Raw genomic sequence first — 487587 nt, 5'->3', positions numbered from 1 at the left:
ATACTTTTCTTTGTCTTCCACTAACACATTTCAATCCTGGGTGTTTTGCTGAAGAAATAAAACAAACAATAGAAGCAGCAGAATAGTGACTTAGCAACCTTTGAATGCATAATTATAAAATACTGACCACGTATATAAGAACAGAAGGTTGTTATATAGCAGATTTAAAGTTCTAATATCATCCCAAATGATTAATTTAAAAATTACGTATTTCACGTACTTAATTTGCTATTTGAAAATTCCATCAAACATACCGGGAATTAAAGATTTGTGAGGCATTTGTAATCTATTTTAAATAAAATACACAAACCTAAAAAATCAAGTTTACTGCTGATACTTAAAGGAAACTAAACCATTACTCTTTGGTTATGATTTTGGGGTAATCTGGCTAAGGGAGGAAAAGCATAACAAATTACTTAAGCCTATAAATTCTTCCCACGTGGAATGAAGAGCAGGATTTTCGTGTCCAGTAGCCCCCTCTTATCTGTGGTTTCACCTTCCGAGCTTTCAGTTACCTGCAATCAACTGTGGTCCAAAATATTAAATGGAAAATTCTAGAAATAAGCGATTCCTAAGTTTAAAATCATACTCCGTTCCCAACGGAGGGATGAAATCTTGAGCCATCCCACTGGGGAGGTGAATCATCCTTTGTTCAGTGCATCCACTGAACAAAGTCACTTAGTAACCATCTGTCTGGGTTATCAGATCAACTGTTGGGATATCGCAGTGCTTTGTGTTCAAGTAACCCTTAGTTTACTTCACAATGGCCCCAAAGCACAAGAGTAGTGATGCTGGCAAATCAGGTATGCCAAAGAGAAGCCGTAAAGTTATTTTTTTAAGTGGAAAAGTGAAAGTTCTTGCCCTAATAAGGAAAAAAAATCACATGCTGAGGTTGCTAAGATCTACGGTAAGAACGAATCTTCTATCTGTGAAACTGTGAAGAAGGAAAGAGAAATTTATGCTGGTTTCGCTGTCGTACCTCAAGCTGCAAAAGTTATGGCCACGGTGCGTGGTAAACAGTCAAGATGCAAAAGGCTTTATATTTGTACAATAAGGTATTTTGAGAGGGAGAGAGAGACCACCTTCATGTAACTTTTATCATAATATGTTGTTATAATTGTTCTATTTTATTATTAGTTATTGCTGTCAATCTCTGTGTCTCATTTATCATAGGTGTGTGTGTATAGGAAAAAAAATATTATAGACAGGGTACTATCTGTGGTTTCAGGCATTCACTGGGGGTCTTGGAACATATCCCCCGAGGATAAGGGGAAATTGTTGTGTTTAAGATACTCAAATTAAAAAATGAGAATAGGGTCTTTCTTAATAAGGGATATCTGGAAGACTTAGGGGTGATAATTTTTAAAAGCCATTGCAGCTGTGAGCCTTTATTTAGGTGGGGAAAATTAAAGTTTTATTCTACTGCATGATAATTTGGCAGTAATAGTAACCACTATTTTCATTAAATAGTCTATGCTGTGCCTAAAAATAATTCAAGATGATTTATTCTATTAAACACAATATTCTTATTATAAAGCATTCATTAATCACTCCTTCCACCTACAGTGAAAACTGCTATCCTCATCAATTTCCATTCATATTATCCCGATGTGAGTAACTTTGAATAACATTTTGCTAAGAAATCTTAAAGTGCAATTGTGTCCCTGAACTACATTCAGTTCACAGCCAATCTGTGCCAAAGGATTATGGATAATAGAGGTTGGAATAGTTGGTTGCTCCACTAACTTGAGTGACTTTTATTGAGTCACTTAATTTTTGCGTTTTAGTTTTTCTATCTGTCCTTAGAAATGACATATAGAAGAGACCTTAATGTTGGTTCACAGCCTCAGGACTTCCCCAGGTGAAATTAGAATCTGGCCCCCATATACAGATGACAAAGAGAGACCAGAGAATTAGGAAGATTACTCCAGATTGGCAGGTGGCAGTTTTCATCAGCAAGGGAAACTTATACACGAGGCTTGTTATAAGGGGCTGGCTATAAGAATAATAGAGCTCTGCACCCACCCGCCAGAATCTTAAAAGTTCATATAGAGCACTTAATGGGGTTCAGGCATGTATACAGTCCAGATGGTCTCAATAACATTATTCTCTCAGGCTGCTTCCTTGAAGTGGTTCCTAGTGCAGAAGCCGTGAGTGAAATGCACATTCCAAGGAGGGAGTAAGGAGTCTCTGATGGCCCAGGTTCTGCTCAAGGGTCAGCCTGTGGTCATGTCCTCACAGTGACCTCTTCCAACACTTAAATATCATTCAGTCCTACTCTTTCTTTTGTTCTGCAGTAGAGGATTATGCCCAGGGGTGACCAGTCTGGGGAATATTTCAAACCCATTTAAATTTCTAGAAAAATACTATATAAGCTAAAATGTGTAATAATTATGTAAACAAACAGCCCTGCATTAGATTAATTTCATTATATTTAAAAGAGAAATGTATTCCTCACTATTCTGAACTCAAATGTGCTGGAATGAATAATAATATACGTTTTAGTAGTGTCCTTTAATAGTGTATTTCATGTGACTTTTTAAATGGCAAATCAACCCATCAGATATGCTGACATTTAAGACATTCACTGCTAATAGTTTATTTCCTTCATCCCACAAGCTCAGTCAAAAATTCAGTCCCGGGCTTCCCTGGTGGCGCAGTGGTTGGGAGTCCGCCTGCCGATGCAGGGGACACGGGTTCATGCCCCGGTCCGGGAAGATCCCACATGCTGCGGAGCGGCTGGGCCCGTGAGCCATGGCCGCTGAGCCTGCGTGTCCGGAGCCTGTGCTCTGCAACGGGAGAGGCCACAACAGTGAGAGGCCCACGTACCGAAAAAAAAAAAAAATTCAGTCCAAAAATAAGTGGAAATGGGGAGTTAATTAAAGTAAATACCTGTGAAGGATTCATAATATGTTCTTTCTTATGCTCTATGGATAGGAATGAAGCTCCTTACTCATCTGCCTTAGGTTGCTGCCTACCAATCCATAAAACAAGGGCTCTTTAATATTTATTGAGCCTCAGTAACATGAACTGTGCTAGGTACTTCAAGGGATGCTAAAAATGAATAAGGCATGAGCCCTCAGGGAATATATCATCTCTAGTAGAATAAATAAACACTGTGTTCAAATTCTAAAGTGAGAATTATAAGTGGTATATGACAGTTAAAACCAAGAGCTTATGGGAATTTAAAGGAGGGATAGATCATACCAAGTGGGAGCAATCAGGAAATGAAGGTTAACCTCAGGAAGTGAGACCTGAGTAGAATTTCCAGAGCAACGTCTTCCAGGAAAATGTATATACTTACTAAGCAAATGAGGGGAAAAGAAAAAGTGTAGTGGTCACGTTTCAGCAATTTGGAGAGACCCAGATTCCCTACAGATCAAGGGAGTAATGGGGGAAAAAAGGAATAGATCAGTGCATCCCCTATACTAGTTTCCCCAGCTGCTGCATCTCTTTACCATATATTTTAGTATTTACAATAAATTTCCTCTCTTCTGAATAGAAAAAGAATCATTCCTGACTAGCAGCCAGAATCTTGAGGCTTCACCACTGCCCAGTTAAATAAAACTGAGTATTTTGAGTTGATGAGTCATATGTACTGGGAAACCAGTTAACTCTGTTCCAAGGTTTTGTTTTTGAACCTGATGCGTTTTCGGGTCAGAGAGTCCTTGGTTGAAATCGAGACCCAATCACAGCTGTGTCATTTTGGCTGATAATGACAAAAACAACTATCACTTTTCTACGCATTTTCACCTGTAACCTTCTAAAATAGCTCTTCTCAAAACTTTAACGAGCAAAGCTATCACGTGGGGTGCCTGTTAATCTAGGGGCTTGGAGTCAATAGGGCGGGGGTGGGGCTTGAGATTTTGCGTTTCTAATAAGCTCACCGGTGATGCTGAAGCTTCTGGTCTGTGGACCACTTTTGAGGACAAAGGCTAAAAGCATAGTTCCCAGCCAGCAGTATCAGCATCACCTGGGAACTTGATGGATGTGAAATGCAAATTATCAGCCCCCACACCAAACCTACTTAATCAGAAACACCGGGATGAGGCCCAGCATCCTGGGTTTTAACAAGCCCTCCAGGTGATGTCACTGGTTTTCGCATACTCGAAGTACCTGGGGGGAAGGGCGGATTAAATACTATTGATGACTGAATCTCACCCCCAGATATTCCCCTGTAATTGGTGAGTGGTGTGGTCTCGGCATAGGGCTTTTTAAAAGATCTACCAGGTGACCCAAATATGCAGTAAAATTTGAGAATCCCACGAGGTAGGTATTTGAACTTGATAGGCCTTATTTTCCGCCTGTGCAGTGTGGATAATAACCACGCTGGTTCGTGCCTTCGCTTCCAGATTTTGCCATCTCCAGCCAGCCTTAGTCGGCCAAAATCCCACTTCAGTCTCCTGGCCGCGTGCCCCAGAGCCTCTCTCTGTCCGAGAACCGGAGGTCCCAGTTGTGGACCCGCCGGAGCATCAGCCACGCTCCGCATTCCGGCGCCGCCCGCACCTACGTGGCTCAGGGATCAGTCCTCTGCGGCTCAAGGGACGGCGCCAGAGCGCTCGGCGCATGCGCTCGGCCCAAGCCGGGCGCCGGTCCGAGTAACGGACTCGGGCTCCCTCCACCGGAAGTGGGCGGCCGCGCTGCGGGAGGAGCCGGCGGTAGCTTAGTGGCTGTGGGCTGTGGGCGCCGGGTCCGAGGGGATCGCGCTTCCTCCTCCGCGCCATGGCGAAGGCCGGCGACGTGGTGCGGCTGCTCCTGGGCTCCACCGCGCTCTGGCTCTCGCTGCTCGGCGCGCGGACCGCCTCCGCGTCCAAGGCGGTGACTGCCAACTTGGCCGCGAAGTGGCCGGAGACCCCGCTGCTGCTGGAGGCCAGGTGAGTGCGGGCCGGACCATCTGCCGACCCGGCGCGGAGGGAGGGTCCGGCGGGGCCGGGACGCACCGGGCGCCCGGGACCCCGACGGCGCCTGGGACGCCGTCTCTTAGCCTGCCGCCAGTCAGCTTCTTGCACCGCCGCTGGTGCTTTAACCCTCAGAGCATCACCTCCTCCCCTGCTACCCTGTGCGTCGCACTCACTTGCAATTCCTTTCCCCCGCCTTCGTACTTTGCCTCACCCACGGGTTTTAAAACTTTGTTTAATTCGTTTGGATTTTCTTAGCATTTACGAAAGAGGAAAGGAAGAATGGGAGGTAGCCTGTGGCGTTTAGTGCAAGCTCTTCAATTGATGTAGGCAGTTCTTTTTTAGGAACCGGTATTTGAAGCACCTGGTTTCAAGAAGCTAACATTATTCGGTCAGCTCCTAGGCTTCCTGTGGAGAAGACAGCTTCCCAAAGCTGTTACTTCTTTCTGAATCTCATTCACTGGGGTTAGTGCATAAGGTTTCATTTATTGTGGAGAAACAAAACTTGGAGCTATTGAATTTTGCTCTTACTATTCCAGTAGTTAAACAAAATTTGAAAGTTTTTTCCTTTTTTAACCGGCATGAAATTTTAATGCCGGTTGCATTTGTAGTTCACCAAAGCAACAGCTTTTGCTTCTAAAAAGAGTCTTTGTCACCCTACGTGACATAACATACGTAAGTTTTTTGTTTTTGGGGTTTTTTTTTTTTTGCGGTACGCGGGCCCCCCACCGCCGCGGCCCCTCCCGTCGCGGAGCACAGGCTCCGGACGCGCAGGCTCAGCGGCCATGGCTCACGGGCCCAGCCACTCCGCGGCATGTGGGATCCTCCCGGACCGGGGCACGAACCCGCGCCGCCCCCCCCCTCACCGGCAGGCGGACCCCCAACCACTGCACCACCAGGGAAGCCCCATATGTAAGATATTGATACTAAAACAGATTTTTTAATTGAGCTATAATTGATGTAGCATATTAGTTTCAGGTGTACAACATAATGATCTGATGTATTTACATGTTGTGAAATTATCACCACATAAGTCCAGTTAACGTCTGTCACCACACGTAGTTACAAAAGTTTCTTTTCTTGTGATGAGAACTTTTAAGATCTTTCTTGGCAGCTTTACAATCTACAGTACAGTATTAAAACTATAGTCATCATGCTGTACGTTACATCCCCATGACCTATTTATTTTGTAGCAGAAAATTTGTACTGTTTGACCACCTTCACCCATTTCACCTGCCTTCCTGCTTCTGGCACCCAATCTGTTCTCTGTATATGAGCTCATTTGTTTATTGTTTTTGTGTTTGTTTTAAGATTTCATAGGGTATTTGTTTTGTCTGCTATTTCACTGAGCAAAATGCCCTCAGGTCCGTCCGCGTTCTCACAAATAGCAGGATTTTCTTTCTTATGGCTGAATGATACTCGTGTGTGTGTACCACATTTTCTGTATTCATTCATCATTCAGTGGATTCTTAGGTTGTTTCCATATCTTGGCCATTGTAAATAATGCTGCACTGAACATAGGAGTGCTTACATTTTTTCCAGTCATAGTGTTTTCACTTCCTTTGCATAAATACCCAGAAGTGGAATTGCTGGATCATGTGATAGTTGTTTTTAAATTTTTTTGACGAACCTCCATACTATTTTCCATAGTGGCTGCACCAATTTACATTCCCCACAACAGTCAACAAGGGCTCCTTTTTCTCCACATCCTCTCCAACACTTGTTATCTCTTGGCTTTTTGATAATAGCCATTATTCTAACAGGTGTGAGGTGATATCTCACTGTGGTTTTGATTTGCATTTTCCTGATGATTAGTGATGTTGAGCACCTTTTCATGTACCTGTTGGTATTTGTATGTCTTCTTTAGAAAAATGTCTATTCAAATTCTGTCCAGTTTTTAATTGGATTGTTTGGTGTTTTTTTTTCCTATTGAGTTGTATGAGTTCTTTACATATTTTGATTATTAACCCCTTATCAGATATATGATGTTCAGATATTTTCTCCCATTCAGTAGTTGCTTTTTCATCTTGGTAATGATTTCCTTTGCTGTGCAGAGGCTTTTTAGTTTGATATAGTCCCACTTGTTTATTTTTGCATTCGTTGCCTTTGGTTTTGCTGTGAAATACAAAAATATCATCGCCAAGACTGATGTCAAGGAGCTACTGCCTATGTTTTCTTCTAGGAGTTTTATGGTTTCAGGTCTTATGTTCAAGTCTTTAATCTATTTTGAGTTACTTTTTGTGTAGGTGTAAGATAGTGGTCTAGTTTCATTTTTTGCACAAAGCTATCTGGTTTTCCCAAAACCATTTATTGAAGAGACTGGCCTTTCCCCGTTGTATATTCTTGGCTCCTTCATCATAAATTTCCCCGTTGTATATTCTTGGCTCCTTCATCATAAATTAATTGGCCGTATATGCGTGGATTTGTTTCTGGGCTCTCTATTCTGTCCCATTGATCTATGTGTGCCAATACCATACTGTTTTCATTGTATAGCTTTGTAATATAGTTTGAAGTCAAGGAGCATGATGCCTCTAGCTTTTCTTAAGATTATTTTGAATTTTAGAGGTCTTTGTGGTTCCATACAAATTTTAGGATTGTTTGTTCTATGTGAAAAATGGCATTGAAATTTTGATAGGGGTTGTGTTGACTCTGGATATTGCTTTGCATTGTATGGAGACTTTAACAATATTCTTCCAATCCATGGACATAGAATATCTTTCCATTTATTTGTCTTGTCTTCATTTTTTTGTGTTGTCTTCAATTTCTTTCATCATTGTCTTATAGTTTTCAGTGTACAGGTCTTTCACTGCCTTGGTTAAATTTATTCCTAGGTATTTTTTTGATGCAATTGTAAACAGGATTGTTTTTTAAATTTCGTTTTCTGATAGTTCATTATTAGTGTATAGAAACCCAACAGGCTTTTGTATACTGATTTTTGTATCCAGTAACTTTACTGAATTCATATATTTTCACAGGTTTTTTTGGTGGACTCTTTAGGATTTTCTATATATAATGTCTTGTCATCTGTAAATAGTGACAGTTCAGTTTCTTCCTTTCTGATTGGATGCCTTTAATTTCTTTTTCTTGCCTAATTGCTCTGGCTAAGACTTCAAGTACTAAACTGAATAAAAGTGGTGAGAGTGGGCATCCTTCCTTGTCTTTTTCCTGATCTTGTGCCTGACTATGATTTTAGCTGTGGGCTTGTTATATATGACCTTTATTATGTTGAGGTACATTCCCTTTATACCCACTTCGAGTTTTTACTCTTAATGGATGTTGAAATTTTTCAAATGCTTTTTTTTTTGCATCTATTGAGCTGATCATATGATTTTTATCCTTAATTTGTTAATGTGGTGTTTCACATTTATTGATTTGTGGGTGTTGAACCATCCTTGCATCCCTGGAATAACTTGATTATGGTGTATGATCCTTTTAATGTATTACTGTATTCAGTTTGTTAATATTTTGTTGAGGATTTTTGCATTTATGTTCATCAGGAATATTGACCAGTAATTTTCTTGTGGTGTCCTTTTCTGGTTTTGGTATCAGGATGATGTTGGTCTTGTAAAATGAGTTTGGGAGTGTTCCTTCCTCTTCTCTTTTTGGAAGAGTGTGAGGATTGGTATTAATTCTACTTTAAATGTTTGGTAGAATTCACCAATAAAGCTGTCTGGTTCTGGACTTTTATTTGTTGGGAAGCTTTTGATTACTGATTCAATCTCCTTACTAGTAATAAATCTGTTTGGATTTTTCTATTTCATGGGTCAGTCTTGATAGTTTGTATATTCCTAGGAGTTTATTCATTTCTTCTAGACTGCCCAATTTGTTGTTGTATAATTGTTCATAGTAGTCTCTTATGATCCATTGTACTTCTGTGGTATCAGATGTAATAAAACAGTTTTTATTAAATAAAGTATTCTAGTTTAAAATATGTCCCCTTCCTCTACCTTTTCCCCAGTTTCTCCCATAGCTTGCATGGATCTTATCTCATACTCAGTTTCAAATCAGTCTAACTTCTCCCAGTATTAGGCTGATAGTTGCAGTGTTTCAATTTCTGCTTGCCTCAGGAGTCTTAGAACTGGAACTCCTGTAGGATGCTCATCAAGGCCCTTCACAATCTAGCCACACTCTGATGTACCAACCCCATTACTTGTAGTGGGTTGAATGGTGGCTCCCAAAAAGATATGTCCATATCCTAAACCCTGGAACCTGTGAATGTTACCTTATTTGGAAAAAGGATCTTTGCTGATGTAATTAAGTTAAGGGTCTTGAGACAAGATTGTTATGGATCTGGATGGGTGCTAAATCCAATTTCCTTATAAGATACAGAAGAGGAGAAGACACATACAAGGAGGAGGAGGACATATGAATAGAGACAGAGACTGGATTGGTGTAGCCACAAGCCAAGGAACACCTTAAGCCTCCGGAAGCTGGAAGAGGCAAGGAAAGGTTCTCCCCTAGAGCCCTTGGAGGGAGTGTAACCCTACCAATACCTTGATTTTGGACTTTTCCAGAACTGTGAGACAGTTTCTGTTGCTTTAAGTCACCAAATTTTTGATAATTTATTACAGCAGCAATAGGAAACTAATTTGATTTTGTACCTTGAAGTGGGGATACTGCTGTAACAAATACCTTAAAATGTAGAAATACCTGTTGAATCTGGCAGGAGCTGGAAGAGTTTTGAGAAACGTGGTAGAAAAAGCCTAGATTGCCTTGAGGAGACTGTTCACATAAATATGGATATTAAAGGTGATTCTGTTAAGGACTTAGAAGAAAGCGTGGAGCATGATAGGAAAAAGCTTCTGTCATCTTAGAGAATACTTACATGATTATGAATAAAATATTGGTAGAAATATGAACATTAAAGGCACTTTTGGCAAGGGCTTAGAAGGAACTGAGGGATGTGTTATTGGAAATAAAGAAAGATGACCCTTGTTATATAGGCAGAAATCTGGCTGAATTAGATTCTACCGTTGTGTGGAAAACAGAACATGTAAGCGATGAACTTGGATAGTTAAGAGGATTTCCAAGCAAAGTGTTAAAGAATTTCCAAGCAAAGTATCATCTGGTTTCTCCTTGTTGCTGTAAAATGCAAGAGGAAAGAGAGGAATTGAAAAATGAACTGTTAAGGAAAAAGGAAGCAGCCTTTGGTAATTTGGGAGGCTCTCAGCCTATCCAGATTGCAAAGGATGCTAAAATTAGGAAACTCAGTGTTGGAATGCATGCTCTGTAAAGAAGGCCAAATGTGTGGCTGGATATCTTTTGTTGTATAGGTTAGGTGTGCAACTTGTGGATCCACTCAGCTATCTCGACAGATGCCAGGAATAAAGAGGGGCTTAGCCAGCTGAAAGATCTGGGGAGGATCCTTGTGTAATGGCATGGCCCTGGTGAGATGCGTAGAAGAACCCCAAGGATTTTGACTGTTGCATCAATAGAAACACTGCCTGCTTGGATAAGAAGGGACAGAGACAGGATGAAATGAGAGAAGGCTGCCGGACTTCCAAAATTCTATAGGCAGGAAGTTGGCTGATAGGACTACATGGCTGCAAATGTGTGCTACACTTCAAGAAAAAGGGAGAAGGACACTGAGGGCAAAGCCATGGCAGGCAGCACAGAGGGTGGAGCAATAAGCCACGGAGAGTTATGCTCAAGTCTTAAAAACCTAACAGAATCTTGTGCTGCAGTTTGAACTTGCTTGGGATTGATGACTCCTTTACTTTCTACTTTCTCCCTTTTGGAATTGGAATGTCTATCTTTGGAATTTGGAACACCTATCTCACCATTGCATTTTGGAAGCATATAATTTTTTAGTTCTACAGGTCCACATATGGAGAAGAAGTTTGCCTCTGGATGAATCATACAGGGCCTCACTCATACATAGTTTAGATAATTCACGCGATGAGATTTGAGACATCTGATGATATTTACTCATATGTATAAATTCTGCCATATGGAAGAAGTCTTTTACCAGTGATTGCACAATAAATGAGCATGTCAGTAGTTGTTTGGTCAAGTCAATTAGGGAATAAGTGTTGCACTCTACTTTTCTCAAGGTTTTGTACCATCCCTGTCCTTTTCAGGTCACATCCTATTTAGTGTTCCCCATAGTTTCCTCTGCTTTTAGCCTGTTTGTTTGTTTGTTTTAATGCCATTAAGTTGGACACCATTTATAGCAAGAGTTGCTTTGAAGTTGCTTATTGCTTTAAATTCCTATGTCTGTCATGTTTATGTTGATGAATTAATCAGTTTTTCTCACCTCCTTTTCCCCCTTTAGTGACCATCTCAGACTCACAGAATTTATCACTCTGCATGTGTCTGGATGTCCTCAATACTTCCCGTTTATATTAAGCATTAGTTTAAGCATTAGGTTTTCTGAGGCTAAAAAGAAAGATAAGGTGGGCAATAACAGAGTCTGTACTGTCTGTTTGGTGGTTGTATCTCTTCTGGTTTAAATAGTTAAATCTACTTGTTTTAGTTGTCTTGCACTTTGTTTCATACAGCACTGAATAATCTTTCACTTATTTCATTATTTCCAAAAGGCTTTATATTGCTTTGGCTATTTTTTTTATTACCTACACTCTGTGGATAAATGGAAGTTTCTTTGGGCTTCAAGACCAAAGACCTAAAGCAATACACCAATTTTCTGTTAATTTTTTGATTAAGATATTTTCTGTTTTAAATAATAAAAATATTGTCTACACAAATACATAGCTAAATGAAAATAATCGATAATATGACTTTAAAAATGTTTATAAAACCAGGTTTTGGTTGTGAAAAAATAGGCAGTCTGTTTTTTAACTTTTTCCTTTTATATAACACTCTCTTTATTGCCATTAAATTATACTTCTCAGTGGCATTTCACATGGAGACACAAAATAAATTATCCATTTTTTAGCTGTAGCTAATAAAGAGGAAAAGCCAAAAGTAATTTCTCATGTAGTCTTTTCCAGTCATGATTATATGCTTGTAGTTAAGAATGATACCTCAGGTAAGAATCATCAATTTGTTCTCTTTTTGCATTATAGTAAATGGAAATCAGTGACTTTTATTTGAGGAGGTTTTTGTTTTTACCAGAAGTTGTAATTTGGCTCTAAAATATAGTTTATAGTATTGAAACCATTTTTTATTTCCATCGATTAACTGATTACTTTTATTTTTTTTAATAGTGAATTTATGGCAGAAGAAAGTAATGAAAAATTTTGGCAGTTTTTGGAAACTGTACAAGAATTAGCAATTTATAAACAAAGAGGTAGGTGATGTACATATTTCAACTTTCAAGATATGTATCAATATTTATGAGCCTATATTAGATATGTTTATTGTTTTTAATGGTAAAGTTTAAGTGTAAATGCTTAATATGGTTAGTAAGTCTGAATATTAAATTTGAAAAAATGTTTTAATGGAAACTATTCCAAGCATCCATTTCCAAAAATATAAGGCTCTAATACTTTGTTATAAAAAAACTCATATGATTAACAGTGTTTGCATATTTCATTATAATCAAGCAGAAATAGAAATTGTTGAATTATGGTTTTCTTTTTACCTAGATTTCTTTGAAATAGTATTAGTTTTGCATCTAGTAATACTAAAATTTTTTTGCCAGAATACATTTACTCCTGAACTCTTAGAGAGATTTTTAATACTTGCTCTTATCAAGTTAGGTAACCTATGTGCTTTCATTTCATTATTTAGAAAATGGACTTAGTTATTCCTACTTTTTAAAATATATATGAGAGTATATATCTATGTATACATACATATATTTTTAGAATGAACTAATGTTTATTAATGTGTTTCTTAAGGAAGATCAGATGCTGAAATTAGGTTTTCACGGCAGAGGCTAAAAGGTTAATTACTAATTATTATAAAGAAAGGTTAAAGAAAAAGGTTAGTTTCCTATCTCTACAGAGAATAGAATAAATGATATTAACATGGAATCTCTCAAGAGGGGATTCTTTAGCCTTTTAACTTAGAGAAAACTTCTTACTACGGTGATTAAATAGTTTATGATTTTATTCCTGAGTGTAAATGTAAGATGAACAATGGTTTTGAATGTTTTAAGTGTTCATTTGCTAGAGCCTGTTTGGCTGAAGTAGCTTTGAAGTTCAACAGTTTTATGATTTTATGAGATAGGTTTAAGATAAAGGGAGCAGACATGCCTTTAATGATATTTTAAACTGAAATATTTCTAAAAACAAGTAATTTGCTCTTTGAAAAAACTTTTACTAAGAAGCTTCATTATTCATTTATCATTATTTGAGTCACGAGAGACAGTATGCACTGCTTTAGATACTGAGAATACAAAGATGAATAACTGTGATCTGTGTTCTCCAGACCTTATAACAAGATGGAAACAGCAGAACAGCTACATGTATTATTAGGTGATCAGAACTTCAATAGGGAGGGATAGGTATAACACGGACGTGCGTTAAGAGGCACCTGTCAGTATTTCAGAGAGGGCAGGACAGCCTTTCCAGTGGTGAAGGCTGGAGGTGAGTTTTGGATGACAGGATTTAACGAGGCCGTAGGGGAAGGAGACGAGCAGAAGACACCACAGGAATAGATTATGTGGAGAAACTGTGACCACTTAGGAGTCTACTTGTAAAGCAATGGGTGATTGTTGTTCGTTGGTTTTGTATTTGTCCTGGTAATTTTGGTTTTGGTATTTGGGGTAAAACTAAGCTAGATTAATATGTCAGGTTTTCACGAGAGTTAAAAAATCCAACACCAGATTTCCTGGCTCTCACCTAAAATCCTGACCGTACCTTTACCAGATCTGTTGTTCTCAGTACATGCTTTATGGCCTTATTTGGTGCCATTTTTATTGGAGAAGGAATCTTGAAAATTACTCTTATAAATTTGGAACCCTTTAAGTTGCTCAAATTTGTCAGCATATTTTATACCTAAATAAAACAGCATGTCTGGACAAACTGGTGGCAGGTCATCAACAAGTTGGAATATAAGCTCAGGAGTACCTAAACTCTACTTTAAGCATAGGAGTTGTATGTGTTTCAGGGTTGAACCTAAAATGAATTGTATTAAATAAGAATTACTAACACAAAACTATAATTCTGTTGAGCTTGTTCATAATGGTGAGAGCCAAATGCATATTGCTGCCTCATTGCTGACCTTGTTAGGTGTAGGAAGAAATGGTATATATGAGGAATTAAATATGACACAAACTATCAGATTTTACTGAATTTGTTTTCAAGACATTATCCTAGAGGAAACATTTAAAATGCTTAGTTACTTGTAATTTTCTAGGTTGTTGAATCTCCATGAGACCCTCTAAATACTCTCCACTGAAAAATAATTTCAGTGATCTACTTGCCTAAAAAAATTGTAAAAGTTGAACATTAACTCTTTGAATTCAGGTGCTAGTTTCCTGCCATTTCGTGAGGACAGTTTACATTATGTGCCAGCACATTCAGACCTTTTAAACATTGAATTGCCTGTTTTTAAATCATTTCATATGGGTCTGCCACAGAGTTATATATTTATTGATGTCTCAAGATTCAAGTGGCATGATATTAGCTAAGCTTTGTAGTTTTGTGTGGTGAATCAGAAATATCAAGCAAGGTTTATCTGACTCCAGAGGCCCTATTTATTTCCCCTTCTCCATGTTCTCAGCATATAAAAATCTCATTCTCAAAGTCCTTCAAGATCTTAATGGTTTCTACACAAGTAAAGTTGCTCGTATATTTTAATGGAGAGATTTTTAGAAAATGCTATGACATTTTCAACTCAGTTACTTATAATTGAGAACCAGGTTTGGGGTAGGAAGATTGCCATCTGGACGTGTCACATTTGAAATGCTTGTGGAATATCCAAGTGAGGATATCCAGTAAGCTGATGTAACAGAGATTTAGGTAAAAAAATAATCTAACCAAAAGGTGGAATTTGGGGGTTATCAACGTCAAGAAGGTAATTGCAGTTATAGGGAAAAGAGATAGCATGAGAAGAAAATAAAGAACACCAGTATTTAAGAGATAACCAGAGGAAGAACATGCAGTAGAGACTAGGGAGCACCAGTGGAGGTGGGTGAAAACCTAGAGAGGGTGATGTCATGAAAGCCAGGGGAATATTAAGTGCTAAGTGATAGACATTATCAAATACTAAAGAAGAACCAAGTAATATAAATACTAAGCTTTTAACAAAAGAAAAATTAGCGGTGACTTTGAGAGCACTTTTACTGGTATAGTAATAAAAACTGCAGTAGGTTGAGGAAGTAGAGAGAACTATTGTTAAGTCTTTCAAGGTTGACTATGAAGCAAATAAGGTGAATCAGTACGTGACTCATCACGTACTGCTGCCGCTCTTTTTTTTTTTTAAAGATGAGAGTGATTTATGTATATTAAATGCCAATAGGTAAAAAATCAAGTGAAAGGTGAAAGAAATTGAAAGGGCAAAATCATTATCAGCAGGTTAGTTGGTAAGCGTGGATTTAGTTCTTTTTAAACATTAGCTAAAATAGTCCAATGCATCCATGATTATCTTGCAAGTTAAGCCTAAAAATACATAGGTTTACTTTCTGTAACCCCTGGATCCTATATCCATTACTACATTAGAGACAGCCTTAACAGTGAGCTTGACAAATTTTGATGTCTGTGGTCAGGCACTGCTCACATTTGTTCCTGTTGACCCTCTTCTCTGTTTTCATGTAAAACCAATGTCCTTTTGACTGATGTAGTCTTTGTTTTTGTTTATATTATTGCATTAATTTTGACTGTTTTGTTGACCCTATAGCTATTATGTCTTCTTTAAGATCCATTTTTAAGATAACATCTCTTCTCTAGTTGCTTTTGTGTTGCTTTTACTACTGAAGACAAGTTTTGCCTTACTTTTTGATTCTTGGGGGGAAACTCACCATAACTTCCTGAGAAAATCACCTATAGTTTGTTAAAGTAGAAGTGAATGAGCACACCTACTCTCATATGATGGCTCTTTGAAATTACTGGATTAGGAAAGTATTATTGGCCTAGAACGAGGAGGTCTATTCACTTCTTAAATATTAATTCCAGAAATGTATTAGATGCCTGTATTGTGTGCCAAGAGTAGAAAGGTATAATTGAAAGGCTAGAAAAGATTCTTGCCTTAACAGTTTATAGCTTAATAGGAAAGACAGCATTAAACAAATAATTATACAAATAATTTTTAATTACTGTTTGAGAATTGATCTAGAGAGTCCTTTGCTATTCTTAGCCTCCTCTTAAATTGTAAGTAGGGCCTATATCTTATCTATGTATTATAACTCTACAACCTTGGAGTGAATTGGTCTATGTTGGCATCTTCCAAATAGATTTTAATGGCAAGATTATTTTCATCTGGACTTGTACTGATTACCTGGACTTCACTGGAAGATAAAAATGAATAATAAACTGGAGATCTTGATTTTCCCTTTTGCTCTAACATCTTCTATTCGAAACTTAAAATATGACATCAATTTAATTAGCTATACAGTGAGAGATGTGCCAATGTGTTGAATACAAAATACTAACATCCTTTTCTTTTGAATTCTTTTTGTAGAATCAGATTATTCTTACTACAACTTAATCCTGAGGAAAGCTGGACAGTTTTTAGACAATTTACATATCAATCTCTTAAAGTTTGCTTTCTCTATAAGGGCATACTCTCCAACTATTCAGATGTTTCAACAGGTATGTAAAAACACCCAAACTGGGCTTCCCTGGTGGCGCAGTGGTTGAGAGTCTGCCTGCCGATGCAGGGGACACGGGTTCGTGCCCTGGTCTGGGAAGATCCCACATGCCGCGGAGAGGCTGGGCCCGTGAGCCATGGCCGCTGAGCCTGTGCATCCAGAGCCTGTGCTCCGCAATGGGAGAGGCCACAACAATGAGAGGCCCACGTTCCGCAAAAAAAACAAAACAAAACAAAAAAACACCCAAACTATATTTGACAAAGAAGCATGCTAGCAATGTACACACATCTATCTTAATGTGAATATCTTTAGCTAAAAATCTCCAAACTTGTAATACCTGGTTCCATAGCCTATCATCGATTATATTTTCATTGTTACTGTTGATTATAGTATAATTGAGTATTTTAGGTAATTTTGTAGTTATTTGGGATAAGGCAGTTACAAAGACTAATCACCAATGAAGTGAACTGTAGTGACAATTTTAATTTAATGGGATGTTTTCAACAATTTCGAAGCATGTTTTCCTACTATACAGTTGATTTTGTTAAAATGTTTGATTCTGTCTATATAGTTTTACTTTAATTAGAGCAATAACTTAATAGTAGTTGGTAAGCTATTTTAATCAAAGTAATGTGTAAGTTTTAAAAATGATATTGTAATTATCAACTACTGTAGCTAAGTGTAATCTTTGAAATCTTAGATTGCAGCTGATGAGCCTCCACCAGATGGCTGTGATGCATTTGTGGTTATCCATGAGAAACACACGTGTAAAGTTAATGAGATTAAAAAGCTGCTGAAGAAGGCTACTTCAAGGTAAATTAATGATCGGCTATAGTGAAAGAAGTGGTTTATAAAAAGAGATGCGGGGTGGAGTAGAAACTTCTTATAATAAAAAATTTCAATATTCCAAGACATTGTATATTAAAGAATGTGCTCTCAATATATCTAAGTCCTTCTCTAAAGTATATAAGTACTTTCAATATTCTATCTTGATTATCTTTTGATTTTAGAATACCAAAATACTGTAAAATATATGAGAGACGTATTTTATGTAACGTAAGTTGTCTTTTCAAATACAGGCAGACCTCAAAGATATTGTGGGTTCACTTCCAGACCACTTCAATAAAGTGAATACTGCAATAATTCACACAAATTTTTTGGTATCCCAGCGCATATAAAAGTTATGTCTACACTATACAGTAGCCTGTTGAGTGCCCAGCAGCATTATGTCTAAAAAAATGTATACCTTAATTTTAAAATACTTTATTGCTAAAAACTGCTAACCATCATCTGAGCCTTCAGTGAGTCTTAATCTTTCTGCTGATGGAGAGTGTGAAATATTGCAAGAATTACAAAAATGTGACACAGAGACAGGAAGTGAGCAAATGCTGTTGGAAAAATGGTGACCATAGACTTGCTGGACATGATTGCCAAAAATCTTCAATGTGTTAAAAATGAAATATCTGTGAAGCACAATAAAGCAAAGCACAATAAAATGAGGTATGCCTGTAAACATACAAAGCTGTGGATTTATCTAAGCTATAACTCTTTAAATATAAACTGAATGTATACCTTGGGAGTAAAAAATTAATAACAAAACAGGAGTATAGAATTGCTTTTTTATAATGCATTATTCAAAACCTTCTTCTTCTTCCAAGTATTTAATACAAATGAATATGAGAAGTAGGAAGGAGATTATTAATTTAGTAGTGATTTTTACAGAGTAATGCCTGCCAGTATATGTTTTACTGCCTGATTGTTTTTACTTTAAGAAGTATTAAAGTTGTTTCTCTAATTTTGAAAGAGTTCTTTTTTTTTAATTAGTTTCTGCTTTATAACAAAGTGAATCAGTCATACATATACATCTGTTCCCACATCCCTTCCCTCATGCATCTGCCTCCCTCCCACCCTCCCCATCCCACCCCTCCAGGCGGTCACAAAGCACCGAGCTGATCTCCCTGTGCTCTGCGGCTGCTTCCCACTAGCTATCTACCTTACGTTTGGTAGTGTATATATGTCCATGCCTCTCTTTCGCTTTGTCACAGCTTACCCTTCCCCCTCCCCATATCCTCAAGTCCATTCTCAAGTAGGTCTGTGTCTTTATTGCCGTTTTACCCCTAGGTTCTTCATGACATTTTTTTTTAATTCCATATATATGTGTTAGCATACGGTATTTGTCTTTCTCTTTCTGACTTACTTCACTCTGTATGACAGACTCTAGGTCTATCTACCTCATTACAAATAGCTCAGTTTTGTTTCTTTTTATGGCTGAGTAATATTCCATTGTATATATGTGCCACATCTTCTTTATCCATTCATCCGATGATGGACACTTAGGTTGTTTCCAGCTCTGGGCTACTGTGAATAGAGCTGCAATGAACATTTTGGTATATGCCTCTTTTTGAATTATGGTTTTCTCAGGGTATATGCCTAGTAGTGGGATTGCTGGGTCATATGGTAGTTCTATTTTTAGTTTTTTAAGGAACCTCCATACTGTTCGCCACAGTGGCTGTACCAATTCACATTCCCACCAGCAGTGCAAGAGTGTTCCCTTTTCTCCACACCCTCTCCAGCATTTATTGTTTCTAGATTTTTTGATGATGGCCATTCTGACTGGTGTGAGGTGATATCTCATTGTAGTTTTGATTTGCATTTCTCTAATGATTAATGATGTTGAGCATTCTTTCATGTGTTTCTTGGCAGTCTGTATATCTTCTTTGGAGAAATGCCTATTTAAGTCTTCTGCCCATTTTTGGATTGGGTTGTTTGTTTTTTTGCTGTTGAGCTGCATGAGCTGTTTATAAATTTTGGAGATTAATCCTTTGTCAGTTGCTTCATTTGCAAATATTTTCTCCCATTCTGAGGGTTGTCTTTTGGTCTTGTTTATGGTTTCCTTTGCTGTGCAAAAGCTTTGAAGTTTCATTAGGTCCCATTTGTTTATCTTTGTTTTTATTTCCATTTCTCTAGGAGGTGGGTCCAAAAGGATCTTGCTGTGATTTATGTCATAGAGTGTTCTGCCTATGTTTTCCTCTAAGAGTTTGATAGTTTCTGGCCTTACATTTAGGTCTTTAATCCATTTTGAGCTTATTTTTGTGTATGGTGTTAGGGAATGATCTAATCTCATACTTTTACATGTCCCTGTCCAGTTTTCCCAGCACCACTTATTGAAGAGGCTGTCCTTTCTCCACTGTACATTCCTGCCTCCTTTATCAAAGATAAGTTGACCATAGGTGCGTGGGTTTATCTCTGGGCTTTCTATCCTGTTCCATTGATCTATCTTTCTGTTTTTGTGCCAGTACCACACTGTCTTGATTACTGTAGCTTTGTAGTATAGTCTGAAGTCAGGGAGCCTGATTCCTCCAGCTCCGTTTTTCGTTCTCAAGATTGCTTTGGCTATTCGTGGTCTTTTGTTTTTCCAAACAAATTTTGAAATTTTTTGTTCTAGTTCTGTGAAAAATGCCAGTGGTAGTTTGATAGGGATTGCATTGAATCTGTAGATTGCTTTGGGTAGTAGAGTCATTTTCACAATATTGATTCTTCCAATCCAGGAGCATGGTATATCTCTCCATCTATTTGTATCACCTTTAATTTCTTTCATCAGTGTCTTATAATTTTCTGCATAAAGGTCTTTTGTCTCCTTAGGTAGGTTTATTCCTAGATATTTTATTCTTTTTGTTGCGATGGTAAATGGGAGTGTTTTCTTGATTTCATTTTCAGATTTTTCATCATTTGTATACAGGAATGCCAGAGATTTCTGTGCATTAATTTTGTATCCTGCTACTTTACCAAATTCATTGATTAGCTCTAGTAGTTTTCTGGTAGCATCTTTAGGATTCTCTATGTATAGTATCATGTCATCTGCGAACAGTGACAGCTTTACTTCTTCTTTTCCAATTTGGATTCCTTTTATTTCCTTTTCTTCTCTGATTGCTGTAGCTAAAACTTCCAAAACTAGGTTGAATAAGAGTGGTGAGAGTGGGCAACCTTGTCTTGTTCCTGATCTTAGTGGAAATGGTTTCAGTTTTTCACCATTGAGGACAATGTTGGCTGTGGGTTTGTCATATATGGCCTTTATTATGTTGAGGAAAGTTCCCTCTATGCCTACTTTCTGCAGGGTTTTTATCATAAATGGGTGTTGAATTTTGTCGAAAGCTTTCTCTGCATCTATTGAGATGATCATATGGTTTTTCTCCTTCAACTTGTTAAAATGGTGTATCACATTGATTGATTTGCGTATATTGAAGAATCCTTGCATTCCTGGAATAAACCCCACTTGACCATGGTGTATGATCCTTTTAATGTGCTGTTGGATTCTGTTTGCTAGTATTTTGTTGAGAATTTTTGCATCTATGTTCATCAGTGATATTGGTCTGTAGTTTTCTTTCTTTCTGACATCCTTGCCTGGTTTTGGTATCAAGGTGATGGTGGCCTCGTAGAATGAGTTTGGGAGTGTTCCTTCCTCTGATATTGTTTGGAAGAGTTTGAGAAGGATGGGTGTTAGCTCTTCTCTAAATGTTTGGTAGAATTCGCCTGTGAAGCCATCTGGTCCTGGGCTTTTGTTTGTTGGAAGATTTTTAATCACAGTTTCAATTTCAGTGCTTGTGATTGGTCTATTCATATTTTCTATTTCTTCCTGATTCAGTCTTGGCAGGTTGTGCATTTCTAAGAATTTGTCCATTTCTTCCAGGTTGTCCATTGTATTGGCATAGAGTTGCTTGTAGTAATCTCTCATGATCTTTTGTATTTCTGCAGTGTCAGTTGTTACTTCTCCTTTTTCATTTCTAATTCTATTGATTTGAGTCTTCTCCCTTCTTTTCTTGATGAGTCTGGCTAATGGTTTGTCAATTTTGTTTATCTTCTCAAAGAACCAGCTTTTAGTTTGGTTGATCTTTGCTATCGTTTCCTTCATTTCTTTTTCATTTATTTCTGATCTGATCTTTATGATTTCTTTCCTTCTGCTAACTTTGGGGGTTTTTTGTTCTTCTTTCTCTAATTGCTTTAGGTGCAGGGTCAGGTTGTTTACTCGAGATGTTTCCTGTTTCTTAAGGTGGGATTGTATTGCTATAAATTTCCCTCTTAGAACTGCTTTTGCTGCATCCCATAGGTTTTGGGTCGTCGTGTCTCCACTGTCATTTGTTTCTAGGTATTTTTTAATTTCCTCTCTGATTTCTTCAGTGATCACTTCGTTATTGAGTAGTGTATTGTTTAGCCTCCATGTGTTTGTATTTTTTACAGATCTTTTCCTGTAATTGATGTCTAGTCTCATAGCATTGTGGTCGGAAAAGATACTTTATACAATTTCAATTTTCTTAAATTTACCAAGGCTTGATTTGTGACCCAAGATATGATCTATCCTGGAGAATGTTCCATGAGCACTTGAGAAAAATGTGTATTCTGTTGTTTTTGGATGGAATGTCCTATAAATATCAACTAAGTCCATCGTTTAATGTATCATTTAAAGCTTGTGTTTCCTTATTTATTTTCATTTTGGATGATCTGTCCATTGGTGAAAGTGGGGTGTTAAAGTCCCCTACTATGATTGTGTTACTGTCGATTTCCCCTTTTATGGCTGTTAGTATTTGCCTCATGTATGGAGGTGCTCCTATGTTGGGTGCATAAATATTTACAATTGTTATATCTTCTTCTTGGATCGATCCCTTTATCGTTATGTAGTGTCCTTTGTCTCTTCTAATAGTCTTTATTTTAAAGTCTATTTTGTCTGATATAAGAATTGCTACTCCAGCTTTCTTTTGATTTCCATTTGCATGGAATATCTTTTTCCATCCCCTTACTTTCAATCTGTATGTGTCTCTAGGTCTGAAGTGGGTCTCTTGTAGACAGCATATATATGGGTCTTGTTTTTGTATCCATTCAGCCACTCTGTATCTTTTGGTGGGAGCATTTAGTCCATTTACATTTAAGGTAATTATCGATATGTATGTTCCTATTCCCATTTCCTTAATTGCTTTGGGTTCGTTATTGTAGGTATATTCCTTCTGTTGTGTTTCTTGCCTAGAGAAGTTCCTTTAGCATTTGTTGTAAAGCTGGTTTGGTGGTGCTGAACTCTCTCAGCTTTTGCTTGTCTGTAAAGGTTTTAATTTCTCCATCAAATCTGAATGAGATCCTTGCTGGGTAGAGTAATCTTGGTTGCAGGTTTCTCTCCTTCTCTCCTTCATCACTTTAATTATGTCCTGCCACTCCCTTCTGGCTTGTAGAATTTCTGCTGAGAGATCAGCTGTTAACCTGATGGGGATTCCCTTGTGTGTTATTTGTTGTTTTTCCCTTGCTGCTTTTAATATCATTTCTTTGTGTTTAATTTTTGACAGTTTGATTAATATGTGTCTTGGCGTATTTCTCCATGGATTTATTCTGTATGGGACTCTCTGTGCCTCCTGGACTTGATTAACTATTTCCTTTCCCATATTAGGGAAGTTTTCAACTATAATCTCTTCAAATATTTTCTCAGTCCCTTTCTTTTTCTCTTCTTCTTCTGGAACCCCTATAATTGTAATGTTGGTGCATTTAATGTTGTCCCAGATGTCTCTGAGACTGTCCTCTGTTCTTTTCATTCTTTTTTCTTTATTTTGCTCTGCATCAGTTATTTCCACTATTTTATCTTCCACCTCACTTATCCTTTCTTCTGCTTCAGTTATTCTGCTATTGATCCCATCTAGAGTATTTTTCATTTCATTTGTTGTGTTTTTAATCGATGCTTGATTCATCTTTAGTTCTTCTAGGTCCTTGTTAACTGTTTCTTGCATTTTGTCTATTCTATTTCCAAGATTTTGGATCTTGGAAATAGAATCTTGGATCATCTTTACTATCATTATTCTGAATTCTTTTTCAGGTAGACTGCCTATTACCTCTTCATTTGTTAGGTCTGGTAGGCTTTTATCTTGCTCCTTCACCTGCTGTGTGTTTTTCTGTCTTCTCATTTTGCTTATGTTACTGTGTTTGGGGTCTCCTTCTTGCAGGCTGCAGATTCGTAGTTCCCGTTGTTTTTGGTGTCTGTCCCCAGTGGCTAAGGTTGTTTCAGTAGGTTGTGTAGGCTTCCTGGTGGGGGGGACTAATGCCTGTGTTCTGGTGGTTGAGGCTCGATCTTGTCTTTCTGGTGGACAGGTCCACGTCTGGTGGTGTGTTTTGGGGTGCCTGTGGCCTTATTATGTTTTTAGGTAGCCTCTCTGCTAATGGGTAGGGTTGTGTTCCTGCCTTGCTAGTTGCTTGGCATAGGGTGACCAGCACTGTAGCTTGCTGGTCGTTGACTGAAGCTGGGTGCTGGTGTTGAGATGGAGATCTCTGGGAGATTTTTGCTGCTTGATATTATGTGGAGCTGGGAGGTCTCTTGTGGACCCGTGTCCTGAAGTTGGCTCTCCCACTTCAGAGGCACAGCACTGACTCCTGGCTGCAGCACCAAGAGCCTTTCATCCACCCGGCTCAGAATAACAGGGAGAAAAAGTAGAAAGAAAGAATTAGTAGAAGAAAGAAAGAGAGAGGGAAAGAAAGGAAGAAGGGAAGAAAGGAAGGAAGGAAGAAAGAAAGAAAGGAGGGAGGGAGGAAGGATGGAAAGAAAGAAAGGAGGGAGGGAGGGAGGAATGAAAGCAAAAGGAAGAGTGACTGGAAGAAGGGAGGGAGGAAGGAAAGAAAGAAAGACAGGAGGGAGGGAGGGAGGAAGGAAAGAAAAAGAAAGTGGAAAAAGAAGGGTGGGAGGGAGGGAGGGAGGAAAGAAAAAGAAAGAAGGAAAGGAGGAGCGGAGGGAGGGAGGGAGGAAGGGAAGGTAGGAAAAAAAGAGCAGGTAAAGTAAAATAGAATAAAGTATGAAATATAGTAGTGTTATTAAAATTAAAAAGTAATTATTGAAAAAAAAAACGGACAGATAGAACCCTGGGACATATGGTGGAAGCAAAGCTATACAGAGAGAATCTTAACACAGAAGATTACACATACACATTCACAAAAAGAGAGCAGGGGGAAAAATCAAAAATCTTGCTCTCCAAGACCACCTCCTCAATTTGGGATAATTCGTTGTAAAAAGAGGAAAAGGGCGAGAAGTCTGAAATCTTGCTCTCTAAGTCCACCTCCTTAATTTGGGATAATTCGTTGTAAAAAGAGGAAAAGGGGGGAAAGTCTTAAATCTTGTCCTCAAGGTCCACTTCCTCAATTTGGAATGATTCGCTGTCCATTTATGCACTCCACAGACGCAGGGCACATCAAATGGACCGTGGAGCTTTAATCCGCTGCCTCCGAGGCTGCACAGAGAGATTTCCCTGTCTCTTCTCTGCTCTCACAGCTCCCGGGTCTCAGCCTTGGACCTGGCCCCGCCTCTGCGCGTAGGTCGCCGGAGGGCGTCCGTTCTTCGCTCAGACAGGACGGGTTTAAAGGAGCCGCTGATTCGGGGGCTCTGGCTCACTCAGGCAGAGGGGAGGGAGGGGCGCGCAGTGTGGGGCGGGCCTGCGGCGGCAGAGGCCGGCGTGACGTTGCAGCAGCCCGAGGCGCTCCATGCGCTTTCCCGGGAAAGCCGTCCCCGGGTCCCGGGACCCCGGCAGTGGCGGGGTGCACAGGCCCCCCGGAAGGCGGGGCGGACAGTGACCCGCGCTCGCACACAGGCCCCGCGGCGGCGGCGGCGGCAGCAGCCCCAGCGTCCCACGCCCGTCTCCGAGGTCCGCGCCTTACCCGCGGCTCGCGCCTGTCTCCAGCGCTTCCCCAAGCAGCCCTCTTAATGCCCTCTCCTCGCGCACCAGGAAACAAAAGGGAAAAAAGTCTCTTGCCTCTTCGGCAGCTCCAGACCCTTTCCCCGGACTCCCTCCGGGCTAGCCGTGGTGCACTAACCCCTTCAGGCTCTCTTCCTGCCGCCAGCCCCAGTCCTCTCCCTGCGCTCCGACTGAAAGCCGATACCCGAGCCTCAGCTCCCAGCCCCGCCCACCCCGGCGGCCAAGCAGACAAGCCTCTCGGGCTGGTGTGTGCCTGAGGGCACCGGTCCTCTGTGCCGGAATCTCTCCGCTTTGCCCTCCACACCCCTGTTGCTGTGCTCTCCTCCGCTACTCCGAAGCTTTCCCCACCTGCAGCCTCCGCCCGCGAAGGGGCTTGTAGTGTGTGGAAACCTTTCCTCCTTCACGGCTCCCTCCCACTGGTGCAGGTCCCCTCCCTATCCTTTTGTCTCTGTTTATTCTTTTTTCTTTTGCCCTACCCAGGTATGTGGGGAGTTTCTTGCCTTTTGGAGGGTCTGAGGTCTTCTGTCAGCGTTCAGTAGGTGTTCTGTAGGAGTTGTTCCACGTGTAGATGAATTTCTGATGTATCTGTGGGGAGGAAGGTGATCTCCGCGTCTTACTCTTCCGCCATCTTCCTCCGGGGACTCTGAAAGAGTTCTTTATATATTAAACAGTAACTTCTTTTATTTGTTGGAAACTTTTTCTAATATTTATATTAATTTTCATATAGACAAGCTTTTATTTTTATGTAGCCAAATTTGTCCTTTATGTATGTATGTTTTTATACTTACACAGGTTTTCCCAAACCAGAGTGAGAGCTTTTACTAATATTTCCCAGTAGCTTTCTTAAAGTTTTTGTTTTACCTTAAACTTTTAAACTATCTATAATTTATTTTCTTCGGAAGGCAAGGATCCAGTCAGATCTTTTTCACCTCAGGTGGCTAGTCAATTATTATATTCATTATATTTATATTATGGTCTATTTTATAACTTTGTTCTATACTGTTATGTTTCTTGTAACAGTACCATGTTGTTAGTATTTATTGCTTTACAATTTATTCCGATATCTCACAGGACAGTTTCCTCTTCATTGCTGCTTTTTTTTCCTCCAGAATTTCTTAGCTCTTTGCGCTTGTTGATGCTTTCAAACTAACATTAGAGTCCTTTTTCTCCTACCAAATTGCCTCCCGAAAAAGCCTTGGTTGGGTTTTAATTAGAATTATTTTAAACCTATTAGTTAATTTTAAAAGAATTTAAATATTTATTATGTCGAATCTCTCAACAGATAACACAGTATGTTTTCTGTTCATTCCTTCTTTTAAAACTTTAAAGTTTTATAATTAACTGTGTTTTTAAAATCAGAAATAACTTGTTTTATCAGTTGTTTTTCATCTACTAAGATTAATTCGAAGTTTTTCTCTTTGGTCGTACTGTGTATTATGGTAATATATTTTAAACTATTATACCTTTTCATTTCTAGGGAGAACTATTTGTTAATGGTGTGGGATTATCTTAATTTTTGTTGAAGTAGATTGCTTATATCTTTATTAAGATTCATTTTTCTACTTTAATGAGTTTAGCTATTATTTAAACTATTTATGCCATTTTTTAATGTTATTCTAGCTTCATATAGTGAATTAGGCAGCCATGTTATTCTGTAAGAATTGGTGTAGCATAGCAATTACCTATTCCTCTAAAGCATTAATAGACTATGAAGTTGTCAGCCCTAATGTGTTTTTCTTTTCTTAGTGCATTTTTTAAAGTTAACTTTGGTAACTTTATTTATTTATTTATTTATTTTTTATTTTATTTTTTTTTTTGCGGTATGCGGGCCTCTCACTGTTGTGGCCTCTCCCGTTGCGGAGCACAGGCTCCGGACGCGCAGGCCCAGCGGCCATGGCTCACGGGCCCAGCCGCTCCGCGGCATATGGGATCCCCCCAGACCGGGGCACGAACCCGTATCCCCTGCATCGGCAGGCGGACTCTCAACCACTGCGCCACCAGGGAGGCCCTGGTAACTTTATTTTTTAATTTTTAATTTTATTTTCATTTATTTTTGGCTGCATTGGGTGTTCGTTGCTGTGCACAGGCTTTCTGTAGTTGCGGTGAGCAGGGGCTACTCTTCATTGCGGTGCAGTGGCTTCTCTTGTTGCGGAGTGCGGGCTCTAGGCACGCAGGCTTCAGTTGTTGTGGAACGTGGGCTCAGTAGTTGTGGCACACAGGCTTAGTTGCTCCGCGGTATTTGTGATCTTTCCGGACCAGGGATCGAACCCCCGTCCCCTGTGTTGGCAGGTGGATTCTTAACCACTGCACCAACAGGGAAGTCTGGTAACTTTTAAAGTTTATTATTGTTACTGTTTTCTGGCATCTGATGTCTGATGTTATAATTTTCTTAGAGAAACTAATATTAAAGTTAAATATTTAATATTTAGATATTTAATCTAAAATTAAGATTAAAAAAAGGTTAACATCAAGCCATTTGGGAGAGCAACCTGCCATGGGCGCTGTGAGTCCTTGCGTGTCCTTGCCTGGTCTGACCAGTAAAAAATGGAAGACCTGAACTGCTCTGTACCTGAACCATTTCTCAGGGCTGTGTTTGTAGTGAGCAACCTTGAGGAACTAGGTGACGTTTCCTTCTGGAAAGAAGAATGAACTTGTTTACTGCTTGTTATAAAACCGTGGTTCCCCAAGCACAGTGATCCTCAGTGGCAACGTACAGCCACTGTGTAGTATCCATTTAGCTCCATATCTTGTCCCACAGCCCGCCTTGTGGAACTTGGGGAGCAAGTATAATGCTCATGCTGCTTGCTATGCTTTGAGCAATAAAAGTCCTTTCTCTTTGACCCAGGAGTCTCAGGTCTTCTGCCAGAATCCATAAAATGACAAAAGCCTAACTTATTACTTTGTAAGTAGGCTAAAACCAAGCCTTAGACCTTTTATAGTTCTTGACAGTTTTAGAAACAAGAGTGGGATGTTGAAAGACACATGGCTTTCTGAAAAAGGAAGGACAAAGGCCCCCTGGGGTGGGGAGACAGAAGCGCAACACTTGGATTTCTTTCCTACTGCTCCCCTCTCGTCCCCCTGCCATTCTGCACTCCCTGCGCTCCTGGCTGGATGACGGCGGTCTTCTGATAACTGTTAACTGTAGCTCCTCATACAGGATTTTTGATCTTTGTTCCTACAGGAAAAGGCACCTAAACTCAATTGGTGGGCTTTGGAAGGTGCTCGTAATGGGAAAGGGAATTAAAATGATCTCTCGACCAGTTCACTGTACTTCTATTTTTATTGTTTTGGCTCCCACATCTAAATCTGTAACTGGTATTGATATTGTATGTGTATATACTTTGAATGCCGTGAATGCTCATGAAGTCTAAAGCGAGATACTCTCACTGGGAGACTACATATATACTATCTACTCCCAGGTGGTCCAGCAGACTCAACATAGAATCCCAGGAGGAGAAGGGGGAAATCACAACTTTAGTTACAGACTGAATGGCTGCTTGAATGCCCTAGAGGTAGCTTCCAAGTACAATGACGCCACCTGCCTGACTCAGCCATCAAGTACACCCGTTTTTAAAAAGAGAAACTTAAAATTGCTGAGCTTTAGTTGAAACTGAACACCTGACTCAGGCAGTCTTGTGACTCTACTACCTGATGTTTACATTTTGGCACAGGTCAACTAGGATTCAATGACTTACAGGGAAGAAGGGAGTCAGGGAGTCTCTCTGGTCAAGTGGAAATAGTATATTCAAGAGTTACTTAAACCTTGTGTGACCTTAGGGTTACATGATGACGTGGCAGCGGTTCCCCTTTGGGACAAACCCAGTGCCCCATTCCATTACCTGAAGTAAAATTTCTGACTCAGTGGGGCCCTCAATTCTCAGTTGTTTCCTTTAATGCCTGGATCAAGTTACTGGTACACTCAGCTAAGTTACAGTCTGGTGGTGACTTAGGGCTGCTGTTGCAGTTCATCCAGGCTGCAGCTATGAAAAAACAAAAGCGGATGTGGTCAGTCCATTCAGTGGGCAGAATTCGAGGTAGTCCTCTTATCCTTGACGAATCCCTGACTCCTTAATGAAACTCGCTACATTTCTACTGACCCCTGGGCTGTTGCCAGTGGCCTACCCATCTGGTCTGACACTTGAAGACTACCAGATTAGAGGCACCACTCTTTGGGGCTGTGAGAATAAACTGCACCTGCCCATCTGACAGTCTGGGTTACTTCTGTAGATACACACAGTCCACACCCATTATCCAATGAGTCTGAGTGGAGTCAAGCTGCATGTCAAGACTGCAGCATCCAAATTGCTGCCATTGCTACCTGGCTCCACCATTGCATGGAAGATGCACCATTATAGACAGGAGCACAATAAAGGACTACATGCTTCTGGTGTAAGATCTACCACAGCATACCTGACCGTGACTTCTGCCCAGAGATCGTTTCCTTGTCTTGTGGTGAAGGCGTCCGCATTGCCCTGGGCCACCACCTGCTTCTGGCAAACTGACTGTGTCAGATGTTTGATCCTGCTCTTGTTGCTACCTTTGGTGCCTCATCCCTGTTGAGACTTCTTTACGTTATGGTTTTGCTACTTAAGTGCAATCAGCCAACTCTGGCCGCACCACTGTAGCCCTTGAATCTAAACTGTTATTTTTCTGGCTTTCCAGATCATCTGTTGTCTGACAGCTATGCACCTTATTTCACAGAGGCCACCAACACTAGATCAGTAGTCAAAAGTATTCACTGAACATTCCACATTCTCTACCACCCACGGGCATCTGGTTTCTGAGCATACTAGAGTGGCCTCCTCAAAACTTAATTCGAAAAGTTTTGACTCTACCTCTCTCACCCTCTGATCCATAGGCTTTAGTAAGGCCGTTTGGTCTCTGGACGTGACCATGCTCGGAAAGGTTCCATCTCTTGGCCACCTCCCGTGAAGTGGCTAGGATGAAAGAGGTAGGAGGTTGTATGGATTTGTTCAGGATTCCACTGTGACCATTGCTGGGTGTCATGTATCTTTCCTTTGGTCAACAGCAGCCTCAGATCATCCTGGTTGGTATGGCCTCCATGTGGTAGACCAGCCAGAAGGGGCTTGAAGAATTCAAATTTTAATTTTGGTCTAGCCCCCTGGATTGTTTTGTTGGAAAGATGTGGTCCTAGATCATGAAGATAACCAGTTGGTTGAGTCCACTGCTTGCCAAGTCTTTCTCCAGTGACCACAGGGGCCTAGCTGGGGGCCTATAATGGGTCTTCATAAGTTTCTTAAAAATGCTCTTGTCTCACTTGAACCTGATTCTTCCAGATGAAAGGTGTGGGTATAAATAGAGGATGATTCGAAAATAGGTAAAATTGTAGGCATTGGGATGGGACACATTGATTTCACGGCTACTGAGGTGGAACTGCAAGTCTAGCGCCTGACCTTAGGCTCTGAAGGTGTGGGAAGGGGAAAAATTGTTTTCTTTGATCCTGGATCCAGCACAACAGCCGTCAAAATAGACATACAGTCTGCCTGAGTCGGCCAGCAGCTGTGGCTGACAATCTGACCTGCTGTGGGGTTTGTCATTCCTCTACATGCTGTGTGAACATGGCCAGTCCTGGGTCTGACTTGTGCCTGACTCCCATCAGTGGCAGCTCCTAAGCGTAGATTCCTCCCTCCCCCAAATTCATGTGTAAACATGTGGGCTGGACAGCCTTCTTTTAATCTTAATGATACAAATGTATATATATACTTCCATCTCCTGAGCAGCCCGGGGTTAGGCCACATTATGGTGGGTGACGCTGCAGCTACTAGATGCAAGTTTAACAATTTTGGAACTGGAGTGACACGTGCCATTTTGGGATTAAATGTTTGTATTTCTAGAAAGCAGGCACAGAATGTTTTCACTGGGGGTAGAGGTTGCTTTCTTATTATCGGGGCGGGGGGGGGACTCTGCCATAGCCCCAAGTGTCTTTCTGGGTATGGTAAGACTGTGAGGACTTGAACGGTCTGTGCCCAGGCCATTTCTCAGGGTTCTGTGCAGCAAGTGACTTTGAGGGATGAGTTAATGTCTGCCTCTGGGACAAACAGCAGGTTGTTTACTGCTTCTTATAGGATGAGGGGCTCCCCGCACTCAGTGCTTCTTAGCTGTGGTGCGTACAGCTAAGCATTCTTGTGTAGCATTCTTGCGGGTCCATTTCCACCCTAATGGAATGCGGGGGCCACAGGGAACTGATGCAAACATGCTAAATAATGCTCATGCTGCTTATGTGCCAGGAGTAGTAAAGTTCTTTGTTTTTGACCTAAGAGTTTGTCTTCGGCCAGGATCCATGAAACAACAAAAGGCAAACTTATTAGCTTGTAAGCGGGGTGAAATCAATTCCCTAACCTGACAGAAACTAAATGGGTATACATAGATATATATAGTGTCTTTTATATGTATATACACACACACACAGTTGTTATATATGTGGTATATGTGTGTATGTGTATGTATATGTGTATATGTATGTATGTAGTGTTAAACTTTTTTTTTTTTCTTTTTTGTGAACCTTACACACATAATCCTTGGTTTATGTCACACTATCAACATTGGTCCATGGTGGTTGTTTTTTCTCATTTAAGCAAATAACGTATTTACATACACACACACACACAGAGTAATAGGAACATTTTAATTTTTTCCCTCTGTAGATGTTTCTCATTCCTAAGTTTTCTTCAGTTTTCATTTTCTTTCAGTTTTTCCAGATTAGATTTATATTTTTTAAAGAAATAACTGATACACTTATTATACTTTTTTTGTTCTAATGTATTACCATTTGCATTCATATTGTTTCTTACTTTGCCTTTGGTTGAGTTAGGAACGTGTTTTTTTTTCTTTTAATCATAACACATTTAGGGCATCAAAGTTATCTTTCTTTACTATATGGTATTCTTGTCCCAATTTCCTAAAAAACTCCTTTATTTCCTTGTTGGGGGCAGGGGAGGAGAGAAAGTTATACTCATTTAGGACGGTGATGGTTGCTGTCACTTTCTCCCAAATAAATAAATGACATTTTAGTGTAATATCTGTCAAGTTTGGGGCAGATTCAGACCATGGATCTTTGAACCATGGAACAGGAAGTAGAGAGAAAAAGAATTACACTATCTTTCTTTTTGGCTAGTACATTGTTGTATTTCAGGTGGTAAGGTGTATTATGTTTTAAGTAGGAAGACATCAGTTATGATTCTAAGTTAAATGGCATAGATTTTATAATTACTGGGTTTTACTCCCAAATTATAGTATAAAGTTATTAGTTTTCAGCTTCATTAAGAGTTTTTATTTTTTTCTGTGTCTTTGAAAATATCATTGGAGATTCTGGGATATGTAGCATTAAAGTCTGCTCTCCAAAGGCCACTTCAAATCTGTGTTACCCTCCTTTTTTTGTCCAAAATGGAAAGCTGCATTTTTTTTTTAATTTTTAATTTTTAAAAAAATTTTATTGGAGTATAGTTGATTTACAAAAGCTGCATTTTAAAAGTTAAAAATATTATATGTGGTCATTATTAAAAAATTCAAATAATTCTGAAAAAATACAAAGTAGAAAGGGAAAATGATGCATAATTCTATTAAGTTTGGTACATTTTTTTCTTTTTAAATACATATATTCACATGCAGATATATTCTTTTTTTAAAAACCTACATGGGATTGTACTATAAAGGATGTCTTAGAACCTTCCCCCACTGAGTTATACATCCCTACAGGTCTTGCATATAAATAAATATAAATATAGGTCTATGCTTTGTCATTGTGGAGCAGGACCCATTTATATAGTGTTGTATTTCCACCTGACACATAGTAGATGCTCAGATATTTATCAAATGAATGATACAGTGATTAAATGAACAAGTAAATTTAATTATCCCACCCCTTGTGATAGATATAAGGTATTTTACATTTTTCCTTTATTATAAACAATATCTAGTTGAACGTCCATGTACGTATATTTTTATGTACATGTATCTCTACTGTTATCTTGATTTTATCTTAGATAAATTTCTAGAACTAGAATCACAAGGTAAATAAGTGTATGCATTTAAAATTGGTACATATTTCAAAATTTTTCTTCAGAAAGCTGGTTATGTTTGATACTCCATTTCTAACATTTTCACTAATGCTAATTTGCATAATTTCCCTTTATAATCTTAGTCAATTCAAGAAATATAATTTTCTATTTTTAAATGTAACCTAGTCGATTTTTAAAAGCTGTTTTCCCTCTTACAGAGTAATTCTCCATACATGTAGCATAATTTTTTTATTACCTATGATATATCCATGTGACTCCTGAATTACTTAAAAAAGCAGATTTTGAAAGACATTTGTTTTAGGGTATAAGAAGGCACTCACCATTACAGACTCATGAACAAATGTTATATTAGCCTTTACCTTTGTCTCTGGAAAATCTATTTCATTTCTTCTAATATTTTTCTTTTATATTCAACCTCAAGATTTATCTAATAGCATTAGCAGTCTTTCCAATTACCAACATTTGAAAACATTTATCTTTAATACTAATATTAATTTCATTGTGAAGATAGAATTTACTAATATGTATAAAGAATCTTGTATAGTGCCTGGAAAATAAGATGTCAAAGTCTGTTTATGATGGTAGGGCCAGACCATAGGACTGCTCTGTTTGTTTGATTATCCTTTGGGATTTAATGAGTTGCTATTCATATTAAGAACTGATAATCTTTGCATGACATAGTACCTTTATTTTGTTTTTTAAAGATTTGGAGCCCATTTTCAGGGAATGTGAGCTATAATGAAAGGTTATATTCTTCTAATTGAAGAAAATATAAATTTTATTTCATCGAAAAATATGTTGCCACTTATATTTTATTTTTAAAGGTAGCAAACATTGATTGAAAATAAAATATTTTTCATATTCAGTGTTGGGCTAACCAAATTTATTTTTTGTCTTTTCTGTCATTTAGAAGTTCTGTTCACAAAGTCACCACAGGAAATCTAAATTCTTTTTCTGTGATTTTATGTATGTGTCTGTGTATATATATATATATATATACACAGACACACACACAAATGCATATACATACATTCCTATAAGTTTGATAAGTAAAAATTATAAAGTCTCATGATATGTTTCTCATATGCTCTGTACTTTCAGTTCTTGTTTGTGTTTTGTTTTCATTTTAGGCCCAGACCTTATCTGTTTAAAGGAGACCACAAATTTCCTACAAACAAAGAGAACTTACCAGTGATTATCCTCTATGCAGAAATGGGTACCAGAGCATTTCGTAAATTTCACACAGTGTTGTCTGAAAAAGCTCAAAATGGGGAAATTCTTTATGTTCTTCGGCATTATGTTCAGGTACATGTTTGTTTTGTCCAAGATTATTTTGGCTATAAAAAATGCATTTTATAATAATTTCTTTACTAGATTTTACATGATAATTTCCCCTAGAATAGTTATTTAAAGATTTTTTTAAATTAACACAACTATCATATGTGAATTTTATGTGGAAAAATATATTGAGATTCTGTGTCTCTTCTGGAAATATCATGTTTATATTTCTTTCCTTTATAATATATTTGGAACAGATTTAAAACTTGGATAAAAAACAAAACCATACAACAATAGCATGCGTAATATTTGCTAGGATTCATAAATATAGTCATTTTAATGAAAATGTATTATGATGAGGAAGTCTAATTTACTTGGTATTTTGATAGTATATATTAGTTCAAAGTGCTAAGCTTGGTATGCGAATGCTCTCAAACCTATTTGTTTGAAAGGCTGATTACTTTCTTATTCAGGGTTCAGATCAAATGTGTTGTGTTATCCCCCAGTCTCCCGAGCTCTCGTTGCAGTCACACTCTATCACATTATTCTGTTTTAATGACTTCGTAGCACTTATTACTGCGCTATCTCTAATTTTATTTCTTTAACACCTCCACACACACACACACACACACACACACACGCACACAAACACAACCAAACTCTCACCATCACACATCAAAATATAATGGCCATTAGAGGAAGGACTTTGTTTTTTACTTATATATTCTGAACATGGAAAGAGTTTTAATTTGCATTTCCCAAAATATTCATGATGAATTTAATGTTTAAAGTAATAAAAGCATTACAAGTATACTTAATTGCCTATCCATATCTTTTGCCTGTTTTTATATTGGATTCTTTGGGGCTTTCCTCCCCCGTTTACAGATTTTTTAAAACATATTCTGAATACTGGTCTTCTACACTCTGCAAACATCTTCTGTGTATTCCTGGTCTCCTGGTAATAAAAAAAATTCATCATATTTCATTCAGTGCAAGGATTAATTGCAGTTGTACTCAAATTTATCCAACTTTTCCTTAATGGTTTCCTTCATGATGCCATAAAGACATTTTCTTGTGAGAATTAAAGTGCTGTTCTTTGTGTTTTGGTCTTTAATTCATCTGGATATATTTGAATTTGCTGTGAGGTAGAGACATAATTTTAGTTGCATATGGAAATTCATTGGTCTCCACATAATTCATTGGACAGTTAACTCTATACTAATCCATCATATGCCAAGTTTTCATAGGCATATATGTTTTTAGACTCTATTCTGTTCCAATAATATATTTATTCTATACAAATATAGCATTATTTTAATTGTAGTAGCTTTAAAATTTAAAGCAATATTGAAAAAGAGGAACAAAGGCATCACACGTTCTGATTTCAAACTATATTAGAAAACTGTAATGATTAAGACAGTATGGTATTGGCATATAACAGATACATAGAGCAATGGAACAGAACAGAGAGCTGAGAAATAAACCTATGCATATATGATCAACTAATATTTAACAAGGGAGCCAGGAATACTCAATGGGGAATAGATAGTCTCTTCAATAAATGGTATTGGGAAAACTGACAGCCACATGAAAAAAATGAAACTGGACCCCTATCATATACCACTCAAAAAAATTAAGTCAAAATGGATTAGTAACTTAATCATAAAATCTGAAGCCATAAAATGCCTAGAAGAAAACATAAGGAAAAAGCTTCTTGACATTGGTCTTGGCAGTGAGTTTTTGGATTTGACCCTAAAAGCAAAGGCAATAGAAGCAAAAATAAAAAAGTGGGATTATACCCAACTATAAAAGCCTCTGCATAATTAAGGAAACCATCAACAAAATGAAAAGGCAACTTACCGAATTGGAGGAAATATTTGCAAATCATATATATGATAAGGGGTTAATATCCAAAATACATGAGGAACTCATACAACTGAAGAGCAAATGAAAAGAAACAGTTCAATTAAAAAATGGGCAAAGGACCTGAATAAACATTTTTCTAAAGATGACATGCAAATAACCACCAGGTAAATGAAAATGTGCTCAGCGTCACTAATTGTCAGGGAAATGCAAATCAAAACCACAGTGAGATGCCACCTCACACCTGTTAGAATAGCTATATGTCAAAAAGACAAGAGTTAACAGGCATTGGTAAGGATATGGAGAAAAGGAAACCCTAGTGCACTGTTGGTGGGAATGTAAAATGGTACAGCCTCTGTGGAAAACAGTATAGAGGTTCCTCAAAAAGTTAAAAATAGAACTAGCATATGATACAGCAATTCCATTGATGGGTATGTATCTCGAGGAAATGGAATCACCATCTTGAAAAGCTATCTGCACACCCATACTTGTTGCAGCATTACTTATATAGGAGTAACCTATGTGTCCAGTGATGGATGAATAGATAAATGTGGTGTGTGTGTGTATATATACACACACGCACAATGAAATATTATTTGGCCTTAAAAAAGAAGGAAATCCTGCCATTTGTAACAACATGGAAGGACTTTGAGGGCATTATGCTAAGTCAGACAGAAAAAGGCAAATATCATATGATCTCATATATGGAATGTGAAAAAAACCAAATGCATAGAAACAGAGAACTGATCAGTGGTTGCTGAAATTGAGGGTTGGGGAGGGTTGATGGGTGAAGGTGGTCAGAAGGTACAAATTTCCAGATGTAAGATAAACAAGTTCTGGGGATGTAACGTACAGCATGATGACTATACTTAACAGTACTCTATTGAATATTTGAAAGTTGCTAAGAGAGTGGATCTTAAAGTTCTCATTACAAGAAAAAGAAAACTGTAGCTATGCGAGGTATGGACATCAACTAAATTTACTGTGGTAATCATTTCATAATACAATTGACCCTGAACGACTTGGAAGTTAAGAGCTCCAACACTCTGCGCGTTCACAAATCTTTGTATAGCTTATAGCTGGCCCTCCGTATATACGCCATTCCTCTGTATCCATGGTTCAGCATATGTAGATTCAACCAGCCATGGATTATGCAATAGTGTAGTATTTACTATTGAAAAAAATCCATGTATAAGTGGACCAGTGCAGTTTACGCAGTTCAAACCCATGCTGTTCAAGGGTTTGATTTGAATTGATATCAAATCATTTTGTTGCACACCTTAAACTAATACAATGTTATATGTCAATTATCAGAAAAGGAATGGGAGATCAAAGTATATGTTTATCTTTTTAAAAAAAGTTCCCCAAGTGATTTTAATATGCACCCCACCCCCGGATGGTATAGTCATCTATTGGGAATCAGTGTCCCAAGCTATTATTTGGAGAATGTGACCATTAAATATACTTCTGTGAAAGCATATTCACCAGCTATCTGGGTACTTTGTAGCATCAAATTATGGCCTTCTATTTAATTAATGACATATTGTACATCCAAAATAGTTATACTGTAAATCTAGTCAGCATGTAATCCTAATAAAAATAGACTTATTTGTGCTACTTCTTAAAAAAATTAATTTATTATTATTTTTTTAATTGCATTGGGTTTTCATTGCTGGTACATGGGCTTCTCATTGAGGTGGCTTCTCTTGTGGCGGAGCGCGGCCTCTAGGCACGCAGGCTTCAGTAGTTGTGGCACGCAGGCTCAGTAGTTGTGGCTCGTGGGCTCTAGAGTGCAGGCTCAGTAGTTGTGGTGCACAGCCTTTGTTGCTCCGCAGCGTGTGGGATCTTCCCAGACCAGGGCTCAAACCCCCGTGTACCCTGCATTGGCCGGCAGATTCTTAACCACTGTGCCACCAGGGAAGTCCCTGTGCTACCTTCTGAACAGAGGCTTTTTTGTGGGGAAAGAAGAAATAGGATAATGAAGAAAGATTCTTTTCACCAGTTGATTTAGCCTACGAGCATTTTTGGTTTGCAAATCCAAAATTATTAAACTACAATTCAAATTTTATATCAATACCTTTCAAAAGGAGAAAGTAAATATGAAATTAATAACATTTATCTTTATTACTGAGGAGCTGGTAACATTCCAGAACTGATAATGGAAATTGGTTATGTGAAATTGCATTTCTTTTATGAACTATAACAAGATATGTAGACTTAGAGGTTCAGTTTGCCTAGCCACCAACTGACTGTCTTTTGAGTGGATAGTCAAAATATGTTTTTAAATTGAGCTGGATGAAATTGAAAACTCTTTAAAAGATTTTCAACTTTGTCAGATTACTATAATTATAAACAACCCAGTTTCCTCATGCTATCTTTCATTATAGCATGTGCCTGAGAAATTAGCAAATTAAATTTTAGTGTGGGCAGCAATGTTAAACCCTTGTCTGCGTATCTGAAACTAATTCTTACATCATCTTATTTAGAAATAGAACAGTCCAGGAATAGTCACTGTGGTCGTATACTTATTTTGAAGGCTGAGGGACAAATTTAGGGAGGAAAGAAGAGTAAACTAAAGAAAACTTAAGGTTTTCTTTCTGTTTGTCCTGTGCCTCTTCCTCTGTCATGTTTAGAATTGCAAAACTGCCCTCATGCAAACGTTAGTTAAGCAAAGACACATAACATCTTCACAGGAGTTTGCTGAGTGCTAGGTTAAATGCGTTTTCTAACCCATGAAAGAATATGCCAAATGGTAATGATTGTAGCACAACTGATAAGAATTTCAGTCTAGAAGCTGGAAAGAACCTTAGACATCTTCTAAAATATTACATATATTCATCCAGGTTGCTTACTTTTTTGAAAAAATGTGATGACTTCTCTTCCTTCACAGAGTGGTCTCTAGAAGTACGGTTTATATTTGCACTTTTGGAAAGGTGAAAGAAAAGGTACCAAATGCTGATCATAAATACTTCAGACAACTCAGTTTTAGGCAAATTGTTACCTCTCACTGCAAGAATAGGTATTAATTTGTGGCATTTGGTATATTTTAATCATTGAGAAACATGAAGAAAGACTTAAATAGGTTGTTCAAGGCACTGAGCTTTTTTGTTTCCTTTGCCTTTACTTTCTAGTATTTGCTTTTGGGGACACTCTGGATGTCCTACATGCAGACAACTAGCAAATGAATAGCATTTACTGGTTTAGCAAATCTTGTGTAGTTCCCCCAAAAGAGCACAGTTTTGTTGAAACTCGATTGTATGGGATCCTCTGTTAATTAATTCATGGGAAAGATGGCAAAGTTACCATGGTATAACAGAAAAAGATCACATATTTTTTTCATTGTAAAAAAGTAATTAAAACATCAGAGTCATGACAAGGATTTTAGAAAGTAAAGAAGTGGTAATCAACCAAATTCTAGTTCCTTGATAGACTGTCTAGAGAGAGTATAAATATCCCCCAAATAACAATATTTCACAGTGATTACTTCAATATTAGTAATTTACCCTAATGTCCTAATACACAGTCATTCTGAATTCAAAAGCAGATGTTTGACTAAATATTTTCTCTCTCTCTCTCTCTCTCTCTCTCTCTCTCTCTCTCTCTCTCTCTCTCTCTCTCTTTTTTAAATAAATGTGTTTGAACAGAAACCAGCCTCACAGAAAATGTACTTATCTGGCTATGGTGTGGAGCTAGCGATTAAGAGTACAGAATACAAAGCGTTGGATGATACCCAAGTCAAAAGTAAGTTTATTCTCTGTATTTGAGTAGAATGAAAATTTGGAGGCTTACACACTTCATTTGAAAAAAGAAAATGATTGTAATCCTACACACGTTAATTTGAGGCTGGAGACAGGATAGACATGTTCCTCCTTAGTTGGAATTTAAACTAAAAGAAATACATTTCATATTGTGCTCTCAAAAACTTCAAAAAGTGGAAGTAGCATATTTGCTTTTACTCAATGGCTTCCCAACCATTTTCCGCAACATATAAAAATTGATAATATATGTAGGGTACATAGAAGCAATCGATGAGGCTGCTTATGGCTAGAGGTGACTGACCCAGGAGCTCAGATTGGCCCATGATGTGCCCAGTCACCCCCTGGGAGCAAGGGTGGGGGCGCTCTAAGGGGATCAGTATCTCAGTAAACCTAAAACTCATTGGTAGCACTGTCTTACAAGTCTTGGTCTGAAGTATTTATATATAATGAAGTTAGGATGATGGTCTTGTGTTTTTGCTTTTGTTTTTGTTTTGAAGTGGGATGGAGAGGGCTGTGAGTTGATTGGTTAGATGAAGTAGATTGATTAGATTTGTGATCTACCAGTCCAGTGTCTATGTTCTGTGTACTGAATGCATGCTCTAGATGAAGGATTCTGGAGACCTGAAAACACTAAAGAACTTTTCAGATTCCTATGGAAATCTTTTGTTACCTGGCTCATTGGAAATGTATTTGTACCTGATTCTTGGTTAAGAGTTTCTAATTCATTCTTATATGGTCTCAGATGTTGCTTCTGCTACAATTTTGTGTTTCTATTCAAGATCTGGTCCTGGCAGCCTTACTCTGATCACAGCTTAGCTCTAGCCCTCCTATTGAATGTGCTACAAATCAACATCTGTATTATTGTGATTGAAAATCCTGCTGGTTAAAGAGTTACTGAAAAAGTATAGTAGAAATAATAATGCCCAGATTTTATATATTTCCATATAGCTTGTATATAGCTCTACAGTGCTTTATAATTTAGTTTCTTGTTTAACAGTCATGGTAGTAACATAAGGCATTTTCTAGCCAGCCTTGGGCTTGTAGAATTTTTTTAAAAGTCATGTGATCACATGTATTTCTATATTACAAATTGCACATTAAATTTTTTCATACATTCGGAATATATTTTCTCTCCATTCTAGTTGCCCCTCCTTTAGTTCACTTCTTTTTTTCCCTCTGTATATGGGTATCAGGCTTGTAACTGACCTTCTCTTCAGTACCCCTGGTCCCCTCATCCCCCAAATAGAATAATCCATCTGTTCTCCACAGTGCTTTCTGACTGCACTTCTTATGATGAAAATCTGACTTTATGATTCCACCAGTTAAAATCCCAGACTGGTTCCCTGTCACCTCGTCATAAATTCAAGTACTATATATAGCATCACAGAGAAAGCTTTCCACATTCTGGCCTCTTTCTGCCTAATCACTGTCCCTCAGCCCTCTCATTTGTACACTGTGGTCCTGTAACACTAAACTACTCTACAGAATAAGTTTCTGTTCCCTGGATGCCTCCATGTGTGGCTCCATGCCCAGCCTTCGTGACCTCTGTAGAGTACTCTCATCCCTTAGCATATGCTGTTCCTTCTGCCTGAAACCTTCCTCCTTTCTCCCGCCTCTTTTATTCATCTAAGGCCGATTCATCTTTTAAGAATCATGTATGTCAGTACCTCTCAGATGGCTGCCCATCTTCCTGCTCTGTCAGAGGAAGGTTTTCCCTTTTCTATATTGCACATATTTTATGCTTTCTTTTGGAAAAGTTTTAAACACAGTCTGTTAAAATTGTCTGTTTGTCTCCTTTTCCACCAACTGAGGTTTGTGTCTTTTGCGTCTCTCTTCCTGGTGTCTGTCTGGCAGGCATCGGGCGTCATAGAAGGCAGTCGATAAATATTTGCCTGATGAATGAATGAAAGGGAGGGAAAGGAAGACTGGATCAAAGCACCCAGTGTTTTTAGTTGTGGTCCTAGAGGTCCAGACTCTCAAACGAGTAAGAAGGGAGAAGTGTACTTGATGAGCTCTGATGGAGTGTAGCCCATACTGCTTACAGTCACAGATTCTTAGAATCCCAGAGTACCCTCACATATACCACTTATCACACTGTATGCTATAATTATTGGTAAGTAAAGGAGAGGGGAAGAGAAACGAACATAAAATATATCCTTATTCTTTGAGGCCATGACTTTTGGTGTCTTTCTAAAGATTTCTTGATTATGTCTAAAGGTGTCAGAAATAATGTGAGAACTCCTGTATCTGTTAGGGTTTGGATTTCTTGCTGGCTTAAGAGCTAAGCCCAGGGTTTGTTGCAGACTCCTTGGTTTATCATTCTGATATAAAATAGAACGTGACTACGAAATGATCTATAGAGCATTTATGATGGTTTTTAAATATTTAATAATCAAGCTTGTTTAAAAAGAGAGAGCACACTCATGTCTCATTAAGCTGATCCATGAAAGAAAAACAAGGTAAAACAAATGGAATTTTATTTTATTTTGAGTTCTTCTAATTTTTTATTACATATTTTCCAGTCTGAAATATTTTCATTTTATTTTGTTTTTGTTTCCAAAATATAGCTGTGACTAATACTACTGTAGAAGATATTACTGAAACAAATGAAGTTCAAGGATTTCTCTTTGGGAAATTAAAGTAAGTCTGAATTGAAATGAAACTATTACTATACTCTTAAGTTTGTTTTTAAAGGAATTGATTCAGTATGCTGGGTTGGCATATGTTTCACATTTTAAAAATATACATACTATTGTTTTTATTACAAAAGTAACACATGGTTAATGCAGAAAAGCACAAAATTGAAAAATAATCACTAATTCCACAGGATAATGAGTATGGTTAGAGATATTGGAATTGAAAGTGATCAGAGTTATCTCTGGCTAAAAACTAAAACAAAACTTTATGGAATCTTTTACAGATCTAATGGGTTACAAAAATCATAGTTAATATTGGATTTTTAGCATGAAAAAAATTAAAAATTTCATGTCTCAAAAGAAGAGAAAATATTTACTTCCCTAAATTTCTGTGCCATATATTGCCATATTAGATACCTTTTAACTTCTGGTCTTAATTTCATATACACATATAAGTAACCTTTCAAAAAAGTGAAGTTCTGTCCCCCCCTTTTTTTTTTCCTGCATCACTGATTGAAGACAAGGAATAGGATGGTGAGTGCTCTCTGAATGTTAATGGATGGGGATTGTTGTCGTTTTATGTGTGGTTTCTCTTATTTACAAGAAGGGAAAGTTTATGATTCTATTATAAAGGCAACATTAATTAAAAATAAAGAACCATTCTTATTAATATCTTTAGTTCTTATTTAGTATTACAAATATTTATAAAGGACACTTAGGTCCATTCTCCTGGTGAGTAGATAACTGTACAGAGTGAGGGGAACATTTTTGGACACTATGCTCCTTCATACAGATGACTGAGTTATATTTCTACGGTTTACTGGACAAGTTGTATACTAGTGGCCTTAAAAAGTTAATACATCTTGTAAAATGGATTTAAGTAAGACTTTTATTTAGTAGATAACATTTTTATTCCATTTCCAGCTGTGTCTTGCATCTTAGAATCCATAGTTCTGTTTTTTTTTTTTTAATGTAACTATTTATGGGAATAAATTGCATGTCTTCCAGAAAGCCTTTGGAACCCTGGGATATTAGTTTTTTTAGAGAGGAAATACTCAAAGTTAGTTTTTACACAATTAATTGATTTAGGCAAAAACCTTCTGTTATGAGGTATTGTATGAATAATGTGTTTTTGCCTGAATTACATAAATAATTTTAGCCGTGAAAATTATCGTTAAGCTTATGATTAAACATGAAAAACGATATAACAGCTCTTACAAACTTAGTATTACTCTGTAACTTAAAATATTGAGAAAGGAGTGGTTAATTTAATTCATAGTGAACTTCTTTTCAAAGAAGTTCTATTGCTTTCTCACTGTAAGAGCAGACTTGATTCATTTTCAAAATGTGGTCCCACATTGTAATAAAATTGCAAGATATGAAATTTTAGTACACTTATTACTGTTAACTATAAGATTAATCTTTCTGTATATTTATTTTTCATCTCACGTTTTAAAATATTTATTTCTCTTTACTGTTGAAAATATGTATTTGTTTATAAATTGTGCTGATAGCTACATAAAGTTTTTTTAAAACAATTCTGTCTAATAATATGAAATGGTACTGTGTTTTGATTTCATGAGAGATGGAAGAATGAAGATTATAGTTTTTATTATATGTATAGTAAAATATCATGCTGCATTATTATTTGGCACTCTCTAAAAAATACCTAGATATGTTTAATTAGGCAGAATTATCTTATTTAAGTTTTTTATAAGTTTCAAAGATGGAACTTTTCAGAAATAGAGTAAACTCTAAAATTGTAGAGGAAGCATTAATGTCTTTCCTTATAAAATAGTTTTCATTTTTAATTATAAAAGCAAGACTTGTAATTTATAAAATGTTAAATAAAAAGTGTATAACATAAAAACTAATAATTCTGCCCTCACACTTGGATCCCTTACAGGTAATGTTAACAAATGAGAGCACATCCTTCCAGATTTTGTTTTCTTTTGTTTTGTTTTATACATTGAAAAAAATAGACCTGCATATCGCCCTCATTTTTTTAAGTTCTGTGGATATAGCTGCATCACTATTTATTATTATCTTGATGAACAGTTAGTTTGCGTCTAAATATTTGGAAAAGTTAATTTCAAAAATATACTGCTTGTATAGTAGTAATTTGTGGTAGGTGATGATAATTAACATTACTTAATATTCTAATACAGAGAAAGATACTCAGATCTTAGAGATAATCTGACAACATTCCAAAAATACCTGATTGAGAGTAATAAAGAAATGATGCCTTTGAAAGTCTGGGAACTACAAGGTATAGTATTTCAGTCCACATTAACATAGCATATTGGTAAGTTATCTCTGTTTTGTTAAGTAGGCTTTTATATAACATGATATATATTATTTCATAGGCAATAATAATTACTAATGATGTGACTAATATACATTACTTTTGTGGAAATACAAATTTAATTAAAAGGTTATTCATCAAGCAAACCATATTTTTATGTTTGTAAGATTTAAAATTGTATAAAGTACAGTTATTTGATATCATCTAATCATTTTTAAAGTATACACGAGTTATAGATTCATCTCAGGTATTAAATCACATTTCAGAGAATCTATAGCATTGATTAGAAATCCTGATTAGTAAGTCAGGAGAAATCAACACTAAATCTTAGTTTTCTTCTCTTTAAAATTTTGATCTTAACAGACCATCACATGTTTCATTGCGAACTTAGAATAGCTCCCATACTGACATCCTATAAGCAGATATTTTGAGACTGAACCAAATTTTGAGAATGGACCAAAATTCCTTTTCAGTTTGTAATTTTCTTTTTTATTATTTGTAATATTTAGTGGGTCATGGGAATATGTCACTTTTCTGTGGAATCTATAACTTTTATCACATCTCTCATCAACTTTTAAAAAATATAACAACTTACTGAAATATACTTGATATGCAGTTCACTCATTTAAAGAGTACAATTCAGTGGGGTTTAGTATATTTTTAGAGCTTTTTAACTGTCAGCACAGTCAATTTCAGAGACCCATAATTTAGAAAATTGTAAGTGATAGGGAGCTTCTGAAGGCTGGTAAACAGAGAACATGCAAAGTTAGCTTACTTGTAATTAACCTCACTGATGTCTGTGGATGGTATATTTGAATGGACTAGAACCAGGAAATCTAGTTAAGACATCATTGAATCAGTGTAGCGAGAGATAGAACTATGACTGTGGTAAAAAGGCATAGAGAGGAAGGCCAGATTTAGCAAATATTTAGGAGATAAAAAGAGTCAAAGATGAATTTAAAATTTCCAGCTTGGAGCCTGAGTAGAGAGAATATAAAACATGTAAGTGGGTTTGGGGGTTGAATACGGGGCCCAGAAATAATGAGACTGGCATTAAAAAAGATAGACTTAAAGTGATGGTGACATATCCAGATGATCAGTTCCAGTAGTGGGGTGAATATTAAGTCCTATACTAAAAGGAGAGGATTTAAAAGTTGAAAATATTAGCATAGAGGTTTTTTAAAGGTGGGGGGCGCTAACTGAAAGTGTAGGGTGCCCAAATCAGTGCCCAAGGGAGTGTCCACGTGCCCGTCCACATGGGGAAAGTAGACACGGTGGAATGATGAGAGCTAGAAGAAAGAGCACATTACAGAAGCCAAGGAAGTAGATTCAGGAGAGGGTAAGTGATCAGGACCTTTTCCCTTTTTGATTGATTTAACAAGTGTTTATTGAATTTCTACTAGGAGTCAGTCATGTCCCTACAACCATGGTTTTATAATTTTTGGCTGAGACCTGGAGTAGGAAGTATATTTTACATCAAGACCCATATACAAGTGTATAATGTATGAATACACAGATATGCTTAAAACTAAAAAGAAAGCTTCAGCATAGATATGTATGTTTACCACATTTTATTAATTCTATAAGACTTTAAAAAAAATAAATGTATTTATTTATTTTTGGCTGTGCTGGGTCTTCGTTGCTGCACGCAGGCTTTCTCTAGCTGTGGCGAGCAGGGACTACTCTTTGCTGTGGTGCGTGGGCTTCTCATTGCGATGGCTTCTCTTGTTGCAGAGCACGGGCTCTAGGGTGCACGGGCTTAGTTGTTCCACAGCACATGGGATCTTCCCGGACCAGGGCTCGAACCCTAGTCTCCTGAATTGGCAGGTGGATTCTTAACCACTGCGCCACTAGGGAAGCCCAAGACTTTCTTTTACTCTACCCTATTTCGTTTGAGAAAAAAGCCCTTCACATTATCCACTAATGTGATTTCACTACTAACTAATGGGTTCCAACTGACACTTTGAAAAAGTGCTGTATTCTGAAGATAAGAGTTAAAGCAGACACCATGTTTATTCAAAGGATCTTGGACAAACATAAACAACTTTAAAAACCGATGTAAAAATAAGCATTGTAATTGCTGCAAAGTAAAAGGACGTAAGATGAAGGAGGGCATATGCCAGGAAGATCTGACTGGTGGGATGGGGGCAGGGAAGGGGTAATGGAAAGGGGAGGGTTCCTTAAGAAGTGGTGATTGAATTGAGATCTGAGGAAGGGCTAGAATAAATTTGAGGGTGGGTTATTTAGGGAGAATATCAAAGACCCTTTCAAGGGGCTGCAAGTGGAGTGTGAGGGAGAGGAGATATGAGGAACAACTGCTGGATTCATGGTTTCCCCAGCTGGATGGACAGTGGTGGATGTTCTGGAAAGAGAAGACTATAAAGAGGACCAGATTTGGGCAAAGATGGGTGGGAATATCACAAATTTGTTATTGAACGTGCTGCTTTTGAAGTATCCAAGAGGTAAAACCAGGAAGACAGTTAAATATGGGAATCTGGATTTCAGAGGCAAAGTGAAGGACTTAAATAATTTATGAGTCATCTAGGTATGGAATAGTTTAGGAAAAAGCAAAAGATGTTAATAGACTATGCTAATATTATATTCATTTACTTGTTATTTACAGTTTCTCTGATTTCATGAGTGAATTTTCAGGGGCTTTTGAACAGCATATGTGAAGCAAAATTCCATTCATGTTGTAAAAAGTTTTAAAAGACTAGTTGTCATATCAGACCTGAGTAAAATATAGTTGTCCATGGTCATGATGATGATGGTGATTGGTGGTGATAAAAATATTAGCTAATACTATTTGTCTGGCACAGTATTAGACTCTTTATATGCATCATCCTAATTAATTTTAAAAAACTCATGGGGTATTGATAGATATCCTGCTTTTACAGATGATGAAACTGAGAAACATACACACAAAATAATTAGTCCGAGGTCACCAGTCTCATAAAGCACAAATCAGTGATACCTAAAATCAGCAGGTCTCTCTCATTTTAGAGCCTAAATTCTTTCTTTACCTCTATGTTGTACTGTTTTTAAGTATAACATCATGCAGCCAAATGCTCTCAGGCAAGGTCTTTCATCATATACTATCCTCAAAAGAAATACTCTTTTGAAATGCAAATCAAAACTACAGTGAGGTACCACCTCACACTGGTCAGAATGGCCATCATTAAAAAGTCTAAAAGTAGCAAATGCTGGAGAGGGTGTGGAGAAAAGGGGAACCCTCCTACACTGTCGGTGGGAATGTAAGTTGGTGTAGACACTATGGAAAACAGTATGGAGGTTCCAGAAACCTAAAAATAGAATTGCCATATGATCCAGCAATCCCACTCCTGGGCATATACCCAGACAAGACTGTAATTCGAAAAGATACATGCACCCCTGTGTTCATAGCAGCACTATTTACAATAGCCAAAACGTGGAAACAACCTAAATGTCCATTGACAGATGAATGGATAAAGAAGATGTGGTACAGGTATACAATGGAATACTACTCAGCCATAAAAAAGAATGAAATAATGCCATTTGCAGCAACATGGATGCAACTGGAGATTATCATACTAAGTAAGTCAGAAAGAGAAAGACAAATACCAAATGATATCACTTGTATGTGGAATCTAAAGTATGGCACAAATGAACTTATCTACAAAATAGAAGCAGACTCACAGACAGAGATCAGACTTGTGGTTGCCAAGGGTGGGGGAAGAGAGATGGAATGGGAGTTTGGGGTTGGTAGGTGCAAACTATTACATTTAGAATGGATAAGCAACAAGGTCCTACTGTATAGCACAGGGAACTATATTCACTATACTGTGATAAACCGTAATGGAAAAGAATACCAAAAAAAGGATGTACCTATGTGGATACCTGGGTCACTTTGCTGTACAGCAGAGATGGACACAACATTGTAAAATCAACTCTACTTCAATTTAAAAAGATATATAGGGCTTCCCTGGTGACGCAGTGGTTGAGAGTCCGCCTGCCGATGCAGGGGACACGGGTTCGTGCCCCTGTCCGGGAGGACCCCACACGCCGTGGAGCGGCTGGGCCCGTGAGCCATGGCCGCTGAGCCTGTGCGTCTGGAGCCTGTGCTCCGCAACGGGAGAGGCCACAACAGTGAGAGGCCCGCGTACCGCCAAAAAAAAAAAAAAAAAAAAAAAAAGACACATAAACAAAACAAAAAATACTCTTTTATAAGTTGTTATATCAGTCATATAAGTAATGACTTTAAGTTTTCTCATCTAAAAAAGCATAAATATATACACACCAGTTAAAAATTATGTTACTTAAAATTGCCTTTAATAGCAAGAGAATAAGAAGACACATAAAGGATCTTATTTGTAAATTTACTGTTCATTCACCCATTCATTCATCAGTATTGAGCACCTACTTATGTATCAGGTACTTTTTCTGAGGTTAGAACTTTAAGTTCTACTCTTTTAGTACATTTCAATTATATAATACAATGTTATCAACTATAGTCACCATATTACACATTAAATCCTCCAATTTTATTCAGTCTTAGAGCTGAAAGTTTGTACCCTTTTACTAGCCTTTCCCTGTCTCTCCCACCCTCAGCCTCTGACAGCTACTTTTCTACTCTGTTTTTATGAGTTTGACGTTTTTTAGATTCCATGTATAAGTGACGCTGTGTAGTGTTTTTTTTGTTTTGTTTTGTTTTTCTTGTCTGGCTTGTTTTACTTAGCATAATGCCCGCACAGTCCATCCACATTGTTGCAAATGGCAGAATTTCCTTCTTTTTTAAGGCTGAATAATATTCCATTGTGTTTATATACACCACAGTTTCTTTATCCATTCATTTGTCCACGGAGATTTAGGTGGTTTACATACCTTGGCTATTGTGACTAACGCTTCAGTGAACATGAGAGTGCAGGTATCTCTCAAGATATCGATTTCATTTCGTTTGGATATATGCCCAGAAGTGGGATTGCTGGATCATACGGTAGTTCTGTTTAATTTCTTGAGGAATCTCCGTAATGTTTTCAATAGTGGCTGTAGCAGTTTACATGAGTTGCTTGTATATTTTGAATAGTAACCCCTTATCAGATACAATGATTTGCAAATATTTTCCCCCATTACATAGGTTGCCTTTTCATTTTGCTGACGATTTCCTTGCTGTGCAGAAACTTTTTAGTATGATACAGTACCACTTGTTTATTTTTCCTTTTGTTGTCTTTGTTTTTGATGTCCAATCCAAAAAATTGCTGCCAAGACCAGTGCTAAGGAAGTTACCCCCTTGTGTTTTCTTCTAGGAGTTTTATGGTTTCAGGTCATAAGTTCAAGTCTTTAATGTATTTTGAGTTGATTTTTGTGTATAGTGTAAAATAGGGGTCCAGTTTTATTCTTTTGCATGTGGACATCCGGTTTTTCCAGCACCACTTATTGAATAGAAAGTTTTACTTTTTCTTGTCAGGAAGTGGTCCTATGGCAGAAGGATCCTGGTAAGGTGAGGACTGAAAAGAGTCCATTGTGTTTGCAATTAGGAGGTTTTCGTGAGCCCTGATGGCTCCACTAATGCTGGGGAGCGGACACCTTCTTCCGTAGGTTGAGGAAGTTCTGTTCACAGTTATTCAGCTACTAAGTGATGTCGAGCTGGAGTCTGAACCCTGGTCTACTAGACTTTACCAGTCCGTGGGAGGCTGCCCTGGGAACATCTTTCCTAGGCTTTGACTCCAGCTGGTTTCGCCACTGTACTGTACATTGAAAAGGTAGAAACCAAACTAGTCTCGCTATGATAAACTGGTCATTTGACTAGTATTTGACAAGCGGGGATTCCAATTCTGGTGAGACGTTACAGAGAAATAAAATGCCTCACTATGAGGTAATGAAATAATTCAGTTTTAAAATCCTTTCTCACTCTTGACAAAGTAATGAGGTGCAGATCACTGCTTCTGTCATACTTGGGACTGATTACAGTAAGCCACACGCACGTTTCTGTCCAGAAAACTATCATTTCAGGTAAAATCATACCAAGTTTAGGATTTTATTTTTATTGCTGTATAAAGGTAAAAAATGTTGAAAAAGAAAGTGAATGTTTCATATTTACTGAGTTAATGAACACATTAGATCTTAAAGTTCTTTTCAGAATTGGCTCTTCAAAACTCTTTTTTCGTTCCTCTTATTTCTTTTTGTCGAAGCTTTTTGTTGCCAGTTTCACTTAACCTAAGAAAAGATAGCTTTGCGTCAGCATTTCTTTTCGTATCTCTTTTTTCATATCTCTTTCCACTGTAATTTGTGGAAAACAAAAAATTGGTATTAAATGACAATTACTCATTCATAAAAGTGTAAAACTTACCTATTGGATGTAAGTAATAGCTTTCCATTTCATTTAAAACTTTTGAATAATGCTAAATATGAGTGTTTGTTAATGTGTCTATAATGAATGTATGGCAAGAAGGGTTATTTAAATTACATGGAAATGTCTGTTAAGGTCTAACATTATGCTAGATTCCTTAATGATATTTTTTTCCTTCCAGATCTTAGTTTTCAAGCAGCTTCGCAAATAATGTCCACTCCAGTTTATGATGCCATAAAATTAATGAAGGACATTTCGCAGAACTTCCCCATAAAAGCCAGGTATATTAAAGTTTATTGATTTCATTATAGTTAGAACTCTTTCCATTAAATAAATTTTATGAAAATAGCTGATTTCATTTAACATAATGATATCAGTTAATTCTGTTATATATAGTGTTTATGAGATCAGGATCTCTTTTCATTATGTATATTGGGTTTTTTTTAACTAGAGCAAAATATTGGCTTGTGCATGCATATGTATACATACTACAAAATAGAACTCTTGAATTAGAGGCAAATGGAAAGGAAAAATAATGTATTTAAAAAATTATTTAAACGTTAACAGTGAGAGATGGTAATCCAAGAAAAAACTGATTTAAGCAGTATATAATAAGGGGATACTTTTCTCTTTACCCTACAGAGGATGATGAAAAGTATTACTCTAAATAGACCTATGCCCAATGTATGGCCAAATCATGTTCCTGCCCTTTCAGATTCCAAGCAATTAGTAATGTCTTAATTGTATAGAATATTTTTGTGGAATACTTTTTTGCCAATAAGATATCTAATTGAACTGCTTTCAGAAATATTAATATTACATTAAACGCATCTTCCAGTTCAATAGGTAATACATTTCCATATCTAGAAGTAACCAGTAGATACAATTCTGGTTACCATGTTTTATAAGGATTTACAAAACAAGAAGACTTTGATGCATTTGTAGGAATAATAGTATAACATTATAAGCAACCAGTAAAATATAAGCTAAGTTAGCTTATATTGAAGATATACAACATGTGACAGGTGCAGCAATAGTGTTTCACTGAGAGGAATTGGAGAGCATCCTGTGCCCTCAGCATCCCTTCTTAAGCAGTGGATAATCACTATGCCTCTATTTGTTTCAGACACTTTGGTACATTTATCCACAGCACAAATTACTGAATCCTGAATCTAGACAGTCAATACCTTTGTAAGATAAATAAGTAGTACATGTTTGGCCACAGGATGCCAAGAACCTTTTCATGATACCCTGGAAATAGAGAGGTTTGTCACCTTATTTACAGATTAAAAATGAATATATTGACATGACTCTCAGTTTTAGTTTAAGCAAAATCAAGAATTTGAGAAGTCAGTATATGTATATTAAAACATGAAATATGTATGTGTGTATAAACATAGATGTTTAGCCACACTGCTGTTAACTAACAGTAGCTTTTGAAATTACTCGATCAAATAAAGTGAAATAATTTCAGTTTTAGGAGGATAGTTGATTAGCTGTTTTGATGGTAAGTCATTATAACTCTTCAGGGGTTTTGTGGCTAAACTCTGCTCTTAATTTGTGGTTGGTCATTAAAAAAAAAAATTGCCAACTATGCTAATACTGCTTAATGGCTGAATTGTAGGCTTAAGCATATCTCTACAGTTTCTCTGATAAGTCATTACTCCATGAACTTGTGGATGCTTCCTGAATCTTGGGTTGAAGCGAGTTGAACTGGTTTCCTCCAGACTCCATCAATGGTGCAACCATAATTGATACCCAAGGATAAAAATCTTGCCTCCATACATGTTCAGACTTAATAAATGGTTTTTTTCATCAAAAAAAAATAAAGTCACTCTGCAGACAGCCAGTAAATGTTCATTGAAATGAAATACTTGATAAATGAATGAAAAATTTGCATTATCAGATTTTCAGTTGCAATTAATCTCAAATGCTGCCAGATTTTAGGAGGTAATGCACACTTATTTTGGGTTGTTTTAAGATACACCCTTCTGCTTGAGTTTTATTTAATGCCAAACTTTGCATTAACAGTCTTTTAATTTTTAAATCATTTTCTTCTATGCATAAAATTGACAGATAAATAGCTAATTAAGCATTCTTAGTAGTTACTAGGTCAAATAAATATAATTAATAGACTTATTTAAAATACATTTTGCTCTGTTTTTAAATTATAAGGGAGTTATAAGCTCCCTTATAGAGTGAATATATGAAGTCAACATTATCAGTATTTTAGAACTTACATACTGTGGTAAAGATCTCAGGTTAATCAAAATTCTTTATATACACATATTCCAAAAATTGCCTATTTGTAGCGATACATATAATGACATTGGTAATTTTATATAGAATTTCTCCCTATGGGCAAAACAACACAAAATAGCATTTTCAATCAAGTATTCTTGAAAAATGTGACAGCACGTAATGCGTACAGTTTGTGCACATGAACTTTTGACAGTCTCTATTCCACCTGAATCAAATACCCTTGTCAAATGAAAGCCATAGTACCACCTGTCAAATAGTCTATGTGGATATGTACACTTCTCAGTCATGATGCCTTTAGAGCTTTTAGTTTCTCGTACAAAGTATTATATTGCATTGAATCATAGATGAGTCCAAACATTTAAGGAAGAATGAATTGTATCTGTATTTATGTTCCCAGATCTCTGACCAGAATTGCTGTAAATCAACGTATGAGGGAGGAAATACAGGAAAATCAAAAGGTTTGTTTGAATTCCTTTTTTAAAAAATTTACTACACTAATAGCACTATATTTTAGACTTTGGATCTTCAATTTTCATACAAAAAAGAAAATGTTAACTTGTACTTTTTGATTATTAAAACAGTTCAGGTTTTTCCATTTTTATATTGTCTACTTTATATAGCATACAGTTTGTGATCCTAGCCAGTCTTTCCTGACATAGATCCTACTTACTTTCTCATTAACCTTATATACTCCAGATTTTCTGCCCATGCTGTATGGTTTTCTTCACAAAATAGAGACTAAAGGCTATGACATAATTTTTCTGTTTCTCATTAGTTTTGCTTAAAAGCTTGTGAGGACCAAGCCAAGTTTAGACCACTGGAACATTACTAGAATCCTATAACATATAGTACACAGTTGATCACTAGTTTGATAAGATTCTGCTAAATGGTCTCCTAAATTACCTTAAGACCCCAAATGATTCTAACTGTGTTAATACTTAGGAAGTGCTTGAGAACAGTTCCTGGCTTTATTACATAGGACTGGTTTGGCTTTAAGTAATGTTAATCCCAGGCACACAGGGCCTTAAACAGTAGGAGTTCATTTTTCTCACGTAAAAAGAAGTCCCTTCCCTGGTGGCGCAGTGGTTAAGAATCCACCTGCCAGACAGGAATAAAGATGCAGACGTAGACAATGGACTTGAGGACATAGGGAGGGGGAAGGGTAAGCTGGGACGAAGTGAGAGACTGGCGTGGACATATATACACTACCAAACATAAAATAGCTAGTGGGAAGCAGCCGCATAGCACAGGAAGATCAGCTCGGTGCTTTGTGCCCACCTAGAGGGGTGGGATAGGGAGGGTGGGAGGAAGGTGCAAGAGGGAGGAGAAATGGGGATAAATGTATATGTATAGCTGATTCACTTTGTTATACAGCAGAAACTAACACACCATTGTAAGCAATTATACTCCAATAAAGATGTTTAAAAAAAAAAAAATCTGCCTGCCAGTGCAGGGGACACGGGTTCAAGCCCTGGTCCAGGAAGATCCCACATGCCGTGGAGCAACTAAGCCCATGCACCCCAACTACTGAAGCCCTCACACCCTAGAGCCCATGCGCCGCAACAAGAGAAGCCACCGCAATGAGAAGCCGGCTCACCACAACTAGAGAAAGCCCGTGCACAGCAATGAAGACCCAATGCAGCCAAAAATAAATAAAATTTTAAAGATTAAAAAAAACAGAAGTCTTGGGCTTCCCTGGTGGTGCAGTGGTTGAGAGTCCACCTGCCGATGCAGGGGACACAGGTTCATGCCCCGGTCTGGGATGATCCCACATGCCGCGGAGCGGCTGGGCCCGTGAGCCATGGCCGCTGAGCCTGCACATCTGGAGCCTGTGCTCCGCAACGGGAGAGGCCACAACAGTGAGAGGCCCGCGTATTGCGGAAAAAAAAAAAAAAAACAAAAAACAGAAGTCTCAAAGTAGGTTTCCACAGACATGTTTTTTTCTTTTACGGTTGCAGAATGGCTGCCACAGCTCCAGACTACTTGTCTGGATTCAAAGCAGAAAGAGGCAGGAAGATCAAACCACATTCATCCTGACTGAAGCCTTTCTGGAACACTTCAGCCATCTTTGACTTCTGTCTCATTGGCCAAAATTTTGTAATGTGGATATTCCTAGCCGCGAGGGAGACTAGAAAAGTTAGTGTTTACTTTTCTAGTGATTGAGGGGGGCAGAGGAGAAATGGCTTAGGGATAGTGCCAGGTTAGCCCATCCACAGTGCCTGTTACACTGAGACAGTAAGCTCTCAGTAAATATCAGCTGTTTTGATGATGACAGACAACTACAGTGATGATAATGAAGTAGATGCACAGTTCATGGGAGACTGAGTGATAGAAGCCGCAACACATCATCCCTACCTGGGATGTTCTTTGCCTCATTGACCACCTAACAAATTCTTGCTTATCCATCACAACTGAGCACTACTTTCTGTAATTTTCCTAATTGCTCTTACCATTCTTCAAGCAGAATGCATTTTTTTCTTATAAGAATTTTTGTATTTGTTTGTTTGAATAATGCCACTTGCAGTGAGAAAGGAAGAGAGGTTGGGAAAGAAAAAGGAGGGAAAAGAAAGGAATGCCAAAGTATCAGTGGCATCACATAATCCAGTTTATTTTTTGCTCCATTAATAGTCCAAAGGGGGTGTTCCTGGTCATCAGAGCTTTGCTCTATGTGATGATTTTGATTCCAGAGGCTGAAGAATTTCATGAGGTTAAAGAGGCGATATTGTGGGAATAAAAGAGATAATTGGAAGGGCCAAATGGGATAGTTCCAAAGGTGAACCACTGTGATGACATAATCACAGGATGACAATCAAAGCTAGCTGCTGAAGTAGAGTGGGAATGAAAGTTAGTGGAAATGAGTAAATCAGGAAACTCTGAACCTAGGGGTTTGAATGAGCACAGTACCTGGCACAGAACATTCCATCAGAACTATTTGTTGAATTGAAAACTTTTGAATATTTAAATGTTACCTATAATACATTCTATATTTAGCAATGTGTAGTTTTTAAGATGTTCTATATATTGTAGCAGTTGTTAATATCCTAATGTATAAACTGAGATCCAGTGATTTCTTCTGGGTCACCGAATTGGTACAAGATGGAACCAGAATTTGTGCCCTGGTTTACAGCTCATTTCAGAACAATTTAATAAGAATTGTGAGTTTTTCTATTGCCAGTCACCTGGCTAGGTGATTGGAAAGATATTTGATGAAATTAAGAAATTTGATCTAGTCTTCTAAAAAACATTCTTCAGTGACTCCTATTTCTAGGAGAACAGCATACAAAGGGCTAGACAGGGTTTTATTTATTTAAATAAAACCAGGTGGGAAGGGGGAGTCTGGTGTAGACTGTCAGCTCCCCAACAAAAACCTGCCAGGGAAGCTTGTTACTCAGGCAAAGCTGAGTTTAATAAACTTGCTGCAATGAGGGAGAGCAACACCTTGATAGACTCTTGTTAGTGTCTCAAAAGGGGGACATTAGGGTAGAGCAGTTAGAAGATTGGAGAGGGTCTCTGTTTAGGTGGTTTAAGGTGGGTCTTTCAAGGTGGGGAATTGTTTGGGGTTGGGTAGACTTCGTAACCCAGTCATTTACATTGTGTTGGTGAACATTAAAGTGATGGATTTGGTGAGCAACAACAAGGGAATGGGAAACTAGAACTGGAAGGACTTTGCAAAGGTGTAGAAAGTAAAGATAAAACCATTTCTGAAATAAAAACTAAAGTTATGAAGTGGCACAAAGGAGAACTGACCTTATAGAAAACACAGCGGAAGACATAGTGGATAGAAATAATAAACGCAGAGATAGTAAAAAAAAAAAAAAAAAAAGAAAGGACTCAGGAGAAGATGATAAAGTAAAGCCAGGTAAAGGAAATCCAATATACCTAGACTCGAGTCCATGAAATAGAAGAATAAAACAAATGGACAGAGCGAACGCTTAAAACTACAATCAGAAAATTTTCTGAAATAAAAGAAGTTCCAAATCCACAAATAAAAAGGGTGCCCTGTGTAACTTGGGAAAATTGACCAAGAGTGGTCAAATATAAGCCATTGAACTTTATAGGGAACAAAGGAAATTAATTACTTATGCATTTAATAAAAAAGATGATAAGGAAAGAAAATCACATTGGCATCAGACTTCTCAAAAACAAATTCAACACCAAGAAACGGTGAAGCTCCATCTACAAGACATTCAAGGAAAGAAAAACTGTCCTTCAAGAAGATATGTATATACAGGCTACAAAAATGCTGAACATGCAAAAATTCAGGGAATATTGCTCCCAAGAACACTTTCTGAGGAATTTCTCTGACCAAGAACTGATTGAAGCTTCTTGGGCAGGACAACTGCCTGTTGGGCATTGAACATGTTTATGTGTAGAACTAAAGGTAAAACGTGAGGGACAGGGTGATAGTATAGTATGTAAACAGTACCTACTCTGACAACGATAAAACATTGCAACTAATAAATATGGCGGGGGGTAGAAAATAGAATGAAGTTGCTGATTGCCTTAACTGTAATACTCAGGAATCAAAGATATAATTAAAGCTGAAAAGTCAAGCAGTGCAAGCCTGAACTTATTTAAAAGTATATAGTTAACCACTAATGAATATAAAACTATTGAATAAAATTGGGCTGTGCAAGAGCAAAGGCAGCAGAAAGAGGTTAAAGGCTAATTTTATTATTTTTTGTAACAGAAATCATTAGTTGTTGGTTAAAGAAAGAGACGACTGAGGGTGTTAAATGAACACACATGTTTAATAGTAACTAGAGCATCAAAAGTCTAAATCTTCCAAACTGTGAAAAGAACTGAATGCACAAGAAAAGAAAGAGACATTTAAAAAATACATCTAGAAAGAGTAAATACAGCATGAAAGAATGACATTTGAGGCTAACCAGGTCTGTGATATCAATAAATGTAAATAAGCTTAACTAACATATTAGCAAAAATGTTCAGTTTGTTTCATTAGGCGTGTACAATGTATGTAAAATAAAAACTCCTAAAGTAATTTAGAAATGTCAAAAATTAAAGGACGTGCCAAGGTATACCAAGCAAATACTGTGTTTTAAGGGTAGTAACTTTAAAATGCCGTGAAGCCAAATTCAGTTCTAAAAATATTAATGAGCAAAAAATGGCCATTTATAATACTAAGGGCTATAATTCACAAGGCTACAATGGCAGTTTAAAATATTTTTACATCAAAACACTGCAGCAACATTCCTGAAACAGACTACAGGAGATGGAAGGAGAAATATAATTTACCTCTCTAATACTAGTGAAATGGTAAGTAAAGATACAGAAGACCAAATGACATTATGATTGTATAGATAATAGGTCTTCTGGCTTTGTAACAAATTTTGTATCCTGATAATAGAAAAAATATACCTTTCTTCAAGTTTTTATGACACAGTAATGGCAAAAAATCCAGAAAGTGGGTAAAATAGAAAAAAAATTCTCAATATCAATGCAAACTAGAAATCAATAACAGAATTTTTAAAAAAGGGTTTATTCTCTTGGAAGTTAAAAACTATTTACTCTTAAGTAGAAGGGAAAATAAAATACACATCAAGGGACTCCCTTGGTGGTGCAGTGGTAAAAAAAATCCACCTGCCAATGCAGGGGACCAGGTTCGATCCCTGGTCGGAGAACTAAGATCCCACATGCAGTGGGGCAACGAAGCCCGTGTGCCACAACCATTGAGCTCATGCATCTCAACGAGAGACCCCACATTCCACAACTACAGAGCCCACGCGTTCTGAAGCCCATGTGCCACAACTAGAGAGAGAAAATCCGCACACCGCAACTAGAGAGAAACCCGAGGAGACCTCACACCGTAATGAAAAAGATCCCACATGCCTCAACAAAGATCCCATGTGCCACAACTAAGACCCGATTCAGCCAAAAAAATAAATAAATAAGGAAAATAAATAAATAAAATAAACATTAAAAAAAATAAATACACATCATAACTGCAACAGTTCTTGATAACAACATTTGAAAACATAAGATATTAGAATCTTTGGGACCCAAATAAAACAAAGTTCAGAGAAAAGCCTTGAAGTCTTACATCAATAAAATGAAAAAATGTAAATGAATTAAATATCAGACTTAAAATGTTAAGAACAGTAAAGAAAAAAGCAGAAGAAATTAATACAGGTAAAAATTAATGAGTTAAAAGATAAAAATAGGGGCCTCCCTGGTGGCGCAGTGGTTGAGAGTCCGCCTGCCGATGCAGGGGATACGGGTTCGTGCCCCGGTCTGGGAGGATCCCATATGCCGCGGAGCGGCTGGGCCCGTGAGCCATGGCCGCTGGGCCTGCGCATCCGGAGCCTGTGCTCCGCAACGGGAGAGGCCACAACAGTGAGAGGCCCGCATACCGCAAAAAGAAAAAAAAAAAAAAAGATAAAAATAGTAAAACTAATGAAATGATAATATATCATAATTGAATGGAGCTTGAGGGATGCAAGAATGGTCAATAGGTTAGGAAATCTATTCATATACTATCGTTAGATCTAAGTGGTAAAATTGTATGATTATCTTTGTACATGCTGAAAAAGCATTTTATAAAATTCAAGACCTATTCCTGAATATAAAAAAAGCTTTATAAGGAAATTGATTATACTTCCTTAACATGATTAAAAGTCTGCATGTGCATATGTATTTGTGTTTATCTCAGCTTAAAAGTCAGCATCTTACTAATAGAAAATTACTAGAGGTATATTTACCAAAATCAGGAACAAGACAATGAAGCACATTATCGTCACTGTAATTATTATTGTATTAGTTATTAGCCCACATCATTAGTCAAGAGAAGTATATTGGAAGTATACAAATTGGGGAAAGGTGAGGAATATATAAGAGAATCAACTAAAAACAAAAATTAGTTGTAGAAAGGTGTGTTGGTCTGCTTGGGCCACCATAACAAAGTACCACAGACTGGGTGGCTTACACCACAAAAATTTATTTTCTCTCAGTTCTGGAGGCTGTAAGTCCCAGATCAGAGTTTCAGCAAATTCTGTATTTGATATGGACTCTTCCTGGCTTGTCAACAGCTGCCTTTTTGCTGTGTCTTCACATGGCCTTTCCTCTGTGTGCACACAGTGCACCACACTTATGACCTCATTTAACCTTAATTACCTCCTTAAGCCCCATCTCCAAATACAGTCTCATGGGGGTTTAGGGCTTCAACATATGGATTTGGGGTGGGGCAACACAATTCAGTCCATAGCAAAAGATAATAGAATGCACAATTAAAATATATAAATCAATAGGCTCCTAATGAAACTTAAAAGCTTTTGAACAGCAAAGGAAACAAGAGGAAAAGACAGCCCTCAAAATGGGAGAAAATATTTGCAAATGAAGCAACTGACAAAGGATTAATCTCCAAAATTTACAAGCAGCTCATGCAACTCAATATCAAAAAAACAAACAACCCAGTCCAAAAATGGGCAGGAGACCTAAATCGACATTTCTCCAAAGAAGATATACAGATTGCCAACAAACACATGAAAGAATGCTCAACATCATTAATCATTAGAGAAATGCAAATCAAAACTACAGGGGGATATCATCTCACACCAGTCAGAATGGCCATCATCAAAAAATCTACAAACAATAAATGCTGGAGAGGGTGTGGAGAAAAGGCAACCCTCTTGCACTGTTTGGTGGGAATGTAAATGGATACAGCCACTATGGAGAACAGTATGGAGGTTCCTTAAAAAACTAAAAATAGAACTACCATACGACCCAGCAATCCCACTACTGGGCATGTACCCTGAGAAAACCATAATTCAAAAAGAGTCATGTACCCCAATGTTCATTGCAGCTCTGTTTACAATAGCCAGGACATGGAAGCAACCTAAGTGTCCATCAACAGATGAATGGATAAAGAAGATGTGGCACATATATACAATGGAATATTACTCAGCCATAAAAAGAAACAAAATTGAGTTATTTGTAGTGAGGTGGATGGATCTAGAGTCTGTCATACAGAGTGAAGGAAGTCAGAAAAAGAAAAATAACATATGGTAACACATATATATGGAATCTAAAAAAAAAAAAAAATGGTTCTAATGAACCTAGGGACAGGACAGGAATAAAGATGCAGACCTGCTAGAGAATGGACTTGAGGACACGGGGAGGGGGAAGGGTAAGCTGGGACAAAGTGAGAGAGTGGCATGGATGTATATACACTACCAAATGTAAAATAGATAGCTAGTGGGAAGCAGCCGCATAGCACACAGAGATCAGCTTGGTGCTTTGTGACCACCTAGAGGGGTGGGATAGGGAAGGTGGGAGGGAGGGAGACGTAAGAGGGAGGAGATATGGGGATAAATGTATATGTATAGCTGATTCACTTTGTTATAAAGCAGAAACTGACACACCATTGTAAAGCAATTATACTCCAATAAAGATGTTAAAAAAAAGACAGATAATTTTTGTAAAGGAAAGAACTCTTTGTAACATGAATAAAAGCTAATCAGTTCTATGCATCCAAAAAAAAAAATAGTACCTATTTCACTGGATTATTAGGAGGATTAAATGAGAATATAAAGTGACTTAGCACAATGTCCACCTCAGTAACTGTGGCCCCTCAGCTAAGTGTTCACATATTTATATGTACATATACATAAACCCACATTTTTATATATACACACACAGAAAAATACATCGTACGTAAATATCTATGTATATTTACATATGTAAGACAGTTGGAGTATGTCAGAAAGAGGGAGAGAATATCATAACCTACTAGACTTATATTAGTGACTTTAAGGGAAAATAATTCTCAATATTTTAAACTATGTCTATCATTTTGTTAAATTATTACTTTACTTGGAGTTATCAATTTATGGTAATAATAAAGTTTTACAGTTACATTTTGAAAGACTGCTATATAAACAAAAGTTTTAAGTTCTTTTATAATGTTATTTCTGTAGTTCCAATTTTCACAGCATATAATGTTATTTCTGTAGTTCCAATTTTCACAGCAGTGAAGTTGCCAGACTTTTCTATAATTCTAACAATCTAGAATGTACTGTGTAGTATCAGAGGAATGGCATAAAGTTTAACAATGCAAAAATGAAAAAAAAATCTCCAAAATAGACTTTTGGACAAGATGGTGAAATGTGAACTAGAGATATGCCCTCAAACTTTTATACCTGGTACTGATTTCTCCATTAAAGAACCTTGGTTAAAAAAAAAAAAAAAAAAATCAGTAGGCTCCATATATTGCAAGCAACTAGTTAAAAGTTATAATGTAAGAACAGACTCGATTTACAGTAGCAACACAAAAAGTATATAGGAATAAACTGAACGAGTAGGTAAAGCCTATATAAAGAAAAAGTTGGCAGTCTACTTAAGGGCATGTAGAAGGACGTATCTTGTATTGGAAGATTACAATGAAGTCAGTTCTAAGTTAATTTGTAAATATAATCGGAACGTGGAGTGTTTTTTTTTTCCTCTGAAACTTGACAAGATGAGCCTAAAAATTCATGTGGAAAAAGTAGACAAGGAATAATAGCCAGGATTACTCTGAAAAATTAAAGGAGCAGTAGGGGCCTCTGCCCTGTGTGCGCAGCAGCACAGACTGTACCTCCTGTATCTGTGCTGGCCACCAGGTGCTCCAGCCTGCTTAGGGATGCTGGGGCCACCCACTTCTGTCACCTTGGCCACTTCTTCTCATCTGCTTGGAATTAGCAGTGAAACTGTTTTGAAACAAGCTTTGATGACTGAGCAAGGAACCTTGAATTTATTCAGTAAGTGAATCTTGACGCTGTATGTGGCCGTCTTGTTTACTGCCCCTTTCGGAACACACTGAGAGAAAGACAAGGGAATAATGGCTTTCACGTCACTAATCCCAGGCACAGGTGTTTGGGCTCGTAGTCCATGTTGCCCACTAACACGTGGAGTGTGTGGGAGGTAGCTAAACTGGGAGTTCCAGCCTTGGAGAAGAAAGGGATGATTGTGATCGGAAAGTCAAAAAATTGTGGAATGTCCCTTGCAGTGTTAATGTAGGCAACATGGATGGGCCACATGAACACCCTGGAAGTATGTCACTGCTCCAACATCTTATCCATACATACCAAATAGTACAGTCCCTGTAAAACATGTCACTGTTGCAAAACGTGTAAACAAAGGGTTTACACACAAAAAAGAAATAATAGTGGTCTTTAAATATACAGAAAGATGATTCATCTTTCTATAATAAGAGAAATGCAGATCAGAGTTAGACTGAGAAAGCAGATTTCAAAAATTCATATGTATGATAATGCAGTCTATTGGGGAGTCTTATTTTGCATAAGAAAACAGGGAAAACAAGCTATGTGTTTGTATTATGTTTGTATAAAGAAACACCAGAAGGATAAACCAGAAACTTTGGGGGAAAAATTTGTTACCTCTATGGGCCAAGGGTAGGGGCTGGTGAACAGGGTGGAAGGTGCTGGAATGAGAACAAAAATTCTTTGTGAATAGTTTTTACATAGTTTTGACTTTGGACTCATGCAAAGATTATCCCCAAAATATCATGACTATGCTGAAGTTGCATAAGTGAATTTGAGTTTGGTTTTATTCAGGAAGCAATTGATTCACCTCCAAAGTACAGCGTTTCCCTTTGAAGTTCATAATTGTTGTTTTGCTCAGAGACTGGGCAGAATCTACTTTAGATGATTTAAAATTCAATGTCAATGCAATATGTATCGTCTATTGTTTACCATAAGAGCTGTTAAATATATTAATTAAATTTCATGACACTTATTTGTTTTGGTTGGGGGGAAATGGGGAAGGGGGTCAGGTGGTCAGGTAACTTCTTTTGCATCAGTATTGTGAAACAGATTGTTTCAATTATATAATTACATAATAAACCAGATGCAGATATTTAAGTACAAAATCCAATTAAAAGATTACACCTAATTCAGATAAAAGCTCACACTTTTCTAATTATGTCAACTAATTACTTAGAATGTGTGAAAATTTTACGGAGTTCTAGAGAAAATTCCTAGGTTAGCATATCTTCTCCAACAGTTCTTCTGTAAAATATATTTTTTCGGAATCTTTGTTCTCTCATCACTCATCCAGAAAAAAGCAAAACCCTTCCTATATTAGATTTACATCTGATTGGACTTCAAATTTTAAGTTCAGAATACATGTAGTTCCAGCATAGGGACCTCCAGACAAGTTTATAAACCAATTTACCATTATAATGCTCAACCAGTCTCCTGAAATCCAATCAATTGGAATTTTTTTAGTTTCAACTAATGGCGCAGCTCCATTGATTGTTAAAGGGATACATTTCTGTACATTGTTCCCTCTTTTTTTTAATGAGGTCATATTTGTCCATGGAGATTTGAATTTGTTTCTGCTCAAAGCTCATGAGCACTCCCAACTTAATTCCACTTTTTTTTAAAATTTTTTAGTTTTTTTGCCACGCCGCAGGGCATGCGGGATCTTCGTTCCCTGACCATGGATCGAACATATGCCCCCTGTGGTGGAAGCACGGAGTCCTAACCACTGGACCACCAGGGAATTCCCCTAATTCCACTTTAAATTAAAAGTCTGTTTATATTTTTTGGACCTTCAAAATAGTGTGAAATTGGACCTCAAACTCATGTGAAGATAAGCCAGAAGCTGTGAATTCTTATGGAAGACTGTTCTTCCTCCATTAAGAACCATGGTGAACTCAGCAAGTTTCTATGCTGTTTCTGCAGGACATTTTGTTTTCTAGGTCACCTTTTCACGTCACTGTGAGTGTAGCACTTCCTTATGTGCACAAGGATATCTCTGACCCTGCTGCCTGCCCTTGGTGGGCCCAAGGCTCTGCCTCCTGTCCTTTCCTGTCCTTCTGAGACTGACCTTTAAAAACTCAACACTTTAGGCCACCTAGGATGAGGATGCTTGAGATTTCCTCAGGGCAGGGCCTTCAGTGTTTGTTATATCCTTGGACTCTTATTCACACTTCTTCTCTGCTCTTAAGTGAAATCTTTAATTTAAAAAGTTAAACCATTCTTTTAGAGGGCAATATTAATATTTTAATCTAGCATTTCTGATATTTTCTTTTAGTAGAAGGATTTCAGGATCTCTGGTTCATCATATTGCTAGAAACTAAATTCTTACTCCTTGATTTGAGAACAGCTGCCTTTAATCATACACTTGGGATAGTTTGCTGGGATTTAAGGCTACCCCCTTTGAGGGGAAAAGAAAGAATTTGTCACCACCAGTTCCAATACACATACCTCTCTTTGACATTGTTTCAGCATCAAGTTTACTGAGTTTAACTTATTACCCTTGTTTTGAGCATCTTTTTTGTTCAAGACTCTGTGCTTGGCATAAAAATTCTTGAGGGAATTAGCATAGAGGGAATAGTTTAGTATAGATCAGTGTTTGATATGCTTTCTACTTTCAGTTGTGATGCCTAAAACAAAGGAGGTGCTGGAGAGAGCTTGAGACAATGTGTATGATGGTTCAATGCAAATTTTGGGAAAACAGGCAATGGATTCACTAGACATCTATAGACTTTGAAGTTTGAATGCAAGTTTCCTAGCAAAAAGTAACTATTTGATAGAGAGACACAGAAGTAGCTAAAGACAAATCAGAATTTCACCTTTGAATCTCTCATGTTAATCTCTTGCCAGTATTCTGCATAAAGCAAATGGAGATATTTTCTGTACTGTTACAAATTTAGTTCCTCCTCTCCCCTCTCTATATGTAGCTCACCTGTCATGGTGAGTGATAACCATACAGAAAAATTCACCTCTGTAAAGCCTCCTCTGAACTTCTTCAAGTTAGTTGCTTCATCTGTCTTTCCAGAATAATTTATACAAATCTCTCTTAGGTCACTTATTGTGTGATGTCATTGAAATGCACTGTTTTGAAATTGTTTTTCTTCCTAAATCAATTTGCCTACTCTGGTAATAGTCATAATGAAAGCTTGATTTGTGAGTACTTTATATGTGACTAGACACATAAATATTACATTAAAACTTTATAACAAACTTGTGAGTATTCCATTTTACAGATGAGGAAACTGAGACTTATGGAAGATACTAAGTAAATTTGCCTAAATCTTACCACGAGTAAGTAGCAAGACTAGGGTTTTTACCAGATCTGACTCCCTCACCGTGATCTTGCTAACTATGCTGTATGGCTAGGACATTCCCTTTTTTTCTAGTGCTTGGAGTTGTTTCTAGCACTGAGTAGGCACTTGGGAAATATTTACTTAATAAAAAGTTAGCGAACATTGAAACACTGCTTTAATGAAAACTTATGAATTCATAAATGATTGCTAAATATTTACACATACACCAAGGTTTTGAGTTCTGGGATATCAAACAATAGGATTGTGCCAGCTATCAAATTCTAAGTGTTTGTGTGTGCGCGCGCACACACACACACACACACACACAGTATAAAATGTAATAGGTAAGTAATTGTTGTAGCATTAGAAATTTAATATCATATACTGCAAAATCAAAATACTCAGGTATTGTGTCTTTAATCTGTTTAAAGATTCCCATCACTTGGATCATGATATGGGCAGTACTACCCACATATAGGCCAAATGTGGCCTGCTGACTGTCTTTATACATATAAAAGTTTTATTGGAACATAATCATGCTCATTTGTTAATTATCTGTGACTGCTTTTGTGCTACAAGGGCAGAGTTGAGTGGTTCAACAGAGATGATATAGCTGGCAAAGCCTAAAATATTTACTATCTGACTCAATAGAAATAGTTGGCCAACTCCTGACATAGATCAGCTATTGTTATATCACTTGGTTAACTATTTTCTGTATTTCCAGCATCTTCAAGAAAAATTTGAAATTCAGCCAGGTGATGCTGGTCTATATATAAATGGACTTCATGTTGATATGGATTCTTATGATCCTTTTAAGTAAGTACTGAATTATTGATACAAACTATGGTTTATATATGAAGGTACACTTTTGTCCTGACTTTAGTATTTGTTAAAATGCAAATAATCACTTTAAAGGTAAAGCAAATATATCTTTTTTCTTTTTTTTTTTTTTGCCGTACACCAGCCTCTCACTGTTGTGGCCTCTCCCGTTGCGGAGCACAGGCTCCGGACGCGCAGGCTCAGCGGCCATGGCTCACGGGCCCAGCCGCTCTGCGGCATGTGGGATCTTCCTGGACCGGAGCATGAACCCGTGTCCCCTGCATCGGCAGGCGGACTCTCAACCACTGCGCCACCAGGGAAACCCCAAATATATCTTTTTGTTTGTGCAGAACAACTCTGTTATTTTAGTAGAATATTCTCTTGATTGTCTCTGAATGTCAGAACTGGAAGAGACCTTGGAGAAATTTGTTCAGATGAGAAAATTGAAGTTTCTGAATCCTAGACCTATATTTGTCCTATTATTCGAAACTGTCTTTAATTGACAAGTAGGTCCATCACTTAGCAGGGAAGTTTCTTGGGACAGAGCTGAGTAGCTAGGGAGCTGTATGCTCCAGAAAAGAACTGAAAGGAATATGAGATGCTTTCCCTGAGTAAAGAAGCTAACAGGAAGAATTTTAAGTGCTTGTGTCTATCAGAAAAGAAACTTGAAATTATAGATGGCTGGATGCTATCTCCTTAGGTTAAAAAAATTCCTCAAAAATGCTCTAGTGCAGAATTAGAAAGTCTTGTATTTATCATGGCCATTGACCTGTAAATTAAAGTCATGCGCCAAACAGAAGAGAAGTCAAACTGAATTTATTTTACTTTTTTTTTTTTTTTTTCGGTACTCGGGCCTCTCACTGTTGTGGCCTCTCCCGTTGTGGAGCACAGGCTCCGGATGTGCAGGCTCAGAGGCCATGGCTCACGGGCCTAGCCGCTCCGCAGCGTGTGGGATCTTCCCGGACCAGGGCACGAACTCGTGTCCCCTGCATTGGCAGGCGGACTCTCAACCACTGCGCCACCAGGGAAGCCCTATTTTACTTTTAAAGAGAGTCATAAAACTACTTTAAAATTCATATTTAGAATATAAAATGAATTTAGTAAACACAACACTTTAGTTCAGATGTTCAGTTTTAATTGAATTCAGTTTGCTTTTATTGAACTTAAATTAATCGTTCATTTGTTTCATTTTCTTAGCACCTTGGAAATATATAGGAAAACACAGGGAAGCATGAGAAGTAGGGTTCAAGTGGGGCTTTTATCTTTATTTAGTTGAATTTTTGGACCTAATCTTGGGAAAATAGTAATCTGAGATATAAAGGCTAAATACTACACATAGAGAAGAGCAGTTGTTAGCTCCTGGCAGTAAACTTTAGAGTACAGAAATTACATTTGTGCTCAGGAACAGTGAAAATAGATTTAAAAGAGGGCAGAAATGGTAGGTAGATTTTGGAAAGTTCTCTGTGTCAGTGTATGGGGAAAGTTTCATAACAGGAACATTGTGACGTGTAACTTGGAAAGGCTACAGGTTATTCAAGAGATAGAGCCCCCTCGGCTCCTCCACCTGGTAATTAGTGATCCGCAGGGCGTGTGATACATTTTTGTTCCTCGTTGATCGGGTCACTAGTTAAAACTACTATAATTCCCTTAAAGGAGAAAAAAGAAAATATGTGAGGATATTTATATCTTCTGACATTTTTAGCACAAAATAAACAATCAAAGAAGTTCTCAGGAAGGATCAGAGCATGTAGAATAAAAAGTATGAAAAGGTTGATGAATGAAAGAAAATGATTCAGGAAAGAGGAGAGGAAAGAAATGTCCTATGAAGTTATATCCTGGATCTGGAGAGAGGTGCTTTGCAACCAGTACTTTAAGATTGTCGATTTGGGGAAAGAAAGTGAAGGGGGAATTCTTTTTCTCTTTCTTCCTGTCTCCTACCCTTGTCGCGTTTTGGGTTGTAGAGCTGGTACCACGCCCACACCCTAACCCTTCTTCCTCTGATCCCCGAGGAGCCAGAGCCTCCATGCTTCCGTGTCAGGTCGACCCAGGTTCACACAGGCTGTGTCCAAGCCCAGCTCTCACCCCAGGGAGACTAGGACAGTAGGAGGGAGTGGCAGTGACCAGGGAAAAAGGCAGGTAGGACCGAGGAAATTTGAGGAGTTCCATAAATGTGTTTTATGTATCTACCTTAGATGCATTTGCCTTAGAGCTACTTAATAGTCACCCCAGCCACAGAATGGACCAGACTCTGGTCAGGTCCAAGTGGTCAAGAAACTGACTCTGATACATACTGGATGTTACTCATTTTGATAGCCAGCCTGTTCATGCTTGAGTAATATCACTACAGTATAACTACCAGAAAGATAGAGGTAACAAAGGTGTCTTGATATTCGCACCTGTGGAGTTTTTCTATATCTTAATAAAGTTGTCTGGCTCAAAGTTCTTTTGCACTCTGGATTAAATATGTACTTGTAATGCAAGCAACATTAAAATTCAATATTATAAAATCAATTCAATATTAAAATTCGATTTGGTTAATATCTGAATGCCTACTATGCTGTAGAGACTGCTAGATATCAGGGGTGTAGTGGTGAACAAGACAGAAACATCTTGCTTAAGCAAAATTTACTGTCTAGGAGGATAACTGATATTAAATAATTGTATTATGATAAGGTTTGTAAAAGATAAAGTGCAGTGCTTTGAGAGCTTTTAACTCCAGGGATTTAAACTTGTTCTTGATGGAACATGGGGACAGTGCATATCAGATTTCTTCAAGGAAGTGATATTTAAGGATGAATCAGGCAAAGTGGGGAGTTGAGGTTCTGCAGGCATGACATATTTGAGAAAATGCATTGTCTAGCATGGCCAGACTCTGCAGTGAGGAAGAATTAGAAGAAGCTTAGGTCACACAGGTGGGCAAAGATCAGATTGTGAAACCAGGTTCTGGGTTTTGGCCTTTTGTCTCAAGGGCAGGAGAAGCCAGTGAAGGGTTCTAAGCAAATGTAAAGATAGTGACTATTTAAAAGGAGAAGCATGAGAGGTTATTTAACAATCCAGAGGTATAAGTTTTCCTGATAAATAAACCTAGCATATTTCAAGAACTGGTTTTTTTCAATTGGTATCCAAAATTCAAGATTTGAGAAGAGCAAGGAAGAAACTAGTGCTTGTTGAGGGCAACTGTGTGCTCAGTAGTAAATTCATTTAATCGTAATACCCTATCAAGTGATTATTACTATTCTCTTTTTTATTGATGGGGAAACAGAGACTCAGATCTCACATAAAGATAGGGACATAGCTAGCAAATAGTTGCAGGATTTGAAATTTCATGCCCTCTTCAATGTACCACAGTATGTAACTCTATCTAGTTTTTCTCTTGGTGGTTTTCCTTGGAAACTAGGTTGTGATAACAAAGATGATAGTTACAAAAGCTATGAGGAATATTATAATTCTGTCACACAAAAGTCAATAAGATCAATAAGCATCATAAAATTTTTTAAATGGAGAGAACATTGGCAATACCATCCAAAATTCTTATTTTACAAATGAGAAGATATAGACTAAAGGAATTAAGAACTTCAAGAAGCCCCACATGAAGAAGTAGTGTTATAGCTCTGACTAAATCTTATTATCGGTGATTTATGATATTCAACTTAGTGCTCTTTTTATCACGCTCATCTTCTAATAGATTTTGGGGGAGGGGCTAAAAACTCTCCTTTGTAAAGCAGTGGTCAGAACTGTCTAGGATACAGACATGCTGAGGTGATGTCATACAGACCAGCTTGAAATACTTCTAAAACAGCCTTCTTAAGAGTTTAGATATTAGATCTCTGCTTTTTAAATGTAGATCTCTGTAGTCCTCCACGAGAGCTGTACTCTAAAGCCCATATATTGCTTTATTCTAATTCTTTTCATTTCTGAAAGGTGAAGTGATTTCCATGAATGGATTTTTGAATGAAGCACTTAGGTTAAATAAAATAAATATAAATTTTAAAACTTGGTTTCAAAAAGTAATAATCAGAATTCCTCCTTGCCTAGTAGATTTTTACCGTCTCAAACATGAACATGAATATGCTTTACCATAGTCTATACAGCCTTACCTATCTTTGCAGATACAGGGAAGCACTGCGTTCCTATAGCCTTCACGTCCCAGCTCTTCCACTCGACTGGCTGAGTGACTGAGCAGGAGGCTTCACCTCTCTGAGCCTCATTGGTGTCGCTTGAGACTTCCTGAGGTTGTTTTGAGACACAGAATGAACTCGATAAATAGTAGTTTAAAGAATCAAACTGCCCTAACTTTTTGTCAGTAGGGTTATTTATTGATGTTGTTACTTTTAGCAGTAATACTTTCTAACATGTTTAAGAGCTATCAAATTATTATTATATATGTAATTAGAAATTTTAGTATGTATTCTCAACAGATGTGAACTTTCATACTTTAATGGGGTTTCCCCTGCATTAAAATTTTATATTTTAGGTCATGTTTGATTTTACCTTGCTTTTGTAGTAGCTTTATCAAAAGAGTGACCTACTATATTTTTTCCTTTCATTTTTGACCTGCTCAGTGGTGAGTATATCCTCACTTCTTTAGTGAAGAGTATAATAAATATACCTTGTTGTCTTATCCTTTAAATAAGATTTTGTTACCACTTTAAAAAAAACCTTAGCATAAGTTTACTCTGGATAACTAGTTAGACTCCTTGTATTATTTGTTAATGAGTTTAATAGTGTATTTTCCTGCTATTAATAAAAATACCAGTGAAACTTGTTTCTAATGTTTTGAGAAATTTATAAACTTTACAGGATTTAATGAAAAATTTTGGCAAATCAAAACAAAACATTTCTTTTCTTTAAACATAAAGTCTTTTGGATATGCTGAAACTAGAAGGAAAAGTGATGAATGGCCTCCGCAATCTTGGGATCAAAGAAGAAGATATGAACAAATTTTTAAAGTTAAGCTCACATGATTGGGACAATACCTATGCATTAGATATTAGACATCCTTCCATAATGGTAAGTATGCATGTAATTCCTCGCTTTAAAACCTTTAGTAGACTTCAGAGTTAACATAAAACCAAATATTGGCAGGCTTTAGAGTAAATTTAAGCATTTTGAAAGATGTTGTAGGAGAACTCAGTGAGAAGAAAAAGTAAAACTACAGACTCATCCCCTCTCACCCTTATATCTCCTTTCCCCTTCCTTGTATTCTCTGTACTTCCTCACGAGAATATCTACTCAGCTCATTCACTATCCTTTCCAGCTTTAGAGATAAAAACAAATGAGAACAACATAATAACCACATGAGCAACAGCAACAACAAAATACCAAATGGTTAAAATCTGAGGAATGTAAGAATACCACCTTAATATAATGAAAATCTTGCCTAACAATTTGCAGTGGCCTCCTAACGTTCTGGTCCATGTATTATAGCCTAAGTGAATTTTTTTTGAAATCTGATCACATCACTTTCCCTTGCTTAAAGCACAAAAATAGTCCATCATATGGCCTAATAGGTGTAAATGGCCTACTTCCTCCTTTCATATCTTAAACTATGATGTATTCTTTTTTACCACTATCCCTTATCCCGTACTTGGAAAGCAGTTCTTCCTCTCTTTATCCAATTAACGCCTACTCTTTTTTCAGACTTCAGCTCCAAAAAGTACTTCCTGAGAGAAGCTTTCCTTAACTATCCAAAATAGACGATTATTTTATATACGCATTGTGTCAAGGAATCCTCAGGTTCACCTTCAGGTTCAGTGGGTTTGCTAAAAGGACTGACAAGGCCTGGAAGTTGTTATACTCATGGTTACAATTTATTAGAGCAAAAGAATACCAAGCAGTGTCAGAAGCAGAAGGGGCATGGGGTGAAGTCCAGAGGAAACCGAGTACAGGTTTCCAGGAGTTCCTCCTAGTGGAGCTCTACAGGACATGCTGAATTTGATGTGTGACAATCCGTGCAAAGTGCTGCCTACTAGGGAAGCTGACTTGAGCCTGAGAGTTCAGGGTTTTTAAAAGGGGTCTGGCATTTAAGCATATAATGGCCATGTGACTGATGTTAGTCGCTGAAACTCCAGACCCTGAGAGAAAAAGCAGGTATTCATTATAAATCATGTTGTTTGTAAAAACTCTATACAAACTGCTAGAGCATGCAGCAGGCCCTCAGTGTGCAAAACACTCTTTATCAGTCAGAACATTCCAAGAGCTCAATTCCCAGGAGCCAACCTAAAGAACCTTTATCAGGAACACAGTCCCTTCTTGGGAATGTGCAAGATGTGGGCAACCCAGGCTTGCTGACTTAATCCTCTCTCTCTCTCTCTCTCTCTCTCTCTCTCTCACTCTCACTCTCACTCTCTCACTCTCTCACTCTCTCACTCTCTCACTCTCACTCACTCACTCACACACACACACGTGTGTGTGTATGTATCTATATTTATTATGTTATAGAACTACCAATCGCTCTGTATACTTAGAACAGTTATAATTTTACATTTATCCTGTGGTTCTTTGTGATGTCTTTGTTTCTTACTTGACTATATAAACTTCATGAAGGTAGGAATTTTTTCCATTTTTTCTCTCACCATTATATCCCTGGCTGTAGTAGGTACTCAATAAATATAAATATTCCTTGAATGAGTAAGTAAATACTTATCTCAAACCAACATAAAACATAATTTTAACAGTGAAACTCTGGAAGCATTCCAGTTAGAACATAATATAAGTATGTTCATGTCACTGATATGATTTAACATTATTATAAAAAGTATAACTATTAGAAATGAGAAAATAAAAATGTTGCATGACATAAGATTATGTAACTAAAACTTAAGGGAAGCATTTATAATTAATAAAAGATTTTAGTAATATGGGTTTGAAGTAACTGTAAACAGATCAAAAGCTTTTTTTCCAAAAACCATTTGGAAGACATAATGATTTATTCATAATAACATAAAAATTTAAATACCCTGATAATATCTTAATAACTACTATGTGATAAAATAGTCTTAATAACTAATAATAAAAACTACAACTTAACTGATGAGTTATAAAAGAAGGATAAAAGGACACATGGAGAGTGTTAATTGGCATAGCCCTTTAAAAAATTATGGCTGCAGTGCTATTAAAAAAGTGTTCATATATACTTGAGCTAGTAATTTCACTGGAAACTTCCATAAAGAAGTAGGAAATGGAGAAAAATCATTATATCCAAAGATATGATCATTACTGCATATTTTTGAAACAAATAGAAATGAGTTAGCTATAAACAGAAATGTTGTAAATTGTATAACTACACTATTATTCAGAGATCAAAATTATGTTTATAGATATGTTTTAATAACCAGGGATAATGACTATGTCCTCATGTAAAGTAAAAAATATAGATTTATATGATATCATCATGTGAAAAGATGGACAGAGGATCAGAAGGAAATCTATCAAAATATTAAGTTACTAATGGGTGATGTGGTTTGGTTGGTATTTTTTTTCATGCTTTTCTGTAAATTTCAGATTTTAACAATGGGCATTATTATATGATCAGGAAAACAAGTTTTTAAGGGAAAAAAACATAACTTCACTGGACGTCATACTGTTTGTTCTCCTGTAAAAATTTAAGGGATTCCCTCTGAAGTATTGCAGTTGTTACAGTTACTTTTGTCCTATGGGAACAGCCGTCCTATGGGAACTACCATATTCCCTGAACATCAGAGACCTCAGACTGAGGACAAACCACATATGTTATTAATTAGTTACCATCGTATTTTCTAGAACAATTTTCTAAATGATTTGTTTGTTGATACTGTTTTTTTTTTTTTTACTACTCTTTAGACCATATTCTCTCATTAGCTAGATTTTACTCTTTCTTGGATATCTTTAAACTCAATAGCAGATATCTTTTCTAATAATGTTTTATCAGGAAAAGGAATGACCATGTTAGTAATCTTAATACTTTGTGCCTTTTATTTTAAGCATTTATGCTTTTGATCATTTTTAGAAGAACGCTGAGAGTAAGTCACACTGATAAAATGAGGGAAGTAATAATTTTCAAGGCTATTCTGGACATAAGAAATAGTCCTGTAAAGAAACTGTCCAGCTCCATTTATAAAGTAACATCCTGTTCCTCTAAGGTTGGCCGTGGAAGACAGTCACTCATATGGGGGGAGCAGCCCTGATGCTGTTCCCATTGCCTCCACCGCCCACAGAGTCACAAAGTCTCCTCCTATACTGCTATAAAGTCTCCTTTCTTGCCCAACTCTTCGACACATTCGAGAGGCTTTCTTTTACAAGGAACTTCTATCTGAGAGTGTCATGAAGTAATTTTTATTGAGGTAAAATATACATAAGATAATGCTTTTTAACCATTTTAAGTGTGTAATCCATTGGCATTAAGTAGATTCACAGTCTCGTCCAACCATCACCATTATCCATTTCCAGAACTTTTTCGTTATTTCAAATAGAAACCCCTTCCCTTCTCCTCTAAGTCCCCAGTAACCTCTGTTCTACTTTTTGTCTCTATGAATTTGCCTATTCTAAGTACTTCATGTAAGGGTAATCATACAGTATTTGTCCATTTATGCCTGGCTTATTTCACTAGGCATAATGTTTTCAGGGTTCATCCATATTGTAGCATGTATCAGAATTTCATTCCTTTTTAAGACTAATAATTTTTAAAGTATCTTTTTTACATACTCTTAAGGGAAGCTTCATGTCTCAACTAAATGCTTCTATTTTTCCACTTGGAAAGTGCCTGGCTGAGTAGAAAATTATTTCTGAGGCTTTATTCTCTAGATACCTTAGAAAAATCAACTGGCACAAATGCAGAGCTCTGAGGTCTCAGTACTCTTCAGCTTGGTCTGTCAGAGCAGCAAAATTAGTTCACACATCAGCTTAATTTTTGTTTCATAGCATTTGCTACCACCCAATATGATATGTATTTGGTTTTTTGTTTGTTTGTTTGTTTGTTTTGCGGTACGCGGGCCTCTCACCATTGTGGCCTCTCCCATTGCGGAGCACAGGCTCCGGACACACAGGCTCAGCGGCCATGGCTCACGGGCCCAGCCGCTCCGTGGCATGTGGGATCTTCCCAGACCGGGGCACAAACCTGTGTCCCCTGCATCGGCAGGCGGACTCTCAACCACTGCGCCACCAGGGAAGCCCTATGTATTTGTTTATAATAATCTTCCAGTGGAATGTAAGTGCCACAAAAACCAGGACTTTTTAAAATATCTTCAACATACATCAGGTCCTATCGAATAGGAAGCACTCCAAAAAAAATCATTGACTATCTTAATGTCAAAACAGAGTTATTCATGAATGAAAGCAATACTTTGCTTTTAATTCTTTTTCCCCTGGATCTGTCTCCCCACTTACTTTTTATCTTTACAGAGAAAGCTGAGGCCCTGAGTTAAATCACTTCTGACCTCTGTGTTTATACCCTCCCCCTCAAAAAATCTTGGTGGTTTATTTCTTAAAAGTCTAATTGACAGTTAAGTAAGAATTTGAGGTTCATTGGTATTCTTCCATCCCTGATTTACCATTCCAGCTTTCTCTATCTCAGACATCAGGAATCACCTCAGGTGTCACTGGAATTTTGTTAAGAGTCAGTAAAAACAATCATAGGATTATATGTTTGGCTCCTTTGGATTGTAATTTCAGTTCACTGTGCCAGACCACGAACAGTGACAGAGGCTTTGGTCATATTCTAGCAAAACTACCCCTGCAATTATTTTCTGTACTGTGATGTTGATGATGTAGCCATATTCCTGGGGCGTTTATTATAACTTTCTTTAATTTTCTCTTCTTTAATGTTCCTAAGTCACTCTAGCCACTTGTCATTATATAAAAAAAATTCTAATTTTTTGTTATTGTCACCAAGATGATAGTGATACAATTTTTTTAAAAAAGGCACCAGTAGGCACAGGCAGAGCTTATAAGTTCTTTAGCTAAGAGTGTAACTTGCCAACCACAGTGGATCCCACAGTCCTAAAGGCAAGTTTCCCTGTCCACGTCCAGTGATGATGTTGTAAATCAGTTGACTATAGACATATGGGTTTATTTCTGGACTTTTAGTTCAATTCTGTTGATCTGTATCTTATCCTTATGCCAGCACCACACTGTTGTTTTTTTTTTTTTTTTACTGTAGCTTTGTAGTAACTTTAAAAATTGGGAATTTTGAGTCCTCCAACTTTATTCTTTTTTAAGATTGTCTTGGCATCCTTGCACCTTTTCCTTTCATTATGAATTATGGAATCAGCTTGTCCATTTCTGTTAAAAAGAAAAAAAAGACAGCTGGAATTTTTATTGAGATTTTGTTGAATCTATAGATCAATTTAAGGAATATTGCTATTGAAATATATTACATCTTCCAATCCATGAACATGGGATGCCCTTCCATTTATTTAGGTCTTCTTTAATTTCTTGCAACAATGTTTTGTAGCTTTCAGTGTAAGTCTCAGACTTGTTAAATTATTTCTAAGTATTTTACCCTTTTTTATGTCCCTATAAATGGAATTGTTTTCTTATGTTTAATTTAGGATTTTTCATTGCCTTTTTTGTTGTTGTTGAAAACTGGACCTCTTGAATATTGTACTGTGGCACTTCTGGAAGTCAGATTCTCACCCCTCCCCAGGGTTTGTTATTGCTGTTTGCTGTTGTTTTTGTTATTTGTTTAGTGACTAATTTTATAAATTTATAAATTTTTCATGTGTGGCCACAGAAGTGTCTGTTATGTTAGCCTAGTCATCTGCTAAGTATTGGACAGAGATTTACTTACATGCCTCGAACCAGAAAATCTCCCAGTCTTTGCACAGGGTCTCTGTGTGTGTGGCACATGGAGGGAGGGGGAGCAGCACACGCTAAACATTCAATCAGGCGGCCTGCACCTCTGCATTAGCCTTCAATTCTTGTCTGCATAGAGCTTGGAAGTCAGCCAGGGGTGAGAAGAACGTAGGGCTTTCTCAGGTCTTTCCTGAGCATGCACGTGTTCCTGGGCATGCACATGGCCCTGTAGATTTCCAGGAATACGTCAGAACTTCTCAAAGCCCTGTTTCCCAAGACATCTCATTCCCCAGCCTTTCCTCACAAGTTTTTGGTTACTCTATTGTGTGTCCCAGCCATTTTCTCTTGTCTCAGAAGTGACTAAAACATTTGCCTGTAAATGTTCTCCATAAATTAGAGTAGCAGCTTTAACACTAGGCAAATCACAAGTTAGGCAGGATAAAGGCAAGACTTTTCAGAAGGTTTTCTAGGGAGTCACCAGAGAGTTCAAACAAAAAGTTACAATTCATTCAGAATAAAGTCCATTCTACTGCTTCCAGTAATGGTACTGGAATGTGAGCTGTCATTTTCAAGGCTACTGATTAGCTTGGGAGCAGGAGATGGGACTAAGGTAAGTTACAATGCCACACATCTCAGTGTTCTTACTGAGATGCAGCCATTTTTCTTGAATAAACACTCTCAGTGTTGCTGCAAGCTTTTGGTTAGTTTCCATGGTTCTGAAAATGTTCATTCCCCCAGATTTTCTAGTTTTTCCATTTTTTGTATAAGGACAGAGTTTTGGAGTTCCTTACTCAGCCATTTTAGCTAGTGTCACTCCCCAAAGAGAGCCCAGAAGATGTGAACTGTAAGTCTTTTAAGTTCTTTGCTTCTCTCAGAGAGAGTCAGCCTCTAACAACATGACCCATTATGTGATTATTTGTTGACCTGTATAGCTCCTTGGATGTTCAGGAAATTGTCTTCCAGGTTCTAATCTATAAATGACAGTATCTTTTTTTCAGTATCTTGGAAGCCTAGTAGATAGAAAGGCCCAAGTTATGACCAACAGAATGGATGGAGGTAGATCACTGGAGTGTCAGTGCCAGTTCTGCATGCGAGTTTGTGAGACGCTCTTCCAGTTACTGTTGCTGCTTTTGTGTATTCATCTGAGACTAAGGAAATGGGCAGTTCAGTGTCTGTGGGCCTAGTCAATGTGATTTCCAGTGTTGTCTCAGTAGTTCCCCAAAATGGATCCACGTATTAGCTCAGTTACTTCACCCAACACCCATGGCTGTAAATTAGGCCATTTCTCTAGCTTTCTAACTTTAGTATTTGTGATAAGAATCACGTAGGGCACTTGTTTTAAATGGGGATGATTTAGTAGGCCTGAAGTGGCACCAAGGAATCTGCATATTAAATAAACACATGCAGCTGTTTTGATCCACATTAGAAGTGACTCTATCTCCAGTCATTAATTCAAGTTCAGTGGGACTGATACATAAAGCATAATGCCAGTTTCTCACTTGAAGTAAAAAGTACAACTCACCACCAAGAAGATCGGATATTCACATCCTCTACATGGTGCTGCCTTCTCCTCTGACCTAGGATACCCACAGGAGAACAGTTAACTAACCTAGACATTGCTGACTGAGTCTACAGCGAGTTCCAGTTCTCACAGGATCCCTGGCCTATTGTGAGGATCTTTAGAACCGTTCCCATTACCTTCACATCTTGGCAAGAATTACCTCAGAAACATAAATAAGAGACGGTACTACTGATTTTTCCAGGGAGACTAAAGTTCTCCCTTCTATCTCAGTACCACCAAGACAAATTTTAGTGGAAAAAAACTAATCCCAGAACCCATCATACTTGTTAACCACTAAAATAGACATTGTTACAACTGTCAACTGTCATCCCCCCTCAGATGTCTTATAGATGAGGATGTCTGAAACCGAGTTAACTCCTTCTCTGCTTTCCTGTCCTCTCCCCTGGAAAAGCCTACTTCTTAGAGCTCAGTGTCTCTGTGCTGATACAGTGTTCCTCTCTGAAAGCCATGAATTACCCTAGATTTCTCCCTCCTCTTCATCCCTCTTTGTGTGTGTCTCTTAATTGCGCCTTCTCTCTAAAACCACTGCCTCTGGCTTAGGTAAGCCCTCCAGAAATTCATGTCTAGATTATTGCAAAACCCTGCTCATTTCTTCAGGTATTGTGTTGTCCCATTTGTCCTCTCCTCTCTGACTTTGAGCTCCAGGAATGTTAGACCTTTTGCCTGTGTCACTCATCTCTCTTACACTTTGTTTTGATTTTGCATTATTTTTTTGTTTGCTTTAGTTAATATACATTCTGTTGATCTGTCACCCTGTTTCCTAATCCCCGTCTCTTCTTTTGTGTCCGGTCTGCAATTAAAACCACCTGATAAGTTTGTCCATTTCTTAATTACAGACACTGTTTTAAATTCTAAAATATCCCTGTGGTTCTTTTTTTTTTTTAATAGGTTTTAGTTCTCTGTTAAAAGTTTCCATCTTTCCATCTATTTTTGTTCTTTTTAAAATGTATATGAATTGTTATTTTAAAGTCCTTGCCTAAGTCCCTTTCTAATGTCTGTTTTTTTCTCCTGCATTTTGATATTTGGTCCTTTTCTTTTTGCATGACAGTTTTTGGTGAGAACCAGAAATTGCTGATGAAAAGTTATAGAAGCAAAGAATTGTAAGGTCTGTTCTGGCAGTCCAGGTACCAGACGCTTACTTGATTCTGTTGAGGCTTGATTTTAGGCTTTGTGAGAGTTCTTCTATTTTGTATCTTACTCCTAGCGTCTGGCCCTAGTGGGTCTCAAATGAAAGTGCAGTGTTTTGCAAAGTCCTTCCACCTTGAACTCCAACCTCTGTCTCTTCAGTAACATGTTATGCCTGCAGCTTCAACCTCCCCGTTTCTGTTTTCTCCTGGCCTTTTTTTGCGGGGGCAGGCGTGTTGCCATGTGTATGTGTAGATTAGTAGTCAGCAAATGAGAGGAGTTTCTGTGGAGATTTCTTTGGTTTCTTCTCTGCAGTTTCCTCCTCTGCTGGACTTGCCCCCATCTCAAATCTCATCAGTTTCGCAGCCCTAACTTTCACTTCTGTCTTTCCCAATATGTAGGAAATATATCTTCCCCACACGGGGACAGCACAATATGACTGTCACTCTCTGTTGGAATTCTCTTCCTCCAGGCTGCAATCTGGAAAATGCCCCCAGCGACAAAGTTGAGGAGCTTGCCTCGTCTGCCTCCTGCTTTCAATGATTGTAACTCCTCAGTTGTTGATTGTTGGTTGACCACTACCTCCATGCCTCTAGACAGTGCTTTTCTCTACCTTTTGTCATTGTTTCGGTGGGGGGCGGGGAAGGCTAGTCTAATATAAGCTATTCCATCTTTATTAGAACTGGACGTCCAAAATGTCGGTATTAAACATTTAATTTTGTAAGTCGTTTTATTTTCCTTATGTCCAAGCTTTTAAACTTTAGAGGAAAGGCAAATGACCTCATTGCCTCCTGTACCTTAAATGGTTTATCAGAGTAATTTTTATACAGTTTTATTTTTTAGTATGAAAAACAAACATATGAGTAAATGGAGTCAATTGTTTCGGAAGGGGAAGTCTTAATGTAAAAGGCTATGGGAATATAAAATTTTTGCACATATATGTTCCTTAAAGAATATTCAACTAGCTTCTTATACTTAATCAGAAATATAGAAAATCTTGTGTATATTTCACTTGCTGTTTGACAGAGTGAAATCCGGCTTTGCAAATGATTTAAGTATTAATATAGCTTTCACAGATTTCTGGATTCTTTTCTAGTGGATTAATGACTTAGAAACTGATGATTTGTATGTTATGTGGCCTTCAAGTTGCCAGGAACTCTTGAAGCCAGTGTCCCCTGGAAGTATACCTTTCATAAGGCGTAATTTTCATAATTTGGTAAGTTTTATACTTTGAAATTTTGTATACATCTTTTATAAAGATATCACCATTCTTTTTGGGCTACCCTGCTCTTGGTAAATAGGCATCTGAGTAATGAGGAAGGAAGTATTTGCCTGATGCAACAAGCTTGAGGTGGCATGGCTGACTAGGTATCAAAAGCTAGCAGTGTCACATAACCTGCCTTTTATTATTTAACCCTCATGTGCTTTTATAATACCAACATTAAATTGATGGGTTACTGTTATATTTTCTAAAAGCAATTTATGATCAAACTTTTCTTCCTTCTTTATTATAGAGAACTAATTTAAGTACATTTCAGGGAAAAATACATAAATACTACTATGTCATCTGTGATATAAATGTTCATTATTACAATGTTAAATAACCTTATAGAACTTTGTAGTGTGGAGAAAACACCTAGGGCTTTATATTTTTTTCACATAGGAAGTGAATATCTTAGTTCCTACAGCAGATGTTAATGCTGTTATTTTTTGGATCAAAATTCAATTTCTATTTCCTTTTTTAAACAATTCATCTCAGAAAATCCAACGAACACTTAGAATAAGGTATTTCACTTCTTGTAAAAAATATTTACTTTGTGCTGTGCTTCAAAAAGAGGATGAATAACCTGATTAAATTTTGTGTATTATTATATTTGGGTGTGTAGCTTTTAGAAATTTGTAAACTGTGAAATTCTTTCTTATATACATTCCTCAAAATTCTTTAAAATTGCTAGAAAATTTAAAAAACTGTACCTTGAATTTCATGTTTTTAGCTACAGAAATTGGATTAAATTTCAATTTCATGAAAATTATGAAGTGTTAAAACAAAATGGTGATCATAGTCTATCTGCTTTTTTTTAGGTTCTGTTTATTGATCCAGCTCAAGAATACACCGTGGACTTTATAAAACTTGCTGAACTTTTCTTTTATCATAAAATTCCTCTTAGGTAGTTGTCAATTTATAACAGACTGTTAACTGAAGGAAATCCAGTGATGTTCATGTTGTGTCACACGGAGTGTCAATGTTGAATTAAAAGTGATGGTCATCTCTAGTGCCTGACACAACATAGCTGTGTGCTATGAAAAATCATACACCTTTATGGTCGACTCCATTAATCAGAGCTGCTTGATAGTCTTGTTTACCCTGTTACCTTCCTGAGAGAATGATTGTCACTTGGGTACTTAAGGATGGGTCCATTTTCCATCGTCATGTTAGGAGTACACTTCCCTCCACTTTTTCTTTCTGGAAAAAAATAGCTATTTGATAATGTCACCACCAGAGAGAGTTTTACATTTTGGAGGAATCCAACAGAGGTGAGGATTTTGGTGAAAAGGCATTACAAATCAAAGCTTTTCAAATAATAATACTCCCCTTTACCCCAGCTACTAACACATTCCCTCCATCTAGATGTTCTAGTCTAAGAATATTTAAAAATCATGGTTTATTGTGGTTCAAGAGGTAGTTGTAACATCTCTCATTCATCTTCTTTCCTAGAATTGGTTTTGTGTTCATTGTTAATACAGACGATGAAGTTGATGGAAAAAATGATGCTGGAGTTGCTCTTTGGCGAGCTTTCAACTATATTGCAGAAGAGCATGATGTATCACAAGCATTTATTTCCATAGTACACGTGAGTTGATGTACTACATATAATTTCTTTAGGATGTATAGTGGTTTTTGCATTACTATAATTATTATTATTTATTATTTTAACATTTCAAAGTTTATAAAAACCATCCTGGTGTACACATGATGAATTTGATTCTTGCACCTCCCAACTGAAGTACATAATATTGTCCCCATTTTATAAATGAGGCTCTGCCCAAATCTATGAATTTATTTAGGTTTACCCAACCAATAAAGGAACTTAAGTTGTATATATAAATTTAGAGGAAGCATATTAATAGAAAATCATTAGTAAGGGAAGAATTCTTGAGCTGGGTTTGGAATAAAATCATGAATAGAAAAGATTATTTCAAACTTAAATGTTCTAAATGACAAAGTATATAGAGACTTGCTAGAGAATTTCATAGGAGGAAGAAAACTTCACCACAGCAAATTCGTGTCAAAATGGTAAGATTGATGCTGAGTCTGACAAAGAGACTATAAGAAATGTCAGAAATTGGTAAGAACCTTATGAAGGAAAAACAAGAGGTAGGAAGATTATTTTATAATGGAGGGTTTGAAACTCTCTTATGGCTCATAATGGAAATATAAATGTACTAAAGAGCTATATTGTTATTATTAAGAAAGTCAGGTTATAGCTTTAAACAGCTATTCATTTTTATATTTATTATTTTTCGGCTTGTCAACCATTATTGTAAGAGGGAATGGTTCTTCTTCAAACTGAAAATGAAATTACCAAAGCAGTGTAAATTTCCTTCCCTGTTTCTGGAGCTCCCACGAAAACCACTAAATACTTCACTGAGTCATTGTCCTGAGGTATGGAAACTACCTACACATCAGTGACTTGGGGATACACTGTATTCTGTAAAATAGTACCATGGAATAAGTGTCAATATTATATCTCAGTCTATTAGTTTTACTGATTGGTGTAAGAGTTTATAAAGGATTCAGTCAAATTGACTTAAATCTTTTATTAAAGTCCACCTACCTCACTGTGAAAGGATCAGTATGATATTCAACACTAAGAAACTTCAAGACCTTCCAAAATTATCTTTACCTTAATTATTTATAATTGAGTCCTCACTTACCTTAATTATCTCTATTGAATCTCTCTTCTGTGAGCATTTTGTATTAGACATTAATTTGCACATGATGGCATATTTGTCAGTACCTTGCCTTTTGAATTATCTACTGTGATGTTCAGCACAGTACTGTAATCTCTTGGAAAACTGAATTACTCTTGAAACCATATGATTCAGTACAAAGCAGCATAAAAGTAGGTATTGAATATGTGCAATAGCCTATAAGTTGTGCTAAACAAAGGAAGAAGAAGAAGGAAAAATCAGTGAGGAAGAGATATTTAGAGAAAGCAGTTAGAATCCACTGGGGTCTGAAGTGTCAGATTGTTCATAGTTTTTCAAACTGTATATGCTTGTGACCACCAAATTTTTATATCCATAGAAAGGTAAAACAATGTTTAGTTAACATTCTGCTGGGAGAGTATTATGTCCATTAGATCACTTAGCTTCACTAATTTAGAAAAATTTGGGCAAAATCTTGTCTTTTAGTAAAATATGTGAATTATAAAAATCTCTTTAATACTGTTTCATTACTTTCAGTGAGCAAATTATTATATTTAAATTAATTTGAAAATATAGTATCAGGAGAGAGGAAGAATATAACAGAAGGCCAAAGTCATAACAGTGTATGAAAGTTATTGAAATATATTGGAGAATTATGGTAGAGTAAGTACATTATTTGTAGTAAAATGATCTTACTTTGTATCTCAGCTCTACTGCATAGTGACTACACAGACATACATGTAGTTTAATTTTCTCTCCCTACCTTACAACATTCAGATTCAAAAATATATGTCACATACTTAATGAATGTTTGCTGAACTCAGAGAATGTAAAAGCACTTTAAGACTTTTAACTTTTGGCCACAGTGGAGTAACAAACAATAGATTAGCCATCCTACAGTAAGCACTTATAAAACGGAACAAAGTACAGAAGTCTGTTTTCAGACGTTCAACAAGAAGCAACAGGGACTATGATCCTTGGAAAAAGATAAAATAATGATATTCACAGAAAAAGAATTTCTGGCCACCTAAAAAGAAACACTAAGAGGAAATGACACCAGATGGTAACTCACATCTACAGGAAGAAATGAAATGGTTACTGTAAATAAAATGTAAATATATAGATAAATACAGAAGGCTGTATGAATATATTTTTCTCTTTAAATTATACAAGATTTGATGAAACATAAATTCTAACTTACATAGAGGTAGTACATGTGACAATAGTTGTACAAAGTAGAATGAAATGGATCTATTTTAAATTCTATATTTTGTAATTAGGGTTAATAGGAAGCAGATTGTGGTAAGTTCCAATGTATATTATAATTACTGGAGTAACCACAAAGAAAATAAACTTAAAAATCGTTTAAAAATCAAAAGAAGAATCAAAACGGCACTCTAAGAATTATCTCTTAAGCACAAAAGAAGACAGTAAAGGAAGAATCAATAAACAAAAGACACATATATAGAAAACAAATAGAAAAATGGCACAAGTTAATCCAACCATACCAATAATTATGTTAAGTATGAGTAAATTAAACTTAAGCACACTAGAAGAATGGATAAAGAAAGGTGGGAAATAAATATACATTAATGGTAAATTGAAATTTATTGAAATTAATAAAGTAAATAAGTATTTATTACAGTTAATGGTGAACAAGATAATTGTCTCAAAAATCAGAAAAATGCAAATAAAGCTTACCCTGAGCTCTATCTTATATCCTGTAATTTGGCAGTAATTAAGAAAGCTGGTAATATCATATGTTAATGAAAATGGAGAACAGTGGGAACGCCTTTACACTGTTACACCGCCTCTAAGGATATGAATTGGTACAATCACTTTGAAACCAACTGGAGTGCTTCAGAATTTGGAGTTAAATTTGCATAATCCCTACACACACACACGCGCGCACGCACACACACTTTGAGAGAAACCTGTAGGAGACTATTATTAGCAGAATCATCCACAATAGCAACAAACCGGAAACTACATATGTATGGTATATATATATATACACATATATAGGTATATATATCAGTACAGATGGATAAAATTTAATCATTTCACATAATGGAGCATGATATACCAAGAACATGGCTATATTAGAAGCCTAATGAAAGTATAGAAGGCCAGCGTATTACCACGTACTGTTTAAAGCTCAAAAGCAAACAAAACTAAATATCATAATGCATGGATATACATTCAGATAAAACTCCAGAACTTGAAAGATAAGGGAATGGTAAACACAAACAAAATGATGCTTGCTTCTGGGGAACAGAGGGAGATGGGACTGGGAGGAAAGTTTTGCCTTACCAGCATTGTAATTCACAGTGATGTTCATTTTTTAGTGTTATGTGGTTTGTCATGGAGATTGCTAATTTTGTTATTTATATTTCATAACGTATATGTTCCATAGTTTCTTTTTTGCTTACCAAGTTACATAACAGTTTTTAAAATTAAAATAATGTGTAAGAAACTTGAGTTGTTATATATCTAAAGTAGCTTATACAAGATATTCTGGCTACCTTAGCTACCTTAGGAGTACCTAATATTTTAGAATTACAAATTAGTAAAATGACTGATCTCAAAGACTTTTCATAGATAACTTTTGCTTTATTCAAAACTTCATTTTCTAATCCCTGTTTATGTTTTACAGAAGGCTGAACTTTCTCCCTTTTTTTTTTTTGAGTTACTAAGATCATAGTATGTCCTGCTTTGATATAAGGAGAAAACTTGCCCATAAATTGAGATGCTCATAAAACTAAACTCAGATCTACTTATAGATCTGTGTCACCTTTTAAAGGGATAGGTTACAAAGTTTATAGTGATGAAATCAAAGAATGCTGATTCCTTACTATGAGGAATAATATGAGAATTCTGTCAGCCATAATATGAGGATTGTCTCTGAAAATAATAATTTAAGTGAATTGGGACTAAAAATAATATTCTTAATTGATATATCAGAATGCTACCTAATGGTGTTTGTACTTAAGTAGTTGTTCCCCCTGCTTGGTAGGCTCTTTCCCCATAACATAAGCATATTTATGTTTCGGTGAGTCATCTGCTCAGAGATACCTTCTCTCTTGAGGCAGAGCTGTCATTTTCCCCATGTGGAACAGTGCCTGGGTCATAGCAGAGGATCTGTAATGAAGGGAGAAATGAAAAAAAAACCAAAACCCTAAATAAAGGAGTAACAGCTTACGTTATGCCAGTATGATTAGAATATTGGAGACTGGGGGAAGAATGGAGGTACAGAGGAAATCTAGTTAAGATATTTACTAAAGAGCAATTGGAAATGAAAATAGAACATTTCTGAAATAAGTCATTTAAAATATTTTATACATATCTTTTTAAATAAAGTTAACCATTATTTTATTAAGAGTCATAGCATCTGGTTTGACCAAAATAGAATATAATATACAAATATGATATTGTATTTTGAAAGCCAAAGAATATTCACAAAACCATTTTTACTATAGGATAATAGATTGTATTCTTAAAATGGTTTATTTGTGTATGTGTGGGGATCATGTGTGTATATATATGTATGTATATAGTATGCTTAGAACTTATAAAATATAAAATATGTTCTTTTTTTATAAATATGCATGCTAAGGGAAAGAAAGAAAACTAATTACTGTAGGGTGGAAATTAATGATAATATCTTTATTTTCACAGATGTACCAAAAAGTAGAGAATCACAGTATACTCACTGTGGACAATGTGAAGGATGTTCTCCAAAATGAATTTCCTCATGCTAATATTTGGGATATTTTGGGAATTTATTCTAAATATGATGGTGAAAGAAAGGTAAGCTGGAATGCAAATTTTTAAAACTGTGATCAAGAAACTTTTACTATAATCTCATGAATAAATGATCTCAGTGTAATTAACTCATGATTTAGATTTTAGACCCTCAGAAAAAAGGGAAATTTATACCTTTGAATGACACAAGTTGTATACAGTATTTAAGTTGCCACTGGGCTTCCCTGGTGGCGCAGTGGTTGAGAATCTGCCTGCCAATGCAGGGGACACGGGTTCGAGCCCTGGTCTGGGAAGATCCCACATGCCGCGGAGCGACTAGGCCCGTGAGCCACAATTACTGAGCCTGCGCGTCTGGAGCCTGTGCTCTGCAACAAGAGAGGCCGTGATAGTGAGAGGCCCCGCGCACTGCAATGAAGAGTGGCCCCCACTTGCCACAACTAGAGAAAGCCCTCGCACAGACACGAAGACCCAACACAGCCATAAATAAATAAATAAATAAATAAATAAAATTAAAAAAAAAAAAAATAAGTTGCCACTATTGGCTTTTTTAAAAGTACCAAAACAGATACTTCTCAGAATTTACAGTGCAGAAAATTACAAAAACAACCTTAAAACAATTAAAAAGTGGCAACAAGTACATACCTATCAATAATTACTTTAAACGTAAATGGACTAAGTGCTCCAATCAAAAGAGTGGCTGAATGGCTCTACAAACAAGACTCTAACTTTTATGTGGAAATAAATGAATTCATTTATTCATATGTATTCTAGGTAAAGGCAACAGCAACATATGATGTGATACAAGTGAATTTTTAAGTCGAGATAATTTTATATAGCCAAAACATACTATATATATCAGTTGCCATGAAAATATCTAACACCATGTTCTCCTCAGATATTGGTGTTCACAACCCCATATTACTGTTTCCTACTAACTACCTTTTTATACATAATATATTTGGATGTAAATTTTATTTCCAACTGTATTATAAGTACTTTAAGGAAAGGAATCTTGTCTTCTTATTCTTTTGTATTCCTCAAGTTTGCACGTTTTAATTTTTAGATATTATTTGTTGAGTCTTACAGTAATTGAAGGTTGAGCTCTCTTCCACCTCCTGACCTTCACTTAGTCTCCTCCAGTCCCAGTGGTAGTACTTAAAATATTTTAAACCTGTTGTGGCTTCAAGAGCAAACAATCAGAAAGAATCAATCAAAGCACATCCTCGAACTGGAATGGAGTCTTGGAAGCCCTCATGCTGAGGCTGATACTGACTTGCTTATAGCTGAATCATGTTGACATGGATGGTCTGGGAAAGCGGTCGAGGTAGTTCTCATGTGGGGAATCGCCATCCCAAGACAGGTGCAAAAGTATTTCAGTACAATAAGAATTGGAAAGTCCTGTGCAGTTGCAAACCAGCTGATTATCAGATCTGTTTTTAACACATTTTGGTTAAATGAATATTCAGTGTGAGTGTGACTTTTTAAGTGTTCCTTCTTAGTAAGTCAAGTACTATGGTTGTTTTTTAACAACTTTTCTTTTTTTCTGTAGCTTTAAGGGTTACTCCATTTTTACTCATTCATGTAGTTTTCTACCTATTACAAATATATCGAGATAGTCAAGAGATTGGTCAGATAACCTATCTAGAATTTTCCTTACACAAACAAACATAGCCATTAACAAGCCAGCACTTTGCCCCACACACACCAGCCCCAAGAATGCCCTTCTGCAGCCACTCTGCATTTTGTCTAAACTGAACGTCCTCTGCACCTGAAGCACAGCTGTCATTTCTGGATCTGCCTTTGCTGCTTTCCTTCATTGGATCTCTGCTTTTTCTCTGGCTTCATGAACACTGTGCCTCTCCTCTTTTTTATTTATTTTGCTTTTACTTCTTTCTCAAGCAAGTATGCATGAAAAAATTCTTTGATCTCTTTTATATAAAAGTTTTTTATTTTATATTTGCATTTTATTGATTGTTGGACTGGGTAATCATTTTTCATGTGGATTTTGAAGGCTTTCTTTTACTCTCTCCTAGCTCCTAATAAGCTACTGAAATGAATGATACCGATCTGATTTTGACTCCTTTGTCTTTCTTTAATCTATTTATTTATATTTCCTGTTTGAAAGTTTTTAGGATCTTTTTATCCCTGTTGCTTAGAAATTTCATGATATGTCTTTGTCTTGATCCTGTTTCATTTAACACATTGGGTGTTTGGTGGGTCCCTTCTAATGGAGATACGTGTCCATCAATTGTGGGAATTTCTTTGTGTTATTTTTTAATACTTTCCTTTCCTGTATTTTCTCTGTTCTTTCTGAATCTTCTGGATTGAGCAATTATTTACTTTTTCTTCTTCTTTTATTCCTTCTTGTAGTGTCCAGTTTTTCTTTCATGAGCACAGTTTTTTAATCTAAGAATGTTAGTTTTTTGATGTGTTCTTCTGTGCCATGCGCTATCTCTGCCTTCTCTAGCTTCATCCTGTTTGATTTCTTTTTTTGTGTTTGAAGCATTTGTCAAATGTATTATGATGTCTGGTTGTCTTTGACATGTAAGTATGAAACCATAAAAAGCTGCTTACAAATAAACGGGTCTTTTCGGTTGGTGGGCCTCACTTGGGAGTGAGTCAGGTTTTTCAGTTAGATGACCAACAAATAAGTGTCTTTTCGAATGCTGGCATTCTGTTGCAGCATTTGATTTCTTCAAATGAGAGTTCTTTATTTTCCTCTTAGAAGGAGTATATGTGGCAAATGAAAGGGTGCAGATGTGGGAAACGAGGGGATAGGATATGTCTAGAAATAGGATGTGGTAATAGGCTGGGTTGAAAGAATGTGAACTTTCCTCAGTCTTCTGTCTTGTTTCCATCCCCTTTCTCAGCCTTCCACTATACCTGGAATCCCCAAATCAAGAGCCTTTGTGATTCAATTTCAACAGAGAGTAAAGGGAAGCAGAATAGTTTAGCTTGTCAGGATTGAGAGAGGGGCCTTGGTGTACAACTTCTCTGCATACAGACTCTCAACAAGCTTCCACACTTCATGCTCTGTTCCTTACCTTCTCCTTCTAAGATAGTCTAGGTTTTTAGCCCTCAGGGCTTCTGAAGATGTTGACGTTCCTTTCTGTCTGCACGGGAGTGACTTCCCTTTCTACTTTGGTCATCTACTCTTTATCTTTTCTCCCATTTTTCTTTGTGGGCTCATTCATATCTTGTTATCGTTGTCATCATCATCGTTGTCATCATGATTTTTATTATTATACTCTCATTTTAGTTGTCGACTTAAAAAAATGCACATGAGAGTCACGAGTTAAGTTTTATTTGGGGCAAAATGAGGACTATAGCCCGGGAGACGGCATTTCAGATAGCTCCGAGAAACTGCTCCGAATAGGTAGGGGGGAAGGTTAGAATACATGTGATTTTGGTGACAGGGGGAATACATGCAATTAAGCACATGTTTTTTGCAGAGGTTTCTGCTAGTCTAGTGAAGGTTACTGCTAGTCACGAGGAGCAGACATCACCATGAAGGATTTTAGTGCTTTTCTAGATACGAGGAGATATAAGAATTGGGCTCATAAAATTGGCTCCTGAAAATATCCACCTGAAGACCTGTTCTGCCAGTTTTTCTCAGAGCACAGAGGGCCTCATCTCTGCTCTCCACCTGAACTCCTTTCAGGGGGTGTTGAAGGTCAACAGCTGCAGCAGCACATGATTTAATCCTTATAGAGGTAGGTGGCAAGTGCCAATTTGTAGTTGGCATAGTGAAACTTGCAGAATCAAGATGAGCACGTGTGATAAATCTACCATATTTATCAGAAATCCACTTTTACTCTTTATCAAGTTAAGCTGCAAAATGAATATTTTTATGGTGTTGCCCATTTTAAGATACCTGTAGTCATAATCTCCTGAAATTATGAAAAACATTAAGGATTTTTGTGAAGATGAAGGATTCAGTACACTCCTCAGAAATATTGAATCCCATTTTTTGTGTGTGAGTTCAGTCTTCTGTTTGCTCCTTTTTTACTCCTCTCTCCCTGTAAGACTGTCTTGTAATGATGATATCTTCATTTCTTAATTTCTGCATTTTTCTCAAGTCTACTTAATCTCCAGTTTAAATTGGACTCTGTGTTACTTACAGTCCTTTAGTTGTGCCTGGTTTTATTCCTTACCTATTCCTCCCAAGAGTTATTCTAAACATTTATCAGTCCTATAAGCCCCTTTTCACCTTCCTCTTCATGCCTCAAAAATCATTCTGATTACTATATCACAAAGAAAATAAATGTTTTAGGCCTTTATTCCCTAAACTCATGTTCCTGTAGTTTTCTCTCTATATCCAAACTTTATTTTTTCTTTCAACAAACATTTATTGAGTACTTACAGTATTCTGTACACAAGAGGTAAAAGAATAGAGTACAAGGAATATCTTTTGAAAATTAAAAATAAAATAAAAATTTAATAGGAGAGAGACAAAAAAAGACACATGAAAAGTAAGAAGGTAAACAGTCTTCAATTCACAAGATTCAGAAAGAACAGAGAAAACAAAGGAAAGCATTAGAGAAGTACCACAAAGAAATTCCCCAAATTGATGGACATGAGTCTTTATTAGAAGGGGCCCACCCAATACGCAATACATAGAATGAAACAGGAGCTTTGGAGGGCGGGGTGGAGGTGGATAAGAATATTTCCCTGAAGCAGTGACATTAAAGCCGAGTGCAGAAGTAGGAGGACAGTTGGACAAAAGAAGACAAAGAAGTGGTAGGTAGTCAGCATTCCAGAGAAAAACGTTAGGATGTCCTGAATGTGAAGGAACGAAGAGAGTTGGTGTTACTACTGAGTAGATGTAGCAAGTATGTGTTGTTTGTGTTGTAGAGGGAAGTCCCTAAGATGAGGCTGGAGGTGTAAGCGAGGGGCCTGATTACACAGAGTGTGGTGAGCCATAGTTAATTAACAAGCTTGTGAACTCAAAACAGTAGAATACCTTTGCAACAGTGAAAAACCTGAGAAGATATTAAGCAGTGAAGTGACAGTGACATGCATTTTCTCCAAAGAGCATTCTCCGTGGTTGAGAATAGATTGTCAGAGGGTAAAAGTGTACGTAGTAAGACAGATTAGGAAGCATTTAGGTGAGAGATGAGAGATGGGCTAGTAGGTTTTTGGAAGAGTAGAGGCAGAGAAAAACGGACACAATTGAGGTATTTGGGAAATACAATCCAGGACCTGCTGCTGGATTGGAAAGGGGAGAGAGGAGAAGAGAAATTGTGAAGGACGGCTCCCAGGGTTCAGCTAACTCACTGGGATGGTGGTAATGCCATTGCCAAGATGGAAAGAGGTGGAAGAGAAACCAAGTGGGAAATAAGAACAGAAGTTCAGTTTTTCACATATTGAATTTGAGGTGCCTGTGAGAATTCCATAGGAGATGTGAAGTGTGATTGGATATTTGTGTCTACAGCTCAGAATAGAGATGTAGGCTAAAAGTACAGAATTCAGTGTTATGGCTTATTTGTGGTAATTAAAGCTTTTGTAATAGACAGGTTGCCTAACTGAAAAATCACAGGGGAAAACTGCTGTATTTCTAGCAGCAATATCCTTCTTAAGGTCCAAAACCATGTATCCAGCTGCCTGGGGGATTGCCCGTAAGCGTCTTAAATGAATTTAAAACCATGCCCATCGTCTTTCTTGTTACCCCAAACCTTTTTTTCTTTTTTTGTGCCTTATCCTAGAGGGTAGCGCCATCATCCTCCCAGGGCACTCAGGCTACTAGAAGCCTGATAGTTGTCCAACTTCTTTTCCCTCATACCCTTCCAAACAGTAGATCATCAAGTTCTGTCAGTTTCGTCAACTAAATATTTCAGGAACTGCCTCATTCTCTCCTTGCTCCTCACCACTGATTTTTGTCTGGCTCTTGCTTTTTCTTTCCTGTATTTTTGCAGGAGCCCCTGACCCACCGCCCCCAGTGCATGCTCGCCCACCCTCTTCCTTCTCTTTGTCGCCACTATATTCTTTTTCTTAAAGAGCAAATCTGATTGTATTTCTTGTCATGAGCCCTCTTCCTAGGTAGAATTGACCATGCCCTCCCTAGTACCCTTGGGTATCTATTCACACTTTTTTTTTTTTTTTTTTTTTGCGGTACACAGGCCTCTCACTGTTGTGGCCTCTGCCGTTGCAGAGCACAGGCTCTGGACGCGCAGGCTCAGCGGCCATGGCTCACGGGCCCAGCCACTCCGCGGCATGTGGGATCCTCCCGGACCGGGGCACAAACCCATGTCCCCTGCATCGGCAGGCGGACTCTCAATCACTGCACCACCAGGGAAGCCCCACACTTATTTTTAATGTATCCATCTCTCCCCCTGTTAAACTATGTTTTCTTAGGACAGAGTTTGCATATCATTCTTATGCATTCATTGCCTAATACACAGTAAATGTCCAATAAATGCAGAGATAATATAGTTCAGTGGTTAAGAGTTCAGACTCTTGGTCAAACAGATGTAAGTACAAAGTCTGTTTCCAAAGTGTAGTCATTATGTGACATTGGAAGTGACTCTGTGTTTTATCATCTGTAAAGTGGATGTAATAGTAGTCCTGAGCTTCATAGGGTAATTGTGAATATGTTGGCTATAATGACAGTTTTAATCATTTGTAGTGTTGAGTAGTGAATGAATTAATTGTTTAGTGATGCTTTATCACTCACAAAATCCAGATGTTGAGGACCGTCATGATCTGTCCTCTCTCCCCATCCCCCCTGACTCCATATCTTCTCCCTGTGTAACTCCTCCCACTGTAAACACAGAAAAGTACTTGCCGTTACCTAAATATACCATATTTCTCTTCCCTTCTATTCCTTGCAGTGCTGTCTCTTCTCACTGGGAATGTCTTTCTCCACTTTATCTCCCTAGCATATTTTTGCTCATCCTTTAAGACTTTTAGTGTCACTCCCTAACAGAGGCCTTCTGTGATCCCTCCCCTCCACACTCAAGCTTAGTCATTGCTTTTCTGGGCTCCCATACAATCCGGTATATGCCTCAGTTTTGCTTGTATATATGTGAGCCCCTTGAAGGCAGATTTTTCAGCTGTGTATTCACAAAGTCTAGCCAAATGCTTGAATTCAATACATGTTAACTAATCAAATGAATATAGCGATAAATGAATCTCTTATGTAGGTAAATGCATTTTTTAAAGTAATGTCATACTCTATCAGGGGTCAGCAAACTACAGCCCATGAGCCAAATCCAGCCTCTCTACCACCTGTTTTTATACATGCAGGTTTTTGGAGACACAGCCACGTTCACTCATTCGTGCGTCGTGTGTCACTGCTTTTGCACTATAACATCACGATTGAGTAGTTGTGTCAGAGACCAGATGGCTCACAAAGCCTAAAATATGTATCTGGCCCTTTACGGAAAAAGTTTTCTGACTTGTTCTATGTAGGTAAATTACTTTCCCTTAAATAATGTTTGGAAAGGACAGATAAAATTAGCAAAATTAACCTTTTTTCTATGACATACAAAAATGTGGCCATGTCCCTTTCTTTGTTTATGTGTTTCTTTTTCAGACAGACATATTCTGTTCAACTCTCTGGTATTTTTTAATTGCATAGGCAGGAGCAAGCTATTACAGGATGACTGGCCTGGGTCCTTTGCCTCAAGCTCTTTATAATGGTGAATCCTTTGACCATGAAGAGCTGAATATTAGGGAACTAGAAATGGCTGTTCTTCACAGAATGATGGATGAAACTGCATATTTACAAAAGGAAGTTTTTATGGTAGGTAAGCATGTATGAGAAAATATCTGATGAATGATATTTATAGAGGATTTTTATATTAAAAATATCTTTTAATAGCAAAAGTTAATTGTGTAAAAATTTCCATTCTGATCGTTTAGTAATGATTTTTAAAGTAGTAATTAAATTTATCTGTGCATAATTGCATCTAAAAATTGCTTAATTGGAAAGAAACCACAGTTTTATAGGAAAATTTATTATAAGAATCCTAAATTGCATATTACTTATTGACTTATTTTAGATTCAGTAGTCTTTAAATGTATTCTCTGCATAATTTTAAAACATCTGCATATAAATCACATATATTACCTAAATAATATTTTATTATTTTAGGGTACATTAAATGATCGAACAAATGCAATTGACTTCCTTATGGATAGAAATAATGTTGTGCCCCGTATAAATCCTTTGATTTTGTACAATCAATGGCAGTACCTTAATTTAATATCTACATCAGGTAATATAATCCTTCCATATACTTTCCTATAAATGTTTATTGAGTTGTGAATGTTTTATTAATTCATTATTTAATATTAAAATTTTTAGTAACTGCTGATGTTGAAGATTTCTCTACTTTCTCCTTCTTGGATTCACAAGATAAGAGTGCTGTAATTGCAGAGAACATGTATTATGTAACCCAGGAAGGTAATAAGCATATTTTATTTTTCTGAATTTATTCCTAAATAGCAAAAACTTGTAATTTTATTAAATGCTTGCATAATACGTTTCTAGATGTTGATATCTGACTGGAGACCTGGTTTTCAATTTGAGGATTTGAAAATTATTAGGATGTAAGGACTGTGATGAGAAAATGTGATGCCTCCTATCTTAGCTAATCGTATATGCAGAGGGGTTAATCTTGAGGGTTTTTTGCCTTTTTTTTTTTTAAAGCAAGCTATTCCATTTTTCTCCTTTTTAGGAAGGTAGTAAAAACCCTTTCAAGATTAAATAAACTGATAATCTTATCGGGCATGAATAAAAGTGTAATCCCCAGATGAGAGGAGAATAGTTCTATATTCTGATTAAACAACATCTGGATGTTTTGCTTAAGTTAAGGGTCATAAGCAAAGGAGAGGGAGCCAAGACAGGAACATCTTTGGAAATAAGGACTTAGCCTAGATAGGAAAGTCTTCAGTGTGACCACAGTTCTGTTAGAGACCATGAACTATTCAGATAGATGAAGATAATTGGAGTTTGATTGGTTTTGGTTTCACTTTGTTTTGTTTGACCTGCTTTGCTCTAGAGAGAACAAAAAGAGCCAATGCATGAAACATAAAAGAAAGCTGATTGTTATTTCAGTATATAAAACAATAACTTTCTAACAATGAGTGATCTAAAGATGGAATTACTATGTAATAAGGGGTAAATTTTTATATATGAGAGAGATTTAAGCAGACAGCTAGTTTTTGAGAATGCTGTGGAGTGAATCCAAATTAGGACGATATGGCCCTTGAATTACTTTGGAACAGATCTATGATTTTATGTTCATAAAGTGGTCTGTCTACAAGATAACCAACAAATAATAAAATATAATTCAGTTCCATATTATGGCAGGCTAAGGTCCTGAATGTGTCAAGTGAAGGGAAAAGGAGGCAGAGAAACAGGGAATAAAAAATAGGGGAAACATATTTATCAGGTTCTGGGTTATATTTCAAAAATTGCTTCTGGGCATCAGAATAAGTTAGGCCATAATTAATCCCCTTTGGTTAAATCTCTTGCAATTTAAAAGAAGACTTTATTAACTGAGAAACACCTGATTTCTTTATTTGCATTTATGTAAATATGTAAAGAAATAAAAGAGTTGGGAGAAATTTACTTAGCACTTTTGAAATAGTTCTCAGTTTACTAGTCATAATGGTAAAAGTGATGACATTAAAAAGGCATGAGAATTCTTTACCTTTCTTCTTTGAAAAGAATGTGCCACTGCCTTACTCTCAAGCTGCTTCTGAAGGATTGCAAGTAGAATCGATATTATCCTTCTTTTTGTTATATATTTTTCATTAACCAAAGCCAGGTTTTGCATAGTTATATATTACTGGGTATGGTAATAACTGTAGCTTCACATCTATTCAGGTGTAGGTTTTTGGTGTAGCACACATTTTACAGTTGTTTTAAGTGGGTCATAAGATCTAAGGGACTGATTTTTCTATAGGTTTTAATGATGGCCAGACAAGTATTATTTCAGGTGTTATATGCTGAGGCTGGATGAAATTAAACCCATTTAACTGTGACTGCAGAATTAAAAATTATTTCTTCTTGTGGCTTCCAAATTTTCAGATGTTTCTGAAACAAGAATTGCATTGATGTTGGCATAAGATGATGTGAATTAGGCCAAGTTAATAATAGCCAGAATTTTTGAAATACATGAATCATAAACTAATAAATATTGCTGTTTTCAATATCTGCTAATAATTTATTGTATCCAGTTTTACATATATGTGAGGTACAAATATCATTATTTTTTTACAAGTGTAGCTGGAAGGCACTTTTGCTTGGCAACAGTAGAACTTTGATAAGCATGATACAGTTTTCCCTACTGGCAAAAGTATCTCACAGATGTGTTTCCTGGGGACTATTCTTTCTTTTTGGTATCTGAGTTTATACAAAGCTTATTACTCTTTTAACATTTTTATGTGTATTTCACACTGTGTGTATGTAATTTTTACCAATATTTGCTTATTTTCAGAAAGATTCATTTTAAAAATTGTTATTATTTTTATGTATTTTGTTAACTGGAAATGTCCCTGTCCTTAGTTTGATTTTAAGAAGCATTAGTTTGACTAAACTGTTTGAAACTTTCAGATGATGTAATTTCTTCAGTTACTTTCTGGATTATTGCTGATTTTGACAAACCATCTGGGAGAAAACTCCTTTTTAATGCATTAAATCACCTGGTGAGTATTTAGACACTCTTACTACAAAAATTCTAATTTGTTGTAATTTCGAGAAAGCAATATGAAGAACGTGCATTAAATCTTTATTTCCCTTCATGTTAACATTTTCAGTACCTTGACTTGGTTAGAACATGGTGCTAAGGAGATTAAGACAGGAATTCAAATTCTTTCTCCATGTAGAATGGGTAACCTTGCCCAGGAAAAGAAAAACCTACATGTCTTCTGTGATTCATGACCTATATATTCTTCGCTAGTCCTTGCAGTTGGACATACATTTACAGGTCTAATAGTGTGTATGTACTGAATGTTTGTGTCCCCCCAAAATTTATGTGTTCAAATCTAATCCTCATTGTGATGATATTTGGAGGTGGGGCCTTTAGGAGGTAATTAGGTCAAAAGGGTGGAGTCCTCATAAATGGGATTATTGCTCTTACAAGAAGAGGTCAGAGAGGTAGCCCACTCTCTTTCTGTCATGTGAGGATACAAGGAGAAATCGGCAGAATGTAGTGCAGAAGAGGGTCCTCACCAGCACCTGACCATGCTGGCACACTGATCTTGGACTACCAGCCCCCAGTTTGTACTATTTTTTTACATACCTCTCTCAATAACAAGTAAACCAAGTACACAGAAAATAAGTAGGGATGTATAGAATATTTGAATAATAAAATAATCAAACCTGACCTAATGGATATTGATAGAAAAGTACACATTGCATAGTATATGTTCTTGCAAAGCACAAATGTAACATTTTTAAAACATTTGTAGATGCTAGGCTGTAAAGCACATCTCATGAAATTTTCTTTTTCTTTTTTGCATCAGTAATAACTATTTTTTAAAAATTTTTATTGGAGTCTAGTTGCTTTACAATGTTGTGTTAGTTTCTACTGTACAGCAAAGTGAATCAGCTATACGTATACATATATCCCCTCTTTTATGGATTTCCTTCCCATTTAGCTCACCACAGAGCATTGAGTAGAGTCCCCTGTGCTATACAGTAGGTTCTCATTAGTTATCTATTTTATATATAGTATCAATAGTGTATATATGTCAATCCCAATCTCCCAATTCATCCCACCTCCCCCTTCCCCCTTGATATCCATATTTTTATTCTCTACGTCTGTCTCTATTTCTGGTTTGTAAATAAGATTGTCTATACCAATTTTTTCAGATTCCACATATATGCGTTAATATACGATATTTGTTTTTCTCTTTCTTACTTCACTCTGTATGACAGTCTCTAGGTCCATCCACATCTCTACAAGTGACCCAGTTTTATTCCTTTTTATGACTGAATAATATTCCATTGTATGTGTGTACCACATCTTCTTTATCCATTCTTCTGTCTATGGACATTTAGGTTGTTTCCATGTCTTGGCTATTGTAAATAGTGTTGCAGTGAATATTGGGGTGCATGTATCTTTTTGAATTATGGTTTTCTCAGGGTATATGCCCAGTAGTGGGATTGCTGGGTCATATGGTAATACTATTTTTAGTTTTTTAGGGAACTTCCGTACTGTTCTTCACAGTGGCTGTATCAATTTACATTCCCACCAACAGTGCAAGAGTGTTCCCTTTTCTCCACACCCTCTCCAGCATTTATTGCTTGTAGATTTTGTGATCATGGCCATTCTGACCTGTGTGAGGTGATAGTTCATTGTAGTTTTGATTTGCATTTGTCTAATAATTAATAATGTTGAGCACCTTTTCATGTGTTTGTTGGCCATCTGTATGTCTTCTTTGGAGAAATGTCTATTTAGGTCTTCCACCCATTTTTTGATTGGGTTGTTTGTTTGTTTGATATTGAGCTACATGTGCTGCTGTTTGTATATTTTGGAGATTAATCCTCTGTCAGTTGCTTCATTTGCAAATATTTTCTCCCATCTAAGGGTTGTCTTTTCATCTTGTTTATGGTTTCCTTTGCTGTGCAAAAGCTTTAAGTTTCATTAGGTCCCATTTGTTTATTTTTGTTTTTATTCTCATTACCCTAGGAGGTGGGTCAAAAAAGATCTTTCTGTGATTTATGTCATTGAGTTTTCTGCCTATGTTTTCCTCTAAGAGGTTGATAGTGTCTGGCCTTACATTTAGGTCTTTAATCCATTTTGAGTTTATTTTTGTGTATGGTGTTAGGGAGTGTTCTAACTTCATTCTTTTACGTGTAGCTGTCCATTTTTCCCAGCACCACTTTTTGAAGAGGCTGTCTTTGCTCCATTGTATATCCTTGCCTCCTTTGTCATAGATTAGGCGACCATAGGTGTGTGGGTTTATCTCTGGGCTTTCTGGCCTATTCCATTGATTTATATTTCTGTTTTTGTGCCAGTACCATACTGTCTTGATTACTGTAGCCCTGTAGTATAGTCTGAAGTCAGGGAGCCCGATTCCTCCAGCTCTGTATTTTTCCCTCAATATTGCTTTTGCTATTCGAGGTCTTTTGTGTTTCCATACAAATTGTAAAATTTTTTGTTCCATTTCCGTGAAAAATGCCACTGGTAATTTGTTAGGGATTGCACTGAATCTGTAGATTGCTTTGGGTAGTATAGTCATTTTCACAATATTGATTCTTCTAGCCCAAGAACATGGTATATCTCTCCATCTGTTTGTGTCATCTTTGATTTCTTTCATCAGTATCTTACACTTTTCTGCATACAGGTCTTTTGCCTCCTTAGGTAGGATTATTTCTAGGTATTTTATTCTTTTTGTTGCAGTGGTAAATGGGATTGTTTCCTTAATTTCTCTTTCTGATCTTTCATTGTCAGTGTATAGGAATGCAAGAGATTCTTGTGTATTAATTTTGTATCCTGTGACTTTACTAAATTCATTGATTAGCTCTAGTAGTTTTCTGGTGTATCTTTAGGATTTTCAATGGATAGTATCATGTCATCTGCTACAGTGACAGTTTTACATCTTCTTTTCTGATTTGGATTCCTTTTATTTCTTTTCCTTCTCTGATTGCTGTGGATGAAACTTCCTAAACTGTGTGGAATAGTGGTGAGAGTGGGCAACTTTGTCTGGTTCCTGATCTTAGTGGAAACGGTTCAAGTTTTCACCATTGAGAACGATGTTGGCTGTGGGTTTGTCAAATGTGGCCTTTATTATGTTGAGGTAAGTTCCCTCTATGCCTACTTTCTGGAGGGTTTTTATCATAAATGGGTGTTGAATCTTGTCAGAAGCTTTTTCTGCATCCATTGAGATGATCATATAGTTTTTCTCCTTCAGTTTGTTAATATGGTGTATCACATTGATTGACTTGTGTATATTGAAGAATCCTTGCATTCCTGGGATAAACCCCACTTGATCATGGTGTATGACCCTTTTTTTTTTTTTTTCCGGTACGCGGGCCTCTCACTGCCATGGCCTCTCCCGTTGCGGAGCACATGCTCTGGACGCGCAGGCTCAGCGACCATGGCTCACGGGCCCAGCCGCTCCATGGCATTTGGGATCCTCCTGGACCAGGGCACGAACCTGTGTCCCATGCATCGGCAGGCAGACTCCCAACCACTGCGCCATCAGGGAAGCCCGGTGTATGACCCTTTTAATGTGCTGTTGGATTCTGTTTGCTAGTATTTTGTTGAGGATTTTTGCACCTATGTTCATCAGTGATATTGGCCTGTAATTTTCCTTTTTTGTGATATCTTTGTCTAGTTTTCATATCAGGTGGCTTTGTAGGATGAGTTTGGGAGTGTTCCTCCCTCTGCAGTTTTTTGGAAGAGTTTGAGAAGGATAGGTGTTAGCTCTTCTCTAAATGTTTGATAGAATTCACCTGTGAAGCCATCTGGTCCTGGACTTTTGTTGGTTGGAAGATTTTTAATCACAGTTTCAATTTCATTACTTGTGATTGGTCTGTTTATATTTACTCTTTCTTCTTGGTTCAGTCCTAGAAGGTTGTACCTTTCTAAGAATTTGTCCATTTCTTCTACATTGTCCATTTTATTGGCATATAGTTGCTTGTAGTAGTCTCATGATCCTTTGTATTTCTGCGCTGTCAGTTGTGACTTCTCCTTTTTCATTTCTAATTTTATTCATTTGAGTCCTCTTCCTTTTTTCCTTGATGAGTTTGGCTAAAGGTTTATCAGTTTTGTTTATCTTCTCAAAGAACCAGCTTTTAGTTTTATTGATCTTTGCTATTGTTTTCTTTGTTTCTATTTCATTTATATCTGCTCTGATCTTTATGATTTCTTTCCTTCTACTAACTTTGGGTTTTGTTTGTTCTTTCTAGTTGCTTTAGGTGTCAGTTTAGGTTGTTTGAGATTTTTCTTGTTCCTTGAGGTAGGATTTTTTGCTATAAACTTCCCTCTTAGAACTTCTTTTGCTGCATCCCATAGGTTTTGGGTCGTCATGTTTTCTTGTCATTTGCTTCTAGGTATTTTTTTATTTCTCTTTGATTTCTTCAGTAGTCTCTTGGTTATTTAGTAGCGTATTGTTTAGCTTCCATGTGTTTGTGTTTTTCACAGTTTTTTTTTTCCTGTAATTCATTTCTAATCTCATAGCATTGTGGTCTGAAAAGATGCTTGATACGATTTCAATTTTCTTAAATTTACTGAGGCTTGATTTGTGACCCAAGATATGATATATCCTGGAGAATGTTCCCTGTGCACTTGAGAAGAAAGTGTATTCTGCTGCTTCGTGTGGAATGTCTTATAAATATGAATTAAATCTGTCTGGTCTAATGTGTCATTTAAGGCTTGTGTTTCCTTATTAATTTTCAGTCTGGATGATCTATCCATTGGTGTAAGTGTAGTGTTAAAATCCCCCACGATTACTGTGTTACTCTCAATTTCCCCTTTTATGACTGTTAGCATTTGCTTTATGTGTTGAGGTGCTCCTATGTTGGGTGCATAAATATTCACAATTGTTATATCTTCTTCAATTATACAAAGTACAGTTGTCCCTTGAACAATGCAGGGGTTAGGGGCACTGCCCCTCTGAGCAGTCAGAAATCCACTTATAACTTATAGTCAGCCCTCCATATTCAAGGTTCCACATCTGCAGATTCAACCAACCACAGATCATGTAATATTGTAGTATTTATTACTGAAAAAAAATTGTTTTTAAGTGGACCTATGCTGTTCAAACCTGTGTTGTTGAAAGATCAACTGTATATTCTTTGACCACAGTATAATTAAGTTAGAAATCAATCACCAAAAGAAAACTAGAATATCTCTGTATATTTGGAAATTAAGAAATGCTTTGGTGTAACCTGTTGATACACAAATGCACATTTGAAAATATTTTTTGAAAGAATTAAGATTTGAATGACATTAAAACTTGACAGATACAACTAAATCTGTGTTATATCTGAAAAAAAGAAAGGTTGAACAATCAGTCATCTAAGCACAAATCTTAAAATTTAAAAACAGCAACTTAAACTTCTATCGAAGAAAGTAAAAGAAAAGGAAGATAAAGAACAAAAAGTAATGAAATACAGTAGTTAAGGTCCACAAAGCCAAAATTTGGTTCTTTGAGAATTGATAGAAACACATGGTAAAACCGGTCAAGAAATATGGAGAAGCAGACCCAATCAATCAGTGCTCTGATAGAAAGAGGGGATGTTACTCAGATTCTGTGGACATGACAGAGGTAGGAAGAAGGCATTTTTAGTTATCAAAGGAATTAAATCTGTAATTTAAGATATTCAAAAGAGAAAACCCCAGACTTATATGACCATACTAGTAAACTGTACCAAGCATCAATCTAACACAAATTTTTTTCCAGAGAATAGAAAAATAAGCAATACATTTCAACTCATTGTATAAGGTCAGCATTACTTCAAAACCAAATGCATAAAAGGGCATTATATAAGAATGGAAAACTGTAGGCCACTCTTACGTATGGACATAGGTGCAAAAATGCTAAACAAGTGAATAAAGGAATAAACAGTATAAAAATCAAAAAGGAAAAATTAAAATTGTCATTTTTCCAAATTGTTTATACAGAAAATACATATAAATCCACAAAAAATTATTAGAATTCATTTTTTAGTTTAACCAGGTTGCTGCCTAACAGGTCAGTATACCAGAATTAAGTCTAAGCATTGCAACAAGTAAGAAATGCATTTTAAATAAAAATATCCCTTATAATAGTATCAAAAATATCAAATGCTAGGAATGAATGAAACATAATATGTTTAAGACTTTTACACAATAAAATATTGAGAGAAAATTCAGAAGTCTTACATGAATGGAGAGATATACCATAATCATGAATTGAAAGAGTCAGTATTTTAAAGATGGTCTCCCCAAATTGATGTATAGGTTTGGTGCAATTCCAATATGAATCTGAGCGTGTTTTATGGAAATTGTCAAGCTGATTCTCAAATTTATATAGAGATTCAAAGGACCAAGAATAACTAAGTTACTCTTCAAGAAGAGGAAGGTAGGATAATTGCTCCACTGGGTATCAAGATCTTTCATAAAGCTATATGACTGAAAACAATTTGGATAGAAAAAATAGAGCAGTGAAAGAAGAATAGAGAATGCAGAAACAGACCCATGTATATACTACACGTGCTTTATGATAGAGTTGACCTTAAAAAGCAGTAAGGGTGGTCTCTTAAACTTTCTCCTTTTCACATCACACTCAGAAATCAGTTCCAAATGGATAGAGATCTAAACATAGAAAGCAAAATAATAAAGGTTCTCAAAGGTAACAAAGGTTATCTTTAGGACTTGAGAGAAGGGAAAGATTTGTAAAACAGAACACAAAACCCAGTAGCAATGAAGAAAAATACCAGTAAATTCAACTACATTGAAATTAGGGACTGTTTTTTGTCAGAACACACCAGCAAGAGAACAAAAGGGCAAGACACAGACTAGCAGAAGTTATCTGCATACGGATAACCAAAAAAGCACTCAAGTCGTAGAAATGAAGCCCTTATAACTCAGTACATAAAATGTATTTATCTCCAATGAAATACTGGCAAAAGATTCAACAGACAAATCAGAAAAGAGGCCAATGAACATGTTAAAGAACGTTTAATATCATTAGTGATGAGAAAAAGCAAATTAAACCTAATGAGATATCTTTACACATCCACCAGAATGATTTAAATTAAAAAATCTGACAATACAAAATGTTTATGAGGCTCTGGGGTAGTGGGACTTTCATACGTTGCTGGTGGGAGTAAAAATTAGTCCAACTATCCTGAAAAACTCTTTAACATCTTCTAAAGTTGAAGATATGTATATTGTGTTTGTAGAGTGCCAAAGTGAAAAAAATTCAAAGGTCTAGCGTCAGTAGAATAGATAAGGGAGAGTACATTCATATGGAATTCTGTGTGGTACCAAAAAAAGTAACTGTAGCTACTCAAAACAGTGTTGGTGAATCTCACAATCATGTGGAATGGAAAAAGAGCACAAAAGAATATATAGTGTATGATTACATTCATATGATGTTCAAAATAGATTAAATGTTTAATGATGAAAACATAGGTGGTAAAATATAAAGAAAAGCAAGAATGTTATTCCTATGAATGACAAGATAGTGGTTGTCTTTAGGAAAGTGGGAAGGTGAAGTAATTGGCAGGGGATATGAAAGATGTCTGGGTTGCTGGCAGTGCTCTATTTCTTGACCTGGACGATATTTTGTGGGTTAATTCACTGAGCTCTACAGTTTTATTTTGTGCATTTTTATGTGTGTTAGTTTACACACACACATACAAAAAGAGGCCAAAAGAATCATGATGCAAAGAGGAGAGAATTAGTTAATAAAATGATTGTTTGTAGACTATTTCAGTGGTATACCGCATTCAATACATTCAACAGGAAGACAGTGAAAGATGTTGTATGGTAAAGCGAGCAAACTTAATTGGAAAGAAGAAAGTTCAGTTGTAAAAGGATAGGTAAGGTACTGATATTTTTCACCTATAAATGTGTTTTGCAGGAAATAAGTGTTCATGGTCGGTTGGGAGTTATTTATAATCCTACATCAAAAATAGATGAAGATAACACAGCTATTTCCAGAGGAATCCTGGCAGCTTTTCTTACACTGAAAAACAGCTTTTTGAGAAACTTTCTCAGGAAACTGGCAGAGGAAGAAACTGCTACAGCTATTTACTCTGGAGATAAAATTAAAACATTCCTTACTGAGGTCAGTAGCTATTTGTTTGAAATAATAATAAGTATCTTGCATATTTCAAAAGTATAAGTCAGTGTGCTTGGAGATATCATGTTAAAAAATCATTAAGGGGCTTCCCTGGTGGCGCAGTGGTTGAGAGTCCGCCTGCCGATGCAGGGGACACGGGTTCGTGCCCCGATCCCGGAGGATCCCACATGCCGCGGAGCGGCTGGGCCCGCGAGCCATGGCCGCGGAGCCTGTGTGTCCGGAGCCTGTGCTCCGCAACGGGAGAGGCCACAGCAGTGAGAGGCCCGCGTACAGCAAAAAAAAAAAAAAAAAAAAAAAAAAAAAAATCATTAAGTATAATCAAATGGGGATAATAAACTTTACAGTGGAAAAAGATGCATGTTACATGATACAGCTTTGCATAGAGGCACTTAACAAATCAAATTTCATATATTTCAACTACTACTTCATGATCCTTAAAGTTAAAGGCATTCTAGTTAGGATTTGTATTTATGTGAAGAATTAGGAGTTAAAGGATTATGTGAATAATCCTCAGTTATTTCACTCAAGGGGTCCAGTACAGGGAAAATTCTAAAGACAGAAGCTGATCCTCTGGAAGAAAGATTCATTAATCCATTCAAAAAATATTGATTGGGCCTCCCTGGTGGCGCAGTGGTTGAGAGTCCGCCTGCCGATGCAGGGGATACGGGTTCGTGCCCCGGTCTGGGAGGATCCCATATGCCGCGGAGCGGCTGGGCCCGTGAGCCATGGCCGCTGGGCCTGCGCGTCCGGAGCCTGTGCTCCGCAGCGGGAGAGGCCACAGCAGTGAGAGGCCCGCATACCACAAAAAAAAAAAAAAAAAAAAAAAAAAAAATATTGATTGTCTACCAGACAATGGAGATAATACTTATGAACAAGGCAGATAGAGTCCCAGTTCTTATGGACTTACATTGTAATGGGAAAGACCAGGTAAGTGGTATTGGAAAGATATAAAGAAATATAAGAAAGTAAACAGTTTGAGGGATGCTCTTTTAGCTGGAGTGGTCAAGGGAAGTCATCTCTAAAGAGCTGATGTTTGAGCAGAGCTCTGAATGAAATGAGAAGTCAAGCCATGGAAAGTCTACAGACTTTCTTACAGAGAAGAATATACCAGGTTCAGAACACAGCAGGTCTAAAGGCCTGACACAGAGACAGTCTTGCCAGGTTTGAGGTATAGGCAGAAGGTCATCATGACCAAAGTAGAGTGATGGGGAGACTAGTAGGAAATGAGTTCACAAACATAATCCCAGATATTTCAAGCACTTATAGGCCATGATAAGGAATTGAAATTTTTTCTGAGTATAATGGAAAGTCATTGAGGAATCTTGTGAGATAAATAATCTTGAAAAAGATGACTCTGGGTGCCATGTGAAGGTTTGATAGTAGGTAAACAAGAGTGGAAACAGGATGAACAATTAGAATGCTATTGCAACAATCCAGGTAAGAAATAATGGTGTCTTGGAGTAGATATTGGTGGTGGACATGGTGAGATGGTATATACATAATATTTGCTACAACTGTAGTCAGCTTGATGAGCTGACAATTCTGTGAGACATGTGAAAGTAATACTCAAGGATTTTGGCTTGAACAGCTAGAATTGTGGTGTCTTTTTTTTGAGATGGGGAAGTCTTGAAGAGAAGATTTGGAAACATAGGGGACCAAGAGTTAAGTTTTGTATGTTTTAAGTTGGAGGTGCCTGTTGGACATTCAAGTGGAGATGTTGAGTTGACAATTTAGTAAATAAGTGTAGGAATCAGTGGAGGGTATAATGTTTTGTTTTGTTTTGAGAGTCATCAACATTATATATAATTTAAAGCTAAGAAACTGGATGAAATACCTTGGAAGTGAGTGGGGCAGGGGTTGGAGAACAGAGGGACTGAAAAAGAGCTCTGGAACATTCCAACATGTAGAGGAACACAAGAAAAGGATGATCCAGTAGAGGGGACAGATGGAACAGCCACTGAGTTAGGAAGATAACCAGGAGAGAGTGATATCCTAGAAGCCCCCTGGAGCAAGTATTTCAAGGAGGACATGATAAACTATGCCATATTTCTTGAAATTAGGCTTCATAATGGACCATTTTATTTGTTAAGGTGGTCATTGGTGGCTTTGATAAGAACAGTTTCAGTGAAGTGATAGGTATAAATGTGAACTGGATTCAAGAGAGAATAGGAAATCAGGAAACAGAGACAGCAAGTATAGGTAGCTTTTTAAAGGAATTTTCCTATATGGGGAACAGAGAAATATTCTGTAGCTAGAATAGGACTTGAGGTCATGGAAGGATTTCATTTATTTTTGGTATGCTGATGGAAACAGTCCATCCAGAAAATGAGGAAAGATGATATGGAGCGGAGCAAAGTGGGAGGATAGTTTTTGCGTAGGTAAGAGCTGCTGGGATCCAGTGCACAAGCTGTAAATATTGGCCGAAGAATGGGGTAGATTTATTTGGTGGTAGCAAGATGAGTACTTTACTTCTGATTGATTTTGTTCTCAAAAGAAGGTCAAGTCACTAGCTAAGTATTAGAATAGGAGTAGTTGCTCTTAGAGGTTCGAGGGTAGAGGAGAAAATGTCAAATATTTTTCTATTATTCTGCGAGTGAGAAAGTGAGTTAAAAACATTATAGTAAGATTTCTGAGGGCGCACTTGAGGTTAATGACCATAAATTGAAAGTGAGATCAATGTTGGCTGCATGTTTTTCTCCAACTGTCGTAAAGCTGTTTGGATCCAGTTGCAGAGTAAGCAGAGTTGTGTTTAACCAGAGTTGCGGTTTTGCCAGGTGAATATAACTGAGGGGAAGCATCCGAGGGAGGTGAGCATGGACTGTTTTTGTTATAGTAAAGGGCTCTGGGGTATAACTTGGTTAGGAGGAAAATGATAATATGGGAAGTGTGATGGACAGTAAATAAGTGATAGGGTCAGTGGACTAAAGGGTTGAGTAATGGTTGGTCTGGTGACACTGGGATGAATGAGCTGGAAGGTCAGCAGCTTGTGGTCAGAGAGGGGTTGACTGAGACAGAGGTTTTGGAAATAAAGATCTAGAGCTACACTGTCTGACACTGTAGCCACTAGCTTCATGTGGCTATTTTAAACTTAAATTAAATTTAAATTCAGTTTCTCAGTCATACTAGCCACATTTCAAGCACTCAGTCCCCATCTGTGGCTGTGTGTTGGACAGCACAGGGGAACATTTCTGACCTTGCAGGAGTACAAGGAACGTGATAGAACGTCAGAATGTAAAGCCCTCCCGGATCTACACCCAGGTGATTTGTATGCATATGAAAGTTTGAGATGGAGAAGATTACTTTTGTATTTCAGAGTTTAAATGCACTATTACTAAATTGGTTTCATGGGATTGGTATAATGGAATGAGCAGAGTATTTCTATTTTAAACAGTATTTTTTTTTAATTGAACACACCAAAATGGAGGTACTGAATTCAGAATTTAATAAACATTGTATTTCATTGTTTAATGTTAAATTTTATTTAAATTGATGTTTCCAAGCATTTTACTAATCAGTAATCCACCCAAAAGTCTCAAAGAATGAGTAGCAAACTCTTATCTACTCATAACAGGATTTACAGATATTGTAATTGCCTTGCCAAAGAAGGATTCTTTTTTAAAATGTGGTTTCAGAACAAAATAGTACTTTTTAAAATCACAAGTTAATATAATTTTAAATTTTATACTAATATATTAAAGTAGGCTATGTTTAAAAAATTATTTAATGTATTTACTGTTCTCTTACTGGTTTTATCATTCTTAACTTCTACCTTAGGGAATGGATAAAAATGCTTTTGAGAAAAAATATAATACCATTGGAGTGAATATTTTTCGAACTCACCAGTTGTTCTGTCAAGATGTACTTAAGTTGCATCCTGGAGAAATAGCTGTTGTCAGCAATGGGAAAGTAAGTAAAAAAAGCAATTGCTCACTTTTCTTGATGACACTGTGATACAGGGGTGTCAAACGTTTTCTGTCACAGCACACCTGATGCAACACACACAGAGGACGGTGCTCATGTGCTAGACATGCCAGACAGGTCTCAGCGTAAATAAAATGGCCACTGAGATGTCCAGTTCGTGGCACAGTACCTGTTTCTTCACCCCTCCCTCCCATTGGTGATAACCTCGAATGCGGCTGAGGATGTTCTTAGGGGATAGCTTTTATTTTATTTATTTTATTTATTTTATTTTATTTTTTTGCTGTACGCGGGCCTCTCACTGTTGTGGCCTCTCCCGTTGCAGAGCACAGGCTCCGGACGCACAGGCTCAGCGGCCATGGCTCACGGGCCCAGCCACTCCCAGACCGGGGCATGAACCCGTATCCGCTGCATCGGCAGGCGGACTCTCAACCACTGCACCACCAGGGAAGCCTGGGATAGCTTTTATAATATAAATATTAGAACAAACAATTTTGTATACATTACAGCACTGTGATTGATCACTGTTGTAAGTAGGTGTAAAAAGTACATTTTGACATCTTTTTCTTCTTGTAGCTTTTTTCTACAATTGATTATGTTAAATAACAATACTGCAAGTTTTGAACTATAAAGTAATATTAATTAATATAATCTTTTAAAATCTATAGTAAAAATCACTCTTACTCCCACCATCCTAATGAAATTTATTATTAATAGTTTATTGTTTTACCATCTAACCCTTTTTTCTACTCTACATAGCCATGTCTGTCTTTTTAAATACATAACTATAATGCTATTATATATATATATAATTTTATATTACACTTTTTTCTCTTAGTATATCACACGTGTGTTTCTGATTAATTAGGGAGTTTTAATAGATACGTACAAAATTAGTGGATGATAGCTACTTATTAATATTTTTTTAGTATGATAGTCTGGTTTTCTTTCTCAGGAATGGTTTAAGTTTTTAAAAATTGAATCTGGTGCTTAGGTATATTTAGAAATCAACTAATGCAGTGTGTTTGACATTATCTCTGCTTGAAGCATCAAATTATGTATCCCTAAATCATCTTTAAAGCTGTAGTGTTTTCTCTGTTTTCTACATTTTTATGAGCTCTATTCACCTGCGTGCTTCATTCCTGTATCATCATTCCCTTAAAGTTATGCTTATTTATTCCTTCTTATCTGAATCTATAAATAATAGAAATTGGAGAATAGTGAGGGACTCATCCACAAGCATCCACAGATCACATATTTCCGCTTCAGTGTAACAGTTCTTGAGCTAATTGTGTTAGCTCCTAAAAATAGTTAGACGTGGATTCATCTGTGTACAGTGCTATTTTACAATTGGTGACAACAGTTGCCATTTATTATTACAATAATATAAAATATTAGTGAATTTTGATAATGAGCTGTGCGAAAGCCATTGCTTTTTTTTTTTCCAACAGTTGCTTTGGGAAGAAATCTAACTTTTTAGAACAGTTTTAAAGTATATGGCTACCTTCAGCTCTGTCAGGCATTTTAAGAGATAAAAAGAAAAAATTACAGCCTGCTGTATCTGTTATTTTGCCTTTTGGTTATGTTGATACATTACAGAAAAGCTAACCTATGTTTTTGTTGTCATTGTTTAATATAATTCAGATATTGTGATCAATATTAGTGATAACAAATATAGTTATGTTCAACTTATTTCTCTTAGAACTGTTTTCGTCTCACTTTCCTTGAAATTGACAAAAGCATTTAGATATAATTTTGCATCTGCCATGAACCAAACATCCTTCTAGAATCTGAGAGTATAGTAATGAACAAACATGTTTCTGTGGCGTTTACACTTTGGTGGGCAGGGACCAAAAAAAAATAGTGTCCTTACTGATAAACTGTTATTTGGACAGAGAACCAAAGGAGGTGAGGGAGCGAGCCATGTTGCATATCTGGAAGGGGAACGTTCTAGGTAGAGGGAACAGTGAGTACAGAGGTCCTGAGACGAGCTCACATCTGTGTGTTCTAGGAATAGCAGATATGAAGAGAACAGGAGAGAAGTACCTGGGGGCCAGGTCAGGTAGGGTTTTACTCTGAATGAGTTGAGAAGCCCATGGTTCTCGGCAGGGGATTGGCATGAACTGACGTTCCATTTGGATCACTAGTGGCTGTTACATCAAGGGTAGACTGTAGGTGTTAGGAAACCAGTTAGGAGCTATTACAGTAGTCCAAGTGAGATGTGATGGTGGGCTGGACCAGAATGGCTGTATTGGAATTAGGGAGAAGTAGACGTGAGATGTATTTTGGAGGATGACCAGGAATTGCTGACAGACTCACAGTGGGATGTAAGAGAACTACGTGACTGGCAGAATTGAGCTGCCGCTGTTTTAAGGAAAGTAAGACTGCAGGAGGAGTGGGCTTGTTCAGAAGCAGTGGAAAGGGCAGATAGAGAATTCAGTTCTGGACATATTAAGAGTTCAGTGTTCAGTTCTGGACCTCTGAGTAGACTGGTTGAGTTGACAGCTGAACGTATGAGTTAAATTCGGGGAGAGGTTGGGGCTAGAGATAGATATTAAGTCAGATTACATTGACTTTTTGTGTCCACTAATGGAAAATTGTAATTTTGATTATGCTTTTATTTGTAGGACTGTGGTTTGAATACAAAAGTATGATATATTTGAAAATAAGTACTAGGGTTTATGAACTATAATGTAATATTATACTGTGTCTCAGAGTAATGCTATGAAACACAATAATCATAACAATTGTAACAGATAGTTATAATTCTGAACCAGATAGTTTAATGATTAAAATAATTCTGACATTTTAGAATCAATCTTCATTTTGAACCTGTCCAAATGTTTACATTAGAATGGAAACATATTCCAAGTTAAAGTTGTTTATAAATGATCAAAACTGGGGTGTAATCATGATCTCATACTTTCTTACTGCCATGCTAAAGAATTAAAAATCTATATATTTTAAGATTAAACAAAACCCTAAATAATGCTATGCTATAATTATATTTATTTTGATCATGTTACATATTTACAAATTGATGAAAGATGTGGTGTGGAAGAGAGAAGGGAAACAAACAAGGCCTTTTTGTTTTAGCTAGGCGAATCTGGATTTAAATTCTGGTTGCACCATTAATTGTATAACCTTTGCAAGACTTGGTTTCCTCATGTGCACAATGGAAAAGGTAATAGTCTGTTTTAAAGTTGCCAGAGAGATTAAATATACTTTTACACATAAAACACATAGAATAGCCCCAGACACAGAGTAAATTTTCAGTAAATATTAACTTCTGTTTTCTCTTTAAATATTTGAAGGCTATCATGGGAAATATGGGTACATGTATAGATTTGATTTGCGTTGTATTCATTGAGACTCAGTATAGAATCAAGCCCAGTTGATCCAACTTCCACGAGTGGGGAGAGATTTTTAGCTCGGTATGTGGAAGAACATTCTAACAGAGTTTTCTAAAATTATAATGATCTGTCAAATGAGGTAATGCATTTCTGTTATAGCAGTTATTCTGTATAACTGAAAAATCACATTTCCAAAACATTGTAAAGAAGATTTAAGCTCCAGATAGGTTTTATTGTACTATTACGTGATTTTCAAATTTAATGTTCCATTTTCCAATTTGGCCATTATGTGATTTTATACTATTTAAGTCGCTTTGTTCCACAAACATCATATTCATCTTTAAGTAGAAGAACTAAGACACAGAAGAACCAAGTTTCTCCTAGCTGTTTGACACTGAACTTACATAGGTGCAATAGAGCCAGTTTTCTGGTGAATTTTATCAGTAAAGATACCTAATCTTGTTCATCCCTTAGGAAAATAATTTGAGATTTTAGTTCCTTATTCTAAGTTATTAACAAAACTACTCAAGTCACTAGAAGTGGTATAGATAAAATTCAGCTATTTCCCAGGCCTCTCCTATTCACAGTCAAAAAAATACAGCATTAAAAGTGCTTTGAAAGTTACCTTAAAAATGATAGCAAGTCTTAAGGAAATGAAATGTTTATATGTGTACTTTTAGTATTTCAGTGCCCATTTTTTGTACTTTTAAGAGCCCAGGTTTTATGTTTAAAGTGAACATGGTATTTATTTAGCTGGATGCCAACATTCCAACTAATATCACCTTTGATGTGAGCAAATGAGAAAAGATTCAAGAACTATACTTCATTAATTTTTAGAAAATATTAATTGCAGAAGCATATGAAGGGGAAGTAAGAAAATGCACTGCAGGGCTTCCCTGGTGGCCCAGTGGTTAAGAATCCGCCTGCCAATGCAGGGACACATGTTCGAGCCCTGGTCTAGGAAGACCCCACATGCTGCAGAGCAACTAAGCCTGTGCGCCACAGCTACTGAGCCTGCACTCTTGAGCCTGTGAGCCACAACTACTGAGCCCGCATGCTACAGCTACTGAAGCCCGCGTGCCTAGAGACCGCAACGAAGAATAGCCAGCTCCCACTTGCTTCAGCTAGAGAAAGCCCGCGTGCAGCTATGAAGACCCAACACAGCCAAAAATAAATAAATTTAATTAATTAATTAATTTTAAAAAATCCACCCCAACCATTTCATTCTGGTTGACATGTTTTCTAGTTGTTTGTCATTAAGTCTAATTGTTTAGTGCATAAGACTATGTCAGGGCTCACCTTCTACATCAGGCTTACGTTAATAATATTATGATGATGCACGTATTAGCTTTTCCAGAAAATGATAACGGTAGTAGAGTTGGAGTGGTTGTGGTGGGATAGCCATCCTGAGAAATTCAGGTATCTGGTAATTTCACAGCTTCCCTGCTCTGTAGTTACTGGTTTAAAGCTAATCTACAAGACCTTGCTGTGCTCCAAACAGTTTATACAGCATCAGTTAGATGAAGATTGGTTGGTATTATTAAGTAATTATGGGATTTGGTTTTTGCTCTTTTATGCCTTGTTTATATATTAATTCATATCTACATAGTGTTGACTACAATTTACAGATTAATAGGAAAATACTGAAATTAAAAGACTTATGGAATATAGACAGTTGCTTTCATAACTTACTTTAGAATGAAAAGCTTTAGGTTTTTGGAAGCTTTATGTCTCAAAGTAAAACTTTCAAATGGAAATAATTTGGTGATTTTTTTGCCACATTGATTTTGGTATTGATGCAAATGTTATTTATAATATCAAAGTGAGGAAATAGTTTTCTCTTGTTTCCCAGGGGACTTAGTAAATGGTGGGATTAATAGCCACCATCTGTTTAATCTCTAATCAATATTTGCTTAAAGAAATGTCTATTTGATAAGAAAATACTTGTCCCAAATTGGTATCTTATAGAAGATATACAATAATATAACTGCTTTTAAGTTCTTAGGACCTTTAGATGAAGATTTCTGTGCAGAAGATTTTTACTTGTTGGAAAAGATAACATTGACTAATTTAGTAGAGAAAATTGAAGACATTGTTGAAAATACAGAAGACAACTCAAAGAAGTAAGTATTCAAAATTGTAAAAGCAAATCATTTTGGAGTTTGGTATTTTGTATCCGATTTTTTCTTTTTAAGATTAGAAAATGTTTCAAATACACACAGAAGATATAATAAAAGACATGTAGAGAATATAAAGAAACAGTGGACGATAACCACTTGCTTACCACTACCAAACTGTAGATGTTAATATTTCGTTTTATTTGTCTTGACTGTCCCATTCTCCTCCCTCCCTAAGAGGTAACCATTTTCTCAAATGTTGTGTGCATGATTCCCATATATGTGTTTATACTTTTGCTTCATATGTAAATATCTGTTATTAGTGTTTATTGTGTTAAAGTCTTGACTTTTTTAGAGATACGCTATTATACATAGGCTCCTTTTGCAGTCTGCCTCCATAAGAGCTTTATCCATGTTCATGTATATAGAGCGAGCTTATTCATTTCAGTTTCTTTTTAGTATTTCATTTTGTGAATATACTGCAGTTCATTTATATACTCCATTACTGAAGTACAGTTAACTTGGCTTTAGTTTTTTACTATTATGTAAATGCTATCATGAACCTGGTTTACATGTGTCCTTGTACAATGTGTGAGTTTCTCTAGAGTAGAGGAGTGTTGTTATTGGGCTGTAGGAGAGATGTACCTTCGGCTTTACCAGATGTTGCTAAATTCTATCCTTCAAAGGAGTTGCAACAATTAACACTGCCACCAGAAATGTATAAGAGTTCGTTTCCCCAAGTCGTCACCAATACTTGGTGTTACGCAACCTGTTAGTTTTTCCTATCTGATGGATGTGAAATTGCATCTTGTTTTAATTTGCACTTCCTTGACTCCTAGTAAAGTTGAGTATCTTTTCATATGATTGTTTTAATTTATGTTTGCTCTTCCTCCAGCGTGCCTATAAATTTACGTATTAGAGAGTGTGTGGCCAATAAATAAATACCTTAAGAAAGTTTAGGAGTAGATTATGGTTTGGATTAACCCATTTATTTTATGTTTATTAAGTGGCCATTAAATGTAATGCTCTATGAAATATATGGTAGGTATTACAAATAAAAATAATATACAGTGTACAGGACCTGTAGTCCAGCAAAACATGTTATAGTAGAGAGATGCTGACATCTCTCAACCACTCTGGTTCTCAACCACCCTGACTCTAAATTTCTTTGTTTATAAAATGGAGATGCCTATCTTTTCTCTCATTCTTTCTTTCTTTTTTTTTTGGTGGAGGGGGACATTTCTTAAAGTTCAGCTAGTATTTTCTGTTCCAGCATATCATTGAACATATACATTTTCTCTATTATGGATTTTTTAATTTGGTAATATTTAATCCAGGTATTTATTTTGTACAATTTTAGTTTTCAAACGAATTTGAAACCAAAGAAATCTGGGCTTCTTAACTATATTAAAAGTTCTTTGAAAATAGTTATTCTATCATTTAATTTTTGTTCTTCCTGCTCTTCTTTCTTTCCTACATGGGTCCCAGTGCTTGGATATATAACCAGCACTCAGCAAATATTGACTTGAATTGAATGATTCTCCATATTCTTATAGACACTATTAGGAACACTTATGTGTTTAAGTATCATTTCAATGATAAGAAAAAATAGGATGACCTTAAAAGCAGCAGTCATTTTACTTTGACAAATTACACAAGTTTGGAAGAAAGGTCATTTATATACAGTTTGTCTATTGGAGATATTTTACATTAAATTCCCCTTTCTTGAGACATTAATTGTGACATGAAGTATGGACCTTTCTTCCCCCCCAAAACTCACTTATCTTGTTTCTCCAGCCTGAGTGACCTTGTTATGAAAATCGATGCCCTTGTTTCCTCTTTACCTAAACATGCATCTCGGTATGATGTCACATTTCTTGAGGAGAATCACAGGTAAGATGTATTAGTGCTGTGTTTTTTTCTGTCACTGCATCCTATACTGAATTATGGTTACCATATGTATTCACAATATAACAAAAGTTAAAGTAGAATTGAAAGTTGTTAGAGAAGAAATGTATTTGACAAGATAGGGAAAATAAATTTTAGTTAATTATATTCTAGTAAATAAATGACATATATATATATACACACAGATATATATATAGGATATGTAGTTTCAAGTAAGTTAAATCTAGTATGATTTGTCTTATTCTCATCTTTCTTCCACATTCAAGATCATTTGGAATTTTTGCAGTATAATCTTTATAAATAATAATATCTTTATATTATCAATGTATAAAAAGCTCAGTTACTGAAGAATTCTGCTTAATAAAGTGTAGACATGTACAACAGAATGTCCCAAACTGTGTTTTATGGAACATTACTCTGAGATGTTGACAGATATCTTCTGAGGGAAAAACTGTAGTCAAGTAAATTTAGAGAATACTAAATCTTTTGTGGTGGAGGAGTGAGATTTTCAGTGTGCATCAACATATCGATGATTATGAGATGTGGTGTGGTTAAAAGAAAACAAAAGAAAAGTTCATTTTTGGTAAACTCAGCAGTTGGGTAACTTATTCATGGAACACTTTTTTTGTTAAAAATTTATTATTTCATAAAAATTAGGTTTCCACAAAGAGCCATCAGAGAAATACTGTTTTAGAATAATAAACTAGTTTATAATTTTACTGTATAATACTTCTCCTCTAAGATATTTGAAATAAAATTCATCAAGCTCTATCTACATACATAAACTAATCTGAGTCCCCAGCAGGAACTTTTTTTTTTAATTTAAAAATTAAGGACCACTTAGAATGGGAAAAAATAATCAGTTAGACATTATGTAACTAAACTATAGACATGTTTTATTTTCTTTTTCTAATCACTGCTCTTATAAAACTAAAATGAGACAAATTACTTTATCGTAAACTTAAAATGGCTGGCACTTCCTTCTAAGTTTTCTGAAATGGCTGGCACTTCCTTCTAAGTTTTCTGATTTTATGGTAGATGCGATCTTATATTGCTTCTGTTTACTGTATTACAAGATAACACGTTCTTTGGCTGTAGAAGGTCTATCTTTTGAGGTGTCTTCACACATGTATAGTAGTATCATCCTTAGGAAAACTTACTTTCTAAAGAGAAATTATCTAGCACTATTGGGAGTGAAGTTTTTATTTTTTTCAGATAACTGAACTGAGATTCAATACTTGTAATTTTAAGTATTTTAAACACATTTAGTGGAATTCTTTTTGCAAACGTCTTTGATTTCTTAAATACCATATGCTGAAATAATTTAACACGAATTATTCACAACTATCATTGCAAACATTAATCACTATACTGTTACATGGTTATGTTATATTTAGGGATTTTGATATGTTTGGAACTGTTTACTCCCACATTAAATGTCTGAAACATTTGATCTTTCATAGGTTATTGTTGTTGTAGTCTGTTTTCTTTCTTTAGCTCTCATATCAATCAACGTGTCCTGCTGATTTTAAGCCTTCTTTTATATAGAAGGATATGATGTGACTTTGTGACAGTGGTTTACAATTCTCCAGTTTTTTTCTATTTATTTCTGTGGCATTGTTACAAATATTTATAAATGGATATGTAGTATATGTGTATTGGTATGCATCTGTGTTTATACAATAATACATACTCATCTAATGCCTGCCTTTTTTAAAATGCAAAGTCAGTAATCTTCCATTTTTCTGAGTTCATGTGTATAATTTAGGTATTTAACTTTTCCTTCTGTGTGTTTACACATGTTGGTATGATCTATTTATCCATATCAACTTTGGTTGTATGGCATAGCATGAGCTTTCTTGTCAAAAAAAAAAAAAAAGACCAGCTTTTTATCCCAGTCTACCCACTTACCTAGCTATGTGACCTTTCTTAGCCTCAGTTTCTTAGTCTATAAAATATAGATGATGATCCCTACCCTTCAGGGGTTTTATGAGATTCAGGCCTACTGTCTTAAGTATAGTAGATATTTATTTAATGCATTGTAGCTATGTGTATTTGTTACACAAATAACGAGGTGCTTCTCACAACTTGGAAATAAGAGAAATAAGATTGAACCTGAAAGTTAAGCCATAAAATCAACTCGTATTAATCAGGGGAGAAATGTGGATACTTACCTTAAATGTAGGATCCATGTCAGCAAGACTTAATGATAATCTGATTGAAGGTCTTAATTTATTGAAGAAGGAATGACTTTGTTGGATTTCATTTGTGTTGGAAGCCTAGAAAAAGAGAGAAACACATTAGCAATGCTGGGCTGTGTAGTCTGGGTCAATCAGAGCAGTAGAATCACTGTTGCACACACACATGCATGTGTGGTATATATATATGCATATGTATATTGGGAAGTGTATAGATAAGAATTTATGTACGTATGTATGTGTGAACGAATGAATTGTTATAGGATTTGACGTTACACAATTGTGGGAGCTGGTTAAGTAGTCTCTGTAAGGCTGTTGACTTCTGATACTGGAACTTTAAGTTCTGATACTGAAAATTTAAGGCAATTAGGAAGAGAGGTAGTTGTCAAGAGGGGAGAGAGCAAGAGAGAGTTGTCAAGAGCAGGTTGGAATCCCACAAGTATGGACTGAAACCTGTGTCAGTTCTTGTTGCCTTTGACCTTCATACATAGCAGGTGTCCTGCAGAAGATGGGAGCCCTATCACAATGCTAAACACACATACATGACCTAGGAGTCAGAGAGTAGAAGGAGGATCTTGGGGAAGGTAGAACCAGTGGGGGCCTCATGCCAACGACATTGAGTAAGCAGATCAGTGAAAAAGTGTGTGAGCTAGAGAATGGAGGCCGCCCCCCTCCTGCCCTCCAGATATCCTGAGAATCTCTCTTTGGCCCACCCACCAGAAACGTGAAGGAAAGGGAATTCTGGAAAATGTCGTTCAGCCGAACCAACACACATACTACATAGATGATGGGAACTATGGGATTCTGATTCATAGAACCTCACAGAATTGGTAGTAGTCTGGGGGGAAAAGCTTAAAGTAGCTGTAAACAGATGCCTACTTTAGCCATAGTAATGTCTCATGAAGCATATAGAAAACAACCAGTTTTGACTAGTGCTACAAGTATGACAGTAATTTGTAAAATTTCCACCAAGAAAACTAAAGGAATTAACCATTGTAGATAGTCTCTTTAATTTAAAACATCTGATTTGTAACCCTTGTTTCTAGCAGCAATTATCTACCAGGATTTGTTGTCTGATTCTGACACTCCTGTTTAAACATTATTAAATCTTATCAACTGCATATAAAATAAAATGTCTTTCATCTCTCTATGTCAGAAGACGCATATTTGAAGTGAATTTTATATTAGCTTTTATTTGATTGCTGAGAAATTATTTCACTGCAGAAGTCTAGATATTTATAGTCTTCTTGTACCAAAGAAGACTAAGATCCCTGTAATCTTACAGGGGTACAGTTTGATTTGGTAATCTTTTTACCTTTGTAATATGTAAGATATTTAATTTATACATCTCCAAAAAAACTGATTTCCTATGTTATTGCAGTGTTAAAACAGTAATCAATTGGACTGTTCTGTACTTTTAATTAAATATATCCTTTAAACTTTTCATTAAATTAAATATAGAATGGATTATCTCTGGCCTTTTCTGTGCCTTTAATGATTTTCCCAACATTTTCCTTTAAAGATTAGTCCATTTTCTAACTTAGATCAGTGAAATACAAAATGGAAATGTCAGAAAGGAGGAGGTGTGGAGAGGATGACTTAGGTCAAAATAATATGAAAAATTTGGGTGTTTTTCCCCTGAGCTTTCCTGTTATAATATGTTGGGTTTTTTAAACTAGTAAATTTAATAGAAGTACTGAATAGTTAATTCTGTCATTCTCAAATCTGAGAAAATATATTTAACACAAAAGCATCTTTGTTTTATTTATTTTTTAAAAATATTTATTTATTTATTTATTTATTTATTTATTTAATTTTTGGCTGTGTTGGGTCCTCGTTTCTGTGCGAGGGCTTTCTCTAGTTGCGGCGAGTGGGGGCCACTCTTCATCGCGGAGCGCGGGCCTCTCACTGTTGCAGCCTCTCCCGTTGCGGAGCACAGGCTCCAGGCGCGCAGGCTCAGTAGTTGTGGCTCACGGGCCCAGTTGTTCTGCGGCATGTGAGATCTTCCCAGACCAGGGCTCGAAGCCGTGCCCCCTGCATTGGCAGGCAGATTCTCAACCGCTGTGCCACCAGGGAAGCCCCTGTTTTATTTTTTTACATTGTATGATCCATGAGAATTTGGGGGGCTTAAAATTATAGTTTTTTTCACTATAATAGTATTGTTCTTTGAAGAGTTTTTTAAAAATAATTCGTCCATAATTTCTTACTTTCATTTTCTCTAATTCTTTGCAGTTTTCTAATTTATTGAACGCAAACATTAAACTTTTAAATTTGCATTTTCTTCTGTGAAATAACCAGGATTTTTTAATCCAGTGAGAAAGAAAGAAATTTATAAGAATGTACGTAGCTAAGATTAATTAGGCAATTGAATAAACTTAACTGATCATTGTTCATCTTATTTTTTATTTTTCTAGCATTATAAAGATAAATTCTCAGGAGAATGATATGTCCTTTGATGTCATTGCTATTGTTGATCCATTGACAAGAGAAGCACAGAAGATGGCACACTTATTGATTGTAAGATATCATATTTTATTAAATATTATATATATTTATTATATGATATATACTACTTTTATTTTGAAATTTGTAATCTTTTCAGGTCGTTTTCAAGTATAATCAAATGTTTGCTCTTGATTCTTTCATACAACATTCTAAATAGATTGTCATATTTCAGTGTAGAAAATGAAATGATACAGGTATGCCTATGGTGTTATGGCAGTACCAGGTTAGGTGTTAATGTGGACGTAATTGCTGTCCCCATCGCCCCCAAAATTCATATGTTAAAGCCCTATCCCCAATGTGACTGTATTTAGAAATAGGGCCTTGGGGAAGTAATTAAGGTTAAATGAAATCCTATGGGTTGGGCTGTAATGCAGTAGGATCAATAGCCTTATAAGAAGAGGAGAAGAGAGATCTTTCTCTCCTCACAAACCTAAAAAAGAGTTCATGTGAGTATACCACCACCTGGCAGCCATCTACAAGCCAGGAAAAGAACCCTCTCCAGAAACTGAATATGCCAGCACCCTGACATGAAATAAATTTCTGTTGTTCAAGCCACCCAGTGTTTTGTTATGGCAGCCTGAGCTAACTAACACAAGCATCTTCCCGTCATCATCTTTCTTACCCCAGGTGTGGAGAATGGCTTCCGGAGAAGCTGATGTCTAAGCGTAATTAGTATAATAAGCTTAAAGTATAATAAGTAACATTAGCCAAACAGGTGAAGCTAGTGGAAGAAAGAACATGAAGGCTCTGTTCAAGAGATTTGGCCACTGTAACAAAAGCAAAGTAACAGTACCTTCAAGTCTGAAGTTGATTTCTGTCATCTCCCCATCCAAATGTAAGCCACCTGGAGTTGCCAAGGCAGCTTCACACGTGAGGGACTCAGGACATCTTCTGTACTGTTCAGCCATCCTCATGAAGCAGCTTGTTTCCAGCAGTCTAAGATCACAACATCATCTCTGTATTTCTGCAGCGGGAAGGGGAGAACAAGGGTCCAACCCCAAACATGTTCCATCCAGTTGCATCCCTCTGACCAGAATGTAGCCAGCCAGCCAGCCAGCTGCACCTAGTCACAAGATTCTTCCCCTAGGAAAGTAGGGGAGAATGAATCTTAGGAGACAGATAGCAGACTCTGAAAGGACATTATGTGGCTTATCCTTGTACTGAAAATGTTAAAAATTCAAATTGTGATGCAGCTTTCAGTAGTTAAATTTGAATAAGCTAGTTATGTTGGAAGGCTATATATTTTTTTCTGATGATGTTTAAAATTTTGGGATACTTCTGTTTGAAATTACTCAATACTTTTTTTTTAAAGACACATCAAAAAATATTCTCAGAAGAGGAAACTATTTGTTCTTTGACAGTTTATTTTTGGAAACAGGCAAAAGTAATTAGATATGAAGTCTGGTGAAAATGTAAATGATCAAGCTGGGTCATACTGGTGTATATTCTATCAAAATTTCAAAATGCTTCTCTCAGAAATTAGTTTGCCTTTTCAAATCAAATAGTAAAAATGGGTAATAGGTATGTTATAAATGCATTTATTAACGTGTACAAATAATTTTGGAAACCCGTTGCCATTCTACCTATTCAGTGCATAATCAGGGCAAACTTAATTCCACAGCTGATTTACTTGCCTCATTCTTTCTTTCTGCATTTGTATACCTTCAAGCTTTAACTTCTTTAGACACACTATTCATATTATTCTTTAGAAAACAGAAATCAGTAATCATACCTATGAGGAATGGAGGTAGTATGATTCCCTATTCCTATGGGGGTTCATTATCCAAAAAAAATTGCTTACCTCTGAAGCTTTTATGTAAACATAGAATTTAGGAATAAGAAGTATGGGTTATACAGAAATATAAAATATGGAACTGCATTCCAGTTTACATCATTGGTAATAGTAGCGTACTTTGTTTCTGAGCAACTCAGAACTTCACATAGCGAATTATTTCTTACTATAGAGAAGATGTATGCTGTAAATTTATGCTATAAAGCATAAATTAATTTCCTGGTAAAAATGGTTAGTGTCTCATTTAACACTTGGAAGAAACAGTGGCTCAGCAGCCTCCATTGTAGCTAATAGGAGTGATAGAATGGGAATTAAAACTCAAAGCTCTTAAATCCTTGGTCTGTACATTCTAATTTCTCCTCAAACCTGTAGCCTTTCCCTTCCATATATCTGTTTTATTCTTCTCCTTTTACCTATGTCCTTTGTTGTCTAATATCTTTCAAATCTTCACTGATTTGTTGCCTGTATGGAGGTGGGGACTATCAAAATTAATAATTCCCCTACTTCAGTGCTCTAGGGCAGGGGTCCCCAACCCTGGGCCACGGACCAGTAGCGGTCCGTGGCCTGTTAGGAACCAGGCCGTACAGCAGTGGGTGAGCAGCAGGTGAGCAAGCGAAGCTTCCTCTGTATTTACAGCCGCTCCCCGTCGCTCACGTTACCACCTGAGCTCCGCCTCCTGTCAGGTCAGTGGTGGTATTAGATTCTCAGGAGCGCGAACCCTACCGTGAACTGCGCATGGGAGGGGTCTAGGTTGCGCACGCCTTATGAGAATCTAATGCCAGATGATTTGAGGTGGAGCTGAAGTGGTTATGCTAGCGCTGGGGAGTGGCTGCAAATACAGATTATCACTAGCAGAGAGGTTTGACTGAACAGAGACCATAATAAATCAGTTGCTTGCAGACTCATATCAGAACCCTATCAGTGAGTGGCAAGTGACAACAAGCTCAGGGCTCCCACTGATCCTGTATTATGGTGAGTTGTACAGTTATTTCACTATATATTAAAATGTAATAATAATAGAAATAAAGTGACAGTGAATGCAATGCACTTGGATCATTCCAAAACTACCCCCCACCCCAGTCTGTGGAAAAATTGTCTTCCATGAAACCAGTCCCCGTTGCCAAAAAGGTTGGCGACCGCTGCTCTAGGGAAATAGAAAAGAGTATTTTATCTGTATGTAGCCAAGACCTTCCTACATCTTTTACAATGTAGATGAAATTCCAAAAGGATCAGGGCACCCTTCCCATCGTTGTTGTGAGGTCACCACTTTGTCTTTGAAGTCAAGGTTCTAATAATTATTTTACTTGTTCTTCAGTAGTAAGGAAGTTTGGATACCAATAAAGAAAGTCACACTAGGCAAAAGGTAGGCAGCATAACCTTTGGGCAATGAACTCAACTGTGTGGATTCAAATCTTACTTCTGCCATGACTTACTGTTTGATCTTGGGCAAATTACCACACCTGTCTGTGCCTCAGCTGTGTCAAAGTAGCTGCCTCAAAAGGATGTTGTGTGAATCAGATGCGATAACGGATGTCAAGTATTAATGTAGCTATGAGACTAGATATCAATTACAGGAAAAGAGCTGTAAAAAATACAAACACATGGAGGCTAAAAATACACTACTTAATAACGAAGTGATCACTGAAGAAATCAAAGAGGAAATTAAAAAATACCTAGAAACAAATGACAATGGAGACACGACGACCCAAAACCTATGGGATGCAGCAAAAGCAGTTCTAAGAGGGAAGTTTATAGCAATACAATCCCACCTTAAGAAACAGGAAACATCTCGAATAAACAACCTAACCTTGCACCTAAAGCAATTAGAGAAAGAAGAACAAAAACATCCCAAAGTTAGCAGAAGGAAAGAAATAATAAAAATCAGATCAGAAATAAATGAAAAAGAAATGAAGGAAACAATAGCAAAGATCAATAAAACTAAAAGCTGGTTCTTTGAGAAGATAAACAAAATTGATAAACCATTAGCCAGACTCATCAAGAAAAAAAGGGAGAAGACTCAAATCAATAGAATTAGAAATGAAAAAGGAGAAGTAACAACTGACACTACAGAAATACAAAAGATCATGAGAGATTACTATAAGCAACTCTATGCCAATAAAATGGACAACCTGGAAGAAATGGACAAATTCTTAGAAATGCACAACCTGCCGAGACTGAACCAGGAAGAAATAGAAAATATGAACAGACCAATCACAAGCACTGAAATTGAAACTGTGATAAAAAAATCTTCCAACAAACAAAAGCCCAGGACCAGATGGCTTCACAGGCGAATTCTATCAAGCATTTAGAGAAGAGCTAACACCTATCCTTCTCAAACTCTTCCAAAATATAGCAGAGGGAGGAACACTCCCAAACTCATTCTACGAGGCCACCATCACCTTGATACCAAAACCAGACAAGGATGTCACAAAGTAAGAAAACTACAGGCCAATATCACTGATGAACATAGATGCAAAAATCCTCAACAAAATACTAGCAAACAGAATCCAACAGCACATTAAAAGGATCATACACCATGATCAAGTGGGGTTTATTCCAGGAATGCAAGGATTCTTCAATATACACAAATCAATCAACGTGATACACCATATTAACAAATTGAAGGAGAAAAACCATATGATCATCTCAATAGATGCAGAGAAAGCTTTCGACAAAATTCAACACCCATTTATGATAAAAACCCTGCAGCAAGTAGGCATAGAGGGAACTTTCCTCAACATAATAAAGGCCATATATGACAAACCCACAGCCAGCATCGTCCTCAATGGTGAAAAACTGAAACCATTTCCACTAAGATCAGGAACAAGACAAGGCTGCCCACTCTCACCACTCTTATTCAACCTAGTTTTGGAAGTTTTAGCCACAGCAATCAGAGAAGAAAAAGAAATAAAAGGAATCCAAATCGGAAAAGAAGAAGTAAAGCTGTCACTGTTTGCAGATGACATGATACTATACATAGAGAATCCTAAAGATGCTACCAGAAAACTACTAGAGCTAATCAATGAATTTGGTAAAGTAGCAGGATACAAAATTAATGCACAGAAATCTCTGGCATTCCTATATACTAATGATGAAAAATCTGAAAGTGAAATCAAGGAAACACTCCCATTTACCATTGCAACAAAAAGAATAAAATATCTAGGAATAAACCTACCTAAGGAGACCAAAGACCTGTATGCAGAAAATTATAAGACACTGATGAAAGAAATTAAAGATGATACAAATAGATGGAGAGACGTACCATGTTCTTGGATTGGAAGAATCAACATTGTGAAAATGGCTCTACTACCCAAAGCAATCTACAGATTCAATGCAATCCCTATCAAACTACCACTGACATTTTTCAGAGAACTAGAACAAAAAATTTCACAATTTGTATGGAAACACAAAAGACCCCGAATAGCCAAAGCAATCTTGAGAACGAAAAATGGAGCTGGAGGAATCAGGCTCCCTGACTTCAGACTATACTACAAAGCTACAGTAATCAAGACAGTATGGTACTGGCCCAAAAACAGAAAGATAGATCAATGGAACAGGATAGAAAGCCCAGAGATAAACCCATGGACATATGGTCACCTTATCTTTGATAAAGGAGGCAGGAATGTACAGTGGAGAAAGGACAGTCTCTTCAATAAGTGGTGCTGGGAAAACTGGATAGGGACATGTAAAAGTATGAGATTAGATCACTCCCTAACACCATACACAAAAATAAGCTCAAAATGGATTAAAGACCTAAATGTAAGGCCAGACACTATCAAACTCTTAGAGGAAAACATAGGCAGAACACTCTATGACATAAATCACAGCAAGATCCTTTTGGACCCACCTCCTAGAGAAATGGAAATAAAGACAAAAATAAACACATGGGACCTAATGAAACTTCAAAGCTTTTGCACAGCAAAGGAAACCATAAACAAGACCAAAAGACAACCCTCAGAATGGGAGAAAATATTTGCAAATGAAGCAACTGACAAAGGATTAATCTCCAAAATTTATAAGCAGCTCATGCAGCTCAATAGCAAAAAAACAAACAACCCAATCCAAAAATGGGCAGAAGACCTAAATAGACATTTCTCCACAGAAGATATACAGACTGCCAACAAACACATGAAAGGATTCTCAACATCTTTACTCATTAGAGAAATGCAAATCAAAACTACAATGAGATATCATCTCACACCAGTCAGAATGGCCATCATCAAAAAATCTAGAAACAATAAATGCTGGAGAGGGTGTGGAGAAAAGGGAACACTCTTGCACTGCTGGTGGGAATGTGAATTGGTACAGCCGCTATGGAGAACGGTATGGAGGTTCCTTAAAAAACTACAAATAGAACTACCATATGACCCAGCAATCCCACTACTAGGCATATACCCTGAGAAAACCATAATTCAAAAAGAGACATGTACCAAAATGTTCATAGCAGCCCTATTTACAATAGCCCGGAGATGGAAACAACCTAAGTGTCCATCATCGGATGAATGGGTAAAGAAGATGTGGCACATATATACAATGGAATATTACTCAGCCATAAAAAGAAATGAAATTGAGCTGTTTGTAATGAGGTGGATAGACCTAGAGTCTGTCATACAGAGTGAAGTAAGTCAGAAAGAGAAAGACAAATACTGTATGCTAACATATATATATGGAATTTAAGAAAAAAAATGTCATGAAGAACATAGGGGTGAGACAGGAATAAAGACACAGACCTACTAGAGAATGGACTTGAGGATATGGGGAGGGGGAAGGGTAAGCTGTGACAAAGTGAAAGAGCGGCATGGACATATATCCACTACCAAACGTAAGGTAGATAGCTAGTGGGAAGCAGCCGCATAGCACAGGGAGATCAGCTCGGTGCTTTGTGACTGCCTGGAGGGGTGGGATAGGGAGGGTGGGAGGGAGACGCAAAAGGGCGGGGATATGGAAACATATGTATATGTATAACTGATTAAATTTGTTATAAAGCAAAAAAAAAAAAAAAAAGATTAAAAGAGGCCTGAGAAACAAAACAAAACAAAAAAAGTATTAATGTAGTAGCTGGTAGATAGTAAATGCTCAGTAAGTGTTAGCTATTAATTTCAAATATGGAAATTTTTTCTCATAGGTACTTGGCAAGATTATCAACATGAAGATAAAATTGTTCATGAACTGTAGGGGTAAGCTTTCAGAAGCCCCTTTAAAGAGGTGGGTCTACGTGAACATAATTTCATTTTGAAAAATTTGGAAATGCTATAAGGAAAAAAAGGAACATAATTACTGCATCTATTGTTTTTTTCTTCACAAAATGTTTAACTGAAATAGATCAGAAGATCAGAGATAACTTATTAACCTTAACTGATATAAAACTAAAGTAACCTAACCAGTAAAATTGACCCAATCTAATTACAGAATTTACATGGTTTTATGTTCATCTGTGGGTGTTTTTAAAAATGTGATCTAGGAATACCTATTTAGAAATATATAGTGGGTTCAGCAACATGGATGGACTTAGAGATTATCATACTAAGTGAAGTAAGTCAGAAAGAGAAAGACAAGTACCATATGATATCATTTATATGTGGGATCTAACATATGATACAAATGAACCTATCTACAAAACATAGACAGACTCACAGATATAGAGAACAGACTTGTGGTTTTCAAGGAGGAGGAGTTGGGGGAGGGATGGATTGGGAGTTTGGGGTTAGCGGATACAAATTATTATATATGGAATGGATAAACAACAAGGTCCTACTGTGTAGCACAGGGAGCTATATTTAATATCCTGTGATAAACCATAATGGAAAAGAATATTAAAAAGAATATATATACAATATATGCATAACTGAATCACTTTGCTTTCCCATTTGTTCTGGATCCTTGCTTTATCACATAGTTCCTGGTTCTGTATCTCTAACTTCTCTCCTAGCCCTCTTCTTTCAGTCTTAAGAGTTATTCAATTTTTAAAAAGAGATAAACGGCTCCCTTAACTTCCTCTCCTCTGGAGCCCTGGCTTTTCCTCCTCCTCTCCAGTCTTTGTCATCTCAGCTTTGCACAGGTGTGGCCAAGCCCCATCTTCATCTCTCATTCACCGGTACCTCCCACTGAAGTTGGGCTTTAACTGAATCACAAAGAAATTGCTGTTAGCAACATCCATGGGATACTTCTTACTTAATGATGTTTCTGCTGCATTTGACAGTACCAGCTACTTGGTTTGGACTGCGTTCTCTCCAGGGTCTCCTCTTACCCACTCTTCTTTTTTTGACTCTGCTGGCCTGCCTGCCATAGGCAGCTTCACGGCTGCCAGTGATGACCGCCCCTGGGGTCACACTCAGCGTAGATTCTCCTTGAGTGCGGGCTGCACCTGGTGATTTGCTTTCAGTTAACAGAATATGGCAAAAGTGATGGAATGTCTCCTCTGCAATTAGGTTGTAAGAGGCTGTGACTTTTGTCTTGCTGGCATTCTCTCTCGCTTGCTCTTGTGTGCTTCTCTACGCTTGCTGGAGATGCCCTTGTAGCAAGGACTGAAGGAGGTCTCCAGCCAACCACTAGTGAGGAACTACTGCCCTCATGCCGGTGGACCTTGAGGAACTGCAGGAGCCTAGGAGTGGCTCCTTCCCCCATGGAGCCTTGAGATAACCACCGCACAGCGGACACCTTGATCATAGTGCCAGATAGTGAAAGTCAATGTTCTTAGTATTATAACTATTTCTTATTATGTAAGATACTAGGGGGTGAGGCTAAATACATTAAGATTGCTGGTACTTCTAAAAGCTCTATTAATAAGCAGCTGCTTTAAACTCACTCCTGTTTGTTTTTAATTGCACTTTTTAAATTAGTACCAGAATTTTAGCTTAAATTTTACTTGCTTTCTGGTTATCATTCTCTTCATGTTCTTAATGGTGCTAAGAGCTAATAAAAATCACTAAAAATAGACCATGCTCAAACTTTGAAGTAGGATCAGTGAGTGAATACAGATCATAAACTCCTGGAACCTGCATAAGTCAGTATATCTTAAAGGGATTCTAATCATGTTCATTAAGAAATAATTAACAAGGGTATATAATATACACAGTATTATAATAGATAACAGTGTAAACAAAATAATGATTGCCTACCATTTACATAAGCATTAACTTCAGTATAGCGTGTTTTTAGTCTTTAAGACTTTAGTGTGTTTTAAGTCTTTAGCATGTTTTTAACTTAAGACTTTCTGGTCATGTTTTTAAGCCATTTTCAGTTTTAAAATATTTTAGAAGAAATCTCAGTTTTGGTCACACTATGTATTTTATTTATGTTCTACAACAGCTTTTACCGTTTTGTTCTGGAACCGGAACTGATGTTACCACCTAATGATGTTACTGGACCAGTGGCAAAGTTCTTGGATATCCCTGAATCACCCCTTCTAACCCTCAACATGATTACTCCTGAAAGCTGGTTGGTTGAAATAGTACACAGCAACTGTGACCTTGATAATATTCATTTAAAGGATGTAAGTTATAAAGAAAGAGGAGTAGGATAAATTCTTATGAGCTATTATTCCTGTACCAAGTGCATACTCACTGCTCACCAGAATTTTCTCCTTAATGATTCTAGGTCCTGATCCAGTCTTTCCTTTGATTTTCGAGTTTCCCTGACTTCCAAATTCAGCTTCTCTGGTTTTATGGGTTCTTAAATGCCCTCACTGTTTTTGTTGCTTCAGAAGTGCTACCCTAAGATGAACAATGTAGAAACTATGGAGACAGATGAATGGCAGTTTAGGACAAAACCATTAAGTACCTTTGCCCTTCAGGTGTTGTTTTTAACTCAGAGAGGAACAGTTTCATCTGAAATTCTTTTTTGCCCCTCAGCTCATAGCCAGAGAAAGCAGTTCTAATGAGATTAGGGTAGAAAGCAGGAAAGAGTTTGCTCATATACTTCGGGCTGAGTGCATTCTTTCCCACCACCTCCAATGTGACCCTTGTCCAGTAAATGACCAGACTTCTCTTCCCCACCTGTAGTCATTCAATCCACAGCACACACACAAAAAAAACAAAACCACCGACAGGAGACTATTTTATAATATTCGGAGTCTTTCCAAACATTCTATTCAAAATTGGAAAGGCATTCAGAAAGCCCCAAAAAAACAGAAGCATTTTAGGAGAGTTTACCTAGAAGACAGGTATCTAGAAACTGGGGGGCTGGGGGCAATACTTCCTTCTCACTGTCCTCCCCCTTGCCTGGTTCTGCACAGCCTCTGACCTATTTCCATTTCTGCATTTGACAGCTCCTTCAGAAGGTAGCCATTACCTTGATCCAGGCATAAACATTTTACCTCTAATAATTTGGTTAAGGTTGTTCATTATTTGTTTCTCATGCTTTTCGCGTGTCACCTTTTGTCTAAAGATTTTCCTTCTAGGCAGCTTTCTTCTGATTCACTCATGTGTAGATTCTGTGGGATCCTGAGTCACTTCCCTGGAACATACTCATGTATACGACCAACTTTACCCACCCGGTGAAGAACCTAAAACTCAGTCATAGCAATCATCTGAAATCGGTCCTTCAAATTGAGGGAAAAAATAGAAAGAGAGCAAAATAATGAAATCCATGAGGGAAAGTTCAGAAGTGAATTTGGCATGAAGTAAAAAGAATCCTGTTTCCTCCGTGATTAGTTGGATCTCTGTTGGTCTACTGGTTCTTCATTAAGAGAGTTCAGCAATATATATCAGTAAATAACTTTAAAGATTCTAACCAAAAAGGTAAAAAGTTTGCAGTGGGAGAATTAATGAAGCTTAAAGATTTTAAATTGAGTCTGCTGGTAAAAAAATTTTTAGTTTCTGTTAAACAGTTAATAGAGATTAAACATTTTGTTGTGAGTGGCAAATATAGCAATGCCTTTTTAGAACCTATTTAAATGAACAGTATTTTAGAAGACTAAAATAAACAGAAATAATTTCCCCTATCATCATAGATTATATGAGTAAACAAAAGGAAATTACAAATTCTAGCAGCTGTAAAAGTTAACTACCTCTAAGGCTCTTCTCTTCCACTCTGTGCTCTACATACTTACAGTATTACCTGCAACTATCCTAGAAAAATATGAAATAACAAAGACATGCGCTCAAGTAGAAAGAAGGAGTTGTAGGTAAAAGAAAAAAGTGAGACTAATAATGAGAGATGTGTCACTACACACTAGCTTGTATAGTCAGTACTCCTTGCTACATCTAATTCCCGAACATTATATAACCACCTGAAAAAAGCTTGATCTAGAAAGATTCTTCCTTCCCAGGTCTTTGTTCACGTGGTTTATTGCACAGCCGGCATTAATGCCATTATTAAAGGTGACAAAAGTGGTTCTAGGAAAGCTTAAAGTGTGACAGTTACTTTTACCTGGAGTTCAGAGGTGGTTCTCAGAGCTTGTAACTAGAACTGCATCCAAAGGCTCTCTGGTTATATTTCATCATAGCCTTTATCTGACAGATGTCAAAACCTGAAACAGTAGTGATTGTTTACCCAGTAAAGAGGAAGTGGTAAATAAAAGATTGCTGAAGGAAAATGGTATGTGGCTATGTTAAAAGGAATTCACAGAAAAATGCATTAGCCCCTTTTGAAATATAAATAATTTAGACATCCGTTTTATTGACAAGGCATTCATTACCAATGTAATTGTCAAAGAATTCCTATTTGAATGCCATAGATAATGTTAATAAACCCAAATGTTAATCTTTATAATCAAACTTATACTTTTATTAGAGGAGGAAGCTAAGTTCTTAACTATTCAGTCACAGGACAATACAATAAACACTTCTATTTAGAAATACTAATATGCACCAAAGTTATATTGGAAAGATATTAAATTCATGTCTCATGTCAATAGTTAATATTTAGAACAGATAAATAAAAATATAAAGGAGATGTAAACATCAAAAAAGATCACTAGCTTTCCTATTCTTGCTAAAAATAAACCTTGATGATAGGAACTAATTTAACTCAAATCACCTTTATGAAATTATTATAAAACTTTAAATATTCACAAAATTTTAAATATTCACTAGAAAGTACTCTTTGAAAAATGAATTTGCTATTTTTAGTGTTGTGGTTTGAATAAGTCAACACAATTGATGTCTGTTATACAAATATATAAGGAAGAGAAGTTTTCACATTAATGTATTGTAAATGAAGATATTATTTAGTCACCAACTGATTGAATGTATTTGAACTCTGCCCTGGTATCTAATTCATAATTTAAAATAGTTAAGCTTTACTTCATAATCACTCTGGGGTAGTTTCCTTGTCTGTAAAGTGAAGGAGTTAAGCTAGATGATCTCTAGGATTTCTCATATTCTGAGACTATCCCATAGAAATCTTTCTATCCAAAATGCTATAAGGATGGTGCATACAGGTTAATGAAGTATATGAAGTTCATCACTAGAGTAGTAATAATTCAACAACTAATTCAGAACTCAACTAAAGTCATTGAAACAAATGCTATTTTCAAAGAAGTTACTTATTTCATGTTCTTAAAAACAGTAAAATTATAAGAACAGGGCTCAAGAAAGAAATACTGTACACAAGTGCTATAATTATTTCTGTAGTAATTATAGTCAAAGAAAAACAACTATACAGTACAGAATATTTTCAAATACTCTGTATGCTAAACACCATTAAAAGTAGTATCAAAAACCTTGTAGCGTGAAATAAAATTAGAGATAGATAGCATCATTGTCTTATCTGCTCAACAAAATTTGCCAGACTATATAAAACTCACTTACCACTTGATTTATTTTTATGTTTGGTTATGTTTTTCATGTGATGTAGAGAAAAAACTTTCTTCCTAAAATATTTATTCTAACGTTTGCAGTAGAGTAAAATCTGGAAACATTTGGAATGTCCAGCCATTCAAAAGGATGTTTTAAAAAAGGACATGTTCTTAGAAAACTATATTTAATGAAAAAGGTTATAATTTTTAGAAAAAAATTATGGAGAAAAAGTAGAAATCAGTGCATCGATGTGTATATGAATGTTTAGTCTGTAGGTAGTTTCTATTTTTTCCCTTTTACACTTTCTTATATTTGCTAAATTTTCTTTAACGAGCATATGTTTTTTTGAGAGCGAAACAATTCACCGTTAATTTTTTTTAATTGCAAGAAAGGTGATAATGATGACAAGTTGGCCTTCTTGCCAGGTCTGAAGCAGGAGATCTAGGACGCAGCCAACGAAGCAGATTCTTTGAGTGCTACAACTTACCGAGCCACCCATCCCTTCTCACATCTCTCCTGCTTGTGATTTTGGTGCATGTTTCATGATGCTGGAGTAGAGCTGACGTCATGGGAAAGGAAGAAAATTCATCCTGAGCTTTAATGTTCAAGAAGTTGATTCAGCTATTAGGTTCACTTGTCTAAAAGAAAGACTTGAGGTTGCCCCCCAAAATAAATTGCCTAATATTAAAATAATCACATATATTTATTACAGAATTTACATTATGAGAATTACTAACACCAAATCAATGACATATTTCCTCCGTAGACTGAGAAAACTGTCACAGCAGAATATGAACTAGAATATCTACTGCTCGAAGGACATTGCTTTGACATAGTCACAGAAGAACCTCCTTGGGGTCTGCAGTTTACACTGGGCACAAAAAATAAACCTGTTGTGGTTGATACAATAGTGATGGCCAACCTTGTAAGTATTATACATACTCAATGGATGATACTTAATTAGATGTTTTAGTGAAATCCTCCAAGTTTTCCTAATAATATGAAATAATTTGTATTCTACTGTTACTAAACAGCTCCCAGAAAAACATCCTTGAATAAGGTAATTAAATAAAACAAAAATGAAGGGAGTCATACTTTCAGAATGTGCTTTTAAGGTTATTGCAAAGTCTTCTTCCTTGGAATTCATTTATAGAAATCATTCATTCCACAGTTAGTAAACACTTATCTTGGAGTATTCATGAATAATCTTTCTTGAACAATTGGACCTCATTTTCATTCATATAACTATGATCATGTTTTTCTCATCTTAAAAGGGATATTTTCAATTAAAAGCAAACCCAGGTGCTTGGATACTGAAATTACGCCAAGGAAAATCTGAAGACATCTATCAAATAGTTGGGTGAGTTATATAAACCACTTTCAAATTTTTATATATAAATAAGTTTTTAGTGTGATATGACCAAGATCATCAAAACAACTAAAATACTCACAAATACCATTAGTATAAAACAAAAACTTCTTATAAAACTGTGACATTTGTTCCTATCATTGTTTTATTTCAAAATATAAAAGGTATGGCTAAAGTATACATCTTGTTCTTTACTCCATCTCCTAATTTTCTATAGACTTTTCCATGTGTTAACATAATGAACATATTTATCATTTAATGACTATATAGTATGTATAGTATCTTATATAGCAAAGCCATTAGCTGTGAGTTATGTTCAGTTTTTCATTTTTTATGAATAAGAATTGGTTTCTTTTGTAGTAAATTTCCTACTCATTAATGAGTCTAGTATAAAGCAGGGATCATCAAACTTTTTCTATTAGGAGCCAATAGTAAATATTTAATGTTTGAGGGCACATATGATTTTTGTCAATATTTTCTTTTTCAACAACCATTTTAGAATGTAAAAATCATTTTTAGCACAGAGGTCATACGAAAATAAGCCACCAACTTGATATTGCTCACCAGCCATCGTTTGCCAGCACCTGGTAAACTCTTTTTTGTACCCCTTAATATCTGTAGTGTTCATTTATTTCAATAAGTATTTATTGGGCACCTATGATTATAACAAGCAGTGTGCTTAACAAACATAATATATGGGCAGGGGTTATTGTACCTTTTTTTCAATGCTTTTTCCCCTTTTCCTTATAATGCCTAAAACATAGTGTCATTCAACAAACATGCTTAATAATAGAAGCATACAAAGCTGGGAATGCTGAATTCTTCTTTTTAAATCTTTTTTTTTTTTTGAATGAGAGATTCTTTAAATTCTATAGACTTTACAATTTTCAAACGTTTCACACACACTATTTCATGTAATCCCATAATAACCCTTTTCTTCCCTATCCCTATAGTGCCCCCCTTTCCCTCTCCCCACTGGTAACCACTAGTTTGTTCTCTATATTTGTCAGTCTGCTTTTTAAAAATATTATTCACTAGTTTATTGTATTTTTTAGATGCCACATATAAGTGATATCATACAATATTTGTCTTTCTCTGACTACTTCACTTAGCATAATGCTCTCCAAGTCCATCCATGTGGCTGCAAATGGCAAAATTTTACTTGTTTTTAAAGGCTGAATAGTATATGTGTGTGTGTGTGTGTGTGTGTGTATACACACACACAACACAGCTTCTTTATCCATTCATCTGTTGATGGATGCTCAGGTTGCTTCCATGTCTTGGCAATTATAAATAATGCTGCTATGAACACTGGGGTGCCAGGACTGGAATTGCTGGATCATATGGTAATTCTATTTTTAGTTTTTTGAGAAACCTCCGTACGGTTTTCCACAGTTGGCTGCACAAATTTACTTTCCCCCAACAGTGTAGGAGGGTTCCTTTTTCTCCACATCCTTGCCAACATTTGTTATTTGTGTTCTTTTTGATGATAGCCATTCTGACAGGTGTGAGGTGATATCTGGTTGTGGTTTTGATTTGCATTTCCCTGGTGACAAGCGATGTTGAGCATCTTTTCATGTGCCTGTAGGCCATCTGCATTTCCTCTTTAGGAAATGTCTATTCAGTTCCTCTGCCCATTTTTTAATCAGGTTGTTTGTTCATTTGATGCTGAGTTTTATGAGCTGTTTATATATGTAGGATATTAACCCCTTATTGGTCATATCATTTGCAAATGTTTTCTCCCATTCAGTAGGTTGTCTTGGTTTTGTTGATGGTTTCCTTTGCTGTTCAAAAGCTTTTAAGTTTAATTAGGTCTCATTTGTTTATTTTTGCATTTGTTTCCTTTGCTTTAGCAGACAGATCCAAAAATTACTGCCGCAATTTATGTCAAAGAGTGTTCTGCCTGTTTTCTTCTAGGAGTTTTATAACATCTGGCCTTACATTTAGGTCTTCAATCCATTTTGAGGTTATTTTTATATATGGTATTAGAGAATGTTCTAATTTCATTCCTTTACAAGTAGCTGTGCAGTTTTCCCAGCACCACTTATTGAAGAGACTGTCTTTTCTTTGTTGTATACTTTTGCCACCCTTGTTATAGATTAAGTGACCATAAGTGTGTGGGTTTATTTCTGGAGTCTCTGTTCCATTGATCTATGTGTCTGTTTTTGTGCTAGTACCATACTGTTTTGATTACTGTAACTTTGTAGTATAGTCTGAAGTCAGGGAGCATGGGGAATGCTTAATTCTGTGATAGGGTGAAGGGTATGGGGAAGTCAGTATTGACATTAGAAATGAGATAATACCTCAAGAGAGTTTTGAAGAATTATAGGAAATTACTGCTAGTCATACGACAGCCAGAACATTCCAGGAAGAGGGTGGAGGTACAGATCTCTCATCTAAAACTCTTAGGGCCATACGTGTTTTAGAATATAGCATTTTCCAAATTTTAGAAAGTTAGTATAGTACACATATCATATATTATGATGTATTGAGCAGGATCTAAGAAAGCACTTCATTAAATATCATTTCTGTCACAAACGTGTGAAATTCACACTAAAGGAATATATAATGACTGTAAAAGAAAACAAAAAGGCAAGACCCAGGTGGAAAAAATATTTGCAAAGCATTATTCAACAAAGAATTATATATAACATATATAAAGAACTATCAAAATTCAACAATAAGAAAACTTGATAAAAAATGTGCAAAAAACTTGAGCAGGCTCTTCACCAAAGAAGATACATGGATGTCAAATAAGCACGTAAAAAAAGATGTTCAACATTGTTAGTTATAAGGAAAATGCACATTAAAACCAAAGTGAGATACTGCCACACATCTATTAGAATGTGTAACATTAAAAAGACTGACACTAACAAGTGCTGATGAAAATATGGAGCAACAGGAACTGTCATACACTATCATTAGGAATGTAGAATAGTACAGCCACTTTGGTACAGTTTAGCAGGTCCATAAAAATTTAAATACACACTTACCATATGATCCAGGCATTTCACTCATAGGTATTCACCCAACATAAAAGGACATATATGTTCATACAAAGACTTGTACATTAATGTTTATAGCAGCTTTATTTGTAATTGTGAGACCCTGGAAAGAACCCGAATGCTAACAAGTGAAGGAATTATCAAAATGTGGTATATCCATCCAATGGAATACTACCCAGCAATATAAAGGAATCAACTATTGGTACATGCAGTGACATAGATGAATGTCAAAATAATTAATGCTGAGTAAAAGAAGTGAGGCAAAAGAAAAAAAGAGAGTCTATACTGTATGATTCCTTTTATAAGTTGTAAAACGATAGGTAATTAAGACAAACTATGGTGACGGAAGTCAGATCACTTGTTGCTTGGAGATGGAGGGCAGGTGGGGTGGGGAAGGGGCAGGTAAGTAGGCCAAGTGTTGGAGATAAACAGGTGAATAAAACACAGTTCCTACCCTTCCACAGTTCATCCCAGTAGGAAAGACAGTTAAGGAAATGAATGACAGTAAAATGTTTTAAGTGCTACAAAAGAGTGCTGTGGTGGTACAGAAAATAAGCAAAATACACTGTGACTTTTATATGGACTCTTCTTATAAAAATCATGGTTTCAAAGGATAAATTTGCTTCGTCTTCTTTGGTCTTTGCAAACTGCACTGCCAAGAACTCTGTGTTTCTAAATCTGCCACTATTGTTTCACTGTTGTTTTTTGCAAACAATTAGGTAAACTGTGATTCAAATTCCTTCTCTGCCACCAACTCTCTGTATGAGTTTGCAAAAGTTTCTGAAGTCTTTATTTCCTCATTACAAGAGGGGATAATCCTACCTAACTTATGGGGTCTTGGTAAAGACTACATGAGATTAGTGTCTCATGTCCTGAGTAAATGTCCATTTCCTCCTCACTTACTCTTTCTTTCTTCTTTACAATTATATATATTATTGTATATTGTATATGTATATTGTATAATATATATGCAATATGTATTATATATAATATGCATAGTATATATTATGTAAAACAGTTACTATATTGGTTCTATTTTATCTTCTTTACCATTATTTGTTATTATACACAGCCTATAAATGGATGGTTTAGGGAGAAAATAGCCCCTGATTTTATATTTAAGTACCACTAACAAATTAGTGCAAAACTGATTTTTCTCATTCACAGTTAGCCCCTCTTGGTGATGGAAGGAATTTCAAATTTGTTTATGTTCCTTATAAATGATAATATCATAAATTTCTCTCAGTCATAATTTACTTAACTCCAAATATGATTAATATGTCACTAGATAGCCAGAGTGGAAAAAACATAAATGATGCTACTCTTTGATTTTTTTGAAATTAAAGTTTCAGTAATGAAAAACAGGTCAATATGAAATATGACAAAAATGGAAATTCTGTTTATTCCAATTTATGATTTAGTTCTAACTGATACTACATTTATATTTAAGCAAAGTATTCTTGAAATATGCTGAAAAGCTGAGCTAAAGTAATATTGACATGAGTTTCTAAGTTCAGATTTTAAAACCATGATTAAATAATTTGATATTTTTAAATTTGCCTTTTTGTTTATTAGGCTTAATCCTCACATATGTACTTTTTATGTCTATCCATGTTTTTATAATCTTTAACTGCAAATCATCTACCCATACTCTGTGTTGACTATAATTTACCTTGAATTCAAAAATACTCAATAAAATTATTCTCTCCTAGAAAATTTTTGTAGCTCTACTAAAATCAGAGAAATGCTTCTCAGATTTTCCTAATTACAGAGAATAGCAGATGCTTTACATATACATATATATTTTTATATATGCCTTCAACATGCTAAATTATTTTGCTAGTCTTTTTCACTTGAAATCTTCAGGAAAACAGATTACCTAATTAGTAGTTATACATAATTTTAGTTTTACACCTTTGAAACTGATCTGCTTCTCCTGTGCTTTATATAGAAGGCAAGAGAGGTTTCAGAGCTCTGCCCACTGGCCCTGGCGGTGGTTATAGGTCACTCTTTGTGAAGCCCTTCTGTGAGCTTTATAAGGTCTCTAATTGCTGCACCTCACTCTCTTGATTCCCTGGTCCCAGTTGGTGCATCTCTATTCCAGGTGGCTTCTCTATCATCTTCCTCAGTCTCTGGGCATCCTGTGCTATACCCACAGCGTATTTTTGCTGAGGTCTCCTCATATCTCCAGGTTGCTATTTTGGCAGGATGCATGACTACCCCATGATAACAAAACCAAATCTCTCCTACTTGGCTACTTCTGATCCATGAGAAGCACTTACACATCACTTGCCTAGCAAACTCTAGGAGTGCAGGCCAGTGTCAAAGGCAATAAGAGGGGTAATAGGTCAGTCCTCAAATATCAGTCCGTGGTCCATTTTAGCTTTCCCAGACAAGAGCCAAATGCAGTCCTCTGTGTCTCACAACTTCAGGAAAGTGCATTGCAAAGTGCTTTCCCCTTAAAGCATCTACCTTACTGAGTTTAGGCTTGGAAGGTAATGCTCCCCACACTTCCCCAGGGGGCGTGTAGAGGCGCACACTCACAGCCTGGCAACAGCTTTCTCCAGAGATGCTCTTCAGCCTTCATCTCACACACTCCTTTCCTCCTTTCAAGTGCCTCAGTTGAAGCATTTTAGCATCTTTTTAGTACCCCACCCCCCAAACGTTTAGTTCTTTACCATCACATTGCCGTTAGTTAAATATAGCTTGACCAAATTCACTATTGATCATAGGTTTTATATGTTTCTTTCATCTTTCACATTCATTTTTTGTTTGGGTGGCTGACTTTCCATATCAGAGATGGAGTTAACACAGGGAAATGGATTCTTGACTGGACTAGGAAGGATTGGAGGAGCTAGCTCTCCAGGAGAGCTGGTTCCCAGGACCAGCCAAGGAACTCAGCAGCCAGAAAGAACTGCTACCTCTCCCATTATCAGAAGAGTGAGAAAGCATGAAGCTGCTCCACCAACACGTCAACTCCCTGTCAGTCCCCAGAAAGCTGAGTTTGCACACTGGAACCCTGGCATAGACAACCTCTAGGTCTCCATGACGTTGCTTGCCCAAAGAAAACAGGCATCACTGCATTGACCCTCCCTTACTTGTAAATTCCAAATCACATGCACATGTATCTGTTTAGTAGAATCTAATTATTAACCAGAACCATAGCTGTGAAAAAATCTACAAACAAAAAAGAGTTTTTAGCTTTCTAACCTCTGCAGTATATGCTAAAAGGTGGAATGGATATTGCCTGCCATATCATGATATGCACCAGATTTCTACAAATATTTCCTATAGAAACATTAGGGTATACTCTTGATTTTAAAGGCCTGAAAATGTTTTTGCCTTTCTTTTGCTTATTTTCTAAGTACTGATAATAGTCCTGATTATAATTCTCCTCAGAATGCTTGAAACAAGACTTCATCATCATATTCTGCCATCCAGTGTTTTGGATTCGAAATGAGAGGCAGTGTGATTAACTTTTCCTTTACAAAAAATTAAATGATATTTATAGTTAGAACTCCAGGAAAAATATGTGTGCGTCCTTTTTTTTAAAGTAATGCTTCCTGATGTGTAATGAATCCTTTCATTTTGAAGTAAATGGCTTTTACTGAGAAATATTCTCTCACATCTCTTATTGAGAATATAAATTATTTGAATGCTCCTTTTTTCCCCCTGTATTAATTCCTTATCAATGAAGCCCATGTCCTCTGACTTCTTGGCTTGTTCCCTTCATTTCAGTGGCTGCTGTCTTCAGGTATCCAGTGATTTTTAGTTGCTTATAAAGGTGTAATAGTGCAGTCGTGAAGAGCCAGACTACTTGGGCTTAGTTTGGATCTAGGATAATTATTGTACCTTCCTCAGAGGATGGGTGTGTGGATTAAATGAGTTAATATCTATAAAGTGCTTAAAATAGTGCCTGAAGTAAAACAAGAATCATCATCATTACTACCTCTACCATCTGGGATGGAGGAAGTTGCTTTAGATCTTGTACGGGCCTAACTGCAGTGTTGTGCTGCCTCTGTTCTGGTCTCAGTGGATGGTGGATCCGAGGGCTAAAGTTGCTGATGTCCTTGAGCAACATTTGGGACTGGAAGCTCTTGCAAGTTTTTAAGAGATTTGACATTTCTACTACATAAGTTGGAATACTTTCTTTTTTCTAGTGGTAAATGTTGGCAGGGGCTGTGCCTCCTGCTGCGGGTTAGGCACCTCATCTGAGGAACTGCGAGTGAGAGTCAGAGACGTGTTAGTGGGCACAGCCCTAGAATCCCCAGGTTTTTGTTTTAGAAAAATTTTCAAGCATACGTTATGTCTGACTGAGTGCAAAGTATCTACTAATTTGACATCTGGTTGCTTTCCCTCTTTGAAAAAAATTCAGTTTTATGGTAAATGCTTTTTACAGTAGCATTTTTCAGTTCATAGTGAAAATAGTATCAAAAAATTTTTGAGCAAAGCTGTCATATTTGATTTATTTATGCAGTGTTGAAAATTAGACTATGAACTACATAATGTGTAATATAAAATAGATCCAAGTGATGCAGATGGACATGACAGACACATTTTCAGTCTTATAAGTTTAATGATATACTTCAAATTTTGGCATTTGAAAATGGCTAGTAGATAATGAAAAGTAGTTGTATGGTGTAGATTTCCTTTGATTATGCTATATAAACAACTCATTTTAAAGTCTAGAAAATGTTTCATATTTTAATTATCATTACAATATATGAAAGATATGAAAGATCTGACTTTTGTGATAATTTTAGTATACAGTAATAAAGATAAGCTATAATCTGCGCTTTCTGAGTGACTAGGTGATATCAAATTTAGTGAGTTATTTTTGTATGATCTTAATTTGTATTAAGTTAAAATTGGATAATTTTGAAAATTGTAGTGTATTGCAGCATATCTTAATTGACTATAGAAACAGCAGATATGACATATACACAAATGATATTATACTTATGTCTATTACAAAATGAATTTATTGTGTTATTTGTACCATCATAATTGTATGTCTTTTCTTAAATTGATTATAGATATTCACATGTTTTTTCTGCTTCTAGGCATGAAGAAACTGACTCTCAACCAGGCCTAGGAGATGTCATTGTTGTGCTAAACAGCTTCAAAAGCAAAATACTGGAAGTACAAGTGTGTGAGGCCAAAGCTCTTTATAGGCTTTGTTTTTGATATTAAGAATTATTTTTTTGTCCTTAATTAATTTTTATTTTATGACTGATTTCACAGTTTTAGTACCTAAAATGTCATATTGGAACTCTGGCAATGAAAGGAAGAAGAGGATTAAATCATTAAGGGAAAGCAGAGAGCTTGAAGATAGAAGAGAAGAAATGATTTTTTTTAAGTTATAATGTATCTACTGTATCTACTATATTTGTAACCAAATTATGTTATAAATTAGGCTTCAGAGATGAGATCAGGAATGCAGGTTGAAAAGTTACCCCTTTCAACAGGAAAAAAAAAAAAGTGATGTTTCAAAAACCAGAAAAGTTTTTAATGATGGCAGGTTTAGTTCTTTTGGACAAACTCACCTACTTAAAATCAGTAAAAATGCTGGGCGAAATGTTTTTTTAAAATTTTAAAAGCACTGAGGAGCTGACAATAATGATAATAAGGAAATACAAAACAAAAATTAAAGGGAAAATGAGAGCCTAGTGAAGTAAGCAAGCTCCGAAGCTTCTCTTATCCCAGGAAAGCTGTTGTTGCCCTAAAACATTTGTTCAACCTGGTACACTTGAACTATCATTTTGATTTAATTTGCAAGGTGATGGGGACAGAAATTAAAACCCTAGACCCACATAAAGTGGGTAATCTATTAGAAGACCCTCTGTGCAATAAGCTGGCTATAGCTTCAGGGTAAGGATGAACCATAGTAAAGTATACCACGCAGTCTTTTAGCCCAAATTGGTATTACCTAAGAAATCAAAGGAACCCTGAGACTTGAATTTGCACTAAAATGGCTCCAGATTAATAAGGGTTTACAGGCATCTGACAGAAACATCCATATATCTCTGGAATAAGACTACTATATCCAAATAAACAAAGAAAACCAACAGAAACGGCAAATAACAGAGAGCAGATGCACAAAACACTCCATATGTTAGAATTATTGACACAGACACTGAAACAACTATGCCTAAAGTGTTTAAAGAAATAAAAGACAGGCTTGAAAACAATTGCAGGGAACAAAAAACTATAAAAAGTGCATATCTGATTTTTTTTAATGTAGAACTTCTAAAACTGAGCAATACAATGACCAAAGAATTCAGTGGGTGGCTTTAACAGGCCTCAAGAGAGAACTAGTGAGTTGGAAGATAGACCAAAAGACATATCCCAAATGCAACTGACCTTAAAAAAGAGGAAACTACAGCAGAGAGTATATGAAAAGCATAGAGAATAGAGTGAGAAATCTAAGATACCAGGATTACATTTAAACGTGGCTCTGCCACTCATTAGCTGTGTGACCTTGGGCAGATTACTTAACCTCTTTCTATCTCATTTTCCTTATCTATATAATAGCAGTTAATGATGAAACCCTCCTTATAGGTCTACTATAAGGATAAGATAATTTAGCTTTATGAAGTACTTTATGAGTGTTTAAAAATAAAATCCATTTAAATGGAGTTCCAGAAGGTGATGAAAGACAGAATGAGGTACAGGTATTATTTGAAGCAATAATAGCTGAGAATTTTCATGAGTGATGAAAGGTACTAATTTGCATATTCAGGAAGTCTGGTGATTCCCAAGCAAGATAATGAAAAGGAAATCTACACCTAGACTCTTGTTAATAAAACTGCAGAAAACAAAAGACAAAGAGAAATCTTGAGAGTAACCAGAAGAAAAAAGAAAAATTACCTTCAAAGAACTATGTTTAGCCTGACAGTTGGTTTCTCAGCAGTAATAATGGAAGCCAGAAGATAATGATATCTAAAAGCACTGACAGAAAAAAGGAATGCCAACCTCGTATAATTTACCCTGAAAAGTATTTTTCAAGAAAAAACGTAAGGTATTTTCAGACAAATAAAAAACTGAATTTGCCACCAGCATGCTCACACTAAAGGAAATTCTAAATGGTATACTTCAGGCAGAAAAAGAATTATCTCAGATGGAAGATCTGAGTTTGAAAAAAGAATGAAGAGAAAAGAAAATGGCAACTATGCGGATGAATCTGTGAACAGTGAATATATAAAACAACAGTAATGTCTTAGGATCTTAAAAATCCATTAAAAAACAACAATAACATTTAAGGCATTATATAAATAGGGGTGTGTATAACAACATATAGGTTCTTATATTGACCAGGACAAGGATTATGATTACATTTAGACTTTAGGGCAAATCTGAATGCTTTACATTTCTAAGATAACCACTAAAAGAATAGAAACAAGGCATAATGTCATAGTGAAGAGGAAAATGGAATGAAGCAAATTAATATAAATGGACTAAGAAATAAGAAATAAAGCAGAATACATGCGCCATTGAAGAAGCACAAAATAGTAAGTTAGAATTTAACCCAATTACATTAAATGTAAATGGACTACATGTTCCAGTCCAAAGACTAAGATTGTCAGACTGGATTTTTTAAAAAAATCCCAACTCTATGTTTGCAAGAAGGAACACCTAATATATAACAATACAGTTTCAGGGTAAAGATTAACATAAAAGTGTGGCAAAAGTATACTAGGCCAATACTAACCTAAACAAAGCTTGTATGGCTATACTAATATCAGATATTAAGACAACATTATTAAAGGTTAAGAAGGTTACTTTATATGTGTATATAAGGCAGAAATAGAATTACCAAGAGAAACTGGCAATTCTCTATAATACTGGGATATTTTTAACATATGTCTCTCGGTACTTGTTATAACAGGCAGACCAAAAACTCATTAGAGATGGAGATTTGAGCAGTGTGATTATAAATCTTGACCTAATAGATGTATAGAGAACACAATAGCCAATAACACCAAATGAACAATCTTTCAGACACAGAAGACATTGATAAAAATTAGCTTTACGTTTAGTTGAAAAGCAAGTTTCAACAGATTTCAGAAGAATGAACTCATACAGAGTATGTTCTCCATCTACAATTCAGTAGAGTAGAAATTAATATGCAAAGATAACTAGAAAACACCCATTTTGCCAGAATCTCTATGATCTAATAATGGTAGGCTACCAGAACTCTCGCCTTACATACTGCATAGATTCTAAACTACCAAATCATCAAAATTTACCTTGCATCCCACATCATAACCTGTTTCTTATCACCTCTGCTCTTTATCCTGTCACCAGTTATACATGTTTATACTCATCTTTGATACTGTTTTTCCTCTACTGACTTTGGCTTCCTTTCTCAGGAAGAGAAACTTATACTCTGTCCTTGATACATTTCCTCTGGCCATTCCAGATGAAAAACCCCACAAACTCAGACCAGCTGCTTAAGTTACTAACTCATCTCAAGCCTTTTAGGACCAGCATTCCAGCTAGTTTTATCCTAGCCCTACAAACAGGAGAGAATAATATTATTTCTGCTGGGAGACCGGGGATTTCTTATCTTTGAGGAATTTTGATCATTGAAAAATTATTTTCTTTTTCTTGAGCTGGTTTTTTTTCACTCTCTCTATTGGCTCTAATTTTACCTGTTGGTCCCTGGTATAGAAGAGGTCTGACTCTCAAAAAGCCACCAAATCTTTGAGGGTGATAATCATGCCTTACCTGAAACAAATGTTCTACAGCCTAACCCTACCTAGGTGCTTCAGTTGTTTTTTAGTAACAGTTTTATCTGCTCACCTTCCATCTCTCAAAATTACACAAAAGGACAGGAAAAAGGGAGGAGAAAAGATAAGCAAGATAAAGGTTCAGCCCATGAACTCCAGTAGCCCACTAATAGGAATTCCAGGAAGGAAGAACAGAAAATGGAGGAGGGAAAGTATCCCACAGATAGAGAAATATAAACACATTCACGTCAAGGGGTCCACAAATGAGTGAAAAATGGCCCACACAAGATCCTAAAAACTACCAAGGAGAAAAGGCAGGTCACTGCGATAGAATGACACGAACACTAGCATCAGATGTTTCATTTTCAAACAACAAAACAAAGAGTTCAGTGTTTTGAGGAAAATTACTTTGAATCTAGGATTCTTCGGGCAAATATTCTCTGAAGGGTGAAGATTTAGAAAAATTATCTTTCACACCCCTTCTTGAAGGTGTTTGCCAGCACAATGAAGATGAAGCATAAGAAAGAGGAAAATAGGTATTTTAAGAAATGGTGAAATCAGTGTGAAAACCAATGCAAAGAAAGCTTGAAAGAGGCAGTTAATTGTTAAGCCCCAAGAAAAATGTCTTCACGAAGACAGGAATTCCAGACAGTTAAGTAACAAGAATAATAAACTGGAAAATATTAGGTATATGGTAAAGAAGAAGTATATCTCACCACAAGAAAAAATAAATACAATAAAGTTCCAAGAAAAATACACTTCTGTATTGGTGAAATGTGAGAAAACAGAATCCATGGGAAGCAGGAGGCGCCTCCTAGGAGGGCATGGTGGTCACATCATCATGACTGTGCGGAGGAAATGGAACTGTAGTAGCCTTTCAGCTCTTCAGTGCGTTGTATTTACAGTGTCACAATAAGCACGTTTTACTGATTTTCAAGTTGTAGAATAAACATAGCATAGTGCAAAAGATACAGTTATGTTTACCAAGCTAAATGTAAATATTATCCATACTTACAATGCTAAAGTTTTAGCTAATGTAAGTTGGGAGGCAGAGGGAAAAGGTAGAGATATTAGTGTCCTTATAACAGGCCATGCGAGAGAAACTTGAATTTGTTGAAATAAAAAATACAGATTTAAGCATTATTTAAAGTTACAAAAATACTCAGTAGAAGAACTAATGATATAGTATTACCAAAACCTCCAGACAGAGGGGAAGGGAAGGGTGATATAAGTAAGCTGCTCATCTTTTGTTACAAAGAATGAATAATGCCTAAACTCTATGAATCAGATATACAGTAGATAACATCCACAGTTGACAATTCAGTAAATACAAGTATAAGCACAATATTTAGCAGTATGGAGGTAGCCACTAAAAACAAGAGGCTGAACTGATAGTTGAAATCAGATTGTGTCTATAATATACTAAGATCTTTCTTGGCTTCATTTACTACAACTATCTTAGATTTACCAGAGTCACCTTGTCCATATATTTCTAACCATGCAGCATAATATTTAAATCTACAAAATTCTAAAGTTTTTCTTTACCATGCTATCTAGGTACAAAAAAAGCCAGACAGAATTCAGGAAGATATCCTTTCTGATAAAGATGAAAAAAAAGGAGTGTGGGATTCCATTAAAAGGTGATTACTAATGAATATTTTAACTATAGACCCATCAGGAGTCTAGTTTGTGGAAGCCCTGCAGATGGTAAACATTTAAGTCAAGCACAGATCTTCTCTAGAAAGGATAAGACAAATACATAAATGTTACTGATGTTAAGACAGGAAACGAGCTATAAGACAACTGAACATAAGGGGCTGTTCAAACCAGGGAAGAGAAAATCTATATCCAGTTAGGAGGAACCTCAGAAAAGACTCTGGAGGAGTGTGTGGCTAAGATACGTTCTAAAGGATGGACAGGAGACAGAGTGAAGGTACCTGGTTACGTGAAATCAAAAGACTGGGTATGTTTCTCAAGGAACAGGAATTAGCCCAGGTTAGCTGGGAAATTGAATATAAGGGGGAATCTTTAAGTTAGGTTGGGACCTATATTAGTTAATCAAAAAAGGAATATTTTGGCTCACATATCTAAAGAGTCCAGGAGTAGAACTGACTTTGGGCATTCAGGTGATATAGTCCAGAAACTCTTTCTCCAACGCCTAGTTCTATTATCTGTGCTTCCTTTATTTTCAGACAAACTTTTATAAGAAAGAGCTTGCCATCTATCTCCCATGGGAAGAAATTGCCTCTTTCCAGATAGTTACCAGCACAAGTTCCAAGTCTGACTCATTGGCCCAGCTGTTGCCTTGTATACCAGACTGAACTGATCCCTGTGACTTACTGACTAAGCTTGGATCATGTGGCTACCTCTAGAGCCAGCAAGAAGGCCTATCCTGCCTAAACCTCATAGAATGAAATTAGAGGAGGAATAGCTACTCACCCACCCACCTGCCCACAATACCAAGTTACTGTGACTAGAAGTGTAAAGGACGTTTGGTGGGCAAACACAGAAGTGGGCTGCTGTAGATCCATATTGTAGACAACTCTGAAAGTCCATTTTAGAGATTTGAATTTAATTTGAATTATGATAGAGAACTGTTGATCATTTTTATCAAAGATAAGAAATAGAAACTTCAGGCCAAATAACTTCAACAACATAAGCAGATTTTGTTATACTAATCAGAAGCACTCCCGTCACTTTGAATTTTGCCCAGTTTAGGCCTCTTTTTCTATAGTTGACTCCTTGTTTGATAGGAGGAATCATGTTACTGTCCCAGTATGTGCATTGAACTGGTTACTGATCAAGAAAGGCTCGAACTCACTACTTTGAGAGGACTTCAGAGCAGGTTTGTTTGACAGGGGATAATGTAACAGGATCTGGGCATTTTAAAGAGTATCTGTTCATGAGCTTCCATTAAAACCAGAAGGTAGAGACAAGAAGGAGTAAAGATAACTGTTAGACTATGGCTTAGCCACTTATTACACAGTGAGGATACCAAAACAAATGCTGCTTTGTTAGAAAGAGAGAAGGTAAGTTTGGGGGATGGTAACTCCTCCAGATACATAAGTGTATGTTACAGTGTTTTCACTTTTTTATCTTAGTTTTAATCCTAACTTCAAGTGATTTTTTTTTCCTCCCTGAATCAACTGTGTATTTTTCTTATTTGGAGAATTACAATGAGAAAACATTTCAAGAATACATCTGCCATAACAATTCTTATTTGGCAAAATATATTCCATGTCAATTGTGAAGTGTTTAGTTTCCTAAAATCAGTCATTTTAAATATCTGTGCGTATAAAAATGAGATTTCTAATTAAATAAACATTTTAAATAGGAAAAAGAAGAAACGATACATTATGAATACCCCAGATAAGATTCAGTCACTTTTATATATGAGGTGGGGTATATCAAAGGCTGGTCTGGGTCCAGAAAGTGGTGACAGTGACAGCTGGGCCCAGATGAAGCTGTGGCGATGTAAACCACATCGTGAATGGACGTGGCTCCCCAGTGCTGTCTTATCCCTCCTGGAGACACGCCCAAGGCACAGAGGTCCCCGCAGCCTGTGGGGATGCTGTCCCTGGCCAGAGGAGCTCTAAGCTGTGTGCGCCTCTTATAGCATCTTGTCCTGGGAAGCCACATCCACAGCACTCAGGGGCCTCCCCTGTTAGCACAGACGGAAGTTCTGGTGTGCCACTGTTAACACTTGCACATTCTGTTTCTTTGCTCACGATTGGCCTTCCTAAAGCCTCAGTATGTTGCATATAGCCATGGCATGCCACAGTTCATTCTCTGCTCTTAAAACAACCTTTGTAACTCACAAAGATTCAAAGGTATTATCTCATTAACCTAGAGAAAATATAATTGCATTCTATGTTGTCCAATTTTAAAAAATCATAAAACTTCAAGTTACATTGTCACATGTTTAAATAATTCATAATTTTTAGGATAAGTACTTGTTTACAATGTAATCATTCATTTTGAAAAGCCTTCCTATTTTTATTTCTTATCAAATTTAATATTTTATTTAGATATGTAAAGTTTGCAGATGTGTATTAAGAAAGTGACAGCCACTTCTTTTTCATTCAAAGTTTCGCAAGGAGTCTGCATAAAAAAGAAGACAATAAGGAAATAGACGTTCTAAACATTTTTTCAGTTGCTTCTGGCCATTTATATGAACGCTTTTTAAGGTAGGTATATATTTTTATTTAATGTTTTGAAAAGTAATACATTTACATGGTCCAAAAAGAATTTTTAAAGTTTAAAAAAATAAAAGAAATTACAGTGGAAAAAAAAAATCTCCCACCTCATGTTTCCTTGATACCCAGTTCCCTTTCCCACAGGAAACCAATGTTATTATTTTCAGAGCCTGCCAAATATATGTATAGACAAGCCCAAATATGTATTTTTTCTTTTTTTTAACTCCCTTTTACCCAAATAGTAACAAAGTACATAGTGCTTTTGCACCTTGCTGCTTTTTTTTTACCTAAAATTATGAGGGAAGTATATTTTCTAAATACAGTGAAATTCCATGTGTTTGATTTGAAATATTGTTATTCTTTAAGGTTAGAAAGTGGACATATTTTGTAGTAAGATGTGTGAAGAAAAAAAAGAATATATAGTAAATTTTCCTTTCCTGGTGAAGAAATACCATGTTTTATAAAAAGGGGGAGGAGTCTGAGAGGAGGAAAGCAATATTTATAAACTACAAAGGGCTATTTTTTAACTGCTTCTATAGAAGGATCACAGAGAACGCCTCAAAAATGTTTGAATATGTGTTGATATTTTAAGATGTACTTTAGATACATCTGTATCTTCTGCAGTCAGAGGTCTAGGATAGCAAAACAAGTGGCCTGTCCAGTGACTTTATCAAAATAGACATGTTGTTCAGCCCTTCAAGGTTTACACACCTGCTATTAATGACACAGTAACAGAGCCAAGGTTAGATGCTAGTTTAACTAAACAAGACTGTTTCAGACTAGCTTCTTTCTCTTGTCAGCTGGACCAAACAAAAAGCAATCAATTTAGTCTATACCAGGTGTGTATGTGTGTGTATATATATATATATATATATATATATATATACACACACATACACACACACACTTACATATATACAATATATGTGTATATATACATATATTCTTATACATTACAAACTTGCTGAGCAGCCATAATATTTGAAGATACGTCACTATTTCTCCATAATTCATAGTGAAAACTACCAACTAATATCTTTAAATACTTAAAAGCCTTAAGAGAAGTAGGATGAACCTCTATTAATGTTAATTTATTGAGTTTATTGTTGTTTTATGCAGAATTATGATGCTTTCTGTTTTACGGAACACCAAAACACCAGTGAAGTTCTGGTTTCTTAAAAATTATCTCTCACCAACATTTAAAGTAAGTACATTAATTTTTTAAATAGAATAGTTAATATTTCAGAAGTAAATTCTTTATATCATTGTAAGTTCTCATAACATTTCTCTTTTCAGAATGAGTCTTTTGAAATGTATATTTACTCAAATTACTATATGTAATCAATTTAAAACCTTGGTATTCAGTATTTTTTAATCTAGCTTAAGAAAAATTCTCTGCAGCTTTTATTTAAAGAAGTGATTAAAAACACAGCAGGAGATGGTTTATGTTTAAGTAAACTCAAAATCAGGATTAGTGGGTTTTCATAACAATAAGTAAATAAAAGTTGGCAATGAAAAATATGTACAGATTGTTAATTAAAAGAATTAGATTCTGTCATATTTTGACAAAGAAAGGCAGGAACAGTAGAAAATATGAAAACTGTACCACAGAGTATAGTCTGATAGGACCAAGAAGAGTGGGGCTCTGGTATCACATGCAGTGCATCGGTCGGTGTGGTGATGTGGGCACTGTAGGTAGTGTCTCCAGCATTTTGTATTTAGAAGTTTTTCGACGGCCAACGTCTGTTACCCTTTACTCAGCCCTACACTCTTGCCACAGAGTGTACCCCGTTTCTTCCTGTTAATCAGATTCCAGGCAAGTTAGGGTCTCCTTGAACAGCAGTTCAGAGAAGTTCTCTTTCTAGACCAAAACCAGCTGTGAAAGCAGAAATAAAAACAGGCCACCATGCTTTTATTCCTTGGTGTTGCCAGGCACATTGCTAAGTGCTTTACCTGCATTATTCAGTTGCTCTTCATAAAGTCCTATTCCCAGAAAACCACGACTCAGAAGTTACATAACTTGGCCTGCACAGTTGGGAGGTATCCAGGACCACTCAAGTTTCGAAACCCACTAGAAGGACACACAGAACTCAGAAAAGCAATTATACTCACTATTACAGTTGATTACAGCAAAAGGATACAGATTAAAATCAGCAAAGCAAAGAGATGCATAGGGCAGAATCCAGGGGACACCAGACCGAGCTTCCAGTTGTCCTTTCCCAGTGGAGTCATGTGGACAGAGCTTATACCTCCCAGCAAAACTGTGACGGTACCCATGGAGTGTTGCCAATTAGGGAAGCCCACTCAGACCTGCTGTTCAGAGTTTTTATTGGGAGTTGGGTACATAGATCCACCTGACGGCCACCATGACTGACCTTAGCATCTAGCCCCTCCAGAGCCTGAGCTGATATCTTGTGGCCCAAGGTCTCCATCATAAATCACATTGTTAGCACAGACTATCTGGTGTGGCCCTAGGTCCCCAGGTAAATACAGACGTTCTCCTCAGGCAGGATATTCCAAGGTTAGCATTTACTTCCCAGGAGCAAAGGGCAAAGGGCCCAACCATTCTTTGAGCAAGATTTGTCCTTTATGGCACAGGCCTTGGATCAAATAGCTAATTAGTAGCTGAGATTTGAGCCCAAGTGTTCCGACCTCAAAGCCCAGGTGCTTAACCTTTATGAAAGCTCCTCTACCCTCCCCACCACCACCAAGAGTGCCGCCTCCTGTACTTACTTGTAAACTGAAAAAGAACCCATAAATACAGACAAGCAGACAAGTAACTAGTTTGTTACTAAACTTTTAACACGTGATGCAACACTGCATCGGGGGATTTAACTCTGCATATACTGAGATAATACAATGTGACAATTCTCTTAACAGGAAATTATATCATTCACTGGAAACACAGTGCTATGTGAGGAAAAAAGTCTTGTTCTGCCGCATGGCCAAAAGTGATACCATATCTGAAATAATGTTTTCCTTCTTTTTGTAATTTGTTCTGTTTGCTCGAAATTTTTACCTTTTATATTTTTTTCAGGGAAATATAACACGTACAAATGGTAAATGTGCAACTTTGATGAATTTTTACAAATTTAAAACACCTGTGTAACCAGTAGCCAGATATGAAAACAGAAATTGCTAGTACCCTAGATCTTTTCCCTTCAATTTTAAAAGTGTACCTCCTTTCTTCCTTCAGATCTTCGCTGAATTATACCTACTTTGGGAATAATCCTTTTCTGACTATGCTATGTAAAATGACAGTCCCTTCTGATCTTTCATTTTATTTCCCTTCCTCTTTTATTTTTCTCCATAGCACTATCTTCTATAGATAACTTACTAATTTCATTTATTTTATCTAAAATGTAAGCCTCATGAGAGCCATGATTTGTGTCTGTTTTGTTTCATTACTGTATCCCTAGGGCCTAGAATAGGGCCTGGCACATAGTGCATTCTCAGTGAACATATTTTAATACATATTCGTTGAATAAAAAAAAGTTTTTCTAATTTATCTTAGTTTTTTTTTTTTAAGTTTGAAATGAAAGCAGTGACTCCCGGTAACTGTTCTAGCCATAATTTCAACATTTTGCAACTCACAGATAAAACCAATGCTTACAGTAACATAATTTAAATCTACATCGTTCTTACAAGAGCAGGGAGAAAATTAAACTAAGCATATAACCAGCAACTAGCTACAAGTGAGAATTGAGGAGATGACTGCAAATTCTACATTTGCTAACCCGTCTTTACCCACTCCTTTACCATCATCCCTCTCAATATTTGGGCTCTTGAGCCAAACTTAGCTAACAGTGTACATATTTAATTAACTGCTCTGTTTTAAACAGAATAAGATACTCTAAGCCTATAAGACACTGAATCAAATATCAAATATTCATGCCACAATAACTACCTTGTATTTTTAATCCTTGAATTAAATAGTCATAAATCTCAAACATGAAACTCATATGGAGAATATAATTTATCAATTTACTACTCATTTTGTGTTTTTTGTACACCCTTTTCATCTTCCTATCTCTCTGACCAGCCAGCATGTTGACATGTGCATAAAGTGTTTGATGCACAGGTGTTCCACGATCCAGAGGCTTTCCTTTCTACCATCAAGTTTTCTTAGGTCAAACATTAGTAGTAAAAGTAGAGGAACAATTATCTTATTTAATAAGCCTGCAAGTGTACCTATTTTTAATGCCTTTAAACTACAAAGTTTTATGTATACTTACATCTTTATGTTTGTCAGCGTTGTCATATTTCTGATTAATAGGTGTAAGTTGTAGAAGTACTGTTTAGACATTTTACCGATTCATTTGTAACAACTTGTAAACTCTAACTTTTAAAATGTTAACTTTTTCTCCAAAACAAAAACTGCTTTCTGTTCCTTGAACATAATCTTTGATTTATGTGTGTATCTTAGGAGGTGATCCCTCACATGGCCGAGGAGTATGGATTCCAATATGAACTGGTCCAGTATAGGTGGCCCCGGTGGCTTCATCAACAGACAGAAAAACAAAGGATTATTTGGGGTTATAAAATTCTTTTCCTTGATGTCCTTTTTCCTCTTGCAGTGGACAAAATCATTTTTGTTGATGCTGACCAGGTAATAAGATTAACTATTGTTTTTAAGAGTACTTAAAACTTTTTTACACTTCTGAGTATAGGGATGCAATTTATGTTGCTGCTTCTTATTACTGTCTTTGTTGCCACGCTATGTAAACATAAGACATAATTTTGACATATAAGCAAAGTATCTTTTTAAAAAAAAAAGTCAGCATTCCAGGGGAAAATCAAAGGTGTTGCCAGAAGTACCATTTATTCCTTAGGACGTGGCAGTTTTTTCCTCTGAAGTAGTATTTTGTTTTGGGGGGGTTTTTTTTGGTAATTAAAAATAAAAGAAATACTTATATTAGTCATAATAAAAGTAGCTATGTGAGTTCCTATGGATATGAGCTGAAATTTGTTTAAAGTGAACTATTTCTTCTTGCTGGAAAAGTTAGCAGTTACACACACTCTCCTCTCATTTTTCCACCTTCGGCCACATTCTTTGGCAATTAGCCAATAACCAAATCCCATCATTCTGCCACTTAAAGAAAAGAGTCCTAAATTTGGCCAGAAAAAATTATGGTCCTCAGCTTTCAAAATTTATATATCCAGAAACTTTTACGACTTTTCCCCTTTTCTCCTTGCATGCCTTTATAATCACTAATGGTAAAAACTGTTTTTAAAATACACAGAATTTCTCTTAAAAATTTTAAAAAATACACAGAATTTCTAAGAACAATAATATGTAAATATAAATATTACATAAATCAAATGCACAAGTTAGTATTTTTATTTAGGACCAAAAGTATATTTTCAAATCCTACTTTATAATTTACTTGTATTCTAAATTCTATTATTTTTATATTATTTTTCAAATTGATAAATATGAATCATTATAATTAAAAACTAAGAAAATAAGCAAAAGTGTAATGAAGTAAGCATTTCCAAACATACTGTCTAACATAAAATTTATTTCTCCTATTTTCCCCCAATATATACAATAATATTTTTCCAGCAGGCTAGAGTCTATTAAAAAATGAAACATACTAACATTATGTCATTGAAGCCACTGAGAATAATTAAGAGATTTTTCTTTATGATTCAAACTAATATTTGCCAATATATAAGAATGGAGATATATCATAGAAATCATTTTGAATTATTAATCTATACCTTGAGAAATTAAGAGCTATGTACTTGTATATTTAATTCCTTACCAAAATATATTTTGTTCAAAATACCTTGATTACAAATCAAAACCACAGTGAGATATCACCTCACACCTGTCAGAATGGCCATCATCAAAAAGAACACAAATAGCAAACGTTGCCAGGGATGTGGAGGAAAGGGAGCCCTCCAGCACTGTTGGTGGGAGTGTAAACTGGTGCAGCCACTGTGAGAAACAGTAGGGAGGCTCCTCAAAAAACTAAAAATAGAACTAGCAATTCCAGTCCTGGGTATATATCCAAGAGAAACAAAAACACTAATTCAAAAACATACACGCACCCCAGTGTTCATAGCAGCATTATTTACAGTTACCAAGATATAGAAGCAACCTAAGTGTCCATCCGCAGATGAATGGATAAAGAAGATGTGGGGTGTGTGTGTGTATATATAATGGAATACTACTCAGCCTAAAAAATAAAAGAATAAAAAAAAAGAATAAAATGTTGCCATTTGGAGCAACGTGGATGGACTTGGAGGGCATTATGCTAAGTGAAATAAGTCAGACAGAGAAAGACAAATACTGTATGATATCACTTATATGTGGCATCTAAAAAATACAACAAACTAGTGAATAAAACAAAAAGGAGGCAGACTCATAGAGAACAAACTAGTGGTTACCACTGGGAAGAGGGAAGGAGGGAGGGGCAGTATAGGGGTAGGAGATTAAGAGATACAAACTATGGGGTATAAAATAAGCTACAAGGATATACTGTACAACACGAGGAATATAGCCAATATTTTATAATAGCTATAAATGGAGTATAACCTTTAAAATTGTGAATCACTATATTGTACACCTGTAACATATACTACAGGTGTATATCAACTGTACTTTAATTTAAAAAAGAATATTAAAAAATACCTTGATTAAAAATGATGGAACAAGCTATTCTTATTAATGAGTAAGACCACTGTCATACAGACTAGGTATGTAAATTTTAGACTTCTTTTAATCTGTAAGGGCAAAAGGAAAAAATAGAAATTTGGTAAACTCGTGGTACATGACAGAGCTGTGCGGAAAACTCAGTTCTCTATCTTTCTACGACAAGGTGATGATGATTTGAGATTCATATTAAAGGGGCTTCTATTATTTTATAGTCTTCATCAGAGAAACTATTCTGATTATTTAGATTGTGAGACATGACCTCAAAGAACTTCGAGATTTTGATCTGGATGGAGCTCCTTATGGGTATACGCCCTTCTGTGATAGCCGCACAGAGATGGATGGGTATCGTTTCTGGAAAACGGGATACTGGGCATCACATCTTTTAAGAAGGAAATACCATATCAGGTAAGAAAAGTCATACTCTTACCTTTGAGTGAATAAATAACTTGTTGAATTACAATACTCAGTTTTCTTGGAAAATAGACAATAATGGCAACCCATTATATGGTGCTTATTACATGCCAGTCACTCTTACAAGACTTTACATATATTAACTCATAAAATCTCTATGGCAACCTTTTGAGATATTGCTATCACCTCTATTTTATAGATGTGGAAACCAAGGCATACAGCATTGGTGTACCTTGCCCAGGCTTATGCTGCTAGTACATAGCTGAGCCCAGAGTTAAACCCAAGTAATATGGCTCAGCTGTATGTTCCTAACTACTATAGAAGATTTAAACTTGGTTTGTCACATAACAAAATGAAGATTGTCTTCAAAGCTGTTACTGTTTTGTAGGCCCATGAGTTTCAGGAGATCTTGGAAAAGCTTAAGGTGACCTTAAGAGGATGTGGATCCTAACAGCATCATATCAAACTTCAAACTCCTTGGAAACAGTATTAGCCATCAGGAGCAAACTAGGAAAGGATTCATTATTATTAGACCCAGGGATACCTAAAGTTAATGCCAACACTGTAGACAGTCACTGGAGGAAAGTAAATGTATGTAAACAACGTAGGCTCTCAAGGAGTCTTCATTTCTTGCAGTGCCTTATACGTGGTGGATCTCAAGAAGTTCAGGAGAATCGCAGCAGGTGACAGGCTGCGGGGCCAGTACCAAACTCTCAGTCAAGATCCCAACAGTCTTTCAAACCTAGACCAGGTAAGTAAAATATTCATGGAAAAATTTTCAATACATAGACTATTCTATCTCCCTGTTTATAGATGTCAAAATCTTGTATTTTTAGCCTCTTTCTTCCCTTTGTGCAATTTTGTATTAGCTATCTTGACTTACATATTTTTCCACTTCAAGCCTAACATTTTCAGAATAGCGTTTGATCTTCACCTTTCAATGCCTAAACCTCTTCTTTCCACTATGTGCCCTATCTCACTTGGTTACCCTAAATTTTTCTTACTTGCTTCCATCATCATTTAAACATGTCTGTCTCCCTCCCTCCCTCCCTTTCTCCCATTTCTCTTTCTCTGTGATTTTTAAGATAAACTCCCTTCATCCTGTGCCCTCCCTGACTGCTGCCTTACATTTTGTTTTTCTTCACATATACTTTTTTTCTCAAATCCCATTATTTCCTCATTATTGTATCCTGCTAATTTCCTCATTTTAACAATTTAAACAGAAGAAAAAGACCCTGTAGCCCATAATTCCCATTATTCCCTCTTTCCAGTGACTAAAGAATATAGGTTCTGGACTTCCCTGGTGGCACAGTGGTTAAAAATCCACCTGCCAATGCATGAGACACAGGTTCGGATCCCTGGTCCAGGAAGATCCCACATGCCACGGAGCAACTAAGCCCGTGTACCACAGCTACTGAGCCTGTGCTCTAGAGCCCGCGAGCCACAACTAGTGAAGCCCGTGTGCATAGAGCCCGTGCTCCACAACAGAGAAGCCACCGCAATGAGAAGCCAGTGCACCACAACGAAGAGTAGCCCCCGCTCTCTGCAACTAGAGAAAGCCCGCATGCAGCAATGAAGACCCAACGCAGCCAAAAATAAATAAGTAAATTAAGAATATAGGTTCTTACTAGAACCTTACATGTTTGTTAATTCAGCAAGTATCTGTTGAATACTTACTATGTGTCAGATACTCTCCTAAGCCCTGGGACGTCAGAAAACAAAACAGAGATCCTCAGCTCATGGTGCTTTCATTCTAGTGGGAAGATAACTAATAAATTAATGAACAATATTTAAAGGTAATAAGTGCTTTAGAGAAAAAATAAAACACGAAAACATGATAGAGCTCAGAATGGTGAATAGGGGTTAGAGTTTGCTGTTGTCAACTGAGCGGCCATATGTCTATACGCAGGTGACGTCCAGATGGAGGCTTAAGAGCTGAGCACGCGGATATCTGTGAGAATCCCAAGCAGAGAGAATATCGAATGCACAGGTCCCAAGGTGGGAGTAGGCCTTACGTGTTTGAGGAACAGTACAGAGGGGAAAAAAGTCTGGCATGGGGAAGAGAGGTGACAGAGGGTCTAGATAATATAGAAATTTGAGGCTGTTTTTTAAAAATCAAGCAAATGGAATATTATAGGTCAAAATACTAATGATTGATTCAGGTGCACACCGATGAAGGACTGATTTAACAAAATCATTCTCGAAAGTTGAGAGAACTCCAAATATGTATGTGTGCAAATGCAAGGTAGCGCCTTTGCAACATTGCCAGTTAGTAAAAAAAACAGACGCAGAGTCCTCAGTAGACCCCAATAACATTCCAGGTTTAAATTATGAATATCACATTTTTATAACTCTTAGTCATTTCCCCAATGGATTATTCATAAGAAACCCTACTGGTTATCTGCGTGTGGGTAACTAAGGAAAGGACCCATTTTTCAAGCAGACCAGCAAACATCTGAGGGACTCTCCCAGCGCTACATCACCACATTTGGGGGATGGTTTTCCTTCTTCGGACGCATTTGGCTACCATTCCCGCCAGTCCACTAAACACTTCTCACTAAAGTCAAAGTGATATCCTCTTATCCAGTGAACACTTCTTGTTTCTTCTTATTTGCCTTTTTTGTGATGTGGGTGTTTTTGACCTCTCCTTTCTTGAAACTCCCTTGGCTTTCATAATATCAAATCTTCCTTGTTCTTCTCTGATGTCCGTGACTTTCCCAGCACAGTTTACTTGAGAACTACTGTTTTTCTACCTCTTATTTAAATGTTGCTGTCCTCTAAGTTTCTGCCCGTGGCCCACTTCTCATTCTGTACCCACTCTATTGGCTTCTTACATACACTGGCTTTAATTTCCAGCTTTTCTACCAAGAATTCCCAAACCTTTATCTCGCTCTTCTCTCTCCTCTGAATGCCTAACTCATATGTTAAATCTACTGAAATAGACCCAGTAATGCCCAGAACTTTTCTCAAATTAAAAGTCAAAAACCCGAGCTATATTCCTCCTCCACTGTTCTTTACATCAGCAGCTACTGCTCAGCTGCCTATTACAGGTTGGGTTATCCAGGAAACAAACTGACTCTAAAGTGGAAATTAGCCTGCAAGAAGTTTACTAGGAAGTGCTCTCAGGACTAACAGCTGTTGGAGAAGGAAAGGAAGCAGAATTAGGTGAATTCTACAAATTCAGCAAAGGCCTCAGACAACCCCCACAGGGAGTTCTGAAGCTGAGATGGCCTTTCCTGGTTGTCACGGTTTGTCGAGGGGCCCAGGTCTTTATTCCTTCACCTAGATTCCCCTAACCTAGTGATACGACCCAGAACCTCCCAGAGTTATGGGGATGATAAGCACAAGTTCCCCAAGAAGGTCACTGGGAGGGATAAGCAGGTTCACTTCTACTTCGCCCCCTTGGACCCATGCCCTTGTCCTTAATCTTCTTTCTGGGCCCCTGACCAATCAACCAAGCCATTCACCATTTCATATGAATTTATATATATTTCAGCCTTAGGCTGCTTCTCTTCTGTATACAAAGTGAATGGTAGGGTACATCATCTGAAGCAGTTAAAACAGTTCTTAGAAAATTCATAGCACTAAGTACATATTAGAAAAGAAAAAGGGTCTCAACCTAGCTTCTACCTAGAAACTAGAAAAAAAGAGCAAATTTAAAACCAAAGTAAGTAGAAAAGAGAGAATAATTAAGAATAGAGTGGAAATCAATGAAATGAAAAAACACGGAAAAATGGTATGTTTCCATAGATTTTCTATGAACCAAAGCTGGTTCTTTGATAAAATTAAGAAAACATAAACCTCTAGCCAGACTGATCAGAAAAACGATAAAAGACACAAATTACTAATACAGAAATGAGAGACATGACAGCACAATATCTACAGATATTGAAAGAATAATGAGAAACTATTACAAACAACTTTATGGTAATAAATCCAACAACTTTGATGAAATGGACAAATTACTTAAAAGACACAAACTACCAAAATGCACTCAAAATGAAATAGATAACCTGAATAGCCCTATAACAATTGAAGAAATTGAAATTAGTTTAAATCTCCAGGCCCAGATAGCTTCTAAATTCTACCAAACTTATGTGAATTCTACCCAACATTAAAGAAAGAAATAGTATCAATTCTACACAAGCTCTTCCAGAAAATTGACATCACATTACTTTTGCCATATTCTGTTGTTAGAAGGAAGTCACTAGGTCCAGCCACACTCCAGGAGAAATAATTGCACAAAAGAATGAATACAGGGAGGCACGGATCACCGGGAGCCGTATCAGAAACTGCCTCCCACAAACCCAGATATCTATCAAAATGAGATTGGACAGAAAGATTGTGGTATATTTACTCAACAGTAAAAAGGAATGAATTATTCATACATATAACAACATCGATGAATCTAAAAACAAGTATGCTGATCTAAAGAAGCCAAGCCAAAAATATACATATCATATGATTCTATTTATACAAAATTCTAGAAAATGCAAATCAATCTACATGGACAAAAAGCAGTTCGTGTTTGCCCAGGAACTAACTTGCTTAGGTGAATGTAGAAAGGACAGGCAAGAAGGATTACAAAAATGCACAAGAAAACTTGAGAGTGATGGATATATTCAATGAGCTTGATTGTGGTCATTGTGTCACAGGAATATTTGTATGTAAAACTTATCACCCTTTAAATATGAACAGTGAATGGACTGGCATAAGGTTAGACATATATAGATCAATGGTATAGAACTGAGAGCCCAGAAATAAACCCATGCATCTATGGTCACTGGATTTTTGACAAGCATGCCAGGATAATTTAATGGAGAAAGAATAGCTTTTTCAGCAAAAATGCCGGAACAACAGCATATCCACATGTAAAGAATGGATTGGACCCCTTCCTAACACCATATATAAAAACTAACTCAAAAAAAAAACTAAGGATGGATCAAAGGCCTGAATGTAAGAGGGTAAAGTATAAAACTCCTAGAAAATATTGGTGTACATCTTTGTAACTTTGGATTAGGCAATGGTTTCTTAGATATGAAACAAAAAGTACCAGCAGCTAAAGAAAAAATAGGACTGCATCAAAATTAAAAACTTTGTGCATTAAAGGACACAAGAAAGTGAAAAAACAACCCACAGAATGGGAGAAAATATTTGCAAATCATATATCTGATAAGAGACTAGTATCCAGAACATATAAAGAACTCTTAGAATTTAATAACAAAAAGAGAACCAATTTTTAAATGCTCAAAGGATTTTATTTTTGTTTTTGGATGTGCTGGATCTTCGTTGCTGCGTGCAGGCTTTCTCTAATTGCGGCAAGCGGTGGCTACTCTTCGTTGTGGTGCGCGGGCTTCTCACTGCGGTGGCTTCTCTTGTTGCAGAGCACGGGCTCTAGGCGCGCAGTCTTCAGTAGTTGCAGCATGAGGGCTCAGTAGTTGTGGTGCGCAGGCTCAGTAGTTGTGGTACACGGGCTTAGTTGCTCTGCTGCATGTGGGATCTTCCTGGACCATGTCCCCTGCATTGGCAGGCGGATTCTTATCCACTGCACCACCAAGGAAGTCCTGCTCAAAAGATTTAAATAGATATTTTTCCAAAGAAGATATACAAATGGCCAATAAATACGTGAAAAGATGCTCAGCATCACTGGTCATTAGGAACTTCAAGTCAAAACTACAGTGAGATACCACATCATACTCACTGGGATGACTATTTTTATTAAAAAAGACAGTAAAAGCTTTGGCAAGGATATGGAGAATTTGGAACCATCATACACTGCTGATGGGAACATAAAATAGTATAGTGTAGTGTATGTGTCTGTGTGTTTCGCCAGCCATGTTTAGTTGCATGGAGGCAGGTGCAGAGTTTGGATTTAACCAGGACTATAATTTTGCCAAGCGAGTACAACTAAATGTGAGAATGGTAAGACAATTGAGAATATATTCAAGGGATTAAATATAATGATTAACCATGGAAATTAAGGAAGGGGGGGAGTGAAGACATCAGGGGGTAAAGGACAGTGAAATAGTGGTAGGATCAGTTCATTGGAGGTCCCAATGGGGGTCAAAATATATTGATATCTAAGTATTTGATGGAGTAAGCTGAAAATCAAGAAGTTGTCAGAGAGTGGGGGCATGAAATTGAAATTATAGAGGACTTGGCTAGGACATGGCCATGGGAGAAAGTGGCTGAGATAAGATGACAGACCAGGTTGTTTAAGGATTTAAAGAATGAATTCCCAGGAAAAGGGTGTTGGAAGAGGGAACAGTTAACTAGCTTTTATTTTTTTTAATTAATAGACTATTTTTTTAGAGCAGTGTTAGATTTACAGGAAAAAATTGAGCAGAAAATACAAAGAAGTCTCATATTTCTGGGCTCTCTATTCTGTTCCGTTGCTGTATTTGTCTGTTCTTTTGCCATTACCAATCTCTTAATTACTATAGAATTTATATGAAGACTTCAGATTCAGTAGTATCAGTCCTCTGACTTTGTTATTCTTCTTCAACACTGTGTTGGCTATTCTGGGTCTTCTGCCTTTCATATAAACTTGAGAATGAGTTGGTTGATACCCACAAAATAATTTTCTGGGACTTTTATTGGGATTGTGTTGAATCTATAAATTGAGTTGGGAAAAATTGACATCTTAACAATATTAAGTCTATCTGTGAACATGAAATATCTCTCCATTTATATAGATGTTCCTAGATTTCTTTCATCAGAATTTTATAGTTTTCCTCGTGTAGAGGAACATATTTTTTTAGATTTTTTACCTACGTTTATTTGGGTTTTTTTGTTTTTGGGTGGGAGGTTGGTGCTAATGTAAATGATGGTGTGCTTTTAATTTCAAATCCCAATTGTTCGTTGCTGGTATATACCAATTGACCTTTGTATGTTAACCTTGTCATCATTGCTTATTAGTTCCAGGAGTTTTTTTTTTTTTTTTTTTACTGATTCTTAGGATTTTCTGCATAAACAATCCTGTCATCCTCAAAGAACGACAGTTTTATTGCTTCCTTTCCAATCTTTATACTGTTTCTTTCTTTTCCCTGTTTTGCTGCATTGGCTAGAACTTCCAGTATGATGATTCATAGGAGTGTTGAGAGGAGAACCCTAAAATTAGGAATCTTGGAACTTAGATGGGACAGCTGACACAAGTACTGCTGGTCCCCCCCGGGAGCGAGAGGAAACATGCCCTCTGCTCTGGAGTGTAAACAGATATCCTCTGGGAAGGGCTCTGCAACCCCTGGCATATATAAGCAGGTATCTCTGGGAAAGGTGTCTCTAAATCTCTGCAGAGGTCTCTTTCGTCAACTTACTAGGCTCATTTGCCATTTAAACATCCTTTTACCCAGGTGCCAGCAATCTTTGCTTAGAAAGCTCTGAGTATACAGAAATGTGAAAATATTTGTGGAGCATAGTTTGCTGATAGGGAAATGAAAATTCACCTCAGAATCTGGAGAGTGTGGTGTTGACTGCATAAACAGTAATAGCAGACACGGTATAAGTGATTAATCCTGGTGTTTCGAGGCAGATAAGAGGTAGAGAGGGCATGTGGAACTGTGGGTTTCTGGGCCTCTCTCTCCACCTCGGATGCTAGGGGTGAAGCCCAGGGCAGGTGTGGTCTTTGTTCCAGTGCATAGGTTCATTCATGACATAAGACTATTGGGTCAAATTAAGTATTTAAAGCTTCAAAATGTAGACACACCACAGATTTGCGTGTCTTTTTAGGATCTGTGTATAATCAAAATGACGTCTTCAACTTCTTTCACTCTGACTCTAATTTCTATACCTCTATGTTTAAATCATTCTTTTTTTCTGTAGGATCTTCCCAATAATATGATTTACCAAGTTGCCATTAAGACTCTTCCCCAAGACTGGTTGTGGTGTGAAACCTGGTGTGATGATGAATCCAAACAAAGAGCCAAAACAATTGATCTGGTGAGTGTTTGCATTTTCCTTTGTATAAGCAGATATGGAAATGTTCCAATAGAAATATTTTCTGTTTCACAAATGGAATGGCACACGTAGGGCACCCTACTGCTCAGTCTGTTATTTACTGTTATAATTACCTAGGTTGGCAAGTATAGGGCTGTGTTGGGGGCCCCCAAGACCACCCCCAGGTTTGATGATTCAGTAAGAGGACTCATAGGACTCAGAATCATGGCTGTGAAGATATTACAGTGAGAGAATGCAAAGCAAAATCAGGAAAAGGAAAAGGCGCATGGGGTGAAGTCCGGAGAAAACCAGGTTCAAGCTTCCAAGGGTCCTCTCCCTGTCAAGTTACCCAGGACAACCCTAATTCCTTAAGCTACGAGAAGTACAACAACCCATGTGAAATGTGGTCTATCAGGGACGCTTACCAGAAACCCAATGCCCAGGATTCTTATTGGGGGTCTGGTCATGGCAAGCACCCCCTCTGCCTGGCACGTGCCAAAATTCCCAACATCCAGAAGGAAGGCAGGTGGTCAGCATAAACCACATGTTTGCACAGTTTAGGCTCAGTGAGCCCTTCTTAGCAGGGAATGGTGGGAACTCTCCTGAAACCCAAGTTCCCAGGTGCCAGCCAAGGGCCAGCCTTGCAAGCACGGGCCTAAGAGTAGCAGTCTCAGGCCTGCCGTGTTCATTCTTTTCTGCACAAGGCCTTTTGAAAGAAAGGCCATGAGCTGGCTGAAATGTTTATGGATTAGCTATCATCTTAACATATCATCAGTTTAGTTGCCCTGCCAATAATTTTCCCAAATAAAGACAACCAAAATAACTCTGTCTACTTAAATTATCCTATACATGTCTATTTTTCTTCATTATTTTTGAGACGTTTTTTTCTTAGATTTTCATTTTAAGCAGTTTATGCTACACAGTTTAAATCTAGACATGAAATATTTTAAGTTGTAAGAGGAGCTAAGGATTGTCATTCCTTGATGGGCAGCCACTTCCTAGCACTAGGTCTACATAGAAGAAGAAGGATTGGTGACATAAATTTTGGTGGACAGCATCATCTCTCCCACAGAAACATTTAAAATAAAAATGGAAGAACATGCTATTTTTGGTCATCTTCTTGGGGAAAAAGTTATCAAGAAAAATCCCAAGGAAATGGCCTAATGGAGAGGAAAGAGCATGATTCCTGGTATTGAAGGTGAGGATGAGAGTGTTTGTGAATGTCATGATACTATCTCAACTCCCTTTCAATCAAGGTTTCTCAACTGGGGCATTATTTACATCTGGGACCAAGTAATTCCCTGTTGTGGAGGTGGGCCTGTGCGCTGTACAGGAGAGTGTTTAGCAGCATCCCTGGCCTCCACACATTAGGTGGCCGTAGGCCCCCCACCATTACGACAATCAGAAATAACTCCAGGCCTGGCCACAGCTCCCCTGTGGGGCGTGGTCACCCCACTTAAGCACTGCTGATAGAGTTTGTAGCGGGGGGGAATTGTAGCATAAACTAAGGACAAACATAGTATTTTTGTTTTGATAGTTTCTGACATAGTTAGAAAATAGTTCCATTGTCTTCTTTATAGAACACATTGCCTGTGAAATTAATTTCTACAAAGAAAATCCTGTTTTCCAGTTACTTCAGAAATATATTACTTTAGAAAAAAATCCACAATGCAATGAACTGAAAATGTTGGATGAGGAAGGGATTAAGACAGCAGGCTCAGGCTTCCCTGGTGGTGCAGTGGTTAAGAATCCGCCGGCCCGTGCAGGGGACACACGTTCGAGCCCTGGTCCGGGAAGATCCCACATTGCCACGGAGCAAATAAGCCCGTGCGCCACAACTACTGAACCTGTGTTCTAGAGCCCGCGAGCCACAACTACTGAGCCCACAAGCCACAACTACTAGAGCCTGCACTCTAGAGCCCACGAGCCACAACTACTGAGCCCACAAGCCACAACTACTAAAGCCTGCGCGCCTAGAGCCCGTGCTCCACAACAAGAGAAACCACTGCAATGAGAAGCCCACGCACCGCAACAAAAACCCAACGCAGCCATAAATAAATAAATAAGACAACAGGCTCTTGGTTCATAACTTAGCTCTCCCATAAGGCATGAAGGATGAAGGGGAAAGCAAGTTGGGGCGGCTATAAGAAAACGCCGCGTAGAAGTGAGCTTCAGGACACATTCTTTGTTAGTGCTTCGTGAAGAGCAGACAGGATGCTTGTGTAACTCTGTGAAGTTTATACTCCTCCCGTAGTCTTTCCTGTCTCAGTCAATGGCATCTCCATTCTTTACGTTGCTCAAGCCAAAGACACGAGGGTCATATTTGATGCCTCTCTTTTCTCACAATTCACATCCAGCCCATGAGCACGTCTTGTCAGCGGTACCTTCAACTACATCCAGAGTCAGAACCTTCTTAAACTCCTCCTCTACTTTTTGCCTTTTAACCTTGATTTAATTTCCCAAGAAACTCTATAATAGGACCAACTGCTAATTAAAATTGATCAAATATCAGAGGAACTTTGTAGATGATCTTGTTTTAATTTCGTCCTTTGCAGATGAAAAAAACTAAGATTCTGCCACTGCCCACACCCCCGCCACCACACACACACACACAGTTTAGTGACTAGGTCTTACGACCAGTAAGTGTGGACCGTCCAAACCTTACTACCAGTAAGTGTGTCTACTACTACTAGTCAAAACTGGAACCATGAGGACTGAGGATCCAAGTCCATTGTTTTTCCACTGTGCTTATTAAGCAGGCTAGTTAAATATTTTTAAGGTGTGGAGATTTATGAGCTACTCTGAATTTCACAACTGTCAGTATTTTGACAAATGAGTTCCAGTTAACTGATTTTTAATATCATAACTGCTAATGAGAACAGAGGCATGTGAAAGAGGATGAATGTTTTTGCCAAAGAAACTCAAGACATTTCTAAAGGCTGATAAATAGTTTTGTGTATGGAAAACATAAAGTATATAAAACCAGGTTTTAGTCTGAAGAAAAGGCAATCAAATATTTATCAATATAGTCTTCTGTGTTCTTTTACAGGATGGTCATATAATTGGATGTTTTGTGCAAACATTTTACAGAATTGTTTGACAGACTTCTTATGAACCATCAACAAGTCTTTAAACAATTTTTGTTTAAAGCTCTGATTGAGGTGTTTGCATTAAACACTTACTGCTTATATAAACTATGATTTGTCATTTCACTTGATCCTTTCTCTATTAAGCTAATTCCGGTATTTCAAGTACTTAGTACCTAGGGCCCTGCTTTTTATAAAATGCATTTTGTTTGCTCTAGTGACATAGCAGTGTCCTCAAGTATTTCCTTTATGTTTCCTCGAACATGGTTTTTTATTAACAAAGCTTTATTTAAACTTTCAGTGCAATAACCCCAAAACAAAAGAACCTAAACTAAAAGCTGCTGCCAGGATTGTCCCAGAATGGGTGGAGTATGATACTGAGATACGACAGCTATTAGGTCACCTTGAAAACAAGAAGAAAAATGCAAGTAAGTTATTCTGCAGTGGCGTTTGAACCATATGTTGAATTAAGTGAAATTAGAATAGATTACAGACTCAGTTCTTAGTGAAATTATCAAATGATTAGGTCAGAATTTCTTTACCAAAGTCCGTGACTTGATTACAAATTTCATTTTTATGTGGACTAAGCTCACAAATTTAAAACATGGATAGAGAATCTATTCCCCCATGTATATAGCTTCAGATCATCACATAGTCAGTGTAGTATTAACCTTCTGACATAATGTAGAGGTAAAAAACGTAAAAGAAACACTTGTCTTTAAGACACACTGAATTTCCTAAATATGAAAATCCAAGCCCTGAAGTTTAATAAAAGCCTTACATAGCTAACTAAAATATTACCTCCTGTCTCCTAAATTAATCTGGTACATGGTATAGGTTTCCCCATGAAAAGTTGGTTCCTGGATCTAGTAGCCTTAGTCATGACTAGAGGGTGATTTGGATTAATTTGTTTCCATTTCTTAGACTTAAAAAACTGAAAAAAAAAAAGAAGTAAAATAAAAAACTGAGGTTACCTTAGCATTTCATCACCCTGCATAAATCCTCAACACCAATAAATATGTGTTGAATATTCTTTTAAAGCTGATATTAACTCCTTGATTCCTTCATAATTCCCTTTCCTGGTCAGTGCCTGTCTCTATTGTCCTTTGCTCTTTTTTAAAAGTAGTACTGAGCTTCTGTTGTGTTCCAGTCAGTATGTTAGAGACTTTCACAGGTTAGACTAGTTAATCCTCACAATAATTCTTTCTAGTAGTTCAGAATATAATTCTTATTTGATTATATATGATATATATATATGATATATATTTGATTATATATATAAATGATTATATATAAAATTTCTCATATAAGCATGAAATTGTTTCATCTTGACTCTGTTTTCCTTAACAAAATCAGTGTGTGTTGTCTGAGAAGTTCAGTATTTAAAACACACCCACACATTTTTAATAATGTAGTTTAAAGGTGCCATTTCAATTCAGAAGAAGAAAGATTATTCTCTAAGTGGTGTAACTGTTTTCAAAGGGAGAGACGGAAAGAAGGCAAAAAAGAAAGGAAGAAAGGAAAATTCACATAATTACCTCACAAGCAATTTTAAATGTATAAAACATTGAGATGAAATGTTTCTCTTATCAAATTGGAAAGAGTTAAAGGATTAATAATACCCAGCATTAGCAAGGGTATTGACAAGCACTCTCGTACATATAGTAGCTGTATAAATTAAGGAAATTTTATAATATGCATAAAAAATTAAAATATATGCCCTTTGACCCAGCAATTCACAAGAAACTTATATTTAAATGAGAAAAATTATGCATATATATACATATGTTTGTTACAGCATTGTTTTTAATAATGAAATAGAATCTATCCATCAATAGAGGATCGATTGCATACAATGAATACATACAGTGATACATACTGATACATACAATGAAATATAATGTAGCCTTTCAAGAGAATTGAGACAGATTTGTGCTGACAGCAAATTTTTAAGTTAAAAATAGGTTATAGAATATTTATAATGTTATTGACCCACATCTTAATTAAAGAAAAATTGCATGTCTGTGTATATATGTTTTGTATGGTTATATGTATAAATAAGAGAGGTTTTACAAAAGAGATTTTTGGGTTTTTTGCTTAATTTTTAACTACAAATTTAAGACATGTTCATTATAAACATTAAAACCATTGTATATCCTATATACTTCCACACTTGGAAGTATTAATGTACAGAATAAAATCAGAAGTCCTCTTTTACTTACTCAAACCCAAAGAGGCAACCATTTTTTTAATAAATTTTTTATTTTATATTGGAGTATAGCCGATTAACAATGTTGTGATAGTTCAGGTGCACAGCAAAGGGACTCAGCCATACATGTATCCACTCTCCTCCAAACTCCCCTCCCATCCAGGCTGCCACATAACATTGAGCAGAGTCCCTTGTGCTATACAGTAGGTCCTTGTTGGTTATCCATTTTAAATGTAGCAGTGTGTACATGTCGATCCCATACTCCCTAAATAAAGGCAACCATTTTTTAAGGCTATGATATATCTTCTTTCATAAAATTTTCATTTCTCTTGTTGTAAATTGTGTTAGTTTGCTGGGGTTGCTGTAACATAGCACCACAACCTAGGTGGCTTAAGCAAAAGTCATTTTTGTCTCACAGTTCTGGAAGCTGGAAGTCCAAGATCAAAGTGCAGTCAGGGTTATTTCCCTCTGAGGGCTGTGAGGGAAGGATCTGTTGCAGGCCTCTTTCCTTGGCTTGTAAACGGCCGTCTTCTTCCTATGCCTCTTCACATTGTCTTCCCTCTGTACATGTTTGTGTCCAAATTTCCTTGTCCTATAACAACACCAGTCATGTTGGAGTAGGGTCCACCCTAATGACCGCATTTTAACTTGAATACCTCTGCATAGACCCTGTCTCCAGATAAGGTCACACTCTGAGGTACTGGAGGTTAGGACTCCAACATATGAATTTTGAGGGGAAAATAATTCAACCCATAACTTGAATGGAATTTGAGAATCGTGTCATATGTTTAAGGGCCATTTGTATTTCTTCTGATTTTCAACTGTTCTTGTCCTTTGCCTGTTTTTTTCTGGAGCATTGCTTGCCAACACTGGGAAAAATTAATAATCTTTATTCCACATATTTGTGTTGCCACCTTTAGCATATGCTAAATTCCTGTATTATGTATGTCTCATTTGGCACTTTTTTTTTTCTGTTCCATTGGTCTCTGTCTCTACGTGTGTCTATTACACACTACTTTAATCATTGAATGTTTACAGTATGTTTAAATGTCAAGTAGGGCTCATTGCTCTTTGTTGTTGTATTCCTGGGTGTTCTTGTCTGCTTACTTGTCTGTACAAGCTTTAGAATCAGCTTATCTATTTCCAAAAATTTTTCTGTTGTTTTTTTTTTTTCCTTTTGTGGTAGAGGAAGGATTATATTAAATTTATTAGTTAACTTAGGGAGTACTGACATCTTCGTGAAAACTATCCTATCTAGGAACATATTGTGTCTTTCTGTATGTTCAGGTCCAGTTTTATGTTTGTCAAGAGTTACAACATTTTAATCATATAGGTTTTATACATATATTTTAAAGCTTATTCCTAGATACTTTATCTTTTGTTACTATTAAAAATGGAATTTTCTCTTCCAGTATATCTTACTGGTGGTAGCTTGTCCATAGAAGGACTACTATTTTCCTTATATGAATTTTTATTTCCTATGATCATATTGAATTCTCATATTGTTTATAGTAATGTTTCAGTTGATTCTCTTGAGATTTTTCCAGGAATATGTACATCTTACCTGCAACCAAAGATGGTTTTTCCTCTTCCTTTCTAATCCTTTTTTTTTTACCCTCACATTGCTTTTTCTTACCTAATTGTTTTGGCTTATATATCTAATACAATATTAAATAGCAGTGGTAGTGGTAGGCATCTTTTCTTTTTCTCACATTGCCTAGCCAACCTCCTGTGTTTCCCCATTAAGTAAGATAATAGCTTTGGACTAAAGCTATTTTTTCACGTATTTTTATCACGCTGAGGAAATATCCATTGATTCTTAGTTTAATAAGTGTTTTTATCAAAATGGGTTGTATTTTATCAACTGCCTCTTCAAAAGTAGAAGTTACTATATGATTTTTTTACTTGGATATATTGGTATGATAAACTATATTAATAGATTTTCTAATATTGAATCATTATTCCTAATATTGAATCATCCTTGTATTCCTAGAATAAATTCTACTTGGTCATGACCTATTTTTCCTTTTTTTTTTCCATTTTTTAAATGAGATACAGTTGACATATAACACTATATTAGCTCCAGGTGTACAACATAATGATTTGATACTTGTAAATATTGCAAAATAATCACCACAATAAGGTTAATTAACATTCATTACCATACATAGTTAAGAAGTTTTTTTCTTATGATAAGAACTTTTAAGACCTCTCTTAGCAACTTTCAAGTATACTAGACAGTATTACTAACTTCAGTCACTATGCTGTACATTACATCCCTATGACTAATTTATTTTATAACTGGAAGTTGGTACCTTTTAACCCCCTTCACCCATTTCATCCATCCCCCATCCCCACCTCTGGCAACCACCAACCTGTTCTCTGTTGCTGTGAGCTTGGTTGGTTGCTTTTGTTTTTGTTTTTAGGTTCCACGTAAAAGTGATATCTTATGGCATTTGTCTTTCTTTGCGTGACTTAATTCCCTTAGTGTAATACTGTCAAGGTCCATCTATGGTATCGCATATGACAGGACTTCCTTCTTTTTTATGGCTGAATAATATTTCAGTGTGTGTGTGTGTGTGTGTGTGTGTGTGTGTGTATACCACATTTTCTTTATCCATTCATTTATTGATGGATGCTTAGGTTGCTTCCATATCTTGGCTATTGTAAATAATGCTGCAGTGAACATGGAAGTACATATAGCTTTTTGAATTGGGTTTTGTTTTGTTTTGTTTTCTTCAGGTAAATACTCAAAAGTGCAATTGCTGGATCATATGGCAATTCAATTTTTAATTTTGTGAGGAACCATCACATTGATTTCCATAGTGGCTGCACCAATTTACATTTCCACCCACAGTGTACAAGGGTTCCCTTTTATCCACATTCCTTGCCAACACTTGTTATTTTTTGTCTTTTTGATAGTAGACATTCTAACAGGTATGAGGTGATATCTTGTGGTTTTGATTTGCATTTCCCTAATTATTAGTGACTAGTGACATTGGAACCTTTTCATGTACCTGTTGGCTATGTGTATATTTTCTTTAGAAAAATATCTATTCAGATCCTTTGCCCAGTTTTTAATCAGATTGTTTTTCTGCTATTGAGTTTTAGGAGTTCTGTATAAATTTTGGATAATAACCCCTTAACAAATATATAATTTACAAATATTTTCTACCCTTTCATAGGTTGCCTTTTTATTTTCTTGTTGGTTTCCCTCACTGTGCAGCTTTTTAATTTGATATAATCCCATTTATTTACTTTAGCTTTTGTTGCCTTTGCTTTTGATGTCAAATCCAAAAAATCATTGCCTAGACCAGTGTCAGGGAGGTCATCACCTATGTTTTCTTCTAGGAGTTTTATGGTTTCAGGTCTCCTGTTCAAATTTTTAATATATTTTGAGTTAATTTTTGTACATGGTGTAAGACAGCAGTCAAGTTTTATTCTTTTGCATGTGGCTGTCCAGTTTTCTCAGCACCATTTATTGAAGAAACTGTCCTTTTCCCATTGCATGTTCTTGGCTCTTTTGTCATAAACTAATATATATATATATATTATATGTTTTATATATATATAATATATATATATATATATATATATATATATAATGTTTATTTCTGGGCTCCCTATTCTGTTCCATTGATCTATTTGTCTCTTTTTATGCCAGTACCATACTGCTTTGATTACCGTGATATAGCTTGAAATGAGGATTTGTGATGCCTCCAGCTTTGTTCTTCTTTCTCAAGATTGCTTTAGCCATTCAGCTTTTTGTGGTTCCATACAAATTTTAGGATTCTGTGTTCTATATCTGTGAAAAATATCATTGGAATTTTGATAGGGATTGTATTGAATCTGTAGATTTGAGTAATATGGACATTTTAATAATATTGATTCTTCAAACCCACAAGCACAGAATATCTTTCCATTTATTTTTGTGTCTTCAGTTTCTTTCATCAGTGTCTTACAGTTTTCAGTGAATAGGTCTTTCACCCACTTGGTTAAATATATTTCTTCTTGGTTAAACTGGTCTTAATGCAATTGTAAATGGGATTGTTTCAGAGTGTCATTGTCTGATTTTGTTATCGTGGTAATACTGGCCTTGTAAAATGAGTTTGGGAGTGTTCCCACCCCTTACAGTTTTTGAAAGAGCTTGAGAAGGATTAGTATTAATTCTTCTTTAAATGTTTAGTAGAATTCACCAGTGAAGCCATCTCATCCTGGGCTTTCGTTTATTCGGAGGTTTTTGATTACTGATTCAGTCTCCTTACTAGTAATTGGTCTGTTCAGATTTTCTGTCTCCTCATGATTCAGTCTTGGTAGACTGTAAGTGTCTAGAGATTTATCCATTTCTTTTTGGTTGTCCAATTTGTTGGCATGTAATTGATCATAGTAGACTCTTATGATCTTTGTATTTCTGTTTTTAATATTTTATTTTTATATTCCCTAATTTTCCCTCTGTGTTCTGGGAAACTTTTTTACTTTATCTTCAATCCTTCTATTGATCTTTCTTTTTAAGAGGGCAATCACATTTTTTTTAACATCTTTATTGGAGTATACTTGCTTTACAATGGTGTGTTAGTTTCTGCTGTATAATAAAGTGAATCAGCTATACATATACACACATCCCCATATCTCCTCCCTCTTGTGTCTCCCTCCCACCCTCCCTATCCCACCCCTCTAGGTGGTCACACAGCACCAAGCTGATCTCCCTGTGCTATGTGGCTGCTTCTAAGAGGGCAGTCACATTTTAATTTCCAGCGAATCTTTCTTTTCCCTGCTTGTTTTCTTTTAATTTCAATTTGTTCTTGTTCTGTGGCTTTATTGACTTTTCAGATATCTCTGGAAAACATTAATTATAATTATTTTAAGAGTCTCTTTGGTTCTCTTGGTTATCTTTGTTTCCTTTGGTTGAATCATTTGTGTGTTCATCTTGGTCCTTTTTTCTTTTACTGTTGATTATCTTTAAACACCTGGAGATTCTTGGCTGTTAGTGTACATTTAAGAATAAAAAATGAGATTAATCAGTATACATAGCTGGCTTGAGTTTCCTCTGTGATGGTGTAAATGGTGTTTGTTTCTCCAATAGGCTTCTTCCCTGAACGGGGGCGGGGGGTTAATTGGTAACTTTAGGTATATTAGCACGGTGTAGAACTGGCAGGCTTCTCTCTGTGGGCCTGGAACAGAACAAGCCCATCCCACACACCACCCTGGCCTAAAGTTACAAAGAGGGGACTTCACTCGAGAGCATCAATACCTATACAAAAATCTCTCTCTCTCTCTCTCTCTCTCTCTCTCTCTCTCTCACTTTCTCTCTTTATCTTTCTCTCAATAAACTGTTCTATTTTTAGCCTTACACTTTTTATCTTGCAATAAACACCAGGCTGTTTCTTTCTGCAATGCTGAAGAAGGAATGAGAGTGGAGAGCTGATGTGCACAGATTTTCCATACAGTCCTTCAGTTAATTGCTTCACTGGGTGATGTACTCCCCACCAGTGTTTTCTGTTAGGAGGCTTTCCCAGGCTTCTCTGTCAAGAAAATCAGCTCATCATCTCAGCTGTGTATTCTGTTTTCCGCGTTTAGAAATTCGTTGATAACCCTGCTCCAGTGTTGTCTCATACCCACTTCTCCCATTGTCTTTACCGCTATTCCTTTTTATATTTCTTATCTTTCCAGTGGAGTTTAGTGGAGAGATATAGTCTGCCATCTTGAATTATGGAACAGGATCCATTTAAAATGTATATTAATTAATTTCTGCCTGAAAATATCATTTTCAGTGTTCTTAAATCAGTATGTGACAGCTCAATGATGCAGAAGGTGAGGAAACCATTTTGATCTCGAAGGGTCTTCACTGGTACTGATTCTCACATTTGTACAGTATTTGTGTCTGTGTTTGAATGCTCTGTCCTCCCATCTTAGATGAGGACCATATATGTCTTCTGCTTTTTGTTGTTCCACTACATTAACAGGATACTTTGTACATGGTGAGTAATCTGTTAGTACTGTTCAAGGCCTCTATTGCCAGGCAGGGTGCTAGGTCCTGAAGATAACAAAGGTAAATAAGGTATGGTCCTTGTTCTCATAGACTCATGGGACCTGGCTTCTAGGTGGGTAAAGAGGCAAGTACTTATGATACAATGTAATAGATACCATAACATAAAAAGAGCTATTCTTATGGCACATAATGAAGCAAGTAGGTACTGAACTAACAAACAAGAGGATCCTCAGGGAGCACCTATGCTTTTTATTATATTAATCCATACCTCAGTCAGGTTTAAGCTAATGTGATGTTTGAGATTTCAGGAGCTAAATAAACTTTCCTCTCCTACAGTTTTGACACATGATGAACTCTAGCACGGGCCTGTGTAAGAAGATGAGAAAGTATGACAAGAAATCTGCCACCTGCTGGGGAAATGTGGAACTACTGCTAAGACTTGAAAGTTTCATTAAGGATCAGTGACATATTCTTCAATTTAAATTATTTAAAAATACATGTGTTTAATGTATTGAATAAGTTTAAGTTATATAAGAAATGGCCATTGAGTATTTAAAACTAGATTGTTCCTCTTTCTTGATTGCTTAAAACACTGTGTTTTCACCAGTTAAAGTGATAATTTTGCCAGATAACCAAGTAGAAGAACATATCTGACTAGCTGGTCCTCATGGGGAATTAGCAAACCATCTACATGTTTGGATATTCCAGCTCTATGTGCATCCATATTTCTTCATTCAAAAGATGCTTTTAAATTAGAGAAATCTATTTTGTGTTTTTTCTTCTAAGAAAGGACTCATGGTTATCTCCGAATAATTTTTTTTAAAGTAAGCCCATTTATACCTTAACTGTTGTTTTAAAATGGAAGTAGTGTCACACTGTAATTATTTTGTTTATCGTAAACCATATGATGTTTTAATCCTATGCAGTATTTGTATTTTTTTAATGTTTCTTATTTTTATTTCATAAAATGATATTCATGGGCTTATGGGGTATATATGTATTCTTTTTAAAAAAGAACTGGCTAGTTTTATAGAAACTTAAGAGTGTAAACAGTTTGTTTTCCTGTTTTATATTAATAATAGCTGAATAGGAATAGCAAATGTTCAAAAACTATCCAACTATTCTAGAATCATAGGATCTTGGGACTGGAGAAGACCTCAATGTCATTTGGACCCTGTCCCCTGAAGAAGCTGATTGAATGGGGCTGAGGTGAGCGTGGGACATCATGATTGTCTAAGAAGCTCTCCAGATGACTCCGGTGATAAGTGAGGTTTGAGGAACAGCCCCCCTTACAAGGCCCTGCCAGGTAGACCCTCAAGCCATCTTGGAACCTTCCAGGGCCACATGGAACTGTCTGCCTCTGGAGACTGGCTGGTCCATCTTTGGACAACTCCGTACAGAGTTCCATAGTGAGCCCGAAGCTGTCTACTGGCAGTCTCTACTCTCGCTCCTTTGAGCCCTTCTGAATGAATCTAATCCTTCTCTACTGGATGGCACAGCCCACAGAGCATTTGAAAATAACTACTTTGCCCCCAGCAGCTTCATTCTTCCTAATGAGAGATCACAAGGCCTCTCCCTCTCCCTGTAACCTTCCCTTTGTTACTTGTTTGGGTTTGTCTGTGATAAAATGGAGTGCTCCAGGTGTGGCCTGGAATGGAAGTAGATTGTTCCTGTGGGTTCCCAGGGTCCTAAGGGATGCTGTCAAAAGCTTGAGTGGTAACTTGGCCTGGGGTGAAGACCCCAGTTCCATGGGGTCTCTGGCTCACTCCTCTTTGGAGTCGGGGCTTGGTGAGAGGTAAGAGTCTCTGTAAGCTTCTAGCTTAGGCCAGATACTCCAACCCAGCTACCTCAGGTCTGCTGTGGTGCTTTAGGCAGAAGCCCCAGCTGTGAGATGGTACTTCACTAGGTAATGGCACCTGATTTCCACACTTATTACTAACTACCATCTCCAATATGCTAGATTCTGTACCTCATAGAATATAAGCTAAATTGCAGAATAATGTAGTTTGTAGCTTATGATTTGAATGGCTAAATTTACGTTTCGTTTCCAGATGAATGATACCTTATATCTAAAAATCCAGACTTATAAATATTTCTTTACAGGGAGATTCTTTTATAAAATGGCTAATTTTTACGTCAAGTGCATGTAGAGCGCAGCGCCACACACAGCTCTCCCCTCCTCGGGGACGCGCTAGGGGAACTGAACCGCAGCCCATCTTGGAGCACAGGGCAGCACTCGCAGAGAAGGCCACCAGCTCCGCTGCCCTGAGGGTGCTGGAAGGTAGCCCGAGGCCTCCCACATACATTCCTGACCCTGAATTCTGGTGTTCAGGTGCAGGCCCTAGAGCAAATTTTAACAAAAATCAAATCCTAGGAGAGAGCAAAGACAAACGGTATTGCCCATTTTGAGAAGTTACAGTCCACTTCTCCTTCCTCCTTCTCAGAGGAAAGCCGGAACAGAGCATATCTGAGAATTAGGAGATTTTGAGTTTTAACCATGAAAAGACATTTAAGTTTGGGGTATAAGTTTTGGTATAAGGTAAACTCAGAATATAAGACTGAAGACAGTCCGAAGTCTTCATGCCTCCCAGATGCTTTGGTACAAGTGGTTAGAGGTTGGAAGTGCCCATCCTTCGGCTCCAGTTATCCTCAAGTTCAGGGAACAATGAAGCTCCTAGAGGGAGAGAATAGAATACTTCCAGGAAGCACCACAGGCTGTCATCCCTTGTAAACAAAAGTCAGCAAACCCACCACTGGTGTGTTGGCTTTCCTTTGTTTTCCCACAGTCTGCTTCCGCCAGAAAAATGTTTCCAGTTTCGTCCAAAGGCCAATAATCCAGGTCTTCCTAACCTGAACAAATCCAACAAATATTTAAGTACCTACAGTGCGCGAGGCTGTCCTTTGGAAGTTACTAGGCCAATTTAAGTGGCATTCACTATCCAAATGAAAATGCTGGGCAGGGAAAGTGTCAGGAAGGTGTGAGAAAGTGACATTTAGGATGCAAAGGGAAGCAGGAGGAAGTGCACTGGGCACAGACTAGCAAGGGGGTAGTTTTGTTCCTTTGAGGAGGAGGAGGAGAGGACGGGGTGGGGAGGTTGGAGCCAGGTGCACAAGGTGACGTAGGGGCGTTTGTCAAGTACGTGGAGAGCTTTGGTGATCGGACCCTAAAGTGCAGTGAAGGGCTCTCACATTGATCAGTGTTAATCCAGAATCTCTCCGGGAGTATTTCTATGCCTGCATTGTTTCCTAATAGTTGTATTTATTCATAACATCATTCCTGACTATATCGGGTAAAAGCTCTTGGATAAGGACAAATAGCCTTATTTGGGATCTGATGATGTGATTTTTCTTCATTGCACAGCGTCCGAGACAAAATTCCCCTGGCCTAAGGCCACGTTGTACAGAGCATTCACTGCATGTTGACCTACCAAGAGGAAGAGAAGCTAGTTTGCCTGCACTAAAATCGTGCCGCTGGAGAATGAGGTCTTCCCACTTTTATGAGGTTTTAGTAACCTGAGGCAACAAAAGTATAAACACTGCAGGAAATGCAACAGGTGGTACATGTGAAGGAGTATTAATAAAATCCTAAGAAAACTGTAATACAGTGAAGGATTGTTAGAAGAGTTATCCTTTGCTATCTTTAAACAATCTTTCACAGAGAGAAAAATCACATCCATTTAGGGCAACCAGTCTTAAAAAATCCATTACATAGATAAATACATACATACAAATGAGACACTATTCTTATAGAAATCTCCTGTAAGAGCAGGGAAACATGCAAATAACACAGACTTAAATCCGCCAAGAAATGCTGCAAGCGGTGGTTTCTCCTTCGTGCTTTTTAACAATGTTCAATTCCAATTTCCTCAGGAAGGCCTTGGAACTCCTTTTGCCAGTGGCCCTTCCACATCCAGCTGCTCGGTCCCTCGTGATATTAGAACTGGAGGAGATGCTTCTCCCAGCAGACTGACCTTAGTGACAGTTGGAAATGTATTCAGAACAAGACTGCAACCTCGGAGTTGTCACCTGGAGGCCTCCTTGTTAGAAACTGAATCCTAGTGTAAGGCAGTGACAGGTGACTGTGCATCTCACGCTTCTGTTGATCACCTGTTGATCTCCAAGGACAGACTGACTCGGTGGATAGAGGTCTGCAGAGCTCAGGGTCTCTGGGGTGTGACCTATGTGCCTTAAGATTGAAGTGACTGGATTTCTTGGGTGTGAGGGTAGGAGGGGGAGGGGATCAGGGCTTACAATCCCCGAGGGGCTGGTGGACTCGGCTTCCCCCTCCCATCCTGTGCGCAGGCAGGCGGCCCTCCGGCCTTTTGCAGGCACTTGCAGTATCTTCAGACGAAGGCTGACTGATGATGTGTTGCTAAGGTGGGTATCATGATTATTAAGAATGTGGAAACTGCTTTCTGGGAAAGTTCTCTAAGTATTCTAGCTGTCCCGTAGTTTTAGGACACGCAGAATATACGAAGAAAGCTCCTTGTGTTTGTAGTTAAGAGATCTGACTGAGATAAGCCGCAGTGTCCCCACCACCTCTTTCGGAACTTTTAACAGAAATGTGCGTGTTATGATATAAAAGGGAAAGTCCTCAGAGCCAACCTAAGTGTTAGATTTTAATGGTACTGAAAGTGAAGAACCGGCCACCTGTTGAGGCCCCGCTGTCCTAGGACCTCGGGGGGCTGGGTGACGGGTCTGTGACCATTTCTGCTTTTTGCGCTCTTCCTGCAGCTCGTGTCCAGCAGGAACCCTGTCACCTCAGTAGCTGATTACGTATAAAGCAAAGTTGGAAAACAGACTTCTCCACAAGACTGAAAGCAAGAAGGTACTCATTTGACCATAAATATTTTTATTAAATGTGAAAATACACGGGCATAAAAATAGTACCCCTATTTGTAGACATGTCTGAGACCCATTTCAGTTAATGTTCGGTGGTGTTTTTACTAAGACACTAAATTGAGATGGATTAAGTTACTTCGTCTTGTCTCGTTCAAACCAACCACAGTAGAAGTAACAGCCTAACTCACCAGACATCTCCAGTTTTCCCCTCCCCTGGGCTCTGCCTTCCACTGCACGGAAGAGGTTCAACCCACAGAGGCACGAAACAAAGTCTGTTTACTATACACAAAGCCACGCAGTGGCTAATTTTACTCTTAAATCATTCAGCAAATGAGATCATTAAACAAACTCATTATCCCCACCTATTAACATCATTTGCAATTACAGAATAAACTCTGCTACTAACAAAAAAAGGAATGAACTGATTTAGAATAAGGATAATTGTTGGAAAGTCAGCATTTGCCTTTCTCCTTTCTTTATAAACATGGAAAAGTCAGCTACATTCAACGTAGCTGCGTGAATTTCTCTAGGTTAACCATTGGTGTGTACTCGATGAAAACTCTGCACAGGGCCTGTCACCGGTGCCCTGTCCCTCTAAGGAGGCACAAGCCTGACTGAGGAGACGTTTTTAACTAAGCATCTTGAGCCCTTTTTTCATGGTAAATGTCACATACAACTTCTGACCAATGTCAAGCTTTAAAGGTGAAATCTTTCATTTTCCACCATGAATAGAAAATGGTGCCAACTTAAAACTGCGATTCTTTTAGCTTTTTTCCCTCATACTTGGTTATCAGTAGTATTTTTCTCTTAAGCTATGGGTAGTTTTTACACTCCATTATCAGAGTCCCAAAAAGTTCTGTTTTCATACTGATACTTAAACTTTTAATACTGCCTAAAGAGAAAAATGTTTTAAAATTAGTATTGTTATATCCAATTCACATTAGTAAACTATTGAAGTCGTTTTCCAGTTTTCATTTATCCATGTTAAGAAAGCACAAACTTTCAGAAGTGGGCATTAATTTATCCTCTCTTTTTAGAACTTTTTCAGGTTTATAGGCTGATGTGTTGAATACTTGTTGCTGTGGAAAACTATCCATTTACAGGCCAGCGATACTTCACTTCCGGCGCTCACTGAAAAGGGAGGGAGGAGTTTAACAGGGAACGTAATACAGCCAAGGCTGGGCGCCCCGCTCATTTGGCTTTTCCAGAGAGTGCCACACCGGTTACCCGGCACCCGCAGGAGCGGTGGCGACCTCCTGCGTCAGGCCGCCAGGACGGACGAGTGTCCCTTCGCACTCCCAGCGCTCTCCTCGGTCACTCTGAAGGAAGCGTGGAGTGACCACCTTCCCAGTCACGCGGGTGCCGGAAGACCGCAGATGACCCTCACGGCTGGAAGTTAAAGGTCGTTCTTTTCTTCGTTCCTTAGCAGAACAGCAGAGCCCAGAGGACTGCTGTTCGCGGCGTTGGCGCTCAGCACCACACCTGCTTCTCCGTCTTCACTGAAAACAAGTGACTCTGCACATTTCCACTGTGATGACTAAAGTCCGTCCATGGTAAGGCTTTAGGAACAGGATTTATAGTTATTACAGGTGGAGAAAAAAGTGAGGCAAACAGCCCTCTCGGCGGCGGGGTGGCAGTCGGCGAGGTGGCAGGTGCCCAGGACGTGTGGCCCGCCTCCAGCCCTGCGGACTCCTTCCGGCTCCTCCTCGCTGGCAGCCTTGCACCCTCTCCTCCGGATAGAACGGCAAGTGGTTTGATATTTCCCTCGTTCAGATTCTGTGTGAAAACTCTTACTTGTACAAGTCGGTAGAGGCCGTCGCTAGATTTCAGAGAGTTCACAGTGACATCATATATGAAAGAACCAGATTGAAAAAAAATTGCTGATGTAACTAATGAAGTAACAAGATTAAAGAATAAACAAAAATGAATTTCCCTTGTAAATTACTCTCACATTGGCTTGAATTTTGAGACATTAAAACAAAATGAGAGCTGCAAGCTGTTTGCTAGTTTTCAAAATGCAATCTTAAGTTTATTGGTAAGAAATAAACTTCTAAATAGATGCAGAAAGCACTCACGTGTTTTGTTCATCTCAACTATATGTTCTGTCTCAGTTTAAACAACTTTTTTCCACGCATGTTTCAGGATGACTGTAGAAGAAAACGATTTGTGCTTGGCTGGCTGTTGTGGATATTAGCAGTCAGGATGGTCCCCGCAACTCAAAGAAAATGCTTCATTTCCTAAAAACAATATATTAAGCCTTTCCTGCTTAAACTGCTTCAGAATGCTCTGAGGGAAAAACAAAAACCTTTCCAGAATGTAATAATTTTATCTAAAGTAATTTTCTTAGATTTTAAATGCAGCATCATAATTCCATAAATATTTCATGTTCTTGATTAAAGTAACACTCATTTTTTTTTTTAGGGAAAAAATTATCCAGTATATAAAGAAAGACTGAATAGTTCATTTCTCTTAAGAAGAAGGTATCCCAAGAAGAGATGCCATCTTGATAGTGGACATACAGCTGGAGCTAACTAGATCTGTAAACCTGTTTTTTGTTGTTTTTTTTCTGGCAGAGAACATCCAGAGGCATCAAGGTCTGAAAAGGGGGCAGGCCTGCTATTTAATGCCCACCTCAAAACAGTCCCACACGGGCACCCACGGGCCAGGTAGGCCAGGACCTAAGAGATACTGTCGGCTGTATTTACTAAAAGTGGGAAACATGGCGTTCTGTTTGTTTATGTTGACTGAGCGACTTTACATTTCTAAGCCAATCCTGTTACAGGAAATGCTGTTTAACTCACAACTTCAGTTGTTGTTAAAGTATTTCATTCTGCACTACAGCAATATTATTTTAAATACCACTGCTATATTATATGAACCTATTTTACATATTACTTTTTCGTTTGTTGTGTTTCATAGTAAAAGGGCCAGTAGGATTTACAATTAATTCTATTTCAGTGCTTTTCAGTACTCCCCTGCAGGTACTGAACAAAAAAACATACATGCTTAACATCCGTCCAAATCTAACCCTGGCTCCAGCGACTGTCATTCGGTAGCAGGTTTTCTAAAAGACAGGCTCTGCCCACCTTCCATGACAGCCACATTCATGCTCGAAGAGAGATGGGAATGCAGGTGGAAATCTAACATATTTACAAATGACTGGACTGACCAGGATCTAAGTAAGAACATACAGCTCAGAACGTTCACTCCTCTGGGAGAATCCTGACACCACAGCTCCGCCTCACAAGTGCAGGCTCTGACAGACACGTAAGCAAGGATGTGAAGAAAAGAATGTCCACGTGCTCCGGTGTAGAAAAATACAAACTCTGCGCGCCTGTCTCAGACTCCTTCGTCCCGACGTTCACAACCCAGACGCAGGCTGCTCCGCCAGACACAGCACCGTTCCCCTGCCTCCCTGCCCTCACAAACCCATCAACCTCAAGTCTAAAACGGATAAGAACAGATATTTCCTGTGAAAACAACTCTTTGGTCATGGACAAACTGAAAGACTGAAATTTTTTTGTCATTAAGATCCTGGAACAAGGTTTTTTTGTGTTTAATCTTTAAAAAATGAAGAGCAGAAAAACAGCTGGTTTAATTGAAGTGGAATTTAAATCTAAAAGGTCCGCCTGAGCTGAAGGGATTGAACCCTTGCCATGAGTTCCAGCTCCTGTGGAAAGGGTTGCCGCCCCCTCCTTGTTGGCTTTCTGCATCCAGGGGGTCTTCTCCGTCGTCAAACTTCTTCCTCATCTCTGTAAAAGAAACCAGCGAGCTAAGAGCCAGGCGCTGCCAGAGGTGTGGGCCGAGGCGGGGTCTGAGGACCACACCCCTCGGTTACCGAGACAACCGTGACCGACTGATGCTCAAATCCAGCCTCCCGCTCCCACCCAGACCACAGACTCGGTTTCAGGAGAAACCAGTCACGGAGAAGGCGGTGAGGTTCAGGGTTGAACATGGACATTCACGCAAGTCCGGACGCCCTAAAGCTTCTCTCCTCACAAGAAGCCACCCAAGGAAATTCTTCTCTGGGAAAGCCGAGGAGTTGCAGGGAAGGAGCCCTCAAAGTCACGCACGCCCTTCTGATCACACGGCCGTGTTCACCGTCCTAACCCCAAGCATCAAGTCAACCCAGGAAGCGTCTGGGGCCTCGCTATTAAATCTAAACAGAAGGAAGGCTCCCCCCAGACCTGAGGGAGGGAGGCGCCCTATCGTACAGGCCGGGAGGCCACCTCCACTGCTGTGCCCGGAGCGAAGCCCGTGATGAGACAGGCCTGTGCAGACACGTGGGAGAAAGGGACGCTGCAGGCAGCAGACGAGCAAGCTAATATCCTCAGAGATGAGGAGCAGCTGTCATCTTCACAGTAAGGACGGGCGCTGAGAAAAAGGCGCGGAGGACAGAAAAGAGCTCCTAGTTATCAAGAGTGCGGCTCCCTTCTCGAGGCACGCGGCTCTGCCCGCAGGCCCCCTGCTCCCCTCAGGGCTCGGCTCCAGAGCGCCTCACCTGCCCGCTGCACACACTGAGAGGACACAGCCAGTCACGGGCATCGACATGTGCAGAATAAAAGAACAAACAGTATGTATCCTCCTGTACTCGTTCAGTAACTCCTCCCTCTCTCCCTGGATTATAAATTACTTCAGAACAAACATCATTTACTTTCAATTCCATAGCATAAGTAGTTCAGAAACTTGTCAAATGGGCATAAAGTGCGATTTCCTTCTATTTTGTTAAATTTGTCTAGCTCAAGTCATAGTTTCTGCTCCCACTGACACGAAAAGCCACAAAAAAGCAGTGGGTAATAGCTTAACATGAAATTCCCTCTGGAAATGCCAAAGCATTGCTCGGTATTACCTAAATTCTTAAACTGTCTCCCTCTTATTTTCCAGGTCATTTTAGCTTACGTGAAATAACATTTATATCAACCAGTAAATCGAATGACCATCAGAGTTAGAGCACGATCCCTGGGGAGCCACCCTCAGAGGGCAGGGCAGGCCCTGGGCTGGGTATCTGCCCCGTCCCACCACTGCACACTCCTGCCTGGCAGTCCATATCCTAATCAAGCTCCTGTAAGTTTGGTATAAAAATCCACATTGATCTGTGAAGCTGGAAGGAACAAACCTAAGAGGATCCCTCTTGTTGTACTTGCGTATCATTGGTGGAAAAACCTGAGGCCCAAAAAAGTTCCAGGAACTTATTCAAAGAGAGATAAGAGTCACCCTCAGGCCTTCTGATTCCACACTTGGTGGCGTCTCCACTGCACTGTGCACGTGAGGGTCCCTAGAGTCTGACAAGGGTAGTCATGAAAATGGGCTTCAGGGACCATCGCCAGCTCCCGAGGTCAGCCCCAGGGGGCCCACTCGTGACACGGCCTCTAAGACGGGCAAAGGAATAGAGGTAAGAAGTTGCCAGTCACTGAGTCGGCCATTTCAAGAGAACAGGAACATTAAAGCAAACAATACCTGGATCGGAGAGGACTTCTTTAGCAGCTGCTATGTCAATAAACTTCCTCTCGGCTTTTTTCTTTTCCTCTTCATTCTGGAAGTTATCCGGGTGCCACCGCAGTGCTAACTTTCGGTACGCTTTGATGATTTCTTGTTTTTTGGCATTTCTGAAGGGTGGTAAAATTAATTCATAACCGTTAGTTAAGAAGTGTCCAACATACTGCCAGGAGGAGCCAAAAGGGGCAGGGAGGGGGATCCCACTGGCAGGTCAGCTGCCCGGTTTTCTGAATACGCATCGTAACCGGCTGACCGTCATCCCCAGCGCTCCGCGTGACCCTTACGGTCGCCAGGCTTCCTGATGTCAGAATCTCACCAGGAACAAATTTAAGTGCTCCTGAGCTTTACAATTCTCCCTTAAGAAAACTGCACTGATGCACTTTTAAACTTTCTGAATTTCCAAACTACCATGACTCGATTCTTGGCATTAAAAGAGACAGTGACTCTTTGAAGCCCACTTTGTATTTTGCTCCTGGGTATTAGCTTACTCAGAAAGAACAAAGTTTCAGACTGTTGATTGAAAGATTGATGGTTCCCCTGTTCAGGGAAGGTGGGTCTAATATAAAAGCAGGTATTGAGTAGATTACATTCTCCCTGTGCCTTCAAGTTCATTCTGAAAGTGCCACTTTATTTTTAGGCCTAAAGAAGTTATCTTTTCCCCAGCCCCTCTCTCCCTCCTGTCCCCACCAAAAGAAAGCTCACTCCCACCTCTTTACCCTTCTTAAAAAATCTAGGCCCAGGACCTATTCATGCCATAGTGTCCTTTCTTTGTCACCAACTACTAATTCTCCACCATTGCATGACTAGTCTCTATCAAATTTATCTGTAATATATTCAAAACAGCTTTATGATATTCAAGATGGTTAGGGTTTCATCTATGACTGAAATTACCTAAGAAAAGGAAATGAATCAGAGGGGAAAAAAGAGCAACAATTAGCTTTAAAACAGTTGATTAAAAATAACAATGTGAATTTTAAATTTATAACTCACCTTTTTACTCCCAAGATTTTATAATAATCTCGTTTCTGCGACTGTTTCAGTAGCCTCTGTGCTTTCTCTAGACCTTCTCGAATCTGCTGGTCATTCTCATTGTGTTCCTGAGCAGTTTCATAGTCCCGAATGGCTGTCAAAATATGTTGAAGACAATGCTGTTGAAATGAATTAAATGCTTGTGACCTTTACAAACCCTGCAAATGTGACACTGAAGCCACCATCCTCAACCCCTCCCTCTGCCATTACTAAGAGCCTAAGAAGTGATATCACCTTAATAGTTTTGTTCAAAACCACGAAAGGCATAATTAAGGCTGAATTAGGTAGCCTACTGCTCCCGTTCAGTAAAAGCCACACTGCTTGTTTACCTGCCCACCCTCCCACATTATCTTCCCCACAACTGTAAGGTGTCTTAATATCAGCACTTTATGCAAAGCAATGAAGTGCCTGTTGCACAGGAAAATAAGACAGCAGCAAAGAAAAGCTCCGTGGGTAGCTATGGGGCCACGGCTCAGAAGGGTGAGAGGCTCAGGGACCTGGAGAAACCCTCAGCAGTCAGAACGAGCAGTTCACCCACAGGTTTCAACACAAACTATTACAAACCTGATTTTTTTTTTTTAAGTATCAATCAAAACAGAAAGACACATACAGTCCTGGTATGGGAAGTCTGATGACAATTCACATGGCATCTTTCTTTTCATATTATTTTAAATATTTAGAAAATACAAGGCCTCTGGATATCTAACGTCATGCAGAGCAGAGGCCTCTCCTTAGAAGGACCTGCTGGCAAGCCTGGCCCTTGGCGGACGACCGTAAGTTGGGTTTCAGCAGTGGATTTCACCCTTCCCTGATAAGAATGGCTGGCCTACCTAAACGGTTTGTATAAACAATGTGGTTTACGCTAAACATCTCGCCTTGTGGGCATTCTGGTATGGGCTAGGCAGAAGGTGCCTACCTGGCCAGCCCCCAGTAAAGACCCTGGGCGGGCCCTGGTTCTCGGAGGAATTAAGCTTGTCTTGCTTGATTTCACAGACTCTTGGAATCTTCCACCCGGTTTCCTCTGGATTTCACCCATGTGCCTTTTCCCTCTGCTGATCTTGTTTGTATCCTTTCATTAGGATAAATCTTAGCCCTGAGAACAACTGTGTGCTGAGTCCCAGTGTCCTCCTCCTGAATCACCTAATCTGGGGGTAGTAATTTTTCTCACTGTCCTCCTTGGACAGAGAACTTAAATAATGGATTGTTGGGTTCAAATTCTCATTTTTTATGGAAGTGCATTTCACTGTAGGAAAGCCATCTCTCTGGACAACAGGCCTGAGCATTCATCTTGGCAACTGCTAATCCTGGAAGGGGTTTAGAAGGCACCTTGGGCAGGTTTAAAATGAGAAAGATATTAGAATAAGGTGGACAAATTTAGTTAGCCTGCGCTACATAGAAAAATGAACCAATACTACCTTCGGCTCATGGGGGAAGGGGGGACGCTTCAAGCTATTATCCTAATTCCTGCCTCAATGCATTAATATTAAATATTAACATGAAACATTAATATTACTGTCACTCAACCAACAGTGACATCATAAAATACCTTTCCAATTTAGCACACAGACACAAAGCCATTATAAATAGTAGTGAGGTTTAACTTGCAATATGCATAGCACTTGATACCACAACCTAGTAAAGAAATACACTTGAAATTTAGTACAAGGGGAAAATGTTTCAATATACTCAATTTTTCTACTTATGCAAACCCTACATTTAAAACATGTTTTCATTCTTAAATGTTCAGAGTATCTTCCCCAAAGCAGTCTTCTGTCTCCTATCTTTCATTAACACTTAAGGTAGATACATTTTTCCCAATACAGGAAAGATATAAAATGATAAGTTGTTTCCTAAAATTCACGATTACAGGTAGTTAACTGATCAGGAACTTAATATGGATGATGTAAGACTTTCCATGGACATAAACTAGACAGCTCATTCTTAGTTATATTTTCTCATAGTCCACTCTCTAAGGGGGTATCTTCAAAAAGAAAAAAGTAAATGACACCCAATTATGTTCCATATTATATGTCCCATATAACTGAACAGCTGTAAAGATTACAATAAGCCAGAAATATTAAGGTCCTTAATGAATAGTATGTTACATATTAGCCAAATCATTTTCTAACCTCTGAACCTAAAAACTCTGATCCTTCCCAAATTCTTTTTCTTCTGTGTGCCCCTCACCCAGTTCTTAAGGAGCAGTGCAAACAACCAGGGCAAGACGGCAGACAGTAAGTAAGTACAGGAATTTCCTGTCTTCTATCCCACTATCCCACAAAAATTACAAAAAATAATATAACCATGGCAGCCCTGAAAACTACAGCAGACCAGAAATTTTGACAAATTTCTGGAAGAGAGAAGGCAAATAGGATCACATTAATAACGAATAAACCTAATAGAACCACAATCCAAATACGCACTGAAAAGAGGCCCTAGCAGATTTGGAAGCTGTTCTTTTTGGCCAAGGGTTCTGAGTTTAGCAAGCGGGAGGACCTTTAAGGCAATCATCAGGTTACTTCGTGAGATGACTAAGCAGTGGCTGGGCAGCCTCTGCCCCTGTATGTGGAGCAGCTGGCTGCAGCATTAACCCCAAGCAGGGCCCAAGAACTCTCGTCTCTAAGCAGAATAGAAAATGCGCATGTGGAAGGCCCCTGACGTGTGCTGCTGGGCCCAGGAAGAGAAGCAGGGCTGAGCCCACGGGTACCCAAGACCTCCACAACAGGTCTGCAATAAACACAGGAAAAGCAGTTGCACCCAGAATTTAAACACCAAAGGACTCCACCTGGTAAGTTAACTGTGTGAAGTCCTGCTCATTTGGGCAACTGGGCAGGATGACAGGCACGTAGGGAACGTCTTCCTGTGAACAGGTCCCACCCACTTAAAGCCAGCGTGAGCTCCCCAATAAGGAGGAGCATTTGAAAAGAGAGATACACACAATACGCACAGCTGCAAATGGCTCCCCTCTCTCTCACACTCCATTACTCCATTAGCAAGCCCCAAATCATCTTCCCTTCAACATCTATCCAGACTTAACCGTTCCTCACCACTTCCACACTTACCACTGTGATGCAGTCCACCATTAATACACCTGAACAGCTGTAACAGCTTCAAAAGGTGTTCATAAGGTGTTCCCAGCTTCTACCTTACTCCCCTAAAAGTCTGTTCTCAAAACAGGGACCTTAGAGGCCCTTTTAAAGAGTTCATCAGACCTCCAATATAATATGCCCCGTGGAGCATCAGCTTTCTCCTCCTGCCTATCACACAAAACAAGGTAAATGGCGGGGTGACGTATGGGGGGACACAGCATTCTCAGCACAACAAATACAAGGAGACTGTTCAAAGGCTGCTACAATTAACTAATAGCAGCCATGAATCTAAGATGAGAGGAAGAGCAAACAGTGAGAAAGCCCTAAGAGAAAAGATCACAGAAAATGCCAGCAAAATACACTATGAGAATGGACTCACCCTGAAGTGAGTGACAACCTACATCCTGTACCTAGTACAAGAAGCATGAGATCTGGAGCAGACACGGTGGAGATAATGCAGAGGCCTTGCTGGGGAGAAGACAAGAAAGAGAAAATACAATGAGTGACAAGAGCAAAGAGCCCTGGGCAACACATCCCAGGCAACTTGGAGACCGTGTGCTCTCTGCAAGTGGCGGGCTCACCCAGAAGTGCAAAAGATACAGCCCTTTGGTGTAGCAAAGGAAGTGGGCAGAGGGGCAACAGGGCTGGCAGCAGACGACCTCCTGGACACAGTTTGGTTCAGAGAAACAGAGAGGGCAGGGCTATAGAGAAAGGCCATTTTAGCAGGAAGCAGAATGTCTGTGGAAACAGTGAAGCAGAAAGTACAGCAACTGTTAAGTATAGAAGCTGCCTGTCCCCAGCACCCCTTTACACACACACACACACACACACACACACACACACACACCAGAGGACTGTCCCACAGATAGCCAGGGCAAGGTAATTCAAGTCATTTTATGCTGAGCAATAATGTTTTTTATCTGGCACAGTCTCAATTAAAAGCCGTTTAAATTTTAAATTAAAAACAGGAAAAGAACACCAAAACTTACCTGATGAACATGCATCAAAACAACATAGCCAAAGAATATATGAAAATTCTAAGCAAACGTTATGGCATAAATTTTTAAAACTTTAATCCAATCACCTCTATTAAGGGTAATCACAAAGCACAATAAGAACTCAGCAAAGAGTGAGACAAGGAAGAGGTAAAAATGTGAGTAATCAGAACTCAAGAAAAATAAGAACAAATTAAAACTATCATGGAAGTGAAGATGAAATGAGAAGAAGCACAAGGGAGAAGAAGCATATGGGGAAAAAATAAGGACCTAATAAAATGAAATGGAAATAGAGTTTAAAAAACTATAGAGAAAACAATTATGGCTATAGATGATGAGCAAAGAGGATACAACCAGTACTTAACTGAATCTGTGAAGGAGAAAACCAAACCAATATAACAAAACAATTCAGATTAAATTTAAGAAAACTTTCCTGAAATAAAAGATGAATCTATGTCTTGAAAAGTGCACAGTAGGTGCACCAGGGCACAGTGGCTGAGACGGTCAACCCTGAGATACATCCTAGTAAAATCAACACGCCCAAAAGATAAGGGCTTTTTGGACAGCCAAGCCAAAACCAAACAATCTGGCCCCAGGTTTTCCATAGCAATATTCAGTGCAGAAGAAAATGGGAAAATAACTATAAGATATGCAGAAAAAGTGTGAACAAAGGATCTTATCATCTAGCCAAGCCATCCTTCAAGTATAAAAGGTACAAACAGCTTTGAACATAGAAGAAATCAGAAAATTTTCCCAGGAGCCCCTCAAGGAAACTACTATTGGATGAATTCACCAAGAAAAGGCTAGAGAAAGCATGGTCAAAGGAATGCTGGTACACATTAAATATAGCCAATGTAGAACTGAGACTAAAACAAACCAGGGAATTACAGTGATAGGGTAGAGTGTATGCGCTGCCAATGCAGAAGGGATACAGCTATCAAGAAGTGAGAAAATAAAGGGGAGAAAAGATGAGAAAGTAAGTTCATTAATTCCCACCAATCACAGCTAAAGCAATCAGGAAACATCACCCACTAATGAGCAACAGGCAAATAATTACAATTTCATTAACAAGTCTTAAGTGGTAGGGGAAAGGGAAAGAAGAGGAAGAAACATGCTAATATCCTTCCTTGCTGTAGGAAACTAATATATATTGCCCAAAGAAAGAGGGCTAAGTTAATAAACCTATAAAAATAACCAAGAAGAAAAATACAAACCTTCTAAACTATTAGAATAGTATATACAAAATAATACAGGCCAAATAACAAAAATTCTCTGAAAAATAGAATAAGAGTACTCAGACCAAATATATTTGTCACACCAATAAGTATAAATGTGCTTATTAACTCACCTATTTAAAAGAATTTCATACTGGATCACAAAGCAAAACGCAACTCTATGCAAGAAACACACCTGAAATGAAGTGATTCCAAAAAGTTGAAACTAAAAGTATGGTCAAAGTCTCACCAGGCAAATGCAAATAAAATTTGGTTCACTATCTTAACATCAGATAATTAGAATTTAGGTTAAAAACATTAAACAGAGGGAATTCCCTGGCGGTCCAGTGGTTAGGACTCAGCACTTTCACTGCCGTAGTCCTGGATGCAATCCCTGTTCGGTGAACTAAGATCACATAAGCCACTCAGCATGGCCAAAAAAAAAGCATTAAACAGAGCAAAAAAGGGGGAGTGTAGAAATATAGTGAAGACATATTACGAATATCTGTGCATCAAATAAAAAAGCAGCAACCATTTATAAAGCAGAAATTATAAGAGACACTACAGAGAGGTAAGGACACTAGTAGTGGAAGACTTCAACCTCTCTGTTCATATCAGATCAAGTGGCCCCAAAAAAAGGCAAGAAAAGGAAGACCACAATATAAGGTGGATCTGATTGATATGCCAAACTCTGTCCCAGAAACGAAAGAGTACATCTATTTTCAAGTCCCTGACTCATGAAGTCAGCCATTTTAGGCCAAAAATAAGACAGTAATAAATTCCAAAAAATGGAAGTAGTAAAAACATTCTTTCATCAAAATGTTTTAACACTGGAAATTAATAGTAAATCAGAAAATAGGGCTTTTCCACCTAGGCTCTGTGCACCATTTTTAAACCCTCCAACAACTCTTATGACAAAGAAATATAAAAATAAGAATTGCAAAATATCTAGAAAATAATAATACTGAAAATACTACCGTTCAGAACCGACAATTCATAACCTTAGTGGTTCAATAAAAATTAAAGGTGAAAAATGAATTAATTATGAGATTCAAAGTTAGAAAAAAAATTGTAGGACAAAAATAGAAATTAATGGGGCTTCCCTGGTGGTGCAGTGGTTGAGAGTCCGCCTGCCGATTCAGGGGACACGAGTTCGTGCCTCGGTCCGGGAAGATTCCACATGCCGTGGAGAGGCTGGGCCCGTGAGCCATGGCCACTGAGCCTGCGTGTCCAGAGCCTGTGCTCCACAACGGGAGAGGCCACAACAGTGAGAGGCCCACGTACCGCAAAAAAAAAAAAAAAAAAAAAAAAAGAAATTAATGAAACCAAAAAAGATCAAAATTGTTAAGTCAAGCTTACTTCTTAGCAGAAATGAATAAAAACCTCTAACCTAGTCAAGAAAAGGAAACAAGCTCAAATACAAAAAGCAGTAAGTGAAAAATAATCAAAGAGATAGAAGAAATTAAATTGAGACTACTTTGCTAAATTCTCTACAAATAAATTTGAAAACTCAAGAGAGTAACTCAAACCCAGTCCGAAAGAGACAGAAAATCTAAAAAGAACAATTTTCATAGAGAAAGTTGGCAAAACCCCACCTCCCAATAAAGCAGTGGGCTCTCCATGGAGATTCCATAACACTGAAACAGGAAACTTTCCAAATAATTACAAAAAACTACCCTAACAGTTTTCTATATATGAAAGTCCAGGTTAAAAATCATTTTTCCTCAGAATTTTTTGAGAATATTGCAATACTCCTTTCTGGAATTGATAGAAGGACAGGGAGAGGGCATCATCAGGAGAATTTAACAGTCATAAATGTGCAGGCTGCTAACAGCAGAGCTTCAAAATACATAAAGGAAAAAAAGGACAATATTAAAGGGAAAGGTAGGAAAGTCTGCAATTTCCACACCAGGTAAAGTTCCCTCTCAGTAACTGATGAGAAAACTAACAGAAACATTACACCCAGCAACTGCAGAATACACATTATTTTCAAGTGCACATAGAACATTCAGCAAGATAGAGCCTATGCTGGGTTACAAAACCAGTCTACATACATTCAAAAGGAAACAAATCTAAATAAATTTAAAAGGACAGAACTCAGAGAGAGTATGCTCCCTATGCACAACAGAATTAAATTAGAAATCAATAAGGTACTAAGGAAACCATGAAATATTTTAAAATTAAAACATCTAAATCATCCATGCATCAAAGAAGTAGCCAGAAGGAAAGTTAGAACACATTTCAAATCAAATGACAATGAAAATAAAACAATGTGAGAAGTGCAGCTTTAAATACTTATATTAGGGGCTTCCCCGGTGGCGCAGCGGTTGAGAGTCCTCCTGCCGATGCAGGCGACACGAGTTCGTGCCCCGGTCTGGGAGGATCCCACATACCGCGGAGCGGCTGGGCCCGTGAGCCATGGCCACTGAGCCTGCACGTCCGGAGCCTGTGCTCCGCAACGAGAGAGGCCACAGCAGTGAGAGGCCCAAGTACCGCAAAAAGAAAAAAAAATTTATATTAAAAAAGAAAAGAGGCCTAAAATCATTGATAGTTTAAAATTAAGAAGCTGGAAAAGCAAAAAATAAACCCAAAGGAAGTCTAAAGAGAAGAAATCAATGAAATAATAAAGAAAAATCATGGAAAACATTAACAAATCCGTAAGTTGGTTCCTTCAAAAGACCAACAAAATTGACCAAACTCTAACTATACTGATCAAGAGGGAAAAAAACAACAACAACAACAAAAAAACAAATTGTCACCATTAGAAATGAAGAAGGAATCATCACTTCAGACCTTACAGACTTTAAAAGAATAATAATATTATAAACTTCACAGAACCAAAATCAGCAACATGGGTAAAATGGACAAATTCATGGACGGACACAACGTACAAAAACTAAAACAAGACGAAACAAACAAAAAATATGAATAGCCCTAATTTTTTTTTTTTGGCCACACTGCATGGCATGCAGAGCTTCCCCAACCAGGGATCAAACCCACAACCCCTGCAGTGGAAGCACAGACTCTTAACCACTGGACCACCAAGGAAGTCCTGAATAGCCCTGTATTGATTAAAGACACTGAATTAATCATCAAAAACCTTCCTACTAAGAAAACTCTGGGACCCAAGATGGTTTCACTGGTGAATTCTCCCAAACTTTAAAGAAGAAATCACACCAATTTTATACAATTCTTGCAGACAATGCAGGAGACCGGAACAATTTCTAACTAATTGAGTTCAGTACAACCTTAACACTAAAATCTGACAACGATATTACAAAAAAGAAGTTACAGAGCAATGAACACAGATGCACACTTCTTAAAATACTAGCAAGTCAAATCCAGCAATATCTAAAAAAGGATAATACATCATGTCCAAGAAAAGTTTATCCCAATAATTCCAGGTTGATTTAACTTCAGAATATCAATGTAATTTTTCACACTAACAGAATAAAGGAGAAAAACAAATATATACATAACACTCTAGAACTCTAACAAAAGGAAACAATAAATTTTAAGTGGGTAAATATTTGAACACTTCACAAAGAAGGTATTTGAATAAACAAGCAGCACATGAAAAAGTATTAAACAACCTCAATCATCAAAGAAACACATATTAAAGCCACAATGAGATACTACTAACACATACCAAAACGTATAAAATTAAAGACTCACAACACCAAACATTTGCAAGGATGTAGCAACTGGAACTCTCATGCTTTACTGATGAAAGTGTAAATTTTAAATTACTTTTTAGAAAAGGGCCTAGCAGTTTCTTTTAAAACTAAGCATACACCTTATTACCCTGTGACTCAACAATTCCATTCCTAGGTATTTAGACAAAGTAAGTGAAAACATGTCTAAAAAAAGCCTTGCAGAATAATGTTCATAGCAGCTTTTTTCATGCTAACTAAAATCAGCCCAGGTGTCCATTAATATGAGAATGGATAAAGTATGGTATACCCATACATTGGAATATTCTTCAGGGATAGGATTAATGATGAAATATTGAATGCTTTCCCCTCTTTTACAGTAGAAAGAGAAAGTCACAGCCTTCCAGCCCACTACCTGTCTTTAAAATACATCTTCATTGGAGTACAGTCTCGTCTACGTGTTTGCGTTTTGTCTATGGCTGCTCTTGCACTGCAGTGGCAGAGCTGAGCAGGAGCAACAGAGACTGCACGGCTCGCAGAGCCTGTAATTTTTACTCTCTGGGCCTTTACAGAAAAAGTTTGCCAACTTCTGCTCTTCAGCAATAAAAAGGAATGAACTGCCAATGACTATAACAACATGAAAAAATCTCAAAAACATGCCAAATGAAAGAAGCCTTATACAAAAGAGGACATACTATATGGTTCTGTTGATATGAAGATCTAGCGTTGGTAAAACTAATCTATGACGGAGAGAATCTGCATAACGGCTGCCTGTAGGGGTAGGATCGGGACCGCCTGGTAAAGGACAAGAGGATGATGTCCTGTTCTGCATCTTGACAGGAGTTTGGCTTTGACAAAGACTCTCTTACACCAAAACTTCAGACTGGCTCCTCGGAGTAAATCTTCTTTCTGACTAAGGCCCAACCTTGGGCTTCCCTCTCTCTCCTTGCAGAATCCAGGTTGAGCAAGAATCCTGCTAAGATTCCCCACCCTTGGTATCTGAACAAATTTGAGTTTGATATCTGATCGAATTCCCCCTCCCCTACTCTGGCCTGCCTTCACCAAGAACTCAGCTGAGTCCCTCTAGCAAGACCCTCCCCTCTCCCTAACGCTTCCTCTTTGTAATTTCGCATCCAGGGACCACGCGCCACCTCTGCTCCTTGGTTAGAAATCCCACTTGTCCTCTCTAGAGTCAGACTGGAGCCCAAACTTTCTCTCTCTCACTCTCTCACTGCCAGAGCCCAGGGCAGTGCCCCCAACACCTACCGTGACAGCCGCCACCCCCTCCGCCCCGAATAAAGTCCTCCTTAAGGTCTTTAACAAGGGTCATGAGTAATTTTTCTCTTTAACAGGCTGCATGGATATCAGAACTCAGGACTGGTATCCCTAAGATCTGTACCTTTCATTTTATCTATTGGGCTGGCCAAAAAGTTCGTTTGGGTTTCTCCGTAAGATGTTACAGAAAAACCCAAACGGACTTTTTGGCCAACCCAATACAATTACCTCCTAGTTAATAAGAAGCAAGGTGAAGTATCTGGGAAAAAGTAAACCAAAATCTACAACTTTTTTTTGAAATGCATCTAAAAAAGATAAACTGATGGATACATGGAAGGACAGAGACAGATAAATGTGATAAAACATAGTAAAATGTTAATTTTAGAATCTAGACGGGGAGGACATGATTGTTCACCGTAAAATTCTTTCAACTGCTATCTTTGAAATTTCTCATAATAAAATGTTGGGGGTAATGCTTACCTGCTGTGAGACTGTCATAACATAGACGATGAAAATAACTCTTCTACCACTGTGTTTTACACATATTCATCCTTAGACTATAAAGGGGAAGTTTTATCCAAGTACCCTTACAATACAGATTCACTATTAGCACAGAAGTATGAGAGAACCGTGAGATATTTCTGACATTACAAAGGGCTGAACAATTTTAAGTCAAGCTTTCATCGATGGAACTACCTCCTACAGTAGACCACATTCTAGCACTGGACTCTGAGGGCAAAAGCCTAACCGTTAAACAGGGAAGAGACGAACTACTTTTAATTCTGTACACAGGGGCGTAAGGCGGCCTGCTCCCTAACTGAACCTGATACGTGACCGTGCTTTATACATGTGTTTTGTTGAAATTTTTATAGTGGAAAAGAGATAACAGTGCTAACAGTAACGTACCAAAAGAGAGTTCCAGTTCCTGTCAGATTGTAAAACTTTAACTCTTGTGCAGTAAGTTCTCTATCAACAGTTAAGAAACATCACCAGCTGCACTCAGAGCGCTGGAGTACACAGACACAGACCATGTACGTAGTCTGTTTCAATTTAAGATGGTAAGAGATTCTTGGGTTTTTTGTTTTTGTTTTTTTCGCTTTTAAAGAAGCCACTTCACTGTTTGAGGTCACACCTGTTTGTCACAGGTAATCACTTTCTTGTTAACCGGCAAATAAAAAGCCAAAACAGAAACATACCCTACTTCCTCCTCTCTAAAGCTACCCGCTGTCCTAGTCAAATGCTGTCACCTTTGGGAAAGGCAAAACACCCTTTCAATTCCCCTGCCTTCTGGGCTTCTGTTCTGACTACATCTTCTCCCACACCGGCAGTGTCCTTCCCTGATACTTCCTGAACATTTTTTTTTTATTTACAATACCTTAAGCTCTTGACCATTCAGAAATGAGCCTTGTAACATTATCTTTTTCTGCTGAATAATACTGCTTCACTCCCGTGAATGTTTTCTATTTCCCTATCTACATATTAAATTCATGGATTCCTTGGTATTTCCTACAGGAAGTCAGAGGGTTGGCACTATAGGGGGGGCAATGTTTTCTGACTGGCATGCTAGGCAAGTGTGTTGAATCTAAGCTAACTGGTAGATGTGCTAATCCCCACAGAGCAGGTACCTCTGCGATCTTCCCTGTAACCATGCACTTTTCAAAAGAAAAGAGGAGGCTGCAGCTGTGGCTAAATAGACTGGCTGTGAATAAAAACAGAGGCAGGACGTACAGTCATGAAATTTACAGCCAAAGGAATTAAGCAACCCACATACGGTATCTTACCCTAGTTGTCTTTGCAAAAGAGTAGCCATTTTTCTGTTCTAACTACCTGCTTCCAACTCCTTAGGTGAAGCTAAACTAGGATGCATCTAAGGCAAGATTCGAGTTTCAGAAATAACTGCTTTCAAGATTCTGATTACACTTGTGCATGGTTATGACTGGTGTGTAAAAATATCAATATATAAGCAGCCTCCAAACTTTAGATATGATCCTAAATAGAGCCAGCATTTTCCAATAAAGACAAACCTCTTCTACTTCTCCTCCCTAAATCAGGAGCCAAGGACCCCTGGCCGACAAACTTGAAAAAAGAAGCAGCCATGAGAAATCTGATCCACTCAGAAAAACATGGTCTCCTTCCTGCCTGGGGATGAGCCCCATAGCCACATACCTAACCGCCATGCTGCCCAATGTGTGTGCTATCATAGACACTTGCCTGAAATTCCATTAATCTGATATTCTTTAGGGTTAAAAATGCTTATATCACAAGGAATAGAAATCTACCAGTGTTTTATACAAATATCTTAAATTTGGCCACTTTTCCTAAAATACAAGCTGTTTTGGGGGCATAAGAATGCTGACGCGAGGAGGTGGTATGAACTTTGAACACAGAATACTTTTGTGGACTAGAGAGGACTTAGCATCAGTAGGCAGAGTCCTAGAATAAGCAAGAAGGCACAAGAATCTGGTTACAGAACATCACAGGATGTCAAAGATAAAATACATCTATTTCACAATTTGGCCCAGGCTGGCCCTTCATCCAGAAAAAAAATGCTAGCTGGTTCCTATTCTCAGAATTCTGGATACTATTAGTAATACTAAAATAACAGCTGTGTCAAATGGAGTTAACACAGCAGTCATAGGTCAGACCTAGAAGCTAGCTACCCCAGTAAGTACCATTTGTATAGAAAAGTCAATGCAAGTTCCAAACAACTATCTAAAAATGAGTACAATGGAAACCATGTCCTAGGAGCACTGTACTAATAAGCATCACTTTCTGAGCGTCATCTTCTTTGACTGTCACAACAGCCCTATGTAATAGGTACTATTCTCATTCCTATCTTACAGATAAGGAAAGTAAAACATAACAGGCTAAGTTACTTGATTGAAATCACACGGCAAAAATAAACGGCACACTCCAAAGATATACAGATGGCTAACAAACATATGAAAAGATGTTCAACATCACTAATCATTAGGGAAATGCAAATCAAAACCACTAGATATCACTTCACATCCATTAGAATGCCTACAATTAAAAAAAAACAAACAGAAAATGTGTTGAGGAGAACAGAGAGAAATTGGAACCCTTGCAACACTGCTGGTGGGAATGCAAAATAGTACAACCACTACGGATAAAGCAATGTGGTGGTTCTTCAAAAAAGTAAAATTACTTTATGATCCAGCAATTTTACTTCTGGGTATACATCCAGAAGAACTGAAAGGTGGGTTGAAGAGGTATTTGTACAGTCATGTTCTAGTAAGTAGAATCCCCTAATATCTTTCCTGATCATTCTATCATAAGCCCCAAATTAATAAATCTCCATGTTCCATTATTCACTAATCTAAACCTATTTTTTCTTCATTCATTATATACCTACCATCATTTTAAAACTGCTGATTGAAAAAAGAGTAAAACCAGCAAACATAATACAGAAAGGCTTCATATATTAACTCAGGATTTCAACATATTATTTTACCTTTAAGTAAGGTTACTACTCGGTTACATCATTTACTAAACCTCTGATTCAAATCCAAACAAGGCAAGTAACGCCGTTCAGTTTCAACTATACAAACTTACACCCTACCCAGCCCCCAACCCAAAATAAAAGACCTAGCAACCCAATGTCTCTCTCTCTCCATGAGGTTGCTTGATTTTCATAGTTGTGACTAAACAATCATTTTATTCTTCTAAAACCATAATTCAGAAAGATCCTGCAATGCACAATATAAACTCCCCCAAAAAGACAAAGAATAAACTCCTATGTTTTTAAAAATTTTAAATGCTAAAATAGACTTCAAAGACAGACCTATTCTATTAAATTAGTATTAAGCATATTTTTCTTCAAGAATTAAGCTGTCAAATTTCTCTAAAAACTAAAGTTGGTTTAATATTCAAGATACAAAGGCATCTTTCAACTTATATTTAGCAGCCTACAAGTTTTATTTTTTTATTTATTTATTTTTGGCTGCATTGGGTCTTCGTTGCTGCGCACGGGCTTTCTCTAGTTGCGGCAAGCAGGGGCTACTCTTCGTTGCAGTGTGCAGGCTTCTCATTGCGGTGGCTTCTCTTGTTGCGGAACACGGGCTCTAGGCACACGGGCTTCAGTAGTTGTGGCACACAGGCTCAGTAGTTGTGGCTCGTGGGCTCTAGAGCGCAGGCTCAGTAGTTGGCGCACGGGCTTAGTTGCTCTGCGGCATGTGGATCTTCCCAGACCAGGGCTCAAACCCCTGTCTCCTGCATTGGCAAGCGGATTCTTAACCACTGTGCCAACAGGGAAGTCCCTTAACCCTTTTCTCTTAACAGCTAAGCTTAAATTCTTCTACAGCATCGCTGATTTCACAGTTAGAGCTGAGGGTTCACATACAGATAAGAAAAGTACACTATGATGAAGCATTCCAATAACTAACTGGAATGCAAAATCCTAGAATATAGCCATCTAGGAGCTCAAAAGTGAAAAGAGCAAGTATGCGAAAGGGATCTATGTAGACCACATGCCTTACTGATGCATTCTTAAGACTCTTAAAACTCATCATTTTGATCGCATACATTTCAAGCCTCAATCAGATCTCAAAGACTATAGTATACAAATGTCCCACAGTGTAACCAGAGTTGTCAACACTCCCAGGAAACCATTTAGAAGCAAATTCTTTTTAAATTAAAGAAAGCAGGAAAAAAGTAAATGATCAGTTTGCCTTAAAAATGAGTACCACAGGGCTTCCCTGGTGGCGCAGTGGTTGAGAATCTGCCTGCTAATGCAGGGGATACGGGTTCGAGCCCTGGTCTGGGAGGATCCCACATGCCACGGAGCTACTAGGCCCGTGAGCCACGACTACTGAGCCTGCACATCTGGAGCCTGTGCTCCGCAACGAGAGAGGCCGCGATAGTGAGAGGCCCACGCACCGTGATGAAGAGCGGCCCCTGCTTGCCACAACTAGAGAAAGCCCTCGCACAGAAACGAAGATGCAACACAGCAAAAATAAATAAATTAATTAATAAAAACTCCTACCCCCAACATCTTCTTAAAAAAAAAAAAAAATGAGTACCACAAACCTTTCTCAATTATAAGTGTAGTTATCCGTTTCTTAGTATAGGTTTTACCATTGCTGCAATGCAATTCTTACTACATTTAAAATAGCTGCACAGAAGTTGAGACACAGATGTAGAGAACAAACGTATGGACACCAAGGGGGGAAAACCATGGTGGGGTGGGGATGGTGGTGTGCTGAACTGGGCGACTGGGATTGACATATATACACTGATGTGTATAAAATTGATGACTAATAGGAACCTGCAGTATAAAAAAACAAACAGACAAAAAAACACAACTAATACTAAACTTTCTTTGGGGTATTTGTATGGAAATATGTTAATATAAATGTTTCAGACATTACATGAAATTTCTAAAAATCTTACATGTTCTGGTATAATGCTATAAGTCATAATTCTAGTTATTACTTTAAAATGTATATCTCAGAAATAACTAAATTTCCTTGTCAACTGCATTATTATGAACCTTCATCAAATCTTTAACCATGGTCATTTTTAAGTCTTTTGTCATTTACAGAGTTCTGGGTGTACTCTGATGCTTTTGCAAAAATGTTCCTATAAAAGGGTTTCATCCTCAAGGAATTCATGGAAAAGACTGACAAGTACAGGTTTCTGGTAACTGATTACACTGCTGAACTGAATGAATAAGCATTTTCAGAACTCTAATGGAAAACTGATGAATTCATAAAAGTGCTAACAAAAGATCAAGATGAAAAAAAATTAATTACATGGAACTGAGTGAACTGATAAGGATGATTATAATTTTTGTGACTTTCTGTTTGAATAAAAAAAAAATCCCACAAGGACTCAGAGGCAAAATTATACAACTCAATTTTCACTGCAAAGTAAAAGAGCTGTTACAGTGGAGGATTACTGGACTGAATGTCAATATTATGACACAGTATGAGTGTGTTTTGTGTTTGGTAACTGCAATCATTGTTTCTTTTGTTGTGGTCATCCATTTACGATGCTTGGTGTCAGTTTATCTCTTGTAAAAATAAAATACTGTGTGTGTGTGTGTGAAAAAAAATAAAAACATTGCCAATGTTGTACCTCTTCTCATGGAAATTAATAAAATATTAAATGTGGGTTTCCCTGGTGGCGCAGTGGTTGAGAGTCCGCCAGCTGATGCAGGGGACACGGATTCGTGCCCCGGTCCGGGAAGATCCCACATGCCATGGAGCGGCTGGGCCCATGAGCCATGGCCGCTGAGCCTGCGCGTCCGGAGCCTGTGCTCCTCAGCAGGAGAGACAACAACAGTGAGAGGCCCGTGTACCACAAAAAAAAAAAAAAAAAAAAAAATTGTGAAAAAAATGAAATAAAATAAAATAAAATAGTTGCACACTTCATTAAATAAATATGCAGCAATTAACTGGGGGGGAAAAAAGAGTATCACAAACCAAGTTTCACCAGAAAAATACTCTTACTGGTTTTGATTTAAAATGCTTTACTTGCTCTCTAACCCCTGCTCTGGCACCGCCGCCAATACACGCACTCGGCTCTGGGTCACCCCTTACTCATCTCCCTTCAAGCAGAATCTGGTTACCATGCTGTGAGGACACTCAAGCAGCCCTATGGAGTGGTCTAAGAGGAACTGAGGCCGCCTGCCAACAGTTAGTACCAACTTGCCAGCCATCCGTGTGGCTGACAGGGTCTTTGTGCTCCAGCCAGGTCTTCATGCTCCGGCCAGGTGTCAGGCCTGTGCCTCTGAGGTGGGAGAGCCGAGTTCAGGACACTGGTCCACAAGAGACCTCCCAGCTCCACGTAATATCAAACAGAAAAAGCTCTCCAAGAGATCTCCATCTCACAGCTAAGACCCAGCTCCACTCAACGACCAGCAAGCTCCAGTGCTGGATACCCTACGCCAAACAACTAGCAAGACAGGAACAAAACCCCACCCACTGGCAGAGAGGCTGCCTAAAATCATAATAAGTTCACAGACACCCCAAAACACACCACTTGGACGTGGTCCTGCCAACCAGAAAGACAAGATCCAGCCTCATCCACCAGAACGCAAGAACCAGTCCCCTCCACCAGGAAGCCTACAAAACCCACTGAACCAACCTTAGCCACTGGGGGCAGACACCAAAAACAACAGGAACTACGAACCTGCAGCCTGTGAAAAGGAAACCCCCAAACACAGTAAGTTAAGCAAAATGAGAAGACAGAGGAACACACAGCAGATAAGAAGAAAAGTAAAAACCCACCAGACCTAACAAATGAACAGGAAATAGGCAGTCTACCTGAAAAAGAATTCAGAGTAATGACAGTAAAGATGATCCAAAATCTAGGAAATAGAAAGGAGAAAATATAAAAAACGTTTAACAAGGACCTAGAAGAACTAGAGAGCAAACAAACACTGATGAACAACATAATAAATGAAATTTAAAATTCTCTAGAAGGAATCAATAGCAGAATAACTGAGGCAGAAGAATGGAAAAGTGACCTGGAAGATAAAATAGTGGAAATAACTACTGCAGAGCAGAATAAAGAAATAAGAATGAAAAGAATTGAGAAGAGTCTCAGAGACCTCTGGGACAACAATAAACACACCAACGTTTGAATTATAGGGGTCCCAGAAGAAGAAGAGAAAAAGAAAGGGACTGAGAAAATATTTGAAGAGATTATAGTTGAAAACTTCCCTAATACGAGAAAGGAAATAGTCAATCAAGTCCAGGAAGTGCAGAGAGTCCCATACAGGATAAATCCAAGGGGAAACACTCCAAGACACATATTAGTCAAACTATCAAAAACTAAATACAAAGAAAAAATATTAAAAGCAGCAAGGGAAAAGCAACAAATAACATACAAGGGAATCCCCATAAGATTAACAGCTGATCTTTCAGCAGAGACTCTGCAAGCCAGAAAGGAGTGGCAAGACATATTAAAAGTGATGAAATGGAAAAACCTACCACCAACATTACTCTACCCAGCAAGAATCTCATTCAGATTCAACAGAAAACTTAAACCCTTTATTGACAAGCAAAAGCTAAGAGATTCAGCACCACAAGACCAGCTTTACAACAAATGCTAAAGGCACTTCTCTAGGTAGGAAACACAAGAGAAGGAAGAGACCTACAATAACAAACCCAAAACAATTGAGAAAATGGTAATAGGAACATACATATTGATAACTACCTTAAATATAAATGGATTAAATGCTCCAACCAAAAGACACAGGCTGGTTGAATGGATACAAAAACAAGACCCATATATATGCTGTCTACAAGAGACCCACTTCAGACCTAGGGACACATACAGACTGAAAGCGAGGGGATGGAAAAGGATATTCTGCGGAAATGGAAATCAAAAGAAAGCTGGAGGAGCAAATCTCATATCAGACAAAATAGACTTTAAAATAAAGACTAATACGAGAGACAAAGAAGGACACTTTGGGATCAATTCAAGAAAGGATCAATTCAAGAAGAAGATATAACAATTGTAAACAATTATGCACCCAATATAGGAGCACCTCAACATATAAGGCAAATGCTAACAGCCATAAAAGGGGAAATCAACAGTAACACAATAATAGTAGGGGAATTTAACATCCCATTTTCACCAATGGACAGACCATCCAAAATAAAAATAAATAAGGAAACACAAACTTTAAATGATACATTAAAAAAAGATGGACTTAATTGATATTTATAGGACATTCCATCCAAAAACAACAGACTATACTTTCTTCTCAAGTGCTCATGGAACATTCTCCAGGATAGATCATATCTTGGGTCACAAATCAAGCCTTGGTAAATTTAAGAAAACTGAAATCGTATCAAGTATCTTCTCCATACACAACGCTATGAGACTAGATATCAATTACAGGAAAAAATGTGTAAAAAATATAAATACATGGAGGCTAAACAATATACTACTAAATAACCAAGAGATCACTGAAGAAATCAAAGGGGAAATCAAAAAATACCTAGAAACAAATGACAATGAAAGCGCGATGACCCAAAACCCATAAGATGCAGCAAAAGCAGTTCTAAGAGGAAAGTTTATAGCAATACAATCCTACCTCAAGAAAACAAGAAACATCTCAAATAAACAACCTAACCTTACACCTAAAGCAATTAGAGAAAGAAGAACAAAAGAACGCCAAAGTTAACAGAAGGAAAGAAATCATAAAGATCAGATCAGAAATAAATGAAAAAGAAATGAAGGAAACAATAGCAAAGATCAATAAAAGTAAAAGCTGGTTCTTTGAGAAGATCAACAAAATTGATAAACCATTAGCCACACTCATCAAGAAAAAAAGGGAGAAGACTCAAATCACTAGAATTAGAAATAAAAAAAGAGAGGTAACAACTGACGGTGCAGAAATACAAAGGATCATGAGAGTTTAATACAAGCAACTATATGCCAATAAAATGGACAACCTGGAAGAAATGGACAAACTCTTAGAAACGCACAACCTTCCGAGACTGAACCAGGAAAAATAGAAAATATAAACAGACAAATCACAAGCACTGAAAGTGAAACTGTGATTAAAAGTCTTCCAACAAACAAAAGCCCAAGACCAGATGGCTTCACAGGCGAATTCTATCAAACATTTAGAGAAGAGCTAACACCTATCCTTCTCAAACTCTCCCAAAATATAGCTGAGGGAGGAACATTCCCAAACTCATTCTACGAGGCCAACATCACCCTGATACCAAAACCAGACAAAGATCTCACAAAGAAAGGAAACTACAGGCCAATATCACTGATGAACATAGATGCAGAAATCCTCAACCAAATTCTAGCAAACGAATGCAGCAGCACATGAAAAGGCTCACACACCATGATCAAGTGGGGTTTATCCCAGGAGTGCAAGGATTCTTCAATATAAGCAAATCAATCAATGTGATACACCATATTAACAAACTGAAGGAGAAAAACCATATGATCATCTCAATAGATGCAGAAAAAGCTTTTGGCAAAATTCAACACCCATTTATGATAAAAACCTTCCAGAAAGTAGGCATAGAGGGAATTTACCTCAACATAATAAAGGCCATATATGACAAACCCACAGCAAACATCATTCTCAATGGTGAAAAACAGAAACCATTCCCTCTAAGATCAGGAACCAGACAAGGTTGTCCAGTCTCACCACTATTATTCAACATTGTTTTGGAAGTTTTAGCCACAGCAATCTGAGAAAAAAAGAAATAAAAGGAATCCAAATCAGAAAAGAAGATGTAAAGTTGTCACTGTTTGCAGATGACATGATACTATACATAGAGAATCCTAAAGATGCTACCAGAAAACTACTGGAGCTAATCAATGAATTCGGTAAAGTAGCAGGATACAAAATTAATGCCCAGAAATCTCTTGCATTCCTATACACTAATGATGAAAAATCTGAAAGAGAAATTAAGGGAACACTCCCATTTACCACTGCAACAAAAAGAATAAAATATCTAGGAATACAGCTACCTAAGGAGAAAAAAGACCTGTATGCAGAAAATTATAAGACACTGATGAAAGAAATTACTAAAGAGGATACAAACAGATGGAGAGATATACCATGTTCTTGGATTGGAAGAATCAACATTCCGAAAATGAATATACTACCCAAAGTAATCTACAGACTCAATGCAATCCCTATCAAACTACCAATGGCATTTTTCACAGAACTAGAATAGAAAATCTCACAATTTGTATGGAAATACAAAAGACCCCAGATAGCCAAAGCAATCTTGAGAAAGAAAAAACAGAGCTGGAGGAATCAGGCTCCCGGACTGCAGACTATACTACAAAGCTACAGTAATCAAGACAGTATGGTACTGGCACAAAAACAGAAATATGGATCAATGGAACAGGATAGAAAGCCCAGAGATAAACCCACGCACATACGGTCACCTTATCTTTGATAAATGACGCAAGAATATACAATGGAGAAAAGATAGCCTCTTCAATAAGTGGTGCTGGGCAAACTGGACAGCTACATGTAAAAGAATGAAATTAGAACACTCCCTCATACCATACACGAAAATAAACTCAAAATGGATTAAAGACCTTAATGTAAGGCCAGACACTATAAAACTCTTAGAGGAAAACATAGGCAGAACACTCTATGACATAATCACATCAAGATCCTTTTTTGACCCACCTCCTAAAAAAAGGAAAAAAAACAAAAATAGACAAATGGAACCTAATGAAACTTAAAAGTTTTTGCACAGCAAAGGAAACCATAAACAAGACGAAAAGACAACCCTCAGAATGGGAGAAAATATTTGCAAATGAAGCAACTGACAGAGGATTAATCTCCAAAATTTACAAGCAGCTCATGCAGCTCAATATCAAAAAAAACAAACAACCCAATCCAAAAATGGGCAGAAGACCTAAATAGACATTTCTCCAAAGAAGATACACAGATTGCCAACAAACACATGAAAGGATGCTCAACATCACTAATCATTAGAGAAATGAAAATCAAAACTACAGTGAGGTATCACCTCACACCAATCAGAATGGCCATCAAAAAATCCACAAACAATACATGCTGGAGAGGGTGTGGAGAAAAGGGAATCCTCTTACACTGTTGGTGGGAATGTAAATTGATACAGCCACTATGGAGAACAGTATGGAGGTTCCTTAAAAAGACTAAAAATAGAACTACCATGCGACGCAGCAATCCTACTACTGGGCATATACCCTGAGTAAACCATAATTCAAAAAGAGACATGTACCAAAATGTTTATTGCAGCACTGTTTACAATAGCCAGGACTTGGAAGTAACCTAGGTGTCCATCAACAGATGAATGGATAAAGAAGATGTGGCACATATACACAATGGAATATTACTGAGCCATAAAAAGAAAGGAAATTGAGTTATTTGTAGTGAGTGAGGCGGATGGACCTAGAGTCTGTCATACAGAGTGAAGTAAGTCAGAAAGAGAAAAACAAATTCCGTATGCTAACACATATATATGGAATCTAAGAAGAAAAAAAAAAGGTCATGAAGAACCTAGGGGCAAGACGGGAATAAAGATGCAGACCTACTAGAGAATGGACTTCAGGATATGGGGAGGGAGAAGGGTAAGCTGGGACAAAGTGAGAGAGTGGCATGGATACATATACACTACCATATGTAAAATAGATAGCTAATAGGAAGCAGCCACATAGCACATAGCACCACATAGCACCGAGATCAGCTCGGTGCTTTGTGACCACCTACAGGGTGGGATAGGGACGGTGGGAAGGAGGGAGACACAAGAGGGAAGAGATATGGGGATATATGTATATGTATAACTGATTCATTCTGTTATAAAGCAGAAACTAACACACCATTGTAAAGCAATTATACTCCAAAAAAGATGTTAAAAATAATAAAAATAAATAAATGTATTAAAAATAAAAGAAGTAAAAATAGAACTACCTACCATACAACCCAGCAATCCCACTACTGGGCATGTACCCTGAGAAAACTAGAATTCAAAAAGAATCATGTACCACAATGTTCATTGCATTTACAATAGCCAGGACATGGAAGCAACCTAAGTGTACATCGGCAGATGAATGGATAAAGAAGATGTGGCACATATATACAATGGAATATTACTCAGCCATAAAAAAACCAAAATTGAGTTATTTGTAGTGACATGGATGGACCTAGAGACTGTCATACAGAGTAAAGTTAAGTCAGAAAGAGAAAAACAAATACCGTATGCTAACACATATATATGGAAATCTAAAAAAAAAAAAAAAAAAAATGGTTCTGAAGAACCTAGGGGCAGGACAGGAATAAAGACATAGAGAATGGACTTGAGGACACGAGGAGGGGGAAGGGTAAGCTGGGACGAAGTGAGAGAGTGGCATGGACATATATACACTACCAAATGTAAAATAGTTACTGGGAAGCCGCTGCATAGCACATTGAGATCAGCTCGGTGCTTTGTGACCACCTCGAGGGGTGGGATACGGAGGGTGGGAGGGACATGCAAGAGGGAGGAGATATGGGGATATATGTATATGTATAGCCGATTTACTTTGTTATAAAGCAGAAACTAACACACCATTGTAAACCAATTATACTCCAATAAAGATGTTAAAAATAAATAAAGAAAAGAAAATGCTTTACTTGATTTGAAACAAAAACTTTTCATTAAGGGCTCTAAGGCTCACTTCTTTTCAAAATCATCTCATTTAAATGTTTATAGCATAATGTCACATGAAAAAGATCACAAAACAAAATATATGAAAGGAGAAAGAAAAAAAATATATATGTATATATGAAAGGATTCTATACAATTACTGTATTTCCCTTAGTTATCTTCCAACAATAGGGCACTGCCTTTATTCAAGGTTCTTACAACATCTAGCAGGAATCTCTCTCTCTGCTACTTCAACCTGAACAAAGTTGGGTAAGCAGGTATCCTAACATTTACTAACAGCTTAGGGGTCACAGAGGATCATTTTATATTTAGGCATATATGTCACATGTATGTCTGCTGTAGGTAGAATATATATTCTGCATACATGCATAGAATATGTATATGTATGCATAAAATACACACTCATACATATGCATAGATACAAGTCTGAAAGGTGTAAATCCAAAACAATCAGTGATTACCTCTGCATGATATGAGATCTATAATTTAAATTTTCTACCTTGTTATTTATCTTTTCTAACTTGTCTCCAACAAAGAAAGTTAATTTTTTTATTTGTATATTCCACTGTACTGGTGTCAAGAGCAGAACTCTGTCCTTATATGGTATAGTTTTCATGTTCCACCAAGAAAGAGTAATTTTCAGGTTCTCTGCCATTTTTCTAAAAGTGCCAACATTTCCAGGTACTCTGGTAAACTTGTTCTAAACAAAAGGATGTTGAACAGGTGCTAACTGCACACATAACAACTTTTAGGTATCACAAATCAAATTCCTTAAAGATTTACCTTCATCGTACATCTCTTCTATTAAATAAGCCTCTGCTCGGTCTTTCAGAGCGTTCACATTGTCAGGTTCCACCTGTAAAACTTCCGAACACACTCGAATAGCTTCAACAGGCTTCTCATCCTAAAAGTAAGTGTGAGAAAAGAATCTATGGTTGTTTTCCACATGTCAAGTTTTTACAATTCTGGGAGTGAGTCAACAGTTACCTTCGAAAAGCAGTGGCAAATCCTTTCTTTTGAACGAATTGTATACTCAGAAACACTTGGCTCTGTTTTCATGACAGATTCATATTTGCTGGTAGCATCTGTGTATCTGTTAAATGAGCAAATCATGATGAGTAAAAAATGAAATTCTAGGGCTTCCCTGGTGGCGCAGTGGTTGAGAGTCCACCTGCCGATGCAGGGGACGCGGGTTCATGCCCTGGTCTGGGAAGATCCCACATGCCACGGAGCGGCTGGGCCCGTGAGCCATGGCCGCTGAGCCTGCACGTCTGGAGTCTGTGCTCTGCAACAGGAGAGGCCACAACAGTGAGAGGCCCGCGTACCGCAAAAAAAAAAAAAAAAAAAATTCTATTTCCAGAGCTAAAGAAACGACCCTCTACTCTTCACTATATGTTACTTAATCAATTGACCTGAATGAGCACATTCCTTCAAATACTGCTTCTACCTTATTAATCTACAGTAGCAAGGAAGGTTCTCTCTGCAATTAAGAGTTGGGAGATAAAACACATGACCACAGAAAATGTATATGGATAAATCAAAGCATACCTGTGAGTACCCATCAAATCAAATGATGAATTCTCTACAGAAAAGTGCTCATAATTTTGAAACAGAGGAAAACACTTTGTTAAAGTCTGACTATACAAAGCACTTTCAACAAAACAGAGATCAGGTTTTCTTTCTTAGTTACTACACACTTTGATAAAATAACAGCGTCCATTACATGTTATTTTATATAACAAATATCAATATTCAAATCTAAGTACATTGTAATTCCTTGCAGAAGAAACCTGTTTTTTATTTATTTATTTTTTTTTGGAGATTTCAACAGTTTTCTACTCAGTTGTGTGTGTATATGTGTGTGTGTGTGTGAGTACACGTAGTTTTATATAGTTTTATCACATGTGTAGATTCATGTAACCTTCACCACAATGAAGATACAACACTACTCCACCTCTGTAAGGCTCCTTCATACCATCCCTTTATAGTTTCACATCATCCTGCTCCCTAACCCTCAGCAATTTCTCATCTGTTTACCATCTCTATAATTTTATTTCATGAATGCTATCTAAATGTAATCATACAGTAGGTAACCTTTTTCTTTTAATTTTATTTATTTTTGGCTGCATTGGGTCTTCGTTGCTGCACACGGGCTTTTCTCTAGTTGTGGCGAGCGGGGTCTGTTCTTCGTTGCGGTGCGCGGGCTTCTCATTGAAGTGGCTTCTCTTGTTGAGGAGCACGGGCTCTAGGCACACAGGCTTCAGCAGTTGTGGCACGCGGGCTCAGTAGTTGTGGCACACGGGCTTAGTTGCTCCGTGGAGAAGAAACCTGCTTGAATTCCCAACATTACTAGCTTTCTAAGAACAATAAAAGCTATTTCAGCATTTTTTTAAACCGGTGAAAAGTACTAGTCATGTTATTCATTGTTACTCTCCTCATTAATGGCAAACTGTTGGGTTGGCCAAAAGGTTCGTTCATTTTTTTCCATAAGATGGCTCTAGTAGCACTTAGTTGTCTTTAACTTCATTCAAAAAAATTACGTTAGGGCTTCCCTGGTGGCGCAGTGATTGAGAATCTGCCTGCTAGTGCAGGGGACACGGGTTCGAGCCCTGGTCTGGGAGGATCCCACGTACCGCGGAGCAACTAGGCCTGTGAGCCACAATTACTGAGCCTGCACGTCTGGAGCCTGTGCTCCGCAACAAGAGAGGCCGCGATAGTGAGAGGCCTGTGCATTGCGATGAGGAGTGGCCCCCGCTTGCCACAACTAGAGAAAGCCCTCGCGCAGAAATGAAGACCCAACACAGCCAAAAATAAATAAATAAACAAACAAATAAATAAAAAGCCAAGCATTTGAAGCCCTTTAAAAAAAAAAATTACGTTAGACTGTATGTGACAGCTGTCATATCAGTGTGCATTTAAAAAAAGATCAAAATCGGTGAATTTTTGTGTAGCCATTTTAATGTTGAAGATGGAAGAAAAAAAGCAACATTTTCAGCATATTATGCTTTATTATTTCAAGAAAGGTAAAAACACAACTGAAATGAACAAAAAGATTTGTGCAGTGTATGGAGAAGGTGCTGTGACCGACTGAACATGTCAAAAGTGGTTTGCGGGGCTTCCCTGGTGGCGCACCGGTTGAGAGTCTGCCTGCCAACGCAGGGGACACGGGTGCGTGCCCCGGTCTGGGAAGATCCCACATGCCACGCAGCGGCTGGTCCCATGAGCCATGGCCGCTGAGCCTGTGCGTCCAGAGCCTGTGCTCCGCAACGGGAGAGACCACAACAGTGAGAGGCCCGCGTACCGCCAAAAAAAAAAAAAAAAAGTGGTTTGCGAAGTTTCATGCTGGAGATTTCTCACTGGATGATGCTCCACGGTCGGGTAGACCAGTTGAAGTTGATAGCAATCAAACAGAAATAATAACTGAGAACAATCAACATTATACCATGCAGGAGATAGCCAACATACCAAAATATTCAAATCAAATGTTGAAAATGGTTTGCGCCAGCTTGGTCATGTGAATCACTTTGATGTTTCGGTTCCACATAAGTTAAGCGAAAAAAACCTTCTTGACCATATTTCCACATGCAATTCTCAACTGAAACGTAATGAAAACGTTCCGTTTTTTAAAAAAATTGTGACAGGCGATGAAAAGTGGATAGTGTACAGTAATGTGGAATGGAAGAGATCGTGGGGCAAGCAAAATGCACCACCACCAACCACACCAAAGGCCGGTCTTCATCCAAAGAAGGTGATGTTGTGTATATGGTGGGATTGGAAGGGAGGCCTCTATTATGAGCTCCTTCTGGAAAACCAAATGACTAATTCCAAGAAGTACTGCTCCCAATTAAACCAACCGAAAGCAGCACTTGACAAAAAGCATCCAGAATTAGTCAACAGAAAATGCATAAGCTTCCATCAGGATAACACAAGACTGCATATGTTTCTTTGATGACCAGGCAAAAACTGTTACAGCTTGGCTGGGAAGTTCTGATTCATCCACCATACTCACCAGACATTGCACCTTCAGATTTTCATTTATTCCAGTCTTTACAAAATTCTGTTAACAGAAAAAATTTTAATTCCCTGGAAGACTGTAAAAGGCACCTGGAACGGTTCTTTGCTCAAAAAGATAAAAAGTTTTTGGTAGATGGAATTATGACGTTGCCTGAAAAATGGCAGAAGGTAGTGGAACAAGAGGGTGAATACGTTGCTCTTGGTGAAAATGAAAAATGTGTCTTTTATTTTTAGTTAAAAAACGGAAGGCACTTTTTGGCCCACCCAATGCAAGCTATATTTACATGCCATTGTGGCACATTATTCCCAAAGTGCTGCAATCTTCAAATTTAAATGCCACTGTATTAAAATATAGGTTTAAATGCAAAACTTAAAGCAAAAGCTAGACATCAATGTCAAAATCCTAGATGGGATACTGTTCTATAGATTTCCAAGACGGTACAACTGTAGGAAACTATACAGAGTATGTGAGACCTCGCTCTATTTCTTAAAACTACGTGTGAAGCTACAATTAGAAATTAAAAGTTCAATTAGAAAATACTGCACTTCACTTTAAAAAAAAAAAAAGGAAGCTTCTGGAAAGGCCACAACAGTGAGAGGTCCGTGTACCGCAAAACAAACAAACAAACAAACAAAAAACTAATCATCATACCAAGAAACAGGAAGATCTCAAACCAACACCAAGAGGACAGAGATGTTAAAGCAGCCATGAGAAAAGCAGCAATTATCAAACATGCTTAAAGCAAATGAAAAAATAGAATGCCTCAGCAAAGAAATGGAAAGTCTCAGCAAAGAAATAGAAGATATAAACATTCCAAATAGAATTTTTATAACTGAAAAGTATAAAAACTGAAATAAGTTGCTCACCACATGTGCTCAAGAGCAGAATGGAGGGGACAGACAAAAGAATCAGTGAATTGGAACCATAGAAATTACCACATCTGAACAACAGAGAAAATTAACTGAAAAAGAAAAATAAACAGAGCCTCGGGAACTGTAGGGCTAAAACAAAAACTCTAACATTTATGTTAATCAGAGTCTAAGAAGGAAAATAGAGAGAGGGCAGGGCTGAAAAAGTATTCCCAGAAATAATGGCTGGAAACTTCCCAAAATTTGACAAGAGACATAAACCTACATATTCTAGAAGCTAAGGGTAAGCCAAACAGGATAAACACAAAGAAATCCATGCTGCGATATATCATAATTAAACTTCTGAAAACTAAAGACAAGGAAATAATCTGAAAAGCAGTCAGAGGAAAATAACTCCTTATCTTTAGGGAAAAAAACAATTAGAATCACAGTGGATTTCTCATCAGGAACCATGGAAGCCAGAAAGAAATGGCACAATATTTTTCAGCTGCTGTAACAAAAGAACTGTTAACCCAGAATCCTGTACTGAGAAGAAATGTCTGCATACTCTGTATACATCACTATCGCTCTAGATATATATTACCTTTTAATAATCAATTTATATGCCTGTATCCCACACTAAACTACCAGCGTCTTAAAACCAAACACTACTATTCATATTCATTTCTGCACCCCCCAATACATAGTCAGTGCCTGATACAGGAGAAATTCAGTAAATAGTTGGTGAAATATAAAATAAATCTGCTGGTAAGAATACTATGCAGGGACTTCCCTGGTGGCACAGTGGTTAAGAATCCACCTGCCAGTGCAGGGGACACGGGTTCAAGCCCTGGTTCTGGAAGATCCCACGTGCCGCGGAGCAACTAAGCTCGCGTGCCACAACTACTGAGGCCACGCACCTAGAGCCCGTGCTCTGCAACAAAAGAAGCCACCACAATGAGAAGCCCACGCACCGCAACAACCCCGCTGGCTGCAACTAGAGAAAACCCACACGCATCAACGAAGACCCAACACAGCCGAAAATAAACAAACAAACAAATAAACAAATTGTAAATAAATAGAAAAAAGAATACTACGCAGTTACCATTATTTATATTCTGCCTTATTCAAAAAGTGTACAGTTGTGGTAGCTTTGCTAAGGCCCAAAGCCATCTAAGATACTCCACTCTCAACAGCAAGGAGTAAGAGCAAGCAGTTCAGTTGTCCTTTTGTAGCCACAACCAGACATATGAGGGAAGGTGAGATCCCCTACACAAGCATAGTCTTACCTGCCTTCTTTGATGAGCTCTTCAGCTGAGTTAATCAGCTTATTAAGTTTCTTGACTTGTTTATAGTGTGCAAAACACCTTTTATGATCCTGGTCAAGTTTAAGACATTCACGAACTTCACTGTTCATGTATTAAAAAAAAGGAAAATACTCCAAGTCAAAATAATCAATAAATGGTTTTTCATACTAAATATAGAAATCACAACAAAAGGTATTTTTTGTCTGTAACAATTAAAATATACTGATAATAATTTATCATACACTGTTATATACGACATTGTATTATGCACACACATTTATTAATTCAAGTTCAAATGACTTAAGTGGAGATATATATCACAAATACTATTTTGCTTCTGCAAATGTAATACCCTCCTATTTATTATTTCATGAAGTATGAAAAGAACTTCATGAGAAGAACTAATGTGAAGCAGAATAACTTAGAGATAACACAAAATTATAGATATATAAAAAAGCCTTAACCATAACTTTATTAATTTAAAGTTAAATTTAAAAAGAAAATGGGAGTATTCTCTTACTGCAAACAATAAAAAGATGAGGAGATGTGTGTGTTACTAGAACTGACCTGAGAGACAGTTCATGGTCTCCTAGCTCATAGTACAGTGTGCTGATTTTATAAAATGCCTCAGTATTATCATTCTTCAATTTTGATGCAGCTTTTAAGTCACTTATTGCTTTCCTAGGTTCCCCTTCTTTTATAAAACATTCAGCTCGAAGTTCCCGTAGTTCTGCATCCCAAACACAAACCTTGAGAAACAAAAGAACTAGACTTAAAGAAACAGTAAATTATGCACATTCATACTTGCACCTGATATATTTTATCTACATATTTATCAACATAAAACATCCTCAATTAATGTGATGACTCCTACACTGTAAGTAATATTAAAAAGTCTAATACAATTTAGATGTGACAAAAATAATGAGATGTGACAAAATAATTTCTCCAAAGATGTCTTAAATAAATTCCAATGGGGTAAGGGATGTATGTACTAATAAGGCCCTTTTCCTACCCCTTTCAGTTATATAATTCTAAAAACACTGAAAGTAAGAAAACATGGTATTTACTATTAGAAGGTGGTTCCCAGTGAAGTATATTTGATTTTTTTTAATATAAATTTATTTAATTTTTTATTTTTGGCTGTGTTGGGTCTTTGTTGCTGCACATGGGCTTTTCTCTAGTTGTGGCGAGCTGGACCACTCTTTGCTGCGGTGTGCGGGCTTCTCGTCGTGGTGGCCTCTCCTCTCCTAATGTGAAGCACGGGCTCTAGACACGTGGGCTTCACTAGTTGTGGCACGCGGGCTCTAGAGCGCAGGCTCAGCAGTTGCGCACGGGCTCAGCTACTCTGCAGCATGTGGGATCTTCCCAGACCAGGGCTCGAACCCGTGTCCCGTGCATTGGCAGGTGGATTCTTAACAACTGCGCCACCAGGGAAGCCCTACTGTATTTGATTCTAAAGAGAATATTTTCTAACTGGATTTCTGTACTTAACAATTCTAATTTCTAGTCTCAAAAAATAAAATCTAGGCTGTAAATTCACACCATATTTTTATTCTACCAGTAACTATATTAAATGATCTTTTACAAAATGTTACCTCCTTGAAATTAAATGTGCATATCACAAAAATAAAGAGAAAAACAATGTGAGAAGGCTGAAGCTTCACTGTTTCCATTTTATCAAAAAGTTGACAATGTTTAGTAAACCACTAGTATTCTTCAAAATGTAAACCCAAATGCTCACCAATAAGACCTGTGTAAGTGTCTTTATATATTTCTTAGAGCTGTATTAAAGTCATGTCAACTTTTCACATAAAGTAAGGTATCAAAATCAACACTGTATATAAACTAAATACAACAAGCTAGGTCAAGATGGATAGTCTAATTACTGGAAGGTGAAAATCGTAACTTTATATTTCCTTGATAAAGCATTAACAAAATAATTTAGTAAACCGTGAATTCGACTGGACCACATCACACGATTTCCTCTATAAAACTATCAAAAAGTGGCCATTCTACATACATCGAGTTTATTGCCAAGATTAGAGTACACAAAGTGCTATGAAAATGATAAATATGAATTATGACTGCTTCCATTTGAATATTCTTTTAGACTTCCTTCTGAAACCATTACATCCTTTGTCATTAAGTCCTTGCTGAGGCAGACTTAGATTTCCCTATCTAGAACCCTCTGGATCCTATCAACTCTTTATCTGCCTTCTTCCCTAGAAATTTCTCACTCTAGACACTCATCTTTCCTCCCAAACATCATTTTTCCTTTTTCTTCAACCAACTCTTTCATCTTTTATCCCATTAACTAACCTCTAGAGTTTTCTTGCCCTGCCCCCCAAAACTGCAAAATCAAACAAAAACAGCAAAGCAGGCAATGTATAAAGATATGCAACTCCCACTCCACAGCACCTTCGGTATATTTACTGAAAATTTCAGTCCCAAATTTTGTTCTGTATAAACACCATCTTTCAATTAAGAGCTGAAAACCCCAGGGTCAATCTGATTTTATGCTATCTAGGTTTTATGTGGTATATAACATGTCAAAGTATATACATATACCTTATAGTAAAAAGCAGTAAGTGTTAGGCATGTCAGGTGCAAGAGCAAAAACAACTTACCTCTAAAATCTTATCAAGGAAGGTTATAGCAGCAATATAATCTGAGCTTTCAAAAGCATCAAGTGCTTGTGAACGCAAATGCTGCATTTCATCAGATTTGATAAGTTGGGACTGGGCTTCTTTTTCTTCATTTTCACTTGGATTTGATTTGAGCTAGAACAATAGTAAGAAATTAAACAGGGCTTTTAATCTCTTGAGTGTAACACCCATCGTATACAATGATCTGACCCTTCCAAACACTCAAGTTCATCGGGGGAAAGGGGTAAGAAGACACTGGCACAACTGGCTTCTCCAGTGACTTGCCCCCTGGTGCCGATCACTGTGGGAAGCAGCAGCAAAGGCATCCTTAGTCCCACCGATATGGTGCACGAGAGCAAGCAGTGGAGCTGGAGTCAAAAGAGCTGGGTCGCCAAAACTTCCCAGGAAGCAAATATATTTAGGAATGTGAAAAGGTAGAGAAGAATGAAGGAAAGCACCTTTCTCACTTTCTTACATATAGCTCTGCAGAAAAACTTGAGTTTTATGTGTTTTGCCTTCTAATTATATTTCTTAAGTATTTATTTTTAAGTATAAAATAATTTTATCACAATAATGAAGAGCACAGGGAAACTGAAGGAGAGGGCAGTTTTTTAGAGGTTATAAGATAAAAAAAGATTTGATACCAGAGGGTTTGAGGTATAGTAAGACAGGAAGACTTTACAGGGAAAAATAAGAGAGTAATATCTTATTAAAAAGGCTTATGACATGGTTTTAGGAGGTTTACACATTGACTCTTTCTTTAAACATCTTTATCAAGGTATACTTTATATACCATAAAATTCACTCATTTTGACTGTGCAATTCCATGATTTTTAATAAACGTACAAAGTATGCAACTATTACCACAGTTTTAGACCATTTCTGCCACCTCAATATGATCCCTTGTGTCTGCTTACAGTTCATTCCTGCCCCCAGGCTGGCATCATATGCACAGTCAACCCTTAACAATTTCTTCCTCCAGATGGAAAAATCTTAAGCCTAACGGTGCAGAAAAATTGAGTGCCTACATTAAAAAGCTACTGATTTTTTGGAAAGATTTTTCTTTAAGATTACAGTTTCTATGTAATAATTCCTGAAATCTAATATTCCTACTAAGATGGGAATTGTAGTTAACAGGTTCCCCCTTTTGGGTGAAGTACAGACACCAGTAGGTTATTCTAGAAATACCTCCCCTTCGGTTGACCGATCACACTGCTTCCCCTTCAGTGGACTCGTGTTTTAAAAACACCCCCAACTAGCCACCTGGTAGGAGAGAATACTCCGAATGAGAAAACTTAGAAATATTAATTCTTGGTAAAGGGACTGTATTTCTCCATTTTGTTTTTTGGATATTTTAGCTATTCTTTTCTGTCTGTTTAATCTTTGGCTTTTGAAGGAATGGCTAGGGCTCCAAGCATTCATAGGTAACCGGGAAGTGGTAACCTTAGCTCACTATGGAGGAGGATTTTCCCTGCATGACTAAATTTACAAGTTGAAGGAAGCTACTTTGGGCTATGGAATGCTTGTCTTTGTTTTCTCATCCTCGGGGTACTCTTGAACACTTCTAATAAACCACACTGGAAGGAGTATAAGTGTATACGTGCTGTCACTCTGCTCTGGGTAAAAGTGGATGTTTAGTGATAACTTGTTTCCACGATGATGATAATGATGATGATGATGATGTGTCAGGTATCCAGCATTAAAATTCAACATCTGTATACACTACAAAGTGATCACGCCCACAAGTCTAGCTACCACATTCATCATTATACAGCTGACCCCCTTCACCCATTATACCCAACTCCCAACCCCCTTCCCCTCCAGTAACCACCAATCTATTCTCTGCAACTATGAATACATTTCATTTTGTTTGTTCATTTGTTTTTTTAGATTCCACATATGGGCGAAATCATACAGTATTTGTCTTTCTCCATCTGATTTATTTTACTTAGCCTAATACACTCAAGATCCATCCATATTGTCACAAATGGAAGGATTTCTTTTTTATAGCTGAATAGTATTCCACTGCGTATACATACTACATCTTCTTTATTTGTTCATCCATCGATGGACACTTAGGTTGTTTCCGTATCTTGGCTATTGTAAATAATGCTGCAGTGGACATAGAGGGGGGCATAGATATTGGTAACTTGTTTCCTATATGTACACTACTGCCCCCTTTTGGACTGAACGTATTAGAGACTGCCTCTTCTGGATGGAATTTGCATCTTTTCTCTCCCAAACTTTTACAGTCTATTCTCTTCAACACAATCTTTCTTGTAGGAAGGTGAGGGAGGGGAAGGCCCTAAACCTCAAGGGTGAGGATGGAGGGCTCAGCCTCACTCCATGGTCAAATAATGGGAACGGGAAAGAAGGAGTGAGCTCTGGTCATCTGGGCTTCTTTGGGGCTGGGAGGGAAAAGGAGAAGAGGGGGAGATTCTTCCAGGGAGGTAAGAAAGGAGTCTGAGGAACAAACTAAGGACATACAACTCGGGAGAGTTTCAAAGAGGGTTAAGTGAGATGAAGCTTTTCACTCTTATCCCAAGGTTGCTGACTCCTCCCAACTGCCCTCTCATGTTCCGGGATACTTACCCATGGAGAGTGAACCCTACTGATATTTCCCTCCCTCCTTTTGTCATGTTTCTTGATATCCCTTCTTTTCTTTGGTGCTTTACATTTCTGACTCTTTCAGCCAAACCTCTATCTGTAACAGTACTTTATTTCTTATTTACCATGGTCACTATCTTTTGGAGAAAAAATCATAATAATGAACATAGATGCAAAAATCGTCCACAAAAGGCTAGCAAACTGATTCCAGCAACACACTGAAAGGCTTATACACCATGGTCAAGTGGGGTTTATTCCAGGGATGCAAGGAGTTTTCAACATCTGCAAATCAACACAATATACCACATTGACAAGTTAAAGAATAAAAACTATATGATCATCTCAATAGATAACAGAAAAGACTTTTGATAAAATTCAACATCCACTTGTGATTAAAAAAAACTTTCAGAAAGTGGGCAGAGAGGTAACATACCTCAACATAATAAAGGTCACACATAACAAACACAGAGCCAACATCACACGCAATGGTGAAAAGCTGAAAGCGTTTCCTCTCAGATCAGGAACAAGACAAGGATGTCCAGTCTCACCACTTTTATTCAAGTCCTAGCCACAGCAATCAGAGAAGAAAAACAAATAAAAGGAATCCAAAGTGGAAAAGAAGAAGTAAAATTGTCACTGTTCGCAGATGACATGAGGCTATACATAGAAAATCCTACAGATGCTACCAGAAAACTACTAGAGCTCATCAATGAATTCGGTAAAGTTGCTGGATACAAAATTAATATAAATAAATCTGTTGAATTTCTATACTAGCAATGAAATATCAGAAACAGAAATTAAAGAAACAATCCCATTAACTATCGCATCAAAAAGAATAAAATATCTAGGAATAAACCTACCTAAAGAGGCAACAGACCTATACTCTGAAAACTGTAAGATTTAATGAAAGAAACTGAAGATGACGTAGATGGAAATATACACCATGTTCTTGGATTGGAAGAATTAACATGGTTAAAACAACCATAGAGCCCAAGGCAATCTACAGATTCAATGCAATCCCTATCAAATTACCAATGGCATTTTTCACAGAACTAGAACAAAAAATTTTTTAATTTGTATAGAAACACAAAAAACCTCGAATAACCAAAACAATCTTGAGAGAGAACGGAGCTGGAGGAATCACACTCCCTAACTTCAGACTATACTACAAAACTACAGTAATTAAAACAGTATGGTACTGGCACAAAAAAAAACAGAAATATAGATCAATGGAACAAGACAGAAAGCCCAGAAATAAACCCATGCACTTATGGTCAATTAATCTACAACAAAGGAGGCAATAATATACAATGGAGAAAAGACAGCCTCGTCAATAAGTGGTGCTGGGAAAACTGGACAGCTACATGTAAAAGACTGAAATTAGAACATGCCCTAACACTAAATACAAAAATAAACTCAAAATGGATTAAAGATCTAAATGTGAGACTGGATACTATAAAACTCCTGGAAGAAAATGGGAGGCAAAACACTCTTTGACATAAATTGCAGCAATGCTTTTTGGATCCATCTCCTAGAGTAATGGTAATAAAAACAAAAATAAACAAAAGGAACTTAATTAAACTTAAAAGCTTTTGCACAGCAAAGGAAACCACAAACAAAATGAAGACAACCAGCAGACTGGAGGAAAATATTTGCAAATGATGCTACAGACAAGGTATTAATTTCTAAAATATACAAACAATTCATACAGCTTAATACCAAAAAAAACAAACAACCCATTGAAAAATGGGCAGAAGACCTAAACAGACATTTCTCCAAAGAAGACATACAGATGGTCAACAGGCACATGAAAGGATGCTCAACATCACTAATTATTAAAGAAATGCAAACCAAAACTACAATAAAGTATCACTTCATACCAGTCAGAATGGTCAAAAGGCTACAGACAATAAATGCTGGAGAGGTTGTGGAGAAAAAGGAATCCTCCTACAAAGTTGGTGGGAATGCAAATTGGTGCAGCCCACTATGAAGAATAGTATGGAGGTTCCTTAAAAAACTAAAAACAGAGTTATCATATGATCCTGCAATCCCACTCCTGGGCATATACCCAGAGAAAACTCTACTCGAAAAGATACATGCACCCCAATATCCATAGCAGCCCTATTTATAATAGCCAAGAAATGGAAGCAACCTAAATGTCCCTCAGCAGATGAATGGATAAAAAAAATGTGGTGTGGAGATACACACACACACACACACACACACACACACACTAGAATATTACTCAGCCATTAAAAGGAATGAAATTGGGTCATTCGTAGAGACATGGAAGGACCTAGAGACTGTCTTACAGAGTGACGTAAGTCAGAAAGAGAAAAATGAATATCGTATATTAATGCATATATGTGGAACCTGAAAAACTTGGTACAGACGATCTTATTTATAAAGCAGAAATAGAGACAAAGACATAAGAGAACAAACGTATGGATACCAAGGGGGAAGGGGGTGGGGTGAATTGGCAAATTGGTATTGACATATATACACTACTGATACTGTGTATAAAACAGATAACTAGGGGGCACCTTCAGTATGGTGGAGGAGTAAGACGTGGAGATCACCTTCCTCCCCACAAGTACATCAAAACTACACCTACATGTGGAACAACTCGTACAGAACACCTACTGAACACTGGCAGAAGACCTCAGACTTCCCAAAAGGCAAGAAACTCCCCATGTACCTGGGTAGGGCAAAAGAAAACAGAATAAACAGAGACAAAAGAATAGGAACGGTACCTGCACCAGTGGGAGGGAGCTGTTTAGGAGGAAAGGTTTCCACACACTAGGAAGCCTCTTCACTGGCAGAGACGGTGGGTGGGGGTGGGGGGGGAGGGCAGGGGGAAGCTTCGGAGCCACGGAGGAGAGTGCAGCAACAGGGGTGCGGAGGGCAAAGTGGAGAGATTCCCGCACAGAGGATCAGTGCTGACCAGCACTCACCAGCCTGAGAGGCTTGTCTGCTCACCCGCCGGGGTGGGCGGGGCTGGGAGCTGAGGCTCAGGCTTCAGTCGGATCGCAGGGAGAGGACTGGGGTTGGCAGCATGAACACAGCCTGAAGGGGGCTAGTGTGCCACAGCTAGCCGGGAGGGAGTCCAGGAAAAAGTCTGGAAATGCCTAAGAGGCAAGAGACCATTGTTTCAGGGTACACGAGGAGAGGGGATTCAGAGCACCACCTAAACGAGCTCCAGAGATAGGCGTGAGCCACAGCTATCAGCGCGGACCCCAGAGACAGGCATGAAATGCTAAGGCTGCTGCTGCAGCCACCAAGAAGCCTGTGGGAAGCACAGGTCACTATCCACACCTCCCGTCTTGGTAGCCTGTGCGGCCCGCCACTGCCAGGGTCCCGTGATCCAGGGACAACTTCCCCGGGAGAACACACGGTGCACCTCAGGCTGTTGCAACGTCAGTCTGGCCTCTGTTGCCGCAGGCTCACCCTGCATTCCGTACCCCTCCCCGCCCCCTCGGCCTGAGTGAGCCAGAGCCCCCTAATCAACCGCTGCTTTAACCCCATCCTGTCTGGGTGGGGAACAAACACCCTCAGGCGACCTACAGGCAGAGGCAGGGCCAAATCCAAAGCTGAACCCCAGGAGCTGTGTCAACAAAGAAAAGGAAATTTCCCCATGGAGCCTCAGGAGCAGCGGATTAAATCTCCACAATCAACTTAACGTATCCTGCACCTGTGGAATACCTGAATAAACAACAAATCATCCCAAAATTGAGGCAGTGGACTTTGGGAGCAACTGTAGACTTGGGGTTTGCTTTCTGCATCAAATTTGTTTCTGGTTTTATGTTTATCTTATTTAGTATTTAGAGCTTATTATCACTGGTAGATATGTTTATTGATTTGGTTGCTCTCTTCCTTTTTTTATACATATATATATTTTTTCCTTTTTCTCTTTTTGTGAGACTGTATGGGTATGCTTCTTTGTGTGATTTTTGTCTGTACAGCTTTGCTTTTGCCATTTGTCCTAGGGTTCTGACTGTCTGTTTTTTGTTGCTGTTGCATGGGTTTTTTTAGTATAGTTTTTAGCACTTGTTATCTTTAGTGGATTTGCTTTTTGGTTTCATTGGTCACTTATTTCTTTTCTTTTTTTTATTACCTTTCTATGTTTTTATTTTTATTAATTTTTTCTCTGTTTTAATATCTTTATTTATTTTTTCTTTCTTCCTTTCTTCTTTTTTCTCCCTTTTCTTCTGAGCCGTGTGGCTGACAGGGTCTTGGTGCTCTGGCCGGGTGTCAGGCCTGAGCCTCTGAGGTGGGAGAGCCGAGTTCAGGACACTAGTCCACCAGAGACCTCCCAACCCCACGTAACACCAAATGGTGAAAGCTCTCCCAGACATCTACATCTCAACGCTAAGACCCAGCTCCACTCAACGACCAGCAAGCTCCAGAGCTGGAAACCCTATGCCGAACAACTAGCAAGACAGGAACACAAGCCAACCATTAACAGAGAGGCTGCCTAAAATCATAAGTTCACAGACACCCCAAAACACACCACTGGACGTGGTCCTGCCCACCAGAAAGACAAGATCCAGCCTCACCCACCAGAACACAGACACCAGTTTCCTCCACCAGAAAGCCTACACAACCAACTGAACCAAACTTACCCACTGGGAGCAGACACCAAAAACAACAGGAACTACAAACCTGCAGCCTGTGAAAAGGAAACCCCAAACACATTAAGTTAAACAAAATGAGAAGACAGAGAAATACACAGCAGGTGAAGGAGCAAGGTAAAAACCCACCAGACCAAACAAATGAAGAGGAAACAGGCAATCTACCTGAAAAAGAATTCAGAGTAATGACAGTAAAGATAATTCAAAATCTTGGAAATAGAAAGGAGAAAATACAAGAAATGTTTAACAAGGACCTAGAAGAACTAAAGAGCAAACAAACAATGATGAACAACACAATAAATGAAACTAAAAATTCTCTAGAAGGAATCAATAGCAGAATAACTGACGCTGAAGAATGGATGAGTGACCTGTAAGATAAAACAGTGGAATGAAAAGAATTGAGGACAGTATCAGAGACCTCTGGGACAACATGAAACACACCAATATTCGAATTATAGGGGTCCCAGAAGAAGAAGGGGAAAAAAAAGGAAATCAGAAAATATTTGAAGAGATTATAGTTGAAAACTTCCCTAATACGAGAAAGGAAATAGTCAATCAAGTCCAGGAACCACAGAGAGTTCCATACAGGATAAATCCAAGGAGAAACATGCCAAGACACATATTAAACAAACTATCAAAAATTAAACACAAAAAAAAATATTAAAAGCAGCAATGGAAAAGCAACAATTAACATACACGGGAATCCCCATAAGGTAAGCAGCTGATCTTTCAGCAGAAACTCTGCAAGCCAGAAGGGACTGGCAAGACATATTTAAAGTGATAAAAGGGGAAAACCTACAACCAAGATTACTCTACCCAGCAAGGATCACATTCAGATTCGTTGGAGAAATTAAAACATTTACAGACAAGCAAAAGCTAAGAGAATTCAGCACCACCAAACCAACTCTACAGTAAGTGCTAAAGGAACTCCTCTAAGCAGGAAACACAAGAAAAGGAAAAGACTTACAATAACAAACCCAAAACAATTAAGAAAATGTCATGGGCTTCCCTGGTGGCGCAGTGGTTGACAGTCCGCCTGCCGATGCAGGGGGCACGGGTTCGTGCCCCGGTCCGGGAAGATCCCACATGCCGTGGAGCGGCTGGGCCTGTGAGCCATGGCCGCAGGGCCTGCACGTCCAGAGCCTGCGCTCCGCAGCAGGAGAGGCCACATCAGTGAGAGGCCCGCGTACCGCAAAAAAAAAAAAAAAACTGGTACAAGGAACATACATATCGATAAGCACCTTAAATGTAAATGGATTAAATGCTCAAACCAAAAGACACAGACTGGCTGAATGGATACAAAAATAAGACCCATACATACGCTGTCTACAAGAGACCCACTTCAGACCTAAGGACACATACAGACTGAAAGTGAGGGGATGGAAAATGATACTCCGTGCAAATGGAAATCAAAAGAAAGCTGGAGTAGCAATTCTCGTATCCGACAAAATAGACTTTAAAATAAAGACTATTACAAGAGACAAAGAAGGACACTACATAATCATCAAGGGATCAATTCAAGAAGATATAACAACTGTAAATATTTATGCGCCCAACATAGGAGTACCTCAATACATTAAAGCAGGTGCTAAGAGCCATAAAAGGGGAAATCAACAGTAACACAATCATAGTAGGGAACTTTAACACCCCACTTTCATCAATGGACAGGTCATCCAAAATGAAAATATGTAAGGACATACAAGCCTTAAATGATAAATTAAACAAGATGGACTTAATTGATATTTATAGGACATTCCATCCCAAAACTGCAGATTACACTTTCTTCTCAAGTGCTCATGGATTATTCTCCAGGATAGATCATATCTTGGGTCACAAATCAAGCCTTGGTAAATTTAAGAAAATTGAATCATATCAAGTATCTTTTCCGACTGCAACGCTATGAGAATAGATATCAATTACAGGAAAAAAACGGTAAAAAATACAAACACATGGAGGCTAAACAATACACTACTAAATAACCAAGAGATCACTGAAGAAATCAAAGAGGAAATCAAAAAATACCGACAAACAAATGACAATGAAAACACGACCCAAAACCTACGGGATGCAGCAAAAGCAGTTCTAAGAGGGAAGTTTATAGCAATACAATCCTATCTCAAAAAACAAGAACATCTTAAATAAAAAAACCTAACCTTACACCTAAAGCAGTTAGAGAAAGAAGAACAGAAAGCCCCCAAAGTTAGCAGAAGGAAAGAAATCATAAACTTCAGGTCAGAAATAAGTGAAAAAGAAACAAAGGAAACGATAGCAAAGATTAATACTACAAAAAGCTGGTTCTTTGAGAAGATAAACAAAATTGATAAACCTTTAGCCAGACTCATCAAGAAAAAAAGGGAAAAGACTCAAATCAATAGAATTAGAAATGAAAAAGAAGTAACAACTGACACTGTAGAAATACAAAGGATCATGAGAGATTACAAGCAACCATATGCCAATAAAATGGACAACCTGGAAGGAATGGACAAATTCTTAGAAATGCACAACCTTCCGAGACTGAACCAGGAAGAAATAGAAAATATAAACAGACAAATCACAAGCACTGAAATTGAAACTGTGATTAAAAATCTTCCAACAAACAAAAGCCCAGGACCAGATGGCTTCATAGGTGAATTCTATCAAACATTTAGAGAAGAGCAAACACCTATCCTTCTCAAACTCTTCCAAAATATAGCAGAGGGAGGAACACTCCCAAACTCATTCTACGAGGCCAACATCACCCTGATACCAAAACCAGACAAAGATCTCACAAAGAAAGGAAACTACAGGCCAATATCACTGATGAACATAGATGCAAAAATCCTCGACAAACTACTGGCAAACAGAATCCAACAACACATTAAAAGGATCATACACCATGATCAAGTGGGGTTTATCCCAGGAGTGCAAGGATTCTTTAAAATACGGAAATCAATGTGATACACCATATTAACAAATTGAAGGAGAAAAACCATATGATCATCTCAATAGATGCAGAAAAAGCTTTTGGCAAAATTCAACACCCATTTATGATAAAAACCCTGCAGAAAGTAGGCATAGAGGGAACTTTCCTCAACATAATAAAGGCCATATATGACAAACCCACAGCCAGCATCGTCCTCAATGGTGAAAAACTGAAACCATTTCCTCTAAGATCAGGAACAAGACAAGGTTGCCTACTCTCACCACTATTATTCAACATAGTTTTGGAAGTTTTAGCCACAGCAATCAGAGAAGAAAAAGAAATAAAAGGAATCCAAATCGGAAAAGAAGATGTAAAGCTTTCACTGTGTGCAGATGACATGACACTATACATAGAGAATCCTAAAGATGCTACCAGAAAACTACTAGAGCTAATCAATGAATTTGGTAAAGTAGCAGGATATAAAATTAATGCTCAGAAATCTCTTGCATTCCTATACACTAATGATGAAAAACCTGAAAGTGAAATTAAGAAAACACTCCCATTTACCACTGCAAGAAAAAGAATAAAATATCTAGGAATAAACCTACCTAAGGAGACAAAAGACCCCTATGCAGAAAATTATAAGACACTGATGAAAGAAATTAAAGAGGATACAAACAGATGGAGAGATATACCATGTTCTTGGATTGGAAAAATCAACATTCTGAAAATGAATATACTACCCAAAGCAATCTACAGACTAAATGCAATCCCTATCAAACTACCAATGGCATTTTTCACAGAGCTAGAATAGAAAATCTCACAATTTGTACGGAAACACAAAAGACCACGAATAGCCAAAGCAATCTTGAGAAAGAAAAATGGAGCTGGAGGAATCAGGCTCCCAGACTGCAGACTATACTACAAAGCTACAGTAATCAAGACAGTATGGTACTGGCACAAAAACAGAAATATGGATCAATGGAACAGGATAGAAAGCCCAGAGATAAACCCATGCACCTATGGTCACCTTATCTTTGATAAAGGAGGCAAGAATATACAGTGGACAAAAGACAGCCTCTTCAATAAGTGGTGCTGGGAAAACTGGACAGCTACATGTAAAAGTATGAAATTAGAACACTCCCTCACACCATACACAGAAATAAACTCAAAATGGATTAAAGACCTAAATGTAAGGCCAGACACTATCAAACTCTTAGAGGAAAACATAGGCAGAACACTCTATGACATAAATCACAGCAAGATCCCTTTTGACCCACCTCCTAGAGAAAATAAACAAATGGGACCTAATGAAACTTAAAAGCTTTTGCACAGCAAAGGAAACCATAAACAAGACCAGAAGACAACCCTCAGAATGGGAGAAAATATTTGCAAATGAGGCAACTGACAAAGGATTAATCTCCAAAATTTATCAGCAGCTCATGCAGCTCAATATCAAAAAAACAAACAACCCAATCCAAAAATGGGCAGAAGACCTAAATAGACATTTCTCCAAAGAAGATACACAGATTGCCAACAAACACATGAAAGGATGCTCAGCATCATTAATCATCAGAGAAATGCAAATCAAAACTACAATGAAAGATCATCTCACAGTGGTCAGAATGTCCATCATCAAAAAATCTTCAAACAATAAATGCTGGAGAGGGTGTGGAGAAAAGGGAATCCTCTTACACTGTTGGTGGGAATGTAAATGGATACAGCCACTATGGAGAACAGTTTGGAGGTTCCTTAAAAAACTAAAATAGAACCACCATACGACCCAGCAATCCCACTACTGGGCATATACCCTAAGAAAACCATAATTCAAATAGAGTCATGTACCACAATGTTCATTGCAGCTCTATTTACAACAGCCAGGTCATGGAAGCAACCTAAGTGTCCATCAACAGATGAATGGATAAAGAAGATGTGGCACATATACACAATGGAATATTACTGAGCCATAAAAAGAAAGGAAATTGAGTTATTTGTAGTGAGTGAGGCGGATGGACCTAGAGTCTGTCATACAGAGTGAAGTAAGTCAGAAAGAGAAAAACAAATTCCGTATGCTAACACATATATATGGAATCTAAGAAAAAAAAAAAGGTCATGAAGAACCTAGGGGGGTAAGACGGGAATAAAGATGCAGACCTACTAGAGAATGGACTTCAGGATATGGGGAGGGAGAAGGGTAAGCTGGGACAAAGTGAGAGAGTGGCATGGATACATATACACTACCATATGTAAAATAGATAGCTAATAGGAAGCAGCCACATAGCACATAGCACCACATAGCACCGAGATCAGCTCGGTGCTTTGTGATCACCTACAGGGTGGGATAGGGACGGTGGGAAGGAGGGAGACACAAGAGGGAAGAGATATGGGGATATATGTATATGTATAACTGATTCATTCTGTTATAAAGCAGAAACTAACACACCATTGTAAAGCAATTATACTCCAAAAAAGATGTTAAAAATAATAAAAATAAATAAATGTATTAAAAATAAAAGAAGTAAAAATAGAACTACCTACCATACAACCCAGCAATCCCACTACTGGGCACTACTGAGAAAACTAGAATTCAAAAAGAATCATGTACCACAATGTTCACTGCATTTACAATAGCCAGGACATGGAAGCAACCTAAGTGTACATCGGCAGATGAATGGATAAAGAAGATGTGGCACATATATACAATGGAATATTACTCAGCCATAAAAAAACCAAAATTGAGTTATTTGTAGTCAGGTGGATGGATCTAGAGACTGTCGTTCAGAGTGAAGTAAGTCAGAAAGAGAAAAAACAAATACCATACGCTAACACATATATATGGAATCTTAAAAAAAAAAATGATTCTGAAGAACCTAGGGGCAGGACAGGAATAAAGACACAGAACATAGAGAATGGACTTGAGTACACGGGGAGGGGGAAGTGTAAGCTGGGATGAAGAGAGAAAGTGGCATGGACATATATACACTACCAAATGTAAAATAGATAGCTAATGGGAAGCAGCCGCATAGCTCGGTGCTTTGTGTCCACCTAGAGGGGTGGGATAGGGAGGGTGGGAGGGAGATGCAAGAGGGAGGAGATACAGGGATGTATGTATGTGTATAGCTGATTCACTTTGTTATCCAGCAGAAACTAACAAACCATTGTAAAGCAATTATACTTCAATAAAGATGTTAAAAATAAATAAATAAAATAAAATAGATAACTAATGAGAACCTACTGTATAGCACAGGGAACTGTACTAAGTGCTCTGTGGTGACCTAAATGGGATGGAAATCCAAAAAAGAGGGGATATCTGTATATGTATAGCTGATTCATTTTGCTGTACAGTATAAACACAACATTGTTAAGCAACTATACTGCAATAAAAATTAAAAAAAAACAAAAAAACAAAATGTGGTGTGGAGATATACATACATACACACACACACACACACACACACACACAATGGAATATTACTCAGCGATAAAAAGAATGAAATAATGCCATCGGCAGCCACATGGATGGACCTAGAGGTTATCATACCAAGTGAAGTCAGAGAAAGACAAATATCATATGATACCACTTACATGTGGAATCTAAAAAACTGATACAAATGAACTTATTTAGAAGACAGAAATAGACTCATAGACATAGAAAACAAACTTATGGCTACCAAAGGGGATAGTGGTGGGAGGGGGGGATAAATTAGGAGTTTGGTATTCACATATACACACTACTATACATAAAACAGATAAACAACAAGGACCTACTGTATAGCACAGGGAACTATATTCAGTATCTTGTAATAACTTACAATGGCAAATAATCTGAAAAAGAATAGATATACACGTGTATAACTGAATCACTTTGCTGTACACCTGAAACTAACATAATTTTGTAAATTAACTGTACTTCAATTTTAAAAATGGTTATAAAAAAACAAAAACCTTGTAATAACTATGGGATGGGGACTTGAAAGAAGTAAGTTGCCCTCTAATCTACCCTACCCTAATCTAAATACACCCTTATTTTGGTACCTCAAGTGAAAACAGCAGGTTGTTTGACTTCTGAGATGCCCCCCTACTCCTGGAATTTATGCCTTTTTGTGTCATCCCCTCCCCTAGAGTATGGGATAGAGCTGGTAACTCCTTTTAACAAACAGAACATGACAAAGGTGACAGGATGTCACTTCCCTGATTATGTACAAAACACTGTGACTTCCATCTTGCTGGCATTCTCTCTCTTGCTGGTCATCTCTTGCCTTCTCACTTGCTCACTTTGATGATGCAAGCCTGCCAAGCAGTGAGATGCTTTACGAAGAGACCCAGGTAAGAAAGAATCGAGGGAAGCCTCTGGTCAATAGCTTGGAAGAAACCAAAGTCAGTCTAACAGCTCAAGAGGAACCAGCAGTGACCAGGCAGAGACCCAGCCCCCTCCTCAGGGGACTCCCACTCACACACATTTCCAAAGCACAAATGACCAATAAAGCTGATGTTCTTCAAAAAAAAAAAAAATCACCCTGCCAACAACCAAGTGAGTTTGGAAGCAATTCCTTCACCAACTAAGCCTTCAGATAACACTACAGCCCTATCTGGCACTTTGTAGCCTGTGAGAGATGCTAGAGCAGACGACCCAACTAACCCTGTCCAAATTCCTGACCCCAAGAACTGTGAGAGCATAAATGCATGCTCTTCCTCCTTTAGGAAAGCCTTTTTGACCCCAGACCCCCAACTCCCAGCTCAGTTAGGTAACCCTACTGGTATGCTCCCACGGGCTCAATCATAGTACTTATCATATGCTATCCTAAGAGACTAGTTTTCTTTGTCAGCAACCCTCTAACACCTACCACTCTGACTTGCAAATATGCACTAAAACACTCACTGAACTAAGGAATGACCATAGGCACTGGTTACAGGAGTCATTGATAGCTTGAAGACAAACTAAACCACCTAAGGTCCTTTTCAGGACTACGACAACCAGTATGGACCTGACGCAACCCTGTTTATACAGGAGACCCTCTGGCAGCAGAGTAACCTGTACACTTAACAAATATGAAATTCTCATTGTAGCCCAAAAAGAGATTAAGCATATTCAAACTTCTGTTCCACGGTGTAAAATCTGTAACTGAATGTAGCTACCTGACTGTATACTGTTATTAGTAAGATGAAATCTTTATGGACTTTATAGACTGGTAAACTCTCTTAAATACCACAAAAAGCTCACTTAAGAACATAGAAAGAAAACAAATTATATATCATCTATATTCACAGATCATCAAAAAATAAAATATAAGAATTCTTTAATTGGCAAGGATAAAATATAGTCATAATATAAAATTTATCTTTTCAAACCATTTTATGGTACCAAACAATAAAGATTGGACCATGTCATCTCTTCAATTTCTATGCTTCACAATGAGGAAAATGAGGTCCTCAGAAGGTAAGAACTTCCCAAGGTCACTTCACAGTTCTCCTCCAAGAGGTAACCGATATTATCAGTTTCTTGCATATCTTTCCAAAGGCTTTTATCAATATACAAGTAAATACACGTTTTCTCACTCTTTCTAAGGCAAATATCAACAAATGTTCTACACCATGCAGAACATATACACACGTTTGAGACCTGTGCCTACATTCCACAGGAATAGCCTTCAAATGATGCATACTGTAAAAAATTAATAAACAGATCCTCAAAGCGAAGGAGGAAGAGCCTAAGGCTTCAGGAGCCATTTTATTTTTCTTTAATCATTTGTCTGCCTCAGTTAATCTTAAAATCTTACTTTGCAGAGAAGCAATTTTAGGCTTCTGAAAACATTAGGAAGCCTCAAAATACCAACTGAAATAGGCATTCCTTTCATTTCTGGATTTCAAAAGTTCTCCATAATGGCCACTGGTATTCTAAACGGTCTTTGGTCAGGTTGGTCCATTTAGTTAGAAATGCACATGAGGAAGGACCATAGTTTTTAAACATGGGGGGGGGGCTCAAAATATTTGCATATTGGGATCCCATTTCTCAGAGATTTTTTTCCTAGAGTAAAGGAACAATTTTCAAACAGCTTAAACAGTTTACAGCTCAAACAGCTCAATTCAGACAGCTTGCAAGCTAATACCAGCTAATTCTAAGGAAATAGCTTGGTGTAGCTTGGTGTTGGAAGAGCCAAGCCAAAGGCTTTTTCCATCCAGTTTCCAGAGAACAGCCCCTATTCCAAAGCAATGGGCCAATCGCTAAACTGGTACAATTTCAGGAGAAACAGCCCCTGTCTCAGAAGGAATGCACGGAAGGCTAGCCAGCTTCAATAAAACAGTCTGATCTCAAAATCAGACCAAAATGCCAAATGAGTACTCTCATACAGAACAAGGCCTTAACCAGTAAGACGAAACCTTAAAACAGATCCCAAATAAAGCCTGGAGAGCTTCAAATGCAAAGAGGGCATGAGCTGGGATCCATGAGAAAGATGTACCTTCAAATTCCAGGGTCAGTGAGAAAAGCAGTGAGCAACAATGGGCTCATTTATGGATAATGCACCTGTTTGCTTGCCAGCTCTGGAGCCACTGGGAGTCTTCTCTGATCCCAAAATGTTGACCTAAAACAAACAGATTGCCAAATATTTCTCCAGCAAAGTTGTATTTATTTGGGATCAGCAAAGAACTGCAGTTTGGGGTCTGCGACCATGGCAAGCTATGTGCAAGTCCCCAGACAGCAAGGGAAGGAAAGCACTTTTATAGAGGGGAAAAGAAAGTTGGGAGGGCTGTAGTAAACAGAGTCCATGGCTTTTCATTCACTGAGTCCTTGCCAGGAAAGAAGAGAAAATAACCCAAATGTCTATCAACTGATGAATAGATGAATAAAATGTATCACACACATACCATGCAATACTCAGCAATTAAAAGAAATCGCTAAGTGATATATAACGCAATAGTCTGCATGAATCTCCAGAAAATTATGCTGAATAAGAAAATTCCAAAAGGTTACATAAAATTTGAGACCACGTATGTAACATTTTTCAAATGTCAAAATTTAAGAAACAAGTAACAAATTAGTGGTTGCCAGGAGTTATGAATGAGGAGCTGAAGCAGTATGGGAGGGAAGTGGGTGTGGTTATAAAAGGGCAACAGAAGGGATCCTTGTGGCAAGAGGACTGTTCAGTACCTTGACTGTGGTGATGGATACAGGAAAAAGTGTATAGAATTAAATACACATAGAGAAATGAATATTAGTAAGACTGAGGAATCTGAATAGACTGGTAGATTATATCAATGTCAATATCCTGGCTGTAATGTCATACTATAGTTTTAAAAGATGTTATCATTGGGAGAAACTGGGTATTGAGTAAAGGGTACACAGAACCTCTATGTATTATTAATTACAATTACACGGGTATCTACAATTATCTCAATAAAGATTTCAATTAAAAGGAAAATATCATTCAATACAGATGCGCATTCTCATGGAAGAATCCTATAACAATAATAGCAAGGGTGGTTTTAAGAACACACTAGCAGAAGCACGACTCTCAGAGGACAATCAAAAGTGTAAAGTTTCATGAAAGTCCCCTTCTTATTTCTGAGAGGTTTTAATATTGATGACAGAAAAGACATTAACTCAAGACATATCCACACTTTTCCAAAAGGATATATCCAATACCCAGTAAGGACTAATTTGTGATAAAGCTTTATTCTAAATTGTGGCATTTCTAAAAGGCTACTCTAGCCTTTGTAACTGGAAAAGAATTCTAAGTAATAGATTTAAGCATTTGTTTAAAAGAAGGAAATACATTCTTATGTTTTATCACTCATCCATTTAACAAATTTTTACACAACCCTTGCTGTGTACAAAGGACCGGGGCTAGGGAAAGGTCACTCCAGCACTTTACCTCCCCATCACCTGTCCTTCAGCATCCTCTCTAACACGATCCCATGTAGCAGGGTAGATTAGACAAACAGAAAATGACATCGAATTTTATTAAGACCATGAGATAGGTTCTGATTCAATACAATTAACTTCTAATGTATTCTGGATTTGTCTGCACATGTCTGAATATTGTGACAAAGGTTATGAAAACATTAAAAATTTTAGTTTTATTTTCATAGTGGTTATCATCACGGTAACTAAGCATTTTGATAAACTACAAAAATGCAAATAATGAACAATGGGAGATACATATATATATATATATATATATATATATATATATATATATATATGTATGTATATACACACACATAGACACACCCTTTCTAGACCACTCCAGAATCAAATCCATGTGGAACAAAAAAGCAGGTCTTAAAACAAGTCCCATCAGGGCATGAAGACATTAGCTAGCTGTCTCTCTTCAAATCCTTTTTCAGGATATAACCCCTTCAATTACATGTAATCTGTAACACTTCCCCCAACAAACCCAAAACACTTTATACTTTGTAAAGTAGCCATGTGGGTGATTGCAAAATTTCCTTTTAAGATCTGTTTCATTATTCCTTTCAAATCAAATAAAGGGTTTCCCAAGTCACTCAGGCAACTTTTAGAATAGCTCAGCTGACAGCTTTAGATTCTCATGGAGGACAAAGCAGAACATGAGCTATTTAAACTGAGTTAGGATTACTTATCTATTCCATACACCTTACCTTCCATCTGTTAAAATGATTCTTTGATGCCAGCCACTAAATATTAATTCAGAAACTATGGATCTTACACACATAAATAAAATGATTTTCCCTTTCAGGTATAAAATGATTATTAAATGTCTTAATATAAAAAAATAAGTTCAGTATGTTCACTCAAAGTATCTTAACAGAGCCATATATAAATTGAACTTAACTTACCACTTTTTTAAAATCATCTTCTGCTTCATCAAGTTTTCCTTGTTTGAGTAACAAGTGACCTCTCTGTAATCTCGCCTAGAAAAACAAAAAAAAGAGTACACTGAGTACTATGAATTTCTAAATTTTCTTTAAACACAAAGAATAAAACTAAATAAGCTAATGAAATATTAATTTTTCCTATGCCCATTTGACTTCACACTCTGAGAATAATTCTTGGAACCAATGAATGTGTATAAATTTTGTTAAAGTATGCTTCCTTTAAATATACTTTTTACTATATCAAAAAAAAATAAATGAAAACATGTGTCCTCACAAAATCTTGGACATGAATGTTCATAGCAATAGCCAAAAAGTAGAAACAAACCAAACTCCCATCAACTAATAAATCAATAAGCAAATGTGATATGTCCATACAATGGAATATCATTCAGCCATAAAAAGGAATGAACTACTGACACATACTACAATATGGATGAAACTTGAAAACATTATGCTAAGTGAAAGAAGTCAGACACAAAAGGCGACATATTGTATGATTTTGTTTATATGAAATATCCAAGTCAGACAAATCCATAGAGACAGAAGGTGCCAGGGGCTAGGACAGAAATGGGAGGTGACTCCTAACGGGTACAGGGTTTCTTTGGGTGGGGGGGTGATAAAAATGCTCTGGAACTAAATGACGATGCTTGCAGAACCTTGTGAATATACTAAAAACTGCTGAATTGCACACTTTAAAAAGGGTGAGGGGACTTCCCTGGTGGTGCAGTGGACAAGACTCTGTGCTCCCAATGCAGGGGGCCCAGGTTCGATCCCTGGTCGGGGAACTAGATCCCATATGCATGCCGCAACTAAGAGTTAACATGCCGCAACTAAAGAGCACGCCTGCCGCAACCAAGGAGCCCACCTGCTGCAACTACGGAACCCACATGCCCCAACTAAGGAGCCCACGTGCCCCAACTGAGGAGCCAGTGAGCCGCAACTAAGACCTGATGCAACCAAATAAATAAATATTTTTAAATGGTCACATTCTTTTTTTAAAAAAAGGGTGAATTTGATGATATGTGAGTTATATCTCACTTAAAAAGTACTTTAAGCAGGCATAATTACTTTTTACCACTATAATAAAAGTTGTTATAACTTGGGACTTTACCAATCAAAGCTCTGGAAATAGTTTTGTTTTTTTTTTTTTTATTAACTCTTAATGCACATATTTACTCCACTATAACCAGAATAACAATGCCTCTTCCTTTTAACATCCATCATCTCTGATATTCCTCTTCTAATGCGCATAATCCCATCTCTTCCAAGAATACCAACTCTCTGATGATCAATGTCTACCATAAGACAGAAACCACACCAATATTCTACTAAAACTTATATATTACTTTTACAGTACTTAAAAATTTCCCTAATCCTCTGAAAAACATAAAAAGCAAGATTAAAGCCACTTCAACCAGCTAATAAGTACTATAATACTAGGAAAATGAGCTACTTAACCTCTGTGGAAGGTCATGCTTAGCTGGGTAAAGTAATAAAGAAAAATTTGACACTTGTGAATTCCATCTTAAAATAATAGTAATATTTCAAACCAAATATTCACCCATATCTAATCAATCATCTCGAATACTTTCTGGATTATGGCAGGACATAAACAATAAGTGAATTACCAAATTAATTTTGAAACAACATAATTGGGTCCTATTATTTTAAGCTATTACAGTGACCTGCCAATTGTCAAGATATCCTATTAGACCGTAAATTCCTCCACTTCTGAAGCTTGGGTGTTGGTTCAGGGCAGGACTCTTGTCTAATTCAGCACTGTATTCTCATCACAAACCACTGCTTAATTAAGCTACCCCCTCTTCTTTATTCTTCCCACTACAGCCTTAATTGAAACTGTCATCAGTCACCTGACAGCCTCTTAGTTCAACAGTCTCTTAATCAGCTCATTTCTCAGCCTCACATCTTGCCCTACACTTCATCCTCCACATAGATATCTTTCTAAACCACAAAGCTAACATCACTACCAACCTTCTAAAAATCACTAATGTACCCACTCCACTGTGCCTCCTTCACACAGGCCTTTGATTCCAGGGACTGAGTTTCTCTTGTTGCCGGGTCCACTACATCAGAGTGGCTTTCTACATCCTCCAGCTATGCCTAGCATGCCAGTCTTCACCTTAAGAAACAAATCACCTCTTCCGAGTTTCCTTAAATTTTCCTTTAAAGAAAATTTAGATGAACTTACTGCAGTGAAATCCATCTTCAATTCAATCACTTTAGTTAAATCAGGAAGTGCTGCTTTTGATTTGCCCATAGCTAAGAAGACAGTAGCTCTCCGATAATAAGCAATATAGTTATCAGGGTCACCATCTGAAAATTAAAATAACAAATATTAACTCTCAGTACTTTATTCAAAAAACCAAGTCATCTGAACAGTATTAGAGTTTGCAATTCTACTAGGAAAGGCATTAAGAAAAGAATTTCTTCATCAATACTGGGTCATTTTGCCTAGCAAGATCACTGCAAATAAATCCAGAACAGGGGCTCAGCAAACTGTAGCCTCTGAGCCAAAAACAACCCACAGACTTCAAGTTAAGAATATTTTTTACATTTTTAAAGAGTTGTCAAAAAAAAAAAAAGAAAAATATGCAACAGACACTACATGGCTGCAAAGCCTAAAACATTTATTATCTGGTCCCTTAGGGAAAAAGTTTGCCTACCTTTGGTCTAGAATATTAACTATATTCAACTCTTAACTTTTATAAGTATCCAATTCTGTTTTCAATTGTTTGTCTTTGTTGAAATTTTCTTAAGTGAAATTCTGATTGAGAATGTGGACTTTGCACTTACTCACAGGATTTTAGGAAATTAGACTTCCATTTAAACTGATATACTGAATGTGCAACTGCTCTCTCCCAAACGCCAACCAAAATGGCAGTGAAGAAATAAAGGTACAGACCATGGGACAAAGGAGAATGGAAAAGAGAGTGAGACCAGAGAGTAAGGCGAGAGTCACTAATAATATCTGAAGCAAGGAAAGCAGACAGATGAGTTAAGTGCTTGAACTAACTCTACTCTGCTCAGCACCTACAAAATGGGGGAAGGAGTCAAGTCAATCAGAAGTAAACCTCAGGCTGCCAAACAATCCTTCTAAAAATCAATATATATATATATATTTTTTTTTTCTTAAAAATTATCTTGACCAAATCCAGTCATGTACCTTAAAAAAATAAATATTTATGCACACAGATATTCATTACCATAAGATTTACAACTAAAATTCCCTGAAAGTTCTATCCCTGAAGGTCTTATCATTTGCAAAACATTACAATATGGGAACCTATATGGCAGGATAGTATTTAATCATTCAAAATTATGATTTTAAGGAGTTGTTAACAGCATTGAAAACTACCTGAAGTACTGCTGGGGGGAGATAAGGCAGGAAGAGAAAATAGGCTATAAAACGATATATGAAAGAAGATACACAAATGGCCAATAAGCACATGAAAAGATGCTCAACATCACTAATCATTAGGAAAATGCAAATCAAAACCACATTGAGATACCACTTCACACCCATTAGGATAAGAAAGAAAGGGGAGAAAAAGAAGATAGAAAGGGAGACGGAAAGGAAAGAAAGAAAGAGAAAAAGAAAGGAAAGAAGAAGAATGGGAGAAAGAAAGAAAAGAAAGAAGGAAGGAAGGAAGGGAGGAAGGGAGGGAGGGAGGGAGGGAGGATTAGTAAGAGTGTGGAGAACTTGGAGCCCGTGTGCACTGCTGGAGGGAATGTAAACTGGTGTGGCTGCTGTGAAACACGATATGGAGGCTCCTTACACACTGAACACATAATCACCCTATGAACCACCAATTCTACTTCTGAGTACACATATGCAAAAGAAATGAAAGCTGACTGCCAAGATATGGAAGCAACCTAAATGTCCATCAGCAGATGAATGGATAAAGAAGATGTCGTGTACATATATACAATGGGATATTAGCCATAAAAATGAATGAAATTTTGCCATTTATAGCAACATGGATGGACTTGGAGGGCATTATGCTAAGTGAAATAAGTCAGATGGAAAACGACAAATACTGTATGATATCACTTATATGTGGGATCTAAAAAATACAACAAACTAGTGAATATAACAAAAAAAAGAAGCAGACTCACAGATATAGATAACAAACTAGTGATTACCAGTGGGGGGAGGGAAAAGGGGAGGGGCAATATGGGGTAGGGGATTAAGAGGCACAAAATATTAGGTATAAGTTACAAGGATATATTGTACAGTATGAGGAATATAGCCAATATTTTATAACTATAAATGAAGTATAACCTTTAAAAAAAAAATTGAAAGCTGGTATTTGTACACCCAGATCCACAGTGACATTATTCACAACAGCCCAAAGGTGGAAACAACCTAAATGTCTACGGGTGGATGAGTGGATAAATAAAATGTGGTATACACATACAATGGAATATTATTCAGCCTTAAAAAAAGGGATGGAGGGCTTCCCTGGTGGTGCAGTGGTTGAGAATCTGCCTGCTAATGCAGGGGACATGGGTTCGAGCCCTGGTCTGGGAGGATCCCACATTCCGCGGAGCAACTAGACTCGTGAGCCACAACTACTGAGCCTGCGCGTCTAAAGCCTGTGCTCCGCAACGAGAGAGGCCGCGATAGTGAGAGGCCCACGCACCGCGATGAAGAGTGGGCCCCGCTTGCCACAACGAGATAACCCTTGCACAGAAACGAAGACCCAACACAGCAAAAATAAATAAATTAATTAATAAACTCCTACCCCAACATCTTCTTTTAAAAAAAAAAAAAAAGGAATGGAATTCTGATAAATGCTACATTACAGATGAACCCTGAAGACATCATCCTAAGTGAAATAAGCCAGACACAAAAAGACAAATATTGTACAATTCTACTTCTATGAGATACCTAGAGTAGTCAAATTCATAGAGACAGAAATTAGAATGGCGGTTGCCAAGGAAGTACTGAGAAGAAACGGGGATCAGAAATGGGGAACAATTGTTTAATGGGTATAGAGCTTCAGTCTGGGATGATGAAAAAGTTCTGGAGATAGATGGTGGTAATGGTTGCACAACAATGTGAATGCACTTAATGCCACTGAACTATGTGCTTAAAAATGGTTAAAATGGTAAATTTTGTTATGTATATTTTACTACAATAAAAAAAGTAAAAGAATGAGGCAGTCAGGGGAAAATAAGGACTATTTTTGAGAAAATAAGAGAATTGGGCATTTTAACAACATAAGACTTCTTTTCCTTAAATCTAAAAAAAAACAAAAAATCCATACATGTTCCCAGCTAAGCATCACTGAACTTTCTTCCCTGATCAATTTCCCTTGGAAGGTAAGGAAAAAAGAGCAAAGTCAGTAGCCTTTGCTACTGACTGTGTGGGAAATACAGGTTATTTCCCACAAAAATTGTAATTAGCTTGAAGAAAGAGTAAGAAACAAAGGAACTATATTTAGAACATACCAGCCAGATATATAATATTTTTGGTTCAGCTCATATTTGATTTAGAATGTGCAATAAATGTAAAATATATGGCACTTGGTCAGCATAACTGGCCATAAGAATGATCTGACATCTAAGAATTAATGAAACTTACAGTGACTGTGTCTGAAAGCAGAAGGAAATTCACTTCAGGTCAACAGTAGTTACGTGGGCAGAGACTGGATTTTCTTCTTTATATAGTTCATATATATATTCCAAAATGTTTCACAATGAACATGGATTACTTTTATATTCATTAATTCTAAAAAAGTTACTCACTCCTAGGCATGTATCCGGAGAAAAACATGGTTCAAAAGGACACATGCACCCCAATGTCCACTGCAGTGCTGTTTACAATAGCCAAGACGTGGAAGCAACCTAAATGTCCATCGACAGATGAATGGATAAAGAAGATGTGGTACATATATACAATGGTATATTTCTCGGCCATTAAAAAGGATGAAATAATGCCATTTGCAGCAACATGGATGGACCTAGAGATTATCATACTAAGTGGAGTTAAGTCAGAGAGAGAAAGACAAATATATTATATTGCTTATATGAAGAATCTAAAAGAAAAAAAATGAATACAAATGAACTTATTTATGAAACAGAAAGAGACTCACAGTCTTAGAGAACAAACTTATGGTTACCAGGGGGCAGGAGTGGGGTGGGAGGGGGAGGGACAGATTGGGATTGAGATGTACACACTGCTGTATTTAAAGTAGATAACCAACAATGACCTATTGTATAGCACAGGGAATTCTGCTCAATATTCTGTAATAACCTAAATGGGAAAAGAATTTTAAAAAGAAGAGATACATGTATATTTATAACTGAATCACCTTGCTGTACACCTTAAACTAACACAACATTGTTAATCAATTATACTCCAATATAAAATAAAAATTTTTTTAAAGAAAAAAGAAAAGTTAAGTTCTCCATGACTTATTTACACTAATCGAAGAATACGAAATACTAGAAACGACATGATTTAAGGCCTATAGTTTACACCACACATCTTCATACGTCCAAAACCTACTCCATCTCTGAGGCACAGCTCAAATGACTTATTTGATTACACATGTGAAAATAAACCTTCCATTACTTTGGTTTCCATAACACTCTATAATATATATCTCCCACAGCACCTAACACTTATCACTACCTCCTGATATCAATTATTTATATGCTTACCTCACTCTAGAAAAAAATACATTCCGAGTGAATTGATTTTTCGTGTCTCTATAGCACCTTGTAATCAAATGAAAGGAAATGGAAACAAATTCCGGATAACTCCAACAAGGGACACTCCCACATCCACTCAACACTGAGACCTGCCAGGAATAAGCCAGGGACCCAGAGAAGTCAGCACAGACATGGCTCTCAAAGAGACGTGCCTCACCAGGACACTCATATCATCTCCCCCACGAAATGAGCAATGGCATTTTCAAAAACAGGTGTTTCTTATTTTGAATACAGTATGACCCTCTTTCAAGAAAAGAAGAATGCTTATTGCTGGCTTTGGGCATTTTATCAAGAAGGCACCTTCAGCAAAAATTGCAATGGACTTCTATTTGGAAAAAACCTGACCATTTCAGTCTATGTAGAAAAACCTCCAAAGATTAAGTATGACAACGCTTTTTAACAAGTATTTGATTATACATACATAAAAAATGGCTATATAAAGTATTTCTGGGGCACTCACTTTCACTTATTTTACTATTCAGTTTTTAGGTATTTTTAAGATATGAAATGGGATTGGAACCCCAATTTATAACACTGAACCTATAAAAATAAGGAATCAGATGTCAATGGTTCAACCTATGAACCAAGAATCAATGTGCTTAGTGGTATAAGGTTACTTGAATGGCAAATATCAAAATAGCCTTCCCTGGCTCTTCATCTTAAAATACCATCAGTTCCCAGAACTAGTGTCCATTCCTATATCATTATGCAGGAAGTAGCAACTGAACAAGAATTGGTTTAAGAAACTGAAGCTTAGTTTCTCACAATACAAGATTTGATAACCTTGAAAAGAATCACTTTTCCTATTATCCATCCAAATATGATACAGTTCATTATTTAAATTATATGCAAGCCTACATCTGCAAACACTAGACTTCATTTGAAAACATGTCAGTCAAATTGTTATACTAGTTTATTCAAAATTTGAATATGAGAAATGAATTTAAGGTGTAATCCTAAAACTATCAGACAATTCAAATGTGAGAAAATTAGCCCTAATAAAGAAAATACAACTACTATCTGGAGAAAAACATCAGAAAGCCAATTACGAATGATTCTGTAAATGGTGGCAGCGGGGTGAACACCACCCTTCCAGAGGTACAGAAAACTTTTCATTCTAGCTCCCAGCAAACCCAACTCTACCCCTGCATTCATTCAAACTTTTACTGACTAAAATAATAATAGTAATAACAATAATAAGACAGTACTTATCCTTAAGAAGTTCACAATCTTCTGAACTGGAATGTGACCTTTGAAGATCACTAGAATACTCTGTGTCCTTTTCTGTAAATGTGAATAGTAATGTCCATCCCCATTTCACAAGTGAAGTTCAAATGCAATGAGAAAGCACCACGATATGTTTAAGTACCAAATGAATGAAGCCATGGATTTTTTTTTGACTTAGCCAGATTATGCTAAGTGTGATACCGGTTATCTTACCAAGCAATTGGAGAAACCTATCATTTCATTCATGTCCACCATCTAATCCACCACTTTAGACATTCATTCGTGCCAGATACACCTAAGACACTCTGTAAGGTCTACCAAAGAAATAGTTCAGACCCTAGACTCTCTATCCCCGTAAGACCATGCTGCAGACATGAGAGGCAGGGCATCCTCACACCTGAACTGTGGTTTTCTCTCATGATCAAATCTCTAAACAAAACCTGTGTCTGACTACATCATAATAGTGAAATAGGTGCGTCTGTTTCAGAAGACTATTTAGGAAGTGATACCAACACTCTTCATGAAATCACACTGTTTCCAACAGATCAAGGGTATGTAAGTTCCAAATCTTAAAATTCTTGCCAAAAAAAATATTTATATACCAGATGCAAAGAAATTTCAAACCAAATCACCAATAGATCTGTACTACAATTATTTCTGTTGCTATTGAGTTTTCATACATAAACCTTTTATTGTGTAAAAATGTAATTATCAAACATACCATGCCTAAGTAATATTCAAAATGTAACCAAGTAATTTTTCAGAAATGAAAATGGGGAAAGGGTGTCACAGCCATAAATAATGTCAGCTATAACATTATAATAAAAAACGACTCATTGATGCATCCAATGCCACTAGCCAAACTCTATTACAAACTCTAACATCAATTTCTAATCACAGGAGGAGTTAAAGAGATAAAGTACACTACAAAATTCAGAAGTTGGGAAGTATAAACATTTAATGAATTTTTTATAGTCAGTTTAAAGCAATGTACTAAAATATGGGTGACATTTTACCACAAAAAATTACTGTACATTTTACAGTAGCACAGCTCTTTGATCGACTGCAGTAACTAGAGTAACTGCATAACTTATTGGTCTAGAAGTTAGGAGACCTGGACTAATTCACTGTTAGCAAGAGGCTCTCACTCACTCACTGGGCTACCTGAAGCAGTAAACATGGCCATACTAAATTGGATGTTTGGTAAATGAGACCACTGAAACAGAAGATCTACAGTTCTTTTCTGATAAGAGGCTCAACAGGCCATGACACCACATCACCCCATCGCTACCTACTGTATACTCCCATCAACTACAGTTTAAACTCTATTTTCTGCGGTTGTTTTACATAAACCAAAATGATGAGTATCTCACACTACACAGGTCTTCCTCAAATTATGGTAAGTGTACCATCTGAGAACCACCGTTACTTGCCAAACTACAATGAACCAAAGGGCGTGGCTATCTGCATTCTGAAGGCACCAGCAGCGTCTCACTTTTCCCCTGTACTGGATTTCACAAATAAATTACCACGTTTTAGCTTTACTAATTTACGTCTTTCAGTGCAGATAACAATATATTATTGGTTATTTTGGGGGAAGAGCCATCTCTAGAATTCTTGCATGGCAGTGAAGCTAACAAACAACAGGCAGTCATTTTAAACGACGTTAACAATATGCCACAGCCCTTAACGTTCTTATTAATTTGTGAGATTAAAGAAAGCAAACAATAGGGCTTCCCTGGTGGCGCAGTGGTTGAGAGTCCGCCTGCCGATGCAGGGGACGCGGGTTCGTGCCCCGGTTCGCGAAGATCCCACGTGCCGCGGAGCGGCTGGGCCCGTGAGCCACGGCCACTGAGCCTGCACGTCCGGAGCCTGTGCTCCGCAACGGGAGAGGCCACAACACTGAGAGGCCCGCGTACCGCAAAACAAAAAAAAAAAAAAAAAAAGAAGCAAATAATAAAGTATAAAATAAGTAGAAGGTATATGTTTCTGCAAATATTCTCATGGTAGCGAGGAAGAATCAGTTTATTTTTTAAGACATGCTTTATCTAAGACAATAACTGAAAAAATGTTAATTACCGCGCTGCAGCACTGAAGACAACTCAAATCACCGGAGAAAGTGTGGACTTAGGAATGACCCGGTCACACAGTATATGGTCTCTAGCGAAAAGTAACTACTGCAAATTGTGCCAATTAACTACAACTTTCCAAGGTGAGCTAGTCACTGAAATGGAAAAACCTTCCTCTTAGAAGCTCCACATAGTTAAGAAAACCCTATTAACACAGTAAATTTGCTTTTAGAAAAGTCTTAATTTTCGAAGATACAGTATTTCTATATACCTTACACATGTGACTGTCCCCTATTTTCTTTTTTTTTTTTTTTTTGGCAGGGGGCAAGGAACAGCAACTTTATTCGGAAAGCCAGCAGACCAAGAAGATGGTGAACTAGTGTCCAAAAGCCATCTGCCCTGAGTTAGAATTCAGGCTTCTTTTATACTAAAAAAGGAGAGGGTCAAGTTCTGGTTCTGTTCAGGCTCCGGAGGGACTTGTTAATTTCTTTCTTCCTGCAGCCATTCACAGGTGGGCCTGGTCAGGAGGTTTCCTGGTTTCAGGACTTAATGAAGCTCAGGTTCTTGATGTCTCATGGCAGAAGGAATTCAGTGAGAGACAAAGTGATAGGTAAGAAGTGATTTATTTAGAGAGAAACACACTCCACAGACAGAGTGTGGGCCATCTCAGAAAGTGAGAAAGGCCTGTCCCCTATTTTCAAAGAAATCTTTATATACATTTCTCTCATCTAATCTTCACAGCAAGTCCTTTTTTGGGTGGCAGAGTGAAACTGCTGGGAAAATGCAGGTCACTTCTTTAAGCCTACACTTTCTTACATAACTTGACCAATGTCACAGAATTATCAAGTGGCAAAGCCAAGATTAAAATCTAGGTTTCCTATTATTCCAGAGAGCTAGTAACATCAGTAATAAAAATCTAAGTTCAAGAAAAAGCATGAAGAAAAATATCACCAAACCAAAACCTAACTACTTTCTGCTTATATAGTAAGTTACAACAATAGGATAATTCTTCTGGTGAGCAGAACTATATCTTATTAAAAATACACTACTCATTACTCTGCAGGTTGACTTGTCACTCTTAACCATCCCAAATAATGGTGAGTATATATAAGTAAATAAAAAAGGAATGAGGAGGGCTTCCCTGGTGGCGCAGTGGTTGAGAGTCTGCCTGCCGATGCAGGGGACATGGGTTCGTGCCCTGGTCTGGGAAGATCCCACCTGCCACGGAGCGGCTAGGCCCGTGAGCTATGGTCGCCGAGCCTGTGCATCCGGAGCCTGTGCTCCGCAACGGGAGAGGCCACAACAGTGAGAGGCCCGCATACCACCAAAAAAAAAAAAAAAAAAAAAAAAAGGAATGAGGAATATTGATATCAAAAAGCTTTAGCAAAAAACTTTATGTAGTGACTCATAAAAAAATCCTCTAAGACCTCATTCAGAACCTATTTACTCTGGTCATCTCGTTTCTCACAGTCCCAACAGATTACACACTGCAAAGATAGTTAATGCTACAGACAGACACAAGTGAGCAATAAAAAAAAGCAACAGCCTAAGGGGTAGAGAGAGTCTGACCAACAATGAACAGGAGATGAACTGCAGGATCCCCCAAGGGCCTCAAAGTAACTATTATACTAATGATCTCAAATCATCAAGAAAATTAAAACTGTATTCAGTGAAATCTGCTTAAGGAGGCAGAAAAATATATACAGTCGGCCCTCTGTATCTACAGGCTCCGCAACCACAGATAGAAAATATTCGGGAAAAAATTCGCTGCTTAACTATTCACATAGCATTTGCATTACATTTACAACTATTTACATAGTATTTGCACTACATTATGTATTATAAGTAATCTAGAGATGATTTAAAGTATACGGGAGGATGTGTGTAGGTTACATGCAAATACTACACTATTTTATATAAGGGACTCGAGTAGCCACAGGTTTAAGCTTCCGAGGGGGCCCAGGAACCAATCCTGTGAGGATATCTAGGGATGACTATAATACATTGAGAAAAGTGTTCTGTCAAAATTATCGTGAATTTTTCTCAGTACTTAATAGTTGTAAGTCTCAATTACGTGGGAAAATCTTCTTATGTTAGATACGTATGTATTCAAATATTGTGCTTTTATTAATCTATTTCACCCAGAACCCTGTAAATATTTTAAAATATTTTATTTAAACAATAAATAATATTTATTTTAAATGTTATCCCAAAAAAGGGTTATAAATTAGAATTCACTAAGATGGCCACTGAGTGTTTTGGTTCTGAGATACAAACCTACTGCAGCATGAAACTGAGATAAGGCATCAGCTAACTGTCCAGCTGCAAGAAGTTTCTTGCCCAATTCAAGATGTTTCTCAACATCTGCATTTACTCCACATTCAGCACCTAAAAACAAATAAAAATAATAATAAATTAACTTTCCACGAACCAAGACTTAATTCTAAAGAATAAAATGTTAAAAAAAATAGCTGTTTGCCTCCTTCATTTACTTAGATGAGAAAAGTCACAGAAGCTGAAAAGCGACCTAGAGAAAGTAACAATAAAGTACAAACAGGGCTTCATTTTACAGAGTAGAAGCCACCCAAAAATATACCCATATCGACCTAGTTAGTCAAAAGAATGTACCCAGTCTACAAAATGCAAGGAAAACTGCCTAACGCAGTAACTAGCAAAAATATTTATAATTTGTTGTTCAGCAACAAAATGAGAATTGCTTTGTTAAACTAGAATCTCACTTCAACGAATATTAGAGTCCACTACAATAATCAAGAACTTACTGAGCATCTGCAGGGCACCAGGCACTGTTCTAGATATTTGGGATAAGTGAGCAAAACAAAAACCTCTATCACTCATGGCACCTGACATTATAGTAGGAGGAGACAGACATAAGAAAGGAGTGAATTACAAAGTAAGGTAGGTAAAAAGAAGAGCTGCGTGAGAGGGGTCAGGAGTGGTGGGGCTTTCAGTATTAAATACGGTGGTCAAGGGCCTCATTGAGAAGTTGACATGTGAGCAAAGACCTACTTGAAGAAAGTGAGGACTCACCAGGCAGATATCTACTAGAATAAGAGCTTGCCAAGGAGAAGGGCCAGCTAGTGCAAGGGCCCTGGGTCAGGAGCATGCCAGGTATGTCGTGGAAACAGCAGGGAGGTCAGGATGGCTACCACAGAGCCAACAAGGGAGATAACAAATAAGATGAGGTCAAAGTAGTAGAGGGTCCAACTAGGTACAGCTTTGGCTTCACTCTTAGCGAAATCGGGAGCTGGCGAGGAATCGTGAGTAGAATAATACGATCTGACTGACCAGGCCAATTTTCAACCAACGTGCCACCTCTCGGCTCTGAATTCATCCTTCAGTTCTTGACTGTAATGATGGACCGGAGTGTGTAAGGTAAGCATTCTTCTATACACTGAGCACAGTGTTAGGCTTTGTCAGTAAAGGGTGCTGAAGGGGCACTGCAGGAAGGACACCTCCTGGTCCCCACTGCTGCCTTTACTTTCTTCTGGCTCCTGCTGCGTGGTGTGCAGGGGGGGAGTACATCCAGTGGTGCCCTGGCCTAGTCGTACACCCAGGCATCCAGTCCCTCAGCCACCTGGAGCCTTGGTCACACACCCCCTCCCAAGCAGGATGCCATGTACTCCAGGCTTCACACCCACAGCAGCACCCTAACTCCCCCACCACACCCAAGCCCGCCAGCTGGGGCTCACCTACACCTGAGAAGGTGGTTTCTTCCCCAGCTACTGTGGACCAGCTCTATCCCCGGCAACTCAGCGCACTTTCCTACCAGCAACCTTAGCCTGCAACTATACTGTCTCCGATGAGGTCTGAACCCCAGCCTTGAGGAGAGGGTCCTCCTCCAAGTTGGCCCTTCCTTGGGGAGTGTCTCTCAGTCCTAGACTGTCCTGTAGAGTTCTCTCTACATCATTATGGTCACCCTCCTATCATAACAATTCTTTATATTAAACTTCCCCCTTTAAAATCACCTGTGGTTTCTGTCTCCTGCAGGGACCCAGACTTTTATACACAAATGGTACTAGGAGTGGTTCTAAGAGACAAAGCCACAAAAATGGGATTTAAGGATTGGTTTGGTCATGCCCTTGAGCTTGAGTGCAGGGCTGAGTTCCCTGTCAATGAGAAACAAGAAGTTAGTAATCTGTAGCAGGTAGTAGAATCAATTAATGAAGATATCATTTGTGGTTGACAGAAAATGAGTACTAACTGAGGCACATGCCTTGGAAAGCCAAGTGGCTGCTGCACTTAACCATCATGGCAGTAATGATGAAAATAAGGACTGCGACGTGGGGTGGGTTCCTTTGAGCACAGCAGAGTGCTTACAGAGAGGAAACAACAAGCTCCGGGCTAACTCCTAGCTCCACTCAGTCTGAGAGATTCCATGGCAGCCTTGAAACCATCTCTCTCTTTTTTTATTTTTTTTTTGTAGCCACAGAGCTGATTTAGCTGAAAATCAGGCACAAAATTTAATTTTGAGGGCTGTTGAATTAAAACAATAGTTGAATTCAGAGTCTCGCCAAGTTTCTCCGGTGAAATTCAGGACATGTATTAGTAAAGAATGGGATCCTCAAACTTAGAATGGAGACATCTGGTTGTACCTGGATGAAACTGACTAACTTAAACCTCCCAGTCCTCTGAGCCTCCTTTACCAGTAGAAGCAGCTTGCCTTCCACTATCAGAGAAACCTAGCCTTCCACTGCTTACAATTCCTAGGACAACTACTTAGGGCAGATGCCATGAAAGGGGATGCTCACTCAGACCCACCCTAACCATTCCAGATGTCGCTAGCAGGTATATACACTATGACCTAAGGAAAATAGTTTACACACCAAAAGAACTGCAAGACTTTGCTGATAAACTAGCAGAAACCCATGGAACACATGTGGGAATGGATTCTAAAGGTGTTAGAACAAGAAGAGTGGAATATAACACTGTATCTGGTCTCATTAATTGATGTGTGCCCACTTCATTACACACTGCCTAAGGCTGCTTTCATGCTACAATGGCAAAGTTGAGTAGTTTTGACAAAAAGCATAGAACCCACAAAAACCTAGGGATGACTATAATACACTGAGAAAAGTGTTCTGTCAAAATTATCTTGAGGGCTTCCCTGGTGGCGCAGTGGTTGAAAGTCTGCCTGGCGATGCAGCGGACAGGGGTTCATGCCCCGGTCCGGGAAGATCCCACATGCCGCGGAGCAGCTGGGCCCATGAGCCATGGCTGCTGGGCCTGCGCATCCGGAGCCTGTGCTCCGCAACGGGAGAGGCCACAACAGTAAGAGGCCTGCATACCGCAAAAAAAAAAAAAAAAAAAAAAAATTATCTTGAATTTTTCCTGGTACTTACAGTTGTAACTTAAGTTACATGGAAAATTCTCTTATGTTGGATACACACACATTTGAATGTTGTGCATTTATTTTATTAATCTAGTTCACCCAGAATCCTGTATATATTTTTAAATATTTTATTTAAACAGTAAATAATATTTATTTTAAATGTTATCCAAAAAAAAAGAACTATAAATTAGAATTCACTAAGGGGGCCACTGAGTGTTTTGGCTCCAAGATACAAACCTAATGCAGCACGAAACTGAGATAAAGCATCAGCTAGCTGTCCAGCTGCAAGTAGTTGCTTATCAAGGAAAAATGGCGTTTGCTGCTACACAAGAGTGGCAAAGAGGGCTACATCTGGAACCCAGGGGATTCTCTAGGGTGTTAGTACTTCCATGCCCAATACTAAAGGTTAATTAAAAACTACAGCAACCAAAAACAGAACAGTTAAGCACTCAGACCCTTCAGGAACAAAGGTTTGGGTTACACCATCAGGTAAAGAAGCCAGAGTAGCTGAGGTTCCAGCCAAAGGCATGAGAAGTATGGAACAGGAAGTTGACAAAGGATGCCATATATATCAACTCTGACCTCATGACTAATTACAGACTCAGGACTGTAGTAGCTTTGCACATTTTCTCTTTGCTTATTTATACACGTTTATTTGTATATACAGTCAATCCTCACAATTCACAGATTCTGTATCTCAGAATTTGCCCACTCCTGAAAATTCATTTGTAACCCCCTCCAATTCATCTGTAATCCCCAAATTAATATTCAGGGCGCCTTGGCAGTCATTTGAGGACATGTGAATGTGCAGAATGGTGACACACTTGAGTCACTCAAAGTGCACGTTCTGAGCTGAAGTCAAACAAGGTGATGCTTTTTCTTCCTGTGTGAGCTCTCATGTTATAAGCAAGTGTCCTTTCTACAGTGTATTTAGTGTCATGTTTTTTATTCTTGTGGGTTTTTTTTTTTTTTTTGGTTATATCACTGTTTAAAATGGCCCCCAAGCATAGTGCTGCCTAGTGTTACTAAGGGCAAGAGACTGTACTGTGCCTTTCAAAGAAAATACGTTTGGGGAATTCCCCAGAGGTCCAGTGGTTAGGACTTCGTGCTTCCATTGAGGGGGCATGAGTTCGACCCCTGGTTGGGGAACTAAGATCCTGCGAGCCACGCAGAGCGGGCAAAAAACTAAAAAAAATTTTTTTGATTAAATAAAAGAAAATACGTTTGTTAGGTAAGCTTCATTCAGACATGAATGATAATGCTGCTGGCCATGAGTTCAATGTTAGTCAATCAATAATATATATTAAATAAGATATTTTTAAACAGAAACACACACAAAACAAGGTTATGTTTTGATCTGCTGACAAACATGTAGTGACCTGAGGCCTTGCAGGATCCTAACCCTGAATTTCCTCCCAGGTACAATGGTTCAATATTTGCTAATTCAACGTTCATAAAGACATATGGAAAATAACTACCATGAATAAGGAGAATCAACTATACTAACCATATTTTCTCTAATTCCCATTTTTATTTTATAATATGCTGTTGGAATTAACTTTACAATTTCGTTTTTATATAACTGAATACTGAACAGGACAGTGATGGACTAAGAGCAGTAATTAGTAATAGCCAGTAACAGACACAATGACTGTGGAAATGTATCTTCCCAACCAGGGTACAGGTGACAATTTCTTCGCTTATAAGAAGAGCTGTACCTTGTTAGGTAGGAAATAGAGTATTTTTGTTGTTCGGAAGTTCAAACGTGTGTAGAAGGTGCGTATGGACACTAAGCAGCCAAAGCATTTCTCTTTTACAGGGAACATGATGCTACATGTTTCAGTGTGCTAAAGGGACACTGCAGGAAAAAAAAAATCCGAAGTCACCCCTCAGGAAGGCGGGGGGATGCACGGGCAGGAGCTAGAGGGGCTCTCCAGGGCGCCGAGTGCTCAAGCCGTGGTGGAGGCCAGGGTTACACAGGCACACGCAGTTATCAAAGCCCAGCAGATTTATACTTGGACAAAGTGGACATTTTATTGTATATAAATTTTAATCCCCCCAAAAAACTACTGATGATATGCATGTTAAAGTATTTAGGGACCTGTGTATTGATGTTATTTTGAAAAACATTTTTTAAAAAAGGATTAATGAATGGATGGATAGAGAAATGCCCAGATAGATATGTGTTAAAAACAAGCATACTGGACTTCCCTGGCGGTCTGGTGGTTAAGACTATCTGCGCTCCCAATGCAGGGGGCACAGGTTCAATCCCTGGTCAGGGAACTAAGATCCCGCATGCTGCACGACGCAGCCAAAAGAAAACAAAAACCAAGTATACTAATTACATTAATGGTAGAGTTTAGGTGACGGGTATAGGACTGGACAGTATAAAACTGTTTCAGGGCTTCCCTGGTGGTGCAGTGGTTGAGAATCTGCCTGCTAATGCAAGGGACATGGGTTCGAGCCCTGGTCTGGGAAGATTCCACATGCCGCAGAGCAACTAGGCCCGTGAGCCACAACTACTGAGCCTGCGTGTCTGGAGCCTGTGCTCCGCAACAAGAGAGGCCGCGATAGTGAGAGGCCCGTGCACTGCGATGAAGAGTGGTCCCCGCCTGCCACAACTAGAGAAAGCCCTCGCACAGAGAAGACCCAATACAGCAAAAATAAATTAATAAACTCCTACCCCCAACATCTTCTTTAAAAAAAAAAAAAACTGTTTCAACTTTGCAAAATGTTTAGTAACAAAATGTTGGGAAAACATACACTACAGTAAGTGTTTGGATGGGAGGAATACACACAGGGTGCTGTGAGGGCACAAGTGAAGGCGCCTAACACCTGTAGTTAAAATTAAATTCAAAATTCAACTTCTCAGTCTCACTAGTCACAGTGTAAATGCTGGACAGCTAGTGGCTAGTGTGTGGGACAGCAAGGAAGATACAGAATATTTGCCACCATCACAGAAAGTTCTACGGGACAGTGCTGGGGGTGAGGTGGGGGATACAGTCTCCCCGAGGTCCCCCCGAAAGCTGACCAACAAATGGGGAGGATGGACCTGTGGGAAAAGGCTGAAGAGAGAAACGAGCACTCCACACACAAAGAACATCATACTTAGAAGCCCAGAGCTCAAGATTAACGAGGCTGTCAGAGAACTCACAGTCCAGGATGTCAGCCAGCTGTCCTCTCCAGCATGACTTCATCACTCTGAGTGGGTCACTTTCACTGCTAGAGGATTCCAGTAAACAGCCAGAAGGGAAGAGGGAAACCAGTAAACTCCCTGTTACAATAACCCAGGCAACATGACGCTGACCTGACCGTGGAGTAGTAGCAGTGGAAATAGAGAAGAATACATTGCTTAGAAAAATAAGAGAAAGAAAAAGACGACTACCTGTGACTTATGTCAACTGTCTGGATGCAGAGGTCAAGTGAAGAAAGAGCAGGAGTCCAGGAAGACACCCAGAGCAACTATTTGAGCAACTGCCTGCTATTTCAGTCATCAAAAGCTAGTGAATTCCTGATTTCATCGAATAGAGCAAAAAGCCAAATGAAATGCACTTTACCTTACTATTTACCCTACTAAACAAAGCAGCTTGCTTTTCCTATTCCTGGTCTGCAGTTTCTGTACAGTGTTTTATTACCTTGGCTGCCTGTTGGTGCCCTCTGTACAACAGAGGAAGGGAAAAAGGGAGAGGGGAAGGAGGAAACTTTAACTTGGTGGTCTCAAAAATTTGGAGCCCTAAAACTATAATTTAGAGATAAAATGCACCCCTTTGTTCACAGCAGCACTATTCACAACAGGCAAGACATGGAAACAATCTACTGAATGTCCATCAAAAGATGAATGGATAAAGATGTGGTACATATATACAATGGACTACTACTCTGCCATAAAAATGAATGAGATAATGCCATTTGCAGCAACATGGATGGACCCAGAGATTATCATACTAAGTGAAGTCAGTCAGAAAAAGACAAATACCATATGATATCACTTATATGTGCAATCTAAAATATGACACAAATGAACTTATCTACAAAGCAGAAACAGAGTCACAGACACAGAAAACAGACTTGTGGTTGTCAGTGGGGAAAAGGGGGTGGGGGGGAAGAATGGATTGGGAGTTTGGGATTAGCAGGTGCAAACTGTTATATATAGAATGGATAAATAAAAAGGTCCTACTGTATAGCACAGGGAACTATATTCAATATCCTGTGATAAACCCTAAAAGAATATGAAAAAGAATGTATGTGTGTATATATATATATATATATATGTATGTATAACTGAATCACTGTGCTGTACAGCAGAATTTAACACATTTTAAGTCAACTATATTTCAATAAAATTAATTAAAAAAAAAAAAAACTCAGGGTCCTGCACAGCCCTATTTGTTTAGGGGAACAATGTGAAAATATCTAACCTATTTAAGAGCATGTGGGTAAAATTTGGAGAAATCAGTTGGGGGATTTCAGCAGGCTGGGAAAGTATTGTTATTTTTCCCACTTAAAATGAAGATATAGGCTCCTGCCCTGTGAAAATTCACTACGCAATATAGATTTAGAAACTGATTATATTCATAATGTGAGGGTCACCTCTTTCCATATTCCATACTATATCCAAAAATATAACCTACTTCTCATAACGAAGATTATGGAAATTAATGTTTCATTTAAAAAATGTTACTGAAATCTATATGTAAGACCGTGGCCATAACAGTAATGAATAAGGCAGTCTCTCCCAAAAAAGCAACGAGGAGAATCCAGCAGGCTTTAGCTTTATGAGAACTCCCTAGACTGCAGGTAATCATGGACTCTGAAGAGAGAGGCCGTTTTCCAGCATTACATTGGAGTCTCTGCCACATACTGAAGTATTTACAGAATACGTACTGTGAAGAATGGGACTGACTTCAAAATAATCTTGGAGAGGAGGATAAAGATATAGATGAAATAGGAGCGACCCAGTGTTGGTAATTTTTGAAGCTGGGTGACAGACGGTACACAGTGGTAAATGATACTATTTTCTCTACTTTGGTATATTTTTAAGATTTTCCAAAAACAAAATTTTTAAATTTAAATCCTTTCAATGAGAAGACTGGGTGATAAAAACTACCCCTTACATTAAAAAAAAATTTTTTTGAAGAAAGTAGTTCATGGGGACTAGAGTAAGACAGTCACCTAAGCACATGAGCCTACCTCCCAACATGCTCAAATTCTAGAAATGACAGAATTCACTTAAAAAGATAAATGCATAACCTTTCTGGAAAAAAAAATTTTTTTTTAAGAAGAAGAGGGCCACCTAAAAAACAGAAATTTGGGAAAAATTCTCAAAACATAAAAAGGACAGGATTAGATTGGTGGGCAAAATCATATCCAAAGACCCTCTCCGGGGAAATGTACCATGGAGGTGGCTGCAGTTCTCTGAGGGATCCAAACTCTGACACAAGGAAAAGGAAGGGGCCCTGGGGATTTCTCAGCCTCCAGACAGGCAATCAGCCTTCGCCCACAATCAGAATTCAAAGATTAGCAATGAGCAATTCTGAAAAACAAAGATAATCATAAAATCAATCCATAAGAAACTAACACCAAATAAGAAAATTAAGGAACCAAACTTAGTGGAGCAAAAAGAAAAACAAAATCTAAAAATGAATACAATTGACATTCTTACAGATCCACAGGACGCCACACACATTAAAAAACAGACCAAATGTCTATGCACTGACTAATCCAGCAGTAGGGATGCAGTGGAGAAAAAGATGGATAAACAAGATCATTTCTGCCAGAGGGAAGGAAGAGGAGTACTTAATATAGTCAAATAAGTCCTCCCTGAGAAGATGTTTGAGTTAAAGCATAAAAGGCGGGAGAGCAGTCCTGAATGACAAGAAGCCTCCAGCATGCCAGAACATGACCAGGCAAGGAGCAGAAAATAAGCTCAAAGGGCTTGGGTAGGACCAAGCTCAACTTTAAGGAATCAAAAGGAGGCTCCCAGCATGTTAAGAAGGATAGAGGATTCAGGCAATATAGATCACACTGGGCCTTGCAGGCTACAGTAAGAAATCTGGGTTTTATTCTAAGAGCGAAGGGAAGTCATTAGATAGCTTTTTAGCAAGGAACTGACTATCTGATTTACATTTTAAAAAGATCACTTTGGCTGCGGTGTGGAAAACAGATTAGAGGCGGGCAAGAATGGAAAGGACTGTGGTGGTGTGAACCAAGGATAGCAAGTTGCATTACAGTAAATATACTCAGATTTCATTTATGCTTTAAAAAGAAGATATAGTATGTACTTCTGTACTGTTTAATTTTTTCTAGTAAGAATGTATTCATGCGCTTAAAAAGAAAGTAAACTGAGGAATGTGTTTTGTTAACAAGGTACTGATTAAATAATCACTTGCAGTTGAAAACTTTTAGAGAATATTTGTTAACACTAGAGACATATTTTAATTAAGCAGCCAAATAAGTCAGGAAAGAAGAGCAAAATAACCCTGCCTTAAACGTTTTCATTAAACTGTAGTTCAAAGATAATAGCATTATAATCAGACACTGCGTGGAATATAGATGATACAGACTCTAAAATTTAAAAGTCCTTATCTTTCATAAATACTAAAATATTTATGAATGAAATGATGTCATGTGAATTGTTCCAAAATAATCCACAGGTATAGATGAAATAAGATTGCTCATGGGTTGAAAATTGTTAAAGCTGGGAGATTAGTACTTGGGGATTCATGATACCATTCCCCACCTTTGTAAGTGTAGAAAATTTCACAAAATAAGGTTTTACTTTAAATCTTTTTAAGAGATAGAGGTGGGGAAATTAAAACAATTAAAGATTGTTCATTTTGATCTTCTAAAGGTAAATTCTAATATAAACTCTACACCCATAAACATTTACAGATAGAGGTGGGGAAATTAAAACAATTAAAGATTGTTCATTTTGATCTTCTAAAGGTAAATTCTAATATAAACTCTACACCCATAAACATTTACAGTTCCTAGTGTAAAGTATAAAGGATTGTGCATCACTTATGCAGACACATGTGTGCAGAAACCGTGTTAAAATGATACTAGAGAATGAACTAGGGATGGAATAAAAATGGTGAAAATGCTGTGTGTGGGCTATGGAAGGATCCAGCCTGTTACAGTAAGAACAGTTAATTACTAGGGCAAGTTGATGGGTTTATCTATGTGTTCTCAACATGTCGGGGAAAGGACGTAGTCTTCAAATTAGCAAGAAGATTTCAAACATCTCCCATTTACATTTTCTCAAAAGGGAAGATCAGATCAATGTACTGAATAGAAGATTCCAGATTGCTTGAGGAGGTAAGAAATTTGGATACGAGATAAACCATTAGTCACAGTACTTTCCTTATCCAGTCATGAAAATGTCTAACAGGAAAGATGTAACACAGAAAGAAATTAAGAACCTACTATATGGTGGATACTTTCAGTATATTTATTTCACTTAATTTTCACAACAAACCTAGAAAGTAAACATCTTTCATACTTTTATAACTGAGGAATCTGAGGCTCAAAGAAGTTACCCAACCTGCCTGAAGACTCACAGTAACTGTCACAATAAGATTCAATTCCAAAGCCTAGCTTTCTTTGCAGCACAGCTCAGGAAACTTTTCCCCATATAAACCAGGCTACGCTTGCTTTCCACAGCTACTAAGCCTTGTATGCTTCACTCACCGAACCCATCTTTTAATGTAACATTTTAGCCACAATCCTTTCCAACCTCACAGGCGGAGCCTGAAGTCTAGTGGGAACCGAGAACACACGTGCCAAGTTCCCTGAAGTACTCTGTCCACATGCCCCCAGCCAGACATTCTTCACGGAGAGCCACAGCGGAATCCTGCCTCAACAGGGCTCGACAGAGCTTGGGTCGAACCGTCGCTGCAGCACCTCCCCACGGCACCCCGGAGGCGCCTCCTCGGCCACCTGCCACCATGACCGAGGCCCCCTCGCAGGTGTGCCGGAGCGACCACCAGGACTCGGAGGCCCCCATCAACCACCAGACCCACCTGGAGCTCTACGCCTCCTCCGTCTACCTGGCCGTGTCTTGCTGCTTTGACCCCGATGGTGCGGCTGTGAAGGACACTGCCTAATATGTTCTTCAGCAGTGTCATGAGGAGAGAGAATATGCTGAGAAACTGATGAAGCTGCGGAACCAACGAGGTGGCTGAATCCCAGACTCTTCAGGATACCAAGAAACTAAACCAGGACGACTGAGCAAGCTGGCTGAACGCAACAGAACACGGGTTACACTTGGAAAACAGTGTGAGTCAGTCCCTACTGGAACGGCACAAACTGTTCACTGACAAATGGTACCCACTTGTGTGATTTCACCGAGACTCACTACCTGAACGAGCAGATGAAATCCGAAGAACTGGGGGACCATGACACCAGCCTGCACAAACGGGGGCCCACGAATCTGGCATGGCAAAGTATCTCTCTTACAAGCACACCCTGGGAGACAGGGACACTGAGAGCTGAGCCTCGGGCTGGCTTCCCATGGCCACAGGGTCACTTTCCTGGTCACCAAGGCAGTGCGTGCACGTTGGGGTCACCTTTACCTCTTCTATAAGTTGCACCAGAACATCCACCTACACTCTTTCATTTATACTATTCCTTCAAATAAAGTAACGTGGTATCCCTCCAGAAAGTTATGATACTGCCCCCCGAAAGGTCGAGCTCCTCTCCAAACTAAGTTTCTCTTGCCTTCTATGATTAAAAGAGGTATCCAGCATTTCTCTGTGCCTTTTAAATAAAACTCAGATCTTTATTATGTTACAATTTTACCCAATATAATTTCTATTTAATAATGTGATAAGTAAATACCACTTCCTCTACAAAAATTTCAATCGTCCAGGGAGAATTATTACTCCTCCAGTGCACCTTGGTCACTTTTCCATAACAGAACTCGCCATAGTGTACGTGGCGGTTGTGTAGGCCCCCTTCTCCCCGAAAGAGATGGTGTGCCTCCTAACTGGGATCTTCTCTCACCTTCCTCCAAATCCAGCCCCCATGCTACTCCAAGAGCAACCCTCCCAAGATGCATCCTAGGTACAATTCTGCAGTATTTTCAGGTCGCTGGCTAGATTCAACCTAAGTCCCTTCAGATCTAAAGGCAAACAAGACCCTTCTTGATCAGGTCCCTTGATGTGGGTCCAGCCTTATCACCCCTCACTGCTTCACCTCTTACTTTACACTCCAATAACATAATGAACTGGTTGAACTTTGCTGAAGATATTAGTTCTTATGCTGCATCCCTTTAAACTTGCTATTCCATGAAAAGGCCTTCCCCACTTGCCCACCTGGAAAACTCCCACTCCTCCATCAGGATTCTGCCCTCAAATGCTGGTTCCTTTGTGAAACTTTCCCTAACTACTTCAGTGAGAAGGTGGGAAAAGTTCCTCCTGTGCTCCTGCTATACTGTGCATCCCTCCACTCACAAGTACATGACTTCACTTTGCAATACCACAGTCTCAATAAGCTGACCTTCACAGTTTGCCTGCCTCTCACAACCCCCATAGTCCCAAACCTGATCAAAAGCAAGTCGGAGAGAATGAACGGTCTTTTCTTCTTTTTATCACCTAGTTCAGTACCTTGCACAAAGCAGACACTCAATATTTACTGAATGAATGTAACTAAATTCCTTCTTAAATGTATAGTTCATCAGAATAATAGAAGCTAAGATATGTAATAACAATTAAAAAATCAAACTGACACTACTACCAAAGACTCATAAAGACACTAATATGTTTCCTAAAAAATTGCACATGTGGCTGTTTTTGCAATATCTCAACTGTGTTATTTTGAGCCATGGATAATTTTTTATTCCATTGCCACATCCTGGGAGACAGTGACAATGAAAGCCATCTCCTAATTCTGAGAGATCAGGCAACTAAACATCCTGCCATCTCCTGAACAGAATTAAACAATAGGTTTCTCCATAGACAAGCATCAACCAAAGGTCAGCAAAATATACAGGAAGGACAGGAAAAAAGGCGGAGTAGCTAAATCTTTCACTGAAGTTAGTATTAGAATCTGTCATATTTTAGAGAGCAAAATATAAAGAATTTTAAGAAACATAAAGTTGAGGGGTTAAAAGTATGATGTGCTGAGAATCACAATCAAGACTGGAGCAACCAGACTGAAAAAGGCAAGAACAAAAGGTCAGAGGTGCTCAGGCTCCAGCCGAGGCCAGGTGGCAGAACGGAAGCAAATTTAGGGTGGTTGTTCAGGTTGGAGCACTTCAATGTCAGGGAGGAGGAGAACCTTAAGATCATTCTAAAGAGGAACACAAGGAAAAAAAAAAAAGTACTGTCTGTAAAAGGTCCTATCTAAGTCCAAGATCAAAGCAAGATGGGGCAGAGTCTGAAAAAAGTCTCATGACAGAAACACAGAAAACAGTGGAATCTGGCCACAGAAAGAGCAAGAAGGTCATTATCTTAGCAATTCCACAGTCAGTGCGGGCCAATGACGAAACAGTTTTAATAAAAGTACACTGCGCTGGAAACCCTAGACCTTGTAAGCATCTCTTTCCAATTACTCTAACCTAAAAAGTGTTTTAGTATACAAAGCCAAACTGAAAGGAAGAAAAGGCTGAGTGGTTATGTAGCAAGTACATGGGAACAATGCCTGCACGAAATCTTCCTGGATAAACTAGGAAAATAAAATCTACTGTAACCAAGTTTGCTCAGTTTCAATGCACATTAGTCTTTGTTTCAATTAACTATGGAGGCATAAATGTTGTGATGGGACTCCTTGTTCAAGGAATTTCAACTTGGAAAATAAGTGTGCGATGGTCCTTACCCCCCCCCCCCAAAAAAAAAGTTGAAACAGTCAACCTCACTCATCCATTCTAAAAATACTTATTGCACATCTACTTCAGGTCAACATGTTTTAGGTAGAGAGACAAGGGTGTTTTCCATAAAGCTTGTATTCTAGAGGAACAGACAGACAAGAAATACAAATGAGGTAGTTCAGACAATATTAAGTTTTAGGAAGAAAATACAAAAAGGTAAAGGGAGAGTATTAACTGACCTAGAGCGTGCTTCTTACATAATATGTCAGGACTGAAACATGAAGGCTCGTTTGGCTGTTCTCCGAAATCTTCAGAGTATAGGAACAACAGGAATAAAGACACTTAGTCAGAAAATGAGCTCGGCATTTGGAAGTAAAGTTGATGTGGCAGGAGCCTAGTGATGGAGAAGATTAAGATGAAAAGAGACATAAGTAAATAGGAGTCAGATAAGTAAGGCTTTGCAGTATTAGTGGAGTACTAGGTTGAGAAGAGAACAGAAGATGGGAATAGAGCAGTAGCGACTACCAGCCACTCTTTGAAGTTCTGCTATCAAAACTTTGGTAACACTATAGTGGAAATACTATAGCATGTTGAAGTGCTGATGTCAATGACCCAAAGAGGAAGAAAATGATGATACAGGAGAAAAACAGTAACTGTAGAAGCAATATTTTCAGAAGGCAAGAGGAAATGGAATCCAGGGCGTAAGTATAGGAATTGGATTTTGCCAGGAATAGGGATGCTTTAGCCATTAATATAAGAAAATTAGCAGAATGGGTAGAGATGCAAGTAGGCTAGTAAATTCAGAGGTAGAAAGAAGAGGAAATTGCCCTGTGATGGCTTTCATTTTCCCAATAAAGATAAGGTCTGAAAGAATGAGGCAACAGAAGAAAGAAAAGGAGGGTTTAAATTGGAGATTTAAGGAAAGAGGAAGAGGCTTGAGACACTGATTTTCAATAGACATACTAGGGAATTGTAGGAATGTTAGCAGTACTGAGTGGGCATGTGAAATAGAGATTATATGCTCAAAATGAGACCAGTCAGCAAGGTTATCTTCATTTTTCTCCATCCATGTTCAGCTGTGAGGTTTGAAAAACAAGTTGGCCAAGTTGGATTTAATCAGTTCAAGTTTTGCCAAGTGAGTAAAACAAAAGAGTACAGGGGCAAGAAAATTAAAGGATGTTTTCAGTGGAGTGACTACAAGATGGACCACTAAATCTACACTGAGAAAGTAGGGAAGAGGACATGGATGCTTCACAAAGCATGTTTTATATCCCCAAGTGGGCTGTAAACTCAAAGGCAAAAACCAAGAGTTCTATACTACATATACCTCACCAAAGGACTACGGTGACGCCTCTGCTAACTGATTAAATGAGTCTTCTCCATATTCCAGAACTCCATATAACATAAACTCATCAGACTTTTTAAACTTATTAATTTTTTTTTAAAAAGCAGCATTCCAAAGATCTTGAAAAATCAATTTATGGTTGACATGATGTTTTTGTTCTTAAGAGTGGGTGATTGGGTTCCCATGATTATTTCCATAGAAACAAAGATTAATAGCTGGACAATAACCAAAGGAACACTAATGGCAATAGAAATTAAACTTAACCACAATTAATTAACTTCATATGGGAAAGTAAAGCCTAATTACTACAGGGCACCCATCTCAGAACAACCCCCCCCACCCCACCCCCCATCCCACAGAATCTAATCAACTGCATTTCTGGGCACTTAGCAATGCTAACTAGTCAAGTGAATTGGGACTTGGACACTATTGCTAACTATAGCCTATATCATTAAATGAATTTAAAATAATTCTAGAAGCAATCTGATCATCTGCTAAAATACTTAGTTTAGAAGAATCTCCCCCTTATCCTCAGGGAATACATTCCAAGACTCCCAGTGGATACCAAAACCACAGACAGTACCGAACCCTATATATACACTATGTTTTTTCCTATACATACACACCTATGATAAAGTTTGATTTATAAATTAAACACAGTAAGAGAGTGATAACAATAATAAAATAGAACAATTATAACAATACACTGTAATAAAAGATGTGAAGGTGGTCCCCTCTTCTCAAAATATCTTACTGGACAAATATAATGCCTTTTCCATCTTAACTAAGCACTTACCGCACACTGTGGCCGCGCCCTCTGCAGTCTGAGTTGCGACAGACAAACTAGCACAAATTTCTTTTTCCTTTTCCACAGTTTTACGGATAGAAGATTCGTTCTTACCATGGATATCAGCAACCTCAGCATACAATGTTTTTTCTTTCCTTACTAAGTCAAGGGCTTCCACTTTTTCACTTAAAGGAAGCACTTTACCGCTTCTCTTTGGCATATCCAAATTTCCGAATTGTCAGCATCACTAGGCTTGCATTTGGGGGCCATTATTAAGTAAAATAAGGGTTACCTGAACACAAGCCCTGCGATACCGCTGATAATCCAGATAGCTACTAAGTGACTAACAGGCGGGATCCATGGGACAACGGGATGATTCATGACCTGAGACAGCGCGAGCTTTCATCACGCTACTCAGAAAAGTTCACAATTTAAAACTTACGAATTGTTTATTTCTGGAATTTCCCATTTAATATTTTCAGACCACGGTTGACCACAAGTAACTGAAACCGAGAAAAGCGAAACCACAGATAAGGTGGGACTACTGTATATAAATTACTGAAAGTCCTTTGTTTTCCCTACTTTATTCTATTCATATTTAAATAATGTCAAGAAAATCCTAGAAAACACTAAACATACTTTTAGTAAGTTAGATTCATATAAAAAGTATCACCATCTTTTGTACTCAGGAGATTTCTAACTATTCTTTTCCCAATGTCCAAAATATATGGTTTAGTCAGATCAGTTCAGTGAAATAAAGAAAAATTGAGTCCTGAAAGAATGTTAAGGGAGAAAAAGAGATAAAAGGTTTGGTTCCCAGGTTGTGTTCCTACTTAAATCACCAAATAGAACACACCATGAGCAGAGAATTAAAATAGCTTCCTTATCTGTAATATGAGAATACTAAAGTAGATACTTATACTAAAGTTTTCTTTCTGCTCCAAAAATTCTATTCCCAAACTAGTGCTTTGGACTTCCCTCTTTCAAAGGCCTTTTTGAAAAGGGATGCTAAAAGATTTAACCTTTCAATTCATGAGCCTATCACATATTTTCTTTCTCTGAATTACATTAACAGAAAAGCCTAGGAAAAAAAATGAATATTTTAAATCAGAAAAAAACTAGGCCAGCTAAGCTAATTATTGGCGACAGCCTCCAACATATGCAAGTTCTTGCTTCTCATTCACTCTTCTCACACCTATTCTCGTTTATTTCTTCTCTCCCCAAGCCTTAAGCCTAACAGTGGGATCACACAGTCCTGAATGACTCCAGAGGACATTTAGGTTACAGAACCCAGAGGCAGAACTTATTTGGGAAAACAGGAGCTAACCATTTGCTAATGGAAGTCAGAGGTTCTTTCTTATCTTTATATCCCCATCACCAAATAAAATAATAGATATGTAATAACAGATACCTAAGTTAGCTCCGCTATATAATTTATTACATCAGTGATTCTCACCAGTGATTTCTTTTTAGAAATGTAAAATTTCAGGTCCTACCTAGACTTACTGAATCAAAAATTTGGGGAGTAAGTTTCAGCACTCTGTTTAAAAAGCTCTCCAGGTGATGCACACTCAAGCTAGAGAACCGCTGTATCAAACATGTCAGGAAATTACCTTCCTGTTCATTATTGCTGGTGGCAAGCAAACAAACAAAAATGCTGATTTTTCTCAGCTGCCACCACTTACAAATGCTTGGGCCCACATTGTGCTGTCAACCACTTAACTTCTGTTTCCAGCCCACACACAAGATGAACTTTGGAGTCAAATAACTTGAGTTAAACTTATGGCTCTTAGAGTTAACAGCTATGTGACCTTATCCAAGTTAATTAAACTCTTGGACCCTCAGTTCCCTCATCTGTAAAGCAGAAATAACATCACATACCTCCATGAATAAGAGATAGCTTACAGAAAGGTGTCCAGGACAGTGCCTGGCACACAGCAGACCTTCAGTAAATGTAAGATCTTTTTCCTTTCTTCCCTACCACCTGTACCAAGTCCCTGCTACTTTACACAGACAACAACCTAAAGAAGACAGCACTTTAGCACCCCTCTGAGAAATGTTACCAATGCCTCCCATACAGAAAAGCTCTCTGGTGAGGTTTTTCTTCTGGAAAATACCACAGGAGAGACATGAAGTGTTATGAGTCCTACAGAATCATACACAGAACAGCGATTCTAAAAAGGTGGTCTACAAGCTAGTGGAAAAAGCAAATCATTCAAAAGTGTGTACCTGTGTAACTTAAAAAATAACTGATGTTAAGCAGAATATAGGCAACTTTCTCTTTAGTGGCCATAATTAATTAATGACAACTGGGGATTAATGCTAAACTTCACCAGGCAGAAGGTGTTAACATCAGAAAACGCAAAAGAACTGGAATACATGACCTGTATTAAAGTGGTCCAGGCATTCCAATTTCACTGTCAAATTCTTTGTCCCAATGTTATCACACTATATATCTTGTTTTGGGGTTCCAAAAAATATATGGTCTCCAGGGGAACCCCCCCTCCAAAAAAAAAAAAAAAACCCACTGCCACTAAATGACACCTAAAAATTGGAGAGTATTCCTCCTTTTTTTAAGTTTATAATTTTGAGGGGATTTTACCATAAACAATTCCCAACTTCAGCTCCGCACTCCCTCTAATATTAAGTCCAATATTAAAATGTTTAATCTGACTACTAGCCTATTCATGGGGACGAAAATAGGTCAGTGCACGTGGTATGTCATTATACTCGAATATTTCGCAGGGTAACCAAGTTAGGAGCGTCAGTTCAAGGGGCGCTTGCAGGTTTCACTCGTACTCCTCCAACTGACAACTAAGAACGGACAGCCCTCTATTTTTGCTGTTCTGTTAGAGTAGCCAACATTCCCAACTGTAGGACCGTAGTGAAACTGAAGCATTCGTATCTTCTTACGGGGACATTCTTCCAGAGAACTCGTAATAGGAAAGCTGAACCAACAACAGGCTGGGAACTGCAAAGCCACAAACTTAGTACCCTGACCGCCGGGAGCTTGATTGCCTGCACCGGCTCCTTAACGCTGCAACCTAACAACTTCCAGACACAAGACAGAGCAGAGCGGGGTGATGGTTACTCACTTTTAACATTCAACACTGTTCCCTTCACCTTACCCAGCAGGACATCATCCCCACCGCCAACCCCCCGGAACTCCAAAGCCAAAGAAGCCTCCCCTTGGGCCACCTTTACCGCCTCCTCTCAGCACCACTGCCCAAGAGTCCCCAGGCGCCAAGCGAGGGTCCCGAGCGAGGCCGGGAGCCGACGGCTGCCCGGGTCTCCGCGTCCCAGGACGCCCCAGAAGCCGCTGCCCGGTGCCCCGCTTCCCCTCGACCCCATTGGCCCCACTCCTCACTCCAAACCCGCTGTCCCGGCCCCGCGGCCCGCCGGTCCCCGCACCTCTTCCCCAGACAAACCCGGAACCGGGAGCCGGCCCCAGCCCAGGGACGGGCTTAGGCCCAAGCCAGGCCGCGGAGTTCCCGGCTCCCGCCCCACCGCCCGGACCGCCCCGAGACTCGTGCCGGGACGGAGGCGGGGAAGCGCTGCGAGGCCTGGCCCGGGAGCCCGCTCCTCCGGCCGGGGCAGGACACGACTCACCTTCGTACTGTAGGTCCACCAGGACCAGCAGGAAGGGGAACACCGAGCCCAGCCGGCTGGTCACAGAGCCGGGGGCCACCATGTCCGAGGGCGCGGGCGCTGAGGAGAAGCAAAGGTGCGGGGCCCACCAGCTCCCGCCGGCGCTCACGCTGCAGCTGCGCCCGCCCGCCGTCCGCTCTTGCTCGGGCCTAAGGCGGCTGGCGCCCCGCGGAGGAAGGCAGCGGTAGGCGGGGCCTGGGCGGGGCTACGCCCCGAGCGCCTCCGCCGCCCAATCGCCTTCTCCCTGGCCACTTTCCTACGGGGCTCGCCGGGATCGTGGTTCGCGCTGATAGGCTGTAGGGGCCGCCGCCCCCGCCCCTTCTCTGATAGGATAACGTGGAAGCACGAGACAAGACTGCGTCCGCCTGCGGTGGAACTGTCAGGAGCTCCAAACCGCGGCGGCGGGCCGGAGGGAGGCGGCCGGGGAGCTGTGTGGCAGCCGCCGAGTCCGCATGCGCAGGCCGCGGAAGCCTTTTTGGGCCGGTCCCCGCGCACTGGGTCGGCGAGGAGGAGGATGTCAGCAATCCGAGGTTTTCCAGTGTACTATTTGGAGAAAGGTGAATCCGCCGCGTCCGCAGTGAGAAGCCAAACCTGGCCCCAGGAAGTCTGCGGGGGTGGATCGGGGAACAGGACAAGTAGCAGAGCCTGCTACCTCCCTCTGAGAGTCTCGGAACCTACACGGACCGCCCTGAAGAGCGGTGGAGAAACGATCAGGAGAAGCTCGGGCTCAATAAAGTAGGGTGAGCCGATGGAGCCGGGAGCATGTCAGGATAACCAGGTACATTAGGGACCTAAGGGAGGTTAGTGAGAATGACATGGAAGATTAGCACCCATTCCCCGACTGTCCAATGGACCAGCGTGTCCAGAAAAAGAGCAATTCTGGAAGATTCTGTGCAGAAGAAACCAGGGAAGCACAGCAGCTAAGAGAGCAAAGGGCTCTTGAGAGTGCAGCCAACGTCAACTATAAGGAAAAAAAGAGAGACCTGTTAGGACGGATCTTCTATCTTGTGCTCAACAGAGGAAACTCAACAAGGTGAAATTCAAGTTACACAATTTGGCGTTAAACTTGTTCACCGCCACTTCCTCCGGCGTCCTCAACACAACGCACACTATGCACCAGTGATGTTGCACATGGGATGAAACAGTAATGCCTTTCTGTGTTAAGCGCTGTCACGTGCAAACTTATCACTTTACCAGTGAGTATGCATTTGCTACCTTGGTGCTACTGCACACTTTAGAACTCATGAATGACAAATGGCATAGTGAATTCGTTATTTCCTAAAAATACACTCAGGAGGGTAAAAGCTTTCTAAGCTTTTATTCCAGAGGGAACTAAGCAAAGGAAATGGTTTGGAGAAAGGGAAAACAAACAAAAAACTGAGTCCCTTAGTAGTTGTGGTGGAAAGCAGTGTAACATAATATGAAGAGCAGAGGATTCAGATCCAAGAAATGTAGTTCCCCACCACAGCTCTTATCTAGGTTATCTTCATCTGTAAAGTGGATATGATGCTGATGGCCTCAAAGGTTTGTTTTGAGGTTTCATGAAGTGGGTAAAAATTCTTGTAAATTATAAAGTATTATACAAATGTTACTTATCCGTCTAATAAGAGCGAATCATGAGACTCCTCTTTGGATTTTTTTTTTTTTTTTTTGGTTTGTCCTTTTCCTTATCGACCATCACAAAGTGGTGTTAGTGAAAAAAACAGCATTGATTTCAGTGTCTACAAGTAGTGAAGACATCATCCAGATGAGGTACCGTTGCCAAGGCAGCCAACATTGCTGATCAAAATGGAGAAAGAGTTTTGTAAACAAATAATACTACACCATGAATTATCAGCAGAATGCTGCCTGTGATTCTGGTCTTAAGGAAGAAGCAGTGCTAAAGAAGTTCTAAGGATGGAACTTAAAAATGATTAACGAGAGGACAGACCTTGTGCTATAGATAATAAAAATAACAAGGGCCTTCATTGTTGAGTGATTTTGGAAATTCATTGATCAAGTTGCATAGCCATGAATCCTAAAGTCTTAAAACTAAGATTTACAAAGTATCTCTTGAAAGAGATAATTTTACAACAAAGGAAACATTTTAAACAGCAATAAGTGTACAGTGCTAAAATTATCCTTATATGTATAAAATGCTTAGGAATGTTTTCTCCAATGTTCATCTGGGCATAGTTTTCACCTGATCACTCTTGCCAATAAAACCAGTGTAATCCAGTGATTGTAGAGAAAATTATAAATATTGTTTGCATTTATCAACATTTATGCCATCCTTTTTATTTTTATTTATTTATTTTTAAAATATTTTATGTATGTATGTATTTATTTGGCTGCACCGGGTCTTAGTTGCAGCACACGGGATCTTTAGTTGTGGCATGTGTGTGAGATCTACTTCCCTGACCAGGGATCAAACCCAGGCCCCCTGCATTGGGAGCACAGAGTCTTAGCCATTTGGACCACCAGGGAAGTCCTGCAGTCTTTTTAAAATTAAGCATAAACACCATACTGTAATTGATAGAACCTATTCATTATGATAGTAAAAGACAAAATAATGGTAGAATATTTAAATTGCACTATATGCAAAACCAGCAATATTATATAATTTCTAATATATAAAAATATATTGATCTGTTTATTGACCAGGAAAATAATTTTTTTTCTTTTAATTAATTAATTTATTTATTTATTTTGGCTGTGTTGGGTCTTTGTTTCTGTGCAAGGGCTTTCTCTAGTTGTGGCAAGCGGGGGCCACTCTTCATCGCGGTGCGCGGGCCTCTCATTGTCGTGACCTCTCTTGTCGTGGAGCACAGGCTCCAGACGCGCAGGCTCAGTAGTTGTGGCTCATGGGCCCAGTTAGTCCGTGGCATGTGGGGTCTTCCCAGACCAGGGCTCGAACCCATGTCCCCTGCATTAGCAGGCAGATTCTCAACCACTGCGCCACCAGGGAAGCCCCAGAAAAATAATTTTGGTAGAGAGTAGTGGACAGATCTAGAACACATTTTTTGGAGGAAAGGAGATCAGATTTGCTGATGGATTACCTCTGGGGAGAAGTAAATGTTCAAAAGCAAATATGATACTTATAACATCTTTTTACACCACATTAAAAACAAAATAGGCAACATTATAATGAACATAATGAATGCTGAAGTATACATCCTTCTGCATTTATCTTTATGAACTTGTGCTTTCATTTCTATAAAAGGAATCTCTAAAAGTGGGATTGCTTTGTCAAAGAATGTGTACACTTAAAAATTGAAGATGAGGACGTCCCTGGCGGTCCAGTGGTTAAGACTCCGTGCTTCCACTGAAGGGGGCACAGTTGGATCCCTGATCAGGGAACTAAGATCCCCCCATGCCATGCGATGCGTTCAAAAAATTAAAAATAAATAAATAAAAATTTAAGATTATTGTCAGATTATTTTCCCTAAAAGTCAGGGTAATTTGTATTCCCAACAACTATTTATGTCCCCACATACTCACCATCACTAGATATAATTGATTTTCATAGTTCTTGACAAGCTGATGGTAAAAAATTACCCTTCTAAGTCAAGTGTACTACTTGATTGCAGGGATTTGGGGACTCTGATCAAACTTCGGTGTTCTCATGTAAAAATTTGGCTTTAAAACCATGTCCTGTCTTCTGTCTGCTTGTCCACCCTCTTTTATGTTAGTACGCTTCTGGCCACATCAGCCTCTGCTTCCTTCATCACATCATTTTCTCTTGCTTTTGACCTTCTTGCTTCTGTCTTGTAAGGATCTTTGTAATTAATTATTTAGGGCCCACTTGGATAATCCAGGATATTCTCTCCCTGCAAGATCCTCAATTTAGTCACATCTGCAAAACCCTTTTGCCATAAAAGATAACATTGTTGGGGGATCAGAACGTCGATATCTTCAGCGGGAACACTATCCAGCTTAACATGATACTCCCCCCACTTCAGGAGATAGACCTTAAGTCCCCTCTCCCTTGAATGTGGGCTGGACTTAATGACTAACTTTTAAAGACTAGAGTGTGGAAAGGGAAGAGTGGAGTAACTTTACAGTGGAGAAACTGGCAAACACTACCTTGGCCTGGTGGTCAAGGTAAACATTACCAATATTAAGTTATATTGATCCCATATAACCCCCTGATATGAGGTCATGAGAAGGACACTTCACTTCTGTGATATTCTTTCCATTCTATAACCTAGTCTAAATATGAAAAACATTCACATAAACCAAAATTGAGGGACAGTCTATAAAATACCTGATCAGTACTCCTCAAAACTAACAGACCAGAGGAAACTAAGGAGACATGATGACTGACAGGTCTGTCTTAAACCACATCCAGAAATAGAAAATGGATGTTACTGGGAAAACTACCGAAGTCCAGATAAAGTCTCAAGTTTAGTTAATAGTAATGGGCCATTATTAACTTTCTTAGTTTTGACAAATGCACAGTGATTGTATGTAAGATGCTGGCAATAGGAGAAAGTAAATGAGGAGTGTTTAGGACTACTCTGTAGTATCCTTGCAGCTTTAGTCTAAAATTATTTCAAAAATAAAAGTTTACTTAATTGTGAAGGGCCTGAGTATTTTTAAATCAACTGTAATGAGTTTTTCTGCATCTAAACTTCCTTTTCCTTGAAGAAGGAAGAGAATTAGTACTTTTGAGAAATAGTTTCTTAGTTGTCTGAAACCAGCTCCTCTCTTTTCTTTCCTGTTTTTCCTCTTTTCCCTTCACTTGGGAAATTGTTGATTACTTGATTTAAAATCTGTTATGTACACACTCTAGGAATATTCTAGTCCAGATAATCAAAATATCTATAAGAAAAAGTTCATTAACTGTACTTTTTGTTTTTAAAATATGAACAAGTACATGTAAATGATAGCCTGTGTTAAAATAATTATTAGATAAATTTTTGAAGCATAACTTTAAGATTCTTTAACATTGATCCTGGAATACAAGGTTTTAAACTGTATTTTTTTTTTTTTTTGCGGCACGCGGGCCTCTCACTGTTGTGGCCTCTCCCGCTGCAGAGCACAGGCTCCGGACATGCAGGCCCAGTGGCCATGGCCCACGGGCCCAGCCACTCCACGGCATGCGGGATCCTCCCGGACCGGGGCACGAACCCGTATCCCCTGCATCGGCAGGCAGACCCTCAACCACTGCGCCACCAGGGAAGCCCTAAATTGTATTTTTAAAGGTTCATGTACTATTTCTGATAAACAGGTGAATCTTTGGACAATTGGGATGAGTTAATATTGATTTAAAGACAGCTCTATGTCCACCCTCATGTTCACTGCAGCATTATTTACAATAGTCAAGACATGGAAACAACCTAAGTGTCCATCAGCAGATGAATGGATAAAGAAAATGTGGTATGTATATACACACACAATCGACTAGTATTCATCTATGAAAAAGAAGGAAATGCTGCCATTTGAGACAACATGAATGGACCCTGAGGTCATTATGTTAAGTGAAATGTCAGACAGAAAAAGACAAATACTATACGATCTCACTTATATATGGAATCTAAAAAACTGAACTCATAGATACAAAGAACAGGGAATTCCCTAGTGGTCCAGTGGTTAGGACTCCTCGATTCCACTGCTGGGGGCCCAGGTTCAATCCCTGTTCAGGAACTAAGATCCCGCAAGCCACGTGGTATGGCCAAAAAAAAAAAAAAAGAACAAAGAACAAACTAGTGGTTGCCAGAGATGTGGGAAGGGGAGAGTTGCGAAATAGGTGAAGGTGGTCCAAAGGTACAAACTTCCAGTTACAAGATAAATAAGTCCTGGGGATGTAATGTACAGCATGGTGACTATAGTTAACAACACTGTACTGTATATTTGAAATCTGCTAAGAGAGTAGACCTTAAAAGTTCTCATTATAAAGAAGAAAATTGTAAATATATATGGTGATGAAAGTTAACTAAACTTACTGTGGTAATCATTTTGCAACATACATATATACCAAATCATTATGTTGAACACCTAAAACTAATACAATGTTATATGTCAAATTATATCTCAATAAAAAAAGAGACAGGGACTTCCCTGGTGTCGCGGTGTTGAGAATCCACCTGCCAACGCAGGGGACACGTGTTCAAGCCCTGGTCCGTGAAGATCCCACATGCCGCAGAGCAACTAAGCCCATGAGCCACAGCTACTGAGCCCGCACGCCACAACTACTGAGCCTGCGCTCTAGAGCCCACGAGCCACAACTACTGAAGCCCACGCACCTAGAGCCCGGGCTCCACAACAAGAGAAGCCACCTCAATGAGAAGCCCGTGCACCACAATGAAGAGTAGTCCCCACTTGCCACAACTAGAGAAAGCCCATGAACAGCAACGAAGACCCAATGCAGTCAAAAAATAAATAAATGAATAAAATTTTTTAAATGCCAACCAAAAAGTACTGAACTAGGTTATCAGGTATGATGCATTTAAAAAAAAAGAGAGAGAGCTCTATGTCTTCTCCAGATTTTATTTTTAAATATTTATTTATTTATTTATTTGGCTGCACCAGGTCTTAGTTGCAGCATACGGGATCTTTTTCAGTTGTGGCATGTGGGCTCTTAGTGGCAGCATGTGGGATCTAGTTCCCTGACCAGGGATTGAACCTGGGCCCCCTGCATTGGTAGTGTGGAGTCAACCACTGGACCACCAGAGAAGTCCCTGTCTTCTCGAGATTTTACTACAATATTATATTTTATATACAATGGGTAAACTCTTCAAAACTTAAACCTTCTAAATTTCTAAGTTAACTAAATGAAATTATAATAACCAGTCTTGAAAAAGATTTCTTATGAAATTTCAGTAACATAAATCATAAGGGCTTAGTCCTTATTTTCCAGATACTTACATCTAAATCCAAATATATAAATAATTGCATTAAATTTAAATGTTATAAACACAGTAATTAAAAGAGTGTCAAAATGGATACTAAAAAAAATAACATGAATCAACTATAAACGGTCTACAACAAAGGTAAAACTTCACACTGTGGTCAATTAATTTCAACAAGGATGCCAAGACAGTTTAATGGAAAAAATGTAGTCACTCCAACAAATGGTGTTGGGACAACTGGATATCTACATGCAAAAGAGTTAAATTGGACCCTTTCCTTAGACCATATACAAAGAATAACTCAAATTACATACACCTAAATTTAAAATCTAAAGCTGTAAAACTCTTACAAGAAAACAGGAGTAAATCTTCATAATCTTGGGTTGAATAAAACCTTCTTAAATACAACACCAAAAGAACAAGCACAGAGGAAAAATTAAAGTGAAAATTTAGAAATTTTGTGCTTCAAAGGACACCATCAAGAAAATGAAGACAATGCACAGAATTGGAGATAACTTGCAAATCATATTTGGTAAGGGACTTTATCCAGAATATATAAAGAACTCTTAGAACTCAGGAGTAAAAAGACAACCCAATTTTAAAAATGGGCAAAGGATCTGAATAAGCATTTTTTCAAAAGAAGATATAAAAATGACCAATAAGTACATGGTTAGCCACTAGGGAAATGCAAATCATCATGACAACTTCATACCCACTAGGATGGCTGTAATAAAGATGAGAATTAGCAAGAGTTGGTGAGGGTATGGAAAAATGGGAACACTCACATATTGCTATAGGGAATGTAAAATGGTACAGCCACTTTTAGAAAAGAGTTAGACATCAAAATGTTAAACACAGAGTTACCATGTGACCCAGCAATTCCACTCCTAGGTATATAGTTTAGGGAAATGAAAACATGTTCACACAAAACGTTGTATACAAACATTCCTAGCTATTATATGTTCATAATAGTCAAAACGTGGAAACAGTCCAGGTGTCCAACAAGAGAATAGGCAAACTGTACTAAAAATCATAAAATATTATTTGGCTATAAAAAAGGAATGAAGTATTGATGCATGCTACAACCTGGATTAACCTTGAAAAAGATTATGCTCAGTGAAGGAAGCTGGTCACAAAAGGCCACAAATTGTATGCTTCCATGTATGTGAAGTGCCCAGGATAGGTAATTCCATACAGGCAGAAAAATGAGTGGTAGCCTGGGGCTTGGAGTAAGTATGAATATTAATGGGTATAGGGTTTCTTCTTGGGATCATGAAATCCTAAAATTAGGTAGTGGTAAAGTTTCCCCATATCTGTGAATATACCAAAAGCCACTGAGTTACAGACTTTTCAGTGGGTGAATTTTATCTCACGTGAATTATCACTTAAAAAAAATTTTAAGGACTTCCCTGGTGGCACAGTGGTTAAGAATCCGCCTGCCAATGCAGGGGACACGGGTGTGAATCCTAGTCTGGGAAGAACCCACACACCGCAGAGCAACTAAGCCCGTGCGCCACAACTACTGAGCCTGCGCTCTAGAGCCCGCGAGCCACAACTACTTAAGCCCGCACACCCAGAGCCCATGCTCCGCAAAAAGAGAAGCCCGTGCACCGCAGCAAAGAGTAGCCCCCGCTCGCCACAACTAGAAAAAGCCTGCGTGCAGCAACGAAGACCCAACACAGCCTACAATAAATAAATAAATGAATTTTTTAAAATTACATTCGATGCTTAAAAAAATATTTTTCAAGTAAAGGAATGGAAAAACATTTATCATGCAGACAGTAATCAAAAGAAAGCTGGAGTAGGTACCTAAAGTAGTCAAACTTATAGAAATGGAAGGTAGAATAGTGGTTGCCAAGGGCATGGGGGAGGAAGAAGAGGGGAGTTGTCCAAGAGGTACAGAGTTTCAGTTTTACTTGATGAAAAAGTTCTAGAGATCTGTTGCACAACAATGTGAATATACTTGACACTACTGAACTACACACTTAAAAAACGGTTAAGATGGTAAATTTTTTACCACAATTTAAAACTTTTTTTTAGATCTCAGCACAGCTGCAGAAAAACACATCTAGAAAAAGAAAGCAAGCTGGAGTGACGGATTACATTAGTATCAAAGTAGAATTCAATGCAAAAAAAGGAAAATTATCAGGGATAAAAAGGGACATTACAAAATGATGAAAGGAAAATAGATAACTAACGAGAACCTGCTATATAGCACAGGGAACTCCACTCAGCACTCTGTGGTGACCTAAATGGGAAGGAAATCCAAAAAAGAGGGGATATAGGTATACATATAGCTGATTCACTTTGCTGTACAGCAGAAACTAACACAACATTGTAAAGCAACTATACTCCAATTTTTTTTTTAAGTGATGAAGGGATTGATTCACCAAGAAGACATAACAATTCTACATGAAATACTCCTAACAACAGAGCTTCAAAATATATAAGCAAAAACTAGCAGAACTGAAAGGAGAGAGACATTCACAATTTTAGTTGGAGAGGTCAATACTCTCAGTAATACATAGAATGAGTAGGCAAAATCAGAAAGGAAAAATCAGTACACAAACTGATCATCAGGCAACTAAATTTAATTGACATTTATAGAACACCTCACCCAATACACTTTCTTTAAGTGCACATGAAACACTCACCAAGATAGGTCATAAAACAAACCTTAACCAATTAAAAAAAATTGAAATTATAAAAGAATTAGAAGAATTTAAATTACATAAGGTATGTTCTCTGATCCACAATACAATTAGCCTAGAAATCAATTAACAGAAAAGTAGTAGGAAAATCTCCAAATACTTGGAAACAACACACTTTTAAGTACTCCATGGGTCAAAAAGGAAGTCTCAAGGGAAACTAGAAAATCTTTTGACTCAAATAAGAATGAAAATACAACATACCAAACTTTCTGGGTAACAGTTAAAGCACACAAAGTCCAGCGCAGGTCCTGTACAGCTTTCTACAAATAGTGAGCAATGTATCCAAGCTGTTGTAACTTGCCACAGCATACTAGGTCTTGTGTTTGCCCAGGGATGGAAAGAAAGAACTTGAATCCAGACGTGACGTGTTATTTACATCTCCATTGGCTACAGCTAGTGACATGACTCCATATGACTTGAAAGGGATGCCGAAGTTTGTTGGGGCACCCAGATAATCAATGAGTCCTAATATACCCATTACATGAGCAAGACTAACAAGGTTACATGGACCAGGGCGGTAACGGCAAAGGTGGAAGGAAGTAGTAGGATTTGGAATATATTTTGGAGGAAGAGCCAATAGGACTCCTGATAGATGTCGGGGTGTAAGAAGGGGGGAAGGCAGGAAGGAGGCCTAATTTATGAAAACGAGTAAGTCACTTTAGGAGCCTGACAGAGGAAATAGCAAGTGCAAAGGCTTTGAAATGGAAACAATCTTACGGTGTTTTAGGAATAGAATGTTGAAATGTAGTAAACTTAGGGGACAGTAGTATGACATGAGGTCAGGAGGTAGGCAGGAACCAGATCATATCGTGCCATTTTGGCTGTTAAGGGAGTTTCTTGTCTTAGCCCATTGTAAATAGGAAGTCACTGGATGATTTTAAACAAAGGGCTGACATTATTAGATTTAGATTTAAGAGCAATCATGCCAGCTCCTGTATGAACAAAAAGATCTTAGAGGGGGCTTCCCTGGTGGCGCAGTGGTTGAGAGTCCGCCTGCCGATGCAGGGGACATGGGTTCGTGCCCCGGTCCGGGAAGATCCCACATGCCGCGGAGGGGTTAGGCCCGTGAGCCATGGCCTCTGAGCTTGCGCATCCGGAGCCTGTGCTCCGCAATGGGAGAGGCCACAACGGTGAGAGGCCCGCGTACCGCAAAAAAAAAAAAAAGATCTTAGAGGGATAAGCTGTGAGCCAGTTAGGAGGCTGTTGCTGTAGGCCAGGTGAAAGATGACGATAGCTTGAACTATGGTAACAAGAGATGGAGATGGAGAAAAGCAAACAAATTTGGCATGTATTTTGGTGGTAATAAATGGGATAGATCGGAGTAGGACCAATCAGGTTACCTTCATTCAGTTGATTACTGCTTAATTGCGATACCAAAGAATAGCCAAAATATTTTTGATAGCTATTTAGTCTCTGGAAAGACCAACTGGCAATCAGATGCACTTGTTGAACCTCTGTTTACAAATTCATAGCAATTATATGGAAACTAAAACGAGAAAACAAGCAAACAAAAGAACCTTGCTGGAGCCTAAGCAAAGGTAACTATTTCCATGGACTAGTAACACCACAAAATCATGTGTAAGCAGAAGCCAGGGGAATGCTAGCCACTGTTTCTGATCTAGGAAGGGACCAAAAGTAATCCAGAGACAGTCTCCTTGTTCTCCTGGGTGCTGGACACCGCCAGCAGTACCTCTGTTGCAGCTGCTTGTTCACATGGAACTGTGGAAACCTACGAATGGGGACTCGAGCTGCTCCTGGCTGGCTCTGCAATGTCAGTCCGGAACTACCAGTATAGGACAGGAGTAAGCATAGAGAAGGAAAAATGGACACACAAGGAAGCAAACAAACAAAACCTGACTTTTCCACTCCAAATGGAGCTGCAAAATAAAACTGCAAAACATATCAAGAGGGCTTCCCTGGTGGCGCAGTGGTTGAGAGTCCGCCTGCCGATGCAGGGGACGCGGGTTCGTGCCCCGGTCCAGGAAGATCCCACGTGCCGTGGAGCGGCTGGGCCCGTGAGCCATGGCCGCTGAGCCTGCGCGTCCGGAGCCTGTGCTCCGCAACGGGAGAGGCCACAGCGGTGAGAGGCCCGCGTACCGCAAAAAAAAAAAAAAACAAACATATCAAGAACTCTAATGCTAAAAAAGGCAACAACTCAACTGAAACTGAACTCACTTAAGAGGAAGTTAATTGAATAGACTAAGGAGGCTTAAGGACATACATAAAGAAATCACATCCATACTTACAAGAAAGAATGGAGGACTTCTCTGGTGGCGCAGTGATTAAGAATCCACCTGCCAATGCAGGGGACAGGGGGTTCAATTCCTGGTCTAGGAAGATCCCACATGCCTCGGAGCCACTAAGCCCGTGCGCCACAATTACTGAAGCCTGCGCTCTAGAGCCTGTGAGCCACAACTTCTGAAGCCTGCAGGCCTAGAGCCCGTGCTCCGCAAAGAGAAGCCACTGCAATAAGAAGCCTGCGCACTGCAATGAAGAGTGGCCCCCGCTCGCTGCAGCTAGAGAAAGCCTGCGCTCAGCAACGAAGACCAAACGCAGCCAAAAAATAAATAAATTAAAAAAAGAATGGAATAAAAATGGCATAAATGAAACAAGTACAGGTGGTTGTAAAAAGTAACTGTATTAATTGCCTAGGGCTGCCATAATAAATTACCACAAACTGGGTGGTTTTATTACTCACAGAAAGCCAAAACGCTGACACTACTAGGTTTGCCACAAATAATGCATTTGTTCGCAGGCAGCCAGGCGAGGAGAGAGAACAAGTCTCAGACCTGCCTCCGCAAAGGCAAGGAGCTGAGGTATTTTTGGGATAAAGAAGTAGAGTGGTCGGAGGCACGGGGATCGTAGGGAAAGGTGATTGGAAATAAGAAAAAGGTAAGGTAATCATCGTTTTGCACAGGTGTAACTAAGCTACAGGCTTCTTCACTGGGATGCATTTTCAGAAAATGGTGGTGTGTGCACGTTCTGAGGGTGGAGTTTTAGGCCCTCTGACGTCAGAAGTTCACCTAACAGGGGCTTCCCTGGTGGCGCAGTGGTTAAGAATCCGCCTGCCCATGCAGGGCACACGGGTTCGAGCCCTGGTCCGGGAAGATCCCACACGCCGCATAGCAACTAAGCCCATGTGCCACAACTACTGAGCCTGCGCTCTAGAGCCCCCAAGCCACAACTACTGAGCCCACGTGCCACAACTATTGAAGCCTGAGTGCCTAGAGCCCACGCTCCCCAACAAGAGAAGCCACCGCAATGAGAAGCCTGTGCACCTCAACGAAGAGTAGCCCCCGCTCACCAAGAGTAGCCCCCACTCACTGCAACTAGAGAAAGCCCGCACACAGCAACGAAGACCCAAAGCAGCCCAAAATAAATAAATAAATAAATAAATAATTTTTAAAAATTTCACCTAGCGGACACTGGTGCATGCCCTGCTGGAGGGTGGGTGGACCTAACCAGTCTTAACCAGCTCGAGCTAGAACTAGACACAGCTGACTCCAAGTTCCTGAAAAACAACTCAGGCAAACACCTTGTTTAGGCTACGTGCTGCTTGGAGGACATGCAAGGTTTTTGTAGCAACAATTAAGATGGCCTTGATCAACGAAGACAGGTTACAGGTGTAATGGATTTCACCCGTGGCTTCACTTAAAAACAACAGAAATTTATTCTCTCATAGCTCTGGAAACTAGAAGACCAAAATCAAGGTGTTGACAGGGCCACACTCTCTCTCTGAAGGCTCTAGAAAAGAATCCTTCATTGCTTTTTCCTCATTTCTGATGGCTCCCAGCACTCCCTGGCGTTCCTTAGCTTGTAGCTGCATCATTCTACTCTCTGCCTCCATCTTTGCATGGCATTCTTCTGTGTGTCCTCTCCTTTTCTTCCTGACAAATTACATCTGCAAAGACCCTCTTTCCAAATAGGGCACAGTGTGAGATCTGAGTGGACATGAATTTTGAAGTGATGAGCACGATTTAACCCACAACAATAAATAATAAATAATCTTTGAAATTAAAAGTAGTCCATAAAATTTAAAAAAAGCTTAATACACCATACGTACACACACACACACGCACACACACACACACACACACACAGCCTAATAGATGGAATAAGCTCTAGAACACAAAGTGAGAGAATTAATATTAGAAGACATTTAAAAACATATCACTATCAGAAACTCTTAGACCAAGCACACACACAAACCTTAGTATGGACTGGAAACCCTTAGAAAATATTAGAAAATCTGAGCAAAAATTTAACAAGCTTTATCTAACTCTGTATCTAACAGCTCTATATATAGAGATGATGATCTGTCTAGTAAATAGGAAATTTTTTTATGAGGACTCATGAAACATTTTCAAAAATCTACCAAATACTTGTCCACAGAGGAAGTTTTACAAATTCCTAAGAATCATTATTATACGTTTTAAGTTCTCTGACCATAATGCAATTAAATTGAAAGTCAACAATAAACACATTTTTCCAAGTCCTGGAAACAAAAAATGTATCCCTAAACTACTCATGGTAAAAAAAAAAATCATTACGAAAGACTACATGATAATGAAAATGCTACATTTTCATAATTTGTGGAATGCTGCTAAAGCAAATATTGGGTTGGCCAAAAAGTTCATTTGGGTTTTCATAATATGTTATGGAAAAACCCAAACAAACTTTTTGGCAAACCCAATATTTAGAAGGAAATTCAGAGCCTTAAATGCTTTCAGTTAAAAACCAAAAAAAAAAAAAAAAAAAAAAGAAGGATAAAAGAGGAGTTGTACTTGGCTCAGGATGCTAGAAACACTACAGAACAATAATTAAGAAACAGAAAGTAAGAACTAATGAAAAAATGAGCAGAAATTTCTGTGATGGGAGTGCTGAAGAAATATGAAGGGTCCAAACCAAAAAGCTAGATATTGAAAGATGTTACAAGATGGACAAAAATAGAACAAGCTTAAAAAAAGAGAAAAGATGTATATTAGCATTGAAAAGGGGGCACACAACTACAAATATGGTAGAGATGTTTTAATGTGTAAAATAAAACATTGAGTGCCTTTATGCCAATAAATTTGAAAATAGCGATGAAAAGAGAAACAGGATGCTTGAATAAGCCAAGAGCTAGTAAAGAAAATAAATTAGTAATTGTGCATCCCAACCTAAGAACAGCTACCTGGCCCCCACAGATTTGTAATCCCTATCTTATACAAATATTTCAGAGTATTTTTTTAAATTAAAATCTCTCCAACTCAATTTAAAAGGCTTGATGTTAAAACCGGAGAGAAAAGAAAACAATGAAGTGAATTATGAGGGTAGATAAAGCAATCTTAAATGGAATATTTCCAAATCCAATTCATCACTTAAAAAAAAAGATAACCAAGAAGTTATCCAGAGATACAAAGATAGATCAACACTGAAACATCTTTTAATGAAATACATCAAATTAACAGGTGGATGAAAACTCATTTGAACAGATTCAATTCTTAGATAAAATATAGCACTCATTCAGGTTTAAGAGGAAAAATCTCAGCAAAAAAAAGGAAGCAAACTGCTTTAACTTGGTAATTGGCATTTATCAAAACTTCTATTTTGAGGATGGTAGTGTCAGATCAGTATCTCCTTCTTTCCTTCTTGGAAATCACCCAAAGCCACAACAACAAATAAGAAACAGAAAAGCAAGTTACAACCTCAATAAAATGTAGGAGACTGTTGAAACTCCAGTTCCCAAAGTAAGTGGGAGAGATGCCACACAGGAGGGGAATCAGAGAGAGGATGCCTGCTAATGCTCATCTCAAAAAAAGACAGCAAGATACTTCTCCAAGTGTTACGAACCTGGGTTCTTGGACTCTTTAATCAATAAAAATTAATAAAAGGCCAGACTAGGAATTCAGGCAAGGCTTTACTGGGATTTGTGCTGCAGCATGAGAGTGAAAGCAAGTAACCGGTACCCCTGCTCACTCCCCAAGAGGAGTGGAACGGGGGCAGATAGGGTGAGGGTGAAGGTGGATCAGTGGGTTGGGTCAAGGGAGGGGTGACTTAGGTGGTCTGCCCACCCCCTTGGTGGTGCTGTGTGCAGGGGTCATGCGTGGTACCCTGCTTTTGCTCCTGGCACCTCACAAGTGGCCGTTGGGTTTTGGCCTTTTTGTATCTTACTGTTCATACTTTACCCCAACTGTACCATGCACGCAGTTATTTTTAGTCCCTTAGAGTTTCTTTGTATTCTGTGGCTCGATGAGACGTTTGTCCAGGTGCAAGCATTCCAGTAAAGATTCCCAGGTCCCAGATCCCAGCCTGTCTCAAAAAGTTAGAGGCATGCTCTGTAGTGAAAAACCCAAATATCTTATTTGCAACAAGAAGAATGTGACGCACTGGTTAGGGAGAGAATCTACTTAGGACACACTTTGGTTCCAAGAAGCAAAATGTATGGGTCTGAAAGATGATTCACTTATTTATTAATTATCATCTCCAGGAAGCCATTTACCCCATGGCAGAAGAAGAGAGAAACTTGACATGATGAACAGCTTTGTGGCTACCTGTCTCCATTTGTAGAGAAGAAATAAAAGCTAGATTAATTTATACAAAAACTTGGATCATAAGAAAAATTATGACTAATATGGAACACAGCCCAATCTCTTCCTCTGTACAAACTTTCTACAAAAACAGTTTTAGAAAAACATCACCTTATTCAAAAGTAAGTGCAGGGGGCTTCCCTGGTGGCACAGTTGTTGAGAGTCCGCCTGCCGATGCAGGGGACACGGGTTCGTGCCCCGGTCCAGGAAGATCCCACATGCCGTGGAGCGGCTGGGCCCGTGAGCCATGGCCGCTGAGCCTGCACGTCCGGAGCCTGTGCTCCGCAATGGGAGAGGCCACAGCAGTGAGAGGCCCGTGTACTGCAAAAAAAAAAAAAAAAGTAAGTACAGTTGACCCTTGAACAACGTGAGTTTAAACTGCCTGGGTCCTCTTATACGTGGGTATTTTTCAATAATAAATATTACAGTACTACTTGACCCGTGGTCGGTTGAATCTGCAGAAGTGGAGATTATGCAAGGCCAGCTGTAAGTTGTACTCAGATTAAGTCCCTTCATTGTTCAAAGGTCAACTGTAATCAAAAACAACAGAATCAAATAGCCAATAAGCACCAGAAAAGATACTCAACACGACTGGTCATCAGGGAAATGCAGATTAAAACTATAATGAGATCCCACTACACACCCACCAGAAGGGCTTACAATGAAAAACGATTGACAATACCGAGTGTTGCAAGCATTTGGAACAACTGAAACTCTCATACATTCATTGCTGGTGGGACTATGAAATGGTACAACCACTTTGAAAACTGTTTGGTAATGTGTTAAAAAGCTAAACCTGTATCTACTCGATGACCTAGCAATTCTACTCCTAGGTATTGATCTTAGAGAAATGAAAACGTATGTCCACAAAAAGCCTTGTACAATAATGTTCATTGCAACTTTATTTATAATAGCCACAAATTGAAAATACCTCCTCCATCAAAAGGACATTGGATTAAAAAAAGCTGTGATAAATTCATTCATATCGATTTAATGATTTTTTTTTTTTTGAGGTATGTGAGCCTCTCACTGTTGTGGCCTCTCCCTTTGCGGAGCACAGGCTCCGAACACGCAGGCCCAGTGGCCATGGCTCACGGGCCCAGCCGCTCCACGGCATGTGGGATCCTCCCGGATCGGGGCACGAACCCACGTCCCCTGCATCGGCAGGCGGACTCTCAACCACTGCGCCACCAGGGAAGCCCTGACTTAATGATTTTTAAAATGCAAACACATTGTATACTATGTGCATTTTTTTCTGATACCAGGAGCATTCTTTTAATATTCAGTTTCAAGTCCTCCTTTATTCTTGGAAAATTTTCTTATATGCTGATTCATTTGTTCTTTTCCCTTATTTTCATTTTCTACCATGGGAACTCTGAAATGTGTACATTAATTGCATATTTTTGCCTGTCCTTCACATCAATTCTTTTTCTGCCAATCCTTATTTTAATAAACATTTAGAATGGGTCAGTCATTTCTAAACGTTCAATGCCATAAGACAATTGAGCAAAACTTACTTAAGAATAAAGGCCACAGATCAGCAGTTTTAGATATGCAAGAACACTAGAATATTGTTCCTATTGGTCATTTCTGAAGTAGTTTTTTTCTGGATCCATATATCATTATATTTGCCTCCAAGAAAAATAGTCTCATGGGGGCTGCACTTATAATTAAATCTTTTCCCACCTCCTTTGTCACAATCCTAAATTTCAAACCCTCTACCAGATCTGGGTGGATTCATCACTGTCAGGGCCCCAGAATAATGATCAAAATTTCATTTAAAAAGAAATGTTTTTAAACATATTTGTTTTTTCAAACTTTTTACTTTAACATACATTTACACTTAAGTGTTACAAGGATATTTTCCCCTTCCTCCACAGCCTCTAGAATTATTTTAAATTCTTTTAATGAGACCTGGTTCTGGGAACTGCAGCACCCAACTTCCACAATAAGGAGGTAGTTGAGCAGGAAGAAACTGGTGCTTGATGACTTTGTGGGCCCACCAAAACAGACCCAAACTGCGTCTCTCTGGATTTCCTTTAAATAAGACAAATTTATATTCTATTTTTTAAAAAGTTACAAAGCTAGTACAAAATATCCTCATAGACGCTTCACCCAGGGTCCCCAACTTGTATATTTGCTTCATCGTTCTCCCATTCTCTGTCTCTCTTTCTGTCTCTCTCTCTCTTCTGATCTATTTGGAAGTTGCAGGCATGATGCCCTGTTTCCCTAAATACTTCAGTGTGTATTTCCTAAAAACGAAAACATTCTCTTACATAACACAATACAGCTATCAAAACTGGGAAAATAATATTGATACAATATTCACTACTTTGGGTATCAGATTCTATTAAAATTTTGCCATTTGCCCTAATAATATCCTTAATAGAAAAGGAAAGTCCTAGATCATGAATTATATTCCATTGTCATATCTTTTAAATTCCCTTAATTTGGAACAGTACCTCAGTCTTTCCTTGTCTTTTTTGACCTTGTCACTTTTTACGAGTACAGGCCAGCTATTTTGCAGAACATCCCTCAATTTGGGTTTGCAAATCACTTACAGCAATTTTTTTTGTACTTGATCTTCCATAAAAGAGGGACATTTTCATTTTCTTAATGAACTTAAAAGGATATTTTAACACATTGGGACACAATTACTAGACCCTTTCAGAACAGCAACACAGAATGCCTTCTTGGACTGGTTGTTCCATGTCCTACCAAAAATTCAGGTAATCTTATCTCGTCCAGGCTATCCTTGGCTTTCTTCAGGGTGTTCTGATTTGTTTTGTTTTGTTTTTTATCACCTCTTCCCCTGATGGTCTATTGGATCTATTACTGTCATCTCTATAATTGAGCTCAAAGGGCAGCCTGATATGGCCATACATCTTAGCTTGGGTGTGGGCAAAATTTTTACCCAGTTAGGTCATCTAAAAAACACTGAATTTGTTATAAAGGCTCTTTCTTGGAAAGCTGGGAAGAAAAGCAAACATTTCCCCCCAAAAGACAGAAAATACATCAACCTAGACATGCTGAAATATGTTGAGCAATCTCATTCTTGCATAACTAAAGTATAGCCATAGATTGGTCTGGATGATAGAAGTTATCCATCAAACAACTGTGTCCCTTCTCTTTGCCTTAGTGCTATGATGGATGAGTTGCCATATCAAGCTGCTCCTATGCAAAATTTTAAATTTTATCCTTCTTTGTAGATCCCAAGTAGTTCTTCCCATCCCTGGTTAACCTTATAGTTCTATAGTAAATTGGATGATTGTTCCCATTATCTGCTTTCCTATAAAAGGATTTACATTCCTGTCTGTAGCCCTGTGACTTTGTGACCTTCTATGAGTAGAGTATACTTCCCTGCCCTATTCTCATTGGGTTTTATAATGTGATTTTCTTCGGCTAATTGAATGTGAGTAAAAGTGATGTGCTTCCCAGCAGAGATTTCAAGAGCCAATATATGACTTGGCTATTCTGGCAAAAGAAAAGCATGTCCCAGCTAGGGACGTGGGTCCTGTAAGGAGGCCACATGGAGCAAAACCACAACAAACATACAACTCATATGAAACATAAACAGTAGACCTTTCTATCATGAATATGATATTTTGGGGTTGTTTCTTTCTTCAGCATAATCTGGTGAATGCCAACTGATACCACTTCTGCTTGCCAGCCACTCTGGTATTACTAGACCATATATTGGTTCCTGAGATCCATCTTGCCCATTTGGAAAAAAGATTTGATGTGTATGCCTGAGAAAGAGAGAGTCTTTTAAAGGGGTCAGGGCTAAGGATCAGAACCAGTTCTTGAATCCTGCTTCCCCTTACCGTTCCACGTGAAGATAAGACTAGAAGGCAGGAGGAAAAGAGAAGGTCAAAGTGAGCAATGGCATGTATCCCTTTAAGGATAGAGAAATTCCTGTGCAACTGTTTGGTTTTCTATCCTGTTCTAAGCAACAATGACTGTCCTGTCTTATGGAGCTGGTTAGGATCCTAGAATCTGAATGAAGGAAGCTAAGATCCCAGAATCCAGATGGAGGAACTATAGGTGAGAGGCAAAGTACCTCCCTGGGAGAGAGAAATCCAGATTATTCAAAGGGCTATAAAGGTGCTGTCTTTTGTTCTGCCTTGTATGTATCTTCAAATCTTGAATCTTTAGGGAGAGAGAACATTTTGAAGACAGCATCAGGATACCCTTCCTAAAGGCCGGATCAGAGAGTAGGTAATAAAGGGGGAGAGTTGATGTTCTTCATACTAGATACGTGTATCTTTCACTCTTCCTCTCGGAACAGCTTCCTTTGGGAATTGCCACTCCCCGCTCCTGGCAGTTTTGTACCACTGATGGGTTTCTCCATCACAGCTCCTTTGGCTGCCACCTCCACCAGAGGGACCCATCAGAAACATGACCCAAGCGAAGTAGGTCCATCACATTCTCTCTCACAGGAATTTGAATCTTGAGCAGAATTGCAAAGGGCTCAAGGTAGAGGGGGCTGAATTTTCTTTGTGGCAGTGAGATTGCCCTGAGTTACGTAGAACCCTGGTCCGGCGTTACCCCATGGCTGAGTTACATAGAACCCTGGAGCTCAGCTGGTTACTGTCTTTCATGAGGGCTGATTGTTCACTTTCTCCTTTGATATTATGAGCTATCCAATATCCTGTCAATAACCCCATCCCTTTCAGTTAACAGAATCATTTTCTGTTGCTGACAAGCAAAGAAACTTAACTAATATGGAAATTGGTGCCTGAGAACAAGCACTCTTGGGAAAATGTGGCATGTTTGGAATTACTTATTTGGCTAATATGAGGTAAAAGAATCTGAGACTCCCATTAACATTCACTGGAACAGTTGGTCCACTAAGGTTGGGGCTAAGCAGTGGTTGCCACTGATCAATTTAAAGGGATGAAGAATGCTGGACAACTAGGCATACTGAACTTTTTTCATCTTATGTATAACTTAAAACAAGAGAAAAAGATCAAATCTCAAAACTTTACCTTGGCAATATTCCAGTTCTTTCTGTGACTTTGAAGAAAAGAATCAATTTTTATCTAAAGCTGTAAGACTGTGGACACACAAAACCAAACCCAGAAACGGATTTTGTGAGTTGGGTTCACAGTTGTCCTAAGTTGGAGAACTGACCAGAAGACAGTGGATGCTGACAAATGGAAAGGGTAACATCTAAGAGGATATGTAAGACTGAATGCAGTGGTTCTCAAAGTGGGGTCCCCAGACTAGTGGCATCAACTGGGAACTTGTTAGAAATGCAAAATTTCTAGCTTCAGCCCAGACATACTAAATCATAACTCTAGGAGTGGGCACAGCTATCTGTGTTCTATCTTCCAGCAGACTCTGATGGAAGTTTGAGAGCAATTGAGGTGGAGGATTTGAAGTCCTCAAACCAGCCTGAAATAACTCCTCACTCTGCTTTCTTTGGCCAAGGAAGCTTTATCACCTTTGTAGGTGAGAACTGATTAGTCCCCTCTCAGGAGCCAAGCCACACTATTGCTATGGCAACTAGAATACAAATTTAGCATGGCCTGCGGTGTGGGGAGCATGGGTGAGACAATCCCGAACATTGGTATGGAAGAGTTAGAAACCTAGACATTGTAGGAATTTGCTAATGTATATCTGCCCCAAATTGGGAGAATATGCGTGGGAATAGATTTTTTAAATAAATTTATTTATTTTATTTATTTATTTTTGTCTGTGTTGGGTCTTTGTTGCGGTGCGCGGGCTTCTCACTGTGGTGGCTTCTCTTGTTGTGGAGCACGGGCTCTAGGTGTGCAGGCTTCAGTAGTTGTGGAACGTGGGCTCAGTAGTGGTGGCTCATGGGCTCTAGAGTGCAGGCTCAGTAGTTGTGGCGCACGGGCTTAGTTGCTCCACGGCATGTGGGATCCTCCCGGACCGGGGCTCGAACCCGTGTCCCCTGCATTGGTAGGCGGATTCTTAACCACTGTGCCACCAGGGAAGCCCTGTGGGAATAGATTTTGAGGTTTCGAGATCAAGGAGCACGGTCCCTATTTTGGATCAGGATGAATGTATAGGTAGATGTGGACCCTTCCCAGAAGTTGTGTATGCAGTGTATGACAAGTTGGGGGAAAGACTTCAACGTAAATGTTCACTGAACTTTGTCCCACAATCCATTATATTCTCAAAGTCAGAAATCCCTTAACAAGTAGAGGAAGGAATTCAAAGACTTCAGGAAAAGGGAATAAAGGATTGGATAGTTTATGCTCATCTAGTCCTCCTCACCACATCTTTGATATAAATGTTTATTTTAATAATAAAAAGGGTATCAGTAATGGTTTTACTGTAGGAAGTCGAAGCCACTCTAGGTAGTTAAAGCTGCAAGGTATTTGCACCCAATTAGATACTTGCAAAATCATGCAAAGGGCTAGAGCAGTGTGGGGTGGGGAGTGGCAGCACTGGGACTGTTAAGCTCAGGAGTTTGATCCTCTGATAAAAAAGGCAGTGCAGGGCTTCCCTGGTGGCGCAGTTGTTGAGAGTCTGCCTGCCGATGCAGGGGACACGGGTTCGTGCCCCGGTCTGGGGGGATCCCACATGCCGCGGAGCGGCTGGGCCCGTGGGCCATGGCCGCTGAGCCTGCGCATCCGGAGCCTGTGCTCCACGGCGGGGGAGGCCGCAGGAGTGAGAGGCCCGCGTGCCACAAAAAAAAAAAAGCAGCAAAAAAGGCAGTGCAGTCACTGCTCTTTCAATAGCCACTTGACATGTTGAAAGTCATGAGACATGGAATTCAGCTGCTGCCTTTACCCACTGACACTCTGATGCTCATGACCTTGCTTGCCAGCAAAAAATACAGCAGGAAAATCTCTTCTGTCTCTTTTCTGTCGTTCAAATCATTCAAGAGTGTGTCTTGGACTTACCTGGTGGCACAATGGTTAGGAATCTGCCTGCCAATGCAGGGGACACAGGTTCGAGCCCTGGTCGGGGAAGACCCCATATGCCATGGAGCAACTAAGCCCGTGAGCCACAACTACTGAGCCCGTGTGCCACAACTACTGAAGCCCGTACGCCTAGAGCCCGTGCTCCGCAACGGGAAGCCCGCACACCACAACGAAGAGTAGCCCCCGCTCACCGCAACTAGAGAAAGCCCGCGCGCAGCAACAAAGACCCAATGCAGCCAAAAATAAATAAATAAAAATTTTTAAAAAAGTGTGTCGAATTGGCAGAAACCAATTTGCTTGCAGAATATGAGCTGGAAAGGAGTCTGGTTAGCACGGTTGTTAGCTTCCTCGCTTCTGCAGAGCAGGAAGACACATTAAAGGAAGAGGGCTTGAAAGCGTAGTGAACTAAAATTCTGTATCCATCTCCTAAGGGAAGTGACTGCTCTTTACAAAAAGCTCTCTCTAGACTTGGAACGCTGGGTGCAAGAGCTGCCATTGAAATGGACTCCCAGATCTCAGGGGGGACGGGAGGAGCCCAAGATGCTTGGGCCCATGTAGAGTCTGTTAACTACCAGAGGTAAAGCCAGCTTGGTAATCCTACCATGGTCATATCAATCAGATTCTGACAAAAATAGTCTGACTCTCCCCCATAAATTAATTAGGGGCTTCAAGTGTGGCATTTCATCAAACCACAAGTTCTTATCTGGTTTGTAGGGCCCCTCCCATCCTACTACAAACACCAGGACTGAGCCACCTTCCATGAGAGTTAGGTTTTGGTTTTTGAACCCATCTTCCAGACCCTAGTCAGTTCAAGGCAACAAGTAAATGGTTCAATTGAATTGTAAATTGAAACTGTCATCAAGTCATTTTCTCTACTTAAACCACCACGGAACAATCAAAGAAAGGGAAGTTCTGGTACTGGTTGCGGTGTAGTTTCAAAATATGGCCTCAAAATCTTTGATGCATCCTGACTTCAAAAGGCAAACCTGATTCCCCTCCCCTTGGGTGTCAGTCAAACTTAGGGACTCACTTCTAATGAGCAAATTTCCCTCTAGGCCCCATTTTCACTGCATCCCACAAATTTTAATAAGTTGTATTATTATTTAGTTCCAAATATTTTAAAATTTCTCTTGAGAGTTCTTCTCTGACCCACGTATTATATAGAAGTGTGTTGGTTAATCTCCAAATATTTGGGGATTTTCCAGCTATCTTTCTGCTACTGATTTCTAGTTTAATTTTGCTGTGGTCTGAGAACATATGTTGTATGATTTCTATTCTTTTACATTTGTCAAGGTGTATTTGATGGCCCAGAATGTGGTCTATCTTTCTGAACGTTCCATGCAAGTTTGAGAAGAATGTGTATTCTCCTGTTGTTGGATGGAGGATTCTATAATTATCAATTAGATCAGGTTGATTGATAGTACTATTTGGGTCAATTTTGTCCTAACTGATCTATTAATTGTTAAAGAGGGATGTTGAAGTGTCCAAGTATAATTGTGGATTTGTCTATTTCTCTTTCCAGTTCTGTTTTGCCTCATTTATTTTCATACTCCTTTCTTGAGTACATACATGTTAAGGATTATGCCTTCTTGGAACATTGACCCCTTCAACATGATACAGTATTCCTCTTACTTCCTAACCATTTTCCTTGTTCTGAGGTCTGCTTTGTCTGAAACTAATACAGCTGCTCCAGATTTCCTTTGATTAGTGATGCATCTTTTTCTATCCCTTTTAAACCATCTAAGTCTTTATATTTGAAGTGAGTTTCTTATATGTAACATACTGTTGGGTCTAATTTTTTTTAATCCACTCTGACAACCTTTTAATTGGTTTATTTAGACCATTCACGTCTAAAATGATTATTGATATAATTGGGCTAAAGGCTTCCACGTTTGTAACTGTTTTCTATTCATTCTTCTTTCTTCCTTCCTTTCTTTCTTTTCTTTTCTTTTCACCCTCTTTTCCTGCCTTTTCTGGCTTTAATGGAGCAGTTTATAACATTCCATTTATCTCCTCTCTTAACATATTAATCATACTCCCCTTTTTAATTTTTTAATGGTTGCCCTAGGGTTTGCAGTATACATTTACAACCGCCTGCCAGCAGCATCCTATTTTAAGTTACTCAAAGGAAGCTGAGGCTGCAAAGCCAGGTTTGAATTTAGAATTCTTGGACTCAGCCAAGCTCCCAGGCAGCAACTCTTCTCTTTTGTATCCTGGCACCATCCCGACCAGAGAGAGGCCTTGTGCGCCTTAGGGTTATATTTGCCAATCCATATACCTGTGCTATTTAGTACTTCTAAATAGTCTGCTGACTGCGGCCACCCCATGTGGCCAACCATTAGCAATACAGCCCGTCTTTGAGAAGACGGACTTGGAGAAGCAGCCCATACAGGCTCTGAAAGTTGGTGTGGACGGTTTGTGCAGGAAGTTCCAAGGTTCTGTGAAGTATGGTCTAGAATGGGAGAGCACAGGCTATGGGAGGACCAGGTCTATTAGCTTCTTGGGCTTTTCTAAAGGGCCAGGCCAGGGGGGAAGCCCTCTTGCCTTAAAAGGTAGTATGGACCCTGACACTCATCTGACTCATCTTTACACAATTTGTGCTTACTACTCAATGTTTCAAAAGTAAATAATATACTGTCTATATAATATGTAAACAATATAATGTGTAAACTGTACGAAAAAGGGAATGATTTAACCCAAAAGTTAGGACAACTGTTAAGTAGGAGGATGGAAAGGGATATGATTGCGGAGGTACAAAGCAGAGTTTCCAAAATGCTAGGAATGGTTTAAACTGGGGGGTGGGTATACAAATGTTCATTTGATTATTCTTTAAACTGTACATATATATCTTACACGCTTTTCTGTATACTATATTTGATATTATAATTATAACTAAAAGACATTGGCCAGGTGATCAAAACGAAGGGCCAAAACAACATGTATTGTCTGATTTAATACCTTTTAATTACTTTGATTCAAAGTCCACTTTGAATATCTAATCTTTGTTTTACTCCTATAAGACCTGGTAATGTTTAATAATAAATAGATACCATGCTAGCCGCCATCCCCAGCTGCCTGCCTCAAGGTAATTTTCATTTTGTCATACTTGCTGTTTTCAAACAGGAGAAATGAAAACAAAAATTTGAAATAAATTCAGATATAACACTTTAATTTACTAACTATACAAAATGATCAATAGTAACCAATACTTCTATTTTCCTTTTTTAGGATCATTTCTGTCTTCAAAAACCACATATTTTTTGAGCACTTACTATGTGCTCCGTGTGCTAGAACATGTCAGGTTCTCATAGTCTGATGCAGGAGACAGATACCTAAATAATTTAAAATTTTTAAATTATTTAATTACCACAGCAACACCCTGCTCAGCTGTGATAACTGGTATAAGAGGTTTGAAAGGATCAAGAATGTATGATTGGGCTTCCCTGGTGGCCCAGTGGTTAAGAATCTGCCTGCTAATGCAAGGGACACAGGTTCGAGCCCTGGTCTGGGAAGATCCCACATGCCGCTGAGCAACTAAGCTTGTGCTCCACAACTACGGAGCCTGAGCTGTAGAGCCCGCAAGCCACAACTACTGAGCCCACGTGCCACAGCTACTGAAGCCCGAGAGCCTAGAGCCCGTGCTCCGCAACGAGAAGCCTCGACAATGAGAAGCCCGTGCACTGCAACAGAGTAGCCCCCGCTCACCGCAACTAGAGAAAGCCCGTGTGCCGCAACGAAGACCCAACACAGCCAAAAATAAATAAATTAATTAATTAAATTAAAAAAAAAAAGAATGTATGATTGCCGCTATGCCATGCCAAGGTCAACTGGTTCATCTTATTTCTTCCAATTCTGCATATGTGCCGTAATATACTGAAAGTTGGGGATGGGCATGCTGGTAACACAAATGGTGTATTGTCAAATAATGTTAATTAAGCAATTATCCTCTAAGGCACGCACACACACACCGCAAAGGGCTACAGAGTATATAGATTTTGCAAAGCAGTGGCCATATCTCCTTCACATTGCCTGAAATTTCTATCTAGAAATCTTTACCCATACTACTTTAGAGCATTTTTATGGGATCCTGGATCTTTCAAATTTAAGCATTAAATTGAAATTGGACAAATTTTTAAAAACCTGTTAAGGTTGTCCTAGGTCTTATGATTTTAAGTAAAAACTAAAATAAGAAAGGAATTCAACATAAACACTTGTTGAGCTATTACTATTTTTGAGGCCTTGTGCTAAATAAAGTAGCCGATAAAGTTAATTCAGTCAAAGAGAAACACAAGGAAAGGCATTTTACAGTAACACGTTGTCATCCAACAACAATTCTGAAGTTACTCCTTTCTAACTGAAGAACTATTTTTCTACAACAGACAGTAAGATTTTGCAAAAGATGCACTCAAATTTCTCAATCTGGGTCAACCTCATGGTTGTTAAAATATGTGCATACTCTCTGGATTACGCATTATATGGAATTTTGCCCCATTGTTAGACCGAGTGTTCCAATTTTAGGTTAAAAAACAGTCACCTTACTCTTGACCCCGGACGTCCCCTCTCCCCCACCGACAAACTTTCTGCCAACAGAGATCCACGCCTTTCGTCCTAAAATGGGCATAACCAAAAGAGACGCGGAATCTAGATGGGTTTAAATCCTTGTGTGCTTCGGCACATGGTCTTTAATCCTGTTTTCCCCGTCACTCAGGTGCAAGGCTTCATGAGATAGTCCTACAAGGTCTCTTGCATCTGCAGACTTCTGCGATTAAAATGCATCTCTTCTTAGAAGGAATTCACAAAAAGCCCCTGCCTCTATGGGAAATTAGCTAGCTGGGCGTTAGGCTAACCGCAGGGTAGGAGTGAATCTGGTTTCTCTTTGAAAAGTAGCATCCCACGCCAGCAACAGAGCGCGCCCAGGCACCACGTGTCTGCACCAACAGCGGGATTGGCGGAGCGCATTTTCGCGCGGCGGTCTAGACGCGCACAGTCCCGCCCAGCCGCCGGAGGAGCCGGGAGGCAGAGAGAAAAGGCCGGAGGCAGATCGCAGAGGGGAGGGGGCGGGAGGGGGGTGGGGGATCCCGAGGCTCCCGTGGCCGGGAATCTGGGAGGGCCTGGAGAGGCGCCAGGCGGCTAGCCTCGCCACAACTTGCCCAGAACAGACAGGCCTCATCCTACGTCCTGGAAGAAGGAGCTGGCCCGCCGCTTCCCGCCCGGCTGCTCCTCGGCCTCCACGGGCCCGCCCGTGCCAGCAGCGCCCCTGGAGTCTGCGTCCCCAGCCTCGCCCCTGTCCGCCTGCAGCGCCCGGCGCCCGCCCGCCCAGGAGCGCGCAGCTGGGGTGAGTCGAGGTCAGGGATGCGCCAGGCGCCCAGGGGAGGCCGGGGCCTCTGGGTGTCCGCGAAGCCGGGCCCTCCTTCCTCTTTTCCCGCTGCGAGCCGAGGCGCTGCAGACCCCGCTGGCCTGGCTGCCGCAGCCCCCCACTCCCCGTTTGCTTGCCTTCTAAGAGGCGGCGCCGGGCCCCCACTGGAGCCCGCGTTCCCCGGCCTTTGTCTTTGTGGGTTCGGCGGGTCGTCCCCATGGTGCGCCCGGGGCAGGAGGCGCTGCGCCCGGCTGGCGGCCCTGCAGAGGGAACGGGAAAGTGTGCCCCCTTCTTTCCTGTTCCGGCCATCTTGCGACTCAGATTCAGCCGAGGGGCGAGGGTGGCCAGCGGCGCGGTGCTCGGGGCCGGAGTGGTGGCGGGGAACGGAGATGGGCGCCTCGAGCCCCGCGCGCCTCCTCTCCCGAATGCAGTGGGAGCGCGCGGATAGACCCCCAAGTTTCAAGGGCTTGGACCCAGAGCCCGGGAGCACAGGAAATATGAGGGGCCGGGAGCTGACGTTTCCTAAGCGCCTAATTCATTCGGATCATTCTTTCTTTTTTTTTTAAATTAATTAATTTTTGTCTGGGTCTTTGTTGCTGCCCTTGGGCTTTCTCTAGTTGCGGCCCGCGGGGGCTAGTCTTCCTTGTGGTGCGCGGGCTTCTCATTGCGATGGCTTCTCTTGTTGCAGAGCACGGGCTCTAGGCACTCGGGCTTCAGTAGTTGCAGCATGCGGGCCCAGTAGTTGTGGCTCACGGGCTCTAGAGCGCAGGCTAAGTAGTTGTGGAGCACGGGCTTAGTTGCTCCGCGGAATGTGGGATCTTCCCGGACCAGGGCTTGAACCTATGTCCCCTGCATTGGCAGGCGGATTCTTAACCACTGAGCCACGGGGGAAGCCCCTCATTCGGATCATTCTTTATCCACGTGTCCTTTTGGCAAATTCTTAACGCGCCTCTCCGTGCCTGATCTATGCCAGGTGCTGGGGATATAACGGTGAGCAAGAGAGACCACGGCCCTTGTTCCCGCTGATCCTGCAGACCAGTGGATGGAGGCCAGGGTACATAGACCTGCCAGATCGTTATCCTGACGTCTATTTAACAGACTGGGAAACTGAAGCCTAGGGCTGCTGTAACTTGTAGGTCAGGCAGCAAGTAAATGGAAGAATCAGACTTTGAAGCTAGATCTTTAAGACTGTCATGCTGGCTGTGGTTAATCGACAATAGCTCTTTTTCTTTCAAAACCCCGTTCAAAATTATTTGGATGCACGGCTTCTATGAAGTCTTATCAAGTGTATGCTTAGTTTCTGGATGCTTTCCTGTGGGCTTATTTCTAGTTCTCAGTGTCTAGAAAGGGCTAGAAATGTTTGACATTACAAGTTTGCTTCCAGTTACTCTGAACTGTATTTTCGTTCCGTCTGTTCTTTGGCTGTTAGGAGAGACAAAAATTTTCCTGATGGTTGGTCCAAGCAGGGACTCCCCGGTGGACTGAGGAATGGCTGGCTTTTCCTCAGTTCATCCATCTCTATGGTAACCACAGGCAGCTCCCAGAAGACCTCGAGAATGAGAGGCCTGAGGTCTACGAATTGCTGCTAGAAATAGTTCAGCCTCTCCAGAAAACAGAATGCAGCTGCCACACAAGTTTGTAAGGTAAATACCAGGGCCCTGTAAAGTTCCCCCTCCATATAATTGTCTTTATCTTCACATTTTGAAAAAAGTATCCTTTTGGAAAGACAGGTAAGGTATTACATATTGGGGGAGGTTATTTGGTTTGAAATTCTATCCGAATGTTATATCTAGGTGGCCAACCCAGAGAGGAAGAAAGACTCCATTTAAAAAAGTATCTTGAATGTAAGAAATTTAGGAAGACGTCCATCAAATATAATTAACTACACTACAAATTTAATTTTTAAAACAACTTTATTGAAGTGTAATGTACAAAATGCACCGTTAATTTTCAGTGTACCATTCAGTGAGTTTTGAAACATGTATATGCCCAGGTAATCAACAAGACAATCAAAACAGAGAACATTTTTTTATTATACCCCGAAGTGTCTTCGTGCCCTTTCGCAGCTAGGCCCCCCTCCATCCCATTTAATTTTACATAGATTTGTTGCTTCACGTTTTCTGAGCTGTGCGTGAAAGAGGAGGATGAATGATTCTTTCTAATCTCAAAAACCTAAGGCGAGGATCAGAGGCTGGCAGCTAGGATGTGGCTCCCCACGACTTAGAGACTTGCAAGGTGGTGCCCTGCGAGCCGGAGCTCAGGAAGTGTGCCCTCTCGAGGTGGACCGGTGTGTCCTCGGCTGGCCCACGACGAGTTCTTCTTTGGTCCCGCAGGGCCCTGGGCGCACGCTGACCGCGAGCTGGCCGGCTCGCGCTTTGCTCCAGGTGCACGCGCCGGGCGTTGCCATTAACAACGGCCTAGACGCCCAGGCCTTAGCCCGCCGCCACCGCCCGGAACCCGGCCTTCTCCCAGCTCCGAGGGGTGAGGCGGCGGCGTCCCGGGAGGCGGCCCGGCCCGGGTAGACGGGACTGCCCCCACCTCCGATGCCGGCAGAGGCGGCGGATTTGCTTCCAAGCATGGTACGAGGCGGCAAGCCGGGGATGCCCGCCTGCAGATGCCGGGCTGGGGAGGCGGGGACTCCACAGAACTCCCAGCCCCCTCCGACTCCCCCATTCTCTGTCCTTCCCGCAGCCCTTTCAGAATCACGTCTACTGCTCGCTCGCCCACGGCCTGGAGAGACCCGCCTCCGCAGCCGTCTCGTTGGGCGGGGCCGCCATGGCCTGCGGCCCCGCCACCGCGGCTTCGGGCCCCCTGCCGTTCTTCCAGTTCCGCCCGCGGCTGGAGAGCCTGGACTGGCGGCGGCTGAGCGCCATCGACGTGGACAAGGTGGTAGGAGCCGTGGACGTGCTCACGCTGCAGGAGAACATCATGAACATCACCTTCTGCAAGCTGGAGGACGAGAAGTGCCCGCAATGCCAGTCGGGGGTGGACCCTGTGCTGCTGAAGCTCATCCGCCTGGCGCAGCTCACCATCGAGTACCTGCTGCATTCGCAGCAGTTCCTCACCTCGCAGCTGCACAGCCTGGAGGAGCGGCTGCGCCTGAGCCGGGCCGAGTGCGAGCAGAGCAAGAAGCTCCACACCAAGCAGGCCGGCGAGATCAAGTTACTCAAGGAAGAGTGTAAACGGAGGAAAAAGTTGATCTCCACCCAGCAGCTGATGATTGAGGCCAAAGCCAGCTATTACCAGGTGGGAAGCTTCCTTGTGATTACCCAATAAAACCCTCAATTCCTACTGGCTGGGATATTGAGAGTCCTTTCCTATAGCACTGACTTTTTTTTTCCCCCCAATATGTACTCTAAATTAGAAGAAACAGCATATATTTAAGCGAAAGAGTAATTTTAACCAACAGATAACATGGTTCATTACCTTGTGTAGACTAACATAGGGTTAATAATTAAGTAACGTTGACTGAAGTGCTTTATTGAATTATCTAAAAGCTGGTTGTTTAAGAAACTGTTTCTCGGGGCTTTCCTGGTGGCGCAGTGGTTGAGAGTCCGCCTGCCGATGCAGGGGACACGGGTTCGTGCCCCAGTCCGGGAAGATCCCACATGCCGCGGAGCGGCTGGACCCGTGAGCCATGGCCGTTGGGCCTGCGCGTCCGGAGCCTGTGCCCCGCAATGGGAGAGGCCACAACAGTGAGAGGCCCACATACCGCAAAAAAAAAAAAAAAAAAAAAAAAAAAAAAAAAAAAGAAACTGTTTCTTCCTCCTAATCGGAGTAATGAAAAATAAACCAGGTACAAATTGCTGTTGAGCTCCGGCCCCAAATGATATGGAATGCTTAAATTTGTGGATTTTTTCCCTCATTTAAAAATTTTGAAATATTTTTAAATTTACAGAAAGATTACAAGATCAGTGCAAAAACTTCCTTACACCAATTATTAACATTTGCCACATTGGCTTTATTTTCTCTGTCTCTATATCATACTATTACTTTTGAACCATTTGGCAGTGAGTTGCAGACTCTTAAGTATTTCAATGTGTATATTTCCTAAGCAGGAGAATACTTGCTGATATAACAATACTACTTAAAAATTTTTTAAATTTTGCCTTTTTGTTCTTAATCTCCCAACTGTTAGGGGTTAGACATTGAACCCAAGATAAATATTGTAATTTTTGTGTGTAACAGAAATCAGCATATTTATCTTTTTTATTGGTGAGGTGGAAGAAGCAAAGAATGTTTGATGAAGATATCAAAGTAAGCAATAGATTGACAAGATTGATTTCACACCCCTACATTCCAGTCATTTTGGCTAAATAGGACTTAAAAGGCCTCAGTGGATTTAGGTAATGGTGGAGCCAAAGCAGGAGTGAGGGTGGAGAACTGGGAGTAGGGCTCAGAAAACAGTGAGGTTAATAGGGCTTAAGACTGACCTAACAGGAGCCTTGAGAGAAGTGTACTTAAACTAGGTGAACAGTTGGGAAAGAATGCTGTTAGAAAGTCTTAATGTTTGGGTATACAACCTTTAGGTATAGTCATCCAATGATACCTGATGTCTCTAATTGCCTATTTGTTTCATAAATGCTATTTAAAAACTAAATATTTATAAATAGTACTGAGATGGCTCTTTAAATGTATTTATCGTAAAATGGATAGAATAGGTTCTGTTTAAAACATTAAAAAAAGTTTACCTGGCTTTGGTATTATTCAGTGAAACATTAAAACCTGTAACATAAAAATTTTATGTTTATAAACTTCGTTTTCGTTCTTTTGGTTATCATAAAAATAGCTGTTCGTAAGTAAAGATATTCAAATGTGAATGATAATATGAAGATAAAAAAGTAATGGCTCACTTTTATCAAATGAGTGACACCTGCCAACTCTTGGCCACTCAAACTTCGAATGGCGGTGGTAGCTGTATGGTGTGCCCAGGTGTGGCCAAGAAGAGATAGAAATGACCACACCACCTTTTCCTACTTAGTGTCGTACACGTATACTCTGCCCTCTAGTAAGTGACTTGCCATTGTCTCTTTATGGAGTTCTTGAGCAGTGAGAGCCTTTAGGGTGACAACTCCAGAGTTAGATTACCTGGGTTTGGATTCCACCTATTCCTCTGTGCAAGTCTTTTAACTTCTAAACCTCAGTTTCCTCATCTGGAAAATGAGAACATTAGTAGTAGGGTTGCTCTGAGAATCCCGTGAGATAATGCATGTATAGCACCAGGAAAGCTCAGTAAATAGCATCCAACAAGTGGATGTTGATTTCTGCAGTGGCTTCCCTGTAGTGAGCTGTGGCTACCTGTGACCTATCTCTTTATGAATCCTCAGACCGGAAGGCCAGAGGTCACAGTGCTGAGATGCTGTGAGAGTCAGTGTTTCAGGGAGGGGTAGTCAAAGGCTGCTGCTCAGAATAGTTGGCATGTAAGCTAGCAGGGATTCCACGGTGTTATGATCTTTGTTACAGATTCGTAAGCTAGGGATATTTGGCCTATAGTAAAATTTATGGGAAGTCAATTGATTTTTTTAAATAGTTATTTGACTTTAGTCTGCAGTGTGAATTTTTATTTAAATAGAAACCTCCAACAGCCGGGGAAGTTTGATGGCCATGTGTAAAGGCCAGTGTGTACCAGTGATCTGGCTATCAAATTATTTTTAAAACTTTAAAAACTAAAAATTTCCAGTGGATTATAATAGGACTTAGACTCTAAGAAGACCTTTCATTTTCACAGCTGGAAGACTCAGATTCCTCCCCACACTTCAGAAACACAGATAGATTTTGGAATCTGTCAGTGAATTTCTGTCCCTTGTTCCAATTATTGAGCCCCTTGGAGTTGGATATGAGTGTTGAGGAGTAGAAAAAGCATGCATCTTGCTGTCAGAGAGACATGGGTCAAACTGTGCAACCAATAAGGCTGCAACTTAACTTTCCTGAGCTTTGATTTCTTCATGGATAAAGTGGTTGCCATGGAAATTTTAAAAGACAGTGATGTAACAGGGCCTAGCTCTTAGTGGGCATAGTGAAAATCTTTATCTCCTATTCTCTGTCATTGTCTTTGAGAGGTCTTAAAAAACATCTGGAGGAATCAAAAGCCTCCATCCTACTCATTTAGATAAAGGAATCCTGAATTCTTGTGTTAATTCCATTACACTAAGTATTTTTAAATTTTTAATGATTTTGGATAGAAGTGGTATTAAGACATTTCCATGTTTTATATAGCATACAACCTACATGTAGTCAACATTCTGAAACCAATTACCCCGAACATAATTTAACATATTATATCCCTGGGGTTGTCAGGGAAAGAGTATCTGATTCCTTTCTATGAATAGTTTATAGTACCTAATTTTTCTTAATGCATTATGTCACTTTCTGTTCTAAAGATGCTTTAAGGGAACTCCTTTGAAATAGAAGTTTATATCATTCATCTGTATATCAAACATATTTATCATATATTTAAAACTATTTTTTTAAGAAAAGGCAAAGGGTTATAGGATAAAGTTTTTACAGCATTTTTTAAAGTTTTATAATTATCTTATTAATGGAGAAATTTGATTCTACGTGATGTAGAATTCCTTCCCACCTTCTTACCCTGAAAGGGAACTTCATTATTTCAAAGGCAGAATCTTTGTGCAATAAGTAGGATTCCTGAACCTCCTGCTGTTTTTCATTGTAAAGAATAATCTTTTATTAAGTTTCTAATTACTGTAAGATCTATTATAAAGTATGTTTTAATCCCAGTGATGGTAGATCAGATAGTTTTGGCTTTGGGGCCTGATAGACCAGTTGTTTCAGGTATCACTAATCCATTCATTTTTAAAAAACTGACTAGTATTCCATGGTGTACATGAATCAGAGTCTGTTAACCTTTTACTTTTGTAGGATATCTTGCCTGGAACCCGTATCTGGCTATTATGAATAATGCTGCTGTAAACATTCACTTGCAGGTTTTTGTGTGAGCTTAAGTTTTTTCTTTTAGAGCAATTTTAGTTTCATTGAGTGGAAGGTACAAAAAGTTTCCATATATCTCCTGCCCCTACACATGCATAGCTTCCCCCATTATCAACAGACCTAAGTATTTCATTTTGAGGGGTGCTAATGTAAATGTTACTACATTTTAAATTTCAGATTCCACTTGTTCATTACTGGTATATAGGAAAGCAGTTGACTTTTGTATATTAACCTCGTATCCTGAAACTTTGCTATACCTGGTTATTAGTTCCAGGGGTTTTTTGGCCATTCTTTTGGATTTTTTACATAGACGATCATGTCACCTGCAAACAAAGACAGTTCTGTGTCTTCCTTCCCAGTCTGTATATCTTTTAATTTTTTTCTTGCCTTATTACATTAGCAAGGACTTAAAGTGCAGTGTTGAAAAGCACACTCAGGGGCAGTGGTTTGCCCTGTAGCCTCCCCTCTTACAGATCCAAGAAGAGTTGTGGATTTTTCAGTCTGTTCAGCGTTTTCCTTGTTGTTAGGATGGAGTGGCGATTTTCAAGCTCCTTACATGCAGATCCAGAAACCAGAAGTCTATTAACTTTGTTTTGGTATTTTTGTCATAGAAGTGTTTCATGTTGATGTAGTCAAAATGTCAGTCTTTTCTTTTTGGAGTATGAACCCCTTCTTACCCTGAGCTCACGAGTCTTCTGTATTATTGCAATAGTTAAAATACATATTTTCTATTTTGAGAAATTAAAAGTTACACTTCCATGTGTCCTCTTCTTTTCCTTTCTCCAGTGCTGTGTGTAGCCCAAGAGCCACACTTACACCCGAGCCAGTGTGGGCAGTCCCTAAACTGTTGTGAGGAAACCAGAACAGTCCTCATGAGCAGAGAAGTCGTAAAAGATGCTGTAAAGATCCTCTGATATGTAATGCTGAGAAATATGCCATAATGTTAATTTTCTGGGAAATTAGAACCTAAAGTTTTCTGATGCAATTATACTCATTAAGAGTAAGGCAAAAGCTGAATAGGAGAACATGTAAATAGCACAATAGAGATGAAACAGCAAAATCCAGACTGAGAGTAACTCTGCAGGACAAATGTTCAGTTTCTTCAGCAAAAGAATGATAAGGAAAAGGAGCTTGGAGGCTCAGCCTATAGACAAAAACAGAATTAAGAGACAAAACAACGAGTTGCAGGATATGACCTTATTTGGATCCTGATTCACAACAAACTGCAAAAATGTTTTCTAAGACAATGTGTGAAATATTGGGGAAAAAATAAACAAATGGTTGGATATTTGTTAATAATTAAGAAATTAATTTTCACATTTTAAAATGTGGGATAATAATATTATGATTGTGTTAAAAGAAAGTCCTTTTGGAGATAGATTCTGAAATATTGACAACTGAAATATGCAGTATCCAAGATTTATTTCAGAGTAATCCAGGGGGGAGGATATAGATGAAACAAGTTGAATTTTTTGCTTAAAAATTGTGTTAAAGTAGAGAATAGAGATATTGGTAGGATTGATTTTTTTTCCCAGTAAATTCATTTTAGGAGGCCAAATATTTCTAAGCATGTGCTCAATGATTTTTTAATGCTGGTCTCTGGGGATAAAGCTATGAATGAGAGAGAAAAGAGTTCATGCTCTCAGGAAGCTGACATTCTAGAACCTAGAGGGACTAGGCAGGAGACAATAAGCAAGTGAAGTATAGAAACCTGAAAATATTAACTGGTGAGATGTACAATGATGAAAACAAGACAGTGTGATGGGACAGTGCCTGTCAGGAGGCTCATCCAGGCAGATTTGCTGAGGACGCGCAGCTCAGCCCCAGCGTGGAAGATGCTCCGTAAATGACATCTTGAATGTCAAGAAGGAGCCAGTCATGGGAAGGTCCGGGGAAGATTCGGGCAGGGGACCAGCCAATGCAAAGGCTCTGAAGCTGGCTTGCTTGAGGGACAGGAAGAGGCTGGCATGACTGGAGTGTCATGAACAAGTTGATGCTGGCGGGCTGTGAACCACCAGTCTTAACGGGCAGCATCAGGGGTTCCAGAAACCACCAAGATGGGCTACTTTAACTGTCAAGAGATGGCTTTCACTGTCCTGTGTTCAGTTTGGGAAGAACATCCTGGTCTTGTATGTCTTTTTAGTTATGCTTTCAGTATCACTTGCCAGGATGGTAACTTTTGGGGGAAATCGCCCAAGAGATAGTGCTTCAGGTACCCAAATTTTAATTCAAATTAGGTGGAAGGGCACTTGTTACAGACACTTGGATTTGTTGCTCTCTCCTTTTCAGTGCTGTTTTTGTGACAAGACCTTTATGAACCAAGCTTTTCTACAAAGTCATATTCAGCGCCGCCACCCTGAAAATTCTCATCTTGGTAAGTCGTGAGCGCTACTTCAAAGATCTATTTTCTTTCTGGTACCTTTATTTTTTTTTTCAGTGAGACATGGTCCAAAGCATCTCTCAATCCTTTTAAAAGAAAGTGTCATAGTCCTTGTTCACTCATTTAGTTAATATTGATCCCCTACTATGTGCCATGCACTGCCTTAGGGGTCGGGGATACAGCCGTAAGCAAGACAGACCCTGTCTGGCTCTCCTACACCCTAATGGGAGGGATGGAGGATTCACATTTAAACAAATGAATGAGTGATTCTTTTCAAATGGTGGCAAGTGCAGTGAAGAACATAAGGTAGGAGAACGGGATGGAGCGTGACTCCTAGTGACTCCTCATTAAGGAGGCGTTAGTTGATCAGAAACCAGAATGATGCTGAGGTCCCAGCCTGCGGGAAGTCTGGGAAATGTATATCCCAGGCAAGGGGAACTCGTACTGTGAGGGTGTATGAGGAAGAAGCAGGACACAGCGTGTTTGGGGAACAGATAGAAGGTTGGTGGAGCAGGGTGAACAAGGCAGTGGTGGGTTAGGAACGGACTAGTTCACGTAGGGCCTTGAACGCCCTGGGTGGGCATATGGGTGATATAATAAGCGTAATGGGAAGCCACTGGAGGATTTTAAGTTGCGGGGACATGATCTGATTTGTACCTTAAAATGACCCCTCTAGCTGCAGTTGGGGAACAGACTGTAGGGGCAGAGGTGGAAGCAGCTGGGAAGGTGAGGAGGCTGCATGATAGCCCAGGTGAGAGAAGGTGGCAGCTGGACCAGGACGGTGCCAGGGAAGGTGGGAGAAGTGGAGATGGAGAAGATTTATTCTGGACGCAGAGGCCACAGAGATGTGACTCAACATGAGAGCAAGAGATGAAGCAAAGATGATCCTGGGCTTTTGTCCTATACATTGGGGTGAATGGCTATCATGTTTCCTAAGGGACACACCAGGAGTGATACAATTTAGCAATGTATTGGAGAAATAGGGAAGATGAAGTATTTTAATTAACCTACCACTCTTCAGTGTGAAACTGACCTTCTTTCTCTTCTGTTTCAGTATCTTATTCTATCTCATACTCGTTTCAGAGAGTATTTCAGACTCTGAAATGAGTATTATTTCTTCAGGTCATCTTTGAGATTCTGACTTTCTACCTTGGTTTCCATACCTTTCATGTCTACACTCACAGACACATGTATATCCATTCAGTCATGTGTACATCTGCATGTAAGTACATGTACATAAGTATTCTTCCCTTCACTTCTTGCTCCCTTTAACGACTTTTCAGTAGTTCCTTTTTGCCCCATGGATGGGTTATGGCCCAAGTTTGCATTTTGAGTGCCAGCCTCTGCTTATCTTAGCACAGATGAGGTTCTCAGGAGAGTACGGTGGGAGCCAGAAGGATGGTGACCATAGAGATTTCAATACTGTGGTACCTGCCATGGAAGCTATTGCTTTCCTTCTCTGACTAAGACAGGGATCTTGACGAAGAGCCCAGGATTATTCCTTGTACCATTTTTGCTCCCTGAATGGCCTCTCGCCCTATCTATGTAGGATAATCCAACCTCAATCTCGTGGCTGAAAGAATCTGCTAAAAATAATTCAGCGCTCAATAATATGAAGGACTGAAAATAACTGTTGAATAGTAGACAGTAAAAGTTGGCTCATGTGGCATAAAAAAGTAATATCCCAAGTAAAAGCAGTTTCCTTTGTCTTTGTCTTATCAATAGGATGTACCCCAAAAGTTTTCAGATAGGTTTTCTAAGAGATGGTATTTTAACGAGGTATTTCTGTTGCAGCAGAGTATAAGACAAGGGCACAGACTGACAAGCTCCAGAATGAGGTCGACATATTGCAGGAGCAGCTGCAGCTCACCAGGTCTCAGCTAGAGGCTGCACAGCGTGCCCGTGCAGTCAGATTCTCTAAGGTATGCTAAACTCAGAAACAGTTATATGTTGGGAAGGATTGGGGTTTATTCCTTTTAAATGTTTGGTAGAATTCACTAATGAAACCGTCTGGTCCTGAGCTTTTCTTTTTTGGGAGTTTTTTGATTACTGATTCAATCTCCTTACTCATTATTCATCTGTTCAGATTTTCTCTTTCTTCATAATTCCATCTTTGTAGGTTGTATGTCTCTAGGAATTTATTTCTTCTAGATTGTCCAATTTGTTGGCATGCAATTGTTCATAGTAGGCTATCATGATCCTTTGTAATTCTGTAGTATCTATCAGTTGTAATGTCTCCTCTTTCATTTATAATTTTATTTATTTGAGTCCTCTTTCTTTTCTTTGTTAGTCTAGCTAAAGGTTTGTCAATTTTGTTTATCTTTTCAAAAAATCAACTCTTAGTTTTTTTAATCTTTTCTATTGTCTTCTTATCCTGTATTTCATTTATTTCTTCTCTAACCTTTATCATTTCCTTCCTTCTGCTAACTTGGGATTTGGTTTTTCTTTTTTTCTGGTTCTTTGAGGTATAATGTTAGGTTGCTTATTTGAGATCTTTCTTTTTTCTTCATGTAGGCGTTTATAGCTATAAACTTTCCTTTTAGAGCTGCTTTTAATGCATCCCATAAGTTTCGGTATGTTGTGTTTCCATTTTATTTGTCTCGAGATTTTTTTTTTTTTTTGCGGTATGCAGGCCTCTCTCTGTTGTGGCCTCTCCCTTTGCGGAGCACAGGCTCTGGACGCGCAGGCTCAGCAGCCATGGCTCACGGGCCCAGCCACTCCGCAGCATGTGGGATCTTCCCGAACCGGGGCACGAACCCGTGTCCCCTGCATCGGCAGGCAGACTTTCAACCACTGTGCCACCAGGGAAGCCCCAATGTCTCAAGATGTTTTTGATTCCCCTTTTGATTTTTCCTTTGATCCATTAGTCGTTCAGGAGTGTGTTGTTTACTTTCCAGTTATTTGTGAATTTCAATTTTTCCTTCTGTTACTGTTTTCTAGTTTCATAACATTGTGGTCAGAAAAAATACTTGATATAAAGTCAGTCTTCCTGAATTTGTTAATACTTGTTTTATGACCTAATATATGATCTATCCTGGAGAATATTCTGTATGTACTTGAGATGGATGTGTATTCTGCTGTTATTGGATAGGATGTTCTGCATATCTCTTTTAGGTCCATTTCGTCTATAGTGTTGTTCAACTCCTGTGTTTCCGTATTGATTTTCTGTCTGGATGACCCATTGTTGAGAGTGGGGTATTAAAATCCCCCTACTATTATTGTATTGTTGTTTATTTCTCCTTCTCATTCTGTTGGTATTTGCTTTATATATTTTAGGTGCTCCAATGCTTCATGCATATATATTTACAATTGTTATAGTTTCTTGATGAATTGACCTCTTTATCATTATGTAATGACCTTTTTTTGCCACTTGAGAACTTCCTTTTTTTTTTTTTTTTGCGGTATGCGGGCTTCTCACTGTTGTGGCCATTCCTGTTGCGGAGCACAGGCTCCAGATGCGCAGGCTCAGCGGCCATGGCTCACAGGCCTAGCCGCTCCACGGCATGTGGGATCTTCCCAGACCGGGGCACAAACCCGTGTCCCCTGCATCGGCAGGTGGACTCTCAACCACTGCGCCACCAGGGAAGCCCCTTCCTTTTTTAATGTAAGTGCTTACAGTTATAAATTTCCCTCTGAGCACTGATTTGTCTGCTTCCCTTTTTTGGTATGTTGTGCTTTAATATTCATTCATCCTAAAGTATTTTTGAATTTCCCTAGTGAGGTTTTCTTTGACCCATTGGCTGTTTAAGAGTATATTGTTTAATTTTCATACATTTGTGAATTTTCCAGTTTTCCTTTTGTTAGTGATTTCTGGCCTCATTCTGTTGTGGTTGGAGGAGGTACTTTGCATGATATCAACCTTTTAAAATTGAACATCATTTTAAGGCCTAACATATAGTCTATCCTGGTGAATCTTCCATGTGCATTTAACAAGAATGTATATTCTGCTGTTGTTGGGTGCAGTGTTCTGTATGTTTGCTAGGTGGAGTTTATTTGTAGTGTAGTTCAGGTCCCCAGTTAGGTGAAAAAAAAAAAAACACAGCAGAAGGTCATCCAGAAATCAAAGGCTGATTGGACCAGACCTTGAATTTAGCTTATATAAAAATGTATTTGTGTTTATTAAGAGATGGGGCCACTCTACCCAAATTGGTATGGTATCAAGAAAGGTTCTCAATAGACTTTTAAAGTATGTTTACATTTTACACACGATTGCATGTCTACTCTACAAGTTCACAGATCATAGAACTTTTGAGACTTTGGGCCTCTGTGTTTGTAAGGACAAAAGGATGCTGTGCTACCTTTGGTTTAGAAAAATCATTGTGCACAGACCTGCCATTATATGCAGTGTTTTTGCAACCAAAACAAACTAACAGAAGAAGCCTAACTGAAATTTCCAAGTCTAGCTGACCCATTTAAGGTGAAGCTATGTCCATTTATTTAAATTTCTGCATACTTGCTGCATACCAGAGCTTTTAAAGCCATGTATTAAATCAATTTCAGGAATATGAAATGCAGAAAACAAAAGAGGGAGAATTTCTGAAGTTACTTGATAGATGGAAAGAAGAAGAAAAGGAGAAACTAGCTGATGAAATGGAAAAAGTCAAGGAAATGTGTATGAAGGAGTTTAAAGAACTAACTTCTAAGATTTCATCATTAGAATATGTAAGTATTGGGAGTTCCCTGGTGGTCCAGTGGTTAGGACTCTGAGCTTCCAGTGCTGGGGGCACAGGTTTGATCACTGGTTGGGGAACAAAGATCCCACAAGCCACGTGGCTCCACCCGAAAATACCCACAAAAAACATTGAGAATATGTAAGTATTAAACCTCGGAGTCTTCATAGCGTTGTTAGAGTTGTGGCCTTGAGAGGTGGCATTAGAGTGGCAATGTGGCCCGCGGATCCAGCAGTTCCTTTGTTGTGCCGTGGCCCAGACACCGCTCCTCCGAGAGTCTTGGGAGCTCGGGGCATACGGAAGAGAGAGCAAGTCAGAAAAGTCGTTTCCTTGAGAGTGGGAGCTTTGACCCCAAACCCCAGTGCAGAACACTTGGTACATTTTAGATGGATCAGAGAAGAAGGTCCCTCTTTCTTAGCTGGTTAGGTTTAGATAGCCCAAAACAATAACTCCCTCCCTGAGTTTTAGAGCTTTCCAAAGTTCCAAAGGAACTTTCCAGAAAGACTGACAGAGATTGCCAATGTGGGAGAAGGAAGCTGACCCAGAAAGACAGAGGGAGAGCCTTTGCCAGGCCCCTTCCTCACCCCAGGCCTAGGTGGTGAGGAGGACAGGGGTTTGAGGGAGCTGGATGTCGCTAAATGCAACCTCCACTTCCCTGTGGGAGCAGCGGAGGTCACAGTGAAGCAAAGGAGGCAAGGCAAGAGTCTGGAGCTCCCTCTAGGGGCCAACATGTTTATAAACTAAAAGAGAGGGAGAGTTTTGGAATACTGCTAAGATCCTTCTCTAAAACGGCCTGAACCCTCTCTCAGGGATTGGCAAACTATGACCTGTGACCCAGACCTGACAAACCACCTGATTTTGTATGGCTCTCAAGCTTAGAAAGCTTTTTACACTTTTGAGTGGTTGAAAAAAGTCAAAAGAAGAAATATTTCACGACACATGAAAATTATATGAAGTTTACCTTTCAGTGTCCACAAGTGCAGGTTTCTGGAACACAGCCATACTCTTTCCTCCACACTTTGTCTATGGAGCTTTTGTGCTGGAGCCATGGAGTTGAGTGGTTATGACCAAGATCTTACGTGTGTCCCAAAGTCAAATACTATCTGGCTCTTTACGGAAAAAGTTTGCCAGCCGCTGTCATATCTTTACAAAGCAAATGTGGCACGAGGTTAACAACTGGTGAAGGGGAAATGGGTGTTCATTATACTGTTCTTTCAACTTTTTCATAAGTTGTAATTTGCACATAAAAAGTTGAGGGGAAATTAACTTGGGATGGCTCATTGTGTCTTTTCTATAGGGCTTTCTTCCGTCAACTCCCTGTTGGTTCAACTATCCCCTATCACTTCGCTTGGTTCTAAGCATCAGAACCTGTGGGCAGTAGTAGTTCTTTTATCACCCCTACTCCAGGGGCTTCTCCTGAACTCAGACCCTTGGCATCTTCCCAAAGTGGGATGTCGTATTACCTACAGTAGTGGATTCTGATAGTAACCAATTTAAGACTGGCTTTTTATGTCTTCTCCATCAAGGCCACACTCATTTTTTTTTTCCTTGTGATAAAGCTGCCAGTATGGCTCTTTTGCCTGAGATTCCCTCCATGATTATCCCTGCCCCCAGGATCATTGTAGAATTGGACTTTTCCCCACCTAGGACTTTTTACCATTCATATATATATATATGTTATTTTAAAATAAATACATTTATTTATTTATTTATCTCTAGTTGTGGCAAGCGGGGGCTACTCTTCACTGTGGTGCTCGGACTTCTCATTGCGGTGGCTTCTCTTGTTGTGGAGCACAGGCTTTAGGCGCGCGGTCTTCAGTAGTTGTGGCTCGCAGGCTCTAGAGCACGGGCTCAGTAGTTGTGGCGCATGGGCTTAGTTGCTCTGCAGCATGTGGGATCTTCCCGGACCAGGGCTCGAACCCCCGTCCCCTGCATTGGCAGGCGAATTCTTAACCACTGCGCCACTAGGGAAGCCCCATATATTTTTTTAAAACGGCTTTTTAAAGATGTTTACATATCATACAATTCACCCACTTAAACTGTACAGTTCAGTGGTTTTTATTATGTTCACAGAGTTATGCAACCATCATCACAGTCATTTTAGAACATTTCATCGCCCAAAGAAGAAGCCTTGTACCCATTGGCACTCCCTCCCTCCCCTGGCAACCACAGCTCTACTTTCTGTCTCTATGCATCTGCCTGTTCTGGACATTTCATATAAATTGATCTTTTGTGAGGGGCTTCTTTTCACTTAGTATAATGTTTTCAAGATTCATCCACGGTGTAGTTATGTATCAATATTTTTTTAATTGCTGAATGATATTTCATTGTATGGATGCACCATATTTTATTTATGCATTATTCGTTGGACATTGGGGTGGTTCGCCCATTTTGGCTATAGAGGGTTTTAAAAATTATTATTAATAATAGACTTTATTTTTTAGAATAGTTTTAGGTTTACTGAGCAAATAGTACAGACAGTTCCACATAAATACCCCTCTCCTACCCTGGACGCAGTTTTCCACATTACTAACGTCTGAAATTAGTATCATGCATTCGTTACAATTAATGAGCCAGTACTGGTACATTAGTATTAACTAAAGACCATACTTCATTCAGATTTCTTTTGCTTTTTTTTAATTTTATTTTATTTATTTATTTATGGGTGTGTTGGGTCTTCGTTTCTGTGTGAGGGCTTTCTCTAGTTGTGGCAAGTGGGGGCCACTCCTCATTGCGGTGCGCGGGCCTCACTATCGCGGCCTCTCTTGTTGCGGAGCACAGGCTCCAGACGCGCAGGCTCAGCGGCCATGGCTCACGGGCCCAGCTGCTCCGCAGCATGTGGGATCTTCCCAGACCAGGGCTCGAACCCATGTCCCCTGCATTGGCAGGCAGATTCTCAACCACTGCACCACCAGGGAAGCCCAAGATTTCTTTTGCTTTTACTTAACATCCTTTTTCTGCTCCAGGGTCCTATCCAGGATACCTAAGTACATTTAGTTGTCTTGTTTCTCTAGGCTCAGACTTGTTTTTGATGACCTTGACAGTTTTAAGGTGTACTTTTCAGTTATATTGTAGGATGCCCCTCTGTTGGAATTTACCTGATATTCTTCTCATGGTTAGACAGGGTTTATGGGTTTGGGGGAAGAAGTCCTCAGAGATAAAGTACAATTTTCATCACGTCATTTCAAGGATACATACCATCTACATGGTTTATGACTGTTGATGTTGACCTTGATCACCTGGCTGAGGTAGTATTTGTCAGGTTTCTCCCCACCCCACTGCCCCCCATCCCATACTGTGCTCTTTGGAACGAAGTTACCTTGTGCAGCCCAGACTTAAGCAGTAGGGGACAATGCTCGCCCATCCTTTTGTTTTTGAAGTTAACATATTACCTTCTGAGGGTATTTACTGCCAGTAACTTTGGGAATAACCTACAAGCAAAGGGTAAAATTAAAACCTTATGTCCCTAGTGGTCCCTGGATGACTCTGGCCTCCTCACTAAATCATCCTGAGAATCAGCTGCACCCAGTTCCTCTGTTTCTGGCACTGTTGCCTGCCTGTTAAAGTTTTAAAGATCGATTATCTAAGATTAGAAAGTTTAGGTTTTCCTTTCCCTTTCTCACCCAGTGCACGTTCTTTTGTTGGAGGTAGTGAAACGGGAAAACCACTGGGAATGAGAAGCAGGAGAAGCACGATGAATGTCCAGGAGGATAGTCAGGTGCTCCCCAATTTTATTCTCTGTGTCAGTCGTATAAAAGTATGAACATCTGTACCAGTGATTTTGAATTTTATTTTATAGCATTTGTCAGAAATCCAGAAGTCCTATATGGAGATCGAGTCTAACATAGGCACATTAAAAGATGCACATGAGTTTAAAGAAGAACGTCCTCAGCGTCCCCAGGATTTCCAAAATGTGATGCAACTTCTTGGTAGTCAGGTAGGTAAAAGTGGGTGATTATTGCAGTAGAGGCCTGATCTTTCTTGGTGAGGTAATTTACAGTAAGCACCATCTACAAAAAAGTGCCTCTTTCAGTGACGATGAAGGTGACTTATTCTTTTTTCCTTATCTCCTAACACGTGTAATTCATAATAGGTGTTCATTAGATACTTACTGATTGACTGATAGATGTGGATACAGAACAGTTGGCAAAGTGGTTTAATTTTTCCTTGAATAATATCTATTTGAATTGGTTCATATTACTTTAGTAGTTATTTTTCATATTTCAGATGTAGACCCACTTTCAAAAGGCAGAGAAAGGCATATTGAAGCCCTGACTTATTTTAGAGCTTAAATATATGGCTGCATTGGCAAACTGATGGTCTTTTACATTTATCAAATAAATTACAATCATTTGGAAGTGAACCTCAGTAATCAGTACAGCCTTCATCCTGGCTATTTTGGTCACACTGATATAGGGGAACTTTTTTTTTTTTTTTTTAGTCAGGAAACATAGAGATTAAAGCTTATGAATTCAGGATTTTTTCAAAAAGCAATATTATGTCATTTTAAAAGGTAAATGTGTTTTTGAACATGGACTATTGCCACTGCTTCTTGTCTTGGCCTCTCTCCCCTCAATCTACCTTTCGTGTTATAGCCAGGGTGATCATGTCACCATCCTGTCTAGAATCCTTCAGTGGCTCCCCATCTTTCACAGAACAAAGTCTAGGACCCTTCACCAGCATTCAGAGTCCCTGGGCATCTGGTCCTGCCATCTCCCACCATCTTTGCCTTTACCTTGACGCTCCAGTAGCCCCAAAGAGCTCCTGGTTCCGGGGACGAGGCAATCTGAGTTCTGCTTTTGCTTTTGCAGCTTTCTTTGTCATGCACCTCCCAGTTTTCAGGCCCTGACACTTATTCAGCTGGGATGGCATCTCTTCTGGAGAGTTCTCCTGGAGTTCTGGGTTATTGCACTGCCACAGTCCTCCAAGCTGGACCTGATCACTTGCACAAAATGTGGGAACCCTCCATTGTATGTCCACTGTTCTTCCGGGCAGGGCAAGCAGGGCCCGTCTCTTAGTTCTCTCCCAGCCTGCCCAGCGGCTGCCCCACAAGGTGCCTGGTATGCGGTAGGGGACCAGGAATTGGGTCCTGGACTGAACTGTTGGCATTTGCTCCCAGCAGGCTGCTGACTCACTAGTTGAAGGACCCAGTTATGAAATCCTCAGGTCCCACCTAAATGTCTTTTGTCTCCTTCCTGTGAGCTCTATCAGTTCAGAACCTATGGACCCAGAAACCCTGAGGTTTCCTTTCAGCTTCTGAGGTTAACAAGCTAGCACCTGTTTTTTTAAATTAAGTTTTATTGGAACACAGCCGTACTATTATGTACCGTCTATGACTGTTCATTTACATATTACTTATGGCTGTTCTCCTACTTCTAGTAGTAGTGACTGAGTCATCTGGCCCCCAGAGTCTAATATATTTTCTATTAGCCCCTTAACAGAAAATGTTTGCTGAACCTTGCCTCAGAGGATAAGGTTAAAACCAAGTGCAAGTGTGTATAAACATTTTTGACTGTATTTATTTATTTTTTTAAATGCCTGCTAAAATGTTACCAAATAGATAGTTGGGTTTCGTAGGTACTCACTAAAAAGGAAGCTTCCATTTTGAGTAGATGTCATTGTTACAGTTACACTAAATTACTCTTGTTTTACTAATTTTGTAGGAAAGCAAGTGGACAGCTCGAGTTCAGGCTCTTCATCAAGATCACAAGAAAGAGAAGAGGCAGGTAAGATTAAGAAATCAACGCCCTATAAAAAGTGGGTCTTTCTAAAAAGAATATTTGCTTTTCTCTATAATAAAGGTAATATTTATCCACTTAAGACATTTGTGGAGAAATATATAACAAAAATTTAAATTACTCATAATTCCAATACCATAGATAACCAGTGTTACTGCTTTGTTATAATTTCTTTCAGTCTTTTTTCTATGCAGTAAATGTTGCATTTCTATAAGTATAGAAACCCATGCACATAATATGTCTCACAGATTTTGAATTTTGCTTTATATCTATAACTTTATACATTTTTCATTTAATATATCATAAACAGTTTCCTATGTTTTAAAATATTATTCAAAATCATGATTTTTTTAATGGCTCCATGATGATCTTATGGCTGTATCATCAGTTATTTAATCATTTCTCCATTGTTGAATACATGTTTCTAATTTTTAAACATTACAGAGTGGCAGTCTAAATAAGTTTTGAATACAGGCATACCTTATTTTATTGCACTTTGCAGATAATTGCGTTTTTTACAAATTGAAGGTTTGTGGCAACCCTGCATTGTCAGATGATGCATTTTTTAGCAGTAAAGTTTATTTTTTTTAATTTTTATTTATTTTATTTTTGGCTGTGTTGGATCTTTGTTGCTGCACGTGGGCTTTTCTCTGGTTGCGGTGAGCGGGGGGCTACTCTTTGTTGCGGTGCGCAGGCTTCTCATTGCGGTGGTTTCTCTTGTTGAGCACCGGCTCTAGGCACGTGGGCTTCAGTAGTTGTGGCTCGCGGGCTCTAGAGTGTAGGCTCCGTAGTTGTGGTGCATGGGCTTAGTTGCTCCGCGACACATGGGATCTTCCCGGACCAGGGCTTAAACCCGTGCCCCCTGCATTGGCAGGTGGATTCTTAACTACTGAGCCACCAGGGAAGCCTGCAATAAAGTATTTTAAATTAAGATATATACATTGTTTTTTTTAAGACATAACGCTATTGCACACTTAATAGACCACAGTGTAGTATAAACATAACTTTTGTATGCACTAGGAAACCAAAAAATTCACGTGATTCGCTTTATTGCTGTGATCTGGAACTGAACACACAGTATCTCTGAGGTCTGCCTATAAAAAGCAGGATTGTTCACATTAAAGTCATTTTAATGAAAACAAAAATGAATTGTAGCACTTATTCCTTTTCCACTGAGTATATCAGAAATTTAAGTGTTAAAATGCTTTTACAATAGTGCAAAAAATGTAAAGTAGATTTATTTGAGATTTTAAGACAGGAAAACATCTATTTATTTTTTCACTTTAAATTGTATGTGTTTTGTAGCCCTTTGTATCCCCTTTTGGGCAAACAACCTAGACTGGGTAGCTTATAAACAACAGAAATTTATTTCTCATAGTTCTGGTGCTCCAGGACTTGAACAGAGAACTTGTTAAAGGGGAGTAGTGGCTGGGCTATGTGTAGATATAACGCCCATGTTTCTTTCTCCAGTCTAAGCCACCCTTCTGGGCTCCAGACGAAATAGCCAGCTTTGTACTTGACATCTCCACTGCTTCTTAAACGTAACATGTCTAAAATGAAGTTCTTGGATTTGTTCCCAGAGGTGTCTTGCTTTTGGTTGATGGCATCCTAGTCCACTCAGATGCACTCCCTCAGCCCCCAGTTCCAAGCTATCGGCAGGTCCTGCCGAGTATCTCATATCCATGTTCTTCTGGACATTTCTGATGCTTCCATCCTCCACTGAGCTCCCACCATTTCTAAAAGGGCCCAGTAACTGGTTTCCCAATTCCAACCTTTTCCTCTTGTAATCTGCTCTCTGCAGAGCAGCCAAAATAATCTGGCTGTCAGCCACCACTGTGGCCTCATCCTGAACCTACTCTTTTTAGCTACGGTGGCCTTCTGGTAATTTGTAGAACATGTGGCCTTTTTCTCCTTTTACACATGGTTTTCTCTGCTGGGAGGTCCTTCCACTTTTTTTTTTTTTAATTTAATTTTTTTTTATACAGCAGATTCTTATTAGTCATCAATTTTATACGCATCAGTGTATACATGTCAATCCCAATCGCCCAATTCATCACACCACCACCACCCCCACCCCCACCCCCGCCGCTTTCCCCCGCTTGGTGTCCATATGTTTATTCTCTACATCTGTGTCTCAATTTCTGCCCTGCAAACCAGTTCATCCATTTTTCTAGATTCCACATATATGCGTCAATATATGATATTTCTTTTTCTCTTTCTGACTTACTTCAATCTGTATGACAGTCTCTAGGTCCATCCACATCTTTACAAATGACCCAATTTCGTTCCTTTTTATGTCTGGGTAATATTCCATTGTATATATGTACCACATCTTCTTTATCCATGCATTTGTTGATGGGCATTTAGGTTGCTTCCATGACCTGGCTATTGTAAATAGTGCTGCAGTGAACATTGGGGTGCATGTGTCTTTTTGAATTATGGTTTTCTCAGGGTATATGCCCAGGAGTGGGATTGCTGGATCATATGGTAATTCTATTTTTAGTTTTTTTAAGGAACTGCCATTCTGTTTCCACTTGTTCTTTATGTGGCTCTCTCCTTCCACTCTGATTTGGTTTTCTCTGCTGTGTAGCAAATTACCACAGATTTATTATCTCACAGTTTCCATGGGATAGGAGTCCAGGCACGGCTTGGCTGGGTTGTCTGCTCGGGGTCTCACACGCTGCATTCAAGGTGTCAGCTGAGCTGTGGTCTCATCTGGGGCTCCGGGGCCCCTCCCAAGCCCGTTCAGATGATTGGCGATGTGCAATTCCTTACAGTTAGCCATGGGAGTGAGACCCTCAGCTCCGCAGTTCACAGGCTGGCTGTGACTGCTTCAAGGCCAGTAGGAGAGCATCTCTCCTGCCTTCATTCTCCTCCTTCACGAGACCTGAAGTCACCCCAAGACCACTCCATCCGGGGAGCTGGTCCCCTCCCGTTATTATCCTCATCGCTTCACAGGTGTAGCTCTCAACACTGTTTTGTTTGTTTGTTTGTTTGTTTGTTTTGCGGTGTGCGGGCCTCTCACCGCAGCGGCCTCTCCCGCCGAGGAGCACAGGCTCCAGACGCGCAGGCTCAGCGGCCATGGCTCACGGGCCCAGCCGCTCCTCGGCATGCGGGATCCTCCCGGACCGGGGCACGAACCTGCGCCCCCCGCATCGGCAGGCGGACTCCCAACCACTGTGCCACCAGGGAAGCCCCTCAACATTGTTTTAAATAGTTTGTTTACTTGTTTATTGTCTGTCTCTTCAACCAGATCACTAGCCCTGTGAGGGAAGGGCTCTGTTTACTCCTCCATTGTATTCTCAGCATCCGACAATGTGTCTAAAATGTGGTTGGTGCTTATTAAATATTTGCTGAATGAATGCAGAAGGTCGATAGGTGGCCAACAAGGGGATCACACAGCCTTTTTGTGTGTGGATGGGGAGATGCTGACTGTACAGTTCAGAAGAACAGGGTGGAAAGAGCTGTGTATCGGTGTGACGTGATATTTGAAGCAGGTCCTCTTAACCTCAGGGCCTGCTTGTCTGCCTCGCTGCCTTGCTCACCTTTCATGCTTTAGGCACTTAGCCAGGTGAGATGGGGAACAGCCAGTGACAACTTAGAGCAGTTGCTTTTCTGTAAGAATGTTGAATCTTTCCTTCGAGATGCTCTAAGGCAGTAGTTCCTAACCAGGGGCATCCTTCAGAATGACCCGAGTCTCTTCCAAAATACAGGTGTCCAGCTCTACCCGCTGAAGGTCTGATTCAGTAGGTAAATCTGGGACATGCAGAGTTTGGAAACAACAATAAGAACACCACCAAACCCCAGACGATTGTGTTTTGGATCCATGGTTTGAACCACGGCTCTTACAATTTGAAGTTCTATTTTTATTTTTCAGGGTATTCTTAGAGCATTGGGGTTTAGGGACAGAGTTCAGGCTTCCTTATTAATAGGGGGTGATTTTAGTCCTCGTTCCTTTAAGCCTCTTGTGTTCCAGGCAACTGTGGGAATTTAAGTCGCCTTCTGGCTGGAACACAGTGTACAGTATAAGTTGTAGAGGTTTACACTTGGCCACTGTGGGTGGTGATACAGAGAGGAAGACCGACTGCCAGTGCTTTGGAGGAAGGAGAGGCCTGACCTGCTTCTGAGTGAGGTGCCTCACCTCACGTGCTGGGACCGTGGAGTTTTTGTGCCACCGCCAGGCTACGCTGCTCCCTTGTCTGTTGGTTTTGCTTGTTCAGAAGCTGCTTGCTTCTTCCTTCATTTCTCTTAAACCCTAACAGAGAGGCAGATTCAATAAGGTTTAGTAATCTGTGCCTGAGACCAAACTATTAATTATTCCACATGATTGGTGCCTCCTGTTCCTACAATGCACATATTGTATTTCTCTGTTTAAGGGAAGTTGCGTTTGCCAACTTTTTATTGCTTTACCTAGATTCTTGGCAGTCTTTTTTTGGTTTTGTTTTTAAATAACATTGGTAGGAGTTCAAAGGGAACCACAGATAAATGATGGCATGCCCTTTTCCACCCAACAGAAGACTCTTAGAGCTTGGGAGGTTGTAGAATGGTCACGCAGTGAAAGGAGAGGAGGATGGGGTAATGTGGCTGGTAGAGAAAAAGTGTAAAACTTGAAATGGTAGAAGGTCACAAGGAATGAGCTCCAGGGCCACAAGCCTTTTGAAATAATTTCTGGCTATCTCTTTCTTAGACTGTCACATTTTCGGGTCAATTCTCAATTCCAGTATCAAAATGATGCCATCCCTTAGTTTTCCTTATGTACCCTTTCTGCTTGGGCCCTGCAGTGAGTCCCCATATTGTTGATTCTCAGCCTCCACCCAGAGCCCTGTACGTTTTTATTGGCTTTTCCTTCTGTTTTCCAACTCCAGATTTCCCAAACTGCTTTTGGGGGTACACTTGTAGTCTGTAAAAATGTGGGGAAGGTTCCTGACAGTGTCCTCCTGGGGGAAGATTCTTAGCATCCACTGGGATATGTAGGGTTCTTTTTAGTCCTTACTCAGGAAACCCTTTTAACTTGGTTCAACGTATTGTTTGTCCGGCCTCATGTGAGCACAGAGCGCTTCAGAGGGAAGACCCTGCAGTGTATGGATTGAGAGCATTAACTTTTTTGTTGTTATTTTATTGTTTTTCTGTTCAATGTAAATGGATTGTTTTTAGAGTAATTTTACATTCACAGCAACGTTGAGGAGAAAATACACAGCGTTCCCAAATCCCCCCTGCCCACCCCGTATGCACAGCCTTCGCCATTATCAACATCCTGCACCAGAGTGGTACATTGGTAACAACTGATGAACCTACACTGACATGTCGTTATCCCCCAAAGTCCACAGTTTACATTAGGGTTCCCTCTTGAGTTGTACATTCTATGGATTTTGACAAATGTATAGTGACATGCAGCCATCATTATGGTCTCATACAGAATACTGACCTAAAAATCCTCTGTGCTCTGCCTGTTCATCCCTCCCTCCCTCCCCTCAACCCCTCATTCTTTTTACTGTCTCCATAATTTTGCCTTTTGCAGAATGTCATATAGTTGGAATCATACAGTATGTAGCCTTTTCAGACTGACTTCTTTCCCTCAACAGTATGCATTTAAGCTTCCTCCAAGTCTTTTCATGGTTTGGTAGCTCATTTCTTTATAATGTTGAATAACATTCCATTGTTTATATGGACCACAGCTTATTTATCTCTTCACATACTGAAGGACACCTTGGTTGCTTCCAGGTTTTGGCAGTTATGGATAAAGCTGCTATAAACATCCGTGTGCAGTTTTCGTGTGGACATAGGTTTTTGGCTCCTTTGGGTAAATGCCAAGGAGTACAGTTGCTGGATCGTTTGGTAAAAGTATGTTTAGTTTTGTAAGAAACTGCCAAACTGCCTTCCACATGGCTGTACCATTCTGCATTCCCACCAGCAATGGATGAGAGTTCTTGCTGCTCCGCATCCTCGTCAGCATTTGATATTGGCAAGCTCTGGATTTGGGCCATTCTGATAGGTACATTTTTGTTACTTTTTGATTTGGTGATTTCTTTCTTTCTCTTTTTTTTTTAAATTTATTTTATTTTTATTTATTTTTGGCTGTGTTGGGTCTTTGTTGCTGCACGCGGACTTTCTCTAGTTGCGGCGAGCGGGGGCTACTCTTCAATGTGGTGCCCGAGCTTCTCACTGCGGTGGCTTCTCTTGTTGCGGAGCATGGGCTCTAGGCACACGGGCTTCAGTAGTTGTGGCACGCGGGTTCAGTAGTTGTGGCTCGCCGGCTCTAGAACACAAGCTCAGTAGTTCTGGCGCACACGGGCTTAGTTGCTCCACCGCATGTGGGATCTTCCCGGACCAGGGCTCCAACCCGTGTCCCCTGCATTGGCAGGTGTATTCTCAACCACTGCACCACCAGGGAAGCCCACAAGTACAATTCATTAATACGTTTCATGACATAGACAAAGTTTGAAAGCGTTGACTTTGAAGACAGGAAAGTTCAAGGCTGGGCTCTTCCCGCTCAAGTTGTCTGCGTTTGGGTCAGCTACTTACCTCTCTAGACTTGAGTTTCCCCATCTGAACAACGAGGTCAAAACTTGGATCCATGAGGCTGTGGTGTGGATTCAACGAGAGGAAATGCTTAACGCAACCTCTACACGTGTTGAGTGTTTGTTAAAAAAAAAAAACCTCGCCGGTTAGGAAATGCTGCTCCAGGAACTCTCTGTGCTCCTCTCAGACACAGTTAGCCCCCTTTGTTTGACCTGCACATCCCTGTCTCTGTTTCCAGGCCGTAGGCTTGGAATGTCCCTAGTGCCATTTACCAAGGGTATTTTCTCTTCTGTTTAAGCAACTTCCGAAGTTGTTTTAAGAATGTTTCCTTAAATTATTGAAAACAAATTCTTCTTGAATTCTTGTCCAGTATTTGATCTTCCCTGAGGTTAAGTCTCAAAAGATGAATCTGTGCATCTCTGAATCTGTCTGTTCTCTGCTTCTCTTCCTTCTGTTCCCTCCCTCCCTCCCCTCCCCCTCCCTCCCTTCCCCCTCCCCCTCCCTTCCTCTTTTCCTCTACCCCCAACGCCCTCCACCTACCATTTCTCAGTAAATATTTATTGAGAACCTGCTAAGAGCCAGAGACCGTGCTAGTTGCTGGGCGTATAAAATAATTCAAGTGGGCTCTGCGGCCCAGGGAGTGCACTTTCCAGCTGGGATGATGCATGTGGATGTGTGAGAACAGTACTGTGTGGGGTTGGAGCTGCTCTGAGGAGAAGCCTTGATCCTTATCCTTGCTCGTCCCTGTGTGATTTCATGTAACGGCTCAGGTTCCCTCCGCTGTTCACATCATCAGTGTTGGCTTTCTTGGGCCATGAGCTCCCTGGGAACAGAGATGAAGCCCCTTGTATAGCCAGGGCCTTCATACACGGTGATCAGAGAGTTATTCAGTGTGTAGATAACATAGGCCAGCAAGAAGGTACGGCATGTATATACAAACTGCCAAAAGAAGAAATTTACATGCAGTTTGCAGATGAATGCCTTTCTTCATTGGTTTTTCCAGCTCCTGTCACATGTAGAGAAACTTCGAGCCTCAATGATAGATGATCTAAACACAAGTAATGTATTCTACAAGAAAAGGATAAAAGAGCTAGGGCAGAGCCTCCAGGAGCAGAACGAGCTCATCATCACGCAGAGACAACAGGTATTTTGGAGTATATATTGGCACCGTTTTTATGTAAACAGTGCAGTTTATCTAACAACGTGTTTTTTGTTTGTTTGTTTGTTTTTTGTTTTTTGTTTTTTTGCGGTACGCGGGCCTCTCACTGTTGTGGCCTCTCCGGTTGCGGAGCACAGGCTCCGGACGCGCAGGCTCAGCGGCCATGGCTCACGGGCCCAGCCGCTCCGCGGCATGTGGGATCTTCCTGGACCGGGGCACGAACCCGCATCCCCTGCATCGGCAGGTGGACTCACAACCACTGCACCACCAGGGAAGCCCAAGAACGTGTGTTTTTATTTTAGAGCGCTTGTAAGCTGGATAAGATAAAGGAGATAGAATATTTTTTTCCCTGTGGTTGTTTGTATAAGTAAATAAAATAATTTTTAAAGGTATTTTAAAATACCGTAGAGCAATCAGATTTATTCAGTTAGAATTCAGAATAAATGTGAAGGTAGCTAAAATTCCTTTTGGTAATTCCTTACCAAAAGAAGCAGCTGAATCCAAATGCTGCTTTTATAAAACGTTTGCCTCCATGTCATTAAAGTCCACGTGTCCTGTGTCTTTGGAGGATTTAGTGAAAAGGTTCATTTACTGAGTACGGTATCTGTCCATTATCCAGTATGTCCCTGTCTAGTTCAGACATGGATCACTGAAAGACTGTTCTTCTTTGCAGATTAAAGAGTTTACCAGTAGACCATTAAACGGTGTCGGTGAACCCAGAGGTAAGTGGACCAGGATCCCAGCGCTGGAGGCAAGGCGGGCCTCCCTAACCGTGTGCTGGACTTCAGAAGAATGCTGGGCCGCGATGGTTCATGAGTGCTAAGGTGTGCTAAGTTGTGCTAACCACAACCCAGAGAGTTGAAGAATTTTAAATACCTAAACTGTCATAGAATGGTCTCGTATCCTTTTTATCAGAATATCGTTATGCACATAATACGTGCTTAGTAACTGTACCTCTGGATGGATGTGCAATAAGATGCCTTATGATTAAAAGTACAGAGTCTGGGGGCAGACCGGGTTCAACGCCCATCTCTGGCACTATGTAGCTTTGTGAGCCTCTGCCCCGGTTTCCTCAGCTTTAAAGCTGGAATATTAGTAGTAATTACATCATAGGCTTGTTACAAGGATGAAATGGGAGACCATGTATAAAGAGCACCTGTTAAGCACTCATGAGTGTTGGCTATCGTTATTAATATTAAACTCTTAATTACCCTAAAGTGCTGTAGAGGCTTGCTGCATGATTCTGCATTGTGGTAGGCTGGGGTTAAGGGTTTGTTCTAAGTATAGTGGGGGGATATACAACCTACTGATGGTAGCAGTGATAGCCATCCATCTCCGTTTCATTCAAGAGCTAGTCCAGAAGTGGGGCTGGGAGCCAGAAGTGCAGGGTCTCCCAATACAGCGTAAAGCTTGCCTTTTGCCTGGTTTTCTTCCGAGTGATCCCGGTCTTGGTTCCTGTACATCTCAGGTTATTAAGGCATCTTTGTTTACTTGAGGGATGCCAACTGGGGATTGATAATGGGTGTTATGAGCTGGGCTTCCTCCCTGTCTCTGGGGGCCGAGGGAGACATGGGCATATCTCGGAAGTATTGCAGGTTCAGTTCCAGACCACTGCAATAAAGCCAATAATCACAATAAAGTGAGTCACACAAATTTTTTTGGTTTCCCAGTGCATAATAAAAGTTATGTTTATACTATACTGTAGTCTATTAAGCATACAATAGCATTATATCTAAAAAAAATACACATACCTTAATTAAAAAATACCGTATTGCTAAAAATGCTAACCATCACCTGACAACGCAGGGTTGCCACAGACCTTCAATTGGTAAAAAATGCAGCATCTTCGAAATACAATAAAGTGCAATAAAATGACGTATGCCTGTACAGTGACCTACACACTTGTTTCCCTCGTTTTGAGATAAAGGTTTGGGAAGGGTGGTGGTTCCCTATAACTTCTCTTGGAATAGTAAGAGTTCAGGTAGTGAGGAATAACTGTATAATTACTTAGACAGCATACACATTTGGAAAATAATTTTAGAAAAAAGTTAGCTTTAAAAGATGTATGTTAAACATCTTTTTTGGGTGAGTCGCTATATGTTGGTAAATATCATTGTTTTTTTGGGGGGGAAATATTAGGATATGCACTAGCAAAATATAACCCATAGCTTGTGATTTTTGTTATTAATTTACTTTTTTTTTGTTATTTCAGGGAATCCTTTAACCTCGCAAACTTTTGAATCTAAGCCAACTACCCCAACTGTACCTAGTAAGTTTCTATAATAGTCTCAGGGTTCTAAAGATATTTTTAAAGTGCTAAACCCATACATAACTTCTACTTACTGTTTTTAGAGACATTTCTTTGAACATCAGTGTGTTTGGAGATTATATAATGATCTATTTTGGTTCCCAGATTTGACCTAGTTCTAAAACCCAATATTGTAAATGTCCGTGTGATTTTGTGGTGATTTGGGTTAGCCATACCTGTTACCTTACTATTACCTTATTACCTTACCTGTTAACCTTATTCGCCTAATAAAGGAACAACTAAAAGTTCTTCGGCATCGCTGCAGTTTGTACTCTTGGATTTCCCAAGGTCATACACTGCGACCACCACGCTGTGTGTCGTGGTCGCCACATTTTGGCATCACTGAGACCCAGTGCTGCAGGGTTTGACGCGATGGTCCCACCAGTCACTCCCTTGAAGTCAGCTCAGCACAGCTGTCTTCCGGAGCTGTCAGGATTTGGCCAGAATCCAAAAAGACATAATCTGTACAGTTCAAAATGGACAGATTGTTTTCTTAATAATAAATAGTTGAAATATTTTTGTTTCCATTCAAGAAAGCATGTGTACAGGATCTGAATAACCGGGGAGAGGGCCTGCACTGAGGCCGGGCACTGAACAACCGTTCATATGGGCCCAGGACTTGTGATGATGAAAGGACATTGATGAGCGTGTTTGGGAATTTGGCACAATTGACTGGAAAGAGCTAATTGTTTTAACTGCTCAGCTGCTGCTTGCGGCCTCTTGATGTTGCTTCTGGAAGCTGAAGAGGCTGAGAGGTGCTCAGGAGGAGAGGGTAGTTTAAGTGCCAGGAGGAGAGCTGAGGGGAGAACAGAAGCATTTCAGAGACGTATGGAAATTTAAAAGACTCAATTATTATTGTTCATATTTTAATTATACTTAGCACAATATTGGAACAATAATGTGTTCCAATAAAACTTTATTTACAAAAACAGGTAGGGGCTGGTATGTCTGTCCCACAGGCTGTAGTTTACCAGACCTGGATCCAGATTAGCAAGTTGTAAGTGGGTTTGAAGGCCATATTTCCAGAATTGTTAGCAGTTTACCCATAGTTAGGAGTTGAATACTTTCACACTAGCCATTGTAAAGACAAAATTGTATGCCTATAGGGTAGCTGAAGTTTGTGAACAGTATTTTTTAGAATAGGATTCGAACTAAAGATCTATTCTAATAAGCTAGGGAAAGAGTCAGTAAACTAATAGACAAATAAATAAATAGTTGAGAGAGGAACCTCAGATAGGAATTGTCAAATATTGGAAGAGAGGCTGTAGAATCTAATTTTCTGAGATATTTTGAAGTACAGGGTGTTCAGTCTTACTTGAATCAGGTATACTCCTCTCTGAAGGCTGTGGCTGAATTAATGCCTTCTCACCGTGTCTTCCAGCCCAGTGATTGGGGTAGTTTTTTTTAATTGGTTTATTGTACATGAATATTCATAGCAGCATTATTCATAATAGGTAAAAAGTGGAAACAACCCAAATGTCCATCAACTAATGAAAAGATAAATAAAATGTTATCTGTCCATACAATGGAACGTTATTTGGCCATAAAAATACATGCTGATGCTGACACATGCTACAACATGGATGAACCTTGAAAACATGATGCTAAGTTAAAGAAGCCGATCACAGAGGACCACATATTTAATTGTATGATTCCATTTATATGAAAGGACCAGAATAGGCAAATCCATAGAGACAGAAAGTAGATCAGTGGTTGCCAGGCGCTGGGGGGAGGGAGAGATGGGGCTAATAGATACGGGTATTTTTGGGGGGTGTACATGTGGTGAGAATGTTCAAGAATTAGATAGTGGTTACGGTTGTACAACTCTGTGACTGTATTTTTTTAAGTTAATTGAAGTATAGTTGACTTACAATGTTGTGTTTAATTTCTGCTGTACAGCAAAGTTACTCAGTTATACATAAATATTCTTTTTCATATTCTTTTCCATTATGGATTATCACAGGGTATTGGATATAGTTAGTTCCCTGTGCTATACAGTACGACCTTGTTGTTTATCCATCCTATATATAATAGTTTGCCTCTTTGACTATGATAAAACCCACTGAATTGTATATTTTAAGCGGGTGAGTTATATTTCCATAGGCTGTTATTTAGAAATTGGTTTAGCTTAGTCGGTAATATCTTTTGTCTTTTGTCCCTCATCGTCTGTATATACCTTGACTAATTTGATGAATATTTGGTTATCATCATGTTCAGGTGCTGACGCTATAATTACAGAACACTGTGAGCTTTTTCTTTTTATGCTTTTTCAGTGAATGCCCCAGCCCCACAGACTTTGGATGCTAAGTCAAGTCTAACAATGGCACATGGTAAGTTTCAGCAAAGCCTCAGCGTTCTATGTACAGTTTCCACCCTGAGTTAGGTAACTTATTAACTAAAAGTGCTTCTGTGTGGGGTAATTATGCCAACAAAACGTTTTGGTGAATGCAAAACAGTTAATAAAACTGCAGTCTTCCTATGTAAAGTTACTGTGAACTGATCATACCCACCAGTCATAAAGTATAAAATGTATCTATTGCTGGGCTCACAGGTACAGATTTTAACTCCGGGTAGTACTTGGATCATTTATGATATTTGGGAGAAAGTAGTAGGTATTGGGTGAGAGGATGACTTTCTACTAGACCAGCCAACCAGCACATGCCACAGGGCATATGTGACTGTTTTTATAACTTTCAATGTGGCAGCAAGTCACCTTTTTTAAACAAACAGTTTCAGTGATTGGTTGGAAAAAAGCTAGAAAAGACATGTGATGGAAACCAAAAGAAAAAAGTAGGAACCACTGGATGAAACTGCTGCCAGGATCCAGTTCTTGGACCAGGCCACAGACTGATAATTATTATTAACATGATCCAGTAGACAGGGTGAATATTTATAGACATGTTTTATTTTTATACAGCTAAGGTGCTAACAGTTTTTATAGTATCTGTTTAATATATTGTTTTCCTAAAGTCTGCTGTATATTAAATGAATTAGGATGGGAGGGGGACCACCTTTTTCCTGTCTTACCTACAAATGCTTCTGGAATCTAATGATTACTTCATTCCACTTCTCTTTTTAGCCTGTTAGTTAAGACTTAAATCTGTGGTCAGTCGAGTTGGACTTTTTTGTCTTCAGAAATATTTTGGTCCATATATCATGGCCTTTTGTAATTATCCTTTTTACTCACTGACTGATTCATGAAGTGTTTATTGCCCCTTACTTTTTTCCTAAGATCATTTCAGGTGGATCGGTTCCCTTTGGCATGTGTTTTTAATACGTAATGCATAAATTCTTCACATATTGGATGTTATTATTTACAAGTGTTTAGAACATGCAGGGTTTTTTCCTTTGAACCAGTAACAGAGTTAAAATGTATGTTTGACCTATAGAAACTGCCTTTAATATTGAAGATATGAGAAAATTATCTCTGGCAATTATTCCCTATTCATTTTATTTATGTCAGGTCTAAAATCTCTCTGTTGCCTCCTTCTTTAAGGTTGATTTTCTTTTTTTTTTTTTGGTGGTACGTGGGCCTCTCACTGTTGTGGCTTCTCCCGTTGCGGAGCACAGGCTCAGCGGCCATGGCTCACGGGCCCAGCCGCTCCGCGGCATGTGGGATCCTCCCGGACCGGGGCACGAACCCGCGCCCTCTGCATCGGCAGGCGGACTCTCAACCACTGCGCCACCAGGGAAGCCCTAAGGTTGATTTTTTTTCCACTCTTTTTTAGATTCTGTTCCCGTATAGGTCCATTACAGAGTATTGAATAGAGTTCCCTGTGCTGTTCAGTAGTAGGGTTGATTTTTATAAGGCATTGCTGGCTACTTCTTTTTTGTACCTCAACACGTGTTTTAGTTTCTTTTGTTTCCCACCTTGTTCTTGTTAGCCTCCTATCTGGCATTACACGAGGGCCATATTTTCTTCGTTTTATATTTTTGGTACCCGATAAAGGACACATACAGTAGGCATGTAATGCTCTCTGGGGCTGATTCCAGGGTCCTGACAAATCTATCAGTCTTAGAGCACTGTGTTCTGTGTGGACCCTGGCCTGAATCAGCCATGCCCCCTTGCTGGCATCTGTTGGGATTGAAATGCTCATTTTAAATGCCAGCCAGACCTGGCACGAGGCCCACAACCCTTGGATTGGGATCAAAGCTGATTTGTGGGCATCTCAATGGGCAGGGGCAGGGGAGGAGGCTTGGTGGCGGCCCACTGCCTGGCCACCCCCAGCTGTGGCAGCTTCCCCAGGTGCTGGGGGGCAGGGGCACAGGGAGGGCTGGTCACGTATCGCACAGCATTAATTAGCCCAACTTCCTCTCTGTCCTTCCTTTTGTTCTATCTCAAAGCTTGATGAGGTCCTTTACCATGAGAAATCTCATGATTACTCACCGGCTGAGGTTGGGTTCCCTGAGACGCAGACTCTGGGCTGGAGGTTTGCGGGTGTCATTTGGGCAGTGCTGTCAGACAACACCTATGAGAGAAGCAGGGTTGGGCGTTAAAGGGATGTTGATCCCACATGCAGCTGCAGCGGAGGCCTCAGCAAGTCTGACCAGGAGCTTTAGAGTTGGGGTGGGCACTTTGGAATTTTCCTGGATTGAGGCCGTCAGTTATAAGACATGGGTTGCCCCAGGGAGGGGGCACGCTCCTTTCAGCTGAGACAAAGCAAAAAGTAGGAGCAAAACGTGGCAGGAAAGCACTGGATGTGAGTTATTGGTGCAGACGAATTGTTGGGCTGAGCATAGAGTATGCAAAAGAGATTTGAGGGGCTTCCCTGGTGGCGCAGTGGTTGAGAGTCCGCCTGCTGATGCAGGGGACACGGGTTCGTGTCCCGGTCCGGGAAGATCCCACATGCCACGGAGCAGCTGGGCCCGTGAGCCATGGCCGCTGAGCCTGCGCGTCCGGAGCCTGTGCTCCGCAACGGGAGAGGCCACAACAGTGAGAGGCCCGCGTACCGCAAAAAAAAAAAAAAAAAAAAAAAGTCTAGTTAACATCCCTTGCCACACATAGGTACACATTTTTTTTCTTTATTTGTATCACTTTAAAATCTTGATGCTGAATAACAAATATGAAAGCACCTTTTTGATGCTCACCAGTTGTGTTACATGGATGGAATTACAATGTCCTTTGCAGGGCCATGTTTACATTTCAAAATTAAAGTGGACTCCTATTTACTAATAGGCTGTGTTCCGAAAGTTCTTTTGAAAGTAGTTTAAAATGCATTTCTCCCATACAGTCAATGTCAGATATGTTGAGTAGATTGCTGAACAAGCTGTAAGAGCCTATTTTTAAACACCTAAATATAATACATATTTATTTGTATATTCCTATTATATGTATATGTGTGTGTATGTGTATATTTGTATATGCCTAAAATAGAGTATCAGAAACACCCTTTAGTAAATTAAAAGCCAGACCTTCAAAGTAGGAGGTAGTAAGTCCTAGGTAATACGTGCAAAGCTCTTAGATCTGTGCCTGGCAGCCCGGTGAGCACTGAGGAATTGTTGCTATTATTAGCCTCGCCCACCCTGGGGTCTGGTGGCAGGATGAAATGACCCCCGTTTTGTGGGAGCAGGTGGAGAGCTCTCTGGGCAGGTGCCCCATGTCAGTCTCCAGGCTGAAGATGAGGGGCCCAGGCACCTCCTAAGTCAGACTTTCGGTTGCATTTCATTCTGTGCCTAATGCCTGACTGCTGTGGTTAGTTAGACCTTCAGCCAAAACCTGACCTTCTCCATGAAGGAGCTTTCCCTCTGTTGATTGGATGGGGTTTGCTTTATCCGTGCTGCCTGCGGGTTTCCTTGTGTGTGGGCACAGTGACATTTCCCTGGGAAGTCACCCAGAGGCCTCATCTCCGCTGGCCACTGTTCTGGGGTGGGATTGGGAAAAGCCTGTCTTCTCTCTCAGCTCCTCAGCTTCACCCTGGTGACTCTCTGGGAGCAGAACTAGGTCTTGAAACGTGGTTTAGGGACACGAAGGTGTATAAGAATGGGTCTCAGTCCTGCTGCTGACCCCAGGATACCTCTCCTTGCCCTTTTACCATTCTGGTCCTTCCACTTAAAGACCCTGGGGCTGGCAAGAAGTGGGAATCCCAAGGCCCTGGGGATTTTTTATGTTTTTATCTTTGGAAATTGAATATTTTCAATAATTTTCTATCTAGCCACCTGGTCAAGATACAAGGAAAATATTTTTAGGGATAAGTGAAGAAGATCTTTTGCAGTTGTGTTCTTGTGCCTTAAAAAAATCATGTCTGGCACTAAGTTGATGAGCAATAAATTTTAACTTTATTATTTAAAATGTAATTTCCTGAGAGTGGAGTTAACAGAAAATACGCAGCAAGGGAAGATACTATGGAAAAGCGACCAGCTTTAACTGGCAGCCTTTATATTTTTTTCCCAGTAAATTCTTGCTATTTTAGGCATGATTAAAATACTGTGGAATGATATCTTTCAAAATTGTTTGAAAGGAACTAATTTTACTTTGCTGTTGACCTATTTGTACTATTCTTATTTTTCCTCATTAATAGAACAGGCAGTCTCATCACACATACTGGAACCAATAGAAGAACTTTCAGAGGAAGAAAAAGGTAAGAAAGAGCTTGATCAGGGTTTATATCTGCATCAATCACATTTCGATGCTAAAACCCAAGCCTTGGAAGTATGATTCAGTGTTTTTTATCATAGTGTATCAAAATTAGGGAAGACATTTAGGTTTGGATTACATTTTCAATCTACATGTAGTATTCTGTCATCCTATTCCCCCAATGTGCTGTTATATTTTCCCCCCGCTTTACTGTTTCTTAGCATATGAATAAGAAATTTCCTGTGTCAGTGAACTTGAAAAAATATTTTAAGCCTTTATGTCAATGCAGAGATTTTTTGATCAGATGACAAGTCGACACAGTTGTGTGCCAGATTATACAAAAATATTCATGTCACAGTAGTTATTTCTCATGCCCTGAATCTATGAAATGAATAGGTGAAGTGCCCATTTCAAAAATTGTTTTTAATAACAAGGAAGGCATAATGTCTAAGCTCTGAATGTGGACTGTTTACATGCAGAATATCTTAATGGCAGAATTTGGGAGCTGTTACAGGTTTGGGGAGATAATTAAAATTATTGCTGCTTCCTCATTTTATTTGGTAGTAATAATAAAACTTATTTTCTATCAACTAATCTTTGAAGCTTATGAATATTTATTTACATTATTAAGAAGATTTTCTAATGCTAGATTTATCCTGAAACAATTATGTTTGAATCAGTTTATCATAATTTTCTCCTTAGTAATAATAATGCTTTACCATATTTCACTTCTTTAGGAGAAAGCAAATTGTTAATATTTACGTGGGCTCTGGTTTTGTCATTTTTGTTAGGAGAGAAGTAAAATTATATGTTCTAATATGTGAATTCTTGATATTTGTTATAACTTCTTATGTGTTCTCTAGACTTTTTCCAGTTTTTTTGTTTGTTTGTCAAGGCTACAAATTGAGAAGGGACTACATCAGGCATATCTATAACATCTACATGATGTGTATTTTCATTTTACTTGCATGTAACATGCTTTCTCTCTCCTACATAAGTATCATTTATTGATGTCTGAAACACAAAATCCCTTATTCTCAGAAGAATCTATGAAATGTGTCAGGAGGTTCATAGGTAGGGTCCAAATGTTTGAAACTGGAATCGCAAGTCATATAGTTCACACTCATTTAAAAATGAGTCACCTTGTTTCCAAGAGGAATCCTGATTTGCCCATCATCCCCATTTCAGTTCCAGGTTTCACCCACTGCATAGTCTGCCTGTGTTTCTTTTAGAATTCTACCTAGACCATGTAAGGCATGAGTTAGGGATCGTTGACAGCAAACACCATCATCGGCTGTTGCCACATTTAGGGAGCTGAGTTGGGAAAGAAAATAATCTTTGCCACCCTCCACGTGTTCAGACACAGCTCTGGTGAGGGATGAGAAAGTGCTGAGGACCGCTGAGAACAGCCAAGTCCCAGCGCACTGCCACAGAAACCAGTGACCGCATCTTTCTAGTGCCTCCGTGGAGCCAGCATGCTGGCAGCAGATTAATTGCCATCAATAAATTCCTCAGCTTGTACTAACATTTGCAGACAAATGCCTGTGCAGATAAATCTTAGCAATGGTTTGCAAAAACAGTACAACTTTTTACCGAGAAGTAACTCATATGAGACTGTTTCTTCATCCTTACTTTCTGACAGTTGTGTCGAGGCAGACTTGATCTTGCTGTTCTGTAGGATGTTAGAATGTGAGGGCCAAGAGGAATCTTGGGGGCTATTTTATTTTTCAGAAACTTGAAATATGGGGGGATTAGGAGCTTGCTCCAGGTTGTCGAGTTTAATTAGTGACAGTGCTGGAACTAAAGTCTAGGTTTTCTGTTTTCCGTAGTTTAATGCAAAGAACAAAGAGATGGAGGAAGGCAAACTGTTCCAGCCTTTGCAGGACTGGCTGGGTGACCTTTGGGAAAGTCTCTTTACCTCTGGTTTTAGAGTCCTCGTGTGAATAATGAGGAGATTGAGTACTAGATGATCAAGTCCCCTCTAACTCAGAAATTCTGTTGTGTTTTGCTTCATTTTGCTTTTTGGGCGTTTGTTTGTTTTGTTTTGTTACTACTTGCTTTGCGCTACAATTATTTGCTTACCATAAATGGTGTGTTGTAAGTCTGATGTAACTGATCACACGTGTGGGTTAGTCTGGCCATCTGCTTGGGCATGCTTTAAAATTTTTAATTAGAGGAAATGCTGATCTCTAGAACATTTTGTCTTGTTGATCTTGGTGAGCAATACGTGCTTTATTTAAAATCTTCAGCTCTGATTGTCTTTCAAGTAATTCATTTCACCTTTACATAAAAACTTTATTATTATTTTTTCCTATCCACTCTACCTTCTTTCTCTCGCTTCTGTCAGCCAGCCCCAGCCTTGTACGAGTTCTTCCTATTAAGGGTTTTCTAATTATTCACAAATGCTTTCCAAAGTGAGCACAAACATGTAAAGGGAATTTGAGGACAGAGGGAAATGTTTAATCTTCTGTCATTTGGGGGAACTTGGACATCAAAATGAACTTGTCTTCAGGGGTTGAGGGTGAACCCAGACCCGTCAGCAAATGAATTCAGTTACTGCCATCAGAGGCCTTGCAACTCTTCTAGACTGGCCAATCCATCTGGGCATCACTTGACCCCTGCAGGTGGCCCCATGTCCCAGAGCCTCTCTTCAAGCTGTGCTTCTGTGTCATTCCTTATATCTGCGATGCTGGCCTAAGAATTTTCTTTGCCTAATTGGGGTGGGAGGCGCATCTATTTCAATGGTAGCTCCATGACTTCCAGGTTCTCTCCTGGTACGTCCTTTTACTTTTAGCCCCAGACAGTTGCAGACTTGCTGGCCAACCAGCAGCCAAAGCCAGTGACAGCTGTGGCTGCAGCTAAGCCCTCTAGATTCTGATGGATTCAGTCCCTAGGACAGAAGTGTTTTTTTGTGTGTGTGTGGTTTCAGAATAGTGGGAAAACAACAGCATGAATGCTGACAATATAAAGTTTAAGATTACTTCTGATTTTTATTCATATAGAATCACATAAAATTTCATAGTTTTGATTTAGCAAGCCACCAAAGCAAAGTATAGAAAAGCATCATCATGCAGGATTTTCCCTCCTATTTAATGTACAAATAGTAATTTGACCAGTTTTGCCTTCAGCAAAACTGTTAAAATTAATGAACAGAAATATTCTTTACTACTGGACTTGACTAGTATTTAGAAAACATCTTAACCAAAAGGCATATTTTCAAGGTCTTCTGCAAATCCACATGCCATCAGAACCTAAAAATTCCATCTGCTGAGGTGGATAAGACCACGGAACAATGGAGTATCTGTGAGGACCCGCCTGCAGCCCCAGACCTAGGCAGTGGCATTTGGTGCCCCCTTCTTTGGGCGAAATTCTTTTGTTAGGAGAATAGACTTCCAAATGATAATAGTACCATTGTCACAATCTCCCAGATCTGCCTTTGGATGTTCACGAAGGGTCTCAACTACCCAGCACTGAGTCTTTTTTCCTTGAGGCTTTTTCCTTGAGTTTCCTTTGACATAAGGACTCAGTTCTTCAAGGTCGTTGTAATCATGCCCCTTTCTCCAAACCCTCTTAAACTAGACATTTTTTGGTAGGGAATAAAAGGAATAAGGAAGGAAACATTAGGAGAATCTGGCCTGTTATTTTTCTTTTTTTTTTTTTTTTTTTTTTTTTTTTTTTCGGTACATGGGCCTCTCCGTGCTGTGGCTTCTCCCATTGCAGAGCACAGGCTCCGGATGTGCAGGCTCAGCGGCCATGGCTCACGGGTCTAGCCGCTCTGAGGCATGTGGGATCTTCCCGGACCGGGACACGAACCCGTGTCCCCTGCATCGGCAGGCGGACTCTCAACCACTGTGCCACCCGGGAAGCCCTTTCTTTGTTTTTAATTATAGGTTGTTTTAAGCAAAATATACTTTTCCTAAGACTTTTTTTAATTTCGTTTTCATTTTGATAAGTATTTTGAGAGGGATAATAATCTTCACATTTTGAAATTTTATGTGAACTTAACCTCCACTAAATTTATTATATAAAAATTTAATTATTTAAAAGACATAGGGCTTTTTCTTCCTTAAATGATACCTAAACTCTAACTGAATTTAGGAGTAATGAATTCTTGAGGAAGTAGTACAAATAATTTTAGGATTAAACATTAAACTTCTAAATACGTTTTTCCAATTTTGCTTCTCTAGAGACGTATTTCCCACGTTATTTATCTAGCTATAATTTGATTAAGTGATCAAGAAAAAGTCTTGAAAGATACTGAAGTTTTGAAGCAGACTTATTGGAGTATAATTGCTTTACAATGGTGTATTAGTTTCTGCTGTATAACAAAGTGAATCAGCTATACGTACACATACATCCCCATAAGGTAGTTTTAAAAGCTACCGTACTTAAGCATTATATATTGTGCTGAATGACTGAACTATTCAAAAACTTTAAAACATTATAAATGCTTGCTTGCTGTTTAGAAGTTGTGTTTTGCCATTTTCTGCTTAGAGGTTTAATGTATTTGTTTAATTCCTTTTTAATACGTTATAAAAACTTATTTCAGGAAAGGAAAATGAACAGAAATTAAATAACAAGATATGTTTAAGGAAAATTTTGAAGACTAACTCTTCCCTCCTTAAGGAAATAAGAACAGTCTTCAAGCAGAGTTTGGTGGAGAAACTGGAAGCCTTGGGGATTAGTGCAGTAAGTTCACCCACTTTGGGAATATTTGCTGTTTTGTTTTGTCTTGTTTGGCTGCACCGCGTGGCTTGCGGGATCTTAGTTCCCCAATCAGGGATCGAACCCGGGCCGTGGCAGGGAAAGCGCGGAGTCCTAACCACTGGACTGCCAGGGAGTTCCCTATTTTGTTTTCTAAATAAGAAAGGATCAGAGAAGAGAAGAAGGCATGTCAGTTCTGTCACATATGGAGACCGGAGGCTAATGTGACATGATTCATTAAACACTTCAGCTGGCATTCACGGGGTGCCTGGCACCTTTCAGAGAGCTTTCCAGATAGTAACTCATTTAAACATAGAAACTAATCTCTTAGGTAGGTGACAATATCATCTGTATTTTACAGAGAGGTGAAGTAACTTGCTTCAGGTAACATGTTCGTGATGAAGGAGCCAGGGTTTGCATCCAGGCAGTTGCAGGGCTGCTTACATTCTGATGTTAACTCCGAATTACTGCCTGTTACAAAATCAGCACTCAGGCTACCCTTATTAAATGAATGGATGAATGAATTGTATTTCACACTGTTGCCAGATTGAATCGTTCTGTACATCATGTTATATATACTCTTTGCTTTTTACATTTTTCATTGCATACATAAAATACACAAACTTAATTGGACAACCTGAATTTATATACCTGTGTGTGTATGTGTATATACATCACATGTGCATATATGTATGTGTATACAAAAGTATGTGCATGGAATGTGCACAGATACGTGCACATGTACATGTGTGCATAACGTACATGCAATGCATGTACGTTTGTGTGTGGCTGTGTGTAGGGTGTTTGTGTATGCGGGTGTGTGTATATGCACGTGTGTGGATATTGTGTATACGTGTGTGTGCATAAATCTGTGTATGTATATATGTATACATGTATATACACATGTGCATGCATTTGTGTGTATCTGAATGTATGTGTGTATATACACATATACGTGTGTATACAGATTTGTATGTACATGTGGGGGGGGGTTGTGTGTATGATCTGTAACCACCACCCAGATCAAGAAAGAGATCCATCATTGCCAACACCCCAGAAGACTCTCTTTTGCTTTCCTTAGTCAATATAACTCCGGACTCCCCAGCCAGACGTAATGGCTATTCTGACTTAGTTTTTTTTTGGTTCTTGATCCTCATAGGAGTGGCATCCTACACTGTGCTTTATTTTGTGTCACTTCTTTTGCTTATGATTTTTTCTGTAAGCTTCATACTTACTGTTTCACTTAGCAGTAGTTTGTGGTATAGTATTCCATTGTATGAATATACAACATTTTATCTATTCTCCTGTTGATGGACATTTGGATTTTCAGTTTGGGGCTCTTTTTGGCCATTACATTCTTGTGCATGTCTTTTGGTGGACATAGGCATTCCTTTCTCTTGGATGTATATTTAGGAATGACATTGCTGAGTCTAAGAGTATACATGTTTAGTGTTAATAGGTGTAGCCAAATAATTTTCCAAAGTGTAAAAGTTTACACTGTCCCTATCAGTGTGTGAGAGTTCCAGTTCCAGTCTGCATATGGTTTTGGGGTTATATATTTTATTGGGGACGTTTCCTTTTATCCTAAGATTATAAAAACACGCTATATTTTTTTCCTAATGCTTACATAGTTTTTTGTTTGTTTACTTTTTTTGTCTATCTGGGCTTTAACAATTAAGTTTGGAAACAGTGAGTTGGAGATCTAACCTTATTTCCAGTTGGATCAGTTGTCTCAATATCTTTCATTGGGTAATCCACCCTTTCCTTGTTTGTTCAAAATAGCAGTTTTATCATATAGGACATTTTTACATACATCTGGATTTATTTTTGGACTTTCAACGGTTCTGCCCTTTCAACTATTTTTTGTATTCCTTTGCTAACACCATACTGGTTTAATTTTAGTAACTTTGTTCTGTACTTTAGTATCTGTTATAGGTCATGCCTTTTTCATTAGTCTTATTTCAAAAGTTTCTTGGCAGTTCTTCCATATTTTGTTTTACAATGAACTTTAGAAACAGCTGCTGCAGTTCCAGAATAACCCCTGTGGGGATTCTGATTGAAAATGCCTTAAATTTTGTGTATTATTTAGGAAGAACTGACATTTGTACAGTATTGGGTCTTTCCATCCAGCTGCAGGGTACAGGAAGACATATTCAACACCTGCTCACACAAACAGGTGGTCGATCCATAATGACAGATTGTAGGATGTGAAATGAAGGAAAAGTAGAGGGGAATGAATAACTGAGGTCAGAGAAAACTTCTTCTTGGAGGTAGCAGTTGATCTGATGATGGAGATTTCTGTCCCCTGAGCAACTGGGAGGGTGGTGGAGCCACTTCCTGGGATGGGGAAGACTGAGGGGAATGGTGGGGAGGAGATGGGAGTGTGTGTGTGTGACACTGATATTGAATAAATGAATAAATAGCTCTTTAAGTGGTTTTCTTCTGTCTAGATACCCTTCAAATCCAAAAGAATTTTCTCAAATCACCTCTTAAATTATGGCATTTTCCTAATTGAAAACCTCTGAGGATTTTCACTTACCTGTGGAATAACCAACCTTTAAGCTTTTCATTTTGGCATCAGTCTCCTTTTCTGCTCTCCTCACCCATTCCTCTGTAGCATTAACCACTAGACATGCCTTGACTGTTTCTGTCCCATTGCCTGCCTTTCCCGCAAGGTGATCCCACCCATCTGGAACTCTCCCTCTTTCTACTTGTTTCACTCCACCCATCCTTCAGGCACAGCCCAGCCTCCCCCTGAAGGCTTCTTGGCCCAGTGGGGCCTCTGACAGCCCCTCTCCCTGAGTTCCTTTAGCCCTTGTGGACTCATTCGGTCCTTGTCACACACCTTGCACTGTTGGTTAATCAGTCACACACACGCCTTCCATGCATTTGGTCCTGGCCCCTACAGCCCCGTACCTTAGCCAGTCACGTACAATCATACACACATGTTATGTGTCCCACTGCCCCGTGAGCTCCTTTTGGGACCGGGACCGTGTGTTATATGTCAGGGCATCCCTCACCTTACATGCAGCAGTAAGGACGAAAGGTTGGCATGGTTAATGCAGACAAATGTCCATGAAATGAAAAACATCCCAGGATAATTGATTAACTTAACATTTTATTCCTTCAGGATACACGCAGTATTCCAAGTGACCACTTGAATAGAGTGCTAAGAACCGTAGAATCAGTAAGACATGAACGAGAAAGACAAATACCTAACCTTCAGCAAATTCGTGAATTCCTTGAACATCAGGTCAGCCGTAAAGCTGAGGAGAGAACACTACTGTCCACAGGTAAGCCTGCTACCAACTGCCATTTCATTTCTGCAGATGGGAGCAAAATAGAACAACCGTTTCATAATTTTAAATGGTTCACAAACCTTGGAACTTAATTGGCAACTCTATTATTGTTTGAACCATTAAATGTTGGGTCTTAGATTGTGGTTTTTACGTTAAAAACCCCCTGTAGTGTAGAGTCTAGACCCTAGAGACAGGCTTGTTCGTTTCAGTGCCAGCATAGACAGTATTGTAGTATTTTATTCTGCTTTTCACATCATGGAGACTCACGAATGACACTACTATTCCAGACAGGTCCAGTGCTTCTCAAGTGGACACTCTTTCAACTGGAGAAATACCCAAAGCAATACATCTTCCTCCCAAAAGCAGACAGTTGGTTAGACAAAGACCTGTTTTTACCAATAGGACATCTGTTCCAAAGTGAGTATTTTCAAGCCTAAAATTTTTTTTATTAACGTTCGTCTCAGTCAGCTTGGGCTGCCATAACAAACTACCATAGACTGGGTGGCTTAAACAACAGAAATTTATTCTTTCACACTTCTGGAGGCTAGAAGTTTGAGATCAGGGTGCTGGCACAGTCAGGTTCTGGTAAGGTTTCTCTTCCAGGACTCACAGACGGCCACCCTCTCACTGTGTCCTCACATGCCAGGGAGAGCAAGAGAGCCCTGGTCTCTCTTTGTCTTCTTACAAGGACACTAATTTCTTCATGTGGGCCCCATCCTCATAACCTCATCGAAACCTAATCACCCCATCTCCAGATACCATCACACTGAGGGTTAGGGCTTCAACATATGAATTTTAGGGGGCCACAAACATTCAGCCCACAGCAGTGTTTGACCCAACAGAGAATCACACTTGGAACGCTTACCCATCTCTCATTGTCTCAGGGAGAGTTGCTGCTGCTCACCCTTTAATAAAGCAAAAATCACCAATTCTATAGAAATCTATTTTAAATTACATTATTCACTTACACCAGAAATATTTTTCTCTTGCTTTTAGAGTTAAGAAAAATATCACAGAAGATCATTTTCCCCAAAAGTCTTCAACTATTGAGTGAGTACTGAGGGAGCAGGGGGTGGTGATGTTTAAAAATTCTTTTCACTGAACATTTCTTTCATTGTAAATTAGTATGTTCATTGTGGTTCACTAGAGCCATAATTAGTACACATCATATTTAATCTGTGATTCCTTTGTTACATCTTTGTTTCTTTATCAGATATTACCTGGGTCAACAGCACTTATCCCATGTGACCTCCATTAACAAGTGGGACCACACCTGAGTCATTTCTATTATTTTTTTTTTTTCCCCCAACTGCCCACCTCCTGCCCAGTGTCTAGTAATGTTCGATAAATGTGTGATGTTGCTTTTTAATGTCTGGATCCATGATAGTGTAGCCGGATGACATTTTAGTGTTCTAGCTCCTTGTGGAAGGTGATAATCTCTCTTAGGCTCTCTTATGATACTAAGAACCCTAGCTCAGTCATTCCTTAACTGTGTGACACTGATTCAGTTGCTTGCCTGTTAAAAAGGCTCTGTTTTCTTATCTGTAATATGGGATGATGCTACCTTTTTCACAGGATAGTTCTACAAATTAAATGAGAACATATGAAAAGGGCTCAGCCTCAGTACTTGGCACATGTGGGTACTCAATAAATTGTAGGTATATTATTGTTATTAATTGAGTAGAACTAATTTTATAATAATTGAATTCATCATCATTGACTTGTTCTGGCGATATTGATGCTTTATTTCTTCATTAAGGCATTTTGTATATATACTAGAGACAGAATAAATATATTAAAGACAGTATAAATAATAATTCACCCTTCAAAAGTACTTTTCATGTACATAATCTCATGGGAAGAGCCTTATTTCATGGGATGTAGTGTAACTGAACGTTGTGTAGAATTTAGGTGCTCAATGAATATTTTTTAAATGAGTAAATACCACTCTGAATTTCTGTTTCACTTTAAAATGGGGTGATAATTCATGTGATGATACAAATGAGATTACATATTTATGTAAAAGTCCTTTGTAGGGTGCCGTGTAAAGGTAAGCTGTAAGTAATGGCACTATTTTAAAAGATGACATAGTTTTATTGCAAAAATATTTTTTTCCACTGTGAAATATTTTTCTTAGGTGTGTGAAAACCAATATTAAGAATATACAAATTTGGGCTTCAAGGAGTAATGTCCTAACTTCAGCTCATTTTGGTAAATATGCCATGTGTCTGGCAGGTCTGGATTTGAAATGAGTCTTCGGCCTTTTGTGGCCCTGGCTGCCATCTTGTTCTGTGGCCACATGAGTGTCTGTTATGCTCTCTGGAGAAAATTCCCACTGCTTTAAGGGACACGTGGTAAATCCTGAAAACAGCGTCCCCCATTTGGGTTTTGATTTGTTTAGGACCTCTCCTTTCAGTTCAGAGGAAGAGCTGGATATTGAAGACCTCCAGGCCTGTGCCTCGCCAGACTTACTTCCTGTGCGGTCATCTAAAAGCAACAAGAATAGCTTTGGAAGGAACACCGTCAAAAGTGACACTGACTGGACCGAGGGAAGTGAAGTGGAGGACTCTGCTATTTCTCCCAAGCCCACAGGTAAGCTTTTGTTCTTGAAAATCCCTCTGGAAATTTTGTTTAGGACAGTGGTTCTCACCTAGGGGCAGCAAGCACTGGGAGTCTGAGCTGAGAAAGTGCCCGAGGAAAGGATGGGGCTAATCCAAAAGCTGCTGCTGCCTAAAGAAAATGGACAGAGCTTAGCAGGTCATTGATATTCAAGTGGAAGGAGAGGAGGGGGTTGGGGATGCCTGGATGTATTAGTAACAAATATAAGGGCTGCTGAAACAAACTACCACATACTGTGGGCTTAAACGACAGAAACTTACTGACAGGAGCTGGAAGGCCAAAATCAAGGTGGCTGAGGGCTGTGAGGAGAGGATCTAGTCTATGCCTCTGTCCTTGGCTTGTAGATGGCTATCTCCTCCCTGTGTCTGGTCACACTGACGTTCTCTGTGCATGCATCTCTGTCCAAATTTTCTGCTTTTGTGAGGACATCAGTCGTATTGGATTAGGGTCCACCCTAGTGACCTCACCTTAACTTGATTATCTCTTTAAAGGCCCTACCTCCAAATAAGGTCACATTCTGAGGTAATGGGGGTAAGGACTTCAACATACGCATTTGGGACACGATTCAACCCCTAACACTGGGTGACCTTGAGAATAACTGTTCTAATACACTGTGCTGCCTTTTGGATATGAGGCAATCCTAAAAGAACATAAGGTCCAAGTTGGTAACTGCTGATAATTTGCTAAAGAGAAGTGACGCTGAAGGGTCATTTTTAAAAAAAAAAAAAAGAAATTCTGTTTAGTGCAATTTAAAAATTATATATTTTAAACACATCACATATAATTAGTTTATTGTATATAATTTGTATATACCATGTATTTATATAATTATGTAAAATATAACTAATCATTTAAAAACAACTGGTTTTGAAAATATATGAATATCCCATTCATGCAGGCTGCCTCACTGAAATTAAAGTTTCCGACCACGTACTTGAATGAGACCATCCTTCTTTGATTTAAAAATTTTATTCTTCTATTCTAGAGGAACATGATTTCTTTAAAGGAAGTATTTGCAAAGCTTAGACTCTCTCAAATTGTTTGTAAGGTTATTTTGGAACTGAAGATATAATTTTTTTTAAACTTCACCTATTTTCTGTGGGTCCTATAGGAACCTCCATTAAAACATTAACTGGAAAAGTTGAAAAGACAGTTTCAAATCACAGAAGTGTGAATAAGCCAGTTGGTGGGCGTAATGTTGCTGAGACGTTCATCGAAAAAGCACAAAAAGAAGATCTAAAGGTAATAGCACTTTTACTTGCTAAGCATACACAAATTCATCTTTTAATGAATATACCTTAATAATTGTATTTTTTACAGTGAAATGTAAAACAAATATAATTATTTAGTATAGTAGAGGTTGAGATTTTTACATTGTCTTGTTTTCAGTATCGTATTTCTTCCTATTCCATAGAGAATTAAAGATATTGAAAGGATAATGGTAATAATACGTCCTATGCTTATCAAGTTTTACAGGTTTTCACAATCCTGTCACGTGTATTATTTGACGTTTGCAGATATTAGGTAGTTTGTTCACAGAAACTTGTGACTGATTAGAATCTGGGGGCTTCAGATCTGAGTCTAGGAACCTTTCTGCCACCGTGGCGAGACCTGGAAGTGAAATAGGGACTTTCAGGGTTGGGTGCCAGAGTCGGTGGAGAGATGCTTCAGGTCCACGACCCAAGCATAGGGCAAAGCCAAGCTCCCCTCCGCGAGTGGAGGAGAGGCCCTGACACACTCCAAGGTTCCACACCAGGCACCGGAAGTGCTTCTGTGGACAGAGACCTGGGCAGGCTCGTCTGTGTTGATGGAGTCTGGCAGTAGTAGTTGCTCTTTTCTTAATTTTTCCCTTGCATTAGATTTCATTCCTCCCCTGCTCATCTGTGGAATCCAGAGCATTTGGTCAAACTATGTTCATAAGTTAGTGCCATTTGTGTTACACAGCCAAAAATGACAAAAAGTCACAAAAGGTCAAGAGAGAGCCACCACGTCTTCCTTAGAAGGGGCGCCGGAGAAACACTCCTTTAGGAAAACTCCTTTAGGTCAGGGCCATTTCTGCAGGGCCCGCATGTGATGTCTCCTGCAGTTAAATGTCTTAGTATCACAGAGGTAAGAGCCCCAGAGCCAGCCTAGCTGCTCCTTGGGGAGCATCCTGACTTGACTTCTACAACGTAGTGTTCCTGGAATTTGCTAAATTCATGATTGCTGAGTAGGAAACGTTCATTTCCACAGCAAGGAACAGAAAAAGAGGTGATTCCCTCTGCTTTCAAAGCACAGATTTCCAAATCCGTTTCATTTCCCCTCCAGGGATGACCACACGACCAGATTGGGGGGTCCCTTGAGGCTCCCAGCTTCTCATCATTTACTGTCAGTGGCCCAGTCTGGCCAACAAAGTGGTCAAGGGGCTCGAACACGCACAGTTTCTTTAGGAAACATTCATTATTCTCCACGTATTTTTTTCAGTGTGTAGATGTGGACGATGATGACTGGGACATATCATCCTTAGAGGAAGAGAAATCTTTGGGGAGAAGAATTGGAAGAGAACAGAAGGAACCTCCACCTGTGAAGAATGAGTCAAATTCTACTCAAGTGCCAATTGCCTGGGCTGGAACTAACCTGAAAGGGCCAAAGAGAGAAGGTTCGCTGCTTTGGTGTCTAGCAGAAGCTTCTATAAATATCTAAGCTATGCTAATATATTATCAGACAAAAACACTGTTGGCATAACAAAGATCTTGCTTTCCTTACATTATTTTAACAAGGACTGAATGTGAACAACTTACTGATTTGTATATATTTACTAATTTTCTAAAATTTAATTTTAGGTCTAATCCTTAGTCTTTAAATTTCTAAAGTATCTATTTTTGAAAACGCCCATATAAATAGTCTCTTCATGCAGATGCCTCATGGAAATTTAAATTTCTGATCATATACCTAAATGAGGCCACTTTTTCTGACTGTCTTCTCGTATTCATCTGTCTACATGTTAAATATTTTTATTTTCTTCCAAGGAAGATTCTCCTTGTAGCACTGTAGCCAGTGGGATGAATGACAAGTGAAACCATCCACTGCTATTGTTCCTATTCACCCAGGCTAGAGTCTGGATAATAAGTCCAGTAACCTACCTCTCAACCCATTAAATTTATTTATTTATTTATTTATTATTATTATTTTTTTTTTTGCGGTACGCGGGCCTCTCACTGTTGTGGCCTCTCCCGTTGCGGAGCACAGGCTCAGCGGCCATGGCTCACAGGCCTAGCCGCTCCGAGGCACGTGGGATCTTCCCAGACCGGGGCACGAACCCGTGTCCCCTGCATCGGCAGGCGGACTCTCAATCACTGCGCCGCCAAGGAAGCCCCATTAAATTTTTAAAGTCAGAAAATATAATTTGTATTTTTTCTATCAGAGTAATTCTTCTCCACGCCACCTCTCAGCCTTTCTTCATCTGTGGGTCCCATGAGCTGTGCCTCTGAGTAGCGGGCTCAGACCCCTATTTCTAGGCTCACTGACTTTAGACGTGAACTGTCGAAGTTCTGCTAAGACAGAGGAGGATTGGGCTCCTTCCCCACTCCCTGCACCCCTCATGCCCCCTCTTCAGGACTTTTGTTCCCACATCTGTAATTTTAAACAAATACATGCACATCTGTACTTGCTCTGTCTGTAGCAGGGCCTCCTGCCTCATCCCGCACCCCCCCCCACCGCCCTTTGTAAGATGAGCCATTGCTGCCTCTACCTTCATTTGACCTCTTTTCTCCACCAACGTGTCAGTCATAACACTGACCTTCTGTTCTGTCACCGTCATAAGTTTTCTGTGCTTTGTCTCAAGAGCCATCCTAATCTTTGAAAAAGCAAAAGACATGTTTAGGGCTTCCCTGGTGGCGCAGTGGTTGAGAGTCCGCCTGCCGATGCAGGGGACGCGAGTTCGTGCCCCGGTCCGGGAAGATCCCACGTGCCGCGGAGCGGCTGGGCCCGTGAGCCATGGCCGCTGGGCCTGCGCGTCCGGAGCCTGTGCTCCGCAACGGGAGAGGCCACGGCAGTGAGAGGCCCGCGCACTGCAAAACAAAAACAAAAACAAAAAGACGTGTTTATGCTACGGCGACTCTGTGAGGACACAGGGCCAAGAGGATGCCCTGAGTACATTTCCTCCCTCCGCCCCAATGTCATGGCCCCACACCCCTTAAAGAAATATTTCTGGAGTCACATGCAAGTGGAATTCTCAGCTCGCTCCTGTTTCAGTGGCTCAAGGCACTTTTGAACTAACTTCATGTTTAAGCTCATCTACCCTAGAAAACCTGGGGTACCGTTTAATCCCTCCTTGGCTTGTTAATTTTATTCTCCTCTCTTTACCACTGCCAGCCTCCAGGCCCTGTGCTGAATGCTGGCAAGGAGAGGCTGGGCGGAAGCTTCCTTACGAGGGCCCCGTGAGGCTACCCCAGAGACCTGGCCATCCCGTGGGTGGGACTGTCCGCAGCCTCTTTCACAGTTTGTAGGAGCTAGGGGTGGGGTTGCGAGCAGACTCAGACACGAGTGATGAATTACCCTCTGAAGTTGCGGATTTTTTACAGGCTGGACAGCGTGCTTGTTTCATCACTGGGGCCTCCCCTCCCCCCTCTCTCCCTCTACAGGACCTCAGGATGAATCCAGCCTATTGCAAAGCAGCATAGTAACCCTGACCGATTGGAGTGACTCTTCAGATGTGTAACTGTCACCCCACGCATCAGGAGGCCCTTCCAGACGCCAGCAGTATTGCAGGATCACAGTATTTCAGTACTGCCTACACGACTCTAACGCTTCTGCTTGGCAGCATCTCCTACAATAATAAGGAAGCTGACTCTCAAAGAACAAGAGTCCCTTTAGTGGCACCTAATGCGGTTATTACAAAACAAACTGTCAGCAGTATTTTGAAGCATATAAAGGTGTTTAAGACGGCTGCTGCTTAAAAACAACGTGTCACTGAAGTCATCAAAAGTTTTTTCTTCAGAACGGTACTCTAGTGTTTAAGTGTATTTTTTTTTCAACTAATCTTTAAGTGAATTTTTTTAAAACTTCTTATAGCAGGTTTTGGTTTGAATTAAAACCTTTTTTATATCTTTCTTATGTATGTTGTCACGTTGGAAGTGTTTTATTATAAAGTTCTGTTAGTATCCTTAAAATTGAATTAGTGGAATCAGTGAAATCTTAAGAGATTATTTATTTTTCATATAGAAGTAAGTTTAGCATTATAAAAATATAGCTAGGCCCACGTTAGATAACTCCATTTTCCAGAAGTACTTTTACCATATGCAGCTTTGAGCCATTGTAAGCATGTTGTTTTATTTTAGAACGTTAAATACCATTTCTGTGGCATCATCTTTACCTTGGATATTTTATGAATAAAATGTAGCCAGTTTAAATGTCAGTTAATTCATCGCACTATAAACAGAATAGATCGAGTCAATACTGAATTCATGTGTCTGTAGTTTTTTTCACTTTTTTAAAATGCCCAACCTGTATTCTAAAGTACCTCAAAACTTAGTTTTGTTCTTAACAATGACATTGTCAACATTCAAAAAGTTCATATAAACTGTTTTCTGCATTTTTTGTACTTTGTGGTACTATCTGTACTCTGTTTCCAAAAAAAAGTTACATTTTAACTAAATGGTTTTTTGGATTTTGGATTTCTTCATTTTGCCAACCTTTCAAGTAAAGCCCTCCATTACATCCTTGTGACTGTGGCTGAGTTATTAGAGCTGATTTCTGAGTCAGGCTCAGCTCGTTAGAGGATTTAAGCTTGCCTTGGTAGCTGTGCCATGTAAACACACTGACCTAAAAGTTAAAACAGTGTTTTATCTGTTTCTGCCCCACCAGAGTCCTTTTTACTTGTGGGCCACTCTCACCCTTTTAAAAACTTCCCACAAAGGCCAATTTTATGCAGATGTACTCACTTTATATATGTTTCTAAAAGCTCTAATAAATGCTGAGTCAAATCTTCACTGTAGTAGGACAGAGATAAGGAACCTACAACAACACCTAAGAAGGAACCCAGGCCCTTACATTCACTCACTTATTCCACAGATCTGTTGAGCTCCTTGTTTGTTTGTTTTTAACATGCATTGTTAGTTCACTTAATTAGAACAACCTTGAGACACAGTTATTATAATTTTCTTGAAGATGTGAGAAACAGTTATACAATAACTTGCCAAAGCCATACACTTAGAAAGTGACAAAAGTAGCCTTTAAACTGGGTCTCAAATCCAAGTCCTGGGTCTGCCAGGTCTTAATTCCCGAGCAGAAAGGGTTGGGGAAATATGATGAATGTCCGCTAAGGAAACCCAACAGTTATGTTGAAAAGACCGATCCTTTATCTGTTTAGTCCTGTCATTTTAGATTGCACTAGAATTGGCATGTTTGTTTTCCTTTGAGCTATCGCCTTATATTTCTCCTCACTGACACACAACTAATATGTTTCTGGCTACTGACACAGTGTTTCTGCACTTTGACCCCTTCTCTCCGTAAATTCTTCAGAAGCTAGAACAGTTCAGTACAATCAAAATATTGTCTTCACCAGTACAGCTCTGAAATTTAAAAATTTGTTTTAAACACACACTCACAAAACCCGGCCCCGCCACTGGCCTGTAGCACCTAACCTCCCTCCATGGCTTTCAGTTCATTTGTGTCCCTGGAAAAGGTATTCAAGTATTATTATTATGGTCTGGAAAAAAAACATATATATATATATATATATATATATATATATATATATATACACATATATATATGTGTGTACATACATATATATATATGTGTGTGCAATAAACTTGTTCTTTTTCTTTCATTGAGCACTTCCAAACAATGTGATTTTCCTTTTTAAGTCTTTCACGCTTGAGGAAAATGAAAATGTTATGGTCACCCATGCTGTGATTAGTATTGGAAAGGGTCTGACTCATAGGTTTACACAGACAACCAATTCTTATCCAAAGCTTGAGACTGTATATTTCACACTAGACTGCCTCAGTTCAAAGTCTTGGTTTTGTCACTCTCTGCGGCAAGTCACTTCAACTCTCTGCTTTCATTTCATCCCCTGCCAGCTCAGGTTGCTACAGCACTTACCTCAGGGGGCAGCTGTGAGGATGGAGTGAGGGAGGGCACACGCAGACTGAGATAACTATCGCCCTTACGGGCAGGAGGTAAAAGGGCTGGAAATAAAACGGCGTCTGGTCAGAGATCACTGGAGTAACTTAACACGTCTTGAAAAATGCTGTCTCTCCATTACCAGTTAGTTCCATGCACACGACCTGAGCGACACACTGGAACTTGGTCCGTTATTTCCGAGCAGGGCAGGTACAACGCGGCCCCAGGCCTTCCTCTGTTGGCCCCAAAGTCGGCCATGACAGGCGTCTCCAGCTCTGCTCTTGCCGAGGCCCCACCCCAGGATCTGCTCTCTGTACTGGAGAAGCCGGAGGAGTTATTTAAAGCGGACGTGCCAGGTGATGGGCAACAGCATTTGGCCCTGTTAGCCCTTGCCGGAGCAGCCGTGGAGAAGTACGGGGGTGACAGACAGGGGTCAGAAACCAGAACTCAGCTCTACGCAGCCAGTACATGTTCGTTCAACCCAAACATCTGAGGAATAGTCTCAGATTGCCCCCATACTGTTGACAAGACACAACCCCTTAAACACCTTCTGTTTAATATACGAAGAAAAAGAAACATAAAAAATGGGGACAAAGACTGCAAGGTTTGAATGATTAAGAAGGCTACATTATGAATACTGGAATCTTTGGTGCTAAATACATATACATATTTTATGATGTATAAAATATATACAAATCCTGTAAATAGCCTGTTTATTTTTTTATAGAAAGCCACATCAGAAAATGATTAGTATGTAACTATGTAAGAACATTTACATCTGATAATCAACAAGTTCTTCAAATTTGTATTTTAAAAATAGTTTGAGTGTTAATTGTAGGAGGGCCTTGATGGCAGCATTCTGTGAACAGTTCACGTTTAAAACAAGCTCAAGACACGGCTTGCGGGCAGTGCTCTTTTTAGACGTAAGCGTTTTTATCAAACTGTTTTGAAGGGTTTGTGGTTTTAAAATCTTCTCCACCGTGATACTTTGTCCGAGAAGACATGACAGATGTGGCCCCATTGTATGTGTATCCCATTCTGCAAGGCAAAACACAGTTTGGTAGATTGTCTTTTACACGTAGGTCAAACAAAAATGGGAAGAAACCATTTTGCCCCTATTTCTCTCATAGCTAAGTTTGTCTTTCCCTTTTAGCTTTCTTCCCTTCTCTATCTCCCCAAGAAATATTTCAATGTCATTTCTGAACAGCTGGTGTGACCAAGAGAATCTGCAGAAGAAACTCATGGCTTCTTAATTTGTTCAGTTACTCTCCTTCAAAACTTAGTTAAGGACTTCCCTGGTGGCACTAGGGGTTAAGAATCCGCCTGCCAGTGCAGGGGACACGGGTTCGAGCCCTGGTCTGGGAAGATCCCACATGCCGCGGAGCAACTGAGCCTGTGAGCCACAACTCCTGAGCCCACGTGCTACAACTACTGAAGCCCACGCGCCTACAGCCCGTGCCCCACAACAAGAGAAGCCACCGCAATGAGAAGCATGCGCACCGCAACGAAGAGTAGCCCCCGCTTGCCGCAAGTAGAGAAAGCCCACGCACAGCAACGAAAACCTAACACAGCCAAATAATAAATAAATAAGTAAACTTATAAAAAAAGAAAAATACTTATTTAAAACTCATCTTCCTGGAACCTAGGAGACTGTGGTGACCTTAATCAGCAATTTCTGCCTATGTGAAAATTCTGATGAGGCCAAAGTGAAGAATAGACCCCCAGAGTTAGACCCAGATTTCTACTTACATCAATAGCTTTGGAATGTAAGAATGTCAAGCTCTGGGTTTTTTTTTTAATGAACTATAATTATATTTATTCTATTCATTATAATATTTACTATATTAAATGTCATATTTACTAGATATTCCTAACCTTTCCCAATTCTGGGTTTTTGAAGTTTCTAAGAATCATATGAACAATCTATAATTTGTCCCACATGTAACAATTTAGAATAGTACTGTACTTTTTAACAGGTCGTTTTTGTCTCTTTTTCATACCTGGGTGCTTTGTTGTTGTCAGATATTGAAAAGCAAAATATGACACCACCAATTATGCAGAGTGAGGCTCCTGCCCATCCAATAAACAGAGCAGCTCCTAATTCATACCTGTGAAGAAGTATCACACGAGTATAAAAGCTTACTCATTGGGGAGTAAACAGCGCTTAACACTACTAGGCAACACTTATTAAATGCTCATAATACATTTTTGCTATTGGAGCTTGTACAGGAAGTAATAACATCTGTATGTGTATAACGCTTTAAACTTTTCTCAAAGCATTTTTATAGCCATCACTTGACTATACCTTCCCAACATCCCGAAAGGAAGATGAAGGCATCCCTGCGGGCAAAGCAGGAGCAGTCAACTCAAGCTGGGGCCTCCTGGCCTATCAGCATCTTTCCTCTGGGCTCTGCCTGAAGCTCACAAAGGTTTCCATCTATTTATGCTGTCACGCGGGCTAAACCATTAAGGCAGACTCCAGTTAGAAAAGGGAAAGTTGCCTTTGCTTTCATTTTAGTTCAACTCAGGGTTTATCAAGCACGTGCTGTGTGCAGTCATGTGCAAGGTACTGAAGGGTTGCAGACCATGCCACCCCAAATGTGCCACTTTGGCAACAAGGATTATTTTGAGCTGAAAGCAACTGAGAAGAAACAGGTACGGGGAAAGCTCTCTGCCTCCCCACCAACTGCCTAAAAGCAGGACATAAATTTGTAATGCTGTTCCCTATCCCCTCTCTGCCAGGAAGGACAGAAGTTACTTCCCGGAGACACTGTACACGCTGCTCAGCCCACAAATGGCACCAGAGCAATCTATGTAACAAACTTCACTAACTCTCATCTTCCATTAGTTCCCTCATCACATGCCTTCCCATAATCTGTGCCTCTAGAAGCTCAAAGTCCTTTTCCTTTGTCTTGCCACTTCTCTACAAATGTATTGTTCTTTTGTTAAGATGCTATATAACCCTTTGAGTTACGCATCACTGGGTACTCCCATGTGTATGTGTGACGCACATGTTAATGAACTCTGGTTTTCTCTTATTAATCTACCTTTTTTTCAGTCTAATTTACAGGGTCCCAGCAGAGAATCTAGGAGAGTAGAGGAAAAAATAGTTTTTCTTCTTCTACAGTGTCAGTGAAAGGTCAGTGAAAGGTACAGCCTCATCTTGCTTATCACTACAATCTAGTAAGAGATGAATAAAAAACAACTATAATTTAGTGACAGATTGCTGTGCAGCATCTCCTAGATGGCAGACCACAGTACTCCGCTCATGACTAGAACAGATGCAAAGATAAGTAAGATAGCCCCTGCCTTGGAGAGGTCACCATACAAATGTACAAATATCGCTACTGAGAACAACAAAGGAAATCACAGCTGAGTGCTGGAGGAAATGTTTTAGGGGAGGAATATATATACATTTTATATATATATATATATATATATATATATATATATATATATATGTTTCAGAGAAACATAGAGATATATATAGATCTATATATAGATACGATATATATATGTTTCAGAGAAACAAATAAGGAATGAGGAAAGTATACCAAATCTCGGGCTGTAGTGTTCTCATGTCTGCCTATCCTTTTCCTGAAGAATAGGGTTTTTTTTTTACCTTTTTTCTTTTTTTTAAAATAAAGAAGTGATTCTCAAACTCTTTGAGCCCACAGACCGCCATCACAAGGCAAAAACTGATGGGCGACATTCCCTACCTAATGGTGCTTTTCAGTGTCAAATGAAGTCAGAGTGGGAAGGGTCTGTTTTGATCATACAGAATCCACAGAGGGGCTGAGAACGGAAAGGAAGAGGTGAGAGTAAGAGGGGAAAGTCAGGGCCAAGGTCAGCCTGTCCCCCTGAACCAAGTGCAGGGCCAGGGCCAGGCTTAGGTGGCCAGCAGCTGGCGTGAGTGACCTGTGCCTGTCCTGAGCTTTGCCTCATCCCTTTCTACATGCTGTGGTGCTACGTCTGAACTCCCATCTGGGCAGGCACAGGCAGCAGTGGTGGTGTGACAGTGTGGCCCCGGCCTCCAGCCAGCAGGAGCAGGAAGCAACATTTACACAAGATGAGGGCCTTGTGGTCCACGTGCCCGTTTCCAGAGCCGGCTTCTGAGGTACTTCACAGCCTCCATTTGCAACTGGGAATGGGTGACGTACACAGTACACGCTGCCTTGTGATCCCTTCTTTTCTCACTCTTGTGTTGCCTTCCCTGGGAAATCAAATTGAGAGCTAAAGGAAGGAACAGCTGTCAGCACCTCATCCTGCCCTGGAGCACTGATTAGGCTCTGGGAACCAAGAAACTTCTTGAACTGTGCCAATCAGACACCGTAGCAGAAACAGAAGGTTGATGTAAGTGGGGAAAAACCCCTTCGGTCTGCACAAAAACCAGCTCAAAAGAGGACTGAAGAGTGAAGGGCACAGGTGAAAACAAAAGAGCTGTGGCAGATCAAGTGTTAAACTGGAAGTTCTATAAAAGATACCTTCATTAAATATCGTGTTACACATCTAAAAAGGATATCCTGGATGTCCACAATCAACCCTTCTTGTATGATGTTTGGATGAGATTACACACATAAAACGAGCAGAGGGGCTGCCAAGGTGGAGGTGCCTGTCACCGGACCTCTTTAAACATCTGCAAGTCCTACAGCAAGCTGGCATCAAGTCCGTCTGCTGTCATCCTTTTACTGCAGAGACAACTAAAGGATGAGCATAGTGAAAATTTCTACTTGGAGGACATGAGGATAGGATTACAATCTAATGATACTTTCTATTTTTCTTTATTTTTCCCCCCAGAGCTTAGGCTGTTTTCTCTCCTGAAACTATGCATTATTATTTAACTCTCAATATAAATACTCCTGGAAGAAACAGTCTGAGATTTTTTCCAAAATATTTAGCTTTCTAAAATAGGATGCCAGTGCCAGGCATCATGGTTAAAAGTAAGTCTCTAATTATTAATAATAGTCCATTACGGGTTGGGGTGGTAGAAATCAAACCACAGCGCGGCACTATCAATTCATTTAAAAAGAGCAGGGACTTCCCTGGTGGTCCAGTGGTTGAGAATCCAGGCTCCCAGTGCAAGGGGCCCGGGTTTGATCCCTGGTTAGGGAACTAGATCCCGCATGCCACGACGAAGATCCTGCACACGGCAACAAAGATCCAGCGTGCCGCAACTAAGACCCGGAGCAGCCAAATAAATAAATAAATATTTAAAAATAAAAATAAAATAAGAAGAGCATACAAATGTGTAGAAATCAGAGGATAAATTACCCAAGCAGTTCAAATGTTGGAAACTATGTCTTTATATTCATTTAATCATCTTGAAACTTTCTGAGGGGATTTAAGAATCGTGAGTTTGGCTCGTATCAAAAACTGGTTCACTTATTCCTGTTTTTAAATTTATTTTTAGATTTTCTTGAGGTCACTAAATATAGACTCTATTCCAAGGAGAATATCATTTCCTTTTGAACTTCTTATGAATTCTGTCAGAGACAAACATCTAATAAACAGAACCATTTCAGAGCTGAAGTCTCTAAGAGATTCCACGTCTATACCAATAATTTTTAACAATTTGGATGTGAGGGCTTTTGTGACTTGGTTCTTTCTCTTACAGAGACTTTTTCTTCTTCATTCTGTTGAAAGACACGTATAGCAGACTTATTCAACAGTGACTTGAATTCACACCCATCAGTGTACGTGATCTGGCAAAAATGGCCTTGTATTATTGAAAGACAGGATTGAAGGTGAGCCATGTACCATCCACTCGTTTGTTCCGGGCAACGCCTCCTTTAACATTTATCAGGAAACTCTGTCTCTGCCTGGAAATCTTTCTTCATTTTTGGTAACAGGAAGAAGCTGACTTCAACACCTCAGATGATTAGCCAAATTTCAGATGATCTGTTGCCGGTCTGTCTTTTGTTAACAATATCCTCCTGGCCCTAGACCAGCTTTCCCACTAGGAGAGGCCTCTTTATTGAGCTGTTAAAATCGCCAAAGTTTCTTCATTATTCTGAAAGGCTATCAAATTGCTTAGCACCAGACAGATCCAGGACCATCAGGCTAGGGACATAACTTCGTTTTACAGATCAGAACACTGCTTTTGGAATATCTCTCAGACATTCTGCTCAATGGATAGGGCTCATCAAAGCTGCCTTATTACCTTAATTCATGTATATAATTGAATGTGAATCTAGTAAACAATAGGGAAAATTTTCTCTTCTATACAGAGAAAGTAAAACACAGATTGATCACTTATTATTTTCCCAAAAAAGAACCATAAAGATCTAAGGCATTAAAATGTACCCTGAATTACTAGATGAAGTTAATTCTTATTCACCTGGCTGTACCTGGGGCTCCCAGCTACTGGTCACATCTTCATTTCCTGTTGACGGAGCCAGAGCTAGAACCACACCTGGCCTAAATTCTGATGCATTTCATACTTTGCCTCCTATTTCAGCCTCGTAACCTGCACAGTAATCCTGAGGGAACGGATTGAGGGACACCTCTTATTTTCACCAACTCCCTCTGTCTTTCTTGCACCCAAATCCCTGTTGTGACTTGATTTGCCATCCACGGGGAGCTGGTGTAGCCTACCCTGGTCACCAGCACAGAAATAACAGGCCAGGCATTGTGCGAACCATGTGTTTCAGGATAGATGAGAGAACACAGCTATGTTCTTAAGGATCTTACAGTCTAGTGGGGATGGTCAGACATTAGGCAAATAATTATAGTAAACTGTGATGAAACTTAACAATAGAAGCAGAAGAACATGTTTTTGTAAAGTAAACGTTAACTGTTCTCCCAAACCTGTAAAGATGTGATTCAAGTAACAGTCCACCACAACAATAGCTCAGCTATTACCGTCAGCTCACTGTACTAGGATTCTGTTTTGTGTGCTAAGTTGTTTTGGCATGTATTATCATATTTGATCTTCATTACAATCCTGAGAGAGAGGTCTTCCTTCAGTCATTCTACAAATGAAAAAAAACTGAAGCTGAGGGAGATTAAATTACTTTCCTCCCCATACCTCAGCTACGCAAATAGTAGAACCAGGATTTAAAACTCGTAACTACGATCCCAGTCCCCGAGCTCTTAACCAACACTCTTTCTCCCTTTTGTGTACACCTTAGCTAAGTAAAAGATGGGATCAATGTGAAAAAACACAATCAGTACAATGTGTTTTCAGCTGTCATTTCAGAAAGATGTGTTGTGTCTCTCTCTGGCTCATTGGGTTCTCAGTGGCTCTAGGGTATGGAATTTTTTCAGAATTCCCTCAGGCTGTCTTTTCACCCAGCACAAAAAGAGGTGAGTGTAATAATTAAAATCAGGGCTCCTTGTACTTGAAAAAAGAAAATGCAGCTCCTCCAAACACAAAACAAAAACTGTTTAACAAATGAAAAAACCCTCATCCTTTTAAGATCCCCAGAGAAAAGTGAGCTTGCTGAAGGTCACAGAGCTAGAAGCTGAGTCTTTTGACATCAAGGATAGTCTTTTTTCAAACATACTGTCCTACTCCTCATTTTAATCAAGGGTGGTAGCAGCCAAAACATTCCAGTTACCTTAAAACAACTAAATATGTTTTTAAAAAGTTTAAAGTTTAGGAAGCACACCCATATATTATCAATGTTAACATTTTAAAATTGAATTTCATTGGTATACCAATCTTTTAAAGATTACCATCAAAAAGAAACTTTCCTCAACTCATAGGCTTATATAACCCAAGGTCTATATAACTGCATGGATGGATTTTATGTAAACAAGCATTCTACAGGCATTATCTACAAACATACATTTCCCCCAAATACTCCACATTCTTTTGGGGTCCCAGGCACCGGAAGCAGGCTGTTTAGTGCCCACCGACCCGTGTATTTCCCGAGGCTGCTGCAGTCTCTCCTCTCCTTATGCAATTCACATCAGTTAACAGTTTGCTCAGCAGTCTGGATGATGCCACAAGATTTCCTACCCAAAGCTTCCTACGGGACTATGAAATAGCAGAAGGTGCCTCGCAAATGGTGGCTCGAGTAGAATGGGATCATTTAAATGATAAGCACCTACTTGCATATGGAACCTTCACAGAGAATTCTCAAATTTAGGAAACTCAAAATAAAGACTGATTTTTCTGTGTGTCAATTCTAAATTGCTTTTCAATGTTCGTAACAGGCACGCATTCTTTTCTCTGGTTTATAGTTTATAACAGACATGCGTGCATTACCTTTCCGTGTGTTATGAGTTATCATTAGGGTAGTTCAGAATTCTATAGACTGTATGTTAAGAACAGGTAATCACCTACCATGTGCCCCTGTCGGGGTGCTGTCTATATGTTACTTTCTTTAATCCCCCTAACATTCAGAAGCAGCAGGTGCTATCCCCGTTACCCAGAGGAAGCAATTGCATCTTCCCTAAGATCACAAAGGAGCCAGGGCCAGGGCCAGGAGCTGAGCAGAGAGTGAACTTGAAAACCCACCTCTTAACCTCTCTGCCTCGTTCTCTCTCTAACCGTGTGTAAAGTGCACAGTGAGTGTCTTTACAGGAGTTCTGATTCTTGCCGATTACTCATGGAAATTTTATAAACTATCCACAGTATAACTTAATATAATATTAGTCAAAGTAAACTGTAATTTAAAAGGACCACCTCCTGTCCCCAAAATTACACAGTTCGATTCAAAAACAAATCTGTTACTGAGCAACATCCATGCCATTGATCTCCATTCGTGTGGATAACTGGGGGTTTACTGGGCCTTGATTTTAAGTGGGAAATGATGTGCTGAGTCACAACACTCAAAGTAGGCACAGTAACATGTTCTCACGCAAACTTCCAAGTCTGAATAAACTGACACTGCAGAGGGGGGCTGTGCTCCAAGATGGGGAATTCCTAAAACAACCAGGGCTGTCCTGTGACACCTGGGGCCATGACCAGCAAGAGTCTGTGGGTGTGAAGGTGGGTTTGCACATCTGTTTGTGTTGAAGGAAGAAAATACAGATGGATTTGCAGCAAAAAAGCGTGGGTCAATTAAAAGCATACCCTAGGGCTTCCCTAGTGGCGCAGTGGTTGAGAGTCCGCCTGCCGATGCAGGGGACACGGGTTCGTGCCCCGGTCCGGGAAGATCCCACATGCCACGGGGCGGCTGGGCCCGTGAGCCATGGCCACTGAGCCTGCGCGTCCGAAGCCTGTGCTCCGCAACAGGAGAGGCCACAACAGTGAGAGGCCTGCGTACCGCAAAAAACAAAAAAAAAAAACAAAAAAAAAAACAAAGCATACCCTACGTGATCTTCCGAATCCTCAGCAGACTGCCTGAAAATAGTTTAGAATCGAGCCTGGAGTTGGGAAGATGAACATAGGATGAGTTCTCATGAAAAGGGTCTCAGGAGTATCTATCCATTTGACAGTTTCAAATTGCTGCGTATCTCTAACTCAGAGCTGTGATGGAGATGATCAGAAATAAAGAGAAGGAATTACACAAGCCTTGTTTCTTTTAAATGCGTTCATGCTAGGTCCCTTACCTGCCTTCCACTTGAGAGTCAAGTGTCTTACAACAATTATCCTTTCCACTAGGCCTCCAACACTTCAATATACATTTCTCTGTGGCCACCCTTAATACAGCATATAAGATAATGACCTGCTACATTAATATCCTCTGTTTAAGGGTCAGTACCCTTAAAATTAATTTACTAGCATTTACTGAGTGCTTACTACATGCTAGGCACATTCTAAGTAGCTGAAATGTACTATCTCATTTCATCCTCACAATAACCTCATAGCTCTCATTCTTCCCATTTTACAGATGAGGAACACAGGACACAGAAAGGAAAGTAATTTCTTCAAGGTTACACTACTGATAAATGGCAGAGCTGGGGCTCCCTCCCAGGCAGTCCTGATCCAGCGTCCTCATCTTTAACCAGTGTGTAGGCTGCCTTCCTTCCCCATTCCTTTAACCAAATCTCCCCAAGCATACTCAGTCTTTCCACTCTAGGAGAGATGCAGACAGACAGACAGTGGTACACCACTGCTCACTGACCATCCTTGCTGGAAATGTCACGGAGTAGGGACTAGCTACAAGAGATGCCCAAATCAGCAAGACGTGGTCTTCGCTTAGAGATGCTCCTGATCTGGTTTGGAAGATGGACCGATAAGCAAGTGTCACTGCCCAGTAGGATTATAATCGGAGCACAAAGGGCAAAGGGAGCACCGAGGTGGGCACATTACGCAGAATGCAAGTCCTGCAGGATATGCAGGGGTTACCTGGGATGTGAAAAAAGGGAAGGAACGGGGTGGTGGTGCTAAAAGCTGAGTCACCAGAAAGCCTGGCAAACTGGAAGGAGTCGTGACTTCATATACTGGTCAATGAAAACAAAACACAGTTGCCAAACACTTGATTTCCAAGTATATTTTTAAGTCCTGCCAGCATGAACAAAAGCATCAGAGCAATTCTGATGATCTGAAGTGGCCAGTGCTTCCACAGAACAAAGTGAAATCACAGAGTAACACCTTCTTAATATTTAACAGTCAACTTCTGTTTTGTTCTTAACACTTGGCACTTCTATGGAATCCCTTATCTGAGAATCTATGAGCCTTTTACCGACATTAATTCATTCTCCAAATAACCTCATGATTGCAATAAGCTTAAGTACACAAACATCTATAATTCATTAAATTAAAATAAGGACAGAAGAGAGAAGTTAAATATCTAGGCAAGGTCACCCAGTGAGATCGATATTCCTTTCAACTTCACCCAGGAAAATGTGTGTAACCTAGAAACGTCCTTCTTGTATTGTCTATTGTGCATTGAACTTGACAGATGACAAGACTGAGGGAATCTATCGGGAAGTAGACAGCTGTTTACTTCTCTAACTACTAAATAACCACAATGATGAAAAGATTTTACCAAAGTAAAACTTAGATTCTAAAGTAGAAACTAACTGAATGAAGAATGCTAGAGATAAATAACTCCATGGTTTTAAAAGCTCTCAAAATACAAAGGCTGGAGTATGATAAGACCCAAATATGAATATCTGAGCCAAAACGTTCATGATAAATCTCATTGACTAAAAGAGAATAAATCTAAGATCACGATGTCCTGTTTCCTCAATTAAGGAAATTGGTTCAGTGCCCCAACTTTGCATGATTTGAAAAGAAGTTTCTTTATGCAGAACAACTCTTTAAGCCAATCAACTCTTCGGAACAGTCTATTTAAGAAAAAACAAAGCAAGACGCTCAGAAGTTAGTGGTTTGGACAACAAAGCCATGGTGGGGATATGTAATTATATTTCAACACAATGATACGGTGAATCACGCTAAGGAGTGCTTGTGACCATAAGCTTGCAAGAGGATAGATTTTTTTATGTGGTAGGTTTTGCTTTAATAAAAAGGAGGAAGTTGGTTTGAAACAGCCCAAAGGGAAGAGTTGAGAAATAGTTTTAAAGGCTTTGCAGGAGCCCATCCTGGAGCCATAAAACATAATCACAACTTGAATGGACACAGGGAAGTAAAACAAAAGGAAAAAATGGAGAAATGGCAGAAACAGCCACAGTCAGGTGAAGCTCTTTAAAGATTGCAATTCTGTCAAATGATTGTAGGCCGGAAGAAAAATCTTCCCCTATGAGTTGTGGGAAAGGAAGGGTTTCAGAAATAATTAGCCACTGAACACAAAGCCTACTACTGTTTGCAGCGCGATGGCCACAATCTTTATGCCAGCGATACACCAGAAGACACGGATTCTGTTCCCTCATCAATAAAGCACCTACACAGTTCCCTGCACATAGTAGGAATGTGGTGGGAACTCTGTGGATGAGCTTAGTTGTGTGTTTCTAACTTAGGCAACCAAGGTGAGTCTTATATAGGGATGTCCTTGAAATCCACCAAGAAGATTCAATTTACATGTTAGAGAATCCTCAAGAAAAACAGCAACAAGACTAGGTTCTGAGGCCTGAACTGTATTCCAGTGCGTTTTGGGACGAGTATTTGCTCACCAGAAATTTTAACTAGAGCCTGTGGCGAGCAGGTGCGCCTCATCGCCCTGCCTAAGGGCCAAACACATGCATGCGTATGCCACAGCCAGGCCATCTAGGACCGGAGGGAGCCACGCTGCTGGAGAAAGATGAATGCATGATAAGGGCGCGAAGAGAAGGGTGAGCCTGCCTCCCAGCTCCGTCCTCTCTGAGGCTTCCTCAGTCTGCTGAGATAATAGAAGGCTTTTCTGTTCATCCTGAAAGGACCAGTTCTACAGATCAGGATTTCACATACCGGGCACCGTGCTAGGCAAGTAAGAGATGAAATAGATGTTTTCTGACCTCAAGGAACTTACCCTCATGCAGATCCATGAAGACACCAAAGAAAGAGTCAGAACCCCCCCTAGAGTGGGGCCCTTATCCCAACTCTTCCAGGGCTGGCCCTGCCTTTGGCAGTGATTCTCCAACATATTCCTCTGTGTGTTCACGCACAAACTACATCAGAGGCACCACTTACTAAGTGCTAGCAAATGCCAGCTAGGAAGCCCTATCCCCTAGAATATGCCAAGATCAAAATCTCACTTTAAAAATTATGATATTTTTTAAGACCTACCAAGGGACTTCCCTGGTGGTGCAGTGGGTAAGACTCCGTGCTGCCAATGTAGGGAACACGGGTTCGATCCCTGGTCAGGGAACTAGATCCCACATGCTGCAACTAAGAGTTTGCATGCCACAACTAAGGAGCTCATGTGCCACAACTAAGGAGCCCTGGAGCCGCAACTAGGGAGCCTGCCTGCCACAACTAAGACCCGGTGCAACCAAATAAATAAATATTAAAAAAAAAAAACCTATGGAATCAGTCTACTTTGTGTTGATACCCAATTTGCAGCTTATTAATCTTCCTAATTTCCATCTCCTTCTCCTCCACTAGAGGCGTTGATAAAAGGAAAACAGATGACAGCAAGTTAGTCAACTGGTTGATTTTTATAGAAGTTTTATTTAAATAAAGTTTGTGAATTCCTGTAGGTGTCACATGTCATCTTCATGCCTCTTTTCTACCATTGTGGGTAATTAGCATCTGATCATATTTAACAATTCTCAACAGGCGTTGATAATTCCTTGTACATAAGTCATGGAGGGCCTTTCTTTGTGCCAGGCACTGCTGGGATAGAAATGTGAGTGAGCTCTGATCTCAAGGAGCTAAACATGTTCTCAATATGCAGGTTTTCTTTCTTTTTTTTTTTTTAATAAAGTCTGTATTTTTTGCTGTGAAGGACCTGTTATTTGCAAATATTACCAATTTGTAAGCCATGGTGTTTTTCATAATCCCTCACTCTTGTGTTTTTAATGACAAGGTAAATTGGCAAATTGTAGGTGTTATATTTTTAAGTCATTGAAGAAAAGAGCTAATAAAGACATCCATAAAGATAAGGTACATCTTAACTACTACACACAATTAAAAAGCAACCTTAATAATAGCTAACACAATACAGTTATTAATACAAGGTTTTTGCTCTTTTCTAATCAGGTCTAAGGGTATATATACACACTCTCTTAACTCTCACAGCAACTCTATGATTATCCTGATTTTTCAGACGAGAAAACAGACAGAGAGAGTAGTCATAGACAGAAAGAGGGATGCTGGTAAGCTCACAGTGGGAATGGAATAGTTCAAAGTAGCACCAAGAATGTAGAAAAGAGGAAAACCTCTCACAGTCCATAATTACTGAACTGAGTTTAACGAAAGTCTGAAAGAATAAGAAATTCCAGTGGTACTAAACTGAGTTAGGTGACTGAGCATGTAGCGAGCACAGAACACAAAGGAAAGGTTTAAGTTACTGTGCAGATACAGATACAGATATTAGCCTCAGCCTTGTGAGAAAAGATGAAAATGATTTTTAAGAGTCTGACAAAGACATCATTAATGATTGTCAGGAAGACAGAACAGTGATGTACGAAAGATAATCCAGAAAAGTCGGCAATGTCTTTAATAAAATAAACTGTGAGAAATATGATTTTGTGGTATATTTATGATATCAAACCCTGAAATAAAAATATCATTTAAGTATAATATTTAAATGAAAACTGATATTTCATTTAAATATCATTAAAATGGTTCTAATCTTCAGGAGAACAGTCTTAGTTTTCATCTCAATGTTTGGTGCCATGCACATCGGTGCAAATCTCATTATCAAAAATCAGGAGAAAGTTTACAAATCAGAACACATTTTCTAACATAGGTAGGGGAGTGAACATTATACTGGGGTCTGAAGCAGTCATTTTTGTTTTCCATCTAATAAAATTTCACAGTAAACACTACTGCACAAAAGAAACTTCTTTGATGAAAAATATATGTGGCACACTGTCACAAAAATTACAAAATAGTAGAATATTATATATCATGCATTTTAGAGTAAGTGTGCTAGAGTTTGGTTGCCTGGTTTGAATCACAGTTCAATCAGCCTATTAGCTTAGTCCAAGTTCCCTTGCACATATTCCTTGAATTCTTTCCCCAATTTAAAAAAAGGGGGTGCAGAGAGAACCTACTTCATAAGGATGTTGTAAGACTAAAATAATAAAATAATATTTGCAATGCTACATGGTAGGGGCTCAACATGTGTTAGCTATTATTTTCATTATATTTCATTATATATACATTTACTATTTATGCATAAACTAAAGACAGTACTAGAAAAATCATTTCCTAAAGATTCCTAAATCCACCAGAAAAAAGTAATGGACCCTGATCAGCCATTTTGGTAATTACTCTTTTAAACTTCCGTAACATTTGATCTGAAGACTGAAAGAGAATCCCCAGCCTGGGCGACGGCAGCACACATGCGGCTTTCTACAGAAGTCCGTGGGAATATTCTCACAGGAGACAAAATACTTGATCTATTATTACTTCTAATTTGGTATTCCTTGGGTTTTCCCAATGCAAAGAAATAAGCCTAGAGAAACTATAAAAAGCAACAGCCCATCATTAAAAACCACCAACAACAAACAAACTGGTCTGTAAGTGCCAAACCGTTCACCCGCAGCTGAGACCGGTCACATCTGGGTGTCTGTGCCACTCTTACACCATTTTTTAAAGACCCTGCATCATGTACAATTTCTTTACAAAGGTTTATTAGGTGGAACGTGTTAAGGCCGTGGTCAACAGAACAAATGTAAAAGGCTAACTAAAACTGAAACACAGTATTTCATTCAGTATCACCTAAACGTTTCTCATCTTCAGGATCACAGTCTCAGTGTTCATCTCAATGCCTGAGATGGAAGCTGGCTCAGAACATCCGGCAAATATCATTTTGGATGGACAACAATTGAGACAAGCTCTTAAGTTTCTGCTGTCATACTTTAGCCTTCTTTCCTCCCCACCTTACACCTCTCTTGCACTTTTCCTCTACGTGACTCTGTACAGTAGATGACCTTCAGCATTCTAAATCCTACGCCTTGAGCTATTTAGAGACAAGACACTATGTAACCCTAATGCAGTAGTTCAATGCATCTTTTGCCAACGTAGCATATAAAATGTTTTCTCTTGAATGATGTCATCAAACATCATTTATTAGTATGTCTCACTTTCATAAGCCACGGAGGAAATTTATGTACCTTAATTTAGACGATGATTTTATATCCATTTCCCGTGAACCACAAGCATACAGACTTAAGAAGAGTACTTACTTTTGCTCCACGAAGAGGGGATCAAAGAACTCCGTCGTGATTTTGTTTGCATACAGGGAACACCCGGTCATTGAGCATAGCCCTGAAGAGCATCAGAAGGAAAGCTATGATTACTGGTGTTTCATTAACATCCTGAAGCACCTTGTTTGGAAGAAAGTTACTATTTACCTGACAGTATGAATACAATCCCAGCCAAACAAGCAATTTTAGCTTTGGCTTTATCTGAGCCTCCGACTTTGGTACATTTCATTCCAAACAGGGCAAATATGGAACCAAAAAAGCCCAGGCTGACGGCGGCAATCATAAGTCCTCTACATGCCTGGATATAACCTGCAATTAGAGGAGGTCATTTACATTAACATAAAACGTGTGGTTGTCCAGGAAGAAAGTCTCATTTACACTGTCCTCATGAATGAGTGTGCTGCTTTCCGAAAACATAACCACAATGGTTAAAACATATGTTAAGACAAGCAAGAAAGAAAAGCAAGTTAAGCTGTATGGAGTGCCTATTTTACGTCACACACTTTTCAGTTTGGCCTATGCATGATCCTCGGGATATATCTCTGGGTGTTATTATTCCCATATTCACAGATGAAGAAACTGAGGCACACAAAAGTTACATAATGTGCCAGAGACGAGTTAGTAAGGGGTTGAAATGGATTCCATCCAGCTCTGACTACAAAACGCATGCAATACTGCCTTTCACCCTGGGAAACCTCATCTGCCACTATCTCAACCCTGTTACTCCTTTGCACATCAGACCTTTAAAATAGATGTTTTAATGGTTTTGACGTTGTAATCTTTATAATTGAGCAGAGCTCCCACAAAGTCACATCTTCTAATATTAGTGAAAGATTATAAATGAGACTGACTGGAATGTCATCATGAACCATGAGAAGTCTAAATCAAGATGTGTTTTCATGACCTTTCAAAATTTTTCAGGGCACACGTAATAACATCGGGTTTAAATAAGCACTGGTTGGTTCCTAGAAGAATATTTTATAATTATGAAATTAACTGTTTGCATATAAATGGATGCTTTCAAAGTATCCTGAAAGTTTGTTCTGTTGGTTTGTTTGATCATTCCTCCTACACCATTCATTTTCTTAGTCACGTATTTTTATTTGCACAGCCAGGGTGATGGTAAACTTCAGCCTGGCTTTTGTCCAGACACTAACAGATTTCAAGTTAACAGAATTTAAACTAATACATTTTTACCACATGCCATCATTTTCATTTCAGACTGAAACAGTGCCATATTTCAGTTTGAAATAACGATGGCACATACTGGTATGTTCATTTGTTAAGCAAATGAATGTACATATCTCTCAGGTTTACATTTGGCATTAAACTTTTTAATATGAAAAAACTCATAAGTGCCAAGATACACCAAGTCATTTATTATTGTGTTCAGGCAAAGTCAATGATAAATAATAATTCTAAGGCTACGATAATCATATATTCAGGGAATAATGGGGGAAGGTGGCCTCCAGTCTATGTTTCTCAGGGAAAGAATAAAATTTTAAGTTTTAGTCCTACCCCTAGGATCCATTTTGAAGAGTACCCAGAAGATGCTCTAATTAACTGAACAGATTTAGGCCCCTACAAATGCAGAATGCAATGACAATGATTTTCTATTTTATAGGGTGAACTACTTCCAGACAGAAAATAATCTCCCTGATGGTAAGGCTGTCAAAAACAGCAAAAGGAACTTATTTTTAGCAAAACAGGATAATGGAGGCTTATTTTGGCAGCTATAGTAGTGTTGCAGGGCTACCTGTGTCTGCGGCTGAACCGTGACCCAGCTCTACTTTAAACTTCAACCCTCAAGTCCCCCAACCAGAACCCAGGGAGCAATAGAAGCATAGGGGGAGGAAGCCTGTTAGTTCCCTGCAAGATTAAAGACAGTCCTCCAGGATAACCACAACTGACTCATCATTTACCACCAGAGCTACTGGGACAGTGTGGTTTCATTATTTTTTGAGATTTGTTTTAACCTGTGGTTTTGAGGAGTTTTAGCGGACTCTTACTGCAATCCTAAACAGACAACAAAGTGTGTGTGTGATATAACCTCTATCCTATATTTAAAAAACTATTCTAGAAAACCTTATCATGCAGCATAATTTGCATTTATTTTAGGAATCTTACAGGCTTTATGTACAGAAAACACGAGTCTTGCAAAAGGTTAAGTCTATGGTCTGATCACTAACAACATGAAACACATTTTCCCAAATGGTACACAGTGGTCAGAATCCCAGGCTGATGAATTCAACCCTTAATGTGACTGGAAAAATAACAGTAGGCTTTAAACTTTAACCACTACTCATACCATTTTTTCCCTGAGTGTCTCACTCAGTTCTCCGGTCTCAGCCCTGGTACCTGCAGCAGGATCAGCTCTGCCCTCTCAGCACAAGAGGAGAGATAGAGAGCAGGTTCTGATGAGGTCAGGTCCTTCCTCAGAACCAACCAGAACGCTGATTTGGTGGGGAAGGTAACTCTCTCGGGTGTGGGAACAGTAGCAATAAATTGCTAACTCATCGCATACATAAAAGAAGGGTTTAGAGTTCCTGGGGATAAACTCCACTGTCAGCCATAGATGGAATCGAGTTGTTGGTAAGCCTGAGGTCTGTAAATTAGGGGCTACCAGTCCTTAAAACACTCACAGACTCAAGCCTTGGGTGACTTCCCACAAACCCTCTCAGAGTTTATCTTTTGCAAGGCAGACCTCTACAACCTTGCTTTTTCAACAGTTCCGGAGGTCAAAACTTATAAGTAACACCCTCAAGTGAAGTGGTGGTAAAAACCTAGTCAAGGAGGCCATTATTTTTGACAGGTCTAATTTACTGACACCGTTAATAGCTAATTAACACATTAAAGTGCTGAGGCATGAACATATTTGCTCAGAAGTTCTCTGAAGTATAATTTATAGTTAACTCCTTTGGAAGAAATGGCAAACATTCCCACTAACAAAAATAGATGGCATATACTAAAAAAAAAACACCTGGCTCAAAATGCTCAGCTGCAGTTCAAGTGGTGCTTTGAAAGGAATATGGGTTAGCAATAAACAGAAATCACCAGCTCATTCAACGGTGAGTTTTTCAATTAGTAAAATAGTGTGACTTTAAATTAATGAATTCTGTTGGAGGAAAACTTCAAGGTGTCCCTTAAAAGTTCAATGTTTTCCAAATGTACCTTATTTTCCATTTCCAACTAGCAAAAATGAAAATATCCACTTGGTGGAGACAATTCCCTAGCAGTACACTTGGTAGCTGCTGATTGAAGGAAGAAAAAAAGGATGTGCTTTCTTATGCTAGTAGCTTTGAGTACTTTTTGCAAATCCTTTGAGAGAAGGGTGATATGAGGGTCAGACGTGAACTCTGAATTTCACCTCTGGTTCTTCTATTTACCTGCTGTGTATCCCCGATTGTATTACCTAATCTCTCCAAGCCTGTTTTCTCATCTGTAAAACCCAAGGATAACGGCACTTCCTTCACAGGAGGAATATGAACCAAGCGTCTGGTGAGTGGTAAGAAACACATCAAAGCTTCCCTTCCATAACACTAAGATTGATTCTAAGCAGAAATTAGAGTTGGAATCCTAACATGGCATAACATTAAACCTGCACATTTAGCTTTTTCCTTGTAGGGAGAACTGGGGTAACAATGATACCCCCTGATGAAGAGGAATCAGAGCTTTGACCTCACATAGGAGATTCAGAATAATGACTCCATCATCTGTGTCCAAGAGGCATGTTCTTTCACTTAAGACTAGACAGGGAGAGCTGTGAGCCTTCTCTCTCCTTTCTTGGATTTTTCTGCTTGGTTTATATAGGACTGGCCTACTCAGGCCTGTGGTCACCACAGCCCCTGGCAACGTGGTTTTCTCCCTCCACTTCAGGTGCAATAACCAGGAAATCCACATGCAGCGTGCTGTAGGCAGGGCCTGCCTTAGGCCCAGCAACCAGCAGATGTGGCTGCCCAGAAAATACATGGCAGAGCGCAAACAAGCAGAGGGGCCTCCTCTTTGGGGGAACTGACTTCTCTCCACATGAAAATGAGGCTGTGTGGTTGAATCCCACAAAACATTATTCGGAGAGATGATGAAAAGTAAGTTTATAACTTTGTGATAGGCAATGCTTTCTTAAGCCACAAAAGCCAAGCCAGCAGGAAGAGACTGATAAATGTGATTATAGTACACATTTCAATGTTTTGTATGAGAAAAGACATCACACATTTAAAAGACAAGCAATGGGCCAAGACTGCAACATATATAACAAATCAAGGACTGACATCCAGAATTTAAAAAAACACATCATTTAAACCAAGAGGAAACAAAAGAACCATGGGCATAAGATATGGACAGGCAAGTCACACACACACACAAAAGGGTCAATAAATACACGCTAAGGTGGTCAAAATCACAGTGATCAGGGAATAAAATAATAACATGGTAGGACGTCACCCATTAAACTGGATGAAACACTTAGTGGTGAGAATGTGGAGACACAGGTATTCTCATACACTGTTGGTGGAATGTAACTGGACAATTTAAACTGAATAATAAAATGAATATTCTACTGCTCTGACAATACTATTCCTCAGTATCTACACTACAGATACACATATATGCACAAAGAGGCAAATAGAAGGGTTTTCAGTAAAGTGCTAAGAACAGTGAAAAGCTAGGAAGGGTCCAATGTCCAACAATGGGTAAGTCGTTAAATAAACCAGTTTGTCCAGAGTAATGAATACCATGCAGTTGTTAAAAAACAGTTACTTCAGGGGCTTCCCTGGTGGCACAGTGGTTGAGAGTCCGCCTGCCGATGCAGGGGACACGGGTTCGTGCCCCGGTCCGGGAAGGTCCCACATGCTGCGGAGCGGCTGGGCCCATGAGCCATGGCCGCTGAGCCTGTGCATCCGGAGCCTGTGCTCCGCAACGGGAGAGGCCACAACAGCGAGAGACCCGCGTACCGCAAAAAAACAAACAAACAAACAAAAAAAACCCCAGTTACTTCTATATGTACTGACTCGTAAAGCTATGTTATTAATTTTAAAACAATGCAGAACAAGAGGTGAAGTCATTTACGTCTTTTAAAGTCATTTTCTAGACACACGAGCACACGCGGAAGGCCATTTTGCGAGCTGGGTTGTATACTAATGTCACGCCTCCTCTCTAGGGCGGGATGGTTGAAGGCTACGCTCTCCTTCCTCCTCATTACCCCACCTGTCCCCAAATCTTGAGACCATGACGTCCATTCTCAGCTCAGACACATAAGGTGCACCCAATAACCTTCATGGAGTATTCATCTCTCCAGCCTCTCCCTTGTCCCCCAACTGTCCTGTAGAAGGAAGCGTACCTATCTGGCAGGCTATCTCGGTGACGGTACAGTTACAACAGAAGAATGTGTTTAGGACAGTAACTGTCAATCCCATATTCCTGAATGTAAATCACAGAAACAAGAGCCTGCCTGTTCAAACATCTACCTGGATGTGTGCTCTGCAGGGCACAGGAAATTCAACCGCAATTCTAGGGAATCAAGAGTGTACCAGCTACTTACTGTACACACACCAGGACACAGACCCAGGTGTCACTCATCTAAAACCAGACACGTATTCCCTTATACAGAGTTTCCATCAAATACCTCCATTCAGCAGCAGTTTGCTTGTCGTGGCAAGCACCATCTTAGGGGGATTAAATCTTGTCCTTTATTTACTCAGTTATGCAAATAAAAGCTTGCAGAGCAGTAATAAAAGAAAAAGAAAACACCTCAAATCGAGAACTAATGTAAATGACTCTCAAGTTTCTGCGGGATCCATCTACTCATGTGCTGTAAAATCCTGGAAGAAAGGAGCCTAGAACTTGAGCAATCAGTGTGACCGGGTTTGACATCCACTGTCAACTAAAAAGAGCCAGTCTGAAACTAAAAGGAGCCAGTTTTCTTCGCGAACACCCGTTGTTCTAATACAATGCAGTATAGAGCGCCGCTAACAAGAACTATGTAGAAAACAATTAACAACGCTGAAGGAGACGCTGAGAACGGACTTGGGAGGCGCGACACAGAACTTGTCAGTCTCCCGCACAAGATTCCTGCTGGCCAGAATTCTCTACTCTCTGCGGCACAGGCTAGGGCTACTTATGTTCCTAACCTTTAGAGGCAGAGTTAAAGCCCAGCAGACTCATTTGTAGATGCGGGGCGGGGGCTTTGGAGCGGGTGCTCCTGCAATGTTTCCTTTCCCCCACACACACACTTTTAAAAGAACTAACGAAATGGCTAAAGGGAGTTCAGAGCAAGCAGATTTCGCTCTGACAAGTCCATTTTAATCAGAATCCAGCCCTTCTGGGTAGTGATGGCTGGAGAAGACAAGCCCCCTCTCGTGACTCCGTGTCCTAACAGTCCCCAAGAGAGGGGGGGGTCCCACTGCCCTGTCCTCGACTCTCGAGACAACAAAGCTGCTTCCCTCCATCCCCGTCGCCTGAGAGTCACCCACCCCACCCAGGCCTGTCTGCGAGACCCTCTCTCCCACCCCGGGGTTCCGGGCTCGGACAGGCGCCCCCCGCGGGACAGACGTCCGGGGAAGGCGGGCCACGGGCACCGGGGACTCTCCCCGGCTCCTTCAGGCACTGAGGGGGAAAGCGGGGCCGGGCTTCGGAGGAGTCCGGCCCGGGGGTCCCGCCGGGGGTCGTGGGGTCAGCGGGCGCCCCGCCGGCAGGCCGGGGAGGAGCGAGGGGCAGGGGCGGGGGGCGACGGGATGCAGACCGTCTAGCGCCAGCATGGAGGGGAAGTCCTTGCAGTTGGAGACGCCCGTGGAGTCGGTAACGCACATCTTCCAAAGGTTGGCCCAATAGGTGGCGGTGGTGATGACCGTGCCGTCGATGGTGGACACCTTCCAGTAGTCGGTGGGCAGCGTGGAGGACACCAGCACCCAGCCGGAGATGGAGACCATGAAGGCAATGATCTCCAACGCCGTGCTCGCCATGCCGCCCGCTGTAGCAGCGTTCGCTCTCGCGCACCTGCTCGGCGCCGCGACCCCCGCGCGCCCAGCCGGGCGGCTCCTCCCCCTCAGCCCCCGCCCACCCCGTCCCGCCCCGCCCCCTGCAGGCCCGGCGCTAGGGGGCGCGCGCGCGGACCCCAGGACGAGCCCTCTGGGGCAGAGAGGGCTCGCGGGGAGCTTTTACGGTCGCCACCTGGCTTCTCTCGAGCCAACTGGCCCGGCGCCCGCGGTCTGGAGGAACGCACGCCTGCGCGTCCCTGTGGCCCCCCTACCCCCCGCGCCCGCATCCCCGGGGCCGAGGCACAGCCGAGATCTGCTCTCCAGTTGGACAGACTGGCAGCCGGATGTGGACAACTTGCTGCGTTCGGGCCCTCTCCCCTCCCCTCCCCTCCCCAGCCCCTACCCATTGGCAATAGCTTGGCTTCTAGGATACCTTGTAAAAGCAGAGCAGAAAAAGCCTTTTGTGTGCCTGGAAAGGACACCAACTGCTAACGCAGCCCTCGGCCCGCTGAACTCCAAAGGTTTAGTGCCACGCTCTTTTGGGCGACCCAGTTCGGCTTGTCAAGGAGGGACCACTGCGGTTCTGGGCTCGAAGTCGGCCTTGCGCTAAAATTCTGCAGTTCCTTTTGACCCGGCGGTTTGCGGAAGGTCACTGTCAAGAGGTGCGTGGCACAAACCTAAGTTCAGAACAGCAGCCTATGGAGAGACAGGCTGCGTCGGGGCCTTGTTTACAGTCCTGGTCGTGACTGTTCCAGCCACAATGCTGGCCTGCTGATACCAACGTACTACATGTAGGAACACGTAGGACGTGCGTTTAAGACGTTTCTCCTGTGGGTCCGTTCCAGCTGCCAGTTGTGAGTCTCTTCTATGAGCCGATGGGCTGTCACAGCTGCTCTGTATCTTGTTTAACTTTTTTTTTACCACCTCCACCTTTTGCACCTAATTGAGGAATAAGCTCATTCCTTCATTGCTGTTTCAAAGCAAACTTAAAGATCAGGGTGTACTTTTGGCTCCAGAGTTCACATAGTTGAGCATAAATGAGAGAACCAAGACTCTGACTTTATTATGGGTTTATTATTTGTCCGTTTAAAGGTCTTGCAGTTCGTGGCATGAACTTTCAGGATTTACTTCTTCCCCAAAGTAACCAAGGTCTAAAACCTCTAAATCAGTTCTGCTATAATAACGCTAGTTGCTAACCCCCAAATTGCAGGGACACTTTGGTTCATTGTGAAGAGTTTCTCAATTCCCCTTTGTCACTTAAACAAAACAAAACAAAACCAAATTGGTACAGAATGAAATTAGAGGTGATTCAACATCTGTGAAGAAGAGAGGAGGTTGAATTACAGAAACATCAAAACAGATTTGGGAGGACCATTGGAGATTGTATGGATATACTCCACACTCAACAAATCATCCTATTTCTTTTTGAACTTTTGAATTTTATTTTATTTTTTATACAGCAGGTTCTTATTAGTTATCTATTTTATACATATTAGTGTATACATGTCAATCCCAACCTCCCAATTCATCCCACCACCACCACCCGCCCCCTGCCACTTTCCCCCCTTGGTGTCCATACGTTTGTTCTCTACATCTGTCTCTATTTCTGCCCTGCAAACCGGTTCATCTGTACCATATTTCTAGGTTCCACCTATATGTGTTAATATACGATATTTGTTTTTCTCTTTCTGACTTACTTCACTCTGTATGACAGTCTCTAGATCCATCCATGTCTCTACAAATGACCCAATTTCGTTCCTTTTTATGGCTGAGTAATATTCCATTGTATATATGTATCACATCTTCTTTATCCATTTGTCTGTTGAAGGGCATTTAGGTTGATTCCATGACCTGGCTATTGTAAATAGTGCTGCAATGAACATTGGGGTGCATGTGTCTTTTTGAATTATGGTAGTGGGATTGCTGGGTCATATGGTAATTCTATTTTTAGTTTTTTAAGGAACCTCCATGCTGTTCTCCATAGTGGCTGTATCAATTGATATTCCCACCAACAGTGCAAGAGGGTTCCCTTTTCTCCACACCCTCTCCAGCATGTTGTTTGTAGATTTTCTGATGACGTCCATTCTAACTGGTGTGAGGTGATACCTCATTTTAGTTTCGATTTGCATTTCTCTAATAATTAGAGATGTTGAGCAGCTTTTCATGTGCTTCTTGGCCATCTGTATGTCTTCTTTGGAGAAATGTCTTTTTAGGTCTCCTGACCATTTTTTGATTGGGTTGTTTGTTTTTTTAATATTGAGCTGCATGAGCTGTTTATATATTTTGGAGATTAATCCTTTGTCCATTGATTCATTTGCAAATATTTTCTCCCATTCTGAGGGTTGTCTTTTCGTCTTGTTTGTAGTTTCCTTTGTTGTGCAAAAGCTTTTAAGTTTCATTAGGTCCCATTTGTTTATTTTTATTTTTATTTCCATTACTCTAGGAGGTCAATCATCCTATTTCTAGAGATAATATTCAGTTCATGCTCTAACCTTCTGGACTTCAGATTCAGCGCATGACAAGGTGTGTGTTCTGGTTCTGTTTCATACTAACAGCCTTTTAGCAAGTTTTTGTTTCTACTGAGCCCAAATCTGGCTGTCTTTAACGTCCATCCAACTGCCATGATTTGCACTGAGATGACACAGGGTAAGTCCTACTTTTGGGCCATGCAGCAGCTCTTGGGAAGTGTGTTTGTGTGTGCATGGCCATCTCATGGCTTGTGTGAATAGGAATACGGGTGAAGACCCGTTTGCTTAGTGGGATGCAGACATAGTTCCACTACTGTGCTCCTCTTGGTCCCAGTTTGTCCTGTTGTGTCATGTTGGGTTCATGGGGGGGGTCAAGCTTAACACTAGCTTGGGAAGCACCTACCTAACCTCATCCTTCTCATCTTCCCTTATATTCAAGTGAGTCACCTTTGAGTACTGACAACAAGTGTGCTCTATTCTTTTGTATGATTTGCCTTTATAAAGTGCTTTTATTGTCTTGGTTTCTTGTCCTCCAGCATATTTCCACTATTATTTCTGTGCCATATTTCTTTCTGAATGATATGCTTATTTCTAATCCAATTTACTATTCAGAAAACACAAGAACTCATGAACCAGGACATTCCTATGGAGTTTCCTAAAGTTAAAATTTGCACAAATGTTGGTTTTATACTTTATTTCCTGGTCTTGTTTGAGTGTCTTTGTTTGCTTGTCTTCTTCATGGTAGTTTCTCACTAAAATTGTTGATTCATTTTTTTGCAAGACAAAACCCTGACTTACTTTTGACACAAAAAAGTCTAGTGTTGTGACCTTGAAGACTCACGCAGCTCCTAATTTATCAACAGATTGGTTGTAAATTCCATTGTTTGGAACCAAAGGTGCATTGTTTTACAAAAAGAACTGTGAAGACTGATTCAGTGTTTCAGACCATTCCCCCCAAATTTAACAGATAATGTAGTTTTACCTATTGTACTTAAAATATCCACAAACCCACCATTGCAACATAGCTTCCAGAGGAAACAAAATTCTGAATTCTAACTTGAACCTCCAGGAAAGACCCTCTCTCTGCTGCATCACCAGACCGTTTAAGCCAGGATCTCTGGAGCTGGCTCTGGTAGTGATTTTTCCAAAGCTTCTAAGGTACAGCCAGGTTGGAAACCACAACACTGATCAGCTGAGATGCATGTATATGTGTATAAACAGTCAATTAAGCAAAGCAGATGGTGTGTGTTATAGAGAAAAAGAATATTCATCTGTTGGTTGAAAAGTTTGAGAAAAGAAATATTCTTTTACTATAGAGATGGTAACACACAGCTTCAACTTAAAAGGGTTGAAAATACCACAAACAACCCATAAATTATGATCTGGGTGGCAGCACTATTAGTTCTTTTGCCAGCTGAAACAGACTAGGGTCGTTATGCCTGTGGACTTGATTAATTTTCTTTTATTCTCTGTCTGTTCGGTGAGGTTTGACAGCCCCAGACTTCTCTTCCCTGGCATATACTGCATATTAACTACAGAGGGTTACATTTAGAGCCCACAAGTGCCTGACCAAAGGATGAAAAAATGTTAAGTTTCTTTAATACCTAAAGATTATTATGTAAGGAATCAAGCATTTACTTTGGAATGTCTTGTATCTTAAGCTTTTCAAAACTAGTATAGTCAGAAGAAACCACAGAATCCAACATAAGAATGTCCAGAAAAGGAAAAGAGACCGAATAGATTTTTTAAAAAGAAGTAATGAATAAATGGCCTGTTTCACTTTAAGATTCTAGTCCCAAATAACCTTTGCAGCTGATCTGCAAACCCATTTACAGAGTACCTTTCAACTGATAAATACCTCTTTATTTTCTTTAGGATTCAGTTCACTGAAATTTTTATTTAACTATTCCTAACAAACCATTCTTAATTTAAATATAAAAGTGAATACAGTTAGAAAGTTACTTCTCCAAATTATTCAAAGTAACATCTTAATTAACAATAACTTGGCCTTTACAAAAAACTGTAGTTTTTTTCCAATATGAAAAGTACTAATTTATCTATAATAAATTTGACATGAAGACATTTACTGTCCTGAAATATATTCTGAGCCTTTCCACTTTTGAGACCTAAACCACTGAGATTTAGTGTTGGAAATTATTTCTTTGGCATTATTATGGTTATCAAGGAAAAATAGAGGATTCCCTCCCCCCCATGGTTGTTCAGGAGTGAAACCAGTTTAGCCGACTAAACCAGAGATTTGCAGAAATTCTTTACTTGATATTCAGCTCACCTGCCAAACAACACAGGTGTGCCTTTCAACAGCTCAAGAATTTTCTAAGCATCAAATTTGGTTTCACTATACATTAGCTCCTTCCTAGATTCCAGTGAGGTGGCATGCTGCTGATGAGGTGGGAAGAAACTAAAGTCCTGATAAATACAGTATTAACTAAAAAACAACTTCTCAGGATCCAAATATCATTAAAGAAGACATTAACACCGATACTAAAATAGTAAAATAGCATATCTGTATTCTTTTTCCTTCATTTTCCCTAACACTCTTAGTTTATCTTAATGCTCTACACTAATTCTATGATGCTTGTAACTACTTAGCATGAATGCTGCAGAGTGAGAGGAGTAGTTACGGGAATGGATACTCATGCTTATCACTGCATCATCGATCATATATGTGTGTGTATATTTATAAATTATTTTGAAAATTATAAGGAAATAAACAGTGTCTTATTTTGACATCTGGTACCCTTTGAGGCTGTACTGCATCAGAAGATGCCATATATATCTTATGAACTTGTCTTTCATACATTCATTTGAAACACACTCATTCCCTATTCTTGTGACCAAGCAGGACCCCCTCCCCCAGAGCCTCTGCTGTAGCTCCTCTCTGAAGTACTCAGATAATAGTATCTCATGCATCTTTCCTGAGTTTTTCAGATGCTAAAAACCACCACCAAATGGAATAAATTAACTATTTGATGAGCATGAGCCCGCAGGCCTACTGGCGCTTAAGGATTGATTAGCCACTCTGTTGTTAGCCACTCTGTTACCTCACCATCAACCAATCAGAGAATTGTGCACGAGATGATCACGTACCCTGTGACTCCACCCCCAACCTGGCCTTTAAAAATGCTTTGCTGAAACGCTTCCGAAGGTTTGGAGGTTTTGGGGGCGTAAGCCCTCTGTCTCATTGCATGGCTCTGCAATAAAACTTTCTCTGCTCCAAACTCCGACTTTTCCACGTTGTTCGGCCTCACTGTGCATTGGGCACATGAACTTGCACTTGGTGACATTCTGAGGTAGGTTAGGACTATCTAGATTCCTCCTGAGCACCTGGAGAGGTAAGTTTGGGGCCCCAGCAGCTCACAGCTGTCTTGGTGAATACTCCTCCAGCCTGGAAAGACTCTCACTCTGGGATGCTGGAACTTTCTAGGGCTTGCAGATGTGTTGGTTGTGTTTTGCTGGTCAGTAAGCATCTTATGAGTATTAATTCAACCTACCCACCCAGGTTGGGCAGCAAGTAAACCTATGTGTTTTAGGCAAGTCATTTAATTGCTCTGAGTTGTACCTTCCTCATTTGAAAAACGAAGGAGTTATTTTGGATGGTCTCCAAGACCACTTTGAACTCTAAGAATCTCTGACAAAAATCTCCCAGACAGGGGCTTCCCTGGTGGTGCAGTGGTTGAGAGTCCGCCTGCCGATGCAGGGGACGCGGGTTCGTGCCACGGAGCGGCTGGGCCCGTGAGCCATGGCTGCTGAGCCTGCGTGTTCGGAGCCTGTGCTCCACAATGGGAGAGGCCCACAACAGTGAGAGGCCTGCATACAGCAAAAAAAAAAAAAAAAAAAAAAAAAAAAAAAAAAAAAAAAAAAGTGGGTACTATTCCGGTTCACTCATGCTCTTTCATTTCCTTACCTCTCTTTAAAGTTATAAAATTACATTTTCCATAAAAGAGGTATTAGAGTTAGATTGACATGCAGTAAGTGAATAAGGGTGAACTGTATTGCAAATCTTAAAAATACAGAAAGTCTTCAGTAGGATGCCAACATGGTAGAGGTTGATGCTGAGAGCAGAGGAAGAGAAACCAGGCAGTGAGGGTGAGATTAGTTGGGGGTGGGGTGAGGTGTGTTCAAAGGGAGGTGAAGCAAAACTGAGAAAACTAGAATAGCAGTTAAATATAAAAGAGGCTGAACAACTACAAGACAAGAGGCTGAACAACTACAAGACAGGATAAGGGTAACAAATGCAAGGAGAAAGGAAAGGAACAAGAAATTAAAAGATACAAAAGAGATGGGAAGCCCCGGGGTAGGGATGGGACCAACCGGGGAAGAAGGTAGCACTGAGGAAAGAAGATGGGTGACCACTAAGGAGAAGTGGATAATGGTTTCCACAGCCTTCACCTCTCTATACTACTGTGTGCAAGGGGTTGGAAAGGCCACATTCTAGTGCCTGTTCCAAATGAAGAGACTTTCCCCTTCCCTGGGCCTCAGAATAGAGCTGGTGAGAACTTGATTCAAAGCACTCAGGAGTCCAGTGTTTACCATTTGGCTCACTTCATGGGAAAAATTTGTGGAAGTTTAAAATGAATAAGGGTCAAAAATGAAAGTTCTGGGCTTCCCTGGTGGTGCAGTGGTTGGGGGTCCGCCTGCTGATGGAGGGGGCACGGGTTCGGGCTCCGGTCCGGGAGGATCCCACATGCCGCAGAGCGGCTGGGCCCGTGAGCCATGGCCGCTGAGCCTGTGCGTCCAGAGCCTGTGTTCTGCAACGGGAGAGGCCAGAACAGTGAGAGGCCTGCGTACCGCAAAAAAAAAAAAAAAAAAAAAAAAAAAATTCTTACACAAACATACCCATAAACAAATAATTAATTGTGAGGTTTTTTTCAAAATGTAGACTTTCTTCTATTGTTGTCTAATTAAAATGGATATGGGTGCCTTTTAGGTACCACGTCCTGCATTCGTAGGTACTGCACTCATTTAATCGCAGCCCTATGAAGTAAGTACTATTTTCATTCCCACTGCACAGCTGTGGAAACTGGACCACAAGGAGATGCAGTAACTGGCTCTGAGAAGTGATGGGGGCAGTTTCAGCTTAGCCAGTGTAGTTCTAGAGTCTGCACTCCTTTGTCATCAGTCATTTGCTTTCTACCAAGACAGCACTTTGTAGATCATGTACTCAGTTAATATTCACTGAGTATAAAAACAAACACACACAAAAATAGAATAATTCTACATAATTTGTGTTTATCTTTATTTTTTAGGAGAATGGTTTTTATAATCAGAAACATTTGAAGAGGGTACCTAATTTCCTCATTTAATTTCATTTTGTGACTATATCTTGTAATAGGTGAATTGAAGTTCATTAATATGCTGCTTAACAATGTCCTGAGCAATGATAATTCATCATATCACAGTTTGTATCTAGAACATTTTTCTTAAGCTGTATATGTGTGTGCCTATGTATGTATATAGATATGTGTATATAAATATGTGTGTAGGCACACACACACACACACACACACAAAAAGGTCATTAGAGTATTCCTGTCTTCTCGTGCTTTAGATCCTGTACTGGGCTCTCAGCCAGTCGGAGCTAACACAGCTGACTTCAGTATGAATGCTTTAATGAGCACCCATCCTTCTACCTTGCTAGCCTGAATTGGGGGATTTCTGTGGTGTGTGTTTACTGTGCATGGCCTACGCTTCTTACGTTTGTTTTCTGATCAAAGTTTTGACCCATATTAGCTGACAAAAGGTGTGCCACAATTCAGATGTTAAAATGCAAGTTTTTTTTCCCCACTAGGTATTGCCATGTTGTTCCTGGAATGGCTGTACCCCATGACATGCTCACAGCAGTGCAGGATGGTTCTAGTTTTCTCATATTCTCCCCAAACTTACTTTATCTAACTACATAATTGTTACATTACTGTAAAACCCAAGTTTATCTATCTCCAAAGTTCATGTTCTTCTATTTAAATAAGTCATCCAAGTTTTGAAGACATTCAAAGACATGTTTTTAAAGATTAAACATAGAAACACTGTAAATTTGCAGACATTACTGTATCCAAAGTTAAAAGATAAGTCATTATCTGAATATTTTTTGGTCCATTACTATTTATTGTTATCCTCAGCCTCCTCTTACCTGATTGTAAGAGAAAAATAGGGGTGGGTAAGAGAAATTTGGCATATTGCACTGAGGTGTCAGAGAAACAGGTATATATGTGTGTACATGTGTTTGTGAGTGTATCACGTACACAAAGGGCTAAAGGAATAGAGGCTAAGAGATGAAAGTAGAAGGGAGACAAGAGTGACATGTAATAACAAAGGAAGATGTTTTCTCTGTAAAACATTGATTGGAAGTGAAGGTGATAAGGGTAAATGGCAAAGGGATTTTTAATATAAGCTTGTATGTCTGTGTGGAATGAGTGGGGAGGCGGGACCTCTGACCAGCTCCTGCTTCATCGGGTCTCTTTAGCCATCTCCATATATAGACATATATGTCTGAGCATTGGAGATTTAATGCATCTAAAGAGCAATATTAGTGCTGTTCTTGTGTGTTTGGGTTGATGAGGAAAAGGTAGAACACAATGACTGAATTAGGCATTTGGGTCATGTCAGCATGACCAACTTCTTTGCTTTTCTTGTTTCGAGTTAAATTGTCCAGGTGTTGGGAAAGAAACTTGTAACCACAATCTCCTCCTCACCAAGTAGTGTGTTTTAATTGCCAGGTGTGCCCCAAATGCAAGTTTTCTTGCCCACTGATTTTTGCCTTCCCTTTCCTCTACCATATCCTTGAAGGCAACCCCAGCAGCCAGGGAACTTGCTGGAGGTGACTTTAAGGAAACGACTGAGAAAACAGAGGTGATCAGAGACGTTGAACATCACTGAAGCCTGGGATGAATGACCAATTACGGGAATAGTGGCCTAAAAAAGCGACAGCCAGGAAGTTGTTTTGACTTCTAGGGGTTTGAAGAGATTGGAGGAGTCAGTGTAAGAGGTTGGGATTCACTGCTGTGAGAAGATTAAACAGCCCGTAGAGTTCACCTGAGCTCACCCAGGTTTTGCTCCTGTTTCGAAAACAGCATTATTCACTCGTTGAAATGAGTGAATAACGCATTTATTGAGTGCCTGCTACGCTCCAGGCATCATTCCACACAATGTAGACACGGTGAACAAAACACACAAAATCTCTGCCCTAACACATCTGACATTCTACTGGAGGAAACAAATACAAGGTACAAAAACGATTTAGTATAGCAGATGATATATCCTAAAGAGAAAACATAAGCCCGCAGGGAAAGGGAATGTTATGCAAAGTGTGTGGCGTGGGTAGGTGGGTTAAATTTTGGTTAGGTGGCCAGAGGAGCCCTCCTTGAGAAGATGACTTTTGGGTAAAGACCTGACAGAAATGAGGGAGTTAGCCGTGTGGATAGTTTCAGGCACAGCATTTCTGGATTGCGAGCACATCTGACCTGAGCAACACTGGGGAGGCTGGAGTGGCTGCAGCAGAGGGAATGAAGGAGAGGGTAGTGGGAGGGGAGGACAGAGAGGTAACGGGGTGTCTGCGTGTGTCCATGTGTCTGTGTGTGTCTGCTTGTGGGGGGGGCAGGGGTGTATGTAAATCTGGGCAGCTCGTGGACAGCCCTGTAAGTCCTCATAACAACTCTGGCTTTTACACTGAGTGTGACGGGATGACATTGGCAGGAAGAGAGGGGATATCAGACTTGGGTTTTAGGATCACTCTGAGAAGAGCCTGAAGGCAAGTCAGTGCAGAAGCAAGGACACCTGTTGGGAGGTGAGTTTAATAGTCCAGCTGAGTGATGATAGTGGCTTTGACCAGACTGGAAATGGGATGGTAGGAAACGTCAGATTTTGTCTTTTGGATCTATTTGGAGGGTAGAGTTGACAAGATTTTGCTGATGACTGGCTGAGATGTATGAATGAAAAGGAGAAATCAAGGAAGACACCAGGGGTTTGACCTCAGCCATTGGAAGGATAGAGTAGTTTCCTGAGATGAGGAAAGCTCTAGATGAGCAGATTTGAGGTGAATATCAAGAGTTCATTCAGTTTTAGACATGTTGAGTTTGGGGTGCCCAGTAGACATCCAGGAGGAGAAGCCAAGTAGACAAATGAATCTACAAGTTCAGGGCAGAGGTTCAATCTTACAATGTACACTTTGGAGTCTCCTGTGGTTAGGTGGTATTTAAACCATGGAACTAGCCAGATCCTCTCAGGCAGGAGTGTAGATAGAAAAGAAAGAGTCTAGGAGGCAGGGAAGAACCAACAAGACTGAGATGGCACAGCCACCTAGGTCAGAGAAAAAACAGGAGAGACAGTTCTGGAAGGCATGTGAAGAAGCTGTTTAAAGAGGAAGAAATGGAGTGATGTCAGGCAATGCTGAGGATGCAAGCCACGGAAGACCTGAAAAAGAAAGACCACGGAGGTCCTGGAGGTCCTTGATCGGACCTGATTTGTGGAGAACGTGGGGCAAAAACCAGATGGGAGGGGCTTCCCTGGTGGCGCAGTGGTTGAGAGTCTGCCTGCTGATGCAGGGGACACGGGTTCGTGCCCCGGTCCGGGAAGATCCCACATGCCGTGGAGCGGCTGGGCCCGTGAGCCATGGCTGCTGAGCCTGCGCGTCCGGAGCCTGTGCTCCGCAACGGGAGAGGCCACGACAGTGAGAGGCCTGCGTACCGCAAAAAACAAAACAAAACAAAAAAACAGATGGGAGTAGGATCAGTGAACGGTGGGAGGGAGAAATGCAACCAGGAAGAGAAAGCAGCTCTTTAGAGAGAGGAGAGAAACGGCGCAGGGACTGGAAGGAAAGTGGGATCATGAAAGGCTGTTCTTTTTTTTAATTTTTTTTTTTTTTTTTTTTTTTTTTTTTTTTTTTGCGGTACGCGGGCCTCTCACTGATGTGGCCTCTCTTGTTGCAGAGCACAGGCTCCGGACGCGCAGGCTCAGCGGCCATGGCTCATGGGCCCATCCGCTCCGCGGCATGTGGGATCTTCCCGGACCGGGGTACGAACCCGTATGCCCTGCATCGGCAGGCGGGCTCTCAACCACTGTGCCACCAGGGAAGCCCCCAAATTTTGTATTTAAGATGAGAGAAATAACCACATTTTAGGGCTTCCTGTTGGCCTGTAAGGTGCCTTTGCATGAATTCAAAAAAGGTTCCCTTTCCCCTGTGTATCTGCAATCCCACACCAGGGCACGCAGCTGGGAGAGCGGAGTGTGGGCCTCGAGTCCCACACCATAAGCAGCCACTGTGCTGTCATGTGGTTAAACACTATACGAAATAGAATTCTATAAAAATAGTTTAGATGGAGCTTTTCCATCTATATTTATGTCTATTTGGCTTTGTACTAAAATACAAATTGGTTCCAGGACCGCAGATACCAAATCTGCGATCGCTCAAGTCTAGTAGTCTGCCCTCTGTATCCGTGGATGGGCAACCCACAGATCCCAAGGGCCAACTGTCTAAGTCTTAGTTTGATGTCATTTAAAAACAATATGGTACACATGTTCTACAGTTCTACAAAATGGGAGTTAGAAAGTACTTTGAAGATTATTTAATTCAACATTTTACAGATGAGGAGACTGGAGTCCATAAATGACTTCTTAATGTATCTTAAACTATAGAATGTATATTGGAATATTGTATCAATTGGAATAACATGTTGTGTGTGTTATTCTTCAAACGTGTGAATTCAAAAAATGATCCAAGTTAAAGAAAAATCTGAATTATATTCAAGGTTTGAATACTTAAAAGTTGAAAACTATTGTATTTCATACAGGTTCTCCTCAGTGATGTATTAGTGCCCATAAAATATTTAACAAGTATGTTACTAGGAGGGTTTTTTGTTTGTTTCAGGTTAATGCAGAGTCATCTCTACAAATGGTGTTTGAATAGTAACATAAAAAAAGGGAAATAACAATGGAATTGTATGCTGATAATAAGGTAGACAGGTAGTAGACACACCTCTTTCTGTGGTTCAAAGCCATAGCTGTTTCTATGTTTGATTTGGGTTTGTGAAGAGTTAGTAAAAAGATGTAAAGAACAAAGTTGATGTCATGTTTTGCCTACAATTATTATAACTGCCACGCCTCTAGGATTTCGGACATAAATCTTTCTGACAAATATGCCCTCAGATGACTACTTCCCCACATATAATTCATCCATATATGTAATCCTATAGAATTAAGCAATGTTTTGTTTTCCAATCAAAACAGTACATGAGGGCTTCCCTGGTGGCGCAGTGGTTGAGTCCGCCTGCCGATGCAGGGGACGTGGGTTCGTGCCCCGGTCTGGGAAGATCCCACATGCCGCGGAGCGGCTGGGCCCGTGAGCCATGGCCACTGAGCCTGCGCGTCCGGAGCCTGTGCTCCGCAACGGGAGAGGCCACCAACAGTGAGAGGCCCGCATACACCAAAAAAAAAACAAAAAAAAACAAGACCTAGCAAGTAGTTGTAGTTCTGTCACTACTTTGTTAACTTACATGTACTGTACTTGGGTCCATTTTTCTATCTAAAAAGTGAGTGGATTAGAGAGAGTCTGTAAAATTCTGCATAGCTCCAACAGTGGAGGAAATTAAAAATGCTGTGGGAGAATATTGTTTCCGCCTCCTTTTCAGACAGTGCTGACAAGGCGAAAACCAGAAGGAATGGGAGAGACAGAGAACGAGAGAAATAGGGTTGAAAAGAAGGTTCAAATACGGAGCAATAATGGCTAGTGTGATGGCGTCATTGTACACATATGGAGCCAGCAGCAGGGTTAGAATCACCGAGAAATCTTTCTCACCACTCCAGAGATTTACCCTTCAGTTCTCAAATTCTGCTCAAGTTTTGTTCATCTTTACCCCCAACTGTCCCACTTCCTCCTAGTTATGTTCACTTGCTTCTGTTTGCCTCTTTTAACTGGAAGCCAAGAACAGTAACCTACAGCCTGGTCACTCACTCCCTGTCCCCAGTAGTGTTAGAAAGAAAGGCAGGGTGGGTTTCGGTTTTATGTGCACACCGTCTGATCCCCTTGGGTCTATTCTAGGATGTCGGTGCCTATGTTTATTTTCATGGCTGGAATTAAGCAATTTGTAGAAGGTCCTACAGAAGGTTAATGACAGAGGACCCAGGGTTAGCATGCACAGCTGCTGATTTCTCAGCGTGGGCCCTGGGCCTCCGGGCCCTGTGGCTGCTCCACACGGCGTTCCAACTCACGCATTTGTCAGCTGCAGGGAAGTTCCTCTGCCCATTTTTGTGAACACATCCAAGAGAACTTAAATACCAACACCTCGAAACTTTAGAAACACCACCTATCTCTTTCAGTTTTAAACAAAGTGTCATAGGGTAGTAGACTGGTATTGTCTCTGTCGGTGGGGAGAAGCAAGTTTCCAACAAACATGAAACGTCTCTCCAGCTCTTAAGTTAGAGACGTGATCATATTTTTACAGGTAACAAAGGGAGCCAACTCTAAAAATCAATATCATTTCTTGCAGCCACTAACCAGCATCTAATCTTTGTTTAGATTTTCCCCCCCAAAGGCTTCATATATGCTATGTGTTTCTTATCTTATTTAGACTAGCAATTAAAAGTAATCTTTTGTAATTTAATATACATCCTGCTAGATTTCAGTGGTAAACCGTTCTTAATGGTAAATGTTCTTCAAAGGATCAAGAATATCCTTCGGAAGCTTGATAAGAACCAAAGGAATCATAGTCATTTGAGTTCAAAATAATGGGCATCTTCTTAGTTCCACAGTTTTTCTCAAAAAAAAAAAGAATGTAAATCTTGTCATGACAGTATTCTGGAACGGTAGAAAATGTAACTTCCATAAGAAATAGAACCATCCTGTAATTAGCTTTTATTCCCCATTTACCTTTATGTATAATTAATGCTCTTAAATAATGCAACAGCTTTCTTTCAGCTGTGCATTTCTAATTGAATATTTTTTATTAATTAATTTATTTATTTATTTATTTATTTTGTGGTACACGGGCTTCTCACTGTTGTGGCCTCTCCCGTTGCGGAGCACAGGCTCCAGACGCGCAGACTCAGCAGCCATGGCTCACGGGCCCAGCCGCTCCGCGGCATGTGGGATCTTCCCGGACCGGGGCACGAACCTGTGTCCCCTGCATTGGCAGGCGGACTCTCAACCACTGCACCACCAGGGAAGCCCTAACTGAATTTTTTTAAACTTTTATAAAGTCAGATTCATTTTATAAACAGATTGATTTCGCTCTCTGAGCTTTACACCAGTGAATGTGGCATACCTTTTAAAGTCATGTACCAACTAGAAAATGATCATTTCAGGGAAGATGTATTGAAAAATGCATATTCCCAAATGTCTCAGTAGAAATACTGCATGTGAAAACAGATTCAAAATCCAGTCCTATCACCAGGCTCCTCAGCCTTTCTTCTGTTACTGTTGTAAGACGTACTTGTGTCTTAGATGCCTTTGTACCCTCCGTTTTCACATAATTGTCCCCAAACATTTTTGGTGGTTGATTGATCTGGTTTTCATTGTTGAAGGGCGATGCAAAGTTTCAGAAATGTAACAAAGTTTGGCATGACTAAATGAGTATTTAAAAATCGCCTTGATAGTCTATAGGAATGAAATATAAGGGGGTTTGGGTGTTGCCATAAGGGGTAAAGCAGAACAAGGGTGTTGGCTGTGTCCGGGGCAGAGGAAGAGGAGGAGTCATGGGCCCCCAAAATCCAGAAAAGAGAATGTGGTAAAGCTGTGCCCTAGAGAAGATGAGATTGAATCTTAGGGTCAGAAAAGGAAGCTGGAAAAGATGCAGCATGGGAATTTCAAGGTGAGCACACACACAGACCTTGCAGTCAGATAGGGTGCATGATGAAGGGAAGTTTGGCCGGTCACAAGCAGAAATCAGCATGATGACTCAAATTATAACACTCTATGATCATAACGAGGATAGGTATGAGCGCTTATTAATTCTTGGAAATAATCTGGCAATGGGTCGGAGATTTGTAATTAAATGAAAACTGGAAATAATGCTTGGTTATTGTTGCCATGTTGGTTCCCTATCAAAAATGTATGCAGATCAGGCTTCCCTGGTGGCGCAGTGGTTGAGAGTCCGCCTGCCGATGCAGGGGACACGGGTTCGTGCCCCGGTCCGGGAAGATCCCACATGCCGCGGAGCGGCTGGGCCCGTGAGCCATGGCCGCTGAGCCTGTGCGTCCGGAGCCTGTGCTCCGCAACGGGAGAGGCCACAACGGTGAGAGGCCCGCGTACCGCAAAAAAAAAAAAAAAAAAAAAAAGTGTATGCAGATCTTGGCAATGTCCTTTTAGACTGGTACGTAAAGAGGGACTGAATTCGGCTCTTGCTCTCACTTAGCTATTTGTATGTTTCTACTAGAGGATAGAGTTGTGTCCTAAGTAATAAAACCACCAGTGACTAATCAATTAGCAAACAAAGTTTCAATGATTCTCTACTGTCATTGGTTTTCATTTTTAGGAGCTAGAAATCAGTTAAAATAGTGGTGTTTTCCCTGGGTAAGTGTTCATTGTGAGCATGCACCAGCAAATTATCTGGCCGTCAGGGGATCAGAGAGATAGAGGCTGGAATTTGGAATCCAAGCCAGTTACAGAATAAGCTGATAAATGCATACGGCCTTCAAGTTTGGAAGTGCACAGTTGAAGTTGTACCTTAATTTATACATTTTAAGTACAGGCTCTGGTTAAACAGATTTCTGTTAAATAAGGGATGCCTATAGTACATTACCACCATTGCATTTTCCTTCTGTTTTTCTCTTTTTTTTTTTTTTTTTGGTGGGGGGACCGCACCATGCATCATATGGGATCTTAGTTCCCTGACCAGGGATCAAACCCGCGTCCCCTGGACGAGGGGAGACTTAACCGCTGGAAGAGTGGAGTCTTAACCGCTGGACCGCCAGGGAAGTGCCTTCTATTTCCATAACCTGAATTTATGAAGCCCACCAGTACTTCAGCACATTTGGCACATCATTCCCCTGAGAAAGTGTATACAAATCGCAGACCCCACCTGAGGGAATAGCTGAGATCGGAAATCACATTATCCCTTGTTCACAGTCAGACTGCTTCTTGCATGTAAGAAGAGCTGTATATACCAAGTGTTCAAAATATGAACAATTCCAGCTATGGCCAAAGAACCCAAAACAACAACAAAGAAACCCCATGATTACCTAAGAACCACCCACACACAGGGTCTGAACTATATTGCTTCACGGTCATTCTTTTTTTAAATTTTTATTTATTTTTAATTATTTTTTTGGCCGCGCCTCACAGCATGTGGGATCTTAGTTCCCCGACCAGGGATCAAACCCGTGCCCTTTGCAGTGGAAGCACGGAGTCTCAACCACTGGATCACCAGGGAAGTCCTTCACTGGTCATTCCTGAAGCCAGTGGTAGAATGGAAACACACCCTAAAATTAGAAGATTGCGAACAAACTTATTTTAATCCCATTTAATGTTGAATTTGAAAATGTCAGCTTAATTTGATTTGGCTACCCAAAATAGAAAAACGTTAGCTTCGACTTATTTCTTTACTTCAGCAATAGTCTGGCTCTTCTCTGAAGCTCCTCTGAAGAAGCAAAAGGCTCTTAATTCGCACTCACACAATAGGACTTAATTCATATGCACATGCCACCGGAATAACCTTTCTGCATTAAATTACAGCAGGTGTGAAATTTAATTTTGATTTTGCTACTGGGAGCAAACGAATTTTGTGAACTACTGTACTATATTTCATGAAAAATGTGCGCCCTCTTTTGGATAAAGAGCGTTAAGACATCTCAATGTGAACTTTAAGTCAATGGCTTGAAAATAAACAGTTTTGTTTTAAAAACTGTGGGAAAAGAGAAGAAAGAACAGATGTGACAGGCACTGCAGAGACAGCTCTAACGGCGCTGCAAGGCAAAGAGTTTGCGACCGTAACGCGGAAGTGGTCATCTGGGGGCCCCAGAGTTAGGGGTTTCCTGATAATACTGCTACTACGACTATTAATTATCATAGTTATTACTGTGAATCCAGCATCGTACAAAATGCTTTATATAATGATCACTTTCTGAAGAATTGAGAACTGATTTGGTTTCAGTTCTTCAACAGTTTGACATAAATAGTTCTTTTTAAAAAAGTTTACTGAAGACGTTCGTAAGGTTGGCTGGAATATAATGTAACATGGGTGGACCGGTTGACCTACCATGTCCCTTCCAGCCTAAGATTCTACGATCCTGTAAACATTTTCTTTCTTTTGACTTTAAGAAATATTTTCTTGAATTTATTAACAAGCTATCTTGGCAGTAGATTCATATTGTTATAACAGTGTGTGGGTTTTTTCCTTTCCTATTGAGAGGAAAAAAACAAAACCAACATTTCCTGTGTGTTTTCCTGTGTAACCTTCTATGTAAGAGATGCTGCTAATGGCTGGGGATATGATTGGAGTTAAAAAGGGAAATACAGTTTATTTGTCATGGAGTTTAAAATCTAGGAGAGGAAACACACAGTACTCAAAGGCTCCCTCCAGTGACCGTAGAATTATGAACTGAGTCAGTGCTCTGGGATAAAGGACTACTGTCCTCTGAAGCTGTGTAACGAAGAACCTGATCTGTGCTCTGGGTCAGGGAGAAAGTTCCTGAGGAAACGGGCTGGAGCTAGGACTTGATGAATGAGGTGGAAGGTTCCTGTGTGGTGTAAGGAGAGCCCTGCAGACGGAGCCAACAGTCTGTGTAGGGACCCATGGTGGAGGAAGTGACAGCAAGACCAGTGTGGAGGGACCAGTCCCAGCTGGGTTAGCTGCCAGCACTGCTAGGCCTTGACGACTTGGCTGGGCATTTTGTGTATTTACCCTTCACCTGCATCGCCTCTAGGCCTGAACTTTGCTCCATTCTTCAGGGCTGCCCAATGAGAGTAAGGCCCCTGCAGGTAAGACCTAGGTCTTCCATATCTTCTCATCCCACAGGGTGTGCTTGTAGTGAATGCTTAATTTATCTGACCTAAGGGTTTTCCCTTCCACCTTCTTATACCTCCACAATTACTGGAAGACACTCAAAAATACCAACCTGAATTATCTTTTAATGGATTGAACAAATTCATCACTTATTTATTTATTTTTATAAATTTATTTTATTTTTGGCTGCCTTGGGTCTTCGTTGCTGCGCACGGGCTTTCTCTAGTTGCGGCGAGCAGGGGCTACTCTCCGTTGCAGCGTGTGGGCTTCTCATTGTGGTGGCTTCTCTTGTTGTGGAGCACGGGCCCTAGGCACACGGGCTTCAGTAGTTGTGGCACATGGGCTCAGTAGTTGTGGCTCACAGGCTCTAGAACACAGGCTCAGTAGTTGTGGTGCACGGGGTTAGTTGCTCCGCAGCATGTGGGATCTTCCCGGACCAGGGCTCGAACCCGTGTCCCCTGCATTGGCAGGTGGATCCTTAACCACTGTACCACCAGGGAAGTCCCCATCACTTATTTATCATCAAATAGTCTCAGCAGAAAGCAATTCTGCAAAATAGTATTAGGAAGGTGGTATATCTAAAGACCACTGGAAGACCAAATCTTTTAAAAATCTACCTTCTTTTTTTCTCAACATTTTCTTATGAAAATACATAAATATATAGCAACATTGAAAGAATTTTACTGTGAACACCCACTGCTGTGGATTTTTTTTTCTTCTTCTTTTTCAAGCTTCTATTTTTTTCTTTTTCACTGCTGTGGATTGAATTGTTTCCCCCCTCCCTCTAAATTTTATGTTAAAGCCCTAACCTGCAGTGTGACAGTATTTGGATTTGGAGGAAGGGCTTCTGGTGGTAATTAAAGTTAAATGAGGTCGTAAGGGTGGGCCCTAATCCGATAGAATTAATGGCCTTATCAGAAGAGGAAGCACAATCTCTCTGCCATGCCAGGACACACTGAGAAGGCATCTGCAACCCAAGGGGAGAGTCCTTGATAGACACCTACCAACGGTGCTGTCCCTTGATCTTGGACTTCCAGTCTCCAGAACTGTGAGACAATAAATTTTGGTGGTTTAAGCCACCCAGTCTCTGGCATTTTGTTAAGGCAGCCTAAGCTGACTAATATACCTATGTATTGTACCCACTACCTGGATGCTACCATTAATATTTTACTTGCTTTTCTCCCTCTTTTTTCTCTCTCTTTTCCCACGCTTCTCTCCCTCTCTCCGTCCTTCAATCCATATTATTTTTTTTGGAGCAGTTAGAGTAAATTGTAGCTATCAGTACAATATCTCCTAAATACTTCAACATGCTTATCATTAGCTAGAGATTAAAAGGTGTTTTTCTTTTGCTGTAAAATTTAAATACAATGAAATGCATACATCTTAAGTGTACATTTACTGACTTTTGACACTGCACAGATTTTGTAAGCAAAACAAGCCCCTACTGAGATATAGAATACTACCTTCTCTCAGGAAAGTTCCCTCATACCTCTTCCCAGTCAATCCCCACCCCACCATTTTTCTTATTTTTTTCCACAGTAGATTAGTTTTCTCTGTTCTAGAACTTTATCTAAATTGAGTGAAATAGTATGTGTTCTTTTGTATGAGGCTTCTTTCATTCAGTATATTTTTAAGATTCATCTGTGTTGTAAGTTTAAGCCCTTCCTCCTTCCTTCCTTCCTTCCTCTCTTTCTCGCTTTCTTTCTCTGAACAGTATTCCATTATCTGGAGGTATCACAGTTTCTTTACACATTTTTTTTTCACAGATGAGCATTTGGGCTGTTTCCACTTTTGAGTTATTACAAATAATGTGCTATGAATATTCTTGCACGAGTCTTTTTGTGAACATATGTTATCATGGGTAAATAGGATCAGAATTACTGGCTTATAGAGTAGGTATGTATTTACTTTTGTAAGAAATTACCTGACTTTTTTCCAAAGCATTGTACTATTTTACATTCCCACCAACAATGTATGGGAATTCCAGCTGCTATACCTCTTTGCCAACGTTTGATGTTATCAGTATACAGGGATATGTCATTGTGGTTTTAATTTTCATTTCCCTGATGACTAATGATGTTGATCACAACTTTGTGTGCTTATTACCCTTCAAACCTTTCTTGTGTGAAGTCTCTGTGAAAATCTTTTGACCATTTTTTATTGGGTTATTTCTCTACTGTTGGAGTTCTTTATGTAGTCTTCGTACCAGCCCTTTGACAGATATATGTTTAGTGAATGTTTACTCTCAGTGTGTGGCTTATTAAAGTCATCTTGGATGAGCAGAAGTTTTAAATTTTGATGAAGTCTAGTACATGATATAATATGTAATATAATGTATATCCCCCCTTCTCTGACAGTTATTGCTTTTTGTGTGCTGTTTGAGACACCTTTGCCTCACCCCAAGTCATGAAGATGTGCTCCTATATTTTCCTCTAAAACTTTATGGTTTTAGCTTTTCTATTTAAGCCTATGATTTACCTCTAATTAATATTTGTGTGTTTGGTGTGAGTTCGGGGCAAGGTTTATTTTTCATATGACTCTCCATTTACTTCACCATTTGTTTAAATTCCTATTGCTTTGGTGCCTTGGTTGAAAATCAAATGCTTGGGTCAATGTAGGTTTACTTACTATCTTTTTTTTTTTTTTTTTTTTGGGTGTGTTGGGTCTTCGTTTCTGTGCAAGGGCTTTCTCTAGTTGTGGCAAGTGGGGGCCATTCTTCATCGCGGTGTGCGGGCCTCTCACTATCGCACCTCTCTTGTTATGGAGCACAGGCTCCAGACGCGCAGGCTCAGTAGTTGTGGCTCACGGGCCTGGTTGCTCCGCGGCATGAGGGATCTTCCCAGACCAGGGCTCGAACCCATGCCCCCTGCATTGGCAGGCAGATTCTCAACCACTGCGCCACCAGGGAAGCCCTATTTACTATCTCTTTAAAAATGTAAATACTGAGCAATCAACATCCAGAAGTGTCTTTCTTAAAGATTATCTCTTTCCTTAACCTGTACATACCATAATCTGAATAAGAATTTCATAAGGAGGATATAGTGACTTCTAATAGAGTATTAGGAAAATTGAGACCCTGTAACTTTAAAGTATGAATCAGCTTCTCTCTCTTTCAGGAATTTCACATTCATACTGATAATCAAATATATTGGAATCCTTATTTGAAAATAAAGAGGGCCTTACCATGCAAAATAACTAGGTTACTGCTATTATATCCTAATTTAAAGTTCACCATATTTTATTATTTAATCAAGATGATCCATTTTCTCTTATTAGAGTCTGATGCAGTTGAATGGCAAGGGATGTTTCTAAGAAATTAGTATAGGAACTTAGGTAAGTGATTTCCTTTATTTTCTATTTTTAAAGAAATGTATGAAAGAAAAAGAAAACTATGTATGAGGTTGGATGTTCACTAGATGTACTGTGGTGATCATTTCACAATATACACAAATATTGAATCACTATGTTGTATATCTGAAATTATTATACCTCAAGAAAGAAAGAAAAAAGAAAGTAATTCTTAGTTCCTATTGCACTGGGACCCTGTAAAGATAAGGGAGTTCAGGGAAATACTGTAGTGAAACATATGGATAGAAAAGTCAAAAAATATATAGTATGAGATAGTTGAGAAAAAGAAGGTGTTTTCATAGAACATCCGTGTAGCAGGTATTCCCCTTTACAAGTGTAAAAGCTTGTAACCAGTGTATTAGCACCCTCCTTTATGTGAGAAGATAGAAACACACAGCTCCTTTAGACTGGAGGGAACAGACTGTCAGTCTTTCTTGGCAGCCTCTGCTAAGACCTGCCAACCCAGGTGGATTTGCCTGCTCTCGACTCCAGTAATTCAATAGCCTCTTTCCTTCCCGTAAGGATTGCCTGACCACTTACACCCTGCCGTGAGTCTTTGTCTCATGTCACTCATAAATGCCATGGTTTAAGCACAAAGAGTTTTAACATCCTTCACATCCCAAAATAAACAGCAGCTCTGGAAATGTCATAAGGCTTTCATTGTACAGGAAGTGGATTTAAATAACGCACGGGGCACTGTGGAAACTCTCTGATCCTTCCCCCACCCTCCAGTTTTCAAGAACAGACCAATGTAAGTGATTGGAAATAACATACTTTCTAGTTGGGTGTTGATGGACATTAAACATCATTATATGAATGTGTCCTGATGTTTTAGTATACGAGATTTTTGCACTTCTTGTGTCTTTTTAAGTATAACAAACTCGGTGTTTTAAATAATGCAAGTGATCTTCCATAGCAATTACAGTGGATTTGACTCGAGGATAATTTACAATGTTTTCCTCACCCTAATTATCAGAAACAGTACCAAATGATCAGATCTAATAAGCTAGTTTTAAGGGAGAGCTATCTCTTGCTGAACCAAGAAATAACAATGTTAAACACAAAACTATTTGAAACAAATAACAGCACAGAATCCTAATTGTATCTATTACTTGTATACAAGCCCTGGATATGACCAGGGATTTTTGCACACTTCATGCAGAGAAGTGGGGAAAGAAAAAAGATTATCAGTGTCCTACAAAAGACTTTTGAGGAAGGGAAAAGGACCACTTGTGCATGAATGTTGCCCTCATGAAGCCAAAAATAATAAAAGTTACAGGAAAGCCAGGTGACTAAATTATTCCAGCCTGGAGGCAGGCTCACCTAGAAGCTAAGAATTCTACTGTGACGTACTAGAGTTCTCAGTGCCCTTGACAGTACCAAAAAATAACGTATTAATAAAGCTAATGGTTCTTAACAATTCCTTTCAAGTTCTGTTTTCTGTGTAACATGGCACATTCTTTTGAAAGAAGCGTGTTTATTCACTTCAATTAGTTGGAAATCTCACTCGCCATGGAAGAAATATTTCACGAGATCTGATGGAAACATTCCCAATCATGGAAAAAGAAAGCACCCCCTAACTTACTGGGTGAAGAAATAAATCTATAAGGAAAGCAAGAAGAGATTTTAATAGTTTGAGTTTCCTTCTCCTGATTATTTTGAGGACTTTGTTTTTCAATTTAGAAATGTATAGGTATAGCATGTGTCCACAGAATCACATTCACACAAAAAGGAAAAAACTAGGTGTGCGCAGTAATATCTCACTGAATCAACCAGTTCTACATTTAAAAAAAAAACTTTGTTTCCAGCTTTGTTTCAAAAAGAAATGTCCCGGGCTTCCCTGGTGGTGCAGTGGTTGAGAGTCCGCCTGCCGATGCAGGGGACGCGGGTTTGTGCCCCAGTCCGGGAAGATCCCACATGCCACGGAGCAGCTGGGCCCGTGAGCCATGGCCGCTGAGCCTGTGCATCCGGAGCCTGTGCGCCACAACGGGAGAGGCCACAGCAGTGAGAGGCCCGCGTACAAAAAAAAAAAAAAAAGTTAAACATAGAATTACTATATGACCCATCAGGCTCCTCTCTTAGTTATATATGCAAGAGAACTGAAACCATGTTCACACAAAAACTTACATACGAATGCTCTTAGCAGCATTGTTCATAATAGCCATATGGTGAAAATAAACCAAATTTCCATCAACTGATGAATGGATAGACAAAGTGTGAAACTGGGAAACTAGGAAGGAATGAAATTGTTGTTATTCATGGACTACATATGATAGTCTGTACAGAAAATCCAAGATAATCTACAGATAAGTTATCAGTATTACTAGAAAAGGTTAACAAGTTTGTGGAATCCAAAGTCAACATTTTAAAAATTAACTGAATTTCTATGTAAATGTAGCCAACAGTTAAAAAAAATGGAATTTCTCCATGGAAAAATAAAAACATCAAATAACTAGAAATAAAGTTTAAGATAAATTTCAAGATCTTTATGCAGAGAGCCTTAAAATATTATTGAATCAAATTAAAGATGAAAATAAAAGCATATGTCATCAGTCCTGACTTTTCGTGGGAACTGGGACAAGAATACAATGGAGGGCTGCATATCATATGTCTAAATATTTTAAAGTTACGAATGTAGCCAACAAATGGTTAAATATATTTGCCTGCATTGACAAATGTATGTTTACAACTACCTGGAAAGCCAGATAGTTTGGACTCTTCAGAATTCTTTGCTGGAATGTAGCCCCTCATTCACAGCCTACATGCTTTCCCCAGTCCCCCTTTCTCTTTGTACCCTGGCTCCATCTTATACCATACCAGGAAGGAGTTGCATGCGCATGTGTGGACACACCAACCCACACATCCAAGTTCCATCAACAGCACCTGCATCCCTTGACTACTACTTGACCATCTCTTAATCAATCCTTAGGTCTAAGGGGGTAATTGGTGCATTTCTCTGCCTTTGGGAGGACAGCCCCAGAGAAGAGGCCTGTGCATGTCCTGGAAGTGGGTTTGAGGCCCTTGGAACAGGAAAATCCAAGATCTTGATACCCAGATTATAGTCTAGAAGGAGGGAGTGATGGGTCTGAGTGACACATCCCACTGAGCCACTGGACTCTTGACTCCATGGGAAAGGGGCACAATCCACAGAGCGCCTGAAATTGGAGTCCAGGGTAGAGGCCCCATTTCTTTGAATCGGAGGATTACATTTATTTATATGTTGTGTTCATTAATGGGAAGAATCAATATTATAAAAATAGCAATTCTTTTCAATTGTTCAATAAATGTAATGCTACCCCCAATAAAAATTCTAACAGGTGGTTGGAATCGACTGACAAGTTGATTCTAAAATTTACATGGTAATGCCGAAGTCAAAAATAGCCAAGATACTCTTAAAGAGGAACAAATTGGACTCCTTACTTTACTATGTATCAAGACTTACTACAAATCTACAGGAATTAAGATGCAGTGATATTAGTCTAATGGAAAAGAATACAGAGCCCAGAAACAGTCCTGCAAATACATAGATAGATAGATAGATAGACATGATTTTGATTAGCAAATCTTGCAATAAATGCTATTGGGGCAACTGGGTATCCATATGGAAAAAAAATTAAATTGTTCTCTACATCACGTGACACACAAAACAAATTCCAGTTGGACTGTATACTTTAAGTGAAGGGCAAAACAATCCAGAATGTGGGATATTCCACAAGACAAATGGCCTGGTCTTTTCAACAAATAAAAGCCATTAAATAAGCAGAGGAAACTATTACAAATTTAAAAAAATTTAAGAGAAATATCAACCAAATGCAATTTGTGGACTTGTTTGGCATCATGGTAAATATAAAAGTTAACTTTTAGGGAATTCCCTGGCAGTCCAGTGGTTAGGACTCCCCGCTTCCACTGCAGGGGACACGGGTTCGATCCCTGGTCTGGGAACTAATATCCTGCCTGGGATACTAATATCCTGCATGCTGTGTGGCGTGGCCAAAAATAAATAAGTAAATAAATAAAAACCCAAAAACAACTTTTAAAACTAAAATAAAATGGTAGCACAATTCTGTTGTATTGAATCTTAATTGTATTGAATCAAGCCAAAACTAGGTCAAAATTAATTCCAAAAGACCTTACCCCCAGCTCGTCCAACTCTTCAGAGGCCTGAGGCTAACCTGTGGCACCCAGCTCCTTCTTTCACAGAGGAAGGTATCTTACAAAATAAGATGAATTTTGTTGCTGATAGTTCTTGAGGAATGAGTCTTTCATGTTTGAACTAAATGCTTCTGTAGTTCAGGAAACTTAAAGGTTTGAATGAGACAGGCTGGGACCCGAAACCTAGGACCTGGGACCCTTTGCTGCAGTGCTTCCACCTGGACAAACATCTCCTCGAGCTACAAAATACAAAGAAACTATAAGGGACTAAAAATTACTGTCTGCATGCAGCAGTTGGGGCATATTATGAACAACAAGTTACAAAAAAAGACCAAAAACGCAACTGCAACTTCTGAGGAGTCAGGAGCAAAAGCAGGGTACTGCGCATGGTGTCTGCACACAGCACCACCAAGGGGGTGGGCGGACCACCTAAGTCACCCCTCCAGCAAGACCCCTGGACCTGCCCCCTCCCCTCACCCTATGTAAGGGAGCAACTCACCCCCACCCCCTCCAGAGAGCTAGCAAGGGCAACTGTTACTTGTTTTTGCGCCCTCATGCTGACAATATGAGTGATTCTAGGTTTCTTATCTTATAAAAATGGACAGTGGAGTTTAAATGTCAAGGCCATTGTTGTAGCATTAAAATTAGTATATTTTGAAACTTAGAGAACTACTGTTGCACTTTAATTTTATAAAATAATGACCATGAAATTATTTCTAAGCCTAGCCATATGATTAAGTAAGAAGGTATACCTTTTGGAATTTTAACCTTCTTAAAAAATTTAATGCTTTAAAATAAAAATCCTAATGCTAGTATTTGAGAAGTTTTTGCCAATTCAATAAAGATAAGAAAAATTAAAATCCATTTACTGAAATAGGGAAATTTACTAATGTTGGATATTCTCTGTATGCCAGGCACTGTGCTAAGCACTTTATAAAAATTATTAAATCTAATTCTCAAAACAACTCTGTGAGGCAAATATCCCCATTTTACAGATGAGAAAACTGAGAGGAAACAAAAAATGGAGCCAGGACTTTGATCCAGGCAGCTCTCTTTGGTTACAATGTCCACCATTCTTTCTATCACGCTAGTTGTTTTTGTCAGTGAAGAAATGCTTTCATTAAACTTTACTTTCTGGTAAGATTAATTTTTACAATAATTTCTAACTATGATAGTCCTCTTTTTTTTAACCCTATTTTAAAATACACAAAAATGAGTTCTGTTACTATGGGGTCATTTCATATAAAATATTTATTTAAATATTAAAAGTTGCTTAAATCATATCAAATGTAATGTACATGTACTATGCCATATGGAAAATCTATTATAGAATATTTTGCATGAAATCGATCTACATGGGCTGAAAGTTTTTATTAATCTAGAAAACTTAATCTGGTGTTATATGTGATTTTATTAACATGGTTGTGTCTATTATCAGGCAGGTGGATGCACTCGAGCACATGGATGCACATTCATCTATACACAGGTGCGCACACACACATACACATGCACACCATTCGTCAAACTGTATTTTGAAGGAAAATAGAGCCATAATTATAAGAACAACTCTTTCTTTGCACTTTAGATTTTCATCTGCTTTTCCTATCTGATTTTCATAGATTATTTCCATAGACGATTTTCATATATGATTCTTATTTACTTCCATCTTAATCTTTAAGTCCTGCCCTTTCCTCTCCTCTTCACCTAGACCCGGAGATGCTTAGAGTATTTTACAGCACATTATCTTAATTTACATTTAATGATACTGTCTTCCACTAGCCCCTTTACTGTCTTAAGACTCATCCACGTGCCTATGACAAAGAATTGTCCCTTGTGGCAGTATGGTATGCTGGAAAGAGTTACAAAGAGCTAGGAGAATGGTAGCCTGAGTCAGAAGCCTATTTCTGCCACTCACTACTGTATGGCCTTGGTAAATTTCTTCACCTCTCTAGTCTCAGTCTCCACATCTGTAAAATGGAGATAATACCTCCAGTGCCTACCTCCATGGCTATTAGGAAGATTTGGTGTGATAAACTGCTAGATTATTAACAGCTACCTGAAGCAAAGACTGCCATATCAATTCTCCTTCTTTTTAAAAAACTAGCAGACCTCAGACTTTGATGTTCGTGCTTAAAGCTTGAAGCATAGATGCAATGGCTGTAGCAGACATCTTGTGACCAGATGTGAGAGGAAGTCCCAGAGAGCCACAGAGACCTGGCTTCTGCCTTCTCAAGCCTCTGGACCAGCCCTGGGCCACCAACCTTCAGATTTCTTATTTGGTGAGAGAAAAACAAACCCCAGATGTTGAAGCCACCATTACCTGCGCTTTCTGTTATGTGTAAGTAAACTCAATCCCTACCTGACACACTGACCTTGGATGAGCTTATATTGGGTCCTGGGCACTGTGCTAAGCACCTGGCATGTGTTATGCTCTTTGATCTACAGGATAGCTCTCCCACAGGAGACTGAGAGGTAGAGAGGTTAAGCAATGCACCCAATGTCACATGGCTTTGCTAATGGCTGTCACGTACTCACAGAGGCCTCAACAATTGATTCAGTTATTTAATTATTGTCAGAAATATGATACAAGATCACACCCTAAACCAAAACAGTATTTTCTGCCCAACATCTCCCAACAATTCTATACCTCTGGTCATATCAACCTGATTGATATGGGGTCGATTTCATGGCTTCTCTGTCTCACAGCAGTGTCATCAGGAAGTTGCACTCTGAAAATCACACATTCTATATATGGCATTTTTTCCCTTCATGGTTGCAATTGGTAAGTCTAGGTTTTGCAAATGTTTCCATGTAAATAACTAGGGACATGATCTATGACAGAACTTTGGGAACTAGCTCATCAATTTTTCGGGGCGTTAGAGTGGACCCAAAACTATCTGAGTAAAATCTTGGCCCTGCCCTCAAAGATTCTCTGTGAGGATGTGATAATGATAAAAATAATGATTTCTTGGGCTTTTCTGGTGGTGCAGTGGTTGAGAGTCCGCCTGCCGATGCAGGGGACATGGGTTCGTGCCCCGGACCGGGAAGATCCCACATGCCGCGGAGCGGCTGGGCCCGTGAGCCATGGCCGCTGAGCCTGCGCGTCTGGAGCCTGTGCTTCATGATGGGAGAGGCCACAAAAATGAGAGGTCCGTGTACCACAAAAAAAAAAAAAAAGTATCTAAACACTTTTTTGAGTGCTAAGTATGTGCTAGGCATGATTCAAACCACTTTACAACCACATTACATACTCATTGTGTCCTCACAACACCTCTCTGGCAGGTAATACAATCATCTCTATTTTTCAGGTGAGGAAGCCAAGACCGAGAAATGTTACTTGTCCCACATTTCCAAAGTGGGACAAAGTGACATTAATAAGTGACAGAAAAGGACTTTGAACCCTGGAAGGCTGACTCTAGGAATACAGTTGTCCCAGTACCTGAGGAGAATTAGTCCTAGGACCCACACAGATACCCAAATCCAAGGATGCTCAAGATTCATGTAAAATGGTGCAGTATTTGCATGTAACATATGCACATCCTCCAGTATACTTCAAATCATCTCTAGATTACTTATAATACCTAATACAGTGTAAATAGTTGTGGGTACCCAGCAAATTCAAGTTTTGCTTGAATTTGTTTTGCCTTTTAGAACTTTCTGGAATTGTTTTTTAATATTCTTGATCCGAGATTGGTAGGATCCGCAGGTGTAGAATCCACGAATATGGAGGGCCAACTGTATGTCCTGTCTAATAAGAGGCTATTCATTGGTTATCAAAGTATACACTCTATGTCTTAACTGGTAAGATGGAATAGCTACAGTTCAGAGGCCCATCAGAAAATCTCACTGCATGTTATAATTGTGGTACCGAGATAGAGTATTCATTGAGAATTTTCTGAAGAATATGAAGTGTATCTGTATTCTTGGCTCACATCAGCATCATCATTTGGGACCATGTTGCTTTGGTTCCCTTTAGAACTGACTTTACTGTGCTTTGGTATTTTGCAATTGACTTGTGTTGAGGGCTGGTACGAGAAAGTTTTACAAAGCTTTTGTGGTTACTGTCATGATCTTTTTGGAAGTGTTTTCTGCTCCATCACATAATGTCATTATATGAGTGAAGGACAAACAATCCAACACAAACTGGCTAAAGCAAAATTGGAAATTATTGGCTAATGGAATTGAAAAGTCTAAATGTGCTTCATGGACAGCTTGATCCATGCTCAAAGGATGTCAGTAGGATTTACATTCTCTCATCCCATCTCTCTTTATCTTGACCCCATTCTCGGACAAGCTGTGCTCTTGAGATCTCTCAATAGCGGCAGTAGCAGCTCAACGCTTTCTCATGTGCAAATTCAGAATCTCTGTCTCAGAAGTCCAGGTGGTCTGATTAGCTCTGACTGGGTCATGTGCTTATCTCTGAACCAATCCCTGTAGCCAGGGGCGTGCATGCAGTGTATTCAGTGGTTTTGTCTGAGTCACTATTCAACCTCTGGTCAAGGGGGAAGTTGGAGTCAAATCCAGAAGATGCACGTAGATCATGGGTGAGAAGAGGATGGCCCCCCAGAGGAAAATTGTGTTTAGTTATCAGAGTAAGAGTGGATGGGCGCTAGGCAGCAAAACCAGCACACTCCATTATAGTCCTCTTTACGTATTTGTGGGAGAAATTCTGGCTTGATTTTATTTTACGGACACTGTGACCATTGTACCTGATTGTGTTCATCATATGCTAAGAAGGAGACTTGACACTCTCTTTCCTGACCTCCTCCACTAACTGTAAAAGACCCATGGCATGCATGGTGTAAGCTTTATTTCATATTCCTAATATTTTCTCCTTATATTTCTTGCCTCATCTATTCATGTTTTCTTTTACATTATTTTATAAGCTGCTTTGAAATTCTTCTGGAAAGAGAAAACATATAAAGACTTTAAAATTTTTTTTTTTTTTTTGCGGTACGCGGGCCTCTCACTGTTATGGTCTCTCCCGCTGCGGAGCACAGGCTCCGGACGCGCAGGCTCAGTGGCCATGGCTCACGGGCCCAGCCGCTCCGCGGCATGTGGGATCTTCCCGGACCGGGGCACAAACCCGTGTCCCCTGCATCGGCAGGCGGACTCTCAACACCTGCGCCACCAGGGAAGCCCTAAAATGTTATTTTTAATATTGGATAAGTTCATACTGTGTAAATGTCCAAGCTAAAGTTTCCCAATATCTTCCCAGGAAAGATTAGCACAGCTATTAGTATGATTCCTATTTATAATTCTACCAGAAAAAAATAGAATATATTTTAGTCTCTGCCTAGACCAATTATTCTCCACTTGTCTCGCTGATAATTTTCTCTATATAACCTCTTAAGATTCAATGTAACTATCAACTTTTTCCCCTTGGTTGCATCTTCTCCCATGGCCAGATCCCCAAGGTCAGTAGGTGTTCATGCTCCTATTATTTGTTTGTCTGTGGAAAGAGCTCCCGGAGGGCAAGGGTTGCCTCATTCATGTCTGTATCTCCAACTTCTAGCATAGCGCAGGAGTAATTACTCACTAAAAGTCCATGAAAGAAAAGAGAAGAAGAAAGGAAGGGAGGGAGGAAGGAAGCAAGAAAAGAAGGGAGAAAATGACCTTTTTTTTATTTTAAACATCTTTATTGGAGTATAATTGCTTCACCTTACTGTGTTAGTTTCTGTTGTACAACAAAGTGAATCAGCCATGTGCATACATATATCCCCATATCCTCTCCCTCTTGCATCTCCTTCCCACCCTCCCTATCCCACCCCTCTAGGTGATCGCAAAGCACCGAGCTGATCTCCCTGTGCTATGTGGCTGCTTCCCACTAGCTATCTGTTTTACATTTGGTAGTGTATATATGTCAGTGCCACTCTCTCACTTCGTCCCAGCTTACCCTTCCCCCTCCCCGTGTCCTCAAGTCCATTCTCTACATCTGCGTCTTTATTCCTGTCCTGCCCCTAGGTTCATCAGAACCATTTTTTTTTAGATTCCATATATATGTGTTAGCATACGGTATTTGTTTTTCTCTTTCTGACTTACTTCACTCTGTGTGACAGACTCTAGGTCCATCCACCTCACTACAAATAACTCAATTTCATTTCTTTTTATGACTGAGTAATATTCCGTTGTATATATGTGCCACATCTGCTTTATCCATTCATCTGTTGATGGACACTTAGGTAGCTTCCATGTTCTGGCTATTGTAAATAGTGCTGCAATGAACATTGTGGTACATGACTCATTGAATTATGGTTTTCTCAGGGTATATGCCCAGTAATGGCGTTGCTGGGCCAGGTGTAGTTCTACTTTTAGTAGAAAATTATCTTTTAACCTAGAGAATGGCTTCATCACAAATGACTCTATGGGTGAATACTGCCTACGGTTAGTAGATGTGGTTAGTCATTTATCTGGCAGAAAGAGATCTCCCCTAACCCTGTCACAAATTCTGATTAATTTCTTAATTTATATAGTAAAGGATTCATAACACAAGTATGAAGACCATAAGAAGAAAGGCTTCCCGTTGGTGCCCTTCTATGCCCACACAGAGATCCAAAGTTATTTTCTTAGCTGCCTGACAGGTTTTGTTGCCACCCCCAAAGAAGTCCTTGAGAATGGCAGAGGGATGAGAATCTCTGTATAGCATTTGTTTGCCTAATAATAGAGGCTTTAAGGGGTTTTTAGAAATTGGTTTTCTTTGGGAATCACTTAAGTTTCCCATTTCCTGGTAAATATTTTTGGTAAAAACATTATTCTCTTGGTTTTCAGAGGAAGTTAAAAAAAAAAAAAAGAGCTTAAAAGCATTCACAAAGTAATGGGCTCTCCTAACACAGCCATTCGTTTGAAGGTATGTCTCTCTAGTCTAAATCCAAATCCTCCAGTCAACACAAGCTTGAAGTCTACTGTTCCTTCTCTGTGAATCCTTTCTGCCTCAAGCTATGATCTTCAAAGTTCTCAGAGGGTTGGACTTGCATGTTGTTTCTTATATTTTTATAATACTATTTAATCTGTCTGAAGATTTAGAATGTAATGATACTCTACAGACATCATGACGATGGGCCAACTGATACAGATGAGAAATATTCTATTATCGTGAAGTTCTAGTTCTTTCCCACTGTTTAGTCAATATACATTTATAGCAGTTATTTATTTGGATATCTTAGCACATATTATCTTGAAGCTATAAAATAGATCTTCATTTTAAAAAACTAAAAAGCAAGCCAGTTTGGGATTCTATTTTCCCCAGCCAATAGGTATTAGGAATGCACTTATCTGACAGGTCAGTTCCTATTATTCCTGCAAGGAAAATCTTTATATAAACACTGGTACAAAATCTTCCCCTAAATAGCCTGCCAACCCCTCCTTACCCAATACAGACAAACAACAAAAACAACAAACTCCAGGGACTTCCCTGGTGGTCCAGCGGTTAAGAATCCACCTTCCAATGCAGGGAACACAGGTTCGATTCATGGTCAGGGAACTAAGATCCCACATGCCGCCGGGCAACTAAGCCTGCACGTCACAACTACTGAGCCCATGCACTCTGGAGCCTGTGGGCCACAGCTAGAGAGCCCGTGCGCCACAACGAAGAGCCCGTGTGCCACAACGAAGACCCAACGCAGCCAAAAATAAAACAAAAAAATAACAGAAAACAAACAAAACAAAACAAAAAACCCCCACCAAACTGCAGACCCTCCTTTATGTATTTTTCTTCCAGTGAGTTGAATATTTGAAAAATGTGTCAAATAGCAATATTGGACCCATTGTCTGCATTGTGGCCACCAAGGACCACAATAAATTTGGTTATTAGAACAAGGAACACAACATCATTTTCATAAGTAAGTTTCCTTACTTATTTGAGAACTGAGTTCTCTCAGAAAAGTGGTACATACTAGACATAGACTTTCAAGTCAATTTAGAGCCAAGGAAGTACAAGTTCAGTGGAGGATTCTCAATGTGGGGATTTTGTAGCACTTAGTTTTAGTGCTTACATTTCTAAGGGAAAAAAAGAACTGAGTTCCCCTCAGAAAAGTGGTACATACAAGAAGCATTCTTTTAAGTCAATGTAGAGCCAAAGAAGTACAAGTTTGGTAGAGGATTGGAAACTCTGTTCTCAAGCCAGTCAAGGTCCAGGGTTTCAGCAGGTGGCGCTTGTCCCCCTGAACCAGTGCTCCTCCAGCCGCCATCAAAGGAACCAAGCTGGAACTACCACTTCCCCAGTGTGTGGAAGCAAGAGGAGAAGTCTGGGTGATGGGACAAAGAGAAGGCAAGCTCTGAGGTTAACCCAAGGTGTCTCAATTACCCCAGCCACTCTTCCTTAGGGAGGCTGACTCATAGCCTCGCTTTATGCAGCAGAAGGACTCACATTCATGCCACAAGAAGTAGTTATTCTGTCCGTGTGTGTAACATTTCTTTCTGAAAGAATACTAGTAATGATTGCAAGTTGCAGCCAAGTCTCTTGCCAGCTCTTCCTCCACGGTATCTCTCAAATCTGTCTACTCTTTTCCATCTTCAGTGCCACCTCCACATGAGTCCATGTGACATCACCTCACACCCGAGGTACTGCCTTGCCTCCACTCTTGCCCCATCCATCACCTTAAAATTCATTCCCCCACCAAAAAAAAAAATTAATTCCCCAAACAACTATACTCCAATAAAAATTAATTTTAAAAAAGTCATTCCCCACACCGTAGCCCAAGTGAGGCTCTTAACATAAACATCAAAACAGGTCACATACACCTCCTTACCTGCTTAAAACCCTTCAATGGCTTTCCATTTCTCTTCAAGTAATACTAGACGCTCTGCCTTGATTTACAAAGCCCCACATTATTTGACCCGTAGCTGATCTTGGCCTCTATCCCCCTCACTGCTCTCTAACCAGCCTCACCTACTCATAATTCCTAGAAGACCCTTTAGGTCGGTCACCTGTGTTACTTACTGCCTTCCACTTCTTGAACTTTCTGTCTGAAACACTTAACGGGACTCTCAACAGGTCTCCATTTAAATGTTAACTCCTTAGACAGGGCACCTTACACTTAAAAACTAGCTCAATTCCTCCACCCTGTTATCAGTGCTGTGCTGGTAAATGTTTAACAATCGGCTCTCAGGGGAATAGGAGGACTCCCTGACTGCTGGGGTTTGCTTATTTCTGTGGTGTAAATATTGCTACCATAGCCGATTTCAGGCTACCCACGTGAAGACAGCCGATTTCAGGCTACCCATGTGAAGTCCTTGGGCCTGGTAAAACTTTTGAAATGTAGCAATCGGCTCTTGCAAGCTGGTGAGAGCTGGATCCAGCCCACCACTGCATTATTCTCCCTCACACATGTCTGCTTATTTCCTTAATGGCACCCATGGAAACCCGTAACACTGTGTATTTGTACGTTTGTTTTTTGGTTTGTCTCTAAAGCTTATAGACAGAGATTAGAATGTATGGTCTAGGAAGGAGGGTCTATTTCAGCCCTAGCCCAATTCTTATCAATTATAAGTTTTCAAACAATATTTATGAATTAATGTTAAGCGCTCATTCCACACACAAGGGTTTGTGGGGTTTTTTTTAAGCCTTTTCCTTTTCTTAGCTTTCTTAAAACAATTTTCTTATTTCAGAAAAAAAATGTTATTTTACTGCTTTTAAAATTCAGAAGGCCAGGGACTTCCCTGGTGGTCCAATGGTTAAGACTTTGCCTTCCATTGCAGGGGGTGTGGGTTCGATCCCTGGTCAGTGAGCTAAGATCCCACATGTTTTGTGGTCAAAAAACTGAAAAAAAAAAAAAAAGCCCACAAGAAACATAAAACAGAAGCAATACTGAAACAAATTCAATAAAGACTTTAAAAATGGTCCACATCGGGCTTCCCTGGTGGCGCAGCGGTTGAGAGTCCGCCTGCCGATGCAGGGGACATGGGTTTGTGCCCCGGTCTGGGAAGATCCCACATGCCGCGGAGTGGCTGGGCCCGTGAGCCATGGCCACTGGGCCTGCGCGTCCGGAGCCTGTGCTCTGCAATGGGAGAGGCCACAACAGTGAGGGGCCCGCGTACCGCAAAAAAAAAATGGTCCACATCAAAAAAAAAAAAATCTAAAATTCAAAAGGCCAAGAAGAAGCTAGGATGTCAGACAAGGAGGGCATGGAGGAAGGGCTAAGAGTGTAACAGGAGTTACAGGGTGTCGCACGGAATGAAGTGGAATGAGTTGGTGGTTTGAAATTGTCAAGTGAGATGATTTTTAGTCTTTATGTTAGTTAGAAAACAAGCCTATCTTCAGTGTAGAGCACGTCTGTCTTTGTTATGTAAGATGTAAGTTTCTCCTTTGCACTGTTAGTCCATGCCCAGCACAGTGCCTGGCAGATAGTGGGTACTCACATATTTATTGAGCAATGAATAATGTAAAAGCTCTTGATTTTGAACTGTAAGGGCCATTCTACAATGGTAGGAAAGTTCCCAATCAAGTTAATAAAACACTTAATTGAGCGTGCATCAGATATCGTTAAAAAATTTTAGACACTTTCTATGTGCAGAAAGCTAGAGTTTCTACATTCTGGTTCAGCCCATTCTCCCAAGTAAGCCTGTAGGCACACGAAGCCCAGACACAGAAGCACCCCTTTCCAGCTCACCTGAAAGCACAGGTGGTGGAGATGGCAGAGAGAAGATAGCACCTGGTGCCTAGGAGTGGATGGGCCCCCGGGGAATTCCCAGGGCAGCATCCCCTGTGGCAGAAACTAAGCTATGGTCCTCCAATGAAATCACCTACCTCAAAGGGAGTTAAAACATTCACCACTGCTGCATTTGCCCATGTCTCCCTTCCAAGCTTTGTCCTGGGTTGGCCAAACATGTTGCTCCCATTTACATCAAAAATAGAAAGAAAGAAGGAGGGGAAGGAGGGGGAGAGAGGAAAAGGGTGGGAGGGAGAGAAAGAAAGAGAGAGAGAGAGAAAGGAAGGAAGAGTGAATCTTTACATTAAACAGATTTTTCTAAGTCTACTGTTGGCCTGGGTCTGAAACACCAAGAGGATTCCTTAGCTCTTTCACCTTTGCCTAGTGCAGAAAACTCTAGCACGAAGGAACACTTTTCTGTGAAACCAGTTCCCTTCACCCAAGTTTCTCAATATTTGTTTTTGTTAATAAATAGACGTAGGTTTGAAAGGCCGCCTTGTTTCAGGCATCTTTTTTTCTCTTTTTGTTCTCTGCCATTCTGTCATCCGTTTTGCTTTTTTCCACCTAAAGAAAATCCCACAATGGCTTGGACAAATGATACTAATCTGTATTTATAGTATCTCACTTCACTTAATGCTGCTGGGTGTTCTTACAGCTGACTGACTGTTGGATGTATGAAAAGATTGGACCAGGTTCTTGTAAAACTGGTTGTCAAATCCTACATTTTGTAGCTCTTCCAAGAATCACTGAGTTTTAAAAAATGATCCCTGCAGTGTAAAATGTTTTATTTTCTATAAAATTCTTATGTTTGACAAATATATTCATAGAGTACGTTAACACTAGAGTTCAACTACTATACATTTTTTAGCTGACATAACCTTTCCAACACCCTGAAAGTTTTCTTATTACCCCCCCCTTTTTTTTTTACCTGCAGGCCTGAGGCCTGAATAACTTGCCCCAGGTAGCAAGCCAGTCAGTAATGGAGGGAAGTCTACAATGAACCAGAATATCTTATCACTTTTATTTCTTTGCAACATAATTTATGAATTTACCAACGTTGAATGATTTCTTTACTGTGCAAAGACATCTTATATGATTATAAAAATAGTTAAATTTTCATTGTATATAAAAGATTTATACATGTGGCTTAATATTAAGCTATGAAAATAATTTTTAAAGTCCAGGGCCTAGTAAAGATTAGGGTAAGACAAATCAGGGAAGGGCTTAACAAATAAGCAGTCAATCAAATGTTCAAGAATCAGTCATGTGTAGAGATAAGATTCTTACTCTTAAGAAGTTTACGATCAATCTGAGAAAACAGAGAATAAACATTCTCTAACTGATGCTAGCACAAAGAACTAGTGTCTGTGTAAAATACAAGAGTCTGGGCTTCCCTGGTGGCGCAGTGGTTGAGAGTCTGCCTGCCGATGCAGGGGACACGGGTTCGTGCCCCGGTCCGGGAGGATCCCACATGCTGCGGAGCGGCTGGGCCCATGAGCCATGGCCGCTGAGCCTGCGCGTCCGGAGCCTGTGCTCCGCAGCGGGAGAGGCCACAACAGTGAGAGGCCCACGTATCGCAAAAAAAAAAAAAAAACCAAACAAGGGTCTGCAAAATGGCAAAATAAGGAAAGAATTCATAAACATTAAAGTGTGCTCAGAGGGGTCAGAAAAATCACAAAAATTTTCCAAAAAGAGCGTGGTGAATATGCGCATTGATGGGGAAAGAGGAGATTGGTCAAGGCAAAACTCAAAGGTAGAAAATTTCAAATTTCAGGGGCTTCCCTGGCGGTCCAGTGGTTAAGACTTTGTGCTTCCACTGCAGGAGGCATGGGATCATTCCTGGCAGGGGAACTAAGATCCCCGTATGCCGCGTGATGTGGCCAAAAAAAAAAAAAAAAATTTCAAATTTCATCCCCTGAGAACATCGTCACTTGTAAGCCAGACTAGCCATTTCATTTCAGCTTCTCCCCCAGGAAGGGAAGGAGCATTACCGCATTCAACGTGACTCTTCCTCATTTCAGAAGCAGGAGGTGCGCTGGAACCCTTGCAGAGGGTTAGGAGCGCTTGCCCGTTGTTAACATTCTAGGAATTTTGCGAGGCCATTGACAACATGTCATCAGAAGTTTGCAATCTGCCAAGGTGGGAGTGTTTACACCACGGAAATTGGCAAATGCTACACATCAGCCCCTCATGCCCACTCCACCCACCAGCTGTTAAACATGTACCAGTCCACCTTGAAGATTGGCATTTTACAGTCGGAGCTCTTCGTGTAGTTGTGTGAGGAGGAGAAAGGAGATCCATGGGAGGGAGCAGGAAAAACGAGTGAGGATTCAGAGGTGGGGGTAAAAAAGAAAAAGGGGGAGGAAACCACCTTCAGGAAGAGTGAGGAAGCGAGCTGGGCATCAACAGGACAGGGACGTGTCCAGAGGGGAGTGGAATCACCTACGGTATATCTTTAGGTGACGGTAGGGTTGCTTGGAGCTTTGTATTACGTGAGTGCTGAATTAAGTGTTTTTTATAACATCTGGTTATATTGTGCCCCACTCCTAGCATTTTTATGAAGCTAGAAGTATTGTGGCTTTGCTGTGCTGCCTGACCATTTGTTTCTCTGCCCACTGCGGCAGATCCAGAACAATTATTATCATTATTATTTTTTTTTGCGGTACGCGGGCCTCTCACTGCTGTGGCCTCTCCCGTTGCGGAGCACAGGCTCTGGACGCGCAGGCTCAGTGGCCATGGCTCACGGGCCCAGCCGCTCCGCGGCATGTGGGATCTTCCCGGACCGGGGCATGAACCCGTGTCCCCTGCATTGGCAGGCAGACTCTCAACCACTGCGCCACCAGGGAAGCCCCAGAACAATTCTTAAAGAATTTGGGCCCTGCCTGCAAACACTCCCTCTCCTCACCTCTGCATCAAGGTAGCAATGATTCATTACGCTCAGTTTTCTCGGGAGGACGTCAGCTCTGTCCCAGGTTCCCTGTGAGGCGTAGAGGTCCACAGTTGACTGGCCACATAGTGTTCTGACCCTCACATACTGGCCATAGCTGTACAGACCTAGCACGTTCAACAACACATCCATAGTCTCTCCACACTTGCCTCTTCTCCTACAATCCAAGGCTTGCTCATTGTTATCTAAGCAGTTACCCCAAATGAAAACTTGGACATCATCTCAGGTTTCTCTTTCTCCCTTGTCACCCATGTCTGATGCAGCTGACAATACCTTTAGAATCTGTTTCCAATTGCCACTGAGACTGCCTTACGTCAAGTCCTCATTGCTTGTTCCCTAGAGTCCCACAAAACCTTCCTAATTATCTGGGGTCTGTGCCCCTAGCCTCCCCACCCTTCAATCTATGCTCCATATTGGAGACATGTTTAGAAAGCACAAATCTGATCATGTCATTTCCCTGTTCCTCCAAAAGTGTTCTAGAATTTTCATGATAAAGTTCTAACTCGTCACATCAGTCCACGAGGCCTCATGAAACAAGACTTATCTCCTGCTCTGGTCTCATTCCTATGACTCCTCCAAAGCCACCCTTCAGTCCAGCTCCTCAGACCTCTTTAGATACGCCCTGCTGCTCCTACCTCAGGGCATCTGCACATTCTGTGTCTTCGCACTGGAACTCCCATACGACTCCCCCAGTCCCTTCACCTACTTTGTTATTTAACTAACCCCTACCCATCCTTCAGAATACAGCTTAAAATCACCTCTAAAAGGAAACGTTTTATGACACACAGATTGATTCACAGGTCTCTCTCCTGTGCTTTCTGATCCTATGGAACCTGAGTACATTTCAGTGACTCTTCCTGTCACACAGTTGGGAACCTATCTGCTTCCCTTATTACATGGCAGCAATTACGTCCTCTTTGGCCTTGCGTCCCCTTTGCCCAGAACTTAGCTGATGCTTGACACAGGATTGCACAATTGTTAGTTGTGGACCGATTTTCCTTGTAGCTGAGGCAGGTAGCTTGAGAATGCAGGGGTTAGATGTGATGCAGGCAGTAACACGATATGGGGAGTCATATGTATTTGGCTCCAAAGTGTAAGGGTTGGAAAGACAAATGTTTCATGGCGGATTGCCTTATCAACCGTACTGATGCAGAGAAGAGATTTAGGGTGAAGGAAAAACTGGACTTGGCCACAAGGACATGAATGGAGGCCTTAGGTCAGGTCGCTACAGAGGAATAACATGAATGGCACAGAGGGATGGGAACTGGAGCAGAAACCTAACGAGCATTTGTTAGTTCTGGATGCTCCAGATGCTTTACATGCATCATTTCACATCATCCTCACAACCACTCTATGAAACAGATTTATCCCTGAAAAAACGAAAAGTAAAAAATAAAAAGAATTACCAATAAGGAAGCTAAAACTCAAGGTTCAAATGACAGAGGCAGTTACCAATAAGGAAGCTAAAACTCAAGGTTCAAATGACAGAGGCAGCCTTTTCAATGGTTGAGCTAGATTTAAACTGATTTACTCCCTCATAAAACCACACACTTGCCCCTGCCCCATGCTCCTTACTGAAGTGGAAAAGGATGTAGGAATAAAGGTGGTAGAACTTCACTTCAACTTCATTCTTCCCTCAACTCAGAAACATTTAGCCGTGGAAGGTGGCAGGAAATTAGGATAAGAGCTAAAATTCCCAACTGGATCAATGGGATATTTGTTTCCAGCAGAGACACTTAGGTGATTTAAAAGGCAAACACATCTTTCTGTATTTCTGTTTAATTTCCATGAAAAGTTGTGCTCACTGGGATAATTCTAATACTGTGTTGAGGCTTTGCAAGTACATGTGACAGAATAGCATCAGGGGCCAGGGGCCAAGGTGAGAAAATAAAGAGTGAGGTCCCGCTGTTCTCTGTTCAGACCTGCCCCCGTTCCTCAGAGCCCACTGAAAAACTCCCTTCCAAGAGCTCTGCTGCCCTCAGACACCTCACTCTTCACATCAGTGTGAGAGGAGGACACGGAGAGAGAAGGGACATCGCCTTTTGGGGGGATGCTGAGTTTGTAGATTGGAGCCCTCCCTTTCCCCTCACCTCCCTTTTGGAGAGAGAGGGGCTTTTACCTGGTACTGCCTGCAATCTTTTTACAAGGTTGGCGGAACCTAGAACATGTCTCTCATCAAGATGAGACTGATGATCGTCTCTTATCAGAAAGTTGCTGAGCTGGATGGTCTGAGTGCAGAACGCTGATGGGATATGAAAGAAGATGGGGACCCTGGAGAGAGTGTGACCATGGGGCTGCCTCAACGCCTGCTGTCTGGTGTGACAAGGGAAGGTGAGTTCCCGTGGGCCAACTGATAAGAAAGCAATGTTTCTTTGCCTCAAAAAAAAAGAAAGTTCACTTTAGCGAGGTGTTCTTATTTCTGGATAAAACAGTGACGAAATCAGCTGTGCTGTTAAAGAGGCTGAGCTAGACTTGGCCCACTGCCCCTTGTCCTCACCAACAGGACCAGGCCTACTTTCCCCTTTACTGAGCACAGAAGGGCCACCATTAGTGAGGATGAGCGTATGTGGCCTTCCATATCTTAACAAATTGAACTTCACTCTATTCCCCTCTTCAATGACACCCCAGCAGGTTAGGCTCTGGTTAACTCGTTTCCCCTGAGGGTGGGCTTGTTAAGAAGAACGGAGTGTGCTGGCATATTTCAAAATGGTTCCTTTCCCCCCTCCCTGCTGGAAGCACAAGAGGATTTTTCTCCAATGTGTGCTGTGGGAAGCTGGTCGACTTCTTGGAGGTAAATCTCAAAATATTGTGGGGCTGGGAATTCCCTGGTGGGCCAGTTGTTAAGGCTCTGCGCTTTCACTACCATGAGCACAGGTTGATCCCTGGTTAGGGAACTAAGATCCCACAATCCACACTACACGACCAAAAAAATAATTTATATATATATATATATATATATATATATATATAGTGAGGCCTTGTTATTACTGGGGCCCCCTGGAGTTTTGTTTTTTTTTTTAATTTTAGTGAAGTGTAGTTGATTTACAATGTTTTGTTAATTTCTGCTATATAGCAAAGTGACTCAGTTATATGTTCATTATGGTTTATCACAGGATACTGAATATAGTTCCCTGTGCTATAGAGTAGGACCTTGTTGTTTATCCATCCTATATATATTAGTTTGCATTTGCTAATCCAAAGTTCCCAGTCCATCCCTCCCTGACCCCTTCTCCCCCTTGGCAACCACAAGTCTGTCTGTGGGTCTTTTTCTGTTTTGTAGATATGTTCATTTGTGTCTTATTTTAGATTCCACATATAAGTGGTATCATATGTATTTGTCTTTCTCTTTCTGACTTCATTTAGTATGAAAATCTCTAGGTCCATCCATGTTGCTGCAAATGGCATTATTTCGTTCTTTTTTATGGCTGAGTAATATTCCATTATACACACACACACACACACACACACACACCACATCTTCTTTATCCATTCATCTGCTGATGGACATTTAGGTTGCTTCCATGTCTTGCCTATTGTAAATAGTGCTGCTATGAACATACCCCCTGGACTGCACTGAGTATGTCTGCACTGAGCCTCCAGCAATTGTCAGTGACAGTTCTGGATCTCCTCCCTGAGCACACGTTCTACTCTGCTTCTACTTGGGGAATATCTAATGAGGATCTGAGTTTGGCATTGTGGGTCCTGCGAGAATTCAATTAAATAATAATGGGGCAGGGGCAGGGGGATGCTATGATGCTAGGAGATGAGAGCTGCATTGAGTTTGAAAGAAGTACTTGCCTCAGATGATGACTTTGACCTTTTAGATCATTTCTCAGGAAGAGCCTGACTCCGTAACTCTTTGAGTGCTCTAAAGATCTCTAACAAAGAATCTCTGCTTTTGTTTGATTACATCCAGAAGTTAATAGATTGTAAAATTTTCTCTTGGTTGGCGTTTTAAAATCAGCTTTATTCTGTTTCTCTCTTTGTGTGTTTTTTGAATATGTTCAAGTTCAATATCATCTCAATTTAAGTTCAACATCATTTTGAGGCATTCCTTTCCTTCTCTTCTTCAATAGTTTTCAGGAATTCCCTTGTCTAGAATTCATTCAGTGGCCTGCTTTCTTTTGAGAGAGGAATGTTTAGCAACTATTCTTTGGCTGCAAAAATGCTGAACAAGTTTTTTTTTTTTAATAACTTAATTAATTAATTTATTTAGGGTTGCACTGGGTCTTCATTGCTGTGCGCAGGCTTTCTCCAGTTGCGGAGAGTGGGGGTTACTCTTCTTTGAGGTGCGTGGGCTTCTCACTGTGGTGGATTCTCTTGTTGCGGAGCACAGGCTCTAGGCGCATGGGCTTCAGTAGTTGTGGCACTCGGGCTCAGTAGCTGTGGCTTGCGGGCTCTAGAGCGCAGGCTCAGTAGCTGTGGCGCACGGGCTTAGTTGCTCCGCAGCATGTGGGATCTTCCCAGACCAGGGCTCGAACCTGTGTCCCTGGCATTGGCAGGTAGATTCTTAGCCACAGCGCCACCAGGGAAGTCCCTTAACAAGTTTTAAACACTTGGATTTCCCGGCTGGCACTGATCCCTTGTCTTGTTACATAAAGGGACCCCCCTACATCTTTGAAATTCCAGGGGAATATTTGTGTTGAAGTTTCACTGTTCTAGGATTATTGGGTAAGGTAGATATGGATGAGTAATCGCTCTGCAGTTCAAAGATGATGCAAACAGCAGTATTATTTACAGCGAGCAGGAATATGTCTGCTGAGAGCAGAGGGTGATGGGCAGGCCTGCCGCCCTCATTGGGTGGCTGGTCTGTCCTTTGCAGGATCACAGCTCACTTCCTGCCAGGGCTATGGTGGTTGGCACGGAGCTTTGGCACCAAGGCCAGAGACCCCTTCTCTCTTAAATCCGGCCACATCACTTCGGATTCCTGGCACATGTTTTGGAGGACTCCTCTTGCTGTTTGTCTCAGGGCTACTTTGCCCTAGGAGTCTGCAGTCTAAAATAGAGGCTTGACATAAAAGAGAACAAAATGTTGCCATTTGCAGCAACATAGATGGACTTCGAAGGCATTATGGTAAGTGAGATAACTCAGACAGAGAAAGAAAAATACTGTAGAATATCACTTATATGTGTAATATAAGAAATACAACAAACTAGTGAATATAACAAAGAAGAAGCAGACTCATAGGTTTAGATACCAAACTAGTGGTTACCGGGGGGGGGGGAGGGGCATTATAGGGGTAGAGAACTGAGAGGTACAAACTATTAGATATAAAATAAGCTATAAAGGGGCTTCTCTGGTGGCGCAGTGGTTGAGAGTCCGCCTGACAATGCAGGGGACACGGGCTCGTGCCCCGGTCCGGGAAGATCCCACATGCTGCAGAGCGGCTGGGCCCGTGAGCCATGGCCGCTGAGTCTGCGCGTCCGGAGCCTGTGCTCCACAACGGGAGAGCCCACAACAGTGAGAGGCCCGCGTACCGCAAAAAAAAAAAAAAAAAAAAAAAGAAAAAGCTATAAGGATATATTGTACAACACAGGGAATATAGCCAATATTTTATAATAACTACAAATGGAGTATAATCTCTAAAAATTATGAATCACTATATTGTTTACCTGTAACTCATATAATACTGTACATCAACTATATACACGTCAATAAAAAAATAAAATAAAATTAACAGGCTTGACCCTGCCCCAGTAGTAAAATGCAATATTCAACCTAAACAGAAATTAAATGTTGCCACCTGTGTTAGTAATTATTAATATGCTCAGTAATAATTCATATGATAAATTGGTTGATTATACAATTCATTGTCAATGATAACACTTCCCAATTAACTTGTTTCAGGTGCTTACTCTGTGTTGCACTTTATTGGTTTGTATAGACCCATTTAATCCTCACAGCAGCCCTGTGAGATGAGAACCACTGTCAACCCTGTTTTTCCAGGTGAGGAGACTAGAGCAAGGAGATTTCAAGAAACTTGCACAAAGTCCCACAGTCAGGAAGCAGGGGAGCTGGGATGGAATTGGAGTGGTCGTTTTTCTGACTCAGGCAGTCTGACTCCAGAGCCTGCCCCCGAGTATGTGTCCCAAGATTTATCCCATAAAACATCCTACAGACGATGCAATGAGAAAAATGAAAGGGGGTGTTGTTATGAACTGAATGTTTGTGTCCCCTGTCAACTACAAACTGGCATTTTCCATTGGCACTTGCCATCTACCTCTACAAGGATTAAATCAGGAGCTGCTGCAGTTACTGACCTTCAACACCCCCTGAAAGGAGTTCAGGTGGAGAACAGAAGTGAGGAACTCTGTGCGCTGGGAAAAACTGGCAGAACAGGTCTTCAGATAGTTAGATATTTTCAGAAGCCAAACTTATGAGCCCAATTCTTGTATCTCCTCATCTCTAGAAAAACACTAAAATCCTTCATGGTGAAGTCTGCTCCTCGTAACCTTCATGAGACTAGCAGAAACCTTTTACAAAAAATATGTGCTTGATTGCATGTATTCCCCGTTCACCAAAATCACATATATACTGGCCTTCCCCCCGCCTCTTTGGAGCAGTTTCTCTGAGCTATCTGAAATGCTGTCTCCTGGGCTGCAGGCCACATTTTGCCCCAAGTAAAACTTGACTCATGACTCTCAGGATGTGCGTTTTTTTAAGTCAACAGTTATTACGTTCAAATTCATATGTTGAAGCCCTAACCCTTAGTGTGATGGTGTTTGGAGAGGGGTCTTTGGGAGGTAATTAGCTTTAGATGAGGCTTGTTTCTTCTCCCTCTGCCCTGTGAGAACACAGCAAGAAGGTGGTCATCTACAAGCTGTGAAGAGGGCCCTCACCAGGAACCAAAATTGCCAGCACCTTGATTTTGAACTTCCCAACCTCCAGAATTGGGGGAAATAAATGTCTGTTGTTTAAGCCATCCATCTATGGGGTTTTTTTTGTTTGTTTGTTTTTGTTTTATAGCAGCTCAAGCTAGTACAGGAGGATGCTCTTTAATCAAATCTATTTAGAAAATGCTCTGTACTCACTCCGTATCTTAAAGGACTCACAATGTCTATTAGGAAATCAAAGGCTGTGAAAAGTCCTGCAGTAAAGAAAGCTATTTAAATCTGTTTAACCAATTGCTTCTCAACCTTTTTTTGACTATGGAACACCCACACACACACTACGGGTGAGACTGCATGCTTGTTTCCAGGTGGGAATCAGAAGCTTGTGTAGGGGAGGCTTGGTAGGCGAGCCCAAGAGAAGTGAAGCGATGCAGGCAGAGCAGAGGGTTGCTTCCAAGAGGACAGTGAGAGGCATTGCAGGCAGAAGAATAAGCTGGATAGTGTAAAACACGGGGAAGATTTATGATGAGGAAGGTGGTCTTTGCGTAAATCTGGTGAGAGCTAACTGTCAAGGGGAAAGTTTAGGGCCTGCCCTGCACAGAGGACTTGATTTTCAGAACAGAAAGGACATTCCAGTGTTGTGTTAATTTGAATATAGGAGGAGAGGATAACAAATGACACTCAGAATTAGTGTCATCTGCTGGAAAGAGCCATATATACTGTCCCTTAGAAATATAATGCAGGCTGATTTCCTAAAGTTGTCTTAACTTCTTTCTAGGAAATTGTAAGATGTGAACTCAAATGGAAGACCCAGCTGAGCGAACGCAAGATCTTGTTTGTCCATAGCAGGGCCCAATAAATCTTTGCTGAATATATTTAAAGGACAAAAGGGGAGGATTAATTGCACAATTTGGATTTTGTGCAAATAAAATACCTACACTAAATATTTCATGAAATATTGGCATATATTTCATAAATATAAAATATTTGTATTAAAATGAAATGTTTCATTATTATTGACTAGTTAGATATTTTTAATAGTTTACACTTATTGCAGGGTAGGGGTGGAGGGGAGAAGGGGGCATCGCTGGCAGAAAGATGGCAAATTGCACAGAAAACCATCACTTTGCTGTGTGATTTCATACTGAGATTTCAGTCTACTGTTAGCTGAGGGGGATCAACTAGATGGCCTTAAAGATTCCATCCAAATCTCACATCCTGATTCCTTGTTCTTTGGAACAGGCTAGAGCAAGTTTGGAAAAGAAACTGTTTTATTCAGAGGTAGGAACACTTAATACAATTCAGATAGTATATCTGTAATGGGTATTTAACACATAGTTCAATTGTGCAGATAGAATCGATTTGCATTTTTCTTAAGCAGAAGAATATAAAGACATATGGGCCTCCATTATTTAACATTTAAAGTGTTGATATAGTAAACGTAAGCCTCCCTACACGGGCTTCCCATGTTCTCTTTAAAAAAATTTGAAGTTTGTTTAACATAAATATCTTTTTCTGGAAATTGGAATGTATTGAGGCTTATCACATGTTACACAGAGGAAACAGGCTATTTTCAATTTTCGTGTTCATATATTCACCTATAATCGCAAATTGCATACAACTGATGTTTTCTCGTGTAAATGCTATGTGGAGTCAGCAAATGTCATGATTATAGTGCCATCTATTGGTGAAATGTATTACAACATCCATGGGGTGCAACACAACTGAGCTGCTTGGGGACAGGGAAAGGATAAAAGGACAGATTAGACACTGATTATATAGTTAAGAATGGGGTTGAATCTACCATGAGACAATTAGAAATTCAAACACTGAAAAGGTATTTGATGATATTAAAGAATTATTGCTAATTATTTTTAGGTATGATGTTGGTATTGTGGTTATGTTAAAGCATTCTTCAATTTTAAGAGATTTGGGCCCATGTCTGCTCCACTATCTGCTTCTTATGGCCCGTGAGCTAAGAACAGTTTTTACATTTTTTTTTTTTTTTTTTTTTTGCGGTACGCGGGCCTCTCACTGTTGTGGCCTCTCCCATTGCGGAGCACAGGCTCCAGACGCGCAGGCTCAGCAGCCATGGCTCACGGCCTAGCCACTCCGCGGCATGTGGGATCTTCCTGGACCGCGGCACGAACCCGTGTCCCCTGCATCGGCAGGCGGACTCTCAACCACTGCGCCACCAGGGAAGCCCAGTTTTTACATTTTTAAAAGGATGAAAGAATCCAAAGAAGAATATTTTGTGCCACAGGAGAAATATATGAAATTCGAGTTTCATTGTCCAGAAATAAGGTTTCACTGGAGCATAGCCACGCTCACTGGCTGACATTTGTCTAAGGCCACGTTTGTGCTACACCAGCAGAGCTGAGGAGTTGCAGAGATCACAGTCCGGCAAAGCCTGGAAACGTACTGCCCGGCCCTTTGCAGAAAAACTCCGCCCACCGTGCCCTAGAGCTTGCCTGTTCTAAGCGTGGCCTGTGGACCAGCAGCCTCGGCTTTGCCTGGGAGGCTGTTAGGAACGGGGAATCTTGGTCTCTACCCCAGACCTACTGACTCAGAATCTTCAGATCCCAGGTGAGTCCTACTCACATTAAACTTTGAGAAGCTCTGGTTTAGAGGGCCCTGCTCAGGTCATCCTCTGGTTGCACCCACCCCAAGGCAGGCAGCCAGAGAGGACAAGGGGGTACATCTACCTGGAGACCCCCCCCAGGCCATGCTCTGAGCACCTAAACCCTAGAATCCCTGCTCCAAGCACCAATGCAGGCCTTCTCCCTCCCTGGGGCCCATCTCCTAACCCGACAGGTGGTCAAGACACAGCTGTTTATGGGGCGGGAAGAAGGTGGCCTGAGCTTGGACTTGAAGGCTGGGTGTGCTCTTGCTTGAGCAGCAGATTCCTCACGGCACAAAGCGGGTCAGAGTCAGAGAGGGGGGAAGAGCACGGGGAGGGCTGCGGGCTGGGGCAGTGCTCTCTCTGCTGTCCTACCTTCCGGCTTGGAGCTCCAGAGTCCAGGAATCCCAGCCTGCCAGGTAGTTACAAAGGTGCACTTGACAATTTGTTAGCTGGATTTATAACTTTTAAACATATGGGCTTTCATTTATACTCTTGACCCGGGGCCCACAGAGGTGAGTGGCAGGTCTGTTCAAAGTGTGTTCAGAGGACCCCTGCGTCAGAATTCGCTGGGTTGTTTGCTAAAAATTCAAATTCCCAGGCCCCATTTGTGTGACCCCCTGGATCAGAATCCTTGGGGCTGGAGCCTAGGAATCTGCATTCTAACCACTCCCCTGGTGATTCGGACCCACAGCAGAGTTACAGGAGCCCTTGTAACAGGGGAGCGTGGAGAGGCGCCGCCCCGAGCAGCAGGAAGCATGAGGAAGAAGAGAGGGAAGTCGCCCGGTCAGAGGAAGGCACTGACCACAAGCTCACACTGCTTCCTGCTTGTCTCATGCATTCTGCTCGTAACCTGGCCTGACTCCACCCTTGGGAGATGGCTGCAGGGAGAAGCTGCCAGAACAGGGCAAGGGTGTCCTCCTGCCAATGTGGGGCTCTCGGGGGCTGCCCTGCAGAAGGAAGTATCTGAGTCAAGGCGCAATAGGGAGCAAAGGGGCTGCGGGGCCCTGGAGGGACCAGACGGACTCAACCGGGGGGTCAAATCTCTGTGCAGGTGAGACCTCCTGGGCCCTGCAGGGGACATGGGAGGAGCTGGGACGGACTGTGTGGTCCCACCGGCCTGGGCTCAGAGGTTGCATCTGTCACTTACAAGTTGTGTGATCTTGAGCAAGGTCATTAAGCTCTGTAGGTTTGTTTCCTTTTCTATAAGATGGGGATCCTTTGGGCTTCCCTGGTGGCGCAGTGGCTGAGAGTCCGCCTGACAATGCAGGGGACATGGGTTCGTGCCCTGGTCCGGGAAGATCCCACATGCCACGGAGCGGCTGGGCCCGTAAGCCACGGCCGCTGAGCCTGCAGGTCCGGAGCCTGTGCTCCGCAACGGGAGAGGCCACAACAGTGAGAGGCCCACGTACCGCAAAAAAAAAAAAAAAAGATGGGGATCCTAACACTGAATCCCACCACTGAATCTGTGTAAATGGTTTCAAAAACTGCTTAAAGATATGATTAGCCAAGGGTGCAAACTCAAATATTTCCATGGGTAACATAACGGAAGGAGGCCCTATGGGCTGTTGCAGAGAGAAGGGGGCCTGTCATCGGAGGGCATGCCCTGTCTAAAAGCATTTATGTTCAGAACATTTCAGAAACGCCAACCAGCCAAACAAACAGGTTGTGGAGGCCTCAGTCCTGCGCAAGCAGCTTATAATCTCTGATCAGTGGAACAAGCATAAATTAGGTATTTCTCTTGTATCCCTGAATACATAGATGGTCTATTTCCTTCCAATCAGATAAATACTTGGCAGGAACTGAACTGCTAAAAGCTCTGAATTGTAGCATCATGGAATCCTTAGAGTTGCTTGTCTTTTCCCCATTTCTGGTTGCTTCCAGTTCCCTTCACAAATTCTCCCCCCCACTTTTTTTTTCTAGCTAACACTCAGCTGCTATTTAGAATAAGATGGTATTTGACCAACATTTTTTTGGGGGGGGGGTCTTCTTTTCTAAGCACTTAATGCCTCAAACACTTCAATGTGTTCTGGCCCAAGAACGCCCTCCTCTGTCAAGCAGTCACCAGGCCCTGATTCCTTTTCCCTTCCTCCCATCTTCTGAGTGGCTCCCAACCACCTGTGCAAAAGGGGCACATGTGATAGAACCATCTCCAGCCCTCGGTGCTATTGACTACTCATCTGGAACTCTTGGTTTCCTTTGATAGCAAATCCTTTGCCTTTATGAAAGTTACTTACTTCTGAACAATATTCGGAGAATGGTCAAAGAAAATCAATTACAGTATTAATAAAATGTAAACACTTTTCTTTATAGGCTAAATGAACAAAGTAAGCAGAAGTGATATAGGGACTGTAATCTAAAAGCAACTCAGCAATGTAGCATTAGAGGGTAATTTTTAAAAAGATAAAGTCATGACACTCATGCAAATAATAAATGGTCATTATTAATTCATGACATATTTATTATTAACTATTATTCATTCATGATGGAATCAGTAAGATATTACAATTAGTTTTTATAGTCTCTCCCTGACAAATTCCTTTCTATCGCGATCGTTTGCACTGCTGTGAACAGGAATCATTTGTATCACTATTAGTTTTCTACAAGTTAACTTCTACCTTAACAGAGTTGTAAAATAGCCTAGTGAAAGACAAAGGTGCTCAACTCTAGAGGATAAAACAACCCTGCAAAGATCATAATCCGGCATTCCACTGAAGAGATATTCTGTGGCCTCTCTTACCCTTCCAGCATCTTTCACAGCTTTTCCCGTCAGTGGTGATCATTTTATTAACATCTCTCCATCTCGTCTTCATCCCTATCCCGTGCTTCCTCCCCCAACCCACAAGGAATCCTAGGCTTGGATAAATGGTGTCTGTGTGTATTATGGACTGTGTGAAAATGTTGGGAAGCTTGTAAACATTTTACAAGGATGTGGAGAGGAAAAAAAAAGGCGGACCTAGTAATAGAGGTTTAGGGAGATGAGGCTGGTAAACATTCATCCAGAAAGGATGGTTATTATATAACTGACATTTGAGGGCTGTTCCCCAAGCCCCTGTGTCTTAGTCAGTTTGGGCTGCTATAAAAAAGTACCACAGACTGGGAGACTTATAAACAACAGAAATGTATTTCTCACAGTTCTGAAGGCTGGATGTCTGAGATAAGGGCACTAGCATGGTCGGATTCTGGTGAGGACCCTCTTCATGGTAGCAGACTGTCAACTCCCCACTGTGTCCCAACATGGTGGAGACAGAGGGGGAGAGCTCTCTGGGGTCCCTTTTATAAAGGCACTAATCACCTCCCAAAGGCCCCATCTCCTAACACCATCACATTGGGGGTTAGAATTTCAACATATGAATTTGGGTTGGGGGGGACACAAGCATTCAGTCCATTGTGCCCCCCATTTCCTCCTCTTCCCACTAGAACATAAGCTCCACGAGAGCAAGGACTTTTTTTTTTTTTTTTTTTTTTTTTTTGCGGTACGCAGGCCTCTCACTCTTGCGGCCTCTCCTGTTGTGGAGCACAGGCTCCGGACGCGCAGGCCCAGCGGCCATGGCTCACGGGCCCAGCCGCTCCGCGGCATGTGGGATCTTCCCAGACCGGGTCACGAACCCGTGTCCCCTGCATTGGCAGGTGGACTCTCAACCACTGCGCTACCAGGGAAGCCCTGAGAGCAAGGACTTTTTTTTGCCTCATTTTCTTTTTTTTTTTAAATTGAAGTATAGTTAATATACAATATTATGTAAGTTACAGGTGTACAATATAGTGATTCACAATTTTAAAGGTTATACTCCATTTATAGTTATTATAAAATATTGCCTATATTCCCTGTGTTGTGCAATATATCCTTGTAACTTCTTTTATACATAATACTTTGTACCTCTTAACCCCCTACCTCTATATCACCCCTCCCCGCTTCTCTCTCCCCACTGGTAACCACTAGTTTGTCCTCTCTATTCGTGAGTCTGTTTCTTTTTTGTTATATTCAATAGTTTGTTGTATTTTTAGATTCCACATATAAATGATATATAATATTTTTTTCTCAGTCTGACTTATTTCACTTAGCATAATGCCCTCCAAGTCCACCCATGTTGTTGCAAATGACAAAATTTCATTCTTTTTTATGGCTGAGTAGTATTCCATTGTGTGTATATATGTACCACATTTCCTTATCCATTCATCTGTTGATGGACACTTAGGTTGCTTTTATATCTTGGCAATTGTAAATAATGCTGCTATGAACATTGGGGGTGTGTGTGTGTTTGTTTCTTTCAGATGTATACTCAGGACTAGAATTGCTGGGTCATATGGTAGTTATAGTTTTAGTTTTTTGAGAAATCTCCATACTATTTTCCATAATGTCTGCACCAAGTTACATTCCTGCCAACAGTGTAGAGGGTTCCCTTTTCTCCACATCCTCACCAACATTTATTGTGTTCTTTTTCGTGATCACCATTCTGACAGGTGTGAGGTGGTATCTCATTGTCATTTTGATTTGCATTTCCCTGATGATTAGTGATGTTGAGCATCTTTTCATGTGCCTGTTGGCCATCTGCATGTCCTCTTTGAAAAAATGTCTATTCATTTCTTCTGCTCCTTTTTTAATCTGGTTGTTTGTTTCTTTGTTTTTTTTTTTTTTTTGATGTTGAGTTGTATGAGCTGTTTATGTATTTTAGATAGTAACCTCTTATCAGTCATATCATTTGCAATATCCATGATATCCTTTGTTGTGCAAAAGCTTTTGAGTTTAATTAGGTCCCATTTGTTTATTTTTGCTTCTATTTCCGTGCTTTAGGAGACAGATCCAAAAAAATATTGCTATGATTTATGTCAAAGAGTGTGCTGCCTATGTTTTCCTCTAGGAGTTTTATGGTTTCCGGTCTTACATTTAGGTCTTTAATCCATTTTGAGCTTATTTTTACATATGGTGTTAGTGAATCTTTGCCTTGTTTTCTATTGTGTCTCCAGTGCCTAAACAATGAATAGTACATGAAGGGGCTCCATTAGTATCTGTAGAGTGAATGAATAAGGAAATGAATATTTATCCTTCTCTGGATAAAAGAAATGTTGGCTCCAGTGCTAAAGACCAAAGAAAGAGAACTTCCTTGTTTCATCAGTGACTCTTGCAATCCCTGGCTTTCCTCTAATGTACTTCATTCATCCATCCAGCTAGTGTCTTCTACTGAATCTGCCTTGTTTTCCTAGTACTTTGCTACTTGTTGGTATTATAAAGATGAAAAGGATAAGATATGAGCTCTCAAAGACCATGCAATCTCAGTTCCAAGAGGAGATTTGGAGCAAAGGTAAGAGAAAGGAACCGATGCATATCAAATGTGAAAAGTAGGGCTTCCCTGGTGGTGCAGTGGTTGAGAGTCCGCCTGCCGACACAGGGGATGTGGGTTCGTGCCCCGGTCCGGGAAGATCCCACATGCCGTGGAGCGGCTGGGCCCATGAGCCATGGCCACTGAGCCTGTGCGTCCGGAGCCTGTGCTCTGCAATGGGAGAGGCCACAACAGTGAGAGGCCCACATACCGCAAAAAAAAAAAAGTGAAAAGTAGAACTAGCAGGGTTTCTGAATAGGGAGGAATTAGAATAATAGTAAGTGAGGTGAATTATGACTGGACAAAGGTAAACTATCCATGATAGGAAAGATCAAGGAATGGGGAGGTCTAATTATATGCCCTCACTCCCAAGAGTCCAAGACCATGGGTAAGTCTGAGTTCCCAGCTATAAGAAGCTAATATGTAACAGGAAAAATGAAACAAATGTGCGGGTTATAGTAAGAAACAAAGTAGTGAGAGGGAAAGTCTAATAACCTATGAGGTGGATCCAAAGGAGGAAACATTTTCTCTCTGTCTTCCACATCTTCATGTCATATCTGATACGTATAAGCTGCTGCTGTGAAAAAAAAGGCAACTGGATATTGGAGCCTGTCCTTCTAGATCTGTAGTCTAGCAGGGGAGATAGAGCCCATCCATCCATAACCAGTGCTGTGCTGCGGCTGACTTACTCTGGTTCCTATCAGGTCTCGAGAGCCAATTGCTAAGCCAGTTTTTAAGCACAACCATTTTAAAAAGGCTAAATTTACAATTAAATAAATCATATTGAAAACAAAGGTAATAAATACTCAAAACATATCACATCCTAAATTATCTATGCTCTTGAGGATCTTAGGTTGACTATATCTGTATAATTGTGTGCTAGTGTGCATATTTTCCCAACTCCTCATTCAGTGACATAACATTAGTAGCTTGAAGTTGCCGTAGTAGAAGGTTTTACACCATTTACACCACAGAAATTGGCAAATGCTACAAATTGGGACTTTGCTCATCCTTTTGTTTTCTAGATTTAAGAAAACGATGTAGAAAATGTTTAAAATGTAGATTAAACTGAAAAGGATGTCATGTCTAAACCATTACTTTGGGAATAGCACAAAAATTTGAGGAAATATTCTTCCAATATTCAAAACTATTATCCAAAGAAGTTACTTGTGTCGTTGACTATCAAGTGATATAGCAACATGCTTCTTCGTTGTTTTGCTTTCACATGACTTGTTATGTATCAGGCAATGATCATGTAGGAATTACACTTGTTCATCAATTGCAACAATTAGCTGGCCATGAATACAAAAATTCAGCTAAAAGCATTCTTTGAGAATCAGTTGGCTACATGTAATTTATGATAAAGAATACTGTGCATCTTATTACTATTTGTAAATTGTGTGTTATGTATTCTTTATATCAGTAAAAATCTATCACAAACATACATATGTATTTACATGTGCATACATGTGCATATGTGTATATGCATCTATATCATTACATCTCTATTTATACTCATATTTTTTTTGGAGCACTGGTTGTTAACATTTACCAACACACCACTGTCCAAAACCAAAAAACAGAGTGGACAGTAACAAATGCCATAAGAGAGTTGCATGAGGCTGTGGAAGCAGATTCCCTGGGAAACGGGGAAGCTATCATGGGCTTCATGAAGGGGATGAGAACCAGTGGAGTCTGGAGGCAGAAGAACTCAAGGGAACCATTTCCTCGGAGGCCCTTGGCTTTGCTGGTCCCTGAGGGGAGAAGAGAAGTGCCTTTCTAGTAACAAGGGGGCCACTGCCTGCCTGAGGCTGTCACTGTTGTCTGTTTTCTGGAAACCAGAATGAGACACAGGCTCTGAGGACCACAAAAGGTTGTATAAGAAGACAGGATGAGCTCAGGAATCATCAAAGCCTCTAGAAATAGGAATGTTCATCTCCTTCTGTGGCTCCAGGGACTGGTCAGTACAGAGCAAACTGTAGAGAGAATGGCCTAGTCCCACTAGCAGAAAAAGTCCACTAGCCATTGGTTTCTGTAAAGGGACATTTTTCTTTAACTGGACTTGGAGGCTTGGAATTCAAACTTTATGGCAAAGTAGGGGGTAGAATTAGGCCCCCAAACGTCCTTTTGCATTACATGTAATTATTACATATCCTATAGAGTTAGACAGCATCTTTGCCCTCAATGTCTATTCATATTCACAAATTTTCATGGGAGTCAAGTTTTCTGAAAGGCACTAGGACACTAACATCATCCCCCAGACCCCACTTCCATTTTTCCATCCTCACACACCACCTGCTCTGCTACCATCTCCACTGAGCCTCTAAGATGAGGCCAGAGTGTAGAAAGGACAGCACTTCCCTTCCCACCCTGCCATCAACCCCATAAAAGGGAGGAGAGAGAAGGAGGGGAGCCTGATCAGCGACATGGTCTCAGCATCAATTTTCTTCAAATTGTTAGAGGGGACAAGGTCTTGGTCCAATGTGGCACCAACATCAAAACGTATCCTGACTTGGCCATCCTGACTGTGGGTGTATTTTGTGAGAAACACCTACCCATAGGTGAGTTGAAATTGTCTCCGTCTTGGGACCCTTGGGACAAGTGTATCTGCAGGTGACACAGGGAGGGAGGGAAAAGGAGACAGGGTGGACGCAGAGGCCAGCAATGGTGGAATATGACCTTGAGGAGAAATGAGGGCACTGGATTTCTAGGTGGGAGGAGATTGTACACAGTGGTGTTGTTGGGAGAGGTATGCCTAGGAGTCTTTTCTAGAAGATATGTTTGCATAGAAAACATTGCTTTTACTCTCCTTGTGTGTTTACTTAGAGGAAAGGCTGATGGAGTCTGAGGTGGAGCAGTGGCGGTGTCGCTGGTGGGGGGACTTGAGCCCTGTTGAGAAGAACCTGAGTTCTCCCCTGAGACAATAGCAAGTAAGAAATGAGATCATTACAAGCATTGCCAGGAAGCTCGGAGATATTTAGGGCAGGGGCCCGCGGAAAATCCTGGAGTTTCTGCCTGGATTCCATTTGAACTGGGGCAGAAATGTAAAGATATAGCATTTGTTCCCATAGACTGAGTAGTGTAGACCATAACTTTTACGCATAGAAAAAAATAAAATAAAAAGTATAAGATATAAGACAGGATTGGATTATATCTTTTTTTTTTTTTTTTTTTTTGTGGTACACGGGCCTCTCAGTTTTGTGGCCTCTCCCGTTGCAGAGCACAGGCTCCAGACACGCAGGCTCAGCAGCCATGGCTCACGGGCCCAGCTGCTCCACGGCATGTGGGATCTTCCCGGACCGGGGCACGAACCCGTGTCCCCTGCATCAGCAGGCAGACCCTCAACCACTGAGCCACCAGGGAAGCTCTGCATTATATCTTATACTCAAAATGTATTAAAGACCTAAATGTAAGACCGGAAACTATAAAACTCCTCGAGGAAAAACATAGGCAGAACACTCTTTGCAGATATTGAAAAATCCTTGCATCCCTGGGATAAATCCCACTTGATCATAGTTTATGATCCTTTTACTGTAATGTTGGATTCAGATTGCTAGTATTTTGTTGAGGATTTTTGTTTCTATGTTCATCAGTGATATTGGCCTGTAATTTTCTCTTTTTTGTGGTATTTTTATCTACTTTTGGTATCAGGGTGATGCCATTTGCAGCAACATGGGTGGACGTAGAGATTGTCATACTGAGTGAAGTAAGTCAGATAGAGAGAGACAGAATCATAGGGTATGGCTTATATGTGAAATCTAAAAAAAAAAAAAAAAATACAAATGAACTTATTTAGAAACTGACTCACAGACTTAGAGAACGAACTTATGGTTAACAAAGGGGAAGGGTGTGGAGGAGGGAGGGACTGCAGGTTTGAATTGACATGTACACACTGCTGTATTTATAATGGACAGCCAACAAGGACCTACTGTGCCGCACGCGGAACTCTACTCAATATTATGTGACAGCCTAAATGGGAAAATAATTTGAAAAATAATACATGTATAACTGAATCATTTTGCTGTACACCTGAAACTAAAACAACATTGTTAACCAACTATATTCCAATATAAAATAAAATGATAAGAAAAAAACATTAAAAAAAAGTTTAAAAAAAAGATTGCAGGCTGATTAAGGGAAGAATCCAGATTTAGGATTCTTAGGAAGAGAAGGCCTGTCAATTAAGTTAATAATGAAAGATAATTACAAATATTTTAAGAAGCTAATGAAGCACAGTTGAGTTGTCGGGTGTGTGTGGTCAGGGAACAGGGAACAAAGAGAAAATCCTGACAGGAAAAATATTCAGGAAGGAAATAACTTACTGTTGGAAAATGATTTCCACTCCTCATCTCAACTATTTGAGTTAAAATAAAGACCCGTGAAAGAACAACTATTTCCAAAGCAGTTATCCTCAGACATGTTTTGTAACACAGATAACCCAAGTGGTACCAAGCTATCTTGAGAAGGTTATGGCGTGTAATTTGGTCTGTTTGCAGTGAATGGCGCTTTATGCTCACCCTGCCCTTTTTACCCAGCTGCTTATAACATGCAGAAAGTAAACCCTCACAGAAATGGCCACGCCGCCCAGCCCCTCTTCAGAGTCTATCAGATGAGGGGACGCAGAGCTCTTTTTTCTGCTGGCTGTGGTCACGCATGGCTGGATGACCAACAGCGGACAAGACCAACAGCTACATCTGTATCTCAGAGTCATTGATTACCAAGAGAAGGACTCAGCCCAGAACCACGCAGAGAATAGAAAGTCCTCAGCGAGTGAGTCTGTTAGGGTAATCCGAACAATCAGAGCCATTCTTATCACATTCTGATTTCTCCGTTGCCCCTTTCAAAGACAAGCCATTTTCTAAGGCCCAAAGGGACCACTGTGAATGGTGCCTAAGATTTTTCATAACGTTAACATCTGAATGAAAGGACCAGATGTGATCTTAGAGTGAAGGCAGTGACCAGGGAGAAGGGCTGGGGTCAAGGAAATGCCCCAAATTTCAAAAGGGTACATTTCAGAAATTGCCATTAGTATGCTTGGTAGCAAACTCCAGATAAATTCTAGAATGGATCATTAAGGGGATGGTTTTATAGCTCTTAGTAAAGCAAGAAGCTCCCAGTAGGAAGCAGCATGATTCCCTAAGAGCAAGAAACATCATATTAGACAATTTCTCTTTTGACGAGGTTACTAGGATGCTTCAAAACTTCTATCGTGCTGTGCTGCTGGACAAGGAGAGACACGGGCCTGGTCACCATGCAGACAGGCTCAGTGATGGCACCATGGATGGTGAACCACGCCCTATGGTCCCGTCCTTGCTCCCATTCATTCATCTCAATAAAAAAACTCACTAATTCAACATATACCTTATAGAGCATGGACTTTATGGATTTTACCTTCTGGGAAAGAGATAGGAAGAAATTGTTCAATCCCTGTCCTCACAGGGCTTATAACCTAGAGGTGGGAAAGGACAAGTACACAAGTAACCACAATCCAAGCCAGAAAAACAAAATCACAGAAAGAAAAGTACAAAGCGCTATGGGGGGAATCAGTGGAGACAAAGGTCCTATCTGGTTGGAAGGTTGAAAAGGCTTTGCATCAGAGATGGCACTGGAGGTGGAGCTGGAAGGAGGAGAGAGATGGGGGTGCTGAAGAAAAGCATTTGCCCCACACGGTGTGAGCAGAGGCACAGACTAGGGAAGAGGTTCAGCACAAAGTCCAGGTTGCTGGAAGCAGGGGGACGAGAAAGGCAAGTCAGGACTGCTGCGATGCATTCCTCTCGCTGGGAAGCGGCCGTGGGGAGTCCTTCGATCAGGTGTTTGGATTCAGGAGTCACACCGTCTGGCATGAATCTTGCCATGGCCACCACCTTCACCAAGAAATTGAGCAAGTTACGAAACTTCTCCAAGCGCTGGTTACTCCACCTGTAGAACAGGCCTGGTTACAGCAGCGCCCCATGCAGAGGGTCACTGGGGAGGAGGCGAGATTCTGTGTCCAGTGGTGCCTGGTGCGGAGGGAGTGCTCTCTAAATGGGCTACATAAAGCCCAGAATCAGGGACTTCCCTGGTGGTCCAATGGCTAAGACTCTGCACTCCCAATGCAGGGGACTCGGGTTCGATCCCTGGTTAGGGAACTAGATCCCACATGCTGCAACTAAGAGTTTGCACGCTACAACTAAAAATCCCACATGCCACAACTAAAGATCTCACATGCTGCAACGAAGATCGAAGATCCCACGTGGCACAAATAAGACACGGCGCAGCCCACCCCCCCCAAAAAAAGCCTAGAATTAAACTGGAGGAAGCTCTGTTTTGCAAGTGTGTTCTGGCAGTGCTGGATAGCCTTGATTAGAGCAAGTTCAAAGAGCGGAAAATGTCTTCCTGATATTTGATCCCAATCTATGGTAAGCCATAGGCTGAGCCACAGGAAAGGCAGACCTCCCCGCAGGGAGAATGGGAGGCTGGGCAGGCAGATTCTGCAGGATTTGGCAACTGAGAAGGTGTGGGCTCAGCAGTTTGGGAAAAGCAAGGAGGAGAAATATGTGCAGCATCCTCTTGGATTTGGAGATTTGGGGACAAGTGTGCGACTGGGTGGAAGATGTCTTTACCTCTATAGGAGGAATTCCACAGAGATCACAGGGAGTTTGCTGAAGGCTTTTGGGTGATGCTAGACTGGGAGGTTGGTGAATACAAAGATGACCAAATCAGGATTCAAAACAGTCCTGAAGGCTAGAATTTGTGTTGGAGAAAACAACCACAATAATAGCAAACTCATTTATTAGCTTATTTAATCTTTTTCATAAGGGAGATATTATTATCATGCTCATTTTACAGGTAGGGAAACTGTTGAAAGTCAGGTTTCAAGGTCTGTGCTCTAGAGGGAAGAACGAAAGAAACTGATCTTTATGGAGTATTTACAGTGTGCCAGACACCAACTTTCACCCAAGGGAATACTTAGGAAGCTGGAAGACCTGGAAGGAGGTCAGATGATTTAAAGTAGGACGTGGTAGATGAAGATGACACTGTGATGAAACGTTATTTCTAGGCGCTCCATAGGCCTGTGAGAGGCATTGGAGGATGAGGCAGGGAGCTAAATTTTCTGTGCTGACCCCCGATCCATGTGAATTATTTCCTACTATGGCGTGAGGAGCGGGGATCTTCAACTGTTTCTGTTCAGTGGGTCCACATTCCTGTCTGTGATAATCTTGGTCTCTAAGTCTGTCTTTTGACTGATGACTATGGTGTGGGAGACATGGGAGATGTCTACATGGTGAAGTTGCCTGTGTGGGTGTGATGTGTAGAGGCGTCTGCATGGTGAGAGTTTGTATGGACGTGTAGTTAGCTGTAGAACCAGCTGCGTCTGTGTACATGCGTGTGCCCACGGGGTGTGAACACTCTGGTGTGAATGTGTTTTATGATTCTAGTGTAATTGGAGCACAAGCTGCATGGCTCACCACCTTGGTCAAAGGCACACCCCACCCTCACCCCCAGCACTCCCAGGAGGGATTAACGAAGGAGCAGGAAGCAGAAGCAGAAAGAACCCTGCAAGGCAGAGGCTGGGGTACTGCTCACTAAGAACCTGCTGACCCCACTACAGGACAGCGTAGGAGCTGCAGCTGGAACAGGAATTTCCCTGCGGAGGGCACTGAGCTCTCTCAGGCTCCAAACCCTCCCAGTACTGACTTGAATCTGGGATAGAGGGAGTCAGTAGGATAACGTGGGTATTTTCCCAGATGATATAAATGGATTCCAGATAATTCTCTCATAGCGTCTGCGGGCTCCTCTTTGTGGCTCCGTCACCTACCAAGACCACCACCCACTGCATTCTCTTTATCAATTGGGCTGTGGATGTGATTCCTGTTTCACTCCTTCCCTCGCCCTCTCCCGTCCCCCCCAGTTCTCACAGCTTGCAGAACAGTCCTTCCCAAGGCACAGGGTGGGAGAAGAGCATGTTCTGGTGAGGAAGCAGAATTCAGAGCAGAGGATGTGGGTGAGCCAGAGGGCAGACCAGCCAGGTCTGGAGCTCAGAGTTGAGAGCAGGCATTGGGTCAGGACTGAATGGCCAAGCAGGGTGGAATCAGCGGGTAGGACAGCCATAAGACAGATGTACTACTGCCTGGAGCCCAGACTTCAGCCGGCAGAACAAAGTGAGAGTCTGAGGTCCAGGTTTCAGCAGGAGAGTGGGCATCAGCTGATCTCCAGGAGCTAGGAGGCTGAGCAAAGCAGGAAGAGCACAGAGCCAGGGCACAGGGCCAAGGAAGGGTCCTGACCCCTGCAATAGAGAATCAGCTTCGTGGGGAGTCCTACAGGGCAGGCTGGAATCCCCAGACATGACTGGCTGGAGGTTTGCTGGCTGGGCATAAATGAGAGCATCTGCTGAAGTCAGGGAGAAAATAGCCTCTGTTTCCCCTGCCCACCTTGCCAAACGTCACATTTTGTGTTCTGGAGAAAATCTGTCTCCCAGTAGGGTGACTGGTCTGCTTATGATACATGGACTATATTTGGTTTGTATAAGTGAAAAATATTGATCCAAAGATATCCAGTTAAAGGCAGGATTTGTCCTCTCTTATTGTCCCCAGCCCAGCAGCACTTAGCTCTATGCCTGGATTTAGAAGCAGTCATTCCTTCCCTGGCAAGGGTTAGGGGGCACATCCCTTGGGTTTGCTTAGGACCTTTTAAAATATCAGTTCAAGATAGAGAATTGCCTATTTACTACATTGATTCTAACATACATTAATATATTGATTTAAATATAATAACATTAATATAACATGTGTATTATGACTTTTACTACTTTAACTTCTAGCCTGTGAACATCTCCCGGGCGGAGACAGGTCTTTTTATTGCCTTGTTCCCAAGCAACCAGCATGGAGCCCATGAGTTGTCCAAAAATATTTAAGTCAATATGCAAATCAGGAATATTGATGTTTAAATATTTCTTTTTCTTTTTATATATTCACAGAATCTCAGATCTCAAACTGGATATGACTTTAGAGGTTACCTAGTCTGTCTTCCCGGCCAATGCAGGAATTATTTCTACCACCTTTTCAGCAGAGGATCATCAACCTCCTCTAGATACTTCTAGTCAGTTCTTTGTGGGACAGCCTGTTCCATTGTTGGGCAACTCTGATAGAAATTTCTTCTTCAGAGAGCCCCTAAATCTGATTCCCTCGTAACGTCTACCCAGTGGTCCTACTCATCTTCTTCCCATTCCTCCATCCCTCTCACACCCTTACCCACCATAACCTTTTTCTTTTCTCCAGGTGAAACAATTGCCCATGTGAATTTATTTCAAGACCTCCCATCTTCCTAGTTACCCTCCTCTCACATCAATGAATGTGGTTTGTATTCATGTTCCTTAAAATATGGTGCCCAAACTAGCCTTATGGAATTTGACTACCGAATATGGGGAGCAGGGAGGTATTACCCTCCTAATTCGGATGTTCTTATGCTATTAATGGCACTTCAGATTGCATTAATCTTTATGGCTGCTACATTTTCCTGGTGTTTTTTATTAAACATCTAAAAAGCACAGTTTTAAAAAAATTAAACTCAGTCAAACTATCCAATTGATTTTTAAAGCCAAACATTAAGTTGAGAATCTGACTGCTTGAGATCTTGGTATGCACTGGAAAATACTGTCCTGGGAGAAGGGATGGAACTTAGGGTGGGACCTGCTCTGCAGCCAGCTTCCCCTTCCACTGCCCCCAAGTCTCTGGGCCGGAACCTTGGAGCATCCGTGACCCCTTCATCCATCATGATTCACCAAGTTACTCGGTCTTATCAGTTCTACCTCTGAGTACCTTCCTTGTCTGTTCCCACTGTTGCCCTCACATGAGGTTCAGGTTCTCACATGAAATACTGCAGGATCTTTCTGAAATGCAAGTCCCATCAGGTATTCTCTGCTCAAAATGTTTCAACAGCTTTCCGGCTCCTCTAAGACAAAGTCGAAATCCCCTCATAGAGGTTACAGGTCCCTTTGCAAGTCCCCCTCTAGGTGCACCTGCACCCCATCTTAACCTCCTCCTGCACATCCACGTGGCAGTCTTTCCAATGTGCTCGCTGGTCCCTGAGGCGCTCGGCTCCTTCCCGCTTGGAGGTCTTTGCTTGTATGTGCCAGGCCCTGCTCTGAATGCTCTACGCAAAACTCACTTCATCCTCACCCCCACCCTCTGAAGTAGATAATATTACTCCCATTTTACAGACGGGGGAGCTCATATGTTAAGCATTTTGCCTGGTGTCACGCAGTTAATAAGTTGTAGAGCAGGATGAGTCCCGTGACCCGTAATGCCCTCCCTTTCTTTCTCCTGGGTGAACTTCTATCCATCTTTCAAGACAGTTCAAGCACTGGCTTTTCTGGGAAGTCTGCCTCTGCCCTGAACTTAACCCCAGATAGCACTTATCGCTCTGGGCTAATCGTTTGCTAAATGATCATCTCCCTCTAAGCAGCACATCCACGGAGATAGGCCCCTGTGCTTTCCTCACTGAGCCCCCAGAATCTATATTCTGTGCCGGGAATCTAATGAATGCTTTGATGAAAGGAGCTCATTAATGAATAAGTGAATTAACTATTTACACGGTTCCTTCTATAGTCATAATATGGTGTCATAGCCATTTGCCAAATTGTCAATTTTTTTTTTTTTTTTTGCGGTACCTGGGCCTCTCACTGTTGTGGCCTCTCCCGCTGCGGAGCACAGGCTCTGGACGCACAGACTCAGCGGCCATGGCTCACGGGCCCAGCTGCTCTGCAGCATGTGGGATCTTCCCGGACCGGGGCACGAACCCGTGTCCCCTGCATTGGCAGGCAGACTCTCAACCACTGCGCCACCGGGGAAGCCCCAAATTGTCAATTTTTGATCATCAGTTTTTCCTATAATGCGTACAAAAATCTGGCCAAAACTTAATTGTACATCAATTCTTAATTTTCTTAAGAAAGAATTAAAGAATTTAAAAATTCTTAATTTTCTCCTGAAATTCAGATCAGTTATCCTGGCTTCGTCTAAGAGCAATACTGCTTTCTCAAGTGCTCTGGAATTACTTAAAAACGCACAGCGGCAGTAAGTTTTAAAACTACCAATCCCAGTATGCTCTTTGCTCAGGTGTCCTTTGACTTCATCCCCTTGAGGATGTGAGTTAGTCTGTAAGGGAATGCAGCAGAGGAGACTCAGGAGCGCCAGCTTGCAGCACGTGCAGTCGGACGTGCAATGAGCGAGAGAGGAGTCGTGGGCCCGGAGAGAAATACGCCTGAACCTTTTCTACACAAAATATTCACCACGAGAAGACAAATACTGACAATCAGATAAGCATGAGAAGCCACAAAGGGGAGGTGGGGTAGCCTTCCTGACCTCCCTACGCAAACACCACCAGAGGATCTCGTATTCATACTGCGCTCACTGCCTTTTCTTATTTTCCGCATTCTCCATGCTCTGGCATCTAGGGCCTCGGTTGTGGCAGGTGAGCGGAGGGGAAGACTGCCCTCCTGGGGCCAGCAGATTCTTAGAAATAACACACAAGTGCAGCTTTCAGAGACAAATCAGCTAATCCAAAGCACACACCCCAGTGATGTCCTTTGTCAAGCTTTCGCACATCAAACCAATATTCCTCCACCTTAATCAACCCAGGGCCGGGTACTAGACAACTCAATAAAGCTCTCGCCGGTGATTTCCTCTCACTCCTTCTGCCTTCTGACCGACTCTGGTGCTTCCCAGCAGGGTCCTGTGTGGGGAACCAGGCCTCCTACTTCTAGGCATCTGTGAGTGTAAAAACTTCTTCCTTCATGACAGTGTTTCATGTCTGTGTGTCTTACCATCCCTGATTAAAACAAAGTCCAGGTACATTTAAAAACATATACTAGTCTATTTCATGTAATAGGATTCTTTCCCTTGATCTTCCCACAAACTTGAAGTATGGAACTAGACATCATCATCATCTTATAGATAAGAAAGGGAAACAAAGTAAATTTAAGTGACTTATCCAAGGGCACGCAAGAAATTAATGGCAGAGCTAGGTATTAAACGCAGGTTTTGGGCTAGTACTAAAGGCTGAACATTTCCCCAAAAGTTCTATAGACGACCATACAAAGTTATAAATACGTTCTCCTGTTGAGTCTCAGATACTGTCTGTAAAATGGGGATTATACCATCTTTTGGATAAATATGATAATATATGTGAAAGCACTTTGTAAAATGCAAATATGATTCAAGTCAATATATTAAACTGTCTGTCACAAAATTTTTCCCAGTTCTTAGGGCCAGAAATATTTGAGTAAACTTTGTCCGTTTTTGACTGCCCAGCATACAAACACCCCTTAGTTCTGGTGAAGCTCTATCTCCCACCACAGAACCCGAAATGGGCCTTTTCTCCTCATCTCCAGCAGATGCAACATGTGATGGACAAAATGAAGAGGCCCACGTCTGTGGTGAGAACCTGACTTCTAGGTGCAGTGTGGTCTTGCCTTATAAGGTACAGTAAATCCTAACCTGTAGAATAAGCATAAGCTGTAATCTAATGAGCACAATAGCTTTCGCTTTGTTATAAATATGACATAAGACATGCAACAAGGGATCAGAGTCATCCTTCTATTAGGTTTTGGATTCCAGGAAGCAGCTACTGCAGTCCTGGCTGGAAACAAATAGATGGAGCAGAAGTAACGGTCACCTTCCTACCACTGAGATGTGAGCTCTCCAGGCGTTGAGATGTGAGCTCTCCAGGCATTGAAATCTGTATTCATAAGAATGATTGCTACCCTTTATGGTGTGCGTCTCGCCTATGTTATCTCGTTTCATCTCCATTTAACAAGTAAGAAAACTGAAGCACAGGGAGATTAAGACCCCTTAGTTAGTAAATGGTGAGTCCATCATACTCAAAGTCTAGACTCAAAGATTCAGACTCTAAGCAGAATTTCTCACCCTTTTATGTGCATGGGGGACACCTGGAGATGTTGTTAAAGTGCAGATTCTGATTCTATGGGTCTGTGGTGGGGCCTGAGAATCTGCATGTCTAGCAAGCTCCCAAGTGATATAGACGCTGCTGGTCTGAGGACCACACTTCAAGAAGCAAGGCTCTAAATCGTTCTTGAAAAGTGCACTTGAAGCACTTTGAAAAGTGCTTCTTGAATCTCATCATAAAAAACACTCATGGCTCTTCAACTAAGCACTTCCCTAGGGCTTCTCCCTTTGCCAGAGCTTGGTGACATGAGAGGAGAGTCCCTATGCATCTATTAAATGCTATGATTTAAATCAGTGAATGATTTCTTCTTCCATTTGTTCAATCCACAAATTTTATTGAGAGCCTACTAGGAGCCAGCCATAATGGTGGGTGCTGAGGGTACCAGGATAAGTAAGATAAGGTCCTGGCCTCTAAGAGAGGAGCTATTGATGGACACAGGCTGTCTTGAAAACCTCTGAACACCTTGCAGCAGACTGACTTAGGACCAAGTCCACTTGTGGGCTGCCTTGGCTCTGGCACCATCCTCACCACCACAAGGTGTGGGCGTGTTTTAGCATGTGGGTCCAATTCTCTTGGCACAGAGACAATTTTCTGGTGGCTCCTCCCATCCAGAGTCTACTGTGAAAATACAATTCACCTACCTTGGGTCATTGATTGTGTCAGTAAACATAAATCTATGCCATTTTTTTGTTGGGATAAGAATGCACTGAATGTTTCTTACACTTCTTTTGGGGTGAGAACTGCCAAAGACAGAACTTGAGGTTTTCTACATGCTTTTAGATAACTTTACATGCATTTGGAACACAACAAGAAAATAAATCTGAATTAAAATTAACCTTAGGTTTATTTAACAAAATTAAGTCTCAGAAAGCAATCAGAATTTTAGCAAATGGACACCTATCTTGAGATTAAAGGTAAATACCTTCTAAGGCTGCAGAGATCTATCAAATGTGTGATTCTGAAAATATTTTTGAAACATCGTAATTATTCAAGTCAATTTTCCCTCACTGAGGCTGTAATTAGTTTTCATTTATTATTACTGTTGTTTGAAATTTAAATTTACTACTGTTATTTAGTCATAGATTAAGGCACACATTTCAACTAGGAAGAAATCTAAAGTTATGACATCAGATGATTCCCACCTGTTCCCTATGTGAGAATAAACATCCACAGGAACCTCTTTTCTTTAGCAAATGCCATTCCTTTCCCCCCATCCTTATGGCCTGGCTGATAAGGGGATGAGGAGAGAGGTGAAGGATAGGCAGGTGAAGAGAGGTCCACACTCCTACAGGCAGCCAGCATCCTGTGACCACCAGCTCCCAAAGTAGTGTTTACCTTCATTCCACTGAAACTCTGAACCTTTACTAAGTGTCATATGGTCGTTTGAGATCATTCACACCTATCTGCACTCAGATGCAGGTAAGATTCTATATTGTCAGGATCCAGGTAGCCAGCAAGATAATACATAAGTGGAGAAAAAGAAGGACAATTCTCAGGAGAAATAATGTTAGAGGACCCTATTACAGTCATCATTCTTCAGTGAACTTCTATGGCGAAGTGGTGAAGGACTGTAAAGCTCTTGAGTGAACTTCAAGTTGAAACAGGCTTTAAGGGACTCCTGGCATCCAGCTCTTTCAATATAAGGAGGAAGAAAGTTATGAATGAGGCACAGAGAGTTTCATTACCAAAGTCAAGGTCTTAAGACTAGTTAATAAAAAAGTCAGAACTTGAAGCTCCATCTGCTGAGTTACAATCCAGTCATCTTCCTTTTTGTTGCCTGAGTATCCATCCTAAATCATGCCAGCCTTCGTCCAGGAATACAATTTTGCCCTCATCACAAACTATCTGTCTCCTCATTATTTTGTTCATTCAGTTATTTTGCAAATATGTATCCAGAGCCCACTGTGTGCCTGGAGCACAAGGAGAACTTCACAGCCCAGGTCCCTGCCCTCCAGGCGACCATGATTCAGCTTTACTCTCTCCTTGGAGCAATGCTTTCTGGATCCAGCCTTCCCTGTCAGCAGTGACTGCTGCTCTCCCTGTGAGAGATGCTTTGCTTTCACAGTTAAAACTCTCTACTAACATCGAGAAGAGAGAAAAACAAAACACAACGAAACAAGAGACACAGCCTAGAGTGGATATTGCATCGAAAGACAGTGAATTGCTTTTGAAATTGAGTCAAGAAGTTTTCAGTCCACAATGAGGATTGAATTACAAGTGCCCCTATGGTGTTGTCCTGAAATTGATTCCACTGAACTATAGTTGAAGGGGGCCTGTGTTTTTCACAACTGGAAATGCCCCTTGTCCAAAGAAATGCTGGCTTACATCAAATCTTTTAAGGTTGTAGTCACTACTAATGTAAATGGGTTCCTAAAAAACTGTAGCTATACTGGGTCATCTAAGAGGGTTAGTTAGCAACAAGAAGGTATGACTTTGACAGTGAAGTTATGTAACCAGCAAGGAAAAAAAAAATCTAGCAGTTTAAAAAGATTTCCTGTTTTTCTTTCTTAGAGGAGGCTTAATGTGGCCTAAGTCTAAGAAGATTTGTCTCAAATTGAGAATGTAGGCTTAAATCAATTTATTATTTTAAAATGCACTATAACCATTTTCATTCTTCTTTGGCTTCTGAGTTTTTTTTCTCAATTTGGAATTATTGTGATGATTGAGAGCCTACTGGCATAGAAAGCTTCCCAACACCCCACTGCTGTGTTTTCAAATAAGAATAAAGGAAAAGCAACCGGCCTCGTCAGCAATGACTCCGTGTGAATGAGGACATCTAAATTGGTGAGTGTCCATTTTCTTGGAAATATAAATCAGTGTTCCTGATGTTGAATATAGATTTCAGTAGTAACCTGTATCTTTGATAAAGATTTTGATTCAGGACGAAGGAAGTAGAAAGATTATGTTAAATGAATTTTACAAATTCGAATTGAAGCATTATCAGTGGACAAGGTTTTCCAAATTACCTCTCGTGTGCAGGGTACACAGCAGACATAGAATACATTATTTTTACTACTGAGAAACAAAATCAAGAGGATAAAGTTTTAAGGTGGAAGGTTATTTGGGCCACTATCAACACTGTTCATTAATTAGCCCACTTTGGAGCTAAGGTTGAATGCCTATTTTTCATAATAACTCGGTTTCATTAAGGAATAGAGAATGAAGGGTAATAACACCATACATATATATAAATGTATATATAAATATATATATATATATATTTATAGAATGAACCCAGTAGAGAACAAAAAAAATACACTTAGCCACATGACATAACTTCTACCTGCTCCCTCAAGGTGGGAATGGGCCAAGAGGTCTGTGGAATGACAACCGTGTCCCCATCATACTCTTCTCCTTTTACAATTTTCCCTGCACCTAGGGAAACCTTCCGTAGTAGAAGGAGAATTTTGATATATCCTAAAATAAGTTTAGAAGCTGGGACTGAAGAGAGACTAGCATTGATTCCTCTAATGGGTGCTCAGGAAAGCCCATGTTACTTGGAGGCCTAACTGAGGTGTCCAAGCTTGAACACTTCCCTTGACTGTCATTAGACTCTCCTGGATTTAGCTAAATATCCTCTCTTCATCCTTTTGCACGCACTGTGGACTAATGACATGAATACTTGACCCAAAATCCCATAAAATATTATGCTTTAGTAACTTCCTAGTTAAAATTTGATTTCATTTTCTTTATTGGGACCAAGGTACAGTGTTGCCATTTTATTGTGAAAAGTCTATATATTATAAAATACCAGGGGCAATTTTTAATATAATAAACCCACAACCTGCGGCTGATTTGTAAACATAATCAAATAGGCAGAAAGCAGGGGCAGGTAGTGATTCTTATAATGACATACAAGCAAATAGCAAATAATTGTTGCCCTGGAGGTATCCTGTTGTATGAAAATGCCTTTTTTTGAAGTATAGTTGGTTTAAATATTATATTGGTTTCAGGTGTACAATATAATGATTTGATATTCTTATAGATTATACTGAAAATGCCCTTACATTTTTTCCCTCTTTAAAATACACAGTTTCTAATAGTTTCTAGTATGCCTAACATTGAAAGTTTGTCTACATACATATTTTTGATAAAACCTACTAACAAAAAGTTCATGGGCATTTTATTTCTCAACTACTTTTTAAAATTTTCTTGCTCTGCTGTATTATCACTAAACATGATTTTTTAAAAAATATGGAAACCCCTTTAAAAACCCCTACATCTCTCAACACTGTCCATCTTCTCATATGTTTGTATCACTGTGAATATACATATGAATATACACACGTATGTGTATGGATTTCATGCTAGAATGGCCTGAGGAAGTACAGGGACTTAGGATAACGTATGATCAGGACTTCCCTGCCGGTCCACTAGTTAAGACTCTGTGCTTCCACTGCAGGGGGCTTGGGTTCCATCCCTGGTCAGGAAACTAAGATCCCCACATGCCGCGCGGTGAGGCCAAAAAAACAAAACTGTACAACGTATGATCTACTGACGGCGTGTGTTTACCATATGTATATATATGGTGTCCTCCATGACACAAGGCCAATCAAAACCTGTTTTAAAACAAGCCAGTCACTCCTGCCCTTTCCTTTGGAGTCGCTTATTCGCATTAGGTATTTCTAAAAGATCCATGCAGCTATTTGCCATAGCTGCATATTTGCCAAAGACATGATTTAATTCTTTCAGTCAGCATTCATACACCCCGTCCCTCCTAGGCAAATCTTGGCACTTGGATTACGTACTCAGAGTTAACAGCCAACTGTATACGGACCCTTCAGCACAGTGAGGGGAAAAGTGACATTTTACTTCCACCCCAAACAAAGCTATTATATTTACCTTCTACTTTGAAGATAGTAAAGTGCGGTCGACAATGGAAAGAACCCAACGCGTTACCTGCGCAGTTCATCCACAGACCCTGGTAAACCCAAGTGGCCGTTATCACCGAGGATGCTCGCGTAGTCACTTTCCACTCATTGGATGCGGTGGCAGCGACGAGAGCACCAAAGCCCCCGACGCCAAACACCAGAGCCGAGATCTGTGCCCTGGACATGTCGCTCAGGTGTCTCCAGGGACACTGTCCAGACAGATCGCTGCGGTGGTCTAGGCATGCAGCGGACACAACCCGCTTGGACCAGTGTTGCAGCAAGTTAATGCGGGTAGGTGACAGTACTTCATGCTCGGGTGGCCTGAGAAGGACCGGAACTTAGGATAAAGTCTGATTTACCGATGGCATTTTAAAGGTAGCCTAAGACGATCTTTCTAACTTCCTACACGGATATTTACTAAAAGTTTGTAGATGGATTCTAAAGGTTTTGAGTTCGCAGATTGTTTTCCTGCCACATAGTTAATGCTTAATTTTCTGTTAGCCTGAAGCTTAATGAACCATGCAGGGACCAGATATTACAAAGTACAAATTATACAGTAACAGTTAAGGCTTATTTGACCCATTGCTTTAGTCTTGCGTGCTTCTGAATCTTATATAAATGGAATCATAGTGCAGCTTTCTTCTGTAACCAATTTTTTCACACATTATGTTTGTGAAATTCATCTATGTTCAACAATGTAGTTATGGTTCATTAATTATTACAGCAGAATATAGCATTTCATTAAATGAATTTTGCTGGGTTACACATTCATTTCGACTCAGTACTTTGAAGATATAATTCTATTTTTATTTGGCTTCCATTGTTGTTTTTGAGAAATCGAGAGTCTGATTTGGCATTTCTTTGTAGGTTAATCTGCATTTTCTCTTTGGCTGGTTTTAAGATTGTCTTTGTCTTTGGTTTTGGCAGTTTCACTAATTTTCTAGGTGTGGATTTAAAAAAATCTTATTTGGGATTTACTGAACTTGTTGAAACTGATGATTCATTGCTTTCATCAATTCTGGAGAACCATTAGTCCCCTCCTTCTCCAGATATCACCTCTGTCCCTATCCTTTCTTTATCTTCTTCTGTGACTCTGACAAGCTCTATTTTTTTAGTTGGTCCTATGTCTCAAAATCTCTTTAACATTATTTACTTCTTTATTGCTCCATGATGAATTCTGGGAATTTTTTCAGACATATGTTCTAATTTTTATAATTTTTCTTCAACTATATATAATCTGCTGTTAACCCATCCAGAGTTTCTAGTTTCTATTACTCTCCTTTTTAAAATAATTCTGGAAGTTCCACTTTATCCTTTGTCAAATCTGCCTGTTTCTTTTTTCTAATTTCTTGTTCTTTAGTCATAATTCAAAGGCCATATTTTATTATATTTTTATTTAAAAATTTTTTTATTTTATTTACTTATTTTTAACATCTTTATTGGAGTAAAATTGCTCTACAATGGTGTGTTAGTTTCTGCTTTATAACAAAGTGAATCAGCCATACATATACATATATCCCCATATCTCCTCCCTCTTGCGTCTCCCTCCCACCCTCCCTATCCCACCCTTCTAAGTGGTCACAAAGCACTGAGCTGATCTCCCTGTGCTATGTGGCTTCTCTCCACTAGCTATTGATTTTACATTTGGTAGTGTATATATGTCTATGCCACTCTCTCACTTCATCCCAGCTTACCCTTCCCCCTCCCCGTGTCCTCAAGTCCATTCTCTACGTCTGCGTCTTTATTCCTGTCCTGCCCCTAGGTTCTTCAGAACCATTTTCTCTCTCTCTCTCTCTTTTTTTTTTTTTAGATTCCATATATATGTGTTAACATACAGTATTTGTTTTTCTCTTTCTGACTTACTTCACTCTGTATTACAGGCTCTAGGTCCATCCATCTCACTACAAATAACTCAATTTCGTTTCTTTTTATGGCTGAGTAATATTCCATTGTATATATGTGCCACATCTTCTTTATCCATTCATCTGTCGATGGACACTTAGGTTGCTTCTATGTCCTGGCTAGTGTAAATAGAGCTGCAATGAACATTGTGGTACATGACTCTTTTTGAATTATGGTTTGCTCAGGGTACATGCCCAGTAGTGGGATTGCTGGGTCATATGGTAGTTCTATTTTTAGTTTTATAAGGAACCTCCATACTGTTCTCCATAGTGGCTGTATCAATTTACATTCCCACCAAACAGTGCAAGAGGGTTGCCTTTTCTCCACACCCTCTCCAGCATTTATTGTTTGTAGATTTTTTGACGATGGCCATTCTGACTGGTGTGAGGTGATACCTCATTATAGTTTTGATTTGCATTTCTCTAATAATTAATGATGTTGAGCATCCTTTCATGTGTTTGTTGGCAATCTGTATGTCTTCTTTGGAGGAATGTCTATTTAGGTCTTCTGCCCATTTTTGGATTAGGTTGTTTGTTTTTTTGATATTGAGCTGCATAAGCTGCTTATAAATTTTGGAGTTTAATCCTCTCTCAGTTGCTTTGTTTGCAAATATTTTCTCCCATTATGAGGGTTGTCTTTTCATCTTGTTTATGGTTTCCTTTGTTGTGCAAAAGCTTTTAAGTTTCATTAGGTCCCATTTGTTTATTTTTGTTTTTATTTCCATTTCTCTAGGAGGTGGGTCAAAAAGGATCTTGCTGTGATTTATGTCAAAGAGTGTTCTGGCTATGTTTTCCTCTAAGAGTTTTATAGTGTCTGGCCTTACATTTAGGTGTTTAATCCATTTTGAGTTTATTTTTATGTATGGTGTTAAGGTGTGTTCTAATTTCATTCTTGTACATGTAGCTGTCCAATATTCCCAGCACCACTTATTGAAGAGGCTGTCTTTTCTCCATGGTATATTCTTGCTTCCTTTATCAAAAATAAGGTGACCATACGTGCATGGGTTTATCTCTGGGCTCTCTATCCTGTTCCATTGACCTATATTTCTGTTTTTGTGCCAGTACCATACTGTCTCAATTACTGTAGCTTTGTAGTATAGTCTGAAGTGTGGGAGCCTGATTCCTCCAGCTCTGTTTTTCTTTCTCAGGATTGCTTTGGCTTTTGTGTTTCCATACAAATTGTGAAAATTTTTGTTCTAATTCTGTGAAAAATGCCATTGGTAGTTTGATAAGTATTGAATCTGTAGATTGCTTTGGGTAGTATAGTCATTTTCACAGCATTGATTCTTCCAATCCAAGAACATAGTATATCTCTCCATTTGTTTGTATCATCTTTAATTTCTTTCATCAGTGTCTTATAGTTTTCTGCATACAGGTCTTTTGTCTCCTTAGGTAGGTTTATTCCTAGGTATTTTATTCTTTTTGTTGCAGTGGTCAGTGGGAGTGTTTCCTTAATTTCTCTTTAAGATTTTTCATCATTAGTGTGTAGGAATGCAAGAGATTTCTGAGCATTAATTTTGTATCCTGCTACTTTACCAAATTCATTGATTAGCTGCAGTAGTTTTCTGGTAGCCTCTTTGGGATTCTCTATGTACAGTATCATGTCATCTACAAACAGTGACAGCTTTACTCCTTTTCCAATTTGGATTCCTTTTATTTCTTTTTATTCTCTGATTACTGTGGCTAAAACTTCCAAAACTACGTTGAATAATAGTGGTTAGAGTGGACAACCTTGTCTTGTTCCTGATCTTAGAGGAAATGGTTTCAGTTTTTCACCACTGAGGACAATGTTGGCTGTGGGTTTGTCATATATGGCCTTTATTATGTTGAGGTAAGTTCCCCCTATGCCTACTTTCTGGAGAGTTTTTGGGTGTTGAATTTTCTCAAAAGCTTTTTCTGAATCTATTGAGATGATCATATGGTTTTTCTCCTTCAGTTTGTTAATATGGTGTATCACGTTGATTGATTTGCGTATATTGAAGAATCCTTGCATTCCCGGAATAAACCCCACTTGATCATGGTGTATGATCCTTTTAATGTGCTGTTGGATTCTGTTTGCTAGTATTTTGTTGAGGATTTTTGCATCTATGTTCATCAGTGATATTGGCCTGTAGTTTTCTTTCTTTGTGACATCTTTGTCTGGTTTTGGTATCAGGGTGATGGTGGCCTTGTAGAATGAGTTTGGGAATGTTCGTCCCTCTGCTATACTTTTGAAGAGTTTGAGAAGGATAGGTGTTAGCTCTTCTCTAAATGTTTGATAGAATTCGCCTGTGAAGCCATCTGTTCCTGGGCTTTTGTTCGTTGGAAGACTTTAAATCACAGTTTCAATTTCAGTGCTTGTGATTGGCCTGTTTATATTTTCTATTTCTTCCTGGTTTAGTCTTGGAAGGTTGTGCTTTTGTAAAACTTTGTCCATTTCTTCCAGGTTGTCCCTTTTATTGGCATAGAGTTGCTTGTAGTAATCTCTCATCATCCTTTGTACCTCTGCAGTGTCAGTTGTTCCTTCTCCTTTTTCATTTCTAATTCTAATGATTTGAGTCTTCTCCCTTTTTTTGCTGATGAGTCTGGCTAATGGTTTATCAATTTTGTTTATCTTCTCAAAGAACCAGCTTTCAGTTTTATTGATCTTTGCTATTTTTTTCTTCATTTCTTTTTCAGTTATTTCTGATCTGATCTTTATGATTGCTTTCCTTCTGCTAACTTTAGGGTTTTTCTGTTCTTCTTTCTCTAATTGCTTTAGGTGTAAGGTTAGGTTGTTTACTTGAGATGTTTCTTGTTTCTTGAGGTAGGATTGTTTTGCTATAACCTTCCCTCTTAGAACTGCTGTTGCTGCATCCCATAGGTTTTGGGTCATCATGTTTTCATTGTCATTTATTTCTAGGTAATTTTTGGTTTCCTCTTTGATTTCTTCAGTGATCTCTTGGTTATTAAGTAGTGTATTGTTTAGCATCCATGTGTTTGTACTTTTTACAGATTTTTTCCTGTAATTGATATCTAGTCTCATAGGGTTGTGGTCAGAAAAGATACTTGATACGATTTCAATTTTCTTATATTTATCAAGGCTTGATTTGTGACCCAAGATATGATCTGTCCTGGAGAATGTTCCATGAGCACTTGAGAAGAAAGTATATTATGTTGTTTTTGGATGGAATGTCCTATAAATATCAATTAAGTTCATCTTGTTTAATGCATCATTTAAAGCTTGTGTTTCCTTATTTATTTTCATTTTGGATGATCTGTCCATTGGTGAAACTGGGGTATTAAAGTCCCCTGCTATGATTGTGTTAATGTTGATTTCCCCTTTTATGGCTGTTAGCATTTGCCTTATGTATTGTGGTGCTCCTATGTTGGGTGCATAAATATTTACAGTTGTTATATCTTCTTCTTGGATTGATCCCTTGATCATTATGTAGTCTCCTTCTTTGTCTCTTGTAATAGCCTTTATTTTAAAGTCTATTTTGTCTGATATGAGAATTGTTACTTCAGCTTTCTTTTAATTTCCATTTGCATGGAATATCTTTTTCCATCCCCTCACTTTCAGTCTGTATGCGTCCCTGGGTCTGAAGTGGGTCTCTTTTAGACAGCATATATATGGGTCTTGTGTTTGTATCCATTCAGCCAGTTTATGTCTTTTGGTTGGAGCATTTAATCCATTTACATTTAAGGTAATTATTGATATGTATGTTCCTATTACCATTTTCTTAATTGTTTTGGGTCTGTTATTGTAGGTCTTTTCCTTCTCTTGTGTTTCCTGCCTAGAGAAATTCCTTTAGCATTTGTTGTAAAGCTGGTTTGGTGGTGCTGAATTCTCTTAGCTTTTGCTTGTCTGCAAAGGTTTTAATTTCTCTGTCGAATCCGAATGAGATAGTTGCTGGGTAGAGTAATCTTGGTTGTAGGTTTTCCCCTTTCATCGCTTTAAATATGTCCTGCCACTCCCTTCTGGCTTTCAGAGTTTCTCCTGAAAGATCAGTTGTTAACCTTATGGGGATTCCCTTGTATATTATTTGTTGCTTTTCCCTTGCCGCTTTTAATATTTTTTCTCTGTATTTAATTTTTGATAGTTTGATTAATATGTGTCTTGTCATGTTTCTCCTTGGATTTATCCTGTATGGGACTCTCTGCACTTCCTGGACTTGATTAACTATTTCCTTTCCCATATTAAGGAAGTTTTCAACTATATAATCTCTTCAAATATTTTCTCAGTCCCTTTCTTTTTCTCTTCTGCTTCTGGGACCCCTATAATTCGAAAGTTTGGTGTGTTTAATGTTGTCCCAGAGGTCTCTGCGACTGTCCTCAATTCTTTTTGTTCTTTTTTCTTTATTCTGCTCTGGGGTAGTTATTTCCACTATTTTATTTTCCAGGTCACTTATCCGTTCTTCTGCCTCATTTATTCTGCTATTGATTCCTTCTAGAGAATTTTTAATTTCATTTATTGTGTTGTTCATCATTGTTTGTTTGCTCTTCAGTTCTTCTAGGTCCTTGTTAAACATTTCTTGTATTTTCTCCATTTTATTTCCAAGATTTTGGATCATCTTTACTATCATTACTCTAAATTCTTTTTCAGGTAGACTGCCTATTTCCTCTTCAGTTGTTTGGTCTAGGGGGTTTTTGCCTTGCTCCTTCATCTGCTGTGTGTTTCTCTGTTTTCTCATTTTGCTTAACTTACTGTGTTTGGGGTCTCCTTTTCACAGGCTGTGGGTTTGTAGTTCCTGTTGTTTTTGGTGTCTGCCCCCAGTGGCTAAGCTTGGTTCAGTGGGTTGTGTGGGCTTTCTGGTAGAGGGGACTGGTACCTGTGTTCTGGTGGATGAGGCTGGATCTTATCTCTCTGATGGGTAGGACCACGTCCGGTGGTGTGTTTTGCGGTGTCTGTGACCTTATTATGATTTTCGGCAGCCTCTCTGCTAATGCGTGGGGTTGTGTTCCTGTCTTGCTAGTTGTTTGGCATAGGGTGTCCAGCACTGGAGCTTGCTGGGCATTGAGTGGAGCTGGGTCTTAGTGTTGAGATGGAGATCTCTGAGAGAGCTTTTACTGTTTGATATTACGTGGAGCTGGGAGGTCTCTGGTGGACCAATGTCCTGAACTTGGCTCTCCCACCTCAGAGGCACAGGCTTGACACCCAGCTGGAGCACCAAGACCCTGGCTCAGAAGAAAAGGGAGAAAGAAAGAAAGAAAGAAAGAAAGAAAGAAAGAAAGAAAGAAAGCCACATGTCAGCCACATGGCTCAGAAGAAAAGGGAGAAAGAAAGAAAGAAGGAAAGAAAGAAAGAAAGAAAGAAAGAAAGAAAAGAAAGTTATTTTAAAAATTATTAAAAATAAGAAGAATTTTTTTAAGTAATAAAAGAAAGAAAGAAGAGAGCAACCAAACAAAAAAACAAATCCACCAGTGATAACAAGTGCTAAAAGCTATACTAAAAAAAAAAAAAAATGGACAGACAGAACCCTAGGACAAATGGTAAAAGCAAAGCTATACAGACAAACTCACACAAAGAAGCATACACATACACACTCACTATATATATATATATATTTATCTATATATAAAAATAAAAAGGAACAGAACAACCAAATCTATAAACAAATCTACCAGTGATAATAAACTCTAAATACTAAACTAAGATAATCATAAAACCAGAAACAAATTAGATGCAGAAAGGAAACCCCAAGTCCACAGTTACTCCCAAAGTCCACTGCCTCAATTTTGGGATGATTCGTTGTCTATTCAGATATTCCACAGATGCAAGGTACATCAAGTTGATTGTGGAGATTTAATCTGCTGCTCCTGAGGCTGCTGGGAGAAATTTCCCTTTCTTTTCTTTGTTCGCACAGCTCCTGGGATTCAGCTTTGGATTTGGCCCCGCCTCTGCGTGTAGGTCACCTGAGTGCATCTGTTCCCCACCCAAACAGGATGGGGTTAAAGGAGCAGCTGATTCGGGGGCTCTGGCTCACTCAGGCTGGGGGGAGGGAGGGGTACGGATACGGGATGAGCCTGCAGCGGCGGAGGCCAGCATGATGTTGCAACAGCCTGAGGTGTGCCATGTGTTCTCCTGGGGAAGTTGTCCCTGTATCACGGGACCCTGGCAGTGATAGGCTGCACAGGTTCCCAGGAGGGGAGGTGCAGATAGTACCTGGGCTTGCACACAGGCTTCTTGGTGGCGGCAGCAACAGCCTTAGCATCCCATGCCCGTCTCTGTGGTTCGCGCTGATAGCCGCGGCTCGCGCCCGTCTCTGGAGCTCGTTTAGTAGGTGCTCTGAATCCCCTCTCCTCTCGCACCAGGAAACAATGGTCTCTTGCCTCTTAGGCAGGTCCAGACTTTTTCCCGGACTCCCTCCCGGCTAGCTGTGGCGCACTAGCCCCTGCAGGCTGTGTTCATGCCGCCAACCCCAGTCCTCTCCCTGCGCTCCGACCGAAGCCCGAACCTCAGCTCCCAGCCCCCGCCTGCCCTGGCGGGTGAGCAGACAAGCCTCTTGGGCTAGTGAGTGCTGGTTGGCACTGATCCTCTGTGCGGGAATCTCTCTGCTTTGCCCTCTGCATCCCTTGTTGCTGCGCGCTCCTGTGTGTCTCCGAAGCTTCCCCCACCCCGCCCCCAGCCACCCACCGTCTCTGCCCGTGAAGGGGCTTCCTAGTGTGTGAAAACCTTTCCTCCTTCACAGCTCCCACCCTGAGGGGCAGGTCCTGTCCCTATTCTTTTGTCTCTGTTTTTTCTTTTGCCCTACCCAGGTACATGGGGAGTTTCTTGCCTTTTGGGAAGTCTGAGGTCTTCTGCCAGCGTTCAGTAGGTGTTCTGTAGGAGTTCTTCCACATGTAGATGTATTTCTGATGTATTTGTGGGGAGGAAGATGATCTCCACGTCTTACTCCTCCGCCATCTTGAAGGTCTCCATATTTTATTTTTTAAGTATTAAAGATGCTTATTTTATATTCTGTATCTCATTATTCTCATATCTGTAGTTTTTGAAGGTTGGATTGATTATATTTTTTCCTATAATTCCTAAAAGTTTGACTCTCTTACTCATGGTGGCTTAAAACATGTGCTTTGTCATTTGTAATTGTGAGCTCATGTTCCTTGCAGCTTTATTCATGGAAATGAAAGGGAGGAAAGCAGAGAGGGAGGAAGGAGGGAGGGAAGGAAGGGAGTGGAAAAAGGATGCACACATCTTAACTTGGAAGAGCAATGTACTAAGACTTCATAGGAGGCAAAAATTCTAGGTGGGTCAGGGGAGGGGATACAGGCAATGAGTGGGGTAGGTTGGAGTGTGCCCTCTGCTGGTAGCTGCTGAGTGGTGCAGAGAACACCAAATCCAGATGGAGCCTTAGGCTGCCCTCTTCAGGGCAATGTGCTGACTTGTCTCCCAGGACAAGATGTACCTTCTTTTTTGCAGGCAGGTGGCAGTGTGAGGGGAAGATAAGGTAGAAACAGGAAATACTGGGCCACTGACAGGAGATTATCGTTTGATTATGGAAAATAGGAATTCAGTCACTTTCCTCCACCCTCCCCAACACCAATAAAAGCCGAAAACTTGGAGCTATTTGTGAATTAGGGGGTGAGGGAATTCACAGGACACAAGACATTCAGTGCTAAAACCTAGACCATCTGGGCAAATCAAAAGGGTTGGTCAGTCTGAGCTCAGTAGCCTCATTTTTCTGGGAATAACAACAATAGATGATATTTATTTAGCACTTTTTTCTGTGCTCTACATGCCTTATGTCATAATCTTCACACCAACTTAGGAGGGAATTATTTGTGATATAATAAAATTTATTTTATTATAGAAGAGTTCACAGATTCTGCCCTCTCCCCCCGCCAAAGACAACCCTGTAAATGCAGCTCTACTCACAACAGTCCACTGCCATCCCTCTAGTCGAGTGTTCCATGATTTAAACTGGCTATTTTTAATGTTTCTGTCTTTGCAAACTTAATTCTTTCCCTTTTGTTCTATGATTAATTACAATGGATTCTTCCCTCCACCCCCATCTGCAATTGTTTTTGGAATTCCAGGAAGCTTTGCAAAAGATCAAAAACATTTAAGATTTGGTCTCTCTTGGTAATTTTGACTGTGGGATAGTGAACAAAATTTGGCTGAGTTCTTCCGGAGAAATCACCTCTTCTTTTTCCCCCCAGGGAGAGGTGAACTAGGTAGGTGTTTATGCCCAAAACATTTGCAGACTCGCCCAGTGTTTCTCTCGGTTTTCTTTCTCATATTCTAATCCTCTGCTTCTTTATGTCAGAAAGGAGACTTAAATATACATTTACATCTGAAAGAAATCAAAATGCATAAAATTCTGGCAGGAAAATAAGAGACTAATAACTACTTATAGACAGAATTGTTTATCTAATTTTTATTGCTAGTTATTACACGTTTGGAAGAATGTTTGACAACATTCTAATTAAGCCCTGGAATCAAGATATTGACCAAAAGAGACAAATATTAATGTTTCTAAGTTTTAAGGAGTCTTGGTTAAAATTTCATTTGAATGATATAAGAAAATATGTGGTTTTTCATTTTGAATTGCTGGTTTCCATCTTAAATGTAGAGCCAGGCTTATCTTTTCTGGGAATTCTCATAGTGTGAAGAAAAAAAATACAATATAATGTACTAAGAAAGAGGTTTATCAGGCAGTCTTTTTTTTTTTTTTTTTTTTTTTTAAGGAGAGCTCTTTCCCCTAAAAACATACAACTACTTTCTGAATGAAGCTAGATATGAATTGAGATTAGGTAGCACAGCAAAATTTGCAGAAATCTGATAGTCCAGGATTCCCCTCATTTGGGATAAATTCATTTATTATTTCCCTCCCTCCCTCCCTCTCTCTTCTTCCTTCCATCTTCTTGTCTGTTTTTTCCGTTCCTTTCTTGCTTTCATTTCTGATTTTAGGTGCAGTTGGTTGGGGTCATCACACACCGCGGTTTATAACATAACAGCCTCTTTGCACTGTGGGAAGATGCTCTCTTGTTTGATTCCTTTTGTCCCTCATATCCGCTTCCATTTTCCTCTCTTCCATAAACAAAGCACTGTCCTCTGGTGTTTATTGTGCCTTCTTTTGTTCTGTATTCTTTTAAAAAGGTACATGGTTGTTTGATGTGCAGGTTTTATTGATTTATAAAAATGTAGTGTATAAAATATATGGTTCTGTTAATGTATCTCACTGTTGCTTTTTGTCGACACTGTACTTTTAAGACTCTTATATATTGCTCAGAGCACATGTGATGATTCTAACCTAATGTCACAGTGTCAAAATGTAGGCAACTTACTATCAAATGGTTCAGAAAAATAAGTATATATAAAGCAAAGGTGGCAAGACGTTGTTGATAACTGATGAACCTGGATGAGGGTGTCTGTGTGTTCTTTGCACTATACAGTCAACTTCTCCGGTTGAAAATTTTCAAAATAAAATGTTGGGGGAGAAGAAATAGGAAATCATAGAAACATGAACCATGCACAATGAGAACTGTGTGTAAAAAGGCTTCCATGTCCTCCGAAGCATCAGTCAGTCTCCCAGGGCAGGAGTGGAGACTGCATTTCGTGACCACGTGGGGCAGCCCCCTGCTTCCCTGAGGTGAGCAGAGTCCCGTGCAGATTTACTCTCCTGGGAGGTTGGAGTCCTGGCTTCTTTTTTCCGGTGTCTCCAGGTCTGTCTCCTCCACACTCAGGGCTGCTCTCTGGGGCCTGGGCAGGACCAGGCCTGTGTGGACCAGGACTCTCCCCAGGTGTGCAGCTCCCAGGTTTTTCCAGCCCAACTGTGGCCACCTTTTCCTTACCTGTCTCTTCTGAGGTCAGTGTGGATTCCAGTCTGTGTGTGCCTCCCATGGATAAACGTTTTTAAACTCAGTGACTGATGGTTTAAAGTGCCCCCACTTACCTCCGTCACTCTAAACAGTGTTTGCTATGTAGATACAACTTTAAGACAGTCCCCGGCCTCTTTTCCAACAAATTGTTGTCCCTTAGCCCCTCCTACATAGAAATTCTGGGTTTTCAACAGCTTAGCCCTTACCTGTGCTTGTTATGTAGGAATTACCTGGATGCGATGTTAGCCTCCAAGGGTACCACTGAGGTGAGGTACCCCAGCAGTCATGGATCAGAAAGACTCATGGTCCAACAGGTGCACAGGCTTAGGGGATGGGGTGTAAGGGGGGAACAAGGACCACACTGCCTGAATCCCAGATCATGCAAATTTCATATGTCCTGTCTCTCTTCTCTCTCTTTCTCACGCTCTCTCCCTCCCTCTTTGGGCTGCATCCCCTCCTAGCAGTATGGGTGTGAGGACCAGTATTGCGTGTTGAGCAAGCAGACACAAAAGACAGCAGGCATGGGGGCCAACACACCACCTGCTCTATCAGAGAGACTCAGGGGTGCACACCTGGCCACAGCTGGAGCTTGCCAGTTAGCCTGCCTAGCTCTTGGCGCTTTAATTCACTTTTCTTGGGCAGAGCACGTACGGAACCAGATGGCATATACTGGCCATTGCCAAAGTGTGGTTGACATCAGCATGACCCAGCTGCCAGCTTAGGGCAAGCACGGTGACTTGGTGTCTCCCATCTTTCTATCTATGAAGAATATTGTTTGTCCCATTACATATTCCTTTTATTATACTTATCTTTTGCATGCCTTTCAGATGATAACTTACTTATTAGCTATATTTAATATATCCTATTAGGTTTGCTTATATTGCATAAGCTACTTGCTTACCTACTATCTATACTTAACACTTAGGCGTTTCATCTGTTCTGCCTGTTTCTCTTGTCTTCTACAGCAGAATTGATTATTGCCAAAGAATACAGCAAAAGTACTTGAGAGGGAGGCAAGCTTTGGTTTCTATCAAAGGAATTCCCAGCACTCACAGTCATGTAGCAGAGGTTTGGGGAAAATAAAGCACCTTCCTATTGTCCTGAAATCAACCCAGGCAGGGAAAGTCAGTCATAACTTCCCCAGAGGAGTCATGGAACACTCTCAGATGTACATGTAAGGATGAGTAAATGGGTAATGAGCTTTGATAGTAATGTCTTATATTTCACATTTATTGAAGTGGGGAATATATATACATATATGGAGAGAGAGATCTGTTTTCATAATGCTAGGTACTTCTGAACAGTGTAACTATCAGAATACCTCATGCGTGTTTTTTTAAATTAATTTCTTTATTTTCTTTATTTTTTTGGCTGTGTCAGGTCTTAGTTGCAGCACGTGGGATCTTCATTGAGGCGTGTGGGATCTTTCGTTGCAGCTCGCGGGCTTCTCTCTAGTTGTGGTGCGTGGGCTCTCTCGCTGAGGCATACGAGCTCAGTAGTTGTGGCGCATGGGCTTAGCTGCCCAGCGGCATGTGGGATCTTAGTTCGCCCGCCAGGGATGGAACCCGCGTCCCCTGCATTGGAAGATGGATTCTTTACCACCGGGCCACCAGGGAAGTCCCCACCTCATGCACGTTTGTACTTCTCTCTTTGCATCAAGCTGGGAAAAGAGCCATCAGTACTGCATTCATAATAAAATGCTCTTGGCAAGCCCTTCTTGGTCCTGCAATCCTCCCTATTTCCACTTCTATAAACACGTACACTTCTTGCTCCTTCCAGGAGTGAGTAAAAATAGGAACATGAATTTCTTTGAGCATGTGTGGCTTAATGTTACTTCGTTTAAAGAAAGTAAAGAAGAGAAAACAGCTGAGAGCTCTGTTGTCACCCCAAATAAAGCAGTCATGCGTCCCAAATACAGTGGATGTAATGTTGATTTCGACAGTTGCCTAGTTTGGCCACGGGATGGCGCCATGCACCAGTAAGACGCTATGGCTACTACGGTGCAGGCTGCTGTGCCGGCTTGGGGACCAAGAAGGGGTGGTGACCCTGAGAAGGGACAAAAACAATATGACAAACCTGAGGAAGCGAGTGAAGGCTGAGGACGTGGAGACGGTGCAGAGCAGAGGTGGGGAAAGTAGACTTTGCAATCAAATAGCTTGCTTGCTTCCCAATCCCAGCTCCCCAACCTTCTTTTTTCCATATATATATATATATATATATATTTGAGATTTATTATGAGGAATTGATTAAGAAGTCCCATAATCTGCCCCCCCTGAAAACTGGAGACCCAGGAAAGCCAGTGGTGTAATTCAGTTCAAGTCCAAAAGCCTGAGAACCAAGGGAGCTGACGGTGTAAATCCCAGTTCAAGGGCAGGAGAAGATGAGATTGGATGTCACCTCCAGCAGTGAGAGAGCAAAAAAAGGAGTGAATTCCTCTGTCTTCTGCCCTGCTTCTGTTCAGGCCCTTAACAGGTTAGATGATGCCCACTCGTAATGGGGAGGGCAATCTACTTTAAAGAGTCCACTGATTCAAATGCTAATCATCCTCACAGACTCACCCAGAAACAATGGTGAATCTGGGCACTCTGTAGCCAGTCAAGCTGACACCATATTAGGAGACACATGATGTAGATATGTTTCAGCATTGGTGATATTAACTCAATCACAGGTTTCTCCACTGTGAATTTACTATTTCCCTTCCAACTTACTAAGGGTTTTGTGGGGATATACTTTGAGTCTATGCCAATACCCTGTTTCTCATATTTTTGCCTATAAATTTTAGCATTATTCTTACCTACAACTATTATTACTGTGATGTTCACCTCAGGGTAATTTTTACAATGTCTGCCATCCCTTCTATACTTGTTCATTGGGATCTCAAAGAGTCTTCTTCTCACTTCTAAGTGACAATGGGTAGGACAGTGTCCTGGCTGCTGGCTCTGTGGTTTGTGGTGATGATTCATGGTCACCTTTGTCCAGGAGAAATATTGGGAGGTGGATGGAAAGGCACCAGCCTTCTGACCATGAAGAAAAGAATTGACTTTCAGTTATTCATATTCTCTAAAATATTATGTGATTACATTACTATGAATTTAATAATAATACTTTTACAGTAAAATAGACCATAACATGACTGATTATCTTCTGGGTGACTATATTCATTAAGTCAGAAAGAAAAGAGTGTGGGTAGGGTAGAAATGACATGAAAATTTCTCATTCAGTTTCCTCTGCATGTGAGAAGCAGAGAAAGGACAGACTTCTCAAGCTCAGTGTGAATGATATGATGACCTTTATGAACCCTGGTAGCTTTAGATCATCTAACAAAGCCTTTTCATGGACTTGGCTGGAGGCTCAGGAGGTGCTTTTGACTCAAGAAAAATACTTTGGTTTGAAAGGGGTTTTGGTTTCTATTTTTTCTTTATAGGGGCAGAAAACACAACCTTTCCTCTCCTGCAGAAAACTGCACTCTGTAGGTAGAGAAATAAGGGTAGGATCTTTTATCCGATGAATTCCAAGTATTTTAGGGTTGGGAACTCACCATTCCTCACAATCCTTCCTTACAGGCAGGCACGGGATAGAGAATTATTAGTCTTTGTGTAAAAACCAAGGGAAGGAGGGCACAATTACAATAAGAAAGAACAAGCTGGCCTCTGCAGACAGGTGGGCTGATGGCTGGGACATCAGACAACTGCAGCCCTCACTGCTAGGATTTGCTGCCAGTGACTCATGCAGGGTCATTCCAGAGCCCTCTCTCCACTGCCCTCACTTCTCAGGGTTTGCCCTCCAAATCTCTAGATACCCCTCATTCAAAAACTAGCCTGGAAATACCCTGCCTTGCTGATCTTCAATCATTTCCTTGATTAGACTTTGACCCTGCACGAGCCTTGCATCAACAAACGACAAAGGAGTGAAAATGAACTTTATATCTTGTGTTATCCTTTGCCATCTGACTACGAATATTTCCCAACACAAACAAGACCAGATCCTTTTTTCAGAGTGGGTGGAATGTTGAAGGAGGGAAGTGGAGAGAGGATTGAAGACTGAAGGTCCTGATGGGTCTCTCCACCCAAATACTATTGTGTTCATTTCCTGGTCTCTGCAGCACTGCACTGGGCGGGGATATTCTAATTCAGTTAACTCAAGAGCTGGAATAAACTCAAAAGGGTATTTATTTCAGTGCAGAAGGGAAATTGCTAAAGTTTTTGACAACTTGTCTTTTCCCAGATTCTAAAAGGGAAATCACTTAAAGAACTGGGCCTTTTGCAGAAAGATCCCTTCGTGGGAACTCCCCAGGGTCCACACCATTCCTCTTGCCCCTTGTTTTTTCTTTTCTTTTTTTTTTTTTTTCGGTACGCGGGCCTCTTACTGTTGCGGCCTCTCCCGTTGCGGAGCACAGGCTCCGGACGCGCAGGCTCAGCGGCCATGGCTCACAGGCCCAGCCGCTCCGCGGCATGTGGGATCTTCCCGGACCAGGGCACGAACCCGCGTCCCCTGCATCGGCAGGCGGACTCTCAACCACTGCTCCACCAGGGAAGCCCATCCCCTGGTTTTTTTTTATTCAGGGCCAATGTTCAACTCTCTTCACGTGAATCTCTACCCATCACCTTCAGGAGACCCGTCCTCATAGGAAAACCTCATCCCCAGGAGGGTCTCAACACCTGCGTCAGGTTCTATTCCCCTGGCCAGTCGCCAAGTCTCAAGTCTAAATCACTCCGTTTAGAGTGACAGGGGCGTTTCCTGGGGCTCAGCTCAGTAGGGTGGGGTGTCTGGAGAAAACACTTGATGCTGCTGGCTGCTGGGTCTCGTGTGAGCCTGGCTCTCCCGGACAACGGATTTCCTTCCAGAATCCCACCTCTGAGAGGTTCCTGAGTGTCTGTTTCTTTAAGTCTCTGACCTGATAGAACAAGAAGGTCTATAAACCTCACCTGGCTTCAGGAGGGGAGGCGCAAGTTTCCAAGGGTAAACGTCACTTTTCAAGGGAACGATGCAGACTACACTCACATTTAAGAAACCAATAATTTTCGTAGCTAGTCCAGTGCTTCTCCCTTATGTAGGTCTCTAGGAGATGTCAGTACACCGTTACTGGGCAGAAGGGGGTTTTATAGCTTCCGGTTCTAGTACTGAACCTCCCGAGTCAGACCCCAACAGGAGTCCTTCCGTCCCGTGTTGCTCGTACCAACAGAATGAGACTTAGTTTGGTTCAGAAGGAGAGGAGAGCTTTATTCTTTGATTAGATCATGGAGAGATAGGAGCCCGTGGTCTAGAGTACACGTTCTCCGCCCCAAACCAGCAGGGCTGCTCTCCCGGGCTCCTGTCAGCGGGGAGGGGGCGGGGCTCTCGCGGGGCGGGGCTCTCGCGGGGCGGGGCTCAGTCGCGCTGCTCACGGCTCCAGCTCGCAGTGCCGTGCGCAGCGGCTTTGCGCACGGGCCGCCGAGTGAGACGCCGGCCGCCATCTTGCACGGCAGAGTCTGGTCTGAAGGGTCGGCTGCGAGGCCTCTGCACGGGGCGCCCTGGGAGAAGGGAAACTCGACTAAGCACAAAGGGAGAGAAAAAAGGTAAGATTTTATTTTTACGACCCAGATTCTGTGTTTCTTCCCCGGGACTTGTTGATGGGCTTTTCCGGTGACACGTCTCTCCTCTGGCTTCCATCCTGCGCCTCGTTCCTGAGGGGCGCCGAGGGGCGCAGGTCCGGCTCCTGGAGCTGTTTCCTGCTGAGTGTGGGGTCGTCAGGCCCCGGGGGGAGGAGCAGGACGTCTCCCGCCGCCTGTAGCCGTGTCTGGGGGGCCCCCCGGGGCCCCAGCCCTAACTGTTACGTCTGTGAGTGACCGCCGTCTGGAGTTTTATAGATCCTGAGGGTCATTAAGGGGCCCAGGAAAGGCCCAGCCCCAGCGGCGCGAGGGTGGCCGGCGTTTCCCCGGCTCCAGAAGTGTTCACCAGGTCAGGCGGCCTGGTTTCGGCAGCCAAGCGGCCTTCCCCGTGGTCTGTACACGCTCCTCCAATGAGGCCGCGTGCATCCACGTGAAAACAGCTCCGCGTGCTGCCCGGTGCACAGACCCCCTCCCCCCTCCTCCCCGGGGAAGCTAAGGATGATCCGGGGCAACTCCGTCCCCCAGGACCATACCGGCCAGTGAGTCGGCGGACTTTTGTCACATGTGGAAGTCCAGGCCGGTCTCGTTGGCCACTGTGGCCAGGGTGGCTGTTAGCTTTTTTATGATGTCAGTGTTGTATATGGTTCCCCCGGCCAAGGTCACTAGCTCCCCTCTGAGCACAGTTGTTTCCTATAATTAGTCGTCTGCTCTTTCGAGACAGACTCTTGTTGATTTTCGGAAGAGAAGCTTCAGGTCAGAGAGGGGTTCGCAAGAGTAATCATGGGGGTCCGTTTCCCCAGGTTGTCCCTCTGGAGGTTGGGGCTCCGGGGCCCCCTTCACGCGAGTGTCATGTCCCCATGGAGTGATGCCCTGCAGCTTCCGGGCGGATGGGTGCTTAGCATCACTAAGTGGGGTCCGTGCCTCTTAGGAGTCGCTGGTATTGCGGCGCTGCAGGTTTTCCAGGTTTTCAGATACACCTGGTCCTCTGGCTGGAAGGGGTGGGGGGCAGGTCGGAGGGTGCGGGCAGCACCTGGTTACCGCGGTATCTCCTACCTGGAGGGCACACTCCAGTCGTTCCATTTCAAGGAGGCTCCTGCGCTTGGGGAGTGGGTTTACTGAAGGTGAGCTCAACTGCACTTGACTTTAAATTATCCCTTGGGGCTAACGGAATGTGGAGCAGCTCAATTGGGAGTAATTTAATCCAAATGTTTTGAGTCCCCTGGCATAGCTTGACTAACGTTCCTTCTGAGGTCTGATTGGATCTCTCTACTTTCCCTGGTGATTGGGGTTTCCAGGCTTAGTGAAAAGTCCATTTTATGCCCAGGGCGCTTGTTATCCCCTTTGTCACTTGAGACAGGAATGCTGGTCTATTAGCACTTTGTAAGGATCCTGGGAGCCCAAACCTGGGGATTATCTTTTAGTGATACTTTAGCCACTTTGGCTGCTGTTTCATTTCTAGCGGGAAACCCTTCTATCCACCCTGAACACGTGCCCAACTAGCACCTAGAGATAACCTGAAGCTGCCCTGTGCTCTCGGCATGACAGTGAGATCAGTCTGCCATTCTTCACCAGAATATGCCCCTCTGGTCTGAATGGGCTTTATCTGGGGGCCTCTGGGGGGTCTGGTGTTTAAGATGTTCATTGTGCAGATGGTGGGCGTCTCAACTATCAGACTGACTATACTTTTTATGCCGGGTGTTATCATGAGCTCAACTAACCGGTTATATAGAGCTTCCGCCTGTAGTGAGTTCCTTGATGAGACTATCTGATGGCTTGACAAACTGCAGTTTGGGGAAAGAAGTATTGCTCTTGTTCATTAACTAGCCCCCCAAGGCCTCCTAGATCTCCGTTACCAAACTGAATTAGGGTCAGCTTGCTCTCTCACAATAAAGCCAATTTACTGACACCAAGTTGTGATGAAGAAAAGTGTAGCATTTATTACAGGTGCAAATAAAGAGTACAAGCGGCTAATGCTCAAAAAACTGGAATTCCCCAATGGATTTCAGGGAAGGGTTTTTATTTTCATTTTAACATCTTTATTGGAGTATAATTGCTTTACAATGGTGTGTTAGTTTCTGCTTTATAACAAAGTGAATCAGCTATACATATACATATGTTCCCATATCCCCTCCCTCTTGCGTCTCCCTCCCACCCTCCCTATCCCACCCCTCTAGGTGGTCACAAAGCGCCGAGCTGATCTCCCTGTGCTATGCAGCTCCTTCCCACTAGCTATCTATTTTACATTTGGTAGTGTATATATGTCCATGCCACTCTCTCACTTCGTCCCAGCTTACCCTTCCCCCTCCCTGTGTCCTCAAGTCCATTTTCTACGTCTGCGTCTTTATTCCGGGAAGGGTTTTTAAAGGCAAGGTGAAGGAGAGATTCGCAGGGTACATGATCAACTGGTGCACAATCCTCTGGTTGATGGTAAGGTAACAAGGGGTGTTACGGGGCTTAACATCAGTTCTCTGGCCCCAGGTGGTCTGGGTGCCATGTGCTCATGGTCATCATGCAGTTAATTTCTTCCATCTGGTGGGGGTTCTAGTATCAGAAAACAACTCAGGGATGTGCATCAGACAGTGTAATTTATGTGCTTCAGGGAGGAACTAATGATTCTGTGACTGCTATATGGCTGATCTATTGTTTAAATTTTTTTTTGTTTTTTTTACTACATGTTCACAGTCTTTCAATCTTAAATTCTTGAGCCAGCCTTTTGTGACTCAAGGGAGACCTGGGAGACTAAAGCTTTTCTACAAACAAGAGGCAGGCAGAGGACATGGAGAGGAGGGCGGGCGTCTATCCTGGAAGGCTCCATAGGGTCTTGCTCGGTTACATATTGAAGCCCCATTTCTGGGCTTTGTCTGCTGCTTCCTTTGTATGGACTGGGGAGTAGTTGGATGGATCTGGCCTCTTAGGTATGAGGGTAATTACCAAGTTACTGGTTCTAGGGCCGCCCTTTTGGTGGTTGCTTCCGCTTGTTGTTTCCCTTTATAATCTCCATATTCCCTGTGTGATGACCCCTACAGTGAATCACTGCCACTTCTTCCAGAAGATGAGCTGCTTCTAGGCGTCTCAGTATGTTTAAGCCATGTTTTACCTGCTTACTCTCTGCAGTAAGCATACCCCTTTCTTCCCACATAGCCCCGTGTGTGTGTGTAGGATGGCGTGTGCATACCGGGAGTCTGTGTAAACATTTAAGATCTCCCCTGTCCCGAGCTCCGGTGCTCAGGTGAGTGCTAAGAGCTCACCTTTCGGGCCGAAGTCCCTGGGGTTAGGCTTCGTGCCTCTGTGACTTGGGTCTGGGAGGTCACTGTGGGTCCCACCAGCCTTTTTCCCTCTCTTATGAAGCTGCTCCCATCTGTGAACCATTCCTCTTCTGTGTTTGGGAGAGGCTCACTTCCTAGGTCGGGCGACTGGAATAGATCATGTCCGTGGTTTCTGTGCAGTCAGGCTCCAGAGGCCCTGTTTCTGTGGGTAACAGGGTAGCCGGATTTAGTGTGTGACAGGTTTTTATGGTAACCACTGGGTTATCTAAAAGCATAGCCTGAACTTGACCTTCAGGGGATAGCCATTCTGTCCCCTTAGAACTTACGAAAGCCTGAACCTGACATGGGGTCCATAGAGTGACTGGCTGACCAAACGTTAACTTTGCAGCCTCCTTTAGCAGAGTTGTAGTAGCTGCTGCTGCCCGTAGGCAAGGAGGCCATCCCTTAGCAGTCTGATCTAATTGTTTAGAGAAATAAGCAACCACTGAGTAAGGGGTCCCAGGCTTCAGCTAATACCCCAAGGGTGATTCCCCTTCTCTCATGAATGTGAAGGTCCTAAGGTTTAGCTGAATCTGGGAGGGCCAGGGCAGGGACCTGAAGTAATTGCTTTTTCAATTATTGAAAGGCCCTTGGCATTCTGAATTCCATTCAAAAGGATCACGTCATAGCATGCATCAGTATGTCTATCTTGCCAAACAGTGTGCCATTGCATGTAATACCACATTTTATTTATCCAGTCATCAGCTGATGTACACTTGGTTTCTCCCACCCCCAATACACTTTTTTGTTTTTATGAATAGTGCTGCTATGACATCTGTATCTTAAGTTTTCATGTGGGTATACGTTTTCATTTACCTTGGGTAGATAACTAGGAGTAGAATTGCTGGGTTATATGGTAACTTTGCAGCTGTACCATCTTACATTCCCACCAGCAATGTATGAGGGTTCCAATTTCTCCACATCCTCTTTAACACTTGTTATTGTCTTTTTAGTTATAGTGTTGAACCATTTAAGATCAGTAAACAAGTGCAGAAAGAAGTCTTAAGACATCTCCCGCATGTTTGTAAGCTCTGTGCCTGGCCTAGTGGTGGTGCATCTAGAAGGCACTCCCTAAACATCTGTTCAATGAATGAAAATGAAAAAAAAAAAAAAAACCCAAAACTTTTATTTGCATGTTGCCTTAGATTTTAGGTTTTTACAAAGTGCATTCACAAATTCTAAGGCTCAAAATAACACTATAGGAAGTAGGAAGAGTGGGGATTGCCCATTTTAGACCTAAGAAATTTAGGTAATAAGTGAAGCATCTAGATCGCTGGTCCCCTGGCTTCATATCCAGTCTTCTCTGTACAATTTAACACTGATTTTTCAATATGTCTTTTAAATACCTTATTAGTTAACGTTCAGAAAAGAATGCTGAGAAGTTTCAAAAGATCTTAGTTTAAAAAAGACAGCAGAAGCTGAAGGGACTGAGTGTATTTGGCAGTTTGGAGACTGCTAATTATGGTCCTGAGATAGTTGTGGGGACTGCAGAGAACAGTTTGGGGAAGCCTGACAAAGGAAGTCACTAGACTTCCAACTTTAGCAAGAAATCTCTTCATCTTTTGAAGTAGAACTAGTAGTTGAGCATTTGCAGGGCTGGAAAATGTGGGGAATGTCAGCTCTAAATCAGGTGAGGACTGATTATGTAGGTTGTAGATTGCATTATCTGAGAAAGAGCTAACACCAGAAAGTAGGTAATTGAAAAATTACAATTTTCAGGGAGTTCGCTGGTGGTATAGTGGTTAGGACTCGGTGCTTTCACCTCTGTGGCCCGGGTTCAATCCCTGGTCAGGGAACTAAGATCCCGCATGCTCCCTCATGCTGTGTGGTGTGGCCAAAAAAAAAAAAAAAAGTAGTATAATAAACCCCCATCATGCCTATCAATTGAAAATTATCAACATTTTGCCATTCTTATATGTTTGATTTATAAAAAAGGTTTGAATACATTAAGGCTTTTTTTTTTTTTTTGGCTGTGTTGGGTCTTTGCTGCTGCACGGGGGCTTTTCTCTAGTTGTGGCGAGAGGGAGCTACTCTTCTTTGTGGTGCGCAGGCTTCTCATTGCGGTGGCTTCTCTTGTTGCAGAGCACGGGTTCTAGGTGCGCGGGCTTCAGTAGTTGTGGCTCATAAGCTCTAGAGCGCAGGCTCGGTAGTTGTGGTGTACGGGCTTAGTTGCTCTGCCGACATGTGAGATCTTCCCGGACTAGGGATCGAACCCGTGTCCCCTGCGTTGGCAGGCGGATTCTTAACCACTGCACCACCAGGGAAGTCCCTTTTAAGGCATTCTTTAAATGTCATTTCTTTCCCCTCCAGCTTTATTAAGGTATAACTGACTATCAAAACTTGTACATATTTAAGATGTGCAATCTTATGACTTGATTTACGTATACACTGAGAAATATTCACCACAGCCAAGCCAGTCAACATAATCATTTCACACCTTAACCATTTTCCTTTTTTTCCTTTTCTGTGTTGAGAACACTCAAGATCTACTCTCTCAGCAAATTAAAATACACAGTACAATATTGTCTATTAAAGCCACATTGCTGTACACCAGTTCTGCAGAATGTATTCATCTTGCATAACTGAGGCTAAAGCCATTATTAATAACACTATTTTAACCGAAGTATATGGGAAAGTATTAAAGAATAATAATGGGATCTTGTTATAAGCATCAAAAACTTTGATCTTCCTTCATTTAGGGTGAAAGGGAAGAGAAACTGCTGAGCTGGTAAGATAGCCACACAAATAACTAAACACTTACCAGTGGAAGCCCAAGGTTTTGTTCATTCAATCCTACAGTCACTCATTCAAACCATGTATTCTAGGTACTTTCCACACACACTGTCCATCCACCAGTGAGACCATACAGGACTCAGACTTGAGTCCAAATCAGGATTCATCTTTTACTAATCCAAAGACTTTGGACAGGTGCTGTCCTTGAGCCTCATTTTTCTCATCTGTACAATAGGGATAATAATACCTTCTTGAATAGGGCATTGTTAGAGTTAAAATGGAAGTAAGGTCCCCAGAAATGCGCATGACCTGTTTTCTGTAACATGTGCCATTGTTATTTATCTAGGCTCTGAGCACACGATGAAAGAAATCATCTGGCAGTCTCTCCCAGTATTCCCCTTTCCCAATCTTCAAGGGCAGCAGAAAGCTTACAGAGGTCCCTCGCACAATGTAACATGTGAGATGCCAAAAGGCTGTCCCCAGTGACAGCATGCATTCGTCTTCCAAAATCATCTGAGCTCCTCTAATCTTCTTCTACCTTTAAGTCTTTGTAGCTCTACAAACATAATCTGGGCTAAATCCTGCTTTGTGTTGGCTTCAGGTTGTGTTGTCAAACCCAAGTTCCTGTACCCAAGGCACAGTGATGCCAGATAAACCGAACTGTCCAAGTTCTGAGCAGAGAAAGGTTTATCCTCCTTGATGGATTTCAGGGGAGGATTTTTAAAGGCAAGGTGGGGAGAGAGTCCAGGGTACTAACTTGAGAATTATCTTTTATTCAGCCGACTTGCTGAGGACTTAAACCCTGTAGCTCAGAGATAGCTCCAAGGGTCTGCTCCCAAGAGGTAATGGAGGAGGCAGGATGTATAGGAGTTTTTGCAACAAAAACCAGGTAGTCAGAGCATCAAAAGATTACTGTTAATTAAAGAAGACCAGACATCTGAAGTTAATGAATTTAGCACTTTTTTTTTTCTTGGCCGTTTTGTGAGGCTTGTGGGATCTTAGTTCCCTGACCAGGGATTGAACCTGTGTCCACAACAGTGAAAGTGCAGAGCCTTAACACTGGACCGCCAGGGAATTCCCTAGCGCTTTCCTATGTATGTGAAGATGCAAGAGTCTGGGCTTATTGAAATCGCTCCTTTGACATGCACATTAACTATCTAGGGCCAGTATCCTCTTTTTCTCCATCCTGAATCCCCTCAGGGTGCACACTTGGGGGTGGCTCCAGTGGCTGAGGGCTTGACACCCCAATATTCTTAGTTTACTGATATGGCAGGCGGCATTCTTCTTCCACGGTACAGCAGTCAGCTCGTGCACTGTTCTCTGATTGGTTGACGGTGAGTTAACACAGTGGTGTCGCAGGGGTTATCAGCATCAGTCCTTAGGCTCCAGCAGGTCTGGATGCTACCTGCTCGTGGTCATCATGCAGTTAACTTCTTCCATCTGGAAGAGGTTTTAGTATCTGCCAAACAACTGAGGAATGTGTGCCAGACGGTATCTGTGTCCTTTGGGGAGGAACTAAAGGTTCTGTGACTGTAACATGGCTGACCTATTGTTTAAACTTTTTTTGTTATTACATGTTCACATTCTTTCAATGGTTAATTTCTGAGCCAGCCTTTTGTAACTCAGGGGAGGCCTGGGAGACTAAAGCTTTTCTGCAAACAAGAGACAGCCAGAGGACATAAGGGTGGGGTGTCTGTCCCAGGAAGGCCCCACAGGGTCCTGCTTGGTTACAGCTGGAGAACCTCCCACGCACCCTTGTTTGGTCGTGATGAGGGCGGGCTGCTAATGCCTTGTGCCATCTTTCTCCTGGTCTTCCCTGAGGACAGGGGGTGTTTCCGAGCAGCAGAGGAGGGAAGTCTGCGCCTCCCCTCCCTCCACCTTCTGGGTTGGTGCCTGGTCTCAGAGTAAGCACTTTGGTAGAGTTTGCAGCCAGGTGCGAGTAAGTGGGCGTCTGGGTGCCGACCCGCTGTGCTGCGCAGTTGGCTTACCCGTCTCCATCAGCTGCTCTGGCCCCTCGCCTCGTACCTCCCTGTGGCTCCCGGCAGATTCCGCCTGGCCGCCCCTTCGTCCCGCCGCCCCGCACCCAGCTCCCAGCAGCTGAGGCAGCGTAGCGGACGCCCCCGAGGCGACCCCGGGAGGCAGGGACCGGTGGGCCGTGGGCGCTCCCCTCCCAGAAGCAGGTGGTTCTTGGGCTCCCGCCCAGCGGACCAGCGAGGCGGCCAGGTCTCCAGCATCCCCGCCGGCGCCTCCAGGAGCTGCGGGAGTGACACCGCAGCTGGAGTAGCGCGTCCCCGGTCCGCGGCCGCCCTGGCTGGCAAGATGCAGCCAGTGTCCCGGGCGGTGCCGCCCAGCCCGCTGCAGGAGGCGAACCTCTGCTCCCGCGTGTTCTTACGGGGCGCGCCCCGCCTGAGCTGCAACATCCCGCCGCTGGGAGGCCAGTGCCTGACGCCGCCGGCGCCTTTGGCGGGCCGAGGACGGCTTTTTGCTGTCGGTGGGGCTTCCCCACGCCGGCCGCTTGGTCTCGGCCTGCGCCCGGGAACACTGGGCGGGCGGGAGCGGGGCCGGGGAGGGGGACCCGGAGACGCGGTGGCTGGGGCACCGGTCTCCCTGCTTTGCCGCCCTGCCAGCCTGCAGCGTCTGGGAGCAGGGCGAGCAGGAGGGGTTAAGTAGAGAACCGAGGCTGCCCAGGAGGAGTCACCGCCCAGTGGGAGAACAGACTGGACCCCGCGCACTCCACCCTTATCCCGCTTCCCCAGTACTGCCCAGGAATTCGCAGTTCTGAACTAAAACTGCACCCTTCCCCCCGCCCCCCCAAGCAAGCAGCTTATGAACAGCTTCCTTTATCTAATTAGCGCCGCGGACCGTTGCCATCTTCCAATAATGTCCCCACCTTTTCCTATCTTCCTTATGTGGCAGCTGCGTTCCACCTCCACCCGCTCCCTCTGTCCTTGTGTCTACCACGTCTCTCTCTGCCTCCCTCTCTCCGTGTGCGTCTCTCACTGTATGTCCTGGTACCTAGTGGTAGCAAATTTCCTGTGGGTAAAAAACACTCTTTTGTATTTAATGAACGGGGACATTGTTGTTGAACACGTTTTGCATTTGCTTGGGACTCACAACCACGACTGGAGTGTGTATTATATTTGACCAGCCCTTTCCTTATTGTTAATGTTTCACTTCCACCTTTGAGGACCACTCAGGAGATGGGGTCCCTGGAGCCTGTGGGGTCTTATCCAGATCACTAGCCTTTAGAGAAGCAGTGCATGGTCTTGATGGAGGTGGTCCTGCCCAGGAGTCCTAGGGTCCTGAAACTGACAGGTCCCTAAACTGGGAGGAAACCTACAGATGGAAAATGGCTCAGAGAGGTGAAGCTTTTTTTTTGTTTGTTTTGTTTTGTTTTTCGGTACGCGGGCCTCCACTGTTGTGGCCTCTCCTGTTGTGGAGCACAGGCTCCGGACACGCAGGCTCAGCGGCCATGGCTCACGGGCCCAGCCTCTCCGGGGCATGTGGGATCTTCCCAGACCGGGGCACGAACCCATGTCCCCTGCATCGGCAGGCGGACTCCCAACCACTGCGCCACCAGGGAAGCCCAAGAGAGGTGAAGCTTTTAACTAAAGTTTTCCATCTAGTAGCTGGAACTACTAACTAGGTGGACTGTAATTACACTTGGGTGATTATTAGATTTTTGTTACTGGACCCTAACCCATTCATCTTTCCCAAATTCTGGTATTTCCTTTTATTATGGGACAGCCTATGGAATCTCCACGGGATGGGAGCTCCTATGCTTGTTTTGACTGTGGTGTATTCAGTGTGTGTAGCTACATCTCTTGGTCATTTGGTGGCCCTTAAGGAGAGAGGGGCCTAAAAGGAATATGGGGGTGGTTAACGTAAATAATAGCAAAGTGGGCAAACATCTCCTTAACTTCAGGCAGGGCAAGGAACACTTCAAGCATCTTCTGTTTGTGGATTTTCAAAGTGTATATGCATGGAAATGGGAAGGTGAAGACTTCTCACTGATTTTGGTAGGCACCCATTTCCAGTCTTCCCTCTGGAGGGGAAGGAGCTGAAGGCGCTGAAGCAGAGAGGTTGCGTAAGTTGCCTACCATCATGCAGCTAGTGAGTGGTGGTGCAGGATCCCAAACCAGGCGGTCTGGCTCCCAAGCGCCTGTTCACCCTGGATGTAACTGGTCTACTGAGCTGCTTCGATGTGGATACTTGTTCTTAAATGCAGGGAAAATGCGATTCCAAACACACCTTTGTTTTTGTAGACGGGAGTTTCTCAAGGGAAGTTCTTAAAGTTCTTGCTGTTGGAGATGATGCAAGTGAAACATCTCTCTGTTACCAAGCTTTAGGGTGGCTGTTCTCAAAGTATGGCGCTCAGACCTGCAGCGTCCTCATCACCCGGGAGCTTGTTAGAAATGCAAATTGCCCCGCACTCATTCTAAACCAATTTTGTAAAATTAGAAACTCTGGGGATGGTGTTTAAACAAGTGCTCCAGGTGATTCTGATGGAAGGTTGAGGCAGGCCACTGCTTCAAGCCACTCCTCCCATTGGCATTGTTATTTCAGTATTAACTTTTAAAAAGGGGTTAGATGTTGACCATGATTACCATCTGTCTGTAAAGTCTGAGGTACCTTAGTGATTTCCTTGTGTCCCCCTCTCACTGCCCCGGGAAAGCTGAAATGAGCCCAGCCAGCAAGTGCTGCCCAGAGATGAGGCCCATTTTGTAGAGAAAAACTGAGTTTTCATCTTTTCATTGGGTATTTGCTCTTCTCAAATTTCATCTGTTTTCTAAACTTGTAAATGATGCCAGTAACTAGCTTACTGACTTTTATACGAATGACCTTGTAACCGAAAGTGGGGTCGGGCTGCTCGCTGCTCAAAAACCAATAAAGAGGCAAGGTTGGTGGAAAGGAACGTTTGCTTTATTTTGGGTGCTGTCATGGGGGTTGGGGGGAAGGCAGATGCCTGTCCAAAGGCCAACTCCCCCCTCCCCACCCTGACATTCAGTGGGCAAGAGCTTTCATAGACAGATGGAGAGGGCTGCATGCAGAAGCAGCACAGTCAGCTCTGACAGTCATCTTGACATTGGTCACCGGTGGTCTGACCAGCGTCATCTTGATTGTTTTAAGTACAGTTAATCTTCAGTCCCAGGGTCGGTTTGCTCCCATTTCCTCGAGGCTAGTTCTTGGAATTGTGGCAGCTTATGTCATGGCTGCAGCCTGCTCATCATGTAGTTCACCTCTTCTACCTGGTGAGGGTTTCAGTATCTATAAGACAGCTCGCAGGTTATGGCTCAGAATATGATGTGTAGCCCTTGAGGAAGCACTAAAGGTCCTTGAATTTGCTTACTGACTAAACTACTGTTGTTTTGTCCTGGTTGACTGTTTTCCTTTGCTTCTGTATTTTCTCACTTCTCTGATTAAACTTATTCTTTGGCTAAAGTTTTTCCACAGACAGAAGGCAAGCAGAGGACATGAGGGGAAGGACCGTAGGGTCCTGCTCCATTTCAGCTTCACTGGGGTTTTAGTGTTTTTACAGCTCAGTTTGGACTTAAGGTCTAAGAGGAGTCATACATTATGGCTAGTGGTAATTGTGAGCTTTAGAAAAGAATATGTATTTTTCTATTTCTGTAAGAAACTTAAAACTGTAGAAGAAGAAAGGAATAAGGATTTCTTTCTATTAGCCAAGTACACTTGCTGATATTTTGGTTGTTTCTTAGTGTTTCCCCTAGAAATCTTTATGCACATCTGCACACAGCCACATCTTTTCTATAAAACTAAACAATTTTGAATCCTGAATCCTTCTTAATTTTCTGTGGTTTACATTTATTTATGGGCATTACATAATCTTTGAAACATGGTATTGCAGTTTATACAGTCTTTCATTTTTGTTTAACAGTTTATTTCTAATTATGATGTGATGCATATCCACGACCATGTACTTTGGTGCATTTTTCCTTTTTCTATATTCCTAGAAGTAGACTAACTGGTGAAAGGCCAAATGGTTTTCCATCAGGTTTGGACAGATTTGCCCTCTTAATAGCTGTTTGTGTGCTTATTTCATTGTCAACTTTGAGTACCTGAATTACATTTTTTCTCAGTCTGAAGTCTAAAATAATATCAGACAGTTTTAATTTGCATTTGATTTATAGAGATGGAAGTTTTTGTGTATATTGACCATCTATTTGTCATTTTTGAATTGTCTCTTAATGGGTTTTTTCCTATGAGGCCTTTATATTTTTGAAATAACTTGAAGTAGTGCTTATAATATTTTGCCAGATTTTCATTTGTATTGTAATTTAGTTTAGAGGTTTTAAATTATATATCATTAATTATATTGAGCTTTTTTTTTCTCCTGTTGCTTTTGTACTATGTCTTTTTTAAGATCCCAGCATCATCTAAATCTCTGTAAGCACTTATTGTAGCTCTTTTATCATTCCTTATCTAACAATAAAGGCAGCTAGAATTTCTTATAGTATTTGATATAAGCTAGGCCCCGTTTTTTCCGAAACATCCCATTTCCCCATCATGGGACTAATTCTTCCTTTCCCCCGTCATTGAAAGTAAGGGGCACAGTTTATTAACTGTGTCCAGCTGGGTACTGGATTGTCCAGTCTGCTGAGACTCTTCCTGGTCCTGTTCCCGCTGTCCTGCACTGCAGGCCTCTGGGGTGTGCTCTGTACTTCTCTCCCACCCTCATCTCAGAGGCCAGCAGGTTGGGGGTTAGTGCAGGACCTGTCCCAGGAGGTGAGGGTTGAACAGTGTCTTGGGCCAGATGCACTTGGCCCATCAGGGAGTGGTTAAATCCTGGCTCTCCTGATGCTGGGCACACCTCAGTCAGTGAACTGTCACCTTGCAAAGGGAGTGCAGTTGTGGAAACTGCCACTGGTGTCAAGACAAACTCTCTGGAGACTCTTGTCTCAGAAAGATGATGACATAAGGGGGAATGCAAACTGGCTGAGTGCTGTGATGGTTTAGAGAGGTTGGTCCTGTTAGGCCCTCTGTAACTAGTGATCATGAGTGCATAGAAATGTTTAATTTCCAACTAGGATTCTTTGCACTATTTTCAGAATACCACTTGTATTAATCTTGTTCTTTGTTAACAGTCAGAAATCCAAATGATGTTGATGGAGACTGGGTGAGCTTTCAAGGGCATTTTCTCTGGCCTTGACCTCTTCCCCTTTCCTAACCATTTAGTGTGATGAGTTTTGGTAATTTTATACAATAACTACAGCCCCAATCAAATGTAGAACAGCCTGAAGGTGTATTATAATTTAGTACTGTGTCTTTATGACAAAATAAACAGTGTAAAAAATTTATCTCCTGTAGTTCATTCTTGGTTTTTTGGGTCTTTATATTCCTGCATCTGGTCAGCCTGAGAGGTGTCAACTAGTGTCCACTCAGATGTGTCAAGTGGATACTTTGCCTTTTTTTTGAGCGCAGGCTCAGCGGCCATGGCTCACGGGCCCAGCTGCTCCGCGGCATTTGGGTTCTTCCCGGACCGGGGCACGAACCCGTGTCCCCTGCATCGGCAGGCGGACTCTCAACCACTGCGCCACCAGGGAAGCCCGGATAATTTGCCTTTCTGAGTCTTCCGGGGTCCCCAGATCTTGTTAACTCCCTTCCTCTGGTTGACCTGAAACAAATAGACTCTCAGATACTTCTCCAGGAAAATGGGTTTATTTGGGATCAGCAGAGAATTGCAATTCAAGGTCTGCCACCATGGAGCCACGTGCAAGTCCCCAAAGGGCAAGGGAAGAGGAACTCTTACACGTAGCAAAAGGAAGTTGGGAGGGCTGTAGAAAACAGAGTTTTTCACTGCTGAGTCTTTGCCTGGAAAGAAGAGGAGTCTGTCTTCTTCCCAACAGGCTCTACTATTGTTGTGACTTCATCTGTCAAAGTTGTCAGAGGCTTTCTGCTGGGCCCACATGGGGTTACTCAAGAGCGCTGTCGTGGCGAAGGCTGCTCTTTGTTTGGTGGAACTTTGCCCTGTTCAGAGCATCACTGATCCTCTCAGTAGATCCCTCAGCAGCCTTCGGAGGTGTTATCTCCATGTGTTCTCCCCATTTGCCAGAGGCCAGTACTGAGACATTATGTGGCTAGTCCAAGGTCATAACAACCAGAAAGTGGCAAAGTCTAGACTCCAACACAGGAAGATTTCCACCTGAGGCACATCGAGTGGAATTTTTTTTTCTCATTTAATTTAGAAAAATAGTGGTGAAATGCACACAGCATAAAATTTACCATCTGAACAGTTTTTAAGCATTTGGTCCAGTGTTGTTATATACATTCACATCACTGTGCAATCAATTTCCAGAACTCTTTTCATCCTGCCTTACTTAGTGTGTCATTAAACCCTAACTCCTCACTCTCCTTCCTTCCCGCCCCTGGCAACCACAGCGCCACTTTGTTCCTCTCTGAATTTGACTGCTCTGAGTACCTTCATGTAAGTAGAATCATACAGTTCCTGTCCTTTGTGACTACACCATTTTACATCCCCACCATCAGTATGCAGGGGTTCCAGTTTCTCCACATCCTTGCCAAGCCACCTTTTCTCCCTTTTTTTTTTCTCCCATAGTAGCCCTCCTAATATGTGTGAAGTGGTATCTCACTGTGGTTTTGATTTGCATTTCCCTAACGATTATTGATTTTGAGCATCTTTTCCTGTGCAAGCAGAATTTTAAAGAGGGCCTTTCAGGGTAAGTCCCAGTGTTAATTCCCTGAGTGTTCTCTGTAGGAAATAACTGTAAGATACATGGCCCAACACGTTTCAAACCTGTTTACTGGTAAAGCTCACAGATTTACACTTTTGTTTTGGAAGTAATTTGAGACCTAGAGATATTAAGGGTCATGGAGATGCTGAACTGGAGTGGAGAAGGAGATCGGGGGGACAGTTGAGGCCCTGGGGCCTCGGTACCACTGCCGGGACTAGAAACCAGTCTTCTGACTCCTGGACTGGGGTGCTTTAGAGGTGCCAAGCTACCAGGGTTAGCAAAATCTGAAGCTCAGTCTCTCTTATTGCTTCTTTAATAATTCATAGGCATCCACTTATTCAACAAATGATTCTTGTCTCCTCTGTATCTATATTATGCTGGGAATGACACAGTAAATAAGAGGATAGTGATCTCTGCCTTCATGGGTGGTTATTGTCTGGCCTTGGAAATTTCCTTACCCTGTAAAATCAGTAAAATGGTGTTAATCTTTGGGATACCTCTGCATATTAAATCATTTAAATAATGCATAATGGATTTGAATAGGTTTTGGGGGCGATCCTCTGTACAGTTGTTTTTTCCTTTTATAATGAGTAATTTGCAGAGAGATAATTTGATATTATGTCAATATGGTGCCCCACATAAAAGTTTCACCCACTGGTTTTTTCTTCAGTGGATAATTTTCTGCGTCCATTGTTCCTTCTGTATTTCTTTGCATTTAACTATACAAGATATTTCCCTTCTCTCCTGTCTATGGAGCAGTAAAAATACCTCTTGTTATTTTTTTAATTAAAAATTTTTTTCTAATTAATTTTGGCTGTGTTGGGTCTTCGTTGCTGCGCACAGGCTTTCTCTAGTTGCGGCGAGTGGGGGCTACTCTGTTATGGTGCGCAGGCTTCTCACTGCAGTGGCTTCTCTTGTTGCGGAGCATGGGCTCTAGGCATGCAGGCTTCAGTAGTTGTGGCACACGGGTTCAGTAGTTGTGGCTCGCGGGCTCTAGAGCGCAGACTCAGTAGTTGTGGCGTACGGGCTTAGTTGCTCCGTGGCATGTGGGATCTTCCTGGACCAGGGCTCGAACCCGTGTCCCCTGCATTGGCAGGCGGATTCTTAACCACTGCACCACCAGGGAAATCCCTGTTATCTAATGGGTTATAATTTTTCATGGTAGGTGTAGGGCCATTGATAAAGGTGAAGAGTGCTAGGTAATGTTGCTTCCTTGCAGTGCCCAGAGTCTTGGAATATTACCCGTATGTAAACACACATACAGGCATGGCTATCCTGAGTGCCTGTGGGTAACATGAGGGAAGATAGCTCGGGAACCCACCTATAGAGCGCAAGTGAGGAGTGATGGTCAGGTGAACTCACTAGGTATTATCACATGCACTTTTGTTGGCAGGATCTGATCCCTTTATTTTTTTTTTGAAGAAGGACTTAGTATCTTTTTTTTTTAAATTGTAGTATAGTTGATTTACAATATTGTGTTAGTTTCAGGTATATAGCAAAGATTCAGTTATGCATATATATATATTTTTCAGATTCTTTTCCATTATAGGTTATTAAAAGATATTGAGTACAGTTCCCTGTGCTATACAGTAGGTCCTTGCTCTTTATTTTATATATAGTAGTGTGTATCTGTTAATCCCAAACTCCTAATTTATCTCTCCCCCAGCTTCCCCTTTGGTAACCATAAGTTTCTTTTCTATATCTGTGAGTCTGCTTGTTTTGTAAGTAAGGTCACTTGCATCATAGTTTACACATGTAAGTGATATCATATGGTATTTGTCTTTCCCTGCCTGACTTACTTCACTTAGTATGATCTCTAGCTCCATCCATGTTGCTGCAAATGGCATTATTTCATTCTTTTTTATGGCTGAGTAATCCATTGTATATATATACCACATCTTCTTTATCCATTCATTTATCGATGGACATTTAGGCTGTTTCCATGTCTTGGCTATTGTAAATAGTGTTGCTATGAACATTGGGGTGCATGTATCTTTTTGAATTAGAGTTTCCGTCTTTTCTGGATATATGCCCAGGAGTGGTATTGCTGGATCATATGGTAACTCTATTTTTAGTTTTTTAAGGAACCTCCATACTGTTTTCCATACTGGCTGTACCGATTTACATTCCCACCAACAGTATAGGAGGGTTCTCTTTTCTCCACACCCTCTCCAGCATTTATTATTTGTAGACTTTGATCATGGCCTTTCTGACTGGTGTAAGGTGATACCTCACTGTAGTTTTGATTTACATTTCTCTAATAGTGATATTGAGCTTCTTTTCATGTGCCTGTTGGCCAATGTATGTCTTTTTTGGAGAAATGTCTATTTAGGTCTTCTGCCCATTTTTTGATTGGGTTGTTTTTTTTTTTTGATACTGAGCTATACAAGCTGTTTGTATATTTTGGAAATTAATACTTTGTTGGTCAGAACATCATTTGCAAATATGTTCTCCCAGTCCATAGGTTTTCTTTCATTTTGTTTGTTGTTTCCTTTGCTGTGCAAAAGCTTTTAAGTTTAATTAGGTCCCATTTGCATATTTTTGGTTTATTTTCATTACTCCAGGAGGTAGATCAAAAAAGACATTGCTGCAATTTATGTCAGAGTGCTGCCTATGTTTTCCTCTAAGAGTTTTATAGTGTCTGGCCTTATGTTTAGGTCTTTAATCCATTTTGAGTTTATTTTTGTATGTGGTGATAGAGAATGTTCTAATTTCATTCTTTTACATGTAGCTGTCCAGATTTCCCAGCGCCACTTATTGAAGAGAATGTCTTTTCCCCATTGTATATTTTTGCCTATATTCTTTGTCCTAGGTTAATTGACCATGAGTAGTGTGTGGGTTTATTTCAACACCTGATTTCCCCCTTTAAACTACATACAGGCTGGCCTTGCCTATTCCATGAGCACTCCATTCTTTCTTTTCTTGTGACCAGGGAACTAACAGTGAGAAAACAGACCACCTACAAATACTCATAGTCAGGGCAGGCTACATATTTTAAAGGGCCCAGTGCACAATGGAAAAAGCAGGGTCCACTGTTTAGAAATTATTTCAAGATAGCAACAACAGGACACTAAACAAGTATGGTTCAGTTTAACAGATGAGAGGCGGTCAGGGTATTACAGAAATATGAGTTACCTAGGATGAGGATTGATCTTAAGGTGGCTTCCTAGAAGAGGTGAAAACTGGGCTGACCCTAGAGAATGAGGCTATCTCCCCTACATGGACCTTCTTCTCTTTTTTTAGACCACAGGGTATTGAGGAGGATCACTTAGTCATTCTGACTTAAATGTCAGTCACCAAGAGTTTTCTGCCACAGTACATTCTAATTATCTACCTCTGGAGTTGTGACACATGCCATGGGGGGCATGGAGAGGTACTGTCCAGACCTCCCTTCAAGGACTTGTTGCCCCAGCTGCTGGAAGTGCTGCTAGTAGGCAGTCTTTAGCCATCAGCTCCTCTGGGGGCAGCCTGTATGCAGTGACCCATCAAGGTAGAGGTATAAAGCCTGGCCATTGGACATGTCAGGAAACCCTGAAGGGCCGTCTTCATTCCAGAGCCCCCATGGGGTCAGCTAAGGTCATCTGACCAGTGTTCCAGCTTGATTTCTCCCTCTGCCCTATCTTGTTTCTTCCCTCTCGCTTCTGCAAGTATTGATCCCAAGGGCACCCCTAATAAACATCCCAACACTAAACTCCATCTGGGTCTGTATCCCAGAGAACCAACTTGCAGCATGTATCAGAAAACATTCCAGTACTTGGGGAGGATTTTTATTTGAAAATTACTGGTTACACATGTAACATTTTAGAATCACCAGGTAAAATACAAAATGGTGGAAACAAGGACTTTGTGGGTGAATGTGGTTACCTTTGGTTTAAAATCCTCAATCTAATGTTGTCTGACCAAACTGAAATTATCTATTAATAACAAAAGAAAACTATTATGTTGAACCATATGAAACTGCCATTTTATAAGTTAAAAAAAAAAGGTTGAATGTTAGCAGCTCCACATGGTTCAGTCTAACAGAAAAAATACATTAGCATTTGAAATTTAGAGGACATTATACTTATGAATAACTCATGGGTAAAATATATAATTGAGTTAAATTAGAAATTAAAAAATACCTAATACTATGGTTATTGATCAGTGCTAAGCACCAAAACTTGTAGGTTGCAGCTAAGGTGGGTCTTAGGGAAAAAAAGTACGCTTTATGTACTTAGAATTAAGTTAAAAATTAATCTTTTTCTAATATAAGTTTCCAGT

At 39.8% G+C, this 487587-nt stretch overlaps 4 protein-coding genes and 1 pseudogene across 12 annotated transcripts; 3 read left to right on the top strand and 2 right to left on the bottom strand.

Moving 5' to 3' along the window:
- Nucleotides 1–4634: 4634 nt before the first annotated feature.
- Nucleotides 4635–180597, top strand: UGGT2 (UDP-glucose glycoprotein glucosyltransferase 2). Its single transcript, XM_082602399.1, has 39 exons — nt 4635–4874; nt 12065–12147; nt 16425–16555; nt 17255–17367; nt 34432–34606; nt 40087–40183; nt 42768–42840; nt 45005–45105; nt 51648–51747; nt 54126–54186; nt 67519–67610; nt 72473–72623; nt 82187–82306; nt 83173–83258; nt 83807–83942; nt 88699–88830; nt 96365–96529; nt 96881–97004; nt 97094–97192; nt 99350–99441; nt 107317–107523; nt 111313–111444; nt 116808–116932; nt 118724–118819; nt 123447–123549; nt 130455–130534; nt 132638–132821; nt 136835–136993; nt 137343–137428; nt 145506–145590; nt 150732–150814; nt 153263–153361; nt 154490–154574; nt 157797–157979; nt 160279–160439; nt 161082–161196; nt 168267–168383; nt 171768–171894; nt 180001–180597. Exons 1-39 carry the CDS (start codon nt 4723–4725, stop codon nt 180021–180023), a joined length of 4533 nt encoding a protein of 1510 aa, XP_082458525.1. The 5' UTR covers nt 4635–4722; the 3' UTR covers nt 180024–180597.
- A 3902-nt stretch (nt 180598–184499) lies between these two features.
- DNAJC3 (DnaJ heat shock protein family (Hsp40) member C3) lies at nt 184500–274371 on the bottom strand. Its single transcript, XM_082602400.1, has 12 exons — nt 274161–274371; nt 254540–254650; nt 244435–244559; nt 242187–242261; nt 223212–223364; nt 221149–221330; nt 220564–220683; nt 215399–215504; nt 215195–215315; nt 190993–191125; nt 189964–190112; nt 184500–188258 (listed from the first exon to the last, which is right to left on the bottom strand). Exons 1-12 carry the CDS (start codon nt 274240–274242, stop codon nt 188101–188103), a joined length of 1515 nt encoding a protein of 504 aa, XP_082458526.1. The 5' UTR covers nt 274243–274371; the 3' UTR covers nt 184500–188100.
- On the top strand, nt 265165–266274 carry LOC309792519 (ferritin heavy chain-like; annotated as a pseudogene). The gene has a single exon. The product of its transcript is annotated as a ferritin heavy chain-like (transcript).
- A 27917-nt stretch (nt 274372–302288) lies between the features above and the next one.
- DZIP1 (DAZ interacting zinc finger protein 1) lies at nt 302289–355244 on the top strand. 3 transcript variants are annotated; one of them, XM_082602396.1, is made up of 22 exons: nt 302289–302546; nt 304101–304210; nt 304901–305146; nt 305259–305813; nt 311805–311889; nt 313690–313817; nt 316396–316557; nt 320365–320502; nt 322229–322291; nt 329826–329966; nt 330655–330703; nt 332194–332250; nt 334563–334619; nt 338808–338867; nt 343413–343552; nt 346698–346860; nt 347154–347283; nt 347863–347916; nt 349268–349458; nt 350597–350727; nt 351949–352123; nt 354108–355244. In XM_082602396.1, the coding sequence occupies exons 3-22, from the start codon at nt 305111–305113 to the stop codon at nt 354182–354184; spliced, it is 2592 nt and encodes an 863-aa protein (XP_082458522.1). In that variant the 5' UTR covers nt 302289–302546; nt 304101–304210; nt 304901–305110; the 3' UTR covers nt 354185–355244. The 3 variants fall into 3 exon arrangements, with proteins under 3 accessions (XP_082458522.1, XP_082458523.1, XP_082458524.1); XM_082602397.1 differs by lacking the exon at nt 347863–347916; XM_082602398.1 differs by lacking the exon at nt 347863–347916 and having other exon boundaries at nt 349283–349458; nt 354108–355243.
- A 2093-nt stretch (nt 355245–357337) lies between these two features.
- On the bottom strand, nt 357338–451491 carry CLDN10 (claudin 10; the record flags this gene model as incomplete). 6 transcript variants are annotated; one of them, XM_082602044.1, is made up of 5 exons in its annotated part: nt 357338–357630; nt 358593–358700; nt 372223–372304; nt 372391–372552; nt 451278–451491. In XM_082602044.1, the coding sequence occupies 5 exons, from the start codon at nt 451489–451491 to the stop codon at nt 357510–357512; spliced, it is 687 nt and encodes a 228-aa protein (XP_082458170.1). In that variant the 3' UTR covers nt 357338–357509. The 6 variants fall into 6 exon arrangements, with proteins under 6 accessions (XP_082458170.1, XP_082458171.1, XP_082458169.1 ...); XM_082602045.1 differs by having other exon boundaries at nt 451335–451491; XM_082602043.1 differs by lacking the exon at nt 451278–451491 and adding an exon at nt 378980–379214.
- Between the last annotated feature and the right edge of the window lie 36096 nt (nt 451492–487587).

Source organism: Mesoplodon mirus (assembly GCF_964341445.2).
Source record: "Mesoplodon mirus genome assembly, chromosome: 17".
Classification (NCBI taxonomy): Eukaryota; Metazoa; Chordata; class Mammalia; order Artiodactyla; family Ziphiidae; genus Mesoplodon; species Mesoplodon mirus.
The sequence above is the reverse complement of the archived record's forward strand: the minus strand, read 5'-3'. Positions and strand labels throughout refer to the sequence as shown.

Coding starts and splice junctions, on each gene's coding strand:
- UGGT2 (XM_082602399.1), top strand. CDS start 4,723: ATGGCGAAGGCCGGCGACGTGGTGCGGCTGCTCCTGGGCTCCACCGCG. Junction 54,187..67,518: donor AAATACAGGAAAATCAAAAG/GTTTGTTTGAAT, acceptor CTGTATTTCCAG/CATCTTCAAGAAAAATTTGA. Junction 107,524..111,312: donor TTAAAACATTCCTTACTGAG/GTCAGTAGCTAT, acceptor CTTCTACCTTAG/GGAATGGATAAAAATGCTTT.
- DNAJC3 (XM_082602400.1), bottom strand. CDS start 274,242: ATGGTGGCCCCCGGCTCTGTGACCAGCCGGCTGGGCTCGGTGTTCCCC. Junction 191,126..215,194: donor AGAAGAGATGTACGATGAAG/GTAAATCTTTAA, acceptor ATATTTTGACAG/CCATTCGGGACTATGAAACT. Junction 188,259..189,963: donor AGAAGTCCTCTCCGATCCAG/GTATTGTTTGCT, acceptor TTTCTTTTACAG/AGATGAGGAAGAAGTTTGAC.
- DZIP1 (XM_082602396.1), top strand. CDS start 305,111: ATGCCGGCAGAGGCGGCGGATTTGCTTCCAAGCATG. Junction 316,558..320,364: donor AGATTTCATCATTAGAATAT/GTAAGTATTGGG, acceptor TTTATTTTATAG/CATTTGTCAGAAATCCAGAA. Junction 329,967..330,654: donor TCATCACGCAGAGACAACAG/GTATTTTGGAGT, acceptor TCTTCTTTGCAG/ATTAAAGAGTTTACCAGTAG.